General features: G+C 38.0%; 1 protein-coding gene and 4 long non-coding RNA genes across 7 annotated transcripts; 3 read left to right on the plus strand and 2 right to left on the minus strand.

Moving 5' to 3' along the window:
- Positions 1–9292: 9292 nt before the first annotated feature.
- Positions 9293–15210, minus strand: LOC138849260 (uncharacterized). The gene is made up of 2 exons (XR_011387794.1): positions 15155–15210; positions 9293–9501 (listed from the first exon to the last, which is right to left on the minus strand). It is a non-coding gene; the product is annotated as an uncharacterized lncRNA (long non-coding RNA).
- Positions 15211–18680: 3470 nt separating this feature from the next.
- GBE1 (1,4-alpha-glucan branching enzyme 1) lies at positions 18681–319316 on the minus strand. Its single transcript, XM_017347168.3, has 16 exons — positions 318744–319316; positions 254828–254997; positions 212110–212225; positions 171326–171451; positions 169483–169618; positions 166477–166567; positions 162197–162406; positions 114408–114523; positions 109153–109280; positions 106198–106296; positions 99755–99865; positions 95972–96143; positions 56615–56799; positions 54837–54967; positions 31724–31841; positions 18681–20597 (listed from the first exon to the last, which is right to left on the minus strand). The coding sequence occupies exons 1-16, from the start codon at positions 318920–318922 to the stop codon at positions 20541–20543; spliced, it is 2145 nt and encodes a 714-aa protein (XP_017202657.2). The 5' UTR covers positions 318923–319316; the 3' UTR covers positions 18681–20540.
- Positions 318608–321966, plus strand: LOC138849259 (uncharacterized). Its single transcript, XR_011387793.1, has 2 exons — positions 318608–318775; positions 321743–321966. It is a non-coding gene; the product is annotated as an uncharacterized lncRNA (long non-coding RNA).
- A 92920-nt stretch (positions 321967–414886) lies between these two features.
- LOC103350583 (uncharacterized) lies at positions 414887–497885 on the plus strand. Of its 3 annotated transcripts, none has more exons than XR_011387797.1 (4): positions 414887–415380; positions 443171–443294; positions 452579–452761; positions 492883–497885. It is a non-coding gene; the product is annotated as an uncharacterized lncRNA (long non-coding RNA). The 3 variants fall into 3 exon arrangements; XR_011387796.1 differs by lacking the exons at positions 414887–415380; positions 492883–497885 and adding exons at positions 416069–416568; positions 455368–457526; XR_011387795.1 differs by lacking the exon at positions 414887–415380 and adding an exon at positions 416071–416568.
- Positions 497886–510572: 12687 nt separating this feature from the next.
- LOC127482968 (uncharacterized) lies at positions 510573–547154 on the plus strand. Its single transcript, XR_007908960.2, has 3 exons — positions 510573–510869; positions 544962–545098; positions 546654–547154. It is a non-coding gene; the product is annotated as an uncharacterized lncRNA (long non-coding RNA).
- The last annotated feature ends 21209 nt before the right edge of the window (positions 547155–568363 follow it).

The following is a 568363-nucleotide window of genomic DNA, read 5'->3' on the forward strand; positions in this document are numbered from 1 at the left end:
ATTTCTGAAAACCAGAAGTAACTTCTTAACCTTTGTATTACCAGTTCACCCAGCATTTGTCTGTATGTTCCTACCATACATCTCTTTGTTCTTGTTGTAATACCTTCTGTGATGTCTGTTTTCCTAGTTGCCCCTAGCTGATGGGATATTGGGCACCAGAAGTACTTCCTAGACAAAGAGCCATGTAAAGATGAGACACTGGATTGGTCTTCTCAGCTAGAGAGATCTGAAAACAGTAGTAACATAGCAATGTTATCATGCAAACATGAGAAGTGGGGAATGAGCTGGGAGTTTTTAAGAAACAGTGGCAAACAGTTGCTTAAACTGTAGTTACCTGCATGTAGACACTCATGAAAACACATACGAAGAGAGGATTCTCAGATAAGAACGACAAGGAAGAGATGAGCACGAGCACTATAGGGGGTTGGAGGTAGGGGAGACGCCTGCCTTGCGATTAAAAATAAAAATACTCAGGATTTTAAATTATCAACTCAAGGCATGTTCTGAAAACAGGCCTATGGCCTGAATGAAATAATATTTTCATGAAGATTTTTTTTTTGAAAGGAAGAGTTACAGAGATAGATGGAAAGAGAGGGAAAGAGACAGAGTGAAGGGGAGAGAGAGAGAGGTATATCTTCCATCTGCAGGGCCAGGCCGAAGCTTGGAGATCATGCAGATCTCCTACACTGTGGCAGGAGCCCAAACACTTGAGCCAACTTCTTCTGCTTTTCCCAGACCATTAGCAGGGAGCTGGATCAGAAGCGGAGCAACTGGAACATGAATCAGTGCTCACGTGGTATACTGGAGTCACAAGGGGCTGCTTTACCACAACCCTGGCCCCTGATATCATATTTTACCTGATAACTTCAAGATTGATGTATCCAACAATCAGACCCAAGTTTGAGGCTACAGGTAGAAAAATTAATATGCAAATTAACAGTTCTGTTCAGTAAAAGGTAGGGCATTGACCATGATAGGTTAGGATGCAATCAGAAAAAGACAAAATGTTCTTTTTTTTTAACTTTTATTTAATGAATATAAATTTCCAAAGTACAGCTTATGGATTACAATGGCCCCCCCCCAGAACATCCCTCCCACCTGCAACCCTCCCCTTTCCCACTCCCTCTCCCCTTCCATTCACATCAAGATTCATTTTCGGTTCTCTTTATATACAGAAGATCAGTTTAGCATACATTAAGTAAAGATTTCAACAGTTTGCTCCCACACAGAAACATAAAGTGAAAAATACTGTTTGAGGACTAGTTATAGCATTAAATCTCAATGTTCAGCACACAAAGGACAGAGATCCTACATGAGGAGTAAGTGCACAGTGACTCCTGTTGTTGACTTCACAAATTGACACTCTTGTTTATGGCATCAGTAATCACCCTAGGCTCTTGTCATGAGCTGCCAAGGCTATGGAAGCCCCCTCAGTTCACCGACTCTGATCATATTTAGACAAGGCCATGGTCAAAGTGGAAGTTCTCTCCTCCTTTCAGAGAAAGGTACCTCCTTCTTTGATGACCCATTCTTTCCACTGGGATCTCACTCCCAGAGATCTTTCATTTAGTTTTTTTTTTTTCCCCCAGAGTGTCTTGGCTTTCCATGCCTGAAATACTCTCATGGGCTTTTCAGCCAGATCTGCATGCCTTAAGGGCTGATTCTGAGGCCAGAGTGCTGTTTAGGACATCTGCCATTCTATGGGTCTGCTGTATATCTCACTTCCCATGTTGGATCGTTCTCTCCCTTTTTGATTCTATCAGCTAGTATTTGCAGACACTATTCTTGTTTATGTGATCCCTTTGGTTCTTAGTCCTATCATTATGATCAATTGTGAACAGAAATTGATCACTGGAACTAGTGAGATGGCATTGGTACATGCCACCTTGATGGGATTGAATTGGAATCCCCTGGTATGTTTCTAACTCTACCATTTGAGGTAAGTCAGCTTGAGCATGTCCCAAATTGCACATCTTTTCCCTCTCTTATTCCCACTCTTATATTTAACAGTGATCACTTTTCAGTTAAGTTTCAGCACTTAAGAAGAATTGTGTATTGATTACAGTATTCAACCAAAAGTATTAAGTAGAACAAACAAACAAAAAAATACTAAGAGGGATAACATATTAAGTTGTTCATCAACAGTCAGGGCGAGGGCTAATCAAGTCACCATTTCTCATAGTGTTCATTTCACTTTAACAGGTTTCCTTTTTGGTGCTCAGTTAGTTGTCACCGATCAGGGAGAACATGTGGTATTTGTCCCTTTGGGATTGGCTTATTTCACTCAGCATAATATTTAAGTACAAGGAATTAAAAGTAGAGATTTGGTCACACTGTTGAATGACTCACTTAGGGTGACTAATATCTGTCCCAACCTTTTTAGTTCTATGGAGTTTACTCTAGCTTCAGATCACTGCCATGTGTGGAGTAGCAATTGAACTAAGCTTTATATGTAGTCATGCAGCCTCTGACAATTATTTCTTCAAAGTATTTTTTACAAGATTATCTGGAAACACTGTTGTGATGTGCACCATAACATAATGGGGAAGATGTTCAAATGTTTCATATACTTGTGGTAAATTCCTAACTCATTGTAGAATAATGGGCAAAACAGTCCTGAGTCAACATTTTGCAATAAATACAAGTAAAAATTAAATTCTGAATGTTGTTAGTCTTGAAATATTCTGTTTTGAGAAGCGCTGTGTGGACTTGTGAGTTAAACTTACAGAGGGATCACTTGCAGTGATGGAGCCTTATCCAATCAGTAGCTTCAAACTCTCTGTTCTAGCCTCTTGCTGATGAAGGAGATCACACAAGGATTTTCATAGCTTACTTTGATAATCACTGCAATTGAGGGCTTTAAAGTCCAGTAAGCTATAAATTTTTTCTTTTTTTTTTGGATAGGCAGAGTTAGACAGTGATAGAGAGACAGAGAGAAAGGTCTTCCTTTTGCCGTTGGTTCACCCTCCAAGTTGCCGCTACGGCCTTTGCGCTGCGCTGATCCGAAGCCAGTAGCCAGGTGCTTCCTCCTGGTCTCCCAGGAGGGTGCAGGGCCCAAGCACTTGGGCCATCCTCCACTGCACTCCCTGGCCACAGCAGAGAGCTGGACTGGAAGAGGAGCAACCGGGACAGACTCCGGCACCCCAACAGGGACTAGAACCCGGGGTTCTGGTGCTGCTAGGCCGAGGATTAGCCCATTGAGCCACAGCGCTGGCCATAAGTATTCTTTTATCTCACTTTTAAATAATCTTAATGACTCCATAATCTGTTAGAAATGGAATCTATTCTTCTCTAGCTTAGACATTGAATGCTATTTATAAATTGGTTCTTATCATTGTCTATTATCTTTATCATTTTCTTCAAATATCCTATTTTCAGCCACTCTGAAATACTAGTGTGTCTTTAGAGAGCTTCTTTACAACTTCTTACTTTCATATACTAATATGCCTTCTTACTGTATATCCAGGGACCCACTCACTTCTAACTTTAATCTTATGAATCTAAGGCTTACTTTGGATTTATTCATCAATTGGGATCATTTAGTTTTATTAAGTGAATCATTTAGAAATGCATGTAACAAAAAATTCTAAATATATGTGTAAATATGATGCTATTTCAAAAAAATTCACAGAAAAACTGAACTAAGAGGTAAATTTATTTTGGTGAAAAAATAAAATTACAGAATAATGTTGTGATGCAACAGGTTAAGCAACCCCTTGTGATGCTGCATCCCACCTCAGAGTGCCAGTCGGAGTTCCAGCTGCTCCTCTCGCATTCCAGCTTCCTTCAAATGAGCCTGGGAAGGCATCACAAAATGGACTTTCTGCTTGGGCTCCTGCCACCCTTATAGGAGACCTGGATAGAGTTCCAGATCCTGGCTTAGATGTGGCTCTACCTTTCAAATAAATAAATAAATCTAAAAAAAATTCAAATTCATGCTAGTGTTTTTTACTTTTTCATGAACTTTTTGAAGTTTCTTCTATACATGGATTTCAAATGTTGAGAGAAATCAAAATAAACTTATCTTTGAGTTCCATTTTCCATAAATTTTTGAAGTACCCTTATCTAAAAGTTTCTTTTTGTTTTACAGAAAATAATTTAAAGGTAAAGACAGTTCATGCTTGTATGATTGGTCAAAAATTAGTTGAGCAGTATATCTGTGATGATAAAAGCAACAGAAAATATATAATAAAAATTAAAAGAAAATAAAGAAAGGAAGGAATGAGGATGGAAGGAGGGAAGTTTCATTATGTTCTTGTATTCTGTTCTCTTTAGATAATAAAAATAAATTTAACAAATTGTCAAAAGTCTAGCATCCTTTTTGTGTTTCCAATCTGCTGTCTACCATGTAGAGTTGTCTCACAGCTAACAGATAGATTTTCAGCCATTTCCCCAGCTGAAGGGGAAGACAGAGATTGTTATCAGTAAAGATGTTGTTTGCTTTTTCCCCACTGAAGCATCAGCCTAGAATTTTCACTTATCTTATTTTTTGACTAGAATTTAGTCACCGGGCTGGATTGATATCTTTTGGTACCTTGCATAATGTGTCTATTGTTGTGGAGGACAGCAGAATGGATGCTCGATAGCAGAGCCTGCCACATAGCATAGCTCCTTAGTGGCTACACTTTGCTAAGCAAGCTGTGAAGTTCTGTCACTGCTTTATCTTCACATTCCTAGAAGCAGATATAGTATCTGGATATGTGAATGAATGCTAATGAAAGGATAACGTTATCTGTTTTGAACTGGCATTTGACCTGCCATTGAGAATGTCAAGAAGGGGCCCACATTGTACTGGTTCTAGTTTCAGTCCCATCATCATCATCAGCAGCAGTAGTAGCAGCACCAGAGACCCACCAAAGAGAAAAGGATGACTTGTATTTGGGAAGGCTCCTTCAACAGAATGAAACTAACACTAAATATTATTAATTTCCATGACTGCTTGACAACAAATATCTTTCCATCAACTTTATCTTCTAGTTTTATCCAGTACTGGGAGTTTGTATAAACTTTATATCTTACCTTTAGATTTCTGATACATAATACATTTTTAATGACACAGATGTATAAAGGAATGAAAGCTGGATAAAGCACATGTAAGCATGCATTGTTCTTGCCACACAGACAATTCATTATTTTTTCATATGTATCTTACAATATTTTACATATTGTAGTAGGGTGTAACATCCTACTTTTACAATGTTGGGCAAAAAATTTCATGAATCTAGAAAATCCAGGTTTTAGATTAATGAAATAGCAAGGGAACTGCCTGCATTGCTCATTAGCTTTAAGTGGTTCCTCAGCAACCAGTCACAAAGTATAGAAACATCCTGTGGCAGACTCACCATCACAACTAACAAAGCCATTTTTTAAAAATGAATTCATCTGGGTTGTGGTGCAGTATATGAGGCTGCTTGTGACACTGGCATTCCATATTAGAGGACTAGTTCAAGTCCTGACTGCTTTGCTTCTTTCTGATCCAGCTTCCTGCTAATGCACCTGGGAAGATAGCAGATGATGGGCCAAGTTCTTGGACCCTTGACACCAACATGGGAGATCTGAATGGAGTTCCATGCTCCTGGCTTCATTCTGGCCCAGTCTTGGCTGTTGTGGCCATCTGGGGAGTGAACTCCAGATGGAAGATCTGTGTGTGTGTGTGTGTGTGTGTGTGTTACCCTGTCACTCTTTCAAATAAAGAAATAAAGCTTAAAAAAAGCATTCACCTGCCAATCATCTAATCTATGTATACATAATCAACTTGATGCCTTAATCCAAAATGGTTACAAATCATAGATGATTTACAAATACATAGACATTATAATAAGTGACATAAAAACGGACTTTACTTTTTCTTATAATTTTTTTAAAAATATTTATTTATTTATTTGACAGGTAGAGTTACAGATTTAGAGAGGAAGAGATGGAGAGAAAGGTCTTCGATCTGCTGTTTCACTCCACAAATGGCAGCAATGTCAGGAACTAAGCAGATTTGAAGCCAGGAGCCAGGAGTTTTATCTGGTTCTCCCACTTGGGTACAGGAGCCCAAGCACTTGGGCCATCTTCTATCGCTTTCCCAGGCCATAAGTAGAGTGCTGGATCAGAAGTGGAGCAGCAGGGACACTAATTCATGCCTATTTGGGATGCCTGTGCCACAGGCAGAGGCTCAGCCTAATATGCTACCAGCCCAGTCCATAAAAATTAACTTTAAGTGTATTGGTAACATTAATAAAACAAGGGAAAATTATGCTTAAAAATGAACACCAGATCAATGCAGCAAACATGTAAATGAAATGCATACTATAATATCCTATGTCTTTCTAGAAGTTGGCCATTAATCTGATTCTAAGATTTCTCACTATCTAGTGAAATTCATTCCAGAGAACTTTAAAGTCAGTACTCAAACATCCAGTTGAACAGCTAACAGGGGAATTCTGAGTTTTGGGCAATAAGATTGTCCATTAATGGTTAAATAGAAATATGGACTCTTGAATCAGATGACCTTAAAAAGAAGTAGATTGAACATACACACACAGATAAGCTTGGAAGCGGACTTAGTAGTCATGGAAGCTTAGGGGTAAAGAGAGAAATGTATCTTCATGTTAATTTCTCTGAACTGTATTTAAGCAAATAGAGTGTTTTTATCTTATTTTTTTAAAGATGTCAACTGAAGCTATTTGTGGATGGGGACTGAGTAAAACCATGTGAGTTAAACAATGTTAGCTCACTTTCCTTAACATAGGAGTTTTCAGGGTCTTTAATATTGCATTTGTAGGGGCGTGGCTCTCTTGGTTAATCCTCAACCTGCTGTGTCAGCATCCCACATGGGCGCCGGGTTCTAGTCCTGGTAGCTCCTCTTCCAGTCCAGCTCTCTGCTGTGGCCCGGGAGGGCAGTGGAGGTGCTTGGGCCCTGCACCCGCATGGGAGACCAGGAGGAAGCACCTGGCTCCTGGCTTTGGATAGGTGCAGCGCTGGCAGTAGCGGCCATTTGGGGAGTGAACCAACGGAAGGAAGACCTTTCTCTCTCTCTGACTGTACTTGCCAAAAAAAAAAAAAAAAAAATTGCATTTGCATCCTGAGCTTGTAACAGTGTAGTTAGATTTCCCAAACCAGGTTGAGAACTGTGGCTCGTGCTCTGCTGATTCCACTGCACTGTTTGCCCTTCCTGTATGCAGAAAGATCCAGGTTCCCTTGCATTTAGGTCAGGACAACGTGGTTGTGTTCTGGATAAAAGGATGGCATAGAAAGGACAGCGGGAAGTACAGAGGCCACTTACAAGCATGCACTTTTCTCCTAAGTTTTTTCAGTTTTCTTTTCTGCCACTGTGACTTTGGAGGTCATATATTCCAGACAGCACAGCTACAAGTTGGAAGAGGACTGCCGTTCTGTGTGCAAATGTGATGTGAATGAAAACGATACTTTTGTGCAGTCACTAACATCTTAGGCTTTACCTGCAGTTTCAGTGTGGCTCTGCTGAGTATTGTCGTCACGCCTCCCAATTTTTGGAGAACATCTACAAACATCTAGTTTCTTGACAAGAAATGTTGTTCCAGGAAATGATTGAAAATGTCCAATATGAGAATCGATTACTTTGCCTATAGGTTTCCTGAGAAGTGTGAAAACAGCTTTACCAAAAATCCCAACTTTTATTCCAGAATATTTTATTTTTTCACCCGGAGGAGGCTAGTACTAAATAAGCAACATAATATCTTACAGAAAGTAATCCAAGTAGACTAACAAGAGATCCAAGTTTTCACATTTACTTTCATGAAGACAGATTTTTTCATGGGATGGCTGGGTCCACGTTCTTGTCTCCAACACAAGAAAGAGTTCAAGGATGAGAGCATCCTTGAACAGCATTTATTGGTGGTTAAGTGGAAGTACACACTGAGTGTAGCCATGCTCTAGAGTGGGTTCATCCAGAGTTTCATGATTATCCCTTTATGATCTGAAGGCACAGGAGGTGTTATGTAGGTAATGTTTAACTAAATATTCATAAGAGGTATGACTTAGAGGCAGAGTTTGAGTACAGTTCACTTCTTTGCTTTTTTTGCGGGGGAAGGGGTATTGGAAGTGTGATGGTATCAGTTGCATGAAGGGAGTAAGAGGTATTGGCCATGGTAATTTTAATGGCATTAAAATTAGCTTTAGGTCATTGTGGGGGTTCAGTCAGCAGCAGCAGCTATGTTGGTTATATTTAGCCAGCGCTAGTTCTGGCCACAGTTTCACAGAAACTTGTTTTCTACCGTACAAAGTGGGGTTGGAGTTGGTTGGATGCAGTGGGTAACCTCAGCTCCCACTTGCTAGCTGCCTTCTTGCGTAAATCAGTTGCAGATTTTTGCTTTAAAATCTGTAGGTCAGGTAAGAAGATGGCAAAAGGTTAATTGTTCATTGTTATTTCTGCTACACCAGGAAACTGCTGATAGGTCCTGCGGCTCCCAAGTCCAGGGCCAGTCCTGGTTTCTCTCCCTGGGACATGGGGTGCAATTTGTTTTACCACTGTAGTTCCCTTGTAACAAGTAACTATCTTTTCAGGTATCTGCTTTTCTTTTTCATATTTTTTAAAGAGCTATTAACTAAGCTCTCCATCTTATTCAGTGTCCACTCTTTCTCCTTGATGTCCATTTTCTATTTTATAATCCCATCTGGGATCCCACCTTACCTATATTCATCATACCTCTTTAAGCCTCCTCCTCGGGGCTGTCTAGGACAGTTTCATAGATTTTCCTTGTCTGATCAAGTCCTGTTTGAATATTTCAGTCAACTTTGCTATAGTACCCAGTTATTTAACCACTTTCCAAAATTGGAATCATTGTGCAGGTATTTGGTAACTGCATTCGTTAACAGCTACTTTGAGTTAACTTTAAGAGGTTGCCCTTGATAATGAGGGTGGGGCCTCAACTAATTCAAATTAAATAACTTAAGACCAAAAGCTGAGTTTTCTCTGGAGATGTTATGACTCAAGAATACAGTATCTGGGACAGCACTGTGGTGCAACAGGTTTGCTGCTCCTTGCGAATCCAGCTTCCCATATGGCAGTGCCAGTTCAAGTCCTGGCTGTTCTGCTTCTCCCTCCTGCTAATATGCCTGGGAAGGCAGAAGATGATGGTTCACTTAGTTGGGCCTCCGCCTCCCATATGGGAGACCAAAATGGAGCTCCTGACTACTGGCTTCAGTCTGACCCTGCTCTGGCTATTGTAGCCATTTGAGTAATGAACCAACAGATGGAAGATATCTGCCCCCTGCCCAGCCCTTGCTATGCCTTTCAGAGCTTTCAAATAAACAAGTAAAAGCAATATTTTATTTTTTATTTAAGATTTATTTTATTTATTTGAAAGATAGAGAGAGGTGGAGACAAAGAGAGAGGTCTTCTATCCACTGGTTCACTCCCCAGATGGCTGCGATGGCTGGAGCTCCGCCGATCCAAAGCCAGGAGCCAGGTGCCTCTTCCCAGTCTCCCACGTGGGTTCAGGGGCCCAAGGATTTGGGCCATCTTCCACTGCTTTCCTGGGCCACAGCAGAGAGTTGGATCAGAAGAGGAACAGCTGGGACTAGAACCAGTGTCCATATGGGATGCTGGTGCTTCAGGCCAGGGCTTTAGCCTGCTATGCCACAGTGCTGGCACCCAAAAGCAGTATTTTAAAAAGGAATGCACATCAATTCTTACCCGAGTTTCCAATCTGCTGATCTTTCCTACATATTTTTGGGTTTGCCAGCATCTATTCCTTACTACTACTACTACTACTACTACTACTATTACTACTACTGCTAATATAACACACACACACACATACTTTAAAAAGTTCATAGAAAATATAATTAAAAGGAAAAATGTTTTGGTCTAAAAATTGAAACTGCTGCATAGTTTTTTAAAAAATATGTATTTCCATGAATTTTCCATTTTGTCATGTGAATTCTAGCTTCACTAGACATAGGTCCAAGAGTAGGGGCTGTTTATGTCTTTCATTGAGAGGTTCCCTGCCTACCTTGCAAGATGAACATATTTAAAGTGAAATAAAAAGGTAAAAAACTCAAGAAAGATAGAAAAAAATGTGATGCTTACACATGAGTGCTTAATAATAAACAATTGGGGAAAGAAATGTATTTTTCTTTTTATTTCCCCAGATTTGTTAGGATATTATAGGCAAATAAGTAAAAATGGTATAGACATTTATACATTTATGGTGCACAATGTGATATTTTGGTATAGTTGTAATGCATTTATTGTGAAACAATTAAACCAAGCAAATAATCATATCCATCACCTCACATATCTATTCTTTCATCATGGTGAGAACACTGAAGATCTACTCTCTGAGCAATTTTAAAGTATAGAATTTGTTCGTATTAACTGTAGTTGCCATGCTGTACAATGCATGGTGTTTAAAAAGTTCATGGGAAATTTGTATTATGAAAAAATGCATGGATTTCAAAATCTTTTTAAAGATTTATTTATTTATCTGAGAGGTAAAGTTAGAGAAAGTGAGAGGGAGAGGCAGAGGGAAACTATCTGCTGGTTCACTCTCCAAATGATCGCAATGGCCGGAGCTGAGCTGAGAGCCAAAGCCAGGAGCCAGGAGCTTCTTTCAGGTCCCCCTGTGGATACAGAAGCCCAAGTGCTTGGACCATCTTCTACTGCTTTCCCAGGGCACAGCAGAGAGCTGGATCGGAAGAGGAGCAGCTGGGACTAGAACTGGCAACCATATGGGATGCCAGCACTGCAGGTGAAGGATTAACCTATTGCACCACAGCACTGGTCCCCAGAATTTTGAGGCAAAATAAAGTTATCTTTAAAACATTTTAAGGCAGAATTACAGAGAGAGAGAAGAAGAGAGGGAGAAAAGGTGAGAGAGAGCAAGCAAGCAAGATGTCTTCCATCCACTGGTTCACTCCCAAAATTGCCACAATGGCTGGGGCTGGGCCAGGCCAAGCCAGGAGCCAGGAGCCTCCTCCAAGTCTTCCACATGGGTGGCAGGAGCCCAACCACTTGGTCCATCCTCTGCTGCTTTCCCAGGTGCATTAGCAGGGAGCTGGATCAGAAGTTGAGCAGCTGGGACTCCAACCAGTGCCCATATGGGATGCCAGCATCGCAGGCAGTGTATTAACCCACTATGCCACAACACCAACCCCAATAAACTTATCTGTTAATTCCATTTTCCACAAAACTTTTGGAGTATTTGTAGAACTCATTTATCTTGAAATTTTGTACCCTCTGACCTACATCTCCACATACCTGAAAACCACTATTCTACTCTCTGCCTCTCTGAGTTTGATCTAATTTTTATTTATTTATTTATTTGAGAGGCAGAGAGAGTGAGAACAATGGCAAGTGAGCAGGAGAGATCTTCCATGTGCTGCTTCACTACCCAAATGCCTACAGCAGCCAGGGTAGGGCCAGGCTGAAGCCTAGAGCGCAGAACTCAATATGGTTTTCAACACACTTGAGCCATCGCCTGCTAACTCCCATGGTACATATTAGCAGGAAGCTGGAATTGGAGTGGATCCAATACTTGAACCCAGGCACTCTGATACAGGATGGAGATACCCCAAGTGGTGTTTTCACCACCAAGCCAAATGCCCATCCCTGTCCTTCTTAGTCTCTACCATTCCAATAAAAATGAAAATGAATAAATACTTAAGATTTCCCATAGAAATGAGATCATGAAACAGTTGTCATTCTAAGACTGGTTTATAAATAATAATTTTCTCTCTTTCTACATGTGTAGAGGATTTTAAATAAAGAAATGATGACAAGATTGGATTACCTTGCTGAGAAAAAACTTTTTTCAAATTATGAGGACAAAGTAGAAATATAAACAAGAATTTAAACTTTCTTCCTGGTAGATAAGAGAAGAAATGATGGTGATGTGCTGAGGAGTCATACAAAGGAGTATGGTCACAACAAGGCAAGATACCCAGCAAGGAAGGGAGAGAGAGGGAGAGCAAAAGCAGAACATGTCAAGGAAAGACAGACAGTGTGGCCCATGGTGCAAGCTCAGTCAAGTTCCAAGGGGGTGACTATGGGCCATTCTCCAAACTCATCCTTCACCATCCCATAGCGTAGTGCGGGATTTTGTACCCATCTCCTAGTTCGGCTTCAGATGACCCCTTCAGTACCAGACATTGAGATCCAATTAAATACACCAGTACAAAGGAGAGGGCCAATTTTTGACCTCTGATCTTGAGATCTGAAAAGATCCATTGTGGAAATTGCACGGAGGACAGCACAGTACAGCTAGGATGAGCACAGGCCTAGATTAAAAGGGGGATAGTAACAATTTGTTAGAGTTTAAGACAGAAAATGTGTATAAAGTGGCCAGCATGCAACATAACAACAGGAAAGCATTCCTTCATAGTAGCCAGGGGACACTGGCTTCCCACATCAGAGTATCTGGGTTTGATTTTTGGCTCTGGCTTCTGATTCTAGCTTCCCCAGAGCACAAAAGCCAGAAGGTAGTGGTAATGGCTTAAATAACTGGGTACCTGGCACTGACTTCGGAGACCTGGATTGTGATCTTGGCTCTGGCACTGGTTCAGCCTTGGGCTTTCTGGACATTTGGGAAATACACTATGGGGTGAAAGTTCTCCATTTGTCTGTCTCTCAGGTAAATGAAAAATAAAATATAATTAAAAGTACATGGTAGCCAATACAGTATATATTTCAAAATACGTATCTGTTCAGTAGAAGATTATATTTTATGAAAAGATCCACTGAATCATGACTATGCACCATAAGAAAGAAAAATAGAGGGGAAAGAGGGTGACTGTGTGTATGGGTGGTGCTCTATACCATATCACATAACTGACAATGTGACTAGGGGTATTTGTATAATGGAATTACACTTGTTGCTTTTCATCATTTATGTTACTGTAGTGAGTGGAAAGTGACACCACAGACTCAGTTAAGAAGAATCAATAATGGACATAAAGAGGTAATAAAGCTATTTCATGTCCTTCTCCTCCCTTTATACAGGAAAAATAGATTGAGATGAGAAATTCTCTGAAGGGTTTGAAACATAAGGAGTTCATACTTCATTTCATTGCAGATTTAATGCTTGCCATGTAGACACAGATCAACTGATTCATCAGTTCAAGATAAACATTGGAACCGATGCATTTTGTGTGTATTTAGCTGAGTTACAAAATAATATTTGGGTCAACATGATTCATGTATCCATACATCCATACATGTGCTTTAGATACATACATGTTGGATGAATCCATACATTCACAGCTTTTTATTTTCTGTATTACCTTAGTCAAGGATGCACAAATTTCAAACACTTACCTCATTTAATTTATATGCTTCTATGACAAAATAATCTGCTGTCTTGGTTTCTTTTTTTTTTAATTATTGATTTTCAGCTTTGTCTTACTGTAAGTACCAGAATATCGAAGTTCCAGACCAAGGATGGATATGTCTCACCCATTTTTAATAAATTAATATTTAGCTGATCAAGCTAAATATTGATCAGCATAGCCCTGTTAATGAACAACTAAATACATTATCCCTCTTAGTAGTTTTTTTTATCTGTTCTACTTAATATGACTGGTTTAGATCTGTAATTGATGCACAGTTATTCTTAAGTGTTGAAAATTAACTGAAATGTGATCCCTGTTGAACATGGTGATGGGAATGGGAGAGGGAAGAGATGTATAATTTGGGACATGCTCAGGCTGACTTGCCCCAAGTGGTGGAGTTGGAAGCATACCAGGGGATTCCAATTCAATCCCATCGAGGTGGCATGTACCAATGCCATCTCACTGTTCCAGGTGATCAGTTTCAGTTCACAGTTGGTCATGGTGAAGGGACTGGGAGTCAAAGGGAGCACATAGACAAGTCTAGTACCTGCTAACGCTAACTGATGGAGTAAATAAAGGGGAGAGTGATCCAACATGGGAAGTGAGAATCTCAGCAGACTCATAGAATGGCAGATGTCCTAAATAGCACTCTGGCCTCAGAATCAGCCCTAAAGGCATTTGGAGCTGGCTGAAAAGCTCATGAGAGTATTTCAGGCATGGAAAGCCAAGACACTCTGGCAAAAGATCTCTGCGAGTGAGATCCCAGTGGAAAGAACAGGCCATCAAAGAAGGAGGTACCTTTCTCTGAAGGGAGGAGAGAACCTCCACTTTGACTATGAGCTTGTCTAAACAAGATAAGAATCAGAGAACTCAGAGGGCTTCCATAGCCTTGGAAACTCATGACTGGAGCATAGGGAGATTACTGATGCCATAGACAGGAGTGTCAATTGGTAAAGTCAACAACAGGAGTCACTGTGCACTTACTCCTCATGTAGGATCTCTATCCTTAATGTGCTGTACATTGAGATTTAATGCTATAACGAGTACTCAAACAATATATTTCACTTTGTGTTTCTATGGGGGTGCAAACTGTTGAAATCCTTACTTAATGCATACTAAACTGATCCTCTGTAAAAAAAAAAAAAAAAAAAAAAAGAAATTATCAATTCCCAACTTGACTCTCACTGGGATTAAACATGACAATAGGTCTGCTCTGATTTCATCATCATTTTAAAAAATCATCTATTATTTTTCACTTTATGTTTCTGTGTGGGAGCAAACTGTTGAAATCCATACTTAATGTATACTAAGCTGATCTTCTGTATATTAAGATAATCGAAAATGAATCTTGATGTGAATGGAAGGGGAGAGGGAGTGGGAAAGGGGAGGGTTGTGGGTGGGAGGGACGGTACGGGGGGAAAGCCACTGTAATCCATAAGTCGTACTTTGGAAATTTATATGCATTAAATAAAAGTTTAAAAAAAATAAATTAATTAATTAATATTTAGTTGAGCAAGCCTGTATACAATAAAGATATGTGTTTCCTATGAGAGTTCAGACTTTCAAATCCAAAACTGATAAAGCAAACTGTCTCTATGTACAGGCTCTTTCAATTTCCTCTCCCATAAATTCCTCTTGCTGGTAGCCTGTGAGGAGAGGGGAGAGGACAAGGAACAGAGACTCACAACATCTGGTTCTATGTCTCAGTGAAGAGCATCTGCAGCTATTTCACTTCTTAGAGAGTTCACAATGCTCCGTTGGTTGCTACAAAGGGGTGGTTAACTTTCATTCACAAGGCTGGGTTATATATATATGCAAAGTCTGAAAGTAGTGGAAACACTGACGGGTACTCACTCACCTTGCCTGGGATGGAAACAAATTCCCACTGGGAGCTACTTGTGCACCTGGAGGGAAAGCAAACATAGGCAGATAGAAACAGCAGTGGAGGAGCCAGGGTTGTTGGGGGCTTCCTCTGCCTTTGATGCTGGCATCCTAAATGAGCTATGGTTCTAGTAGCAGCTGCTTCACTTCCATCCAACTGCCTGCTAATGTGCCTGGGAAAACAGCAGAAGATGGCACAAGTCCTGGGCCCCTGCACCCACATGGGAGACATCATGGGGACACTGGCTTTGGCCTTGCCTGTCCCCAGCGGTTGTGGCCAAATGGGGCATGAACCAACAGATGGAAGATCTCATTCATTCTCTGTCACTCTGCCTTTCAGATAAATAAAATAAATATTTTTAAAAAGTGAGCCTCCCGTGGGTCTCCCATGTGGGTGATAGGAACCCAACCACTCAGGCCATCCTGTGCTGCTTTCCTAGGTGTCTTAACAGAGAGCTAATCTTTTTTAAAGATTTATTTTATTTATTTGAAATGCAGAGTAAGAGAGAGAGGTATCTTCTATCTGCTGGTTCACTTCCCCAATGGACTCAAAGGCCAGGGCTGGGCCAGGCAGAAGCCAGCAGCCAGGAGTCAGGAGCCCGGAGCCAGGAGCCAGGAGTCAGGAACCAGGAGCTTCTTCCGGGTCTCCCATATGGGTTCAAGAACTTGGGCCATCTTCTACTGCTTTTCCAGGCATGTTAGCAGAGAGCTGGATTGGAAGTGGAGCAGCTGGTACACAACCCATATGGGATGCTGGCATCTAAGGCAGCAGATTTATCTGCTACACCACAACGATGGCTTGTAAATAAATAGATCTTTAACAAAATAAAATAAAATCAGCAATGGAGGATTGGTGTTTGTTGTCACCTACAGTGGCTGAGGCAATGCAAAACCCTTTCTTGGTAAAGCAGCCTACATCCCCCTGCCAGGGAGCACAGGTCAGTTAGTGCAGAAGCTCTGGGGGACAGGCAAGTGGTGGTGCTTCCTTGATAACTGAGCCACCATCCATGTAGCTACTGATCAAACCATGGCATTTATAAAGCCAATGACCGTCCTCCCATTGAGCTCCACCTTCCACCCTCACCCTAGCCCCTTAACCCTGGAGAAGAACTGAGAGTCGATAAGAGCTTTGTAAAATGAGGCCCTGGGAGTAAAGAGCTGTACTTTGAACCTAGGTCTTTTGACCACCCTATCACACTATTTGAAAATACAGCATAGACATCTAGGAAAACAGCCTACACAGCACATCCGAGGCCAAGAGCCTCTCTCTCTGGCCAAGAGAAATGACAAAGCAAATTAGAAACTTCTGAATGACATGCCCTTTAGTATATGCATATCTATCAAAATATACATTTTCATGAACATAAATGTTGCTTCCTCTGCACAATTTCTGCCAAGAGTATAAAATCAGATGTAATATTTTAAATTGCACAAACACTTATAGCTGTTGTATCTTAATTCCTCACCCCACCAATTAAGAAATTCTGCCCTAAAGTATGAATATTTCTCTGCAATTCTCTACAAATCACCATTAATAAGATAATAGAGCAGAAAAATTAGAAGGGAGTTCATTTGATTTTTTTCCCCCTAAAGGCTGGCTTTAGTGAGAAAATTTATCTACATTTCATTTCTAACACATCGTGAATGATAAATGAACTCTACTGCATAAAGGACATGACATTGCTATGCCTTAGATTTCTAAGTTCTTTCATCAGAATATTCTACCTAGCAAAGTTCATAGCTCAGTGCTTGTCCTCTTATAAGGAACAGTGAGATAAGTGAAAGCCACCACTCCAAAGAACCCAAGTTCAGGCTGTGACTCAAAATAAGTAAAGAGAAATAGTCTGAGGCACAAGGCCAGCCAGGAAGCTGCTTCATCATTTTGCTTTCTAACAGGTATGTCTGCTCCGGTTTATTCTAAACGGAAAGAACAATAGGAAAGCTTTTTTACCGTGCTTTCATCACTAGCTTCAGTGGTTGCAGGACCGGAGACAGTGAACAGATATTTGCCCTGAATGAAAACCAGCGGAAAACACATTGCTCTCCATTGCTTCCCCCAAGACCTTTCTGCGCTCTCTTCTGTATTATTTGAAGAATAGGCTCCTTATTCAGACAACCTCCTGCACGATCCTGCACAGTCAGGGCTGTAACCCTGATGGTTGATAAATGCTGAATGGATATGGCTAAGGGGAGTGCTTGAGTCAGAGGGGAAAAAAATGCATGCATTCTTTTACAGTTGCCACAGGAAAAGTCAATTTATTGTCACTGGTTACTTTTTGAACTCGAGGAACAGAGTGACTAAATCCTTCATTTTATGTGAGACGAATACATCTGCTAGGAACAAGACAAAGTGAAAAACATCAAATTTATAGAAAAGAAAATAAAAAAGGGAGTGACCCTCAGAGTGCAAGTGGTTTAAAGTGGGGGATGCTCTAGGAAAAATGTCTAGAATTTGGTTTTGGTTATAACAAACAACAGTATTTTCTGAATAAGGTAATACTACACTTAAACGTTATGCATCACAGGCAGTAGGGCTGATTTAGGAGTCTGCTTTTTATCATTATAAGTAAATACCTGAGGCTATGTAAGTTCATAAACAAGAGAGGTTTATTTAAGTACAACTTGAAGTGCAGAATGCTAACATTAGTATGACTCTGGTGAGGACCTCGTGATGGATGCTATCATCAGAGGGAGCGTGAGAGAGAGAGAAAGGGGGGGGGGAGAGGGAGGGAGAGAGAAGGAGAGAGAGAGGGAGAGAGGGAGGGAGAGAGGGGTGGGGGGGAGAGAGGGAGAGAGAGAGAGAGAGACAGACAGACAGACAGACATATCACGTGGCAAGATGAGAGGTCAAAGAGGGTAGGGGTGGCTTGGCTTGTTCTTTCCTAACCATAATGCTCCAAGAACTAACTCAGGGTTCCTTTGAGAACTACTTTAATTCCTTCCAAATTCGTGCTCCCAATGACCCCAGGATCTGCTACTAGCCCCCATCTCTCAAAAGACCCACTGCTTCAACAGCAGCAAACCCAGGGGCCAAACCTCCACCATGAAGATGCCTGGGTGAGAAACTACATCCAAACTAGAGCAGGGAGCAAAGCCTTTGTATAGGAAAGCAGTCGCTATTACAAACTTGCTCGTATTAGAAAAGGATGCAGAGAAATCTGTAGTCATTTTTATCTTCTAGAACATGAAACATTAAAGCAGCAAAAAGATGTACTCTAAAAATCAGCAAAATGGGTCACTCTCATTTCTGATGTTGGTAATGAACATATCAGAAAAAAACGTATTACAAGGCACAGAGAGTAAAATTTTTCACTGCTGTGGTGATTATTTAGCCAACAAGAATAAAGAACCTTCTACAAACTTGGCTAATGATAAGAACATTGCTGAAAAAAAATCACGGAGGCCCACAGTAATATATGCTAATATACTAGAATGTTCCATTAAGGTTGGACTGTTCCATTAGAATGTTCCATTATGCTGTGATAGAAAGAAAACACACCTGATTTCTATTTTTAATTCAATCTTTTATTTGTTTGTGTGTACTTGTATGATTCCTACCTAGCAACAAACATGTATTGTTTTTTGGTGTTTGTCGAGGCACATGACAAAAGAAATTAACTGATCTTAACATTGTAAAATTCTAACTTTAGACAGTGAACTCTAAACAATGTACCAGCAAAATCAGTCAATACAATGAAAATATAGCACACAGTTATTCTGGTCTTTTAAACCTTCCAAGAGAGAATATAATAAAAAGAAAATAGGTATTAATCAATTTTATATCATTAAAAATAAAGTACCTGACAGAGAAAGGTACCAACAGAAAGGTAAGAGACTATAAACTAGAACATAAAAACATCATGATTACACATTGTGTGTTATTAAGAGGTACAGCACACAGATCATGGCAGTTCTAAGATTCATCCTGCAATGGTTAAAGCCACACAGATGGATTTCAGTAACATTTCCTAGAATGTAGAAATATCAGTTGGTTTTACTGATTCTTTCAGGAAATTAAACTACTATTCTATTTGGAAGTTAAATAACAGTTCTCATACCTAAATATTCAAGGCTTTACGCAAAAAACTTTAAGGACGATGGTTAATACATAGGCTTAGCAATAAAAATAAGTCTCTGTTCTTATCTCTTCCATTACTGAGTGAATTTTTAGTGAAAGACTTCCCAGTACTTCTTGTTAATCATGGATAATCAGTGTGAAAACAAAACATAAACAGTCAGCATTAATGTAGGTCTTTAACAAAAGCGAAAAACACTTTAAGTTTTGTAAGTGCACCATAATTTCTAAGTTAAGAATGAATTGCATATCAATGATTTAGACCCATGGCCTACTACTTAAAGAAAGGAGGGGTGATTTTGTGAAGGAGCATCCCACTGAGTTGAGATAGTTAACACAGGTTTGAAAAGTGCCCAGGTTTATAGCTGGAGAGATGCTTAGATATCTGAATCGATTTGCATAATTTAAAATTAAAAATGTCACAAAAAGACAGAAAAACTAGTCATCTCCATTCGTCTTAGTTCATCATGCAATATGTGAATATTTGTAGGGAATTTAATCAGACTGAAATCAATGATAATATTCATTCTAAATCAATCCTGTAATAATATAGCAAAGTAAACACTAGAAAATTCTGCAAATTTATTTTTTATAGATTGAAAATTAAAGGCCTTTTTAAAACTGTTACAGTGACCATTTCAGGCCTCCAGAAAGTCTGAAATATCAGCATCTACCAATGTACTCAGTGAACAAGAGATAATAAAGTAAAACTTAAGCAAAATGAGGCACAGGTAAGTTCTTATATAAAGGTTTTTATACTGTCTTTGATGCAATTCTTAATTTTATAGTTTCACTACATATTTATCACAGTATTTCTAAACATGATAAACATAATCTCAAAAAACAAAAACAATCTTAGTACTTCATAATTCAGAATCTGAGATATTAAACAAATAAGGTCATAAAAATATCCTTCCTAAAAATATACTGTATACATCAACACAAATGATCATCTATGACAAAGAGAGTCATCTAGAACTTAAAGGAATCAATAATTAGCCAGGAAAGTAAAATATTTTAAGACACTTTACATTACACTTCATTTGAAAAGCCTTCCTATTGGGACAACTTGAAATGTGATATAGGGTTCCTAATATTTTACACACACACACTCTCCCTACATTTAAAGAAAAGTTTGATACATTTGTATAAACTAATCTCAATTTCCGACTATAACACTGTAGCTAGACAACTGTATTTTGAAAATCATACACATTATAACCTCTATTACCACAAAGAGCAGCAAATCAAACACATCTGCAACCGGTGGAGCTGAAAGCAGGTCTCTTCAGTTTGGCAGATCCACATTCTGAAGAACGAGGGCCACTCGGTTTGGAATGTACACCTAAGTCAATACAATAATGTCAGTGCAGCTGAAAGAAATACGAATGTTCTGTCATTACGTCAAAAGGACACAGGCATGCTGCAGATTCACGGTTGCCTAAAATGACAGTGATCTTTATAATCCTCTCTGCTCTGAGAAGCTCAGTTCCCTTGGTTCTAAGAGTTTTGGCAGCAATGTTAAGATAATTTTAAGTCGAGAACCACTAGAGGGCTCCATATGATTTACAAAAATCAGTGTCTGTCGGACATTGGTGACATAAATGGTACTCTTACTGCCATGCTTAGGCACTCCAGGGAGGTGAGGGAAGGCCATCTTGTTGTTCACAATGTTACACTCTACTTAGATAAATAAAACCAGTATACAAAGCAATGCCTTGCTTTGAGACACTTTTAGTTTATAACCCTGTATATTCTCTCTTCCTGTCATTTTAAATGGAAACAAAACAAAACAAAACAAAAAACCTGGGCCGGCGCCGTTGCTCACTTGGCTAATCCTCCACCTGTGGCGCCAGCACCCCAGGTTCTAGTCCCTGTTGGGGCAGCAGGTACTAGTCCCGTCTGCTCCTTTTCCAGTCTAGCTCTCTGCTGTGGCCCAGGAGGGCAGAGGAAGATGGCCCAAGTGCGTGGTCCCCTGCACCTGCATGGGAGACCAGGAGGAAGCACCTGGCTCCTGGCTTTGGATCAGCGCAGTGCACTAGCTGTAGCGGCCATTAGGGGAGCGAACCAACGGAAGGAAGACCTTTCTCTCTGTCTCTCTCTCTGTCTATAACTCTTTGTCTCTCTCTCTCACTGGCAAAAAGTAAAAAAAGAAAAAAAAAACAAACCTGAAATGTAATATAAAGGATCCTAAGTGTATTTCAGGCTCTGCTCCAACTTAAACCAATCAAAATGTTTGCCATGCATCAGAATAAATACATTCAAATACATTCTTCTTATGCCCATCCTAGAGCTGACTCAGTTCCTCTGTGGCTCCATCTGCTACCTCGGCTCTCCATCCACAAGGCTCCAGCCAGAGAGCCTGTCAATTCCTTCTTAACGGGTCTTTGCCCATGATGGACCTTACTGGTTCCTTAATCTCCTTGGTGTAGAAAAGTCCCAGCTGCATGGAGAAACTTTCTCAATGACCCCCAAAATAACAGGTTCTCTACTCCCTTTTTAATCCTAGCACCCCTTTGTTTATTTTTTTTTTTGAAATTTTTGACAGGCAGAGTGGACAGTGAGAGAGAGAGACAGAGAGAAAGGTCTTCCTTTGCCGTTGGTTCACCCTCCAATGGCCGCCACGGCCGGCGCGCTGCAGCTGGCGCACCGCACTGATCCGATGGGAGCCAGGTACTTCTCCTGTTCTCCCATGGGGTGCAGGGCCCAAGTACTTGGGCCATCCTCCACTGCACTCCCGGGCCATAGCAGAGAGCTGGCCTGGAAGAGGGGCAACCGGGACAGAATCCGGTGCCCCGACTGGGACTAGAACCCAGTGTGCCAGCGCCACAAGGTGGAGGATTAGCCTAGTGAGCCACAGCGCCAGCCTTGTTTATTTCTAAACACACCAAAATTTGTCATTTTTTTCAAGTTTATCATGTATCCATCTCACTATACTATGAGCTTTACAAGCTCATACAAATGTACACATTTTACATATGTCCTTTTGCTTCTAACTCTTTGTAGGTGCCATTAGACAAGGCAGGGGCCAATGGTGATTGAATAAACAACAAAAATTGAACAAAAGAACACTACTGAATCTATATGTGGGTATTTCAAATGATATTCTCTATTGTACTGTTTTATGCTTTTTTCTTTGCTATTTTATATACAACATATTTAACTATTAATAAACCAAACTCTAAAAATAATATTATAGATTATTGTCAACATTATAAAACTCACTGCACTTATGACTCTGTTAATATTTAACTATTTTCCGTTACTTTATCTCTTAGTGAAAGCTTGGATTATGGATAAAAATTAAAAAAAAAGCTTTCATGGTTTAGAATAAGAATGAAAAGTGCAAAGCAAACATGGCTTTAAGGAAAGGAAATAAAAACAGGAATACAACAGTTGATACTCATTAAATGAGACTCTGAATGTCCAACGCATCTCAACTCTGCAAATGAACTCAGTGTTTTTCCTTAAGATCTCTAATAAACTTACAAAAATGAAAAGAAACTGACAGATCAACATAATTGGTTTTGAACATCAAATATTAAAGCAGTTTTAAAATGGCAGCATTTTGAGAAAATTACATTATGAATGTTATGGCTAGAGAATAGTTCTTCTGATCTTCAATTAAAAGTATTAGTGATTTAGAAAATGGTATTTATTTGAGAAAAATTTCACAAATGCTAATAGTTGCTATGCAGCTCCATGTCTCAGAATCTGATTTGCAATCTGGTATTTCCAAAAAGGACATCACATTTCTGTAGTCGTTGAGTATGGAGAAACTACATATTCCAATGCTAAAACATGCGTCCTTATAATTTTTAGGTTGTATTTAATGGCTTACAACTTTTCAACCATGTAAGAATTTAGTTGTGAATTAAATCCCTTTTATTTGAAGGTTTTGACTTTGACTGTTAGGTGAGATATTATGAGATTGGTACACAGAAGGAAGGTAGAGGAGGGATCGGTGAAAGCAGAACTAATACCAAGGATCCAGACAGATCCAGTCCAAAGGATGACATATTTCCCTAATCAAACCATAGAAAAAATCAAGATCAACAAAGGTAAAGGAGGAGAAATAAAACAAACCAACAATCTGACTTAAGGCATGAATCAAGATAGTGACTGGCCCCTTGAAAGGTTTCCAATGAGTGTCTATGTATTTTAGGTTTGAAGATCATAGCTACTGAATTTAAATAATCCGTGGGACAGTGGGTTACAATCAGAGTAATGCTGAGTGGTTCTGCCGTGAGCAAGCTAAAAGTGAAGACCAGTATAAATTTCTCCCAGTACCAAAAACTAAACAAAAGAATTTCAGTTCCCTCTGCGTTAAAATCATTTCTCTGATATGATACCGTCTTATCATGTAGGTCAGAGGACTCAGATTAAATCTGAAACTCCCAAGAAAGTGGCCATGAAATACATTAGTCAGGCCTAGGGCAAATAACAATAGGTTGCTCTGAAAGTGTGATAGAGTGAGATACCAGAACAAGTCAAGTTAGTCTTCTGTTTATTTCTACTCAATTGTGCTATCTACTCTGTTTGATTTACAACCTCAAAATGACTTAGTAATTAAACATAAATAATAACTATAATAAATATACAGTGATCATTTAGAAAGTCTTGTTCTCTTTGATCTTTTAACATTTTAGCTATTCCAGATGTAAAGGTTAAAATAAGGATGTTATAAGAAATTAATGATTTTTGCACATTAGCATGAAGTTGCCTATTCTGGCACTTTATGGTTAAAGAAAAAAGCTCCAATGATATTGATCATTTTATGGAAAGAGCTTGATAATTCAATTTCAGTCACACTATACACATAATACTATCTGCTAAAAAGTCGTCAGTTGATAATTGTATAATACCATTGACAGGAATACTGTGGAATTATATATATATATATTTATTTATTTATTTAAATATTTTTTTATTTATTTGAGAGGTAGAATTATAGACAGTGAGAGAGAGAGAGAGAGAGAGAGAGAGAGAGAGAGAGAAAGCTCTTCCATCCACTGGTTCACTCCTCAAATGGGCACAATGGCCAGAGCTGGTCCTATCCAAAGCCAGGAGCCAGGAGCCAGGAGCCAGGAGCTTCTTCTGGACCTCCCATGTGTGTGCAGGGGACCAAGTACCTGGGCCGTCTTCTATTGCTTTCCCAGGCCATAGCAGAGAGCTGGATCAGAAGAGGAGCCACTGGGACTCGAACCAGTCCCTATATGGGATGCCGGCACTGCAGGCAGAGACTTAACCTACTGTGCCACAGTGCCGGCCCTGGAATTATATTTTTAAGATTTGTTTATTTGTAAGGCAGAAGTGTGGAGAAAAAGAGGAGAGAAGAGAGGAGAGAGAGAGAGCAAAGACAAGGCTGGACCAGGAGCCAGGAACTCCATCTGTCAGACCTTAGAATTACATCTTTTAAATACAATGTTAATTAGCATAGTGTGTAGCATGAGCATTGTGGCACAGCAGGTTTAGCCCTCACTTGGTAAGTCTTCAATCCATATCAGAACGCTGGTTCAAGTCTGGGATGCTTGTTTCCAATCCACCTCCCTACTAATGCACCTGAGAAGGTAGAAGATGATGGCCTAAGAACTTAAGTCCTTGCCACCCACTTGGGGGATACAGATGGAATTGTGGCCTGCTAGCTTTGGCCTGGCCCACACCTGGCTGTTTCAGGCACATGGGGAATGAGCCAATGGATGAAAGATCTCTTTCTCTCTAACTTCCTTTGTCATTCTGCCTTTTCAACAAAATAAATAAACAAACATTTTTTGAAAAATTACCACAACGTGTTTATATTGGTTTATGTCCATTGCGGTATAAGCAATATGAAATAATTTCCACAAGCAAGTTATTTTTCTCTACTATGAGTAGTTACTTAGTTGTGAGTTTTCTTCTGTATTAGGATTCTGAATATCTAAATTAATTTCCTAGTGGTTAGCAAATGACTACCAATTATACTAAAGGATAAGATAATCAGAGCTAATTCTTAGGAGGAGATAACTATAGACACAAACAAATCAGGACCTCTAAAATTTAGTGCTAAGTATTGGCCAAATAATTCTCATTTTATAATTTTAATTTTGGGGATGGGCTTTTGGTAAAGCAGTTAAGGCATAATTTGGATGCTGACATCACATATCACATATCACAGTGCCTAGATTAAAGTCCTGACACTGCTTCCGATTCAAGTTTCCTGCTTATGTGCACCTCGGGAGGTAGCAAGTGATTGCTCAAGTGCTTAGGTCCCTGCAACCCATGTAGGAGATTGGCTTTGGCCTGGCCTAGCCCTGGTTATCATTGGCATTTGGGAAATGAACCAACAGAGAGGAAATATTAGGGCCTGAAGTAGGACTTTTCTCCCCAACACTTATGCAGCTCTTTAAACTCTGATGCCTTAATCTTAATGGTTGATGGGTTAAGACCTAACTATGGAGTCTGACATGTAGGTCTGTTGGGAGGTCTTTAGATCACTGGGGTGTTCCTTTGGAGGGTGGTTCTCCCCAGGGGTTGATTATTTTAGTTTATGTTCCATCTGGTTCTTCTCTTCATGTTTTGTAACTTAACATGTGATCATCCCTGTGCATCTGCCATGAACTGCATCTATCAAATGCTAAGGCAAAGGACCATCCAATCTTAATTGTAACTTTCAAACTGTAAGCCGAAATTTACGTTATCCTTCTCAAGAAGCTCCTCTTTGGTATTTTAGTTAAATAACAAAAAGCTCACTAATACAGGAGATGTCCTGCCTTTCTAGTAAATACATAAATAATTAAAAAAGAACAATTTTGACTCACACAAGAGAAAGGAAACATGAACATAACATAATGTATTTAAGTATTTTATATGTAAATGCTTAAATAAATTTAAGTATAAATAATTTATTATTTTAGTACACATAAACACTTGTAGAAGCCATTTAGTATGCATTTCGCAGATACTACATGCTGGTAAACATACCTATTACATCCATTTATTAGCTTTTAAGTCCTAGACATTTTGTAGCTAGGATCACATTAAGATAATATAAAATCAGATGATGATGGCCATGAGTTTGATGGCCATGAGTTTAGTCTCTAGCCATATTCACAGTCAATTCTTCACAAGGAATCAGAATATCAAAGTACAATGCAATTCATTTACTAAGAGAGGCAGTAGCATGCTAATCTACCCAGTGATTTTGACTACTTTCATGACAAATACCACATTAATCATTAGTTTGTCTTAAAAAAAGTAACTGGGGACTGTTATTTTTAGTGGGCTAAGCTGTGACTGATGCTGGCATCCCATATGAGCACCATTTCATGTCTTGGCTGCTCTACTTCCAAACCAGCTCCCTGTGAATGCTCCTGGGAAGGCAGCCAAAGATGGCCCAAGTGCTTAGGCCCCTGCCATCCATGTAGGAGACCTGGATGGCATTCAAGGTCTGTCTCAGCATTGCTGTTGCAGTCACTTGGGGAGTGGACAAGGGATGGATGGAAGATCTCTTTCTCCTTTTCCCTCCCTCCCTCCTTCTCTCTAATGCTGCCTTTCAAATAAATACATAAATCTTGAGTAAAATAATAACTGACCACACAACGATCTGTTTTATTATGTCATTCAGGTAAAGTATTATTTTCCTGTAGAATCATTACTCAAAAAATTAATAGCAAAATTTTGAAAGCTAGGTGTCAGATATTTGAGGTCAAATTTTAAAATTAAAAAAAGTTTAATAATTTGAAAGCTAATACTAAAATTTCCTCATAAATTGTTAAGTTTAACAATAGCACATTTGGATATAACCTTAGTAGGATGAAAGTATCATTCAATAAAAAAATCAAACCCTGTAACATCCTATAACCCCTTCCTCATAAAAAAGTTATAAATTATTTTGAAAAATAAAAATGACATTAAAATAACATTAGTCTTCATATGTATGCTTTTTCTTTCAGAATATTTCCTAACAATGAAGAGATTTTACTCTAACTCCCATTTTTATGTGTTAGCGTTAGGAGAAAAGTGATGTTAATATGCATTTTTATACAGAAATATACATTACCTCATCTAATTTAGAAACATTAAAAAATAAACTTTAAGAACCAAAAGTCTACTTATGGACTTCCTAATTCAGAATAGGGATAAATACATTTACTTCTTATTGGTAAGGAGACTAAATGGCAGAGTAATTAATGCTAAAAATATTGCTTTATTTACATATTTATCATTGAGACTGCTTTAGTTACTATAAATAAATCGAATTCATTCCAGTCTCAATAATCTTGGCTGTCCCTTTTGTGCCATAGGCTTTAAATTTATGAATTAGAGAAGAAAAAGGAAGCCTGCCTCCCACCTGACAATTTCCAGTACACTAATTAACACACAAGTTAACATATCAGTTCTTACACTAGGAACGCAAATGTAGAGAAATGATTATGTGAAAATGGGTGTTCTAGTAAAGCAGAAAAGAAAAGTTCTGTGCCATCACTTTCCAGCATTTGTGGGATATTCTGACCTTAGCAAATTTGTTGCAATGGTGGTACACATGCAGTTATCCCCTGGCTTCCCAGTTTCAACTCACAGAGCACAAAGACAATGCTAGGGCGGTACCTGCTGATACTGCAGCATGTATGGCTATTTAAAGATTCCTTCCAGTTCTGTTTGTTGCTATCTTTGAAAACAGATTTGACACTTATTCAGCAGATCCTCTGGATTATTGAGCTTGCAAATGAGGCTTTAGCAAATGCTATGTTCTAGTTATGACGGGCAGAAATTTCATGGAGGACAGAAAAGTTCTATTTTGCCCTCTCTTTCTCCTTTATTCCAGGAATGTTGGAGGCAGAAGTGATCTTACTGGCAATGGCAGGAGTCCTACAGCACTATAGTCATGGTCTAGCACTTGATTGGATTCCAGTGTATACAATTCAGCTTAATAAGGAGTTCCATTAACATGAGACATTTTTATCATAGGTACCTTTATTAATGTGATTTTCTTTTTCTCTGACTCTTTACAAAAATAACTCTGGCAAAGAAGAAACCTGTTTTCTTGGATATTCTATATCATACTGATCTGTTGGGACTCCCTTTTTCCGACTTTAAGATTAGTGGTCATTTCATCCGGAGCTGGAAAACTTATTTACATGAGCAATTCCTGAAGCACCTGTAGTCATCCAAAACAAGATGTTGCTGCTGGGAAGACAGGGCTAACCCTTATCTAACTGATGGAGTTGGATCGGAATTCTATTACAGGCAGTAGTTAAGCTATTTTCTATTTCTCATGTGCTTGTGGTGCCATATTCCTCTACCTATTACTGGGACTTATGAGATTTTCTCCATTCTACCATCTAATTTAGAGCTGCACATGCCATATTTGGGAGATCAATTCAATTAGTGCTTGAAAAGTAATCTGACTGCTGCTGTCACTTGTTTTAATTATGACAGACTATCTCTGCTCCAACAAAATCAAAAGGGTGCCAGGGACGTCAGCATATTTTTTAGCCATCCTCAAATATTCTGAGTCCTCAACCTAGACTATAATTTTCCCCAAGTAGTGAGAAGATATTCGTAATCATGTGCCCTCAAAGCACGCCGTGTCTTGACATGTTTAAAATACCTAAGTAATTACTGAATAGCCATGACAACACACGTGCAATAGCATTTTGCAATTTCCAAGAGGCTGGCCACGTCAATAATTTATGCTTCCTTAGAATTTATTGCTGTAGGGAGGATACTACCATTAATCCTCATTTTATACATGAGAAAAACTGAGGTACAAATATGTTAAAATTACTCAGATTCCCTTGAGTAGTAATTTACAGACTGGGTAGGTGCCTCCTTCCAGGTCTTCTGCCATGACATTTTGTGATTTTTTTTTCATTATTCACCAGCCCTCTGTCCATACAGAACCCTGTTGGGATTTACGGACATTTAGGAGTGTTGTCTACATAAGAATTTTGCTGTCTAAATCTTTCAAACTCCTTTCAGGCTAGCTCAATTGCCTAAAATTCAGTTTTATTGCAATCAGTTACTGCTTTTCCATGACTTGTTCTGTGAGCTGAATCATCTTTCTTAACCCCTCAAAGATCTCTAAATCTTTTGGTTATTTCTGGGCTTTAAGGTAATTTTCTTATTCACTGCTGAAACTATTTTTATCCATCTTATTTTACATGTCAAAATTGAATGTTCTGACAAACTATAGTAATAATTCTTCGAAGAAAGAATCTGATAACACCTTTGAGCCCTTTCTCTTAAAATCACATACATCTCTCTACATTTCTGTCGAAAGCTGTATCAATATCAGCAACACACCAATAAGCACACACGCACACTTAGGGCACACCGAAGTCTTTCATGGCCATTGTGTTTTCCTCACAGCCTATAATACAATAATTCAATCTTTGTAATCTCTGTGATATTTTTGTTATTTTACAGCACATCAGTTCTGTATATAAGACAGCAGCTGAAAAAATGAAGTTCTGGCATCATTTTAACAGGTGGAAAAACAGAAGAAAACCAGGTGATTCAGAGGGGATGGAGTTTTCATACAGATTCTCATGCTTGATTTATACCAAAATTTTTGAAATATGAGAGAATTTGTAGAAACCACAGCTTTATGAACTATAATATATCCATACATGGGGCTGGCACTGTGATTTAGTGGCTAAAGCTACCGCCTGTAGTGCCAGCATCCCATATGGCCGCCGGTTCAAGTCCCGGCTGCTCCACTTCCGATCCAGCTCTCTGCTATGGCCTGAGAAAATAGTAGAAGATGGCCCAAGCCCTTGGGACCCTGCACCCGTGTGGGAGACCTGGAAGAAGCTCCTGGCTTCTGGCTTCGGATTGGTGCAGCTGCAGCTGTTGAAGCTATCTGGGGAGTGAACCAGTGGATGGAAGACCTCTCTCCCTCTCTCTTCCTCCCTCTCTCTCTCTGCCTCTCTTTCTCTCTCTGTGTAACTCTTTCAAGTAAATAAATAAATCTTAAAATATATATATCCGTACATTTGTTAGATGCCTTTTGGAACCATGAATGTGAAACACATATTGATCCAATAACTTCTACAATGGAAAAAAAAGTAGAAATGCAGGTCCAAGACAGAGAGAGGGAGGCCGGTGCTGTGGCTCAATAGGCTAATCCTCCACTTGCGGCACTGGCACACCAGGTTCTAGTCCCGGTCGGGGTGCTGGATTCTGTCCTGGTCACTCCTCTTCCTGTACAACTCTCTGCTGTGGCCCGGGAGTGCAGTGGAGGATGGCCCAAGTGCTTGGGCCCTGCACCCGCATGGGAGACCAGGAGAAGCACCTGGCTCCTGGCTTCGGATCAGCGCGGTGCACCGGCTGCAGCGGCCATTGTGGGGTGAACCAATTGAAAAAAGAAAGACCTTTTTCTCTGTCTCTCTCTCTCGCTGCCTACTCTGCCTGTCAAAAAAAAAAAAAAAAAAAAAAAAAAAAGGAGAGAGAGAGAGAGAAAAGAAATAGACAAGCCTAAGATCAGCCAGGACAAAGAGGGTGGTGGTGGTGGAGATAGTACAATGTAGATATGACCCCAAGACTACTACATGGTGATAAATTAAATGAAGAACTGCTCCACATCTATAATGTTATTCTATATCTTTAAAAGAAGTTAAATCTAATAATTTAAAGCAATATTCAATCATTTGTGTTGACAATATAAAAATTGTTTGTAAAATATAATGCTTTTCTCATTAATATGAGGAAACCAGAAAGTTTTATATCTAGCATGAATTCAGTCTTCAATTTATTAAACAAAAAAAGATAATTTGTATGGATTCATTTAATGTTTTATTTTTTAAAGATGTTTGGTTATATTAATCTTTCATTTACTTGGAAGGAAGATATAGAAAGAGAGAAGGAATCTTCCACTCACTGGGTCTCTCCCCAGATATTGCAATAGTTAGAGTTGGGGCAAGTTCACTGGTATAATGAATGTGTACAACGTTGCAATGTATTTGCTCTTGGAACACATTAACAGGAAACCAGATGGTAACTGCAAAGTAGCCAGAACTTGAACCAGGCACTCTGGTATGGCAAAGAATTTAAAGCCAAGGAGTAGATTAAAACGTTGCACCACAACACCCATCCCTGGGGTGTTTTAAATTAAACTTCATTAGACAGTCAATAATGTAGAAATATGCTTAATGTGAAATATTACGGAGGGATCAAGAACAGGAGGGAAGTATATTGCTGCATAAAGAATAAAAGTGCTCAAAGTCAAAAGAAAAATTTAAAAACTGCCTTCCTCTCTCAAATTTCCCCTGTCATCACCCAAATATCCCTTATTATTTGTTTCTTCAAAACCCAGTGGAATCCAGCAGCAAACGTAACATCTGGTTTTCAAGGATAGTCCTCTTCCTCTACATCTCCCACACTTTGTTTTTCATGTTACTGATTTGAAGAGTTGTTTCTTTGAACAAAAAAAACTTCACTATAAAAATGAAACCTTCAAAATAAAAGAAAACACCTATGGGCTTTACTTACCAAAAGAGAATTGGGACGGCCATTATGTCCAAAAGGCTCCGAAAAGAAATCAGTATTGTGGTCCAGTCTGTGGTGTCCTCCATATTCTGCTGCATCTGAATCCAGCACAATTTTGAATGTACAGCTCTTAAGGAATTCACAACAGTTCAGGTGCTGATCGAAATCTTATAAAATACATTCTGAGAGAGCAAGTACAGAGTGAGTGTTCTGAAATCTAAATCACGATTTGTGCTGCGCGCTCTTGTGTAACACTGCAGAGTCTCCTGTTTGAAGGAGGTGTTATAAAGGTTACCTATCCCTTGTTACCCCCTCTGAGATCCTTGTTATCCCCTCATTACACTTCACCAAGTGAGCACGCAGCCTGGGACTACACCTGTCTATAACCGAAAATCTATTTTACTTCTAGAAGTGACCCATTTCATTTGTTAGAAATTCTTCTCCATGTCACTGTGCACTTACTCCTCATGTAGGATCTTTGTCCTTAGTGTGCTGTACATTGAGATTTAATGCTATAACTAGTACTCAAACAGTATTTTTCACTTTATGTTTCTGTGTGGGAGCAAACTGTTGAAATCTTTACTTAATGTATGCTAAACTGATCTTCTGTATATAAAGAGAATCGAAAATGAATCTTGATGTGAATGGAAGGGGAGAGGGAGTGCGAAAGGGGAGGGTTGCGGGTGGGAGGGACGTTATGGGGTGGGGGGAAGCCATTGTAATCTATAAGTCGTACTTTGGAAATTTATATTCATTAAATAAAAGTTAAAAAAAAAAAAGAAATTCTTCTCCATATTCTCCATACTGAAATTTAACTCTTTAGTTAAAGAGTTAAGTTCAACATATAGCAACTTTTCAACCATTTTGCTGTCTCCATGGGTTCTCTTCCTCTCTTCCTCCATCACTAAATACTAAGCAAACATAAATATATAACAAAATATAACTAAATAAATATAATCATAGTGCCTTTGATAGGGTTTTGATCTTGATTTTTAAAATAAGGAACAGAGAGGTGAAAGCTGTCATGATAAAGTAACCATACTGTCCTCCATGCCATGGATGAATTCAGGTGCCAATCACATAATCTGCTATAATTTAACATCTGATTTTTCATAGTGAGTTATTAAACATATTAGTATTACCATATTCATAGTAAAATAAATCAAAGCTATCATAATTATGTTCACAATTATTATGCTCAGAATGTCTAGAAGAGCTAATTGGTATAAAAACCCATAAGTAAGTATACTTTGGTTCATAGAAATCTTGTTTCTTTTAGCCTAAGGAGGGATATGAAAGTGTTAAATGCTTTTTGTTTTCCTTTCCTGGTATACAAATCTCCAACATCAGAAATGTTAGTATATTTTCATCACAGCCACAATTATCGCAATAATAGTACATATGAGTAATGGACAATGATTCATCCTTTCTATTTCTTGAACACCTCTCTCTGGGTCATACATGAAGATAGACATAACACAGGGATTCACCAAAAATGGCATTTTTTTTATATATAAGAGGAAAAATAATAAATTATCTTCACTAAGTCCATACAAGGCACTAAGACATAAATCATAACTGAGTTATAGTCTTAGTTTATATGAAATTTATAGTCTGTAAGGGGAGATTAGGCAAGCATGTAAGCGTTGATAAGTAGAACAAGAAATATGCAATGGGAGGAAGAATCAACAAAGAAACGTAGGATTGATTTCTGTATATAATTTTTTGAAGACTGGGTTAGGCTGTTAAGATTTTGTTATTAAGTCTGATAATGCTGAGAAGTCTTTCATTTTAAAGATTTATTTTATTTATTTGGCAGGCAAAGGGACAGAGAGAAAGGGAAAGAAAGAGAGAAAAACAATCTTCTACCCACTGGTTCACTCCCCAAATGGCTGCAAGTGCCAGACTTGCACCAAAACAAAGCCAGCAGCCTGAACTCCATCTGGTTCTCCCACATGAATGGTAGGGGCCCAAGCACTTGGACAATCTTCTGCTGTTTTCACAGGAACATTAGCAGGGAGCTGGATCATAAGAAAATCAGCCGGGATTCAAACTAGTGCTCTGATATGGGATGATGGCGTTTAAGGTGGTGGCTTAATCCATGGTGTCACAATGCTGAATCTAAAGTTGAAAATTCTTGAAAAAATCCATGATGATAAAAAAAATAAATTAACCTAGTAGTTGGGGGTAGAAGTGGAAGGAAAGGGAAAAGACTAAGGCACAGATACTAATCAGGAGATGAACAGTCCAAGGATGGCAAGTGGCTAACCTCTGATAGCAGGGATGGAGAGAATTATATATACTGACTGATATTTTTGATGTGTCATACTTGAAAGTAAGGAAACTGATGTTGAATTTGGGGAAAGAAAATTGCATGGGGAGAATAGGTGTGACCAAATATAAACAACCTGTTAAGTGGTAGGGCTGAGATATACACCCAAGTTAGAAGTATATCTAATTACCATAAAATCTACAAGTGGGCATCTTTCTTATGCCAAGAATGAGTCAAAGTGTTTTCCTATTCAGTTTCTTATTTGTAAAGTTGAGACTCCAAGCATAAGATTCGAAAAATGAATATGAAAAGAATAAAAATAGGAAAATTAGATAAAGTGGTATCCATCTAAATTATTAATACATTTAAATTTAAAGATTAGTGCTCTTTGCATGCCTTTGGAGTCTGAATACCTAAGGTTTACTGTACTTGTTCTAGATCCACTTCCTGCCCGTTTGATCACATACGGGTAACAAGAAACTACTCACACAAAAAATTTACACTGCTCAATTTGGGAAACCACAGCAGGGAGAGAATGATAGAAATGTTTTTGAAGAGATTTTTTTTTTTAAGCAGATCAAATAGGTCCCTATCAATTTGGATAGCATTTTAAAATATTATGATTTCTCATTTTAAATTCGAGAGCTTTGTAAGTATTTGATATATCTATCAATAGGCTGAAGCAGATAGGAAGTTTAAGCATTATTTTATAATCTATGTCCTTAAATTTGAACCGAGGGAGAGCCATGTTCTGGAGGAGGCCTGTACTAATAAGATTAAAGAACTGTGAAGGCATGAAGACTCTTAAATTCAATGGCTCTTCAAATACTTCAAAAGCTGCTGTGTTTGCTCAGACACTTGATAAAGTGTCTGTTCAAAGTAGAAGGATTTTGATGGAAAAAGTACTATCATTTATATCATTCTGCACTTAACTCACTTTATATGCGCTGATGAAGCTAAGGAAATTCATTGCGAGGTACAACTCCTTGGGGGGGGGGGGCAGAAAGAGGGATACTCCCTCCAGTGACCAGAAAGTCACAAAATAGAAAAGCTAGTAATTTTCCATATAACTGCAAATCCAAGACAGCATCAATTTTAAGATGTTATTTTAAATATCTTTAGTAAAGAGGAAAGAAAAGAACATTATGTCAATCACTGTAAGACACATCAAAAAGTATGTAAAAAGTATATTGTTATCTCTACACCTAATTCTTTATTCAATGCATTCACATCATCATGATTAGAATAATTTCTGGGGGTTGGTGCTGTGGTACAGTGGGTTAATGCCCTGGCCTGAAGCACCAGGATCCCATATGGGCACCGGTTCGAGACCTGACTGCTCCATTTCCATTCTAGCTCTGCTATGGCCTGGGAAAGCGGTAGAAGATGGTCCAAATCCTTGGGCTCCTGCACCCATATGAAAGACTCGGAGGAAACTCCTGGCTCCTGGATTCGGATCAGCCCAGCTCTGGCCATTGCAGCCAAATGGGGAGTGAACCATGGGATGGAATACTTCTCTTGACCCCTCTCTCTCTCTGCCTCTCCTCTCTCTGTGTAACTCTTTCAAATAAATAAATAAATCTTAAAAAATTAATTTATGAAAGCTGAGTGACTTCAGTAAAGAGAATCTATACCAAAGGTAGAAAATACTAGATACACCTATAAACCATCAACTGATAGGGTAAGAATAGGACTGGAAAGTAAAGAAAGTTCTATGATTTTAATAGTCTAAATATACTTATTCAGCACAGAGCTGGCCACAATGTTCTAATATATTCTGCTTTTTTATATTTCATGAATTTAAATTTATTCATTGCTAACTACAAGTCACAAAACTCAAGGTTATAGGTGCATAGGATCTAAAATAGATATATTTATTTTATAAATATAGCTAAATTATGCCTAGTTTACTGTGGTGAATCACAAAAAGGACATAATTAATAACTTTTAGTTGCTCTGTCTCTTGACAATAGCGGGAATAGCAAAGTCTTGTGCAGTGCTGTTATATTAGTTCATGAATGTGTACGTCTCCTAATGTGTTCTAAAGGTATGTTTGTATGCCTGTGTGTATATATCTAAATTTTGCATTTCTGTCTTTGATCCAGAATACACACTGAACTTCAGAATTCATGAGATTTCTAATATTTTCCAGAATTATTTAAGGCAATATGACATTTATGATTACATTACTTTCAATGGAAAATATCCATTTTTCTTTCCTTTAGTTTTAAAAAAAGCCCCCAATATCATAATATTCCAAAAATAAAATTTAAAAAGTCAGTAATGTGAAGTTGAATTTAAAAAACTTATTATCAACTATAGTACAATATATTTTAAATATAATAAATGCCAAATCCAATTTCTCTTTAAAGAAAACAGTATATATTTTTCTCCATTCTTATTAGTTCACATTAAAATTTTGTGTCCTTGAAAAAAGCAACATTTTTATGCATGAGCTACATATGCATTCAAGTTTGCAAACACCGTCTTCATTAAAAGTTTAAATGACAATCACACGTTTTAATTAACTGCAAAAACTGAAGCATATTTCTATTACAGTCTAAGATGTGCTTGTTTAATCAACAAAAGGTTTGATTTTAGACTACAAAATAAACTCCAATCACTGCAAGTTGGCTTTCTTAGTGACAAATTTTTTATAGACTTTCCAGTGCAGAATAGCAATGAAGAACAAGCTCAAAGGAAGAGGGGCTCAAATGTCATTATCCACCATGTTAATTAATGGATTGCTATGCTTTTTGAAATGCATTTTCATGCAAATTATTAGTTTATTCTTAGGCATGCTTAATGACACACATCAGTAAATAGCAAATCAAATGAAAATACAAAACACTGAATACTACATTTTTCTCTATGCAAATAGGAAAATAATTCTAAATACTTTACAGTATACTCCTATCCTAGTTAGGAACTTTCTTTATCCTAGCAGGTTATAGTATTGCAGCTAAAAAAAAAAAAAAAAAATGGTGTGTGCATACTCCTATTCTAACCTTCCCTTAAATATTTTGCTCTGTGTTGTGTCACGAAGGATTATCCAAACAATTTATAAATTCAATTATCTAATCAAATAATAGCTATTATTTAGAACTTAAAAAGCAAAAGATAACCGGTTTCATTCACCTTTGGACTGTGCTTTGTTAACAAAAAGTTTACAGCAGACAGGCTCAACATTTTCTAAAAACACAATTTGCTTCTGAGTCCAAAATAATTTTATCTTAAGCTATAAATGCTTTCCCTCAAATTTATTCTAAGACAGTCTTAAATGGAGTCAAGTGTAATATATCTAATGGGAAAAGATAACTGGCAACTTGAAAGTCTTTCAATAATAAAGTTGATTATAAGCAGTAGGAAAGTATCATATGAGCCATTGCTTGCAGACAGGGATAGGAGAAAGCATCCAACACACAAAATATGTTGGTGTACCCATGGGCTTCATGGTCCAACAACTGCATTGTAATCCCAGTTCGGCCAATTACCAACTGGATGTCTCCAAGCAATTACTTAACATCCTTGAGGCCCAATTTCTCATTTGTAAAGAGAAGTACTATGTAAGAGGGTTGTGGTAGGGATTAGCCTAAGCAATCTACAATGAGTACTTAACACTGGAAGAAAATGCTCAAATTATTTGCTGTTATTTTAAACACTGGACCAGTTAATTGCTGGCTTAAGAGATGAAAAGTTTCAAAGTGCATGTATTTATTTCTTATGTTACTTTGTATACTGATGTTGGCCTTTTCTTCCTTTATGACATTTAGTTCTATTTCCTTCTCCCCATGTCTTTGTTCTCATGAGAATCTAACATTTTTCTTATTTTTCTCAAATATTTGCCTTAAAGTTTAATCAGACAGTACAACAAACAGTTTGGGGATCACATACTTTTTCATAGTTTTAAGGTACTTTTTTAAAAAAAAAGTTGCTGCTCAAACTTTGAGAAATATGGCGTTGGTCTGGCAAAGCCTACACTGAGGCTGGTGCCACGGCTCACTTGGCTAATCCTCTGCCTGTGGCACCGGCACCCCAGGCTCTAGTCCTGGTTGGGTGCTGGATTCTGTCCCGGTTGCTCCTCTTCCAGTCCAGGTCTCTGCTGTGGCCCGGGAGTGCAGTGGAGGATGGCCCAAGTGCTTGGGCCCTGCACCCCATGGGAGACCAGGAGAAGCACCTGGCTTCTGGCTTCAGATCGGTGCAGCATGCTAGCCGTGGAGGCCATTTGGAGGGTGAACCAACAGAAAAAAGTAAGACCTTTCTCTTTGTCTCTCTCTCTCACTGTCTAACTCTGCCTGTCCCCCCCCCCCAAAAAAAAAAAAAAAAAAGCGTACACTGAGCATCCTAACAGCAAATTCATTGTCTCCTTGCATTCTTTCATACTTTGACTTTTAATTGTAATCAATGACTAATATACTTAAATTTATTATATTTGTCTTCATTAAGAAACACTTTCCATACCCACCTAGGACCTAAGTTAGTAACTGATATATGTATGAGGGTATCTTCTTTTCATTATGGTCCTATTTTAGTCTTCCCGTTGGGTTTTGACTTTTAACCTGTGCATCTTTGTGCTAAACCTGAAGAAATAATTTAATACTGCTTGGTTATAAAAGGCTAACCTTGATTTTCTTCCCTTCATTATGGGGTTTCTGGATTTGACTTGTACAAATTACACAATCCCATTTCATCATCTAGAAAGTTAAACTTAGATGTTTTTCAAGGAGTTTATAGTCTTTATAAATAGATATAAAATAGAACATTTACAGTAGAAAACATTATCCTTTTTTGGAGAACTCAATATACTAAACAAATGCTTGTCAACATGAAACAATTAATTCTCAATTTAATAACTGAGTTGTAAGAGACATAGATATTTATATAACTCTTAGTTGATATAGATAAATGATTACAAGTTTACTGATGACAGAACCTACTCAAAGCCTTCATTATCAACTTGATTGGTCAGTTATCTCTATACAAATGATTTAAATTAATCACAGCAAAGGAGCTTGTCTAAATCATATAACTAATAATTTGGCAGGTCTTGCATGTGGGACTTAGGTATAATATTACATAATAATTACTTTTACTCTACCTCTATTTTCCAGTTAACAATTGCAAAATGTAAAAATTTTCATATACTTACATATTTAAAAGCTGATTATTTCAGTTGTGATAGCAGAAACATCCTTTTTCTTTATTTGAAGCCATAACTTACAGGCAATAATGCAGAGTTAATGCATATTCCTCCTTCTCTTTTAACTTGTAAGAGCACATAGAAAATCATAGTAGTAGTGGTATCATTCAATGCTTTAGAAAACTGAATGAGCAGGGGCTGAGCTATTTTCCTTTGAAAGACTGGAAAGCAAAGCTTGCAGAGTGCATTGTGTGCACGCACATACACACATGTGTCATCATTCCAGTCATTCTGGGCACACAGCCTACAACTAAATCATATTGATTATCGTGACAGAAAAGATTCAAATAAACATCTCCCCATATGCATTTAAAAAATGAAGGAGAAAGCTTTCAACACATACACTTGTATCCATACAAACCCTTGTGTTTGCTGATATATTTTCTAGGAGCACAACAAATCTAATGCAGAAGTTAGCAATCATCTTTAAAACAATCATACTGGTTTAATATTACTGGGTAGAAGTGCTGAATAATAATACAAGGAAGGAGTAAGGCTGATAAACTACTTCTGCCAATTGCTGGTTTGTACCATTCAAAACAAAATCAACAAATGTATTGGTTATCATTAAACAGAAGTGACTTACATAATTCAAAGTAGTACAAATTATGGCACAATTTGAATCAAATTATATGTATAATATTTATTAATTTGTTATCATAGCCACTTCATAGACATGAGTCTTTTTTTTTTAATCTGATTATCATTAACATTTAAAGAGGTGAGACCATACTGGTCATGATAGATTTAATCAAAACCAGGAGGGTGATTCTATCTATTCACTAGATAAGTCATCAGAGGCAGCCAACAGACAAAACTATCACCAGGAGCAAGTTGCCTACATTAAGCATTATTAAGGAGAGAAAAGAAAATATATATAATGAAATGCTGTTAACATAAACTTACAAGGAAGGGGATATCAGTGTGGTGCAGTGGGTTAACTTGCCTCTTGGGACACTGGCATCCCAAATTAGAGCAATGGTTTCAGTCCTGGATGTTCTGCTTCTAATAATGTGCCTGGGAAAGCAATGGAACATGGCCCAAAAACTAGGACTCCTGCCACCCATGTGGGAGACCCAGATAGAGTCCTGGGTCGAGACATCAACCTGGCCCAGCCTGGGCTGTGGTGGCCATTTGGAAGTCAAATAAAGGATGGAAGATCCCTTGCTGACTGTCTCTGCTTTTCAAATAAATAAAATAAATCTTTAAAAAATTTTTTTTAAGGAAGCTCATTGTCCTTTATCTAACTATGGATGTAGTTACTGTGTATGGCTTAAACACATTTGAAGCCCCATATTGTAATCCTACACCAGTAACACTGAAACAGTGTGCATATTATAATATCTAATATCCAATAAATAGCATAAACAATAATTTATATAAAAAACAATGAAACCAGCACTCTTATCCTTGACTCTTTGGTAAAGCCCAAAAACTTTTATCCTCTGGTATCCTAAAGTGCCTATTTTGACAATTTTCTAAGGAGCACCAGAAGCTGGCATATACTTAAGTCCAATAAAAATTTTGTTTTTTTTTTTTTTTTCTCAAAAAAGGTGATTATGCCCTTTTGAAGCATTTTTGTTCTACTTATTCCAAAATATTCTTTTTGATGCATTTGTAAATGGAATTATTTTCTTCATCTCTTTTTCAAAGTTGTTACTGTGTAGAAATGCAGCTGGTTTTTTATCCTGCAACTTTTTGTCTTTTTAAGATTTATTTTATTTATTTGAAAGGCAGATTTACAGAGACAGAGAGAAAGACCTTCCAACTGCTAGAAGGCCAGGGCTGGATCAGGCTGAAGACAGGAGCTTGGAACTCCATCCAGGCCTCATGTGTGGCTGGGGTGGCAGAGACCCAGGTACTTGGGCCATGTTCCACTGATTTCCAGGTGCATTAGCAGGGAGGGAGCTAGATACAAAGTGGATCTATGCCCATATGGGATGCTGGCATTGTAGTCAGTGGCTTAACTCATGTCATCTGCAACTCTGCCCCCTATCCTGCAACTTTAAGAAATTAATTCATTAGTTCTAATCATGCTGGGTGCATGTGATGATTAGTATTTTCTATATATAAGATAATGCCATCTGCAAATATGACATGAAACACAATTTTACTTCTTTCTTTCTAGGTTGGAAGCCTTTTATTTGTTTTTCTACACTAATTGTCACGGCTAAGATAGTACTGTTGTTGAAATTTTAAATTGGTGTGACCATTATGAAAAACAATATGGCGGTTCTTCAAAAAATCAAAAATGTGCATACTTATGATTCAGCAATGCTACTTCTGGTTATACACCCAAAGGAAATGAAATCAAGATCTTGAAGAGAATTTGCTCTCCTATGTTCACTGAAGCATTATTCATAACAGCCAAGAAAAGTAAACAATGTAGATTTACATCAATGGTTGAATATATTTAAAAATTGTGTTTATATATAAAAGGACATAATCCAATCTTTTAAATATGAGGAAATTTTGCCATCTGCAATAAGGATGAACCTAGAGGACATTGTGCTAATTGAAATAAGCCAGGCACATATATACTGATGATCCCGTAAGTGTGAACTCTGAACAAACTCAATCATTAGAAATGGAAAGCAGGATAGAGGCTGTCATGGGTTGGGGAGGATTTAGTTCTAGAGATCTAATACATGTACAGCACTGTAGCTGTAGTTCATGCATTATATACTAAAAACGTGATAAAAAGTTGGTCTTAAAGGATCCCATCACACACACAAAAAGTAATCATATGAGGATGACTATACAAAAGTAACTAGGTGAAGGATATATTAATTACCTTGGTTGTTGTAACCATTTCATATGTACATTACAATATCACATCATACATATCAAATATAAAAAATTCATATTTGTCAGGCATACCTCAATAAAGATAGAATGAAATTTCCCCATTTATATTGATTTGTGCTTTTGAGTGTCAGAAACTAGGACATTAAACATTGCAGGAAAAAAATAGATATAGGCATCATTAACTTTTAAAAATAGAAATAGAGAAAAAATAAAATTATAATGAGACACACTTTACGTACTGTAATGGCATTCCACAGACAAAAAATGAGACAGATTATCTAAGTGTCCAAGTGTAAAACTGTACTGAATTCACAGAACCTAGATTTAAATCACATTTCTCCACTTTGTAGGAATACGACTTTGTGAAGGTTATATACTTCTTTTTGATCCGAATTTGTAGATGGAAGGTAAGAACACTTGCCTGACAGGCATCAGTGAGACGATGTGTGGATTGGACAGGTCAATGTAAATAAAAGCACTCATATACAATAAAGTACTATTCAAACATAACTGTGGCACTAATTTTGAAACTATCTCCTAAAATAAGCTTATAGATCTTCTAACTCAGGTAATTCTATTTATTTTCAGTGGGTTGAACTAGGTTATGTAAGTTCTTTCAAGTCTCAAAAAAAATCTACGATTCCATGTGCCAAGTATTTCCTAAGAGTCATTAAGTATCACACAATGTGCTCTTCCTGATGCCTAGGGCCCAGATCAAGGTGGGCGGGGGTGACTTCTCTACTGAGCCTAGAGCTGAGGCTTTCAGGACCTGTAAGTTCTTTAAGGGAAAAATACAAGAAGATAGAATAAATGTTCAGGTTTAGATTTCCAGTGAAAATACCAACGACATCTGGATTTGAAGGAAGAGAACACAAAGAAGGGGGACAAAATCAAGTGGTGCTGTGGCATATAAAGGAGAATCAACAGTGTGGTGGGCAGGTTTTTGGCCTAGAGATTAAGCTGCTGATGGGAAACTGGAGTCCCACAGCAGGGTGCCTGAGTTCACCCTGGCTCTAGCTTCGGATTCCAGTTTCCTGCTAATACAGACACTGGAGGCAGTGGTGATGGGTCAAGTAGCAGGGTCAGGCCATCCACTTGGGAGGCCTAAGTTGAGTTCCAGGTTCCTGGCTTCAGCCCTCCAGCTCTATGGCCATGGGAGAGTGAACCAGTAAATGGGCTAGTGCTCTTTCTTTCTCTCTCTCCACCCTCCCCTGCCGCTCTGTTCCACAAATAAATCAAAACAAATAAAAAATTTCTCAAAAAAGAGAGGTTCGGCCTGGTATTGTGGCACTGCCACTTTTGATGCCCAGTAGCCTACATTAGAACACTGGTTTGAGTCCTTGGCTGTCCTGCTTTGATCCAGCTCCCTGCTGATGTGCCTGGAAAGGCAACAGAGGACAGTCTGGGTGTCTGGGCCCCTACCATTTGCCTGGGAGGCTTAGATTAGGTTCTAGGCTTCTGGACTGAACGTGGGCCACTCCCTGCCACTGTGGCTTTTTGGGAAGTGAAACAGTTAATGTAGGACCAATCTCTCTCTCTCTCTCTCTCTCTCTCTCTCTCTCTCTCTCATATATATATTTACATATATATATACACAAATAAATATATCACATATATATGACTCAAATATATATGTGTATATATGCTGTTCTTTCAAATGAATAAATCATTAAATACAAAGTAGGCTGATAGTATAGGAGTGAGGATAAGATTTGGCAGGCAGCAGAATACTGAAAGAACTTAAAGGAACCATTTTGTGGCGGTGAATTGAGGAACAGGAAATGAAAACAACAATTAAGATGAGATTCTAGACAATAAGGGGGATTAGTATATATTTCTCTGATCCTTTACTTTCCTTCCTTTTGCTATCAAATTACAGTGCATTTTTAGAACGATGATGATGACAGTAACCATGGCCATAGCAGCTAAGAATTGCTGAGCTCATACTATGAGGATGACACACTTGCTAAGTCTTTCATTCATGCACATGAGCTCATCTAGTTCCAGCAACAATTCATTAAAAAGGTGTTTCAGAGATGAAGAGATTGAGAAACAGAAAGTTTATTTTCAAAACACAAATACGTGGTAGAAAAGGAACCTGACCCCACAAGTGGTCATATTCTAAAACTGATATTTCTAACCACTATCTTAGCAACGAGAGCAAAACTCTACATTTGCCAACATAAAAACAGGACATATCTATGATTCTGGAAGTCATAGAGTTTACATGAATCTTTGGAAGAAAAAAACATTAAGAAAACAGGTCTGTATTGTGGCACAGTGGGTTAGGCTGCGGCTTGCAACACCAGCATCCCAAATCCAAGTATAGGTTTGAGTCCTGGCTGCCCTGCTTCCAATCCAGCTGATGGCTAATGTGCCCGGGAAAGCAGTGGAAGAAAGACCAAGTGCTTGGGCACTACTATCCACATGGGAGACCTGAACAGAGTTCCAGGCTCCTTGCAGCCACTTAGGGAATGAAGCAGCAGATGGAAGATCCTTTTTATTTTTCAAAGATTTATTTTATTTGAGAGATCTTCCATGTACTGGTTCATTCCCCAGATGGCCACAATGGTCAGTGCTGGACTAGGCTGAAAACAGGAGCCAGGATGCTCTTCCAGGTCTCCCACATGGGTAGCAGGCACAAGGGTAACAGGGGCCCAAATACTTGGGCCATCTTCAACTGTTTTTCCTAGACCATTAGCAAGAAGCTGGATCAGATGTGGAGCATCTGGGACTTGAACTGGCACCCATGTGGGATGCCAGTGTTGCAGGCGGTGGCTTTACCCAGTGCACCAAATGCCAGTCCCAGACATAACTCTCCCTCTTTCTGTCATTCTGCCTTTCAACTAAACCATAAAAAATAAAACAAATGAAAAAGAATAAAGAATAAACTGAAGAAACTAATGTTCATGATCAGAAAAGAAAATTACTGCAGAGAAAATTAGTTTTTCATTTGTTTTCTTTAGTTGAAACAAAGAATCCAAAAAAGAAGGATGTTTAGTAGGGAAGACTGTAAAGTAACAACTGATTATATCCCTAAATCATAAAGATCTCATAGGAGAAAATCATATTATATTTATAATTCTAGAAACAAGTAAAATAATTTTGTTTTCATTATTATTCCTGAAACAAAGCACTTATTTTAGTTCTGTCAATAAGAGATAATATAATTGCACTCCACTAAGTTATACAGTCATTAAATAATTTTACCCCATAAATGACTAAACAGCACTTTCCTTACTGAATAGTTAGTACCACATAATCAGAAAAATAATTTCATAAATAAATTCTTATTCATAGACATGAACAGGGCATATCCCAATCACTGGGTCATGAGAACGGACATTCACTGTTACAGGTGATTCATATAGACGGTGACAATGAAAACCACTCTTGCCAAGATCACATTGTTCCTGGCTCTTATTTATTTTTCTACTGTTCTCTGGAGAAACAGAAACTCCTCTCTTGGGGTAGTATCTACATATGCGTAAGAGGCCATAAGAGTGAATGGGTGATTACATAACCCCATCATTTAAATAAAAAAACAATGCTCCTCAGTCACCCAGGTAATATTTTCACATCTAAATGTAACACTGACCACTGAGTTTGGTTCTGTGAGGATCTGAGTTATCACAGCTTAAAAAAATGTTGTAAATGCAAATGATATCTCATTTATATAAGATCTAAATGGCTTTATGGCAGGCAGGGGATAACATTAAAAAATAGTGCTCAAATAATAATGAGACTGCTAAGGAAAATGTAACTTACAATCTGTATTAGTAATCTTTTTTAGATACAGAGTGCTCTATTTTCAAAACACTGGCATCATATGCAAAGGTGAGAGATATAATTCATTTTTGAAAAGCGAAAAGAACAGGAGCTGGTGTTGTGGCACAGTGGATAAAGCAGTTGCTTGTGATGCCAGCATCCCATATGGGCGCTGGTTCATGTCCCAGCTGCTCCACTTCCAATCCAGCTCCTCACAAAGTGGCCTGAGAAAAGCAGCAGAATATGGCCTGAGTGCTTGGTCCTCTGCTATCTTTTTGGGACACCTGGAAGAAGTTCCTGGCTCCGGGCTTTGGGCTATCCTCAGTGCTGGCCATTGTAGCCATCTGGAGAGTGAACCAGTGGATCGAAGATTTCTGTCTCTCCCTCTTTCTCTGTAACTCTTTCAAATAAATAAATCTTTAAAAAAAAAGAGAAAAGAACAATCTATTTTAAATGGATTAAATAAAGGACTATTTTTATTATTTGAGTAGCAAAGACAGATGATATAGATAGATAGATGACTGACAGATCAATTGATAGATAGAGCTCTCTGTCCACTGGTTCATTCTAAATGAGAGCTCCTATCCACTGGTTCATCCCCAAAATGCCTGCAATGGCCAAAACAAGGAGCTTAATCCAGTTCTCTCATGTAGGTAGTAAGAACCCAAATACTTAAGCTGTTGCAGCAGCTTCCCAGGGTCAACAAAGCAGCAGGTTGGGATTAGGGACCTAGGCAGGGTATTTAACCCCGTATTCCAATGTGAGATGTGGGGATCTTAACAGCTAGGTTTAATGCCTGCCCCTAAAGGACTACTTTAAGAGGAAAGGCAAGGTGTGAAATCTTTCAGGATAGTGTTTTCACCATGGATTTCCTTCTTGTGTGTTGCGATGATGTTTCCTAGGAAAAGAAGATGTTGGTTAAATTACGTAATCTATATAAAACCCTTGTAGAGTGCAAGACACAGAAGTATGTAACAGACAGTCAATCTATTATGAAAACCTATTCAGTAAGTATTCTAATTGAAAGCCCATTCTAGCGCATTGATTTCAGATTCTACAAAATCATGGTGGGTTTAAATACTGATAAAACTTGTCAATATTCCTTTTCAATCAATAAGTGATTGCTTTAAGAAGGAAACAATTCATAATTTAATTTTAAACAACTTCAGAGGTTCTTTCACCATTAAGTAGCTATATCCTCAGTTTATTCATCCATGCATCCATTAGTATACCAATTCTTCATTTACCAATCCATCCATCTATCAAAAATTTAGCTTTAGGTTGCAAGTATATAATGTATTCTAAGTAAAGATATAATTGCTGGTATCTGCATAATATTCTTAGTCTTATTTATTTCAGAGTAAACTTTTTAAAAGTTATTGGCAATAATTTACATATCTATAGGCTACAGTGTGGTGTTTCAATATATGTATACAATGTGTTCAAATAAAACAGGGTAATCAACATTTTGCCCTCTGTGACATTAATTTATGATTGGAGACTAATACCACCTCTTTTTTACAAATGGACAAAAATGATCACCTTGGGCAAATATGTTTTTTCTCCTCATTAGTGATACCATTATGAGGTGAGAGTGTACTGTTTTCAAACTTTACAATAAGATTTCTGATTTCTTTTTCTACCAGAAGAACAAGAAAAAGAACAGAAATCTTAACTGAGCTTTTGTTGGATGAATGTGTGAAGCCAGGAGACCATCACTGCACAACTGAGCCATGAAGCAAAACAGCAGAAATGCTGTTGAATATTCCACAGCACTGATGGCCATTGAAAACAACTCCCACCCCCAATACCCACAAACACAGCTAAAAACATCTGTGTGCAGTAATGGTTTGTTCATTATTCACTCCTGTCTATAATCTTATGAATATATATTAAGCCAATCCAAAAGTGTTACAGTAGTTGCAAAATGTTAATCATGCAAAGTATTTTCCTTACTTTGTGATTCATCTTAAGTCCCTAGATAGAAAAATGGAACCAAATCATAGACTCTTTATAACCAAGGGAGGGGAGGGGACTTGTGCATCATTATCATTAAATCACAGGGATTGTTAGAAAGTGTTTAACAATGAAAAGTAATCAAAAAGACCTCTAAGTAATGTTTAAAAGCATTACTGTCATCTGGAAACTAAACATGGCCAGACGAGGCAATGAATATACATATATTTTGAAGTCAAACAAGGGGAGGATCCATTTTAAATACAACCTGTGAGTACGATTTATCTGGCTCTGCTCACATAAAGATCATCATTAAATTGCAGCATCATGTAAAAGCACATATGTGTGTTCATGCACACACACACACACACCGGAGCATGCATGCATCTGTGCAGACCTATGTGATGTGATAACCTTGTGTTTCTTTTTTACAGAAACATTTATGACCTAGAAAACTATCAAGTTAAGTTCAGATGCTCTATTTCTTCAGTCTAGAAATTAACCTTTTCATAATCATGGTAGAAAATGTGGCATTTAGCTAATCCTAAATTAAGTCCTTTGTTTTTATTTGTTGCATAAAGCATAGAGTCTCATATACAGTTACATAACCACACTTCAAAGGCTTCTATTAACTAAGCAACTCACAGCAACATCCCTGCCTTCAGCAATCACACTCCAGTGAATCAGCCAAGTGACCTTATTTGCTCATTAGAAACTATGTGTACAGGTTGCAAATGTCAGAGCCTGAATTTACATTTTAAAAAGCACATCTTGTAGCACTTTAATGAAAATATTTCCAAGATCTTGGGTTAAATTCAGCTATTTACCCATCTGCTGCCTGAAGCTTTAAATATTTTTGGTCTGGATTCACATACTTCGTGATCACTCCTCCTAACATCTCAATATCGCAACAGTTTGAAACGGCCCTTGGAAATGGGGCTGCTACGACTATCACCCCTACCAAGACAGCATGCCAACAATAATTCAAAAATGTTTGATTCTCGTGTGGTTTTGCTCACAGAATGATATTAATCTGTATATACCAAGTCACACCTTATAAACACACTGTGAGGCTTTAAGTTTGTACTGAACGCCCTGCAATAAACTTAAACGGATGTGATACATCAGAGGAGTTTCACTTCGAACACAGAATTGTGACACATTTATGTTCCCTAGTAGCACACAGATAAATTCCAATAATTTACCTAAATATGCAGTTTTACTTTAAAAAAAGCATTACTTTTATTCTTGTGGAAGACGGTAAACATAGAACATAAGGAAGAATTTCTTGGGGACCAATGTGTGGGGGCTGCTGGCAGGATATTCAGAGAGAAGAGGTGACTAGGACAGAAGGTTACCTGTGCCAGGAATTAGTATATAATTTTCTTATGCTACTGATTTTCCCAGAACTGTATCAAAACCATTTTGAACACTACAGAAATAAATCTTCACCAGTAACGCCACTCTTGCTACAATACCCAATCACATGTACATACTCACGAAAAGACAGGGAGAGGCAGCATGGCACAGTAGAAAGTGTATCTGCTTTCTAATGCATTACTGCACCTTCCCCAGCATGTGTTACAGCAAAGTCTTCAGTTACTTACAGGTCTCACTCTCCAATCTGTTATGTAAGGGCTATGCAACCTACCTTCTAGTGTAGCTCAAGACCCTAAACTAAATACTTAATAAAAATGGTCAGTTGTAAAATGCACAGTTGCCCCCTCATCTCTTAACATGTAGCCTCATTATTTGTATTATTTAAAATAAGCTAGAAAGGGCAGTTTTTCCTTAGAGACTTAGTTTTCATTGTGCTTCAATGCTGATTTGATAATGTTGTAGGTAAAGAAATGGAGCTAAAGAAATACAATACTGATTTTGATAATCTAAAGGGCATTTCTTTTTTTTTTTTTTTACAGCTAAACAATGTGAAGTCATAAGCAAATATAACACATCGGAAAAAAATGTGCTTTATCTTCCTAAGCATGAAATGTGAAACCTCCTTATTGACCAAGTACATTTAAGCCTCGGGTCTGCATTACTCATCAGGCTATCTAGTGCAACACAGAATGTTGGCGATTGTTACATTGAAGATAAGCAGCTAAAAAGACAACTGTGAGACAGTAGGTAGGCAAATGGCTTTTGCTGTTATTTTGATTTTTTTTTTTTTTGTGCTTTCCTAGACTATAATTGCAGAATCTTGTTGCAGCAACTATATCATGTCCTTTAGCAGTCCCCGTGAAGACCAAGTTCAAAATCTTACTGAAACAAATCAGAGATGCCTCTGAGTTTTCCCAGTGGATCATCTTATTTTGAAGAATTTTTAAAAGCAGCCTTAAAGTGCCTCTTCTACCTTGTCTTGCATTGCCCCCAAAATAGCTCCCCTTACATAAACAGCTTCTTGGGAAGACAGTCACCATCTATTCCCCACAGATCTGAGCAAAAGTTGATGTCATGCCATTTGATATCCAGGTTCAAAAAGTGGAACTGTTGAAGAATTCAGACATGTTACCTATAACAGGCTTACATTTCATTGTGACAGAGGAAGTTCAAATGACTTGTTAGAAACTTTAAATTTTCTGCCACTAAATTCTCCTTTGCAGGGAATTAAAAATTTGATGAATTTCTTAACTTGATTTAATACATCCATCTTGTCACTGTGGACTTTTCCTACTGAAAATCTATATTCGATTCATTTTCTCATCTTAAGAAACACCAACAAAATAGAATCACTTGGTAAAGGCAGAAAATATAGCATCAAAATCTCAATTTTTAAATAACTTCTATATCTGAGATAATTCTATATCAAGATAACATATAGTTTAAAGGTAAAATACCAAGGACAGGAAGATGAAAGATGAAAAAATCAAAAAGATTTGAGCCTTGCAAAATGCTAATTATGGTTAAAAGAACTTTTACAGCTCAGGTTAGAACAACAAGAAGTTAAAAAGAGAGCTGCTTGCTGCCTATGGAAGATAATATAATACTACCAGATCAATGACAGGGAACTAGTCACTGTAGTTTTTTTTTTTTTTCCCTATTTTTCCCTATTAACAGGTTAGAAGCAAAGAGTTAATATTGATTTTTTTCCTTTTTAATATTCAGTGGATGTTAAATTTGGAAATTTAAGTTAAACATAAAATGAGCAGAAAATGTGAAAGCTGCCAGTAAAGCTAATGTTACTTTATTAATAAGACAGCTACATGAAGACAAAGGTCGGTAACAGAGTACCTTGTGTCATACCTGCCAGACCATGCTGAAATACCTTGCTATTAGCCCAGGAAAATCAATACAGAAGGAACATGAACAGTTCTGGATGCATTTTTGATAAGAGGGATGTAATGGAAAGAAGACTAAAAAGTATCCTGATAATCTATAAAAGAAACTAGAGGTATTCAGTGTGGAAAAGGGAAGTATAGGAAGAGTTCGTACTATGAGGGTACGTTATGTGGCTTTCTGATTTCCAGAGTTAAAATACAGACCAGGTGTTAGCCTCACAATACAGAACAAATGCAGCAACATTTATGTCAGTTTTTTAAATGAGTAAACAGATATAATGGTTACTTTGTGAATAGGTGAGATCTTCTAGGATGGGAAAGTATTATAATAATGGCTGGCTGATTATCTGTGAGAGAATTTCTACAGGGGTTTTAGGGTTGTGAAATAGTAGGTAAAGTTGCTGCGTGTAATACCGACATCCAAAATAGGCACAGGTTTGTGTCCTGGCTGTTCCACTTCCCATCCAGCTCCCTGCTAATGCAGCTGGGAATAGCACAGAAAGATGGCCAAGTGTTTGTGCTCCTGCCATCCACGTGGGAGACCCAGATGAAGCTCCTGGATCCTGGCTTCAGTATGTTCCAGTGCTGGCCATTGTAGCCATCTGGGGAATGAACCAGTGGATGGAAGATCTCTCTTTCTGCCTTTCCATCTTTTTCTGTAACTCTGACTTTTAAAATAAATAAATATATAAATAAGTATGTAAAAAAGTAATGTTTACACAGGAATTTTGCACTCAACTGAGAGGGTACAGTATAGGACCTCTCCCAAATTCCCTAAGATTTTACGACTTAAGTCTTGGAGTTGAGGCTGACATTATTAACATGTAGCTAATAGAAAGAATAGTATAAAGTATGTTGGAAATGCTCTCCTATTTCTCTCCTGTCCAAACAAACACATCATAATAAAATTCTTCCACTATGAGACTAGATCATTATGTCTCAGATAACATTTGAATATTCAAATTGACTTAGTAAAATGCAAATGGCCTTAGAGGACTTAACAACAAATGTGGATCAGTTACTGCTCATTGATAGAAAGATATGAATGAGACAGTAAGAATAATAAGATCACATGGGTACAAACTTAGGATAAAAATATAGGAAACTGGCAAATAATATTTATTTAAGGTTCACTTGGAGACCTAATAGATTAGATAGCTTAGGCTTCAACTGTCACTTCTGTGAAGAGATTGCTCAATTAACCAAGGTGTCTGTACCATTACAACTTAGGGTTAGTACTGCTTCTAGACAAGTCACTAAGGTTAAGTCATTCAGTTTTTAACAATATATAAAATTTTGTGTGACAGCTGCCTATAGCTATATAAATAGATCACTAAACTTCGAAAGACTCAATTTGATAAACTCAAAGTTTATCAAACCAAAGTAGGCTCTTTTATTTCTGTGATTCTATACAAGTGAATATAAGTTAACTATTGGGTAGGTTCTATTTGATAAAATTACAGTGCTATTCTGTATTTTATAATATTTGTTTTTATTTATTTATTTTTTATTTTTTTTTAATTTTTATTTTTTTACAGGCAGAGTGGACAGTGAGAGAGAGAGAAAGGTCTTCCTTTGCCCTTGGTTCACCCTCCAATGGCCGCCGTGGCAGGTGCACTGTGGCTGGCGCACCGCGCTGATCCGATGGCAGGAGCCAGGTGCTTCTCCTGGTCTCCCATGGGGTGCAGGGCCCAAGCACTTGGGCCATCCTCCACTGCACTCCCTGGCCACAGCAGAGAGCTGGCCTGGAGGAGGGGCAACCGGGACAGAATCTGGCTCCCCAACTGGGACTATAACCCGGTGTGCCGGCGCTGCTAGGCGGAGGATTAGCCTAGTGAGCCGTGGTGCCGGCCCCTTATAATATTTGTTAATTGGTGTTAAGATATTTTTGACAGATCACTCTAGGTTGGGTCAAGACTATTCTCTTGAAATATCAACACTGAAAATTCCATTTATTTCTACTTGTCAGTAAACCTAAATTAAACTCATACTTTCCAATCCTTCAACCGTTCACTTTTCTATGCTGAGATATCCCAAGGCATAGTATCACTACCATTCTTCCCATTACTCAAAGTGAAACCTATTTTCACTTCTACTCACCGTATCCAAACAGTTGCTCGGTTCTTTCACCAGAACAAAGGGCTTAGTATGCCTTTTCTTTCCTAGTGCTACTACTTTAGTTCATGCCTTCATTATCTTTTAAATGTACAGCATAATTAGTATCTGCACTTCCAATCTCTCTCATTATGAAAGCTCTCTTACACACTGGTACATGAGGAATTTTCCTAAAGCAAATTTTCAATATAAAGTATCTCCCCAGTTCAGAAACGTTCCGCAACTCACTATAAAAAATACAAAAAATGTCCTAAACTTCTTAACATGGCATTAAAATCTACTATGTGATTTCAATCTATATTTTCAGCTTTGTATCTTGGTACTTCTTTTTATAGTCATGATTTTACAATTAATACTTTGTACTGTCCTTTATCTAAGGATATTCTCTCCTTTCCAATAGCCAGAATGGTCTTTCTTAATTAGTTTCTACGATACTGGCAGTCATTTCTCAAAATCTAGAGTTAAAAGTGTTTTCCTTAATCTTTCTTTGCCCCCAAACCCTCTCCTTTTCTCTTCCTTTCCCTTAGTTCTCTCATGGAACATTCTTTCACTCATACTATATGCTGCATTATTTCTTGTATCATAGTTTGGCTTTATACATCTCTTCTCCCACACTTAAAGTTAACAGCAGTGCTGCAAAGATATCAATAAACACTGCAGGATGCTAAGTGTTCTATATATATATATGTGTGTATATATATATATATATTATTATTAGATACAGAAATAATTACACTAGGGGCAACAGTTCAGCACTTTAGAGGAGAGAAGGGCCTCACTATACATTTTGCCACATTCTACAACTTGTTTGTATTTTTTCCTGGAGATGCTGAGAACATTTGTTGCTCAGAACAGCATACCTCTTTAGTGTAGATAACCTCATCACACTGATTTCTTTGTATATAGAGTCAGATACCATACAGTGTTCTTTATGTTAACTTGGGACACATCTGTGCTATCAGGCACAGTTATAGCTTCCTCTCCTAAACTGTAGTCTAACGTCATGTGGAACAGTGCTCTTGGCTACATGGAGAGAAGGTATGAAGTTCCCTGGTTCATTCTTTCTGCCTTTCAGCATTCAGGATGTCGGCAATGTCTAAAAAGTGACCCACCAATACTTGTCTTTTTCACTAGTTTAAAAGCTCCACATGGACAGTGATTGTATCTGACAGGAATATTCCTATATTTCCAGGATCTAACACAGGGCTGGCACACAGGTGTTCTATAAATGAGTGTGCAGTATCTGTGATTGGAACAAAATAATGAGTAAGTGAATATATACAGAACATCAAGAAAATCTCATTGCTATTTCCATCGCTCACAGTTCCCCTGCTCAGCCCTTACTAATTCAGGACTAAAAAAGCGAGCTACATCTTGCATTTTAGGACAGAGAATAGAGAAGGAAGGTATCTTTCCAGCTAAGACCTACTTTCAGAGACAACATACAATACAAAAATCACAACCAATTGTCTTCCACTTTGTTTACTGGAACAAAATATGTTCAGAATCACACTTTTTAGAGCCAGGACAAGGCTTGGGAATAATAATAATAATGTAATGGAGCTCAGAAAAGATTTATCCATCAACTATCTCAAGTTTTTCATTTTCAGATGAGGAAACTGAAAGGCACCAGCACCAAGATCAGCATTAGTCTTTCTTATACTCTATATCAAAATATTGAATGTAGATAATCAAATACATTGGCAGCAAAAAGGATATTTCCCTGGCAAGGCTGTTCCGACTCTGTAATCAGTATAACTCTTGCTTGGATGGAAGTTGAAAATAAAAAGAAGACCTGCTCTCTCAAAAGCAATGATCTTATTGCCTTCATGCTTTTCACTCACGTGGGCCTGCAAAAATTAACACAAATGTTACACCTAAATCATATCTAGTTGCTGCTACAAGTATAATTATTTGCAAAAAAAGTTTCTATCTTTCTTATTACTTATTAAATTAAAAATGGAAATTCTATAACTTTATAATTTTTGTACATGTTGCAATATTGTCATACCAAAAGTCAATAAACACTGTCAAAAACTGTTTAAAGGATATAAAAGAAAGCTCACCGGTCACTTGCCATTTTCAAGCAATGCACAAATAGAGGATGACTGTTGTGGCCTGGGTGTTAAGTAAGAAGATGGAATATGTACTTATATAATGTGGTTGTGGGTATGCATTAGATCTTCTTCAAAGTAATCTTTAAGACTTCTGTTTTAGTTTCCAGATTAATGAGGTGAGGTATAGGCAATTAATTTTCAAAATTTCATATAATGCTGTTGTTATATCTGGTTTCTGAACTTGTCAGGTTACCTTTAAAATGTGACATTTTTATGGTGTTGACATGTCACATTTCAATGGTAGTCTAAAGCCCATTATAGTATGCTGGGCTTTTTTTTTTTTTTTTTTCCCTAAATTAATAGAGAAGGTCTGCAAAGAGATTACATCTGTAAATGCTCCTATTTAAATACATCAGGTATTTAAGGTTAACTGTGAGAAGCTTTTGCTTTTTCAACGCAGACCTTGCCCCACCTCACTGTTAGAAGGACTGATTGCCTTGTGTATCAGCAGCAGCACTGTTGGTAATTTTGAAATGTGAACTAAGACTCCAGAGTATACAGCATGCCTTTTGGTATTCATCATTGTTCCTATTGAAAAGGAGCATCATTTTATTCTCTCTTCTGGAAAGAGCCTTACTAATAGACATGATTAGGGCATTCTTGTCATGCAGCCAGTCTTACTGAATATATAAGTACCTTCCTTTGTTCAGCCATTAAACACACACACACACATACACACACACACCTCACAGATGCCAAAGTAGAAATGCATCAACAGTAATTTCAAATAACATCAGTATAAAGTAAATGGATTATAACTAACACATACTATATGCTAATTTTTGCAAGAAAAAAATCCTGTATAAAATTTGCACCTGTTAATTACATTTTCTAAAACTTATTGAAAACTGCGACTTTAATTCCAGAGGAGAGTCAGGCTCATGAAAAATACAAAACAGCATGCAGGTAAAATGGCATCCATTGAAATGACAAGTTAGAGACCAGCAAAGTGGGGGGATGGAAGGGGAAGGAATAAAGAAATCTACATGTTGTCAAAGTAAATTTCCTTATGACAGCATAATTATTTATATAAAGAAAAACAGTCAAAACAATTAAGATGTTTTTACAGCAATTTCCAAAATGGGTTCCATGCCGAGCTTTTGTCACTTATTTTTACCAATTGAAATGAAAATTACTAAATTTAAACAACAAAACAACGAAATAACCAGAAATGTAAGCAGGGCATTATGTTTAAGATTTTCACTATCTATTGCAGGACTTCAGTGACATGTTGTGACAACCTGAAGTATGTTACAGGGTAGCACACCCTGAATAATAAAGTGCTGTTCAAAAGATCTGCATATAGATTTAAATCGATTGCCATTCTAAGCATGTACAGCATGGGTGACTAAAACATCACATTTAGAGTAAAGAGCTTACCTGTGGAGCTGAAAGCCAGCCACATCTTTCTTCCAATCTATTCATATCCCTGTCAAAGTTATTTAGGAACTTATAGCGGAGAAGGTCATCATCAGTTAAATGAAACTGCCTTCGGGCATAATGGTAACTCTCATCGTTTCCTTTGCGTGGGAAATCTAACCATTCAGGATGCCCAAATTCATTACCTGCATTAAACATCAAAAGTAAACATCACTTTTCCACATTAGGATTTCTTAGTAAGACACTAAGAAATGACGTGTTTCTAGTGTTCAAAACTGGGGTAGGCAATATGTTACGATAGCTGTGCCCTGTGAATGACGCACAGACCTGGTTCAGAGACAGCATGTTCCATGCTACAGAGGACCACATTTGGACTCGGGAGCCTGGGGTCCAGTTTTGGCTCAGCCACTCACTCCCTGCATCATTGCCTGGCTTCCTCAGGCACCAAATAAGCACAGTCATTTCTGTCATATGTATTCCGTCCTTGATGTGATCTCTGAAATCTCTGAGTAATTTCTGAAATCTCTGAAACCTATACAATGCTTTATAATTTCCAAAGGCTTTGTATGCACGTTAGTTTTTGATCCTCAAAGGAACTCTCTATTATATTCATTTCACAGATGAGAAACCCAAGGCTCTGGGCAGTTAAGGGATTTGTTCAACCTCACAGAGATAATACGAAGTGAAAAAAGCAACCACTAAAATTTAGTTCTTATGATTAAAATCCAACCTTTTTCTACTGCATCAATTTGGAGAAGTATAACAGTGTTATAGAAACTCAGGTCATCACTTTTATTATCAATTTTCCCTGTTCAGTTTTTCAGTTCTATTTGTTATCATCAGATGTATATGTTTAATTTCAAGTATGCCTACATGTCTGTGTGTGTATGTGAGTGTTTATATAGTTGGGGTCCTGATTTCTACTTTGAGGCTTCTTTTTCTCTTTAAAAATGAAAGTTTTTTATAATTTACTTCATTTACCATTTTAATGTTGCAATTTTCTAAGCTACAAATTCCTCTGATGAATGAGAAAGTAGCAAAGCTAATACAAGTATGTCCTACTTCAATCAAAGTAGCATTTAATATTTCAATAAAAACCAATATGCTAGGATATAATTAAAATGATTTACTATTGAGTTGCTTTAAACTGTAAACTCTGCTAAGAAATCTTATAATTCATATTTTAGTTTTCAAGACTATAGTCATCAAAAATAACATCCAAATATATCTGAGTAATTTCATGAAAATTAAAATATCTGTAAGCATTTTGCTAACTTCTAACATTTCACAGTTTAAATGATAATATCTCTTAGGATGTTGCTCTCCGTGTGACAGAGGAGGGAACGTGATTTCTGACTCTGAGCCTATATTGATTGTAAGATGCTTTCAGTTAACACAAGAAACTCTGTTCTGCTACACGTAAGTGCCCTGCCTATATCTGGGGCCTGATTCACATCAGTCCAAGGAACACCTATAGCTTGTTCCATCAAATAATGAACTGGCAAAAAAAGCATACTTACAGAAGAATAACTGGAACACACCCATCCTTTACTGATAATGAAGCTACTGCTGGTCTGGGAACAAGTGTATGTCCAAGTGCCTGGGAGATTTCAACTAGTAAAATACTTAGGAGAGACTAGAAATGCTATGATTTGCCTAAGGCATAGTAACCTACAAGCTGGATCCAGGCCTTCTGTAGGCAACCTATTTTGATTTTTCTGTAGCCTTGGATCTCTGGGCTGATTTAGATATTAATAATTCCTTTGGCTCTCTTCCAGCGAAAGTGTTACATCATGGCAATCACCACAGAGGCAGCAGCAAATGCTTAATATCTGCTGCTATGTTCCAGGCACTATCATAAGCATTGCATATAAATTACTTCTTTCCATCTTCAAAAATCTTATGAGGTAGGTACTCTCAATATTGGAGATAAGGAAACCGAGGCACAGAGAGGTCACACGGTAATTAAAAAGTTTAGACTGCTATCCCAGTCTAGTTCCATCACCCTCATTCTTGACTACACCATATTGCTCAGAAGTAAATGCTATGAAAACGCAGAGCTGAGAATGACCGTCCTCTCCCACAAGTACACAGATGTCAGGCTAATAGCATCACATGTATGAATGCAATGTTGTGAGAATGGGAGCTGTAGTGATGAGTTTGGATTAGCTACCACATATGATGCATGGATTTCAAATACAGTCTATATGCATGTATTTCAAAACTTTTTTTACTAAAATTAATTTATAATTTAATTGCATTTGCCAAGAATTTTTGAAGGACTCTCATAGGGTTTGTGGTGAGAGGAAGAGATAAGAAAAACAGGGTGAGGTTAGCTTAGACTGGACCTCAATCTCTGCCATTATATTACAAGCAACAGGGCAACCAAACACTAATTTAAGTAGGGGAATTAGAAGTTCAAATTATATTTATTATCAAAATATCTCTGGTGCACTATGGACAAGAGACTGGATATTGGAGAAACCTGAATGGTAGGAAAACTAGTATGGAGTCCAAAAGATAAGATTAGAGAAGTGAGAGTGGAGAATAGAATGATCAATTCAAATGGCATTTCTGAGATGGAACTAACAAGATTTGATGACTGACTGGCGGAATGGAGGTAGTGAGGAAAAGGGAAGTCTGAATGCTATTTTGAAATTTTGAGTTCAGGAGACTGAGTAATGACAGCATTAACTGCACTGGGGAAAATGGTGACAGAGAAAGTTTGGAGTGAGAAGATAATGAGTCCAATTTTAGGCAAGCTAAATTTAAGACCTGAAGGGTATACAGGCATCCATGGAATCAGAATAAGAGTGACAAAAATAAGGGGCTGGAATTCAGGACAGAATTGCAGGTGGGGAGGGAGCAGGATTAATTTGTAAGTCTTCAAGATGCGAAGACAATTATAGACACTGGAGAAAAGGGGGGGGGGCATTCCAAGGAACTGCAGGGAGAAAGATCTATTAGGGAAGACTGTGCAGCAAGGGTTAGTAGGGGAAGAGGGACATTAGACAAAATAGAGGTAAGAAGCATTACAAGGAGGGTGGTCAGAGGTATCAACTGCTACAAAAGAAAATAAGGACTTGCTACATTACAAGCCTATGGTGTAGGGGTAAGATGGAATGTAGGGATAAGATGGTATTTAGGGCTGTGATTTTCAATCTGATAAAAACAGTTATTTCCTAGTTATAGTGATTTATTACCTCTAGAGTAAGTACTAGGTAGGAATCTATATTTTAATCATCTTCCCTGTAATATTCTTAAAGTAGATGAGCCAAAGACTGTTCCCTGAAAAATAGGGCTGGTACCGCGGCTCACTAGGCTAATCCTCCGCCTTGCGGCGCCGGCACACCGGGTTCTGTCCCCGTTGCCCCTCTTCCAGGCCAGCTCTCTGCTGTGGCCCGGGAGTGCAGTGGAGGATGGCCCAAGTCCTTGGGCCCTGCACCCCATGGGAGACCAGGAGAAGCACCTGGCTCCTGCCATCGGATCAGCGTGGTGCGCCGGCCGCAGCGCGCCAGCCGCGCCGGCCATTGGAGGGTGAACCAATGGCAAAGGAAGACCTTTCTCTCTGTCTCTCTCTCATTGTCCACTCTGCCTGTCAAAAAAAAAAAAAAAAAAAAAGAAAACTAGTAATGCAGAGATTTGAAAGTTCTTTATATTTAAGTGAGGATGATTATATAACATATTGCCCATGGACACTGATTTCCAAGTCAGCAGGGCTTGCATTTAAATTGTAGCTGGGTCACTTAGGAGTGATGTGAGTTCAGGAAAGCTAGTGTTGCCAGTGCTCTGTTTCTTCATCTGTAAAACAGGACAGGAAGTTTCAGAAAGCTCTTTTGGGGGCGGCACCGTGGCATACTAGGTTAATCCTCTGCCTGTGGCGCCAGCATCCCATATGGGCACATGTTCTAGTCCCAGTTGCTCCTCTTCCAGTACAGCTCTCTGCTGTGGCCTGGGAAAACAGTGAAGGATGGCCCAAGTGCTTGGGCCCCTGCACCTGTGTGGGAGACCAGGAAGAAGCACCTGGCTCCTGGCTTCGGATTGGCGCAGCTCCAGGAGATGCGGCCATTTCGGAGTGAACCAATGGAAGGAAGACCTTTCTCTCTGTCTCTCTCTCACTGTCTATAACTCTACCTGTCAAATAAATAAAATCTTAAGGAAAAAAAGAAAGCTCTTTTAAGAGGTGATGTAAGCAGGATGCTTGGCATAGGATCTAGCAGCCACATGATCTTATTTTCTATTTATTTTTATTTTTTATTGTGATATTTAATATAGAGAACAGGCTTAATATCTTTCATAGAGAATTCAAAGAATATAATGATACTTTATTTCCTACTGCCTCTTCTTTCTTGCTTTCTTTCTGATGTAACATATATATTTTTAATTAACATAATAGTCAAAGGCTTAATGCTCCACTAAATAAAAAATTTAACAAGTAAAAAATGAAAAGACCATAGTTCAGCAGGAATATAGACAAGGGCAACAAAAAATAATCAAATAAAAAGATGCCAATTTCATTCACATTCAGTAAATTTTTTAAAAATCACATATCATTCAAACTATAGTAGTATGTCATTCTCCTATAAACAGAAAGAGAAATACTACATGTTCTCCCTTATATATGGTAGCTAAAATTTAAAGAGAAAGAAAAAAATTTAAAAATCAGAAAACAAAAGCAAGTTATAAATGCTATGTACATCAGTATTGCTGAGAATACAGCTTTTGTTAAACTCTGTTTTATACTTTTGTCAAACAAATGATCAACAGCTACGTGCTTTTAAACCACAGCAAGCCGTTAGGTTAAACACTATCCCTTAACATCCACTGCTATTCAGGAAACAAAGACCTAGAAGGTGTTACATGAGAGTTATTCTGTTAAAGCTCAGACTTCTGGCTCCCACCACTCAGGAGAGAACTGGTCTCCCCTACTCTGCAGCGGACATCTGAGGAGATTTTAAAGTCTACTTTGGGGTAAAAAGCTTCTGAAATCCATGTATGTTTTTGTTATAATACACATTTTCCATGAACTTTCTGAAGACTCCAGGCACGAGTAACTGATAACCAGCAGGTGTTTCTTTCTTCACTTAGATTTTCAGGGTAAGACTTGCTCCTTTATTTAAAGTGCTGAAACTTGACAATGATGCATTTACTCATATTTTTAATAACACAATTGAACTTTTCAGAGTTAGCTATTAATGCACTTTGAGTCACCTACCATTTTAGATTTTGAAAGACAAAACTGAATATAAAAATAAGTTTGCTATGAGACACCCAGAATGCAAGGGTAAATCAGGTTGCTATGTAAGGGTTCCTTCCTCCAACCTCTTAGACACTTCATCATTCCTACCTGTTCAACCTGCAAAGCCTCGAAGAACAAGCTCTTAAAGTTTATTTAGGGTATAGCTCGCAGTCATTATATTGCACTTAAAATTAACAGTTTTAGGCCTTCTAAAATAGACTTCTACTCTGGCTGGAACACTCCTGGCATCTGATGAAACCCTCTTCTCCTAATTTCTTCCCAGCCTTCTTGAAAACCTGACCCTAGGTCACAGCTCCTGTTGCTTGCCTCTTTTTCCATTGCTTCAGGTAGACTAATGAGGTGAAAACATAACAAATTCTTCTCTACTGGGTAGCTCAGCTTGCTCTTAGTATCCTGCCTTGACAGCACAGTTTTCAGAAGCACAGAACTGAATGGTGAGTTTGACTGAATTTTTCAGCAGGGATATTAGCCCATCCTATAATCTAATTAAAAGTTAAGAACTGTTTTTCATAAACACACACACACACACACACCACACACGAATAAACTGGACACAGCCTCAGAAGATTAGACTCCATTACAAAAAATCTGATGTAAAAATTGCATTATGACATTTTATTTCTAATATGAAAATTCATGATTATAATTTGCAACTTAAAGTCAGTGTGATCATCTGCAGGTCTGTGTCCTCCCAAAATTTATATACTGAAATCCTATCCCTTAATAAGATGGTATCAGTGGGTGGGGCCTTTGGAAGGTGATCATGAGGGTGGAACCCTCATGCATAGGATTAGTGTTCTTCTAAAAAATATCTCAGGGAGCATCCTTGTTCCCACTGCCATGGAGGACACAGCTACATCACCATCTTTGAAACAGGAAGCAGGTCCTTACCAAACACTGAATGCTGGTGCCTAGATCTTGGATATTCTAGCTTCAAGACTGTGGGAGGGGCTGGCATTGTGGCGCAGCAGGTTAAAGCCGCGGCCTGCAGTGCCGGCATCCCATATTGGTGCTGATTCGAGACCCGGCTGCTCCACTTCTGATCCAGCTCTCTGCTGTGGCTTGAGAAAGCAGTAGAGGATCGTCCAAGTTCTTGTTTCCTGCACCCCAGCTCAGCTCAGACCACTGCTGTCATTTGGGGGGGTGAACCAGCGGATGAAAGACCTCTCTCTCTCTCTCTCTCTCTCTCTTTCTCTCTGGATCTACCTCTCTCTGTAACTCTGTCTTCAAATAAATAAAATAAATCTTTTTTTTTTTTTTTAAAAAGACTGTGGGAAATATTTGTTTGTTGTTTAAGCTGCCCAGTCTATGGTTGCTTATTATAGCAGTGTAAACAGACTAAGACATTAAGGATAGGAAAGTAGTACAATTGGGGTTGACATTGTGGCAGAGCGACTTAAGCTACCAGTTGGAACTCCTGCATCCCATATCAGAGTGCAGGTTGATCCCATACTGGAATGTTGGTTTGAGTCCTATGTCCCAAGCCAGCTCCCTGATAATGCTTCTGGGAAGGTAGCAGAAAATGGCTCAAGTACTTTAGATCCTGCCACCCATATGGAGAACTGCTCTCCTTTGGTGACTCTTTACTCATTGTCATTTACATCTAATCTATAGCCCTATAACTACACGTACAGCCAGACTGAAACCTATCCAAATCCACCTTTCTATCTACCTACCACCTACATACCTGAAAATTGCTTTTGAATGAAGGATCATACTATAAACTATTTTAAATTTTAATATAAAAATTTTCCATGTCAATAAGTATACATCTTCATAAAGGTATTGCATTATGTGCATAACATACAATTTCATTTACCAATTCTCTTAAGTTAGCCATTTTGACTTTTGCTAGTATCAGTCCAATATGTGTATTTTTGTATACTGATATTTCCCTACTGTAACCTGAATACATAGAGGACCTGCTCAAATGGTTAATGACAGATATTAATGAAACAGGAAACATTTCTAAAGTTTGGAATATTACAGATTATTTGAAGTCACAGGCACAAGTTAACAAATTACTCTTAAAAATAATGTTCAACACACAAACTACAGTTTTTTAAAGATTTATTTTTGTATTTGAAAGGCAGAGTTACAGAGAGGGATAGACAGAGAGAGACAGACAGACAGAAAGATTTTTCATTTGCTGTTTCTCTCCCTAAATCCATAGCTGGAGCCAGGCCAGGCTGAAGCCAGGAGCCTGGGACCCTATCTGGGTCTGCCTATGGATGACAGGGGTCCAGGCAACACTTGGGCCATCTCCTGCTGTTCTTCCAGGCACAAAAGCAGAGAACTGGATAGAAAATGGAGAAGCTGGGACTCCAGCTACTACTAAGACAGTATGCCGGCATTACAAGCTACAGCTTAACCCAGTGCTCCACAATGCCAGATTGCAAATAATATTCCTTAATGTATATCTTTAGGGTTCTACTTTAAAAGTATTTTTCATCATTTTGGAAAAATTTTAAAAAAATGAAAATACGGAAACAAGTTGGGATCATAATACAAACAAGGATTTTGTATGTATTTTATTTTTTTCAAAGATTTATTTATTTGAGAGGTAGAGTTACAGACAGTGAGAGGGAGAGATAAAGAGAAAGGTCTTCCTTCCGCTGGTTCACTCCCCAAATGGCGTCAACGGCTGAAACCAGGAGCTTCTTCCTGGTCTCCCACGTGGGTGCAGGGGCCCAAGGACATGGGACATCTTCCACTGCTCTCCCAGGCCATAGCAGAGAGCTAAATTGGAAGAGGAGCACTTGGGACTGGAACTGGTGCCCATATGGGATGCCAGTGCCTCAGGCCAGAGCTTTAACCTGCTGTGCCACAGCACCCGCCCCTTTTGTATGTATTTTAACTTTTACTGCATTTATTTTCCAGTAGAACTTCACTACTTCAAAGAACTGCCAAGCAAACATATAATATATAATATGAAAATAAATTTCTAAGTTAAAAATATAAATTATATTTTCAAGATATGATGATTATTTTGTTACAGAATCACTTATTAATCTCTATTAGACTCATTTAGATCTTCTAAAAACTTCTTCCAAGAGGCCTATTTTTAAATTGAAAAATACAGAAAGCTGCATACAACAACAACAAAAAGATAAAGAAATTACATCAGCTATTGCAGACCAAACATTTTGCAGGGTGGCTTTTGAATGTTATCTCTGTTGTAAATGAGCTGACAAGGGGCAAATTAAGTTTAATGCAGACAAATGCAACATTAAATTTCATATTTGGTTCAAAACCATAAACACAAGCATAAAATAAATGGAAGCAAGTCACAGAAAGACTCTCAAAGTGACCTTGGGATAATGGTGAGCCATTCTCAGGCTGAACAGAGAAAACTGGAAAATGTCTGTACATACGTTGCACTAGCTTGCAGCTCAAAGATCTAACGAAGAAAAATACTATCATTAAAACAAGTTAAGAATGTTCTTCTCAGCTTTGGTCTACAAATTACTTAGGATATGTGGCAGCACTTGAGACAGTACAGTGAAATATGGACACCCAGGTGGGCTTATAACTAAGTGTTGCTGTATATATAGATGGATCAGAAAGCTAAATTTATTCAGGTGATGGCAAAGAAAGTATTTGATTTTGTTTACTACAGATAATTTGATGGAATGAGAAGAGCATGTTGTGAATCAGCATTTAAGTTTAACCAAGGGAGAAAATAAATGTTTCTAAATTATACATGCATATTATATACCTGTGTTTACAATACATGCAAAAATATGTAAATGTTCTTCAAGGAAAGCAGCAGAGCATTCATACTTGGAGCCCATGCATTCCTAGTGACTCATTGCTATTCTATTAAATCTCATATGTATGTTCTTATGTAGCCTTTTTCTGAGGACAGAAATGTTTCCTTTAGATTTTCCAGGTTGCTGAGGCCTACACATGTTTGTCAAAGAAACACTCACTGTATTAGAGTGTGAGAAAGTTGAATAGGTCACAAGAATTCTAGGGCAATACAAAAAGGAAACAAAAAAAAGTAGAAATCTAAATTGATGGAAGGGTTTTTAAAACCCTCTGCTAGTCTGTTCAAGAGATAAGAGGCTTAGCAAAGTCACACTTAAACTAAGAGCAGCCACATAGGCAGTGACTGTGACACTTGAGAATAATACTTTTGAGTCCAGAATATGCCTTACATGTGACCTGAAATTAACCATCAAAGTATGATCCTTCTGTTCATTGAAGTATGATTAGGATCAGTAACATAAACATACAAAATGTTACTCAATACAAAATGAAGAGAGGACAGTAACTTTTTGAGCTGTCCCTTGGGATATTTTGAAAGAAAATTTGCAGTGCACGCTATGATTCACTGCACTAAATAACAGTAACAGAACTATGTGCTTCTAGAAATGAGTGGGCTGAAAGCTTGCTGAAATAACTTTAAAACAAAATCAGGTGACTAACATTGTTAGAGTTAATTAGCGATTCTAGAAAATTCTACGAAGTTTCTTTCTCCCTTTTCATTTCTTCTGTACACAGTCCCATTCATGTCTGGTTAATTGTGAAAAACCTCTCAGTGCAAAATTCCTATTGGGACTCCTTTGCCTGTAATTAATTTCTTGCTGTTTGATGTAAAGGTCTAAACTATACATTGACAAGAAGCCAGCTGGTACAATGATGAAATTCGAGACAATGTAACTAATGAAAAAGCCTCGGCTCTGTGAGCTGAACATTTTGATTAGCAGGTTTGTATGTTTTGTTTCTACAAACCGTAATGCATACTAATTTTATTTAGGAATTAATTAAAGTCTATCACAGCCTCCATGCTGTGGGTGTTATATGAATCTTGTTTTTCCCAAGTTTATGTATACATGAAAATAAGGTCTAATCTCAATGACAATATAAAACTTTAACTTTGACACTGTACTTAAAATCAACTTTTAAAAGGAAGTATCTATTTTAAAATCAAATGCAGGGTTTTTTTTCCAGGTATTTCAGTGAGTACATCACTCAACAAAGGGCAAGGCACAGCATAAAAAGCCTCCTAAATCAGGGTTTGTGATTTTGCTTTTTAGAAAAATAAATTTGCAATCAGCTGCTACCCCTTTTTATACTGATCAGTATCTTTAGGAGCAGGGGGCACATCCAATGTTTCTTCAATTTTCACAACAAACTCCAACACAATGTACCTGCAAGAGTGACTCCTTAAATCCTTTTTACCATGGATGTTAAACATTTGTTAAAGGTCTGGCACACTTTCTTTTGAGATACAGAAGCAAAACACAATGATCAGATCCAGAAGACAAGAAATAAAGGGTGGCATTAGAAATGAGGCAAGATTAGAACTCAGAACTCACAGCCTCCCTATGGTCTCCATACCATGGATTTTTCCATCATTCATTGTTACATCAAGTGTGTGATGTCAAGTGTTATGCTTTTAAAATGCAAAGATGCTCACACACTAATGAGAATATTGAAAACAGTCAGCATTGTGGCGCAGCAGCTTAAGCTGCTACCCGCGACACTGGCATCCCTGATGGATGCTGGTTCAAATCCTAGTTACTTTACTTCTGATCCAGCTCCCCACCAATGACCTGGGAAAAGCAGCAAAAGATGGCCCAAGCGATAGGGACCTGGTTACCCATGTGGGAGACCTAAATGAAGCTTCTGACTCCTGCTTCCATCTGGCCCAGACCTGGCCATTGCGGCCATTTGGGGAGTGAGCTAGTGAATGGAAGCTCACTCTTTTTCTGTCTCTCCCTCTCTCTCTGTAGCTCTTTCAAATAAACAAATAAATCTTTAAAAAAGGTACTAGTCAAAGAATAAGTCCCAAAATTTACTATATCAGTCATATGCTTAAATATAACATGATAATAATTAAAAAATTTGGGATGTCAGTTTGGTGCAGTGGTTAATAAGATCCCTACATCTCATTTCAGAGTGCCTTGGTTCAAATCCCTCTTCCACTTCAATCCAGCTTCCTCCTAATGTGTACTCAGGGAGGCAGAATTTGATGGCAAGGTACTTGGTCCCTTCCAACACATAGGCAACCCAGATGGACTTCCAGACTCCTGGCTTTGGTCTGGCTCAGCCCCAGACCAGTCTGAATATCTGGGGTATTGAACCACTGGCTGGAAAATCTCTGTCTTGCTATGCCTCCCTTATTTATCTGTCTTTCTACCTTTCAAAGAAAATAAACAAAAATTACTTACAATCTATTTAAGTATATTATGTATCAAATAATCTAACAGGCTTAACATGCATCAGCTTGCTAACTGTTCTTACGGAACTAACAATATAATTAGGGGAGACAAAAATAATCAAACAACTATATATATGTGTATATATATTTATTTATTTCCTTATGTGATGATAAGACTCAAAATTTAAACTTCAGAAAGATAAAAATGACAAAAAAGTAATAAAGGAGAAAGGGGCAGAATGTCGCTCCCTCTCTCTAAATGCAAAAAAGAACGAATGCAAGGCTCTGAGATTGCAGCATAGCAAGTGAATGGAGCACGTTTCTGAGATTCTGTCCATATAAAGAATATACAGATTCTGTCACTACACAGCAGGAGTGTCTTCTAATTGTTATTGTACAACATTCTTTTGGTATTATAAAAGCGACATCTTTGTGCACATGGTACATGCATGGTTTTGAGAAGCAGACAGGGTAACGGCCCTGTAACTTCCCAGGTCACTACAGGAGTGGATGAATTTCTGCAGACTACAGACTACAGAGGTAGGAGTTTCAGAAAAGAGGGTTTAAGGAGAAGCCTGAGAAACACTGACTTTTTTTTTTTTTTTTTGGCAGGCAGAGTGAACAGTGGACAGTGAGAGAGACAGACAGAAAGGTCTTCCTTTGCCATTGGTTCACCCTCCAATGGCCGCCGCGGCCAGCGTGCTGCGGCCGGCACACCGCGCTGATCCGATGGCAGGAGCCAGGTACTTCTGGTCTCCCATGGGGTGCAGGGCCCAAGTACCTGGGCCATCCTCCACTGCACTCCCGGGCCACAGCAGAGAGCTGGCCTGGAAGAGGGGCAAATGGGACATAATCCAGTGCCCCGACCGGGACTAGAACCCAGTGTGCCGGCGCCGCAAGGCGGAGGATTAGCCTAGTGAGCCACAGCGCCGGCCCACACTGACATTTCAATGAGGGAAAGGTCCTCCCCTTCTACCTCCTCTTGCACTTGAAAACAATTGTATTTTTTCTTTATTTAAGCAATTATATGAATAATGCAATGCTCTGTATTTTATTTGGGTGTTTGTCTCTATTAGACAGGAGCTGTATATCCCATATCTTCATTTATTGCCTCTATTAATGTAATAGCTAGTACATGCTACACACTCAAAATTGATTAAGTAATTGTTGAAGAAAAAAACTGAAGTCAATTGTATCTGCTGTCCTTAGTGGAGTATATACTCCTCAAGGGCCATTTCTATCTTACTTTTTGAAGCACAGGGACTCAGATAAAGGAAGTGTCTAACAACTATTTCTTTATTGGTTGTAATATTGGCTTTTATCAGGGCTAGGGCTATTATAGGAAAAAAAGGATAAAAAATGCAATGGGATGGAAAGTGGGTAGATAAAGATGCAGGTATTTACATCAAAGAGAGGAAGATGTAAATCAGTGGAGATCAGATAAGACACTCCAGTTGTTTACTTCTATGAGCCCAGGCTTCCTATTCTGAAAGGCATGCCAATAGGAAACAATTTCAAATAATATGGCTGTGTATTTTTTTAACCTACATGCCATTCCTGGCACACTATTCATTTAAAATAAATAATGAAATATTATAAAAGAAAGAAAATGAACAAAATATATAATCTTGAACTGAGAATGAGCACTATTTGTATACAGTGAATGTTTCCAGCATAGACATTATTTTTGTAATAAGAAGCTGGGCAGCAACAGTAATAGACTTTTGCCATTCATCTGAGGCCACTGTGATGCTGTAGGAAACAGGATGCAAAGTACGCTTTTGAGACAAAGTAAATCACACAAGGGGAAAGATGGCAGGAGAAAATTAGGCTATTTTATAAAATCTTAAATTAAAAATGTCTTAGAATGTAATTTGCTAATGAGCCTGTAAAAATGTACAAATGTTTTGCACGTGAATCAGGTACCAACAGAAAGGCTCCTTAATAACTTTTTGGATGGAAGAAAACAAATAAGAACAAGAACATGAAAACAAAGAATTAAACTGGAGGATTATAAAGCTGATTATACACATGTGGTTTTGTGGCTACTGTAATTTTAGGTTTAGACTCCCAAGTTTGTATGGAGACAGACTATGTTACTTTCAACTTAATATTTGCTAAGTCAGGGTCAGTTCCTTGTGGACACATTAAACATTCATAGTAATAAAGATGAACAAATTTCCCTAGTTAATTATTCTTTGAGAACTAAGCAGAAACATTTAAAAGGAAAGCAGATAACCACAGAGGGAACAAAAGATGGAAATAAAATGTTCACTCAAATACCTGTACTCAATGACTGATATCAGTTTAATTGAATCGCGGCATCACTCCTGGCTAGATGGGTCTTTTTCAAAGAATCTAAGGCACTTTCAGGGCACGGATGGCTACAGCTTTTCTAGATTTCCATCTCTATAGCTTTTTTAAGTAATTTATTTATTTGAAAGTCAGAGTTCCACAGAGAGAGAAGGAGAGGCAGAGAGAGAGAGAAAGAGAGGTCTTCCATCCGCTGGTTCACTCCCCAATTGGCCACAAGGTGCAGCGCCAATCTGAAGCCAGGAGCTAGGAGCCTTCTCGGGGTCTTCCCACACGGGTTCAGGAGCCCAAGGACTTGGGCCATCTTCTACTGCTTTCCCAGGCCATAGCAGAGAGCAGGATTGGAAGTGGAGCAGCCGGGACTTGAACCGGTGCCCATATGGGATGCTGGCACTGCAGGTGGCGGCTTTACCTGCTACACTACAGCAATGGTCTCTCCTATAACTTTTCTTTTGTCATCGTTAATTCTAGCTCCCCAAGCAGAGACTTAACAACTCATTTATGACTTAAAAAAGCTGTTTCTGACATCCTTTGATGGTGTTTCCATCACTCTACATTCCTGCTAAGACCTAATTAGCCTTGCTGGCTTCCCTGCTATCTGCTCTTGCTTTTCTCAGGCCAGTGGTGCCAAAGAAGTAAGAAAAAATCTCCATAGCAACATGACAGCTTGTGGGAGACAACGTGAACTTCTATCTCACCAAAAGAAGAAAGGGTCTTAGTTTCCTACTCGCTTGCTTCAGAGCCCTCCAGTTGCCTGGGTAATACTGATTCTGATTTTTTTTTTTTTTAAATGTGACCATGAAGTCATGAATCAGCCTATCAACTGGCAATGATGGCAATTAAAAGGGAGAGTTCAAAAATCACAGGAGCAATCTTAGTACCTTTAAGATAATAGCATTCCTGGGTTGTATTGTGGTGTAGCGGGTAAAGCTGCCACCAATGAGGCCAGCATCATTATGGGCACTGGATCAACTCTTAGTTGCTCCACTTCCATTCCAGCTCTCTGCTATTGGCCTCAGAAGACAGCAGCAGATGGCCCAAGTGTTTGGACCCTTTCCACTCACACGGGAAACCCAGCTGACGCTCCTGGCTCCTAATTTCATTCTGGCCCAGTCCTGGCCAATGTGGCCATCTAGTGAATGAACCAGTGGATAGAAGATTCTCTCTCTCTCTCTCTCTCTCTCTGTTTCTCTTTCTCTCTCTCTCTCTCTGTAACTCTTACTTTCACATAAATAAATAAATCTTAAAAAAAAAAAGATAATGGCATTTAAAGTGCAATGCACCATCTCCCCCAGAGGTCTGACAGATAAACAGCAACACATACTACCAGTCTACATCTACATAAGCCGCAAAAATCCTCCATGAGGCTAAAACATTCTCTGTATAGCCATACATGAAGTGATACAATTTGTAATCTAATGGTATTGTGTTTAACTTTGGTTATATCTAACCATCTCACTCCTAACACTTCACTGTTTGGACACGCTCATCTTGATTTTTCACATCTTCAGGTCACTAATGTTTCTTAGCTCTCCTCCAAGCTTTATCTCCCAATATAAAGATTTTGCTCCAATAAAACCCAATGATGGGTAGGAATCAGATCCTGTAAAAGTTTCCTGCTTCTTTTGTACATCTTCTTTCCAGTTAGTTCTGTGACTTGAGATGCCTGATTCTGCCTCCAGAAATTCTAATATCTAATAACCAGGCTTAATATCACCTCCTATCACTGAGACATATTTTCCCTTTAGTCAGACACAATTCATTTAAGTGGATCAACTACAGTCTAGAACAGAGGAATTTCCTAACTTCCCTTTATGTCTCATATCTAAGCTTTGCTGAATAATATACAAGCACATTTGTTATGTGCTGATTCTTCACAAGGAGCTGACCTCAGTGGTAAGTATTCTTTCTCCTTCTCTTCCTTCCTTATGTAGGAAGGATATCATGAATTTTCACCTGGACTATGTAAGAAGGGCACCCCCGCAGTTTTGTGTCTAGCATTTTGGACAGTGATGTATTATGCGCATGAAGACACATAATTAAATGAATTCAATGTACACTACATCAAAAATATAATGCCAAGATAAATATCTAAGTAAACTTCATTGTTTCTATCATAAAGTATATGTATAGTTCAGAAGGACATTTAAAATGAAGTGCTATTATCAGAGATCAAATACCTTATATATTTACTTAATGTTTATTTAATGTGGGGGCTGCTGCTGTGGCATAGTGGGTAAAAGCTGCTGCCTGCAGTGCCGGCATCCCATATGGGTGTCGGTTCAAGCCCCAGCTACTCCACTTCCAATGTAGCTCTCTGCTATGGCCTGGGAAAGCAGCAGAAGATGGCCCAAGTCTTTGAACTCCCACACCCATATGGGAAACCAGGAAGAAGCTCCAGGCTCCTGGCTTCAGATCAGCCCAGCTTTGGCCCCATTCATTTAGGTAGTGAACCAGGGGATGGAAGTCCTCTCTCTCTCTGCCTCTGCCTCTCTGTAACTCTGCCTTTCAAATAAGTAAATCAATCTTTAAAAAAATTTTAAAAATATTTACTTAATGTGAAATGCACCTAATTTTAAATTTTACACATTAAGAATGCTCTTTAGAAATAAAGGCAATAGCTTGGCTAAAGAACAAAGAAACATCTGAAAGGCCCTAAATAAACAAAAAGAAGACAAAATACGCTTCTAAAATATGGCACAATAATTATTCACATTCCTCAAAAACTGGTATATGAATATATAAAAAAAACTTTATCAAAGTTTTACCCAAACTTCTTGAAACTTTACAAAGGATCATTAAATGTGTCAGGTATTTGGGAGAGAAAAAGAAACTTTTAACATTTCAAGTGACAGATGTCAAGGCTTATGAATATATAAATATTCATAATTTGGCAGACATTCTAGACTACTACCCTAGAATATATGTACTTACTTTAATGAGATTCCTGAAAGCCATTAAAAAAAAAAAAAAAAACCTTATAGGAATGGTGGGAAACACGAAGAAGGCAAACATTACTAAGACTTATTTAACTATGAAATCTATTGCACAGATTTTTATTTTAAAACAATATTCTGACTATGAACTAGTCCAGCCTCCCATTAATGAACAATTTCTTCTATACAAATTAGGAGCAAAATTATGGGTCACTGATTGGGGCAAGTGTGGGATATGGATACAAAAGACATGAATTTTAGGATTCAGCTTCTCATTTACAGTATGCAGCTAAGTTTTCACTTATCATATAATTAAAAGCTAAATTGATCAGACATTTATTACAAATAATTAGTTTAAATAATTAAAATCACTTAAGATCTTAATTCTTATAAGTGTCCAGTAGGACAGTTACCATTATAACACTCCTTTTACAGATGGTTAAGTTGAGGCTCAGAACAATGAAGTAACATGCCAACAATGATAGGAAGTTAGGCAGCCAAGATGACTATAGAGACTGACTGGCTCCATGCCTCACGGTTCAATCTCTATCTTAGACTAGCTTAAAATGAGAATTACGAAAAAGATCCTGGCCTCCTAGTTTGGTTGTAAAAAGTGAAATTATACATAAATTTTAAAAGTCTAAACAAGTACAGGATATATGCACATTATATGGGACAAGCAACTACTGGAAAAGGAAGGAACAACTGAAACAGCTCTTGGGTTTCAATGACTCAGAATGGTAATGACCACACTAACGATGTTAAAAGATTTGCAGCTGATGATCAATTTTGGATTCAGTGCCTTTAAGAAGCTAGCAAGATTTCCCAGTAGAAATCTTAGGCAGGCAGTTTCAAAATTTGTTTGTAGTTTAGAACAAAAGGTTGGACTTGGAGAAACTGATTTGGGAATTATCTGCAATAAAGAAATGGCCTAAGTGTGAAATCAGATGAGTTTTCTGAGAAAAAGGAATCAAGATAACACTGGAGGAAATACAGGAGAAACAAAAGGACAAGGAATCTGTGAAGGAGACGAGGGAATCAGGATTAACAGAACAAAGAAGGAGAAAGAGAACATCAGAAGAGTCAAAGCCACCAGGTGGTCAAGGGTGTACAGAGAGCAAGTATAGAGATCTGTAGGTCAGTGATGACCTTAGAAACCAGGTTTTTCAATAGTAGAGAGGCCAGCAAGAGGAGTATCAGGGCTGCAGAGGTGAACAGAGTATAAGAAAGCAGGGTCAGCACACATAATTACATAATAGAGTTGGACAAATAAGAGGGAAAACAGAAAAAGCAATAATTAGCTTTACTAGTTAGGAAACTATTGCTCAATTTGTACGGTGTTTGTTTCAAAGCAGTGTTTTAAACATTTTTGACAGTTTCTCTGATAACTTTCCTTTTTAAATGGCTATCAAAATCATGGTGGCAAGAACCACCTACTGTTGATGCTGCATATTTCAGCTAGATTGCAAAGGTAGAAATTTGCTGTTCTTATTTATTTATTAAAGATTTATTTTATTGATCTGAAAGGCAGAGTGACAGAAAGGGATCATCCATTCAAATGGCCATTATGGTCAGAAACCAGGGGCCAAGAACTCCATCTGGGTCTCCCATATTGGTGGAAGGGGCCCAAGTACAAGGGTCATCTTCCACTCCCAACCTAGTTGCATTAACAGGGAGCTAGAGCAGTCAGGCCTCAAACCAGCACTCAGATATGGGATGCCTGCATTGCAGGCAGTGGCTAAGTCATTGAGCTGCAACACCAGTCCCTGTTGTTTCTCTTTAACTACAATTAAGAGAAAAACAAAACAAAACAAAACAAAACCCTTAGGTAACACTAGCATATACCATAAAGTTGCAATGAAAATACTGCTTGATCTAACATATTTTGTGCTTAAGGTTAGAAAAGAGTAAAACTTTCACTGGTTGGTACAATTGTAAAACAAAGGTTTTCTATCTGTAAATCATAATAAAATCTTCTTCTATCAATTAATCTTTGCAAGGCAAAAAATGTTATCACTCATGAATATTCTTGACTCACATGAAAGCAAATTTTGTGTACCCAAGGTTACATAGATAGAAACTGATTTTAACAAACAAAATCATGCTTATACAAATGGATTTCAATATATTAAAAGTTATGTGAATGATGAGTCCATTATTTTCTTCACCAGGAAGATAATTTTCATAATACACACAGAAAGAGTGACATAAAGATATTACATTTTCCCCCGGTTTAAACATGTGACCTTAAAGTCAACTGATTAAAGATGAATGAATTTCCTTGTCTTTCAACTCAAACAATGATGGGTGTCAATCAGAAGAAAAATTAGAAGCTCTTTAGCTTTAGCTGTCTTGTCTTTGATGTTATATTTGCTCAGGCAATTCTTGCCCAGCATATACTGGCAAGGGAAGGAGAGAAAAAAGCAAATAAGAATAAAGGAATTAAGTTGGAAGTAGGTTGGCAGTCACTGATAATTTTTCCTGATTTTCTAAATAGTAAAATATAAATATTTTAACATTTAGCTACTTGAGAAATATTTCTAGGAACTCCTATCAATACTATTATGGTCTGAAAGTCATCATTAAATTTCATGTGTTGGAAATTGATCACTGATGCAGTTCTGTTGAGAGGTGGGACCTTTAACAGATGCATAAGCTATGAAGGGATGAAGCCCTAACAAGAAAATGAGTTCAGCCTCCTACCACCCCCCCCCCCCACACACACACCCTGTCCCTTCCTCTCTTCTATCTCTTTTTCTCTCCTGCTTTTCTACCTTCCTTCACGGGATGGATGCAGATGGTTTCTACGAGGTGAATGTGTAGTAGCCTAATGGTTGGAATACCACTTGGGGATACCTGCTTCCCAGTCAAGGTGCTTGGGTTTGAGTCCTGACTCTGTTACAAGGTCCAATTTCCTGCTAATTGATACCTTTGAGAGGCAGCAGGTGACGGTTCAACTACTTGGGTCCCTGACATGCATAGAGGAGAACTGAATTGGGTTCCTGGCTTCCAATCCTGCTGACATTTGGGGAATGAATCAGTGGAGGGAAGCTCTGTCTTTCACTATCTCTCAAATAATTAAAATCAAAAAAAAAAAAAAAAAAACTCCATATTTAAAAAAACAAAGAAGGTCCTTGCCAAATATGATCTACTTCATCCTGAACTTCCCAGGCTCTAGAACCATAAGAAATAAGTCCTTGTTCCTTACATATTATCCAGCCACAGGTATTACGTTACAGTAGTACAAAATGGACTAAGACAAATTCCAATGTAAGAAAAGACATGAGGACACGGTCTTTGTTTTATTTTATACAATAAAACTTCTAGCTACAAGAGGATGGCTGCAGCAGGATGAAAATCTTACCCCTTATCCTAAATGTGGAACCTGCACACCAAACCTGAAAACTGAAACAATTACCCTTTCAGGCACTATTTTGAGATAAATAGAATCTAGTGGGCAACCCTTGAGCAACAGGACTGAAAAGACAATATGAATAATGCAGTATTTCTCAACATTTTATTCATTATGCACCAACCTTACACATTACCTAACCCACCCTTCAACAGCATTTTCAGACATTTTTACTTAATTGCTCCCACACCATGAAATTTTAATGCCACAGATATATTGTGTATCTGTTTATACGCTGTGGTTTAGATGCTACAAACTATTGTGATATCTAAGAAATTTTTATCCTTCCACCCTATTGAGTGGTTCTAAAATGCTAGGTAATTAAGTAATAAAGAAGGTTTAATGAAATTTCCAAATATAATATCAATCCATTAATTCCAAGTTCTCAATTTTGCAAATATTTTACCAAAATTGACATATGTACAAATAGCATAAGTGTTTTATATATATTTATATATATATAAATTTTAATAATTGACCTACATATAGGATGCTGATACATAATGTGTTAAAACATATAGGAAGTACCTCCAGTCTGAAAACTCAATCATCTATAAGCTAACAAGGGAAGTAGAGAAGTTTACATACTATAAGTCTCCTAAACTCCTAATCAAGGGCTATGTAGATACTAAATCCATTTAGAGGCATACATAATATTATTTATCATATATAATATGCATTTATAGTATATATATATATATATATATATGCCTGTTTTACTTTCCTGAGTGGATGGAATATAGATGTTAAGTTTAGAAGGAATTGTGAATTTTGCACTGAAACTTATTTTAAGTCCCAGGCTTACTTTAATCTTTTCTTATTTTAGGAAATCTGCAAGCCAATGTCCAAGTTGAAATTTCCACATTTGATAATCTCATCCTGAGGAAATGGAGGTGGTGAGCAAGAGCAAGGGATATTCTTTTGCTGGGGAATTTATATTTTAAATGGTAATAAGATGACCCTTTTCCAGAAGAGACAGAAATAATCTACACAGGTTTTGGTTTAACATCCATAACATATGAGGAATAATATTATACTGGTCACTTTATATTGCATAGAAAAACAATTTTATTTCCCCAACAAGTCTTTCTAATGGAGATAAACTATTGGGTCAATAGAACTAATACCTCTCCATTCTTCTAATTGGGTGTTTTCCAGAAATGAACCGAGGACAGAGAGATTCTTGACCTAAAAGGCTTGGAGGCAGGGCTGACTTGTGGTACAGCAGACTTAGTCACCACCTGCAATGCTGGCATCCATATGAGCACCAGATTCAGTCTCAACTACTTTAATTCAAATACAGCTCCCTGCTAATGTGCCTGGGAAAATAGCAGAAGATAGCCCAAACGTTTGGCCCCTGTCACCCACATGGGAGACCTGATTGGGTTCTAGATTCCAGGCTCCTGGCTTCGGTCTGGCTCAATGCTGGCAGTTGCAAATGTTTAGGGAATGGACCAAGGAATGGAAGATATCTCTCTTTGTGTATCTCTCTTTGTAACTCTGCCTTTCAAACAAATAAATGCATCTTTGGGGAAAAAAAAAAAAAAAGACTTAGAGGCATGGGACCAGAGAAAAGCAGACCGTGCTTGGATAGGTAAAAGACAAGGGTAGTCTCCTAAGTATCTGAGCGCTGGGCTGGGGAGACCTAGAAAGGCAAAGTTACTCCACAGACTCCTTCTTCCGGGACTCAGTAGGAGGGCAGCCCAGCTAAATAGTCCAGGGAAAGTCAATAACATGTCTATGGACAACCACATATATCCAAAAGAAGAAATGCAGGGGGTATTTCTAGAATCTTTTACCCTGGCATCAAAGATGTACAAATTAGGGACAGTTAGGTTCAGTTGCTTCTTCTTTCCTTTCAACATCCATGTTATTTATTTATTTTTTTGACAGGCAGAGTGGACAGTGAGAGAGAGAGACAGAGAGAAAGGTCTTCCTTTGCCGTTGGTTCACCCTCCAATGGCCGCCATGGCTGGCGCGCAGCGGCCAGCGCACCACGCTGATCCGAAGGCAGGAGCCAGGTGCTTCTCCTGGTCTCCCATGGGGTGCAGGGCCCAAGTACCTGGGCCATCCTCCACTGCACTCCTGGGCCACAGCAGAGAGCTGGCCTGGAAGAGGGGCAACCGGGACAGAATCCGGCGCCCCGAGCGGGACTAGAACCCGGTGTACCGGCGCTGCAAGGTGGAGGATTAGCCTAGTGAGCCGCAGCACCGGCCCAACATCCATGTTATTAATACAACCTTTCTATGTTTGTAATGAGTTTGAAGTATTCAATGCAGTCTCTGCGAGTGAGGTAGAGAAAATGTGAATAAGTTACATAAGAAATATTCTTGAATAAGTTAGGATGGAGTTTCTCTAACGTAAGGCCTCTTGAAGGTGACAGTCTTCAGCAAGAATCTGGAGGTAAAATTTTGTTTGTGGAAGCTAACCTGAGGCCAGTGCCGCAGCTCACTAGGCTAATCCTCCGCCTTGCGGCGCCGGCACACCAGGTTATAGTCCTGGTCGGGGCGCCGGATTCTGTCCCGGTTGCCCCTCTTCCAGGCCGGCTCTCTGCTGTGGCCAGGGAGTGCAGTGGAGGATGGCCAAAGTACTTGGGTCCTGCACCTGCATGGGAGACCAGGAGAAGCACCTGGCTCCTGGCTTCGGATCAGTGCAGTGCGCCGGCCACTGCAGCCATTGGAGGGTGAACCAACGGCAAAGGAAGACCTTTCTCTCTGTCTCTCTCTCTCGCTGTCCACTCTGCCTGTCAAAAATAAAAATAAAAATAAAAAAAATAAAATAAATAAAATTAAAAAAGGAAAGCTAACCTGGCAGAAAGGGCCTTTCCAGTACAGGGTAGTGAAACCACCCAGGGAGGAAGAGGAGAAAGACTTCTTCAGCCAGACTCCAGCGATTACAGGCAGACTGACTATGTTTCTGGCTCAATTTTCATGTTTCGCTCTCCCTCCCATGAATGGATGTTCATGTCATATCTTTACAAATTAAAATCACTGGTGTGATTTTTGTAAACAACTTATGCCAGGATCCAACACTCAGCCATCAGGACTCAAATGGTTTGGATATCAGTTGGGCTTCAGTATTTTAAAGCTCTCCAGATCCAGCAGTTCTGTAGCTCTGGGCACAATGTCACCACCATGGTAAGTTCTCAATAAATGGCAGCTAAAATTGATTATCAATGTTCTGTGAATCAAATCACTCCCATTAAATTTAAGTCTCTGCCATTCAGAGTATACGAGGTAAGCTATTTATGTTTCAGAATTTTAACAGAGCTTCATGCCATTTACAACTGCTCATATTGAGAATTTTGCAGTTTTTCACAGCTCAGTGTTACAGACTTCTGTGAGTCATGTTACGTTCAGTAAACTTGCCTCAACAAGCTAAGAGAAAATGCCAAAAATTAGCACTCCTACTGTTCAGGAGAGTGTATTTTGTCTTCCTCTAACTGCTTCAATTCCAGCACTTAGCAGGAAGACATTTAAATTTTTATTGTATTCCCATCTATCAGGAAAAAGAAGAATTTACAAGTTTGACACTAAACAATCACAGATGGAAGAGTTGAAGTAAGATCACACATTTTACACTCGATTCTAATGTAGCTATCAATAAATGCAGATTGACACTTAGGATAAAATCCATCCAACTTTCCCTGTGGCTTTGAGGAGAATGAAACATATTCATTAAAGAATGTCCCATAGAATTTTCAAATGTCAAAATACAATATAATCATATTGAGAAAATCCTTCAAAGTTAGTAATGGGAATTTCATAATACTGCTGAGAGAGAAAATTGCCTGTTTGTAATTGTGCCTCTTTCTCCACAGGTACAACTCATTACAGAAACTAGAATAACATCATGATAATGAGATTCCTAAAGAAGAAAGCAGGAAAAAAAAACATGTGTACACATATGAGATGACCCACATTATAAATAGTGTGCTCTCTATTTCCATGATTTCAGTTTGCACATCAATCTATTTATATATTTTGTATATATTTTTATAATTTGTTCTATACAAATAACAAAACAGAGAAGGCTTCTGATTTAAACTTTTTGTAATAAAAAAAGCATATTATTACAAGTTATATTTTAGAAATTTCTTAACACCAAGGAACAGCCTTATCCAGGTTTGCCTTGTTTGTTATGGAAAATCCAGTCCAGGCTCCTGGCTTTCATTGGTAGTTAAATTCACTAACAGAACTGGTCCACACTTCCCTCCCTTCTTAACACATCTTCCTGCTGTGCTCTCCACTGTTTCTGCTCCACATCAAGTTAATTCTCCTGTATAGTTTTCATCCTCTTGTAATTTTCACTTAACTACTTACCCTTAAGAATAACCTGGGAATCAATATTCTTTCTTCAGTGCCCAAGACATGACCAATACCTATTTTTTAAAACTTACTTACTTTCAGTTTATTTATTTTTTATTTTAAAGACAGGGAGGCATTGAGATGGAGATAGAGAAAGTGAGAGATCTGCCATCCGTTTTGTTCACTCCTCAAATGACTGCAACAGCTAGGGCAGGGCTAGACCAAAACCAGCAGCCTGAAACTATAGCTGCGGTCTCCACATTGGTGCCAGGGACTCAACTACTTGATCCATCTTCACCTGCTCCTCCCAGGGTGCACACTAGCAGGAAGTTGGATGGGAAATGCAGAAGCCAGGACTCAAACCAGCCACTCTGATATGGAATGTGTGTATTTCAAGCAGCTTCTTAACCACTATACTAAATGCCAACTGCAGCCAAGACCAATTAAATCACCATTTTCAGGAGATACAAACATCAATATTGCTGAAAATCCCAAGGTGATTCCAATGTGAAATTTGAGAACCAGTGATTTAATTGGTTCTCTATTATGTCATTTACAATATGTTTTTAAATGTTTAAGATTTACTTATTTTTTCATTTATTTACTTAAAATGCAAAGTTTCACAGAGAGAAAGAGACAGACACATAGAGATCAATCTTCTAGTTTGTTCATTCCCCAAATGCCTGCAACAGCCAAGGTGGGGACAGAGCAAAGGCAGGAGCCAGAAACTCCATCCTCATGTCTCAGGTGAGTGGCAGGGACCCAAGTACTTGGGCCACCATTGACTGCCTTCCCAGGCAGATTAGCAGGAAGCTGGGTTGGAAACAGAGTAGTCAGGACTCAAACCAGCACCCTGATATGGGATGCAGGTGTACCAAGCAGGGCTTGACCTGTGGTACCACATGCCAGCCAATCCAAAACCTTCCTTCTTTCTTAAAAGCAACTGACCAAATTCCAATCTCTAATCAACCCTGGCCTTCTTGGAAATAGTTATACAACCAAGAGACAATTTGTAGTATTGATCACAAATACCAAAGAAAGCACACAATATTGCCTAATACAGAAGTGTTGCTGACTTTCACTCTTAAATTATGGTTTCTTGAGCATTTTCACTCCTGGAGATATCTATTACATACTCTCTACTCTTCTCCCAAACATCTTCTATTCCTTCCATTCATTCACAGGCCTGTCAAATGATGACTTCAATCAGACAGTATTACTGATCATGGAGGGGAGGGCGGGAGCCAGAGTGAGTCTTGTGGGTTCTTTTACTCAGCTTAGTAATGAAATAAAAAGCCAGGAAACAGTTTACAAAGAGGCAGAAACTTTTATTTGATTGGCAAGCGACAGAAAAAGCGACTGGTCTGAGAGGAGACCAGGTAGAGTACCCGAGCAGGACACTGGCTTTGAGGAACTGTCCTGGGTTTTTAAGGCATTACCATCTATTCACTGGGTTATCCTATTGGGGATACCCATTGGAGAGTGGGTTTCACATACGTATGTTGATTGGCTTAGGGCTCACGAGATAGTAGGGGGTCTCCCAGAGACTATCCATCTCCTTGGGGGCTCAGCTCCCCCTCCTCTGCTAGCTCTGGGTGAAAGACTGCACCCACCCTGAAGGTGTGTTTTTTTTTTTTTTTTAAGATTTATATCATTTATTTGAAAGACAGAGTTACAGAGAGAGGTAGAGACAGAGAGAGAGGTCTTCCACCTGTTCGTTCAGTCCCCAGTTGGCTGCAACGGCCTGAGCTGTGCAGGTCCGAAGCCAGGAGCCAGGAGCTTCTTCTAGATCTCCCACATGGGTGCAGGGGCCCAAAGACTTGGGCCATCTTCTACTGCTTTCCCAGGCCATAACAGAGAGCTGGATCAGAAGAGGAGCAACCGGGACTAGAACTGGCACCCATATGGGATGCTGGCACTGCAGGCGGAGGATTAACCTACTGCGCCACAGCGCCAGCCTCTGAACGTGTGATTTTAAAAAATCCTGCTCTCTTCCTAATCATTATTCTCAATTCCAGGAGCTGACTTCATGAGTATGTATCATACTCCAATATCATTCAGATGGTAAGATCACTCAAATATTATTTCTGTAATGTCAGTATCTTCTCTGAGTTTCAAATGCGTCCACTTCACTTAAGTATTTTAAAGAAAGCTTACTAAGGTCTAAAATTTGATTTTTCACTATCACTCTTAACTTGAATCCCTAACCTTATATTTTTCATATTATTCGGTGACATTGGCATCTGCTGGTTGCTTAAGCCAAAAAATCTGAAGTCATTTTTTGATCCCTCTCTTGGCATCATACCTAAACTATTACTAAGACTTGTTGATGAAGTCTATCTCTAAAATCGTATCAACAATTTTTGCCTCTTTCTAAACATCCTTTGCCAGCACCATTGCTTTGGTATTTCTGAATTCACTTTTGTCCCACTCAATCCTTAAAGAGCACAGCAAGTTATCTTGATCAACACAGATTTGATCTTCAAATGACTTTTTAAAATTAATCTGAACTTGCAAGGCAATGTCTATCATTTTATCAAGGCCTATAAGAACCTTTATAATTTAACTCCTGCCGATCTTTCTAACCAAATATCTCCACTGCCTATTTCTTGAGTACTAAATTAAAATTATAATAATCTCCTTTCATTCCCTTCAATGCTCTAAGGATTTCAGCACCTCAGGCCTTTAAATATCCTGTGGATTCTCTTTGGAGAGTTCTGCATTCTTCCAAAATGAATTAGCTTACAATCATCTTTGTAGTCTCTGTTTAGACAATGTTTTTGTTTCCTCTGTGCTGTTATCATCTGTAGTTATTTATTTTTAGCAATTTGCCATTTAGGTTTGCGGCCTGTAACAGAAACCAGACTCACTGAGTGTAGAGACTACATCCATCCTTTCCACTTTTCATCACATACATTTAGCACAGCCCCTGAGACCATTCAGTCACTGAAGATGTATCTAGAAACTGTCTGAATTAAAGAATGAGGAAATGAAAGCTAGGATTCTGAAAGTTCTCAAAACTATTCTTAAAATTTGCTTGAGGTGAAAAAGACTTTAAGGTCATTGTTTGTGTCTTTGTGTAAGTATATGAATGTGTACATGTGTATGAGTATTTGCATATATGTATATATGAAGAGAAATGTATGCATCCAAATATACAGACATTTATAAATGGTGAGAGATAAAATTCATACACAGGTTGTGAGCTATCTGGGAGGAACTGTAACATACTTAAATGTCGAAAACATTACACCTATTCTACCCCCTCTCAAAATGTATACACATATTTAAGTGGATAATAAAGATCTTAAAATGAATACCAAAGTAACTACATAATTGATACTAGAAAAGAGCTATATCTAATACACAATCTTAGCTCATTTTGCTAGTCATATAATGGTTTATGGAACATAATAATTATATTAGTAAAAAATTTAAATTTTTCCCGAATTTTCAAATATAATTTTGAAACTAATTTTTGTTATAAACAGTTATTACTGACATTAGCATGCAAAAAGAATGATGAAATCATTTTATAATTTAAATAAAGATAACAGGAGATTAAATTTTATGTTGGCTTCAAAACTAGGAGAAACAGATTATGGGATATGTAAGTTGGGACTTCCCATTGAAACATATCTAAATCATAGTAAGTAGCAATGTTCAAAGGCCACTAATATCTTTCCCAGCTTGCGGTCATGCCTTGCCTTGTCATATGGTATTCTAGCCAGCAGGCAAGACGAAATGAGGGAAGGGGCAAAGATGATCATGGCCCTGTCATTTCACAGCATGATGCACAAGTTGCATATAAACCACTATCAGTAACATCCCACTAGCCAAAATAATCACATAGCCTTACCAGGCATCATGAGGCAGTGAATAATACACTCTTTGTTCTGACCATCTTTGTGCCCAGTTAGAACATGGACAAGTGTAAATGAAGAAAACTAGAAGGTATGGTCACAGTTATGAGAGCAAGAGGAATTCTGTCATTCAAATATACAAACTTAACAAAAGCTTAACTGAAAATCTGCTTCAAAATGCCATTTTTTATAAAGAAAATAATATTTTTTCTTTGCTTCCTAAATTTTTTGTGAAGTCACAAACAATATTAGTTTTTGGGCTAATATATCTGTGCTACTTGGTGATTCTCTTTTAATAATAAATTCTAATTAACCTGGGCAACAAAGTGTTAAATTAGGAAGACAAATTTAAAATACATAATTGACTCTCTTTTTACAGAAATCTGTCACATGGAGAATTTATTTAGTTTGTTCAAAGTATCTTGAACTTATTGCTGACTCCCAGGCCAAGACTGTCTACAATCATAGGTCTATTGCCACAATAAATTAATTTCCAAGCATATAATATATTCTCAAATATGAAAAGTGAAAAGATGACAAAACCACGATAGGCTACATACATAACAAAGTTGCATAAATTGTCAGATGTATTACCAAAAAGTGTCCTAATCATGTCTACACAAGATGTCATTATGTTTTTTAAGCACTTAATTTTATTTGTATAAAGGGAACAAATTTTATATTTTTCATATATAGTTTTACTAACATAATACTTTCTACTCTACCTTCCCTCTTCCTCCTTTTCTTATTTTTCTTTAAATTTTATAATGACATGTTTTCAGTTCACTTCATGATCACAAGTTTAACCCTCTACTAAATAAAGAATTCAACAAAGAGTAGGTAGAAAAAGCACTGTTTCTCAGGAGTATAGACAGGGGCTATATAAACAATAATCAAATCTCAAAATGACATTATGTTTAAACTTTTAACTGGAACAGAACTAGTTCTCAATTCTTTGAATTCAATTAAAATAAAAGAATTCTAAAGAGCCTGTAAAAACCATAAAAATAACTCAATTTGTAAACTTGTCAATACATGCTGGAAAATGAAAATGCAACTCCATTTTGACCTTCTTCTGTGCTCTCGTAGATAAAGATAACACAATTACCTTTTATAGTAGGGTTGAGAATTTTAAAGACAAGGCAGTACACATCTTGGAACTAAAGTAATCTTAAACCAGAGAAGCAATAAATTACTCTTAAATGAACATAAATGGAGGGAAAAAAAGACATAAATTCAAGGTGAGTGGATAGGAGTAAAATCACAGACTCTTGCATCACTTCTCAGGTTATTCCTTGTAAGCTTTTTATTTCCTGTATTTCTTTTTTACTTTTTTTTTCACTGAAGAGAGACTAGATTGGACATAGAAATAATGAGTTTAATTTGAAGCAATGAAATAGTTCAGCTGTTTCTGTATCTCTTCTGATATTTCAATTGTGTATTAGCATCTGATATGATAGGGAATGCATGTTTTATGATGACAACCTGAGTTTTCAGTTTTCTGGATTACTGTGCTTACCATATTATAGAAGTGAAATGTTGCTATTTTTGTTGAATTAATTCTGCTAGTTCAGTATATTTTAAAATAAGAATTTTGAATCATTTATGTTTTGAGATGTACCTTGAGAGTTATATAAGGCATTAAAATTTCAAATCAATTGAAAGTGGACTCATTTAAAAAGTGCTCTTTGTAATACTATAATCCCCAAAAGGAGGAAGAAAATGACAACTGAGAAGCAATGCCTAATGTTATAAGTATAAATTTAGTTCAAACGTTTTCTGAATAAGTGAAATATCAACGTGACAATACTGAAAGTAACTCAGGTAACACTGTCTTTGAATTTCTACCTATGCATGATGAAACTAAAGAAGATAAAGTAAAACAAACAATTTCAACTGAAACAAAACTGTTAGCAAGTTGATGATAAAAAGATTACAATGCCTATAAACATCAAGCAAATTTTTAAAAGCTTAATGTTATTAGGTAGGAGAGTTGATTTCTTGAAAAGAAAGAAAATATTTGGAGTTAACGACCAATTATAATTTTCTTATTATTGGTCAATCTAATATAGAATTACAAAACTTTCTTAAAAATTAGAAAATGTCTTCCAGGCCGGCACCGCGGCTCAATAGGCTAATTCTCTGCCTTGCGGCGCCGGCACACCGGGTTCTAGTCCCGGTTGGGACACTGGATTCTGTCCCGGTTGTCCCTCTTCCAGGCCAACTCTCTGCTGTGGCCCAGGAGTGCAGTGGAGGAGTGGAGGATGGCCCAAGTGCTTGGGCCCTGCACCCCATGGGAGACCAGGAGAAGCACCTGGCTCCTGGCTTCTGATCAGTGTGGTGTGCCAGCCGCAGAGCGCCCGCAGTGGCGGCCATTGGAGGGTAAACCAAAGGCAAAAGGAAGACCTTTCTCTCTGTCTCTCTCTCTTACTGTCCACTCTGTCAAAAAAAAAAAAAAAAAAAAAAAAAGAAAATGTCTTCCAAAAGCCCATTGGGATTGAATGTTGACAGTTTTATGTAATTTTTCATTGAAATTCCTGTGAAAATCACTTCATTTTCAAAATTGTGATTACATTTTCTTTATTTTGTTTAAATTATCCTTAAAAATACAATTCTATTTTATGTCAATATGTTAAGTCAGCCATGATATGTGCTTAATATATTTATTTTATGGTTGATTTATATTTTGAAATGTTTGCATATATATTTTTTCTTCAAATTTTAAAATTTATTCTCATTTTATTTGAATGTAAGAACACGTATGACTGGGAGAAGATAAACGGAGCGAAATCTTCATCTACTGCTTCACTGCCAAATTCCATCAACAGTTAGGGCTCTGCAAGACTAAAATTAAGAGTGTAGAACCCATTCCAGGTTCCCAATATGAGTGGCAGGGCAAAAACATATGAGCCATCATCTGATGCTTCCCAAGATGCATATTAACAGGGAGTTGGGTCAGAAGCATGGTACCCAGACATTACGGTATGGGATGCAGGTATGCCAATGGACTATTAACTGCTGTACCAAATATGTCCAACCCTAAAAGCTATATTTAAAAATGAATGAAATAATTTCAGCTCTTTTTAAAGAATTCTTTTGAATTTAAAGCATCCATTTAATTAAAATAAGTGTAGTTAATGCATACTACAGGCAGTTATAATCAAAACAACCTAGTGCTAGAACAAAAACAGACATACAGACCAATGGAACAGACTAGAGATCCCAGAAAATAATGCAAGCATCTACAAACAACTAACTTTTGACAAACAAACTAAAATCAATTCCTGGAGAAAGGACAGTCTCTTCAACAAATGGTGCTGGGAAAATTGGATCTCTATGTGCAGAAGTATGAAACAAGATCCTTACTTTACTCCTTAAACAAAATCAACTCTAAATGGATCAAGAATCTAAATCTATGACCTGATTGTTAGTAAAATAGTGCAGTCTGATCCATGGCGTGATCTACACTCTGACACCATCCTAGGCTCTAGCCCCCACCGCCATTGCTGGAAGCCAGGTGGCCACATGGTCCAACCACTAGTGTCAGCCCCACCCCCATCCTAATGGGATTTGCTGCTCCTACTTCCCTGCCTGTTTTAAAACGACATGCTCAATCAGACTTACCCCTAATGGTAGAGCTAGACACATGCCAGGGGATTCCAAATCAATCTCATCAAGGTGGCATGCTCCAAGGCCATCTCACTAGTCAAAGTGATCAGTTTTAGTTCATAATTGATCATAATGATCGGATTAAGTGTCAAAGGGATCACATAAACAAGACTAGTGTCTGCTAATAAGAACTGATAGAATTAAGAAGGAGAGAATGATCCAACATGGGAAGCAGGATACACAGCAGTCTCATAGAATGGCAGATGTCCTAAACAGCACTCAGAATCAGTCCTTAAGGCATTGGGACCTGGCTAAAAAGCCCATGAGAGTTTCTCGGGCATGGAAAGCCAAGATACTGGCAAAAAAAAAAAAAAAAAAACAACAACAACAACAACAACAACAACACCTAAATGAAAGATCTCTGTGAGTGAGATTCCAGTGGAAAGAACAGGCCATCAAAGAAGGAGGTACCTTTCTCTGAAGGGAGGAGAGAATTTCCATTTTGATTATGGCCTTGACTAAATAAGGTCAGAGTTTCTGAAATCAAGAGGCTTCCATACCCTTGGCAGCTCATGACAAGAGCCTTGGGTGATTACTGACATCATTAATAAGAGTGTCAATTGTTAAATCAACAATAGGAGTCACTGTGCACTTGCTCCTCATGTAGGATCTCTGTTCTTAATGTATTGTACTATGCAAATTAATGATAAAACTACTACTCAAACAGTGCTTTATATTTTGTGTACCTCTGTGAGTGCAACCTGTTGAAATCTTATATATACCAAGTCGATCTTCTGTATACAAAGATAATTGAAAATGAATCTTGATAAAGAATGAGATGGGAGAAGGAGTGGGAGATGAGTGGGGTTGTGGGTGGGAGGGAGGTTGGGGGGGGAAGAGCCGCTATAATCCAAAAGTTGTACTTTCAAAATTCATATTTATTAAATAAAAGGGTTTTTTTTTTTTTTTAAAGGACCTGTTCCTGAACATGTGGCGCTCTCTCTTGTCTCCTGATCTCTCTATCTTTCTCTGTCTCCTGATCTCTCTTATGCTCTCCTCTTTCTCTTTGTCCTTCTTCATCCTTTTCCTCTGAACTGTTGGGTTTCCTCCAGTAAACCCTTTCCCTTACTCTGGTGTTTGGTGTGTTTTGTGGTGGCCTTACACTGATACCATCTAATTACTAGAGGAGAACATTAGGGAAACTCTGTTAAGACATTGGAATAGGCTAGAACTTCTTGGAAAAGAACCCAAAAGCATAGACAATTAAAGTAAAAATAGACAAATGGGATTGCATTATGTTAACAAGCTTCTGTTCTGCAAATGAAACACTCAACAAAATTAAGAGGCAATTCACAGAATGGGTGGAAATATTTACAAACTGTGCAACTTATAAAAGATTACTATCCAGAACTGATAAAAAACTCAAGAAACTCAACAACCACAAAACAAACAACCCAATTAAGAAATGAGCAAAAGACTTGAACAGATATTTTTCAAAAGAAGAAGTTCAAATGGTGAATAGACACATGAAAAAATGCTCAGGATCACAAACCATTAGTAATATGGAAATCAAAACCAAAATGAGGTTAACATCACTATGGTTAGAATGGCTCTCATATATAAAACAACAAATAACAAACGCTGGTGAGGATGTGGGGAAAAATGTACACTAATCCACTGTTGGTGGGAATATAAACTGGTATAGCCACTGTGAAAAACAGAAATTTGAAAACAGATCTACCATATATGATCCAACAATCCCACTCCTCTAAGAATTTACCCAAAGGAAATGAAATCAGCACATGAAATAGTTATTTGTATCTCCATGTTCATCACAGCTCAATTCATAATAGCTAAGATATAGAATCGACCTATATGCCCATTAATCAATGACTGGATAAAGAAAATGTGGTAAATGTACACTATAGAATACTATTCAGTGGTAAAAAAAAAAATTCTGTGTTTTGCATCAAAATGTATGTAACTGGAAACCATTACACTTATTGAAATAAGTGAATCCCAAAAAGTTGAACACCGTATGTTTTCCTTGATATGTGGTAACTAATAGAGTACAAAAAAATGTAATGGATATTAGCAAAATTGACATTTTGAGATTTGATTATTTTTTTAAAGCCCTTGGCTCTACTGTTGAAGAACAGTGTTTTTTTCCTTCTTACTAGTTGTTGAATTCTTTACTTAGTGGAGGGTTAATCTTATGATTATAAAATTCACTGAAAGTATGTCATTGTAAAAATTAAAAGAAATAATAAAGAAGGAAGGAGAAAGCAGGGTAGGATTGAGAGTGGGCCGGAGGGTAGAGTGGTAAATATCATTACATTCCTAAATTTATATACAAAACACATGAAATCTGATCACTTTATATAAATAAAAAAATAAAATAAAAAACTATAAAAAGAATTGCTACATTTACAGATGGCTTATCACAGAATAAATTACGTATTTTAAATAAATTTTGATATCAAACAACATTCTGGCAGACAAGATTTTAAAGAAAAACTTTGATGGAATTAGAACAACAATATTCAGGACCTATATGTTTAATGGAAAAAGTGGTAATACTAAAAACTGTATAGTTAATTTCTTTTTAAAAATATTTATTTTATTTATTTGAAAGACAGAGTTACAGACAGAAAGGGAGAACAAAGAGATCACCCAACTCCTGATTCACTCCCCAAATTACTGCCATGCCAGGGTTAGGCCAGTCTGAAGTCAGGAGCCAGTAGCTTCATATGGGTCTCCCATGTGGGTACAGGGTCCAGGAACTGTACAGGGTCATCATCTGATGTTTTCCTAGGCACAATACTAGGGAGCTGCACTGGAAGTGGAGCAACTCAAACCAGTGTCCATAATGGATGCTGGCATTGTAGGCAGCAACTTAACCAATTACACTACAATGCTCGCTCCATAATAGTAAATATCAGTGAAAATTAACTATGAGCTACATGCCTGGAACTATTCTGTGTTTTATTTATGTAGTTAATCATGTTCCCCTCAAAATGAACCCATGAGGCAGGCACAACTCTACTTTACCACTAAACAAACATAAATGAATGTCTGATGCACAAATTCATGTAAATGTTTTAATAAAATACTATAAACATGTTATTTTCTTATTTCTTAACTTTTTTCTTTCAAACTCATTCTCTATCAGAGGGATATAAAAAATTCTGTAAAGATAATAAGTTTAAAATGCCTAAAACATGAATAAACAACCAGGCTGGCCTCAGTCTTAAAGAATTTTTTAAATTACTCTTTTTAAATATTAATTTCTTAAATGCCATTTGAAAAATTTACTTTGCTTTTAACTGCAATTGATTGCAGCTAATGAACATTAAAAATATAACAAAGTGATTATCTCTATATATGTAAAATATATATTTGATATCCTTTTATATATCTTGATATATTTAATATCTTTCTATACATATGTTTACATTTTTAACATTCATTTAAGAAAATTACGGGAACTCTGTGATGTATAATCAGGGGTGGGGAACATTCATCACATGGGTCGTATAATGCCTGCAAAATCATTTCATTTGACCCTGCCAAGACTAATGCAGGCGGGACTTGAAATTCAATAAATCTATAGGAGGTTAATTTTTAATTAGATAATTTTGTATGGTTCGCAAATGATGTTACAGTTATGACCCTTGGCAAAAAAATGGTTCCCAACCCCTGCAATTAGATACAGTGCTAATTAGTGAAGTTGGCTAAAAGTGAAAAAAAATACATATGTCTGGGTGTGGTTTTAGCTTAATGTTTAGGATACTGCCTGGAGTGCTTGCATCCCTTACTGCAGTGTCTGGGTTCCAGTCCTAGCTCTGTTTCCAATCCCTGCTTCCTGCTATTACAGACCCTGGGAGGCAGCATGTGATGGCTTAAGAGTTGGTTGCTGCTCTTGTTATGGCCTGGGAAAGCAGTGAAAGATGGCCCATCTGTGTAGGAGACCGGGAAGAACCCCCTGGCTCCTGGCTTTGGATTGGCACAATTGGGGAGTGAACCAATAGATGGAAGACCTTTCTCACTCTCTGCCTCTCCTTCTCTCTGTAACTCTTTCAAGTAAATACATAAATCTTTAAAAAAAAAAAAAAAGTTGGTTGCTGCCACCCACCATGGGAGATCTGGATGGCATTTCAGGTCTTGGCTTTGATCTTTCCTAGCCTCAGTTGTTGTGGGCATTTGGAGAATGAGGGAATAGTTGAAAGATCTCTTTCTGTCTGTCTTGCATTTTTTTTTTTTTTTTTTGACAGGCAGAGTTAGTGAGAGAGAGAAAGACAGGGAGAAAGGTCTTTCTTCCATTGGTTCACCCACTAAATGCCTGCTACGTCAGGTGCGCTGCGCCGATCCGAAGCCAGGAGCCAAGTGCTTCCTCCTGGTCTCCATGGGGTGCAGGGCCCAAGCACTTGGGCCATCCTCCACTGCACCCCCCGGGCCACAGCAGAGAGCTGGACTGGAAGAGGAGCAACAGGGACAGAACCCAGTGCCCCAACCGGGACTAGAACATGGAGTGCCGGCACCACAAGCAGAGGATTAGCCTAGTGAGCCATGGTGCTGGCCTTCTCTGCCTTTCAGATAATGATAAATTTAAAAAAAATTAAAAGATATAGATGAGCACTATTTTTACTAAATATTAATCAAGGGCATTGCATGTGTTTTATAGTTTTTTAAAATGTAATCTTGTTAAATTCTATAAAAGGAAAGGAAAGGGTGTTACATAAATGCACGAGATGAACTAGCATCATCTGAGGCTTTAAGAAAGGAGACTTGAAGGATCTGGTCAGGTAGGGGGCAGGGTGGGGTTGGGTGGGGTAGTGGGAGTATTTGAGTGGGATGATTCCAGGCAGGCAATGGTCAAAGGTGCAAAGTGCAGAGAGGAAGGAGGCTGGTGCACTCAGTGAACTGAAAGGAGCTCACTTGACTGGAGCAGAGAGATCAAGAGGGGGACCCACAGGAGACCCTTCCTGAGAGGCTGACAGGTCAGCTGGAGGCCAAGGCAGGTACTGAACGCTTTCAAGCAGGACAGAGACAAGATAAGACACTGGGGGAAAAGATGTTTAAAGTCAAGACAGCTTATGCAGAAATATAAAATTTCATAAAGCAATACCAACAATCAGAAATTATAGAAACATTAGGAGATTACTGATTCCAAGGTTATAAAAATGATGAATTTAGGTAAGATGCTGAGAGAGAGAAGTAATAAAAGAAAATGGGTGTTACATTAGAATTAGTTAGAATACATTTGTCTCAAGGAAAAAGGTTTAAAATTGAAAAAGATCTCTCAGCCCTATCACAAGTGACGTCAAACTTCTATTTGTCAATATAAATATGGTCAACTTACAGACCTTATACAAAGCTATAGGTGCTTAGCTTGCTTGTTAAACATTAACACAAATATTTCAGAAAGCTGATGAAGTTACTGGAGATTTTTCAGTGCCCCAGCTCACTAGTAAGTGCTCTACCCCCGAGAAAACACTGAGTAGGACTCAGAAAATAATTCAGATTATGAACTCTTATGTGAAAGTGATCTATTTTAAATTAGTGTTGGCCAAGTGCTTTTTACTCTGATGCTATCCAGGGACTGCACAATGTGCCACATGCCAGACTTTATAAAGTCTTCCATGCAGAGTCTAACGACGGGGATTCTGTAAGATACCTCCAATGACTGACACTCTAGTCTCTTGGGAGTGGCTTCTGAGCCTACACTTCTTATGCAACTTCCAAACTAAAGCTACAGACTGAAACAAGGTTTCTAGATTTTCAGAAGCAGTGGATTTTAAGAGTTAGCTAACCACACAGGGCTGACTGCATGAACTCAGATGTCTATTTTAGTCTGGTTCATTGAAAAAAAAAGTTTCAGTTTCCAGAACTGTTAAGAATTCTTTTCTATAGAAAAAAACAACTTAATAAACTGTTTTCTGAAAATGAAATAAAACATTTTAAGTCTCCCACTAACTACCCAGTTCTCCTTACTCTACAGGATGACACAGTTATTAACATAGGTTCACAGACTCCACTTTTTCATCAGGATATAGTTGAACAAATTCGCTGCAACCAAGACCTTATAGGTTGGGCTGTCGTGGAGAACGATGCTTATTGAATCATGGAGAACCAGTTGCTTTTAAGAAATTAAGGAAGCTCTGCTTTTGGACCTAATGACTTCGAAGTCCACCCAGGAAACCTGGCCTGGTACCTGCCTGGCTGACCAGTGCATGTAGCCTCACAGGACAGGGGATCACTTTCTGGCAAACTAAGAATGTTAACAAATTTTGGTGACTAAGAGAAGAAAAGAATATACCAAAGGTTTAGGTAATATAGGTAAAAATCTGTGTATTCTTCCTTGGACTTGTCTTCTTAACCTCGAGTTAGCAAATACAGAGTTTTAAAATTCCAGTCTGAAACTTTATAAACACTTGTGGAAAGAAATGAATTAGAGGCAGGTTTTAACAGTGCACAAGGTTAAGCCACTGCTTGGGACTTCTGTATTGTATATCGAAGTTCCTGGTTTAGGTTCTAGTTACCCTGCTTCTGATCCAGCTGTTTGCTACTATAACTGGAAGGTAGAAGATGATGGTCCAACTACGTGGGTTCCTGCCATCCATGTGGGAGACACAGATGGAATTATGGGCTCCTGGCTTCAGCCTAGGTTAGCTTTTTCTGTTGGGGAATTTAAGAGTGAACCAATGGAAGGAAGATCTCTTTCTTTCTGTCTCTTCCTAGGTTTGTGTCACACTGCCTTTCAAATAAATGAATAAATCCTTTAAAAATAGAAACAAATGAACCTAAAGCTCTGAAGTCATTATTGTAGAAAAATAAGTCAGTTTCCTGTAGTCATTTTCCTGTCATTTTTTTTCTCTCTAGCTTAAAAGCTTGTAACATCTAAGATTCAAATGCTCAAATGTTTATGTGGCCAAATGGAACAGAAAAATTATATTAGTTTCTACATTTTATCATTTAATATTCTGAAAACAATGATCTTCAAGGTTTCATAAGTTTTTGGTTTTTAAAAATATTTTCTTTTTTGCTGAGCACAGCATCCCTGAGCTTTGGTTTTCACATTTATGATTAAAAAGTACACGAGTACACAACTGCCTTAGTAAAAATCAATAATATTATCTGAATATGTTGTTACATGACAATGTAACATGACAATGTTTAGTAGGCAAATGCTAAAATAATGAAAGAAATTCAGACAACATAAAGGATATTAATAATTCATGGTTTTAAAAATAGCTCAGCCCATATGTTAACAGCAATATACAATAATATACTGTACTTTTCAAATTCTTAACATAACAATGTTAAAATAGTTTTTGTTTGTGCAATTCACACATAATGCTACATTAAAAAAATAAAGTCATGATCTGTATTTTAAACCAGAAAATTCAAGCCAAAACATGCTAAGTGATCTAAGTCATATACACTCTAGTTAAAACACAGATTGGATAATGTTTAATTCACACTTACCCATGAAATTGAGATAGCCCTCTCCACCAAGCGTATGAGTAATGAGCCGAATCATTTTATGAAGCTGTATTCCACGATCAATAACTGGAGTAAAAGGAGCCAGAACACTCATGTTTGTGTACATTTCAGCATCCATCAGCCAAAATGCTAGTGACTTGTCACCAACCAGTGCCTAAAGAAATAAAAATCACTGAGATAAATGAAAACAATGGGTACTAAACAGTTGTGATTTACACTTGAATAGCAAATGCTTATACTGGATGCTAAGCAATGTAGGAGAAATATATTGGTTAGTTTTATTTTTATATATTTTCCAATGGCTATTTTCTATGCTGAAGGTGAGTTTATAAAATAGATTTGAGACAACACTTTGTTTTCATGACTAATTTTTATTTTTGAAGAGTTTGATGAAAAATTTTTGGTAAAGTGCCTAAATATTTGCTATATTTGAGCTGATGATTCAAATTTTCTTAAATAAACATTTATTCTGATGTTGAGAATACTAAAGAGGTTTTTAAAACAGTTTGTATTCCATGATTCAGTTGTTTTGAAAGAACAGGGGAGTTTCTAAACAATCCATGAGAAATGTACATTTATGAGGTAATATCAGAAGCACATAAGTATGCTACAGTTAGTTCATCCTCACACTCAGCAGAGGAAACAGGTCGAGTATTTTTTAAATGTATATTTGTTTTGTGATTGCATTTGTCATTTAATCTGAATTCAGTTTCTTTTAAGTTTGCTTATCTAAGAAGATAATAATCAGTAATTAGGGCAAGTATCTCAGAAATGTTCAGAGTAGCAGAAGAGAGGCCTCCTAACTATCTGAATTATTCATGGTTAAACACAGCTATTAGGAATTAGTAATCATTAACAGAACAATAGCATACAGTGAAATGTACAGTAGAAATTAACCCACAGACCCATTATCCTCTAACAACTATATCAGTTTTAAATGTATTCTATTTACTTGAGAAGCAGAGAGACACAGAGCAAGAGACAGATAGATGGAGACTTCTCATCACTGCCTCCCTCCCCAAATGCCAGCACCAGCAGCCCAAACCCAGGAGCTGGTGATTCCCTCCAGGCTCCCACCCCCTGCTTCCCTGGATGTGCTCTGATGGGAAGCTGGAACCAGGAGCAGAGTTGAGACTCAAACTTGGGCACTGGGCACTCTGACATGGGATATAAGCCTCCAAAGCAGCAACTTAACACCACCAAATGCCAGATGGTTTTCTAAAATACTGTTACAAGAAGATCTATAGTATTAATTCTTTTTTTTTTTTTTTTTAAGATTTGTTTATTTACTTTGAAAGTCAGAATTACAGAGAGACAGAGAGAGATCTTCCATCTGCTGGTTCACTCCCCAGATGGCCACAACAGCAAAGGCTGGGTCAGGCAGAAGTCAGGAGCCAGGAGCTTCATCTAGGTCTCCCCTGTGGATGGCAGGGGTCCAAGAACTTGGGCCATTTTCCACTGCTCTCCGAAGGCCATTAGCAAGGAGCTGGATTGGAATTAGAGCAGCCAGACTTGAACTGGCGCTGATATGGGATGCTGGTGTCACAGGCAATAGCTTTACCCACTATGCCACAACACCAGCTCCATATATAGTACTAATTCTTAAACAATTTGTCTTTGGGCTGGCATTGTGGCATAACAGGTAAACTCATTGCCTGCAGTGCTGGCATCCCATAAAGGTGTCGGTTCAAGTCCAGGCTGCTCCACTTCCAATCCAGTTCTCTGCTATGGCCTGGGAAAGCAGTGGGAGATGGTCCAACTCCTTGGGCCCCTGCACTCACGTGGGAGACCCAGAAGTTCCTGGCTCCAGCCATTGCGCCCATTTGGGGAGTAAACCAGTGAATGGAAGACCTCTCTCTCTCTCTCTCTCTTTCTTTCTTTCTCCCGCTCCTTCTCTCTCTATGTAACTCTGACTTTCAAATAAAAACAAATCTTTAAAAAAAATTCTTTTCTAGTTGCTTTCAATTGTTTAATTATGTTTTATGTATGTATGTTTATTTCTAGAATTCTCAATTTTATCATAAAATTATTTTGATAACTTTTGCTTGCGTTCCAAGGTGAATTTATTTGCGTCTCAAGTTACCCTCTAAAAAAATTTTAAATTAGACAATTTCACAGATTTAATGGTTAATGTCAAGACTTTATCTAAAAATTTAAAAATAACTTCTACAAATATTTTTACTATGATATATACTTCTGTTTAGTATTCATTTCATAAATCTATTTAAATATATCTTTATTTTCTTATCAGGCTAAGGATCAAAGTACATTTCTTTCAGAAATAATCAGGAAACATAATATTTTCTATATTTCTGACAATTTTTAACAAAAGGTAAAAATTACTTTAATCTTTAGTGCATAATTCTTGGTAAATTTTGCTTTTCTGCAGACCGGGTAGAAACTTATAAAAGAAAACTATCATTTCATTTTCAATTGATTTATTCCACTAGTTATTTACTTTTATTTATTCATTCAAATAGAAATATTCTAGGAATTTGCAATGGGCTATAATTTTCTTAGAGCTTGTAACAGAAAGGCACAATTTATTTTAATTTTCACATTGTTGTGAATTTGGTGAGAAATTTCCAAGTCCTTGAAACTAGTACTACTATTTTCTAGTTTGGTTACTGGTTTATTAATAACTATTTATTCAATCTAGCCAAATGTAGTACAATTACATTATTAATTTAGCCGGAAAGAAAGAACTGCTGTTATATGAAAGATGCAAACTTTAGCATGTCTCAGAAGAGGTCAGCAAATTTTTGTAAAGTTACAATGAAATATTTTAGGTACTGAGGGCTACTTTCTCTGTCTTAAGTACTCAAATCTGCCATTATGGCACCAAAGACAATAAATAACTGAATGAACACAGCTTTGTTCCAATTAACTTCTTCTCCATTTCACATAGGTTGATAGAAAGAGGCAGGATAATCAATTAGTACATGATTTCAGTGACTTAGGAGAAAAATGATGGAACTTATCAAAGGTATAAAAGAAGACCTCTAGAATGAAATCTAAAATGGAAACTTAAAATACCTTCAATGAGCACCAATATTCTTCATTGTGACAAAAGAAAACATGCAAGACTGGCATTGTGGCGTAGCAGGTAAAGCCACCACCTGGAATGCCAGCATTAATAGGGGCGCCAATTCAAGTCTCAGCTGTTCCACTTCCAAATCAGCTCTCTGCTAATGACCAGGAAAAAGCCCTGGAAGATGGCCCCAGTGCTTGGTACCCTGCCACCCACAGAGAGACTAGGATGAACTTCCTGGCTCCTGGCTTTGGCCTGGCCCAGCCCTCGCTGTTGCCACCACTTAGGGAGTGAACCAGTGGATAAAAGACCTATCTCTTTTTGTCTCTCCCTTTCTCTCTGTCTTTCCCTCTCTCTTTGTTGCTCTGACTTGCAAAATAAATAAGTCAATATTAAAAAAAACAAGGAAACATGCAAGATAACACACACAAATAAACTACAGTGTACAATCTATTAAGTACATGTTGGCAGGATAAATGTAGTGCTACAGATTAAAGCTAGAATATCTAGGTCTAAAAAATAATTTAAAAATGCATTTCAAGTGTATGTAGTTCTGAATTGTATATACATGTGTGTGTGTAAATAACACTTAAGGATTTGCTATATTAACTGTATTAAACTGTAGAAGTTTGCATTTAGGTCTGTTTTATTTAGATGCATTAGTAACAACACAGAGATAAGGAACAAAACTGAGAAAGAACGAGAAAAAATTATTTCCACACATACTAATTTACCTGATCATGGCTCTCTGCATAAGCAATGCACTTTTCAAGATAGCGTCTGTTTGTGAGGGTATATACTATATTGCCCATGTTCCAATCTTCATCTTTATACTCTTTAAGCAGCTAGATGCAAAAGATAAAAAATAAAATTCTGAGTAAACCACCAACTTTGTTACTTTAAATTTCATTCTGAAAAGTATAAAGATATACTGATATATATCTCTCAAAATTATTTCCCCATGCAGAAATAACCCATCACATAAGCAAAGATATCACTGTTTAAATGTTAGAGAAATTGCAGTTTTTACAGGGAATGTCCAAATGACAATAGTGTAAAGTGTGCTTCCCGCGTGCTGTGCTTTGCATAGATATATTAATAATACACTCTATGACTTTTGCAACCTTCTCTCACCCCCATAATACCATCTTTTGATTCGTGCCTACAGAAGTGTCATTATACAAGATGACTTTATTTTCTCTGGATAAACATATACCTGTCACATTTTTATGTTTGAATGAAGAACACTGATCAAAAGAGTGATTTGTTCCATTGATAAAAATGACAATGAAAACAACAATTATTTCAAAGTTGAAAGCTAATCATCATAAAATAATTGTCATCTTAACAGACCACTGATTTCCACTTCATTTTTTCCCTTTCTAACACCCTATTAGGCAACTGACCTTGCCAAGATCTCACATGGTCATCTCTTGGGCCAGTAATTAGTCTTTCATGGGTAAATACATACTGTACTTTTTGAGAAAGCTGGCCCTCTACTTCTTGTGAGTTGCTCACCATTGTAGTAAACCACTGTGAAACTCTGTTTCATTTTCCCCAATACTTGGACATCCTGTAAATTCTTTCTCTGCTTATCCTATAAAGTTGATGTACAACCTTTCTCTTCGATTCAACGTATTCATTATACACGAGCTCACAACTCTATGTGAAGTGTCAAATGCCTTCTGTGAGAGGCAGCGTTCTAAGATGGGCCCCATGATTCCTGTTCTATCACATACACATCTTTGTGTAATCACTTCACCTTGAGTGTGAGTGGAAACAGAATATGCTGTCCTCTGAAGATAATAATTGGGTAACATTTTAATTGGCTAAATTTATGGTTCTTTGTTACATGCCAATGGATAACAAATGCCAATTTTAGTACCAGAAATGGAATTTCAAACTGCTTGCAACTTCCTTTGCTAGCTGATTGATTGCATAGAGGAATTCAGTCCCTGAGTTGCAGACTGAATATTTGGGCAACAGAGGGCAGACTATGGCAGGCAGAATAACAGTCACACATATCCACATCCTAATCCCTACCATCCGTATGTTACCTTACCATGCCAAAAGGACTTCAGAGGTGTGTTGAAGTTAAGGACATTGAAATGGGAAGGTTTTCCAGGATTATCAAGATGGTCTCAATCTAATTATAAGGATCTTTCAGAAAAGGAAGGATGAATGTCACCATAAGTGAGAAACTTGAAGATGTTACCTTACAGGCTTTGAAATTGGAAAAAGGGCCATGAGCCATGAGATGGAGGCAGAAGGTAGAAAGGTAAGGAGATAAGATCTCCTTTAGAGTTTTCAGAATGAATGTAGCCCTGGCAACAATTTTATTATAGCCTAGTAAGACCTACTTGTAATTTGTGACTTACAGAATTATAGTTTCATAAATTTGTATCACTTTAAGTCTGTAAGTTTTCAATTATCAGATATACAAATAATAAGAAATTATGGTGTTGACCTACACAAATGTTACAAATTATTATTATTTTTTTATTGTTATTTTTTTTGAGAGGCAGAGTGACAGAGAGCTCCCATCTACTGACTCACTCTTCAAAGGTCTATAATGACTGGAGCCAGGCCAGGCTGAAGCTTCAAAATACAAACTTTAATCCAGGTCCCTTAGATGAATGGCAGAAACATAACTACTTGAGCCATCATCACTGCCTTCCAGGGTCAACATTAACAAGAAATTGGAACTGTGAGTGGCACTGGGATGTGAACCCAGGTATCCCAGTATGGGATCTGGGCATCCTAACTGGTTTAGCCACTAGGCTGTGCCAGTTAACAAAGGTCTAAAATCAATTCATTGGAGAAACAAACTTTTCAACAAATGACGCTATAAGATCTGGACATTCATAGGCACCAGAGAGGTGGAGTGGGGGACAGAAACTTCAAGCTAAATCTTATATCACACATAAAAGCTAGCTGAAATAGGATCATAGATTTAAACATAAAACGCAAAACTATGGAAACTAGAGTAGAAAACATAGAGGGAGAGTCAAGGAGTTACAAAACATGAAACCCAAAGAGAGAGCAATAAAAGAAAAAATAACTGGCCTTCATCAAAAAATTTTTAAAAGAACCTAAAAAATTTTTAGCTCTGTGAAAGTCCACATGTAGGGATGAAAAGACAAGCTACAGACTGAGGTAAAGTATTTGTGAACCACAGTCCAACAAAGAAGTTAAATCTAGAATATACAAGACTCTCAAAACTCCACAATAAGTAACCTAACAATTCCATTATGGTCACAACACATGAACACACATCTCACTCATCTCACCAAAGATTACACCCAGAAGGCAAACAAGACAGGAGAGGATCTTCACTGTCAGATGCCACTAAGAAAATACAAGCTAAAACCACAGTGAAAAATCACTGGCTATTAGAATCTCAAAAATCAAGAATAGCGACCACATGAAATACTAGTGAGGCTGTGGAAAGTCAAGGTCTCTCAAATGTTGCTGGTGGGGATGTAATTTACAAAGCAGTCTGGCAGTTTCTTAAAAAATGAGCCATGGAAGTTCTTTATGACTCAATAATTATACTCTTGGGCATTTATTCAATAGTAATGAAAACAAGGCCATATAAAAATCTTTACAAAAATGTTTACAGAAGCTTTATTCCTAATAGCCACATGTGGAAACAGCTCAGATTTTCTCAGTGGGTGAGTGGTTAAACAGATTGTGGTATGTCCATACCAGGGGATACTATTCAGAATTAATAAGAATGTACTATTGATACATGTAACAATCTGGATGAATCTTCAGAGATTTTGACTAGGAGAAAATACAATCCAGAAAGGTTACTCACTACATGATGCCATTTATATAATAAATTGAATATTAAATTGAATGGTAAATGATGAAAAATTGAATGATAAAAAATGAAAAAATAAAATTATTGAAATGGAGATAACTTCTATGTCCCTATCTCAAACCCTGACATTCCATTCAAATAAATAGAAAAATCATTAAAAAGAAAGGAAAAAAGAAAGAGAAAGAAGGAAAGGAAGGAAGGAAGGAAAGGAAGGAAAGGAAGGAAGGAAGGAAAGGAAGGAAAGGGAGGAAAGGGAGGGAGGGAGGGAGGGAGGGAGGGAGGAAGGAAGGAAGGAAGGAAGGAAATGGAGATCATCTTGTTGGTGGCCAATGATTAAGGAATACATTGGAGGCAAGAAGGAAGTAGTTGTGACTAAAATAGCAACAAGAAAGGATCATGTTGTGATAGAAGTATTCGGTACCTTGACTATATCAATATCACTATCCTGGTTGTGATATTTACTACACTGTGTGAGATGTTATTACTGGAGAAAATTGATGAAAGTGTACACCAGATTTCACTGTATTATTTCTTATAACTGTATGAGAATCTGTACTTATCTCAATATTAAAGTTTAATTGAGGCAGGTGCTGTGGCGTAGCAGGTAAAGCTGCCATCTACAGTGCTAGCATCCCTAATGGGCACCATTTCAAGTCCTGGCTGCTACACATCCCATCCAGCTCCCTGTTAATATGCCTGGGAAAGCAGAGGAAGATGTTCCAAGTCCTTGGGACCCTGCATCCATGTGGGAGACCCAGAAGAAGCTCTTGGCTCTTGGCTTTGGATCAGGCCAGCTCTGGCCGTTGTAGCCATTTGGAGAGTGAATCAGCAGATGGAAAGATCCCTCTCTCTCTCTCTTTCTCTCTCTGCTTCTGTCTCACTGTAGCTCTGCCTTTCAAATAACTAAATAAATCTTTTTAAAAAAGAGAAAACATTTTAATTAAAATTACTTCTATATAATAAAAACACATACAATCTTCTCAATCAATATTTGGTGGAATTATCAGGTAAGTCAATGAGTACAATTAAATACTTAACATTACCTTTATATGAACACTTCAGTTATTTTAAGGATTAAATAAAGAGATATTACAAAGTTGACATTTTAGATAGGAAAATATTTGCTCAGTAAATGATTAATATGATTTTGTAATCTACTGATTTTGAAATAATGCAAGTGGAAAATGATATATAATTTGCTCTGAAGAACAAAATATGAATGAAATCTAGCATGCTAATCTATGCCACAGGGTAGATAATAGCATATGCCAAATACATTCTGGGACAGTAGTCATTTGGTTTAATTTTAATACTCTAGTGTTTTATCCACATTGGGGAAGAAACGCTAGTTCTTCATTCTATTATTTTTAAAAAATCTACAACTTATAAAAAAATAGAGAAAATTGACAATCTGAAGTTATATTTTTAAAGATTACTTATTTGAAAGGGAGAGTGATAGAAATGGAGAGATGGGGGGAGCTAGAGGGGGAGAGAGAGAGGGAGAGAGAGAGGGAGGGGGAGAGGAAGAGGGAGGGAGAGAGACAGAGATTAATTTTCCATCAACTGATTTACTCCTCAAACTCTAGCAACAAGCAAGGCTGGGTCCAGCTGAAGCCAGGAGCCTAGAACCCCATCCAGATCTCCCACAGAGTTACAGGGGCTCAAGCAGTTGGGCCACCATCCATTGCCTTCTTAGACACATTAGCAGGAACTGAATGAGAAACGGAGCAGCATGGGGAAGCTTGAACTCAAACTGGCATTCTGATATGAGATGCAAGCATCAGCACAAGTGGTGGCTTACCTGGCTCAGCCACACGACCAGCCCCCTCAGTTTTTCTTTAAAATATTATTTTAAACTCTCTTATTTTATTAACTAAGGTTCCCACTTCAGTAATGTAGAAACATTTTAAAATAACTACATAAGGTATAGATGGGATCTGACTTTAGGGCAATAAAAATATAAGAAGATATGATGATCATATTATAAACAAAGGACAATATCATTTTTCATTTCTATGATGCACTGCCTAGTACAGTACCTTAAATACACAAAGTACTAAGTTACTCATTCGGTTAAATTTAAGGATTAAAAAAAAAAAAACTGCCACCATTACTCAGAAAAGAAAATATCCCACTGTGAGTTATGACTGACTGGAAAATAAGTCTAGGTTACAATTTAAAATATTTTTGAATCTGTACAAAAAATGGTGACATCTTTTCAGCAAGAGATGAAAAACCCTAAAATTTGGCATTTGTGAGGTTGAGAAAAAGTCTCAATGAAATATTAGGAACAGTAAGAGATGGGGTCTGATAACCTTTTACCAAGGTGAGAAACTTGAAGACTGCAGCATTTAAACAAACAAAACCAAGACTACCTTTCCATGTATTAGATAGAACACTTTTTGCCTGTGTGCTTGATTGCTAAATCTAATAGTAGTTGCAAAATGCTAGGTTTGGACATGATAATGTTTAAGGAATCCTTATGAATGGGAGAGCAGAGGTCATGTTGGTCACAGCTGTGCACAGCACTAATTGCACGAAGACACAGGAAAGATGGCTTAGAAATGATTATGATAATCGGTTCTTTCAGAGTAGGTGCTATGGCTTAAGTTCTCCTTCCACTGTGATCTGATGGGACTAGTTCATGTCTACACTAGCTGGCTCATCAGCAGGCTGTCATTATCTATCTGACTCCTTACACATATTGAGCCCATGATTACAGATATGACCACTAAAAGATATTCCATATTAAAGTGAAGTCTTTATAATAGGTTTAGTCCTTTAGGCAAACATTAAATGTAAAAATATATAATCTAAACTATTTGAACTGCTGTTAAATTTAATAAAAATGTATTGAGAAATGATGAGCAAAGTAGCATGTACAATTACTCATTCCTAAGGCCTGGCTAAGGACTTTTTAAGTGCTGAAGGAATGAGTTGAGGAATGCAAATTTGTTGAGAAAGGCCCATACTATGAAGTAAGTACTCAGAATTACACAGTGACTTCTACATTAATTGATGATTTGCTGGCAGAAATGGATACTCTGATGAAGTTTAATGTATTTTAAACATACGGCACTGAAGTTGCATTTTAATGTGAAATTCCATTTATTTGGATAACATTCTATTAATCATATTTTCCTTTTGCCTAATATAAATGTGAATATTTTTAAATTAGAACTTTTACATTTTGAGAAGTACCTTACAAAAAAGCAAAGAATTGACATACTCATGGAAGATTATAATTTCTGTAACTAATGATTCTAACTAGAAATTAAACTACAGAATAAATAGAACAGTGTAATATCCACAGTGTGTGTTGGGGGAGTCAATTTTCACACAGAATCTTACCTGGATCCATTTATCTGGAATTGCCATAGCTAATCGATAGTCAAAACCACCTCCTCCTTGCAAAATTGGAGAACACAGAGCTGGCATTCCTGATACATCCTAAAACAAAATACACCACAGTTGAAAGTTCATATTGGCCAAACCTTTAGTATTCTTTCTTCTGACAGGAAAGGCCAAACCCATAAATTCAAATAAACAGGGATGTATATCTCTAGCGTATTTTGATGATATAACTACAAAAGTGGATTAAATTGTGATAGCAAATCACATTTCACAGTAAAATGTTTGCTTAACGTTTTCACCTCCAGGCCAACTTTGATCTTATAAGGCTATTTATTTCTCTTCTCGAGAAAATAGCAAAACTATTATTGTTAAAACATACTTTTAACTTAGCCTTTAACTACTGCAAAATTTATTATTAGTATTGTTTTACCGACCACAAAAATGCATGTGAACCATTATCTGCTATTGTTCTTTCCAAATATACTCTGGGAAGGTATTCCTGAGCACTCACTTCTGAGGAAGTGGAAAGTAAAGACAGTACCTTAACAATAGATAACAAATTAAATAAACAGCAGCTATAGTAAAGAAAAAGACAGGAACAAAGTACTATCAATTTTAACTTTGCAATATCATTCAAATGAATGTCTTCATTACTATGTGCCGCATCTGTTACCAAATGGGAATGCCATCCCTACTTTCTCTTCATACTAACTGCTGCTAAGGTACCACATCATGAGACGCTCTACTCCATCACTGTCCTTCAATAACTTTCTGGGGTCAATAATCAAAAATTCAAATTCCTCAGCTAAATATTCAATTCAATCAGTTGCACATTAAGCATTTACTATGTAATTTACTATTCTATTATCTGCTTTCCCACTCCCTACTAGAATGTAAGATTCATGAAAGAAGGCTCTTGTGGTGTTGTTGCTGTTATTTACTGACACATCCCAAGAATCTAGAAGAGCACAGTAGTACTGTCCACTCTGCCTGTCAAAAAATTTAAAAAATAAAAAAATTAAAAAAGAAAAAAAAAAAGAAAATGCCTACATGTGTTTTAAATGAAAATAAAATAGTTCTAGTTTGTTAATAGGTAATGAGTACTCAGGACAGACTTCCAAGGGGAGAAATTGCAATTAAAAATGCTTTTAATTAACATAGCAAATCTAATTATATAGAATGGTGTACATATTCTAGAAAAATGTTTTAAATTTGTAATTTTCATTAAAATATATTTATATTGCTACTATAGGACTTTACATAAAATATTACTTATTCATCATACCACATGCCACTTCTTAAAAAGAAAAAAATGTTCATGAGGATCAATTCCCCATTTTGAAGGTGCTCCCACTAGACAGAAAAGTGATGTATTGAAATTGAAGTAGTTTTCAATTTTAGTAGAATAAATTGGAGACACATCTTGTTTTAAAAAAAACCCTAAAACCAAGTAATATAAAGTAGGCTAAGTTCTCCAAGTTTCATTGGTAAAAACATCAAAAATCAGACAAGAGTTCCCTAGATGATGAAACTATTTTACTTGAAATGAATGCCAAGATCAATGTAAGAGTTTTACATTTCATGTATTAAATAATTGCTTCTTTTTCTTTAGTACCCATTTTTGATTTGTGTTTTCATTAATTGTTTATTGTAATTTGCCATATGTAACATTTCTGCTCCAGACTGCCAAAAATATAGCTGACAAAATAATTACTTTTTATGTTTGACAGATAAAATTAAAATATATAAAAGACAAAATGAAAGTCTAACATTTTTGACTAATGTTGAAATAGACTCAGCACACAAAGTACTACTAGTCCAGTTATTAGCAAGAATTGTGTGCTATGATCACATGTTGGTTTAGTAGAGAGTGCAAAATAATAGTAAGTACTTATCTTGCATTATGGTCTTTTATTTGTATTTTAATTCTACATAAGGACTTATTGCAGGTATTTAAGATCACTGCTCTGCTCCCCGAAGACACTTAGAAGATAAAACACCAGAAGACAGTACAACTGCTCTTCTGTATACAAAGGTAACCAGTGAAATCATACCACTTACTTGGAGGAACTTCGTTTTTAGAAATGATGTTTGTAAAAGTGGCAATACAAATAATATCACAGGAAGTATTCTAACCACTGCATTTCATTTCAATAAACTAAATGCCAACAATCTGAAAATATACTTTAATTTTAAATTTTTGACAACAGCCTGCCTACTTTCATTTGCCAACCACTATACTTTGGATAGAATAGTTTTAATGTCCTTAATTCAATTTAATAATATTTCCTAGTTAGAGGATTCAGAAACCAAGAGGATGCAAGTACTAAATCTAAATTAGCATAAGCATTTAACAAACTTCTTAATTTATCACATTTATCACCAAGAGGGGAATTGTCAATTATGCATGTACCAAATTATATCATTACCGTGTAGCTTTGGGACAGTTAATCATGAACCTTCAGTAATCATAAATAAGTAGCGAACATTTGGCAATCCGCGAGCAATAACGTAAACAAGAAAGGTAATCGCATCATAACAAGACAGGCTTCAAAGGAGCTCGCAGGCATCATCCCATGCCATCCCAAATGATTAAGTCACAAGGAAAAATTAATAAATAGATAGCCACTTATTAATATTCAATTCTGATCTCTGCTGAAGGTCTCTGGCAGAAGAACCTGTCCACTGATTAGGATATTTTACTTTGCAACCACTGGCATTTTCCTTTTAACAATAGAATGGTGACAAGTAATTAGTATACATTATCTCCTAATAGGAAAACAGTGAATTCTAAATAATGTGCCACCCAAACAAGATACCTGCACTACAGTCAGGGTGCAACTTCATTGATGCAATTATTAACAACATGAGATTAATTATTCAAATATTATATGCTGAGAGAATGTTCCAAATTAATGGAAGTCAGAGGGTAAGTGATCATTATGGTTTTACCTCAGCTATCGTTATGGAATCTGGATACAGTGTATGAACCAAGTGATTGGCCAACATGAGATAAACCAGGGCATCTTCATCCACATGTAGTCCAAAATATTCACTGTAATCACCTGAAAAGCTCTTACCTAAAGAACAGAAAATACAGACATATTTTGTTAACTTAAAAGTTCTTAATTCTGCCCAAACATACCCACCCATCAATTAGTTTTGCTTCTGTGAATTTTGTTATGGCAGCAAAGTATGTGTGATGATAATGTTATTATCAGCAAAAATGTTATTTAACTTCTAAGAGTAATCCTTGTCACTATTCAGGGTTCAGACAGCCTTGCAAATCCATTGTTAACAAAGAAATATTAAAGATTAAATTCTAACTAAAATTTTCAGTAGAAAAGTAAACTGGTACTGAAAGCAATTCATTCTGATTTTAAAATTTTCAATATATTTTCGGTTATATCAAGAAGATGCTAATGTTAGATTCTTTTGATCCCTTTGAGTTAAAGAATAAATGAAAAATACCACAAAAAGTCCTGATATAATGTTTATACTATCTTACATATGTGCTTCAATTTATAAAAAACAGGGAGATTTTAATCAAATCCCTTCCACCTCTTCTCCTACCTCCTTATTTTGGCTGTTTATATTTATGTTTCATTTATTGGTGTTATACTTCCAATTTGTTTATTATTCATTCAGTAGTCTACTCTTATTTTTGTGATGAAGTCAACTGGTACACATCAACAGTCTTTTGGCCCCTTCTTCCCTCAACCTAAGTCCTTTTGTATTTAATTGTTTTTTTTTTTTCCCCGTTTGCTGGGTTTAATCAGTGAGCTATAGTTCCAAATATGATTATGGGAGTCTCAGTCCTCAAGTTCTTTCATGTTTACATCTCAATAGAAATTCAATTATTGGATTTCTTTATCTTGTTTTTGATATCATCATTCATTTTTTAAAAATATGATAAAAACTGTATCTATGCAAGTTATACAAGGTGATGACTTGATACATTTATACACTGTATATTGATTACTTGTCAAATTAGGTTAACGTACCCATCACCACCACACCATTTTGTGTGTATATGTGTTGGGGCAGGGTGGGTAGGATGCAGACTTTTTAATCTGCTCTCATTAAATATCATTAGTGATACTTCCTTGTTTAGTGAATGTAAGATTTCCAGAATTTATTATCTTATAACTGAAAGTTTATGTATTTTGAACAAAATTTTTCTGTTTCCTGCCCCTCCACCCTCAATTCACCCTGTCCAACCCCTGGAAACTACTATTTAATGATTATTTTTTTTTAACTTTTATTTAATGAATATAAGTTTCCAAAGTACGAATAATGGATTACTATGGCTTCCCCCCCATACCGTCCCTCCCACCCACAACCCTCCCCTTTCCCACTCCCTCTCCCCTTCCATTCACATCAAGATTCATTTTCGATTATCTTAATATACAGAAGATCAGCTTAGTATACATTAAGTAAGGATTTCAACAGTTTGCTCCCACACAGAAACATAAAGTGAAAAATAATAGATGATTTTTTTTTAATGATGATGAAATCAGATCAGACCTATTGTCATGTTTAATCCCAGTGAGAGTCAAGTTGGGAGTTGATAGTTTCTTTTCTTTTCTTTTCTTTTCTTTTCTTTTCTTTTCTTTTTTTTTTTTTTTTACAGAGGATCAGTTTAGTATGCATTAAGTAAAGATTTCAACAGTTTGCACCCCCATAGAAACACAAAGTGAAATATATTGTTTGAGTACTCGTTATAGCATTAAATCTCAATGCACAGCACATTAAGGACAGAGATCCTACATGAGGAGTAAGTGCACAGTGACTCCTGTTGTTGACTTTACCAATTGACACTCCTGTCTATGGCATCAGCAATCCCCCTATGCTCCAGTCATGAGTTTCCAAGGCTATGGAAGCCCCTTGAGTTCTCCGACTCTTATCTTGTTTAGACAAGGTCATAGTCAAAGTGGAGGTTCTCTCCTCCCTTCAGAGAAAGGTACCTCCTTCTTTGAAGACCTGTTCTTTCCACTGAGATCTCACTCACAGAGATCTTTTGCCAGAGTGTCTTGGCTTTCCATGCCTGAAATACTCTCATGGGCTTTTCAGCCAGATCCGAATGCCTTTAGGGCTGATTCTGAGGCCAGAGTGCTATTTAGGACATCTGCCATTCTATGAGTCTGCTGAGTATCTCACTTCCCATGTTGGATCACTCTCCCCTTTATTTATTCTATCGGTTAGTGTTAGCAGGTACTAGACTTGCTTATGTGCTCCCTTTGACTCTTAGTCCTTTCATTATGATCAATTGTGAACTGAAATTGATCACTTGGACTAGTGAGATGGCATTGGTACATGCCACCTTGATGGGATTAAATTGGAGTCCCCTGGTATGTTTCTAACTCTACCATTTGGGGCAAGTCAGCTTGAGCATGTCCCAAATTATATATCTCTTCCCTCTCTTATTCCTACTCTTATGTTTAACAGGGATCACATTTCAGTTACATTTCAACACTTAAGAATAACTGTGTATTTTATTTTTTTTTAATATTTATTTTATTTATTTGAAAGGCAGAGTGAAACAGAGAGAGAGAGAAAGAGATCTTCTTTCAGCTAGTTCACTCTCCAAATGATTGCAATGACCAGAGCTGGGCCAGGCCAAAGACAGATTCAGGAGTTCCATCAGAGTGGATGGACTCAAGTATTTGAGCCATCTTCTAATGTTTTCCTAGGAATATCAGCAGGAAGCTGGATCAGAAGGAAAGCAGCTAGAACTTGAATCAGCACTCTGATATGGGATTCCAATGTTGTGATAGGTGGCTTAACCCACTGGTCCACAATGCAGACCCATGATCAAATTCTTGAGTTAAATTTTGTTTCCCTAAGAATTTTGTAGACATTGTTTCTGGCAATGGAATATGAATACAGCCAAAAATTTTAGTCGCACAGCTAAAAACAAAACAAAACAAAACAAAATCTCTTTTCCTTTCTAGAAATTCCATGTTGAATTTATCTTCATTGCTGACTTAACAAATTAAACACTCTGTATCTTGATGTTAACTATTTTATCTTAATTTTTCAGGTAAACTACATGCTCTTTTGCTGTATTGCTTTGGATATTTTTCTCCTTCATTTTAAGAGTGAAAAGCATGCTGAGTAATTCTTTTTATTTTCAACCAGTTCTTAGTCTTTTTTATCTATGAAAAGACAACCTTATATTCAAAAACTTAGTACATCTCACCAGCACCTCAGCACTCAGAAATATACCCCCGCCTCAGCAGAGAGAATTTCTTCAGGGCACACTGGTATTGCAATCCAGGAGGGGATCCTTCTTGACATTTGCCGCACTTACTTTCCTATAGTCTATGTCAGCTCCTCCCCAAACTGGATGGTACAACCTGCTAGGTTGTACAGATTAACTTCTGTCCTACAAACATTTCATGGAGGCAGCATCATGGTGAAGGGTAAGTAGGGGTGGTGGAAGTTTGGCACCATGGGTAAGACAGTGCCGGGACACACACATTCCATAACGGAATACCTGCGTGCAAGGTCCAGCTCCACTCCCAATTCCAGCTTTGTGCTGACATGTACCCAGGGAGCGGGAGGAGGCAGTAAATGATGCCTTAAGCAGATGGGTCCCTGCCACCCACATGGGAGACATAGGTTAAAAAATATGCTCATGACAACTTCAGTAGGCATAGTCCCAGCTGTTGCAGGCATCTGGATAGTGAACCAGCAGGTGCGAAATATTCTTTGAAAGGCAGATGGAGAAGGGGGGACCCTAGGGGTCCCCATCTGCCTTTCAAATATAATAAAATACATTTAGAATGAAAAGTAAAAGAGTAAGTGGCAGTACAATTTTAATCTTTAGCTTCTTTCCATGTGCCAATTTTCAAAATTTATAATCTAAAGTCCCCCCTCCTTTTAAAATTTTTTGGTTTTTTGCTGATGAATCTTGGGGCATTAAAAATAATGGCAAAGAATAAATAATGGCAATTGATCTCATTTTATCTGCTGAGGAATTAGGAGTCTATGATCCCACATCTTTGTCCAACTCATAAACTGAAAATCTGACCAATGTAGTTCAGTTACGTATTAATTTGCAACTTAATTTTAACTGAGAAAAAATATAAAAACTCTTTAAAATTAAATACTTTCTTCAATATGTAATATGCAAGTAGCCTATGCAAACATTTTTGTTTATTACCTTTTATATTTATTTTTTATTGTAAATGAATACTGCCATGTTCATATCCCAAGGGTATTGCAATAAACGGCTTTTTAAAAAACTTAAAAGAGAGCTACATATTAAGGACAGCATGTTGTTAAGAAGTTACACTTTGAGGCCATCACTGTGGTATAGTAAATTTAGCCTCTGCCTGAGCTGCCAGCATCCCCTATGGGTACCAGTTCAAGTCCTGGCTGCTCCACTTCCCATCCAGCTCCCTACTAATGGTCTGGGAAATCAGTGGAAGATGGCCCAAGCACTTGGGCCCCTGCATTCACAAGAGAGATCTGGGAAGAGGCTCCTGGCTCCTGGCTTCAGATCAGCCCAGCTCCGGTCACTGCTGCCATGTGGGGAATGAACCAGTGGCTGAAAGACCTCTCTCAGTGTGTAACTCTGTCCCACAAGTAAATAAATACATCTTTTAAAAAATAAAAAAAAAAGATGTTATACTTTAGGGACTAACATTGTAGCATAGCAAGTAAGGCCACTGTATGTGACACTGGTATCACATATAGGCAATGCTTCCTGTCCTGGCTGCTCCACTTTTGATCCAGCTCCCTGATAACAGCCCAGGGAAAGCAGCGGAAGATGGTTCAAGTGTTTGGATCCCTGCCACTGACATGGGAAACTTGGATGGAGCACCTGACTTTTGGCTTCAGCTTGGCCCAGTCCTGGTCATTACAGCCATCTGGAGAATGAACCAACATATGGAAGATATCTCTCTCTCTCTCCCTAATGCTGAATTTCAATTAAGTAAATACTGTTTTTAAATTCGCTTCAAAGGAAATCATATTGTATTTACTTACAAAATGTACTTATATTCTACCTCTTGACAAAAAAGGATCAAAAGTGACCACAGAGAAGATCTGTACAATAAACTAATAAAAATCAAACTACCAATAATGGTCATTGTACCCTCTGTAACTGAACCTAAAATCTGGTCTTAATCCTTTGGTTAAAAAAATATATTTAATGCAATCCAGACTTCAGTATCGTTGTAATATATCAGGCTACTTACCCACACCGTGGTCATGATACAGCATGGATGTAACACCATCAAAACGAAATCCATCAAAGCAATATTCTTCCAACCACCATCTTATATTTGACAGAAGAAATCTTAAAACTTCCCAGCTAAATGATTAAAGAAATATGAATGCAAATATGCAATGCAAAAGTTTTCATTGTTATACATCCTTCTTGTGTGTTAATTAAATTCTGCATCGCTACGTTAAGAATCCAAATGTTCAACAAATATAACAAAACTGGAAAATTACTAACAAATATGGCATTTGTTTGATGAATCTCTCTCTAAAACAAAGTTATTAACCACAAAACCACTTAATATTTAATAAAACTGAGAGAAAAATGTCTAAGACCTCAGGAACATGGACTCTGTTTTGTACAATGCTGTGTTCCCAACAACTAAAACAGTGACTATTACATAACAGTACTCCAAAAGGCTGTGTTGGGGGAGGTCCATCCCCAATTCCACTTTCCTGATATTGTGTGTCCTGGGAGGCGATAGTGGAACCTCAAGTACCACCCATGTGAGTTCCTGGATCCTGGCTCCAGTCTGGTCCGGCCCAAGCTGTTGCAGGCATTTGGGGAGCTAAGCAGTAAATGAGAGCATGTTGTTCTCTCTGTTTCTCTCTTTCTACCTTTCAAATAAAAAAATACTTTGAATTTTTCTCCATTTCTTAAAATATATTTTCATAATCAGGAGAAAGAATACTTCAGATTGTTTGCTTAAAATATCTCCTTGGGCCACCATTTCAAACAGACAAAATTTAGAATAAAAAGTAAATGATGAAAACAATTTTTCAAAGTCAACCACATGGTAAGCAATATTACATTTACTAGATTATTGTTTTATAGCTGTAAAAAAAACCAAGACTTGATTACTAAAAACCATATTTAATAAGGAAGAAAGTCAGACAAATTTTACATCCATAAAAATAGATGGAAAACAAAGAACTACATAACTCAATTAAAAACACCACACGAAGCAACTCTATTTTGGACAGCTGAAAAGAGGGCATCATCAATTAGTATTTTCTTTAGTCATATAGCTATGGTTGAGTTCTCTATCTTATTATAACTTTGGTTTTAAGACTTTAATACCTCATTTAGTTTAATGACAAAGCTGTAATAGTGTACACAAATCTTCAACTCAGCTGAAATTTATGTACTTTTTCATCCTTCCATATATTACAGAGCAATCTGACATAAGTGGAGATTAAGTTATCACAATCAATTCCAGAATTGTAAATCTAAACTTTGGGGAATAAGTGTTGTTGTAATTAACTGCTTTAAATAAGTTAAAATAAGCTACTTTTGAGTTTTGGAAACTCATTGAAAACTAAAGTAAGACAGAAAAAAAAAAATCCTGAAATCTAACCAATCTAGTAGATATGTAAGGGAGCCGAGCAATTCTGGATGTTTAGCTAAGCTAGGATGAAGGCAGAATGTCCTTGTATTTTCACTAATGCTTGTTCATTTACAGTTTAAAGGGAAAAATACTGTTTAATGAAAAGAAATGAAAACAAAAGGCATTATATAACAATATAAGACCAAAATTATTTTATTTTATATAGGAACTTTTAATTATTTTTTCTTTAAAGTCTTTTTAAAAGATTTGTTTATTTGAAAGAGTTACACAGAGAGAGAAGGAGAGGCAGAGAGAGAGAGAGAGAGAGAGAAAGAGAGAGAGAGTTCCATCCACTGGTTCACTCCGCAACTGGCTACAACAGCCAGAGCTAGGGTGATCCAAAGCCAGGAGCCAGGAACCTCCACCAAGTCTCCCACATGGGTGCAGGGGTCCAAGGACTTAGGCCATCTTCTATAGCTTTCCAGGGGACAGCAGAGAGCCAGATTGGAAGTAGAGCAGCCGGGACTCTAACTGGTATCCATATGGGATGCTGGCACTGCAGGCAGGGGCTTTATTTGCTATGCCACTAATTTTTTTTTTAATTAATAAACTGGTTTTTTAAACAGGAGGTTTGAGTTCAAAACAAAATTGAAAGGAAAGTACAAAATCCCTATACAACCCCATCAATAAGCATATCTATATTTTTGACAAGATTGCTATATGAGAATTTCAGAAGTACAACAATAAAGTTGCACATCATTTGCTTTTTGAAAATGATGTTTTCGGGGCCAGTGTTGTGGCGCCATGGGTTAATGCCCCGGCCTGAAGAGCCAGCATCCCATATGAGCACGGGTTCCAGTCCCAGCTGTTCCTCTTCTGATCCAGCTCTCTGCTATGGCCTGGGAAAGCAGTAGAAGACGGCCAAAGTCCTTGGGTACCTACTCTCATGTGGAAGACCCGGAAGAAGCTCCTGGCTCCTGGCTTCGGATTGGCACAGATCTGGTCATTGTGGTCACCTGGGGAGTGAACCATCGGATGGAAGACCTCTCTCTCTCTCTCTGCCTCTCCTTCTTGCTGTGTAAAGTCTGAATTTCAAATAAGTAAATAAATCTTTAAAAAAAAAAACAATGTTTTTAAAAGGGCATGCATGCTTTTTTAAATAGCTATTCCACTGCTAATATTTATTTTAGTTGTAAAATGTAAAATGAGGGGCGGGCGCTGTGGCCCAGTGGGTTAATGCCCTGGCCTAAAGGGCTGGCATCCCATATGGGCCCTGGTTCTAGTCCGGCTGCTCCTCCTCTGATCTAGCTCTCTGCTATGGCCTGGGATGGTGATAGAAGATGACCCAAGTCCTTGGGCCCCTGCACCCATGGAAGAAGCTCCTGGCTCCTGGCTTTGGATGGGTGCAGCTCTGGCCATTGTGGCCATCTGGGGAGTGAACCGGTGGATGGAAGACCTCTCTCTCCATCTCCACCTCTCTCTGTTACTCTGTCTTTCAAATAAATAAAATAAATCTTAAAAAAAAAAAGAAATGTAAAATGAAAGATTATTTTAGCAGAAAATATTAAATGTCTTGAGTAGATAGTTAAAGGCATGAATATGTAAACTAGAAATCACAAGCTATCCCTAGGCCTTATCTGACATACACTGCTATTTTGTTGGGCTTGTTAAGTATCTTGAAGTTTTCAATCTGAAATCTTCTAGATAATATATTTTTTAGCTGTTCCCAGTCTCTGAAACTTCACATTTTCTTATATTGATCTTAATTTACATTGCCAGATTGGCCCTGTGGACATTAATTTTCAATCTCTATCACAGATATTAAGGGCTAAATATATTTTAGATAGACATATTTTTTGTGTGTGGGGTGATAATAGGTGATGAGCTAATGATACTACAATTCAATGAAAAACAGAAGGGAAATGATATGAATTTGATCACTTAAAAGTAAATATCGCTCAATATCACATATCTGATTAAATGCAGAATTAATAAAAATGCTACTTATTTGATTACTACAATCTGTTCTCTTCTTGACCAAAGAGGTAATAAAACTATGCTCAACATATAAAACCAACAGATGGAAAAATCTGTTTCCCTGCCTTTCAAATAAATACATAAATCTTACAAAAACTGATATGCATAATTTAAATCACTAATACTTTCAAAATTATTTATTTTATTACACTTTATGAATCACTAATAAAACAAGATATATGTTTTCCATAGAAAAACAGAAAAAAAGAAAGATATAATTTTACAGGAGAGCAAATTATCTGTAACAAAATTAGTAAAGAACAAAAAATTAAGAAATTTTTTTTTAATCTAAGGAAGTTTCAAAGTAAGTAGCAGTAAACAGAAAGCAAAATGGAAACATTTGTTATTTGGTTAAATACATTTTCTAAAATTACATGATAAGGAACAGTTAGGTAAAGATACTTAGCCTTATGCCAGTAATATTTTATATATAAGTAGACTTCGTATATAAGAAAAAATGAATGAGCAGTGCAAGAAATAGGGGAAAGACAGATTCATGAAGTGTGTTCCAATATTTCTGGGTTTAAAAGTTTGTGTTTCTTATCACTTTACCATGATGAATCTAGACAAACTGATTCACTCTTCATAAATTCAGTGGTCTAGTGAAATGAACTTAAAAAACATAGATTAAATATATTCATATCAGTAAATCAGGGCCTTAGAGACTTTCTAAGGAAGAGAACCAGGAAAAGCGATGTTTGAGTCTATAAAATAACCCATTCCTCATGCACGGCCACAAACTGCAAAATACTCAGGTGCAGTGTTACCATGTTATTAGAATTAAGAGGTGGCTCTCTTTTTTCATTTTCTTTCCATGTGTGAACACTCAAGTTGATGTAGACAATGCATTTAACTACCATATAAATATACTGATCTCAGATTAAATTACTAGAGGAAAGCTGTCCCAGGCAACCCCAAGGCGACTTCCAGGTTAGGTGATTCTCTTTAGTAGAGGACTCACCATGTACTTGTACTCATGGCTAAGATTTCCTGCAGTAAAATGCTATAAAGCAAATTGAGCAAAGGGAAAAAAAAAAAAAAAAAAAAAAAAAAAAAAAAAAAAAAAAAAAAACATAACATAGGGCAAAGATAGGAGGAACCTACGTGCACACTTCTGAAACTCCCCTTGTGTTCCTGTGTCCTAACTCCCACGTGACACACCAAACTCCTCCAGAAACATGAGTCTTCCCCACAAGGAATGTTCATCAGAGTCTCGGTTCTCAGGGCTGTATTGGAGGCCAATGACAAGGCACCTTCTGCCTTAGTACAAAATGAAGATGCCCAGAGCGAAAGCATATGTTTCACATAACCCCATGCTTTGTAAGAAGAATTTAGGTGCAGCCTTTATCAGTTCCAGGAATAGTGAGAATCTTCAGAAAATCTAAGTTTGCAGCCACTAGCCAAGTGTGCCAATCCTGAAGGCAGGCATTTCTATAGACAGCTGTGCTATCTTAGGCCATGTTAATTCTTTTCTGCATTAAGGTAGGACCTGATTTTTATTATATAATTATAAAATACTTATTATCGGTTACTAGAGAAAAAACAATTCTTCCCAAGTCAATTTTACCTCAGAGGCACCCAGACCTCAAAGCCAAGTGGAAGAATCTTATATACACATTAAAAGTATAAATATGTAAAAACATCCAGGTGAGGTGCTCTCTTCTGAGCACTATCCCCAGCAGTCACATGGACAATGAACACGTTAATCTCATACACGAAGGACTCTAAGATTTGCCTTTGAAAAAGAACACCAGAAATAGCTTAAGGAATATGTCACCAGTGAAATAGGTTTCTGAAAGAGGTTCAATAGTACTTTTCCTCATATAATTTTCAAATTCATCACTCATAAGTTCCATTTTTCATTCTTTAGGGAGTTGAGAAGAAGGGGAGTTATGATGTATTCTAAACTATGAGTGAATTAGAAATATTACTCAGTGTGCTCCCTGGTAATAAATGAACTGAATCATCTCAACTGAATGGCTTGCCCTGAGTCAAAGCATGAAAATGTCTGGCAAAGGGTACAATAAAATAGGCAATTTACTTTTTCTACCTCAAAATGTCATCAGACAGCACATAACACAGTTGATCTATCCAGTTGATTAGAGTCCCATAAAAATATAAAGCGGGATTTAAGAGCATGGTTTTATTTCGGGTGCATTTCAACAGACAAGGCGAGATTTAGATTTTTAGGTTACTCTGTTGACACAAGATTTTTAAAGCCTGACCTTACAGAGTATTGGGCAGATTAGTTTATGAACAATTGGAGGAGCTAGATACTAACTTTTAGAAGGAAATGCCAGAAAATGCATACTTCAGTGGTCACTGTGTATGTACGAAACACAGCGATTAGCTTTATATCTTAAAATTAATCAGCAGCTAAATTAGGAACTGAAACTATCATCAACACTGCCTGAAGTCTATTGATCAGCTCATTCCCATTTTATTTTTGTGAAACAGAAACCAAATTCCTGAAATCCAGAAAATCATAATGAAATGCAGCTGTCTTTCCAGTGAATCATAAGCCAGTAAAATGTTTAAATCACAGGTGTCTAATATAGAAACTGGATCTATGGATGGATAACATACACGTTTAAGTATTTCTGGCAATCAAAATAGTCAGGATTCTAAGTAGTTTAGATGTTTGAAATATTCAACTTGTAATCAAGTAATGAGAATTAGGGAAATTTTGTCACACTGATAATTGCAATATGAAGGTTTTAGGAAATATCCTTAAAGTCAAAAACTGTTGATTGTTTCACATTCTGCCAATGAACTTTATAATAAAATGAAACGCAGCCAAATTTTCTTGGCAAGCAAGTATAATCAGATATTATGACATTTATTTAATGAAGTTACATTTTATATTCTAAGCCTATTTGTCTAATGTTCAATTTATTTGCAGTACAAAATAACCTCTGAGATTTTCAAAATACGGATGTTACTGATTCTACTAATATTACAGTAATAAATCGGAGTGATTTTTAAACAGTGATTAAATAGTAATCTTATAAAGAAAAATATGTTCCTCTTAGCTATTCCACAGTCTCTGTGGTTGAAGAGCTATTAAAGATTACATCATAAAACCAGTAAGCAAAAACTGGACGTTTTGATCTGTATATTTCAACTGAAGCAATAGACTGACCTTGAGGCAAGAAGGTACTTTAATATTGTATCTTTTATGAGAAATGTATAGATGGTTGAGAAAAAATTATAGTCTTAAATTCAATAAAATGATATTTTTAAAAGCTATTGTAAATTGTCACCATTGACAAATAGGTAACACATAACTGCCTATATTGTTTTCAAAACTTAAGAGAATATATTAGTCAACTTAATTAAAACTAAATTGATTGATATATCAATTTAAAGTGTCATATTTTTGCTTTTATTTTATCTTGTAAAGTCAGCCAACTGCAACTGTTTCAAAGTTTGAAATGACTGAAAAGAGATAATTTATATGTAATGACAGATAACAATATCATTTCTGGATAAAATGTATCTAGGGCTTTAGGAATGGAGTTTAATATGGAGGCTACTGTACATATTAATTTGAAATAAAATTAAGTAAAGAGCAGCATAAAACTCTCCTAGGAAAAACTGTTAATTCAACTACAAAAATGATTAATAACAGAAAATTCAAACTATTAATAGTTATTATAAACTATGCTTTTATGGTTTTTAATATCATCTAATTTTCTGGATTTCAGGTTGTATAAATGTATTTTGTATAAATTAACATAGTGTTTAAAATCAGATTATATCCACTGAGCCCCAGTTATCTATATTGATTAGCAAAATTTTTTTTACCCTTAAGTTCAAATTTTTTTTAAAGATTTATTTATTTATTTGAAAATCAGAGTTACACAGGGAGAGGAGAGGCAGAGAGAGAGAGATCTTCCATCCGCTGCTTCACTCTCCAATTGGCTGCAACAGTCGGAGCTAGCACAATCCGAAGCCAGGAGCCAGAAGCTTCTTCCGGGTCTCCCACATGGGTTTAGGGGCCTAAAGAATTGGGCTATCCTCTACTGCTTTCCCAGCCATAGCAGAGAGCTAGATTGGAAGTGGAGCAGCTGGGACTCAAACCAGCGCCCAAATGAGATACTGGCACTGTAGGTGGCAACTTTACCCACTAAGCCAAAGTGCCAGCCCTTAGGTACAAATTTTACTTGGATTAATAAATATTACATTAAAATTATCTCCAATTGTACTATCGATGAGTCTAATCAAGTATTGCCTACAAAATAAGTAGAGAACGATAGCATAGTATGCCTTCATATGCTAAATGCTTTCAATTAAACTTTTACTAAAAGACCAAGTCTTGTTTTTCTCCAATTTAATGTATACTATTATCTTTGTTTATCTGCTCAAGTAAAATTAGGAAAAGCTAACTTACAGGAATGTGTCTAGGTCTCTGGGTACAAATGTCTGTGTGTGTTTGTATAGGGGATGACAATGGACCAGCAGTGAGTCACTCACAAAATCCTTTACTGATCCTTATGAATGCATGAATGTTTATTAGAAGTATTTTCACCCATAGGACTCATGCAAACATATACCCCTTTAACAAAAAAGGCAATGTGTCCAGCTTCTAGTGAGAGTAAGCCCAGACTGGCCTGTACGTATAGCCTACATTGGAATAAGAAGGCTTATGATTAAATATTGAAAATTTCCCCAAATGTTACAGAAATCTCTGGTGAGGACAACAAAAGGAGGAAACCATAAAAATATCAGTATCCTTAAGGAATCATCAGCTTTTTTTTTTGCTTGCTTCAGTTATGAATTTTGTATTTTCACATTGCTGCCTAGATTTTCAAAAGGCTCTGCAATGATTAATTTAACCATTCACCCACATTGCAGTAATAAAACCAAGAACTTCTACACACACATAATACATAATATTTACATTAAAGATTCATTAGTGGTCAGAACAGAACTTCCAACATTCAGTAATGTCATCAATGCAAAAATGGGCAGCTGTCATTAAAATATGATTATTGTAAATAATATACCTCTCAAGTGTGGGTACATTAATGCCTAGGATATATGGAAATGCACATAAACAATAGTGTGCTTTAATAATAGTCAATTTAAGTTGATTATTTGTAAGTAAAAAATAAATTTTAAATTTTCTAATAATTCTAAATATATAGTAAATGCTTATCAAGTATCAGATCCTGTACTAAATGCTTTCTGTGAATTGGTTTATGTAATTCCCACAAAAACTCTCACTGGTACACATTATAATAGGGATAGGCAAAGTTTTTGTTTAGTACAGGGCTGAAAATTAATATTTTAGGCTTCATTGGTCATGTGTGGTCTCAGTCTATGTCACTGTGTGTCACAATGACTCAACTCCAATGTTATAGAGTAAAAGAGGTCTTAGACAATATGTAAAGGAATGCACTTGGCTATATGTCAATTAAACTTTCTTAATAATGAGCAGTCATACCTGTCCATAGATACATATAATTGTCTATATAATTTACTGACCCCTGCAATTAAAATTCGCCTTTAACTAGTGGTAGTTAGTAACTTTCACTTGGACAAAAAACCGGCCAGTGATGTAGTCAGAATGTGAACTCAGGTTTCTTATTGTAGAATCAAAGCTGCTGACCACTCTACATAGTTGCCTATTGACAACAACTGAAAGATCTATACAATAGCAAATGAAGTCTGACACAGTTGTAAAAGATAAAGCAATGCAGTAAATTAAAATGTACATTTACAAGGCTAGAGATGCAGACCCTTGGAAAGCAAAATGTATGCTCACTAGGATATCAGGACATAGGCACGAGGGGAAAGTTAGCCAATGCTTTAAAAACAAACTTTTCTTACAATGCCACTTTTTTTTTTTAAAGTTCTATGGAATGTTTAAGGATTCTTCTATACATAATGACAAAAGATGAATTGCCAAAGCCACCCATCAGGTGCTACACATTGTCATCAGTGTCTAATACAGTGTGTGGCCAGGTTGAGAATAATGATCTACACTGAGGTTGAAATCCTACCCAGGTGGAACAATCTGCCTTTTTACACAAAGTCCCATCTCTTTTAGTTACAAGGTCCACCATGCCCTGGTCCTAGTCCAATATTTTCTGACTTTCTGTTCCTGAAGCAGAGAAAAGCTTATCTCAGCCAAAGGTAGTTCACTCCAGCTGTCACCTCTGCTTAGAATGCTCAGTAGTGAGTGGGACCCCAGCTTACATGTCAATCAGATTTTACTCAAATATGACCTGAGTGCCCTTCTCCAGAAACTCAGTCCCTCCAAGAACCATATTAACCTCATTTATATTTCACCTGTTCCTTGTGTGATTCTATAATTTTTTTTAGATTTTTCGCTTGTATTTTCTATGTAGCACTTATTGCACCATTATGTAGCAGATATTTTTATTGATCTATTATCAATCTTCTTCAAAATAAAGCTACGTCACAAATGTATGGGTACTTCAAAAAGCTGATGGAAAATGAGAAAAAAAGGATACATTTATTTGGGGGCAAAATTTTTTTGAAATCTATAAATAATTTTTTGATAATAGCCATATTACATGAATTTTTGAAGGTCTCTTACATGCATGGATTTTAAAAGAAAAAGTTTTGCACCAAAATAAACTCATCTTTTCATTCCATTTTCCATAACTGTTAAAGGTACACTCACACAGGTGTCATGTTGGTTTCGTTGCTGCTGCTTCTGTGCCCAGCACCTAGTTGAGTGCTGGCACTTAGTGACTACACAGTAAGTACTTTGAAAATGATGAAATGAGGCCGGCGCCACGGCTCAATAGGCTAATCCTCCGCCTGCGGCGCCTGCACACCGGGTTCTAGTCCCGGTCGGGGCGCCAGATTCTATCCCGGTTACCCCTCTTCCAGGCCAACTCTCTGCCGTGGCCCTGGGAGTGGAGGATGGCCCAGGTCCTTGGGCCCTGCACCCACATGGGAGACCAGGAGAGGCACCTGGCTCCTGGCTTTGGATCAGAGTGGTGCGCCGGCTGCAGCGCACCTGCTGCAGCAGCCATTGGAGGGTGAACCAACAGCAAAGGAAGACCTTTCTCTCTGTCTCTCTCTCTCACTGTCCACTCTGTCAAAAAAAAAAAAAAAAAAAAAAAAGAAAGAAAGAAAATGATGAAATGAATGAGCCATAAGGAGAAGTGAAGATTCTAATCGCTCAGTCCATTGTCCTACCCAAGTGCTACACTATGCTTCCTGATTTTAATCACTTTATTTTGGAGGATCAAGTGCAGAAAGGATGAAATAAATGTCTAGGCTTCATAGGCATCTAAATTATTTCACTGAAAAGAGAAGAAACTTTTTTTTTAAAGTCCTGATGGAGACCAATTGTCTAAAAATTCAAGTCTGACACCGTGGGGTAGTGGGCTAAGCCTCTGCCTACAGTGCTGGCACCCCATATAGCACTGGTTCATGTCCTGGCTTCCCCCCTTTTTTTATTTTATTTTTTATTTGAGATAGAGTTAGACAATGAGAGAGACAAAGGTCTTCCGTCCATTGGTAAACCCCCCAAATGGTCTCCACAGCTGGCGTTGCGCTGATCCGAAGTCAGGAGCCAGGTGCTTCCTCCTGGTATCCCACGTGGGTGCAGGCGCCCAAGCACTTGGGCCATCCTCCACTGCCCTCCCAGGCCACAGCAGAGAGCTGGACTGAAAGAGGAGTAGCCGGGACCAGAACCCGGTGCCCAAATGGGATGCCGGCCCCACATGCGGAGGATTACTGGCTTCCCCTCTTCTGATCCAGCTCCCTGCATATGGCCTGGAAAAGCAGTAGAAAGTGGCCCAAGTGCTTGGACACCTGCACCTGCATGTGAGACCCTGAGGAAGCTACTGGCTCCTGGCTTCATATCAGCCCAGCTCCAGCCTTTGTGGCCATTTATGGGACCCAATCAAGAAGCCAACCCTAAATGCGCATATGCTGGGTTGAACACGGAATGGGGAATTTGTAAAAGTAACATCTTCTACTGCTTTCCCAGGCCATAACAGAGAGCTGGATTGAAAGAGGAGCAGCTGTGACTAGAAGCGATGCCCATATAGGACACCGCCGCCACAGGCAGAGGCTTTAGCCCATTACACCACAGTGCTGGCCCCAAGGAGGTTAATTTTTATGATAACATACCCTACTGTTTTATTAATTTTGTGTTAATTATAATTATTATTTAAAATATATTTGCTTTATCTTTATTTTGCATAATTTTACTTTGTTTATATAATCCTACACATCAAAATGCTTGCTCATTTTAGAAACCATGGTATTTATCCCTTATTGCTCCCAGTCAACTTTACAACATCATTTATTAGCATTAGGCAATTTAATACTTAATTGTTAACTTTTTGTAACAACATACTTCAAAACTGAAATTTTATTTTGTTTTGTTAGAATTTTTATCATTCCTACTACTTATTTATGCTTGTTACCATTTTTAAAAGTTTACTGTAGTGCAACATAAAAAGTACAGATAAATAGGGATCATACATAAGAGTCTCTGTCTTAAGCTAGAAATGCTACAATCCTGATCATCAGTGATTATTTTTGTATTAATCCTCAACACCCAACAGAACCAAATCTGCTAATTTTACCAAAATTAATTCTTGTAGCTAAAAACAATCACAAAATCAGATAGTAGTTATAGAAGATAAGCAAATTACAATAATAACCTTGAAGTGTTTCCTAGATCAGTGCCCAACTTTCCTGTGTTACACTACTGATCTCCACATAGAGGGAATCTGCAACCAACACACCATGTCTCCTCCTGTATAACTACTGGTTATATACATGAAAGGAAAGTACTGGAGACGCTATCCAGTCCCAACCCACTATGCTCCTTCCACTGAAAAGCCTTCTTGGGAGAATTATATTTAAGAAATGTAAGTTCTGAATGCTATTATATGATTAAATCAGATATTTGCGAGAGTTGCTTATTTGGGCAACTCTATCTTTCTCCCTTTTAGGAAAATCGTCCCACATTACATTCTCAAAACTTCTTTCAACCTTCAGTGGAGGTTAGTGAATAGTTTTGATAACTTGCCATTTCATTGACATGTAGAACTGTCATTGTACATACTGCCAACTACATTCCTCACTGACTCCCAAACAGTGTGCAACATGAGGTATCTTCCTGAATCCCAATACAGCTGTTAACTCCTTCAGATGATTTCCTTTCCCTCTTTTAGCTGTTGGCAGTGTGCACACCAGGATAAAGAACAGAAATCTGCCCCTTACTGAGAATTCCTAATGTGTCAAACGCTTTATCTACATAATCGTGCTGAATTATTTTTTATTGCACTTATGGTAGGATATAGAGGAGACAAAATCTTTACTTCTGCTTTCTTAAAAGTCTCCAGCTGGATCTGAGAATTAAATTGATATAATACAGATTAACAGGAAAAAAAAAGCATACACACTTACACAATGTAAGTTTTATGTGAAATGAGAGCCTTCATAAGGAAAGAAGACACAAATAGAAGCCAACCCTAAATGTGCATATGCTGGGTTGAACACAGAATGGGGAATTTGTAAAAGTAACAGAAATAAAAGCCAAAGCAAGGTAAGAGTTAACTTCTAACAAGGCTTATATGTACAGGCTTCTCTCATCCCATTCCTGCTGATAGAGAATTGGATAGCACTCACATGGAAGTTTCATATTCTGCTTTTAGGAAGAAAAAGGGGAATCGGTCTTCCCTTTCGGCACCTACTGTTTTTCAAGTGCCTTTTTTTTTTTTTAACTCAAACCAAAAACATGCCAAGGTGGCATATTTTGGAGTGGTATGTCTTGAATCCTTGAAGGGGTTATCACCCTCTAGTTACAGACAAGGAAATAGAAACAAGTGATCACTTAAATAATTTTCCAAAATCATTTGGGTAGATAAGTGAACAGGACACCTTTCGAGGTATATCTGACACCTTTCTATCCTAAATATTGCTCAAAGTAAAACAACTTTCAAGTCAGATTTTATCCTCAGATGTAGCAAATACATCTATGAATACAGCCTACATGTTTGTCTACCTTCCAAACCTTCTTTTCCTCTTTTTTTTTTTTAAGATTTTATTTATTCATTTGAGAGGTAGAGTTACAGGCAATGAGAGGGATAGACAGAAAGGTCTTCCTTCCGTTGGTTCACTCCCCAAATGGCTGCAAGTGCCAGAGCTGTGCTGATCCAAAGCCAGGAGCCAGGAGCTTCTTCCCAGTCTCCCATGCAGGTGGAGGGGCCCAAGCACTTGGGACATCTTCTACTGCCTTCCCAGGCCATAGCGGAGAGCTGGATTGGAAGAGGAGCAGCCAGGACTAGAACCAGTGCCCATATGGGATGCCGGCGCTGCAGGCAGAGGATTAACCTACCGCACCACAGCGCTGGCCCCCCAAACCATATTTTCTAATTCTTGTTCCTAGACCACTGCATTTTGTTTGTTTTGCTTTGGTTTTCTCTTGTTATTTTGTGTATTGATTCGTCTAAGAGTAATAAAGCCTTAGTTGTATCTCAGGAAGCTCATGGACCTTGAGTAGATCCCCTAAAGCTTCCCCAGTCTAAAAATCTCTTGCTCATAAATGCTTCTTTTAACTTATTAATTACCTTCACAATTAACTTCACTGCTGAGGTTGGTTGCTAATGGTCAAAACCCCTTTGGATATAATTAAAACACTGGGATGTTTGAATGCAGATGTTAAAGACCATAAGCTTTTAAACTTTTCAGAATAGAGTCTCAAATAGTTCACATTTGACACCAGACTTGTCAATAACAGAAAAATGTAATTCATATTCATTCATAGCCAGTTACATAAGGGATAAATGAGCAAAAAGAGTATAAAATTAATAAGGATATAAATGTTAACTAGGAATGAAATAGACACATAAGTGGAAATGTCAAGAAATAATGTATATTAGTATTAGTGGAATAATAATTGATGATGGCAAACAATAATAGTTAATGGATACTAAATTACTATTGCTTTTGTGAATCAACTCTTCTTATAATTACCAGACTTTTCCCAACTATCTAGATGTCCCATGTTATATGTCTGCTACACTGGTTCAAATTTTGCCTTTTTCCAGAAAGCAACAGTAATAGAAGCAAGCCAGCAAAAGCAATTGTGTAGTTGATATTTCCACAACTCCCATTACCATCCCAAAATACAATTCCTTAACCTATGATATAGCAAGTTAACCAATGAGTCATTTCAAAAATCCTTTGTTTTACAGCTGCTTAGTCAGTCTTTGGCCATAGTTTTAAACTAAAAAGTGTGTCTCTTTTAAAGATGAAAGAGAAATATCTAGTTGAGGACAAATGCATTCTTTTAAATAGAATTTTGTCATGCTTATAGATAAAAGGCCTGCATTTGTTTCTGATAATTCATAAACATGTCCTAAAGAAAGACCTCTTTGAAGGTTTATGATCTTATTAATACAAGAAAGAAAAGATGATTTTGATAAATTGGGGGTGGCATATATTTCTAATGTGGCTTTTGAGAGACAAAAGTTCGCATGTGGCCCAGCAACCTTAGAAGTGCTGTAATCACAATGACTGGTGGAAACCAGACAGAATAGCTCTCTGAAGCACCAAAGCCAGTTGATAACACCTGTGATTGCAGGTGGCTCTATTGGAGGAGCACCCCACCACTTTTTCTTCAGTGGCAGCCACTGTGTTCCACAGTGGGTCAGAGGTGACCAGGGTGCTTTCAAGCTCAGTTTTATAATTTTGAAGAGCCAGATTGTGAGCACTGACAAATTCTCAATTTAGCTTGTTAAAAGCATAAAAGTGCTCTGCTTTCCCTCCTTTAACACAAACCTTCATTCACTAACTACAGCAGGGGATTTAATCTAGTGACCTTCTTTTGGAATCCAATTTAAATTAAATGATTTTTTAAGATTTTGACCAGACATATACTGAGACTTTAAAAAAAAAACCTTTAAAATTTCACTATTGGTTGACTTCTTTTATAAATGTCTATTTTTATTATTTGAAAGAGTGACAGAAATAGAGACACAGAGACACACAGAGAGAGACCTTCCTTTCCCTAGTTTACTCCCTAAATACCTACAACCACCAAACTAGACCTCGACAAAGCCAAGAACTCCCATCTGTATCTCACACTTTGCATAATCAATGGATGGTAGACCTTTCTCTCTCTCTCTGTCTCTCCTCATAATTCTTCCTTTCAAATAAATTACTAACAAAAAGAAATACAGAGATATCTTGGAGAGATCCTATTTATACTATATCCAAAATAAAAATATTTAGAAAACTGTGGTTACCATGTCACAGCCAGAACACTGGCCACGATATAATCAAGACACATGCACTGCTATCACAATAAGGATCTCCACTCTTACTCTTTTATAGGTATACCTAATTTTCCCACCACCACTATCCTAAATGTCTGTCTCCACTTCTTTATTTTGTCACTATAGAATAATACATGAGCAGTGGCACTGCGGCATAGCGGCTAAAGCCAACATCTGCAGTGCCAGCATCCCATATGGGTGCCTGTTCAAGTCCTGGCTGCTCCACTTCCGATCCAGCTTTCTGCTATGACCTGGGAAAGAAATATAAGATGGCCCAAGTCCTTGGGCCCCTGCACCCACATGGGAGACCTGGAGGAAGCTCCTGGCTCCTGGCTTCGGATTGGCACAGCTTTGGCTGTTGTGGCCAACTGGAGAGTGAACCAGTGGATGAAAGATCTCTCTCTTTCAAAAAAAAAAAAAAAAAGAAGAAGAATACATGAACAGACTGAACTCACATTGTGGCACTCCATATGAGCACCAGTTCAAATACTGGCTTCTCCATTTTTGATCCAGCTTCCTATTAATATGCTCAGGGAAAACAGCAGTATTTGGCCCTAAACTGGCAGTGATGTAGTTGGGACTCCTGCACTCACATGGGAGACTTGGATGAAGTTCCAGTTTATACGCCCACCAGAAATGATCAGTCTTCCCAAATACTCAGCAGCATTCAGCACAGTCACTATTTTTTTTTTTTAATTAAGACACTTGAGTAGGTATATGGTGATATCTTATTATAGTTTTGGTTTATTTACATTCCCTTAATAAAGTTAATATATTTTCTTGTATAAAAAGATTTATTTATTTGAAAGATAAAATGACAGTGAGAGAGGGTTAGACAGAGGGAGAGAAAGAGATCTTCCATCCACTGATTCACTCCCGAAATGGCTGCAACAACATGAGCTTCACCCTACGGGTCCACAATGCTGGCCCCAGTTGAATATATTTTCACCTGCGTATTACCAATCTATATATCTTCTCACTATTTACTAACTGTTTTCTTTTTTCTACTGTGGAGCTTTGCACTTCTTATTTTTTTTTTTTTTTTTTTAGATTTGAGACTTCATTGGCTATGTGTTTTACAATCATTTTTTCTCAGCTTGTAGCTTGTCTTGTCATTTTAACAAGGTCTTTATATCAGAAATTTAATTAATTCTAATATATCAAGTTTTCCTGGTACTGACTGTATTTTGGTGCCAACTGTAAGAGCACTTTGCCTATTACTCCAGACTGAAGATTTTCTCTCTCTCTTTTTTTAAAGGTCTTCAGTTTCACGTTTGGTATGTTAATTCATGATCTATTTTGAATTAACTTATGTCATTTGGGGCCTATCCATGTTCCAATATTTTGCCTATCCATGTTCAAATGTTCCAGTATGATTTTCTGAAGTGTTAATTCTTCCTTCATTGAGCTTTTATACTTTTGTCAAAACTTAGTCAGGCATATACGTGGGTTTACTTCTAGGTTCTCTATTATGTTCCATAAGTTTTAGTGTCTATTACACAATTGATAACCACATAGCCTTGACTTATACAATAAATATTAAAATCATGGAAATTGATTTATCTCACTCTATTACTATTTTACAAGACAGTTTTAGCCCTTCTAGTTGGTTGTCTTTCCATATAATTTTAGAATAATCTTCTGTATATCTATATAAAATCTTCCTGAGATTTTCATAGCAATTTTCTTCAACTGCTTTTTAATTGAAAACAAACGAAATCTTTACTATATTGAGGCATCCAACCTATGAGCAGAGTATGCATCTTCGTTTATGTAGATCATCAATGTTTTACAGTTTTGGTATTCAGTTCCATTCATTTTTAGTAGATTTATACCTAAACATTCCCTTGAAGAGAGAAGAAAATGCTGGAGGAATAGTAACATATTATATTATATATATATTATATATATATTATATATATAGAAAACATATTATATTTGTCTATGTGGAACTGGCTTATTCACTAAGTGTAATGGTTTTAACACAATTTCTTTATCCAGTCATCAACTGATGCAATCTGGATTGATTTCGATTGAGCTGAGTTGTTATAAACATGAGGGTACAGATAACTCATATGCTGTTTTCATTTACTTGGGTGAATTCTCAGGACTAGAATTGTTGGGTCATATGGTACATCTGTTTTCAGATTTCTTTTTTTTTTTTTTTTTTTTTTTGTCAGGCAGAGTGGACAGTGAGAGAGAGAGACAGAGAGAAAGGTCCTCCTTTGCCGTTGGCTCACCCTCCAATGGCCGCTGCGGCCGGCGCACCGTGCTGATCTGATGGCAGGAGCCAGGTACTTCTCCTGGTCTCCCATGGGGTGCAGGGCCTAAGGACTTGGGCCATCCTCCACTGCATTCCCCGGCCACAGCAGAGAGCTGGCCTGGAAGAGAGGCAACCGGGACAGAATCTGGTGCCCTGACTGGGACTAGAACCCGGTGTGCCGGCGTCACAAGGCGGAGGATTAGCCTGTGAGCCGCAGCGCCGGCTGTTTTCAGATTTCTGAGGTATCTCCGTACAGTCTTCCATAATGGTTGTACTAGTTTACATTTACATCAACCATGAATTAGGATACCTTTTCCCCCACATCTTCACCAGCATTTGTTATTCTATGATTTTTGGATGATAGCTACTCAAACTGGGTGAAGTGAAACCTCATTGTGTTTTTTATTTGCATTTCCCACATGGCTAGTGATCCTGAGCATCTTTTCAAATATCTGTTGGGGACATCTGTATTTCATACTTTGAAAAATTCCTGTTCACATTTTTAGCAGCACATTTCATAACTGGATTGCTTGTTTTGTTATTGCATTTCTTCTGCTCCTCATATATCCCAGATATTAACTCTTTATCAGATGTATAATTTTCAAATATTTTCTCCCATTCTGTGGGTTACCTCTACTTTGCTGAGGTTTCCTTTGAGATGTTACAACAGATACCATAGAAATAAAAAGAGGCTGGCGCCGCAGCTCACTAGGCTAATCCTCTGCCTTGCAGCGCCTGCACACCGGGTTCTAGTCCTGGTCGGGGCACCGGATTCTGTCCCAGTTGCCCCTCGTCCAGGCCAGCTCTCTGCTGTGGCCAGGGAGTGCAGTGGAGGATGGCCCAAGTGCTTGGGCCCTGCACCCCATGGGAGACCAGGATAAGTACCTGGCTCCTGCCATCGGATCAGCACGATGCGCCAGCCGCGGCGCGCCAGCCGCAGTGGCCATTGGAGGGTGAACCAACGGCAAAGGAAGACCTTTCTCTCTGTCTTTCTCTCACTGTCCACTCTGCCTGTCAAAAAAAAAAAAAAAAAAAAAAAAGAAAAGGAAAAGAAATAAAAAGAATCATCGACTTATTACAAACTGCTATATGTCAATGAACTGGATAACATAGAAGAAATGCCTAGCTTTCTGGACACAAAGATTCTATCAAGATTGAGTTATTAAGGTCTAGAAAACCTAAATAGACCAATAACCAAGATGAAGATTGAATTAGGAGTAAAGACCCTCCCAACAAAGAAAAGCCCAGGACTTCATGGCTTCATTGCTGAAAGCTACCAAACTTTTAAAGAAGAACTAATTCAAATTCCTCTCAAACTATTCAAAACAATTGAAAGGGAGGGAAACTTCCAAACTCCTTTGATGAGGCATCACCTTAATTTCATGCCAGAGAAAGATAAAAAAAAAAAAAAAAAGACTACAGACCAGTATCATTGATGAATACAGATGCAAAAGTCTTCAACAAAATACTGGCTAATTGAATATAACAGTACATCAGAAAGATTATTCACCCAGACCATGTGGGATTTATTCCTGGTATGCAGGGCTGGTCCAACATATGCAAATTAATAAATGTGATATATCACATTAACAAACTGATGAATAAAAACTGTATGATTATCTCAATAGATGCAGAAAAAGCATCTGATAAAATACAACATCCTTTCACGATAATAACTTTAAGCAAAGTGGGTATGGAAGGAAGATAATTAAACACAACCAAGGAAATATATAACAAACCCACAGCCAGCATCCTATTGAATGGGGAAAAGCGATATTACCCCTAAGATCCAGAACAAGACAAGGATAACCATTCTCACCATTAATATTCAATATAGTTCTGGAATTTTTAGCCAGAGCCATTAGACAAGAAAAAGTAATCAAAGGCATACAAATTGGAAAGGAGGAAGTCAAATTATCCCTGTATGCAGATGATATGACCCTATCCATAGGGCAAAAAAAAAAAAAAAGACTTCACTAAGAGATTACTAGACCTCATAAGAGAGTTTGATTTAGTTTTAAACATTTTTATTTTATTTGAAAAGCAGAGCAAGAATGTGAGAGAGCAAGAAAGAGAGAAAGATATCTTCCACCCACTGTTTCATTCTGCATTGCCCACAACAGTCTAGGCTGGGGTCCAGCTGGAGCCCACATAGGTGGCAGAAACACAAGCATATAAGCCACCACTTGCTGCCTCCCAGGATGCGTCACTAAGAAGCTGGATTGGAAGTGGAAGTGGGATTGGTACCCAGGCACTCCGATATGGCAAGCAGATACTACAAGCAGTGACTTAACTAGCTGTGCCACAACACCCACCTCTGAGCCACTTAGTTATAAATGGATATTGAATTTTCAAAGCACCTTTTCTGCATCAACTAATATGATGATTACCTTGAGTGATTTTAAATATTAAAGAAGTCTTCTATCTCTGGAATAAAGCCTAGTTGGTCAAGATATGCGATTTTTTATTTATGTATTGCTGAATTCTACTTGCTGATATCTTGTTAAGAAATTTGTGCTCCAGGGGACCGGCATTGTGGCACAGCAGGTTAAAGCTCTGGCCTGAAGCACCGGCATCCCATACGAGCGCTAGTTTGAGTCCCAGCTGCTCCACTTCCAATCCAGCTCTCTGCTATGGCCTGGGAAAGCAGTGGGAGACGGCCCAAGTCCTTGGGCCCCTGCACCCATGTGGGAGACCCAGAAGAAGCTCTTGGCTCCTGGCTTTGGATGGTCGCAGCTCCGGCTATTGCAGCCATCCGGGGAGTGAACCAGCAGATGGAAGATTTCTCTCTCTGTCTCTATTTCTCTCTGTAACTCTGTCTTTCAAATAAGTAAGAAAAAAATCTTAAAAAGAAAAAAAAGAAATTTGTGTTCCAGGTAGATATGAGTCTTTGACACAGCAGTTAAGAAGTGGCTTGGAATACAAGCCTCCAGCATCACACTGCCTGGTTTGAGTGCCAGCTCCTTCATTTCTAATTCAGCTTCCTGCTCAGGTGTACCCTGGAAAGCAGCAGAAGATGGCTGAAATACTTGGGTCTCCCCATGCTCCCGCCACGTGGGAGACCCTGATTCAGCTGCTGGCTTCTGGCTTTGGCCTGGTTCAGCCCCGGCTGTTGTGGTATTTGGGGAGTGAACCAGTGAGCGTAAAATGTCTCTGCCTCTCTACCATTCAAATAAGCAATTTGAAGTCAAATTTTTTTCCCCAAAAAAGAATTTTATATCTGTATTCATAAAGAGTACTGATCTGTAGTTTCCTTTTATTTCTCTCCTAACTGGTTCTATTATCAAGTCAGTACTGATCTCATGATGAATTGGGAAGTATTTCCTTTTTTTCTATTTTCTGGAAAATATTGTACAAAATTAGCATAAATTATTCTTTAAAATTTTCATAAAATTTTCCAGGGAGACATGTGTATCTATAGATTTCTTATTTGGTAGTCCCTTTGAATTAAAATTAAATTTCATTAATAATTATAGGATATTCAAGTTATCTTTTCATATTGAGTTGCGGTAGTGGTTTTGAGGCAACAATTCTTTTCGCCTAAAATATCAAATTTATACTCACAGAATTGTTCCTAGTTTTCCCTTATTACTATATGATGTCCACAAGGTAATATAACATAAAAAATGAAGATAAAAACATTTTATTGTATTTATCCATACTTCTATACTCTTTCCTTCTTTTTTTAAGTTTTTAATTGTTAAAGTTTTTTTTTTTAATTTGAAAAATAGAGTGATGAGAGAGAAGAGACAGAAAGAGAAAGATCTTCCATCTACTCCCCAAATATAAGCAAACACCAGGGTTGGGCCAAGCTGAAGCCAGGAGCCAGGAAATCAGTCACTGCCTCCCTCGTTGATGGCAGAAACTCTATGTTTTATTTATTTATTTTTTGACAGGTAGAGTTATAGACAGTGAGAGAGAGAGACAAAGAGAAAGCTCTCCCTTCCGTTGGTTCACTCCCCAAATGGTCCCCACAGTCAGCACTGCGCCGATCCGAAGTCAGGAGCCAGGTGCTTGCTCCTGGTCTCCCCTGAGGTTGCAGGGGGCCAAGCACTTGGGCCATCCTCCACTGCCCTCCTGGGCCACAGCAGCGAGCTGGACTGGAGGAGGAGCAGCCAGGACTAGAACCTGGTGCCCATATGGGATGCCTGCGCCGCAGGTGGAGGATTAATTAACCAAGTGAGCCACGGCGCTGGCCCCAATGGCAGAAACTCTAGTACATGGGCCATTGTCTTAAGCTTCCCTGGCACATCAGCAAGAAGCTGCATCTAGAATGGAAGGGGGACTCCATCTTACGCACTCCAAATGGGTTGTGGTTGTTCCAGGGAAAGTTTTAACCTGCTGTGTGACAGTACCCACCCCTCTCTCTTCTAACTTAATATTGTAAAATTTCTTTTATCATCATTTTTCTGTTCAGAGAATTCCCCTTCCACATTCCTCCATGATAGATCTGCTGGGGAACAAATTCTCTTACTTTTCCTTTATCTGAAAATTTCTTAATTTACCCATCATTCAGAAAGGGTATTTTCATTGGTTTCTAACTAGTAAAATTTTAACAAATGTCTTTAACACATATCTATATATTTTTAAAATACATGGTAGGCTTAAAGCCTTAGAATAAATTATCTTATATTTAATATTTCCATCAATTTTTAACATAAGAACAGATGATTGGCTGGCATTGCGGCTCAATAGGTCAATCCTCTGCCTGCGGCACCGGCACACGGGGTTCTAGTCCCTGTCAGGGCGCTGGATTCTGATTCAGTCACTCCTCTTCCAGTCCAGCTCTCTGCTGTGGCCCGGGAGTGCAGTGGAGGATGGCCCAGGTCCTTGGGCTCTGCACCCACATGGGAGACCAGGAGAAGCACCTGGCTCCTGGCTTTGGATCGGCGCGGTGCACCTGCTGTAGCGCGCCCGCCACAGTGGCCATTGCGGGGTGAACCAACGGCAAAGGAAGACCTTTCTCTCTCTCTCTCTCTCTCTCTCACTGTCCACTCTGCTTGTCAAAAACAAAACAAAACAAAACAAAAACAAACAAACAAACAAAAAAACAGGTGAACTGTTTTCCAAAAGTCTTCCCGAACATTATAGGTATTGAAAAATCATGCAGAGAAGGGATTGTTACGTATGGAAGATCAGAGGATGGGCTAGTTTTCCAACTCCACATTCTATGATTTCACATGATACTGCTGAGAAAAGTAATTTATCATGTTGATTTGTAAAGAGGACAAAGTAGCAAAAACTTTGAAAACAGTGAGATGTATCCTTTGCTTTTGACATTCTGAATCAATACCTGTTTACTTCTACTCCAGTTCACCTTGGTGAGTTCCCTTTATCAGTTCCCTCCCACAGCTGAGAAATTTCATTGATGAAGTTTTCCTATATATAAAGAGATAGTCTCTCTCTCTCACTGTCCACTCTGCCTGTCAAAAAAAAAAAATAAAAAAATAAAGAGATAAATGTATGCCAACTTTTATTTTACACATGGAGAGTAAGTCCTTGAGAAATGAGAATCAGTTACTCCCATACTTGGCTGAAAAATTAGGACTAGAGTTAGAGGCACTGGTATTCTGCTATTGATTTTTCTACTTTGAAAATTTACTTATTAGTAAATTTTTTTCTATGCCCAGAAAACTGCTACACAGTAAGAAAGAAATACTTTACCTAATATAATCTTGGAATTATCTGGATTTATATGTGAGACACTTTTTAAAAGACCTTGTAAATTATATCAAAATAATGCAACATGAAGAAAATTATTATATTTACCATTTTGTTATCTTTTGCAAGAATCATGTAATTTCTGTTGTTCTGTATTTCAAAAGAGATTTTCATTGGTGAAATCATTAATAATGTTGATATTTTAAGCATTTATCTCTGCATTCTAAAAAGAGTAACAAATGACCTATTATTCAGACTCAGTACCACAGTTTAACTATACCTACAATGTTCACTCTGCAGAAAAAAAAATGTATTCTTTACATTGTCTAAGAGTTGTAAGCTCTACTCAAATTTGTCTTGAAAATATATCTACATATACATCTATAATAAAAGAATTTACAACTTTGCATTTAAATTTTAATAACACAGCAGATTTATGGTCTTTTGCTATATATGACCATGTAAAATCAGACTAAGAAAAACTTGTATGTCACATATATTGATGGTACAACTGTAGACAACTATGCTAATTAAATAAATGAGGCAATTATATTACTAATTTCTGCATTTAACTGCACATTTTATTTGCATATTTATATAAATTGTTTATAAATAAAAGTAATCATAATGGTTAATTATATTGATCAGTACAAAACAGGATGGTATACTGGAATTCACAAATTATTTCACAATTAAATATTTTCATTGGGAGTGGGTAAGATAAGTACTCAATAAAATTATGACTTTATGTGGGATGGAAGAGAATTACAAAGCAAATAATTATATACATAATAGTTTTAACATCATCCTCTAGGTTGGAAACATTCACATTTAAAATTCTTTAGGGACTTAATTAAATAGGAAGAGTTATCATTTCTCAAAATTATGATCAAGAGATTTAATTTTGGCTTTGCTTGTTTATTTTGACATTTCTAATGCATTTTAATGTGAGGAAACAAAACACAATTTTATATTTAAAATAAAGTTTTTTTTTTTTACTTTCTTTTAATGGGTCTCTTAGAGTAAATCCTTTTCATCATAAGTGAAACAGCATAGTATTAAAATGTCATCTCCATTAAGAAATGTATAAATTTATAAACTAAAATATCTTTATAGTGAAGAAGGACTAGGCTTTATAAATTGGTTGGTATATTTAAAAATAAACCATGATGTACTATTTAAAACAAATATTGCTTTCATATATCACTCAGAATACAAATAAAACTAAAACTGAATGATAAAAAATGTAGCAATATAAAAGGCCATATAAATGTGGAAACAGGGACAATGGTGAAAACATTTTTGAAACAATTTTTATTTTCCAAGGGCAAAGGAACTGGCATATCACATGATGTCTATAAAGTACTCTCTCAGCATATATGCTTTCATTTTAGATATGATTCTGATAGTTAACTAGCATTTATTGGAAAGTAGCAAATGCTATAGAAATAAAGTCAGAAGACAGATCACTGAAGTGACATACATATCAGCCAGTATAAAGATCATTGTGGAAGTTTTAAAAAATACTTACAATGTTAGAACAATACATGTAGTATTTAAATAAGAAGGCAAAGTCCAGATTAAGTCTGTTGGAATGAGATAGGGGGAGTGGGGAGGAAAGCAGGCCAAGTGGGCAGGGAGAAGGACATTGGTAGGAGGGATTTTATGGTAGTTTCCTGCAAGTGGAGACAGATATTTGATCTTGACGTAGAAGACAACTCCATAAAGCAAAGTAAGGAAGTCATGAATTCCAGAGGAGAAGGAATATGCATGTAAAGACATGGAGACTTGCTATCTGAGAAAAGTTCTACACCGTAGAATTTACAGCAGTCAAAGGAAACAACATAAGGGCTCCTTGTTTGCCAAGAACTTCAAATTCATTCTCCAAGTCAATTACTTTCAAAATATAATTTCTGTACTTCTAAGGTGTGAAGGAAGAAATCTCAGTGGCAATAGCCAGAACTCAGGGGGTGTCTCCAGGAGATAGCTGGAGAAACACCCCACCTTGATGCCCACAACACACACAGGACTCACCCATTGTGCCTATGTAGTGTCCGCTATTTTTTTTTTTTTAATAGGCAGAGTGGACAGTGAGAGAGAGAGACAGAGAGAAAGGTCTTCCTTTGCCGTTGGTTCACCCTCCAATGGCCGCCGTGGCCGGCGCGCTGTGGCCGGCGCACCACGCTGATCCGATGGCAGGAGCCAGGAGCCAGGTGCTTTTCCTGGTCTCCCATGGGGTGCAGGGCCCAAGGACTTGGGCCATCCTCCACTGCACTCCCGGGCCACAGCAGAGAGCTGGCCTGGAAGAGGGGCAACCGGGACAGAATCCGGCGCCCCGACCGGGACTAGAACCCGGTGTGCCGGCGCCGCTAGGCGGAGGATTAGCCTAGTGAGCCGCGGCGCCGGCCAATGTCCGCTATTCTTAAGGTGTGTATGCTTCCGAAGAGACTGGCTACGGATACACAATAAGGAAGAAGCCCTAGAAGGACCCTTTAAACATGATTTAATATTTATGTTAAAGGTATTAGAGTGTGTATTTTTACTTAAAATTTGGAATCGGCTTCTTTTCTGTAGTGAAATCGGACAAAAAGTAATAATTCAATGTACCCATGAATTCTGTTCTCTCAGAAAAACAAAAGAAATTATGACACAACTGTCATAGACCCAGTCACCATCCCAAATGCAAGCATAAGAAGATATTCCTCTGTTTGTACTTTTGCAAAATTCACACATATACATAATCCCTAGTTAGTTTTTCCTGAGATACTGCCTGGGAAATACCCTTTGTTACTTACTGCTCATTTCAATTCTAATTACCTAGGAAATAATGTCCATACAGACAACTGAAGATTCTCATCCCCAGTCAATGGACTAGAAACACTAAGGAAGGATAAGATTTTAGAATTACGCCTTTTAAATTTACCCAGCAATTCTATATGCTAAACATGCCTCTTCTTTCTAGCTTCTCATAAAGTAAACAGAATGATCTTTTCAGTAATTTCACACTATTCCTCTGATGCAGGCCTTAAAGAAACTGTTAAAACCCACCATCCTATCATATAGAGGATAAACTGACTAAAACAGAAGAAAATCCAAGTTCCTTGTGAGGGCCCACAAGGCACTACATGATCCAACAACTGTCAATGTCTCTGGAGTCCTGAATTTCTACATCTCCACAGCCTTCCTTTGAACACATCAAGCCCATTCCCTCCACAGAGACTTCAAATCACCTTTCTTCCCACTGTCTGCTCATTCTCCAGGACTTGATATTGGGCTTCAAAGAGATCTGAGATCTCAGCTCAAATATCATCTCTTCAGCAAAGCTTATTTTGATTGTACTATTTGATAGCCACTGTATACCCTAACACTGTGTACTTGGAGCTGGCAGTAGTGTTTTTGTTTTTTTTTTTTTTTTTTTTTTTGGTGGCATTTTCTCTACCTAGAAATTTACTTTGCATCTCCTATTGAGCCCACCATACCACAGGGCTCTGAAGACTGGTGTCTTATCTGTTCTTTTCACTCCTTCATTTACAGGGTACAGGAATGCTAGGCACTCAGTAAGTCCTTGAACTTTTGTTAGAATTAATTAGCTCTCAGCATATATCATGTGTCAAACATACTTTCAGTGTATGATTCTAACAGTTTACTGAAACACGCCTGACCCTAACATTTAACATTCATTTTGAAATGCAGAGAACCTGAAGTTTTATACACACACACACACACACACACACACACATCGCACGCTCATACTCACCCAGGCATACACATCTTCCAAAGGCAATTTACAAATATTTCTAAGGCGGAAACAGTATTTCATAGCCATATTTTTAAAGTAAAACTTCAGATATGGATGGTCTTTAAAATATATTACTTTCCTATTATATGCAAATTTTAGATGTATTGAAATTATTAACCATGCTTAACATCTGCAAGGAACCAAAATATGAAGCAGTCTATGATTAATCTGTAGTTTTGAGATTCTAAATATAATACACACATAAATATACAAATCCATGCATAAATGATGAGAACACAAGAAAACCTCCTAGTGTATATCCATATGAACCAGTCTGTATCCACAAGGAAACATAATTTAAAACTACGAGAATCAGATTTTCATTTTCCACAGGATGTTAATGCATCCTGCGTAGAGTGGGTAAAGGGCCACGTCCACCAGATTTGTTGCCAGTGTCTCTGAATTGCCCAGGTTTATGCTCCAGTAGCCTCAAAGGTTCACATTTCTTAAGGCAGTCTTAGAGCTGCAGCCAAGTTTTCTGACATGCCAAAATAATCAGCACAGCAGTGGGAAAAGCCAACTACAGGGAGACAGAGAGAACTCCGAGAAAGCCACAGCTACACTTTTCCTGACATAGACCCAGGTGCTCCCCTGCCTTGGAGTCTTACTTTCCTTGTGTTATTTAAATAAAATAAATAAATTAAAAAAAAAAAAAAAGCTTGGGGGAGAGCAAGACAAAAGAAGGAAGGAAGGGAAACAGAACAGATAGAATGCTTCACTCTTGCCTTGATGGAAACTATCCTCAGGCCTTTACCAATTCGGAGAACTCTATTGTGACACTAAGGATTACTTCTTAAAGTATATGGTTCTGATTGAGATGCTTATTTTTATTTAATTAATTTGTTTTTAGTTATTTGAAACACACACACACAAACAGAGAGAGAGAGAGAGAGAGAGAGAGAGAGAGAGAGAATTTTCCATCTGCTGATTTATACCCCAAATTCTTGTAAAAGCCATGGCTGGGCCAGGTGGAAGCCAGGTTTCCCACATGGGTGGCAGATACACAATTACTTGAGCCATCACGTTTTGCTTCCCAGGGTGTATGTTAGCAGAAAGTTAGAGTTTTGAGCATACTCTTCATTCAAACCAAGGATGTCCAATATAGGATGTGAGTATATCAAGTGGCTTCTAAACCTCTCCATTAAACACCTTCGTGTAAGTGAGATTCTTATTTTTCCATTGTCTGATCTTTTACTACTGTACAACTAGGCTGTTGGCAGCAAATGAAGTCTATATATTAAGAGTTTTAAAAACTACATAGGGTAAGTGGGTATTTAGCTTAGCAGCTGGTTCAAGGATCAGCTCCTCCACATCTGATCCAGTATAATACACCTGGGAAGGCAACTGATGTTTGCCCAAGTCCTTGGGTCCCTGCTGCCCACGTGGGACACCAGGATGGGTGGTCAGGGCTCCAGGCATTGGCCTGGTGCAGCCTCCGTTGTTGAAGGTATTTTGGGAGTGACCAACAGATGGAAGATCCCTCTCTCTTTCTCCCTCCCTCTCTCCCTCCCTTCCTCTCTCCTTCCCACTTTCTCTCCCTCTCCCTCTCTCTCTCTGTCACTGGACTTCTGAAAAAAAAAAATTCAAAAAGTCTCAAAGGTGGGGAGGGGCATGAGCCATGAACAAGCATTTCAGTGGAACAGATTTTAGACTGGCAAAGTTAAGGAGAAAGGAATTTTTACCAAGGATAGAAAGATGCCATCAGGTGACAGTTAGACAATGGATACACCAGGCAGAGGGACAGGCACACACAGAGGCACCAGAGAAGAAAAAACACCTAAGTATCTGGAGCTCAGTGAGCAGGAGGAAGAGCAGGTCAAGAGGAGGCCAGAGGCAAACTGTTTAACACCCCTAGGATGGACTCAGATTCTCTTTAAAACCTCTCCTGAGCTCACTGAAGTGCTTCAAGGTTAAAGAATTTGAGAAATGAAGTAGTATTGTATAGCACTTACTAGGATATTCAAAATGCATATTTGCTAATTAAGGATTCAAAGAGTTTCAATGATAAATAAAAGCATTGGGCTTGATTTAATTCAAGATTTTCCAAAGTTGAGCACTGAACACTCTTCGTGGGACACACTTATTGATATCCTGCTGAACTTTCTTCCTTGGGGGATCACTGAACAAAGAGCTAAGATAAACCTGGGTGCCATTGTTACTTCATGAGTGAACTGAAACATCATTTTCTATATCTGGGAATAAAAGGCTCTGAAATGTTAAAAGAAAAAAAAGTATGTCTTCGTAGAGATAATAGGTTTCATTTTTATTCCGTTGAACAAACATATGACTGTCTACTCTCTGGCACACTCTGGGTTACTTGCTAGGCAACAGAGTTATAAGATATAAATGCCTATATTCTAATTTGGGAGAGTCAGAAGGCACCAATGTATTTATTTATGTGTCTCACAAATCTTTGCTTCAACAAATCCAGCATTGTCCTGAGTGATAAAGGAGGAAACAAGAAAAACATGGTCTTTGCCCTGCTGAAACTTACCTTTTCGCTCATTAAAAAAATAAAAAGTACACTAAATACTAACAATGCAAATCAATAAGTCAAATAGTAAAATGCATATTAATAATTAAGAGAATGAAGGTGGAGAATAATACCACTGAACACAGGGAGAAGAGTAGCAAAGGAAACCTGGAACGTAGAAATAATTTGGAAGTAAAATGAAAAAGAATTTATAAAGGCTAAGTGGATATATGTTCAATTTGAAGGAGTCCTATATTTGAACACAACAAACAAGTCTGATTATAGAATAAACCATGGCAATTATAACAAATAATATTAATTCTTACATGCCAGGAACCATTCTAATAATTTCACATATTTTAAATCCCCTAACAGGTCCATGAAATAGGTACCTTTTCAATCACCACTTTAAAGAATGTGGGGTGAGCTTTAGGCACACAGCTAAGCTACTGCTTGGGATAGCCACATACCTTATTGGGGACCCTAGGATTGAGCCCCACCTCTACTCCCAATCCAATGCATACCCTGGCAGGTACCAAATTGTAGCCCAAGAATTGCAGATCCTGCCACCCATGTGGGAGACCCAGATAGAGTTGCAAGCTCTTGGCTTCAACCTGGCTCAGCCCTGGCTATTGCTGGCATTTATGGAGTGAACCAGCAGATGAAGACCTTTGTCTACCTCTCTTTCTTCTCTCTGCCCTTCAAATAAATAATTAATAACAAATATTCAAGCACAGAGGAATTGGTAACCTGCTCTCCTCAAGTTAGAGATGGGCCATTTCTTCCATAGGGGTTTCTATGAGAACTCCAATGCCCATTCAGACTCAGGTGAACCTGGTGTCTGTATAGTCAACCACCAGGATGTCATCCTGTGTTACATTAGTATATGCATTATGCATCATCCTCATCAGACATTACATTCCCTGAAAATAGGAATCATCTCTTTTCTTCAAGTTGACAGGTCTAGCATAGTCTCTATAGCATAGATGGTACTTAATGATTCAAACAATGAATGCTGTGGCCATGGAAGACATAACTCAGGAAACTTATAGATAAGAAAAGTGAAGAAGACTCATTGGAACCATGTAGAATTCAACAAAGATAACATAATTTCTGGAAAATTTGAGAATCAGTTTATCCAGATTATCACAGTATGTAATTGGCAAATGATGAAAAGCAGAAACTCTAAGTTAGGCAAAATGTCAGAGTCAGTTATGAGTTTCTTCATTACTGCTAACAGACGTGGTTTTCTCTAAGTAAATGATGCTCGCATATTTATAAAATTAATAATCTTTAAAAATATATGATAAAATTCATTTTACTTGATTAGTCTTTCATAATATAGTTATCTGTTCTACTCATCATTTAAATAAATAGCCTACTTTTTAAAATATGAAGGAGAAAGCATTTATATCATTTACAACAGAGGATGTTGCTAAATTATTTATTTCATCTTAATCCCAGAATAACTGAATCATTCATTCTAAGTCCCTTATATCTGGGTCATTTGTGAGAGAGAAAAAAATTGCCAAAATAATTAAATTTCTGTGTTTATTGACTGAAAAATTGGTGTTTATTATGCTGGCAGTTATACAAAACAATTCTAGGCTAGTGGTTAATAAATGTCAACGAACATTTTGTTTAAGTTTCATGTTATTACCAATTTCTTGAGAAACAGAAATTTAGTATTTTTTATAAAACATATACTTTTACTTCTGAATTGATTGCTGCTGAGTTTATTGAAAAATAAAATGGCATTTCAATGGACTAGCTCAATAATTTGATGTCAATTTGCCCAATCTAACGAATTACAAAGCCACAACAGCAAGAACATTCAGGCCACTGCTATATTCCAGTCAATGTGTCACCCTCTATGCTCCACATGGGACTTGAGCACTTGAAATGATGCTAGGGCAGCTGCAGAACCAGGTTCTTAATGGTAATTTACATTGAAGAAAATTGATATTTAAAAACTGACAATTCCATTACTATAAAACCAAAATAAATGTGGAACAACTTGGAATATGAATCTAATTTTAACTATAAATTTTATGAAGTTTAAATATATATCAAGTATTTATGATGAATATTTAACATTTGAATTGAGATGTACCATAGTACAAAATATAGGATGGAGTTCAAGGTCTTAGTAACCAAAAAAGTTAAATATCTAATTTTTAATTTACTTTTACATTTTTCTATTCATTATATATGAAAATAATACTTGATATAGATAATTCTATAAAATATATTAATATATTTCAGCTATTTTATATTTAATGTGACTATGAAAATATTTAAAATTTCATATATGGCTTACATTTGTCTAGGACTATGTTGGTCAATATTTTCCTCAGCAGGACCACTGGACCTGATCTCTATTTCACAAACTTACTTCAGGTACACCTCACTTATAATTTCTCATTTTTTTCATTGACCCACACCAACCAATAGTGGGCCAGCAGAAAACTGTTCTGTTAGTCCTTGTTCCAAGTGGCCAGCAAGGACTGCAGTCCTGGAAGCATCTCTTACCACTCTATGACTTGGATGTATTTGCTATGCTCATCGCTGGTTTCCAGGTGTACTTCATTTCATCACTATGCTCCCTGTACTCTCTTCAAATGAGGTTACTGCTGGGAAGGCCAGGAAAACATACAAAGAGATGAGCTATTTCTGATTGCCATTTAGATGTTACCACAGTTACTAGTAGAAAAACTTGTGGCAGAAGCCAGTAAGACAAATTTGAGTTTTACCACCTCCATGTCAGTGAATAAGGCAACCGTTAATAAAAACGTCTTGTCAGTAAAGAAAACCATCAGGGGCAAATGCTATACCAGGCTGGACATCAGCAAAACAAGCATATATAGGAGTTCCTTACTCATAACCATCACCTTAACCAAAGGAGGGGAGACTGGGAGAGCTAAGCAGGCCTTTCTTACCTGAGTTAAACTGGATGACATTATAGAAAACTGCTGAGTCATTCAAAAAATTTGTCACCTCATTCTGTTATTGGGAAAACTGAAATATTTGATTTATAGCAAATTATCTGCGAATAAAAATCTCTCTTCTCAACAGATCAGCACAAAACTGGGTCCTGATTTAAAATGTAAAATAAGCAGGACAGTGAAATCCATAGCTCAATAATAAATTGACTTTCACAACTAGAAACTTGAAAAATAATAGTATTAGGTACAGGGATGTTTCATTTATTCTATCTTGGAGAAGAACAAAGGAGTCCACAGAAATATTATCTTCTTAATAATCTCTCATTAAAAAACAATTGACAGATAACTTTAACTTAATCCTTACAGTAATATTTACAAATGTTAAATTTTTAATGGGAACACTTTGAAATTGCATTTTAGTTTTTCCTGGCAACTTAAAAATAAATCTTTGAACAGAACTTCAAGTTTTTTTTTTTTTTTTTTAATGACTTAGGTTCATTATGACCACTTACTATCTACATCGCAATTTAATGATGCCTGTAGGGACAATTACAGTGTGCAGAGCTGTTTGCTGCTGTACCTAAGTGGCCTCACAATGCTGCGTTTTCAGTTCTGATTTTTGACCTTGATAGGAGGTCTCTCATTGCACTCAGCTGTGACTTTTCAATACTGTTGGATGTCGTCCATGATAAGTCATCTCTATAACTGTTCCTGATGCTGTACTTCTATCACAAATAACTTGAGGTACTTTTAAAAACTCCTGGAGTCGGGCCCGGGCCAGGGCCGTGGCTCACTTGGTTAATCCTCCCCCTGCAGCGCCGGCATCCCATATGGGCACCAGGTTCTAGTCCCACTGCTCCTCTTCCAGTTCAGCTCTCTGCTGTGGCCTGGGAAGGCAGTGGAGGATGGCCCAAGTTCTTGGGCCCCGGCACCCGCATGAGAGACCAGGAGGAGGCTCCTAGCTGCAGATCGGCATAGCTCAGGCTGTAGCAGCCATTTGCAGGGTGAACCAGCAGAGAGAAGACCTTTCTCTCTGTCTCTCTCACTGTGTAACTCTATCTGTCAAATAAATTAAAACAAAACAAAACAAAACGAAACCAAAAAAAAAAAAAAAAACACCTCCTGGAGCCACAATGAGCAAAGACTCCCAGCATGTTTTGACTCAGAGAAAAAAATGTTATTCGTTGTTTTCATGCCTCCATGTTTCAGAGGACTAGGCAAGTTAGCATGTTTGCCAAAAAGATGGTTATACCCATGATACTAACAATGACAATTAGCACTACTACTAAGTTAGAAGCACTGAGATAAGTGTGCCAGTGAATCCTCTTAGTCAGATGATGAAGGTAAATTATAATCTTATTTTACATAGGAGAAAGTTAAACTTAGAAAGATTAATTAACCTGGCTGTGTTTACATGCTAGTAAGTGGTAAGTTGCAGTTGAGCCCTTCCTGAAAATGCTCACACGAACAAGCTCATGCCCACTCCTTATACTACGGGTAAGGTCAATATCTCTACATACGTAGCTAGAACGTACTAAAACAAATAAGCATTACTAAATTTTAACTATCTAAATTTCTTCAATAAACTTACATTTTGCCTAATTTAATCTTTTTTTTTTTTTTTTTAAGATTTTATTTGTTCATTTGAAAGGCAGTGAAACAAGAGACAGGGACAAAGAGATCTTCTTCCAACCACTGGTTCATTTCCCAGATGGCTGCAAAAGGCAGATCTGGGCCAGGCTGAGGCAGGAGCCAGGAACTCCATCTGGGTCTTCCACAGAGTGTGGTAGGGGCCAAAGCATTTGACACATGTTTCACTGCTTCCCATCAGCAGAAAGCAGGATCAGAAGCAGAGCAGTCAGGACTCAAATTGGTTCTCCAATATGGGATGCCAGCATTACAAGCCTCAGCTTAACTTGCTGCACCACAACATGTGCCCGGAGCCTAATCCTAAGATACCTGGTGCTTTGTTTATTCAACTCTTAATTGAATCAAGTGATATTACACAATTCTTCCAAATTTGGGCTTATAAAATTAAGTTTATAAAATTCCCATTGCTAGTTGAGTAATAATATTGTATTTAAGCTATTAAGTGTTTACCACATTTCACTATTAGTTTTAAAATGAGGAGATTTCATGTAAAATGTGGACTTTTGACTTCTTTTAAGTAAACAGAAAGATATGGCAAGGTGTGTCCACTTTCTCACATTGAGAACAACTGGCAGGGGGTTGTGAGTCCTTGCTCACTTGCTTGTTCTGGGTAGTCTACAGGCGCCCTCTGGCCTGCTTTCTTTGATTACATACTGGTTTGTGAGTCCTTCCTGTATCCTTTGGGAAAAAAAAAAAAAATCCCTCAAAGTACTACTCAACCTTTCTAAGATTTTCTGCATCTTAGTTTGTCATACATTTTTAACTATTTTATGCAGTTTGATCCACTGTCTTGTGGTTCACACTGTATAAATACTATTTTCATAATGACTTTCTTATACATGAAACCAAGATTCAAATGTAGGCTGCTTGGTTAAAGAGAAGTAAAGGTTCAAAACCAACTGTTTTATGTTATATCTTTAATAACATTTATTATTATCATTATCATCACTATTAATTTTGGCTGGCAGTATCTTGCTAGCTTTCTTCACTGATTTCAGTTGTAAGCAACAGGTAACCTTATGAAATCCTTCTGCAGTGTTGCACTATGGCAAGCATGATGGTTGAAAGTTTGTAAGAGTGGAAGAGAAAGAACGGTGGGGTTGGAGGAACATTACATTAAATAAGATGAATGCAATAAACTTTACCTTCACATTTAATGAACAAACAGTATAAATATATCGCTGAATTTAAAAACAAAACAAGTAGAATACACATTGTGATAAGTTCGAAAATTAAGATGGGATAGTGATTGGTATAATTTTTATTTTTAAATTTTACTTGTTTTTCGTTTTATTTAAAAGGCAGAGAGAGAGTGAGAGAACACAGACACACACACATACACCTTCAATCTGCTAGTTTGCTCCTCAAATGTCCCCAACCACTGGAGCTGGGCCATGGCCAGACCAAAGTCAAGAGCTCAAAACTGCATCTGGGTCTGCCATGTGGGCAGCAGGGACTCAAGTACTTGAGCCATCATCTGCTGCCTCCCACCGTGTACATTATGAGGAAGCTGGATCAGAAGTGGAGCCAGAAAGTAAACCAGGCACTCTGATATGGTATACAGTTGCTCCACGCAGAGTCTTAACTTCTGAGCCAAACACCCAACCCTGGCAAGTGGGTTTGGAGGAAATACTTTATGAGGTGGTCAGGGAAGTATGTAAAACAACTGGGGCCTCGAAACTGAAAGATATGTTATAAAGGACATTGCTGAAATCATCTTGATCATCATCACTTCACAAAGACCAGTTAAACCCAGCTGGCCAGTTTGTTGGCCTTTATTGTTCTCCTTAACACAGTATTCAGTCTCGGAAAAACTGGCTTATGTTGTTTGGTTTCCTAAAGCACTTTGAAAAAAATGTTGGCTGCCAACTACCTCCAAGCTTTACTGATGCTTCCACTATACAGAAATCTGAAAAGCTACACAGGCACAGGCCTAATTTTGAGGAACCAATTTAAGCCAGGAGACAATGAAAGAAATTCTTAGGCTGGCAGCTTTTATTATACATGGATAAAAGAAAAAAAAGTAAAAGGACTAAATACTCAAGGAAGAACTCAAGAGAGAAAACCTGGACATTATAAAATGTGGATTGGAAATTCAGAAGTCAGAGAAAAACATATCTGATCACTGACCTAAATTGGGGAGAGGAAGCAATAAAAATGTATATTTTTATATACATATCAGTATGTGCCTATTAAAAATTACGAGATTCCTGAATTTTCTGAAACTAAGTGGCTCAGTATAACATGGTTTATTTATGTGCAGCCTAACAGTAAGGAAATCATCCAGCTAGAAATCCATGAAATATACCTTCATAACTTCAAAGCTGTTAGCCGAAACTCTAAAAAACACACGTTTCAACAAGCTGTTTTGTTACACAGAGATAAAAACAGAAAAACTGATTTTTTTCACTTTTTACCTGCTTGTTTAAAAAGGTCATAAGCAATGTCAGCAATCTTATTGCTATAGACTCCACATAGCTCCCAGACTTAGGTGGATAACTCATTTGATTCAGGACCTTAAGACCATTTTCACAAGAATGTGCCACTGTCTTAAGCTGAAGAAGCTGCTTTGGGTTACAATGTGCAGCATTTTTCAAATTTAAGGTAACCTGTCCTACTTTAGAGTGTGTTTGCATTAGGGAAGGTGAGTGTTATAAGGGAATCAGACCTAAATACTCAAGATACTTTCACAATATCCCCATGCACCTAAATTTTTGACTTGTGGGGGATAACAGAGGACTATAATACCAGGAACAAAGTTTATACAAAGACAGTAAATCCGTACCCTTGTGCTATATTCTGTATCAATAGGAATCTTTCTACTAGGCTCAATAATCTCATAAAACCTGTGAAAGAAGTTATATTTCTGCTATTCAAACTCAAATCCAGACAGATTAGATTGATACAGCGATTTCTTAATATCTTTTACAAAAGAGAATTAGTCTGTCTGAATTTTGAAGCTAACTCTACTTTCTTTGAAATAGTAGATTTAACTTTTTCCTTAATCACACTGAAAGAGTTCTTGTTTAAATAAAACTTGTACTAAAAGTAAAAGAAAAAAATATTGTAAGAGAAAACAGTAAGATTTTTCGGGGGCCACCCAATATTTTCAGAAGTAGTTAAAAATCTTACTGTGATCTTGATGTTCTTAAAGAAGAACAGGCATAAGTTACCATTTGTTGTTGTTGTTTTTTTTATTTTCTAACTCCCTTTGGAATAGTGAGCTGTATGCTGAAGACAATGTTTAGAATTATCTCATCATCATTCATCATTTGCTTTTTATAAAGCAAAAAGGACAGTCATTTGTACATCTAAAATGATGGTGTTATTCAATTTTAAAAATATATACACATATATAGGTATACACACACATACATATATATATTCTAGGTAGACTTTTGGCCTAATGGTTAAGGAACTGGTCAGGATGCCTGCATTCCATATCAGAGAACTTGGTTTTTTATTTATTTATTTATTTATTTTTTTGCAGAGTGGACAGTGAGAGAGAGAGACAGAGAGAAAGGTCTTCCTTTGCCATTGGTTCACCCTCCAATGGCCGCCATGGCCGGCGCACTGTGGCCGGCGCACCGCGCTGATCCGATGGCAGGAGCCAGGTGCTTCTCCTGGTCTCCCATGGGGTTCAGGGCCCAAGCACTTGGGCCATCCTCCACTGCACTCCCTGGCTACAGCAGAGAGCTGGCCTGGAAGAGGGGCAACCGGGACAGAATCCGGCGCCCCGACCGGGACTAGAACCCGGTGTGCCGGTGCCGCTAGGTGGAGGATTAGCCTAGTGAGCCGCGGCGCTGGACTCAGGTTCCTTCTTGGGAGGCTGTAGTGATGGCTCAATTAATTGCGTTCCTGCCATCCACAGGGCAGACCTGAATTAAGTTATGAGCTCACAGGGGTTGGCATGGTGCGGCAAGTAATGCTGCTGCTTGTGATGCTGACATCTCATAAGGGTATCTGTTCATGTCTTGGCTGCTTATTTCCAATCCAGCTCCCTGCAATTGGGCTCCGAGAGCAGCAGAAGATGGCCCGAGTGCTTGGGTACCTGCCACACCTGTGGGAGACCTGGATGGAGTTCCAGCATTCTGGCTTCTGTCAGGGCCAGTCCCTGTCACTGTGACCACTTCGGGAATGAATCGGTGGATAAAAGATTCTGATTCTCTCCCTCCCTCTATCCCAACCTCTGTCTCTTCTTCTCTCTTTGTAACTCTGTCTTTCAAATAAATAAATCCTATACCAAAAAAAAAAAAAAAAAAAGTTCCCGCTCACAGCTCAAGCATAGCCCCACCCTGGGCCTACACATGGATTTGGAAAGTGAACCAACCGATCATCAGGGCTCTGTCTCTTTCTGTTTTTGTCTGCCTCTCAAATAAGAGATATTTTTTTTAAAAAAAATTTAATTTTTTTTTTTAAATTTAAATGGGAGAGGGAGTGGGAGATGGGAGGGTTGAGGGTGGGAGGAAAGTTATGGGGGGGGGGGAAGCCACTGTAATCCAAAAGCTGTACTTTAGAAATTTATATTTATTAAATAAAAGTTAAAAAAATTTAAATGTTCTGACATATACCAATAATATAAAAATATTTTATTTTAGGATCTTTTTTCTATATATAAAATACTGAAAACATGATCTCCCTGAAGACAATATATTTGCTAAATAAGCATTTCAGATTTATGAATGAATTGATCAGACTTATTTTTGATGAAAAATAACCAAGAAGTTAACTTTAATTAACCTCAACAATTATTTTTTTTTTTGGTTATGGGCTGTATCAATAAAATCTCACCATATTCTGCCATATATATGTATTTAATTGTTGATTGTATCTCTCTAGTAACATATTAAGCACAATGCAAACACACACAGTAACTTAAAATAAATATAAAACAATCAAGGTATATCTAAATTTAGGATGACTTTGTGATTTTAATGATTATACTGTCTGTAAGAGACACCTCAGTGAATTACACAGATCTAAAGGAGAAGATCAATGGCTGTAATTATCCACATAAAATTATTTGTTTTAACTGCATCCATCATCTGTCATCTTTCCTTAAATTTATTTTCCATTTTCTCTGACATGTATTTCCATTTTACCTGACATTAGTCAGCTGATTTTGTCACCTAAACAAAAGATGATTCATTAATATTTATTAAACAAATGAGGTTCAGACATAATCGTATTGGAACATTCTCAACACTGGGCAAAAAATGTCTTCAAGATTTGTGTGTACAAATAAAACCTGTACTTAAATCCTTTGGGATTCTAAAACTACAACAGTGGGGATTGGTACAGGGGTTCAGCAAGCTAAGAAGCTGCTTGTGCTGCTGGTATCCCATATCAGTGTGCAGGTTCCAGTCTCGCCCACTTGGCCTCAGATCCATCTCCCTGCTAACGTGCCTGGAAACGCAGTGGAAAACGGCTCAAGAGCTTAGGCCTTGCCATCCCCTTGGGAAACCCAGATGGAGTTTGGGCTCCTGGCTTCATCTTGGCCCTCATCTGGCTGTTGTAGATATTGAGGGGAATGAAAGAGAATATGGGAGATATCTCTTTCTCTCTCTCTTGCTTGGCTTTTCTAATAAATAAATTGTTAAAAAAAATTTAAAACCCAGAATAAGTGTGTGTGTGTGTGTGTGTGTGTGTATATTCCTTCAAACTCTTTACTCACAGCAGAACTTTGTTTAAGTGTAGTTACTTCAAATTAATGATTTTTAATACCTCGTCTCCTGAAAGGAGTGATTTTTTAAATGTATTTTTTTCCTAAAACGTCTGAGAAACATATGCTAAGGAGGCCTTCAAATGTAGTTATTTAGTAATACGTCCTAGTATACATGCAACTCTTTGCCAGAGAACAGCGGTTTTCAAAAGTAGCTATACACATTTACCCATTTTATGTTATTTTTTCTTTGCTATTTTGGCCATTTTCACTACAAGTTGAGCAACCCTATTTGAAAATACAAAATCCAAAATGCTCCAAAATTTCAAACTTTGTCATCGCCAACATGGCACCACAGTGCAAAACTCCATACCTGAGTTTGTATGGCAGGTTATGGTCAAAATGCAGGCACACTAAAAACAGTGCATAAAGTTACCTTCAGACTATATATTTAAATGTATATGAAACATAAAAGAATTTCATTTCAACCTGGGTCTTATCCCTAAGATATCTCATTATCTGTATACAAATATATAGATTTGAGTATCCCTTATCTGAAATGCTTTGGCACTAGAAGTGTTTCAGACTCTAGAGTTTTCCAGATTTCAGCATGCTTGTATAGCCTTTACAAGTTGCACTTCCCTGATATTACAGTTTGAAATTCAAAATCTGAAACATTTTTTAAGCATATGTCAGTACTCAATATCCAAAATATTTCTGGCCCCAAGCATTTCAGATACTAAGGGTACTCAGACTATATAGGAAAGAGAAGTCATTCTACCCAATGGCAAAAACACAAAGTAATATTAACATTAAAATAAACAATAGATCCCTCTTAGAAATAATGTTAGAGCTTTCATTCACATTCTGAATGAGTAGTTTTAAATATCTTACAAATCATGATGGTGTCATATATATATTCATTAGCTTGTTTCTCAACATATACTGATTAAGTTCCTATGTATCATTAAGAGATGATTTGGATGGGGCTGGCATTGTGGGACAGTGAGTTGAGCTGCTACCTGCAATGCTGGCATCCAACATGGGCACTAGTTCAAGACCTGGATACTCTACTTCCAATCCAGCTATCTGCTAATGTGCCTGGGAAAGCAGCAAAAGAAGGCCCATGTGCTTGAACCCCTACCACCCATGGGGAAGACCTGATTGGAGTTAAAGGCTCCTGACTTCAGACTGGCCCAGCCCCAGAAGAGAAGTGGCCCAGCTATTTCGGCCATTTGAGGAGTGAACTAGTGGATTGAAGCTTTCTGTCTCTCTCTGTCTCTCTTCTGTCTCTGTAACTCTAATTTCAAATAAATGAATAATAAAAGAGAACTGATTTGGTCATGATACATTTTAAATATGCTAAAATTTCATTTAAAACACTTGCATCTATATTTATAGAACTGTAGTATGAATGCAAGATTGATTGAACATTCAAAATCAATGTAAATTGCCATAATAACAAACTAAATATAATTTATATTAATATACCGTATACTACTTAAGATCCAAAATCAACCCAGAAAAGGAAAGACTCCCATGAACTTCTTTCCATATTATAACTTGTGGGAAAGGCATTGATGATTATACTGTCTCTACCAAGGAGCATTTTATTCCAAGTAGTTACAACCCTGAAAAAGCAAACTGGGTTTACTTTTGTTTTCTGGAAGGAATTTGAGTAACTCATTTAAGAGTAGAATATATTGTAGCCTAATAGATGTCTCATTATGAACCCATGCTAATGGCATATGGTTATACACATTTTGTCCCAAACGTGTATTTGAGGAGGAAAATGAGCATTAGCTCTTCTATAACTCTTTTGAGATTCAATATCGTACCTTTGAAAGAAATATTCAACAAAGAAAAGGTACTAATTTGAAGTAGCATAATAGTTACTTAAACTCAACAAATCTACACTTATCTTTTTGTCTTATCAGGCTTATCTATACAGCACCAGTGGTACATGCAAATGGAATTTACAGCTGAGACCAAATTATATCCAATACATCTCCCTCTGGAAACTCCTAAAACTTTAGGGTGACAGATTTGTCAGAAAGTTCTCTTTACCAACTCAAGGAAGGACAACCCAATCTCTGTTATGAACTGTCATTAGTAATTTAGCAGAGTTAGAAGGCAGTTCAGCTGAGTAGACAGAAAATTAAAACATGGGCAGCTCCTGATTGGAAATTTATTCATAGCAGGTAATGAAATAGCAGAGTCAGGATCTGTAGCACTACTCAGAGTGAGAGATTTAATTCTGATAACTTTGATGATGGCACTTGAATCAGCGATTATAAATGGTGACAAGTTGTGACATATAGATATGATGAATATGAGCAACATATCTCTACAGAAGTGATTCTATAAAAGATCATTTTTTCAAACAGTAAATATAAAAATTGCAAAATGTATTGCAAAACTTTTTAAAAGAAGAGGTTTAGGCCCTAAGCAAACCATATACCACTGTGATGTCTATTTATCAATGGATTATAACACTAACACTAATGAGTCTTCAAAGGTAAGGGGAAAGAAAGAATTTATACTTAAAATATGTGCTATAAATTATAGTTTCTGATTTTATCTTCTTAAGGAAGAAATTCTAAATTATAGGTAGAATGGGTATTTTAAGAAGGTGAAAATGAAGGACTGGGCTTCAGTATACTTTCAAATATGCATTTATATGAAAGGCAAAGACAGAAAAAAATAGAAAGAGAAATGCCATCCAGAAATTCATTCTGCAAATGCTCACAACAGCCAGGGTTAGGCCAGGCCAAAAAAGGAGCCAAGGACTCAATCAAGGTCTCCCACATGGTTGGAAGAAACCTAACTACTAAGTCATCACCTGCTGCCTCCCAGGGTGTTCATTAACAGGAAGTAGGATTCGGGAACACAACTCCAACTCCAACCTTGTCACTCTTCTGGGATGTGGGAACTGTAAGTGGCAGCTTAACTGCTATGCCAAAGACCCACCATAGTTTTTATTTATTTGTGTAATAATGCATATAAATGATACTCATTGAGAGGAGATGTAGAGTTCGGCACATGTTTACTCAGACTTACCCCTAATGGTAGAGGTAGAAAAGTGCCAGGAAATTCCAATTCAATCCCATCAAGGGGCATGCACCAATGCCATTTTACTAGTAAAAGTGATCAGTTTCAATTCATAATTGATTAGAATGATAGAATTAAGTGTCAAAAGGGATCACATAAACAAGACTAGTATCTGCTAATAATAACTGATAGAATTAAAAAGGAAAGATCCAACATGGGAAGCGGGATACACAGCAGACTCAGAATGGCAGATGTCCTAAACAGAACTCTGGCCTCAGTGTCAGCTCTTAAGGCATTTGGATCTGGCTAAATAGCCCGTGAGAATTTCTCAGGCATGGAAAGCCAAGACACTGCGGCAAAAAAAAAAAAAAAAAAAAAAAAAAAAAACCTGAATGAAAGATCTCTGTGAGTTAGATCTCAGTGGAAAGAATGGGCCATCAAAGAAGGAGGCACCTTTCTCTGAAGGGAGGAGAGAACTTCTACTTTAACTATGGCCTTGTCTAAATAAGATCGCAGTTGGTGAACTCAAGAGGCTTCCATAGCCTTGGCAGCTCATGACAAGAGCCTCGGGTGGTTACTGACGTCATAAATAAGAGTGTCAATTGTTAAATCAACATCGGGACTCACTGTGCACCTACTCCCCATGTAGGATCACTGTCTTTAATGTGTTGTACCATGCAAATTAACATTAAAACTACTACTCAAACAGTACTCTACACTTAGTGTGTCTGTGTGGGCGTATTCTGTTGAAATCTTTACTTAGTATACATACTAAGTTGATCCTCTGTATATAAAGATAATTGAAAATGAATCTTGATGAAGAATGAGATGGGAGAGGGAGTAGGAGATGGGATGGTTGAGGGTGGAGGGAGGTTATTGGGGGAAAAGCTGCTAGAATCTAAAAGTTGTACTTTGGAAATTTATATTTATTAAATAAAAGTTGAAAAAATGATACTAATTAAATGCACTCACATATAAAGTATGTCAATTACATTTATAAAAAATTTTATTTTGGATTCTGTATAACTTTTTATATTTTCTAATTATCTACAGTGATTTTTTTATAATTAAAAGTATATTGTGATGTATATATTGAGATGTATCATGAAAACTGCCATGAAAAAGTTTTCCAGATAAAGTAACATGTAAAGTATCATGTTCATTGGGTATGGTCTAAATGTGTTAGATTTGAGAATTTTAAAACATAGCCTTAAATTCTTCAAAGCTTTTCCAACTAAATGATGGGGTCCATATCCCCTTTCCCTTGACTCTGTGAGTTTTGACTATAGTGTACACTGGAAATGATGCTGCACCAGCTTTCAGATCTAGACTCCAGGAAACGGGAATGCACACATCTTGACTATTTGTAATCACACACTTGTGATAAGGAACAAGTCTGTGGTTCCCCTGGCCCGCAGCCACCAGCCACCAGCCATCACTGAATGCCTATCTGAAAATCAGCAAAAACTGTGACATCTATCATCCAGAAAGTAGATACGTTGCCTCCTAACTGAGTTACTTCAGCTGATACAATATGAAGAAAAGATTAGCTGTCTCTCCTGAGGTATGCCCAAATTTTAAATGTGGGAAGAAAGTACATGACTGCTGTTGTTGTAAGTTACTGAATTTTGGCCTAACTAGTCCAGTGCAACTGATAACCAAAAGTGCATAGTAGGACTTTAATCATGCATGCTTAAGACTATAAATAGGTTTACTGTCACAATAAAGCAAGTTACATGTGCCATAAGTTATAAAAATAGGAAGTCAACGTAAAATTTATTTCATCAGGCTAAATCAAATTTTATCAATAAATTTTGTAATAAATTAAACATAGGTACTGAGACAATAATTCAAGAGGTTGTAGGCATTTTAGTTTTATTTAAAAAAACTCTATAAATGAATTAATTTTATTACATATACTGGCTTTTTAGAATTTTATCTCTATCATTTGATGATTTCATAATTAATCATATTAACCTACGCAGAAAATACTAATTCAATAAAATTGTAAATATTTAGAACAACATGTAGAATAAAAGAAATACATTTTAATGGAATTGTATATTTCTTTGTTAAAAGGTTATTTGCTGTAGTTAAATAGCTACAGAGGATCAAGACTATATAACATACAAAATTTTCTTTTGACAGGTAGAGTTAGACAGTGTGAGAGAGAGACAGAGAGAATAGTTTTCCTTCCGTTGGTTCACCCCCCAAATTTGTCACTACGGCCAGTGCGCTACGCGGATCCGAAGCCAGGAGCCAGGTGCTTCTCCTGGTCTCCCATGGGGTGCAGGGCCCAAGCACTTAGGCCATCCTCCACTGCCTTCCTGGGCCACAGAAGAGAGCTGGACTGGAAGAGGAGCAACTCGGACAGAATCTGGCGTCCCGACTGGGACTAGAACCCGGTGTGCTGGCACCGCAGGCGGAGGATTAGCCTAGTGAGCCGTGGCACCAGCCAGAAAATATTTTTGAAATGATCACAAAAACAATAAGCTAAAAATCATACTACGCATGGTTTACCAAAAGTGCATGCCTGAGAAATATTTATAATTGATTCAATAAAAAAAGAAACCCACTCTTAAATAACATTATTAGATTTGTCTCAATTACTGCAATAGAAATGTTTTTGAAAGCAGTTATGCATAATCTCATTGTTTAGAAAATTAGATAAGTTCAAATGTACTTTAAGATTTCATGGAACCAAAATACCATATATTAAATATTCTAACAAAACAAAGAATCGTTTTCTAACATAAAAATGCATCCACTTACTAAGTTTCTGCAATTCTAAAGAAGAATTATTTTGAAACATAAAATATAACAGTTCAATATATTTATTTTATAAGGCAAACATACAAATTTAATATGAAATATATCTCTGTCATAAGTCATAGTTCTATAGTATAGTTAACCTTAATTCATTCAAATATGAACCAAAGAATTTGATTGTATAACTTGTGCAAATTCAACTTTTGTAAGATTTACTCAATAATTTAACTACAGAGTTTATATCACAGAATTAGCCCATAGCTCAAGCAAACCTGGTCCCAGAACCCTTCCACCCTCTTCTGTTTTTTCTCATATATTACGTTGCTTCATCTGCCCTGAGTGATTCCTATATGACTATTAAAATATAAAATAAAATATGACAGTAAGATAAAAGTGAATCAAAATATTATTTTTCACATAAAAGTCATCTAATTTATTTTGGAAAATGAGAAGTCTTCATTTTATAAAAATATTGGCTAGAGCATTTTCTTATACTGCAAATTTTCCAAGTATGCATATGTTTATATATCATGCAAATGCAACAGAAAATTCCTTAAGCATTTTCAAATTTGCTTATTATAAAAAAATTAGTTATATAGGTCGAGTATCCCTTATACAAAATGCTTAGGACCAAAAGTAATCTGCATTTCAGGTGTTTTCAGATTTTGGAATATTTGCATAAACAAAATGAGATAAGTTCAGGATGGGGCCCAAATCTAAACATGAAATTGACCTATGTTTTATGTATATACCTTATACAAATATATTGAAGGAAATTTCATGCAGTATTATTAGTGTGCCAGTGCTTTCAATGTGACCTATCACATGATATCAGTTGTAGAATTTTCCACTTGTGGCATCCTGTCAATGGTCAAAATGTGTATATTTCTTTGTTAAAAGGTTATTTGCTGCAGTTAAATCAATCTGATTAAGTAATCTTAGATACTGAAAGAAATGATTCACAGTAAAACTTTTAAATGGTAATATATCAACCGATTATAATAGACATATTTATAAAACTGAAAATTCATGCAACATACTACGAATACATATGCTAGAAAAAAAAAACAAGATAAAATAATTTCAAAATAATCAAATTAAGAATGCCAAGTATCAAGGAGAAAGCACACACAATGAATTTGGTGAAATTCATTGAAATTCATTTTAAACAAAGAAACACTTCCTTCAGCAACCAGGCAGTCAACCAAATGCTGCTACAGGGATGTACTCGGCTCCCCACACAGGAGACAGCGGCTTGAGACATCGCCCCATGGTCCCTCTACCCCTCTTGGACTTTTTGGACTAATGTAATCCCATACAAACCTTGCTTTATAAAAAACAAAAGGGGGGAATGTTAGGAAACTGGCGCAGTTGACCACAGGGCCCAGCTACCTGAGCCAGGCTCCACCCCCATCCTAATGGGATTGGCTGCTCCTGCTTCCCTGCCCGCCCTCAGGCAAAGTTTTAAAAGGGCCTGTTCCTGAACACTTGCTCTCTCGGTCCTTCTCTCCTGCACTCTCTTGGTTCCTCTCTCCAGCCTCCCCCTCTGGTCTCTTGGCTCTTGGCTCTTCTCTCTTGGCCCTTCTCTCCTGCTCTCTTTCGGTTCCTCTCTCTAGCCTCCTCCTCTGGTCTCTTGGCTCTTGGTTCTTCCCTTCTGCTCTCTGCTCTATCTTCTCTCCTTGCTAGCTACTCTCCTCTCTGTCTCTCTCTCTTACAGTCTCTCTCCCTTTTTTTCCTTCGCCGCCCCTTCACTCCGGTCTGTAGGTTGTTCCCCAATAAACCCTTTCCCTTAAAAAAAAAAAAAAAGAAAGAAAGAAACACTTCCATATTATATGTACCTACTTGGAATAGGCAAACAATTTACTGTCCCAAACGTTGTGAGTCCCTCTAGGTCCAGAATGAAAGAAACAGGAATCAGTTCCATCAAACATATTCAGTCCATCTTCTGAGTTCTTTGAAGCATGGCTGTGTACCACATCTAAGAGGACTATGATACCCATTGAATGGGCAGTATCAACAAGTTCTTTTAGATCTTCAGGTGTTCCGTAACGGCTATAAGAAAAGAAAACAGAAAACAAAGGAACACACCATATGTAAAGTAAATGGCTAATTGTGCATTGATTGTTTTATGAGCATAGTATTAAATATGAGGGGACTTCATAATACTTATGGAAAAATGGAATTAAAAATAAGTTTATATTGATAAAAACAATTTTAAATCTATACACAGATTTTTTCATGATATTCATTACCCATGAACTTTCCTGAGTCCTCTAGCACTTCATGATATGATACTCATTTGCTTAATATTTTGTTATGAAGCAACTTCTAAAAATGTGAAGTAAAAATAATGATTTAAGTGAGGCTATTAAATGTAGACTTATATTCCCACCAAAATGTCCATCTTGAATCTTGAGGAAGTAAATAGTAATGTTCTGCTTCTCTATCTTCAGATTTTTTATTTACATGTTCAAGTCATGGACATTCCTGCTCGCAGTTCTCCCACAGTTGGGGGTAAGGAGTATTTTTTTGTATGTTCTTGGTGTCTTGATGGAGACCACCCCTTTTGGGCTTATTCTCAAACTGGAATACCCTCAGGTATCAGAACTAGCAGGCCAACAGAAAATGGTACGTCTGTAACCACCCAAGCATAAAAGATACATAGCTCACATGTATATATGTGTTTGTGTTAAAAGTATTCTCCTACTATGTGTGAAATAGGAAAAAAAATCACCCCTAAAGGGAGGCCATCTTAACCTATGCAAGATCTCAACATTATAGTCTTCCACAGTATCAATTCTGGGCTTTAAATAAATATGAATGACTCTCATTCATGGTTCATCATCTGTCTTCCTCTCTAGATCATGCATTCCTTGCATGCAGCAGTTCTGATCATCTGGTTTCCCATGGTACAGCACAGTGTTTAATATATAGTGAGTCTTCTGATAGCCAACTCCACTGAGTATTAAGTGAGATATTTTTAAAATGCAAATATATTACATCATCCTCCACTTAATATCATACCCATGCTCCCACTATCCTCAAAAAACTACTGTATCATAGCCTTCTGCACTGAGCACCTTCTCATAATGTTAGATTTCCTCCAAACATTCTTCCTCTTCCTCTATTTAACCCAGTCAGCCAGCTTTTTTCCACTCACTGAACTGCATGTTCAACAAATGAATACTCTTAAACTGTCATTCCTTCCTTCATTCACTCCTTTGTTTGTTGGCTAAATACTCAGTAACTGATCACTATTGCTATAAAATGTACTACACCCTGAGTTACAGCTGAGAACATAATAAACATCACTATTCTTTTTTTATTTTTTTAATTTTTTTTAATTTTTGACAGGCAGAGTGGACAGTGAGAGAGAGAGACAGAGAGAAAGGTCTTCCTTTACCGTTGGTTCACCCTCCAATGGCCACTGTGGCCGGCATGCTACGGCCGGCGCACTGTGCTGATCTGTAGCCAGGAGCCAGGTACTTCTCCTGGTCTCCCATGGGGTGCAGGGCCGAAGGACTTGGGCCATCCTCCATTGCACTCCCGGGCCACAGCAGAGAGCTGGACTGGAAGAGGGGCAATACGGACAGAATCTGGTGCCCCAACTGGGACTAGAACCTGGTGTGCCGGCACCGCAAGGCAGAGGATCAGTCTATTGAGCCACGGCACCAGCCAATATCACTATTCTTATGGGTTTACAATCTAGTTACGAGACAACGAAGAAAAATATGTGGATAGCAATGAATGTTCTAGTGAAAAATGAAGAAAAGCAACTGGTGGAAAAGACAACTTTGCTATTTTAAATAAGGTAGTAAGTGTAAGTCTAGTGGAGAAGGCGATAAATGGACAAGAATACAGGGGTAAGGTATGAGGATATCTAAGTGTAAGTGTATTCAGAGAAAAAGCAATAGAAGTTAAAAAGTACAGGACAGAAATTAGCTAGAAGCATTTAAAGAAAAGCAAATAGGCTAGTACAGCTGATGTGGAATGACAAAATATAAAGAGATGAGCCCAGAGGGTCAGCCACCACGAAGATCAAATGGGTCCTATGAGCCAATGTAAAGCTTGTGGCTTTTATTCTGAAGGAGAGTGAGAATCATTAGAGGGTTCTGAGCAAATAGGTGAGATGATCTGACTGACATTTTAAAATGATGGCTCTGGTCACCGTATAGAAAGTTAGATCATGTTAACTGAGAAAGAGAAAGGTAGAAAAAGAGATGAAGGCTAAAAGAAAACAGAGAGACTATTGAAATAAACCATGTTAAAAAAAAAAAAAAAACAGTAACTTGATTGAGAGTGGTAACAGTAAAGGTAACTGAAGCAGTCAATGACAGTACCTACAAAACCCAGGGTATAAGGAAGGATGCAAAGGGAGGAGGAAGTATAATGACATGAATTTGGGCTTAAACAACTATAGGATCATAAACTATAATGCCATCTATTGAATCAGAGAAAATGTCAGAAAAATAAGGTTGACAGGTAGCGTTGGGAATTTAATGTTGTACACATTAAGTATGAGATACATATTATATGTCTCAGTGTCACGCAGACTCTGTTCAAAATGCCTAACAGAGGTTAGGAACATAGACTTAAATATGGGAGGTGGCACAGAGTGCTTATTAAAGTCAAAAGAATAAATGAAACTTGAAGAGGTTATCAAAGTTCTTCATATAGATACAGAATATTGAGGCACTGGGAATTGAAATATATATGTAGCGTCAGAAAATACAGAAGCAGCAACAGTGAGGTGGGAAAAGAACCACAGGGGGATGGATCTAATATCATGGAAGCCAAGACAAGAAATCATTCTAAGAACAAGCAACTGTGCCAAATAGCACTGACAATTCAAGTAAGCAAAGAATATGACCATTGTGGTTAACAATGAGAATGCCATCAGTACCTCTAACAAAAGCACTTTCAGTTAAGAGATAGCCTGCTTTGGAATGAGCTCAAGAAAGAACAGGAGCAGATTTAAAGTCAGTAAATGCAGATAACTTGTTTTTGGAGAACAAAGAAAAACTGGTAAGTGAATTTGCATCATTTTTGCTAATTCTGTAATGTAATCTACCTTTGCTTACTTAGCCCTTTCTCCCAGTTAACTTTATTTTTTAGAAGATTTTATTTATTTATTTGAGAGGTAGAGTTACAGACAGTGAGAGGGAGAGACAGAGAGAAAGGTCTTCTGTCTGCTGGTTCACTCCCCAAATGGCCATAATGGTCAGAGCTGTGCCAATCCAAAGCCAGGAGCAGGTGATTCTTCCTGGTCTCCCATGTGGGTGCAGGGGCCAAGGACTTGAGCCATTTCCTACTGCTTTCCCAGGTCATAGCAGAGAGCTGGATTGGAAGAGGAGTAGCCGAGACTAGAACTGGCGCTCATATGGGATGCAGGTGCCGCAGGCAGAGAACTAACCTACTACGCCACAGCGCAACTCCCCCCAGTTAACTCTTAATTATGCTTTAGATCCCAATTCCAATATGAATTCAAACTTATCTAAATTGGTCATACCCCCAATTGCTATTATTGCACCTGGTCATTTTCTTTGTAACTTTTCTTAAAAGTAGAAATCATAAATGTATAAGATCATTGGACTAATGATTGCAACCACAATATACATTCCATGGGGCACAGATAATGCGGGACATGTTCAATTAATGGTCATTTATGGACTTCAGATACATAAGACCTCTTGGCATCTTCCATCCAATCACATTACTTAGAAAGTAGCCTCAGAGAAAGGCAGTTCTCCCAGGATACTACAGGTTTTATGGAGAGTCCCCCAGTGACATCTCTACATCAATCCCAGAAAAGGATGTGAGTCTGCACAGTTATGGCATCCAGAGCACATGATTCTCTCTCTAGACCTTCAGCCTCCAAACATATGGTAATTTAATCAGTTTGCAGGATATTCTTTCTCAGAGATCATTCCAGAGAAATCAAGATTTAATCAGGGCCAACCTCTAAGGTGGATATGAAGACCTTAGTGAAAAAGAATCTTCAGCTTCTATTAAATATGCTCACCCGAAAATAGGTTATAATGCAACATCATAGAAAGCAAAAATTCACATTATTCTACTTTGTGCTCAAAATAAAAATGAATATAAAGGATCTTTCATTTTACCTTGAAGCTGCAAAGAAGCTAGTGACTTGGTAACCAAAACTGGCATAGTAAGCATGTTCCATGATCGCCATCATTTGAATACAGTTGTATCCTAGATAAGCAAAGGTCAAACTGAGATTCAAAGCCACATTAAAAAAAAAAAAGTAACAAACAAAAGCATCCTTGTTCTAAAGACATTAAATTTTGCATACAATCTAGAAGCTTTGATCATCTTCAAAAGTTCTATTGCCTTAACATCCTTTTCTTGTCTGACCTTGTAAAACAAAATTGGACAGTTTCTTAGAATTATGCTCTGACTAGCTATTTGAAATGTCTTCATTTTAACAAGCAATACATGATATGCAAATTTACTCTTAATTTGGTTTTAGAATATTAAAGATGGCAATCTGCATATGCTAAAGTTCAGTTTCATTTGTAATATTCATATTGAAATTTATGAAAGCTAAATAAATGTAACTGATTACATGACATATTTTAGTGTTTTCTTTATATTTTAATTACATCTACCATATATCATAAGAAATTTCACCAAATTCAATTGTTATACAAGGTATTTATGTAGTCTATTTTGTACCTATGAAATTCCTGAAAATTGCATATATGCAGACACATGCATACACACACATACACACATACACACATATCACCTTCTTTTCTCAATCCAAATATGCTTTGCTCTATTGCTAAATGAAGTGACTCAAAAAATAGGTACTGTAATTTTCTAAGGGAAAAAAAACTATGAAAATCAGATTTGCATCCTTAAAGTTTGAAATGTGACTTATTATATTAAAAGTTCCATACATAGAATGTTCTCTGTTATACAAAGTTCTGTGATTCTGTTCTCAAAGTCCAGGTCACATAGATCTACAGTTTTTTGAAGGTTTCTGTAAGTTCAAATTAAGTGCAATTTTATTTAAATACATAGCTATACATGTAAATAATCAAAAGTATTAATCCAGTTACATTTTTGGGGGTGATAACTGGTGGCTTCTCATACACAACATTCAGTACACAATTAATACTAGAAAAACTAAAAATTCACATTCAAAAGCTGGTGTTGTGGGTTAGTAGATGAAGCTGCTGCCTGTGAAACCATCATTCCATATGGATGCCAGTACTAGTCCCAGCTGCTCTACTTCCAAACCAGTTCCCTGCTAATGTGCCTGGGAAAGGAGCGGAGGATGGTGTAAGTACTTGGGCCCCTACACTCACGTAGGAGATCCAGAAGAAGTCCTGGCTTCAGATCAGCCCAGTTCTAGCCACTACAGCCATTTGGGGAGTGAACCAATGAATAGAAGATAATTCTCTCTCACTTCTCCATCTCGCTCTTTCTGTCTCTTTCTCACTGTAACTCTGCCTTTCAAATAAATAAATCTTTTTAAAAATTTCACATTCATAGCTAGGGATTGATAAGTTTAAAGAACAGCATAAACTTTCAGATGACTGTGTAATCTTTTGAAGTAACTATAATTGCTTTTTTAATGGTAAAAATATAAATTAATAACTCTATCATGCCCAACACAAATATGTATATAAACTCCTACTCAAATAATGTAAGTCTATTATATTTTACAAAAAGAGATATGGTTCACTTCACCAGTTTGTAACAGTTTGTAACAAATACTGTTCTCATAATCAAGCACTAATTTATACTTGTAGTTTAGCATTTACTGCAATGGTCTTTCCTAGATTCAGACACAAACATAAATAAATTAATAACATGAATACAAGGATCCTTGCAGTGCTAAATTTTCTGCAAGCACTGGGTCATAAACAATGTATCACTCCATGATGTGAAAGAATATGATATCTATTAAATATAATTAATATTCAATTATGCATAGATTTAATTTTGTTTTCCAAAACCTGACTTCACATCAAAATTAAGATCCATAGATAACTGAAAACTTTAACCCTGAGTTGCAAATTTTTTTTCTTTTTTCTTAATCTATTTGACAGGTAGAGTTATAGACAGTGAGAGAGAGAAACAGAGAGAAAGGTCTTCCTTCCGCAGGTTCACTCCCCAAATGGCTTCCATGGCTGGCGCTGCGCCAATCCGAAGCCAGGATTCAGGTGCTTCTCCTGGTCTCCCATGCAGGTGCAGGGCCCAAGCACTTGGGCCATCCTCCACTGCTCTCCTGGGCCACAGCAGAGAGCTGGACTGGAAGAGGAGCAACCAGGACAAGAACTTGGCGCCTATATGGGATGCTGGCACTGGAGGACTAACCAAGTGAGCCACGGCACCGGCCCCCATAAATCTTTCTTCTAGCCAAAATATCCCTAGGAAAAGCAGTATAATTAAATGTATTATATCCTCCTATCCAGCCACAGAAGTACGCACTGAATATTCCCTGAAACTATATAAAAGCATTAGCCATTAGCCATAAAATGAAAAATAAATGAATAAAACAGATATAAGGCATATTTAATCAATAATTCAGCTATACATTGCTCATTCTCCTGGTTGTCCCCACAAAGACAAGGTTTGAATCATGACTGTCCAATATAGGTATATCTAGCACAATGTATTTGCAACAGAAGATGTTCTGCAAATGTTTATTACCTAAGCCATCCAGAGGAGGGCTATGTACAATGACTCTGACACAAAACGAGTTCCAGGCACCTTACAAATATAAAATGTTTTCCCTTAACAGATTAAAATGAACAGGTTATAATCAATGACCACTTAAATTGATAAAAGGTTCTCTCCAGCAGAAAAGTAATTATGCTTGCGTATATTTATCTATAATTTTAGAAGCTACCAGTTCACATTACTTAAAATTGAAATTGGAATAATATCTTGAATTCTGTTGCTCTATCTTATTTCATTTCTCTTTTCTATGCTATCACTATTACAGGGTAATTTGAGAAGCCTAAAATAAAATGCATTTCTATTACATACTTAATCTTTTAACACAAAAAAAGAGACACTTGTAATTAGCTTTTCTAATAAGAGAACAGATTCATTAAAATTTTATCTGAATAAAAATCACAGTTATTACTTACCAAGGCCTTTGATTCTTGGTAGTACATTGCATGTAAAATGTTTATAAGAAGCTATTTTTCCTTCATGGGAAGAAATTCCCACATGAGATTCATAAATCCTTAGACTTCTCGGTTTCTTTGGTCTGGAATGCTTAAACTATGGAATATAAAATTACATACATAACTAAATTCAGATATAATACTAACTGCTCAAGCATGTTAATAGAAATGGTGAATAATCTTAAACTCTGGGAGCAGCTTTCATATATGAAAGTCATTGTCTACATTCACTTTTTTTAAAAGAAAAAAAATCACATAATGGCTAATACCTCATCATTGACTTAAGATATTTTTAAATCTAAACCTTACAGAAAATAAAAGTGCTCTGAAAAGCACACATAATTGCCAAATGTAAACATTTATCAACAAGGCCCAACAATTTAAGGAACAGAAAAACTGAATTCAAAGATACAATAATACAGACCAAAGGGGCCAGTGTTATTGCACAGTGGGTTAAGCTACTGCTAGCACAGCTGGCCCTCGACATCAGAGTTCCAGCTTGAGTTGATGGTGGCCCAAGTATTCAGACCCCTGCTACCTATGCAGGAGACCAGGATGGAGATCCTGGCTCCTGGCTTCACTCTGGCCCATACCTGGCTGTTGTGGCCATTGGGGAGGGAAATAGTGGGCAGAATATCCCTCTCTCTCTGTTTCTTCATATCTTTGTCACTCAGCCTTTCAAATATATACAGTTTAAAAATAATACATACTAAAATTTATCCTAATAAACACAATTAGAAGACACTCATCCCATTTTACTTTTTTTTTTAAGATTTTATTTATTTATTTGATAGGTAGAGTTACAGACAGTGAGAGAGAGAGAAACAGAGAGTAAGGATCTTCCTTCCGTTGGTTCATTCCCCAAATGGCCGACATGGCAGGCGCTGCACCAATCCGAAGCCAGCAGCCATGAGACTTCTCCTGGTCTCTCATGCGGGTGCAGAGGCCCAAGCACTTGGGCCATCCTCCACTGCTTTCCCAGGCCATAAAAGAAAGCTGGACTGGAAGAGGAGCAACCGAGACTATAACCAGCACCCATATGGGATGCCGGCGCCCCAGGCAGAGGATCAACATAGTGCGCCTTGGCGCCGGCCCCAATTTCTTTTTCTTAAAGACACTCATCCTGCTACAAGCTCATTGTAGTGGGAAACAATGTATCACTGAAGAATAAGAAACTAGTAATTGCATTTTTTAAAAAAATAGTAGTTCTTACAGATTAATGTATAAAGATTTGGTATTTTTCTTCCCCATAAAAAATAGAATCAAAGAAAATCTCACTTTTATATTTTATTACCTACAAATGATGGATATATGCATAATAATAAGAGGTATACTATGATTTTAAATTTAAAAAAATGTAAAGAATGTCATGGAACGTTAACATAAAAGTTATAAAAGTTAAAAATTGATTTTCCTAGAGATTTAGGAGCATGCATTTATAGATTTGTTGTTCTCAGGCAAGCACAGTGGCACTGTAGGCTAAGCCTCCACCGGAGGCACCAGCAACCCATAGGTTTGCCAATTTGAGCCCCAGTTTCTCCTCTTCCAATCGATTCAGCTCTCTGTTTATGGTCTGAGAAAGCAGTGGAAGATGGCCCTAGTTCTGAGCCCCTGCACCCACGTGGGAGACCTGGAAGAAGCTCCTGGCTCCTGGCTTCAGATCAGCCCTGCTCCAGTCATTGCAGCAATTTGGGGAATTAACCAGCAGATGGAAGACCTTTCTCTCTGTCTCTCCCTCTCTCCGTCTATAACTCTTACCACTCAAATAAATAAATAAAATACTTTTAAAAATATATGTTCTCACCTTATATGGGTGTTCTGGATCCCAGTGTATCCAATCATAATTCACATTACCAACTTCACGAGTCACATACTTCGCCCATGGTGAAATACGATACAAGATCTCTCCACTTTTACTAGTAATGACTACCTAAAATGCAAATCAGATGACATGCCTTTAAAATATTTTCAAAACTTTAAAATAATACATAATAGTTTATAAACACTGTTATAAATGTGAAATGAGAATTATCTTAAGCATGTAGACCAATGTACCGAAGGCATGACTTTGGAGAACAAATCATGTAGATATCGATTTCCTCAACTACTATTACTATATGATCTTCAATGTCACTTCCAGCTAGGATATTTTATGATTCCAGCATCATGGCAAGCCAGTCATTAGAATGGTTAATTAAGCATATTATAGATATGTAAAAGAAAAGAATTTGATTTGGAAGCTGCTGTCAATAAACAAATCAATCGACAAAATTAAAGGAAGGTAATCCTACTTCTCTCAAAAAACATCACTGAGGAGCCAGTGCTGTGGCACAGCGGGTGAATCTGCTGCCTGCAGTGCCGACATCCTATATGGGTGCCGGTTCAAGTTGTGGCTGCCCCACTTTGGACCCAGCTCTCAGCTGTGGTCTGGGAAAGCAGAAGATGGCCAAAGTCCTTGGGACCCTGCACCCGCGTGGGAAGACCTAGAGGAAGCTCCTGGCTCATGGCTTCAGATCAGCTCAGCTTTGGCCACTGAGGCCAGTTTGGGGAATGAACCAGTGGATGGAAGACCTCTCTCTGTCTCTGCCTCTCCTTCTCTCTCTGTGTTAACTCTTTCAAATACATAAATAAATCTTTAAAAAAAGATAACTAAATTATATCACTCTCTCCCTTTTCATTTTCATAATCATTAATGATAACATTTTCAGGAATCTAAAGAAAAAATGATTTGGTTAACAGTGTATGTAAATACACAAACATATACACAAATATTTTTCATTCCTTCTCAACCTCTTTTACAACTTACTCCAAGTGTTCTTAACCACTAATGCCAAGCATTTCCCTATTTTGGCATCCATTAATATATTTACCAATATCATCACTATCATTGTTAATAACAAAATATATCAATAAAAATATAAATGCATTTTATTGAATGTACCATTTTAGACTTAGTACTGCACAAAAGATGTTGAGTTTATCCAATCAGGTAAATGGAGCTTCCAAGTGATGGAAACTGTAGTTTTTTTTAAAAATAAAAGTCATCTATTTCATTAGATTTTCTAAAAGCAGGTAGGGTGTGATAGGATGTTCAGATTAGGAGCTATATTATGCTCCCAGCATCGAGAAAGAACATTTTCTTCAGTCTCCTTTAATAGAGAAAAGATCAAGTACTCATGATTCTTGATAATTAAATATTTGTATAATGCTTTACAGTTTAGAAAGGACTTTCATATTCATATCTCACTTGATTCCAGAAAATCTTTATGCCTCAAATATTAAGTAAGATTAAGTGAGTTGCCAAAAGTCCTAAAACGACTGACTGGCAGAGCCAAAAAACACAGAGCTTCTGACACTTATTTTTTACTTGGAACAGGCTTCCACAGCATTCTCTTCAGGTGCCAAAGGAAAACAAATCATGAATTTTGATGGAGGGGGCAGGTGAATGGTGGGAAGAAATGTCTCACAAGAATGCCATTTATTCTCCTTCGTCATTATGCCTCCCACTTATTAAAACCGCTCATGGCCAAACGTTGCTACTATTCATTATCACAGAAACATTAATCGATAGGACAAACTCACTTCAGGAGTATTTTATCCCAAAATATATGTCTCTTAAAGCTAAGTGACTTTCTAGCCTAATATAAATAGTGAAATGTTTGAAGAAAAGCCCTTGTGCTTACTCATTAGCCCACACTGTGCTATGAGGAAAAAAATACTGTAAATTGTGGATATTTTCTGCCTCCTCTACCTATCTATAGTTTCTCTGTTTTGCATATGACTCTACAATCCCTGCAAAGGCGGATCATAAGCCAAGAATCATTTCTGAAGATGCCTGTCAGCAGAGAGAATATATGAAACATTAAATAAAGAACATGAGGAACTACTTCAACCTGAATTAATTTGCACATCCACTGAAACATCAATTCATTTATCTTGTTGTACATACAAGATGCCTTCAGGGACTACTGAATGATGGTGGTGTCGGAAGGAATAGTCTATCCATGGGTTTCTGCCACTTCTACATCTTTTGCTGGTTCCTGACTATGGTTAAAGAGGGCCAATTTTGAGGGTTGTGTTTATGATGAGCAACCCTGAAGGATAAAATAATGTCTCCCTCGAAGACTCATAGCATGCTCACTTACTGGGAGCTATCAAAGAATGAATTCTCCAAGCTTCAGCAATGAGGCAAACCCATTTTGTGAGTAGCAACCATCTGGGCCAATAGTATCACCAGTGTGGCTTGGGAGACAAGCAGATCAATGCAAATATGCTTTCTGAAATGTGAGTAATAAAATAATTTATTTCTGACCTGAGTCTTGCATGTTCTGCTGGAATCTATGAAATGCTAACAGTTAAGCTTGTAGGTAGGGTAAAATCAAATCACAGACCTGACAAAGGATTACTTGTTCATTTAATGAATGGTTTCAATATTTGTGTACCCCAAAGTTCTGTCTCTTCTTTCTATAACAGTCATTTATACTAAGGTGCTTATTGCGGGTGGAGTTTTTAATTTGCCACTTCTCCCTTTTTCTTAGTAACAGAATGACAGCCAAATGGTAAGCTGAACAATGTAATCCACCAAATCTGGAACACTCACCTATGATTATTATGTAATAAATTTCTCTATTACTTAAGTCCCTCAATTTTGGAAGTTTCATTGTTATAACAGTTTAGGCTTTACTAATAGAAACAAGGATCTTCAGAGAGTTCATGGAAAATTTGTATTATGAAAAAAGTATGCATAGATTTTAAGTTCTTGCACCAAAAAACTCATACTTTAACAAATTTTCAATGATCTTCTTGAAGTAGCCTCGTAGGCCCCTTTCCTTCCACTTGATTTTCTGTTCCTAGGTTATTATTACCTTAGTAACCATGTAAGATCACTATGATAAATCCACATAAATGTAATGTGAAAACATTCCCTTGAGTAAAGAATATACCTTCCTGGAATTTTGTGTGGGTGGAGCAGAGGAGTAGTTCCTGGATGTTTGCCATGTTCCACTGAATTCAGATTCCAAATGGAAAACTTTTTTAACAACAGGATATTCTATCTTTTTTTTTTTTTTTTAAAGATTCATTCTATTTACTTGAATGGCAAAGTTACAGATTATCAGAGAGAGATCTTTCACCTACTAGTTCACTTCCCAAACAGCCACATGAGCCAGGCTGAAGCCAGGAGCCAGGAACATTATCAGGGCTTCCATGTGGGCACAGGAGTCCAAGCACCTGGGCCATCCCCTGCTGCCTTCCCAAGTGCACCAGAAGGGAGCTTGATTGGAAGCTGAGCAGTCAGGACCAGAACTGGTGCAGATAGGATACACCTGTCATAAGAGACAGTCCGACACACCAAGCCACAATGCCAGCTCTGACTTCACGTCTTTTAATTCAGTCTCAAAATATCAGCATGCTACACAGCAAGCTGAAAAGAGCCAGCTTCATTGATCTTTCAATGATAATGAGTCCAGCAGTTATGAAGAAGTCACTAGTACTATCAAATGGAAAGTCTCACACATAGCTAATGTGAGTCAAATATAGCAACAGATTTCTGAAAAGCAATTGGGCTACAGGCATCAACAGTTCATAAAAAATATTCCCATGGCTCAGCAATTCTAATTATAGAAATTTGTCTCATAAACATAATTACAGATATACCAAAGGAACTATTCAAAAACCTGAATAACTGATCAGTGTATATTTGTTAAAATATCCTATCAAATCAGAATGAAGGTGGAAAAAAAATTTTATATATATTTTATATATTTATTTATTTATATGGTATCTACCTAATACAAATTCACAAAAATCTATAAAGTTAAAAATCCAGTCAAAATAGTGACACAGTTAACTATGTGTGTATGTGTTGGGAGGATTGTCAATAACCTTTGTTTTCCAGTAATATGTTTCTGTATTTTCTTTTTTTTTTTTTTTTTAAACTTTTATTTAATGCATATAAATTTCCAAAGTACGACTTATGGATTACAATGGCTTCCCCCCCATACCGTCCCTCCCACCCACAACCCTCCCCTTTCCCACTCCCTCTCCCCTTCCATTCACATCAAGATTCATTTTTGATTATCTTAATATACAGAAGATCAGCTTAGTATACATCAAGTATGGATTTCAACAGTTTGCTCCCACACAGAAACATAAAGTGAAAAATAATAGATGATTTTTTTTAAATGATGATGAAATCAGAGCAGACCTATTGTCATGTTTAATCCCAGTGAGAGTCAAGTTGGGAATTGATAATTTCTTTTTTTTTTTTTTTTTTTTTTACAGAGGATCAGTTTAGTATGCATTAAGTAAGGATTTCAACAGTTTGTATTTTCACTACTCTTTATTTGCAGAGTTTTGAGAATCGGAAAAGTACTGTAAGGATTACAAATGTATGAATTATATAATCTCACAGACATCAGTGAAGCTGTGCTATACAAGTGGTAAGGATATTGACACAGTGTTAAAAAGTAAACCTTTAAAAATGTATCAACTAGCTTGACTCCATCTCCATTATAAAGCTTTTGTCTAGAGAAAACTAATATTTTATGAAATTGTAACATGTTACCAAGTTTTAATTTTTAATCATTTAACACATCCTTTTAAATCACTCAGATTATCTGTTTCATTTATGGAAAGCTGCCATCAAAATACATTATCAGAATAATCAACAAGGTGAATTAAAAAAAAATTCCCCCATACAAAAGGAGAATTGACTTAGTGAACTTTGACATAATATTTTATTAGAAAATATATTTTAGAATGCTAATATAAAAGTAAAAAGTGTAAAAATGGTGAAGATCTGAACATTGTGTGTGTTTGTGTGTGTGTGTGTGTGTGTTCATTCATGCTAGGAATATTTTTTGAAATGATTCTTGCAAAAGAATATCATTCTATGCACCGGAAAATTACTGAGATAGGATGCTCCTCAGGTGGTCAGCAATTTTGTATAAAAACAATGGATGTGCTCAGCTGGTTAGAAGTAAGTAGTAGCATACTCAGGGAGATAGTATTGAATGGAACTCTGGGTTTCATGGTTGAATATGTAGCAGATTAACAGAAAAAAGTAATGGATATTAATATAATTCAAACTGCCCAAATTATGCTACCAAAGTCTCCTCACATCATGAAGAGAACCTTTTCTTTCAAAAAATATATATATAAAAAAGAAAAAAACAAAAACAAAAGCATGTTGCTTAAAGGACAATAAAAAATACTGATCAAAACAACCATTTCGTGAGTCTTAAAAATTATGTATACCCTATTAAACAATGATACCTTCTTCCTCTTTTGAATTTTATTGGACTTTATTAAGGCATAATTAACAAAAAGCATATATAGTCAAGGCATACAACATTTTGATATGTGTTCACATAAACACAAGGTGTTTTACAAACAAGTATAGCATACCAGTCAGATGACACAATGTCCACAGAATATGATGAGGGCATACTACGAAGGCATGAGCAGTGGCTATTTACCATCAAGTATAAAAAACATTTTGAGGTGGGCGCCGCGGCTCACTAGGCTAATCCTCCGCCTTGTGATGCCGGCACACCGGGTTCTAGTCCCAGTGAGGTCGCCGGATTCTGCCCCAGTTGTCCATCTTCCAGGCCACTCTCTGCTGTGGCCAGGGAGTGCAGTGGAGGATGGCCCAAGTGCTTGGGCCCTGCACCCCATGGGAGACCAGGAGAAGTACCTGGCTCTTGCCATCGGATCAGCGCGGTGCGCCGGCCACGGCGCGCCAGCAGTGGCGGCCATTGGAGGGTGAGCCAACGGCAAAAGAAGACCTTTCTCTCTGTCTCTCTCTCTCACTGTCCACTCTGCCTGTCAAAAAAAACAACAACAACAAATTTTGACTCTACCAATAAGTTCACCCATAGCAATGCACAGTGCTGAATATCACTATTTTGTGTGCATACGACAGTTAATTGCATTTGCAATATGACTGAAATATATGGAGTCATGCCTTGGTACCCATGAAGGACTGGTTCCAGGACCTACCCTCTTATGATACTAAAATCTGGGTACACTGAAGACCCCTATTTAAAATTATAATGAGGGGCCGGCACTGTGGTATAGCTGGTAAAGCTGCCACCTGCAGTGCCGGTATCCCATGTGGGCGCCAGTTCGAGTCCTGGCTGCTCCACTTCCTATCCAGCTCTCTGCTATGGCCTGGGAAAGCAGTAGAAGATTGCGCAAGTCCTTGGGCCCCTGCACCCTCATGGGAGACCCAGAAAAAGCTCCTGGCTCATGGCTTCAGATGAGCTCAGCTCCGACTATTATGCCCATTTGGGGAGTGAACCAGCAGATGGAAGGCTCACTCTCACTCTGCCTCTGCCTCTCTGCAGATCTGCTTTTCAAATAAAGAAATAAATCTTTATAAAAAATTATAATGAGCCAAAAAGTTAACAGGTCCTTGTCTGGTGTGTATGCCATTAGAAATACACAGACAACATTTTTTGAGTTGTAAGCAGAAATGCATATATTTCTTAGGCAGCCAGTAGCAAGAATAAAAACCATGCTGCCTGAGCAGCTATGACCTGCAGACTTTATAGAGCTTGCTTCTAAGGATGTTAATAGATAATCACTTGTGGGTAAGTTCTGGGAATAGCCATGCAGACTCAAAGGGGGACAGGCACACATACTATCACTTGTGTTACATTCACCCCAGAGTTCATTTAGGCTGAAGGATTTATAATTGAGGGTGAGTTTTGTACTTGGGAAACATGATGGTGAGGGGGCAACTGCCACTTGTTCACAGGCCTCTGAAACCAGCCACAGAAGATCAGTATTGCAGCTTCATAAAGAAAAGGGGTCACTACCAAGCTATGCCTCTGATTATTCTACAGGAATACCTGTTTTCTCTCAACTTGGGTTAGGTCAAGGTTATTATTTTTTTGTCCAAGGGCAGGGACAGACACAATTATTTTTTCAAGTTATTTTCAATTGGCACTTGGCTAAATCCACAAATGCAGAAACCATCAATATGAGGGACCGCCTATAAATTTACACACACACACACACACACACACATATACATATACATATATAAATGAAAGAGAGACATTCACGTACACAAACACCATAATTTATTCTTAAATTTTAGGAGTGGAATAAAAATAAAGAAAATCGTTATAAAATGTAATCAAAACTTTATAATTATGTAGGATTTTAAATGATATTCCAGAGAATTATTCCAATGACCTGGATCCTGAAAAAATGAATATATGTTGAATATTTATAATTTAGTATAAACATTATTTTAAAATGCATGAAATTTGTGATTACTAAAACTTTAAATAGTTTAATATAATTTAAAATGTAGCTCTTAAATCTCACTTTAATTCAACTAAAATTTTAATATTTATACAAGCTTCTGATAAAGAAGCCTATTTATATAAGTTTTATTCATAGTTTAGCTTGTTATTCCTGCAGGACCAATTTAACATTTATTAAGATTATGTAAGAAAAAATTCCAATGCCCTGTGGGAGGTTGAACCTGGCCTCCTGGAAGAAATTCACATCCTACTCAGCTCAAATGTGTGATTTGAGAGCAAAAAGGATGCACTGACAGATGTGACTGGAGTAAGGATGTGAAGATGATGGGGTTATCTGGATGACCTAGGAAGGCAATCATGGATGTCCTTATAAGGAGGAGGCAGAAAAGGAGATCTACATGTAGAAGAGGAGAAAGCAGTGTGACCAAGGAGAGAGAAACTGGAGTGATGTGAACACTGCCAGGGAGACCCCACAGCCACCAGAAGCTGCAAATGTTGAACAACAGATTCTCTAGAGCTTCCAAGATGACTGTGGTTTTAATTCACCTGGATTTTGGCCCACTGATTCTGATTGGTAACTTCTGGCCTCCAAAAATGTGAGAGAACAAATTTCTGTTATTTAAAGCCACCAAATTTATGCAGCAGACATCAAGTACAGCCATAAAAATTAATGAAAGATGGAAGCATTATTTCTAAGAATAACATGGAATGTACTTAAATGTAATTAAATCATTAGCATGAGAAAGAGTTAAAGGATAGTTACCAAAGGAGTCTAAATAATAATACCTTTTAACTCATACTCATTTCTTATTTCCAAAAAGAAGCCAAATATGTACCGATGCATTTCAGTGCCCAGAACAAGGCACATCTCCTTGAGACTTTCTTGGAAAGCAAATCTCGTTAGAATAACCACTGCTGAGTTCTAGAACTGATAGACAAGCCTCCAGACAAGTGAATTTATAATAAATTGTTCTATTCGTAGCCTTCTCCCCACATAATTATTTTCAAAGAGCAAACAAACATGACTCCTTCATGATGGAAATAAAGACTCTGAATTTACCATTTGGCAAAGTTAAGGGGTTACTTTTTCTACACAATACTTGATGTATTTTCTTCATTAAACAGAGATGAGAAAAGAATTGCACTCTGAGTTTTCTAATTAGAAAGGAGAAAATCAGAAACAGTCTCTGATATTAAAAGATTTTTCATTGCAAACTTTGAGATTATAATTGTATTAATGAAGGAAGAAAACAAAAGTATCACTAAAATTATTGAGATATTTTCTAATAACAGGGTCTGATATACAAAGGACTACTTTCTAGATAAACTTTTATAGAACATCCTATAGTCCACTGGCAAAATTACCTAATTAGCCTAACATTCAGACTTAAGGGATATTACTACTGCTAATATACTGAGCCTACAGTAAGTACCAAATGAACATAATTCTATTATCTTGAAATTACCTAATTTTTGTGTTACTTTTATATGACTACTAAAGCCATATATTTTACAGATATTCACTTTTATTCATAATTTCATAATTTTTAATTAATAAAATAGCCTTTCAGAAGCCATGTACTTACAAAATCAACCTTGTGATACTCTTTACAATGTTCAAGAATTGTGAGAGGTAGAAAAGAGATTATCAGATTAAACCCCCTTGGGCCCTTAATATGCTATGCAACACTGGAAAATATATGAAAGAATATAATATATCTTTCCTAGTAGATTAACTAAAAAATATGAATCAGCTGAACTTCAAAAGTAATAATCTATTGATGAATTTGCTCTAGCTCTCAATATTTTAGCTTTAAATGAGATTTCTTATTTTAAAAATATTATTGCAATTTAGTTTTCTTTTTCTTTAATAAAAAGCAAGAAAGGTTCCCAAAGTTGAATACATAACAACTGCTTGAGTGAGAATAGGTAAAGGGTTCCTATGAGCAAAACAAAGCTATTAATTAAAAAAAATCCTTAAAAGACTAAATATAACTATGAAACATAAATCTGTAATGTGATATGAATGAGGATCAGATCAGTCTACATCAAACTTTGGCCAAAAGGGCATCAAAATATAGAACAAAAAAAGACAGCTTTTGAGATACAATGCCCTTAGCTACGTTGTCCCAGATTTAACATCGATTTCAGAATGACAGAGGTACACATACTCATTTCTGTAATACTTACACATGGGAAAGAAGAAACTGTAGAATATTGTCAAAAGGAAATAAATGAAGATCAGTAATTACTTCTCCTAAAAGCAAGTCCTTGTTTAGAATGATTTAGAGAGACAGATGCTTCTGTTCCTATAAAAAGGACTATTATCCCCCAAGGTTTACACCCTACTTCCCCAATCTTCTAGCCTAGTTAAGAAGTATTACAACTGTAATATTTTTTCCACTTCTGCCTTTTCACTGAAGCAAATCTTTAAAGAAATAAAGAAACAGCTAAGTAAAACAGATAAAGTGTTTGCTTCACTTCAAGTACATTACTGGAACAAAAACTTTATAAAGCGAGGTCACCACAAAAAGACAAAATCCAAAGGGATTATGTGAGATTTGGGAAGCAGGCATTGAAAATGACATCCCTGAGCATGTGAGAATAACTACCCCTAACTGAAAAGAATAGGAACAATGCTGAGGTGGTGTAATTGGGTAAAGATTGATTAGGTGTCTTAGACTAGAAAACAAATGAATTACCCATGATATAAAAATATAGGATTTAAACGCCCAAGATATTGAAAGATCAATATAGTAATAACAGAAAAAGGCTATGAAAAGGGGAAAAAATCAGTGAGTTTTCATTATTGAAAAAGTGTGCTTCAAAGAGACTCATCCATGTGCAGTGAAGGATAGAATTCTATTAAGTAAACAGAGTTATAATCTGGTATAATGCCAATAAAAAATTTAAGAAGCATCTTCAAAACTGATAGTAAAGGGGAGGTACTATCATAAGATGACTTGAAGCTCTTATTAACATATTTTATTATTATATATATTACTCATAAAAAGCCTATCTGGTGCTAAGTTGAATCATTTGTACAAAAGAATATGATTCTTAAATAGTCATTCTTAGTACTAATGCAATGAAATAAAATATAAAGTATGAGGGGGAAAAATAACCCCTAGAGAAATCCAGACAAATTTCAAAGAATTGGTATGTAGTTTTAAAAATTATACGATCTTTTAAAAAACATACAATTATATATTTAATACACATTGAAACTACTTTTTTTTGACAGGCAGAGTGGACAGTGAGAGAGAGACACAGAGAAAGGTCTTCCTTTGCCATTGGTTCACCCTCCAATGGCCGGCGCACCACGCTTAAATGTAAATGTTTAAATCATAGAAAACACTGTATGGTGTGTACTTTACCATGAGAAGGAAAGTTTATTTCCAGGAGGTATATCTCTAGTCATGATTATTTTAGGACACACTTGACCAAAGTGCAAATACTTTCATTAAACACAGCTAGAAATAATACTAACCTCAACAATCACAGAATGTAATTTTCTTTCCTTTTCTGGCACAGCAGTAAAAGATCAAATACTAAATACAAACTCATGTGGAAAAAAATAGATGCCTATATAATTTAGAAGAAAAAAGCATGAAGCACTTATTTTAAAAAAACATATCTCTAAAGAAAGAGGAAAGTGTTCAATTCTCCAGACTTTCTAATCGTGTTTCAAATCTATTTTGACTATCCTGAAGGATAGAAAAATAAAAGATATAAACTAAGTATGAAATATTTCACAGCACAGGGATATTTTTATAAAAGGAACATGCTCATACATTTACAAGATTCCTAGAATTAATGTGATGTTAAGGGAGCAATCAGGGAATTTTTTTGTTGTTGTTGTTTACATACTTGTAATTTAATTCTATAACCACTAGAACAATTAGGGTAAGAATATTTTTGGGAGGGGAGGGGAGGGAGGGGAGGGGAGGCGAGGGGAGGGGAGGCGAGGGGAGGGGAGGCGAGGCGAGGCGAGGCGAGGGGAGGGGAGGTGAGGCGAGGGGAGGGGAGGCGAGGGGAGGGGAGGCGAGGGGAGGGGGAAGGGAGAGGGAAGAGGTTCACAGAAGGAAAACCTGGAGATAAATGTGAATTCAACACCTGAAGAGTTAGAAAGGAAGAAAGCATCTTTCAAAAGCAGATGGGCAGGAGCCAGCAATGTAGTGCAATGGGTTAACACCCTGGCCTGAAGCATTGGCATCCCATTTGGGCGTAGGTTTGAGACCCGGCCGCTCTACTTCCAATCCAGCTCTCTGCTAGGGCCTGGGAAAGCAGGATAAGATGGCCCAAGTCCTTGGGTCCCTGGACCCATGTGGGAGATCCAGAAGAAGCTCCTGGCTCCTGGCTTCAGATCAGTGTAGCTCTGACAGTTGTGGCCATCTGGGGAGTGAGCCAGCAGATAGAAGATCTCTCTGTCTCTACCTCTCTCTGTAAATCTCTCTTTCAAATAAATAAAATAAATCTTAAAAAAAAAAAAAAAAAAAAAAAAAAAAACAGATGGGCAAAACCAGAAAACTTTTGGTGATAAAAAAAAGTGCCAGACTAGGAACACATCTATATAGGCCTATATCTGATAATAGATAGGTCTAAAAAGGCACACAAACCTTTGAAAAGAAAAATAAAGTATCTACAGAATTAATTTCTTCTGATGTTAAGGTGGCATGTGATATAATAATGAATTTCACAGTGACTCTGTATCTCAGTAACAAATGTAAAGAGTTTAGAAACAATCTATGCATTGATTAGACAGCTTACTGTTGTTGCTCTAAAAGACCAATTTATAAGACAGCTTACAATTGTGTGAATCATCATCCAAATATTTATTAAAATTGCTCACAATATTATTACCTGTTTGCCAGAAATAAAATTTCAAGATATACTGGTGAGTGTAGTTTCATGTCTAATACACAGGTTTATTCAAGAGATTGGTAGAAGTATTTATATGAGCAGAGATTTGCAAAAATCACACCACTGTAATTACCTATGCAAATTATTAGATTATTATTTCATTATTATTATCTCTTCAAGCCTCTCAACATGACTATAAATGTGACTTCTTAAATCAGTGGCATAGAATTAATTGGCCATCACAAACTAACCATATTTAGCATAATGACAGAATAAATCCAGTTTAATATAAATATATAAATGTCAATGATATCATTATTTACAAAGGCAATAAACAAAAGCTGTTACATGTATATTCCTTCATTTATACTATTTCATCACATGCTAATTTATATTTGAAATATTCATTTAATTCAAAGGTAGTTCACAAACATGCTTCATAATAGTAATACATAACACACGTTTATTCACATACACACACACACACACACACACACCCCTACATTAGTGTATTACCATATCCACTTAGTTTCTGTAGGCTGATGCAGTGTTTTCAATCCCTAAGGAATGCTGATTGAATAATTAAGTTCTAAAAGTAATTTATGAAAATTTAACCAATGAACAACAATGAACAACTTGTTATAGTAAAATAATCCACTGTTGACTCCGGCAAACATTTTTATTTTTACATTACATTTAAGTGGTCTTCTTGAGAAATGTTAATGGTTAATTTTAAATCTTTATACCCAGAGAACTTCTCCTTCATATTCTGTAGGCAAACTCGGAGGTATCCATTGAAAACTCAAAAGACCATATGTAGCAAGACACAGCATTTCTGAACCATTTACAGGGTTGATTCACAGCATTCTAAGCAGCAAGGAAGGTAGAAAAAGACAATGTTCTTCTAAGCAATAGTGGTGAAAGTAGAATCGTCATTTTAATTCCTCAAAAATGCATACAATTATTACAAAATTATTTCAGCTATTTGTCTAATTTTAAATTTATTTATTTCCATTTTATTTGAAAGGCAGACTTACAGAGAGATGGACAAAAGAGAGACCTTTCAAGGAGGCACTGTGGCATGGTAGGTTATGCCTCCGCCTGCAGCACTGGCATCCCATACAGGTGCAGGTTCATGTCCCAGCTGCTTCTCTTCTGATACAGCTCTCTGCTATGGCCTGGGAAACCAGTAGAAGATGGCCCAAGTACTTGGGCCCCTGCACCCACATGGGAGACCTGGAAGAAGCTCCTGGCTCCTGGCTTTGGATGGGTCCAGCTCTGGCCATTGCAGCCATTTGGGGAGTGAACCACTGGATGGATCACCTCTCTCTGTCTTTTCCTCTCCCTATCTGTAACTCCGCCTCTCAAATAAATAAATACATCTTGAGAGAGAAAGAGAGAAAACGTCCATCTGCTGGTTCTCTTTTCAAATGCCCACAACAGCCAGAGCTGAGCCACCCCAGGAGCCTGGAACTTCATCTGGGTCTCCAGTCTGAGTGGCAGGGACCCAATTACTTGAGGAGCCATCAAGTGCTGCTTCCCTGGATTTCTCAGCGGAGGGGCTAGGACTCTAACCTGACACACTGATATGGAAGGCAGGTGTCCCAAGCAGCAATTTAATGGTTGAGCCACATCCCCATCCCTATTTTAGCTATTAAAAGAAACAGATTTGTTTGATATACATTAAACATTTTATATATATGTGTGTGTGTGTGTGTGTATTTGTAATGATTGTCATGCCAAATGTTGTAGCCTTGTAGCCTTGTTTTAACATGGCTGCATTCTTGATACAAGTAAGTAATGTACTTTAGAAGACTACATGATATATTGGGAGGACAAGGAAACAAAGTGGAAACTAACAGACATAGCATAGTCACATGTTTTATGATAATAAAAAGCATATAAATACAGAGAGGCGAACAGACAAGGAAAAGGTTTAAAAATGCCTAGAAACACAAAGGAAAAATACTCACAAAATCTATCAACAGGGGATGGTAGAGGGAAGAGCTAGGCCATAGATGACTATGAATAGATCTCCTTTCCTGTTTTCCCCTACATTAATTATTTTAAATTCTTTGTCTTTTTAAACAGACATTGTGAATCATATTTAATAACCACAGAAAATATAAAATCTGATTCTCCATTAAAAAAAAGAAGGCATTTCAAATGCCAAAGTAAAATATTTCCCTAGATTAAAACATACCCAGTGGCCTGCCGTCCTCCACATATTTAAAGAATATACATTGGTATATATAGATGGAAAAGCAACTTTTCTATCAATGTTACAAATGTCCAAAGAAAAACAATTCTAGAGGAAATGTAATTTCCCCATCTGCATGCTCAGGAAATTCTGTAACTCAAAATCTGCAAAGAACAATTCAATCTCAATCCATATGCCATGCCTTGGCTTTCCAAAAGAGGGAGACGTAACTCCACTGCCACAAAGGTATCAATCTGATACATAAACGATTTATTCAAACACACAACTTACTGTGTTACTGAACAAAAATAATTTTAAGAAAAAAATCTAAATTATGTGTTTAGTCTTATGATTTTAATTGCTTGAAAAGTATAGTTAAATCTATGAAAAATATGATCCACAAATATAACATGGAAGCTGCTCCAACTCTTTTACAGTTCTTGATTGTAAAAATTATAATATAAAAATGTGGCAGTATATATCAGTGCTTAGAGTTAGAAAAATCCACAGGTTTCAAGATTACAAAGGTTACAAAAATTCAAAATTTCTGATTATTACTTGAAAATCAGCATTTAGGATCATTCAGAAGAACTAGAAACAGAATGCGACCCATTTCTTGCAGTGATCATTAAAAGCTTGAAAACTAAATGATTTATATGTGTGTATATATATATCTCCTACTGAAAATAATGTTCACTAAGCTTTTATAAATTAACTGTGTGCTGCATCTACACAACGTACTTTATCTTTTGAAAGATAAAACCTAGTTTCTATATTAACTAAAAGAAAATCAAACAAAGCTGAAAGCAAAGGAATTATTTGAGCTAGAGAAAATTTGCAGACTAACTACAAAAGCAGGAATACAGACATCAAATCCTAGACATTAAGTCACCTTTATAAAAGCAATGATAACATTCCCTGGAAGCACATCCTTAAAAAAATGTGACATTGTTATAGTTTAAGCACACTTACACACTGAGATACAAAATGCAAGTAAGCAAGAATGGTTGAAAATGCAATTTTATCGTTTAGATGCATTTTGAGTTACAAACAGAAGGCTTGTTTCTTTTAACCGGCATATGGGCAAAAATCATCAAATTTCTACATATTTAAAATAGGGCTTCAGGTAGGTGATTACTAGATTCAACATTAAATCAGTATATGATGGAGGATGGAAAGTAACAGCTTCCTTTGACTATTATTTCAGCCACTTAGGACACTGGACAAAATACTTAATCTAGTTAGTATCCAGCATCTTTACCTAAAAATAGAAATAATTTCAGTGTAAACAAACCTCACAGGAATGTTAAGCAAAGGATAAAACAGCACAAGCTACTACGAAAAAAGAAAACAAAAACTTGAAATACCGCAATACATACATTACTGAAAATAAAATAATTTAAAATTCCAATCTAAACTGCTCTAACATTTTAAACACATAAAAGGAGAACAGTGTCCAACTAAAACTATTGATTCTGAAAACATACTACAAATTCAAACATCTCAACTAGTAATATTTTCTTATTTATACACAAAAGCAAATACTGATAGCATATTTTGCAGTGAGCTGTGGTGTTCGTATGCTGTACTCTAAAGAAGAAATGAATGATCTTGGGCAAGTTATACTTCCCTGGAGTTTTAGTTACTTAACTCTAAGCAAGACTATTGACCAAAGAAGATCGCTAAGATTTCCTCTTGTGTTTAAACTCTAGGTTGTTCAATTTTGAAGAGAACAAAAAAATATATATATATATAGTATATGTATATACATACTTTTTAGCCATTTTGAAAAGAGGCAGAAATTGATATAGAGGGCAGAAAAGCAAAAAAGCTTTCCTTTAAATTAAGATAGCATAAAATAGATATTCAGAGATGGAAATAAATAAATCAGCTAAAAATAGAAAAACCTGGTTCTGGAGGATTACATGGAAGGCAATTTACACTTAAGAAACTGGCGAGATGAATAGAAGAATCTTTAAAAAACAATAGCAACAACAATTAATGAAGAATGGAAATGACTAGGATTTAGGTAACAGTACCAGTGGATAGGTCCTTGAGCAACCCTATAAGATAAAAGTAACAATTGTTTATACCGGTAGTTCATTTTCAGCATTTACAGGTATCCTAACAAAATCACTGAGCAGGACACATGATAGATGAACATGTTGAGGGAATAAGATGTGAAAACCAAAGAGCTCCAGATCTCTTACCCATTGCTATCTCTATAAGCCATTAGTTCCAAAACCAGTCATGCATCATAATCATCAAGAGGAGTTTAACACAGAGATGTCTCCCTCTGAGTTGGTGGCGCAAAGCTATGTTTGAAAACCACTGTCTTATTAGAACAGGCAGGCTTCTCACAAGGAGAACAATGTTCAAAACTGGCATCTATCACCATGATCTTCTACAGCAAGAAGAGGGAGCCACTGAAGTTACTCAGACAAGAGGCAATCAAGGACCAGGCTACAAATGAAAAGAACAATATTCAAGAAATCCTAGAGACATAGAGTCAGCTAAATTTCTTGGCTGATTGAATGTGATAGTAAAAGACAGACAAAAGGTAAAAGAACTAGAAGTTCACAGTTTTGGGAAAACAAGAGGATAGCAGACATCTTGAGAGCAGTGATTTGGAAAGTTATATGGGTTTTCAAGTAAAAGAATGAGTTTGTTTCTTTTATTAAATGTCAGTTGCTAGCTTGAATCTCATCAGACTGACCTCATTTAGATAGTTTTGATACACATATAACTGAAAGACATTCACTGTTTTTACAATATATTTCTGATAAGTAGTTTAAAATCTATGTATAGCATAGGAATATATACACATGAACATATTTTAGTTTATATATAGGTTTACCTTTTCCTTTTCCCCCATATCCACAAAATTCATGCATTGGTAAAACCTATAGCTAACAAGTTAAGCTATATTGATTTCTTTATTTACACTTACAGAGAAAAAAATAATACCCTTTTAAACTAATTAGGCCAGAAAAAACAGAATGATCTAATAAAGCTAACCTATAATCTTATTTTCAAATATTTGCTACTTTCAACATTTCAGCTAATTTAAATTATATCCTCACATAAATCTAATAGAAGTCTGTTCTTTTTATAAGTGTGTTCCTTTATTTATTTGAAAGGTAAAGCATCAGAAGGAGACAGAGGGAGAGGGAGATGGGGAGAAAGATTGCCCATCCACTGGTTCATTCCCCACATAGTCCCAACAGTAAGGGCTGGGCCAGGCAGAAGCCACGAGCCAACAACTCCATCTCAGTATCCCACATGGGTGCCAAGGGACGAAGTACTTGTCAATGACCCTTCCCAGGCTCATTGGTGGGATCAGAAGCAGTGCAGCCAGACTAGAACCAGCACTTCATGGGATGCTGGTGTCACAAGTAGCATCTTCACTCCTTGTACCACAATACAAGCCCCAAGTCCTCTCTTTTTCAACAAGGTTGATTTATCAACAAGATAGGACATCAAATCTAAGTAAAAAAAATCTTTGCTGGCTAGTATATAATTTATGTGTGAATTCTCCTGAAACATTAAAGGTACAGATCACTTCATAAAGTGGTCTTTCTTTCAGAATACATTCTCATTACCAGTTAGCCTAAGAAAAATGTTTTGTATGTTTCTTAAGTATCAGAAATTAAGATAAAGCATACTTGTAACACTTTTATTTTAAGACAAATTTCAGTGCAGTATTGTTTCAACTGTTACATAAAACACAAAATAACTATACTGGATAGTAAGAAAACATAGTTGACAATTTCAAGAGTTATAAGCAGAGACAAACTAATTGCTCCTGGAACTCGTCAGAGGTCACTGAAAACTGCCTTCACTGAAATACCAAATGTTCAATTGACTGTATGATAGACAGAAGGAAGTACACAGTATGAGAACATTATCCCCATTCATTCTAGTGCTCAGAGTTGTAATATGCTTCCTATATGCTTTCTCATTTTAATTAGATCTCATTGATTACTCATTCACATCTACCCCTTGTGTTTGATTACTCTCAAAACAGCAGCTTTTCTCATGTCTGGCAGTTTTTAAACTTGAAAACATAACACTATTACTATATGCAAGAAAAAGTGGAGACACTGGGAGCTGTGGCGCAGCAGGTTAACGCCCTGGCCTGAAGCGCAAGCGTCCCATATGGGCAACGGTTCGAGACCCAGCTGCTCCACTTCCTGTCCAGCTCTCTGCTGTGGCCTGGGAAAGCAGTGGAAGATGGCCCAAGTCCTTGGCCCCAGCAGCTGCATGGGAGACCCGGAGGAGGCTCCTGGCTCCTGGCTTCAGATCGGTGCAGCTCCGGCCATTGTGGCCAAATGGGGAGTGAACCATCAGACAGAAGACTTCTCTCCCTCTCTGCCTGTCCTTTCTCCGTGTAACTCTTTCAAGTAAAATAAATTAATTTAAAAAACAATATTTTAAGTAATGACAAATATACTTTGAGAGACTAAAACCAATCACTATAGTTCTCATTTATTTTATATATGAAATCAGGAAACTGAAATCTATTCTACTATTATTTCTTGAAAAATGTTCTAAGTCAGTTATGATTTTTTAAAGTCAAAAAAGCCAAAAGACTCACATGTGTTAACTTGCTCAAAGCCATAAAACTTAAAAAATGGCAAATAGTAAAACCACATAGTCCAAAGTCATTTTATCTGATTCAATATTAAAAAACAAAAAAAAAATGGTATATGGACTGTAAGATTACTGTCTGAAGTGGGGAAGTAAAATGGTATACTTGAGTGATTAGAAAAGGAAAAAGAAAGCATTCAATAGAGACTTTGCCTGACCTGAGTTCAAAAAGTATAAAATTTTGTTCAAACACTCATTTATTACACTTGGCCACATTCTCTCTTATTACAATTAAAACAGTAGTAAACAACTAATCAAAATAAAAATCAGGTTCATTCTATATATTCTCCTTCTCACAGTTTTCCAGTCGTGGAAGCCCAAATTCACTTTCATTTGTCCCAGCATGTCTCTAAATGTTCATGTTTTTGGATAAAGATGCTTTGTAAGCCAGACAGAGTACCTAAGCTACCAATGTGAGTTACTTTTTGGCTATATTTTTGGAATGGACCTTGTGATCTACAGATATTTTTAAAAGACAGGAAAGAAAGAAGAAAAATATTTAAGGAAACAATTCTGTTTCAAAGTAGTGGCATTCAATGACACTAAAGAATGGAGTCCTTTGAGCAGTTCTCAAAGCGTGGTCACTGCCCCAGCAGTGTCAGTATCACCTGGTCAGTTGTTTCGATGCAAATTCTCAACCCACCTGACCTACTGAACCAGAAAGCCTGCACAGGGGCTCATCAAGCCTAGCAGGTGATTCTGATAAAGGTTCATGTTTGAGAACCAATGCTTGAAGTTATCATTACACAGGTTTTTGATGAGTGTCTTCTAAATAGTCAGACTTGGCAACATATACCTTTTACATGAAAAATTTTGAGAGCTAAAGGCAATCAAGCAGCAGCAAATGCAGGAAAAGCTCTATCCTTTCCCTTTTCAGGCAAGAAATACATTGCCATTGATGAAGTTGACTCTGATTTCATCAACCAAGACATGAAGCTGTAGGAATCAGCAAACAAAGCTTATTTTATCAGGTTCATTCTATATATTCTCCTTCTCACAGTTTTCCAGTCGTGGAAGCCCAAATTCACTTCCATTTGTCCCAGCATGTCTCTAAATGTTCATGTTTTTAGATAAAGATGCTTTGTAAGCCAGACAGAGTACCTAAGCTACCAATGTGAGTTACTTTTTGGCTTAAGTTTCTCCCACATGATGTGCACAGCACACATAAATAAACTGTCTCCTTTCTGCATCGGTCTTTTTGTTAAAGAGCCCCAGCAGAAAAGCTAAGACAGGTACAGAAGTAACAGTGTAGACAACAGGGATGTGGGCAAGGGAGAGGGTTTCTCAGGAAGGTGGTGTTAACAGTATGGTTTTAGAGTGGTTAGCTTATCTGGGAGTAAGACAAGACCACTAGAGCAGAAGATTTTAAGGAACTAAGACACCAGGAGGGTGGAGGGTCTCCCGAAGGAAAACTGAAATTATCAAGATTTTTAAAAAATATTATTTCAAGAATAAAACTGAAACATTTTAAATCCCTTTTGTCCTCCCCATGTTTTACAGTTTTACCCCAAAATATATTTTAGAAGAGACAAAGTTTCAACATACAATTATCATTTGAATAAGACTTAGTTTACTGATGTTTGCTTAGTGTTTAACCAACCTACCGGTTTCTAAAAGCAGTACTGTAAACCCTTCTTCTATTGCATAAAATGTTTTAAAACTTTTCCTCAATTGTTATATTTTACAGATAAATGATAGTTCAAATCTCTTCTTTCTTCTGATATTCCTACACAGAATCTTTTCCTTATGAAAAAAGATTGAAATATTAGATATGCTTTTAATAAATGCTCAGCTTCAATACAAAAGAAAAAGACCCAATGCCTTCGTAGCTTTACTAAGAAAGCAATGGAAATCATTCCTCTAGAATCCTAATTTAAATTTTGGGCATCTCAAAAGTACATATCCAGCTGTCCTATGGCTTTTCTAACTTCTCTGTAGTTGATTTACATACTCAATCTTGATATTCAACAAAATCAAGTTGGAAACCTGGTTGTTGTCAGTTAGCAGTCTCTGTCAGTATGTCTTTATATCCTACACTGTTATATTTCAGGCAATGTTTTCATTAAAATTCTACTCTTATTTCATGCAGAAATTGTTGTCAAACCAAAAATGGCATTAAAAGTGAGATTGACATTTCATGATAATTTGGACATCTTTCAACATGTAGCAAAATTTTAACCCTCACTTTATAACATCTAATGAATTCCAGACTGGTTAGGATTTTACATTAATTTCATTTATTTAATGTTGGAATTTACAACTATCTAAAGTACAACATTGTAATTGCACATTTTGAATAATATTATTTATATCCTTGAGTGTTATATCCTTGAGGTTACTTTTTACAACAACAGATCTAGCGTTCCATTTTTTGCTGATTGCTAACAGGAATACCATACTGTTTTCCAAGTAATAATGAATTAAATCATAAGAATTTTTAAAGAATATGTTTCTGTATCATAGAAGCAAATAAGATGGCAGCTATTATTTACTGGTGACTTGTGAAATATAAAAAAGTTTCTAGCAAAAGTTTATTTTTATTCTTTAAAGTTCCTTTTGAATGTTTATAACAGTATGTACTAATTGCATTTCAAAATCAGTCATCCATTTTTCTTTACATACTTAACATTAGTTGAACACTGGTGGCTAAGCTAAAACCACATTTTCCAGTGTTTCATGCAGCTAAGGTAGCTAATGTGACTAAAATCTGGCCAAAAGGTTGTGTAAAGGATATGTTCTGGGCCAGCACTGTGGCATAGCAGGTAAAGCCACCGGAAGCAACGTCAACATCCCATCTGAGTGCCAGTTTGAGTCCCAGCTGCTCCACTTTTGATCCAACTCCCTGCTAATGCACCTGGGAAAGCAGTGGATGATGGTCCAATTCTTTGGGCCCTTGTACTGATGTGGGAGACATGGAGGAAGTTCCTGGCTCCTGGCTTCAGTCTGGCCCAGCCTGGTCACTGCAACCATTCAATGAGTAAACCAGCAGATAGAAGATGTTTCTCTCTCTCTCTCTCCCTTCCTCTCTCTCTCTCTCTTTCTCTCTCCCCTCTCTCTGTAACTCTGCCTTTAAAATGAATAAATAAATCTTTAAAAAAAGAAATTATATGTCCACATCCCTAAAAGAGAATATCTTGATCTCATTTTCCTCTTTCTGCAGGAAACATACAGAGAAGAAGAAAACTTTGCTCAACACATAAATCACATAGATATCACTCTAGGAGACAGACAACCAATACAACCTGGTCTAAACACACACATGTAGAAAACCCAGCCTATCTTCAGAATGCCTATAGAAATGAAATTCTACTTCAGACAGAAGAAAACCATTTGTTTTCCTAAAGACATTGTTAGTTTCATCCTTGAATAAGCAACATAAACATACCTGGTAAAATGAGAAAGGTGCTGACCACCAACTGAGACTTTCCTTAATAAGGAATAATGAGCTTATTAAGTCAACCACACATGTTCCTAGGCCAGCAAAATATATTGTACTCCAATTACATGGAGTACATATCATGGTCAAGCACTGGCATTCACCTATCCTGGTCATTTCATTTTCTTAACCATCCTTACTACCGACTTCCTCCATCCTCAATCTAGACACATGAACTTTATAAACAATTGGGTTTCTTTTAGCCCCTGTGTTCATCTCCACTTTGTGGATACTTGAGTATCTTCTTTGATTCTAGAATGCCATGGATGTCCTTCCAAACACCATGTTTTGTGACATCAAGCCACTAAGACTTCCCTCTCTGAATCTCTGCCCTTTTAGCAGTAATTATGCTGACAGGTAAGTGCATCAAGTTCTACTACACAGACAAAACATGGATATTTTTTCACATAGGCTTATGGACTAACCTCAATTTAAAAAGAAAACTCCTCTTACTTTGTAGTGTTCCAGCTTACACAGTTACAAACAGTTATAAAACTAGCTACATATATGTATGTGTGCATGTGAGACTGTGTATAGTAATTGGCAATATCAACAGATCAAGTCATGTCAATTTGGGAGTGAACAAATGAAAAGATATGCCGTGTAAAACAGGTCAAATTCATACACTGTGTATTTCAAGCTGAAATCACTTGAAGAACTGTTACTGCAGATAATCTGGCCTTTCTTTTCCTATATACAACAATCTAAAAAGATCCTTTTTGGAGGGATGTCCTTCATGTTCCAAGTCCAGAAAAAAAAATCCTTCAAAACCAGAAACTGGTAATTGTGGCTGCAATGAATCTAGATAACAAACTCTTTCAAGCAACCCTTCTCATTCACTAGTTTCTGCATACATATCCCTTTGGATATCTTAGTAACAGCCTAGAATTGACTACTCTGCTCCACATATACATTTGTCCTGTCATTCACCCACAAACTTCTTGTTCCTTTCTTAAATGTATAAAAGCATTCTGCTTTCATCATTTCTTCAGACTTCATTTTCTTGTGAAGATCCCCATGTACATGTAAATATAATAAATCTTTCATTTTTCCTTTTAACAATCAGCTCTTATATTGACCGGGTTCCCAGTCAGCAAAGGAGTCCATATGAACTAAGTATTAGGGAAGGGGGTCTCAATCTATCCACTGCATGAACATAGTCTGCTTGGAGTGTCTTTAGGATAAGCTACTGTTATGTTGAATACTCCCAACAACAGATAATGTCCCTGTATGCTTGTCAAAGTTTGTCCCTGTCATCACCTCTTGCCCACAGGAAAACATGCATTCTAAAAACATGTTATGAATTATAAAAGCTTATTCTTTTAGCCAATGGCTATGCTTGCTAGGGTTTTAAATAATAGTTATCAATTGGACACATCAATTATAGATAAGCTAGTAAATTAACAAAGCATAATGTCTACAATAAAACATCTACAAATTTAAATCACAGCTCTAATAACTATCAAGTACCTGTGTGGTATTAAACAAGTCAGGTAATCACTCTGTACCTCAGTTTCTCCATTTGATAATCATAGGATCTTTTTGAAACAGCTGTTTTTAGAATTAAAATAGTTGACATACATAAAGTTTTAAAAATAGTGAAGTAGTACCTGGGACACAGTAAGTGCTTTACAGATAAAACAAAAAAGGAAGAAAGAAAGAATAAGAGGGAGTGAATAAGAAGGCAAGACAGTGAGAGAAAAATGAATATTACAAGGGACAATGGTAATATTATTTATAGACCAGTGTAGGCGATAATTTTGGTTAGCCAATCAGGGCACATTCGCAATTATAAACTAAATATTTTACAAACTGCAGGTTTAGCAAAAACAAAACGCATTGGAGAAAAGGAAATAATCAACAGGTCTCTGGATTATTTTTTCCCTGTGCTTGTCTGAAGGTGACCTTTTTAGAAAACGTATGTTATTTGTTCCCTGAGCTGTGTATGATTAGCTTCTTCATCATACACAGACAAATTAGGAAGGCTGCCGTGGTGCCCAGAAATCATCCGTTAAACAAAGTCGAAATTAATGATAAAATTGAGTTCCCTTTGTGTTTGATTTTCATCTATCTGCACTCAATTATAAACGAGCTATCAAAGAAAGCTACCCATTAGCTGTTAATTCATAATGACTTCAGAAAGCAATCCCTATACTACCATTGATATCTCTCTGACAACCTCCTACTCTCTGCAGGGCTTTAGTGGAAAATGAAAAGGGAAAACAGAGCTGCAGAGTACAAGCCGCTCCTCCTTCTGAGGCTTGCTATGAAAAAACACCAATGCATAAAATCCAGGTTTAATATGCTCAAGCCATAATAAGATTTGATCTATACATTAAGACAATTGAGCTATTTTTTAACTTTCACCATGATTTACTTTATCTTATAAGATGAATTTATTTATTTAAAAGGCATAGTTACAGAGAGAGAGGAGGAGGAGAGAAAAAGAGATCTTCCAATTACTGATTTACTCCCCAATTTGCTGCAATGGCCCCTGTTGGGCCAGACTGAAGCCAGGAGTCAGGAACTGTATCTGGGTCTCCCAAGCATTTGGGCCATCTTCCACTGTTTTTACCTGGTGTGTTAGCAGGGAGATGGATTGGAATTACGGCAGCTGGAACATGAATCGGTGCTCATATGGGATGTCAGCGTCATAAGCGGGCAGCTTAACCCACTGTACCACAACACTGGCCCTGATTTATTGTATCTTAAGTAAATACAGACATACACAATATAATAGTACATTCCAGAATTCCATTTCAATGTGTGAAAATGAATATTCTTCAGTTTGAGAGCTTTCAACTAGAAAAATGTCTGAAACAGACATTTGTGTGCTTCATCCAGACAGAAATAACATCTAATTATTAATTTGAGATGAAAAGAGACATCAAGGAGCAGACATTTGGCACAGAAATGAAGCCACCTCTTGGGATGCCAGCACCCCATATTATTCTACCATATTTGAATTCCCAGCTCCCCCCTCCATTCCACCTTCCTTCACATGCACACACTGGGAGGCAATAAATGATGGTCCAAGTCCTTGTACCTACCACCCCTGTGAGTGAACCAGATGGAGTTTCTGGATCCTGGCTTTGCTTCAGCCTGGTCTAGCCTAGACTACTGAGGAGTGAGCCAGCAGTTAGGAGTCAGTCAGTGTCTCTTTCTTTCTCTCTCCCTCTCTTTCTCTTTCAAATAAATTATTAAAAATTTTAAAATGTGACATCATATCCTAAATGGATCTCTCTTTCCACATAGAACTAATCTAAATGACCAAACATTCTGCTTTCTGACACCTTCACAGTAATTCTATTTCCTTGTCTCTTAACTGCTTCTGAGTTGTAAGCAAAAAGAATTAGGCACTGTCCATTTACACATAGATTGAAAGAAATATTGAAAAAACTTGGGAGGCCAGCATTGTGGCACAATGGGTAAAGGCATCACCTACAATGCCAGCAATCCCAAAGGGGTAATGATTCATGTCATGGCTACTCCATTTCCAATTTAGCTCCCTGGTAATACCCTGGGAAACCAGGGAAACATAGCCCAAGATCCGGAGTCCCACCACCCCACCCATGTGGGAGACACAGAAGAAGCTCCTTGCTCCTGACTTTGGCCTGGCCTAATCTTGACCCTTCAAACCATTTGGCAAGGACTAAGCCAGTGGAAGATCAATCCCTTCCCCCAATCACTGTGACTCTATCAAATAAATTAAAAAAAAAAAAATTTAAGAAAATGGGTCATGTTTCAAAGAATCCCAAACCTTTATTTACAGATTTGTATGCATTTAATTTTATATGCTCCTTCACTTATCATTATGTTACATTCCAAAAAACCCACCATAAGTAGAAAATATTAAGTTGAAGATGCATTTAATATATCTAACCTAACGATCACTGTAGCTCAGCAATACAGCACACTGTAGAGAACTGGCTCTTTTCCCTCAAGATCACAAGGCTGACTGGAAGCTGCAGGTCATTGACACTGCCCAGAATCAAGAGAGTATCACAGCATCCTACCATACACATCACTAGCTTAGCAAAAGGCAAAATTCAAAGAATGGTTTCTACTGAATGTGTATCATTTTCCTTATTAGTCAGCTTTTCCTTTTCACACCTAAAATACCTAAGAGGAACATCTTATGAAGTTTTATTTTGGCACAAAATTCTGGAGGTTCACAGTTGAAAATCAGGCACCTCTATAAGTCTGACTCCTTGATGACAGTAGAATGTCTGTAGAGGGAGGATCAAAACAAGAAGCCAAGAAACAGAGGAACACAGGAAGCACACTCTTTCTCCATATCCAAGTATCTCTCTTAAAAGCCAACAAGATTTGACCATAAGGCTCCACCCTAGCAACTCAATCCAATACAATCAATTTCTGAAAGCCTCAACTTTACACACAATAATTGGATCAAGTCTCTACCATAATCCATCAGTCATTAATCCATTAACAGTGAACATGAGACTCTGAGGTTTAAACATCTGGGCAATTTGGGGAGCCAAATTCTCTACAAACAAGTTTCTCACCATTGTAAAGTTGAAAAATCATTAGGTTCAACAGTCTATGTTAGGAACCACCTGTGTATTATTACTTTAGAAAACTGGTTTACGATCAAAATGAAGTACTACAATATTTAAAAATAGGCAGGTATTGTGTTGCAGTGTGTTAAGGTACTGCTTGGAAAACCCATATCCCATATCAGTGTGCCAGTTCAAATCCCAGCTTCTCTGCTTCTGATCCAGCTTTCTGCTAATGCACCTTGAGAGGCGGCAGATCATGGCCCAAATATCTGGCCTGCAAATACACATATGGTAGTCACAGTCTTAGGCCTGACACAGCCTTGGTTGTTGCAGGCATTTGAGGAGTGAGCCAGTATACGAAACCACACTCATGCACGTGCACATACACACACACACACACACACCCCATATTGTTTCTCTCTCTCTCATACACCCCCCCACACACACACATACTTTCAAGTTCTGATTTTCAAGTAGATTAAAATAAATAAATAAACATTAAAACATAAAGTGAGAAAGCACGGCATAGAGACAAGATAATATATAGGACTCTGTGAGTTGGATGATTATTACGATTGCATAATTTTATTTAATTATTTATTTATTTTAATTATTTCAGTTTTCCAACAGACAAGAGAGGGAAACGATGAACAACAACAAAAAAAAGCATTTCAAATCTTCAAAAGAAAGACATTTTTTTCTTTTGAAATTTTTTCTTTATTTTGAAAGACAGAGCTACAATCTGACATTTCACTCCGAAATTACAACAGGAAGGGGCAGGCTAGGCCAAAGCTCAAGCCAGAATTCAATCCAGGTGTCTCACATGGTGGCAAGACACAGCTACTTGAGTCATCGCTACTACCTCCAAGTATGTATGTATGTGCATTAGCTGGAAGAGGTAATTGAGAGCAGATAGGACTTGTAACCAGGTACTCCAATAAGGCATCTTAAGCAGTGTAAGTGTCCATATATATGTGCGTGTGTGTGTGTGTGTGTGCACTTGTATGTGTATTTAAATTTTATTCAAGGTATACAAGTTTCATGTATTTCTTATATGCAGATTCAGGGACAGAGTGATACTTTCCACCCACCCATGTTCCCACACTTCTTCCTCCTCCCTCTTCTATTCCCATTCTTATTTTTACAAAGATCTATTCTCAGCTAATTTTATACTCATAAGGTTAACCCTACACAAAGTTGAACAAATAGTAGAAGAAAAACAATGTTCCCCAACAGCTGAGACTAGGGCTATCAAATATCACTGAAACTCAAGAAATCTATACATGATATGAATGAAAATTTTTCCCATGAAATTGAGATTTTAATGAGAAATCAAATTTAATATTAGAAATGAAGATTTCAATAGGCCAAACAGTGTCCTAAAACACTAGGCCAAACATTATTTTAACATCAAGTTCTCAAAGAATGATTCACATGATTCTCAATGTAAAACGTAACAGGCCAGAGTTGTAGTATGATGGATTGGACCACTGCCTGCAGTGCCAACATCTCATATGCTCTACTTCCAATCTAGCTCCCTGCTGATTCACCTGGTAAAGCAGCAGAGAACACCCCAAGTGCTTATGCCCCTGCATCCATGTTGGAGACCCAGAGGAAGTTCTGGGCATCTGGCCCAGCCCTGGCCATTGCAGCAATTTGGTGAGTGAACCAGTGATGGAAGATTCTCCCTCTCTCTCTCTCTCTCTCTCTCTCTCTCTTTCTGTCTCTTCCTCTCTCTCTCTCTCAGACTAAAATAAAATAAAATAAAAATAAAATAAAAAGAATAAAAAATAAAATAAATAAAAGAGAGAATGCTAAAGACTCAATAAAATAAGCTATCATTTCCAAACCAATATTTGTTTGAAGCTTTTTCTTTTCCTGACATAAACAGGATTCCTCCGGTAATGAGCAATTCTATAGGTCAAAGACACCGAAATTCAAACAATATACTAAAAAAGTACCAATGTACAACTTGATAAATTTATATTACTTTCTGTTTAATGTGAATATGCAAAAATATTCCCAACAGTGATGTGCACTTATCCAATAGCACCTAACATTTCGATTTACACATGCAGGAAACATTTACTGAATAGCTCCTGTGACTCAGACATTACTAGGCTCCAGGGGAATCAGAGATGACTAAAAGACACTGCTCTGCCACTCAAAAAGTTCACCATCTAAAAAGTGAAACTGCCTGATCAATCATAAGCAGTCTTATAGATTGTTCTATAATTAAAGCACATATAGATCCCAATGAGGAAAAAATGCTTTAAGGAGGTCAGAGGAGGTGGGAGAGTTGGTAAGGTAATGTGGAATTGAGGATGACGTGAAACTTAATAAAAAATAAATGGTATGTGAGTTTCCTATCAACTATACGGAGTTTATCAGGGAAAAGCCATTGCAAATAAAAGAAATGTTGCCTTTTCTTTGGCTAAGACATGACCAGAATTGTGTCTGTGAAAACTGTAATTCAGCATGGACGGCATAGAGGAAAAGGACATGAGGGCCTCATAAGGCAAGCAAAGAGGTATGGAGCTGATCCTATGGGCAAGTGTCGTTCAAATTGCTTGTAGCAGTTCTTTCTCATCCGAGGAATTGCCTGTGTCAACAAAGGCTGTTGATTTTTGTGCATTGATTTTATATCCTGCTACTTTGCCAAACTCTTCTATGAGTTCCAATAGTCTCTTAGTAGAGTTCTTTGGATCCCCTAAATAAAGAATCATATCATCTGCAAAGAGGGATAGTTTGACTTCTTCTTTCCCAATTTGTATCCATTTACTTTCTTCTTCTTGCCTGATGGCTCTGGCTCTCTCTCTCTCTAACTCTAATTTTCAAATAAATAAATCTGTAAAAATAAATAAATAAATAAATATCTAAACAGCTGCTTGGAAATACCAGAGAGCAAAGGGAGCAGGGGGATTTTTGTCACGAATGATTTGATGCAGGAAAATTACACATACGTACTTGAAATCTTAGAATGGTGGCTGTAAATATATGTATATTAATACACACACACACATATATATATATATGAAAATGATCTGGGATGGGGGTGGGGTGTGAATAAGAACAAAGAAGAAGAGTTACAAAAATATGGCCATTTCAGAAAAAGAGTAAGAAAGGAAAACCTGTATTAGGTTAGATGGTGGTAAAATTCTAGAACATAAAGGATAAAGATGGAATCCAAGTGACTACCAGGAAAAAAGGCCACTTACATGAAAAATAGTACAGATCAAGTCAACATGAGGATTTTTGTCAGAAACACTGGAAAGAAAACAAAACTACAGTATTATCTTCAAGATGCTAAGAGCAAACAACTTTGAATCTAAACTACTGTAACAAACTTTAATCCTAGAGTAAATGTGAAATAAATAAGATTTCAAACCATCCATAAAGGACTTTACACAGAATAAAAAATATTAACATTAACTGCAAAAAATAATGACTTATGACAACTTTAAGTTGGTTGATAGTATTTATCAAAAGGTTATTTTTATTTTTTTCTGTGGCATAACTAGAAATGATAACTCAGGATTTACAGACAATTGAAATGCCACCATAGGCCGTGACACAGTGGAACACTTTTATGAATTTATATGAAATACTGATGTGAACATGTTTCTCTCAATGATTCATAATGAGATTTGTATTGCTCTACTCATAGGTCTTGAATTTAAATTACTTTCATCTAGTTATCTGCATTATTGTATTTTATTTTTTATTATTAAACTAGAGTAGAGGAGGATAGAAATCAACAAACAGGATGTGAGAATATAAAAAAAAATGTATGTGAAAATTATGTTTTATTTATCAGAATATTCACCATAGAAGATGAGAGGAAACTACTGGCTAATTTTTCTCAATTGAAAAGGGAGCAATTCAGCACTTTATACATTCTAGAAAGGAAAGTACAAATATTGAGAAAAAAATGAAGTCATTAAGAGCCAAGGTACTGAATTAAAATGCCACAAACTATAGAATAAATTCAACATTCTTTTAAAAAAAAAAGGCATTTTTATGTAAGTGTTGTCTTGCACATTCTCAAAGTAAAATTTCCTGAAATAGATTCACTAAGTAATTTAGTCTTCTTATGCTTGTATTGTCATCATGAGTCAACACTAGTCATAATGACTGCACTCTCCCACATATAATTGGTTAATACCTATACATTCGTGCTTGGCTTTATAATCTGTTACTCGCCACTGGATCCTTAACAATTTTTTGTTAAGCAATATCCATCAACTCCTCCAAGACCAACCTAAAAATGCATGCCTTCTCATAAACCTTGTGTAGCTAATCAAAAAACCACTAAATTTCATTTTCTTTCTTTCCATTTTGCCAAGAATCTCTCTCTTATCTCTACCCTCCTTCCTGTGTCATCCCCTGTCTTGGGTTCTTTCTGGACCCCATCAATATTTAGTTAAAAATAAAGAGAATTATATCATTAACAAATAAAAATGAAGAAAAACACATATTACATTTATTCAACCCTTCTTTTATGTCACAAGCTTCTAAAAAAATATAAGCTTCTATCCCTATTCCCTTACCATCCATAGAATGCCACAGAATGCTTAAGCAACTCATATTACTGAGAGTTTTCTCAATATGGACGATAAATTTTGTTTTAACTTTCTTTACACACTTCCAGGACAGCCAATGCAAAGCTTCAAGTACAGAAAACATAAAATTAAATACTTGCTGAGATGTTAAAACAGAAAAGAGGAAAATTAGATTAAAAAAAAGAATTAATGTGGAGTGATCTCAACATAGAAACATTCTCACTTTCTATTGCATCCATCCTTCTAGGCAAACAGACTTACTCTACAAACTGGAAAATACACTGCATTGGACATTTACACATTTATTTTGTGTTTCCTATCAATGTTCTAGGGAACTTCAGGAAGAAAAAAAAAGGACAAAAAAGAAAAATGAATCAATTAACAAGCCTTTATCCTCATCTTCAGAGGAGGGCCATTCTCTTGTATGCTATTTAGGTTCATTAACATTCACATTGTATTTTGCAAACACAAAGAATTATAATCTTTGTGATAAGGGAGAGTGCATCTAATTCTAACTAAGCATTTTCTCACAAATTAGATGTTTCAGGGTCTTAGAGGTTGATTAAGTTGAACCAGGTAACAAACGAAGTGAGTAAAGGATTTTTCTGTAGGTCATGGGGAAGAAAATCTTTATCAAATATAATGATTATGTAAAGATATCACAAGCAAGAAATAACCAATTTAACTAAAACCTTACAATCACTGTATATGATAAGAATGCAATGACACAATTGAAATCCCAGAATCTTAAAATATTCTTCTACCCAACAACTGTACTTTTTTCTTCTTCCAGTTACAGAAGCATGTTCTGAAGTTTGAATTAAAAGTGACAAATTCCACTATGGTTTCTTTTCTCACCATACCAAACCACTGCTGAAATAAATAATGGTAAATAATGCAAAGGGTTATTAACAGAGAAGGACAGAAAAAAAAAAAAAAAGGTGAGAGGCTATACATTCCCACAAATTTCTGGAAGAAGGCAAGCATATGTAGGGGTATGGAACTAAGCAGAAAGCAAAAGCTACAACCTGATAATCCAAAGGAAGAACCTGAAGAGAGCTAGTCAATTATTTCCATAAAACTCCTAAAAGACTGAGAGTTTGGAGGCTCTTGGTGCTACAGAAGAAGGTAAGTGCTAAAACAAGGGGACTGTAGGCTCCAGAGCACAGCTTTTCCCCCAGCACATATAGACAAACACATATATGCTAACTGACATCCCTCAAACCTGAGATCAGGGATTCATTCTCTCAAATAATGAATGAGAAGTCTCCAGTTCCAGCCCCAGAGACAATTAACAAAGATGACAGAAGAATCACACGGTTAAAAACAGGCCTTAAGTGTTTTACTGACAGGTAGGACTCTCATCCAGTATCCCTGACTTATCCAAGATCTCAGCAGGTAAGTCTCTTCCATGAACCCCTTATGGGAGATGGCAAGAATTATCTCTGCAAAAATAAATAATCCCAGAAAACAGACTTCATCTTCTTTTTCTCAAATTGACAGCAATATAAAAACTGGCATCAACCTTCTGACTACCCAACAATGAACTTTACAAAAAATGTGACTTGTCAGAGAGTTTTCAATTGCCTTTTCCTACTTCACTCTAAAATACAACTCTTCAATCATGGATCACCAGGCATTAAGAAGAGTTTATAGCCTGAAAGCTTAGAGACTAAAATGATCCAAGAAGACACTTGAGTGGAGTTCTGGACCCTGGCTTTGGTCTATGCTAGTCCTGGTGACTGTGGATATTTGGGGAGTGAACCAGCAGATAAACGATCTTTCTTTTTCTTTCTCTCTCTCTCTCTCCTACCCAGATTTCCTCAGCCAACCCCATTCAAATAAATAATTATTCATTTTAATTTATGAGATAAAATATTAAAAAAATCCTTGAGATAGGGAGGAAAGAATGTAGAGATGGAAATCAGCCAAAAAATACAAGAAAATATTTAGGTAATGGAAAATAAGTTGTTTATCAGATTAATCTTATTATGAAAACATTTAGATACTAATTTATTTTTAAAGACTTATTTATTTATTTGAGAGGCAGAATTATAGACAATGAGAAGGAGAGACAGAGAGAAAGGTCCTCCATCCGCTGGCTCACTCCCCAAATGGCCACAACAGGCAGAGCTGAGCTGATCCACAGCCAGGAAATGGGATCTTCCTCTGGGTCTCCCACGTGGGTGCAGGAGCCTAAGCAGTTGAGCCATCTTTCACTGCCTTTCCAGGCTATCAGCAAGGAGCTGGATCAGAAGTGGAGAAGCCAGGACTTGAACTGGCACCCAAATGGGATGCCAGTGCTGCAGGTGGATGCTTAACCTACTACATCACAGCATAGGCCTGGATGATAATTTCTTACCGTATCATATCCTTCCCAAAACCTTTCAATTAAATCTCCCTGCCTAGTAATCTCATTCCAGTTCTGAACTAGTGGTACTTTAACAAATATGATCTTAATTTTTTTATTACCAAACTTCTCACAAATATTATATCTCCTTTTCTATTTCCAAGGAAGGTCTATTCAATATTCTGCTTCTCAGAAAACTGAAAAATGGTAATGACAGGCTAGGGTATATCCTATAAAAGACATGTAAATCTGGAGCGTGGTTCAAGTTCTACTTCCTGTATGTCACTTTCTTTTCCTTTCCTCTCTCTGTGGACCCATATGAGGACTGGCAGTGTGGCACAATAGTCAAGAATAAGAACTGTGCTGAGAGACAGTCCTGAATTCAAGCCCAACTACTTAATTTCCTCAGATGTTATTGTGCTCATAATTAAAGTGAAAATATAATAATACCTTTCTTACAGATGTACCATGAGGATTAAATTAAATGTGAATGTAATTTCTAATTTGTTCATATGTCTTACTTAATAAAATTGTAGATGCAGGCATTAGGTTTCATGCCACTTTTCTACCTATTAACTGTGTAATATCTAAATATAATTAGAAAAGCAAAATGGTCTGCAATGGAATGAATTGTATCCCTTCAAATGCATATGTTGAAGTCTTAACTCAGTCATGATGGTATTTGGAAACAGGGTCTTTTGAAGATAATCAGGTTTAGATGAGATCATGAGAGAGGGCCCTCATGATGGGATTAGCCTTTATAACATAAGAGACACCAGAGAGTTCTCTCTCTGTCTGTGAGGAAAGAAAAGACTGCTGTCTATCAGCCCTAAGACATCCCTTATTAGAAAGACTTTCTGGTTCCGCAACTGTGAGAAAATAAATTTGTGTTATTTAAGTCGCTTGGTCTACAATTTGTTATGGTAGCATGGGATAACAGGTGATGATTTGGAAATGTTAAAGGTCTGCTCTCAAGACACCTGTGGGCCGGTACCCCGGCTCACTTGGCTAATCCTCCGCCTGCGGCACCAACACCCCGGGTTCTAGTTCCAGTTGGGGCGCCGGAGTCTGTTCCAGTTGCTCCTCTTCCAGTCCAGCTCTCTGCTATGGCCTGGGAAGGCAGTGGAGGATGGCCCAAGTGCTTGGGCCCTGCACCCCATGGGAGACCAGGAGAAGCACCTGGCTCCTGGCTTTGGATCAGCGCAGTGCGCTGGCTGCAGCATGCTGGCCGTAGCGGCCATTTGGGGGGTGAACCAATAGAAAAGGAAGACCTTTCTCTCTGTCTCTCTCTCTCTCTCTAACTCTGCTTGTCAAAAAAAAAAAAAAAGACACCTGTGTTCTAGTCCATTTTTCTTACTGATTGGCTAGGAAAAATTGAAGTTCACAAATATTCTAAAATTGAAAAAAGAATACAATTCTAAATGCCACTGATTCTCATTTGGGCATTAATCACAATAACAAAGAAAAGTAAGTGAGAATTAAAAGGAAGGGAACTCTAAATGGTTTACCAGAGACCCATCTTTAAGATGTGGGTCCTAGGGCCAGCATTGTAGCATAGCAAGTTAAGCCTATATGGGCACTGGTTCTAGTGCTGGCTGTTTCACTTCCAACCCAGCTCTTTGCTAATGTGCCTTGGAAAGCAGTGGAAGATGACCCAAATGCTTAGGCCCCTGCACCTTATGGCAGACTAGAAGAAGCTCCAGGCTCCTGACTTCAGCCTGGCCCAGCCCTGAGTGTTGTGGCCATTTGGAGAGTGAACCAGCAGATGGAAGATTATCTTTCTCCCTCTCTCTCCTTCTCTCTCTATAATTCACTTTCAAATAAACAAAAACTAAATCTTAAAAAAAAAGCGGGTCCTGATTTTTAGAAAACAAACTACATTCTGCCAGTTAAGAGAGAGCCACTCTTCAGACATATTTCTGCCCTGGGTGTTGACCTATTTGGACCATATGTCTTGGAAACTTGGCTTTTCCTGAGTTTGGCCAATGTAGATCCCCAGCATGGAGTCAGAGAGAGCATATTCCTTTGGTTCCTTTGCTGCAAGGTTACCATGAGTGAACTGAATCCCTCAACCACAGTGTAGGGTTCTCTTCAAGATGCCCAATTCTTTCTCACTGTGGATTTTAGTAATCCATCCCTCCTTTCTTATGGTGTAGTCAGGGTTACAATTTGGAAGATTTGTATCCCCAATGCTACCCTCATTTTAACTTGGCTTGAAGTTCCCTTGCATGCTCAACTTAGAAAATTACCCTTTTGAAAATAAAACCTATCAAACTTTGCTATTCTGAGCATGTAACTTGCTTCTTGTTGGAACTGCAATTGCTGCACACACTTTCACTCATGTAGCACTTAGACGTTAAAATGTCCTTCTACTCTCTCTAGCTCTCTGGTCAACTTCTAAACATGTTTCCATGCATCCCTGAATACCACTGCTGCTCTTTAATTTCCCACTACCAGCACAGAATGAATAAACGATTGATTCATTTATTTTTGGTCCAGCAGCACTTTATGTTTAAAACAACTAACCCCCACCCCCTCTGAAACACATACACCCACAGATGTAGTACAAGCCTCAGAGATCAAGAACAGCACCCGATACAGAGCAGACATTCGATAACTGTTGCATTGTTGTGAAACAACCTGGGAAAAGGTTTGTTTAATATTAAGTTGCCATTAAAGGTACATATTTTGGGGCAGGTGTTATGGCACTTTAGGTTAAGCCACCGCCCGCAACGTCAGCGTCCCATATGGAGTGCCAGTTCCAGCCTGATTGTTCTACTTTTGATGCAGCTCCCTGCTAATGCAACTGGGAAAGCAGCACAAGATGATTTAAGTATTTGGGTCCCTGCCAGCCATGCAGGAGACCTGGATGGAGTTCCTGATGACTGGCTTTGGCGTAGCCCAATCTCAGCTGTTGCAGTCATCTGGGGAGTCAACTAGTAGATGGAAGATCTCTCTCTCTCTCTCTCTCTCTCTCTCTCTCTGCCTCCCCCATCACTCTGCCTCTCAACTAAATAAAAAATTTAAAAACTTTTTTAAAAAGGTATGTGTTTTCAAAATAGTGAAGAAGAGCAACAAAAATCCTTAAACAAATAAGTTTGGCTATATATGAAATATGTATTAAAACAGGAATAATAATTAACCTTTAAGAAAGCAGACTTTGGGTCTAGCACTGTAGCGTAGTGGGCTAAGCTTCTGCATGCAAACCAGTGCCCATATTGGTTCTAGTCCCAACTGCTCCTCTTCTGATCCAGCTCTTGGCTTACAGCCAGGGAAAGCAGCAGAAATAGGCCCAAGCAATTGAGCTCCTGTACCTGTGTGGGAGACCCAGCAGAAGTTCCTGGCCCCTGGCTTCAGATCAGCCCAACTCCAGCCATTGTGGCCCTATGGGGAGTGAACCAGCAGATGGAAGACCTTTCTCTCTGTCTCTCCCTCTCTCTGTAATCTACCTCTCAAATAAATAAATAGATAAAACTTAAAAAAAAAAAATAGACTTCTTTCCTTGTTATCCGTATAGCCTTGAATGTTTAATGTATCTTAAATTATTAAGAAAAAAAAATTCTGGGGTTGGTGCTGTGGCACAGTGGGTAAAGCTGCCACTTGCAGTGGTTTGAATCGCAGCTGCTCCACTTTTGATCCAGCTCCCCGTTAATCCACCTGTGAAAGCAGCAGAAGATGATCCAAGTGTTTGGGCCCCTGCACCCACATGGGAGACCCAGAAGGAGCTCCTGGCTTCAGATCAGCCAAGATGCAGCCATTGCAGCCACTTGACAGTGAACCAGCAGATGGAAGATCTATCTCTTACCTCTACCTCTCTCTCTCTCTCTCCTGGCTTTGGATTGGCCCAGCTCCAGCCATTGTGATCATCTGGCGAGTGAACCAGTAAATGGAAGATCTGTCTCTCTCTCTCTCTCTGTCTGTCTCTGTCTCTCTCTGTCTCTCTCTGTCTGCCTCTGCCTCTCTGTAACATTTCCTTTCAAATAAATAAATAAATCATTTTAAAAAACAATTTTCATCTTGATAAACTCATTGGATACCTTTAAAAGATGGGGCATTTCAGGACAGCAATGAAGCCACTGCTTGTGATGCCTGCATTCCCTGTCAACAACTCCTGTACTTGAGTCCAAGCTCCCCTTCAGTACAGCTTCCTAATGTGCACCCTGAAAGAATGCTTCAAATACTTGTGTCCCTACCACTCACATGGAAACCTGCATTGAGTTTCTGGCTACTGGGTTCAGCCTGACCCAACCCCAACTCCTGTGGGTATTTAGGGAGTGAACCAGCAGATGGAAGCTGTTAAACTCTCTGTCACTTTGCCTTTTTAATTAAAAAAAAAAAAAGAAAAAATACTTGAGACATTTACAAACCACTTAAGAAGTGATGTATTTTTAAAAAAGTATTCCACTGAAAATATCAGGCATTTTGCACAGGAAACCCAGTTATTATTTCCATGGTAGAGAGCAATATTTTTTAATGGTTACCAAATAATTCATAGGAAAGACATCCTCAAGTGAGTTATAAAGGTCAGTCCCTTATGGACTGAAATATATTTTCAACTTCAATTTAAAACAAGATGTCTAATTACCAAGAAATATTACCTAGGGACAACTTCAGATGGGAGGGCCAAAATCCGCAAGTTAATTGATATTTATAGAGAAGTTAATATCGCCACTAAAGAAAATCTGATGCATCATATCCCATAAATGAATAATTAATTATATCACTATACTAATATTATTAATATTATGAGAGCATTTAAATGTTTCCTCAATGTTTGAAATATCTAAAGACTGTGAATCACATTTGGAGCCTAAATTTCCAGTTAATTAACCTCACTAAAATTTTTAGAAAATAATAATGAAAGGAAGATTACAGAACACGTTATCTGATACTTGTTAAATATTTATTTCCTGTTAAACATAGACTTAAAAGCCAGGTAACAATGTAAAAACCATTTTTAATGATCATATTGTTCAAGCTCATTAAAGGAAAATAGTTTTTTTCAAACATAGTGAAATATAATGCACAGCATGGTATAGAGTATATAATAGATTTGGAGTCAGAGAGGCAAATTCCCACCAAAATCCCCAGTATGTATCAAAAACCATTCATTTCTAGAATTCAATGATTTTTTTTCCCCATGTAAGGAAACAACATATTGAGATTAATTCATTCAACCAATTATTTAAAACTCAGGGTTTCAGAGCACACAAAATTTTCTAACTAAAAAAGGCAGAAATATTCTGAAATACTTTAAAAAAGAAGTTTAGTTCTTGAAAAAGTAAAAACAATGAAAAAAAATGGCCATAAGACATAAAAGCCACAGAGAAACCAGTAAGACAATAGTGGCCTTGCCTCACAGTTTCCATAAAATTATGCCCCACAAACTACAGAAGAATCAGGCTATTCAATTTATTCCTTCAAAGACTGTATGTAAAAGATGACTTTAGCATTCCATCAATATTTCTTGAGTGCCTACTCTGCCAGGCACCGTTCTAAAAATTGAAAATATACAATAGTAGCAACAGAACAGCAAAGACCCTGCTCTCGTGGAGCTTATACTGACATGGAAAAGGGATTATTTATATTAAATTTAAATCCTTCTTATTGTATACTGTAGCTACCTTTTCTCTTTCTTGCTACAAATTAAAAAGAACCTTGGCTGCCATCCCACATTTAAAAATCCCCTTATTCTATACAATATATTTTTTCTCATTATTGTATTATATGTGGCAAAATTTCTGTATTTTTCATGTATCCTTAGATTTCATTATTCATAAAAAAGAATTAAAGCAACAAAACAAACACATCATGCATTTTGATTTTAAATCTATTTTAAGTAACCCTGACTTAATGCTGGAAATAGCAAATGGCAACAAGATAATGCGATCACAGAACTGATCAAAGTAAAATGTCTAAGGGAAAGAGATTTAAGACACAGGAGTATCACATATTATACAAGTATTGTTTAAAATCAAGTAATTGTGAAAGGATTTAAATAGCTACCTATATAATCAAATGCCTTGGATCTGTATTCTAGACTTGTGACCCATCTGTCAAGCATTCCCGGTAGAGGCAGGCAAGGCCAGCTATGTCTGCTCTCTCTGCAAACCCAGAATGTGGAAACACGTGGTGAGCGCATATCGAGGGAGAGTGGAGGATGCTAAATCTGTCTATACTGCACGGGCTTCTGGGCTAACTCAGGGGGATTTAAAAGCAAGATTCCCCCACAACCATCACCACCCGTATCAGTGGCCTGAAATGGCAAGAACCAGAAAAACCATGTGCCCAAAATGTACCAGTCTCTAAGACAGCTTCTCCTCCCACATTCATGTGACTCATCACAACATCAGTTCTGTCAAAACTCTCTTTACAGGTATCCTCTACGTTGCTGATGTCAAGACAGGTTTCATTTTTCCATTAAACTTTGTTCACCAAGCTAAAATTTTGCAACTACTCAAAAATCACATCTCAACCATAACTTCTTATATAAAGTTTCTAAATTCCTGATAATAAAACTAATTCTGATGCTTTACCAACTAAACAGTTCTTATCAAAATGCATCCAAATTTGTCAATGCTTTCTCTTTAATTTTTTTGTTTGGACATTTAGACTGCTTTTCTCGTCATTATCATTATTGGTTATACAACCTAATATTTTAAATAAAATGCTGCAAACAGGGTAAAAGAAAATGATAAGTTCAAGTAAGAACAAAATTGAGATAAATACCTTTACTTTGGATCCATGAGGCACCAGTACAGACTTATCCAGCTTTGGTGGGATATACAGCTCCCATTTTCCGTAATCCAGTTTTTTATATGGGTATGAAAATGGATTCCAGCCATCTAAAAATAAAAAGATCAGTTAATGAGCTTCAAGCACAACAACAGTATACTGCTTACTCATACAAATTAAATCACTCATTTTCTAAGATGCTAATCAAAATGCTCTACTATTCATTTAGAAAAGGCAGGTTATTTTTAATTTATTTATTACAAATGCATTTGAATGTTTGTCTTGCATCTTAAAATTAAATAAAACACAGTATTTTCAATTGTATATTCAATTTTAATGTATCAATAAACAGAATGCAAAAAGAAAAAGATCTTTTTTTAGGAAATACTATGAACAAAAAGAGATAATATGATGAACATAAATGCATTCAATGTTAATTAGATAAGATACAAGTCATGGTAAAGAACCATGATGAAAAATAAGTAAAATCATATAATTACTCAAATTTACAGAAGTGTGGCAGAGCTAAGTTAAGTCTAAAGAAATGCATTAAGCAAGAAAGGTGGAAAGTTATATAAGCTACACAGAATATAAAGGAAAAGTAAAGTATAGACCCTGAGAGAAAGTCAAAATCAACAGTGGCAGACTTGTGCACAAACAAAAACTTAGCTTGTAACAGGGCTGGCATTGAAAATCAGTGAGTACAGGCAGGTGTTCAACCTAGTAGTTACCCATCTCCCTGATCAGAGAGCCCGGGTTTGATTTCAGGTTCCAGCTCCCAATCCCAGCTTTCCATCAGTGAATTTGCTGGAAAGCAACAGGTGATGGCTCAAATAGTTGAAACCCTACCACCCCCAAGGGAGAACTAGATTGAGTTCCCAGATCCTGGCTTTGACCTGGCCATTATAAACATATCTCTCTCTCTCTCCCATCCCCAATACATTAAAAAAAAGGGGGGGGGGGCAGTCAGTAAAGGACATACTATGTAATAAGTGGTGCTGGAATAATTGATTATCCTCATGAATAAAAAAAGAAGAAATGGATTTCTACATAATAATACAACCAAAATCATTTAAACATAAGTTGATATTTAAATATGATAGGCAAAACTGTAAAATGTTTAGAACAAAATACAGAGAAATATATTTACAATGTTGAGATTTTTAAAAACTTTTTAAAATGAGAAGCAAAAACATAAAACTTTGAGGAGAAGGCGAATTGATAAATCTGAAAACTAAAATTGTAAATAGATATGCGGACAAACAGCAAGTCAGGCATTTGAATAACAAGACAACCAGAAAACACTTGTAACAAGTCTATTAAGAAAAGAGGACATCTATATATATAAAACATAATAGTACAGGGCCGGCACTGTGGCAATGGCATCCCATATGGGCGCCGGTTCTAGTTCCTGCTGCTCCTTCTCCAATCCAGCTCTCTGCTATGGCTTTTGATAGCAGTAGAAGATGGTCCAAGTGCTTGGGCCCCTGTACACACACATGGGAGACCCAGAAGAAGCTCTGGGCTCAGGCTTCAGATCAATGCAGCTCCAGCCATTGCAGCCATTTGGGGAGTGAACCAGCAGATGGAAGACCTCTCTCTCTCTCTGTCTCTACCTCTCTCTGTAACTCTGCCTGCCAAATAAATAATTTTTTTTAAAAAAAGAATAGTTAATAAGAAAAAAAAATCAATGGAAAAAATAGGCAAAATATATGTTTTCAGAGGACACTTGAATGTCCAATAAAAATACAAGTATGTAATCCATCTCACTGGTAAACAGAAAATCTTGGATTAAAGTAACAATTAGATGTTATTTCTCACTCATTATACTGGCTAAGATTCAAATTATTAAGTAGTAAACAAGAAGATAAAACAACACAGTTGCTAAGGTATATATTGGTAAAATCAACTTTGTTTAATAGAAAAGTTAAATATGTGTTAACCTTACAAGCTAAAAATCCCACTTCTAGATGGGATTGAACTGGAATCCCCTGGCACGTTTCCAATTCAATCCCATCAAGGTGGCATGTACCAATGTCATCTCACTAGTCCAAGTGATCAATTTCAGTTCACAATTGATCACACTGATAGGTCTAAGAGTCAAAGGGATCACATAAACAAGACTAGTGTCTGCTAATACTGACTGATAGAATCAAAAAGGGAGAGAACAATCCAACATGGGAAGCAGGATACATAGCAGAATCATAGAATGCCAGATGTCCTAAACAGCACTCTGGCCTCAGAATCAGCCCTTAAGGCATTCGGATCTGGCTGAAGAGCCCATGAGAGTATTTTAGGCATGGAAAGCCAAGACACTCTGGCCAAAAAAAAAAAAAAAAAAAAAAAAAAACAACCTAAATGAAAGATCACTGCAAGTGAGATCCCAGTGGAAGAATGGGACATCAAAGAATCAAAGAAGGAAGTACCTTTCGCTGAAGTGAGAAAACTTCCACTTTGACTATGACCTTGTTTAAATAAGATCAGAGTCAGCTAACTCAAAAGACTTCCATAGTCTTGGCAACTCATGACAAGAGCCTAGGGAGATTACTGAGGCCATGAACAAGAGTGCCAATTCTTAAGTCAACAACAGGAGTCACTGTGCACCTATTCCTCATGTAGGATCTCTGTCCTTAATGTGTTGTTCAATGTGAGTTACTGCTATAACTAGTACTCAAACATTATTTTATACTTTATGTTCTGTGTGGGTGCAAACTGTTGAAATCTTTACTTAATATATACTAAATTGATCTTCTGTATATAAAGATAATTGAAAATGAATCTCTTTTTTCTTTTTAACTTTTATTTAATGAATATAAATTTCCAAAGTACGACTTATGGATTACAATGGCTTCCCCCCCATACCGTCCCTCCCATCCACAACCCTCCCCTTTCCCACTCCCTCTCCCCTTCCATTCACATCAAGATTCACTTTCGAGAGAAAGGTCTTCCTTTTGCCGTTGGTTCACCCTCCAATGGCCGCCGCGGCTGGCGCACGGCGGCCGGCACTCCACACTGATCCCATGGCAGGAGCCAGGTATTTATTAGCATCGCGCTGATCTGAAGCCAGGAGTCAGGTGCTTTTCCTGGTCTCCCATGCGGGTGCAGGGCCCAAGGACTTGGGCCATACTCCACTGCACTCCCAGGCCATAGCAGAGAGCTGGCCTGGAAGAGGGGCAACCGGGACAGAATCCAGGCCCCGACTGGGACTAGAACCCGGTGTGCTGGCGCCGCAAGGCGGAGCATTAGCCTATTGAGCCGCGGCGCCAGCTGAAAATGAATCTTGAATCTTGATGTGAATGGAATGGGAGAGGGAGCGGGAGTTGGGAGGGTTGCGGGTGGGAATGAAGTTATGGGGGGGAAGCCATTGTAATTCATAAGCTGTACTTTGGAAATTTATATTTATTAAATAAAAGTTAAAAAAATTCCACTTCTAGGAAACAGCCTAGATAATCCTCATAATTGTGCAAAAAAAAGTTCAAAACATTCACTGAAGAATTACTTACAATAGCAAAAAACTGTAAGCATTGAAAATTTAAATCAGCTACAAAATGCGTAAATACCTTATGGTATAATTAAACAAAGTGATGCTATGCAATGCAATAAAATGCGTGGATGATAGTGAATTTATTTTTCCTCTCTTTCACTAAATACGAAATTATTCTTTCCTCTGACAACATGATAACCAACCAAAATACTTGTAGCTACTTCTACTACTGGCATATCAAAGATTATTTTTCCAATAAAACAAGTTCCTTACTAATATGTATTTTTCATATTAGTAAATGAAGGTAAACTTTTCTCCATAGGATACACATATATCAAGGTCCAGAATAATCAGAAAATCACTAGATTTAGACACTGCTTGGGACACCCAGATCCCCTAAGAGTACCGGTTTTGAGTCCTGGCTCAACTTCCTGTTACAGCTTCCTGCTAATAGCCACCACTGGAGACAGCAGGTGATAGCTCAAGTACTTGGGTCTCTGTCTCCCACAAAGAGACCTAGACTGAGTTCCTAGCTCCTAGCTTTGGTTTAGTGCAGCTCTAGCTATTGCAGGCATTTGGAGAATGAGCCAGCACATGAAAAATATCTCCCTCCCTCCTTCACTGCCTGCCTCTCAGTCTCACCACCCCTTCTCAAACTCTCTGCTTTTCAAATAATAAATAAATAAACTTTTTTTAAAGATGAAAGAAGAAGGGCCAGCACTGTTGTGCAGCAGGTTAAGCTGCCACTTGCAGCACCGGCATGCTATATGAGACTGCTGGCTTGAATACTGACTGTTCCTCTTTCAATCAAGCCTCTTGATACTGTACCTGTGAGGGCAGTTCCCAGTATCTGGGCCCCTACCACCCAAGTGGGAGATCAAAATGGAATTCCTGGCTCTTGATTTTGGTGGGACCCAGACCAAGCTATTGCATCCATTTAGGGAGTGAGCCAACAGATAGAAGATCTATGCCTTTCCCTCTCTCTTTTTGTAACTCTACCTTTCAAGTAAAGAAATAAATAAACCTGAAAAAAAAAAAAAACTATCACAGTTATATCTACATATGATCATAGGAACCAACTGTGAAAGTACACAGTTAAAAATTACATAACATTAAACATAAAATGAATGACAAAAAAAATAAAATAAAACTGATTTTTTTACAGATTTATTTACTTGAAAGGTAGAGTTACAGAGAGGCAGAGGCAGGGGTGTAAAATAGAAACCATCCACTGGTTCACTCTCCAAATGGTTGCAACAGTCAAGGCTGAGCCAGGCTGAAACCAGGTCTCCCATATGGATGCAAGGGCCCAAGTATTTAGGCCTTCTGCCACTGCTTTCCTAGTCACATTAGCTGGGAGCTGGATTGGAAGTAGAGCAGCAGGGACTTGAGCTAGCACCCTATTTGGATGTCAGCACTTCAGGTGGAGGCTTTATGCACTATGCTACAGAACTGGCCCCAATTTTGTTATTTTTGAAAGTTTGATATAGAAAAAGTGCAAAAGGCAAAATAATAAAACTTAACAGACACATTGTAAGGGAGTATCTTGTGAAATAAATCTTATTCTTGAATGGAACTGAAAATAAAATTAATAAACAGTTCTGGAGCCAGTGTTGTGATGCAGCAAGTTAAGCTGCCACCTGCAACACTGGTATTCCATATGGGTGCTAGCTGGAGTCCCAGCTGCTCTAATTCTAATCCAGTTCCCTGCTAATGCACTTTGGAAAGCAGCATGAAAGGGCCCGAGTTGTTGGGCATCTGCCAACCATGTGGGGGGCCTGTATGGAGTTCCAGGCTCCTGGCTTTGACTTGACTCAGCCCCAGCCATTGCAACCATTTGGGGAATCAACCAGAAGTTGGAAGATCTCTCTATCTCTCCTTTCTCTCCCTCTCTCTCTCTTTGCCTCTTGCTGTCTCTGCTTCTCTCTCTGAAACTCTGCCTTTCAAGCAAATCTTTATAAATAAAATAAAAAATAATAAAAGATCTCTAGCTATATATACATATATATCTATATCAAAGCATATTTATTCTTTTTAAGCAGGCATGATACCTGGAGTATGCAACATTGAATTAATTTAATTAAGTTTTTAATGCAAAGAGTTTATATGGTATGTAGGCCTGAGGGACAGAAGCAAGCATACTAATCACCACACATGACAATTATTTACTTTTCTGCCAAGCAAAGAATTAGACATTGAGTTCCCTGCTACAACAATTTCCCAGCTTTAGCTCACATCAGAATCACCTGAACTGCTTAGAACACACACTGCTCTCCCTTTGTCCCAGATTTTTGATGCAGCAAATGCCAGGCTGGACCTAGTAATTTGGATTTCTAAAATTTCTGAGTGATGTTGATGACATTGGCCTCTGAACCACACTTTAAAAACAACTTCCCTGGTTAAATTGGTATGTTCCAATGTTCTTTTCCTACAGTTCTGAGTGATTTTCTGGATAAAATTAAAATATCATAATATCCTAAGTCAACAGGTTAAGGAAATTCTAAAATAGAATTTATCAATAATTATCATCAAAGGAAAATATTACATAATGTTTAGGATTTAGGATTGACCAGGGTTATAAAGTCTTAGAGGACTATCAGTGAATATCAGATTATAGAACATGTCTGAGAGATTAAGGAATTTAAATATATTATTGTAAGGGAAAAAAAGTTGACATTTTAAAGATGAAAATACATACTGAGGGGTCAGTGCTGTGGCATAGAGGGTTAAGTCCCCTGCCTGCAGTGCCGGCATCCCATATGCACATCGGTTCAAGTCCCAGCTGCTCTACTTCCTATCCAGCTCCCTGCTAATGCACCTGGGGAAGCAGTGGAAGGTGGCCCAATGTGGCAGATCCTGCACCTATGTGGCAGATCCAGAAAAGGCTGCTGGCTTTGGCCTGGCCCAGCCTGGTCATTGCAGTCATTTGGGGAGTGAATCAGTGGATGGAAGAATTCTCTCACTCCCTCTCACCCCTCTGTATCTCTGCCTTTCAAATACATAAATAAATCTTTAAAACACACACACACACACACACACATACTGAGATCATTACTCAGTACACTGCTATAAGCATCTACAGATAATATTTCCTATAATATTCTCTCTCTCTGCCTCTGTCTCTATGTCTTTCTCTCTCCTTTATTTCTCTCCTCTTCAAATAAAATGAAAAAATTAAAATTAAAACAGAAGAACATGCTTCCCGCTTGCATAAATTATTTTCTTACTATAACATTTTCTAAGACATGGATGTTAATCAAGTTAGGATAATCTGATGTATTTTTTTTTTTTTTGACAGGCAGAGTTAGACAGTGAGAGAAAGAGAGAGATGGAGAGAAAGGTCTTCCTTTTTCTGTTGGTTCACCCCCCAAAGTGGCCACTACAGCTGGTGTGTTGAGGCCGGCGCGCTGCGCCGATCCGAGGCCAGGAGCCAGGTGCTTCCTCCTGGTCTCCCATGTGAGTGCAGGACCCAGGGACATGAGCCATCCTCCACTGCCTTCCCAGACCACAGCATAGAGCTGGATTGGAAAAGGAACAACCGGGACAGAATCCGGCACCCCAACCGGGACTAGAACCTGGGGTGCCGGCGCTGCAGGCGGAGGATTAGCCTAGTGAGTCGCAGGGCCGGCCCCTGATGTATTTCTAAAGCAAGCATTTTAATTGGTATTTTATTATTAGCATGCTTTAATTTATCACTTGTATTTGATAATCCAAAAGATTCTATTTGTTCACAGACTCAAAACCAGCAGAAAAAATTAAATCAAGATATGGAAAAGAAACAATATAAGGTGCACAGTTTAATATGAACTAAAAACACACATTCGGCACAGGCAATCAAACATTACCTAAGGTCACTGCATCAGGTATGTAAACTCTATGCTTATCTCATACCAACAACCTTTCTTCTTCTAATATAACAATCCACACAAAAAATCTTTAAATGTTAGCCTCCATCAAGTAGACCCAACTCCTTCATTCACATTAGAGGACTTTGCTTCATCAGCTCCTAGCCACCTGATTTTTGTGGAGCTTTTAATTTAATATAAATTTTTTTTTTCATTATGCACAGTTGAAATGATTCCAATTTACTAGGAAAAAGCTTCCACTTGAAGACGCCAATGTTCTGAAAAACAGTCCGTGCCTGGGCCAGCTCCTGCCACTCCCAAGCTTCACCAAGCAGGGAGGCAAGATGCCTGGCAAATACAGCAGGCAGAGCTTATGGCAGATGTCAGTTCCATCCTGTCCAAGTGGACGTCTCTCAAGTCATTAAAGACATTTGGAAAATCACCACCTTGAAGCTTGTAAGCATCCTTCCTCACTATATAACGACATGCATGTCAAGCTTCGTTTTTATGCAAAAGTTATGAAGTGGAATGCGAATTCTGCTTTCATAGATAGAAGTTTAGAGATTTACTCATGTGAATGAAGAATGTAGTCATGAAGTTCAGGATTAGAATATTCTATGGCATTGCGCTTACCAAGGATTATGGGAGGACCATACAGTGTTTGGAGAGTGAAAGATACGAGGGTTTTTGAGGTCCTTTCCTTTTTCCCTCCAGGTAATTTTTCCCCTCCATTGCATAAAAAGGCCTCCTTCAGCAACTTCTGCTGACAGCTGGCACCCTGGGGGATGACCTCATCAAAAATCCCAGCCTTAGGGCAGGCATTGTGGCACAGTGGGTTGAGCTATCACGCGGAATATCTACACCCCATATTGGAGAGCCTGAGTCCAAGTTCCACTTCCAAATTCAGCTTCCTGTTAAGGTACATACTGGTAGGCAGCAGGTGAGAAGGATCAAGTACTTGGGTTTCTGTCACACATCGGGGAGACTCAGATCAAATTCCTGGCTTGAGGCTTTGGCCTGACTCATCCCAGTTTACAGGCATTGAAGGAGTGGAAATAAGCAGATGGAAGATCTCAACTCCGCCCATGTGATCTGCCTGTCTCTCTTGCTCCCTTTGCCTTTCAATTAAATAACTAAAAAAATAATTTTTAAGAAAAACTCTGTTTTTGAAAAGCTTTATTTGTTTTATTTGAAAGGTAGAGTTACAGGGAAAGAGACAGGGACAGGGCTGGGCCAGGCAGAAGCAGGAGCCTGAAACTCCATTTGTGCTTTTTTTTTTTTTCTTTTCTGTTTTTCTGTTTTTGAAAAGCTTTATTTGTTTTATTTGAAAAGTAGAGTTACAGGGAAAGAGACAATGGCCAGGGCTGGGCCAGGCAGAAGCAGGAGCCTGAAACTCCATTTGTGCTTCCAATGCGGGTGGCAGGGGCCCAAGCACTTGGGCCACCTTAACAGGAAGCTAGATTGGAAGTGGAGCAGCCTGGACTTGAACCAGTGCCCATATGGAATGCAGCATTGAAGGCAGCAGCTTAATCAGTTATGCCACAAGCTGGTCCCTAGCATTATTTTTTAGAGGAAACTATTCTTAACACATATTAGTTCAGCTGAGGTGTATTTTTCATACCAATCTCAAGAGAAAATCAGAATTCCATCAAATTCAGAACTAATATTGCTTTATTTTAAAGAACGATTGCTTAGTCGGGTGATATGCAGCTTTCTGGAAATTAGGAAATAAATTATCTATAGCTTAATTAACTTAACTATTATTTAAGGCACATATGGAAGAAAGGGGTTCTATAGTCAAAAACCAATGATACTTTAAATGAAATTAAATGTTTCTTACAGAATCAGTGCTTATGATACCTTTTATGCAGTGAAGGGGGTGTAAGGGAATATATCCAGTTGCTTTTGATTTCAAAAAGCATAAACACATAAACCAAAAAAATAATGAACAGAATTGATTACATATATGGGGAGTAAAAACACAAATTCCTAGGACTGTATCTTGCTATATTTTGACTATAGAACCAGGTAAGAATTCACAAAATTAGAATATTTAATAATTCAAAAAGGAGAAAAAGGGTAGGCATTGTGGCACAGTGGTTTAAACCACTGTTTGGGAAGCCCACATCCCAAATCATAGCGCATGCTGGAGCTCCAGTTTTTCCATGCTTCTGATCCAGCTAACTTGTCTGTGAAGCAGTAGTTGATGGGTCAAGTACTTAGATCCCTGTTACTATTGTGGCAGACCATAATGGAGTTTCTAGCTTCTAATTTCCTCCTCTACCAGTCCTAGATGTTGTAGGCTTTTGGGAAGTGAACCAGAGGATGGAAGATACCTCTCCCTCTCTTCTCCATCTCTCTCTTCCTCCCCATCTCTCCCTCTCTGTTTCACTGCCTGTCAAACAAAATAGAAAATCTTTTTAAAAGGAAAGAGGGAAAGAAGGAAAAAAAAACCCTTAAAATGAAAAATGAACCAAATAAATTACCTTAATTGTTTATCAACAGTTATATATCAAGGAAATCACAGACTAGACTGAAGACAAAGAATGTCATATTACTTTTAAATATAACAGTAGTTATTACATTACCAAAATATCAACTATTAGGAAATGCATAAAAGTATTAATGATGAAATGATGTTTTGTCTGAAATTTACTTTAGGAAAAAAATATGTGTACATGGGATGGGGGACAGATGAAAAGTTACTTATAAATAAATATAAATATTGGCAAAGTGTTTCTGATTTTTGAAGCTGCTTCGTACGAATATAGAATGCTGTTCATTAGGAAATTTCCTAAAAGCAAGTATGAACTACTGTTATGTGGTCTCTGTGCATAAATATTTGTCCAAATCTCCTTCCTTGCCATCAATTATAAAAGGTGATGTTATCTGGGCTAGCACTGTGGTATAGCTGGTATGGCTACTACCCGTGATGCCATCCCCTGGAGGTGCTGGTTCGTCTCCTGGCTGCTCCACTTCCAATCCAGCTACCTGAAAATGGCCCGAGAAAAGAAGTGGAAGATGGCCCAAATTTTTAGGCCCCTTCAACCTATGTGGGAAACCGGGTTGAAGCTCCTGGCTTCAGCTTAGCTCAGCCCTGGTCCTTGCAGCTACTTGGGGAGTGTACCTGTGAATGGAAGATCTGTCCCTCTCTCTCTCTCTCTCTCTCTCTCTCTGACTCTCCCATTCTCTCTGTAATTCTTTCAAATAAATAAATAAATCTTTTTTTTTTAAAGTGACGTTATCAGGCAAAGGACATAAGGTTTTAATGTATTTATGGTTCTAAATACAGATAAACTAACAACTTTCTAAATAGGCATTTTCAACTCATACTCCCAGAAGCAGCATACAAAAATGCTCAACTGCCCATATCTTCATCAACACCAAGGATTATCATTTTAATAACAAGGCTTGTCTGTCTTGCTCAACCAGAGTTCATTAAGAGAATTGAGCCCTAATGCCCAAAGGATCCATTGCATGCAATAAATTAACTTCTCTTCAAAGCATCTGAAATAGTATTCGTTGTATACAGACCTTGGGAGAATTTAGAAAATAGGCATTCAAAACATTTTCTGTGGATCAAATGGGAAACTAGCAAGAAGTTTCCTCTCATTATTGTTTAGATGTAACCGATACCTTTGGAATACAGTATTTTCATTTCTTTTCAAAACAAGCTATAATTGTAATTTTGATTATTCTCCTTAACCCTATTGTTATTTGGGAGAAATTGGGAGGTCAGTATTATGTTTCCTTTTAATTTTTTTCATTACTTTCTGATTTTATTGAAATGAAGTTAATAACATGGTTTATTTTGTGGCTCAACAGAGTAGCAATCAAACCATTTATTTTTTATTTACCAACCTGTTTACTGTAGCAGTAGAAACCACTGAATTATCTCAAAATACCTTCTATGGAGAAATCCAACAGAGCAACTATATAAAAAATGTAAGAGCAGAACAGTTCTGCATGAAGTGCCACTACCTGCCATGGCTTCCACCTTCCTTCTTCCTCACTCTCAGAGCCTTCTATATGGAATTCAATTCTGCTAACTGTTCCAGTATATGATTTACTTTTGGAGATGTTTTACTGATCCTTTAAAACATACAATTTCATGTTATTCAAATTCTCCATTTATTTCTAGTTTATTTGATCCATTAAAAGCTAGAAGTATAGTAAATTGTATGTATTAGGGTATGCAAATTTATCCAACTCCAAACCATTATTACCACCTATATTTGACCAAAACTCAAACATTATTTGGGACCTAACAATGATAATATGTATATTTACTTCGATTCTCATTATTCATCTCCATGCTAGTGATGAACTGAATACTTGTGTCCCCATAAAATTCATCTTTTTAATTCATATGTTAGTCTACTCCTCAGTTTTATGGAACTAGAAACAGGGCCTCTAGAAAGTAAAACAATCACAAGGGTGATAAGCCCTGTGCAGAGCAGGTTAGGCGGCCATCTACAGCACACACATCCCATATGGGCACTGGGTTTAAGCTCCACTTCCAATCCACCTCCCTGCTAATGTACCTGGGAAGGTAGCAGGAGATGGCTCAGCTGCTTGGGCCCCCGCACCTATGTGGGAGGACTGGATGAGGTTCCTGGCTCTTGATTTTAGCCTGGCCCAGCCCTGGCCATTGCAGCTCTATTAGGAGTAAATCAGCAGATGGAAGATCTTTCTGTGTCTCTCCTGCTCTCTGTGTGATTATGACATTCAAATAAATAAACAAAGAAATAAATACTGGGGCTGGTGCTGTGGCATAGTTGGCTAAGCCTCTGTCTGTAACACCAGAATTCCATATGAGCACCAGTTCATTTCCTGGCTGCTTCTCCTCTGACCCTGCTCTCAGCTTGGGAAAGCAGTGAAAGATTACCCATAGATTCTTGGGCTCCTGCACCTACATGGGAGACAGGGAAGAAGTTCCTGGTTCCTGGCTTTGGATTGGCCCAACTTCAGCCATTGAGGCCATTTGGGAAGTGAACCAGAAGATGGAGGACCTTTCTCTCTGTCTCTCCCTCTCTCTGTAACTCTTTGTCTCAGATACATAAATAAACAAATATAATAATATATAAATCATTAAAAAACATACATAAAAATACATAAATCTTTAAAAAACCAAAAAAAATTACAAGCATAGAGCTTCCATAAGTGGAACTGATGCCCTTATAAAAGGAACTGAAGAGAGCTCTGTAACTCTTTCTCCCTTATCCAAAGGAAAGTTAGCAGTCTGCAACCCAGAAGAGAGCTCCCCACAAGAACTCAATCATGCTGCCACCTGACCTCAGGCTTCCAGCATCCAGAACTGTGAAGAATAAATTCTCATTGTTTATAGGAAATTCAGTTTTACAGTAGTCCAAAGTGACTAAGAAACATTGTGCAGTCAGAATTTGACCATTCTTTTATTTCAGTGACAATAAGGCCTAGGAAAAAAAAATTAAAGCTGGAAGAAATGTTATTTGTTTAGGAGGAAGATAGACGTTTAAGAAGCAAAGGGAAAGAGGCTAATAGAAAATGGTCAGTAACCAGTGGCAGCAACAGGCACTCTATGGGCCAAGAATGGCTCTCAAGTATGTTTTCAATGGGCAATACAACAAAGCTGTATGTCTTCATGTCAACAAACATTTGGAGCCCAGTAGGAGAGCTTCAGTTCATTATCATATGCTGTATGAGTTTCAACTGCAGCTTAAACCATTTATGACCTCTTTGGCTTCAGCAGGGATTTAAGTTTAGGAACTCTCCTTTACACCAGAAAGTATAATCTTCCATCTGAAGAAACTCCATCTGAACCAGTTCAGATGGGGCATGAGAGGACCGCATAGTAATCAAGAAGGCAATCAATGTGTTATTCTGTTTGGAGTTTATTGAGCTTTTTGAAAATGAATGTTTATATATTTTCATTAGATTTTAAAATTATTTTGGCTGATACCTCTTTTATTTTCAATAGCTTTATTGAATTATAATTAACATTCAATAAACTACATGCATTTAAATGCAAAAGCAAAGAAAGCAATCACATATCTCTCTCTCTTAAACCTATATTCATTTATAAAAATACATCAATGAAGCTAAAACTGACTGTAAACACAACTAGCAATGTAACAGAAGTAGATTACATGTCTATGGTTAGTTGATTTTCAGTAAGCATGACTAAGACAACTCAATGGGGGAAAATTTTTTTTTTCAAGTGATAATATTGAGACAACTGATCTCTACAGAAAAAAGAATACACAAGAATACACTTGAACCCTTATCTCAAAACTAACTCAAAATTAACTCCAGATGGGCCAAAAAAGCTCAATATAAGAATTAAAACTATACAACTCTTACAATAAAACATAAATTCTTGGGGCCAGCCTTGTGGCAGAGTGGGTAAAGCTGTCACCTTGAAGCCAGCATCTCAAATGGGCATTGGCTTGAGTCCCAGCTGCTCCACTTTGATCCAGCTCCCTGCTAATGCACCTGGGAAAATCACAAGAATGTGGCCCAAATTCTTGGGCCCCTGAACCCATCTGGGAAACCCAGAATAAGCTCCTTGCTCCTGGCTTCAGCCTGACCCAGCCCTGGCCAGTGTGACCATTTAGAGAGTGAACCAACGGATGGAAGACCTCTCTCTTTGTCTCTCCTTCTCTCTCTTTCTACAACTCTGCCTTTCAAATCAATAAAATAAATGAAACAAAAAAAAAAAACCATAAAGTCTTCCAGATCTCAATCTTTTAATATGAAAGTATCAGTCAACAATACAAGTAACAAAAGAGAAAACTGGTAAATTGGACTTGGTCAAAATCAAGATGTATGTCCAGGAACATTATTAAGAAAATGCAGACACCCCACAAAATAAAATATTTCAGATCATACATCTGATCATGGATTCAAATTTAGAGTATATAAAGAACATTTTCAATTCAGTAATAAAAAGGTAAACCAAGTTTTAAAATAAGCAAAGGAAAAAACTAAAAAAGTTCTACAGTAAAAAGGTATAATTTGATGACAGGCACACTAAGGATGCTCAACATTATCAGTCATGAAGAAAACGCATATCCAAACTACAGTGAGGGACCACTTCAGGCACAGTAGGATGCAGTAAAACAGATGAATAGTGTTGGTGAAGCTGCGGAGAAACAGACCTCATACACTGAGAATGTAATACAGTGCAGTCAGTCTGGAAAACAGTCTGGAAGCACTTCAAAAGCTAAAGACAGAGTTACCATTAGAGTCTGTCATTCCATACCTACTCACAAAACCAAGTGAAATTAAAATCTATGTTCACACAAAAACTTATGTATGGGGGCCGGCGCTATGGTGCAACGGGTTAACGCCCTGGCCTAAAGCGCCAGCATCTCATATGGGTGCCAGTTCGAGACCCAGCCGCTCCACTTCCGATCCAGCTCTCTGCTATGGCCTGGGAAAGCAGTTGAAGATGGCCTAAGTCCTTGGGATCCTGCACCTGCGAGGGATACCTGAAAGAAACTCCTGGCTCCTGGCTTCAGAATGGTGCAGCTCCAGCTACTGCAGCCAATTGGGGAGTGAACCATCAGATGGAAGACCTCTCTCTCTCTCTCTCTTTATCTCTCTCTCTCTCTCTCTCTCCGTGTAACTCTTTCAAATAAATAAATAAATATTTTTTAAAAAAACTTATGTCAGCCCTTAAGGCATGCGGATCCAGCTGAAAAGCCCATGAGAGTATTTCAGGCATGGAAAGCCAAGACTCTCTGGCAAAAAAAAAAAAAAAAAAAAAAAAAAACCAACCAACCTAAATGAAAGATCTCCGTGAGTGAGATCCCAGTGGAAAGAACGGTCATCAAAGAAGGAGGTACCTTTCTCTGAAGGGAGGAAAGAACTTCCACTTTGACCATGGCCTTGTCTAAATATGATCAGAGTCGGTGAACTCAGGGGGCTTCCATAGCCTTGGCAGCTCATGACAAGAGCCTAGGGTGATTACTGAGGCCATAAACAAGAGTGTCAATTTGTTAAGTCAACAACAGGAGTCACTGTGCACTTACTCCTCATGTAGGATCTCTGTCCTTAGTGTGCTGTACATTGTGATTTAATGCTATAACTAGTACTCAAACAGTATTTTTCACTTTATGTTTCTGTGTGGGAGCAAACTGTTGAAATCTTTACTTAATGTATGCTAAACTGATCTTCTGTATATAAAGAGAATTGAAAATGAATCTTGATGTGAATGGAAGGGGAGAGAGAGTGGGAAAGGGGAGTGTTGCGGGTGGGAGGGACGTTATGGGGGTGAAGCCATTGTAATCCATAAGCTGTACTTTGGAAATTTATATTCATTAAATAAAAGTTAAAAAAATAAATAAATAAAAATAAAAAAAAACTTATGTATGACTGCTCTCAGCAACACTGATCATAATAATCAAAAGGTAAAAAAAATACAAATGCACATCAAATAATAAACAGATAAAGTGAATGTTGCATGTATATCAATACCATGAAATATTTGGCCATAAAAAGAAATGAAGAATAAATAAACTCTGCAACACAGAATCACAGAAATGCTATGCTAAGTGAAATAAGGTGTGGCAAAAGGCCTCATATCACATAATAGCATTTATACGAAATATTGAAAGTACAAGAATTTACATAGATAGAACATAGATTAGTGGTTGCATAGGGTTGGGAAAATTGGGAGATGGGAGCCAAAGGATATAAAATTCCTTTTGGGGTAGTGGATATGTTCTAATATTGGTTGTTGTGATGGTAAAATAACTCTGCTCCTATAATATTAAAACCATGGAATTATATAACTTTAAATGGGAGAGTTTTTATGCTACATGAACTACATCTCAAAAAAGTTGTCAAAAATACATTTAAAAGTCCTGTAACCTTTATTTGTTCACTTCTATTGAGCTTTCACCATAGACTAAAATCAGTTAGAGATATTGTAAATGAAAGACCACATGGGGAGACATATAAAAATTTAATGGTAAAGAGATAGTTGGTCAATAAATAGAACAAAGACTCAAGTTAGATAGGTGAAGTTAGATAGGTGAAGACAACTTTGAAGAGAAAATGAATAAACTTCAAGGATTTGCAAAGGTGAAAAAAGTTGACCACGTTAGAAGTTGAAAACAAAAAAGCTTTTAATGAAAGGAAATTACATATCTTCTTCTGAAGTACAGATAATCACTAGCTTTATAGATGCCTACCTACATAAGCACACCAAGCTAATGACGAGGATATAAGAGCTTATCTTGGACTCTGAAAGAGGCCTATAATAAACGTATATCTTAAAAACTACCAAAGAATACAGTCTAAAAAGTTAGGCAAAGGCTAAATCAAAACTAGTAATAGGCCAGCGCCATGGCTCACTTGGCTAATCCTCTGCCTGTGGCGCCGGCACCCCGGCTTCTAGTCCCAGTTGGGGCGCCGGGTACTAGTCCTGGTTGCTCCTCTTCCAGGCCAGCTCTCTGCTGTGACCTGGGAGGGCAGTGAAGGATGGCCCAAGTCCTTGGGCCCTGCACCTGCATGAGAGACCAGGAGGCTTCGGATTGGCGCAGTGCTAGCCGTAGCGGCCATTAGGGGAGTGAACCAACGGAAGGAAGACCTTTCTCTCTGTCTCTCTCTCACTGTCTAACTCTGCCTGTCAAAAAATAAAAAAATTAAAAAAAAAAACTAATAATAAAGGAGTAGAGTCTTATTGTGATAGAAAAAATAATAAAATCATTTCATGAACAAAAAATAGGATGACTTGTGCCAGTGACTGCAGCAGCAGTAGTTATGAATTGTCCTTACAGCTTGACACTGGATATCTAATTTAAGTTTCTCAAAAGTCCTAAACAGTCTCGAAGATGAAAAGTAACCCAGCCAAAGTCTCAGCACATCTAAGTGGAAAGCCAGCACTGAAATTACGTCATTCTGACTCCTACTTCAATGTGTGTGTATATTTATCCTCTATGACATATATGAAACAATCTAGATCTAGCCTAGCATTGATCTACATTAGAAATGCAAATAAATGTATTTCAGTCAGCTCAGGCTATTCTAACAAATGCCAGAGCCTTGTCACTTCAACCATAAACATTTGTTTCTCACAGTTCTTGAGCCTGGAAATTTGAGATCAGGGTACCCGCATGATAGAGCTCATGGAGAGGGGTCTCTTCCTGGCTTGCATAAGGCTGTCTTCATGTTGTATCTTCACATGCTTGCTCTGGCAAGAGTTCTAATTCCATTCCTGAAGGTGCTCAACTATTATAACAATAATCTCTCAAAGCCCTTGATATACTATGATGTTAGGTATTAGGGCTTCAACACATGAATTTTGGGGAGATACACTCAGTTCACATAGGCTCTTTATTAGATTTTATGTTTTAAAACTATCTATTACAGCTATTCTTTCAAAATTTTATTATTGAATAAACAATTTCGCAATTGCATTTGATTTCATTCATAGAAAAGCTTAACAATTCATGTTTATTATCCTTGAAAATGTTGGGCAGGTCCATAGCAGATACACTGGAGAAAGAATTATTACATAAGTATGATAAAACCAAACGCCACTTGGACTGCACTGAGACAAGTAATCATTTCCAGCCAAGTAATGCAGGCTGCATCCTGAATATGCAACCTACAGCGTGAACAAGCGTTTTGTTAGTGCTTAGTATGAGACACAGAGAAAAAGAGAAAGACACTCACACGGAGAATGAGGGAGAAAGGAAGGGGTGGGGGGAGAGAGAGAAGAATCTCAAAAGACATACATTCATTTGCTCCCTTTGCAGCAGAAGCATGTTTCCTATTTCACAGAAAACTGGAGCTCTTGGAAAGTAATTCTCTCTACTTTCTGTTTTCAAAGCTACAAACCGATTCATGCAGCCACTGTTGCCTCCTCTCCTTTAGTCTTGAGGAAGGGGAGTTTTTCTCTGTCCTAGGCTAATTCCTTGATTCTGTTCTATGCTTTCCTCTTTTATTCAATTGTTTTCTGATGTTTCCAAAAATTTCGTCTCCAGGTTTTTTCTTATCAGCATGAAAATATGAAGTTATGTATTTGCTGAAATGAAATCATGAAAAATGAACAAAACCTCTCCTTTGATCCAAATTGCCCTTTTTATCCAGCAATTGGGAACACAATTTCTTGACCATTATCTCCATTTCCTTAAAATTGCATATATTCAGCCTCTAAAATGTGTCTGAAATACTGTGGCAAAAGTCACCAGTAACCTCCAAATTCCCAATCCATACTTGCTCTTTTTAAACTTACTTTAATGAATTTTCAGTGAAGCTACTGGTCACTCTTCCTTGGACTTCACTGACACCCATCTCAGTTGGTTCTCTTAAATCACAACAGTGAAGATGGAGATGAAAAAGAGGGAATGTGTTAAAGCTATTTCAGAGTTAAAATTGATATGAAGCCATGTTTGGTTATTAGGGGTGGCAGAAAGAGGTAATTTTTCACTTGGGTAATTCCTTAAATAGAATGGAGAAAATTGAAAGAATGTGGAGGAGCTCATGATCAGCTATTGCTGCAGAAACAGCAAGTAAAGGAAGGAACTTATATCGAGGGAAAATTCACTGAGGAATGCAGGCACACAAGACTTTTATTTCCTACCACCATTTTGTTTCTTAATGCAAAGGAAGCTTATGCATATTCTGTGTAGAACAAAACAGAAATATACAGAAAAATGTTCAAAATATTCTGAAGCACTCAAGTGCAATCCCCTTTACATTATTAATATCTTAGTATAAAATCATCTTCTGCCTATTTAAAATGAGTATCAATGTGTGTGGAAAAAAGGAAACAGCAGAGGGAGAGGCTGACAGGAGGAGGAGGTAAACAGAGGAATTTATAATATTATGGAAGCAAAAGAAGAAAAGAGATTCAATGGATTCCTGGGGTCTATGTTGTGGTGTAGCAGGTTGAGCTGCCGCCTGCATTGCTGGCATCCCATATGGGCACCAGTTTGAGTCCTGGGTGTTCCACTTCCAATCCAGCTCAGTGCTATGGCCTGGGAAAGCAGTATAGGGTAGCCCAAGTCCTTGGGCCCATGTACCCATGTGGGAGATCCAAAAAAAGCTCGTTGCTTCTGGCTTAGGATCAGCCCAGCCTTAGCCGTTGTGGCTATTTGGGGAATGGAGCAGCGGATGGAGGATTCTCTCTCTCTCTCTCTCTCTCTGTCTCTACTTCTCTGCAATTCTGTCTTTCAAATAAATAAATAAATCTTTAAAAAATGGATTCCTGATATGACTTTCCTCTAAGATCTTTGGAAAGCACATGGATAAAATAAATATAGAGATCTTTTGATGAAGTGGTTTGGAAGTTGAAATTTTTGCTTTCTGCTAGCTTCTATTTCCTCTGAGAAATCAGGGTAACAATTTAATATGCTAAAGGAGGAAAAGGTAATGAAATAAAGGATTCTTAGGAGAGTGGTGAGGTTGAGATAGCTACTATAAAGAATGTAAGAAAGAGCAGACCCGAGGATACACCACAAATCTGCAGAAGCAGCAGTTCACCTTGTTCTCTGATCTTCCTCAGAACACCAAAAAGCTTTGCAAGAACAGAGAAATTAGATAATTTGATGTATTCAACTTTGCAGATTTGCAGGGTCAAGGTAGTTAGAAGGTCAAGGTTCAAAAGAGATGAAATGTTAAAAAAAAAAGAGAGCAATGGGTCTAGAGTAACAGCAGAGGGAAACAGTCATGTCACAGAATGAGATCCAGAGGTCTCACTCAGTCTGGAGTAACTGGCACAGTGGAGTTGAGAAGAAAACGCTACCCCAGCAATCTTTACACCTTTCACATAATAAAGTTGGATAATGCGGTCCAATAATTCTCCCCTATCACTGACCTCCTACCAAAAACTCTCAGTTGCTACACTATCACCTTCCCTAAGCATACAAAGACACCCTAAAAAGCAGAGCCACTCTAAAAGTTCCATAGATGACTGAGAAACAACTGCTTATTAAATGTATACACTGAGCTTGGAGACAGTATATACACAGCATTTCTGTGGCTAGGGTTGATGTGTGCACAAAGTCAGTCATTAATATCTTTCTGAACTCCCTACAAATTGACAAAATCTGTATGTAATGCAGTACTATGAATTCCCCCACAAAAAGATGAAATTTACCTACCAGAGTGCACATTACATTTGTCTGTACTGATCTGCTTGCTTTTCCTTTCTTTACCTATAAGCTATATGAAGATAAGAATCGGGTTTTATCCATCTTTATGCCTAAAAATGTAGTTTAGAACCTTTTATAAAATAAGCATTCAACAAACATTTACTGAAAAAAATAAATGTACAAATGTTAGAGTATTCAAGATCATATTAATATATCAACTAGAAATTTAACAGAATTAACCAAAAAAATTTTTAGCCTTATAAGTAAACTTAAATAGTACTGTTTTACAAAGAGCAAATTAAACATTAAGATTATAAAAAGTATCTCCATATTCAGCAAGTAATTTACATCATTTTAAAAAATACAAGTATCTAGGTAGTTCCTTCTAATTAATATTTCCACAAAACATGGATCACTAACCTAATGATGGAGAAAAAGATTAAAAAACAAACACAATAATTTCAACAAAAATAGAGTAGGCATTATGGCGCAGCAGGTTAAGCTGCTGCTTGGGATAATTGTATCCTACATCACAGTGCCAATTTGAGTCCTGGCTACTCTGCTTCCAATCGTGCTTCCTGCTAATGCAGCAGGAGAGACAATGGAAGATGGCCCAAGGACTGGGGCCCCTGCTACCCGTAAGGGAGATCTGAATGGAGCTCAGTGCCTGGTTTCAGTATGGCCCAGCCCTGGCTGTTGCTGGCATTTGGAGAGTGAATCAGTTGATGTAAGATCCTTCCCTCTCTGCCTTCCAATAAATAAATAAATAAATCTTTAAAAGAAAAAAATTAATAACATTGAAACTATGAATAACAAAGGATCTTCCTTCTCTTTTTTAAGAGTTTAAGCTTCCTGGAGCTACTTAACATAGTAACAGTCCATAATAGTCATTTGTTTACCTGTTGCATAGTAACTTGCAAACCAAGTCTAGTTATTTTGCTAAAAGAAAATTGTCTTTCCACAGTCTCCAATAAAAATGGGCAGAACTGGCAGCAGCAATATTGCAACTAGAACCTTCACAGACTGAACTTAGACTGACCCAGGAGTGGCTATACAGTTACTCCAGTATGTTAAATGACACACCTCAGATGATGTTCCAGCAGCCATCCTTAACATATGATACACATAAAGACATTATTTTCCAAGGTGTTTTGCGGGGGGGGGGGGGGGGGGCTCCAATAAAAAAGGAAACAATGTTGCTAAGCCTTCACAAGGCCGCTAAGCCTTTGCTCGAGTTTGCCGCACTTCCGCATCCCAGTGACTCAGCGTTTCCAACAATCCAAGATGGCTCCCAGGGGAGGTACTTAGCCTGACAGGAGACTTCTGTATTCGTGAACAGTATGTGTCCTCAGGTGTGATAGGCCCTTGAGGGCGTGCCCGGCTTGAGAGTCCTGCCTTACCTTTCAGTTGGTTGGCTCGGTTCCCTTGTGCCCTGGACAGCCCCCTTTCTGTGTCTATAAAAGCTCTTCCCCTCCCAATAAAGTCGAGAACCCAGCTGCACCCTGGGCACTGACTGATCTCCTGGCTCTGGTGTGGTTCCTTTGCCGCCGACACTCATCATCCCGCTCAGCCCCTGAGCTCATCCCAGGCTGACCCTGAGGAGCTCTATTGGAACTGCTGCCCCGTAGTGAGCAGCAGTGTTTGAAAAAAGAATTTTCTCCTATCTTCTGTAGTTATCATGTTCTGTCTCTTTCTTTTGCCCAGTTCTGCCCTTTCTACCCTAACTCCATAAATTCTCTTTCTGAACAGAGAGATTGATTTGGGCCCTTACATGACCTTTCTCTTTCTCTTACAGGTCTGTGATTATATTAGGAATTATAATAAATGTTCTCTTTCTCAGGGAAATTTGGTGCTTCTATGATAGTAATAATGTACATATGAGTGGGAGAACCTACTATCTGATAATATATTATGATATATTATGATGTTCTAATAAAATTAATATAATGGTTAGTATTTTAAGACATATCTTAATTTTCTACTTAATATCCTGAACTCCAAAAATATTACATATAGTATATACAAATATATACAAAATCATTTTATGCATAAACTGTATGTACCCCAATGTTATCACCACTGAAAAATGAATCTTCAAAATGTTCAACAGGCTGTTAACCTAAAGATTCACAAATTCCTAATTATCTGTATCTATCTAAAGCCACGCTGAAACTAAAACAGACCTTTTATGTGTTTTCTACATTTAGAACACATATGGGTCATAATTCATTAGGCTACATTCCTTCTTTTCTGAAATATAAAATCCAAGAAAATTGAATCATTTCTAAATGAACCAATGTGTTTATTAGATCTGTGGGGTGTAAGAAAACTTCAATTGCTACTCTATGTCATGCAGATATAGGCATAAACTCTCAGGTTAAACTTCTCTCTTTGTAGTACAAGTTTCAATTTGGATTTTAAAGAGCTCGAGGCCATCAATTTTCACATCTTTCCCCACTCCCATTTCAGAAATCAGAGAACACATTTCAGGAAAATATTGGCAAGTGATGAGAAGCCTTAACATGTTCACGAATAAATCTATCATTGAGGTAATTCTTCAAAATAAAGGGCATTTAAATCACCTACTAGTAACATGTTTTCTGGCTTCTAATTTAATAGCCATTTATTTAACATAAAGCAAAGAGGATAGTTACGCTTCTTTTTTTATCAGCAAAGATTTTAATGAAGTCTTATCAACATTCTGAAAAGTGCAGAGATTTTCAGTGTGTATATACAGCTTGATGCATTTTCTTTAACTTTTATTTAATAAATATAAATTTCAAAAGTACCAGTGGAAAGAAGGAGCCATCAAAGAAGGAGTTATGTTCTCTTAATTATTCCACTGGTCAGATTCAAAAACTCTTAAATTTAAATCAAAAGCACTGAAATGTGTCACTTTTAACCTCCTCCTAACACAGCTTGCAAAGCCCTACCTTCTTGACTCATTCACCATTCCCCATCCCTGACCTGTAGCCCACTCTACCACTTTTTGGACAAACTAAGCTTCCCTCAGCATCTCTTGACCATTGGCTATCTGTCCACCTCATAAACTTAATTTAATACTTCAGACACAGAGGGATATCTGCTTTTTCTGTGCCCATTCCTGGCCTCTACTTAGAACAATGAGATCTGTACACTTTTAGGGATGCTGTCCTACCCATGTGGATTCAGGCTCTCTGACACTAGGTAGATACTCAAAACTAACCGAGTTGATAACCTACATCCCTTCAGTCCTACCCTTGTTTGTACATATTTCTCTTTCAAATCCCTCTTAAGACTCCCAAAGAAAAGAATAAACTATATCTCAGATGTACCATTATCAATCAAATGAGACAGCAACATCTAAATACAGAAACAGCAACCCAAAAGTAATAAGATATATATCCTTCCAGCTCAGGTACTGGATCAAGCAAACAGCAGAAAATCAATAGATTTGCACTAAATAAATGTGCACTAAATAAAATGTTCACTAAATAAAAAATTATAAGAATTACTCTGCCCTTTGTAGTTGCATGTGATATGCATGTTTAAAACTATAATAGTGTTTCCAACATTAAATATGGACTAAATGTTTTATACCCAACATATCTTGCATCTTTAATTCTTATCCTAACCAAATGATTATTCCAACCCATCCCATAGCAGTAGCATAACCTTGAAACACAATAGTAAATGATGGCAATTTTGGTTTTTTTAAAAAAGGTAAATCATTCATCACTTTCTTTATTCTCTTGCCTTTCTATGCTAGATATTACAACCATTAACTGCAAGCATGATTAAGTCCTTCCAGCACAACCTAATAGACCACCTGCCCAAAACCTGTTCTTGTCCCCTGAGATAGTGTCGCTCCCCCTCTTTGTGGAGGAACGAAACAGGACCCTGGCTAGGTTTCCTATCCGAGTCACGGCACCATTATGTCGCTCCCCCTCTTCACGGAGGAACGACACAGGACCCTGCGCTGTTCTTTTGTCTGCTCGGCCCTTCCCGGGTTTGCTGCTGGTTCTTCCCGGGTTGGCTACCGACCCTTCCACCTCCGTGGAAGGACGGTTCCCCCTGCCACTTTCCCCACTTCCGCGGGGGAGCGGCACACCGCCGGCCGGCTCTCTCGGGGGCTGCACAGGTGTTCCTTCAGATAGATGTTCCTGGTGCATGTTGTCTCTCTCCTCCTTTATAGTCCTCTTCCACCAATCCCAACTCTGCTACCCACACGCCGAGTACGCTGCTCTCCTCCAATCAGGAGCAGGTCCTGCTGTTTATTGGTTGAACTGGAGGCAGCTGTGTAGAAGCTGTTTCCTCCTCTCCCAGCGCCATATTGTGGGAGAGCAGATGCATAGAATAAGTCTTAATTCCAGTAACAGTCTAGTCCGAGTTGCTCCCCACAAGATAGCACACTCAAAAATCAACTAGTTTCCCTTTAATACCAACCTCTGTGTATGCAGGCACAAGCAGGCACACACACACACACGCATAAACACGCATACATGTATTTGTTTTTGTTTGTAGCAATCCAAAACTTTAGGTGTTGCACATGCTTATCTGTTTGAAAATAAATAAGTACATACTAAACATTATATCCTGCAATTTCATTGCTACCATTCCCTCACCTACCATTCATCACCAGGTCACTCAATATAGAAATAAAAATTCCTAAGTATACTTCAATATTAAACTACAAAACTATCTTGAAAGTGAACTTCACACATTAAGAACAATCCAGTAAAACTGTGTGTGATAGGTATGGGCAAAATGTGCATATAAAAAATATTATCCAAGATTAAAAACAAATATTATCTTAGTGAGAGAAATCCCCATTCTTCCAATACTATGAAACTAAAAGTGAAAGGAAATTCAGAATATATGCAAATTATTTTTCAAATCAGACTACTTTTTTGAATTTCCCTGTTTCACAACTCAAAATTAAAGAACATAACACATTATAGAATGTATATAACCAATGCATTATACATATATCATATAATACACATATTGGCACACACACAAAATCAACACTGATGTAGAATATAAAATTAGCAAGAAACATAAATCAGCTTCTTCAGTGAGGAATGGTAGCTGGATCCACACAAATCAGATTTATTACACAAGTTTCATATAAGTCAAGGGCACAAAACTGGGATGTTATTGATAAGCAGTGTCTTAATAGAATGAATGGGTGTAGAACACTTGTAGCTAAAATTCTCAATTACTATTTACTATATATTTGGCCTTTTGAATTTGGGTTTCCTTGTTAGCAAAATATAGAAAGCAATTTTTTATTAAGGAATACTTCCGCTGTGAATGAGGACTTTGGGATTACAGAGAATGGGCATATGGACCTCACTCTCTTTAAAGGTCATGGTCCTCAGAACAGAGTGAAAATGTGTTCTATACAGTCCCCATTCGACCAAAGGTTAGCAGGTTAGAAAGTGTGAGTTCCTTAACAGAAGCCTCAATTTGCTCTTCCAGAAAAAGAGGAAAATAATATGATATACCTCACTGGACTACTGGGAAGATTTAGTGAAGCAATCTGTATCAAGCACTTACTGCATAGTTAGGTGATCACTTCCATTCATTTATTTATTTATTTGACAGGCAGAGTTAGACAGTGAGAGAGAGAGAGACAGAGAGAAAGGTCTTCCTTCCAATGGTTCACACCCCAAATGGCCGCTACGAGTGGCACAGCGGAGCTGGGTACTTCCTCCTGGTCTCCCATGCAGGTACAGGGCCCAAGCACTCGGGCCACCCTCTACTGCCCTCCTGGGCCACAGCAGAGAGCTGGACTGGAAGAGGAGCAACCGGGACAGAATCCGGTGCCCCAACCAGGACAGAATCCGGTGCCCCAACCTAGAACCCGGGGTGCCGGCATCTCAGGAGGAGGATTAGCCAAGTGAGCCGCGGGACCGGCCAATCACTTCCTTTTATATAGCTATAAAATAATAGTGTTATATCAACTCTTCCTCAGAAATTCTCTCCTCTTTCTGTGCCATGAAAGGACACCATTCTTATCTTCCTAATGCTGCTTCTACTTCCTTTACTTCATTACCACTTCTTAGTCCTACATCCCTAAATGGAAGTTGTTCCTTCTATCTTCAACACTCCATTGATACTCTTCTAGTGACTTTTCAGCAAAATACAGAGACATTTCTTGAAAGGATTGGAACAAACTATCTTGAAGCCACTTAGGAGAGGACTTTGCCACTTTTATTTTTTTGTCCATTTATTCCCCATAAACTTTGGCACGCCTTCAGATTGGGACATTAGCACTAATGAGCCTAGCAAGAGGAACAGCAACTTCAAAAGATGATCCAGCGGTTTTTGGTTGGGTGGTCAAGATGCCAATTAGGATGCTCACACACCACATCAGAGAGCCTAGGTTTGTGTCCCTGGCTCTAGACCCAAATTCCACCTTCCTGTTGATGCAGAACTCAGAAAGAAACAGTGACTGCTCAGGTAGCTGTATTCCTGCCACTCACACTGAAGATCTGGATTGAGTTCTCAGCTCCTATCTTTATCCTCTGAACATTCAGGGCATCAGGGGAGAGAATGAAGCAGATGAGGGGGTTGGGGGAGGGACACTCGCATGCATTCTCTCTCTCTCTCGCTCTCTCTCTATTCCCCACTCTGCCGTGTGTGTGTGTGTGTGTGTGTGTGAAAAAAAGTTGACACTTAAGAGAATGGTTTAACAAACCCAATAATAATGTTGATTTAAATATTGGAAAATACCAAACAAAGGCAAAAATGATTTAGTGGAAAAAAACATTCACTGGAAATACACCAGATATTAGCCTCACCCTAAAAGCTCTGCAATATAAAATTTCATTTGATCTTTCTTGCTATACAGCACCGTGCTCTTACAGCTCTTACAGGCTGATGACGAAGGTGTGAAACAAAATAAAGTTCAGATGAGGATAACCCATCTGCTTGCAACAACAATGAATTCCAATTTTCTGTATGCCTAACATGACCATGCTCGCTTACTAAGCCTCTGAGAGTGAATGAGTCTCAGTCTTTATTAAGAAAAGATTAACAACTCCATAACGCTGCAATTACCTTCTGGGTAATGACGGTATATTTACCAGAGATTTTAGTTTGATTCCTCGCACTGTCGAGAAGAGAAAAAGGCAAACAAATACAGACATTTTCTAAAGAAGCTTTTCCTTTCAGAATGAAAGGAAAGGTACGGTGAATAGACTCAGATTATGATAGAATTTATTTTGATTTAATATGCATAATAAATCTGAGATACTTTTGTGCTAGTCAACATGAAGTAGCCATTAAAAAAATAAGATAGTATTAATTCCTGAGTTGGATAAAGCACCTAAGGCAATAATACCACTCATATGAGTATTTCTCAGAAAGTAAACCAGTAACAGATACATACTCTCCTCTGATTCAATAACCCTTAGAGAAAAGAATCCATGATGAATTCATTGACATGAGCCACAAGCCCAAACAGAGATTGGAGCTGCAGCAATGGGTACCAATCATACCACCCATCTCTAGTCCTCTGGTTTTTCTCAGTTGAGAGAACTGGCATGATCTCTGGAGCCCACACATCAGCTTCTATTCAGAACAAAGGAGTCCAAAGGAGAGATACAGACCCAGAGGTAAGGGCAGGATGGTCAGAAATGGTAAATGGCTACACTTTTTTCTGTACTCACCATACTTCTTTTTAGTACCTCAAGTCAAGAGTATGCAATTAGATAAGACCTCAGAGTCAGTTAAGAGCACTCTACTTTCCTCCAAGTAACTTAAAACTGATTCTGTAAGATGAGTTGGCAATGTGGCCAATGCATGTGCACAATATATAGTTTGTGTTTGCTTTTCTGATTTAATAAACTTCATTCAGATATGTATTATAAACAAGAAACCAAACCATCAAGTGACAACATTAAAATACTAGAAAATATAAGTTGAGTTAATGAGGTGTTAGGGGAGTTGAGGAGGCAGGGCCTCTTTTTTGTTCTGTTTTTAGTTTGGTTTGATAGGTTCAATTACTTCCTCTACCAGGAAAAAAGTAAGCCATGTTTTGATTCACTATTCTGAGTTATGAAACTCTTTCAGAAACTTTCTTTATATGTTAACTGTAATAGTTCAATTAAAATGTACCTTTTAGGGCCTAAACTTTATAAAGAATTCCTATTAAAGCTGAACCTTGAATACAAGTTAAATACAAACTAACTATAAATTTAATTTAAGATTTTAAACCCGTTTCTAACTTAAAGAATGGTTAAAGCAATCTACTTTTAATTAAATATATCTATGGCGACTTGATTCCAAATCTTAAGGTTTTGCAACCCAATTTTTTATGATAAGAATATTGCTAAAACTCATTTGCATTGAATGACAATCTTCCATTCCTCTCGGCTCTCTGAATCCATTATCTCTCTCATGGGAATGAATGCTTTGCCATGACTGATGATGAATAAGATATATAGGACAAATGATGCACTTTTTCATTTAAAAGACTAAAAAGGAAATTCACTTTAGTCTCCTTTCTGCCTAGTTTCATTAAAATCTAAATACAGCTACTCTAAAAGATTTTTTCTAGCTCAGTTCAGTTTGACAAAAAATGTCTCATGTATCATTTAAATCAATTACAGATTCTCTGGAAATATACCTCAAAAGTTTCAATGCAACATTTATGGCTTAAAAACACATAAAATATCATCAAAATTAATAAGCAATACAAAAATTCTCTCAAAAAACAATCCTGAAAGAGTATATTATTTATAATTATTATCAAATATGATTCTGAGTTGCTTTGACTTTAGAATTTACTTAGAAAAATATCTTCTTATAATTTATCTTCTAACATATCTTAATAAAATAGTCTCTTTCATAATGTAGTTTTTATCTCAAAGACTATATAACAATGACCACTTATACTTAAACATCAAAATTCCATTGCATTATTAGATAAGCTTAAGCAATGACTCTTAGAAAAACATCATCAATTCTCCTTGTTAGTTGAGAATATTATTTTCATTGCTCAATTTCTAAGACTTAACACAATATCTGGCACATATTAGATATTCAATAAATATTGCTACCTAAGGGAAACAGAGCAGGGAGTAATGAAAGAGAAGCTATTGAACTTAAATTCTATATCTTTAAAATGTTCTCCTAACTTCAAAAACCTTAACATATTTTTAAACAAACCTAATTTAAATACAGATGGATACACACACACACACACCACCACCACCACCACTACCAACAACACCAACACCAACACCACATACCTGTAAAACTATATTTAGTGAATTAGACTCTAATTAAAACACTTTTGGGGAGAAACTACAACTTTAACAGAGTACAGATTGTATTTAAGATGGTATTCTGTAACTCCAGGAAGAAAAAATTTTGATATATGGAGTGCTGATGTTCTAGTAATCATATCTAATATATATATATACATATATATATAAATTGCTTTATAGTATTTTAGAAGCCTCTGATAGACTGCCACAAAATAAATTGCTTGACTGATGTTGATTAAAAAATAAAGTAACACCATCTTTTCCCTAAGAATCTTAAATCTGAAAATTCTTTCTGTAAATCAAACTCTTTCAGTTCTTAATGTTAGTTACTGTGCTTGCTGAGGATTAAGAAGATCAAAGAAATATCTAAAAGGAAGGAAAGGAGGGAGGGGGGCAGGGAAGGAAGGAAGTCAAGGAAGAATCAATGCACCAAACATCTACTCTCCATCTTTAAATAGAAATGTATAAAATACATAGATGGGACTATTTAAAGATAGGAAAGATCACTTGGAAAAAAATAAAGTCTGAAATGAATCATGTTAAGGGAAACCTGGGTATTATACTGGCTATTCCTCATTTCTCCACACAATCAAACACCTTAAGATCCTGCAGAGTTTCTTAGACTATCTTGGGACCCCAAAAGTTGTCACAAATTCATTTAATATGGTTGCTGCCCCAGCTTCCATGTTTAGACTTGACATAAGTTATCTGAAACCTAGTCAAATCCTCTCATATTTGGCCTAAATAAAACTTCCTCTCCTCTTGTGTCCATCTTCCAAAAAGCCCACCTTCTCACAGAAGGGAGATTATTACAAACTCTAAGACCCAGCCTTGCTCTAGACTGGAAGGGTGAGTGAGGGAACAGGACTTTCACTGGTGCCTCCCACTGAATCAACTCAACAGAAGCAGAGGCTTGAGAAATGTGGTGAGGAACAGAACAAAGAAAGGTAGGTAAAAGGCTCTTACAGAAAATAAGCAAATGACCAGCACAGCGAAAATACTTGCATTTCGCAAGAACATCAATAACCAAGGCCATCCAAGAAAACTGAAATCATAGGTTTACAAAAAAACATTTATGTGAATTTTCATAGCAGCATTAATTACAACAGACAAAAATTAGAAACAATCCAAATATCTATCCATTAAAATGTGGTATATAGTATGTGCAAGGTCGAATATTATTCAGCTACTTAAAAAAAGTATCATCACACGCTATAAAATGGATAAGCTGAGGCCAGCACTGCAGTGTAGCAAGTAAAGCTAAAGCCTGCGACACCTGAACCAGCACCTGGGTGCTCCTTTACCAGATGCTCCGCTTCCTATCCAGCTTCCTCTTAATGGCCTTGGAAAGCAGGAGAAGATGGCCAACTCAGCTGAAGCTTCTGATTCCTGGCTTAAAAGCCTGGCCCAGCTTTGGCTGTTCCAGCCATCTGCAGAGTGAACCAGAGGATGGAAGATCTCCCTATCTTTCTGTAACCCTTAAAAATAAATAAATAAGTAAATCTAAAAGAAAAAAAAAAGATGAACCTTGAAAATAAGAAGCTAAGGGAAAAAATCCAAACACCAAGTGATGCATGTTGTATTCTGTCTACATGAAATCCTTAATAGCCTAATCTACAGCCATGGAAAATAGGTTATTGACTGCCAGATGAGGAAGGGAGAAGGAATTAGTAATAACTGATGGTATTTAGGTTTTTTGGGGGGAAGGGGAGATGGTAATAGAAACATTTTGAAACTTATGAGTAGTGGGAAGGTAGTTAAGTATATAAAAATAATTGGAGGGGCCAGAGCTGTGGTGCAGCAGATAAAGCTGCTGCCTGAAGTACCGGCCAGTTCGAGACCCAGATGCTCTACTTCTGATTCAGCTCTCTGCTGTGTCCTGGGAAAGCAGTAGAAGTTGGCCCAAGTCCTTAGGCCCCTGTACCCACGTGGGAGACCCAGAGGAAGTTCCTGGCTCCTGGCTTTGGATCGGTGCAACCCCAGCCATTGTGGCTAATTGGGAAGTGAATCAGCAGATGGAAGACCTCTCTCTCTCTCTCTCTCTCTCTCTTAAAAAAATGGAATATGATCATTAAAGTGAAGGGATTTGTGTAATGTAAAAATATCTCAACTTTTAAAATGATAAAATAAATAATAAACAAGCATATAATAGGTCCTCAAGATTTGAGTTGAAACTTGTGTCTTCAAAGTTGTTGGCTGGTGATTTTTTGCAAAAAAGTATCAACATTGAAGTTCATTCATTCTTTGTGGGAAAACGTGATATTATTTTCAGGGTCCTAATTGCTAAACAACACATTGGAGATATTTGTCACTGATTTACAAACAACTAAGATGGCTGAGTCGTATTTTCAGAAATCAATCAAAGCAGGTGGGGCTCCAGAAGTCAAAACTAAAATTAATGCTTTCATGGTTTCACAGAAGGAACTGCCAAGCTACAAAGCAGTAAAAGTGTCTTTCTTTCCCCAGACTGATAAGGTTCAAAAGTAACTCCAAATTTTTATAATAATAGTTGGACATGAATTTAAAATGTAATGAATACAAAGCTAGTAAAAGGGAAATGAGAAAAAGGATTTGAGATGAGAAGAGAGCTACAGATCCAATGCTTGATTATAACACACAACAAGGCTTCAAGATTTATCAGTAAACCTCAATTGACCTGCCTGAGACAACTGCCTGGATGGGCAAAACAATGTTGTATACCTTTGACAGATTTGCCACATTTCTGAAAACCTCTTCACAATGAAAAATGATGATCAGATATGCTATCTGTGGAATAAGAAATAAAATATCAACAAATTAAATTGGAGTTGCTTTAAACGTCTATCATAAGTGACAGCTTCTTAGAATAATGCAATTTGAACTTAAAATGAAGAGTTTCATGTGATCAAGACATGGAAAATGTTGATATATGTTGTAATGTGCTACACTTGAGGCTAAATATAACTTATAAAATACAGCATCACTTCTCTAATAAGATATCTAACTTGGTAAGAGAATAGTACAAATAGCATACCTTTGTATAAACAAGTACTAAGCTTAATAAAGTCATCTCAATGGATAAAATTATTAAAATTTCAAAAGATAACTGTTAAATGATAAACAAATTAATTTTATAGAAATTAACTACAACTAAAATCAGCAAGACTGAAACCAAATAAGCCTTGTTTTTACTATACCACATAAAATTTTAACAGGATATTTATGAAGGGGCAATCTGAGGTTAGAAAATTACTATTTATATCACACAGTTCAAAAATCTACCTTCTAGCATTATAGCCTCCAATAAAAATCTCCTAAAATCCAGAAGGTAAAAAAACTTCCCCTTAAAAATAATCCCATTAAGCATCAAAACTAATTTTTCTGATCCAGTAAACTGAAGCCCAAAGTTGGTATACATTTGAAAATATTGGTTATATGGAGAAAGTTAAAATACAAAAACACACACATACACAGAGTAAGTCCTTTGTTTTAACTTAAAACACAAATATAAATGCATATATTTGATTTGTCTTCTGATGTAAAACCAAAACTTTGTCTTTGAATTGGGGTCTTCTTTAAGATTTACTTATGTATCTTGAATGTCAGAGTTACACAGAGAGAGAAAGATACAACGAGAGAGGTCTTCTCTCTGCTGGTTTACTCCCCAGATGGCTACAATGGCCAGCACTGGGTCAGGCTAAAGCCAAGAGACAAGAGTTTCATGCAGTTGTCCCATGTGGGTGTGGGGGCCCACACATTTGGGCCCTCTTCCGCTGCTTTTCCCAGGCCATTAAGAAGGGATCTGATCAGAAGTGGAGTAGCTAGGACTAGACTTGGAGCCTATATGGGATGCCAGTATCACAGGTGATGGGGTTAACTGCAAGGCCACAGTGCCAGCATCCTGTAAGAATTTTTAATCATCATTCCTACATGAATCTGCACATACAATGCAACATTTATAACTTCCAAATACCTTTGAATTAAAATGTTGAAAAAGATAAAAGCTTCAAGGGAAATGATATCTATGTAAAATTAAGTGATGTTTATATCTTTTTACTCTGTTCACAAGCATAGTTAATTCAAAATATTTTTTCAAGCTTTTCTTTGTTAAGATTGTCCCAATACTCAGCTACTTCCTTTCCTGTCACACTCATAGTTCACCACTTTATATAATATCGAAAATGTTACAGAATCATAATGAAAAGAATTAACCTGCATGAGCTTAGAGGAAAATAACTGGCTCACAGGTTGGATATTGTGCCACAGTGGTTAGACCACCACTTGGGACACCCACATTCCAGATCAGAGTGCCAGTTCCAGTCCTGGCTACTCTGCTTCCATTCCAACTTCCTGGTAATACCTCTTGGGAGGCAACAGATGATAGCTCAAGTGAACCAACAGATGCGAGTCATCTCCCTATCTACTTCTGCCTTTCAAGTAGATGAAAAATAAACATTAAACAAAAAGCTGGCTGACAACAAGCACACAGTGTAACTGGTAGAAGCAGAACCGTATACGTGTATAGATGGTAGTCTACTCCCGGTGCTCAGCACTCTGTGGGAATCAGTCACTATGACTTATGGATGAAATCTTTCACACAGAAGTAAATTCAGTAAATCTACTAAACAGAGATCAGTTAAGTAAATCTTCATTGTACACCTACTCTAACGAAAGCAAACAACCCATCAATTAAAACACACAAAAAGAATGAAGGAATCAACTGCAGGTTAGAAGCCACCTATTTCCTAATGATTAACTTAGAGCCACAGAAACCATTTCTCAGCATGGGGACTGGTTTGGTTAACAGCCTTAACATGCCTTCTGCCTCAGTCCCTTTGTTTGCCATGCCTTTGCCACAACAGACAATATCAACAGTTCCAAAACCACCTCCAGAAACTTGATTTCTGGACACATCACAATCTCCAATAAGCCAAAGGGAAGGAAAGTCACATAACAGAAAAGCAGATGATCCACAGCGGGTTGAAAATGTAACCTTCATAAGTCAGGCATTTGAAGTTCCATTTGAATCCAGAGGTCAGTAGAAATGCTAAGAAACTTCAACAATTTAAATCAGGAGCACTATCATATCTAATCAACCTCTTCCCTACCTCTTACTTTCGAAAAAGACCATAAGTTATCCAGAATATTTAAAAAATCTAGAAAGTTTACACTTTATAATATAAAGGTATGCTATTTATACTTGTGTTCCTATATATATTATTCACATTTTTTCATGAGCCTCTATAAAAGAAGATTCTACTTCCATGCCTCACTGACATAAGGCTTGGCCATATTACTTGGTTAACAAAACAGAATTGCAAATCAGGTTTGCCACTTCTAATCTGAAGCATTCAGAATCATCACAGGTTTGCTCACTGCTTTTTGCATGCCCCACATAGGGGATGCTCAGTAATCCTGGATTGGGGAAAGGATTTGACACATGGGGCTGGGCCACAGCCGAGAACTGCATTTGACATAAGGCAGAAAGACTTTGTTGTAAGCCATAAAAATGTGGGAGCTGTTTGTAACCTGCCGTTCCATAGTGAAAGCTGACGGGTACAGCCTCCATAGATGAGCTGAAGGTCGGGAATAGAAAGGATGGGAGTTAATCACAGAACCGTGTCTTCCAACCACAAAGGACTTCCAAACCAATAAGGATCACTAATTTTCAGATGAGTGCTTCTCAGACTACCCAGTCCATCATGATAGACCAGTTACCTTTTGACAAAACTTCAAATCATAGAACAATATTCAACATCAGCCTTAAAAATTATTCAAAAATCTAAAGAAAAAACTTCCAACATTCACAATCTTTATATCATCTTTATTAAATTCAAAAAAAAAAATAAAATTACTTTGGCAAATCATTAACATTTCTAAATGTTTACTCGCAATTTCTGACAATTTCCTTGCAAATGAATTAGTTCACAAAATGGGATCCACAGAACACACTTCCAGTATCACTGTTTCAAAGCACATAGGATTAAGATAATAGGGCTTTCGTGACCTGAAAATTTCTTGGCAATAACATAACTGGAAAAAAATTATAGATAATTTTGGCTCAGAAAACTGGTAAAATTCACCATATCTTTTCCACATTAGAAAAAAAGTATGTTGTTACCTTTTTCTATATTCATAAAAGTTAAGGTTTTCTTCTTTTTTTCAGTATACCAATGGTAGACATTTATGTTATTTGAAAGCTGCCTGCTTCCAGATTTAGTGATTTTATTTTATTTTTTTTAAGATCATTTATTTAATTGAAAGGCAGAGATACAGAGAGGCAGAGGCAGAGAGAGAGAGAGAGAGAGAGATCTTCCGTTAGCTGGTTCATTCCCCAAATGGCTGCAATGGCCAGAACTAGGCTGATCTGAAGCTAGGAGCCAGGAGCTCCCTCCGGGTCTCCCAAGCAGCTACAGGGGCCCAAGGACTTGGTTCATCTTCCACTACTTTCCCAGGCCATAGTAGAGAGCTGGATTGGAAGTGGAGCAGCCTGGTCTCGAATCAGGGCCCAGGCCCATATGGGAGGCCGGCACTGCAGGTGGCAGCTTTACCTGCTACGCCACAGCACTGGCCCTGAGATTTAGTAATTTTAAATAAAATCTTTCAGTTACAGCAAATAGGAGTCCAATAATTTTATACTGACATATGCAGTTTACTTCATTTCTTATTATCTCGAAAGCAGCTATCTCTCTTCAGTTATTTAGCAACCTGCCATAAACAGGATTTAGTACCAAAAGTCCAAGTATATATTTCAAATCACTTTTAATATTTTAAAGAATGAATCTTTGCTAGATTGCCAGTGATTCACAGTTTTAGAAATTCATCTCAGATCTTTAAAGGAGTTTATGGTTTGCCCAGAAATACTTTCCAGGCAGTGCTATCCCAACCCAGATGAATGTCATTACATATACTCACTCCTCTGGATAACTGCAGCAGCTGCTGGCTGTTTAAAAACCTAGTTGTTTATAAATGACTGAAAGAAAAAGAAATGATTGTTTTGTTTTCTCTCAAATAAAGAAAAATATATGTGCTAGATTTAAAGTGAAGTAGTTTTCTATGAAGTTTTTAAAAATAGAGATGACAATAGCAAACTCTGCCTCAGTTTGAGTAAAACAAACTAAATTATTTTCCTTTTGTAATGCTTACTTGCCTCTAAAAATTAATAACATTTTTAAGATTTTTTTTTTATTTATTTAAAAGGTGGAGTTACAGAGGAAGAGGGAGAGACAAATAGAGAAAGGTCTTCCATCCACTGGTTCACTCCCCAAATGGCCATAACAGCCGCGTCAGGCCGAAGCCAGGAGCCAGGAACTTCTTCCAAGCCTCCCACTTGGGTGCAGGTGACCAAACATTTGGGCCACCTTCCACTATTTCCCAGGCACATTAGCAGGAAACTGGATTGAAAGTGTAGTAGCTAGGACTCAAACTGTTGCCCATATCTGATGCTGGCACCACAGATGGTGGCTTAACCCATTACACCACAACACAGGATCCAATAATTTTAATAAGAGAAAAAGATTTTGCAAATCAGAGTATGTTTTTTTCAATTTTGCCAATTAACATTTCTGTAGCACAAAATTAGGCATAAAATTGTTCATGTTCACAATCTGGTTAGTGCTCAGAGAAACCCAGGTAGAAGTTAAGATCAATATCCTATCTAACCTTTATCTAAACAAAGCCAGATGAAGAACTGTGTTTTAAAAATTCAATGCTTGGGGATAGGCGCTGTGGCACAGTGGGTTAAAGCCCTAGCCTGCAGTGCTAGCATCCCATATGGGTGCTGGTTGGAGTACTGGCTGCTCCACTTCCAATCCAGCTCCCTGCTAATGTGCCTAATAAAGCAGCGGAAGATGGCCCAGGGCCTTGAGCCCCTGCACACATGTGGGACACCTAGAAGCTCCTGGCTCCTAGCTTCAGATCAGCTCAGCTCCAGCCATTGTGGCCACTTGGGGAGTGAGCCAATGGATGGAAAACCTCTCTCTCTCTCTAACTCTGCCTTTCAAATAAATAAAATATATCATTAAAAAACAAAAACAAATTCAACTCTCTTGGCTAACTCTAATTCCCATCTTTTTTTTTTTTATTTTACGCACCAATTTCATGGCAATTTCTTTATTAAAGTCATTTATATTTGATTACTCAAAGCAAAACTGAGATGAGTTGGCAAAAAAATTAAAAATACACTACAACAAAATTTTACCAGCAGTATTATGAGGAAGCCCTGAGAAAAACAAATATTAGTGCAGTCAATTTCTAAACTGATTAGAAAAGGAAAAAGAAATCACAATAATAGGCTAATGTATTTTGATTACTGGTATAATTTTCTGTAATACAAAATTTAGCTACTGAATTTTAATTTCTTCTGAAAGTTTATCCCAAATAAATGGCTAATCACTTACTTAAGATATAATGAAAAAAATTTTCTGTTTCATGTAAAAAGAAGTAATAGGCATTCTGTCCATTAGAAGAAATAAGACTTTTGAGGCTAGATGTTTTTTGGTTTGTTTTATTTTATCTTCAGGGGTTAGAGTGAAAAAGTGGGTACAACAGCAAAATTGTTAAACTACAAACATATTTCCATGATCAAAATAAAAATCAATATTATCTGACCTTTAAAATCTCCATAAATAGGTAAAAAATCAATAGTTTCTTTGGGTGATAATTCAAGCATAGGTAGGGGCCTGCACTGTGGCATAGCAGGTAAAGCCACCGCCTGCAGTGCCAGCACCCCATATGGGTGCCAGTTCAAGACCCAGCTTCTCCACTTCTTCTCCGGTCCGGCTCTCTGCTGAGGCTTGGGAAAGCAGATGAAGATGGCCCAAGTCCTTGGGCTGATGCAACCACATGGGAGACCCGGAGGAAGCTCCAGGCTCCTGGCTTCTGATGGGGGCAGCTCTGGCCATTGTGGCCATTTGGGGGTTGGGCCAGCAGATGGAAGACCTCTTTTTCTCTGCCTCTCCTTCTCTCTCAGTGTAACTCTGACTTTCAAATAAATAAATAAATCTTTAAAAAATATTCAAGAAGGTTAAGCTTATTGTCATATTAGATGACAAAGCAACAAGTATAATTCCTAAAAATAATCAGTGTTGGGCTAAAGATTTACTCTAATAGTCAAGATTCAAAGTTAGGATGAATGAATACAACTTTGAAGGGCCTGGGTTCAATTCCTGGTGGCAGCTCCAAACTCCAGCTTCCTGCCAATGCAAACCCTGGATGGAAGTGATGGTGGCCCAAGTAGCTGGGTTCCTGCCACCCATGCAGGAAATCTGGATTAACACTGCTCCCAGCCTCAGCCTGGCCAAGCCCTAGACATTTTGGGCATTTGGGGAGTGATCCAGTGGATGGGTGCTCCCTGTCTGCTTTTCAAACAAATAATAATTTTTTAAAAATCTGTCTTATAGAGTTCAATTGAATCATAAAGTTGATTGCTATTTCAACTCATCAACTGGCAGATATGAGGTAAAATGAACATTCACTTTTAAAAACAGTTTAATATCACTAGCAAAATCACCTAGAACAATATTTTAATTAATCTTTATTTGAATCTTCAAATCAAAAATCCATTGCATTTTACTTAATGAACATGCCTTTTCTTTCCCTTTTAGTTTAGTACAAATTAAGATAATAGAAGATTTACAATAAAATTCTCTAACCCATTTTGATGCTAAGAAAAACCTTAATAAATAAAAATAACATTTTCTTGCTCAATTATTCTTAGAAAAAATGCATTTCATGTAAATAAGAGACAAATAAAATATAGAAATCTTTAGTTTTTTAAACAAACAGAAAAAATATGATTAGTTCAGTTATTTAGGGCTAGATTTTCAGGTAGTTTGTCATCATCACCAAATTTCCATGTTCTCTACAGCCATACTTATTTAATAACCATGTGTAACTTTTATTTATTCATTAAAGACTGGCTGGGGGTAGGGAGAGACATCAGAGAGATTTTCCATCCACTAGTTCACTATTCAAATGGCCCCACACTCAGGGTTGAGACAGGTTGAAGGCAGGTCCCAGGATCCCCACCCGAGTCTCCCTCATGAGGGGCAGAGGCCCAGGTACTTAGGACATCCTCTGTTGCCTTCCCAGACGCATTAGCAGGAAGCTGGATTGGAAGCAAAACAGCTGGGATCCAAACTGGCCCTCCAATAAGGGATGCCGACATTACAAGCAGCAGCCCAACCCGCAGCATTGCAACATCAATTCCTGTGCTATTTTAAAAAGTAAATCTTTGAAGTGCATCATCGACCCAAAATTATTGCTCCAAATTCTCACTTTTAAAGTTTATTTTTCTAAGTCAAATGTACTCAGCGGAAAAAAAAAAAAAAAAAAAAAAAAAAAAAAAGTTGAGATCCTGTCAAAGAAAAATAAAATCCTGAGACCCTTAAAGCTTTCAGGAGAAAGAAGATATCATTTCATCTAGATAAGAAAATAGATTCGACATTTAAATTTTTCCAACATATTGTCTGTTCTTAAGGATTTTCTATCATGATCCCATTTATCTTAATCTTCTGTCTCTCTCAAGTAAAAATAAAGGCTAAAGTTGATGCTCTTTATGCCCTAAGGCACTAAATAAATATCTGACTGAAAATCATTCATGGGATGCTATTTCAAAGATACGGAGAAACTTAAAATTAAGCAATTTCACAAAGGATGAGATTTCAAAAATCAACTTATATTTCAAAAAACAGTTAACAGAAGGCATTTTTACATTAAAATAAGGAAGGGGTAATTTTAATTTTCTACTTAGAAAATATTTTAACTGCTCTATTTTTAATATGTAAGCATTGAAAGCAAGTACAGTACTTAAAATTTTCAAATGTAATTCTCCTAACACACATGTGGTGCAACTTTAAATAAATCAGTAGTAGTCAACTTGATAGTTAAAAAACCTAGTTTCCAGATATATCATATCTTCCATTTTTATATTTAAAAAAGCTATTACATACATATGGGGAAGATGGGATCAAAGTATCAAATTTTAATTAAAGTTATTATCATAGTATTATACCTTTATATAAAATTGTAATTTGAATACTTTCAATGACTATCCTCAATCCTAAGAATAAAAACAGAAAGATTCAATTAAACAGAATGTCAAAATGCACCTTTATTATAGACTGAGATCTAAATGGTCTAGTAACAAAAAAAAAAAAAAAAAACTAGTAGTTAATGTAGCCATTAAGAGAAGATGGGGAAATAACTATGTCTGTATATAAGAAGACATTATTAACAGCAATAATTTAAGGGAGACATCTCCTATTCTCAAACTGTATTTCATAATTCTAACCAGGCCGAGCTAATCTGCATCTTCAGATCTCATGGTCTTTCCCATAACTGCCCGTGATGTTTTCTAATAAGTGTCCAGAAGTGCAAGCAACTGTCATAATCACTTTAAGTTCTCTGACCTGCAATTTACAATGCTGGATTCAGTAGCTACATATAACTATGAAGCACTCGAAATGAGGTTAGTACAAAAGAAAAAACAAATTTTGTATTTGATTAAATTTTTTAAATTTAATTTTTTAGAATATTATTTGATTTACTGACTAGAAAACTTTTAATTATATTTGGAAAAACCTGAGTATTTTAACCTATTTAAAAATAAAAACTTTATTAAATTTAAATATAGTTCAAGTATTTCCAACAAAAAATTACCATCTGAACAGAGACTTCCTATAACCAGATTTCAAAGACTTAGAACAAAACAATGAATCTACATCACTTAATTTTATATTGATTATATGCTAATATAGTATATATTGGGATAAATAAAATATATTATTAACATTAATTCAACCAATATTTCATTTTAATATTACTACTAAAATTTTGAATTACATCAGTGACTTGTATTTTATTTCTATTGAACAATGAACTATTGTAAGGTCAGGCTCCTTGAAGCATAATTTACATGCAATAAAATTCTCACTTTTTATGGGTACAGTTTTATAAATGTTGTGAACATATACTCAGGAATGAACACAATCAGGATGTAAAATATTTTCACCATCCCAGAATATTTCCTCTTGCCTCTTTGTAATCAGCCTTCAATTACTGCCCCAAACCCTGATAGCAATGATTAATTTTCTGTCCTTGTAGTTTTGCTGTACCCAGTGTCATACATGTAGACTTCTGAGACTGGTAAAATTAAATTTTAAACATTATACTCTTCCACTGTTTTAAAGGATTTTGATCATTATTTTGATTTTCTTTTCCTATGTAATGAAGAACATTTTACCAAGGCCTTCCACTTATTCCACATTCAAAACAGCTTTCTTCCTAGTCACTGTTAATAGTAATTTACCCTTCTAGGACAAAATTTGGCAGACTGTATTGTATTCATTTACATACAGCTCTTTCCTCCCACTATACTATAAGCTAAGGCCTAACTCCTTGAACTGTCATGATTTCCATTGTGATAACTCCATATGGTAGAGTTAACAGGTCAGATGATAAAACTGAAAAGGTATGTCCCACTGTCTTTTACAAAAAAGGAAATTAATAAAAAAACTGAGCGATAAAGGTTATTCTTTAGATAAAATATCTAATTTTAATGAAGACTCAAGAAAAGCGTATGAAAATTCAAGGATTAGGACACCAGTCAGCCAGGGGCAAGTGCTAGTGGAGCTTTAACTATACTAATATTTTTACCCACATTACTACTGATTTTGTCAGAACATGGTAGCAAAGTTGAATACATTTGGAGTAGCCTTCCTATTTTTCTCATAAACTCTATTGTTTTTGGTTTAAGATTTTTCAGAATATAAAGTTTTTCAGGAACACATATCATATTGTAGCACAAAACAGCTATTTTATATGAAGGTCAGGACTTAACAAAATCTAGGAAACTATCTCAAAGGTCTGATATTTCTTAGTAATCATCAATCTTCAGGTAGTTAAATACATGAACTATAACTATAACAAGTATATGTATCATTCATGTATATATACGCATATATATGCATATATATATATACACACACAAACATACGCACACAGATATATATATATATATTGCCGTTGATACCACAGTGCTTTCAAAATACTTACTAAAGTCTCCAGTAAGGAAAACACCTTCTGCTCCAGGTGCCCATTCTTTGCAGTATAAACCACCATCAGCACATCTGTGGATGCCAAATGTCTCATAGCCTCTGGAAAACTTATCAATTCCACCTTCGTTCTCACCAATGTTGCGCAATATCTCACTGAATTTCTTATACCTTTAAAAAAAAGGGTAAAAGAAAATAAGTTAGAAAAGCAAATAATTATCAAAAGATATAATTGCTTTAGTCTCACTCAGAAAAAAAAGATTTTAAAAAATCATTAAAGAGAAATGAAAAATTTCATTTACTGATTGAAGTAACATATCAAGATATAATCATTCTTATGTAAGAAAAAATTAACCCAACTAATAATTTTGAAATTTCAAACATTTTGTTATAAGAGAGAAAATGTTTATGTTGCTCCATGAATTTTTTTAAAAAGTATCAATAAAAATGTACATGTCAAGATAATATAATCAAGAGAATTTCTGCATCTCTTTCTCTAGCTCCTGAAAAAAAAAAAAAAAGGAAAGGAAAGGAAAATAGTTAAACTCCAGCAAGACACATATTATCTACAGTAGGGACTGGCTAGCCATTGTTGAAAAGGAGCAGTGTTTTAGGTTTGCCAGCTTTAGAGTTTCCATCACACCTACTCAACTGTGTCTGAAGCATGAGAGAGGCCACAGGCAATACGTTAATGACTTAGGGGTGACTGTGTTCCAATAATACTTGTAGGTGGCCAGATTTGGCCTGGAGACTGTACTGGTGGGTCAGATATGCCTGGAGCTGTGGCCGAGGGTGAGGTTTAGACTGTGAGCTATGGTGACGGGCCAGATTTTGCCTAAAAGCTATAAATTCTCCCAGTCCTACACTAAAGCAAGTAAGCATCCCAAGAGCATACAGCATGTCAAACTACAAAAGCTGGTGACCATAAAAAGAAACTGTAGACCCTCCAGCAGGGCCAAAATCAGCTCCTTATCCTCTACTGGAATTCAGTACTATGCACCAAAAAAATACTATGTATTTTCATTAACACCCCTTCAATGTGTAGAGAAGCAAACTAAGAAGAAATGTAAAAAATCGGAGAAATAAACTATATGGCAGGAGCTCTCTGTCAGAAGTGAAATTTCCAGAATTACACAACGAATTAAGCAGTGTCATTAAACCTCTGCACTTCTCCATGCCCAGAAGGCTAGCAACAAAATTTCCAGGAAGAGGACATGATTCCAGGTAGAGGATGTAGAGGGAATACACAAAATTTGAGATGTTAACTAAAGAAGAACACTCCAAATTGACTGAACCGAACAAGAACCACTCTACAAATGCTTCACACCATATAGAAACTTAATGTAAAATGAATTCAATAAATAAAGAGCAGAGAGATTATATGGGAAAACAACAGAATGTGAAGTAAACTAGGACTATAGACCTAGGGAAACAAATAAAGGGGGAAAATATATCACTAGAAAATAATGAATAAATTAGAATCAGCAAAAAACAAAACCATATATATATATGCCAAGTACTAAATAATTGCAAATTGAAATAACCATAGAAAATAAATCATTAAAAAGCTAAAAAAATCTAAAAAACTAAAAAAAAAAAAAAAGCTAAAAGAAATTAAAAACAGAAAAAAAAAATACTAACATAGAAAACTGGTGACTCCAAAAAATAAAACTAAATAAGATATAGACCTGGGGGCCAGCAGGTAAAGCTGCTGCCTGCAATACCAGCATCCCATATGGGCACTGGCTCAAGACCCAACTGCTCCACTTCTGATCAAGCTCCCTGCTACTGTGCCTGAGAGGAAGAAGGCCCAAGTGCTTGGGCCCCTACATCCATGTGGGAGACCTGGAAGAAGATTCTAGCTTCTGCTTGGCACAGCCCTGACTGTTGCAGCCATTTGGGGAGTGAACCAGTAGATGGAAGAGCTCACTCACTCGCTCTCTCTCTCTCTGCCTTTCAAATAAATAAATAAATAGAGAAGGAGAAGAGGAGAAGGAAGGAAGGAGGGAGGGAGGGAGGGAGGGAGGGAGGGAGGGAGGGAGGGAGGAAGGAACCCTTTTGATATGTAATATAAGGAATCAAAGACACCTATGTATATAATAATAATATGGTGTTACTTGTAATATCATGCCACGGAAATATACTGACTACCTATTCAACAATGGGAAACTGGTTGAATAAACTTTGGAAAATCCAAAAAATAAATTGCACAAGATCCATTAAGAAAAATGATATTAAATCAAAATGTGCTCATATGTAATCATGTGTAAGCTGTTCAAACTGAATATCCTCTTTTACAATCACTCTGGAGTTCTTCATTTTACTTTCTTTGAACACCAATTATTTAAAAGGGAACCCTATAGACTCAAGAGTATTAGACTAATATTTGAACAGTGTATTGAGTTAAGGTTTGCAGGACTGCCAGAGTTTATCATCTACCATCTGGAACGTATCAGTCCTTAGCCGCTGTCCAGGCTACTTGTTACTTCCTGCTTATCATGTTCAAAAAAAAAAAAAATAGCATTTTAAGCGTACAGACTCAGGATGATGTCTCCTGATACCCAGAGGATTATGGTACCTATGGACCATATTATGACAGAGATCAAGAAAATCTTCCCTGCCCTAAAACAGTAAAGATGTTCACTCTCCCTGCTACTTAAAAGTCTCTAATTATTAATCATTAAAAATGGAGGAAAAACATTAATTTCTATGTACCAAATGCAAAGGACTACAATGATAACATGCTTTGGAAAGCAAAGCACTTGGACTCAGTCTCCATTAGGTTTCCCTAGTTGGTCTCTAAGACTCAGGCCAAAATAATCCCAGTCTCACACATAATCCTTATTCCAAGAGACATAAATTAACTACTCCTAGGAAACAGTCAGATACAATAACCGTGAGAATCTGACCCCATTTCATGAGCTAACCTGATCATAAAATAGTGACCAATGAGGCTGAATTTAGAATATAGAAAACAATGCACAAAAATAGAAACTGTTGATATGGAGAGTACAGGCCCCAACTAAAAGCAATAGCCTCTGTTTAATAGTTCAGCTCATTATAATCAAGGGTGTTTTTTACAATCAGGTAATTATTCAAGAACAGAAAAAAATCCCAGATTTATCTATGAATTCCAATTTAAACACTGGAAAAGTTCTTAAAATACTTTAAAATACTCAAATGGACAAACTAGACCAACAAGTCTTATGAGATACCACACACAAACTCTACTGCTTGGTATATGGAAACTCTAATGCACATTACCTGGCTTAACAACATGCAAGAAAATAATCAAAAATATGATATAATCAACCAAAAAATACTTAAAGGCAAAAAATACATACACAGCATAATACAATGACTGATTTTTAATGTTTTAAACTCTGGAAGCTCAAAAATGTGGAAGTTAATACAGAATACAAAAAAAAATGCACAGGAATGAAATAGACATCTTGTGATTTAACTGTTGTTTTTAGGTTTTGTTTATACTCTGGTGGAACTGTGATCTTTCTACTTTTTACTTGTTGAATGTTATAGTTAGTGGTACACTCAACCTGTGATTACAGAGTGGATTAAAATTATACTTTCACAAAAATTAAAGAAAAAAATCAGGAAGGAAGGAATGGCATTGAAGTAGGGAGAAGGAAAGGGAAGGAAATAAGGTTATCTTAGAATTGTACCTATGAGGGCTGGCATTGTGGCATAGCAGGTAAAAACACTACTGGCTTCCCATATAGGCACAGGTTCCAGTTCCAGCTGCTCCACTTTCCAATCCAACTCTGTTAATGGCCTGGAAAAAGCAGCAGAATATAGCCCCTGTCACCCCCATGAGAGACCTGGTGCAAAATTTTTGGCTCCTGGCTTCAGCCTGGCTCAGTAGTGGCGGGTGCTGCCATCTGGGGAGTGAACCAGTGGAAGGAAGATATCTCCCTCTCTCTCCATCTCTCCCACAAAAATGTGGAAATAGTTTTATTGTTAATGTGGTTATAAAAATTTTAAATTATATTTTTATATTTAAAATTTTAAAAAATAATCATTCTTAAAGAGTTTCCTAAGATATGTTCAAACGCCCCATTTGGTAAATTTCAACAGAAACAGGATTATAGCATTATATTGCTTTAACTAAATATCTTGACTTCCCTCAAGGTCAGCCCTATAGCTTCTGATACAGAAATGCACATTCCACTTTGAAATCACTGTGGCTCAAAAAAGAAAATGCCTGAGGATATAGCAAGCTCATCATGCCTGTGCCTTTTCCAACTACAGTTGTCTCTCCTAATATTTTTGCTATGAATTTATAAAATATTTTAAAAGTAGGTCAAATTTTTAGTAACCAAGAACATAAAATAAAGTTAGCATAGGAAGAAGCATTTTACATAGATACAAAGAACTGTTGCAAATATCAGATTTAATCTCTACATTGATTTTTTTAATCACCTTTCTACAAAGGAAGAGAAAGAAGTCGTGAGTGTGTGTGTGTTGTGTGTGTGTGTGTATGCAAGGTCAAGAAGGTATATTTAATAGGCAATGGAGACATGTCATCATTAATCACTAAAAGGCATATGTTTCATAAAAATCTCAAATTAAAAGTGATATTTTCCTTTCAAAGAAAATCCTTTATGTTTAACTCTTATTTGTCTTGTAAATAATAACTTAGATTCTAGAAGCAAAGTCAAAGTTCAAATCCTAACTCTGTAACACACTGATGTGACCCTGATTGAGTCGCTTAACCTCCTTTTTCTTTACTGCCTTTCTCTGTTAAGTGGGAGGGAATCTCCTAGGTTTTAAGCAATCAATGAAATCACAGTGGGTGCTCTCCCCACAGTAGCCAGCGGATGCTCGATAAATGTCGATGGTAGCTTTTCTCTACCTGGAAGTGGCAATATTCTAGTATAATTTTTAACTTACCACTTTTATTTTATTTAAAACATTTGTTAAGATTTAATGTAGCTATTAAGTATAAGCAAACATCAAACTCTTTTCTCTTCACATTCCAAAAATATTTGAGAATCCTTTACATTATTTTCTGCTATAAAAATTGCAGATATAGTAATACTAACACAGAACACATAGTACTCCACATTGACTTGAATACATTGGTTATGGAATGTTTGGGAGAAAATCAAGTAGACTGGAATGACCAAGAAAAAGAATATATACTATAAGGAAGCAGCAGGAGATAGAAGTAGGGAAAATTGGAACTCACTAAAATCTTTGTTCTCCCAGAAGATGGTTCATCATAGATCAATACTGAAGCTCTAATGTCAGACAGGGTTGTAAACACAGGAGACATGTCAGAGAAGATGGATCTTGCCTTCTCTGGAAATGTTCTCAAGTGCTTCTGAGTCTCCTAAAATCAAAGGAATCCATGGGGGAAATTCCTCCCTTGCCAGCTTAATTTTTCAGACTTGATTTTGTTGTCTGCTTCCTATGGGAGAGTCAGATTATAGGCAAGAGAAAGAACAGAAGTAAAAGCTCAAGAGGAATTTCTGATAGCTAAAAAATGGGAGACATAAGATGAAGGAAGAAAAAGAAGTGGAGTTTTTTTCATTCTGCTTTGTTTGGTTGAAAGAAAAAATTATCTTTTAAATAAATCTTTAAGAAGACCTCAAATATCTGAGGGAAACTTTCTTCATTAAGCAAAAATATACAAAATATACAAAATTATCTATATGTAATTATGTAATTATATTGTCAAGCTGGCAAATGAAAATTAGGAATTTCAGCTTCTAAAATGAATATGTTATATTGTTAACAGGAGCAAATACTTAAGAAAAAACTCAACATATAATTGCAGGATAGATTTCTATTGTGAACTAATAATTGTTACATAAAACAAGATCCTTCCCTTAAGATGTTCATCAGTCCAGTGAAAAACACTGTTCATTCAATTCAGGATAGGACACTGCCAGGGAAAGCAAGTGTTACAGCAGAATAAGCTGGACAGGAGGGAAGAACTAGTGGTTCTGACGGGGAAAAGAGATTACAGAAGGTTTTATGCGAGTAGCTGGCACTTGCGCTATATCTCCAAGGATGAGTGCTATATTTTGACAGCTGAAGAAAAGACAGCAAAGTATTACACCGGTAAAAATTAGGTGGTTCTTGTCCATATGACAACTAACTGTGTGCAGTCAGAACAAGGAAATGTGGAGCAATGCAGTGGCCAGTAGGGTGGGAAAGATGGGTCCCAGCCAGAAAACTGAACAGAAAATAAAAGCCCTTAAAGACTTTACACAGGAGATAACTGATGTGATCAGAGAGTGAATACAAAGCAAGAAGTTTGAATCATGAATTTGGTAACAGAGTCCATTGATTAATGATGTCATTACTACATAGACTGTTGAAGCACCAGAATTAGTGGATTCTTCTGTCACAAAAGCTTGAGCTATGATATTGGGAGCCTGCATACTGGCATAGCACATAAGCTGCCAACTACTCCCAGCTAAAGAACTTGGGAAAGCAGTGGAAAAACAGCACAAGTGCTTGGGCCCATATCCTCAAATGGAAGATCTGGATGAGACTCTTGGCTTCTGGCTTCATTCTGGCCTAGCCCTGCCTATTCTAGTCATTTAAGTAGTGAACCAGCAGATGGAAGATTTCTCATGTCTTGCTATCTCTCTCCCTCTCTCTGTAATTCTGCCTTTCAAATAAATAAATCTTTTAAAAAAATGACATCATGCAGAATGTGGCTTTTTATTTTTAACTGTTTAAATGTCACTAATTACCAAAATAAATTTTCAAAACTTCCCCTAGAATGAAATTTCCAATCTATATCCAACCTAGCATATACTCTTGATTTCATCTATCAGGAAACAGGAGAAATTGAAAAATTTAAATACAGATGCTGACACTAGTCTTGTTTGTGTGATCCCTTTGACTCTTAGACCTATCAGTGTGATCCATTGTGAACTGAAATTGATCACTTGGACTAGTGAGATGGCATTGGTACATGCAACCTTGATGGGATTGTATTGGAATCCCCTGGCACATTTCTAACTCCACTATTTGGGGCAAGTCTGACTGAACATGTGCCAAATTGTATATCTCCTCCCTCTCTTATTCCCACTCTTATATTTAACAGGGATCACTTTTCAGTTAAACACCTAAGAATAATTGTGTGTTAATTACAGAGTTCAACCAATAATACTAGAACAAAAAAAAATACTAAAAGAGATAAAGTATTACATTGTACATCAACAGTCAAGACAAGGGCTGATCAAATCACTGTTTCTCATAGTGTCCATTTCACTTCAACAGGTTTCCCCTTTAGTGCTCAGTTAGTTGTCAACGATCAGGGAGAACATATGATATTTGTCCCTTTGGGACTGGCTTAATTCATTCAGCATAATGTTTTCCAGATTCCTCCATTGTGTTGCAAATGACCGGATTTCATTGTTTTGACTGCTGTATGGTACTCTATAGAGTACATGTCCCATAATTTCTTTATCCAGTCTACTGTTGATGGGCATTTGGGTTGGTTCCAGGTCTTAGCTATTGTGAATTGAGCTGCAATAAACATTAACGTGCAGACAGCTTGTTTGTTTGCCAATTTCATTTCCTTTGGGTAAATTCCAAGGAGTGGTATGGCTGGGTTGTATGGTTGGGTTATATTCAGGTTTCTGAGGAATCTCCAAGACTGAATTCCATAGTGGCTTAACCAGTTTGCATTCCCACCAACAGTGGGTTAGTGTCCCTTTTTCCCCACATCCTCTTCAGCATCTATTGTTGGTAGATTTCTGAATGTGAGCCATTCTAACCAGGGTGAGGTGAAACCTCGAGAAACAGGATACACAGCAGACTCACAGAATGGCAGATGTCCTAAATAGCACTCTGGCCTCAGAATCAGCCCTTAAGGCATTCGGATCTGGCTGAAGAGCCCATGAGAGTATTTTAGGCATGGAAAGCCAAGACACTCTGGCGAAAAAAAAACAAAAAAAAAACTAAATGAAAGATCTCTGCGAGTGAGATCCCAGTGGAAAGAACGGGGCCATCAAAGAAGGAGGTACCTTTCTCTGAAGGGAGGAGAGAACTTCCACTTTGGCTATGACCCTGTCTGAATTAGATCAAAGTCGGTGAACTCAAAAGGCTTCCATAGCCTAGGGAGATTAGGAGATTACTGATAGCATAAACAAGAGTGTCAAAGTGTTAAGTCAACAACAGGAGTCACTGTGTACTTACTCCTCATGTGGGATCTTTCCTTTATGTGTTGTCCAATGTGAAGTAATGCTATAACTAGTACTCAAACATTATTTTACACTTTATGTTCTGTGTGGGTGCAAACTGATGAAATCTTTACTTAATATATACTAAATCGATCTTCTGTATATAAAGAGAATTGAAAATGAATCTTGATGTGAATGGAATGGGAGAGGGAGCGGGAGATGGGAGGGGTGCGGGTGGGAGGGAAGTTATGGGGGGGGGAAGCCATTGTAATCCATAAACTGTACTTTGGAAATTTATATTTATTAAATAAAAGTTAAAAAATAAATAAATATATAAATTTAAAAAATACAGATGCTAAGCAAAGAGTAGCAAAACCCATGTTTCTATTATATAAATGTTACTGAGTGTCTGCTACATATCCTCTACTACATTAGTCACTGCCAACATAGAGAAGAAAGAATGCAAGAAGTTCATGACCTCAGGACACTTTATGTATGGAACAATGCACAACAACAAAAAGTGAGTGGAATGAAGTAAACAGGTTCTGCATCCCTTATCTGAAACGGTTGGGGCTAGAAATGATTCAGATTTTTTTAGTTTTTTGAATTTGGAACATTTGCTTATACAGTGAGATATCTTAGGGATGGGACCCAAGTCTACACACAAAGTTTATTTGTTTTCATATACACCTTATACCCATAGCCTAGAGATAATTATATACAATATTTTAGTGCAACTGTACTTTAACCATAACATTTGATTGTATCATAATTTTTGGTATATAAATTATGGTTATACAGAAATCATTAACTCTCTTATGGGAGGAGATCACTTCAAAATTATTACCTTTTAAAAATGAGATTTTCCAATATTTATAACAATCCTCTCGCCGGCGCCATGGCTCACTAGGCTAATCCTCCGCCTTGCGGCGCCAGCACACCGGGTTCTAGCCCCGGTTGGGGCGCCGGATTCTGTCCCGGTTGCCCCTCTTCCAGGCCAGCTCTCTGCTGTGGCCCGGTAGTGCAGTGGAGGATGGCCCAAGTGCTTGGGTCCTGCACCCCATGGGAGACCAGGAGAAGTACCTGGCTCCTGCCATCGGATCAGCGCGGTGCGCCGGCCATTGGAGGGTGAACCAATGGCAAAGGAAGACCTTTCTCTCTGTCTCTCTCTCTCACTGTCCACTCTGCTTGTCAAAAAATAAAAAATAAATAAATAAATAAATAAATTATAACAATCCTCTGAAAATAAATAATGGCTGTTATTTATTCAATGTTCTTTCCTTATTCTAATATCAGAACATAGGAGTCATGGGAGGTTATTGCTGAGATCCTTCTAGGTCTAAATCCTACAAAATAAAACTAAACAAGAAAGAGTTATTTTTATTAAATTAATAAAAATTTTGACATAGCCCACTTTTGGTACTCTTAGAAAGCCTTATACATTTTCCTATTTATTTTAATAATAAAGTACTTAATTCTAGAATTCTATATCAGAATAATGGAAATATTATGATGTTTATTGACACAACTTAAAGAACCTACCATATAGCCATGAATGTAAACATATTTTGACTTCTTAACAGAATAATTAATTTGAATAAATTAACAAAATGTAGCTAGAAATTAATTTTAATCACTGTACCTTGTCTTGTGGATGCAAATAAATTAATAATATATTGCCCTTGCAGTTTACCAAGGTATGATTAATGGTCAATATTAAAATTTCTGGAGTCTTCTGGCAAAGTGAAAACCCGACTGCCTAAGTAGAAAAAAAAATCATCTGAATGCAATAAATCAGAATTACTGAAGGTAAGCCCTGTGAGATAGCCCATCTGGTCAGCCCTGGAAGTGTCAAGCATTGTCCCAGGCACTTTTAGCTGCCAGCCTCTTTATCAGCCTCTCTCTTTCCAGTCACGCTCCTGTTCACGTTTCTGCTACATGCTCGGCTGATTACCTTGGAAAAGGGCAATGCTGTAACTGTTCAACTGACCTTTCAGTTTATTTTCTCTTGTGTAATATGAAACATGAGCTAACACAGTCTTAGTCTACTGATTTCTAGGAAGAATTTTGACTTCATGTTTCAACAGCTCTTGGCTCAAATAATACTCTGATCTTCTGTGTTCAGGTTTCTGTTTTTGGAAAAATTACATGGCAGAGACATGAAGTATGGGCTAGAGATACAGAAGCTTTAGGTCCCCTGCTGGATAGAGCACAACCTGCACAAGTGGGCTCCTGTGAATGTATGGTCAACTAACTTAATGAGAAGCAATTCACATCTTTCAAATCACCAGTAGAATCTTATTCTTTTTTGATTTTCATTTTACTAATGAATAGATTAGAAGCAATGATGCTTATATCTTTTCAGTCTTTTTTTTTAAGATTTATTTATTTGAAAGAGTTACAGAAAGAAAGACACACACACACACACACACACACACACAGGGGAGAAGGGAGGGAGAGGGAAACAGAGACAGAGACATGGAGACACAGAGACAGAGAGAGACAGAGGGATCTTCCATCCACTGGTTCACTCCCCAAATGGCTCCAATGGCCTATACCAGTTAGCAGCTGAACTCCATCTGGGTCTCCATGTGGGTTATCAGGGGCCCAAGCACTTGTCCCATCATCTGCTGTTTTCCCAGGCACATTAGCAAGGAACTGGATTGGAAGTACAGCAGCCAGGACTTCAACCCGTGCTCATATGAGATGCCTGAATCACAGGCAGCAGCTTAACCCAATGCACTACAATGCCAGCCCACTTTTCATTCATGAGGAGAATGTCACTGTTAACTCAAGTACCATCAAAATTTCTATACTTACCATGAAAGAAAGAGTGGTGAAGAGGTCAGATTCATATTCTATACCCTATACTATAAGATACTAATTATATGACCTTTGAGACTGTAAACACCCAAATCTTCAGGTTTCTCACCTACAATAATGAAGTGGAAGTGAAATTCGAAGAACCCATAATCTATACTCTATAATCCTTTGATTCTTAATTGGGTACTAAATTGTCCAAACTCAGAAACAGCTTCACTCTAACAAAAAGGTTATTGTGGACATCTCCCACATATCCAAAAAGTCTACATTTAACATGAACAGTTAACATAATTTTACATCTATCTTTTTTATTTTTTTTATTTTTTTAAACTTTTATTTAATAAATATAAATTTCCAAAGTACAATTTATGGATTAAAATAGCTTCTTCCCCCCTCTCCATAACTTCCCTCCCACCCGCACCCCTCCCATCTCCCGCTCCCTCTCCCATTCCATTCACATCAAGATTCATTTTCAATTCTCTTTATATACAGAAGATCGATTTAGTATATATTAAGTAAAGATTTCATCAGTTTGCACCCACACAGAACATAAAGTGTAAAATAATGTTTGAGTACTAGTTATAGCATTACTTCACATTGGACAACACATAAAGGAAAGATCCCACATGAGGAGTAAGTACACAGTGACTCCTGTTGTTGACTTAACACTTTGACACTCTTGTTTATGGCGTCAGAAATCTCCCTAGGCTCTACTCATGAGTTTCCAAGGCTATGGAAGCCTCTTGATTTCACTGACTTCAATCTTATTTAGACAGGGTCATAGCCAAAGTGGAAGTTCTCTCCTCCCTTCAGAGAAAGGTACCTCCTTCTTTGATGGCCCCGTTCTTTCCACTGTGATCTCACTCACAAAGATCTTTCATTTAGGTTTTTTGTTTTGTTTTTTGTTTTTTGTTTTTTTTTCGCCAGAGTGTCTTGGCTTTCCATGCCTAAAATACTCTCATGGGCTCTTCAGCCAGATCCGAATGCCTTAAGGGCTGATTCTGAGGCCAGAGTGCTATTTAGGACATCTTTTTTTCTTAATACAATTTCATAGAAGAGCCAGTATTATTGTGCAGCAAGTTAAGCCTCTGCCTGCAATGCGAGCATCCCATATGGATGCTGGTTCATGTCTCAACTACTCCACTTCTGATCCTGTTTGCTGCTAATGGCCTGGGAAAAGCAGTGGAAGATGGTCCAATTACTTGTACTCCTGCCCTCCACATAGGAGACCTGTAAGTTTCTGGCTCCTGGCTCCAACTTGGTCCTGCTTTGGCTGTTGCGGCCAAATGGGAAGTGAACCAGCGAATGGAAGACCATTCTCTCTCTTTGTCTCTCCCTCTTTCTCGTTAACTCTTTCAAATAAATAAATAAACTTTTTTAAAAAAAAATTAGCATATAAGCCAACAATGAAAAGTAAAAAGCACAAAAAATTCAACAACAGGAACAGTCCATTGACAGAAAATAATAATAATTTGTAAATATCAGAAGTAGACTTACTATGCCCTAAACATTCTTCTAAGGGGCTGACAAACATCAACTTACTTAAGCCTTCATAACGGCCTAACATGGTGAGGAGGGGATGCACTGTTTTTATTCCCCAAGTACTGATGGGAGAAACTGAAGAAGTTAAACAATTCTATGCAAGGTTATACAGCTAGTAAGTTGATGCAGTAGAACATAAATCAAGATTTTGCTTCTTCTGTATTAATATTCATCCTTAACTATTCTTTGAATATCATTTGATAAGTTTTACAGTATTAGGTTTTCCACCTGACTTGCAATTACATACTAAATTTAAATTATTTGTTACTGAGTATTTCTGAAAAGAATTGTATAGGCTGAACCTCCAAAAGGAGAAAAAAAGTTGTTATATAGGGGCCAGCGCTGTGGCATAGCAGGTAAAGCTGCTTCCTGCAGTGCCAGCATCCATTATATGGGCACCAGTTCGAGTGCAGGCTGATCCACTTCCAATCCAGCTCCCTGCAATGGCCTGGGAGAGCAGTGAAAGATGGCTCAAGTGCTTGGGCCCCGGAACCTGCATGGGAGACCTGGCAGAGGCTGCTGGCTCCTGGCTCCTGGCTCCTGGCTCTTGGCTTCAGATCGGCGGCACAGGGCCAATTGGGGAGTGAACCAGCGGATGGAAGACCTCTCTCTCTCTCTCTCTCTCCCTCTCCCTCTCTCTCTCTGTGTAACTCTTACAAATAAAATAAATCTTTTAAAAAAAATTTGTTATAGGAAAAAGAGATAAAAATACTCAAAAACAAAATCACCAAAACTCACTTCAAAAGCTTTAAAATCTACATTTACTAAACAAATCCACAAAGCATTTTAAGATTAAACAAATAAATATTTTAAAAAACTTTTTAAAAAAGCCACTTTTTCTGACAAAGAGCAGAACCACATTGATAATGGGTCCAATTGCCACAAAATTTTCATTTGGGGGGGGTGGGGAGGAAAGCAAATGCCTGTCATAATGAACTTGAATTGACTGGATTGAACAAGAATAAGAAAATAAGAGTGCTGGTGATATATGGTTTGAAATATAGCTTAGGGAACTATTTTTCACAAATAGTTTGTAATTTTATATCAGAAAGAGGTTCTCATCTCTACAGATACATCTCTGACATAAAGATTCAAACAAAACGATTATAATATCAATTGTAAAATAAAAACTAATATGCACTAAGTTTTTTCACTTAAAAATCATCAAATGTTAGAAAGCTATTTATATGCCGTGTCACTTAGCAAAACAACAAACCCAATCACATGTAAATTTATTAGAGAAAGATAGCCATGCACTTTAGCCTTGGGAATGCTTTTATATTAGAAACAGGATAAATGAATCAATTTTCACTTTGACAATGGCATAAGACAAACCATATTAATATATATCAAAGAATCCAAGGAAATATATCACCAACAAACCCTTCATACACACACACACCTTTTGGACTAAATAGCGGTGAAATATCAAAGGCCTATCAAACATTCTGACAGTTCTTTGCTTTTACTGAGGGAGACAAAGGTTTCAAAATTCTCTCAGCTGCAAGACTACAAAGATCAAACAGCTTTCCTAGTGGCTCCTAACATACAGGCAAGATGTCTTTAAAGTTATAAAATGTAACTTTCATAGCTGTATCTCTCTATCTAACTGTGTCTATAAAAATCGCATTATATTATAAAATCACATTATATTATATATAGTCATATATGCAGATAGATTTATAGGTATATCTTCTATATATATATATATATATACACACACACACACACACACACATACATACATTTCTTTTCACAACCAATAACCCAATGCTGACCAAACAGAATAGATCTGAAAACACAGGAAAAAAAGTCACTAAGTATAGTGGTTTTCCACATTGTTCTCATGTCTCAGTTTATTATTTTCAAAATTACATATTTTAATCTTTGAAATAGTTACCCAAATTGGGATTAAGGTAAGGTATTTAAATGTTACTGAGAAACATTATTCTGCAGGTTTTTTTAATGATGTATGGATACAAACCACATTTATAAACTTCACTGAAATTATCAAGAGTCCTTGCACCAAATTAAACTACCAAGACCATAAGCTATAAGCAAATTTGAAGGAAAACCTAAAATTAAATTTCATTTAAGTACAATTTCAATCTACTTGTAAATAATCCCATACTGACGCTTAATTTAGTAGCCTATTCAACATCAGTAAAACAGAAACTTCAATTTACCAAGGCATCATGTTGGTCATGGGAGACAGTTTTCCAATTCTGGGTGGTCAAAGTGCTCTGGTCAAATGACATGCCGGCAATGACAATTAATACTACAGCTTATTCATGATCAAAACAAGTGAAACTATAAACCCATATAGGATCCTCAATGTTTATGCTCAACCTGTCTCAAGGCTGAGTTCTTAAAGAGCTTGGGCCAAAGAGCCCAAACAGTATAATCAACCAGTGCTATAAATTTCTCTGCAGCCATATTTTCCCTAACAGATTCTAGGTGCCATAAAGAACAGTGTTTTGTTTCCTCAACAGCTTATACAGCATCCATTAAGAAAAAGGAACCAAACCAAAAGCTCAAACCATAAAGTTTCTGAAAGAAGAGAAAATCCTGTAGCAATCTGTAAGGAATTTCAATGACTGCCACCTACTATTGTATATTTACTGTCTACCCAGCACTGAACTAAGTGCTCTACATACAGTACCTCATTTAATTCTCTCAATTCTGTGTTAACAGTTCTGCATTCATTGTACAAATGAGAAAAACAAAGTTCAGAAAAAAAAACAATTTTAAAAGACCTTAACTCTAGTCTTAGGTATCCTAAAAATAGCCATCATCATCCTCATAAGGACATAACAATAACAGTGGTTAATTCAACTCCATTCAAATCCTTTTTAAGGATTCTCAAAGTTGTTAAGGAAAACTCAGCTACTAAGATTAATACTCATGCATATTATCTCATAACTAATGAACACTGTTCATGCATACCACAGATATGATTTACAGAATCTTTATGTGACATTCATAACTGACACATTAGGAAGCATTGGATCTATATTTAGTCATATAAAAAGATGTCTCTAAGACACTGCTAAGTGACTAAAGAATCAAGCTTAAATGACTTTTTTGTTGCCCATTTAATTACAGAGGTATATACACTGATATCAGATAACTAATCTCAAATAACATAAATCACAATGTTACCACGGTCTCTTTGCAATGGAGTTTATTATTCTTTTCATTTTTATCTTTACTTTTCCATATTTCCTACTATAAATATTCAGAAAACAGACTATTAAGTTAATTATGAATGATTCTATAATATTATTTTCAAATGTATTTTTTAAAATAATTTAAAAGCAATAATTTAAAAATAAAAGAATATATTTAAGACAATTGTCTACCTCAAAAAAATTTGAAAGCATTTTCATTGAAAAACAAATGAGAAAGTGATGTGGAGGACAACCCAATAATAAAACCCTACATCTCATTAGCAATTCTACTGCTTTATTTATTGTAACAAGTTATGACTGTCCTAAATCAATAACCGACCAGCTAAAACTGATCACTATGCAAAATGTACTGTATGAGGTCCTTTGATTCACAAAACTGTTTGATTCTGCCTATATTCACATCCCTCAATATCCTTAAATCATTTACTAATTCATCCAAAAACAAACAAAAAATGTTTATGCTTGGGAGCCTGTGCCTGCGCACATATGTGTGTCTGTGTGTGTGTGTATGATCTCATACAGATATATATATATATATAGACTCTTTCACTTAAATCTTCAATGCCTAACAATTCAAAACTCTTGAACAAAACATCTCTTTAAATAAAAACAAATGAATAAAACGTAGTATCTGTCTTCAAGAAATTATAGTTAGGTAGGTCTCTCTAGTGTTATTTGCTTACAGTATAATTTCCACACAAATATAACATATGATAAATTCCCTGATATCTCCTTATTCATTCTCAAAATAGCAATCCCACCCACACCAGAAATTGACACACATCCTCGGTTTTAAAAAAAGTAATTTTTTAAAAGAAGAGTGCAATATCGAAGGTGTCATATTTAAATAAAAACCACCACCATCAGGAAAATGGAATAAACTATTCTTTTTTTTTTACCTTATTTTTTCTTTAAAAGAACAGTGCAATACATCTTAAATTACTTCACTGCCTGTTCACAGAGAGTTTCAATGATAGATCTATTTTATTATTGTTTGCTTCAATACCTATTTCCCTCTTTCTTCTGACTTCCAGGAACATTCTCAAAACCACGCTTACAAACAATAAATACTAAAAGCAGTGGCACTGAAGCATGACATACTCATTCTCTTCTAAGACTGGTAACCTCCAGAGCACAAAAGTCCAGCTCTGTATCCACAAGAGCAACATCATTCCTATTTAAAGACTCCCAGAGAAGACAGAGGCAGCCATGTAATTATGCATCCACAGCCACTGTATCTGCTGTGCCTACAGCCATTCCCTTTCACAAATCAACTCCAACATCAAGGCTTGAGCTTTGGTTGTACGTTTGCTTATTCTGCTTTCTTTGTTTTTATTTCTAATCCTGGTTAAACACTAGGTTTCAAAATTCCTCTCATTAACTTAATAGTAGAATCAACACCTAAACAATAACCATACCCCATCAAGAATCGGGCAGCCCAACAATTACTAAGAAAAGTATGTTTGACATTTTGCTCCCTGAGACTTCATTCTCCGTTCCTATAACTGCTTCAGTGAACATGGCTATAATTGAGAGAAGCCCGAAGAAAGATTCATCCAACAGGAAACATATATGGATGTCTTTAAAATATTATACAACTCACTTTAAGTTGAAATAGGTTTCTTTCCAAATTCACATTAAAAATAGTATTTACCAGCAATTTCTTATTAACAGCTAAATTTAAAAGATGAAAGAGACTTCCAAGTATGATAATGAGTATATTAAGATACTGTTCACTGATTCTTTCCTACAGTTCTGCGGCATCAAGATGTATATTAAAATTAAGATCTTTAGCCAAAGTCACCCATTCTCCAAGATCTTTCTAGTCAGTAAAAAGAACCGCAGCTTTTTCAAGACAGAAAAATATTTTCTCCAGAAAGAAAAAAAGGTAAAAACCCCAATGAATTACAAAATAAACATTCCAAAACTTCTACATCCAGCTTTTAGAGCTTCACAACACAGCTCCATGATACTTTTGTAGTCATAACTCCTGAGGTTAACAAATCTTTTTAATGATTTCATCTGTATACATGAAAATAGGTTATCATCCACTGAAAGATAGTAAATCTCATTCATCAAATTAATTTGCTCATAATAAAAAATGCAAATCTAAAAATATTATAAAGAGTGAAAATGCCTTCATATTCAAATACTCTAAAACAAAATTCTAATTTTAGATACGTGAGTCACACAAATTCTCTAAAGCCAATGACTGCTTTAAGCTACACACCATTCCCAGAAAGCATATTTTAGGAAGTGTTGTTCCTGTGCATCTGACTCAACAGGGAGGCTAATCAAAGGCAAGATTTCTAAGATGCTAGTCAAAATGCTTGTGATCAGACCAATTTCTTCAGATAAGTCCACAAATAGGTATACAAGCAAGAGCTTTTCATATCACTATTATATACATACACTAAACTATTTCAAACGTCTACTGGTGGATCTTAAAAAATATCACTTGAATTGGGAGTCAAGAGTTTTGTTTTCTGGGTTTTTTTTTTTAAAGGAATAAAATAAATCTCATTCAGAATTAAATTACAGTTAATGTTCCAATTTTGGTAAGATTCAAATATATTTATTTCATTATATCACATGTTTCCTTTCTGTATTATTGTCTCTAGCAACACTCTCCACTTCAGGATAAGTATGTGCAAAAAACGACTTCCTGATTCTCTGAAGACACATCAGTATTGAAATTACATATGACAAATGCCCCTTCTGTACTCTATGTCTTTGTGTTTTTGTTTCTTCGGTTTTGTTTTTAATTCTAATTTAAACAAAAAAAAATGATGTTCATTTAAGGACATCAAGAAGCAGAGACTACTCAAAGAATTATATTTAGATAAGTTGTATATAGAAGATGATAAGCAACAATGAGGCATTATAGAAGCTATGTTTCAAGTCTATGATTCCAAAAATTCCAGCAATCATTTTTAGGACTGAAGATGATCACTTGACTCTAGGCACCAAAGTGGTACTGCCCAGTTAGGCTCAGTGGCTGTACCTAGGTGACTTATTAAAAGGTTGGCAGCAAGGGGTGGAGGGAATTGGGGAAGTACTGAGGTCGCGGAGAATCCTGGTTTATTTTATTCTCCTCCCTAAGACAGACATGATGGTATGCTGACATCCAATTAAACAAATGACCAAAGTGAGACAGTTCAATATTCAGGACACTTGCTATTCTTTAATAAAAATACGAAAATGCAAGCATGCTTATTAACTACTGGGCAAAGTTTCCTTCAAAGAGAAACTGTGCAAATGTCACACATTTTCTTACCTTGCTGTAATATGTACAAAATCTTCCCGAAAGAGAACCACAGAACTTAACACTATTTGAAATCAAATAAAAATAGTCAAATAAATTAATAATCTACCACGAGAAAGGAGAAAAGAACATTAATAAGATAGTGAGTATGAGTGAACAACGCATTCCCTGAATGATAAACAATTTTAAGAAGCTTATCAATCCAGAGTTATTAAATGTATATATTTGAATGTTTACAGTAATTTTAGATTCATTGTCATTTAGCAATAATTGCAAAATACATGAAGTCAATTTTTTCAATGCAATTTTTTTCAAATTATGAGAAGCTTTAACAAACTTCAAGCTAAAGTACAAAAGAGAATATGAATGTCAATATAAAATGAGATTTCCAGCAAAAATAGGAAGAAAGTAGGCAGTATATTTTTAAGCTTCTTTTGGAGGATAAATTCATGCTGAATAAATTGAAGTGACATTTGGTTTCTCATAATTCCAGCCTGTGCTGATGGCCTCCTAAGTTACAGGTTCTTAATGCAGCCTTTTTTTTTTTATTTTTCACTAAAACTGACACCCAGCCAGAATCGTCAAGGCAAAGGAGTATTTTTAAAGATGCTCCTATAATGATTATTTAGAATCTCATCAAATATCTTTATAATATTATCAGTTAACCTTCCACATTAGCACAGAGCTACCATTAAAAATGAGATTTTTGGCAATATCTATCTTATTGATACATAGATTAGGCATTAAATCATAAACACTATAAAACATTGCAAATGAAGCAAAAGATATAATAATGTTGAGGAGGAAAAAAGGATGATGTCAACCTTTCTGAATTTAAAATATCTTTAAGCAAGAATCTGCCTCATATACATATTACAGAAACAAAAACGCCTGTCATCCTTAAAGATAAGTAAATGGATTGAAAGTAATTTAAACTTTGTGAAAAAAAACATAGAAAAGTGTAGTTATTTCTGAAATATGAATGCTAGATGGGAAGGAGGAGGAACTATAATAATAAAAGAGAAAATGATTTATTCCAATTATATTCATATGCTTTCCAATTACTCTGGCCGTAGATCTAGCCTAACAGTGATGGATAGTGAAAAGAATAAGAAATCACATCATCCAACATTTTCCTCTTGGAGATGGACAGGTATTACTGGACACTAAAGATAGCTACCAAAGAATAACTATTATATTCTGGAGCCAGATTCTAATCTTGAGTTTAATAATATATTGCAATGGAATATACAATAGAAATATGTTCTACTCACTACTTGGACATCAGAAAGAAAGAAGAGGGGGAGAGTAGGATGGGGCCAGGGAGAATGGCAGAGAGACAAAGAGGAGGAAAAGGCAAGAAAAAAGCAACATTATGACAAAGAAAAAGGCACAATGAGAAAACCCACGACTATGAAACTCTAAATTCTAATCCCAAATCAGACCATTACTGCTATGATTTCGATCCAGTTGGAGTTTGTTCCTCAAATGTTCATGTGTCAAGAGACTTGTGGAGATGCTGTGAGATGATGGGATGTTTAAAAGCTGAGGCTTAGTAGCATGTTCATAGGTCACAGAGGGTGCTGCCTTCTCAAGAATAAGTTGGTGGCCAGAGCTGTAGCGCAGCAGGTAAAAACGCTGCCTGCAGTGACGGCATCCCACATGGGCACCAGTTCTAGTCCCAGCTGCTCCACTTCCAATCCAGCTCTCTGCTGTGGCCTGGGAAAACAGTAGAAGATGGCCCAAGCCCTTGGGCCCCTGCACCCATGTGGGAGACCCAGAAGAAACTCCTGGCTCCTGGCTTCAGATTGGCACAGCTCAGGTGGTTGTGGCCAACTGGGGAGTGAACCAGCAGAACAAAAGAGAACATGTTGTTATGAGAAAGCCCCTGCATCAATCTCTGGCTTCCTGTTTAGAGGTATGATCTCTTCCTCCCATGCCACTATGATGTCATCCACTTTTAGGATCTCAATAGAAGCCAAACCAGTGTCCAACCTGGGCTTTGAACTTCCAGAACTGTGAGCTAGATGAATGACTATTCTTTTTTTTTTTTTTTTTAAGATTTATTTAGTTTACTTAAAATTCACAGTTACACAGAGAAAAGAGGCACAGAGAGAGAGAGAGAGAGAGAGAGAGAGAAGGGTCTTCTATCCACTGGTTTACTCCCAACTGGCTGCAACAGCCGGAGCTGCGTTGATCCGAAGCTAGGAGCCAGTAGCTTCCTCATCTTGTACTGCTTTCCCAGGCCATAGCAGAGAGCTGGATCAGAAGTGGAGCAGGCAGGACTCAAACCAGCAACCATATGGGATGCCGGTATTGCAGGCCTCAGCTTTACCCACTACGCCACAGTGCCGGCCCCTGTGAACCACTATTCTTTAGAAAGGACTTCACTAAAGTAATGAAAACAAACAGATATAATTACCATTGCCTTAATTCACAAAACGATGTATAGAATCAAGTGTTTTATCAGTAAATTCTTTTTTTATCTTTTATTTTTTTATTTATTTTTTTTTTTGACAGGCAGCGTGGATAGTGAGAGAGAGACAGAGAGAATGGTCTTCCTTTTCCATTGGTTCACCCCACAATGGTCGCACCAGTGGCACACTGCGGCTGGTGCACCGTGCCAATCTGAAGCCAGGAGCCAGGTGCTTCTCCTGGTCTCCCATGTGGGTGCAGGGCCCAAGGACTTGGGCCATCCTCCACTGCACTCCTTGGCCATAGCAGAGAGCTGGACTGGAAGAGGAGCAACCAGGAGAATCCGGCACCCCAACAGGGACTAGAACCCAGGGTGCTGGCGCTGCAGGCGGAGGATTAGCCTAGTAAGCCGTGGCGCCGGCCATTATCAGTAAATTCTTTAAAGTGTCCAAAATGCTGAATATATTCCATTTGCCCTTCCAAGATCACCATCCAACCTTCCCCACCCTGCTCTTCCACTCAAGAATCCAGTATGTGTCAATTATACTAAGGGCACCCATGTCCTTCTCTGCAAACAACTACTGACCCTTTGAAAAGCAGTTCCATCTTACCAGTAGATTCTACAGAGATTAACAAGCCTATTAAACCATGTGACTATCTGAACTATCCATGCTGAACTGGGAATCATCTGCTACATCAAACCTTCAAAATGGATATGCAGAAAGAAATTCCATTCTAAAATAGAAGTCATTGGTTGACATCGTGTGGCAGCAAGCAAAGCCACTACCTGCAACACCAGCATTACATACAGATACCAGTTCAAGTCCCAGGTGTTCCACTTCCCATCCAGCTCCTTGCTAATGGCTTGAGTAAAGCAGCAGAGGATGGGCCAAGTGCTAGGACCCCTGCTACCCACATGGCAGATCCAGAGGAAGCTCCTAGCTCCTGGCTTCCCCCTGGCCCAGCCCCAGCCATGGTGGCCACTGTGGAGTGAAACAGCGAATGGAAGATTTCTGTCTTTCCCTCTTTCTCTGTAACTCATTCAAATAAAATATTTTTATAAAAAAAAATGGAAGTGGTTTATACAATGTCAAACCCAAAGCAGGTCCAGAAAGCACAGGTAAGCCAAATTAAACAAACAAGTGACTCAGTCTCCCAAGGCGTTTCTTTTTACTGTGCTGCTGCTTGTCCCTTAACCTACATATTTGGTATCATGGGGAGGTCCACAAAACAAACGAGGAAAAAGTAGGATCCAGGAGAATGGTTGCATTGCCCACACATGTTGAGGATCAACTACAAATCCACTCAGTAGCAGCCTTCTCACTGAGTACCACTGGGATGGAATAACAAGTAATGAGAAATGCATTTCTATGACTAATGGACTAGTAAATACATATTCCAGTTAATGAGGGATACACTTGGAAATTCAGAAATGTAAAAATCTGACAAGGATTGCTGATTAACTTCTTGGGAAAGGGCAGAGTATGATGATGTTCACGTGTCATATTAATGTCCTTCACAGAACATGTTCAAAGAGTAGTCTCTTAAACATCAGCTGAATGAGATGACCAATTCAGTGGATGTCTGTCAGCCATTTTCTCTTGCTCATGTACAAAGCTGCTGGGTTTGGATGTTATATATGAGTTCATGGTCTTTCCTTCACCAATACTAATCTGGTTTCCATTTATGCTAAGCATTCAGCCAGCATAGATCACGCTATCCCAAAAAAACCTTCAGGATGTTTGCATTTTGTCAACAGACCAATCAATTACCTAGCCACAGGTTGATCACACTGTCCCCTTGCACCAAGAAGTAGCACTTTTCTCTTCACATGGATAAAATCATTCTGGGTAAAGGCTGTCTTTAGCATCTATAATATTTCAATTTTTAAAATTTTAAATTTTTAAAAGATTTTTTTATTTATTTGGAAGGTAGAGTTACAAAGTGTGTGGGGGAAGAGGGAGATAGAGAGAGAGAGACAAATATCTTCCATCAATGGTTCATTCCCCAAATGAACTAATGCCTAAACGGTACTCTGACCTCAGAACGCTCAGACTCAAAAGGCTTCCATGGCCTTGGCAGCTCATGACAAGAACCTCAGGTGGGCCAGCGCCGCGGCTCAATAGGCTAATGCGCTGGCACACTGGATTCTGTCCGGGTCACTCCTCTTCCAGGCCAGCTCTCTGCTGTGGCCCGGGAGTGCAGTGGAGGATGGCCCAAGTCCTTGGGCCCTGCACCTGCATGGGAGACCAAGAGAAGCACCGGGCTCCTGGCTTCGGATCAGCGCGGTGCGCCAGCCTCAGCGTGCCAGCTGCAGCGGCCATTGTGGGGTGAACCAACGGAAAAAGGAAGACCTTCCTCTCTGTCTCTCTCTCTGTCTACTCTGCCTGTCCAAAAAAAAAAAAAAAAAAAAAAAAAAAGCAAACAAATAAAAAATAAAAAAAAGAGCCTCAGGTGATCACTGATGTCATAAATAAGAGTGTCAACTGTGAAATCAACAACAGGAGTCACTGTGTACTTACTCCCCATGTAGGACCTCTGTCCTTAAGGAGTTGCACCATGAGAATTAATGGTAAAATTTGTCTCCAAACAGTACTTTATACTTTGTGTGTCTGTGTGGGTGCTAACTGTTGAAATCTTTACTTAGTATAGTGTTAGTCTTCTGTATGTAAAGATAATTGAAAATGAATCCTAATGAAGAATGGAATGGGAGAGAGAGTAGGAGGTGTGTCAGGAGTTGGGGTGGGAGGGCAGGTCTGCGGAAAAGAATCACTACATTCCTAAAGCTGTACCTATGAAATTTATATTTATTAAATAAAAGCTTTCTAAAAAACTAAAATAAAAATAAAGTAACTAAAATCCCAGTTTCAACTACATAAAAAAATCCAAATAAATGTGGTCTTTCTTGCTCTGATCTCTGAGATTTTAGTATTTAAATCTGTAAGTAGTCTTCTACCCATATCCTTGCCTTCCACAAATTTATTTTCAACATAGATACTCAAGGACCAGTGCTGCAGCTATGGAGCCAACATCTCATATGTGCACCAATTCGAGTCCCAGCAGTTCCACTTCCAATCCAGCTCCCAGCTAATGGCCTGGGAGGGCAGTAGAGGATGGCACAAGTGCTTGGGCCCCTGCACCAGAGTGGGAGACCCAGAGAAGCTCTTGGCTCTTGGCCTCAGATCAGCCAAGCTTCAGCCACTGCAGTCATTGTGGAAGTGAAACACCAGATGGAAGACTTCTCTGTTTCTCCCTCTCTCTGTCTGTAAACTCAGCATCTCAAATAAGAGTATTAGACTAATATTTGGACATTGTGTTAAGTTTTGCAGGATCTCCACAGTTTATCATCCACCATTTAGAATGTTATCAGTCCTTCTTAACCGTCTAGGCTACTTGTTACTTTCTGCTCATCAGGTTCAAAACAATGATGTCTTAAGTGTATGGACTCAGGATGATGTCTCCCGATACCCAGAAGATTGCGGTACCTATGGACCATATTATTATGGAGATCAAGAAAATCTTCATTGGCCTGCCCAAAAACAGTAAAGATGTTCACTCTCCCTGCTACTTACATGCAGTCAGCCTCTGATTATTAATTGTTATGAAGGAAAAAAAAAAAAAAAACACTATCAATTTCTATGTACCAGAAGCAAAGAACTATATTGATAGCATACTTAGGAAATCAAAGCACTCAGAGACACTCCCCATTAGGTTTTCATAGTTGGTCTCCAAGAGCAAATCAGCAGACCAAAGAGGGTTTTTCAGGAATCTCCATTGCTATATCTTTCAGCTCTCTGAAGGTGGCCCTACTTTGCATTGTTTCAGGGGTATAGCACTGCTTAGGGTTTGGTCTTTTGTTAGCAATAGGCAGTTTCAGGGCTTCTACTAAGCTTTCCCAAACAGTCATCACTCCACAAGGAATCAATGTGAAAATTCAACTAATTCCATGCCTGTTGCGACTGTGTGCATGCAGGAACTGGGAAAGTACCACAGCAACAGTCTTCCAAGCCATTGAACCCATAGTGATGCAGATGTAGACAATCCTGTTTACCAAGTGACTTCCATAAACCTCAGTTCTGAATGATATGTCACAGTGGCATTTAGGTCCCCCAGAAGGCTAATAAGAAAACCTTTTCGCTAATTCTTAAAAGTCTGGACTTTTTCCTGATAGACTGTATTCCTGTAGGAACGCCTTGGAAGAGCTAACGAATATATGCTGTGTAGTAGTTCATGTCCTTTCTCAAGGGAAATCAGCATTTTCTTTAATTAGTGGGCTCCTATATGAGCAACACAAGTAAAGTTTCTGCTCAACATACTTAAATTTCCCCACTTATAAAGATCAAGCAAAACTTGATAAATTGCCAATCTATTATATTCCTAAGAACATTATAATCAATTAGTTGCCAATATAGAAGGCTGCCTTTCAAAACACTAATTGCCTCCTCACCCTTGAGGCCTATTAGGGAAATCACAGCTACCTTATCCACCAAGCCCAAACATGTCCAGAGCCCTATGCCAAGGCACAAGTAAGTTTGCTACCTCATATGTCAATCATCCCTGGAAAAGGCTGGGATCTGATTCAGGTATAAACTTAAAGGAAAGTGAGAGGTGTACAGTTAGATAATAAAGAGAATAATATCTCTCTGTCTACAGAACTTCCAGAATGGGCACCAGCCTCTGGTTTACTCCCTACTGATCTCACTCAATACCTAGCAATCTCTTGAAACTTTTTTTTTTTCATTTTTACAAGTACAAGCATCACCCCAATATAAACCACCATAATCACCCAGCTGAAGTATTGCAATTGCCTCTTAATCTTTTGAAAACATAACCTTTAACTATTCATCCAGCCAAGGAAATTGTAATTAAAACATAAGCCAACAAAAGGTTATAAACAGATTTCACTTTTTTAGAAAACTCATTCTTACAGTTAACTGAAGAATTCAAGGATGAGGGAAGGACAGTAGAAGCAGGAAGGCCAGGTGATGGTGGGTTTGTACTAAAGCATTAGCACTGAAGATAAAAAACATTGGCAATATTCAATAGGACATAAAAAGATGAGCTGTTTGGGTAGGTGGGGAGAAGAAAGCAAGAACATGACAAATTTTTACTGAGTAGATATGGTGCCATTTACTAAGAAGAGACAGACAGTCATCTCTCAGTGTAATTCTAAAGCTAAAAGATAGAAACAAGTTTGGATATAAATGAAAATATACATGATAGTTACAGCAAAATTGCTCAAAATGTATAATGTGGACCAGTACTGAGCTGCCAACTCTTTTGCTCCCTAAGTACTGAAGTTAAAAGTAAGTATTTAGAAACTTTATAGCAGTTATATGAAGTATTTTTGAATCTTTTGAATGTAATTTTCAAACTGGTGCTTCTATTTTGTATATCTTTTTTATTTATTTAATTTTACTTGAGTTATAAAATGTCAGGGGATAGCACTGTGGTGCAGCGAGTTAAAGCTCCAGCCTGCAGAGTTGGAGGCCCATACGGGCTCTAGTTCAAATTCTGGCTGCTCCAGTTTCCAATCCAGCTCCCTTCTAATGCACCTAGGAAAGCAGCAGAAGATGGCCCAAGTCCTTGGACCGCTGCATCCATGTGAGAAGACCCAGAAGCAGCTCCTGGCTCCTGGCTTCTGATTGGCTCAACTCCTGCCATTGTGGCCATTTGGGGAGAGAACCAGCAGACAGAAGACCAATCTCTCTCTGTGTCTCTATCTCTCTCTCTGTATACTCTGTCTTTCAAATAAAAAAAAAAAATAAATCTTTTAAAAAAGTTATGTATGTGTGTATTTCACATACACAGATTTAGGAACATAGTAACACTTCCCCCAACACTCTCCCTTGTGCCCAAGATCCAACCCATTTGTTTTAAATTTATTTATTTTTACTTCAGAGTCAGACTTACACAGAAAGAGGAGAGGCAGAGAGAGGTCTTCCATCTGATGGTTCACTCCGAATTGGCCGCAATGGCCGGAACTGCACCGATCCGAAGCCAGGAGCCAGAAGCTTCTTCTGGGTCTCCCACCCGGGTGCAGAGGCCCAAGGACTTGGGCAATCTTCCACTGCTTTCCCAGGCCACAGCAGAGCGCCGGATCGGAAGTGGAGCAGCCGGGACTAGAACCAGTGCCCATATGGGATGACAATGCTTCAGGCCAGGGCATTAACCCACTGCACCACAGCGCCGGCCCCTAAGATCCAACCCTTACTCCTCCTTCCCCTCACATTCCCACTCTTGATTTTTACAAAGATCTATTTTCAGTTTACTTAATGTATATACAGTTAACTCTACACTAAGTAAAATAGTTCAAAAAAATAGTACGGAGCAAAAAAAAAAAAAAAACACTTCCTAATGGAAGTATATACATATACCATAATTTATTTATCCAGTCAATAGCTGATGGACATCAGGGTTGAGTCCATATCTTAGCTAAGTGAACTGTGCTGCAATGGACATGGGCATACAGATAAATCTTTCATATACTGATGTCTTTTGGATTAGGTAAATTCCCAGGATTGAGATGGCTGGATCATATGGTATGTCTATATTCAGATTTCTGAGATAACTCCATACTGTCTTCCACAGTGGCTGGAAAAGTTTATGTCCCCAACAACAATGGTCCAAGGTACCTTTCTCCCCACATTCTTGCCAGTATTTGTTATTTGTTTATTATTGTATGAGAGCCATTCTAACTGGAGTAAGGTGAACTTCATTGGGGTTTTCATTTACATTTCCCTCGTGGCTAGAGATCCTGAGCATTTTCTCAAGTATCTGTTGACCATTTAAATTTCTTCTCTTGAAAAAAATGCCTGTTCAAGTCCTATGTCCATTTCTTAACTGGATTGTTTGTTTTGTTGTTACTGAATTTCTTGAGCTATTTATAGATTCTGGATGTTAACACTTTATCAGTTGTGTAGTTTACAAATATTTTCTCCCATTCTGTCAGTTGCCTCTTCACTATACTAAGTGCTTACTTTGCAGTGCAGACGCTTCTCAGGTTGATGTAACCCCATTGGTCAATTTTGGCTTTGATGACCTGTTCTTCTGGGGTCCTTTGCAAGAAGTCTTTGCCTATGCCAATGTCTTACAGTTTTCCCAATTTCCTCTATGATTTGATGGTATCGAGTCATAGATTTAGGTCTTCATCTATTTTCAGTGGATTTTTGTGTAAGATGTAAGGTATGAATCTGATTTCATGTGAAGATCCAGTTTCCTCAGCAACATTTGTTAAACAGACTGTCCTTGCTCCAGGACTGGAGCTTAACTCCTTTGTCAAAGATAAGTTGGATGCAGATGCATGGATTGATTTCTGGGGTTTCTATTATATTCCATTGGTCTTCAAATCTCTTTTTATGTGAGTACCAAGCTGTTTTGATTATAACTACCCTGTAGGATGTCTTGACATCAATTACTGTGATAATTTGGCTTAGTTTTTGCTGTATAAGATTACTTTAGCTACTTGGGGTCTCTTGTGTTTCAACCTGAATTTTAGCATCATGTTTTCTAGATCTGCAAAAAATGTCAATGGTATTTTGATTGGGATCACACTGAATCTGTAAATTGCTCTTAGTAGTATGGACATTCTGATAATGGCGATTCTTCCAATCCATGAACATGTATTTGTCATGAATTTCCTTGACTATATGGAGGAATCTTCCTTTTATACCCAATGTGCTTAAGGTTTTCATCATGAACAGATGTTGTACTTTATCAAATGCTTTCTATGCATCCACGGAGATAACTGTATTTTTTTTCTACAGTTTGATAATGTGATGTATCACATTGATTGATTTGCTAATATTAAACCATCCCTGCATACCAGGGATAAATCCTACTTAGTCCGGGTGAATGATCTCTGAAGTGTTGTATGATTCAATTAGCTAACATTTTGTTCAAGAGTTTTACATCTATGTTCAACAGGGATATTTCTCTAGAGTTCTCTTTGTTGCATCATTTTCTGGCTTAGGAATAAGGTGATACAGGTTTTAAGAAGTAGATTGGGAGAATTCATTCCTTTTCAATTGTTTTGAATAGCTTGAGAAGAACTGGAATTAGTACTTCTTTACATGTCTGATAGAATTTAGCAGTGAAACACTCAGTCCTGGGCTTATCTTTTTTTGAGGATCTTGATTACTGATTCAATTTCCATCTAAGTTATTGGTCTGTTTAGGTTTTCTGTGAATTCATGACTCAATTTTGGTAGATTGTATGTGTCTAGGAATCTATTTCTTCTAGGTTTCTCAATTTGTTGGCATACAGCTCTTTGTACTAATTCCTGATGATTCTATTTCTTTCTGTAGCATCTGTTACATTTCCTTTTTCATGTCTGATTTATTTGATTTGGGTCTTCTCCCTCTTTCTCTCTCTCTTTTTTTTTTTTTTTTTTTTTTGGTTAGTTGGACCAGTGGTGTATCAATTTAGCTTATTTATTCAAAAAAAGCTCTTAATTTCACTTATCTTTTGTTTGAATTTTATTTATCTAATTTTAATTATATCTTTCCTACTACTACTTTGGGGTTTGGTTTGTTGTTGTTTTTCTAGGTCCTTGAGTAGCACTGATAGCTCATTTATATATTACCTTTCCAAATTCTTCATGTAGGCACTGACTGCTATAAACTTTCCTCTTAACATTGCTTTTTCTATATCCCATAAGTTTTGGTATGAAGTACTGTCAACTTCATTTGCTTCCAAAATTTTTTTTTATTTCTCTTTTCTTTCTTCTATGATGCAATGTTCATTCAGGACTAAGTTTTTCAGTCTCCATGTATTTGCATATGATGTAGAGATTCCTGAGTTATTGATTTACAGCTTCATTCCATTGTGCTCAGAGAAGATTCATGGTATGATTTCAATTTTTTATAATTTGCTAAAACTTGCTTTATGGCCTAGTATATGGTCTATCCTAGAAAAAGTTCTATGTACTGATGAGAACAATGTGTAGTCTGCTACTGTGGGATGAAAAGTTCTGTAAATATCCATTAGGTCCATTTGGTCTATTAACTGTCAATTAATTCTGTTGTTTCCTTGCTGATTTTCTGTCTGGTTGATCTGTCCATCGCAGAAAGTAGGGTATTGAAGTCCCCCATTACTATTGTATTGGAGTCTTTGTCTCCCTTTAGGCCCATTAGCATTTCTTTTAAATAGCCAGGAACCCTGTAATTGGGTGCATATGCATTTATTATAGTCACAACTTCCTGATGAATTGATCACTTAATCATTACATAATGCTCTTCTTCATGTCTTTTAACAGTTTTTTTGTGTAAAGTCCATTTTGTCTGATATTAAGATGGCAAAATAGCTCTTTTTTGGTTTCTGTTAGCATGGAATATCTTTTTCCATCCTTTCACTTTCAGTCTGCATATATCTTTGTTGGTGAGATGTGTTTCTTGTAGGCAGCAAATAGATGGGTCTTATTTTTTAATCCAATCAGCCTGTCTGTATCTTTTAACTAGAGAATTGAGGCCATTTACATTCAGAGTGACTCTTGCTAAGTAATGCCTTGCCCTGCAGTATTCCCATAAATGTTTGTATTATTTACTTTTGATTTATTTTGCACTTCAACTGCGGGATTTTCATCCTCTCATTCTATCATAATGATGGCTATCTTTCTGTGTTTCTACATGTAGCACATCCTTAAGCATCTTTGGTAATGCTGGACAAGTGGTGACAAATTCTTTCAATTTCTGCTTGTTATGGAAGGTTTTATTTCACCATCATTCATAAATTAGAGTTTTGCAGAGAATAGGATTCTGGGTTAACAGATTTTTTCTTTTAAGACCTGGAGTATCATCTCACCATTCCCTTCTAGCCTATGGGGTTTCTAATGAGAAGTCAGCTGTGAGGCTAATTGGAGATCCTCTGAAAGTAATCTGGCATTTCTCTAATGCACATTTTAGAATCTTCATGTTTTACTGTGGAAAGCTTGACTACAATGTGTTGTGGTGGTGCTCTTTCTAGTCATGTCTGTTAGAAGTTTTATGTGCTTCCTCTCCTTGGACGTCCCATTCTTTCTCCAAATTGGGGACATTTTCTTTAATTATTTCACTAAATAGGACTTCTATCACATAATCTCTTTCCACACCTTCAGGAATTCCTAAGACCTGTATATGGTTTGTTAGTATACCATAAATCTCCAACACTGTTTTTAAGTTTTCTAATTTCTTCTTGTTTGGTCTGACTATAAGATTTTCAAAGATTTGTCTTCTAGTTCAGATATTCTTTCATCTGTCCCTCCAAGTCTGGTGTTACAGTTTCCCATGCATTTTTTATTTGATCTATTGAATTCTTCAGTTCTAATATTTCATTTTGATTTCTCTTTAAAAATCTCAATTTCATGGGAAAATTTTCATTAATGTCATGTATGGCTTTCTTTTGTTCATGGATTTGCTTCTGATTGCTTTTGAGTAATGCTATGATTAATCTTTTAAATTCTGTTTCTGACATTTCTTCCATCTCCATCTTCACAGTCCAATATTGAAATGTTGTTGTGTTCCTTTGTGGGGGATCACAGTGTATTCCTTTTGTTTATTGAATTTCCTCACTTTTTTTTAGGTATTTGTGGAGTTGATTTGTTTTTTTCCTCTGATGTCTTTTATCTCTAGGTTATTCCTCTGTGGCTTAGTGGAATGTCTGCATTTTCAGTGAATACCATGAGGTGTATGGTGATGTGGCCAGGGAGCTCTGGTCAGTGTTCCAGGGTGGGATGATTATCCAGGGTAACACCCAATTTGGCCATGGTAGATCTCAATGCCTCGGTATTAGTTCCCAGTACGTTCTGTGCCACCATATGAAGCACACAATGATCTGCACAGTCCTCACTGTGAGCATTTCCACTGTAATGACCTGTTCTAGGCAACGAAGGAGCTCTGACCACTGGAGCAGCACATAGTGACAGTCTAGAGTCCCAGCTACACTCTGCATCTTCTCATGTAACCACCGAGTCCCCATGGTCTCAGCACACAAGACCCACAGTCGCTGTGTGCAGAGGTTTTTCTCGCCCTGCTAGCTTGTCCAGTCAACAGAAACAGATGTTCCCTAAGTCAGCTCCTCCTAGGCATCTTGATCATGGGAAGCTGCGGGTGCTTCACCATCCTTTGTGGTTACCCAGACACCTCCCCACCAGCATCAATGTCAGTGGGGACTGCAGATTGTTCCCTCCACTATAATCTCTGGATCACATGCATACACGAGAGCCACTGGGCAAACGCTGCTCTCTCCCTGACACTGCCGAGAAGATGGCATCCTGTTTCAGTCAACTGCTATGCGTGAGCACAAAGTCTTTGGCAGCTCCCACCCAAACCCAAAATGGTGCCCACTGTTTCTCAGCCAGGCAGCAGGCTCTGTTGTGGGAAAGTTGGGGCGAGATAAACATGCCCCCTCTACTTCCACTGGGTCTGAGGGTAACCGCTAGAAATTGCTAGCCCCCAGGGCTCAAGTATGGACTCACACCACCCTCTCCCTCTGGCTATATCACCACAGGTTGCTGCAGTCCTGTCTCACCTCCGTCTCTAAGCTACCACCTGCTCTGGCTCTCAGGTGCTGCAATTGTGCTTATGATCATGTTTGCGCTGTGCATCTGCACCCTACACACAGGTCCATGGCATTCTTCTTCCTCTTGTAGGATTTCCATTGCAGTTTTCTCTCCAATTCTCCCCTGAGAGTGTTTACTGTTTATCCCTAGCCTAGGGAAGTATGTTATTCCCTAATCTGCCATGTTGGAATCTCCCTTTTTTTATTTTTTAAATTTAACCTGTACACTAACTCTTTTTGTTGAATTTTATAAAAGTATCTGTCTCTGGTAGATTAGAAATTAAAAAAAAAAAAAAAAAGGCTGACTGTTAGCCATAGCTACTGATTTATGTTAACCATGTTATGTTAACCATAAAGTATTAATTTAAAGTTATGGTATACTCTTGCGTTTGAGTCCTGATTCTCCTTCCAATTCCAGCTTCTTGCTAATGCACACCTTGGAAGGCATCATGTAATGGTTCAAGTACTTGGGTCCTTGCCATGCATGTCAAAACCAAGCCTAGTCCAGCACAGACTACTGAAGACATTCAGGGAATGAACCAGCAGATGGGAGATCTCTTTCTGCATCTGTTTCTATCTGCCTCTCTTCAAATAAATAAAAACAAAAAATAAATTATAAGTTATGATAATTGATACAGCTACTTGAGGAGATAAATATAAAGAAAAATTCTAATTATTAGAGATTAGATGCTTTATATGTTTTTTCACAGTTATTCTCAGCAGCTTAGAGAATCATAAAACTTGCATCCCTTGGAATGTAATTCTGTGAATCATTTTATTGTCCATATCTCTTTAATACCATTGATAAAAATTACAGAACATTTACTTCTTGTCAGGTTGTCTCTACATGCTCTATATGGATTATCTCATTTAATCCTCACAAAAATCTCAATAAAGCTGATATTATTATCCTCATATTATAGACTATAAAATTGATGGTTTAGGAAGATAAATCATTTACCCATCTCGCAAAGAGTCTTAGTCTAATTGGTCTGCTATAAAATAACTTAGGCTGATATTTATAAACAACAGGAATTTTTTGCTCACAGTTCTGAAGGCTGGGGGATCCAAAATCAAGGCACCAGGAGATTCCATAGTAGGGGAAGACGCCCTGCTTCAAAGTTGGCACCTTGGGGTTGTATCCTCACATGTTAAAAGGGTTAAGGAGACCCTTCAGGGATTTTTCTTTTTTCACCTAGAAACCTTTTACTTAAGTTATACAAACTTCATGTATTTCATATATACAAATTTAGGAACAATGATTCTTCCCACCTTACCTCCCTGCTGCTCACACCTCCCCCTCCCTCTTCTTCCTCCTCCAGGGCTCTTTTATGAAGGGATTAATGCCATTTAGGAGGGTAGAACCCTAGGATCTAATCACCTTTAAAGGCCCCATGTCTCAACACCATCAGCTTGGAGGTTAAGATTTCAACATTTATGAGCATTTGGCATAGCAGTAAATACACCACTTGGGACACCAAAATCCCATATTGGAGTTCCTGGGTTCAAGTTCCCTCCATACTTACAAGTCCAGCTTCCTACTAAGGTGCATGCTGGAAAGCAGCAGTTGATGGCTCAAGTACTTGGGTCTCTGCCACCCACATATAAGATGGAAACTCCTGGCTTCAGCCTGACCCAGCCCCAGTTGTAGGCATTTGGGAAGTGAATCTGAAGATGGGAGTTTTGTCTATCTCTCTCTGTCTCTCTACCTTGCAAACAAAATGAAAATCAATTTAATTAAATTTTAAGAAAACTTCAATATATGAATTTGCAGGGTATACAAACATTCTTAACATAGTATACAGCTAATAAGCTTGGTAACTAGGATTTAAACATAGGCCAAATGACCCAAGCCTCAGCTTTTAACCACTGCTGCATAAACTATTAGCCTACTAGTCACTCAGTTAATATATTTTAAGCAAAACATTTCATTTGAAGCCATTGAAACTTCTGGGTATGTCTTCCAGATCAATTATTTTAACATCTTACAGATCAAGTAGGCATGATGTAGTAGCATTAAGCATTGGATTCTTCTTATTACCTCCCACTAGCCAGTAAACTGCTTATGAAAGAAAAAAAGAATGAACACTGAACACATTTTTTCTAGAACATAACATATTGCCTGATAAATACTGAATGAGTTAATACTTGTCTCAGGAGAATTCAGATCTAAAAATCAAACTTTCCATAGTACAGAAATAATATAGCTACCCTTCCCATCAACATAAGTAACACAGTAGTGTGGTCACACTGATTCTCCAGCTGATTTATTTTTTTGAGAATTCTTGTTATTGGCTTATTGAGTCTTTCCCATGAGGCTTCCAAAACTTTTTTAGCTTCCTTTTCCTTGGCTTATCATTCTTCTTTGACTGGCATATATTGTGCTCCATTAGAAAACATTCCTACTAATTTTTTTGACCATACACCCATGTTCAAACACCATGCAAATCAGGCATAGCTTTTGCTTATATTTCTATGATTAAATTCTATAACCCATAGTAAATCACTAAAAATAAAAAGAGTACAAAATCACTAATTTTTAAACATAATACATGTTTCCTCACTGTTATAGTAAAAAATAATTCACACAAGTTTCATTTTGTTGTAGATTCTATTCTGTTGTTTGCCATTTCCCAATATACTCACTATGAGATGCTATTTGAAAATTTTCTTTGAGGAGTTAAGTTCACAATGTCTCAATAGTAAACAATAAGAATTATGTAAAAAAACAAATTTAAAATTAACCACTTCATTTAATGTTCATTTTTCTATTTTGGTCTAACTCACCCCTGAATTTTGTCTTAAACATGATATTAATAACATTAACATTAACATTAACTACTCGGGCTGGTGTTGTGGTGCAGTGGATTAAGCCACCAGCTTTAATGCCCACACTGGTTGTAAGCACCTTTTTGAGACACAGCTGCTTTTCTCCAGATCCAGCTCCCTACACATGAGAAAGCAGCAGAAGATGGCCCAAGTGCCTGGATTCCTGCCAGACACATGGGAGACCCGGATGGAATTCCAGGTTGCTGACTTCAGCATGGCCCACCCCAGCAACTGTGGCCATTTGGGGAGTGAACCAGCAGATGCAAGATTTCTCTCTCTCTCCATCTCTCTCTCTCTTCCTTTCAAATAAATTAAATCATTTTAGGATAATAAAATAATTGCTTATTTCAGTGTTGCCAGGCAACATGCTGAATGTGAATGTGTTAAATATTTTCTCACTAAAATTAATCCTCAAAACAAACCCAGCATGTAAGCACATTTTGCCTCATTATCACAATGAAGAAACTGTGGCTCAGTATACTAAGAAAGTCCCAAGGCAGATCCAAAATGCAACCCTAATCTCACCCAAAAGTCCAGATTTTTAATCATTTTGTGCACTTTCTTCATTTTGTAAAGTGTGCAAATTCTATTTGTAGTGTGCAGTTCTACAGAGCACTTTACCAACATTTGCTGGCAATAATTTTATCCAGCTGATTATAATAGAAACATTTCTTCTTTGGATAATGTTGTATTATATGAAAGGTCAGCTGGTGAAATGAACATGTGATAGTTTGAATAGAATTTGGCTCCCCAAATTCATGCAGACTCCCAAAGTCTTATGTTAATAGTTAATGGATTAGTGTTAGTGGATTAAGGGTAGAGACATGATCTAATTATGTGATTTGTGAGGGAGGCCTAAAGGGAGTTCTTTAGGTCATCAGTGACTTTCCCTTCAAAGAGAGTTCTCCTGGGAGAGCTGGTTATGTAAGCAGAGCCGCCTCCTTCTCTCACTGTGTAACATCCTTCCTCCTTCCTCACCATGATGAAGCTAGCTAGCAAGCAGTAGCTGAAGACTGCCAACACCTGCACTGCAGCCTTACATGCATTGCCTAAACTCCACCCCTTCTGTGCACATCACAGCTGCTGGGGTTATGTCACTTAAAAAAAAAATACCCAATACAGCTGTCAGTTATACCTACACAGTGACCTTTAGTTCATTATAATGTCATTATAATAAAATTACAATGGTCAACACTGCTATTCCTATAATGTACCTAACACCATGATGCATCTCAGATTTCCAAAAAAGAGAAGGAAATGGGTAGCAGTCAAGCCCCACCAAAAATTCTGGCCCCTTTTAATATTCAATGAAGGCTTGCCCCAGACAGCACTCCAATATGCCCCCAGATCAAATAAAAGAACAACCACAAACCACAAACCGTGTTAAGCAAGGTTCTCTTTTTCTTTCTCTGCACTCATTCCTTGAAAGTGTACTTTTGTTCTAAATAAATCTTGCTTTGCTTCTCCCCTTTATGTCTGACTCATTCTTAAATTCCTTCTTATGACAAAGACAAGAACCTGGAACAAGTCTACCCAGGGGTCACTACATAACACCTGATGTCAAAACCAATGGGGCCACTCCATCTTGATTGTGAACCTCCAAAACTGTAAGCTGAAACAAATCCTCTTCCTTCCTAAGAAGTTCCTCTCAGGTGTTTTTAAATAATGCAAAAGCTAATACAGAATGGTTTTCTAAACTGAAAATTTAAATCATGACTGAGTTATAGTGAAATTCTGACTTGCGAATTCTATCCCCACAGTCAAGAAATCTCTTCAGAAATAAGGAATGTGTTTTGAACAACACAACGAAATTTCTACTGGAAATATCACATGATCATTAGAAAATTCTTTGCTTTAACATGGATTATTTTAGCACAATATGAAGATTACTAGATTTATTAAGTTCTCACAGAGATAAGTTTTACCACCTTGGAAAAGTCACTCAAACAGTAACAGGACAAGCCCCTTAATTGTAAAATTGAGATAAATGTACAAAATATTCTTTAACTGAAAGATCTGTGAGAGTTTGACTGGCACTGATGCAATTTTACATAGTATAAGAACAACAGAAGAAAAAAGTTAGAATACTTATAATACATTTCTAAAATAATGTTTCAGTGAAAACAAACATAAATATAGCTGCTAAGGTCCACCACTCCCTTTCCCTACCCTCCCAAAAAAAGAAAAGAAAGTGATCATCTGTTTGGGAGAAGAAAGCCAGCAATATCAACAACTACACATTCTTGGCTCTTACTACCACTTTGAGGTCCACAGGTATCACTGAGGTTATGCAAATTCCCAGGCCCCAACCTAGACCTACAAAAATTTACATTTTAACAAGACCAACAGGTACACTATCCTTAGCAATTTGTATTGTTACAAAGAGAAAGCAAAAATCTTATAATGGCTATAACTATCTATACTCTCCATTTTTAACTGTGACTCATTGTGTGGCTTTTGGCTAGTTATGACAGCAATTTCCCTCATCTACAGTTCTTTTCTTTTTCCTTTTTCTTCTCTTTTGAAACTATTTTTACTTTTATTAATATAAAGAGAACAGATTTCTAAGGTACAGTTCTAAGAAGTTAACCATACTTCACATCTTCCCTACCTCCCTTCCTAAACCGCTTCCTTCTGTCCTTTCTTTTTTTTTTCTTTAATTTTTGCAAAGACATGCTTTCAATCAACTCTACAATCTCAGGCTTAATTCACCACTAATCATAATAGTCAACAAGTAAAAAGTAGGAAGACCACAGTTCCATAGGAGTATAAACAAGGGCTAAATAACAATCATGTCTGTTTCATTTCTACACATTTTTTTCTATTCTATATTAACTGCCACATGTCAAAGAAAACATATGATATTTACCTTTTGGGGACTGGCTTATTTAAGCATAATGTTTTCCACTTGCATCCATTTTGTTGCAAAAGACAAGATTTAATTCTCTTTTTATGGCTGAGTGCAGTTCATGAGAAAAATAATAGAAGTTAAGGTGACCTCCAAGATCTCCAACACATGACAATGTAGTTTATAAGTAATTCTGGGTCTTGTTTCGTTTCTTGGTTGGTTTGTTTAGGGATTTATTAATTTATTTGAAAGGCAGTGTTACAGAGAAAGAGGGAGAGACAGAGATTTCCGATCCACAAGTTCATCCCCAAATGGTCCAAAAGCCAGGGCTCGGCCAGGCCAAAGCAAGAAGGAAGCTTGGTACTCCATCAGGATCTCCTATGTGGGTGGCAGGGGCCCAAGCTCTCAGGTCATCTTCAGCTGTTATCGAAGGCACATTAGCAGGAAGCTAGATTGGAAATGGAGCAGCCAGGACTGGAACGGGTGCTCCTATGAGATGCTAGCATTGCAGGTAGAGGCTTAACCTGCTGCACCACGCATTAAAACAAACAAACAAACAAACAAATAAATAAGTCTCCCATGCACAGCTAAACTCTACTAAATTCTCAAATGGATGATCTTCCGTTAAATACATAATATATAGGAGCATAACACTAAGTTATTATCAGCTAATATCATTTTATCTCTAATTGGCTAAAGAGCCAGGAAATCAACTAAAGGTCATAGAAAACAGAAGTAGGACCAAGGAAAAGCAAACAGAAAGGAAGGTTATAATAAACATAAACATGCTAGTTACCACAGATTGCTACTATATAAGAATATATATTTGACTCAGAAACTACCAGTTAGCTTTTATTAAGATTATACAGAGGGGGCTGGTGCTGTGGCGCAGCGGGTTAAAGCCCTGGCCTGAAGCACCAGCATCCCAAATGGGTGCCAGTTCTAGTCCCAGCTGCTCCTCTTCCAGTCCAGTTCTCTGCTCTGGCCTGGGAAAGCAATAGAAGATGGCCCAGGTCCTTGGGCCCCTGCACCCACGTGGGAGACCCGGAAGGAAGATTATATAGAAATTAGATTTAGGGTCCCTGCCCTGCACCCACTCATTCACTCAAAAGAAAATATTTCTTTATCTAATACATTCACAAACCTATCTAAACCAATCCCACCTCATCTTGCTGCCCAGACCTATCACAACACAAAGACATCTAGTATAAATTAGTGTGTCCTTTCACTCTTTATAAGTTAAGTTTTTCTGCAGATTTCTGACAACCAGATACACAGGAGAATGAAAACAAATGACTTAGAGCCTTGTCAAAAACATCATTAAAATGAATCCTTAATTGTTGGTATGACAACCACCTAAATCTGTTCGATCTAGAGTTAGCATTGTATTTACTGTCATTTTTATATAAGAAAATCTACAATGCAGTGTGTTCTTAAAATATCTTTTCCTTTTCAGAGCTTACATAAACTCCACACACTAAGTTCTTACTTTTCTCCAAAAGAATTTCATTATAATTATTTCAAATTAAGGAAATAAATAGCTTCATTATTCCCTCCCATGCTTCCAACTGAATGAATTATATCTGCCTATAACTAAGTCTGTGTCTTGATTCCCAGAAATACTGAAATATTTAATGTTCATCTTCCTAATCTGAAGGTAACACATTTTCAGAGATTTACACTATGTGTGTTTTAGGCTTTCACAGTTCTTACATTTAGTGGCCCTCAAAAACCATCATTCCCTAATTTCAAACATGTAGCCACCATTATTACTCCATCAAGTGATCACTAGTTTCATGATTGCATTAGGAAATTACAACAAATTTCTACTGTAGGGACATTACCTAAGAATGTTGAAAAACACATACACATAGTTTGCTTAATATAAAAAACCTATATTCTCTTAAAAACACATCACAAACACTAAAATATGTATAGATAAAATAGATTAAAAAATGTCTTAGGGAATCAACCAGATGAACCTGATGGCAACCAGTCTAAGGTATATGATTAAGCCCAAGATCAATTTTTTTAATTTATTTTTTAAGGAATACAAATTTCATAAGTACAGCCTTAGGAATAGAGTTAATCTTCCCACCATACCAGCTCTCCCACCCCTCCCTTTCCTCTCTCTCCCTTTCCGAGTCCCATTCTCCATTAAGATTCATTTTCAATTAACTTTGTACACAGAAGACCAACTCTACACTAAGTAAAGATTTCAACAATATGCACACACACACATACACACAAATTGTTTGAGAACTAATTTTACTGTTAATTCTCAATACAACTCATTGAGGATAGAGGTCCTTCACAGGGAGTGAGTGCACAGTGACTCCTGCTGTTAATTTAACAATTAACACTCTTATGTATGATGTCAGTGACTACCTGAGGCTCTTGACATGAGCTGTCTAGGCTATGGAAGTCTTTTGAGTCCACAAACTCCATCAGTTTTTGGACAAGGCCATAAGCAAAGTGGAAGTTCTCTCCTCCCTTCAGAGAGAAGTACATCCTTCTTTGGTGGCCACTTCTTTCCACTGGGGTCTCACTCACAGATATCCTTCATGTAGAACACTTTTTGCCACAGTGTCTTGGCTTTCCATGCCTGAAATGCTTTCACAGGCTTTTCAGCCAGACAAGAAGCCTTAAGGGTTTATTCTGAGGACCAAGATCACTCTCAAACACTCACACACACATATACCCACAGAAAAAGAGAGAAAGAGAGAGAGACTAGCATTGTGGCACAGCAGGTTAAGCTGCTGCTTGCAATGTTGGTATCCCTTACAGAGCACCAGTAAGTACTGGCTGTTCTGCTTCTGATCCAGCTCCCTACTAACATACCTAGGAAAGGCATCAGAAGATGGCCCACGTATTTGACCCCTGTAACCCATGTGGGAGATTTAGATGGAGTTCTGGGTTCCTGGCTTTAGCTTGGACCAGCCCCAGACACTGCACCATCTGGGAGTGAACTAGCACATGGAAGATTCTCTCTGTTTCTCCTTCTCTCTGTGTGTCACTCTGCTACTCCAAATAAATAGAGATACTGAGAGAAAATGCTAACTAGGAATTAAAATACTTTTTAAAAAATTTAGAACACAGAGCCAATATAAGTTATACAGCACCAAATCTGGCTATTTGTGTGTGACTTATTCAAATTTGTAATATTTCCTAGGTTATAACTGAACTCTAAAAATTGAAATAATTGAAAAACACAATGTCACTGACATATAGCAGTTAACATCTGTATGAAAAATATCTTTGATGCCATAAAATATTAAGTGCCTAAAACTTTTAATATTTATTTTATTTTGAGCAAAAAGTTACCATCAATGTAAAAATGGCTGTCAATAATACATAATAATCAGTAGCATTATAAGCTTGAGAAATGTTTATTAGTTCAACAAAATCCTTGACTTTTTTTTTACACCAAAGAAAAACTGCTCAGACCTGGAGTGAATCATGAGGTGATAGAACCTTGGTAGTATTTAAAAGCATAAATTCTGTTTTAAGCTTTTCTACTCCACTTGAGAAAGAGCAATGATAAAATTCCCAAACGTCAACACAGATGGAAGTTGAGAGGAACAGCAATGAAATTTAAAATGCAAAAACTATAATCCAAAAAAAGAAATAGATTTTCTTTCTCCTTCCTAACACTATGATGACTATTCCCAAAATGATGAAAATTCCTATTTATCCTCTTTGTTTGTATACAAAATCAGCACAATGAATGGAAAAATATTTTTTCTTACACAAGATATGATAAAAAGCCACTACATACATACAAACACATATTAATATGTGTGTGATATATGCAAATGTATAATGCATATTTATAATATAACTAGAATCCTAATTTTAGTTTAGCTTTATGTCTATATATTTATTTATATTTATTTATTACATATTTATTTTTATTTATTATTTATTTATATAAAACCCAGAATCTCTTTTTTTTTAACTTTTATTTAATGAATATAAATTTCCAAAGTACAGTTTATGGATTACAATGGCTTCCCCCCCATAACTTCCCTCCCACCTGCAACCCTCCCCTTATCCACTCCCTCTCCACTTCCATTCACATCAAGATTCATTTTCAATTCTCTTTATATACAGAAGATCAGTTTAGCATACATTAAGTAAAGATTTCAACAGTTTGCTCCCACACAGAAACATAAAGTGAAAAATACTGTTTGAGTACTAGTTATAGCATTAAATCACAATGTACAGCACACTAAGGACAGAGATCCTACATGAGGAGTAAGTGCACAGTGACTCCTGTTGTTGACTTAACAATTTGACACTCTTGTTTATGGCGTCAGTAATCACCCTAGGCTCTTGTCATGAGTTGTCAAGGCTATGGAAGCCTTTTGAGTTCACCGAATCTGATCATATTTAGATAAGGTCATAGTCAAAGTGGAAGTTCTCTCCTCCCTTCAGAGAAAGATACCTCCTTCTTTGATGACCTGTTCTTTCCACAAAACCCAGAATCTCTTGAAAACCTTGATATTATAATAGAGATGTTTCAAAATCTTCTTCAGTGTAAGCCAGAAATGCCTGATGAGAGAAATTTGTCTTTGTTTACTAAACTTTCCTCATTAGAAACCCAAATCGTTCTAGAGTTTGTTATTATTATTAAATTCAAAACCTAGGTGCTATTTCGAAAGCTTAACCTAGAGTGGTATCTCTTTGCAAGTCAAAATCTCACCTAATTCAGGATCCTGTGAGATGGTACTCCAGCTAACCTGATTCATTCACTTTTAAGATACCTCCCTGGGGCCGGCGCCATGGCTCACTTGACTAATCCTCCACCTGCAGTGCGGGCATGCCATATGGGCTCCGGGCTCTAGTTCTGGTTGCTCCTTTTCCAGTTCAGCTCTCTGCTGTGGCCCGGGAGGGCAGTGGAGGATGGCCCAAGTGCTTGGGCCCTGCACCTGCCTGGGAGACCAGGAGGAAGCACCTGGCTCCTGGCTTTGGATTGGTGCAACGCCGGCCGTAGTGGCCATTGGGGGGTGAACCAACGGAAGACCTTTCTCTCTCTCTCTCTCTCTCTCTCTCCCTAACTCTGTCAAAAAAGAAAAAAAAAAGAAAAAAAAAAAGATACCTCCTTAAAAGGGCAATTTCCTACCTATAAATGAACTTGAAGACTTTAACTCAGTAAATCAGTCTCTTCTCATGTGAATGCAGTTGTTCAGGAAAATGCTATGTATGACTTCAAAGTTCAGTTGGAAAGTTACAATTTGTATTCTTTGAAAAAATGAAGCATGGTTTATAACCAAGAAAACTGACACATTTTAAATAAAAACAAAAACTTGCATGTCTTCTACTTAGTGATAAAAATGAAATAATTTTTTGTGAGACATTAACAGAACAAATAAAAGCCACAGATACCCCAGTGTTCACTATGCCACAAACACTGAAAGAAGACATTTCTAAGAAATCCGCATAGAATTTTTACAGTGAAGGTGAATGAAGCCAGTAAGGATATAAATTACTATTGACCTGCTTGGAAAAGCATGTTGGGCCTGAGGCAAAAGAAATTTTTTAAATAGGAGAATGTTCTGAAATAGAAAGCATGTTAAACAGAATTGCCCGAGGACTGTTAGGAAATGAAAAATTACACTAACTGCATTGGGAACAGCAACCTGATAAAAGCACAATGCACAAATTACAATCTTCTTCATGAGCAGTATTAGACACGAGAAAGGTTAAGCTGTATGTGAGAGAGGTTTTGCCCACCACAGGCCACTACATGATAGAAGAATTACTCTCAATCGTTTCCAGGGACCCACTAACAACTACAGTAATAAATATTTCTAGATTTCTAATATTGCAGAACAACCTGGACTAGACCCCCTAGCCAATATATTTGCAAAACATCCCTTAAGTGCAAACCACCACTCAAAGTTCTATAGAAAACAACAAAAGACAATTAAGTGTTCCCTAACTATAGGCTTCTCTTCTTAAATGAAAAGCACTCATCGAGCATCCAAGACATGCTCAGTGAGTCAGCAGATATTGGGCAGCAATAGTGCACAAAACACAGCACTAAACAGGGCAGGGAAATAGCAACTCACAAGAAGAGTCTGTTTGATAACTCATGAGGGCAAATACTTCTTTAAACAACAGTGTTTTTACTGTGTGATTACCAGGTAAACTATTAAAGACTCAGAGTTCATGCAAAATAAATATGAAGTGTAAACACTGAAGAAACTGACATCTATTAGAAAAAAGAAAAACAAGTCACTAAGAAATGAACATGAAGCACAAGGCACACACACATTTACACATGCACACGCGCATGCCCACGACACTGTCACTAGTTTTAAATGTGATAAGAGAAGCAATCCCTTCAACCCCCCTCTCTTGCAAGCAGAGATCAACTCAGGAATAATGCAAGTCATAATGAGTCACCACACATAAGCAAGAGCCTTAGGACAACAGAGTTAGGAACAGCTGTGATTTGGGCTGGGTCCAAGTGAAGTTGGAACATCCAGAGAGGTCCAGGGCTATTAGAGAAGAGAGCAGTCACCTGATATGTCAATTTATTAAGGACCAGATTTATTTTAGCTGGCCCAAGTCTTGGTTTTGTGTAGTGCTTTTGCTTCAGGAGATGGATGTAATGCATTTAGCATAAGTAAATATGACATAAATAAGAACTACCTAAATGAAAACAGCAATGTGGACTAGCTGTGACAAATAATTTGAGGAAAACATGTCCACCTACTCAGCCTCAGTTAATTAAGAATGTAGCATGTCTCCATGTTCACATTTAAAATACCATCCATTTATTTCTCAAGTGTTTTTAAAAAAAAAAAAAAAAAAAAAAACTACCAGCCAATAATTTCTGAGTTTCTTTCTTAGTCAAAGTCAGATTCTCTATGGGTCTGCTGCACCTCTGTGAGGAACAGGGAGCTGACTGAATCTTTCTACTTCAATTTTCCCCTTCAACCTCTCTGTGGAGTCATACCAACTCTTTCTGTAAAAGCCCCTCTTTCAAACACATAATCTCAATATGTGCTATCTAATAGGGTAGCTACCAGCCACATACTGTTATTAAACACTTTAAGTATGGCTACTCCCAACAGAGATGTGCTTTAAGTGCAAAATACACATCTGATCCCAAAGATCTAATATGAAAAAAGAAATTTATTTTATGGGGTTTTTAATCTATTTTAATGCTACTAGAAAATTTTAAATTATGTATGTGGCACATATTACTTTTCTATAATACTGATCTAGGAAAGATACTTAGGCAAAGGTAGTCAACATTCATTTGCTTGCCTGGCGTTCTTCCAACCATGTGACACTCACTATAATGTCCCCTGACTCATTCAGGAATGGGGCCCCCTAGCTAAATAAGGAAATACCTCACTGCTGCTAAAAATGTTCACTAGTCCTTCCAAAATGGGATTATCTGTTATAAAGAAACATCCAAAACATTATTATAAACTATGTCAGAGGCTTCAGTTCTAACCTAACATGGCAATTCTTACACAAGTATATTTTGTAATTTACCATTTTTGCAAGTAAACTTTCATGTTAAGTAATAAAAGTTACGCATAAGGTTGCGTAGTATCCCTGTTTTAGTGAAGATTAATATTTTAGCTATATTATTTGACTCATTCTGAAAAAGTTTCATAGATTTTGAAGACTCATTCCTAAATTTTTAGAAAAATAACTAACAATTTAAGGTAAAGGTCATTTGAAACATACCCTCTCCTTCCTTAACAGAACAAGTTAATCTTTCATCTGTATTCCAGTGAACTTTGTGGAAAACTACCTACTATAACTGTGTTTACATATCTAATTGAGCTCCTGTCAGATAAGAAAGCTATCTTACTCATATTTGTTCTGCTATCACAATGAAAAATACCTGCAACAAACAGAATGTTATAAAGGATATCTTCAATAAAAAAAACTGTGACAGACATCTATGCCTAGTCACTCTGTATGTTTTATGCTAAAGACCAACATGCAAGGTGGCATTTGGCTCAATGATTAAAATACTCCTTGGGGGGCCGGCACTGTGGCTCAGTGAGTTAAAGCCCTGGCCTGAAGCACGGGCATCCCATATGGGCACCGGTTCTAATCCCGGCTGCTCCTCTTCTGATCCAGCTCTCTGCTATGGCCTGGGATAGCAGTAGAAGATGGTCCAAGTCCTTGGGCCCCTGCACCCACGTGGGAGACCCGGAAGAAGCTCCTGGCTCCTGGCTCCTGGCTCCAGATCAGCGCAGCTTCGGCCGTTGCGGCCATCTGGGGAGTGAACCAGCGGATGGAAGACCTCTCTCTCTCTCTCTCTGCCTCTCTCTGTAGCTCTGTCTTTGAAATAAATAAAATAAATCTTAAAAAAAAATACTCCTTGGGACACCTGCAACCCATATCCAAGATTCTAGGTTCTAATCCCAGCTCTGCTGATTCCAGCTTCCTGCTAATGTGCACTGTGGGAGGCAGCAGATGAGGGCTCATTTACTTGAGTCTCTGCTACCCATATGGGAGACTCACATGGAGTTCCTGCCTCTCACCTTTAACCTGGCCCAGTCCTGATGGTTGCAGGCATTTGGGGAATGAACAAACTGATGGAAAAGTTTTGTTTCTATCTCCCTTTATCTCTCTGTCTTTCAAATAAAATAAAAATACATTTTATTTTTAAATTTAAATACCCATAAGCAACTGTGAAATACAGAGTAGATTTAGGAAAAGGCAATTTTGATCATACTAACACTAAAATTTTTTCACCTAAAATAAAAATTAGAAATATCACTGTGACCAACAAAAATTAAATAAATTGGCTAACAACATTGGTATATGTATTACTTCCAAAAATTTGGACTACACAGCTACACCTTAAATATTTACAAAATGTAAGTTAGCCCTTTGCTAACTCTGGTTGGAAGAGATGCATGGGCCCACACAGACCCCTTGATACTCACAGTATCCTATGGAAAGAGTAGCATCAGCATTACCTGGAGCTTCATAGAAACACAGTCTCTGACTTCAATAGACATAAAGCAGTGACTTGCAAATTGTAGCAACAATTCCTATTATTGTGAAGATGATGATAATTTATAATCGATACAGTTGAGAGAAGTCATTATTAGATGTTTAGTTCCTCAGATTCCTCACAGTAACTTATAATTAGAGAATAAGCATTCCGGAGTCCATGTTGTAGCACAGCAGGTTAAGCTGCAGCCTGTGATGCCAGTATCCAGATGGGCTCACGTTTCCATTTCAGCTCCCTACTAATGATTCAGCAGAGGATGGATCAAAGTGCTTGGGCCCTGTCATGCAGATGGGAGACCTGGATGGAGTTCTAGGCTCCTAGCTTCAGACTTTCCCAGCCCTGGCCATTGCAACCACTTGAGAAGTAAACCAGTTGATGGAAGATCTTTCTCCCTCTTTCTCTCTCTCTTTCTGTCTTCCCCTCTTTCTCTGTAACTCAACCTTTCAAAAATATAAATATATCTTTAAAAAATAGGATGAGCATATTCTCAAAAACTCCATTTTTTCTGCTTAAAGTTGGATATATTGTCAGCTATGTTATCCATAAAATTTTCCAAATTTTAACAAATAAGTGGACCAACAATTTGCAGTTTTCAATATCTAAAAAACTGTTTGGAAACTGTCATGTTCTCCTTTCTAATATATTTATAGCTCAATAAACATTGATACATATCAAAATATGTATTTAACATTGAAATAAAACAGAGGCTAATTAAACTAGATTAAAAAAAAAGAAAAAGTATTGCAAGATGGCTGACTAGGGAAAATACATGCTGATTTTGGCCAGCGCCATGGCTCAATAGGCTAATCCTCTGCCTGCAGCGCCAGCACCCTGGGTTCTAGTCCCGGTCCGGGCTCTGGATTCTGTCCCGGTTGCCCCTCTTCCAGGCCAGCTCTCTGCTGTGGCCCGGGAGTGCAGTGGAGGATGGCCCAAGTGCTTGGGCCCTGCACCTGCATGGGAGACCAGGAGGAAGCCCTTGGCTCCTGGCTTTGGATCAGCACGGTGCGCCGGCCTCAGCACGCCGGCTGCAGCAGCCATTAGGGGATGAACCAACGGAAAAAGTAAGACCTTTCTCTCTGTCTCTCTCTCTCTCACTGCCTACTCTGTCAAAAAAAAAAAAAAAAAAAAAAATACATGCTGATTTTGACCAGGGGAAGATAGCAGAAGAAAAATAGGGGGAGTGTATTCCTAGAGGAGAGTTGGAGAGAAGTTTGCTCATACTTTAACAGTAGAAATTCTACAGAAAGAAGATGGACGCCATGGCACAGTATGGAAAGTATGCACACACAGCAGCAATGGGGAAACCACCCACAACCCCTACAGCTAGGGTTGGAGGAGATGGCAGGTTCTGAGAGACAACCAAGAGCAGACTGTGGTAGTCCTTGTCACTAGTGATACTTAATGGGAGGTAACCTTGTGGACCATGCTTTGAGTCCAGCCTGGAGCCCTAGTCTGGGGGCAAGGTACCTACCTAACGCAGTAGAGGAAAAGCACATTGCTTTCTCCCCGTCTCCCTACAAGGGTTCCTGGTGAACAGTGAGGAGAAGGCACCATCTCGAAACCTGTAAAGGTTGCAGCAGCTTGTGCATGTGCAACAAGGGGATTTTACCAGAGGGAAAAATCCATGTTCCACATTGACTTTGGGTCTGGCTGGATGGGTTGACAGGGGTCTGGGTACCCACTTAGGTAGGACTGTGAGGTATTCCCATCCCCTCAAGCTATCAGTCTCTGGGACTCAAACTGCCAATGCAGAGTATCCACAGAGAGCTGGCTCTGGGAACGTCTCTGTTCTCCCTGTGCATAGGGCAGACACACAGGAATGAGAGTGGATTCTCTGTACCCCATGAATGCGGGAGCATTGTACACTGACTGTGGGAATTCTGTGACTCCATGATAGGCTGTGCAGTGTTACTGAGTCTCTTGACAATCACTGTATTTGACTCCAGAGGCTCAGAGCTCCCTGACTCCCTAGGGTGGGTCACTGCAGAGGGTTATGTGCTCACACTGAAGACTGCACAGATCCTTTACTCATGGGCCTGTGCGGGTGGAGGGTGTACACATTGTGGGCTAACATGGACACTGATCACCTTGGAAAAAAGGTGAGATTTATGGGATATTATCAAATGACCAAACATACTTGTCCTTTTTTTTTTTTTTTTTTTACAGGCAGAGTGGACAGTGAGAGAGAGAGACAGAGAAAGGTCTTCCTTTTGCCGTTGGTTCACCTTCCAATGGCCGCCGTGGCCGGCGCAATGTGGCTGGTGCATCGCGCTGATCCGAAGCCAGGAGCCAGGTACTTATCCTGGTCTCCCATGGGGTGCAGGGCCCAAGCACTTGGGCCATCCTCCACTGCACTCCTGGGCCACAGCAGAGAGCTGGCCTGGAAAAGGGGCAACCGGGACAGAATCCAGCGCCCCGACCGGGACTAGAACCTGGTGTGCTGGTGCCGCAAGGCAGAGGATTAGCCTATTGAGCCGCGGCGCCGGCCACATACTTGTCTTAGGAATTCCTGAAGGCATAGAAAGACAGAATGGATTAGAAGGCTTATTCAATGAGATAGTAACAGAAAACTTCCCTAATTTGGAGAAAGAAAGGGATATCCAAACACAGGAAGCACAGAGAACTCCTCTAATGAGCACGATCAAAAAAGATCCTCACTACGATATATTATAATCAAACTTTCAACAGTAAAACATAAAGAAAAATTCTAAAAGGTACATGAAAGAAATATAATACTCAGTAATTTAAAAAGGAACAAATTATTTAACATTTGCAACTTGTAGAGACGTCTAGAGTATTTTGTTGAGGGGTGGGAGGAGAAGGCAATCTTAAAAGCTTATATGTTTTAGATGATTTAATTTCTGTAATTCTCAAAATTAAAAAATTATAGATATGAATCATACGACTGGTTTTTAAAGGTTACGGATGGGAAATAGTGGTTGTGTGACTCTAAAAGGATTTCCTTTGTGATGATGGAACAGCTCTGTATCAGCATTGTGGTGGCAGTAACATAATACATACATGCATTCATCTCAATGGTGAAGAAGGATAGAGACACACAAATAAACACATGCAAAAACTACAGAAATCTGAATAACATTTGTAAACTGTACCAATGTCAATTTCCTATTTTTGACAAGACACAAGACATTACCTCCGAGGCAAGTTTGGTGAAGGCTACAGAACTTTTCTCTCTATTCTCTTTTTACAAGTTCCTGTGAGGTTATAATTTTAAAGAAATTTTTAAAAATCCAGACCAATACAATTTGCAATTCTCTAAACATCCTTTGCCATATTTTTAAATTTCTTGTAACTATAAAGGTACTTTGAACTTGCTACAAACAAGCCTCAGTTTTGATACTACTCTTATATCTCTGTGCCTCCTGCTGATGTGTTATATTTGTAAATGTTGCATTGATAGCATACAGTTTTCAATAAAAGGCACCTTGAGGAACTAAAGCAAAAAGAAAACCTATTAGTTTCACTACATACCTATCACTAGTAAGTACAATTCAAACAACCAAAACAGCACTGCCAACTGAAACTGTCAAGAGGACAGAGGATTCCCAGGTGTAATGAACAAACAACCTGATAAAACTGTCAGAGGGACTGGGCATTTGACTCTGCATTAAAGACAGTACTTTGGATGCCCACATCCAGATTGGAGTGCTTGATTCAAGTCCCCATTAGTCTTCCAATCCAGCTTACCATTCAAACATACCTTGGGAAGGCAGCAGGTATAGCTCAAGAACTTGGGTCTCTGCCACCCATGTGGGAGACTTGGTTTGAGTTCCTGGCTTTTAGCTTCTGGCTTCTGCTTGACCCAGATCTGGTTGTTGTGGGCATTTTGGGGAGAAAACCAGCGGATAAATGGTTTCTCCCCCGCCCTTCTTCTTGTGTGTGTGTGTGTGTGTGTATCTGCCTTTCAAATAAAATGAAAATAAGTAAATGAAAATATATTTCAGTATCAGAGTTTCAAGTAGAAAGAGTTGCAAGGAAGAAAAAACCACAGAAATGACAATTATGAACTCTGTGAACCTACAGTATTCTGGAACAACAGCCAATCCTCCTGAGAGAGGAACAGTAAAACAACCAAAAAGCAACAGTAACTCAGACATTTGTCACTTATGATCTCCACTTAGTAAAAATAGAATGATCATGAATAATAACAAGCTCATAACCTCTTAGGAAAGAAAACCAGTACGACCTGGATACATCATTAATTTTCTATTCTGACATCAAAGAAGAACCAGATTATTCCACAATCTGCCCTTTAATCCTGTTGTCAAAGACAAAACACTAGATTAGCCTCTAATGGAAATCCCATATTTATATGAAATGTCTGCCATAGGTATGTACAGAAGAATTATAGTTACATATTTTAAGCTTTAAAAAGAAAAGCACAGAAAGGTGTCAGAACTTCATAATGTTACATATGTTTGGACAACAAAAACAAGTAATAGATACAATTAATTTAGTTCTCCCTTCCTTTAAATCCAACAAATATTCTATTATCCAAATAATGTAGATAAAGCCGATGGGGCCACCACTGTGGCACAGCAGGTAAAGCCATTGCCTGGGAGGCTGGCAACCCATATAGGCACCAGTTTGCTTCCAATTCAGCTCTCTGTTAATGGCCTGGGAAAAACAGCAGAAGATGGTCCAAGTGTTTGTTCTCCCATGTGGAAGATGGGGAAGAAGTTCCTGGCTCCTGGATTTAGTCTGGCCCAGCTCTGGTTATTCTTGCCATCTGGGGAGTGAATAATCAGCAAATGAAAGATCTCAATCTCTCTCTCTACCTCTCCCTCTCTCTCTGTAACTCTGATTTTAAAATAAATAAATAAAGTTTCTTTTAAAAAAAAGACAAAGTTGATCACTTTTTCATGAACTCAAGACAATGTGGACAAATTATTAGAAATTAACAAATGTAGCCAGTGCCGCAGCTCAATAGGCTAATCCTCCGCCTGTGGCGCCAGCACACCGGGTTCTAGTCCCAGTCGGGGAGCCAGATTCTGTCCCAGTTGCCCCTCTTCCAGGCCAGCTCTCTGCTGTGTCCCGGGAGTGCAGTGGAGGATGGCCCAAGTGCTTGGGCCCTACACCCGCATGGGAGACCAGGAGGAGCACCTGGCTCCTGGCTTTGGATCAGTGCGGTGCGCCGGCCTTAGCACGCCAGCCGCAGCAGCCATTGGAGAGTGAACCAAGGGTAAAGTAAGACCTTTCTCTCTGTCTCTCTCTCTATCTAACTGTCTACTCTGCCTGTCAAAAAAAAAAAAAAAAAAAAAAGAAATTAACAAATGTATTTCTTCTCAAGATACTTTCATATTTTTAAAGAGAACACTCTACGAAATTACAGAAAGAAGATAATGGAGCTCCCCAAGTGGCTAAAGAGATCAGGTCATTGTGTTACACAGCAGTCAAAAGTTTCTGTATTTCACCAAGAAACAAATCCAGAAAAATACAGATCATCAGATCTAGCAAAGTGAAGGCCATGAACCAGGGTTGTGTTATTGAGGGCTGTAGCTTTGGACTTTCTCAAGAGTAGAAATACCTGGACTCTGCCCAGAAAAATTTACACAAAGATGTGATGTCACATGACTATAAGGTGGTCTTGCTGGGGCTTTTCATCATTTGCCAGATGTAGTCTCCTCTTTGGCACAAGGGAAAGAGCCCTAGGAAGCTGTGATGGATAAGATAAAATGACATTTCTCAAGAAAATGTTTGTACCACTTAAATTTTGATGATCCAAGCACACCTCCAGCTAAGGATGGCCATGGGATGGTTCTGATCAGTACACAGAAAAAACTAGATCGAGGTTAAGAGAAAGCTAATACATATTTTCCCAAAACAGACATGGTAGGCTGGCACATTTCTATTGGGACCATAATAGATGTAATGTTGAGATATGCCCACTGATTGTCTAAGAAAAATAGAGACCATATGCTAAGGATAATAGAGTAGAAAAATAAAGATGGAAGGACCCATACTAAGGTCCAAATGACTCACCTCCACATTCTTTGTGAGAGATACAAACCTCTATTTCTGTAACTCACAGTTTGGAGCCTTTTCTGTTAATTGAGAGTGTGTTCAGTTTTCCGTTACATGGACCTCAATGTATAACTGATTTTATGACATTTCTATAACAGTATACATATCAATATTGTGAAGTTAATCATAATTAAATATAACCTATGGTCAGGTATTGATTTTTCATAAAAGCATAAATAGATTGAGGATTTTAACTATGATATGAATTGTAAAACAAATCATTAAATTCTTACTTGATGTCTATTCAGAAAACTTCAAGTTTACCTATATAAGATGTATAGTGTTAGACATAGATTCTGAGTACTACATTTTGAATCATAACACACACACACATATATATGTATATACATACACATATACATATTTATTCTTGTAATTTTATCCCATTATAGTTAAATGAATCTATTGAAATGCAGACAAATATTACACTCTTTTGCTGTTTTAAAAAAGATTTATTTATTTATTTCTAAGTCAGAGATTTATAGTGAGGGAGAGACAGAGAAAGAGATATTCCATCTGCTGGTTTACTCAATAAGTAGCCACAACAGCCAGGTCTGGGCCAGGCTAAAGCCAAGAACCAGGAACTTCATCCAGGTCTCCCACGTGAGTGACAAACGCTTCGGCCATCTTCCACTGCTTTTCCCAGGCCACTAGCCAGGAGTTAGATCAGAAGAGGAACAGCTAGGACATGAACCAGTGTCCACAAAGGATTCTAGCATCACAGGCAGTGGTCTATCTGCTATGTCACAATGCCAGCTCCCCATTCTTTTGCTTTATACATCTTTTGGCAAACCCAAAACTATTCAAATTAACTGAAATCATCAAATTTCAACAAAAGAGAAAAAAGAGGAAAAGGCAAGACATTGGATGTAAAAATATTTTCATACTGTATAAATATTTTTCACATATAAATCATGTTCAGACTCCACTGCAATAATTATATCATTTTTCAAACTTTTCGGTTGCTATTATATATTTTTTCTTCTATATTAGTCTTATTTTCAAAGTTACTTCTGAAATTAGTAAACTCAGTATGCCCATTCTTCTAACCATCCACAGTTCAGGAGGAAGAAAATCCCTGCAGCTATTTTTTTTTTTTTTTTAACAGGCAGAGTGGACAGTGAGAGAGAGAGAGAGAGAGAGAGAGAGAGAGAGAGAGAGAGAAAGGTCTTCCTTTTGCTGTTGGTTCACCCTCCAATGGCCGCCGCAACCAGTGCGCTGTGGCCGGCGCACTGCGCCTATCCGAAGGAAGGAGCCAGGAGCCAGGTGCTTCTCCTGGTCTCCCATGGGGTACAGGGCCCAAGCACTTGAGCCATCCTCCACTACACTCCCAGACCACAGCAGAGAGCTGGCCTAGAAGAGGGGCAACCGGGACAGAATCCGGTGCCCCGACCGGGACTATAACCCAGTGTGCCGGCACCGCTAGGCAGAGGATTAGCCTATTGAGCCACAGCACCGGCCCCCTGCAGCTATTTCATGCCCAAGAATATGAACACTTAGCAAACAGATGAAAGGAGAGAAAAGACAGAAAAGGAAGATCAAGAGAACAGTGATTGTGAATTTCTGCAGGCCAACATTTACCTCTCTCAATATAGGGAGCATTGTGCTCATTACATCCCAGAACTCATCTTGCCTTCAGCTTACAGTAAACTGGCAATTGCCTTATCATTTCTTGCCAAATTAAGGATCAAAGTTTAAACATATTCTTCTCCATCTCTATTATATTCTGATTAAAATTACCACCTGCCTCATCTCATTTAACAATTACTTCTACTAGGAAAAAGAAGGAATCTCTAAAAGTGAAGACATGGTTACAGCAAAGCAAAGAGTTGTAGGGAATTACCAGTTGTGGCATTTATCTGATATCAGATTGCAGAATACGGCATTAAAAACCTAAACAATCTCCTGGAAATAATATTCTTGCATATATTCAAGTTTGAGAGGTAGTTTTCTAATAATATTATCATCATCAAGTTCTTGTTTGCTTATGAGCATCTTTTCATCTTTACATACATTCTGGTCCTCCAGACACCCAATGAAGTAGGTTCTATCCACTTTTATGGCAGAAGAACCTGACGTTCACAGACTTTGATCAATTTATCCTGGATCTCAAAAAGTTAAAAAATGATTATGTGAGCTACAATTCAAGTCTTGTTTTGCTACTGTACTTTGCAATATGGTCACTCAGCAATATTTTATATGTTTTCTTTCCATTTCACATGTAATGAAACTAAATTTAGAATCTAAATTATTTTGGTCACTTAAACATCAAAAACAGTCAAGTTCTACAAGTTAGTCATCATGACTTAAATAATGTCAAACAAGCTATAACCAAATTATATAATAAATCAATGAATGTAAGTTATACAACAAGTTTAATGTGAATTTTTACCTTTTGTCAAGGAACTGGGTTCCTGTTGCCCTAAACACAAATCTGAATGGAGCTTCTTTTTGATATTAAACACAAAGGAACCCTGGATTCAAAACAGTGGTGAACATGTACTGATGAGCAGACTGATCACCACAAGAAGAAAATCTATTCTTTATTTAACCAAAATAAAAAATAAAAAAAAAAGCTCACTTTAGAATGAAAGGTACCAGGTAGCAGTAATTTTCTCCAAAGAACACACTTTCATGTTTTCCTTTAGCCCCTGTAAATGTATAATCGAAGTTCAATGCATGCTTTCAAATAGCAGCAGCATGATAGACCTCTCAGTCTAAAACTGCAGCACCTTTCACAGGGACTATATTATCATCTCAGTGACTAACTAGGACCCAGCTTGGTGGGAGCTGAAAGGAACCTGCTAAGAAATTACTGCATGAAGTCATTTCTCAGGAGGTGGTGCAGCAAGTACCAGGGCCTAAGCTAAACCAAAATGTTCCATCAGGTCATGTTAAGTGACTTTGAAGATGAGCAGGGGTCAGAGACTCTTGACCATCGCTCTAAAGAATTCAGGGGGGACTCTGGCATTGGTACAGATCTCAGCTGCAAAGGGCAAACGAACCTACCAGTACAGAGGATCAGGTCATGCACATCTTGTAATCTTCAGACTCTTCCTGCTTTCTAAAAATTACTGACATTTTGATTTTCTTCAGAGCCCACAACTTGGCCAGGTGCTGAGAAGAAAGTGCACCATTCAGCTCTGATTTAATACTTCTGTGCTGTGAGAATCACTTTTTGGTGTGGCTGCTGACATGCCAAATTCAAATAACTTTTCAATTCTGATTACATACCAATATAAAAAGTATTTTTATTTCTAACTAAGTAGAGATCTTCGCTCCAATAGAATCCAGAGCTTATAAAATCTCTTCTTTCACATTTGGGCATACATATTAATATCAGATTTTTCCAAACTGACTTTTCCTTCAGAAAGTAAACCTTTAGTCTGTGTGAAACACAGAAGTATCTAATGATATCTTGATTGAACTATTTTCTTCAGCTCTTAAGTATATATCCCCTTCTTTAGAACATGATATAAAACTCCTAGCAGCTGCTCCCATTCATGGTACATCCTTCTTTGTAACATTCCAGACATCTTTAGCTTAAAGTGAGTTGATATTAGGTTCATAGTTATGACAGAAGGAAAAACAGAATCAGAAGATCATTGACCAAATGATCATTTGCTCATTCAAACACACTGAGCATACACTACCAGCCAGGTCTAATCCTACAGACCGATACCTACAACAGTGAATTATCAATATAGGCATAGTGCTCACTCACAGGAGCAATCCGGTAGAGGAAACCAAGAATAAAAAGAGAATGATATTGCAGTGAATTAGCACCTGCAGGATAGGGAATTTCAAAGTGGTAGACAAGAAGGGGAGACCTTCATTCATCCTAGAGAAAAAAGGCAGGGAAGGCACACAACATATCTCTAAGCCACCTCTTGAAGCATGTAAGGTAATTTACAAGATAGAAGCAAAAAATGTATCACGCAGAAGGCATGACCTGTTTAAAAACATAACTAAACCCAGAACCATTCCAAAATATGTGGCTCCAAGACAGGATAATATGTCTGTAAACTTTCAAGCTGATACTCCTTAAACATTTGTTAAGGAACATTTGCTATGACACAGATACGTTATTTTATATTAATAAAACTAAATATAAGAAAATTTTCACTTATTAGTTCACTCCTACAAAGCCGAAACAGTCGCTCTACTGACAAAAGCCTGCACACATTTCTGCCTGAATCTATTCTGTCTTTTATTTAGTGATTTTTCTGGAACACTCAACCTCTTTTGTGTATATACAAAATAAGAAATGAAAAAATTCAATATTCAAGAAAAAAGTATACAAAATAAACAGATATTATGGTTCTAACTTATTTTGCTGGTATTTTCTGATCCTGAATTGCCCCCCTGTATGTCCCAGCTGTTCCTCTGTCTGCAGGCCTTGATAGGTTAGACAGTATAGAGGAAGAGGATGGGTGCTAAGACAATGCTAAAAAAGTCACCAGGGACCATATAAGGCAGAGAATCATGTGGGTCATGAGAACATCTACTGTACCTTTAAAAAAAAAGCCATTATTGAAAAGGCTTAAGCAGAGAAGTATTCTAATTAGGAATGCCTACTTAACAGTTCTTTCTATTTGTGTTGTTCACTGAATAGGAGTAGAGGAGACAAAGTGAAGATTTGAAAGGAGGAACATTACCAGGCTGTGTTTGTAAGGCTAGAGACGCTAATAGCTTGAAACAGGACAGCAATGGGAATGCAGACTGCTACCTACTTGACAGAGTTCAGAGTTACGATTGACTAGACTTGGAGACATGAAGAAAGGAAGAGACAGGGATAATTAAAAATAAATCTTGGCTGAGGCCGGCACTGTGGTGCCCTGGCCTGAAGCGCAGGCATCCAATATGGGCGCTGGTTCAAGACCCGGCTACTCCGCTTCCGATCCAGCTCTCTGCTATGGCCAAGGAAAGCAGTAGAAGACGGCCTAAGTCCTTGGGCCCCTGTACCCACGTGGGAGACCCGGAAGAAGCTCCTGGCTCTTGGCTTTAGATCGGCGCAGCTCCAGCCGTTGCAGCCAACTGCGGAGTGAACCGTCTGATGGAAGACCTCTCTCTCTCTCTCTCTGACTCTCCTCTCTCTGTGTAACTCTTTCAAATAAAATAAATAAACATTAAAAAAAAAATAAATCTTGGCTGGGGCCAGCGTTGTGGTATACCAGGTAAAGCCATGGCCTATAACACCAGCAACCCATATAGTCACCAGTTCAAGTCCTGGCTGTTCGATTTCTGATCCAGCACCCTGCTAATATATGTGGAAAAGCAGCAGAGGATGGTCCAAGTCCTTGGGCCCCTGCATCCATGTAGGAGACACAGAAAAGGCTCTTGGCTTTGACCTGGCCCAGCTCCAGCCATTGCAGCCATCTGGGGAGTAAATGGATGGATGGACGCCCTCTCTGTGTGTGTCTCTCCTCTCTCTGTAACTCTGCCTTTTAAATAAATAAATAAATCTTAAAAACAAACAAACAAAAAAGAATAAGTCTTGGGCAGGGCTGAAGGAACAGCATTGTGGTTCAGCAGCTAAAGCCACCACCTGCAATGTTGGTATCCCGAATGGGCACCAGTTCCTGCCCCTACTATTCCACTTCCAATCCAGCTCCCTGCTAATGGCCAGGAAAAAGCAGCAAAAGATTGCCCAAGTACTTGGGTCTCTACCATCCATGTGGAAGACACAGATGGGGTTCCAGGATCGTGGCATCAGCCAGGGTCATTACAGCCATTTGGAGAGTGAATCAGTGGATAGAAGATCTTTCTAACTCTCTGTCTCTCCCACTCTCTCTGTCACTCTTTCAAATAAATAAATAAATCTTTTTAAAAGTTGTAAGTTTTATGCTTGTGTTTTTGGTAGATACAGATATAATACACCGAGAATATAAAGAGATCAGTTTGTGTCCCGGCTGTTCCATTTCCGACCCAGCTCTCTGCTGTGGCCTGGGAAAGCAGTAGAAGATGGTCCAAGTGCTTGAGGCTTTGCACCCACATGGGAGACCAGGAAGAAGCACCTGGCTCCTGGCTTCGTTATCACCTCAGCTCCTGACATTGTGGCCATTTCGGAAGTGAAGAGGAAGATTCTCATTCTCTCTCCTTTTCTTTGTATATGGTCTTTCAAATAAATACAATAAATCAAATCTCTTTCTCTCTGCCTCGAACTCTTCCTTTCAAATAAATAAATAAATCTTTAAAAAAGTAAACTGAAAATTGATCTTTATAACAATTAATAGGAATAGGAGAGGGAGGAAGAAGAAGGGTGGGAGCATAAGCAGGAAGGAGGGTGGGGTGGTAAGTACCACTATGTTCTTAAATCTATATATATGAAATAGATGAATTTTGTGTACCTTAAATAAAATCTTAAAAAAGGGGAAAAAATGGACATCACTAAATTATCATTTTGTCTATGAACTTAGTGAAAACAATTTTCAGTAGAGTAAGATTAATTCCACCTCCAGCACATACCAGTCATGTAAACTTGACCAAATCTCTGTTTTTTCATCTGTAAAACAAGGAAAACATCTGCCCTGCATACTTCGTGGTTTTTCTTTTTTTTTTATGAGAGTTAAATATCATAACCTATCTGTACCATAATCAGATAAACTTTAAGCTGAGGGTCTGGAACCATTATTGCAATTGTGCTGCTCAGCTCAGACTTCACAAATGTCAGTTCTCTGTTCCATCCATATGGCAAGCTGACATGCACTGGCCAATACATTGTGCCAGCAGAAGAGAATGACTGTTGAGCAAAAACTTTAAGAAAGAATGTCATAATTCAACATCTTCTGTATCCCGTGCTACTGCCTTCAAAGATACATGTGTCAAAACAGATTCTTTCTAAACTAGAGTGACTGCTAAGAGGAGAGTATCATGGCTGACTCACGCTGGCCTGTAATATAGGGAATGTTAATATTTTAATAGCACTAAGATTTTGGAATTATGATCACAACAGCTAACTGCAGAGTAAACGATGGGAAGAAAAAGGAGGCAATCAATGAAACATCATAGAAGCAGTCTTATACACCAAGGTACTGATTATTTTATGGCCCCAAATAATCCATAATCCCTCAAACTTGATTCAAAAGTCTAAGGAGAAGATAAAATGAATATCAAACATACAAAATCAAATAAAGTGACAATGTTTGGGGAAGATTGAGACAGTTAATGAAAAGAACTTGCCTCTCTATCACTCTTCCTATATTTTATTGCTTGTACCCCAAATTGCCCTCACTCCTTAGGATGCATACTCAGCACCTAAATGTTTGACCATAGACATGCTGCTCAGGTGAGATACTAGATATCAAGGGGAAATGAGAGTGTCTGAGTGTGTTTGTGCTGCTAAAACAAAACTGAGACTGAGTGATTTACAAAGATCAGAAGTTTTTCTCACAATCCTGAAGGCTGGGAAGCCCAAACTCCAGATGCTAGCAGTCAATATCTGGTGGGGGCTGCTCTGTTTTCCAGATGGTGCCTGTAATGCTGCCTCTTACAGAGAAGGGCAACCCTGTGTCTTCACAGGGTAAAGGGACAAAGCTGCATGAAGCCTCTTTTATAAGGGCTGTAATCTTGTTCACCACAGAGGAGATTTCATGGCCTAATTTATCTCTTAAGAACCATCACATTGGCCACATCTGAAATTTGGAGGGGACACAGTCAAACCATAGCAAATACACAACCGGGACCAGATTCGATGAAGAATAAATATTTTATTCCTCAAGTGTTAACAATAAATGTTGCTGCTGCCAAATGCCAAATTACCATTCGATATGCCTAAATGGAACATGTGTCCTGGAAAATGGCAATTACTCAGAACCTAGGCCAGAAGCAGAATCCAGGTCAGAGCAAGTGAGCCCTAAGGACCCACTGGACCAGACTCTTCACCAAGAACACTCAATTTCTTCAGACTTCCTTCTTCTGGCCTTTGTCCTCCTCATTAGTTCTGACAACCATGAAAGAAAATTAGAACTGTTTCAATCACAACGGACTTGAAGCCGAGTACATGGAAGAAATACAGAACAAAAAACATTTGTGTAACCATTTCTAAAAGATGGTCAGAGAAACACAAACAATGTCCACATCTCTTCTTCTGAAAACGTCTTGCCATTTTGCAAAGCATGCAAGTAAATCACTGTCACTGTTACGATCATACCAATAAAGTCTGACTACCATCCTGAGTGCCTTTTTTGCTCTAAAATGTTTTCACTAGTTCTAAATAAAATCCAAGATTTAACTACGAAGATTATGTGCCGCAAATTCTGAAAACAATTTCAGAGGACACCAATGGTTTGTATAAGAACATAATCACCCGATTAAGTGGGCAACAGTAGAAAGTGGCTACTTGAAGGAGAGTCAGTTCATTCGGATATACGAGCACTGAAATGGGAAGTAAACAACTTCATGTCCCTTTCCAATCCTTAAAGAAGTCCTTTGCTCCTAAGAATTCCTTAATATGGGGCTGGTGCTGCGGTGCAGCAGGTTAATGCCCTGGCCTGAAGTGCCGGCATCCCATATGGGCGCCGGTTCAAAACTCAGCTGTTCCACTTCCAATTCAGCTCTCTGCTATGGCCTGGGAACACAGCAGAAGGTGGCCCAAGTCCTTGGGCCCCTACACCCACGTGGGAGACCAGGAAGAAGCTCCTGGCTTCAGATCGGCACATCTCTGACTGTTGCAGCCAATTGGGGAGTGAACCATCAGATGGAAGACCTCTTTCTCTCTCTCTCTCTCTCTCTCTCTGCCTCTCCTCTCTCTGTGTAACTCTGACTTTCAAATAAATAAATAAATCTTTAAAAATAAAAAGAGTTCCTTAATATAAGTTTTGCTGGAGTCAATACAAGTAATACTATCAAACCATGACTTGAACTAAGTTGGTTTTGTATTTTCAAACTCCAAATCAATCCACTTTCATTACCCCCAATGCTTCTTCATGCCAGTAACTAGCTACTAGTTGTTGGTTTTGTTCACTTTTTTTAATTAAAAAGTTGTAGACTCCAATTAAAACGCGAGACTGGGTCAGCGCTGTGGTGCAGCAAGTTAAAGCCCTGGCTTGAAGCGCCAGCACCCCATATGGGTGCCAGTTCTAGTCCCAGCTGTTCCTCTTCCAATCCAGCTCTCTGCTAGGGTCTGGGAAAGCAGTAGAAGATGGCCCAAGTCCTTGTGCCCCTGCACCCATGTGGGAGACCCAGAAGAAGCTCCTGGCTCCTGCCCTCAGATCAGTGCAGCTCCTGCCATTGCAGCCTTCTTGGGAGTGAACCAGCTGATGGAAGACCTCTTGCTCTCTGTCTCTACCTCTCTCTGTAACTCTTTCAAATAAATAAACCTTAAAAAAAAAAAAAAAAAAAAAAAAAAAAAAAAAAAAACAGCCGAGACTGTTAAAAAAATCAAAAATCTCAAAGCCTTCACAAATGTATCTAATTAATATAACTAGTCCAAAGCTATCCTAGTTTTTCAAGCTATACCCTTTTGTTGTTATTGCGGTTGAATTCATCACCAGTAACTAAAGTGTAGCAACCCAAGATGCGACAGCCTGATGGGAGGCAAGCTAAAGTAGTATCCTGCATTGGCCGCCTACAAGTTTGCCTTCTCCCTCCTGCCTTCCTCCTTGGAAAGGCTGTAGGAAACACGAGGCAAGTCGCTGCAGCCATTCACCAAGGTTGGTCCAAGAAGTTTCCTAACGTTCCCTGACAGTAGGAATAGTGACATGGGAAGAACAAAAGCGAAACGGCCTGGAGAATCAAAGAATCCCGACAAATCACACTGCTGGTCATGAAATCAAACCGGAAAGTTTTAAGCGGGCAGTCACAAAAGCCGCGAGTGACGCCCCCTGCCAATCCCGCAGGACCCGGGGGACAGCGGCGGTGCGCGCCAACGTCGGGGACTCTGCAGCGGCCTTGCCTCCCTCCCCCGCACACGCCGAGGACCCGAGTGTGGCGGCCAAGCACGTAGCCCGCGCGACAGGGCCGCTGTGCGAAGGGAGGGAGAGGCGAAGAGGAAAGTTTCTGTCACAGCTTCCGCGCCCACTCCTGCGGCTGTCAACACAGTAACTTCCCAAGCGCACGCGTGGGGAGTCAACCCGACGCCCCGCCCCCCGAGGTTGCTCTCCTGAAGGGTTTGAGGGCCACCGCGCGGGAAGGCCGAGGGGCGGAGCCGGCGCGCGGCAGGGGCGGGGCCGGCGCGCGGGAAGGCCAAGCAGCGGCCCGAGCGGTAAGCCCGCTCCCGGAAGGCAGGTGGCCTATCACGGAGTGGGGATTAGGGCGGTACCTGCGCTGAAACTCCACAGCGAAGGGCTTCAGGTACGGGTCCATCTCCAGGAGCCGGGCGAGTTCGGGCACATCTGCCAGGGCGGCAGCGAGAGCCGCCTCAGAGATCTTGGCCTGCGGTGCCCGAGCCGGCGGAGCCGCCGGAGCCGCCGGAGCCGCTGGAGCCACTGCAGCCGCCATCTTCCGCCGCAGCCCGCGTAGCCGAGGCCCGAGAGGGTCGAGTGCGGCCTGAAGGGGAACCGGAGCGCGATTCCGGACGAAGGCGGCGAGGGCGGAGCTGGAGGGCGCTGAGGCGCGTGGAGGCGAGCCTAGAAGAGCCTAGGCGAGCCGCAGCTGCCCAGGGCCCTTTATAGCCGCTGAGAACTCCGCCTGCCCCCTTCTCCCCCCGCCAGCGGGGAGGAGCGGGACCCCGGGTGATCCCCGGGCGCACGTCCCGAGCGCGCAGGAGGCGCCCTGGCCTCTCCGGCCACTCACGCGGCTCGCACCTGGAGACCGCGCGGCCCTGCCCTTTCCTCTCCCCAGCCTCTTCGCTTTGCTGCCCCGGGCCACCCGAGTAGGCGGATCCCGAGGTGACCTCGCTCAGCCTAGCCAGCCCTCTTCCTGACTCACTCCTGCCTCTGGCCAGACCCTAGGCTTTGCTTACTTTAACAATTTCCTGATGGCATCCACTTCTGATAGATGTAGTTACCTTCCCTTCCTTCTCTAAGTTTGGAGAATTTCTTGTTAGTGCAGTGTTTGAAACAAGTATTGAAAATGAAGTTCCCTCTCCAAGGTTCGGCTTTAAGTTAGCCATGCCCCGTGATTTTAACCCAGAGACATGATTCTTGCAAGCCATTGATGTTCTTTCTGTTGCTATCTCAATTTTTGAGGGCTGAAAAGTGAAAGGAGGAAAATATTTAAATTCCTCCTACAGTCAAAAAAAATCATTTGTATTTATTTATAGTTGTAACAAGCTTTTCAAGGGTTGAACTGTCTTTGATAACACAAATGATATGGATAGGATCCTTAAATTGGAAGCAAGCACTGCCACTTAAGTAACAGTGATAAGGCAAGAAAGTGTTTTTCCTCTTGGCTTAGCTCCCAAGTGGGAATTTCCTTCTGTTCTTACTCTCATCTAGTTCAGTGATTCTGTTTTAAGAACATAGAATTGGGGGGTGGCGCCGGCCATGGCTCACTTGGTTAATCCTCCGCCTGCGGCGCCTGCATCCCATGTGGGCACCGGTTCTAGTCCCGGGTGCTCCTCTTCCAGTCCAGCTCTCTGCTGTGGCCCAGGAAGGCAGTGGAGGATGGTCCAAGTGCTTGGGCCCCTGCACCCACATGGGAGACCAGGAGAAGCACCTGGCTCCTGGCTTCCGATCGGCGCAGTTCCAGCCGTGGGGGCCATTTGGGGAGTGAACCAACAGAAGGAAGACCTTTCTCTCTCTGTCTCTCTCACTGTCTATAACTCTACCTGTCAAATAAATAAAAAAAAATAGTGTGCCAAAAATTAAAAAGTTTTTTAAAAAAGAATAGAATTGGACACTAAGACAAAAAGTAGTGGACCCACCAACCCAGGAAGTTCTATGCCTCCTTGTACCTGGACACTGGGTTGGTTTGAGGATATCTGTCATTTAAAACCTGGAAAGGAGATTCCTAAAGGCCATGGAGGAAGAAAGTATTGAACAACCTTGAACCAGCGAGTTTTAAGAATCCAGGTGAAAGTTTGTAGCGTTTAATAAAGACTCCAAGTAGCATAGTGACAGACTCTCAATCCAAAGTGGAGGACTTGGCCCACCTTAAGGCATGCCTTATTTTCTGTAAAGGTGACAAAGAAAATGTCAACATCTGTAAAATACAAAACACACATGCACACAAATCCTTGAAACCCAGAAGCAAGACACCCAATAGACCAACAGAACTTACGTCTTCAATCTTCAGCTTCTTCAGAAATCCAAGCTCATATCATTGCCTACATATTGAGAGACACATTTAGCAACAAAGAGATCTAAGCCAAATCTGATATAAACCTAAAATCATTTTTTGTCTTTCAGTTAGACCACTCTCTCGGACCATAACATATCTAAGACAGGACTGGGGAACCTTTGTTTCTGCCACAAGTCAATTGGGTATTTATAACATCTTTCAGGGGCCATATTAAATTATCAACTTAAAGGTTAGCCTGCTGTAGATTTAAATTTTGAGTCCTGTTTGTGGTTGCCTTGGCAGGGCCAGACCAAATGATTTCATAGAACATACAGGACCCTTGAGTGGATGTTGCCAACCCCTGCCAGGGTGTCTTTTCTGTTGTTCCATACTTGTAATCCATTTTGTGTAACAATATTTCTCAAACTTCAATTTGCATATGAATAACCTCCAGATTTTGGTAAAAGTACACATTGTTACTTGATTCTGGGGTGATGACTCAGATTGCCTTATTTTTAAAACAATATTTGTTAGAAAAGTAGCATGATAGGGAGAAAGAGTGCTTCTTCCCTAGTTATCCAAGGTACTATAGATATATGACAACTTGTCCTGGTTGTCATAAAGCTCTCATTCTGGTGGGGGGAGGGCACCACAGTTTTCAGCAAATATGTCTGTTTTAGTTACAATGCTCCAGGAAGGTAATTCAGAACTGACATTTAAGATAAAGTAATGACAAAAAGAAAGAAGCCTTGTCTATCAAAAAAGTGGAGACGAGAACAAATACACCTGGTATATGTTGGGCAAGGGGAGGAAACCAGGAAATAAGGTTCAGCATTGCATGCCTCATTATATAGATGTATGTAATTGTATAAGGGTATATTGATTGTATAGGCCCTGTAAATTTGAATGTCCTGTAAACTTAAGTGCTCAATGGTATTGGAGGATTCGAGCAGAAAACTGATATGATCTAATTGACATTTTAAAAATGCTCTCTGTGTGGTAAGAGAGTTGTAAGAATATATGTTAGTCTGCTTTTAGTTACTTTAAAATACCCAAGAGGAGCTCCTTGGTAGAGAAAAGGTTTATTTCTGCTTACAGTTTGGAGGCTACAGTTGGAAAAGCAGTAGAAGATGGCCCAAGTAGTTGGACCCCTGCTACCCGTGTTGGAGACCCAGAAGAAGCTCCTGGTTCCTGACTTCAGCCTGGTCTAGCCCTGGTTTTTGCACCCACCTGGGGAGTGAACCAGTGGATGAAAGTTCTCTGTCTCTCCCTCTCTGTAACTCTGACTTTCAAATAAATAAATGAATCATATTTAAAAACAATTTCCAATATTGGAAGCCTTGTAGTCTGGTATGTCTGGTGGAGGCTGGTCATGTCATGACAGGTACACAGAGGAATGCATTATGAGCTGGGAAGCAGACATAGACCTATGTAGAAATTAAACTCAAGTAATCAACTCTCAGGAAGAACCACCCTCTGAGGGTACACCCCTAGTGGCCCCCTCAAAGATGCCATAAGTAGATCAAGTATCAACCCTTAGTCCATCAACCATTATCTTGAAATCAGAGTTTTTAAACATCTGTATGAGTTTGGAATTGAAAAGTCTTGTTGAACCCACCCATGACAGGATAAGAGAATGGGAGTAGCAAGTCTATTAGGAGGCTATCATAGCACTTAGGTAAAAAGTGGTATGGCTCAGTCTAAGATAGTAAAGGAAGAAAGAATATAAAGATTTGTGATGTATGGTATATGAATGCCAAAAGTTTGTATGAAGTATGGAGTAATTTAATGTTTGTTTTGGTTTCCTAGGGCTGCAGCAATGAAATACCACAAACTTGGTGGCTTAGAACAATGGTTTATTGCCTCGCCTGGAAGCTGAAAGTCTGAAGTCAAGGTCTCAACAAGCTTGATTCCTTCTAGGGCCTCTAAAAGAATGTTGTCTCATGCTTCTTTCTTAGCTTTTGTTGATGGCCAGAAATCTTTGGCATTCCCTAGCTGGCAGATGATTCATGCTAATCTCTGCCTCCATCTCCATAGCATTCTCTCTGTGTCCATGTTTCTTATTTTATAAACACTAATGGTATTGGATTAGGAACCCACCCTATTGCCATGGGACCTCATTTTTAACTAATTATTTCTGCAACGATACTATTTCTAAATATGTTCAGATTCTGAGGCTGAAACTTTAATATATGTTTCCGTGGATGCAATTCAACCCATAACACTATTGCAATGCTGAAACAGGAAAAATTTTGATAAATAGAATTCCTGAAGATGAGATACCTGATTGGCTATGAAAATGAAAGGAAGAGTTAAAGAAGATTGTCTTTGAGCCTTGATGAATTTTGTGCTAACAAAAAATAAGTAGGTCCTTGTATGAAAGAGAATTGAGTGTCAAGTGCCAGCTCCTGGAGACTAAGTGGAGATGTATAGTTGGAAATGCATATAGACCATTTAGGAAGGAAGATAGCAATTTGAGGGTCATATTGTATGTTCAGTAGGGAAGAGGGACAATTACTGGGTGCTCAGTAAATATTTTAAAATTTCTGCTTTTTGATACATCTCTTCTCATGGTTCTTAGAAGTTCTGTTATGCCTTCCTGTAGTGTATCTTTTATGGATTCTCATCAGCCATAATGATTTTATTTTGTCAAGGTCTGCTTTTCAATAGTTTGCATTTTAAACCAAAAGATATATATGCTACAACACAGGTGAACCTTGATAACATTCCAAGTGAAAGAATCCACTCCCAAAAGACCATATCTTACATGATTCCACTGATTTGAAATGTCCACAATATGTAAATCTGAAGGAACAGAAGTAGAATATTCTTCTAGGGCTGAGAAAAAATGGAGAATAACTGCTAATACATACTTGGTTTCTTCTTAAATAATAAAAATGCTCTAAAATTAACAGTGACCATGGTTGCACAGTTCTGTGGATTTTTTTTTCTGTGAAGTTATTGAATTTTATACTTTAAGTGGATGAATTATATGATATGTAAGTTACATCTCAACAAAGCCTTTTTTTAAAAGGTTTATTTGTTTATTTGAAAGGCAGAGTTACAGAGAGGCAGACAGAGAGAGAGAGAAAGAGGGAGAGAGGACTTCTATCCTCTGGTTTACTCCCCAAATGGCTGTAACCACCAAAGCTGGACCTTTTTGAAGCCAGGAGCTTCTTCCAGGTCTCCAGTGCAGGTTCAGGGGCTCAATCACTTGGGCTATCTTGTACTACTTTCCCAGGCTATAAACAGAGCGCTGGAGCAGAAGAGGAGCAACTGGGCACAAACCAGCACCCATATGGGATGCTTAGCCCACTACACCACAGTGCTGGCCCCAATAAAACCATTTTTAAAGCATCAAACATTTTTAAAACAGTACTTAATATACTTTTTAACATTACAAATCTCCTTGGTTGAAGAGCATTAGGGAAAAGAACTGAAAGCTACATCTGGGGAGACAAGTAGAAAAGAAGTAACTTTTATGGGCCAAGGACCTAAATAGACATTTTTCAAAAGAGGAAATCCAAAGGGCCAACAGACACATGAAAAAATGTTCAGGATCACTAGCCATCAGGGAAATACAAATCAAAACCACAATGAGGTTTCACCTCACCACGGTTAGAATGGCTCACATACAGAAATCAACTAACAACAGATGCTGGCGAGGATATGGGGAAAAGGGGACACTAATCCCTGTTGGTGGGAATGTAAACTAGTAAAGCCACTATGGAAGTCAGTTTGGAGATTCCTCAGAAACCTGAATATAACCCTACCATAAACCCAGCCACCCCACTCCTTGGAATTTACCCAAAAAAAAATTAAATTGGCAAATAAAAGAGCTGTCTGAACTTCAATGTTTATTGCAGCTCAATTCACAATAGCTAAGACCTGGAACCAACCCAAATGCCCACCAACAGTAGACTGGATAAAGAAATTTAGAGATATGTACTCTATTGAATACTATACAGGAGTAAAAAACAATGAAACCCGGTCATTTGCAACAAAATGGGGGAGTCTGGAAAACATCATGCTGAGTGAAATAAGCCAGTCTCAAAGGGACAAATATCGTATGTTCTCCCTGATTGTCGACAACTAACTGAGCACCAAAAAGGAAACCTGTTCAAGTAAAGTGGACACCATGAGAAACAATGACTTGATCGGCCCTTGTCCTGACTATTAAGGAATAACTATTTTATTCCTTTTAGTATTTTTTGTTCTGCTTAATACCATTGGTTGAACTCTTTAATGAACACACTATTATTCTTTGGTGTTTAAATTTAACTGAAAAGTGATCCCTGTTAATTATAAGAGTGGGAATAAGAAAGGGAAGAGATGTACAGTTCAGCACATGCTCATTCAGACTTAGCCCTAATGGTAGAGCTAGAAACATGCCAGGGGATTCTAATTCAATCCCATCAAGGTGGCATGTACCAATGCCATCTTACTTGTTAAAGTGATCAGTTTAAGTTCATAATTGATCAAAAAGATAGGATTAAGTTTCAAAGGGATTACATAAATAAGACTAGTGTCTGCAAATAATAATTGATAGAACTAAAAAGGAGAGAATGATCCTTCATGGGAAGCAGGATACACAGCAGACTCCTAGAATGGCAAATGTCCTAAACAGCACTCTGGCCTCAGAATTAGCCCTTAAGGCATTCAGATCTGGCTGAAGAGCCCATGAGAGTATTTTAGGCATGGAAAGCCAAGACACTCTGGGGAAAAAAAAAATGACCTGAATGAAAGATCTCTGTGAGTGAGATCCCAGTAGAAAGAACGGTACATCAAAGAAGGACTTACCTTTCTCTGAAGGGAGGAGAGAACTTCCACTTTGATTATGGCCTTGTCTAAACAAGATTGAAGTTTGTGAACTCAAGAGGCTTCTATAGCATTGGCAGCTCATGACAAGAGCCTCGGGTGATTACTGACGTCATAAATAAGCGTGTCAATTGTTAAATCAAAAACTGGATTCACTGTGCACCTACTCCCCCCATAAGACCTCTGTCCTTAATGTGTTTTCCAATGTGAATTAATGCTATAACTAGTATTCAAACAGTACTTTACACTTTGTGTTTCTGTGTGGGTGCAAACTGTTGAAATCTTTACTTAGTATATACTAAAATGATCTTCTGTATATAAATAAAATTGAAAATGAATTGTGATGAAAAAAGGGATGGGAAAGGGAGTGGGAGATGGGATGGTTGAGGGTGGGAGGGAGGTTATGGGGGGAAAAGCCGCTATAATTCAAAAGTTGTATTTGGAAATTTATATTTATTAAATAAAAGTTTAAAAAAAAACAAGAAAAGAAGTAACTTTTAATAAGGAATGTGATAGAAGAGAAAATGCAAATGAGAAATGTTGAAAATAACAGAATTATCAATAATAACCTTGTTATCTTTAATATCATTGAGGCCCCACGTTACATGATTCTTTCCTTTCCTCATTGTGTAAGCTTTTCACCTTGAGTTTGTCATCTCATGATCACAAAATGCCATAGCACTAGACACTAGGAATCACTCCTTCATTAGGGCCACATAAAAGGAAATGCATGTTTCTCTTGTGTGATTTAGCAAAGAGAAAAACTTTTCCCAAAGGAAGCCATCGAACTATCCTTACATCTCTTTGGCCAGAACTCAGTCATATGATTAACCTGAAACCAGTGACATAGAGGAATGTGATTAACAGGATTGGCCTAAACTAATTGTGATTTTTTTTTTTTTTTTGACAGGCAGAGTGGACAGTGAGAGAGAAAGAGACAGAGAGAAAGGTCTTCCTTTTTGCCGTTGGTTCACCCTCCAATGGCCGCCGCGGCCGGCATGCTGCGGCCGGCGCACCATGCTGATCTGATGGCAGGAGCCAGGTACTTCTTCTGGTCTCCCATGGGGTGCAGGGCCCAAGCACTTGGGCCATCCTCCACTGCACTCCCTGGCCACAGCAGAGAGCTGGCCTGGAAGAGGGGCAACCAGGAAAGAATCCGGCGCCCCGACCGGGACTAGAACCCTGTGTGCCACAAGGTGGAGGATTAGCCTAGTGAGCCGCGGCGCCAGCCCTAATTGTGATTTACTGCTTAAATTGGGTACACCTTCCTCTAGTGAGTTACTGCCCAACACTTGAATAAAATGGTGATTCTATTATATGGAAGAAAAAGGGTGGATAACCTACATGTCTGGCACATGTTTTTTGTTTTTTGGGTTTTTTTTTGTTTTGTTTTTTACTATCCATCCTAGAAACTACTTCCTCAGACACATTCCTATGCTAGTAACTCACTTGTCTCCTTAAGATTTTATTATGCTTCCATAGCAAAACTCAAATATGGGATCAATTTACTTTTTTCATTTCTGCATCCAGAGGACAAGGAATGGCAAACACACACACACACGCAAAAAATGTATGGAATGGTTTTACCAAAAATTTCTCCTACCTTTAAGAGTCCCTCCTTTATCCAAGACCACTGCAACTTTACAACCAACACACTTTGGTAAATGTACCCAGCAAAGATGGCAATAGAGGACATTTACTATGAGGTCCTCCCCCCTCCCCCCTCCCCCCTCTCCCCTCTCCCTTCTCCCTTCTCCCTCTCCCTCCTCTCTCTGTGTAACTCTGAATTTCAGATAAATTCAGCATTGTGGTGCTGCAGGTTAAGCTGCTCCTGCAATGTCAGCAACCCAAATGAGTGATAGTTCTAGTCCCAGCTGTTCCACTTCAAATCCAGTTCCCTGATAATATGTCTGGGAAATTAGTGGAAGATGGCCTGAAAAATTGGGTCCTAACTACTCATATTGGAGACCTAGGTGGAGTTCCATGGTCCTGGATTTGGCTTGGCCCAGACCCAGTTGTTGCAGCAGATGGAAGAGGGACAAACAGAGAAGAGGAGGCACCAATGCAACCATGAAATCAGAAATTGGCTTGATGCAGTCACAAGAGGGATCAACAGGAAGCAGAAAAAGGAAGAGGCAAAGAAAAGATTCTCCCTTAGAGCCTCTAGAAGAAGTATAGCACTGAAAAGACTTGGATTTCAAGCTTTTGGCCACCAGAACTGTAAGAGAATACATTTCTGTTGCAAAACGCCACCTGAGTTTGGTAATTTATTTTGGCAACCTCAGAAAGCTAACACATCTATTCACATCAGCCTTTTTAAAATGAATTCTCAGTGATTGCAAGACCATCACTACAAGTGTGCCAGCCAAAGGCAACCTAATAAATTTAGGAGGGGGGCCGCAGAGTTGCCCTATTATGACTGCATCTCATAAAAAGCCCAGCAGGTAACCTTCCCTGACTCACTTCACCCCAACATCAGGACTGGATGCAGCTGTCTAATTGCCCCCACTCAAAGCATAAATGGCTCAAATCATATTGAGGCAAGTTATAATATGATAGATTAAAAGTGCTCTAGAATTCAGCTTCTGTGAAAAATGAATCTCAATCATCTTCAAAATGAACCCTTGCAGCATTACATTTCTAAATGCCATATAGCCTATAGTTGTGTGTTTTGCTCAAGAGAATTATCTTTAAAATTACATGATTAGATAGAGAAAAAAGGTGACTTCGGTTCACTTTGGAAAACAGTGTTTTGACAGGATAAAATCTAGCTAAAATCAAAAACAACATAAAGGGCTCAGGGTGTGGCATTGTGGGTTAAGTTGCCACCTGTAATGCCGGCATCCCATATGCATGTCAGTTCATGTCCCGGCTGCTGTACTTCTGACTCAGCTCTCTGCTAATGGCCTGGGAAAAACAGCAGAGGATGACTCAAGTGCGTGGGTCCTTGCCACCCAAGTGGGAAATGCAAAAGAAACTCCTGGCTCCAGGCTTCAGCCTGATCTAGCCCCAGCCGTTGCAGCCATCTGGGGAAGATAACCAGCAGATGAAAGTATGGAATATTCTCTCTCTCTCTCTCTCTCTCTCTCTCTCTCTCCCTCTCTCTGTAGCTCTGACTTTCAAATAAATCAGTAAGTAAATAAATCTTTACCAAAAAAAAAAAAAAAAACACTGAAACACTGTATTCTAGTTATCTAATTTATTTTTCACAAAGATTTGGGCAAGGAATTTTGAAGTCTCTCTGCATGTATACTATGGTTTAACAAATAAGTGCATGAGTTATAAATGGTGGGATTCAGAAGCAGAAGTTACAAATTAGCAATTGGAGAAATAATTAGTGTGATGCTGAATTAGGATCCAAAATGACCTTATAAATTCATATAAACAAGTAAAGAAATACAGAAATGTGTGTATGTGTGTGTCCACAAAGGTTTGTAAAATACATAGATTTGTTTTAGCTCTCTGCTGAGGTAGTATGGCATCAGTGATGCCCAAACACACAGATCTTGCTCTCTAAACACACCATTCATTAATTTTATCAAATGACTGTTTCTAATACTTGGTAGGGGATATACAAGAGAAGACTGAAGTTTATAGTGCCCCAGAAAATAAGAAGTGAGGAGTGTCAAAAAGACACAGAAGCCAAACTCAAAAGAGTCCCCAGTCATGAAAGCAGGAATAATTTGAGTACTAGAGTAGCAGTAGTACTGGATTATAAGTCAAAGAGTAAAATAAATATCCACAAGTGTATCCTAGTTTGAATAACTGATTGCATAAATAAATGGGGGAGAGACAGAGAAATCCAAATACTCTGTGTACTGGCCTCCTGTTCAAAAGATAGACTTTAATTTTCTTCTGCTTGAATGTGGACTAGACTTAGTAACAGCTTCTCAATAATAAAATAGAGAAATAGGCACACAGTAACTTTACAGTAAAGTAACCTCTTATCCTCTACCTGTAACCAAGTGATCAAGGTTAACACCATCAGGGAAGATACATGTTTATTTCATCTACATTGTTATACAATATGATGAGAGAGTACTTTGCCTCTGAGATCTTATTCCCCAAAGTCCATTGAGAATTCCCAATTGTTTGAAAATATCAGGCAAGGCCAAATTGAGGGAGCGTCTACAAATACCTGATAAGGAATTTTAAAATTTGTCAAGGTCATGTATAGGAAACAAGGAAATATTTGCATGATTACTAAATGTAAGGTGATGTCTTCAGATGGATCCTGGAGGAAAAGAATGTCATTGGTGAAATATGAATAAAGTCCATAGTTTAGTTAATAGTATTTGACTAATGTTAATTTCCTATCTTGATAACTTTTCTGTAAATCTAAAATTATTTCAAAATGTATTTTAAATCTATGATTTGATAAAATCTTAATATTTGTTAATTTTAGAGGGAAAATGCATGCAGATTTTTAAAAATATTATTCTATCAAGGTTTCTGTAATTTTCATTTTTCTAAAAGAAAAATATTGTAATATTTATTTTTCTCTTTTTTCTAATATGCAGTCCTTACACAAACATTTATATTTAAATAAAATATATGTAAACATTTTAATAGTTTCTGTGTTTCTGTCATAGTTAATGAAAGCCTTCTGTCTCTTCCAGTGAAATCAAGTGTAATAGATTTTGTGGGCTTTTATTAACTCTCTGAATTTACAAGGCTGCCACTTAGTTATCTGGTGGCCTAGCGTTCTGAGAAATTTAAAGGCACTGCTACAAGTACCTAATTAATCCTTACAAAGTTGAGATAATCTGATTCATTAAAAGAACAATGTGTGCCTGGTACTGAACTAGAAATTTTTAATTACCATTTTGTACTTTGCCAATAACTTGATCTTCAGTGAAAAAAAAAGTGACTCTCTCTAGATGCTGTATTTTAAAAGCACAGAACAGCAGAAAATATAAGAAATCATAGATAAGTGATTTTATTTTTCTCATTTTGAGATCGTATTTCTGAGACTATTTCATTCTTAAAACAATTTTAATAGGAACTCCTCATTCGTCCTCTCTTTCTAATCAGTTATTTCATTGTAGTAGCTAATGTAAAATTTTCATCACATTGAAGCACTTAAGCCAATGAGAGTTTGAAATGTTTTTCCAATCTGAATTAATTTATTACACTATTTGCCTCCACCTGTTTTCATGTTTTCTAGAAATGGTTCCTATTTTTCAAAGTTTTTATTTTTATTTTTATTAGCTGTTGAAATAATGACTTAAACATGAACAAATTCATAATATTCAAAGCAAACGTTGTGAAACATATATTGAACTTGATGTTGACTATTAAAGGGTTTTTTCAGATATGCTGTTCTTAACATAAAATTGACAATCTAGATGTAAAAGTACCAGTATTAGAATGTTTTGGAGAACTTTTTCAGTTAACTAACTTTGCAGATATTTCTGCATACCCTCTATTTATAATCACCTACTAAATTAATTCTCAAACATACTAAATTATTTCATGAGAGGTTTTTTTTTAACTTTTATTTAGTAAATATAAATTTTCAAAGTACAGTTTATGGATTACAATGGCTTCCCCCCCCCCATAGCGTCCCTCCAACTTGCACTCCTCCCATCTCCCACTCCCTCTCCCATTCCATTCACATCAAGATTCATTTTCAATTATCTTTATATATAGAAGGTCGATTCAGTATATATTAAGTAAAGATTTCATCAGTTTGCACCCACACAGAAACACAAAGTGTAAAATACTGTTTCAGTGCTAGTTATAGCGTTACTTCACATTGGACAACACATTAAGGACAGATCCCACATGAGAAGTAAGTACACAGTGACTCCTGTTGTTGACTTAACAATTTGACACTCTTGTTTATGGTGTCAGTAATCTCCCTAGGCTCTAGTCATGAGTTGCCAAGGCTATGGAATCCTTTTGAGTTCGCCGACTTCGATCTTATTCTGACAGGGTCATAGCCAAAGTGCAAGTTCTCCCCTCCCTTCAGAGAAAGGTACCTCCTCCTTTGATGGCCCTGTTCTTTCCACTGTGATCTCACTTGCAGAGATCTTCCATTTAGGGTTGGTTTTTTTTTTTTTTTTTTTTTTTTTTTTTTTTTTTTTTTTTTTTTTTTGCCAGAGTTTCTTGGATTTCCATGCCTAAAATACTCTCATGGGCTCTTCAGCCAGATCCAAATGCCTTAAGGGCTGATTCTGAGGCCAGAGTGCTATTTAGGACATCTGCCATTCTATGAGTCTGCTGTGTATCCCACTTCCCATGATGGATCATTCTCTCCCTTTTTGATTCTATCAGTTAGTATTAGCAGACACTAGTCTTGTTTGTGTGATCCCTTTGACTCTTAGACCTATCAGTGTGATCAATTGTGAATTGAAATTGATCACTTGGACCAGTAAGATGGCATTGGTACATGCCACCTCGATGGGATTGAATTAGAATCCCCTGACACGCTTCTAACTCCACCATTTGGGGCAAGTCAGCTTGAGCATGTCCCAAATTGTACATCTCCTCCCTCTCTTATTCCCACTCTTATATTTAACAGGGATCACTTTTCAGTTAAATTTAAACACCTAAGAATAATTGTGTGTTGATTACAGAGTTCACCTTTGTATAAGGTGTAAGATAGGGACCCGGCTTCATACTTCTGCGTGTGGAAATCATTTTCCCAGCAACATTTATTGAAGAGACTGTCCTTGTTACAGGGATTGGTTTTAGCTCCTTGGTCAAGTATAAGTTGTTTGCAGATGCTTTCATTGATTACTGGTATTTCTATTCTGTTCCATTGGTCTATCTCTGTTTTTGTACCAGTTCCAGGCTGTTTTTATTATAACTGCCTTGTAGTATATCTTGAAATATGATATTGTGATGCCTCCAGATTTGTTTTTTTTTTTTGTATAAGATTGCTTTAGCTATTCAAGTTATCCTGTGCCTCCATATGAATATCAGCATAATTTTTTCTGTATCTCAGAAGAATGTCTTTGGTATTTTGATTGGTATCACATTGAATCTGTAAATTGCTTTTGGTAGTTTGGACAATTTGATGATTTTGATTCTTCCAATCCATGAACATGGAAGATTTTTCCATTTCTTTATCTTCTATTTTTTTCTTTAATGTTTTGTAATTCTCATTGTAGTGATTTTTGATATCCTTGGTTGAATTAATCTAAGGTATTTAATTTTTTTTAGTACCTATTGTGAATGGTATTGATCTTAGATGTTCATTTTCAGCCATGATATTCCCTTTGTATACAAAGGCTGTTGATTTTTGTGTATTGATTTTATATACTGCTACTTTACCAAACTCTTCTATGAGTTCCAATAGTCTTTAGGTGGAGTCTTTTGGGTCCCCTATAAATATAATCATGTCATCTGCAAGTAGAGATAGTTTAACTTCCTCATTCCCAATTTGAGTCCATTTGATTTCTTTATCTTGCCTAATGGTGCTTGCTAAAATTTCCAGGAGTATATTGAATAGCAATGGTGAGAGTAGGCATCCTTGTCTGGTTCTGGATCTCAGTGGCAGTGCTTCCAACTTTTCCCCATTCAGTAGGACACTGGCTGTGGGTTTGTCATAAATTGCTTTGACTGTGTTGAGGATTGTTCCTTCTATCCCCAATTTGCTTAGAGTTTTCATTATAAAATGGTGTTGTATTTTATCAAATGCTTTCTCTGCATCTATTGAGATAATCATATGATTTTTGTTTTCAGTTTGTTAATGTGATGTATTACTTTGATTTATTTGTGAATGTTTAACCATCCTTGCATACGAAAGATAAATCCCACTTGGTCCAGGCGATCTTTCTGATGTGTTGTTGGATTCAATTGGCCAGAATTTTGTAGAGGATTTTTGTATCTATATTAATCAGGCAAATTGGTCTATAGTTCTCTTTCTCTGTTGTGTCCTTTCCTGCTTTAGTAATTAAGGTGATGCTGGCCTCATAGGAAGAATTTGAAAATATTCCCTCCCTTTCCATTGTTTAGAATAACTTGAAAAGAAGTGGAGTTAGTTCTTACTTAAATGTCTGGTAGAATTCAACAGTGAAACCATTTGGTCTGGGCTTTTCTTTGTTGGGAGGGCCTTTATTACTGATTCAATTTATGTCTTGGTTATGGATCTGTTTAGGTTTTCTATGTCTTCATGGTTCAATTTAGGTAGTTTGTATGTGTCCAGGAATCTACCCATTTGTTCTAGGTTTCCCAGTTTGTTGGCATACAGCTCTTCGTAGTAATTTCTCATGATTCTTTCTATTTCTGTGGTGTCTATTGTTACATTTCCTTTTTCATTTCTAATTTTATTGATTTGGTCTTCTCACTCCTTTTTTTGATTAGTTGGGCCAATGGTGTGTCAATTTTGTTTGTTTGTTAAAGAAACCTACTCTTTGTTTTGCTGATCTTTTGTATTTTTTGGATTCAATCCTGTTGATTTCTTCGCTAATTTTAATTACTTCTTTTCTCCTACTAGTTTGGGATTTGGTCTGCTGATGTTTTTCTAGATACTTGAGATGCATTGATAGCTCATGCATTTGGTGTTTTCCAGTTTCTTGATATAGGCACCAATTGCTCTAAACTTTCCTCTTAACAATGCTTTTGCTGTATCCAATAAGTTTTGATATGTTGTATTGTCATCTTCATTTCTTTCCTGAAATTTTTTGTTTTCTCTTTTGATTTCCCTAGCAGTGTCCCTCACCAGATAGCCAGGGAGCCCTGATCATGTGGAGCCTCCAATAGAGACTGCCCAGTATCCCACCCACACCCTGAGCTCTCCATGCAGCCTCAGTGTTTTCATAGTCCCAACACACAAGCCAGCTACAGTCACAAGCTCCCAGCCCCTGTCCTCCCCATCAAACTCAGGAGTCTCCATTTGGCTGGTTGCTAAGCAGCTGTTACATATGTTCAAAATGTTGTCTGCTGTCTGTCAGCTCATTACAGGGCGCCATTGCAGGGTGATCAGGGAAAGAGAAAATATACCCCTCTCCCCCACGCACGCTTTGTTTTTTCTCCTCTAGTTTGGCCACAAGGCTCCAAGTTGGATTCCCTCTAGGCTCTTCCTGCAGCTTTTTAGCAAGCGGCTTGGGCTGCTGCAATCTGGTTTTGCCTCACTCTCCAATGCTGATGCAGAGGCTCTAGGCTGCTGGGGTCCTAAATTGTGCATGTCCTTGCTCTCCTTGTAGGTCCACTGTGTTCTTCCAATTTGTGTAGAGTTTCCTTGGCTGTTTTTCCACTCTGACTCTTTAATTTGATTTCAAAGCAAGCTTAATGGACATAAACTATCTTCTGTCTGGCTTCTTTCAATATGCATGTCGACATCTTCCCTTTTACTGTCAAACTTAAGTGTTTATATTCCATTACTTTTCTTCCCAGTCATCTCCAGTGGTTTCTACCTGTACTACCAAAACCAGAGTTTCCAGAGTCTCTGGTGCATTCAATGCCAATAAATCCAATAGAAAAAATCCAGTTTTTGTCCAGTTTGATTTTTTTAGCAACATTTGGCAATGTTGACCCTCACTTTGGAAACTTCCCCTAGTTTCTTTAATAAAATATTTTCTAGGAGCTGCTGCTGTGGCATAGTAGGCTAAGCCTCTGCTTGCAGTACCAGCATCCTATATGGGCGCTGGTTCATGTCTGAGCTGCTGCACTTATGCAGCTCTCTGCTATGGCCTGGGAAAACAGCGGAAGATGGTCCAAGTGCTTGGGCCCCTGCACCCATGTGGGAGAACTGGAAGAAGCTCCTGGTTCCTGCTTTCAAATTGGCTCAGCTCCAGCTGTTGCTGACATTTAGCGAGTGAACCAGCGGATGGTAAACCTCTCTCTCTCTCTGCCTCTCCCTCTCTCTTTCTGTAAGTATGCCGCTCAAATAATTAAATAAATCTTAACAAAAATTTTTTCTCTTGATTCCCCTCCTAGTGATATGACTGCACCTTTTTGATCACCTATTCATCACCTATTTCTTTCATGATATATACTGAAATGTCAGAATTCTTCTGGAACTTCTTTACAATTTCTTTCTCTTTTTTTAATTTCTCTTTTCTTCATTTGGTCAAAAACTGTATATCACCTGCCCAGCTACATAAGAGAAGAATGGAACCCATTTACCATCATGGATTACCTGCACAAATTTTAATGATTCTACCTTCAAATTGCTTTTAGGTTTACCCACATATCCACAGATTGACTGGTAGCTACCCTAGCCTGGTTCTCAGCATTATCTTTACAGCTGGACTACTGCAGTGGCCCTCTAGGTAGTGGTCTTTTGTAACCAATCTAGCTCTTCTCTAATCCATTGTATACTCTCTAGCTAGACTGTTAAAAAAAAAAGTGAATGCTAGAAGAGTGTTAATTCTTACCTAACACTATTTAATACCTTTGCATTTCTTTAAAAATAAATTCCACATCTTTTAAATGGCTTAACAAACAAACAAAAAAGATTCCCACAATGAGAACAGTCCCCACCTATATCTTCCACCTCATCACTTACACACTGCTTTCTCTATGCTTTATTTGTCTTTCCTTTTGCTTTTAGTAAGATATCATTAGCTCTCTATCAGGCCTTTTTTGATCTTAGAAGCCATACATCATTCCCTACCTTTCAAAAAATAACATGCATCCACTTTTCAGGTTTCACATTGGGACTTTGTCTTCCAGATCCTTGCCAAACATGAGGTAAGCTCTCAGAACACTCCGCATAGCTCTTTTTTTTAAATACCTATTTCACATATAATTACAAAGTCAATGTCTATTTTCTAGGCTGTATTATAAACTCTAAAATGGCAGAAGTCAAATTAGTGGCAGTTAACAATATCCCTAAAACATGGTCCAGGGCAGTTAGAAAACAAATGTTAAAAAATATTGAATGAATGAAGTAATGAGTGATTTTTTAAAGATTTATTTTATTTATTTGGAAGAGTTACACAGAGAGAGAAGGAGAGGCAGAGAGAGGAGAGATCTTCCATCCGCTGGTTCACTCCCCAATTGGCTACAACAGCTGGAGCTGCACCAGGAGTTTCTTCCGGGTCTCCCACACAGGTGCAGTGGCCCAAGGACTTGGACCATCTTCTACTGCTTTCTCAGGCCATAGCAGAGAGCTGGATTGGAAGAGGAGCAGCTGTGACTAGAATCAGCACCCATATGGGATGTTGGTGCTTTAGGCCAGGGCGTTAACCCGCTGCGCCACAGCGCCGGCCCCAGTGAGTGACTTTTTTCCAGCTTCTACTCTGTGATTGTTATAAATGTTTCCTTAAGATTGAGCAAATGCTTTCCCTAAATCTCTACTTGTTCTTGGCATTAATGGATTAAAGTTCTAACTATATGATGTGAATATATAGAAGATTAATCTTGCCCCAAACTAATACTGTGGTAACCTGTCAAACTTTTGCCCTAAAATGTCCCTTCCTCCATTTGCACTCACTTGCAGTTCTTCATTAAAGGATTAAAATTACTAATTGCTTCGAAAATGCAAATGTTACAATTATATCATTTATTTCTGGAGTCAGAGTCCCAATTCTCTCTCTTTGGCCAGCTGGAAGGATTATATTATCTGGTTGTTAATTGCTAAACTGCTATCCCTGAGGAGATGAGAGATAGAACATGTAACTCTTTGTAGAGGCCATGAGCTTATTCAGAATAAAAGGGCACCCTCTAGCCCCTACGATTTGGAATACTAAATAAGAAAATTGATCATCTCGAAGAAAGATGGCACTAACTTCTCCTCCTCTACAATTTTGTAGAGCTAGTCCAAATGCCTTTAAAATTGATATACACTTTTGGACTAATCCTTTTAACCTGGGATAAGGGAGTGGTCGGTACTGGACTCATGTAGCAAATCTCTCTGATATCTATGGTTCTATGTCACTGGCCAGCTGAAGGCAGAATAAATGAAATGAACTCCGCAGAGTATGTGCTGCCAAATTTCCTGACATGGATTGGAGGGAACCCAAATATTGGCTTCAAACTGCATCTTAAAATCAGGGTAGACTCAGCAAAATTGCTGACATATAAATTTGACTTGTAAAAATATAAGAATGACAGAAAGCACTTGAGTAATATGTGCTTGACAGTTATGCCAGAAGTAGTACAAGAGAAAAAGCACAAAAATGGACATCAGTTAACCATGGTTTATCAACTGTGTGGTGGCCCTCGCTGCCCATTTTTCTTATATGAAGTGCTGATGCATCATACAGTAAGTGGTATGTCAAATTTAATTGGAAATATGTTTTCTTTCTTAGTGGCACATATAATGGTGTGCCTTATAACCAGTGACATCTTAGATTGATAAAATATAGTGTTTGCTTCTAAATATATACTGATAGCATGTGTTCTTTGCCACATTTTAAATTCATGTTACAATTGATCACTTGATTTTTATGTTTGGCAGAATTTCTGCATAAGTTATATACTGAGAAAGCTGTGAGATACTTATGTGATAGATATATTTTATAGAAAGTTGTAACATGCCAAAACTTGCATGGACAGCAACCCAGAAAAGGACAGTAAAGTCTGCAGCAATCATTACCTTTGCATTGAATAGCAAATCCTCTGTATTGGAGAGCAACAGGTCATTAAATAAAAGAAGATGGATAGATGGAGAGTGGGATGTAGAGATGAAGGGGGGGCACAAGATATGTAGATATGTAAAAGCACAAATATAATTTTCTTCTATTTAAATGACAGGAATATCCATGAAGTTAAGCAGAAGAACTTCAAGGATTTTTTTTCTTTTAACTGAGTACTTTCTTTTTTAAAGTTTACATTGAGTGATAACATAATTAGTTGAGTCGGAAAATGCCAAATGAAAATGGAAAACCTAACACATGCTGCATATGAATGTCTTCTCAGGAAACTCGTGTGGATTCTTTTTGCTTGTCAAGCAGTGTATGTCAGTGAAGTGTACCTAAAGAAAGAAGACTATCATACTGGTAGCACCAGAAATAATTAAAGATGCTCAGTGGTGCTTGAGAACCACAGAGGAAGGAAAAAGAACTTTAGAAAACTTTTCTTTAAATAAAGAAACAAGCTAATCCTTTAATGGGCAAAACCAATCACTAATTACAAATATTTTTCCATTGCCTTCTTACCAATATTTTATAGTATAACACATTATTTATAAGGTATTATTAATCAAAAGTCATTTTCTTTAAGGTGTAACTGGAAAATAGCTTGCAGCAGACTCTTATGTGTATTGTGTTTTACCTAAGTAATAGCAAGATTCTGAAAATATTTGTTCTTGTATATTGCAGACAGCCCAAGAATAAGCCAGAGAAATTGAGAGCAGGGAAACTACTTGTTCTTCTGCCCAACCAGACCAGATTAAACACTGACCATAAGCCTTACAAAGGGACTCTGTTAGGATTTGCAGGACACTTCGAAGAGAGTGGTTAACTCCCACATCCATTTCCCTAACCTTCCTCCCTACCTGCCAATGCATTGTATGCTCTGCCTCACAGTGAATATGGCTAGCAATTGTTTTGCTGGTCATGCCTCCTCTTATACTATGGATCTGTTGCTGACCTATATACGGTTCATTTACTTCTTTCAAAGCATAGGATTCTCCTGTACAGATATTACTCCATGACCAAGATATCAGGATATATATTTTATATGTCCTTATTTATTTAATTTATTTGAAAGGCAGAGAGAAATAAAGAACTACCATCCACTGATTCACTCCTCAAATGCTCACAATAGCAGGAGCTTGATTAGGGTGAAACTAGGATCTGGGAACTCATTCTGGTTCTCACATGTTGGTGAAAGGGACCCAAACACTCAAGCTAACACATGCTCTACTCTAGGGTACACATTAACAGGAAGCCAGAATCAGGTTTGGTGTTGGAACCCAGACCCAGGCATTCTGATATGGGATGCTGGAATCCAAAGAGATATCTTAAACACTATGCCAAATACCCATTCCTCCATTTTTATGAATAGTTTTAACCTGTATTTTTCTCACTGGAAGAGTAGATATCTCCTCAGGATCCAACTCCCAGAAGTTTCTTCATGAGAAATGAAGAAAAGGGGAGAATTAATTCTTATTGGCTTGTATATTCCTAAGTAGCAGTCCTGGAGGACTTAAAGGCTTTAACTTTATTTGTTGCCTCAATTGATTTATCTTGCCCAGTGAAACAAAGTTGAGCAATACTAGAAAATAAAACTTTCTTTGTGGTCAGCATTTGCCAACCAATACAAGATTGTACCTTTGCATTTTTAAAGCAAAATACTTGTAATACGTAATAACTTGATATATGTATTTTTACTTCCTTGTCTCTATTAATGAAATAACAGCAAATAAGTTTTAAAATTCCTATACAAATACAAATTTTAAATTTCAAATCCAGCATCAATAAAGGGAAGAAATATCATCATTAGATTTATAGTTGGATTTTTTTATTCCAATAAAAATTTAATAAACAGTATTGGAACCAGCACTGTGACATCATTGGTAGAGCCGCTGGCTGCAGTGCTGGCATCCCATGTAAGTGCTGGTTTGAGACCTGGCTGCCCCATTTCTGGTTTATATCTCTGCTATGGCCTGAGAAAGCAGTAGAAGATGGCCCAAGTCCTTGGGCCCCTGTACCCGCGTGGGAGACCCGGAAGAAGCTTCTGGCTCCTGGCTTTGGATCGGCGCAGCTCTGGCCATTGCAGCCAACTGGGGAGTGAACCAGTGGATGGAAGACCTCTCTCTCTCTCTCTCTCTCTGTGTGTGTGTGTGTGTGTGTGTGTGTGTCTGCCTCTCTGTAACTCTGCCTTTCAAGTAAATAAATAAATTTTTAAAAATTTTAGTGCAAATATTAAACCAAAAATGATTTTCATGTGGCTGATTTCTAATTAGAAGTAAGGAAAATCATATACCTATCTTCAGCTTTTTTTAATGGAAATTATTGGCTCCCAGACTTAGTTACTTCAAGATGGGATTCTTGGGACATCAGTTTTCAACTTGATAGGCTAACAGAACAGGGCCGAGTTCCTCTCAGCTGACTTTGGGAAATTTTTATCCACAGATCTGGAGTCTCCTTTTGAGTACATCACCTCTTCCTTAGTCTCCTGGATCTTCACAGCCAATGTGTCCCAAGGCCTATTCCTTAGGCTATGACTTTAGGAGTAACATTCTTAGCCAGTACTATATGATATTAAGTAATTATTAGACTCTGCATCCTGTAACTGCTATATCTGTAACAAAGCACTTAATTAAAAAATTCTGCTTTTGACAATTGAAAACCTAACAGATAGGATAATGATACAAAAAATAAATTGATTTGATCTTGCAATGTTGATGTATCATTTAGTTTGCAGATAAGTATTCTAATCAGACAGTATAAGAGGTAACTTTGGTTCTCCAAAAACTCCCTCTTGGAGCACTGAATCTCAAATGCACTTTAGTACTATTTTCAATGTAATAGTCATTGATGAGACTTAGATTTAAGGGGTACTAACATTCAGTTGTAATTTTCCAAGTAATTTAAAACAGCTTTGTGATTTTTGCTTCAGAAAGGAGGAAAGAAATATATCAGAGCTAGCACAAATCTCCCATACCTGGTCTCCTGCCCCACTCCAATCCATAGATCTTTTATTAAATTCCACTATGGATGAAATGTGAACAGTCATTGAAATGGTTTCCCTGCCAGGATTTGAAAGCTGATACACTGAAAAATGTTCCTAGTGTATATTAAATGAACACCACACTCCCTGGCCATGAGAGGACTAATATGAGACTATGACACAGTTAAATTTAGAAACAGGATTAAAAACAGTGCCTGGAGTTTCATTTCAAGGTCATTCACAGACACATCCTCAAAGTCCTGTGGGATTTCATCCCAGTTGAATTCCATTGTGGGGTATAGTCTTTAATCTATTCAATCTATTAATATTTTGAAGATATATATATAAAAGGAAACTAGTGTTTATTAACCATCTACTGTGTTTCTGATTGTGCTAGATGCTTTCTTTGTCATCTAATGATAATAATAACACTAATAAGAATGATGGGATTACCTGATGTTTTGGAGACAGTTTCCAAAGAAAGTCAATATGCCGACGTTTTCCATTCCCAGTTAAATTTTCCTCACCCAAAGTGTGCGACTTTTGAAAATGAAGAAATTGGCCGGTGCCACGGCTCACTAGGCTAATCCTCCGCCTTGCAGAGCCGGCACACCGGGTTCTAGTCTTGGTCGGGGCGCCGGATTCTGTCCCGATTGCCCCTCTTCCAGGCCAGCTCTCTGCTGTGGCCAGGGAGAGCAGTGGAGGATGGCCCAGGTGCTTGGGCCCTGCACCCCGTGGGAGACCAGGAGAAGTACCTGGCTCCTGCCATTGGATCAGCGCGGTGCGCCGGCCGCAGCGGCCATTGGAGGGTGAACCAATGGCAAAGGAAGACCTTTTTCTCTGTCTCTTCTCTCACTGTCTACTCTGCCTATCAAAAAATTAAAAAAAAAAAAGAAAATGAAGAAATTGATACTTCCAGAGGTTCAGTAACTTGTTGATAGTGGCTGCCACTTTTACCAAACCACAGAATGACATTAGAATCTCAGGAGGGTTTTTTGTCTTCAAGGTCCAAATTCCCTCAGAGAATGTTAGTACAGAGGTTTTGGAAAGACTATGTCTTAATAGCTTCATTATGAAATGCTGATAGTGATAATATTTACACCAAAAGATTGTTGTAAAATTAGTGAAGGTGTATGAAGCCTTTTTAATGGTAGTTCTTGGCAAATAATAAAAATCTGAGAAACATTTTAATGATAAAAATAATTAACTTCCTGCATTACAAAAGATATCAGTAGTATTTCTTTATGTCTTAAGTTGTATTTTACAAAACACTAAAAAAATCATCAATTTACCATAAAAAATTTTCCTTTCATTCCAACTTCCAAATAAGTTAAAATTTTTGTCATTGTTGTTATAACAATGTTTATTGTTTGCCAAAACCAGTGGACCTTTTATCAAGTGCTGCTTGATAACAAAATCTTATCATAGGTTTAGTAAAAAATGAAAAAAAAGAAGATAACTATTTGTCTCGTTGTTAGTTAGACTTTCTGCAAGGTCACTTAATGCAGACTTGTTCAGAGTGTTAATCTGGTTCTCAGGTGTTCCACACACTCCCTGTTGCTGTTGCTCTCATTTTCGTATCTTCTCTATCACTCTCAAACCGCCTGATTTCGAATACTTACAATTCCAAATAGGGAGCTAGAATCTTCTATTGATTATCCAGCTTGTTGGCAAATATCTCTATTTGTTGCACTGTTACAGATTTAACCCCTTGAACTTCAGGACTTTCATTGTCCTTCAGTAAGGCATCATTATCTTCCTCATCTTCACCTGTTTTCATTTCTTCAGAAGATGATAATTCCTTGGCTAGCTTTATTACTATGCTTTCAAGATATCCTGGCAAGCTTATTTGTTTATTTATTTATTTTTGTAATGACATTCCCTTCCTTCTCCCCTCTACCTCTCTCTTTCTTACCTTTCTTTCTTTCTAAAAGAAAATTTTAAAATATTTACGCAAAATATCATATAAATTAGTATTTGGAGGATCTATGACCTTTTCCGTAAAGTCAGAATGTTGCAAATAAGAACATACTAAAGCAACATCTAGCAAAAGCTCTACCATTTGATCCTCCAAACACTGTTTCACTTTCAAATACTTCAACATCCTAGAGAAAATGAGAAGTCAAAAATAAGTTATCATGTAAAACTGTGCTGTTAGTTCTCTCTGTGCAGATAATATTAGGAGGGTCAGGCATTACTATGTTTTTAACCATCCCCAAAATCCTTTTTCATCATATCATTAATGGGTTGGGAAAATTGTTCCAGTATTTGAGACTTCAGTCCATTTCTTAATTTATTAGCCATACAATATTTAGTAGCATCCAGACAAAAGGCATTTTGGCAGGACACATGCCTCTAAAATGGCTGTGTTTTCAGTAACACCTCAGTGAAACATCTTTGAAGGCTGAGCTCATGCTCAGTTTAAGACAGTGATAACAAGATGTACTTGTAGTCATTCCTCCAGACCTTTGCTTCGCAGCGGGACAGACTGCTTGCCAATAGCTGACCACTCCTGCTGAAGTGTTTTTGTAACTTACATCATTCAACCTTTCAAAATACCAATTTTAATCCATCCAAGCTTACAATTAGTAGACTTTTGAAGTATACAGAAACATTACCAAGCCTTTCCAGCCAGGAAGTAGCTCTTAAGAATGCTTCTTTTAGCTTGCCATCCCAGGGAAAATGGCCTGTTAATGGTTCTTTTTAGTGATGGCTGTATTGCAAAGAGGTCAACACTACGTGAGTTGTTCAATCAGTAACAGTTGCCTTTAACATAGTAAAGTTGCTGCCACAAGCACAGTATGGAAGTCTTCAGTGTTGTTTGCCAGACAGTTCTAATCTCTGCCCACATATTGCAAATTTCTTTCTTTATTTGCTTTTTTATTAGTTTAGTTAGGTAAGCCCATGTGACCAGCTTTGGCTCATGAAGTCAAGAGAAGTAATAACATGACTCACTTCTGGGCCAGAGCACTTAATTGCCAAAGTAAGACTTGCTTTATGTGTCTTTCCTGCTGCCACAGTGGTTGGTAGCATTCCAGACCCTGGGCCGCACCATCCATCAGCCTGGTTTCTGAAAAAAAAAAAAATGAAGAATAAAACCCTCAACTGATCTGTGCTGGACATGGAGAGTGAGAAAAACAATGAATGTTTGTGTCAGCCACTAAGACTCATAGGGTTGTTGGTAACCACAGCAAACCAGCCCTGTCCTGATGAAAGCCCACAAGAATTACAAATGAAAATATATGCTCCCCACCCAGGAGACAGCAGCTTGAGACATCGCCCCATGCCAGCAGAGAGTATGTCCTTGCCCCATGTCAGCAGGAAGTAGCTCTAAAGACAGATCATCGTCTCTCCACTCCTCCTGGACTTTTGGGGCTGATACAATCCCATGTAACTCTTGCTTTATAAAAAAACAAAAGGAGGGAATGTTAGTAAAAATGGTGCATTCTTATCTGTGGCATGATCTATGCCCCAACACCATCTTAGGCTCTAGCCCCCCTGCTGGCATTGCTGGAAGGCAGGTGACCACATGATCCAACCTCCAGTGTCAGCTCCACCCCCATCCTAATGGAATTCACTGCTCTTACTTCCTTGTCCGCCTCCAGCAAAGGTTTAATAGGAGCTGTTCCTGAACATTTACTCTCTCTTGATCTCTCTCTTTTACGCTCTCCTCCTCTTTCACCCCCTCACAACCTCCCCCCAGCCCTTTGGGCTTCCTCCACACAACAATAAAACTTCCTCTAAAAGAAAATAAAGAAAATAAATGACCATTCAAATAGCAATCTGGAAAGAGGAAGCTGGTATTTTAAAAAAATTATATTTGTAATCTTTCATGAGATATTTACTCTCATTGACAACAGGCTGTCATTTTGGTTCATAGAACTTTATATCCTGGGTTACCACTGGGACAACTTCATCCCATATCTGAGGGCTAATTCAATTCTTGGCTTCTCATCTTCTAATCTACTCTCTTGCTAATGCATCCTGGGAGGCAGCAGATGATAGTTAAGGTGCTTGGGCCCTGCCACCCCTGCGAGAGTCACTTACAGAATTCTGGGTTCCTAGCTTTGACCTCTTCTACCCCTCACTGTTATGGGCATTTGGAAAACAAACCAGTGGATATAAAATCTCTCACTCTCTGTGTCTTTCTTTCTCTTCTTCTGCCTTTTAAGTAGATTAAAATTAAAAACAATTCTTTTTTATTTTTACTATATGCATTTTTTGTTGTTTGAGATAGATATTGAGAGAGAGAGGGAGAGAGAGAGAGAGAGCCCATTCGCTGATCTACTCTTCAAATGCCTGCAATAGCTGAGCTAGAAGCTGGGAACCCAATCTGAGTCTTCAATGGAGTTGGACAGGAAACCAACTACTTGAGCCATGATTACTCCCTCCCAGGATATACATTGGCAGGAATCTGGAATCAGGATTGAAACACCTTAACTGGCATCTAAATTGCAAGACCAAATGCCCACCCCTATACACTACCTTGTAAGGATGATTAGTCACCTATGTTTGAAACTCAGGAGAAGCACTGCTTAGAAAGTACCTCTTCATTTCATTTTCTGATCATCTTCTAACATCTATAACTCATGGGGAGGTCCCATTTGGGACTATTAATACTTCCTATATCTTTTCTTTTTCAAGCTTATTTCCTCTTTATTTTAGAGTTTACAAGCTTAAAGCCATAAATATTTCTAGCCGTTTAATTACAATGTCTTGGCAATGTGGGCTACTAGACAATAGACCAGTTGACTGAAACAACCAATTTTTATTTCTCAGAGCTCTGGAAGCTGAAAGGTCTAAGACCAAAAGATGGGGACTGATTTGGGTCTTGGTGAGGGCCATTTTCCTTGTTTGCAGACTGATGATTTCTTGCTTTATCTTCACAGGAGAGAGAGAGAGAGAGAGAGAGAGAGAGAGAGAACAATAACATGTCTCTTCTTATACAAGTGCTAACTCCATCGTGAGGGTCTCATCCTCATGACCTGAATACTCCCCAAAGCCCCAAATACTGTCATTACAAAGGGGATAAGAGCTTCCACATAGGAATCCCAAGGGCACACAAACATTCAGTCCATACATCATTTTAATTATCCATCTCAGGTCCTTCTCTCCAAATCTTGGGTCCCTGAACTGACATGGGAGACACAGAAGAAGCTCCTGGCTGATGGCTTCAGATTGGCCCAGCTCCAGCTGTTGCTACCATTTCAGGAGTGAACTAGTGGATAGAAAACCTCTCTCTCTATCTCTCCCTCCCTCTCTCTCTCTGCAACTCTGCCTCTCAAATATATAAATCTTTTATTTAAAAAAAAAAAAGAATCCCGGAGTTGAAAGGTGATTTTAACTGTTTATACTGCTTTCCAAAGCTGTCCTGGGAAATTTACAATCTGTCTTCACATTGTCATATAGCAAGTACTAATATTTAGGCACTCACTAGATCCTATAAAATCACAAAAGCTGGGAACAACATTATAGAATTAACAATTGAAGGATCTGGTACCAAAACCTTCATCAAAGTCTGCAGCTGGGAGGCTCTGCCAAAATCTTCCTTGTTGATGTTAGTGTTCTTTCCTTTGTGCTTCTAGACGCCCTATGAAAAGTCTGAAAGGCAAAGGAACTCAGAAAAGAACTAAACCGCTTCCTCAGCAATGTGTGTTTAGAGCAGAAATATAATGGGCCAATCACATTCTTCTCTCCTGGCAATAAGTGATGTTTATGTGCTTATTGTATGGTATTGTTTATTTAAGCATTCCTTGAAAGAACCAGTTTATTATTACCTGAATTCTTGTCTGTTGTCAGAAGCTGAGACCTTGCTTTAAACATTGTAGAAGAAATTAAAGGCTGAGTAATTTAGAACATTTAGCATAAATCAATGGAGAAATTCAGAGGCATTGAGTTAGGATAATTATTTCCTATTTAAGTTTTTGTACTAAAAAGGACTTACTATTCCAATCACCTTTTTCCTTCAAGGCTGGGAAAACCTCTAGATGACACCAAGGATGAGAAAAAAGGAAAGTCTTCTTTCTCATCTGTATATTCCTTTCACTAATGAAAACATCATACCAATATGTTGGTCTGATTGGCAAAAGCCATTCATATATCACCACCTAAGTCAGCAAGTTACCCTTTGAATTAAGTTACTTCATAACTGTATTTACATTTTTCTTAAATGTCTTGTGTGTATGCAGCTGTTAAGTGGTGATACTTTCCTAATTTTTACGTAATTTTTATGTTGCTTAAGTGGAGCATGTCTATTCCTGCCCATTTGAGAATGAAAACTTTGGGACATATTTTGTGGTGGGAATTCTAATCCCCATTATTTTATGGAAATTTATAGATGTTTGAGAACAAGAACATGCAATAATAGGAGGATTTGCTACATTTTACATAAAATGTCCCTGATTTAAAACAGAAATAGAAAGAGCTACAAATACAGCCTTCTGTATTTTATTGGGATAGAACTGGTGAATCTTAAAGGGCAAGATTGGACCCTTAAGGAGAATTATTAGCTGAAGTAAAGTACTAGTTAGGTGCAAGGGAAAGGGCATAAAAACACAAGAACAAGCATAGATAGGGCAGGAAGTGCACACATTAGAAATAATCTAGGGGCTAAAAATAGGTACTTTCCTGAAGCAAATACTGAATTAATCAATAGAGTGACATCTAATTACAGGAAAGTCCTGGGCTAACAAATATAGAGGCCTGAGAAAAATAAGAAAATTAACATTTAATCTGAAAGGGTTAAACCTGGCCATGATTACTTTAGAAATTGAAATGGAAATGTTCCTTCTTGGCCATAATGAATCAGACCTAAAATCTGAAGCTGCTAAGGACCAAGGACAAAGGCAATTCAATAAAGGCAAAGATTTTCTCATCGCACTTGTCCAAGAGCCATATATAATTACACAGGTGGAAATGATTTTAGAAATAATCCAGTCCAACTCCTTTATTTTTGCAGACAAGAAAAACTGAGGTACAGGGGTATTAATAACTTTTCTGGTTACCTTGCTAATGAGTTAACATTCAGCTTAGAATTTACAGCTATTGATACCTGGTATAGTAGTATTTGAACATACAAATACAAAGAATCGGATACACAGAGGGTCTGGGGGTGCTTTTCATATTAAAAGGTAATTCACATTTGATATTTCTGCATATATTTCTAGGGGTGAGTGTATGTGTTGAGATTAATAGTCTGATGGCAAAAACAAGACTTTTCTAAGTAGTACACTCCAATCACAATTGACCAGATTGTTTCAGACAGGCCACAGGTACCCTTTCTAATTCTGGTCTGTATATTTGGAAATGGCCAGAAGAAAGCTGTCAAATCCAAAAATATCTTCTCATGCCATTCTTGCATTTATCTTGCAATATCCAACCAAGTATGCTGATATTTCAAAATATATTCAATAGTTATTGTTTTAATCTTTGAGTCCTGCCGTGTTCTCATGTGATATCAAGCACTCCTCTTTTACTTTAATGTTTTTGTGTTGTTTTAATTTCAAAATGCAAATAGTTTGCTAGATTTATTTATTTTTTCTTCATTTTATTCTAAGATTTAGTCAAGAAGAATTAGTATATATAAAAATTAAACTATTGATTCCATGATGGCATGGAATCAGATTTGGGAGCAATGTGCTACACTGGACTAAGGATAAACAGTGAAGAAAAAAGTGTAGGAAGTACACTCTCAAGGGAGAATTGAAGAGAAAACCCACACTGGAAGTCCTAAGGGAGGAAGAGGAAGACCATGGACCTGTGCGGAGGGTGCAGCTGCCCAGCACAAGCATGAGCTCAGCTTCAATGTCTGAGAGCCGGAATAGGCAGCAGTTTGGAGATGGAGGTGATGCCAGACTGTAGCAACGATGGGGCAACAGCCAGAGGGAGAGCATGGCGTGGGTACAGACTTGAGTCTGGTGGCTGATGGTTGCTGGTGGTTGTGTGTGGACACAGTGGAAGTGGAGGGGACACATTTTCTTGCTCCAACTTTCCCACAATAGCGCATGCTGCCTAGCTGAGAGATGGTGGGCACAATTTTGGGTTAGGGTGGCAGTACAGAAACCTTTGTGTGCACACTGCAGTTGTCTGTGATCAGACCCTAATAGGCAGTGCTGGGGGCCATGTTGGGCAGGCAGTGGCTGCTAGTGGCTATAATGTGCACATGTGATCTAGAGATTCTAGCAGTGGGAATAGTCCACAGTCTTCACTGACTTTGAGCCTGGCTGGGAGGTGGCAGGGCAGCCGTATGGGATAACCAGGCACCCATAGCCTACCAGGATCAACACACCTAGGTGTAGATGTCTCAGGGAACATCTGCCTCTCTGTTGACTGGAAAGGCTGGCAAGGCAAAGAGAAACCTCTGGAACCACTGTGACTGTGAGGACTCGGTGCTTACATGAAAAGTGTAAAATGTAACTGGGTGTTGAGATCTATAACATCCAACTTGGGAATCACCCTGGTGGTGCCCCACTGACCAGGGCTCCCTGGTCATGCCCACCACACACACTTCTTGGTGTTCAGTGAAAATGCAGACATTCCACTAAGCCACAGAGGTAGAGCTCAAAGATAAAAGTGTTCAGTGAAAATGCAGACATTCCACTAAGCCACAGAGGTAGAGTTCAAAGATAAAAGCCATCAGAGGAAAACAAAAACCAACTCCACAAATGCCTAAAAACAAATGCAGAAATTCAAGAAACAAGAGCACCTCAAAGGAAAATATAACATTTCAATATTAGAATGTGAAGATGAAGAGATTGAGGAAATGTTGAACCATAATAAATGTATACATGCCCAATTACAGGGTTCCTGGCTATTTAAAAGAAATGTTCATTGGTTTAAAGGAACACATAGACCCCAATACAATAGTAATGGGGGGGATGTGGTGCTGTGGCGTAGCGGGTGAAGCTGCTGCCTGCAGTGCCTGCAACCTATATGGGCACCGGTTCAGGACCCAGCTGCTCCACTTCCAATCCAGCTCTCTGCTATGGCCTGGGAAAGAAGTGGAAGATGGCCCAAATTTTTGGACCCCTGCACCCGTGTGGGAGACCCAGAGGAAGTGCCTGGCTCCTAGTTTTGGATTGGCGCAGCTCCAGCCATTGTGGCCAACTGGGGAGTGAATCAGCGGATGGACGAACTCTCTCTCTCTCTCTCCCTCTCCTCTCTCTGTTACTCTTTAAAGTAAAATAAATTAATCTTTAAAAAATAGTAATGGGGGACTTCAATGCCCCACTTTCAGCAATGGACAAATTTACCATACAGAAAATCAGCAAGGAAACAACAGAGTTAATCAACACTATAGACCAAATGGACCTAATGGATATCTGTAAAACTTTTCATCCCACAGGACAGAATACACATTCTTCTCATTGGTGCGTGGAACATTCTCTACGATCAACCATGTGCTACGCCAGAAAGTAAATTTCAAGAAAGTCATAAAAATCTGAATCATACCATGTATCTTCTCTGACCTGAGTGGAATAAAGCTGTAAATCAAGAATTCAAGAATCTCTATATCATATGCAATCACATGGAGGGGTGAACAACACGATTCTGAATGAACAGTAGTTCATAGAAGAAATCAGGGAGAGCGGCAAGATGGTGGAATAGGAAGGGAGCACACTGATAGTCCGGGAAGAGACAGTTTAATAAAAGTGGAGATACTCCAGGTTCAAGGAAGAAACAGCAGAGGAAACTCTTCTGGAACTAGTGATTCACAGTGGACCTGCGTGGAGAGCGTGGGAGCCCACAATTCAGGACACCAGCGGCAAACTCAACACACCAGCACTGGAACGCGAGGTGAGCCAAACCTCAATAGCCCGAAACACCGGTGGGCAAGCGGAAAGAGGAGACTAGAGGGAATGAGGCTTGAAACCCCATGGGGAAAAGTTCACCAGGCTAACTAGAAGAGAGAGGAAAAAAAAAAAAAGAAGTGACTGATATGGACATGAGTTTCTCTCTCTCTGCTCACCTCTCAAAGGAGAGCAAGACAAAGAGCAGGTGCCATCCTGGACATACGTCATAAGCAGAGCGACCTCAGTTCTGCACCAGCCCTCAGCCTAGCAGAAAAACCTGACTCTGGGCTGGGGGGGGAAATAACAGGAGATTAGGACCTAGTGAATGTGTGGTGCTAATGAACTGAGACTGTGAAAAAAGAGACACTGGGGGAGAGAACTCCTGGAATTCACGTGAGTACTCTCCAGAGATGCTACAATTCGGTAACCTTGGCAACCCAGTGGGAGACTACAGGAGAATTTGAGCCCACACTGAGGGCAGGACAGATTCCCTGTGTGGTCCTTGGGAAAGAGCTTCCGATCTCTGGCTCCTATGGGTATATCACTTGCCTGCTAACTACCTCCAATTCTGCTCAGCTGTGTGGAATTACTTCCATTTTGAATCAAAAAAAGAAAGAAAGAAAGAGAGACAGATTTACCATGTCTAACCTGGGAGTGTCACCTTTGGCACACCGTTAACCCTGAAGAACCAAACAGAGCTCCCAGGCCACACCTACCTCAAGCCTCTAAGGCTCCATGAAAAGCAGACAATCCACTTAATACAGTCCTAGTATAACAAGAAAAAACACCACAACGAGGGAAGAAGAATCCAAAGATATCTCCACAATGCCAAGCAAAAAACACAAAAACCGAGGAAACAAGAACAAGGAAGACATTATGACACCCCCAAATGAACAAGACACCCTAAGCAAAGATTATGAAAATGATGAGATGGAAGAAATGCAAGATACGGATTTCAAAAAAAGTTATGATAAGAACAATCAGAAGTTTTCAAAAACAAATGCTTGAGGTACGGAATTCCTTACTGGACAGCATAGAAAATCTCCTTCGAGAAAATGAAAACTTAAGGAGGAATCAAAATGAAACGCAGAAACTAGTAGAACAGGAAAGTGTGATAGTGAAGAGAAATAAAAATGAAATGAAGAACTCAATAGATCAAATGACAAACACATTAGAGAGCCTTAAAAACAGAGTCAGTGAAATAGAAGAGAGAATATCGGACTTAGAAGACAGAGCACAGGAAAGTATACAGTCAAACCAAAGAAAAGAAGAGGAAATTAGAAATCTAAAAAAACATTGTTGGGAATCTAAAGGATACTATTAAAAAACCCAACATTCGGGTTCTAGGAGTTCCTGAAGGCATGGAGAAAGAGAAAGGATTAGAAGGCCTTTTTAGTGAGATATTAGCAGAGAACTTTCTGGGTTTGGAGAAGGACAGAGACATCCTAGTACAGGAAGCTCATAGAACCCCTAGTAAACATGACCAAAAGAGATCCTCACCAGGACACATTGTAATCAAACTCACCACAGTGAAACAGAAAGAAAAGATTCTAAAATGTGCAAGAGAGAAACATCAGATTACTCTCAGAGGATCTCCAATTAGACTCATAGCAGACTTCTTATCAGAAACCCTACAAGCTAGAAGGGAATGGCGAGACATAGCCCAGGTACTAAGAGAGAAAAACTGCCAGCCCAGAATATTATATCCTGCAAAGCTATCCTTTGTGAATGAAGGTGAAATAAAGACCTTTCACAGCAAACAGAAATTGAAAGAATTTGTCACCACTCGTCCAGCCCTGCAAAAGATGCTTAAAGATATGCTTACACACAGAAACACAGCCATCAATATGAAAGAAGGTAAAGGAAGGAAACCTCACAGCAAAAGATCACAGGAAGTTCAAAACATATATTAGAAAATATCTTTGGTAAATGGCAGGGCAAAGTTACTACTTATCAATAGTCACATTGAACATTAATGCCCTGAACTGTCCAGTTAAAAGACACACAAAAAGGCACAAAAATCAACAGCCTTTGTATACACAAGCAATGCCACAGCTGATGAAGAACTCCTAAGATCAATCCCATTCACAATAGCTACAAAAGCAATCAAATACCTTGGAATAAACTTAACCAAGGACGTTAAAGATCTCTACGATGAAAATTACAAAACCTCAAAGAAAGAAATGGATGAGGATACCAAGAAATGGAAAAATCTTCCATGCTCATGGATTGGAAGAATCAATATCATCAAAATGTCCATTCTCTCAAAAGCAATTTATAGATTCAATGCAATAGAAATGAAAATACTGAAGACATTCTTCTCAGATCTGGAAAAAAAATGATACTGAAATTCATATGGAGACACAGGAGACCTCGAATAGCTAAAGCAATCTTGTACAACAAAAACAAAGCTGGAGGCATCACAATACCAATTTTCAGGACATACTACAGGGCAGTTGTAATCAAAACAGCATGGTACTGGTACAGAAACAGATGGATAGACCAATGGAACAGAATGGAAACACCAGAAATCAATCCAAACATCTACAGCCAACTTATATTTGATCAAGGATCCAAAACCAATCCCTGGAGTAAGGACAGTCTATTCAATAAATGGTGCTGGGAAAAAGATCCCTACCTATCACCTTACACAAAAATCCACTCAACATGGATTAAAGACTTAAATCTATGACCTGACACCATCAAATTATTAGAGATCATTGGAGAAACCCTGCAAGATATAGGTACCAGCAAAGACTTCCTAGAAAAGACCCTGGAGGCGCAGGCAGTCAAATTAAAATTAACATTTGGGATTGCATCAAATTGAGAAGTTTCTGTACTAAAAAGAAACAGTCAGGAAAGTGAAGAGGCAACCAACAGAATGGGAAAAATATTTGCAAACTATGCAACAGATAAAGGGTTGATAACCAGAATCTACAAAGACATCAAGAAACTCCACAACATCAAAACAACAACCCACTTAAGAGATGGGCCAAGAACCTCAATAGACATTTTTCAAAAGAGGAAATCCAAATGGCCAACAGACACATGAAAAAATATTCAAGATCACTAGCAATCAGGGAAATGCAAATCAAAACCACAATGAGGTTTCACCTCACCCCAGTTAGAATGGCTCACATTCAGAAATCTACCAACAATAGATGCTGGAGAGGATGTGGGGAAAAAGGGACACTAACCCACTGTTGGTGGGAATGCAAACTGGTTAAGCCTCTATGGAAGTCAGTCTGGAGATTCCTCAGAAACCTGAATATAACCCTACCATTCAACCCAGCCATACCACTCCTTGGAATTTACCCAAAGGAAATGAAATTGGCAAACAAAAAAGCGGTCTGCACCCTAATGTTTATTGCAGCTCAATTCACAATAGCTAAGACCTGGAACCAACCTAAATGCCCATCAACGGTGACTGGATAAAGAAATTATGGGACATGTACTCTGTAGAATACTATACAGCAGTCAAAAACAATGAAACCCGGTCATTTGCAACAAGATGGAGGAATCTGGAACACATCATGCTGAGTGAACTAAGCCAGTCCCAAAGGGACAAATATCATATGTTCTCCCTGATCAGTGACAACTATCTGAGCACCAATGGGGAAACCTGTTGAAGTGAAATGGACACTGTGAGAAACAGTGACCTGATCAGCTCTTGTCCTGACTGTTCATGTACAATGTAATACTTTATCCATTTTAGTACTTTTTTTGTTTTGTTCTAGTACTATTGGTTGAACTCTGTAATTATCACACAATTATTCTTAGGTGTTTAAATTTTGAGGGAGGAGATGTACAATTTGGGACATGCTCAAGCTGACTTGCCCCAAATGGTGCAGTTAGAAATGTGCCAGGGGATTCCAATTCAATCCCATCAAGGTGGCATGTACCAATGCCATCTCACGAGTCCAAGTGGTCAATTTCAGTTCACAATGGATCACACTGATAGGTCTAAGAGTCAAAGGATCACACAAACAAGACTAGTGTCGCTAATACTAACTGATAGAATCAAAAAGGGAGAGAACGATCCAACATGGGAAGCGGATACACAGCAGACTCATAGAATGGCAGATATCCTAAATAGCACTCTGGACTCAGAATAGCTCTTAAGGGATTCGGATCTGGCTGAAGAGCCATGAGAGTATTTTAGGCATGGAAAGCCAAGACACTGGAAAAAAAAAATAGAAGACCTAAACGAAAGATCTCTGGAAGTGAGATTCCAGTGGAAAGCACGAGACCATAAAAGAAGGAGGTACCATTCTCTGAAGGGAGGAGAGAACTTCCACTTTGGCTATGACCCTGTAGGTATAATATCGAAGTCGGCGAACTCAAAAGGCTTCCATAGCCTTGGCAACTCATGACTAGAGCCTAGGGAGATTACTAATGCCATAAACAAGAGTGTCAAATTGTTAAGTCAACAACAGGAGTCACTGTGTACTTACTCCTCATGTGGGATCTGTCCTTAATGTGTTGCCCAATGTGAAGTAATGCTATAACTAGTACTGAAACAGTATTTTACACTTTGTGTTTCTGTGTGGGTGCAAACTGATGAAATCTTTACTTAATATATACTGAATCGACCTTCTGTATATAAATAATTGAAAATGAATCTTGATGTGAATGGAATGGGAGAGGGAGTGGAGATGGGAGGGGTGCGAGTGGGAGGGAAATTATGGGGGGGAAGCCATTCTAATCCATAAACTGTACTTTAGAAATTTATATTTACTAAATAAAAAAAAAATCAAAACAAAATTGACCAAAAACCTAAAAAAAAAAGAAGAAATCAAATAGAAATAAAAAAAATTTCTGAAAACAAAATGAAGATGAAAATACATCAAATCAAAAGTTATGGGATACAGTAAAAGCAGTGTTAAGAGGGAAGTTTATAATAATCAGTGCCTACCTGTAGAAATTGGAAAGATACCAATAAAGGAGCTATCAATGCGCCTCAAGTTCGTAGAAAAGCAATAAGCCAAAACCAAAATTAGTAGCAGGAAAGAAATAATTTAAAGAATAGGCAAAATTGAAACCAGAAAACATAGAAAATCAGTGAAATGAAGAGCTACTTTTTTGAAAAATAAACAAATTGATATACTATTGGCCTAACTAACTAAAAAGAAAGACCAAAACAAAACAAAACAAAAAGCCAAAAAAACCCAAATCAGTAAATCAGTAAAATCAGAGAGAAAAATGAAATGTAACAACATATACTACGGAAATAAAAACAATCATCAGGAATTATTATAAAGAGCTGTATATCAACAAATTGTTAAACCTACAAGAAATGGATCAATTTCTAGGCATACGTACAATCTACCTAAATTGAGTTATGAAGACATAGAAAACTTAAACAGACCAATAGCCTAGGCAGAAACTGAATCAGTCATAAAGACCCTCCCAACAAAAAAAAACCCAGGACCGTCTGGCTTCACTGCTGAATTCTATCAGACTTTTAAGGAGGAACTAATTCCAATTCTTTTCATACTCCTCAAAACAATTGAAAAGGAGAGAATTCTCCCAAACTCCTTCTATGAAGCCTGGATCACATTAATTACTAAGCCAGAAAGGATACAACAGAGTAAGAGAACTATAGATCAATTTCCCTGATGAATGTAGGTGCAGAAATTCTCAACACAATATTAGTTAAGTAAATCCAGCAACACATCTGTAAGACCATTCATGCAGACCAAGTGGGATATGTCCCTGTTATGCTGGGGATGATTCTGTATTTACAAATCAATAAATATATTATAACACATTACCAAACTGAAGAACGAAAACCAATGGTTATCGTAACAGATACAGAGAAAGCATTTGATAAGCGCAACATCCATTCATGATGAAAATCTTAAGGAAATCCGGTATAGAAGGAACATTCCTCGACACAGTCAAGGCAATCTATGACAAATGCACAGCCAGCATTCTATTGAATGGGGGAAAGCTGGAAACATTCCCCCTAAGATCCAGAACCAGACAAGGATGCCCAGTTTCACCATTGCTATTTAATATAATCCTGGAAGTTTTAGCCGGAGCCATTAGGCAAGAAAATGAAACCAAAGAGATACAAATTCTAAAGGTAGAAATCAAACTATAGGACATGGAAAAGACCCAACAGAGAGATTATTGGAACTCTTCAGAGAGTTTGATAAAGTGACAGATATAAAATCAATGCAGAAAAGTAAAAAAATCAATAGCCTTTGTATATACAGACAATGTTGTGCCTAAGAAAAATTTTTAAGATCAGTATCATTCACAGTATCTCCAAAAAGCATCAAATACCTTGGAATAAGTTGAACCAAGAATGTCAAAGATCTCTACAATGAAAATTACAAAACACTAAAGAAAGAATTAGAAGAAGACATTAAAAAATGGAAAAAACTTCCATGTTCATGGATTGGAACAATCAACATCATCAAATTTCCATACTACCAAAAGCAATTTACAGATTAAATGTGATCCCAATCTAAATATCAATGACATTCTTTGCAGATCAAGAAAAAATGATGCTAAAATTCATATGGAAACACAAGAGACCCCAAATAGCTAAAGCAATCTCATACAACAAAAACAAAGCCTGAGGCATCACAATACCTGATTTCAAAACCTACTGCAGGGCAGTTATAATCAAAACAGCCTGCTGGTGGCACAAAAACAGAGTTGGGGAGCAATACAACAGAATAGAAGCTCCGGGAATCAAGCCACACATCTATAACCAACTTATATTTGACAAAGGAGCTAAAAATCAATCCCTGGAGCTGGGTAAACTCCAAAACCTTACACCTTACACAAAAATCCACTCAAAATTGAACAAGGACCTAAATCTACATCCTGCTGACTTCAAAATATTAGAGAACATTAGGGAAACTCTGCAAGACCTTGGCATTGGCAAAGAGTTCTTGGAAAAAAAATCCAGAAGCACAGACAATCAAAGTCAAAATTAACAAACGGGATTCCATCAAGCTGAGAAGCTTCTGCGCTGCAGGAGAAACCCTCATCAAAGTGAAGAGGCAAGTGATAGAATGGGAGAAAATATTTGGAAACTATGCAACTGATTAAGGGTTAACATCCAGAATCTATAAAGAGCTCAAGAAATTCAACATGAAAACCAACAATCTAGTTAAGAAATGGGCAAGACTTGAATAGGCATTTTTTAAGAGAGGAAGTCCAAATGGCCAACAGACATTTGAGAAAATGCTCAGGATCACTAGCCATCAGGGAAATGCAAATCAAAATCACAATGGGGTATCATTTGACTACAGTTAGAATGGCTTTCTTATAGAAATCAACAAAAAAACAAATGCTGGTGAGGATGTAGGGGAAAAAGATACCCTGGTCCACTGTTGGTGGGAGTGTAATCTGGTGCAACCACCATGGAAGACAGTATGGAGGTACCTCAGAAATCTGAATATAGAAGTTTCATATGATCATCCCACTCCTGGGAATTTGCCCAAACCAAAAAATAATTAGTATATGAATGAGTTATATGTATCTCCTTGTTCATTACAGCACAATTCACATAGCTAAGATATGGAATCAACCCCAATGTCCATCAGTTGTTGACTGAATAAAGAAATTATGGTATATATACACTATGGAGTACTACTTTGCTATAAATATATATATTCCTGTCTTTTGCAACAAGATGGAAACTGTTATACTTAATGAAATAAGCCAGTCCCCAAAAGACAGATATCATGTGTTTTCCCTGATCCAAGGTAAAAATAGAGTACCTGAGTTGTATTGTATTGGAGTGAAATAAACATTTTGAGAATCAATGATTATTGATAGCCCCTGTCTCTTCCCTTGACAAACAGTGCTTTTTAGTTTTTTCTTCAGACTGTTGAACTCTTTTACTTAAAGTATGGTTAACTATACAATCATTAAGTAAAATGAGTGCAAATCTTATAGGGAGGGGAAGAATGGTTGGAGCTTGGGCTGGAGGGAGGGTAGGGGGTGAAGTGCCATTATACTCCTGTATCTGTAAATATGAAATATATGAAATTTGTATAACTTAAATAAAATTTTAAAAAATTAAACTATTACTATTTATATGAGAAACAATCAAACAGGGGAATATTGCTGTATTACTATTAGAGACTATTTTGCCTACTTTTAAGCAATGGATATAAAGAGGAACTAAGTAAACTTTAAGTTTAAATAATAATATAAGATCCAGAGGCTTATTTTTATGCCTAATATAGTCACTGTAATAGTAAACCAATTTGGAAGTGGAAAGTAGCATTTTTTTATTTTTATTAAATTTTGGCCTGCATTCAGAGTATTACAACTATGTGATATAGTGAAAAGATTATGAACTGCAGAGTCTTTATATCAACAATGACCTAACTCACTCCACACATGTTGGGAAAATTTATGAGCCTCTGTCAGTTTTAGTTTCTTTTTCTTTAACTTTTATTTAGTAAATATAAATTTCCAAAAAACAGTTTATGGATTACAGTGGCTTTCCCCCCATAACTTCCCTCCCACCCCAACCCTACCAACTCCCAATCCTCTCCCATTCCATTCACATCAAGATTCATTTTCAATTATCTTTATATATTAAGTAAATATATTAAGTATATATAAGTAAATTTCAACAGTTTGCAACCACACAGAACATAAAGTGTAAAATATTGTTTGAGTTCTAGTTATAGCATTAATTCACATTGAACAACACATTAAGGACAGAGATCCTACATGAAGAGTAAGTGCACAGTGACTCCTGTTTTTGACTTAACAAAATGACACTCTTGTTTATGGTGTCAGTAATCACCGGAGGCTCTTGTCATGAGTTGCCAAGGCTATGGAAGCCTTTTGATTTCACCGACTCTGATCTTATTTAGACAAGGTCATAGTCAAAGTGGAAGTTCTCCCTTCAGAGAAAGGTACCTCCTTCTCTGATGGCCCCATTCTTTCCACTGGGATCTCACTCGCAGAGATCTTCCATTTAGGGTTTTTTTTTTTTTTTTTTTTTTTTTGTGAGAGTGTTGGCTTTCCATGCCTAAAATACTCTCATGGGCTCTTTAGCCAGATCTGAATGCCTTAAGGGCTGATTTTAAGGCCAGGGTGCTGTTTAGGACATCTGTTATTCTAGGAGTCCGCTGTGTATCCTGCTTCCCATGTTGGATCGTTCTCTCCCTTTTTGATTCTATCAGTTGGTATTAGCAGACACTAGTCTTGTTTATGTGATCCCTATGACTCACTCTTAGGCCTATCAGTATGATCAATTGTTAACTGAAATTGATGGATTTGACTAGTGAGATGGCATTGGTACATGCCACCTTGATGGGATTGAATTGGAATCCCCTGGCATATTTCTTTTCCTTTTTTTTTTTTTTAATTTTTTGACAGGCAGAGTGTATAGTGAGAGAGAGAGACAGAGAGAAAGGTCTTCCTTTGCCATTGGTTCACCCTCCAATGGCCGCCGCAGCTGGCGCGCTGCGGCCGGCGCACCGCGCTGATGCGATGGCAGGAGCCAGGTACTTATCCTGGTCTCCCATGGGGTGTAGGGCCCAAGTACTTGGGCCATCCTCCACTGCACTCCCTGGCCACAGCAGAGAGCTGGCCTGGAAGAGGGGCAACCGGGACAGAATCTGGTGCCCCGACCGGGACTAGAACCTGGTGTGCCGGCGCCGCAAGGCGGAAGATTAGCCTAGTGAGCCGCGGCGCCGGCCCTCCCCTGGCACATTTCTAACTACCATTTGAGGCAAGTCAGCTTGAGCATGTCCCAAATGGTACACCTCCTCCCTCTCTTATTCCCACTCTTATATTTAACAGGGATCACTTTTCAGTTAAATTTAAACACCTAAGAATAATTGTGTGTTAATTACAGAGTTCAACCAATAGTATTAAGTAGAACAAAAAAATACTAAAAGGGATAAAGTATTAAGTTGTACATCAACAGTCAGGACAAAGGCCGATCAAGTCACTGTTTCTCACAGTGTCCATTTCACTTCAACAGGTTTCCTTTTGGGTGCTCGGTTAGTTGTCACCTATCATGGAGAACATATGATATTTGTCCCTCAATAAGGTCTTTGGCTTTGATCTCACTTGCTGTCTCTGTGCTTCAGGGTGAGAGATCAGTAAAGATGGAAGATACCAAGGTCCCTCTCACCAATCTGCTCAGTTTCACTGTTGTGTTGAGAAAAATCAGGAGCCAGTCATTGGTTTTCCCGGAAAAGACATCTAGAAATCTTAGGGAGTTTTAAATATATCTTGAACTTATTCTTGGTAAAAAACAACAACAACAACGAAAATTTTTGTCTATTTCTTAATGCTCTTTAAATTTTAAAAAAATATTATTATTCAACTCCTACTTATCATTCTTATTTGCTGTGGATTTTGTTCGGAATAGAGTTAATTATTAAAATGCCTCTGGCTATTTTATATTTTATATTTCATTAGTTTTACACTGGATACCATTCCTGTCTTGTTCTAAACTGTTCCTATTTGACAAGTTATCATGATTATTATGTAATTTACAGCAAGTGAACACCATGTGGAAATCATACCCAATTCATACACTTCTGATAGGTTATAATAATGGTGAATAAACATTCAAAATTTAACACCAACATTTCCCTAAAGGAAAAGAGTCTAGGAGATTATACAGTGTTTCTTTTTTTGTTTTGTCTAAATTTTAGCAAAACCATTTTATCATTTGTAATTAGGTTGATCTCATACTCTTGAGAATATATTCTTGACCATTGGGTTTGATTATGTAAAAAAATGGGATTTGAATTCAACTTCATTTTTAAATTTAAAATGTTATATATTTTGTATTTTATAATTTGCTTGGAGAGAATTTATGTATGCAAGTACAATGGGACTGTGCTTCTGAATCTCGGATAACATTTACTTTATTTTGAGTGAATGCATTTTCATTTATTCATTCCACTATAGTCTGTAATGTAATGGCATGTATTTTTGGTTTCCTTATTAATTTTTTTTAAAGATTTATTTGTTTGAAAGGCAAAGTTACAGACAGGCAGAGGCAGAGGGAGAGAGAGAGGTCTTCCATCCACTGGTTCACTCCCAAAATGGAGATGACAGCTAGAGCTGGGCTGATCCGAAGCCAGGAGCCTCTTCTGTGTCTCCCACGTGGGTGCAGGGGCACAAGGAATTGTGCCATCTTCCACTGCTTTCCCAAGCCATAGCAAAGAGCTGGATCTTAAGTGAAGCAGCCGGGACTAGAACTGGTGCCCATATGGGATGCTGGCACTGCAAGGCAGTAGCTTTTACCTGCTACGCCACAGTGCTGGCCCCTCTCTATTAAATTTTTTTTTTGACAGGCAGAGTGGAGAGTGAGAGAGAGAGACAGAGAGAAAGGTCTTCCTTTACCGTTGGTTCACCCTCCAATGGCCGCCACGGCCAGTGCGCTGTGGCCGGCACACCGCGCTGATCTGAAGCCCAAGTGCTTCTCCTGGTCTCCCATGGGGTGTAGGGCCCAAGTACTTGGCCTATCCTCCACTGCACTCCTGGGCCACAGCAGAGAGCTGACCTGGAAGAGGGGCAACCGGGACAGAATCCGGCGCCCCGAGTGGGACTAGAACCCGGTGTGCTGGCGCCACAAGGCGGAGGATTAGCCTATTGAGCCGCGCCGCCAGCCCCCTCTCTATTAATTTTTAACATTATTTATTTGAGAGAGAGAGAGAGAGAGAGAGATAGGTGAAAGGGGAAGGGGAGAGATTCCCAACCCCATCCACATTTGTCTGGGCTGAGTTGGGGCATAAGCCAGGATCTGGAAAGTCAATTCAAGTCTCCCGCATGAGTTTCATGAACCTAATTACTGGAACCATTAGCTCTGCCTCCCAGGTTCAGCATTTGTTGGAAAGAGAGTCTAGGAATCTAATGCAGATATTCCAACATGGGAAGCAGGTATATTAACTGATGTACAAACCACTAGGCCAAATGTTCTCTGAAAGGACATATATTTTGACAAAGAAATTGTTTTCTTCTTGAATTTAGTTTTTGTCTTTACATTTAGAAAAACATAGTTTTCCAGCACAGATACCATCATACATAGGCTTATACATTTAATATACATTAATATTTTATAATTTAATATACAGTAAATCTAAGCAAAATCATGAAAAAAATCACATAACGAGTCTGAAAAAAAGCAAAAATGATTTACTAAAAACTCTGTATGGGATAACAAAGAAGAAGGAAATTTACAGTATTTAAATTGGTTTCTGTGTTCCTTTGTCACATATCAGTTGTTAGCATGAAATACTTTTGGGCGAAAACTTTTGTGATTTCCTTTGCATGCATATTGCACACTTTTATAACTGCTGAAGTCTCAGTTCTCTTCTTGAAATTCACACTTGTAATTATTGAAAACACTTTTTTCCTTAAGTTTAGGGAAAATCTGCTTCTCTGAATCTATCTTCATAGATAAAAGTTTTGCTTTTTGTTTTTTTGATTTTTGTAAAGTAAGTCTGAAGTCAGTGCAACAGTGCAACTGGGGCAGGTTTTTATCATATCTGGCAATGTAGCTAAGCCACCTGATAGTTTTAAGTCTTAGTTTCATTATCTATAAAATTGAACAGTAGCAATTGTATTGTGTGCCTGGCTGGGGAATACAACAAGAGTTTTCTACATGTCAGTCCTTTTCCCCATATTCCATTTTATTCTTGCCTCAAAAATTATTTGGGGCCATTGAAGAGACATGATGAAAATAACTGAAAATATTAATGAACAATATCTTGGTATGTAATTAAGCATTAAATTGCTACTGTGTCTACATATACATGTTGATTAGTGATACATGTATTAGTATGCTTTTGAATTTATTTTAGTATATTTCAAAAACATTGTAATAATTTTACCTGCAGTACTTACAGATCATCCTTTTTTCTCTTTCTTTGTAGTTATTTTTGTTTACTTTCAATCTCCCTTCCTCATATCTATCAGGTACAAATTCCCTTTCAATCTATTGAAGTGTTGTTGCACATTTGACCCTGTAATTTCTTTTCTAGTTTCTACAATGCTTAACTTTTGCCTTGTATTGTCTTTTTTTTCTTTCTAGATTTTTTTTTTTTTTTGACAGGCAGAGTGGAGAGTGAGAGAGAGAGACAGAGAGAAAGGTCTTCCTTTGCCGTTGGTTCACCCTCCAATGGCCGCCGCGGCCGGCACACTGTGGCTGGCGCATCGCACTGATCGAAGCCAGGAGCCAGGTGTTTCTCCTGGTCTCCCATGGGGTGCAGGGCCCAAGGACTTGGGCCATCCTCCACTGCACTCCCTGGCCACAGCAGAGAGCTGGCCTGGAAGAGGGGCAACCGGGACAGAATCCGGCACCCCGACCAGGACTAGAACCTGGTGTGCCGGCGCCTAGTGAGCTGCGGCACCGGCTTCTTTCTAGAATTTTTAACATCTTTAAACACAAGCCTCACCTGCCTTCTTTGAAGTCCTTAACTAAATTTGATGTCATTTTTTTCTGTGTGTTTCTGCAGCCTACAGTGTTACCAACCCCAAGTTTTTTGGCTCACTTACAAGCAGAAACTTCCAAGAAGCCAACCTGCAATCCAGATATGGCTTATTGGGGGCTTATGCTCCAACACATGGAGACAGCATAGCAAAAGCAGGTTCCAGGTATTAGTTTTCCAATAGCCACTGAACAGGTGCTTTTATGGGACTGGGGAGGGATGGTGGTTTTCCCTTTTGTACCCAGTCTTCTATATGAACCAGGACTGATGCTCTGGCTCATCCTACTCTGCACTGCACACAACACTTTCATTTGTACCCAGCTGATGTTCTGCATTATCTTTTTTCACACAGCATGCTCAAAACCGTGGTGTTGCTCACTACTGCCACCCCCAGGAACTTCACAAATTGGTTGCATTGGGTTATCCTGGGCATGGATGCAGGCTGGAGAAGTCCCTCACAGGGCAGGAAGGGGTATTTTGTGGTTAGGGTCTGGACACTTCTTGCTCCGGATTGGATTGGTGCTGGAGATGCATTTATAGTCAGGCCAGGGGATGAATACATTTCAGTTTGGAGGGACCTGGTTTAGTGAGTCCTGTACTGTCATATGTCAGTTATGGCCATCTTACAACCCTCATAATCTTCTATCCTGTTTGCATGAGCATGTGTAATATCCCCAATTACTCTAGAGCCATTGTTGTATAAGGTACCTTGGGTCCCAGAAATTTATGTGTATAAACAAGAAGCACTTTCTTTTTAAAAAAATGTATTTTTATTTATTTGAAAGTCAGAGTTACAGAGAGAGGTAGAGACAGAGAGAGAGAGGTCTTCCATCTGTTGGTTCACTCCCCAGATGGCCACGATGGCTGGAGCTGCACCGAACCGAAGCCAGGAGCCAGGAGCTTTTTCCAGGTCTCCCATGCAGGTGCAGGGGCCCAAGGACTTGGGCCATCTTCTACTACTATCCCAGGTCACAGCAGAGAGCTGGATCGGAGGAGGAGCAGCCGGGACTAGAACCGGCGCCCATACGGGATGCCGACGCTTCAGACTAGGGTGTTAACCGCTGTGCCACAGCGCTGGCCCCAAGTAGTACTTTTGAAAGCCCAACATATCCTTGTGGATTGGCAAAATAAAATATATTTTATAAAAAAGTCTTTGATTTTTGAGCAGAAGAGATTTTAAGAAAAGACTTTTCATGACAAAAATATTTATTATGGTAGGTAACCAACCACCTTGAATGAAGATTTGTGTTGGGAGTACAGGAGGGAAATCAGTTCAAGTATTATAAAGAAGTTGCATTGTAGAAACCTTTGAAAATAAGAGTTCAAAAATTAATACGATGGTAAAGTAGAAACAGCGTTATGTCTGCAGTTAAGAGACCTGGGTTGTATGGGAAGCAGGATATACAGCAGACTCATAGAATGGCAGATATCCTAAACAGCACTCTGGCTGGCTTCAGAATCAGCCCTTAAGGCATTCAGATCTGGTTGAAGAGCCCATAAGAGTTTCGCAGGCATGGAAAGCCAATACACTGTAGCAAAAAAAGAAAAAATGACCTAAATGAAAGATCTTTGTTTGTGAGATCCCAGTGGGAAGAATGGCCCATCAAAGAAGGATGTACCTTTCTCTGAAGGGAGGAGAGAACTTCCACTTTGACTATGGCCTTGTCAAAATAAGATCAGAGTTGGTGAACTTAAGAGGCTTCCATAGCCTTGGCAGCTCATGACAAGAGCCTCTGGTGATTACTGACGTCATAAATAAGAGTGTCAATTGTTAAGTCAACCATAGGAGTCACTGTGCACTTACTCCCCTTGTAGGATCTGTGTCCTTACTGTGTTTTACTATGTGAATTAACGGTGTAACTAGTACCCAAACAGTACTTTATACTCTGTGTTTCTGTGTGGGTGCAAACTGTTGAAATCTTTACTTAGTATATACTAAATTGATCTTCTGTATATAAAGATAATTGAAAATGAATCTTGATGAAGAATGGGATGGGAGAGGGAGTGGGAGATGGGATGGTTGTGAATGGGAGGGTGGTTATGGGGGAAAAAGCCTTTATAATTCAAACGTACTTTAGAAATTTATATTTATTAAATAAAAGTTAAAATTTATAAAATAAAATGACAGACCTGGGTTGTAATCACAGGTTAGCTTCTGATAGGGTACAAAATTTTAATAAAATTTTAGGGGTTTTAGATGCTATTGAGTAAAATTAGCAGAGAAGATTAAGTTCAGCTTTGTTGCCTTTAAAGCTATAATGTTTTTGAGCAATTATTGGCATATAAAAGCAATACTAAAGCAAAGTAGGAAAAATATCAAAGAAGATAAAAAACATTAAACATACAAAACCTTACCAACTTTTTTATTTTATGTAAGTAAACAATTCATTCAGAAACCTATAAATATATAAATTGTTCAGGTTAGTGTATCTACAGTCTCATTTTTCATCAGTTTATCATTTACTGTTAGAGTTACAAAATCCTTAAAATATAACCATAGTAGTCTTGTAAGGTAACAATTATTATCCCACACTCAAACCATTCCATAAAAATGAAATTCTATCTTTGGTTTATAAAACCTCAAGATATTGCAAAGTCTTTTCCTGACTCAAATAAATTCAGTTTCCCCTAATGACCTTGTTATAGTTTACTGAGTATCTCTGATCCAAGTGCAGTTGCATAATTCTAAAGTAAAATTTTATACCATTTTGTGGAAACATATGGACAAAATGAATAAGAATTATTGAGAACGTCACCCAAATTATTTTGTTTTTCTTTAGATATCTATCAAGCACCTACTGTGTAGTATAGAATATGCTAGATCCTTAACAGAAAAGAAACAATGAATAATGGAGGCTTGGATTTCTAGGAGCTTGCACTTGGCTAAAATATAATATACATGCAAAAGAGAGCTTGCGAATTTTAGAAGCAAGCCCCTGACACATGGCATACCCTCAACAAGAGAGAGTTGACAAATCAAATAACACAAAGTTAGATTAAGATACATACTATCAGAGAAGGAGGGGAAAAAGCAGTCGGAACTCAATGTATTAGGTTTACCAAAAGAAGTTTGTGAGAAAAGTTGCATTTGGACATTGAAGTTAAGTTCTTGCTAGGATCAAATGCTGGAAGGTCAAAAGAATGATGAATAACAGGAGACCAAATTCCTTGCAAAGGGAATAACCAGAAGAATATTTTTGAAAAGTGGGAAAACCTAGGGAAAATTTTTGTAAATAAAATAAATGAATTGGATGTCCTAATTTGGATGATAAAGAAAAATACAGGATGAATTTAGAAAGTTGGATAGCTAAACCAGGCTTTAGTCAGTAGGCAACTTGGGAATCACTGAAGATTTTTTAAAAAATTATTAATTTGGGGCCAGTCCTGTGGTAAAGCTGCTGCCTGTGGGGCTGGCATCCTATATGGGCGCTGGTTCAAGTCCTGTCTGCTCCTCTTACAATCTAGCTCTCTGCTATGATATGGGAAAGTAAGATGGCCCAAGAGTTTGGGCTCCTGCACCCACGTGGGAGACCAGGAAGAAGTTCCTGACTTCAAATCTGCTCAGTTCTGGCTTTTGTGGCTCTTTGAGCAGTGAACCAGACAACGTAGACCTTTCTCTGTCTCTGTCTCTTTTTCTGTCTGTCTCTTTCTAACTCTACTTCTCAAATAAATAAATAAACCTATAAAATATTAATTTTTATTTGAGTGATGAAAGGGAAAAAGTGAGAGAGAAACAGAGTGGGCCGGCGCCGTGGCTCAGTAGGCTAATCCTCCGCCTTATGGCGCCGGCACACCGGGTTCTAGTCCAGGTTGGGGCGCCGGATTCTGTCCCGGTTGCCCCTCTTCCAGGTCAGCTCTCTGCTGTGTCCAGGGAGTGCAGTGGAGGATGGCCCAAGTGCTTGGGCCCTGCACCCGCATGGGAGACCAGGAGAAGCACCTGGCTCCTGCCATCGGATCAGCGCAGTGCACCGGCCGCAGCGGCCATTGGAGGGTGAACCAACAGCAAAGGAAGACCTTTCTCTCTGTCTCTCTCTCTCACTGTCCACTCTGCCTGTCAAAAAAAAAAAAAATTTTAAAAAAAAATCAGTTTAAAAAAAAAAAAAAAAAAAAAACTAAGAGAAAGAGAGAGCAGCCTGGGCAGGGTCAGGCCAAAAACAGGAGCCCAGAACTCAAACCAGGTCTCCTATTTGGGTTGCAAGGATCTAAACACTTGGGCTATCATCTGCTGCCTTCTAGGGCATACACTAGCAGGAAGCTGGGTCAGAAGCAGAGAAAGGACTCAAACCCAGGCATTCCAATATGAGATGTGGTTATCCTAAGTGGTATCTTAACTGCTGTACCAAATGCCTGTCCTAAAGATTTTTAAGTAAAGAAGTGCTATAAAGATTTTGCCTTCCTATGAGCCATTACACTTTAATATAACTTTTGTTGGTTCTTAACACTTACAACATTTAGAAACCCATATACTAAAACACACACCAAAAACAAAAACAAAAAATCATGTGTCAGACTTCATTTCCCATCACTCTGGAGAACAAGACTCCATTGGATTATTTATCGAAGCTCACATTTGGCCCTGGAAGGGAGTACTGAGGAAAGTAACTGCACACGCTGATGGTGTTGAAATGGTCTTATAGACTTCACTTTCCAGTGTATTTGAGTTTCTATTGACATTAAATTTGGTCCCAGTGCTGTGTCCTAGTGGATACAGATGCCACCTGCAGTGCCAGCATCCCGTATGGGCATGGGTTCAAGTCCCAGCTGCTCCTCTTCCAATCCAGCTCTCTATGATGGCCTAGGAAAGCAGTAGAAAATGTCCCAAATGCTTAGGCCCCTGCACCCACGTTGGAGACCAGGAAGAAGCTCTTGGCTCCTGGCTTTGGATCGGCACAGCTTTGGCCCTTGCAGCCATTTGAGGAGTGAAACAGCAGATGTAGACCTTTCTCTTTCTCTGCCTCCACCTCTCTGTAACTCTGCCTTGCAAATAAATAAAATATTATTTCCAACTATCAAGATAGGAAGGTACACTTTTCTACTATAGTTTTAATGATCTGTGATAACTCTAATATTTACTGTAAATGGGTGAAATAATCATCTTTTCATTTGATTAACATTTATAATCCTTGCCTATTTGGTGGAGAATTAAGTTCTTGACTGTAAGGTAAATTAAATCAGGGGAACTTGTTTAAAATTTTCAAACAATACATATGTTAAAAGGAAATTAAAATTAAAAATACTTTTAATGAAATATTTCAGTGAATAAAAACTAATGGTGTATTTTTGGTGAAGAAAAAGAAAATATACATTTCAAACAGTGTCATAATTGAGAAAACTCATTTTTTATACAGTGCTATCATATTAATTTGGTTTGAGTGGGAGATAAATCTAAATGTTAAACTCATATGTTAACAATCCAATACGTGTTAAATGCTAAATTCTTAATATTAACTGATATTCACTTATGGCTACATTTTCAACTTTAAATTATTACAATGGATTATTTGACCTTACTATCAAAAGATTATTTCTCAAGGTATGCAAGTATATTTATGAAATTTAAAGCAATGAAGGTTGATTATAAATTGCTATGGAAATGTAATGGTGTTATTGTTCACGCTCTTCATTTATTTCATGTTATAGAATTGTACATCAAGTCCTTTGGCAGGTAACTTTGTATTATCTCCTACCTGCTAGGGTAGGTGCAACAGAATTTGCCCACTTGCAAGGATATTGGCCTTAGCCACATTGACCTGCTCTAGCCTATGAAATGTGAGCAGCCAGGACATGAACATGTGTTAAACGTGTCAGTGTTATTAGGTTTAAGCTCTTGGTTGTTTGCTGTCCACCATGACAAGAAATGCCCTGAGTAGCCTCTGATCCCACAGTGATGGAGGTAGATGGAGAGGTTTGAGTTCAAGCCCAGGCGTGGAGTCTACTCAAGCCTCCATAAGCCCTGATGAACTCAGCTGAGATTAGAAGCACTGTAGCTGACCCACAGGTTGGTGAGACAGAAAAAAAGTTGTTTGCTTTTGCATGTCATTGAAATTTGGGGAATTGCTTTTATCCATAATAATTATAGCTGTCCTTGTCTAATCATATTATTTTATAATATGTTGATAGTTACAATTTTATCAAATAATGGTAAGTAAAGAATGGATATGGGATTTATTGTAATAAATTAAATGTTACAAAATAAATGTCTCAGGAATAATGATTAGATTTTGGTGTCTAAAAATATTCTCTGGAAGCAATTTTTAGTCTTATGAGGCCTACAGGAAAGTTCAAATAGGAAAGGTGATTAGGCTACACACTTTTTATATTTTAAGCCATATGAAATTTTCTATCCCTAAAACAATCATTATATAAACTCTCTATTATCTTAAAGCACAGAACTTAAAATTTCTTATCTGTTTAGGTCATTAGTTATCTGTACATCTGAAATGTCTTTAGAACTTAGTTATTAAATTCCATAATGCAGATCATAAATTACCTTTGTTCAACTGTAGGCTTGTTCAGAATAAGTAGCCAAGAGATGTAAATATATACAAAAGTTTTATACTTTTTAGAATATATACAAATGCCAGACAGGAAAAAGTTCCAATGTCATATGAGGATATGCTTAGGAATTACAGATTCAACTGAATAAAATTCCTCAATTTTAATGATGGCCTACTCAATTCAAATAAGCTCATCTGAAATTTTTTATCATGAATATATATATACATTTAAAAAGATATGTAATTATACAGTGAAATATTTCCATTTCAAATGTCAGAGACTTCTTGTCAAAAGCCAAGCACTATGAGTAAGTGGATGAAAATACTTTGCTTCATAAACAACTTGGCCTATTTTATTTGGCCTACTTTTTTAGAAAAGCAATTTCTTTTTATAGGTAAAGTACAATTGTTGAACAATTAGTCTCATAAAATATTATTTTACAATAAGTTGCAAAGAAATAAAGGATACTAATACAATTTCCTTTCAATGAAATGAAAACTATTTTCTACACATTCGTCTACCTATTTCATAATAGACTCATTAAATCAGTGTTTTATTGTTATGTATCTCCACAGTTTTAGGAAGAAAATCTTTTAAAAATGTTTTAATAGGTTGTCCATGGAAGATTTTTGTTTTGGTAAGATTTCTACTTTAAAGTTTAGATATCCTGTGGAATTAACTTAATAAAGGCTATATTTAGTTACTGGATAATTCTTGGATGGAAACTGAAATAATTATAACTAGACATTTCTCTTTTAAACATGTAATGCTTTTTAGATTTTGAACATCATAGTTACTGTGTTTTTTCTTTTTTCAGTATTATAATAAGCTACTTCTATCCATTCTCCAACTCAGCACAGATTTTTATTTAACTTTGTAATTAATTATACTCATATATGTTTTTTAAAAGCACATAAAATAGCATGATTAGGGATGAAGAAGTCAAACCCAACTAATGAACATAGGATTGAAAAATAGAATTCTGAAAAATTACACAAATTCTTGGTTTGCATGTCAGTGAAGATCTTTTGTTATTTTCTGGCAAGGATGTGGATAGACAGAAGCTTTCCTGTGTATTGACAGAACTGTGGAAAGCCCAATTAGTTCTCCAGCTTTACTAACGTCTGTTCTTTCCTGAGATGTAATTCTAAATAATTCTAAAGCAATCAGAAAGTTATTCACATTATAAAAAGTGAAGGAATACTTTAGCTTAGTTTTATTTTGGGCTTTGTAAAGGCAGACAGAGAATGTTGCAAACACCAGCATTAGACAAAATCTACAGTACATTAGTCCTGTTGTTTTATCCACATTAAAAAAGATCAATTGCCAGGGTAATGGGGAGGAACTACACATACAAAAGTCAAAAGGGGAAAACAGATGAGAAATAAAATATTAAAAATGTATGACTGTGTGTGCCTTGTAGATTATATGTGAATTTAAGATTAATTTATATGCTACCTGCACTGTGCTCTACTGTTTCAAATGTAATAGTCATTTCCTCAATATGGAGAAAACTCCTTGAAACAGGATTTGAGTTGTATATTCTCTCTCTTCCTTAACACAGATCCAAGCTTGGTGCTGAACACTCAACAAATTATTGACTACTTGATGAAGATTATAATTCAAATTTCTTTGAATAATGCAATGTTAGGATATTCTGCTCAGATAATACACTTTTTGGGGTTCAAAATGACCTGATTTGGAAAGGTTTAAGTCACTCCCACATTGTTTTTGATTTTAAGGTTACTCTACCTGGTACTGATGAAAATTTGTATGACAACTCTAACTGCAGTTTAAGAAACACTTCTACTTCATCTGTTGGTAGATTTCTGTATGTGAGCCATTCTAACTGGGGTGAGGTGAAACCTCATTATGGTTTTGATTTGCATTTCCCTGATTGTTAGTGATCCCGAACATTTTTTCATGTGTTCGTTGTCCATTTGGATTTCCTCTTTTGAAAAATGTCTAGTGAGGTCCATGGCCCATCTCTTAAGTCAGTTGCTTGTTTTACTGTTGTAGAGTTTCTTGGTCTCTTTGTAGGTTCTGATTATTAATTGCTTATCTGTTGCATGGTTTGCAAATATTTTTTCCCATTCTGTTGGTTGCCTCTTCACTTTCCTGACTGTTTCTTTTGCAGTACAGAAACTTCTCAACTTGATATAATCCCAATTGTCAATTTTGGCTTTGACTGCCTGTGATTCCGGGGTCTTTTCCAAGAAGTCTCTGCCTATGCCTATATCTTGCAGATTTTCTCCAATGTTCTCTAATAACTTGATGGTGTCGGGTCATAGATTTAGATCTTTAATCCATGCTGAGTGGATTTTTGTGTAAGGTGATAGGTAGGGGTCTTGCTTCATGCTTCTGCATGTGCAAATCCTGTTTTCACAGCACCATTTGTTGAATAGACTGTCCTTGCTCCAGGAATTGGTTTTGGATCCTTGATCAAATATAAGTTGGCTGTAGATGTTTGGATTGATTTCTGGTGTTTCCATTCTGTTCCATTGGTCTATCCATCTGTTTCTGTACCAGTACCATGCTGTTTTGATAACAACTGCCCTGTAGTATGTCCTGAAATCTGGTATTGTGATGCCTCTGGCTTTGTTTTTGTTGTACAAGACTGCTTTAGCTATTTGAAGTCTCCTGTGTCTCCATATGAATTTCAGTATCATTTTTTTCAGATCTAAGAAGAATGTCTTTGGTATTTTTTTTTTTTTTTTTTTTTTTTGACAGGCAGAGTGGACAGTGAGAGAGAGAGACAGACAGAAAGGTCTTCCTTTGCCGTTGGTTCACCCTCCAATGGCTGCCGCGGCCGGCGCGCTGCGGCCAGCGCACCGCACCGATCCGATGGCAGGAGCCAGGAGCCAGGTGCTTTTCCTGGTCTCCCATGGGGTGCAGGGCCCAAGCACCTGGGCCATCCTCCACTGCACTCCCGGGCCACAGCAGAGGGCTGGCCTGGAAGAGGGGCAACCGGGACAGAATCCGGCGCCCCGACCGGGACTAGAACCCAGTGTGCCGGCGCCGCTAGGCGGAGGATTAGCCTAGTGAGCCGCGGCGCCGGCCTGGTATTTTGATTGGTATCGCATTGAATGTATAAATTGCTTTTGAGAGAATGGACATTTTGATGATATTGATTCTTCCAATCCATGAGCATGGAAGATTTTTCCATTTCTTGGTATCCTCTTCCATTTCTTTCTTTAAGGTTTTGTAATTTTCATCGTAGAGATCTTTAACGTCCTTGACGTTCTATTTCAATATAATCTGTGTACTTTATTGCCTTCAATTGGTTTTATGAAAAAAGAAAAATGATACATTGTATGCTCTATAAGAATTTCTTTCTTCACTTTCAGACTCGTTTCATTCTCAAGAAGTGAGAAGACTCCATCCTTTTGATCATCTTTTTATCTTCACTATTCATAACACAATTTGGAGGATTCCATACTTCAGGCACCTAAAATTATATAAAAAAGAGAAATAAGTTTAAAAAAAGTCATAATGGTACACAGTTAGTGTGGCTCCATGACATTCAAAGTTAGGAAGAAGTGATACAGAGCAGATGACCTCTCTTAGACCCAGATTTTTATCATCAAGTTCCAAGGATATGTTTGTGGAAGAACCATGTTCTCTTCTATGGGCCATGTTATGTATTCCTAAAAAAGTTCCTGGTATGCTGTTGTTGGCATTGCATTTCATTATTTTTAAATTCCACAGTTTTCTTTTAGACATAGTTGCCCAGACTATGTCGGTACTGAGTTGATGTTGGACAGAGTTCTCCTTTTGTAGGTTTGTATGGTTGGAGCTGGAACATCCTGTGAGGCAAAGAAGGTGACTTAAGCTATTCCTTTTAAGATGTGTTTTATTTTTAGCCAACCTTGTGATAAAGGGTATGATCTTTACGAAAAGAGCAATGATCTTTTCTAATAGAACATCTGGGAGTATTATTGGAAAAGAGTATTTCTGTAATTGTGTTATTGGTTGTCTTTGGCTTTAATGCAAAGTATATTGCTTTGAGAAAATTATTGTTAAATATTCCCTGGACAAAGATTTTCTGTGTCACTAGTCATTGAAAAGCTGCCACAATTTCAATGTTTAGTAAGTGGCATATTAACTAACACTCTTTTTTTATATGTGCATTCCACATGACTTGTGGCTCATTGGACATAGGTCAATGAAAAGTGAGTATTGTTAGCACTAGGGAGTTTTCTATGCTTTATGTCTTTAAGCTCAATGAATCATTCTAACGTCCAAATTGGCATTGCACTATTTATTCTGTCTAATCAGGAATATAATTTCGCAACATCACGTTTGTAGCATAACCATAGCATTGTAATTTAGCATGCATTTTGTTAATGTTTTTTGTATCCCATTAAAGTCTCATCTTTGCAGCCCAGTGCCATATGTTACCAGTTTATAGTAAACTTTTTAAGCAAAGGGAAATAACAAGGGGTAAATTGTGCTGTGACATATTTTCTTGGTTCCCTATCAATCATGAGTCCTCTCTTCTTTCCTAATCACATTCTAATTTTATTCAAGTTTAGGGGGACATGTGCTCAGCACATTTTCATGCCCAGAGCATGACACATGAAGGGTATAGTTTATAATCTCATTCTGCTTCCACCAGGGATTCATTTGGAGTTGACATTGGACTGTGTTCTGGCCATTAGGACTCAAGAGAATCTCTGTTTCAGGACTTCTGAAAAAGGTTTCTTCCTGACTTTAAAAAAAAAAAAAAAGATCATAAGGAGAAAATACCTCCATCTCCATGCATTTCCTACCTTTGGATGTTGTTATGAGGATTTGATGCACAGAGTTCCTTCTACCTAGGGGTTAGGGATGAAAAATATTGATGTTATGCAGAGCATAGCAAAGCTGAAGGTTAGAAAGAGCTTACGTACTTTAAGGCATTGTTAGGCTGCTGGGCCTGTTCTTAGATCTGCTTCTCTCTGGACTTCTTTCTGAGCGTCATAGTAAATGTCCTTATTGTTTAAATCACATTTAGCAGGATCTTCTGTTACTTAGAGACAAAAGCATTCCAACTGATAAAAGAAGGTAGTTAAAAGAATGCAGTTCATACCAGTGTGGTTGCTTCTCTCACAGGCAAAGGAGATGCAAAGAAAAGAAAGGGCATTACTGGTTTACTAATGAGCTTTCTGTAGATCTGGTAGTTTAGAACTTGAATTGCATTTTCCCCATAGAAATGTAATAGATGGTGTCTGGTTTCCCAAGGTAAGCCCATAAAGCCTATTTCATCCAATAATGCCACAAAATCTGTACAGTCTACTAGAATTGAATCACCTTGAAAAGCAATGTTTCTTTGGGACATAAATGCATTCAGAAAAAAGATCAGATATCCAGGTTGGCAAAACAGAAAATCATCCACCCCAGTAGCAATAAAATTGAGACTTTCCTCTATCAAGAGTTGGGTAGTGGAAATAGTTATTAATCCACATCTCAAGAAGCAATAGTTATACCTGTGGCTTAGAAGTTAGCCTCAGAGGTCAGAGGCTGGAAAGTGATAGGGGAGCAGGGTAGAAGCTTGGTGAAGGGCAACGTAACTGTTTTCTTCCTCTTCTACTCCATAGCTCCAGGAATTTACTAACATGTTTCTCTTTCTTTAGCACTAGCTACTATTTCTAATAAAAAAACCCTCTCTTTTCTCTGAGACATTCATAATTTATGGCACATTTAGGCAGAACTAACAGTATTATCTTAGTGTTGCTACCTACCTGGCTTTGTCACCCAAAATACCAGATTGCTGATGCTAATGGTGATGTATTTGCCACCACTTCAGGTATCTATAAATTAAAATAGCTGGGGAGGGTAATTTAACTTCTGATAAAATGGCAAAATACACTGCTTATGTTAAATTAATTTGTGCTATGTTCTTACCATATGAACTTGGAGGATGGGTCACAAACTTTTCCCTATGGCTCAAGAAGGTTGCAAGGATTTGTGTTCTCAGTTCTAAACTCCTGCCTTGTAAGGGCCTTGATTAGACAGGGACAAATGCTAAAGTGGTTGAGACTCAGAACAACAGCTCTCACTCTTTTATTGGTTTGTTTTGTCTGTAAAGTCTAAGTTTGTGGTATAAACAGACAAATTCGGGAGGAGGGAGGCTTCTGAGCTCTTTTCCAGAAGCTTAGGAAGGAGATGAAGACATGAATGACAGACAGCTGAGGCCAGTTTCCATCCTGAGCCCCTGATGTGTGTCAAGATGTCTACAGATTGAGAATAAAATGTTGGAGGAAAAGTGAAATTCTTGTGACAGTCAATAAAAATGATTAAAATAATTATTATACAATTGGTCACATGCAAATAATATATAAAGGTATATATCTGATATATCTCTGAACACTTCTCTGATATTTCCAATTAATCAACACTGGTCTGTGTTTAACACCCTTCAATTTCTGGCATACCACACTTAAGGTCCTCTTCCTATACACCCTGGTATAATGTGGGATGTTTTTAATCTACTACTTTTGAGAACTCCTAGAAATTTTTAATTTGAAAATAGCTACAAGAAATAAAAATTGAGATTAGTTAAGTGACTCCTCCTTTGCTATTTCAACATTCTTTTTCTTAATTTAGACCTTCACTTCCACTCTTTGTAATTCTAGGATCTTTGTGTTTCCTGACACGAGAGGAAGGGACATGAATGAGGTCCTTGGGGTTTTGACAAATGATGAAAAAGAGCACTGAGACACATTATTTCTCACAGAGTCACATCTCATGCAATAAGCTTAAGAACTAGAAAGCAAAACGTCTGAGAAAATACTTGGCTTGGGGAAGCTCTCAGTTTCCTCAGAAGCACATTTCTGGGTCCCACCAAGATTCATCTGTGCAACAGGGACTTGCCAGGCCAGGGGAATACTCAATGGGACCTCATCAATTACATTAGTGCAATAGTTTTTCTGCATAACAAATTGCTTCAAACTTAGTGACTTTAAGCATCATATATTTCCTATATTACAGTTTCTAGGATTCAAGACAGTTTAACTGGATCTTCTGCTCAGAATTTATAAGGTTGCTATCAAAGTGTCTTCTGGGTCGTGTTCTCACTTAGAGGCTGATGGGGAACAGCCTGCTTGGAAGCCTATTCAGCTTGTTGGCAGAATTCATCTCCTTGCAGCTGTGTGTCTGATGCTGGCTTTTCTGCCTGTTATTGAGATTTGAGAGGACTCTTCGTAGTTCCTAGAGGCTACCTGCAGTTCCTTGTTATCTGGACTTTCTCAACCATGGCTGCTTACTGTATTAAGACAGGAGAACATTTTTATTCTGCCTTAGCTGAGTAACATGTACAATATTATAATCATGAGAGTTACATTGTACCACCTTTTCCATAGAAGCAAGTCACATGTTCCACTTACCCTAAATAAGGAGAAGTTACATAAAGGCATAGATGCAGAGACACAGGAGCTATGAATCATGTCCATCACAGCCAGTTTCTTAAACCCTAGCTGTATCCTAAAGCTCTGAAATACTTACAGTATATGATTATAAAAAATTTCTTTAGCATATGTCCTAGATATAGGTGCTTGCTTATAATTCTTAAACTTGTCATTAGCATCAACTTATACCATTACATTCCAACAATGCAGTCCTAAGCAGTTTCTACACAAGTACAAGCTAAGTCAGAAAGACATTGAACATTTGAGCCCTAAGGTCATAGCTTTTTGTCACTGTTTCTGCAGTCATAAATTAAGACAATTATAGCCTTCTCAGAGAATCATACCGAGCCCATGTCAACCATACATTCTCTTCTCCCCACTCTCTTTTTTTTTTTTTTTTTTTTTTTTTTTTTTTTTTTTTTACAGGCAGAGTGGACAGTGAGAGAGAGACAGAGAGAAAGGTCTTCCTTTTGCCGTTGGTTCACCCTCCAATGGCCGCCGCGGCTGGCGCGCTGCGGCCGGCGCACCGCGCTGATCCGATGGCAGGAGCCAGGAGCCAGGTGCTTTTCCTGGTCTCCCATGGGGTGCAGGGCCCAAGCACCTGGGCCATCCTCCACTGCACTCCCTGGCCACAGCAGAGGGCTGGCCTGGAAGAGGGGCAACCGGGACAGAATCCGGCGCCCCGACCGGGACTAGAACCCGGTGTGCCGGCGCCGCTAGGCGGAGGATTAGCCTAGTGAGCCGCGGCGCCGGCCCCCACTCTCTAATTGAATTTTTCTTAGGGCTCTTGAATGTCGGCAGAATTTAATCAGTGCGCTCTCTCTCTCTATCAAATGGTTTTTGTTAATTTCCAATCGCAAGGAAAAATGGTAGAGATTTTGCGTCCTTCATTCACCAAGAATTCCTTATGTCAATTGGTACACCCACTTCTAGGATTCTTATCCTCAAGTTACTTGCAGTCTGCTCAATGTAACTGAAGATTTGTTCGGTTAGGAGTAACTTTATGCCTTCCATTTGCATAGCTGTGAAACCACACAGAGTACAGAAGATCAGCTCTGAGATGGCTTTTTTTAACCTCTGCCTTAACAGAGAAGCAGCTGGTACTCTGCTCAGTAAAACAAATTAAAGCCATGCCTCACCATGCATTCCAGGCATCCCATTACACTGGCATTTTATGATATGTAGCTTCAAAGCCGTCTTTAAGTACTGAGTTTATCAGTTGAATTCTTTGGGAGGTTTTACTATTCTCAATTATGCTCTGCCAAATGTTGGCTGGAGCTGTGTGATGCTACAGTTTTCTGTCATTCCATCCTTGGAAATCTTTGTCTGCTTTCTTTATGCGTGTTGTGGCAATAGGACCAATGTTTTAAGGTCTCTTTGGTGGTAAAAAAAAAAAAAAAAAAAAAGAAAAAAAAAACCTCAATCTGAAAACAGCTATCTTACTGGGCAGAAACAAGAAGGCCATGGCCTTTCCTATGTAGCAAATTAAACAGGCATTCTACGAAGCAGTGTATCATGTGTTTCTGTTTAGCTTTTTCACATAGTCTACCATCACATGGGATACATAAGCATATGGGCCTTTTGAAATATATTTAGGATCTTTAGTGACTAATAAGTACAAGGAGATTGGAAGTATATACTGGGTAAATGTTGTCTTACTTTGCTATTTACACTTTACTTTCTATTTGCTCCTCTCCCTGCGTATGCATCAACACATACATTTTAGATTTATTTTTCTGTCTTTAGATTTAACTATGAACCTACAAGTACTTATGATGGCTTCTGAATGCTGAAGTTAGATGAATTTATATTTAGGAACAAAACATGATTGAGATGTTCATTACTTACTTATTGCAGTGTAGGGAAAGATCTTAGTACCTTAAGGTAAAGATGAAAATAGAAAAAGTGAGGGGGGGGTAGAAGTGTCTGAATTGGGGATTTCTCCCCTTTCCTGATAAGAACTTCAGATTGAAACTGGAACTAAATCACGTGGAATGGACAAAGTCTTGGACTTCTTTTATGCTAACTCTGCGATTATTGGGTAAATTTGGGAAGCAAAGCAGAGAGAAGATAGCCACAGTGAGTATTAATTGAGTGGACCAGAAAAGGAAATGAAGTGAAAAATCTCAAAACCACAACAGAGGAGAAAGTAGGATATGAGAGTTCCTGTAGACACTGCTCTGCACAGACAGGGTAGCACTGCCATATAACAATTTACATAGGGAGTGCACACACACACACACACACACAAGCTGATCTGAGACTGCCTTGGAATTATTTTAGCTAGTCAGGCTAATGCAACTCCTAATGGTCAGAATTTTCAGTTACAGACAACAGAATCCACTCTAGCTAATGAAAGCAGAAAGTAGTTTATTAGGAGGTAATGTAGTTCATAAATCATTGGGAAAGCTAAAAAATGGACTTAAGGCCGACTGCTGTAACAACTCTCCAAACCATACAATAGAAATGAGGTACCCAAGGAGCTGTTGTTGCCTCTGCTATGATTTGAAATTTGATGAATCTGAAACTTTCTCTTTTAACTACTTGCTCCAAAATAGCCAATTCTGCTAGTAACCATATCAGTAGTATGGCAAACAATGAGAATCTTATTTTTTTTCTATTTTATATATTATATTTCTATATTTTTTCTATTTTCTATTTTATTTTTCTATATGACTAAAATCTAGGCTGGCACCGCGGCTCACTAGGCTAATCCTCTGCTTGCGGCGCCAGCACCCCGGGTTCTAGTCCCGGTCAGGGACCGGATTCTGTCCCCGTTGCTCCTCTTCCTGTCCAGCTCTCTGCTATGGCCCAGGAAGGCAGTGGAGGATGGCGCAAGTGCTTGGGCCCTGCACCCGCATGGGAGACCAGGAGGAGGCACCTGGCTCTTGGCTTCAGATCAGTGTAGTCGCCGACCATAGCGGCCATCTTGAGGGGTGAACCAACAGAAGGAAGACCTTTTTCTCTGTCTCTCTCTCTCACTGTTTAACTCTGTCTGTCAAAAAAAAAAAAAAAAAAATCTAAATTAGGAATTTGTGCCAGTATGTTTGGATTGGGAAACCAATATTAGCTACAAGAAAATCTGGGGAGCATTTTTTTTTCTTATTCTTCCAATAAGACTCCCCTTGCCAGGAACTGGAGTAAATGCTGATCAAGATACACTGCAGTATTCTGCCATTTGACCAAATTTAAGAGACTACTAAAGAATGCTTACTGAAGGTAGAGAATAGGATAACAACATTTAAATACAAGACAACTGACAAAACAAAGCCCCAGACGTGAGAAACTTGGATATCTAGTCCAGGCTTGAAATCCTGACTCATCATGGAGACTTGCCTACCAACACTGAATACCAATTTTGGGCTTTGTATGGGAAAGAATGAAACTTCTATTGTGATGAACCACTGAGCTCTGGAATTACCTGTTATAGCACCTAAAATTACCCTAACTAAAACTTCTTATTGGTGTTCCTCCTGCCAGGCCTACTATTTACTAGTCTGCTCTCTTAGCCAGAGCACAGTTTCTGGTACTCATTTAGAATCTTCTCCCAGTCAACCTCTCCTGTCTTAGTCTTTTTTTTTTCTTTATTGAAATATTTATTTAAATTTGTAAACATTTTATTTATTTATTTGAAAGGTAGAGTTACAGAGAGAGAGAGGGAGAGACAGAGAGAAAGGACTTCCATCTGCTGGTTCACTCCCCAAATGGCCATAACAGCCAGAGCTGAGCCTATCCAAAGCTAGGAACTTCTTCTGGGTCTCCCTTGCAGGTGCAGGGACCCAAGCACTTGGGCCATCTTCCGCTGCTTTTCTCAGGCCATTAGAATGGTGTTAGATAGGAAGTAGAGTGATTGGGACACAAATCACTGCCTATATGGGATGGCAGCATTGCAGATGGCAGCTTTACCTGCTATTCCACAGCACTGGCTCCTCCAGGCTCAGTTCTTAACAATTCTCTCTGCACATGCCCCATGCTACAAAGGAAATAATTACTGTACTGTCCTTATTGGTATTTCTTCTGTACCTTTGTGAATGCCATATGCTTTCCCAGGGGTCTTCCTGATCTGTGCATCTTTCCTTTGATGACATTTCTTCTCTTTCTTCTATAACAGAGCTTTTTCATGGCAGTTAATATGTTGTAATTTTATTGTTTTTTTTTCCTTATGTTTCTCTATTAAGCTATAATTTATTTAAGATAGCTCTGTTTGAATCAATGTTTTATCTCAATAATTTACTAAATAAGCTTGGATTGCATTCTATGTGAGAAGGCAGACAGTAAATGTGTAGGCAAATAAAAAACAAATTTTATAGGTTATAAATGTGATAGAAATTAAAAATATCACTAGATGTGATCTCGACACCAGGATTGAGGTTGTTGCTTATGGTGGCCAACCTCTGATGTGCCCAATGTTCACAACCTTCTGTTCACCTCTGCCACGTTTATTCCTATTCAGTAGAATGTGGAGAATGATTTCTGAGGCTATGTTATAAAATGGAATCACAGTCTAGCATCTGGACAGTGTTCCCTAGAGCAGACCAGCCTCTGTGCGGTAGACACACAAACAGTTCTTGGCAACATCCATCTCGAAAGAATCCGACATGCTCATCTCCACCTGCTTGCTGTGTGGGGCCGTTTAGGAAGGGGATTGCCAGCTGCTTTCAGACTCTGATGACTGCAGTCCCGGCTGACATCTGACTGTAACGCCTTCAGAGATTTTGAGCAATAATAACCAATCAAAGCTTTTCTGAATTCCTGACAGAAAAGGTGAACGAAAACACAAGATTATTGGTATTTTTTTTTTGACGGGCAGAGTGGACAGTGAGAGAGAGAGACAGACAGAAAGGTCTTCCTTTGCCGTTGGTTCACCCTCCAATGGCCGCCGCGGCCTGCGCGCTGCGGCCGGCGCACCGCACTGATCCGATGGCAGGAGCCAGGAGCCAGGTCCTTTTCCTGGTCTCCCATGGGGTGCAGGGCCCAAGCACTTGGGCCATCCTCCACTGCACTCCCTGGCCACAGCAGAGAGCTGGCCTGGAAGAGGGGCAACTGGGACAGAATCCGGCGCCCCAACCGGGACTAGAACCCAGTGTGCCGGTGCCGCTAGGCGGAGGATTAGCCTAGTGAGCCGTGGCGCCGGCCAGGATTATTGGTATTTAAACCATGACATTTCAGGGCAACTTGTTATATAACTATAGATAACTAATGCAGGTCTCTTACATAAGGAGGTCAGGAAAGTTTCTCCCATGATGATAATTGAAATGAACAAATTATTTTACTGGTTTGATACCAGTGATGATATTTGATATGAACCAAATGTTTCTCTTGTGTGAGGAAATCCTAGATATTTGATGTTTTTGGAATAAAGTATTCTTGGCATGGGATGGCCTCTAGGATAGAGAAAAGAATGCCTTTTCAGGAGGTAGAAGGATGATGAGTGAGAAGAGCATGAGTCAGGTAGGAGGGACAATGAAATGGGAGAGGGACTGGCTGTTTAAAAATATTGCAGGAAAAGTGAAGCAAAACAAATTGTTTTCTGAGTACCAATTATTATTTTTTTTCTCTTGGGAAAATTTTTTTAACTTTTATTTAGTAAATATAAACTTCCAAAGTACAGTTTCTGGATTACAATGGCTTTCCCCCCCATAACTTCCCTCCCACTCGCACCCCTCCCATTTCCTGCTCCCTCTCTCATTCCATTCACATCAAGATTCATTTTTTTTTTTTGACAGGCAGAGTGGACAGTGAGAGAGAGAGACAGAGAGAAAGGTCTTCCTTTGCCATTGGTTCACCCTCCAATGGCCGCCGCGGCCAGCGCACCGCACTGATCCGATGGCAGGAGCCAGGTACTTATCCTGGTCTCCCATGCGGGTGCAGGGCCCAAGCATTTGGGCCATCCTCCACTGCACTCCCTGGCCACAGCAGAGAGCTGGCCTGGAAGAGGGGCAACCGGGACAGAATCCGGTGCCCCAACCGGGACTAGAACCAGGTGTGCCAGCACCGCAAGGCAGAAGATTAGCCTAGTGAGCCACAGCGCCGACCCAAGATTCATTTTCAATTATCTTTATATACAGAAGATCAATTTAGTATATATTAAGTAAAGATTTCATCAGTTTGTACCCATACAGAAACAGAAAGTGTAAAATACTGTTTCAGTACTAGTTATAGCATTACTTCACATTGGAAAACACATTAAGGACAGATCCCACATGAGGAGTAAATACACAGTGACTTCTGTTGTGGACATAACAATTTGACACTCTTGTTTATGGCATTGGTAATCTCCCTAGGCTCTAGTCATGAGTTGCCAAGGCTATGGAAACCTTTTGGGTTCGCCGACTTTGATCTTATTCCGACAGGGTCATAGCCAAAGTGCAAGTTCTCTCCTCCCTTCAGAGAAAGGTACCTCCTCCTTTGATGGCCCTGTTCTTTCCACTGGGATCTCACTCACAGAGATCTTTCATTCAGGTTTGTGTTTTTTTTTTTTTTTTCCAGAGTGTCTTGGCTTTCCATGCCTAAAATACTCTCATGGGCTCTTCAGCCAGATCTGAATGTCTTAAGCTGATTTTGAGGCCAGGGTGCTGCTTAGGACATCTGCCATTCTATGAGTCTGCTGTGTATTTTGCTTCCCATGTTGGATCATTCTCTCCCTTTTTCATTCTATCAGTTTGTATTAGCAAACACTAGTCTTGTTTGTGTGATCCCTTTGACTCTTAGACCTATCAGTGTGATCAATTGTGAACAGAAATTGATCACTTGGACTAGTGAGATGGCATTGGTACATGCCACCTTGATGGGATTGAATTGGAATCCCCTGGCAGGCTTCTAACTGCACCATTTGGGGCAAGTCAGCTTGAGCATGTCCCAAATTGTACATCTCCTCCCTCTCTTATTCCCACTCTTATATTTAACAGGGATCACTTTTCAGTTAAATTTAAACACCTAAGAATAATTGTGTGTTAATTACAGAGTTCAACCAATAGTACTAGAACAAAAAAATACTAAAAGGGGTAAAGTATTAAATTGTACATTAATTTAAAATCAATGCACAAAAATCAGCAGCCTTTGTATACACAGGCAATGCCACGGCTGAGAAAGAACTTCTAAGATCAATCCCATTCACAATAGCTACAAAAACAATCAAATACCTTGGAATAAACTTAACCAAGGACGTTAAAGATCTCTACAATGAAAATTACAAAACCTTAAAGAAAGAAATGGAAGAAGATACCAAGAAATGGAAAAATCTTCCATGCTCATGGATTGGAAGAATCAATATCATCAAAATGTCCATTCTCTCAAAAGCAATTTACAGATTCAATGCGATACCAATCAAGATACCAAAGACATTCTTCTCAGATCTAGAAAAAATAATACTGAAATTCACATGGAGACACAGGAGACCTCAAATAGCTAAAGCAGTCTTGTACAACAAAAACAAAGCCAGAGGCATCACAATACCAAATTTCAGGACATTCTACAGGGCAGTTTTTATCAAAACAGCATGGAACTGGTACAGAAACAGATGGATAGACCAATAGAACAGAATAGAAACACCAGAAATCAATCCAAACATTTACAGCCAACTTATATTTGATCAAGGATCCAAAACCAATCCCTGGAGCAAGGACAGTCTATTCAACAAATGGTGCTGGGAAAATTGGATTTGCACATGCAGAACCATGAAGCAAGACCCCTACTGTTCACCTTACACAAAAATCCACCCAACTTGGATTAAAGATCTAAATGTACAATGTGACACCATCAAATTATTAGAGAACATTGGAGAAACCCTGCAAGATATAGGTACCGGCAAAGTCTTCTTGGAAAAGACCCCACAAGCACAGGCAGTCAAAGCCAAAATTAACATTTGGGATTCCATCAAATTGAGAAGTTTCTGTACTGCAAAAGAAACAGTCAGGAAAGTGAAGAGGCAACCGACAGAATGGGAAAAAATATTTGCAAACTATGCAACAGATAAAGGGTTGATAACCAGAATCTACAAAGAAATCAAGAAACTCCACAACATCAAAACAAACAACCCACTTAAGAGATGGGCCAAGGACCTCAATAGACATTTTTCAAAAGAGGAAATCCAAATGGCCAACAGACACATGAAAAAATGTTCAAGATCACTAGCAATCAGCGAAATGCAAATCAAAACCACAATGAGGTTTCACCTCACCCCAGTTAGAATGGCTCACATTCAGAAATCTACCAACAATAGATGCTGGAGAGGATGTGGGGAAAAAGGGACACTAACCCACTGTTGGTGGGAATGCAAACTGGTTAAGCCTCTATGGAAGTCAGTCTGGAGATTCCGCAGACACCTGAATATAACCCTACCATTCAACCCAGCCATACCACTCCTTGGAATTTACCCAAAGGAAATTAAATTGGCAAACAAACAAGCTGTCTGCACATTAATGTTTATTGCAGCTCAATTCACAATAGCTATGACCTGGAACCAACCCAAATGCCCATCAACAGCAGACTGGATAAAGAAATTCTGAGTACAAATTATTAAGAGGTTTTATCCCTGCTAGTGATGTGAAGTAAGAATAGGGAGTGATGGAGTTGATATTCTTTATACTTTCAGTTATGTTTTGCCATAGGATAAAGTGAATGTTTGTAAAATGGGTATGATTAATGCTTGTTTTTATGCTGATGGAATCATCTTAGAGTGTGTTAGAAATTAATGGTGACAGTGACGTAGATAGGCAGATAGGATAATATTAATTAGATTTGTAAGCTAGAGACCATACCCCCTATGTGATCTCATGCCCCTACCTGACTTCACTTGTACACCCACCTGTCAATCAGACTACTTAACCACTCCACTTTGGGAGTGAATAAAAGGCCTGGAACAAGGTGGTCCCCTCCCTTTTTTGTTTGGGCACCCTTTTTGCCTTTGTTGTGCAGTTGTTGCACAGTGCCTAAGGGCGTGAGACCTTATGTCTTCCGCCCTACCTCTGCTTTCTTGCCTGCATGCTTGCTCCATGTGGCTCACCCCTGGCCTGCTCTCTGCCTGGTATGGACCCAACTTAGCTTCTAGACATCTTTGCCCCCTAATTAAAGCCCTCACTTTCCTGTGCATTTCTCTCACTAATAAAAAGCATAAAAACTTACCATGTTGTCTTGTCTGTTTGAGCCGGTATTCAGAATTCTTCTCTGAATAAATGGCAAGAACACACAGGATTAATATTGAAAATTATTAACAAGCGTGATGATATCAGCAGGACAACTGTCTTTCAAATAGGCAAGAGAGATGAATTCTCATCCTAGTCAGAGAAAAGACAGAGGAGCCCAGATACCTGGGGACAAGACAGACTGACTGATGAATCTGTCAAAATGAGGAGATTTTGTCAGATTTCCTAGATTTTCTCAATGAACTATTTGGCTTCAATATGAACTAAAGATGGGGGCATAGGAGGTGTGATGAAAGATGAAATAGTTTTTTGTTACATGTCTAAATAAATGGAGCACTTAGTTGTACTTTCTATTGCTTTCTACTCTGGGGAATAAAACAACAAGCACAAAGAGAAAAACAAGTTCATACAAGATATTTAGTCCACAAAAGCATAGCTGATGTCCAGGGAGTATCAAAGTGAATTGAGAGAGATGGTGATCTCATTCCCTTTAGAGTTCTAGAATTTTAGAGTTAGATCAAAATATTTAGACACAGGCTTGTTGCTGTGGATTCATTTTGAGAGGAGGAGTGCAGTGAGGGCAAGAGGTGTGGAGTCACCACACAAATACTGGGAGTTGGGTGAAAGTGGGCCAGAGGCGAGCAGCCAGCAGACTCATTTATTTCAGTTGGTACAGCAGCTTATATAGCTGAGGCAGCCAATCCAGTCAAGGGGTGGTTTATGCCCTAACAATCACAGTCCATTGCCAGGCAGGCTCCATTGCCAGGTGGTTTCCGAGATTTCCCAGGGGGTTTCTGAAGCCATTCCTGAGTAACTGACACTTGTTTGCCAGCAGCTATCTTGGCATGGCCTTCTCATTCCACCACACAGGCATATCCTTTACATTTTCCATTGTCCTTTCTGCTATTTTTTGTTGATTTTACCAGGAATTTACATATGTTAAGTGAAGTAACAATTTCTGTTTTTAATCACTAGTGGAGCCAATAGAGTTATAACTAAAAACTTGATACTTTAACCCCACCAAGAGCCACCAATGATTATCTGGTAGGCGTGATACAACTCCCCAAAATTGACTAAATGCTTAGCTGTTCATTGAGGTGTTCAATATCTTGGTGATAGGAAACTACAGTGAGTGAATAAAACAGATCCCAGCCCACTTAGTGCTTGCTCTGACCTTCACCTCTCTTGTAATAATCAGGTAAATTTTCAGTGTTTCAGCTACATCAAATACTTCTGCTACAAAACATGCTTCTCCAGCACACACAGAGACAATACTGTGTTCAAATTGTGGTCATCCCAACAGTGCCTGAGTCCTCTAAACTTTCCATGACTTAGTTTTCTCATCTATAAATTGGAGATGATGATAGAGCATATCTCATTCAGTTCTTGAAATAATTAAATGATTCCTTTAAAAAATATAGCTTAACACATAATGTTATAGAAGTGACTGATATTAATAAATATCAATATATCTTCATACAAATTCAGGAATGCATCTTCACATACATTGAAAAGAGGCTTTTCAAATGAATTTTAATTTTATCTTAAATCAGACAATATAGAGATTAAATGATCTGAAAAAATCCCTTCCCACCTCAAGTAATTGTGCAAGGATATCCAAGGAAGGTATATATATATGTATGTGTGTGTGTGTGTGTGTGCATGCACACATACCTTGGCTTCCATGGAAATGAGATAGGTTCAAGAGAAACCAGACACTGGTTATAATATTACTTACATTCAGATAAAAGATTTTCATATTACAAGTTTTGAACTGTATTTGACAACCTAATACTAAACTTTGAGTTATTGACAGAACTAAAACTGTCAAATGGAAACAAAACAACCTCCACAGTCAACATTGAGTAATATAATGTATATAACTTGTTCTACAAAAGCAAATCCTATGAATATCAAGAAACCTCCCCCATTAACATCACCCTTACAAATATAATAAGTAGTTCAATCATATTAATGCATTGGCCATCTTCCCTCCCCCAACTACAGGATGAACAGGTATAGTTGTTTCCATTTTAAACCTATACAGATCAATTATTTAGCTGTTTGCAGGCTTTTTTAAAACACAATTACCTTGAGGAAGAAAGATGAGTTTATGAAAGCTTCTGAGGAATTTATGCAAAAAAGGAAAAAAAATGGTGCCCAAGTTGCTTTTCATTTTCAGAGGGCTTTTTTCTGCATATTTAAAGACGACATTATGCAGTCATTCATTCTGTAAATTAAACGTTTTGATTCCTAGTAGCATTATGCAAAGCTAGCTTATTGTACCTATTTGCAAATACACTATATTAGTGAATGCTTTCTTTTTCTTTGCCCAAATTGCCAAAATGTGTCACAACATACAAAGGACATCTTAAATGTGACCAAAATAGAAAGTTTTTGTGTCAGCTATGGGAAGCACAATGTCTGACAGTCACTCCAGGTGCCCAGAGATATGTGGAACTATGAAATGAAAAAAAAAATGAAAGTACTCTATAAAAGATAAAGGCACACTATACTAATATCACAAGAGAGGCACCTAGTGACATCTAATCACTGGAGCACAACTGTTGAACACGATGTGTGTTCTGAGGAACATGAGGTTTTGGGGAATTTTTCCCAATCCCAACCTTTTCTTGCTCCAATGATAACTGTTGCCACTTCACATACTCTGGAGCCATCTAAGTTGGGCAAGATATTTTATGAAGAAATGGATCAAAGCTACAATTGCTAGACATTCCAGACTATTTTGCCACTTTATTTTCGATAACAAGTATATATCAACTCTTCTTCCATTGTCCGTAATTACATGAGGACAGCACAAAGTCCCAGTGATAAGACAGAACTTTAGGCCGGCGCCGCGGCTCAATAGGCTAATCCTCCACCTGCGGTGCCGGCACACCGGGTTCTAGTCCCGGTTGGGGCACTGGATTCTGTCCCGGTTGCTCCTCTTCCAGTCCAGCTCTCTGCTGTGGCCAGGGAGTGCAGTGGAGGATGGCCCACCTCCCTGGGCCCTACACCTGCATGGGAGACCAGGAGGAAGCACCTGGCTCCTGACTTCGCATCGGTGCGGTGTGCCAGCCACAGCGCGCTGGCTGCAGCGGCCATTGGGGAGTGAACCAACAGAAAAAGGAAGACCTTTCTGTCTGTCTCTCTCTCCTCACTGTCCACTCTGCCTGTCAAAAAAAAAAAAAAAAAAAAAAAAAAGGCAGAACTTTGGAAGGCATGACTTAAACCTTGCTAAGATGTTGTTATATTTCTTTATCTAGTATTAAACCAGTGTATTTAGTAAGTAAAGAAGAAAAACAAGAAAGAAGGATTTGAAAAATCTTTTTAAAAAAACTTATTTGTACATAGGGAGTAAAGTTTTGCAAGGGGCCAAGCAATCAGGGAGGAAAAGAAAAAGGGAGCAGAGTGTGGAGAAGCAAAGGATGTCCATTCCCCTAAAAATCCAAGCACTGGGCTTGACTGTGATTATCCATTTGAAAGTGTTATCTAACTGAAGATGCTTCAGCGGGGTCAACATCCTTTCTACTAAACACACACACCTGCTATACATACATTAGTAAATAATTATGGGGAAACACTCCGGAAGTGCAAGTAGACAACTACTGTTAAGATAAAAATGCATATCTGGATACATATTTATTATTTTTATGTGCAAGTGGTGTAACTTAACTCTTAGGGGAAAAAAGTCAAGAGAAACTAGCCTTATATATCCACGAGAGCAAAGAGCCTCAGGAATAATCTAATGTTTGATATTGTTTGTACTGTGTATGGGTATACAGAAAGTTTAACTTCCCCGGTGGTTTGATCATTTGCTCTGCAGTTCTTACATCCCTGTGCTCTCTTGGAGTTCTCACAACAGCTCTCCTCTCATTACCTCACCTTTCACTTTCAGATACCCAGGAGTTCCTCTTTTGAGAGCAGTGGGAGAGGAAAACATTTAAGCTCAGGAGATGACACTTGTGTTGCACTTGGGGACAGCAAGATAGTAAAACATAAATTCATAAACAAATGACTAACATTGGATTTAGGATCTTTCCAATGTTTTTTAACAGACTGATTTTCTGCATGTTCTTGTCTGTGTGAGATAAAAACTTGAGAGCAGTGTAACCATGGTATTATAAATGTTCAAATCAAATTTGGCCTTAAAAGCTATTCCTGTCCTCAGAGAAACAAAAAGCATTTTTGTTTGAAAACAAATGTTAGTTATATGTGTTAATATGGGTTCCACAGGGGCAAGTTCCACTATATTAACACACATGTTCAATGTTAACTGAAGGGAAGTGCTTATATATTGTTATATTTATCTATACAAAAAAAAAAAAAAAACCACAACCCTGTTTTTAATGAGGTCTGTACAACTGACAGATGGCAGATGGATTTGGAGAAGGACAAATGAAAGAGGAAGAATTTCAGTCTCTTGAGGCAGAATTTGCAGAAATGAGGATCTCCACAGGCCTGGGCCTGCTTTACAAATACTCCGCATCCACTAGTCCTGCCCAGTCTTTGCTCTTGATCAGTAACTGTTTGTTTACCTCAGAGTATGGTACAGACATTTACCACCTTAAGATAGGAGAACATTGCCTTAGAAACCCCTGACTTCTCAAAGTTGCTTTATTTTTAAGTAGCCTTTTGTGCTTTCTTTTGTCTATCTATCTCTTTCTCTCTCATCTTTATCTCTCTCTCTCAACTCCAACTCCTCTATCTCTCCTTGTCTCTACAGCTATCTCTGTTTATGTCTAGTCTACCAGTATTTCATGAGCACATACAAGATGCCATGAAAAGTACAAAATAATCAAAAGGTGATTTTGATGATTGTTGAGCAAACAAGCAAAATACAAAGTAAAAACATAATTTTGAACAAGTAATAACTGGAAACTTTTTCTAATTTATACAGTATTTATCTTTGTTTTGAAGCGGATCTTTTGGTTTTATTTCCAAAACTTATCCTGTTTTTTTCTTGAGATATACTCTAGGTCAGTTGAATGTCCTTGCTTCTCTAAATGTGAAATTTGCGCCTGCGCCGCGGCTCACTAGGCTAATCCTCCGCCTTGCGGTGCCGGCACACTGGGTTCTAGTCCAGGTCAGGGTGCCGGATTCTGTCCTGGTTGCCCCTCTTCCAGGCCAGCTCTCTGCTATGGCCTGGGAGTGAAGTGGAGGATGGCCCAAGTCCTTGGGACCTGCACCCCATGGGAGACCAGGATAAGTACCTGGCTCCTGCCATCGGATCATCGCGGTGCACCGGCTGCAGCGTGCCGGCCGCGGCAGCTATTGGAGGGTGAACCAACGGCAAAGGAAGACCTTTCTCTCTGTCTCTCTCTCTCTCACTGTCCACTCTGCCTGTCAAAAAAAAAAAAAAAGTGAAATTTGCTCTTTGTTTATGTCTATAAAACCAGAGTATACCAACTGGATTACATTACCATTAATAAGATTAATTTAAGAGATCCTCATCTTGGTATTTCTAAGGGAAGAGCCAAAATATCCTGGTTTTTCTGTTTGTGACAATTCAAAAGCAATGAAGCAGGCTATTTCCCTTGAATGCTGTTATCCATGACAAAGGAGCTAAGTGCTTAATTCCAGGGGTCTGTTATTATTTGTAAACTGGTTCTTAAATAAGGATACTTACAGATGCCTTTTGCTCCAGATGGTACCATTTAACTGCCTGTGTTACTCATGAGTGGTTTTCTACTTTGGCTTTAAACAAATACTTAACACAGCAATTCTGTTATCAAGAATTCTCTTTCAAAATTGGAACAAAATCCTGAAGTGCTGCATGAAGTGGCAGTGCAAGCAATTTCCTCCAGCAAAGGACACGTGGGTTAAAAATAAACAGAGCATGACAGTGCTGTTGGGAATAAAAAGAGCCATATACAGTGGAAAGAGGAAAGATCTCTGGACTCTGTCTGAAGACCTGAGTGCAAATCTTTGCTCTGCTGTTTATTAGCCGTGTGATCTTGGTAGGTCACAAAGTGTGTGCGTGTGTATGTGTAGCAGAGAAGGGGAGGTTCGTCCTTTTCATAGGCTTTGTTGGAGGGCTAAATGAGATAATATTTCTCAACACTGTTGCTGGCGGATGTTAGTAACAGCTACCAGAAAATAAGAAAGTTTCTATGGTTCTTTTCATTTGAGAAATGTTAAATTATACCCAGATAGAAATTTTTTTAGTGAAAATTCTCAGTCTTTTGTGACTTTCCAGGAAAACAGGGTATAACTATGTTTTCTAAACTTTTTTTAGCTCTCAGCAGCTCTTCATGGAAACATATCCCAGGGAAAACACTTTGGGAAATACTGCTCTGATTTCTCAAGTGTTGTTCAAATATAAACTAATAAAAATTTAGATGTAACAGTGAACAGTTGAATGGGGCCTACCTTTTGCTTATATATATTCTGAAATATCTGGGGCTTTTTTGGTAATAAACAATGCATCTTTTTTTTTTTCTTGGCCTGAGATAGGCGAGTTAAGTTCCTCATTCTTCTACATATGAAATTCGTTGTTTGTATTTAAGAAATAGGAGTGTGGGCAGATATTGGGGCACAGTGGGTTAAACTGCTGGGTGGAACTCCTGCATTCCATATGAGAGTGACTAGAATCAATTCCTGTCTCTGCTACCAATCCAGCTGCCTGCTAATGCGCCTAGGAGACAACAAATAATGGCACAAGTACTTGGGTTCCTGCCACCCATCTAAGAGACTCATGAAGTTTCTGGCTCCTGGCTTTGTTCTGGCCTAACCCCTGCTGTTGAGGGCATTTAGGAAGTAAACCAGAGAATGGAATATTCTCTCTCTCTCTCTTCACTCTACCTTCCAAAAATAATTTTAAAAATCAATTCATTATATATATTTACAAGTAGTCAGCAGTTACTATATTTAGCACATCAAATACTTAAAAATAAACACACAAAAAGCAAAACAGATAAAAGTCTTTCTGTTTACAGGTTTGGAGAGTGCTAGTCTTACTTAAAATATATGTAGATATTATTTTGTCTCATTCATGGAATCTCTAGAAATTTATTAGCATATCTTAAGCTGAAGGTCTGTGAAAATTTAAATGCTACTTTTTGCTATCCTTTTAGTAGCACCTACAAAATATTAGGGATTAGAGAAACAGCTTAAGTACTGGATTAATCTTACATTCTCATTCTAAAGGCCATAGTGGTCCACAATATCCTCAATGTACTTGGCCTCAGTTTTCTCAAGTATAAAATGAGTATAGGAATACCTTCCTTTCAGAATATTTGTGAAGCACAAAGAGGGAAACCATTGGTTGAAATATTAACATGTCTGTTACTTTTGAAAGACAATAGCTTTGCCTACTTGTTTGAAAATGGTATAATGTTGAGAGTTTGTATATGGCCAAAGATTTTCAGTTTTAAAAACTTAGGAGCAAGTTAGTTTTATTAAAACACCTCTAGTCTGGGCCAGTGCTGTGGCACAGCGGGTTAAAGCCGTGGCCTGCAGCGCTGGCAACCCATATGGGCGCAGGCATCCCATATGGGCACCAGTGTGCTGGTTCTAGTCCCAGCTGTTCCTCTTTTGATCCAGCTCTCTGCTGTGGCCTGGGAAAGCAGTAGAAGATGGCCCAAGTCCTTGGGTCCCTGCCTCCACATGGGAGACCTGGAAGAAGCTCCTGGTTCCTAGCTCCTGGCTTCAGATCGGCACAGCTCCAGCCATTGCAGCCATCTGGAGAGTGAACCAGCAGATGAAAGACCTCTCTGTCTCTACCTCTCTCTGTAACTCTGTCTTTCAAATAAATAAAATAAATTTTTTTAAAAAAACACCTCCATTCTAAATGAGAATGAAGTCAATTTTAATTTATATTGCAAAGAATAAAACAAAGCCATTAATCTGTGCTGCATAGCTATGTTTACAAGAATCTTTCCTTCAACTTTTCTTTCATATTTCTTTTCCCTTTCATTATTCATTATTTTTTTACTTTTATTCTGGGATTTGAATTTGGTAGTCATTGTTTAGATCTTCAAGATAATCTTATTATGTCTTTTAAATTTATGTTTATCATGGTCTCAGGAATAATATTACATCACTTATTCACATTTTCAAATTATTGCCTGCATCTTGAATTAACACTTTTTTTCCAGTTTCAGTCTGTTTCATCAGTCTGGTGATCATTGGCACATATGAAAATCATTGTAGTCATTGGTTCAGAGATAGAACCCTTTATTGATCTAAAGGGGGGATGATTTATAGCCAAGTGCTGTGTTTTAAAATGTGAAAGGTGGTTGTGCTTCAAGTTCAATAGCTTATCTGTTAGCAACCTGCCTCCTAGAGTAAGTCATTAGTGCCCCCTCTGGTATCTTCAGGAGCAGCAACAGAAGATTTGAGAGCAAGGAATAGTTACATCTGTTTTGTAGCCCCTTCCCTAAGATACTCCAGTAGTTTCCCCCATGTTTCAGCCTCTAAAAAAGAGAATTCTAATGGGAATAATCTCGTCAGAGCAAGTCTTTTTTATTTTATGTTGTACTACAGGTTACTCAGGTAATCAATTTCACAATTTGTTTCTAACTGTTTAATATAATCAGAAATGTCTTAGCTTTCTGGTATCACTATGATTTACATAAATTTCTGCTTCTTGTTCTCCAATGGATTTTTTGGACGCAAGAGAGAGAGATAAAGTTGTATGTTGATCATCTGACTTTAACTAAAATGCATAAAATTATTATTTTCTCTGATCACCTTTTACTTCCTTTAAAATACGTGCATGGTTACAATAAGAACTTTCTCTCCTTCCTCTCCTTTTCAGCATATTTGTTGACAGTCACCAGTGAATTTTTTGTTTGTTTTGTTTTGAGCTTTTGGCTTGGTTTAATTCCGCAAAAAAAAAAAAAGGAAAGAAACTACTTTTTAATATATTTATTTATTTGAAAGTCAGAGTTACACAGGGAGAGGAGGAGAGGCAGAGAGAGAGAGAGGTCTTCCATCGGCTGGTTCACTCCCCAGTTGGCCACAATGGCCTGAGCTGCACCAATCCGAAGCCAGGAACCAGGTGCCTCCTCTGGGTCTCCTACATGGGTGCAGGAGCCTAAGAACTTGGGCCATCTTCTACTGCTTTCCCAGGCCATAGCAGAGAGCTGGATCGGAAGTGGAGCAGCCAGGACCCGAACCAGTGCCCATATAGGATGCTGGCACCACAGGTGGTAGCTTTACCTGCTATGCCACAGTGCCAGCCCCCTACTTTTCTGAGATGAATGTGCATCATTCTTTCATCTATCCATCAAGTATTTGTTGAGTCCTTCCTAGATAACAGATAAAGAAATACGGACTCCACATTGCTAGCACAGAATGACACAATCTTCTCTGGAAACACCAAGCACAGTTTTCTTTATTGTTTCCCAAGAGAAGAATAGATCTGCCTTTATCTTGCTGCTAATTTAACTTATTAGCATAGCATATGTTTATTTTTTTAAAAAAATTTGCTTCATGTTTGTAATATCATAATCTTTATTCTAACTTGGCAACCAAAAAGATTAGTGTTTAAGGAAAAATCTCAAGCTTCAAATATAACAGGAAATCTGACATTTTAATTTCACTGTCAATACCATGTATGTTCTAGAGACATTCTAATAAAATTGTTGCCATTATGAATGAAACACCAGTGGCCTTCAGTGAAAGCAGCTGTTTTTAAAATTAAATTATCTGAATTCATTTTTTACAGGTTCCCCAAGACATCTAGAGTTAAAGTGCACTTTGTACTGAAGAAAGAACTTCTTGATATTAAAATAGGATGAGTTTCCAAGGTAATTTATGGAATTCCTCCTCTGCACAATTTATGGAACAATCTGTGTTCTTATACTCACATATCTATGGTAATTTAAATGTGTTATCCTTGAGGACCCAAAATTAGAAAGAGTAGCCACCAAATATCCCTTTCATCTTAGGACCTGTGTGTAGCCTATATAAACATTTCCAGTAAGTGAAGTGTTTGTGAAAGTATCAAAATACACATGAAACTCTACATTGCCTTATGCAAATGAGCATATAGGTGAAGACACGGTTAATCGTCTCAGAGACCTGTGCTTCTCAGCCTAGCACATACATAACCCCAAGGAGACAGAATGTTAGGCCAGGAATATTTGAAATTGTAGGATACAGGTGGTCCATCTTCTACTATGCCAACAATCCTAAAAAAAATGGAGAAAAAATTTGCAATTCTATTTTCTTTTTACTATAAAATATGAATGTACTAAAGGGCAAAAGCCACACATTTTTGCATTCATAAAAAATAAGACATGACACTTGAAAATAATTTTGGATTACTTTGGATTGTCATCCAGTGATTCTCAGGTGCATTCATTATCTCTGTTCTGTGTACTCCGGTGGCAACTGTTACAGGGATCTTCTGTAGTGGAAAAGGCATGGTTTATAATACTGGTTCCGCAGCTTGAGTAACAATAGCTTTTAGCCAGTAGTTAATTTATCTGGATATTAATAGAAAATTTGCTTTTAGACCACATTAAAACTTGATTTTTAAAAAAATTTGATAGAAGGGAGAAATAAACTATCCCCATGACTATACATTTATCAGGTATTTGTTTTGACAGATTAGTCATTAACATCTGATTGGAAGTTAATTGTCAAAGTACATTAAGCTTGCAAAGTTGTCCTTAGCACTTTTATTAGATTATGAGGTTGGTTAACAGCGTTACATCATGACTCCTTTTCTCTACTTTGATTGCAATCAGATTCTTTTTTTTTTGTAAATCTCTAAGTTATCATCCCAAGCCTTTCAAAGCTGAATCTTTGCATGCACTAAAATACTCTGGAACTCATGAAGAAGTTGAAGATAAAGTCATGCATATTCAAATGACTCAAATGACAGTTATATTTTTAGCTAATTTTCATTTATGGATGTCTCTCAATTTTCTATCTAAATGTAGATAGACAGAGCCACGAATTCAGATGATTTTTTTTCCATTTCTATCTATTTTAGACATCTCTGCAAATACATAAATCTGTAATATGGCTCCCCCTTCTTCACACCATTTTTTTTGTTTGTTTGTTTTGTTTTGTATTGTTTTGTTTTTCCCAGCAAGTATATCTTATGTTGAAGTTCAGAACCAGGGTCAGAGCCAGACTCTGAGAAGAGTTGGCACATTTTTCTTGCTTTTCCTGTTTTTTTTTTTTTTTTCTTTCAAATTTCCTTTGAAGATCACCGGGGAAAATATTTATTTGCCTATTGACTTTCCTTTGATTCTGTGGGGGACAATAGGCTGACAGCATTTATTCCAGACCTGATGTTTCTAAGCATTTCCAAGCAGTAAAAACACTGAGATTAATACTCTTCATCCAAGTTCATATTTAGGCAGCTTTGCATCCATGAAGCCCAGTAAAAATAATTTCATGAACAAATTTTAGAACATCTGATTTGAAATCACGAACCAAAAGCCTACAAGAGCAAACACGTCCATAATCAAAACAATAATCAGACCTTAAGGTTGGGAAGCAATGCATGGATTCAAGTTTCTCAGCAGTTCTGAATGACTTCAACAAAAATTCTAAGGTTAATCAGCCTCTTTTTACATGGTTTCCATAAAAAATGGAAGTTTGCAGAGAAAATTCATCATGCCAAATAGCTAACTACAATGACAAATTTCACTGTTTAGAAAAATTGGTTTCAAAATTGGCACAAATGGAGCCAGCCTGGTAGCATAGCATGTAAAGCTGCTGCCTGTAATGCTGGCATCCCATATGGGTACCTGTTCAATTCCCAGCTACTCCACTTCCTATCCAGCTCCCTGCTAATGGCCTGAGAAAAGCAACAGAGGATAGTCCAAGTGGTTGGGACCCTGCCACCCATATGGGAGACCTGGAAGAAACTACTGGCTCTTGGTTTCCACCTGGCCCAGCCCTAGCCTTTATGGCCATCTGGGGAGTGAACCAATACATGGAAGATATCTCTCTCTTTCCCACTCTCTCTCTTTCGCTCTCCCTCTCTCTCCCCCTCTCTCAGACTTTGACTTTCAAATAAATAAATAAATGATATTTAAAAATATTGGCATAACATCTTCCCCTTTGTACTGATTTCTGCTAGTCCTTATGAATAAAATACTTAAGACCTATGCTTCCCCAAATGTATCTTCAAATATTTGAAGTACTCTTATCTCCAATTAATCTAGTGGTTTACTGAAGTTGACTTGTTCCAGGTTACAAGAACCAATTTACAAATTTTTAGGAAATTTTGGGGCCAGCATTGGGATCTAGTGGGTTAAGCCTCTGCCTGTGACACCAGCATCCTGTATGGGCAGCTGTTCGAATCCTACTGCTCCACTTCAAATCCGAAACCAGGTCCCTGTTAAAGCACCTAGTATATCAGTGGAAGATGACTCAAGTGTTTGGACTCCTGCACCCATGTGGCTTACCTAGAAGAAGCTATGGATTCCTGGCTTTGGCCAGGAGATAGAAGATATCTCTCTGTCTCTCCTATTTCTCTATAAATCTGCCTTTCAAATAAATACAAAGAAATCCTTAAAAATTATGAAAAAAAATTGCAGGAAATTTGCATCCTGATTGTTAAACTGTCATAAGAATTTTAATACAAACTATATTAAACTATATTAAAAATAATGATAATAAATATAGCTCATCACTTCCTAATTATTTTGCTATTATCTATGATTATAGTTATTTACATCTGTATTTGTATAAAGGAAACATTATATATTGCTATGTGCTATTGACTGAATGTATACACCTCCCAAATTCATTGGCTGCAAAACTCAGTTCCTAATGTTTTGGTATTTGGATATGAGACTTTTGGGAAGTGATTAATTCATGGGGTTGGAGCCCTCATAAATGTAATTAGTGCCCTTTTAAAAGAGAGTCCACAGAGCTCAATATGCCCCTTCCATCATGTGAAGACATAGAATAAAAATGGCCATCTATGAACCAGGAAAGAGGCCCATACCAGACATCAAATTTGCTGGTACTTTTGTCTTGGACTTCTTAGACCCTGAATGGTGAGAAGCAAATTTCTGTTATTTATTCACTCCCAAGTCTAAGGCACTTTCTTAGAGAAGCCTAAATGGATGAAAACATTATGGCATTATGCTTCTGTATATTTCTTCTTTTTTTTCCCCTTTTTTTGACAGGCCGAGTTAGACAGTGAGAGAGAGAGAGAGACAGAGAGAAAGGTCTTCCTTCTGTTGGTTCACCCCCAAGATGGCCGCTATGGCCAGAGCTACGCCAATCCAAAGCCAAGAGCCAGGTGCTTCCTCCTGGACTCCCATGCGGGTGCAGGGCCCAAGCACTTGGGCCATCCTCCACTGCCCTCCTGGGCCACAGCAGAGAGCTGGACGGGAAGAGGAGCAATCAGGACAGAATCCGGAGCCCCGACCAGGACTAGAACCCGGGGTGCTGGCGCTGCAGGCGTAGGATTAGCCAAGTGAGCCATGGTGCTGGCTTCTGTATATTTCTTCTAAACCTGCATTCAGTGATGTCACATTGGTAGCTGGAAATTGATTATGGTGGTAGTATTTACAACATGGAAATTGACAAGTGCTATTCATTAGGACTTTATTATTCTTTTTTTCTGAAAAGCTGATTATTGAACATTTACTTACACATTACTGCATATTCTCTTATCCAGCCTGAAAATTTCATGCAGTTCCTTTTATCATCTTACAGTATTTCCAAATGCATTTTTCTGTGACTTAATGGACAATTCATTTCTTGTGCAACCTCCTCTTGATGCCCATTAGATTCTGTTAATATCTGCAACTTCATACAAAATTCTAAATGCCCAATAGAAGAATTCTTACCAGTATGTAGGACATTATTCTTTTTATATGGCCTAAGAAAACAATTGTTTTTGTTATAAACCTGTATTTAGATGTTGTGCATGAAAAATCGTCAAAAATTCAAATTCCTACACATTCTGAGCCTCCAATGACATGAATTATAAAGCACCATAACAAGAATGTTACAGAAATATAGATGACCATTAAAATTTATGAATACCAATAATGTCCAGGTCACAGCAAGTAGTTTCACTATGTGTTTCCTTACCTGAACAAATGTCAAATGTTTTTCTCATTTGTGATGCCTCCTTTGGAGAAATTTGAGGCAAGTATATCTAAGGGTAGCTGGAATTCCAAGAGTCTGGTTTTGATTTTGTAGTTCTGTTCCTGGATTGGCTTTCTAACTAAGTTTTGATTAGACACAAATAATAAAGCTTGTTTATATTCTCAGGTGATTCACTAAAATTATTTTAAATTATTACATAATTAGATAACAGACATGAATATATTAACATATTATAAATGGTTTTTATAGTAAAGATATTTCTATGAGTTTTTCAAGATAAAATAAATGAAACATTCTTAAAATTAATTTTCACTATTATATTTCAAATATAATCCTCCAAATTTATGTGGAAAAAAGAAAACTCCAATCTTTTACAAATCTGAAACAGATAATTCTTATTTTTTATAATTTATAATAATACAGAACATATCTCATGTATTTCATAAGTACAATTCTAAAAATACTTCTCTCCCCACCTCAATCCTTCCTTCATTTTTTTCTATAATTTTTGCAAAAATATAATTTCAATCCACTCTATAATCATAGGCTTTATGCACCACTACCCATAGTATTCAACAATTCAAAAGTAGAAAGCCCACAGTTCCACAGGAGTATAACCAAGAGCTAAAAAGCAATCAAATCACAAGATATCCATGGCATTGCCATTCATTTTTTGGTGTTCTATATTAACTACCACATATCAGAGGAAACGTATGATATTTTTCTTATTGTGGCTCACTTATTTCACTAAGCATAATGGTTACCAGTTGCATCCATTTTGTTGCAAAAGACAGGATTTCATTCTTTTTTATAGCTGAGTAGTTTTCCATAGTGTATATAAACCACGTTTTCTTTCTCCCATCATCAGTTGATGGACATTTGGGTGTATTCCATATTTTCACTAGTGTGAATTGAGCAGCAATAAACATGATGATATAGACAACTTTTTCTTATACTGATTTCACTTCCTTTGGGTAAATTCCTAGGAGTTGGATAGCTGGGTCATATAGTAGATCTATTTTCAGATTTTGGAGGAATCTCCAAACTGTCTTCCATAATTGTTATACTAGTTTGTATTCCCACCGACTATGTATACCTTTCCCCCACATCCTTACCAGCATTTATTATTTTTGAATGAAACCATTCTAACAGCGATGAGGTGAAACCTCATTGTAGTTTTGATTTGCATTTCCTTGATGGCTAGTGATCTTGAGCATTTTCTCATCTGTCTGTTAGACATTTATCTTCCACCCTTTGAAAAATGCCTGTTCATGTCCTTTGCCTATTTCTGAAGTGGATTGTTTGTTTTGTTGAATTTCTTGAGTTCTTTACAGATCCTGGATATTATTCCTTTATCAGTTGCATAGTTTGCAAATATTTTCTCCCATTTTGTTGACTGCCTCTTCCCTTCATTGAGTTTTTCCTTTGCAATGCAGTAGTTTCTTTGCTTGATGTAATCCCATTTGTCTATTTTTGTTTTGATTGCCTGTGTTTCTGGGTCTTTTCCAAGAATTCTTTTCCCATGCCAATGTCTTGCAGAGTTTCCCCAATGTTCTCCTCTAGTAGTTTGATTGTATCTTGTTGTATATTTAGATCCTTGATCCATTGTGAGTTGATTTTTGTGTAGGGTGTGACGCAGAGGTCTTGTTAACCCGCTTCTGCATGTGTAGATCCAATTTTCCCAGGAGACAATACATTCTCCAAGGATTTGTTTTAGTTCTTTTTTCATAAATTAGTTGGTTGTAGCTGCGTGGATTAATTTCTGAGGTTTCTACTCTGTTCCATTCATGCACATATCTATTTTTGTTTCGGTACTAGGCCGTTTTAATTTAACTGCCCTGTAGTATGGTGTTGAAAGCTGTTACTGTGATACACTTGGCTTTGTTGTTGTTGTTTAAGATTTCATTAGCTATGTAGGGTATTTTGTGTTTCCATATGGATTTTAACATTGTTTTTTCTAGATGTGAGAAGAATGTCTTTGGTATTTTGATTGGAATGACATTGAATGTGTAAATTGCTTTGGATATTTTGATTATATCAATTCTTCCAGTGCATGAATGTGTGGGAGATTTTTAAATTTTTGGTGTCTTATTCCATTTATTCTTTTATTTTTTTTGTATTTTTCATTGTAGAGATCTTTCACATTCTTGGTTAAATTTATCCCAGGGCATTTAAATTTTTTGTAGCTATTGTGAATGTGACAGATTTTACACATTCTTCCTCATCCATGGCATTGACTGTGTATTCAGAGACTACTGATTTTTATGTGTTGATTTAGTATTCTGCAACTTTACCAAACCTTCTTATGAGTTCCAATAATCTCTTAATGATGTCATTTAGTACCCTAGATATAGGATTATGTCATCTACAAAGAAGAATAATTTGACTTCCTTCTTTCCCATTTGTATTCATTTTATTTCCTTTTCTTCCCTAATGGCTCAGGATAAAACTTTCAGGATTATATTTAATAGCAGTGGTGAAAGTGGGCATCCTTGTGTGATTCCAAACCTTAGTAGAAATGTTTCTAACTTTTCCTCCATTCAATATGACACTAGTGTTTTTGTCTTGATTGTGATAAAGAATTTTCCTTCTATACCCAATTTGCTTAAGGTTTTTATCATGAAAGAATATTGTAACTTATCAAATGCTTTGCCTGTATCACTTGAAATAGTCATATGGTTTTTATTCTCCCATATCTTAATTTGATTATCACATTTATTGATATGTATATATTTGATCATCCATGCATACCAGGGATAAATCCCATTTGGTAGGGGGTGAATGATCTTTCTGATGTGTTGTTGAGTTTGATTAGCTGGTCTTTTGTTAAGGATTTTTGCATCTATGTTCATCAGATATATTGGCCTATACTTCTCTTTCCTTTTTCTATCATTTTCTGGTTATGGATTTAAAGTGATGCTGGCTTTGTAGAAAGAGTTTGGGATGATTTCTTCTCTTTCAATTATTTGGAAAACTTTAAGACGAATTGGGATTAGTTCTTTAAATGTTTGGTAGAATTTAACAGTGAAGCCATGAATTCCTTGGCTTTTCTTTGTTGGGAGAATCTTTATTAATGATTCAACCTCTGCCTTGGCAGTTGGTCTATTGAAGTTTTCTATGTCTTCATGACTCAATTTGGTAGACTGTATATGTCCAAATATCTACCCATTTCTTCTAGATTTTCCAATTTTTTTTGTCAGGATATTAAATATCAAAACCTATATTTTTAAGTGCTATCATTTAAGTAATATAAGCAGAAATGATTATAATAAAACATTATCAATAGAAGAAATTATAATATACAACTGGCCTATGTTAATATATTATTGAAAGGCACAGACATGAAGTTAGTGGCAGAAATGAAATGAAGATGCCAGAGCAAAACGATTTAAGAATTAGGAGATGAGGCCACAAAGGCAGATTGAGTTAAAACTAGTGAGATGTATCTATTATTAAAAAATAGAGAACATAATTTGTAAGCAACAGGAGCCCTTTAGATGTTTTTGGCAACTAAGTGAACAAACAATTGTTTTACAAGGTAAAATTGGCAGTAATGTGAGCCATTTTGGAGAAAAAAAGATTGAAGTCAGGCTGTCCAGTGACGAACTCATTGCAGCTCAATAGCCAGACCAAATTTCTGGAAGTTTTGAGGAGTGCCAGTCAAAGGTAAAAAAAAAAAAAGGTGAGATTTAGTAATCAACATAAAAAGGGTAGCTAAAATTACAAAATTATAAATAAGTGTATAAACAAATTCACCAAAGCGGTGACTATAGAGAAAATAAGAAGTACTATGTGGGGCTGGCACTGTGGCACAGTAGGTTAATCTTCCACCCAAGGTGCCAGCATCCCATATAGGCACCGATTCGAGTCCCGACTACTGCACTTTCAATCCAGCTCTTTGCTATGCCTGGGAAAGCAATGGAAGATGTCCCAGGTGCTTGGGCCCCTGCACCCACATGGGAGACCCAGAGGAGTCTCTTGATTTTTGGCTTTGGTAGGCCCATCTTTGGCCATTGCAGCCATTTGGGGAATGAACCAGTAGATGGAAGACCTTTATCTCTGTCTCTCCCTCTCACTGTCGGTAACTCTACCTGTCAAATAAATAAATAAAATCCTAAAAAAAGAAAAGAAGTACCATGTTTAAAATTTAGGAAGAAGAAAAAAAATTAGATTTACAACATAACATAATACTGAGCATCCAAAAAGCATTTGCATTTTATTTGAGTGGTATTATAATAAACTTCTTCATAAGTATCATTACATATTCATTAACACTTCAGATTTTTTAGATATACTTAAGCTATGTACTACTATTGTAAATCTAAAAATCATAAATAGAAAGCAGCCATAAAATAAACAATAATTACTAAGAGAAAATTAGAAATAAGAGAATATTATGTTGATTTTAAAAAATATTTATTTATTTATTTGAAATTCAAAGTTACACAGAGAGAGAAGGAGAGGCAGAGAGAGAGAGAGAAAGAGAGAGAGAGAGAGAGAGAGAGGTCTTCCATCTGCTGGTTCACCCCCCAGATGGCTGCAATGGCCAGAGCTGTGCCAATCTGAAGCCAGGAGCCAGGAGCTTCTTCTGGGTCTCCCATGTCGGGGCAGGGGTCCAAGGCCTTGGGCCATCTTTTATTGCTTTCCCAGGCCATTAGCAGAGAGCTGGATTGGAAGTGGAGCAGCAGGGACTTAAAATGCACCATATGGTATGCTGTCATTGCAGACAGTGGCTTTACCTGCTACACCACAGGTTGGGCCCCTACATTGACATTTATACAATCAGTGGTTTGTGCAATATACTTGGGAAGTGTAAGACTAGGGGAAGATGCTTTTGATATATAGTAAAGACTTAAAGAAGTTGAGTTTTAGGGAATAAAATCAGATAGTGTGTAAGCAGTCTGTTTAATCTTATTCTTTTTTTAAAAAAGAATTTATTTACTATTTGTTTGAAAGGCAGAGTTAGAGAGAGGCAGAGGCAGAGAGAGGGGGAGAGAAAGAGAGAGGAAGAGAGGTCTTCCATACACTGGTTCATTCACTCCCCAAATGGGCACAATCGCTGGAGCTGGGCCCAATTGAAGCCAGGAGTCAGGAGCTTCCTCCGGGTCTCCCATATGGCTTAAGGGGCCCAAGGACTTGGGACATCTTCTGCTGCTCTCCCAGGCTATAGCAGAGAGCTGGAATGAAAGTGGAGCAGCCAGGACAAGTATCGTGCCCATATGGGATGCTGGCACTGCAGGCAGTGGCTTTACCTGCTATGCCACAGCACTGTCTCCAACCTGAATTATTCTTAATATTCTTGGAGAATGGGGTCAAATCTTTGATAAACAAGAACCGAGTGCTTCCTAATACATGGAGTTTGACATTACATCAGAGCATCTGAGATACTTGACAAGCACATTATTGATATTTTGCATTCCATCTAGTTGTATTTTATTTTTAAGATGTATTTATTTGAAAGGAAGAGTTACAGAGATGCAGAGGCAGAGAAATAAAGAGTTTTTCTATCTGCTGGTTCACTCCCCAATTGGCTGCAGTGGCCGGAGCTGCACCCATCCGAAGCCAGAAGCAGGAGCTTCTTTCAGGTCTCCTATGCGAGTGCCCAGGCCCAAGAACATGGCCCATCCTCTACTGCCTTCCCAGGCCATAGCAGAGAGCTGGATCGGAAGTGCAGCAGATGGAACTCAAACCAGTGCCCATATGGGATGCTGGCACTGCAGGCAGCGGCCTTACCCACTACGCCACTATGCCAGCCACTAGTTGTATTTCTAATAATATAATTTTCTATCACTAGTGGAAGATTTGTATTTTTTAAAAAGCATCTTTCTCTAAACAAGAAATAAAAGTGTCTTCCAATAGTAGATTAAGCATATAAATCTAAACTATGAAGTTATAGTTCTAGATTTGACATAATTGCTTTGAAAGAAATTGGTTGTCTTTATGTAGGGTTGAATAATAAAATTAGAGGAAAATAAACTTTTTTTAAATCACCTTTTCTCTCTTTTTGAATTCAAGTTGTTTTCCATAGGAAAATAACCTCTCTTTTCATGACTGTAAAGTTGAAGAAACAAGGATCTTTCATGGCAAGATGATATGCTATAATGTGCATTTCCTCCTAAATGTTAAAAACTTATCTAGATTTGCAATGAAATTGTCTTTGTACAATGAAAACCTCTCAGGAAGTCCAACTGCTTATTTGTTTGTTCTTTCAAGCACAACAAATAATCATTAAAAAAGTTCAGCTTCAAATTAAGACCTTATAGAAGCTTAGAGGGACTTGCTCACAAAAGTTCAAATCCCTTAGAAAATGGCTCATTGCTATCTCAGAGAAAGAGAAAAATAGCTACTGATGAGATTCAAATCATTCTCTATCTTCTCTTTCATTAATTTAAAACATAATTCATAGGCCATTATGCTCTGGAAATCAAAAGAATTATTCCTTATTGTAGCCCACCATTTTTCATCATTATACACATACAATGTCCAATTTCATCCCTCTCATTCAATATGGTGCATAAAGCAGGGAGAAAAGATTAACTCCAATAGTTACATTTGGATTTAATTCATAGATTTAAGAGCTTTTACTAGTCTAAATATGTATTTACACAATAGAATATGATGAGTCATTTCTAAAATGTAAACATGCTAGTTTTAAAAATTGTTTAAATATGTATTCCTGCCTGAGATTTTTCTTAGGCTATTCCTATGAGATTCACAGCAGTAACTAATATTTGAATGACATCACTTCTCAACACATTACAAATAATAAAACAAGAGTAATCAAATGGTGCAGATGCCTTTCAAAGTAGTCAAAATATTTAAATCCTTCATCTTTCTTGGTTGGACAGCCATAGAGGCATTGCCCCCTCATTTCAAATGGAATCGCTTTCAGCTTGTCTGAGTGTGCTTTTAATGGTGTTAGAAGGTTTCTGTTTAAAGCCCTTAATAATCAAACACTGGGAAGATGTTTCAGAGAATAATAACATTCTCTCTTTAGAGAGAGAAATACAACTCAGCTCAGTGGCTTTTTTTCTTGGCTGGAATTCATATCACAGCAGCATTAGTCTTTTCTTGTTTAGGTTGTTTTGTTTACTTTTAAAAACCATTTATTTGAAAGGAAGAGTAACGGGGAAGGAGAGACAGAAAAAGAGGGATCTTCATTTGCTGGCCAACTCCCCAAATAGCCACAACAGCGAGGTCTGGGCAAAACCAAAATCGTGAACCAGTAGGTTCATCCTGATAGACCCCAAGCATGGCAGAGGCCAGTTGTACTCGGAACTTCTTCCACTGCCTTTCCAGCCACATTAATTGCCTTAGAAGCAGAGTAGTCAGGACTCAAACCAGTACTACAACACGTGATGCCAGATTCACAAGTGGGGGCTTAGTCTGTTGCGCCACAGAGCTGTATTATTAATTATTAATAATACAGGTCCCTCTATTATTATTATTTTTTTAATTTGAGAGAGAGACAAACAAAGAGATAGAGATATAGAGGTCTCCCATATACTGATTCATACCACGCATGCATCCAATAGTCAAGTCTGAGCTAGAGTCAAAGTTAGGAGCCATATGTCTTCTACATGTGTGTGTCAGGAACCAAATTACTGGAGTTATCACTGCTGCCTTGAGTGATGATTCCTCTCATTAGCAGGAAACTACAGTAGAAGCTGAAGCCTGGAATTGAACCCAGGTATTCTGATGTGGGACACAGTGCTTATTTCTTTACTTGTAAATAGTCTGCTGTATGTAAGAAAGACATCTTATTTTCTATCAAATCGAGCTCACTGAAAAATAGTTTTGGAGCCAGTATCAATTTCATCATATGTCTGTCTTAACATGCTACTACCAGTCCTGAATGCTGTCCAACATGAAGCAGAAGTAAAGCAGATTTGCACTGACCATAGACATGGACATTCAAAGAAAGGAAGAAGATTAATAGAACATATCTGCTCTTTGATCTCTGTTTTTTTTAAACTTTTATTTAATGAATATAAATTTTCAAAGTACAGAATATGGATTACAATGGCTTCCCCCCCCATAATGTCCCTCCCACCCGCAACCCTCCCCTTTCCCACCCCCTCTCCCCTTCCATTCACATCAAGATTCATTTTCGATTATCTTTATATACAGAAGATCAGTTTAGCATACATTAAGTAAAGATTTCAACAGTTTGCTCCCACACAGAAACATAGAGTGAAAAATATTGTTTGAGTACTAGTTATAGCATTAAATCTCAATGTACAGCACACTAAGGACAAAGATCCTCCATGAGGAGTAAGTGCACAGTGACTCCTGTTGTTGACTTAACAAATTGACACTCTTGTTTATGGCATCAGTAATCACCCTAGGCTCTTGTCATGAGCTGCCAAGGCTATGAAAGCCCACTGAGTTCACTGACTATGATCATTTTTAGACAAGGCCATGGTCAAAGTGGAAGTTCTTTCCTCCCTTCAGAGAAAGGTACAGGGAGCAAGATTAGGCAGAGGAGAAGTGTAATGAGAAACAGTCACAACAAAGGCCTCGAGGGCTCCCTTGGATATTCTGGAGCTTGGAATCTTTTCACACCTGTCTTGTACTGAGGGACGGGCAAGTCAGCTCATGCTTTGGTTAGGAGTCTGAAGAGTCAGTGTGTAGGATTCTGCAACCATCAGAAGAGAACATGGTATCAGTCATCAAATTTGGGCATGGATTAGATCAGAAAATACTTTTTTGTAAGAATTTATGCTGATGCTTCAACGACCTTACACTTCCACTTTATCAGAAGGATAGTAGGATTTAAAAAATTTAAAAAGCTTATTGCTAAAAGCTTAAGAGACAGATATACTATATAAATTCACCGTGATTAATCTCAAAGCCAGGTATTATGTTTTGCACATTTATAGAGGGGGAAATTGATCCTAATTCCTACCAAGTAAATTGTGTTAAGGTTCAAACAGTCAGCAGGTTTGTATGCAAACTGTTTGCCTGCCCAATTGATGCACTATATTCTTTATAGGCCTTGGGGAGAGGATTTAGAATGGAGGCAGGTGCAAAGTCTAGAACTAATCTGATTACGAAACAAAAGTCAACAATCAAGGCTAAGGGTTACATGGCAAAATCTGTTCACATTTTGGAAAATTCCACTCTTTAATTCCTGTAGATAATTTACTAATTGATGCTAAAAACTTAAAAAACTAAGTGATTTAAAGGGATTAAAACATTTTATGACATCAACAATAATAAATTGAACTAATTAGAATCAAGTACCTAATATGTTCCAGTCCTGTGTTAATTATTTTAGATAAATTATTTTATACTATGACTACCATTATTATTATTTCCATATTCTAGGTGGAAAATTTAGAGATGGTAAATAACTCTCCAAAGACCACATTTCTAGCAAAAGACAAGTTTAAAATTGAAATCTACACTATCCTAAACTAAAATTTGAGCTCTGAGTCATTATTCGATATTGTTTCTGAAATATAGAAATGGGAAATGCAAAATTTCTCACATATTGGTTTATCATGGAAACCTCAATTACCTCCGAGAATTACTAACTTTTGGTAACAATGCTTGCTCTTCTTGCCTGTGTTGAATGGTTCTTTTGTTAATTTGATTAAATTAGTAACATCATTGCTTAGTATCCTTTCCTTGAACCAAGATAGAGCTAAGCAAAAGAGAAACTTGTGTGAAATACGGAAGTTGGAAATCAAGTGGCTGGTATATTTCTGTACAGGTTGTCCAGTTAGTTGTAGTGCCAGAGGGTCAGAGAGATGTGGGTAGTTTCAAGTTGTCCTTTCTCTCCTCCACATTGACTAACTCTTCTTTCTGTTGACTCTTCTGACCAGAAGGAACCCCAGTGCCTTACCTGTTGCTTGGGTTAATGATCGTAGAACTAACAGCTGTCCATACACTTCCCTGTTAGCAACTTTGCTCTGGTTTCATTTCAGCAGCTGGCTATGTACGTCCTCTTAGCTTGACTAGGGGGTGATTCATTTAATTTTATAACTTTCCTCTTTGATTCTTTTTATTTATTTATTTTTTTGACAGGCAGAGTGGACAGTGAGAGAGAGAGACAGAGAGAAAGGTCTTCCTTTCCCGTTGGTTCACCCTCCAGTGGCCGCCACGGCCGGCGTGCTGTGGCCGGTGCACCGCGCTGATCCGATGGCAGGAGCCAGGAGCCAGGTGCTTCTCCTGGTCTCCCATGGGGTGCAGGGCCCAAGCACCTGGGCCATCCTCCACTGCACTCCCTGGCCACAGCAGAGGGCTGGCCTGGAAGAGGGGCAACCGGGACAGAATCTGGCACCCCGACCGGGACTAGAACCCGGTGTGCCGGCGCTGCAAGGCGGAGGATTAGCCTAGTGAGCCGCGGCGCTGGCTCTCTTTGATTCTTAATTGCCATAATTTTCCCCACATTTACGTGAAGTCAAATTTCTTTTTAAAAAAATTTCATTTACAGATAATAGATTTCATTTATTTCAAACGTACAAGTTTAATATAACCATACTCCACTCCCTACTTTCCCTCCTTCAATCCTCCTCCTTTCTTCCTTTTTCCCTTTTATTTCCACAAAGACATAATTTCAATCCACTCTATAATCACAATATTAATTCACCACTAACCATAATATTCAACAAATAAAATGTAGGAAGATCACACTTCCACAGGAGTATAAACAAGGTCTAAAAACAATCAAATCATTAGATGTACATTTTGTTCCTATTCATTGTTTTGTATTCTATATTACTACCATATATCAGGGAAAACATATGATATCTGTCTTTTTGGCATTGGTGATTTCAAAGTTCTATAATAAATCCTTTATTCTAACTCTAAAATCATTTGACTTTCTTTATTATGTTTGAATGATATAGAAATTGGTATATGAAAGTGGATGCTACATTAACAGAAACCTAAACCATGAGACTGAATCTCAATAATATTTATTAAAAACATTACAAAGTTTTTGAGAAAATATACTCTGAAATTGGACCTCAAAGGATAGAGATAGCTGAAACAGAAAAGGCTTTTGGTCCTAAACTTTCTTTGGGCAGGAATATGACAGGGACAGCTACTCAGATGAAAACATGGACCTTTTTTTAAGAAAAGGGAAAGTTATCTCATGGAGAGTTGCCAAGACTCCAGATATTCAACAGAACTGAGAATAATGGGTTACAGAACTACTCTAGAGCAGAAATGGGGCCTAATCAAGAAATATTTTTTTTTCTGGTGAAGTTGGAGAACTTTAAAACATATTTCTGGTTGCATTTTATTTTCTCTTATTCCTTTATTTTCTCAATACTCCCTCATCTTGTTCCCAACTAGCACCTTTTATGAAGCTTTATAATTTTGGTTGCCCATCGACATATTCCCATGGAAGGTTCTGTATCTTTATGTGTGTTTAGATGAAAGTGAAGGAGAAAAAAGGTGTTGTTAGCTTGACAACAAGAAGTTTAGTTCAGAACAGTTTTCTTTTTTATTCTACACCTTTATAGAGCAGTGTTGCATGTGTTGTTGCAGTGTTGTTGAATTTTTTGAACCCTTCATTTCTTCCAAAATATTGGAGTTATTTTAAAAAATGTGAAAGAGAAACCTAAAGCAACATGGAAGAAACATGGAAAAGAAAAGATCAATACTGTGGGAGAAAAGGATAAGTAAGAAAACAGCAAAAGCAAATTCCAAGATTCTAATACACTAAAATTATCCAAATTTAATTGATGAATTCACATCAGAAAAAAGTGTATAAACTAAAAACAGAAACATAGAGACGAAAGTGATGAGGAAAGTTTACTCCCAAATAGAAGGTAAGCTATAATTTAGCTGGATATTTTGCATTTAAAACTGGCTGCTTAGTGTCTTAGTTCTTTAGTGACTATGGAGTTTGTAAATGATAGACATAAGGATATAGTGAAGAAAGAAAAAGATAGGCTTTATAGATACTACTAAAAAAGCAATAATGAGGAATGATTTAACAAAATTCAAAGGTTTCAGATCATTTGAGATCCTGAAACAGCAGATGGCAAATATAGTTCAATTCAGACAAACATTAAAAAAGAAGCATAGCAATAGAGAACTACAAGAAAGGGTGGTGGAAACACATTTCAGTGGACTAATCACCCAGCATACCAACCAGAAAATATATGAAAACTTTTAACTAGCAGCTTAATGCAAAAGAACAGTTTTCTAAGTTGAAGACTAGAGTAAAAAGTGTTTCAAGTTTTCAGTCTTAACTGTTGAGGGGTAGGGAGAAAGTGGGAATTAGAATTTAAAGAAAAAAATTTTGAATTGGAAAAAGATGAAGTTAGTTTATGAAGCATGAGAATTCTTAGTCACAAACTCCAGGTTTAATTTTCTCCATGGAAATAAAAAAGCATTTTAGTAGGTATGTTAACTTATTTAATAGGATCCACTTTAACACTTTATTTAAGATGGTGTTAAAAAAATAGCCAGGAGAACGTTACCAAGCGGAAACAGATTATGTAGTCTATAAACTGCCAGTTGTTTACATCGACAGTGTCTGACTGAGGGACAGAAAAGATAGCCTATATGTTCACATGGTTGAATTGGCTGGAACATTTCCCTCTTAGTACAGCATCATGCACATGTGATTTTTTTAAAAAAATATTTATTTATTTATTTAAAAGGCAGAATTACAAAGAGGTGGAGATGGGGAAGAAAGAAAGAGTGTGTTCCACCTGCTGGTTTACTCCCCAGATGACTGCAATAGCTGGAGCAGGGCTGATCCACAGCCAGGAGCCAAGAGCCTTTTCTGGGTCTCCCATGCGGATACAGGGGCCCAAGCCATAGCAGAGACCTGGATCAGAAGTGGAGTAGCTGGGATTTGAACTGGCGCCCGTATGGGATGTCAGCACTGCAGACTGGGGCTTTAACCTGCTGTGCCACAGCATCAGCCAATACATGTAGTTTTTATATTTTGATAGGTATTTATAAAGAAATATCAAGTGGAACTGTAAAACCTTCATTCCTACCCAGTTCATAATAAAATTCTCATTAGTTTGTTCTTCCAGATTCCACAGTTTACTCAGGGAAAACAAAGTTGGTCCCTCTGTAACACTTTCAGTATATTATGAGATTGACAGTCACATTACTTTGTTTATAAAGATTTATTTATTTATTTATTTTGATCTTCAACATTTACTTGGTATATATGCACACATATGAACTTGTATATGTAATACATATTTTTAAACTTGTATTTAATAAATATAAATTTCAAAATACAGTACAACTTTTGGATTATAGTGGCTTTTCCCCCCATAACCTCCCTCCAACCCTCAACCATCCCATCTCCCACACCCTCTCCCATCCCATTCACATCAAGATTCATTTTCATTTATCTTTATATACAGAAGATCAACTTGGTATATAATAAGCAAAGATTTCAACAGACTGCACCCCCACAGATACACAAAGTATAAAGTACTGTTTGAGTAGTAGTTTTACCATTAATTCACATAGTAAAACACATTAAGGACAGAGATCCTACATGGGGAGTAAGTGCACAGTGACTCCTGTTGTTGATTTAACAATTGACACTCTTATTTATGACGTCAGTAATCACCGGAGGCTCTTGTCATGAGCTGCCAAGGCTATGGAAGCCTTTTGAGTTTACAAACTCTGACTTTATTTAGACAAGGCCATAATCAAAGTAGAAGTTCTCTCCTCCCTTCAGAGAAAGGTACCTCCTTCTTTGATGGCCCGTTCTTTCCACTGAGATCTCACTCACAGAGATCTTTCATTTAGGTCATTTTTCTTGCCACAGTGTCTTGGCTTTCAAAGCCTGAGAAACTCTCATGGGATTTTTAGCCATATCTGAAGGCCTTAAGGTATGATTCTGAGGCCAGAGTGCTATTTAGGGCATCTGACATTCTGAGTCTGCTTTGTATCCCATTTCCCATGTTGGATCATTCTCTCCTTTTTAATTGTATCAGTTATTATTAGCAGACAATAGTCTTGTTTATGTGATCCCTTGACACTTAATCCTATCGTTATGATTAATTATGAACTGAAACTGATCATGTACCAGTAAGATGGTACTGGTACATGCCACCTTGATGGGATTGAATTGGAATCTCCTGGCACGTTTTAACTCTACCATTAGGGGTAAGTACGAGTGAGCATGTGCCAAACTGTACATCTCCTCCCTCTCTTATTTCCACTCATATTTAACAGGGATCACTTTTCAGTTGAATTTAAACACCTAAGAATAATTGTTTGTTAAAGAGTTCAACCAATGGTATTAAGTAGAACAAAAAAATACTAAAAGGAATAAATAGTAAGTTGTTCATTGACAGGATGAGGGCTGATCAAGTCATTGTTTCTCAAAGTGTCCATTTCATTTCTACAGGTTTCCTTTTAGGTGCTCAGTTGGCACAGATCAGGGGGGACATATGATATTTGTCCCTTTGGGGCTGGCTTATTTCACTCAGCATGATGTTTTCCAGATTCCTCCATTTTGTTGCAAATGACCAGATTTCATTTTTTTTCACTGCTGTATAGTATTCTATAGAGTACATAACCCATAATTTCTTTATCCAATCTACCGTTGATGGGCATTTAGGTTGATTCCATGTCTTAGCTATTGTGAAGCGAGCTGCAATAAACATTAATGTGCAGACAGCTCTTTTATTAGCCAATTTAATTTCCTTTGGGTAAATTCCAAGGAGTGGGATGGCTGGGTCACGTGGTAGGGCTATATTCAGGTTTCTGAGGATTCTCCAAACTGTCTTCCATAGTGGCTTTACAAGTTTGCATTTATTTATTTATTTAAAAGTCAGATTCTGAGACAGGGAGTGAAAGAATCTTCCATCTGCTGGTTCCCTTCCCAGATAGCTGCAACAGCTAGGGTTGGGCCAGGCCAAAGCTAGGGTCCAGGAGCTTCTTCCCTGTCTTCCACATTATTGGAAGAGGTCTAAACCCTCTACTGCTTTTCCCAGGCCCTTAGCAGGGAGCTGGATCAGAAGTGGAGGGCTGGGACTTGAACTGGGCACCCATATTGGATGTTGGCATTGAAGGCAACGGCTTAACCTGCCACGCCACAACACTGGCTCCAACAGTCATGTTACTTTTAAAAAACTTTTTACCATTTACAAATAACTTACATTAAAATAGAGCACATATAAGCTGTTTTTTTTTTTCAGAGTTTTGATACTAGCAGATGTTTTTGCTATAGGTTCCTGAGTTGCCCTATGATGTCACAGAGCACTTGTTATGTGAGAACTTAGGCTAAGTTTAAACTGCCCTGACAGAAACATCTAGAATGAAGACATTGAGGATGGAAGATAGGAACAGGTATGCTTATAGACATATTGAAGATTTTAAGCCAGGAAAACCTTAAATGGGTGTTCATTGAAGTAATCAACAAATACTTACAAGTGTAGTAGTCACCAAATATGTTTTAAAAGTTTAAAATGAATTTCTGCCTAAAGACCAGAGGTTAAAAATGGTGGTCTCTACAGAACTCAAAGTTGATTTTTCTTTAGTTTTTAAATTCCTTTTGATAAAAGTTTAATTGCCACTAGAGTTATTTTTAAGTTAAGAAGATAAGAGGATTGACTTTTTAAACTTCGATGTGAATTTCCCTGCTATGACTGACTATATTTCCCTATATGGAGAATTGTAAGTTTTCACAATGAAATCATAAACTTTTAGTGTGCTTTGATTCTCTGCTTTATGCCTTATCCATCTGCCACAAAGGAGGATTCTGGTTAGTATACACATGATGGCTTGTATGCTCAGTGTGGGTAGTTATAAAGTTATTACTTATACCATAGAATCTGAATCAATATAAGTAGGTGTTAACATAGAGACATATACATTTTTCTTGTCCAATAAAAATAATAATGATTGATAACAAGAAATGTAATTTGGGATTACTAGAGATTATTTACTTAAAATTAAGTTCCCTTAAATTTTCTTTTATTTCTTGCAAACTACTTTTTCCTTTGGTTAATATATAGGTACATTTGAATCTTGCTTTTTCTATCAAAAACAAACTCCAGGATTTTGACTTTACTAAAAGTAGGGTTCCTGTCATCCATGTCCTTATCCTCCTTTGTACCCTTTACAGTGCTTGCAGGTTCAGGCTTGCAAATATTTGTTGAAGAAAAACATGATCCATAATTTAGCACTTCCCAGTGGTTTCAAATAACGTGATCAAATTAAAAACACATAACCAAATTAAATGCAGTAAAGTTTTTACTTCATTTAAAAATCTTATTTATATTCCCACAGAGTCACAAAAAAATCAGAAGATGCTAGGCAGCTACATTTTTGAAAAGATCAAGGGTCACTTAACTGTTAGAGTAACACAGAGTTATATTTAGAAGTAGACTTAAAATGTGACAGTTCATGACATGGTATTTATTAAGGAACACACTTCACATCCAGGAGTTGACTTTTTGCTCTACTATGCCTGCATTGTACCTCTTTCATAAAGAACAAACATAAATGCTTTGTATGTGACTTTGTGGGAGGGATTCTCTTTGATGTAGTTATAAAAAGTCTTTTCTAGTGCATAAATACTACTTCAATAACAATAATAGCAAAATAAATATAAAATTGACATCAACGGTGTACGGTTACTGAAAATTTATCCTTGACTTTTTTTCTTCTTTGTTAATACCTCTAGTGTCTATCTAATATGTTCTTCATGTACCACTATTTAGTCTGTTCAAGCTGCTATGATAAAGTGCTGTAGACTGGATGGCTTATAAATGACAGAAATTTATCTCCTACAGTTCTAGATGTGGACACCTGAGATCAGGGTTCCAGCATGGTAGGATTCTGGTGAGACCCTCTTCTTGATGGCACACAGATGGCTCTTCACTCTATCCTCACATGAAAGAAAAAGAAAGACCAACCTGGGGTCTCTTTTCATAGGAGGCCAATCCCAAGCATGAAGCCTCTGCTTTCATGATGCAATTACCATCAAAATGCCCTATCTCCAAATACCATTCCCTTAGTATTAACATTTCAACCCATGAGTTTCAGCGGCACATAAACATTCAGTCCGTTGTTAGCTCCATCTCCACTCTCTACTTGCCTGAGCTAGTTGTACAATGCAATTATTTTCTCTTATTCTTCCATAGTTGGTTTCTCACTGGGCATATACTTGCCCACCAAGAGACTGTGTTTCTTAGATTGTTTACCAGTTACATGTGGTTCTTTGGCTCTACTTACACAATAGAATGAGACTAGAAGTGAAAATTAAACTTCCCAATGAAGTAGGCAAGAAGGTAGCTAGCAACGAGGTCCTGAGGTTACCAATCCCTTCCTGTAGCTCCCCTGTTCTGTCTAACTATTTCCAATTTTCATGCAGTGGAAAACCACATTTCCATTAAACAAACATGTATAACCAGCACTGGGCAAAAATACCCAAACTGGCTGTTATTTGTTTCCCTGTGATGATTTTTAGCTAATTATAATATCACTATAGTAATATTACCATTGTCCATGACTGATATTCCTACTCTCATCATGCATATGATGTCATCACACTTCTAAGATTTCCAAAAAAAAAAAAAAAAAAAAAAAAAACCCCAAAAAAACAAAACAAAACAAAGAAATAGGCCATGTTCAATCCCTGTCCCAAACCCTGCCTCAGGAATATTTAATTAAAGCCCATCCTACATACTATCCTCATGCCTCCAGATGGTATAAAGGATTGGCCCTGAAAGTCACTGAGTGCTGCTTATCTTTCAGTGTGCTTATACTTCCTCTCAAGTGTAAATATTATTCCTCTGCTAACATTTACCTACATGTAATCCTTAAATTATTTTTTGCATTGGAGAAAATGACCTGGACCCAGTCATCCAATGATATCTTGATCCAGCAACACCATGACATCTGGTTGAGCCAGTCACATGGAGGAGAAAACCCATGCGGATATTTGTTGATGAGCCTTTCTCCTAACTCTTTCCCCTTGTGATTGAGAATCTTGGTTTCATTCTGCCTTTCTTTTCTTCACTCCATTCCCACTCAATCTACTCCTTCCAGTGATTACTAGGGGCAGAAAGGCCAAAATCCAGCACTGCATAGATTGGTCACCATTTCTTCTTTTGCAGAAGGTATGTGCAAATGGTTGGGACTTGTTCTCAAGCCAAGAAGTGAATGAAGGGCTCCCTTGTTTCTTCTACCATCCGACCAGCTGACATTCTACATTCCTGCCCTCTCTTTGCCTATGCTTTCTAAACCTCCAGCCTTTTTGCTCCTTTAGGATAATTCTCCTACTAGATATTTCACCACCCTTATCAATGAGATATTTAATCTCTATACATTAAGCCTTTCCCTATATATAGTAATAAAAACTGTTATCTTCTGATCCCCAAGAACCTTTGCTATCTCTTAAAAACTCTTTGGCATATGGTTACTCTCACCCTGACTCTATGCCTATAAAATACTGGTACTCTTCTATTTATTTTAGGATTCTCTTTTCATCATAACTTGTTTCAGTGTTGTCATATCCCATAACCATGGCAACACTCAGACTGAGGGGTCTGGATGTGGTCCTGGGACATCACTGACAGGATACCGTATTCAAAAGTTTCTTCATATTCATTGAAAGAAGACCTCTTTACTTTCCCTTCAATGGTAACTTTTAATATTATTTCATCAGTCTTACAGAACAGCTACAGACTGGATCTTAAGAACCAAGTAAGCTAACACCTAGCTAAAATGTTAAAAATGAGGCCCAAGATCACTTGTTACCAACACCAAAAACCCTTGACAGAAAGCCCCAAGGGTCATGAATGCCTGGGAAAAATGAAGGGGTTTGAGATAATTTGAGATTTGAGGGTGCTTGGGCACTAAGGATCATACTCACAAAGAAACCCCAAGGGATGTCTTGTGAACCGAAAAACAAAGTTGAAATCCTGGGAAACCAGAGTTGACCTAGTCCATGGATAGGGCTCTCATAGAGCCACTCTTTCCTCTATATACTCTTCCTCTCCCTAGGTCATGAGGAAGCTCTCTGAAGCCTGAATGACTCTATGTCCATCTTCATATCTCACCTCTGGTTGCCTCCTTAAAACTTGGGTAATCTTTAGACGTTCTAAACAAGAAAATGTTTATTTCTTTTTTGCATAACTGTCTGGCTATAAAATATGCTAGAGAATGGGGAAACCCATTCCTCAATACTTTAATACAGAACCCTCAATTTTAATACTAACTTCCAACTTCTGTGAGACACAACAAAAATGGTCAGAAATTCCTTACATCCAGGCCTCATGGCACTGTCAACCTTCCCACACTCTGCTTAAGAGGAGTCATTATGTCCACACCCTCATACACAAACGATATTCAGAAAAGCAACAAGTTTATATTTTGGATCACTGACTATTGAGTGGTCCTCTACCCTCCAAGGTTCAACCATCTCATACTCAGGTTGGCCTACCACCAGAACCATACCCAGGGGCCTATGAGTCTTCCCTTCCTCCCTCAAGGCCCAGTTCAACTGTTTAGGAAAGTAGGTTACTGAATTATAATTGGCTGTGCCCTCACTTGAGTCATGTGCACTCACAGTTTAGGCAAACTCCAATCAGGAACAGCAGGGCAGCGTTGTAAAACTACACAGGATCTTCTTGCTGGTGCTGCCATACTAGGATTCCTGGTTCTGTCACTGAGAGAGGCCCCAGGTGGCTCAGCCATTGCTGCTCTGTGAACATCCCATATCATGATATGGTCATGATAACTGTTATGTTAACTGCTGAACCAAATATCCATGTCAGTTCATGTTCTTAAACTTTTTCTGTTTTTCTCTCTTCTTTTTAGGTTTTATTTATTTTATTTAAAAGGCAGAGTTACAGGGAGAGGGGGAAAGAAGGAGAGGGAGAGAAATATCTTTCATCTGCTGGTTCACTCCCCAAATGGCCACAATGGCCAGTGATAGGCCAGACCAAATCAGGAGCCAGAAGCTTCTTTCAGGTCTCCGACATGAGTGGAAGATCCTCAAGCATTTGGGCCATCCTCTGCTGCTTTCCAAAACAGAATAGCAGGGAGCTGATTGAAAATGGAACAGCCAGGATATGAACCAGTACTCACGTGGTGCTGGCTTAATCTGCTACACACAAAAAAATGCCAGCCCTTATTTTTAAAAATGTTTAATCATTTATTTTACTTAATAAAGGCAGGGAGGCAGCCAGATTGATTTGTCATCTCCTGGTTTACTCCTCAAATTCCTGCAAGAGTGGAACTAGGCGTGGCCTTAAATAGGAACCAAGAATTCAATCTGTGTCCAAGATTGAGTTGGAAGGGACTCATGTGCTGTGTAATCTTCTGCTTCTTTCTAGGGTGCATGTTATCAGGAAAGTGGAATTGGGAGTAGAACTAGAACACAAATAAGGGCATGCCAATGTAGAGCAAGGGTCTCCTAAGCGGTCTTTTAACCATTATACCAACACCCATGCCTCTGTTAAATATAAGAGTGGGAATAAGAGAGGGAAGATATGTGCAATTCGGGACATGCTCAAGCTGACTTACCTCAAACAGTAGAGTTAGAAACATACCAGGGGATTCCAATTCAATCCCATCGAGGTGGCATGTAACAATGCCATCTCACTAGTCCCAGTGATCAATTTCTGTTCACAATTGATCATAATGATAGGAGTAAGAACCAAAGGGATCACATAAACAAGACTAGTGTCTGCAAATACTAGCTGATAGAATCAAAAAGGGAGAGAACGATCCAACATGGGAAGTGAGATACACAGCAGATCCATAGAATGGCAAATGTCGTAATAGCACTCTGGCCTCATAATCAGCCCTTAAGGCATGCGGATCCAGCTGAAATGCCCATGAGAGTATTTCAGGCATGGAAAGCCAAGACACTCTGGGGGAAAAGAAAACCTAAATGAAAGATCTCCATGAGTGAGATCCCAGTGGAAGGAATGGGTCATCAAAGAAGGAGGTACCTTTCTCTGAAGGGAGGAGAGAACTTTCACTTTGACCATGGCCTTGTCTAAATATGATCAGAGTCAGTGAACTCAGGGGGCTTCCATAGCCTTGGCAACTCATGACAAGAGCCTAGGGTGATTACTGATGCCATAAACAAGAGTGTCAATTTGTTAAGTCAACAACAGGAGTCACTGTGCACTTACTCCTCATGGAGGATCTTTGTCCTTAGTGTGCTGTACATTGAGATCTAATGCTATAACTAGTACTCAAACAGTATTTTTCACTGTATGTTTCTGTGTGGGAGCAAACTGTTGAAATCTTTACTTAATGTATGCTAAACTGATCTTCTGTATATAAAGAGAATCGAAAATGAATCTTGATATGAATATAAGGGGAGAGGGGGTGGGAAAGGGGAGGGTTGCGGGTGGGAGGGACGTTATGGGGGGGAAGCCATTGTAATCAATATTCTGTACTTTGGAAATTTATATTCATTAAATAAAAGTTAAAAAAATTAACATTTAAATAAATGTTTATTTTATTTGAAAGGCAGAGTTATAGAGAGAGAGAGGAAAAGACAGAGAGATCTTTGATTTGCTGGTTCACTCCGCAAATGGCCACAATTGCCAGAATTGGGCCAGTCCAAATCCAGGAGCCAAGAACTTCTTCTGGGTCTTCTATGTGGATGTACAAGCCCGATCACTTGAGCCATCCTTTGCTGCTTTCCCAAATGCATTAGCAAGGAGTTGGATCAGAAGTGGAACAGCTGGGACTTTAATTGGTGACCACATGGGATGCCATAGTCAGCTTTGCAGGTGGCAGCTTTACCTGCTACACCACAACACCAGTCCCTCTCTCTTCTCCTGACACAATTCTTTAATGATAGGGGTCTCACATAAGAATTCAGAACAGAGTAAGTGGATCCCATAGCAATTAGAAAATTGATATTCTTACTTAAAACACCCATGGTCACCTGGGACTCCAGTAGTATGGTAGTCATACAGTTTTGTGGGAGCTTACTGATTTCTGGGGTCCCTTCAGTCTTTGGATATAGACATGAGAGAACAGATATGTGAGTATTCCTTTCCCTTTTGAGCCAAGGGCAATCCCATTCATAGCTCTATTGTTTACATTGTGATCAGGGGTCTGTTGGGGCTTTCCAGCAGGGAGAGTCTTTATGTCAGTGTCCTGGCTTCCCAAACCCAAAATATTATCTCTTGGGCTTTTCATTCATGATGGGACAAGCTTGATAATAATTTTTTTTTTCATCCCAGCCACCAATCAGGTAATCATGTATTCTCAGCATCCTAAATCCTCATGACCTCTTTGACAGTTCCAGTTAGGATCTGTTTATGGGACTGCTGTGGTTTCCACAGAACATTGGTTTGGCTGTTGAGCCACCAGGCAGTCAGTGTAGGTTTGGGCTTTGGTCCAGATTTGCTCTTTTTCTTCAGGGGTATAACAAGTGGACAGGATAGTGTACATAGGTCACCACAAGTCAAATTAAGGGCAAGAGTCAGGACTAAAATTCCTTACTAATTTTAGTAGAGTCTTCTGACAGCCTCTCTGCTAGTTTGTGTTTGCATTTATTTAAGTTAGTTTCATAGCCTCTGGAGGTGGCTGTATCTCATTGCAGAAGACACCAAAAGGGGCAGAGCCAAATCATCAGACAAAATACACTGGCAGATGGGGCTGCAAAGAAGCCTGTCACTCAAAGGGTTTCAAAAATGGCTTTAATATCCCAGCTTATAAAGAGTTGGAAATCCCTATTATACCATACTTGAGATAGAATAGGCCCAATGACAAGGTCACATTAATGATCCCAATGGATGTTGGACTTTACATCATAAAATAATGCTTCCAATTGCCTTTCAGTGGAAAATTGTCAAGTAAATTCATTACTCCATCCATCTGGGAAGAGGCCCTAAATAGTTTCTCATATCTTGGAGGAAAAGAATTGTATGCTGTTATAAAGGAGGTGACCAAATTTTGTCCCCTCTGTATACAATATAACACTGGTGGCCACACCAAAACACCTCTCCTACTCATTTCCATAGGAAACTATGTAGTAGGCAGGAGAGGAACTTACCATGGTAAGGATTGGCAGATGAACTTCACTAACATGCTCTAACAAATGGTCACAGATATTTATTGATCTTCATTGATATGCTCAATGACTGCATAGAAGCCAGAACAGAAAAGGTAAAGAAATATCCAAAATCCTACAAAAAGAAATTTCCATGTTTTGGGATCCCAGATGCCCTCCAGAGTGACAGTGATCCCTCTGTTGTCTCTGAAGTAATTCAGTACACAGCCACCACACTGGTAATCTCCTACCATCTTCATGTCTCTTGGAGGCCCCAGTCCACAGGCAAGGTTGAAAGAACCAATCATTATTTTAGGAAAACTCTGGCAATGTTATGCTAAGAGATGCCAGAATCCTATTCAGGGCTATGGGTGGTTGCCCTCCTTAGGATGAGGATGGCACCCAAGGTGAATTTTGAGCTTAGCCCTTCTGAGATGTTAAATAAGAAATACTTCCTAATCTCAGACTTCCTTTTTGCTATAGATACCCGAGATCAAATAAAACATTATCAATCTATCTCAAGTCCAGAAGGCTCTGATAGACCATGGCAACAAGATTCTCCCAGAACCAGATTCCAAAAGTCACAAACAACCAATCTCCCCATGAGATCCAGTTTTGTTAAAAATGTGGAGCGTGAGATCCCCCTCTGACCAATTACAAACTAAATGGAAAGGACCCTAGCAAGTGCTCTTTGGCACTCCTCCAGCAGTTAAATAACAAGAAATTTTTGACTAGATACAACTATCAGTAATTTGATGTTAGAACTGATAATTCAGTAAACTCAAAGAATGCAAAAATCAGCATGCAAAACTAACATTTTGGGGGCCTTCTTTGTGGCATGGCAGACACTGCCTGCAATGCCAGCATCCCAGTAGGAACCTGCTCATGACCTGGCTGCTCCACTACTGCTAGCTCCCTGCTATTGACCTGGGGAAGCAGTAGAAGATGGCCCAAGTGTTTGAGTTCCTGCCATCCACGTGGGAGACCTAGATGAAGCTCTTGGTTCCTGGGTTTGACCTGGCCTAGCCCTGCCCACTTTGGTTTTCTGGGAGAGAGCCAGCAGACGCAAGATTTCTCCCTCTCTCTCTGTAACTCCAATGTCAAGTAAATAGTTTTTTAAGAATCTAGCATTTTATACACTGATAATGATTTTGCTGAAAGAGAAAATAAGAAATCATATTTACAATAGCCACCAAAAATCAAATATTTAGGAAAAAAAAGAAATGAAATATCTCTACAATTAAAATTATAAAACGCTGATGAAAGAAATCATCATGGGCTGACGCCGTGGTGCTGGCACACCGGGTTCTAGTCCCAGTTGGGGCGCAGGTTCTGTCCCGGTTGTTCCTCTTCCAGTCCAACTCTCTGCTGTGGCCCAGGAAGGCAGTGAAGGATGGCCCAAGTGCTTGGGCCCTGCACCCGCATGGGAGACCAGGAGGAAGCACCTGGCTCCTGGCTTCGGATTGGCGTAGCTCTGGCTGTAGCGGCCATCTGAGGGGTGAACCAACGGAAGGAAGACATTTCTCTCTGTCTCTCTCTTACTGTCTAACTCTGCCAGTCAAAAAAGAAAATAAAAAAAAGAAATCATCAAGGATATAAGAAATGGAATGATAGTCTTTGATCATTATTGGAAGAATATCATTAAAATGTCTATACTACCTAAAGCAATATACAGATTCCATGTAATCCCTATCAAAATATCAGTGACATTCTTTACAGAATTAGAAAAAAATAATACAATTCATATGGAATCACAAAACTCTGATTGGCCAAAGTGATCTTGAGAAAAAAAATTTAAGCTAGAGGTATAACAGTACCTTGTTTCAAAGCTTACCCCACAGTTATAGTAATTAAAACAAAATAATACTGTCATAAAAACTTATAGCAGTAGAATGGACTAAAGAAGCCAGAAATTAATCCAGGTGCACACAGCCAACTGATTTTGAGAAAGGTGCCGATAGTACACATTTGAGAAAGGATAGCTTTGTTGGATAAAATATGGTTGGAAGCTTTTCTAAGACCTTGAATATGTCATTGCTCTGTCTCCTGTTAGGATTTCTGCTGAGAAGTCTGCTTCTGGTTTTAGTGGTTTCCCCCTATTTGTAACTTAGTACATTTCACTCACCATCTTTAGGATTCTCTCCTTCTCTTTTACTTTTGAGAATTTGACTGTAGCATACCTTGGAGAAAATGCTTTTTTGGTTGAGGATGCTTGCAGTCCTGTGATCTTCCTGTATCTGGATGTCCATGCCTTTTTCAAGACTTGAGGAGATTTTGACTTTTGTTTTATTTAATTCTCAATTCCTTTTTCCTTCCTTTTCTTTCAGAAAGAAAAGACTTTCTGTTTGAAAGTCTCGTCCACCATATGAGAAATTCTTTCCTCTATTTAGTCTATTCTTTTCTTTGAAGTTCTCAGTTGAAGTTTTTATTTTATTGGCTGAAGTTTTTAATCCCAAAATTTCTGCTATATTCCTTTAAATTATTTCTGTCTCCTTAGTGAATTTCTCTTTTGTATCATCTATTGGTTTCCTCATTTCTGTAAGTTGTCTATTTGTAGTCTCTTGCATCTTATTGTTTCCTTACAATCATTATTTTGAACTCCATTTCTGGCATTTCACACATTTCCTTCTTATCAGGATCTATTTCTGGAGAACTACAGTGTTCTTTTGGAGGTGTCATGCTACCTTGCTTCTTCATGTTTCCTGTTTTTTTTTTTTTTCCAATAAATTGTATTGGTAAATTGGTCTTATATATGTGGAAGAATAAAATTAGATCTTTACCTCTAACTATATATATAATCAACTCACAATGGATCAAAGTCCTAAATGTAAGTCCAGAAACTAAAGAAACTACTGAAGAACATATAGGGGAAATACTTCAAGGCATTGTTGTAGTTGGTGGCTTCTTAGATAAGACCCTATAGTTGCAGACAACAAAAATAACTAGATTAATTCAAACCCACGATTTTCTGCACAGCAAATGCGGTAATCAGTACAGTGAAGAGACACCCAACAGAATAGGAGAAAATATTTTCAAGCTACTTATATGACAAAGAATTAATATCCATAATGTCGCTCCCCCTCTTCGTGGAGGAACGACACAGGACCCTGCGCTGTTCTTTCGTCTGCTCGGCCCTCCCCGGGTTTGCTACTATCCCTTCCACCTCCGTGGAAGGGCAGTTCCCCCTGGCCACATTCCCCACTTCCGCAGGGGAGCGGCACACCGCCGGCCGGCTCTTCTCGGGGGCTGCACAGGTGTTCCTTCAGCTAGATGTTCCCCTTAGATGTTCCTGGTGCATGCCGTCTCTCTCCTCCTTTATAGTCCTCCTCTGCCAATCCCAACTCGGCTGCCCACACGCCGAGTACGCTGCTCTCCTCCAATCAGGAGCAAGTCCTACAGTTTATTGGTTGAACTGGAGGCAGCTGTGCGGAAGCTGTTTACTTCTCTCCCAGCGCCATATTGTGGGAGAGCAGATGCATAGAATAAGTCTTAATTCCAGTAACTCAGTCCAGTCCGGGCTGCTCCCCACAGATCCCCTTTTCTTTTTATTTTTGGCGTTGATACGCGCCTGTCTTCGGTGCCCCGTGGCACACACTCTGCTCTGCTTGCTAGAGTTGCCACAGGTTCTTACAAGTCCTATCAATCAGGCAAACTGAATCCGGGTCCTCTCTTCGCCATGTTATGAGGAGGTTTTTAGGCGCTGATGCGTGCCTGTGTGCGGTGACCTGCGGCTCACACTCTGGTCGAGCCGCCTGCTGGCGCTTACTGCCTTAATCAGGCAGACCGAATCCAAGCTTTCTCATTGCCGTATTGTGGGGGAGACTTATTAGTGTTGGTTCGTGCCTATCTTCGGTGACCTGCAGCTCATACTCTGGTCGAGCTGCTTGCTGGTGCTTACCGCCTTAATCAGGCAGACCGAATCCAAGCCTCCTAATTGTTGTATTGTGGGGAGGCCTTACTGATGTTAATTCATGCCTGTCTTCGGTGACCTGCGGCGCATAAGCTGCTAGCCGCCCGCAGGTGCTCATCGCCTCACTTAATCAGGCAGACCGAATCCAAGCTCTCTCATTGCCATGTTGAGGGGAGGCCTTTCTATTTCTCTATTTCTCTATCTCCGGGCATTCCTATTTCTCCCATTTTACTTCTATCTTCCAGCATTCCTATTTCTCTCACTTTGCTTCTAAACTTCTATTTCTCTTATCCCTGCAGCTTCCCGGCGCCTCGCCCTGCCGGCAGCTTCACGGCTCCGCGCGGCTTCCCGGCGCCTCGCCCCGCCAGCGGGCTCCGCCCCGAGGCTGCTTCTCGGCGCCTCGCCGGCTCTGAGCCGCTTCAGCCCGCGCCTCTCTCATCTGCGCGGCTCGGCTTTGCGCGCACACTCCGCGGTCTCCGCGCTAGCCCCACGTTCCCTATGTACTTGAGCCCCGCACGCTCTGTCTGCGCGCGGCAGCCTCCGCGAGTCACACAGCGTAGCTTACGTGTCCGCCACTAGCATTTAATCTAAGTTCCCCGGGCTAGCCTGGCGAATTCAACCCAGCTTACGTCTCCGCCCCACGGTTTGGCTTCCCGTCCTTTGCTCCCTGGGCTAATCAGACGGATCCCAATCTGGCTTACGTTTCAGCTTCTGGTTTCAACTTTTAGCCCCCTATTCCAGGGCTAACTTGAGAACCCCAAAGTGGCTTTCGTTTCCGCCTTGGCCTGCCCCCCGTGGCTTCAATTTCCCTAACATTTTTCTCTACCCGGTATGTTTCCCCAAACTTTCCTCCAACGATATTCCTCCCTCATTTCTCCTGGCCTCTCCCCACAGTCCGCATCCGAGTCTGTTTGTTCTAGCTTTCACTTTCGCTTTCGACCTTAGAGATTTCTCCCAGCTTCCCCCCGTAGTCCGTATCTGAATCTATGCCTAGGCTTTCAATAGCTTCTTCCGGCACCCTTTTTCGTCCAGCTTTTCCCTAGGCTGTTTGCTAGTCTCTCTCTCCGATATTTTCCCAGTTCTTCCCGTTTCTTCCCTCCTAAGTTTCCTATCCGTCCTGGGTTTCCTATCCGAGTCACGGCACCATTATGTCGCTCCCCCTCTTCGTGGAGGAACGACACAGGACCCTGCGCTGTTCTTTCGTCTGCTCGGCCCTCCCCGGGTTTGCTACTATCCCTTCCACCTCCGTGGAAGGGCAGTTCCCCCTGGCCACATTCCCCACTTCCGCAGGGGAGCGGCACACCGCCGGCCGGCTCTTCTCGGGGGCTGCACAGGTGTTCCTTCAGCTAGATGTTCCCCTTAGATGTTCCTGGTGCATGCCATCTCTCTCCTCCTTTATAGTCCTCCTCTGCCAATCCCAACTCGGCTGCCCACACGCCGAGTACGCTGCTCTCCTCCAATCAGGAGCAAGTCCTACAGTTTATTGGTTGAACTGGAGGCAGCTGTGCGGAAACTGTTTACTTCTCTCCCAGCGCCATATTGTGGGAGAGCAGATGCATAGAATAAGTCTTAATTCCAGTAACTCAGTCCAGTCCGGGCTGCTCCCCACACATAATATATCAGCTACTCAAAAATCTTACTAACAAATGCAATCCAGGTATGAAATGGGCAAAAGACCTCAACTGTTCTCAAAAGAGGAAATACAAATGGTCAATAAATATGAAAAAATTCTCAATATCACCAGCTATTAGTGAAATGCAGATCAAAACCCCATTGAGATATCACCTAAACTTTGTCAGAATGGCTATTAACAAGAAGACAGAGAATGACAACTGCAGGCAAGGATGTGGAGAAAGAGGAACTTTTTTTTTTTTTTTTTTTTTGACAGGCAGAGTGGACAGTGAGAGAGAGACAGAGAGAAAGGTCTTCCTTTTGCCATTGGTTCACCCTCCAATGGCCTCCGTGGCCGGCGCACTGCGCTGATCCGATGGCAGGAGCCAGGTACTTATCCTGGTCTCCCATGGGGTGCAGGGCCCAAGCACTTGGGCCATCCTCCACTGCACTCCCTGGCCACAACAGAGAGCTGGCCTGGAAGAGGGGCAACCGGGACAGAATCCGGTGCCCCGACCGGGACTAGAACCCGGTGTGCCGGCGCCGCTAAGCAGAGGATTAGCCTGTTGAGCCACGGCACTGGCGAGGAACTTTTATACACTGTTGGTGACACTGTAAATTAATGCATCTGCTGTGAAAAACAGTATGGATATTTCTTTAGAAACTAGAAAGGGAACTGCCAAATGATTCAGCAATTCCACTTTGTGGAATATATACAAAAGATAAACTCATTGTATATATCATGTTTATAGCAGCACTGCTCATAATAGCCAAAATGTAGGATTGACCAAGGTGTTCATCATCAGATAAATGGATAAAGTTATGTGGTATATATACACAATGAAATACTATTCAGCCACAGATAATAATGAAACACTGTTTTTGCAGCAAAATGGATGGAACTGGAGGACATTGTGTTGAGTGAAATAAGCCAGACACAGAAAGACAAATATTGCATGTTTTCTCTTGTATGTGGGGGCTACAAAACCAAAAACAGACACCTCTCAATCTTAACACAATATGTTGATTACTAGAGATTGAGAGGGGTAGTAGAGTTAAAAGGAGCTCTGACTTACAAAATGGGAAATTGTGTGTGGTTTATTAATTATGAGAAATACACTAATATGAGATGTTAATAAGGGAACTTGGTGATATATGTGAGCTCCTATTACTGTGTAAGCTTACGGCTTATGGTTTTTTTTTTTTTTTTGGTAAATTTGAAGTCTTCTGAAATGTATTTTTTTAAATAATGAAAAACTCCTATAAAAAAGAGAATTAAACCTCTATTCCTGTAATCTTTACAAACACAATTAGAAGATATTTTTGTCTACTGCTATGAACCAATTGAAGACCTCAAATTTATCTTCCAAAGGCCTAAAGATAAGTAAATTTTTGTGTTTTCCATAAACTCTCCATAAAGAGAGAGACAGTCAGGCTGTTGCATTTCCCAGTTGATGTGCTTTCCTACTTCTCCCATTTTCTTCAAGAAGCTGCCATTGGCAGGAAAACCCCCTGGTAAACCTTTCCACCATAATAGCAACAGGGAAAAAAATCTTACCACATAACACCAAATTGCTTTTAGAAACCTGTCTGATGTCTTAGGTGGCTTAGCCTAGACCACTGGCCAGGCTCTAACAACCACTAATTTTTTAGATTTCTTGGCTACAGTCATAATGGACAGCCAACTAACTAAATTATGTACTACTTGAACATATTGGAATATGTGCTACTTACATTAAAAATAGAAGGCTCACAAAAGATAATATCAAAAGGATTTATAATGAAGCCATGTGGCTCTATGATTTTGGTAAGCGAATTCCCCCAGCTTACAACACCTGGGAAGCACCAAAAAGTGTTCTCCTTTCTCTAATGTGTTCTTATCCTTGTCCTTCTTTGGTCCAAACATATCATCCTGATTGTCAAATGTGTCTCTCCTAGAATTTGACAGCTTTGTGTAAAAATGATTGTCTTGCAGGGATTCCAGCCATTACCAATGACTAGTGACAAACCTCTAGCTCCTCCAGTGGAACTTTTAAGTCAGTTTGCAAGGAATTTTTATTCCTTCCTTTGGCAGGGACAATGCCCTGAAACAACATGAAGTAATTATAGATGTTCCATAAAGATCAAGGGATGAAAATCTTTGTGACAGGAAAAGATGGTGTAGTCAAAGAGGTAGCTAGCAAGGAAGAACTGAAGTTTCCAGTGTCTTCATGCAGTTTTGCCTCCTCCACCATGATACTCCCTTTATGTGCAGTGGAAATTCACAATTTTCACAAAACCATGACATAACAACTGGTATTGACCACAAATAACCAACATGCTGCTAACTGTGTCCCTGTTATGACCTTTAGTGAATTATAATAGAATTATAATAAAATTATCATAGCAGACACTCTTACTGCCATAATGTACCTGATTTCTGAGATTTACAAAAAAAAAAAAAAAAAAAAAAAAAAAAAAAAAAAAGCAAAGGAATGGGTGGTTCTCCAACCCTGTCTCAAACTCCTATGTTTTCAGATCAGGATGTTTCTGAAATTTGTGGAGTGCAGTTCATACTCCAGCATGTCTCTACTCTCTCGAGGGTGCAGTTTTGCTTTGCATGATAATAAATCTTAGCCTTCTGCTAACCTTTACCTATGCCTTGTTGTCAAATTCTTTCCTGCTTTGGAGACAAGGACCTGGACCCAGCTATGCCTTGCCATCTTGACCCAGCAGAACCATGATACAATTAGGTGTTCAAATATTGGGCATATGAGTTCTTTTTACTTTCCCTTTCTGTGAGCTGAAACATGGTCATTTCTGGGATCCAGCTACAGCCATTGAGATGAGAACAGAATTGTTGATGGTAGAATCATAATATAAGGAAATTGAGTCTCTGAGTGACATTGAAGGGCATAGTTGCCTGTTTATATGGTCTGCTTACTTTGATCTGTTATATAATAAAGAATCAAATTTATATGTTTTAAGTCTCCATTTTAGACCTTTTCATTACAGCAACTTAATCTTCACCCTAATGCAGACAGATCCAGACATGATTTTAACTCTAAAGTCCAGAAGAATCCAAATTCATGATTTTGGATGACTCTCTTTTCTTCCAAATGAAAATGAGTACATCTTACTCTGTCTCCTAATAGCTGCATCATGCTTACGGTGACGTTTCATTTAGGTAATGGTCAGTTAAAAAGAATACCTCAGTTTATAGTGGCTATTGAATTGAATTTTAGGCCAAGTTGAAGAGAAAATTATGTAGGGAAATTAACAAATGTCAGTTAAAAAGCTTAGCATAAACAGGTTTTTTCTTTTAGGATACGGGAGTTCCAAAGTGCGCAGAGCTGATACCCGATATCAACAGTGATACTATAAATGAAAATCAGGGACTTAGTGCTTCTCATGGCCTTCATTGCTTTTGCCCCAGAAGTTTCATGTTTCTGCATCTTTACAACCTTGACATTGTCTATAAATTCTGCTGTTCCTTGGCAAATTTTATGTGTTATCATCTGCCTGACTTTAAACAGTATATATAAATTTAATTTAATAATGTATGCACTCGTTTAACATATGCATATGAGATTAAAACAGCAGATATTTTTACCATGGCTCAGGCCTTATTTTCTTACCTGAGAATTCAGTGATGATTGGAAGAGAGAATCTTGCTGTCCTAATGGAGCCTGTTATTTCAGGCTCCTGTTATTTCAGAAAGAAAACATAAGTAAACAAACAAATAAATGAGTGAATAAGTATTTTTTTTTAGTTTTTTTTTTAACTTTTATTTAATGAATATAAATTTCCAAAGTACGGCTTATGGATTACAATGGCTTCCCCCCCATATCGTCTCTCCCACCCGCAACCCTCCCCTTTCCCACTCCCTCTCACCTTTCATTCACATCAAGATTCATTTTCGATTCTCTTTATATACAGAAGATCAGTTTAGCATACATTAAGTAAAGATTTCAACAGTTTGCTCCCACAAAAACATAAAGTGAAAAATAATAGATGATTTTTTAAATGATGATGAAATCAGATCAGACCTATTGTCATGTTTAATCCCAGTGAGAGTCAAGTTGGGAATTGATAATTTCTTCTTTTTTTTTTTTTATAGAAGATCAGTTTAGTATACATTAAGTAAAGATTTCAACAGTTTGCACCCCCATAGAAACACAAAGCGAAATATACTGTTTCAGTACTCATTATAGCATTAAGTCTCAATGTACAGCAAATTAAGGACAGAGATCCTACATGAGGAGTAAGTGCACAGTGACTCCTGTTGTTGACTTTCCAAATTGACACTCCTGTTTATGGCATCAGTAATCTCCCTATGCACCAGTCATGAGTTTCCAAGGCTATGGAAGCCCCTTGAGTTCACCGACTCTTATCTTGTTTAGACAAGGTCATATTCAAAGTGGAGGTTCTCTCCTCCCTTCAGAGAAAGGTACCCCCTTCTTTGAAGACCTGTTCTTTCCACTGGGATCTCACTCACAGAGATCTTTCATTAAGGTTTTTTTTTTTTTTTTTTTTTTTTTTTTTTTTTTTGCCAGAGTGTCTTGGCTTTCCATGCCTGAAATACTCTCATGGGCTTTTCAGCCAGATCCGAATGCCCTTAGGGCTGATTCTGAGGCCAGAGTGCTGTCCAGGACATCCATCACTCTATGAGTCTGCTGAGTATCTCGCTTCCCATGTTGGATCACTCTCCCCTTTATTTATTCTATCAGTTAGTATTAGCAGGTACTAGACTTGTTTATGTGCTTCCCTTGACTCTTAGTCCTCTCATTACGATCAATTGTGAACTGAAACTGATCACCTGGACTGGTGAGATGGCATTGGCACATGCCACCCCGATGGGACTAAACTGGAGTCCCCTGGTGTGTTTCTAACTCTACCATTTGGGGCAAGTCAGCTCGAGCATGTCCCATATTGTACATCTCCTCCCTCTCTCATTCCTACTCTTATGTTTAACAGGGATCACATTTCAGTTAAATTTCAACACTTAAGAATAACTGTGTATTAATTGCAGAATTAAACCAGTCACATTAAGTAGAACAGACAAAAAAACTACTAAGAGGGATAATGTATTAAGTTGTTCATTAACAGTCAGGGCTATACTGATCAAGTCACCGTTTCCCACAGTGTCCATTTCACTTCAGGAGGTTTCCTTTTTGGTGTTCAGTCAGTTGTCACCGATCAGGGAGAACATATGGTATTTGTCCCTTTGGGACTGGCTTATTTCACTCAGCATGATGTGTTCCAGATTCCTCCATTTTGTTGCAAATGACTGGATTTCGTTGTTTCTTACTGCGGTATAGTATTCTAAAGAGTACATATCCCATAATTTCTTTATCCAGTCTACCGTTGATGGGCATCTAGGTTGGTTCCAGGTCTTAGCTATTGTGAATTGAGCTGCAATAAACATTAATGTGCAGACAGCTTTTTTGTTTGCCAATTTAAATTCCTTTGGGTAAATTCCAAGGAGTGGGATGGCTGGGTCGAACGGTAGGGTTATCTTCAGGTTTCTGAGGAATCTCCAGACTGACTTCCATAGTGGCTTGACCAGTTTGCATTCCCACCAACAGTGGGTTAGTGTCCCTTTTTTCCCACATCCTCGCCAGCATCTGTTGTTGGTAGATTTCTGCATGTGAGCCATTCTAACTGGGGTGAGGTGAAACCTCATTGTGGTTTTGATTTGCATTTCCCTGATTGCTAATGACCTTGAACATTTTTTCATGTGCCTGTTGGCCATTTGGATTTCCTCTTTTGAAAAATGTCTATTGAGGTCCTTGGCCCATCTCTTAAGTGGGTTGTTGGTTTTGTTTTTGTGGAGTTTCTTGATCTCTTTGTAGATTCTGGTTATTAACCCTTTATCTGTTGCATAGTTTGCAAATATGTTTTCCCATTCTGTCGGTTGTCTCTTCACTCTCCTGACTGTTTCTTTTGCAGTACAGAAACTTCTCAATTTGATGCAATCCCAATAGTTGATTTTGGCTTTGACTCTCTGTGCCTCCCGGGTCTTTTCCAGAAATTCTTTGCCTGTGCCAATATCTTGAAGGGTTTCTCCAATGTTCTCTAGTAACTTGATGGTGTCAGGTCGTAGATTTAGGTCTTTAATCCATGTTGAGTGGATTTTGTGTAAGGTGTAAGGTAGGGGTCTTGCTTCATGATTCTGCACGTGGAAATCCAATTTTCCCAGCGCCATTAATTGAATAGACTGTCCTTGCTCCAGGAATTAGTTTTAGATCCTTGATCAAGAGTTTCTTCTGCTGTTTCCTCCCCTACTCTTCCTTGAACATGCAGTATCTCCACTTTTATTAAACTATCTCTCCCCGGACTATCAGTGTGCTCCCTTCCTATTCCGCCATCTTGCCTCGTATATAAGTATTAAATATTCAGATATTGATTAATACATGAAGGCAATATAAACAAAGTAATAAAATGGACCATGTTTCACCAAAGAGGAGAAATCGTTAGATAGGGTGCTTCAAATTTCTTTCTGAGATCATATGAAAGTAAAGTTTGAACAATAAATAGAGACAGACACAAGAGAGGAGGGAGAAGAGTATTCTTACAGAGAGATAATGACCAAATCCTTGGGAGTCTTCACATTCTTTATTGGTTGCCATGAATATCTAATTGTCAACTAATAATAAATAACATACTAATGAAATAAAAAATGATAAAGGGATTTGGTACTTTTGTAGAAAGCCTAAATCAATATATTCAGACCTTTATCTTTACTTGGTTTAGTATTCAACACCTATGTGAGTCTGATATGAAGCTTTTATAATGTTGGCAAAGGGTTATCATCTAAAATGTATTCAGACAGGGGAACTTGTTCAGTATAATAGTTATTTAATTTGTATTATTTTCAATGTAAACTACAGGTGCTGTTAAGTATAATTTTGTGTGGTTTGCCAGGTGGCATTAGGAATCAATTGCCTTTAAATAATAAAATTTTAGGGTCATCATGACTTTATTTTTAATTGAATGCACAAAAGAGAGCTGGAATGATTGAATAATAAGATTTGAGAGATCTGATGGTTAGACTTACCTAATAGGAATAAATATAATCAAATACTTCAGAAAGAAACTTAGTAGAAAGAAATCTAAAGTTTCCCTGAGGAATTAACATTAAGAATTACTGAAAAAAAATTTGGAAATACATAAACTATTTTTGTAAACATCTTGGAAAATTAGAACCTTACCACTTTTGAATATAAACCTATTAAAATGTCACAAGAAATGTAATCAGTGTCTCGTAGATACTAGTAAGCACAATTTCACTGCTGAGTAGAGTATCTGTGACCTGGAAAACAATATAAGGATTTAAGAAAAATAACTCTCGATGGTTCCTTTAATAAGTTAAGGTAAATTGGAAATCAAGTATGCAATATGGCTCTTACTTTGTTCTATATTCTGTGTGCATTGAATGAAAAAATCAAAATGGTGTTTGCAATAACACAACATGAGCCAATCTATGAAATTTAATGTCCCAAAGAAGATTCAGCATGCCTGAACAAGAATACAATGAAGAAGAACTTGCTATAATTGTAAAGCTTATGGCCATTAAGTTATTTATGTTGTGTATATTTGCTGTATCTTTTGTAAACCTTTAAATAAGCAATCTAAGAAAATATTTTTTCTGGGAATTGAGATAACCAGAGATAAGAAATTAAAATGAAGTATTTGGCAGCTACTGCATAGTAACATCAGATTCAATTCTACTATTGAAATTGCCTCTGTATTGTAAGCAGTTAGAAACACTTTCTCAAATGATCAACATCTATTTCTCAACTTGTAGTTATGGATAATATGCATAGTTACAAATGATCATGTACTTTCTTCCAAGAATCAATCCAAGGAGAAGTGTTCAGACAAATAGGTACCTTTTAATAAGTCAAATTCCAGCTGTGAAATTCAAGGCAATCATAACAGATAAACATAAAGAATTTGAGCATCATACAAAATAAATAAGTCCTATAAAACTGGAAATTTACACGGTTCTAAATCTTCAGAAATCCACAGGATGTTCACAAATGCATTTAGAGGCAGAACTTGAAGAGCTCACATAAAATCTGACTCATTATCTTTTTGTTTTTTCTCTTATAAGAATTCTAAACAGAGGATAGCTAGAATAGCTGAATTAATCTAAACTTATTTTCCATCAAAAAGTTCATTACAAGCGCCCTTGGCTGTGTTCTCATCTCCTTCATCCTTGCACTTCTCTCCTGCCTGACTTCAAAGAGAACTCTCCACACAGGAGAAAGGAAAGGGAAGCTGGGGGCTGAGGATGGGGCCACCTCTGTTAAAAGAGAGGCTTAATTAAGTACATATTTGAAGAGTGCCTTTGACATGAAAAAGCAGCAATAAAACCCTGTACTATTGACACTGAACGAGAGAAGTACTTGGTCTTCGGAGCAAAACCTTATAGAGATTAAGAAAAAAGTTTATATTCTCCTCTAGGCAAGTATTTTTCAACGGGCTTCTTTATTGATCTGCCATCCTAAAGGAATCTGTAAATCTAGCATCTGCATATTGATTCCTAGTTGGTTTGGAAGAAGAGGAAGCAGAGAGTAAAAGATACATCTTTCTTAAATCTGAATAAGACTACTGCATGTATGCTTGTAAATATACACTCCTTTCTTTGCAGAAAGATTTATAAAAAATGTAAAATCTGTAGGTAAGCAGACTGTGCAATGATAAGTATTTTCATTAGTTACTTAGGAATTTAATGGCATGTTTTCATATTAAAATGACCAATATTAATGTAACAGCATGTGAAAATTAGAAGTTTGCACTGAGGGATCATGATTCCATGGGTATAAAATCTCAGAATGAAATGGCAGACCAAAATACTAATCATTTAAGAAAGGTAACTGCCTATAATACTCTTAATGAAAAGACTAGGGAGGTAAATGAAGTAAGAAGAGTATTTGTGAGAAGTTTTCCTTAAGGGTAAGGATTAGGAGTCCTTCCTCTTCTACCCAAAACCTACAGCAAAGGCCTTCACTGGGAATATTTGAAGAGACTGGGGTGTCTTGCGATATAGCAAGACTGGGATATAGCACACTGTCTGGTATGCTATATGACAAATGTCCTGATATTCTTCAGACAAAAGCTATGACTCCTAAGGTGGCATGGATAAAAGAAAATGTTGTGAAACAATTCCATTCTCGTTAGTGGAAGGGCATAAACCTTGGACATTTCTTATATATCAGCCTGCAAACAAGAGTGGGAGCACATGAAATCCTGTCATTTGCAACAAAATGGATGCAACTGGGAACCATTACACTTAATGAAATAAGCCAGTCCCAAAAGTACAAATACCATATGTTCTCCCTGATCTGTGATAACTAATTGAGTACCTAAAATACTATGTATTGGAGGGAAATTTACATTTTGAGATTTGATGATTGTTTACAGTCCTTGTCTCTACTGTTCAGGAACAGTTTTTTTGTTGTTGTTTTGTTTTGTTTTTCATACTGTTGTTGAACTCTTTACTTAGTGTAGGTTAATCTTATGTGTATAAAGTTCATTGAAATTAGATTTTTTGTAAAAATAAGAATGGGGATAGGAGAGGGAGGAGGAAGAAGGGTAGGAGTGTGAGCAAAAGGGAGGGTAAGGTGGGAAGAATCACTATGTTTCTAAATTTGTATATATGAAATGCATGAAATGTGCATACTTAAATAACAGATATCTAGGTTACAAAGATCTTCTATGAATGGGAGCTGGTGGCACTGTTACACAGAGGGTTAAGCTGCCTCCAACAATGCCAGCATACCATATTGGAGCACCAGTTGGAGTCCCAGGTGCTCTGATTCTGATCCAGCTCACTGCTAATGTGCCTGTGAAAGCAACAGAAGATGGCCCAAGCACTTGGACCTCTGATACTTACATGGAATCCCAGATGGAATTCTAGGCTCCTGGCTTCAGCTTGGCCCACCCCAGCTGTTGAACCATTTTGGGAGTGAACTGGTGAATGGAAGATCTCTCTCTGTCTCTTTCCCCTACCCTTCTTCTCTCTCCCTCTCCATTTCTGCCTGCCTTTCAAGTAAGTAAAATAGATCTTGAAAAAATGAAATAGACTATGTATGAAGTAGACACCTGGGCATTACAGCTAAGGGTCAAGTAGAATCTGCAGGAAAGTTAATGAACAAGTAGAATGAACAAGCAGAACAAGTATCATAGCCAGAGAAGAATAGACTCCAAAGAACCCTCAGAAGCTTTAAACATCAGTGAGGCTGAGCTTCTAATGCCATATTGTGATATTACCTATTCAAGCAAGAACTCCCCTGCTATTTTTTTTTGGGGGGGTGGTTCTCAACTTTCTTTAATTTAGGAGACTTGTATTTACAGAAACAGGTAAGCAGAGAAGAGGAAGAGAGAACAGAGACCCATTCCTTCTGTCATCCACTTCTGAAATTGCAAGTTTACAGCCAGGCTTTAGCTATAGAGGATTGAAGTTCAAAGTCAGATTTTTTTTTTTTTTTTTTGACAGGCAGAGTGGACAGTGAGAGAGAGAGACAGAGAGAGAAAGGTCTTCCTTTTGCCGTTGGTTCACCCTCCAATGGCCGCCGCTGCAGCCGGCGCACCGCGCTGATCCGATGGCAGGAGCCAGGATCCAGGTGCTTTTTCCTGGTCTCCCATGGGGTGCAGGGCCCAAGCACCTGGGCCATCCTCCACTGCACTCCCTGGCCATAGCAGAGAGCTGGCCTGGAAGAGGGGCAACCGGGACAGAATCCGGTGCCCCAACCGGGACTAGAACCCGGTGTGCCGGCGCTGCAAGGTGGAGGATTAGCCTATTGAGCCACGGCGCCGGCCTCAAAGTCAGATTTTGATTACTGGGAACAGAACTGTGTAAATTCTTCTTCTTATTATTTTAAAGAAAAGACATTTCTTTTAAATGCAGAGTCACAGAGAGAGAAAAGGAGGGAGAGGAGAGAGAGACAGAGAGAGAGAGATCTTTGATCTGTTGGTTCAATCCCCAATCCACTGTGACAGCCAGAGTTGGGCCAGGACAAAACCAGGAGACCGATCTCTGTTTGGGTTTCCCACAAGGGTGGCAGGACCCAAGCACTTGGACCATCTTCTGCTGCTTTTCCAGATGCATTACCAGCGAGCTGGATTGGAAGTGGAGCTGCCAAGTCTTGAACTGGTGACCATTTGGGATACTGGCTTTGCAGGTAGTGGCTTAATCCTCTCTACCACAACATTGGCCCCACTTGTGTTTTTAAGAAAATATTTTTAATATTATATATTATTGGCAAATTATAATTATATACATTTATGGGGTACAATGTGATGTTCTGGCATATTTATGAAATGTAGAATGGTAAAACAAGCAGGGTAATGAATATTTGTTTTATTTGTGTATATATCCAGAAAAAAATTACTAAATCCTGGACTGTATGATTGTTTAAGTTTTGTAGAACCCTGTATTTTCTGAAACCTGACTGTGCTGGTGACATGAACTTATTTATGATCAATTTCCAATTACCTAACACTGGCCAAAGGATCATGAAGCCTTCAAAAATGTTTTACTCAGTATCGGGTAGAAACTACTTCCAATAGAGAAGATAAAAAAGAAAGGGGTCAGGGTCAAGAATGAAAAAAATAATGTTTTTTGTTTTCCATTTTTCCCAAGATTTATGGTTATTAAATGGCAATAATAAGTCTAAAATAAATTGCTTAAAATGCTATAGGGGCTGGCATTGTGCATAGTGGTTAAAGCTGCTGCCTGCGATGCCAGCATCCCATATAGGCACTAGTTCAAGTCCTGACTGCTCCGGGCTCCTGGCTTCAATCTGGCCTAGTCCTAGACATTGTGGCCATTTGGGGAGGCAAGATTTTTTGTTTTCTCTCTCTCTCCTTCTCTCGGTCTGTAACTGTGCCTTTCAAATAAATTTTAAAAATCTAAAAAAATAAAAAACCTAAGGCTAATAAGGCAACTTGATAAAAGTGGGACATATCTCCATTTTGTATATAATCAAATGAATCACCACTAAATAGAAAATAATTGTGATTTTTTTAAAGATGAAATAGAAGTTTCAAACTTCAAAACAGAGTATGGAATAAAAACATCACCAAGGTCTTCAACCATCTCTTAAAAGATAATAAACCAGGAATTTGTTATTTATAATTGTATCTAGAAAGCCAAATAATTATTGAATCTCATTATGATAACTTAAAGATAAATCATAGCATGTACATAGTAATTACTCAATTTAGTAGAATTATAGACATATTCTATAGACATATGTTTATTTCTTCATCATAAATGGAGATTTGACAGCCATACTCTAATAGTTCAGGTAGGCAATATGTAATCATTCTGTGGAAGGCTGATCAGATGACTCCCTTAGGAAGAGCTCTCAGAGTTTCTATGTCTCTGATTATTTAATGCACACATTAATAAAAATGAGACATTTATTCATATAAACAAATATTTATTAGTTCAGAGATGTTTGGGTTGTGATTTCTTTGAGATTATCTGTCAAAGATCTTTTTTTTTAAATTACTGGAATGGATTTCATTAATTGGAATCAGTTTGGGCAACAATAATTTGATTCTACCAATCAGCTGCTTTGCCCCATTAGAGATGGAGTTTCTTTCTTCTGCTTCAGAGAGCAAAGATTAGGACAAAAGAGGACCTGAGTGCAGTGGTTGTAAAACGACTGATAAGGTTGGAGCTGTGAAAAGAAAATTTCAAAGCAGTGGTTCTGAACAATCTTCAATTAGTAAATAAAGTTTGTGCAAAGAGCTATGTATGAAAGTTGTATTATTTTCTTCTTTTTGAAGTTACTTGCAGGATTGATCCCGAGTTTAGAAAAATGACTAATGGATAAATCGCTTTTGAATTTGTCAGTTTTATGCACGCTGTCTAGGTCAGCCCCTCATCTTTCAATGCATTTTGACAATACCTGTCTTGCCTTGTATTCCAGTATTGCTTTTCTCTAATGGACCATCCAGTATATTGATAGATTACTTTTAAATGCAGATATGTTAACATTTCTCCTTTGTTTGAAGTAAATTATTGGTCTCTCTTTCCTAAAGTAGTGTTTCTCAACATTTTTTTTTGCTTTCATATACAAGATAATTGGTATTCCTGTGAAACACAAACCAGAAGGGACACCTAGCTTCAGTGTGATTAGCTGTCTGCTTTGCTTTCTCCCTCCTACTCACCTTCAAAACATTGCATGTTGAAATACAACGAACTGAAAGGGATGTGAGAAATAATATGTTAAAACTATATTATTATAAGTTGTTGATTGCCATATGTATTAATAAACTATTGCTATCATAGTCTATTAAACATCACAGTTAAAAAGTCATCAAATTATTGTATAAATCCAAGCTATTCAATTTGATATCCATAGCCCCATCTAATTCATATCTTGATCCTTTTTCAGTCATATCTGCCTCTGATAAGGAAATGAGACAAATGACACGAGTGGAGAGCTTCTTAGGAAGAGGAAACAGACAAAGAGGAGAAGCTAGAGGACAACAGATTTTGGATTTCTCAGTTCCCCTAAGGTTGGTCTGCATCTATGAATCTGCTCATACTTTTTCAGAACTCTTTTCATTAGATATTTTCATGTTATTGGAAACCCTTCCATTTACAACTCTTATGGAATGAGAGAATTTAAATAATGAATCTGTGATATGGTTAAGTCAGTAAACTTTTCAATAACTCAAGAGATTGGAGCTTTGTAATTTAAATTTCATAGTCATATACTTTTTATTACTAATATAGTGTGAACCTTTAGAGTAGCAGAAATTCACAAATAACTAGATCTGTTATTAATATTACATTTGATTATGTATTTTTAATAAAAATACTAAGAATTCCACACCTTTGAGATTTATAAAAATAAGATTAATTACTGTATCTGTAGGTAGAGTAGTTCATCAGATCAGAGAATTGATGAATTATTTTCTGTAACATCATTTATCTTTGAAAATTCTGTTGTAAGCTGAATGAGCTGAATTTTCCATCCATTTTGATAGCAAAGTGCTTTTCTCAGCCAGGATTCAGTAAAAGTAGAATATCCTGTGCACAAATTTCTAAGTCACGACAAAAAAAGAACTCATATTCTTAAATTCCACATGTCTCTTTGATATAGGTTTTCCTTTCTATGTTTAATTTCCTTTAAGCCCTCATTTGACAATTATATGTCACCTTGAGTGTTCTTTTTTATGAAGTTTTCTGTCTTCCAAACTAAATTATAGTTTCTTTAGAGAAAGGAACGTGCGTTCTAATGCTTTGTGTCCTGAATACATAGCACAGTGCTGTGAGGACACTAAGGCAAATTTAGTTTAGGGGAATAATTTTGAGAAGAAAATTTGTGAAACTTTTTTTGAAAGTGACCCAATATCATAATCAACAAGTATTTGGTTGCTAATACTATGCCAGGTATAGGATATGTTTTGTGACACTTGCCCTAAAAGATTTTACAGTATATCTACAGAGATAGACCATATATACAAGGCTCATTTACAAAAACTAAGTGAATAGTATGAACATTAAGTAGTGGAAGAATTCAGAATAGGATATGATCATTGTGGATGATAGCAGCAAACATCGTAGGCATCTGGGTAGAAATAAATTACAATCTCTAATTTTAAAATATGGAACACATCGAGTTTTTTAAAAAAACTATTTATTTATGTATTTGAAAGGCAGAGTTACAGCGAGAGAGGGAGAGACACAGAGAAAGAGAGATTTTCTATCCACTGACTCACTTTCCAAATGGCCACAACAGCCAGGGCTGGGCTAGGCTGAAACCAGGAGCCAAGAGCTTATTATGGGTCTTCCATGTGGGAGGCAGGAGCCCAAACACTTGGGCCAACTTCCACTGTTTTCTTGGGAAGTTAGCAGGGACCTGGGTAGGCAGTGACGCAGCCAGAAGCAAACTGCTGCCCATATGGGATGCCAGCAGCACAGGTGACACGTAATCTGCTTCACTATGACACGTGTTCCTGAGAGTCTTTTTAAATTGGCAATGTTATTTTTAAAAATTTCTAATGATTTATTTCTTTGAAAGGGAGAGAGACAGACTGACACACACATATAGAGAGATAGAGATAGAGATAGAGATAGAGATAGAGATAGAGATAGAGATAGAGAGAAATAGAGATCTTCACCATCAATTGGTTCACTTCTCAAGTGACTGCAGCAGTCAGGGCTGAGCAAGGAGGAAGCCACAAGCCAAGAACCCAATCCAAGTTTCCCTCATGGGTAGTAAGGACGTAACTACCTGAGCCATCATTGTTGCTTCCCAGGGTACACATTAGCAGGAAGCTGGGTTTGTGAGTGGAGCTGACATGTGAACTCAGGCATTCTGAAATGATATGGGTTGAGGATGTCCTAAGCAGCATCTTAACTGCTGCAGCAAATGTCCACTCCCATTAAAGATTTATTAGTATTTAAAAGCATGTGCCTTCAAAAATTAAGATTATTATTGCTCTTATACATGGGGTAAAGGGACATTTTGAACTCATTGTTTAATTCTCCAAGGGAGGGCTTCCCTGGTGCAAGTACATGTGAAGTTTAACTAATTCTACTTTGAGAATAAGATTATCTTCTTTTTTATTGAATAAGCATGTGTCTACTAGGTTTCTATTCATTAATATTAGTCATTTATTTATTCACTCATGCCATAGAGATTAGAAGTTTTATTATGAGGCCCTTCTCATAACTACAGTATACCAAAGTCTTGGATGGTGTCCAGCATGGATCTATTAAATGATTTGCTCTTTCTCTTTTGCCTTTCTTTAGCTTATATATTATATATATAATATAATATATAATTTTGTCTTAGACCTTGAAACATTTTGGTCTTTATGTATTTCTTTAAATTTTCTAATGACTCTTGCCTCATAAAGCAGTGTCATTGTTTTCTGCATGACTAAATCTTAACAAAGACTTAGGCTCCTATAGGCATTCAATGAATGTCTAATGGTGTAAATGAGGTAAATATGCCACAGTTGACAGTTTATAAATTCTTTCATAAAATATGTAATATATGTGTATGAGTGTAAATGTACAAGCATACTGATACAAATACATTTACATACATATGAGGGATCCTCCAAATTAATAGAAAATACATCGTATTAAAAGAACTATAGGGACCAGTGCTATGGCGTAGCGGGTAAAGCTGCTGCCTGCAGTGCTGGCATCCCATATGGGTGCTGATTTGAGTCCTGTCTGCTCCACTTCCAATCCAGCTCTCTGCTATGATCTGGGAAAGCAGTGGAAGATCGCCAAAGTTCTTGGACCCCTGCACCTGTGTGGGAGATCCGGAAGAGGCTCCTGGCACCTGGCTTCAGATCAGCGCAGCTCTGGCTGTTGCAGTCATCTGCGGAGTGAACCAGCAGATGGAAACTATCTCTCTCTCTCTCTCTATCTCTCTCTCTGTAATTGTGCCTTTCAATAAATAAATCTTAAAAAAAGAACTACAGGCCGCCGCCTAGCGGCGCCGGCACACCAGGTTCTAGTCCCGGTCGGGGCGCCGGATTCTGTCCCGGTTGCCCCTCTTCCAGGCCAGCTCTCTGCTGTGGCCCGGGAGTGCAGTGGAGGATGGCCCAAGTGCTTGGGCCCTGCACCCCATGGGAGACCAGGAAAAGCACCTGGCTCCTGGCTCCTGCCATCGGATCAGAACGGTGTGCCGGCCACAGCGCGCCGGCCGCGGCGGCCATTGGAGGGTGAACCAATGGCAAAGGAAGACCTTGCTCTCTGTCTCTCTCTCTCACTGTCCTCTGCCTGTCAAAAAAAAAAAAAAAAAAAAAAAAAAACTACATGTGTATTTCAAAACTCTTTACACCCGAATACACTTTTCCATTAATTTTACTTTTCATGAAATTTTGAAGTACTCTTGCATATGTGTATATATAAAGATACATTTGATATGGTGTTAATGCAAGGGAGAAAGTTACATAATTAAGCAAGATTTAATCTGAACTCCTGAACTTTTTATCCTAAGAGCAATAATTGTGAGAAAGTCAGATTCAAGGACTAACACATTTATTTCATACACGAGCATAGAGACATTATATGGGCAAGTTCAGACAGAAAGCCAAAAGTAGGACATAAGTTTACAGATTCCCAGGTTAATGCCCTTCCATTTTATTACACTAGTAAATACACTGACGCAGAAAATGAGAATAATAGTACCTATTTGTGCCTTTCACCCAAGGTTCTCAGCATGTCTTGCTAATTGTATCTCCAGTCGAAGAAAATAAAGCTTTTACACCTTCAGATTTTTGTCTAATTTATTTTATAACCAGTGGCTGAGCTCAAAATACAGTGTTTCCTTCATTTTGATCAAAAGATCATATTGGCTATGCCAACCTGTTAGTGTCTAGAGATGCTGTGAGTCAAATTTCTGTGCTTCAAAGAATAAAAAAAAATATTTCTGTTTTGAGATGGTATTCAAAAAATTCTGCAAGTAGGAGGTTCATTCAGTATACACTTCTAACATACTTTTAAATCTGTCTTAAAATAGAAATCTGTCTAGTTCCTCTGGATCTCTTATAAATTGCTAATGTCAAAGCTAAGAATACGTTACTTAGTTTGAACTTTTAAAATCAGTACAGTTATAAGCTAAGAATCATTATACAAGATATCATTTGAAATGGTGCAAAGGTATGAATGATTGTATTTTTCATCCTTATATTAGCCTTGGAAAATCTTATTTACTAAAGATGCTTGGCATACCACAGTCATTCTTTAATTGAGTTCTTTTAAGTAGGTGACGATTCCAATATATATATATATATATATATATATATATATGATAAGATTAAGTAGTAATGGATCAGAATATGAATAACAAGCATCACAAAAATAATGAAAAAAGGTTGACTAAAGTTTGGCATTAAACATGGCCTGCAACATATGTATTGAAAACAATTTAAAGTCTTGCCCTTTGAGTTTTTTATTCAAAGCCTCTATCCATCTACATTCATTCCACAATATTTTTTATTCTATAAATACTTTGGAATAGGCAAAAAAGAGGTATTTTCCTTTTCAGAAATTTCATTAATAATCAAACAATTAAATACCCAAGTTGTCAAATTGTGTTTTAAAGGTAAAAATAATGAAGTTGATTTTTTTTTGTTTACAAAATGACACTATTGTATTATGTAAACTATTCAACTATAAAACACTGGAATTTTGTAAGCTCAAATTTACTGATTGATCTTTATCAATATCTCTTTCAGAGTTGAGGGCACTGTCATGTGAGCCTTTTCTCAAGAACATGCATTTTATTTTATTTTATTTTTTTACGTTTTAAGCTTTTATTTAGTGAGAAAGATGCATAGGAGAGTGAGAGCTTTATTTAAGAGAGAGAGGTAACATGTAACATTGGTGAAGGATCCAGGAATATGACACAAAGGTGGAATAAACATTAATTTTGTGCAAAAAAAAAAAAAGAGAGAGAGAGAGAGATAAATAGGGGTTCATACCTAGCACCAGGAACCAGCCACGTGGATGAGCAATTAGGCCTGTATCTGGGCCAAGAAGCCTAGAGCACATGGCCCGAAGGCCATGTGCCCTGGAGGCGTGGGGCTACAGCAAGCCCCCTCCTACAAGAGGCCAGGGAAGAAGAGTGGGGCCCGGCCCCTGCTCTGCTTAGATGAACACAACTGGATCTTCAATTTAAAAATGTTTTTTGGAGCTGGAGTTGTGGCTTAGTGGGGAAAGACACCATCTGAGATACTGGCATCCCATATGAGTGCTGGCTCATGTCCTAGCTGCTCCACTTCCAATCCAGCTCTCTGCTGTGGCCTAAGAAAGCAGTAGAAGATGTCCCAAGTCCTTGGGCCCTTGCACCCATGTGGGAAGACCTGGAAGAAGCCTCTGGCTCCTGGCTCCTGGCTTTGGATCAGCACAGCTCCAGCCATTTCGACCAATTGGGGAGTGAACCATTGGATAGAAGACTGTTCTTTTTCTCTCTCTCTCTCTCTCTCCCTCTCCTTCTCTCTCTGTGCAACTCTTTCAAATAAATAAACCTTTAAAAAATGGAAAAATGTGGAATCTGTTCTGTTTATATAGATTTTTAAAAGTTTAATGTATAAATCAGATGCAAAAAGAGTTGAACATCCATAACTGATGATTAGAAAATTATAATAATTTGGTGTAATAAAAATTATTTAAAACTTAAAAAATCCTTGTATTTGTGCTTTCATCAAAGACTTGAAAGACACATTCCTGTAAATTTGCCTTTTGGGCTTGGAAAGAAGTCAAAGGGATTTTGGAGAATGACAGTGGATTTTCATAACCATAACCATTAACATTGTAATTTCAGTGGCTGTTATAGACGTGTTCTGTTTCCTGAAGCATTTCAGTACGGTGCTTAGTAACTGGTTTTCAACTACTGACTTACTGAATGCCTTGTTCTGAATCCATAGTGGTAAATTCTACGAGATAGCAACACTCCTGATTTCGTAGTCTATGTAGGCTGTCCTAACAAAATAATATTAATTGGGTAGCTATAAACAGCAGAGATTTTTTTTAATAATTATAGTAGCTGAGAAGTCTAAGATCAAGTCACTGATTCAATATGTGGTTGAAGGTATGATTGTGTTCTGCTGGGTGCCTCTTGTATAGGTACTAATCCCTTTCATTATGATTCTGTCTTCATGACCTAATCATCTCATCAAAGCCATCACCCCCTAATACCATCACATTGGGTGCTAAGATTTCAGCATGTAAGATTTAAGGGGACACAAATTTTCAGATCATACATAGCACCTACCTAGGTTTTTGAATTTCAGGACTATATCACCTTTCTCGGTTTTGTCATAAAATATTCTGAAGAGATTTTGTTTATCCTATCTTTTCATAGGACATGAAGTTGATCTGCAATACTTACGATTTTTAAAAATTATTTATTTTTTATTTGTTTGAAAGTAAGAATTACAGAGAGGGAGATATATACATCTGTATATATATATATATATATATCTGTATGATATATATATTGTAGTTTTCATCCTTATATTAGCCTTGGAAAATCTTATTTACTAAAGATGCTTGGCATACCACAGTCATTCTTTAATTGAGTTCTTTTAAGTAGGTGACTATTCCAAAATATATATATATATATGATAAGATTAAGTAGTAATGGATCAGAATATGAATAACAAGCATCACAAAAATAATGAAAAAAGGTTGAGAGAGAGAGAGAGAAAGAGAGTGAGGGATTCTTCATCTGTTGGTTTACTCCTCCAGTGGCTGCAATGGCCAGGCTGAGCCAGGCCAAAGCCAGGAGTCTCCCACATGGGTTGCAAGAGCCCAAATATTCGGGCCATCCGCCATTGCTTTTCCCAGGCCATAAGCAGAGAACTGAATCAAAATTGGAGCAACCTGGACACAACCAGGCAGGCACCCACATGGAATGCAAGCATCACAGATTGGAGCTTTACCTGTTATACCACAACACTGGCCCCTACTTATGGTTAGTAGGATCTAATAAATAACAAATATACAGGGCAAGATTCATTCATACCAGAGGGTGGGAAAAATGCGTTGGAAATTTAGGGGCAGGGACCTCAGGTGTTCCTAGAAGTGCTTCACACTGCAGGTCAGTGCAGATACTATGGGATATGCAAATTTGATTGGGGCATCAGATAGTTGGTGAGCCATTTGTAGGAGGACATTTTAAATGGAGAGAACACAGAGTAGGTGTGGGGAATGAGGAATACGGACTTGAGAAAGTCTAGCACCACCAAAGTGAGAAAAGAAGAGAAAAAATAAAGAATAATGTAACTGGAAATTAAGTTGGAAAGGCAAGTCAGGGCTTGCATTGCTAAGATAAGAATTTTGAATGTTGTTTTTGATAAAGTTTGTATTTGGCCTAGAAGAAACATTGCCATTTATGTGTTAACCTGCAAGAATGCACAGGGATGAATGGGAAGAGGTAGCTGTGATGGGAACAATGCATTGCTGTTTTTCTCCTTTTCTAGCCCGCTGACCTCAGGAGTCTCGATATGTTGAGTATTATGGACATCAAAGTAAGAGATACACCTTTAATTGAACAGTTACAACAATGTGGTGGTTTTCTTTAAAAAAATAAACACCTAGGCTTTAAAAACATAAAATAATAAAAAAGATACAATTTAAAAGCACACTAATGAGTGGTCATATCCCCTGATATGGCAGTTGATATGCCCTTTAAAATTTTTTTTTAGATTTATTTATTTACTTGAATGGCAGAATTACAGAGAGAAACAGAGGGACAGACAAAGAGATTTTTCATCTGCTGGTTATCTCCCCAAATGGCTTCCAACAGCCAGGGTTGGGCCAGGGCCAAAGCCAGGAACCAGGAACTTCTTCTGGGTCTCCCACCTGGGTGGTAGGTGAACTTGGGCCATCCTCCATTGCCCTCCCAGGTACATTAGCAGGGAGCTGGATCGGAAGTTGAGTAGCCAGTACTCATACTGGCACCCATATGGGTTGCTGGTGCTGAGACTTAACACGCTGTACCACAGGGCTGGCCCCTGCCCTTTAAATTTTAGCTTTGTAAATAGCCCACCACTTAGTATGAGAATAGATTGCAAATCGTTGGATGGATATCTTACTTAAAACTGACCTGAAAGAAAAGTAATGATGATATTTGTACTCTGCAAAGAAATGTTACAATTAGAGGGTTAAACAGGAACCTGTTACCTAGGAATATTTGCCATTTAATGGACTTCATATGGCTGCAAGAATGGGAATAACAGTAGCAGTGACAGTGGTGATAGAAGTAGTAGTAGTGGTAGTAAACAGATGATATTGACTTTGAGCTTATGTGTCAGGAATAGTTCTTTCAATCCACTCAATTCCAACGCCATGAAGTGCACACAGTTATCAATGCTGTTTCACACAGATGATGAACCTGTGGCACAAAAAGGTCAGTGACCCTGATCAAGAACACACAGCTAGAAAACAGGGGCCGGTGCTGTGGCTCACTTAGTTAATCCTCCGCCTGCAGCACTGGCATCCCATATAGACACCCGGTTCTAGTCCTAGTTGCTCCTCTTCCAGTCGGCTCTCTGCTGTGGCCCGGGAAGGCAATGGAGGATGGCCCGGGTGCTTGGGCCCCTGCACCGGCATGGGAGACCAGGAGGAAGCACCTGGCTCCTGGCTTCGGATCGGCGCAGCGCCTGCTGTGGCGGCCTTTTTGGGGGTGAACCAATGGAAGGAAGACCCTTTCTCTCTGTCTCTCCTCTCTCAATGTTTATAACTCTACCTGTCAAATAAAAAAAAAAAAAAAAGAAAACATAGAGCTGGCACTCTACTCCCACCAGTGGAGTTCCTGAGGAGATGTTCTTTATTAGCGTATTGTTTGATGAATCTTATGGAAGAGTCACCACACAGAAAAAACTAAGAGGTTTGGGCATAATTACTGGAAACTAATTATGTTTGCTTCTTTTATTTAATAGGTGAAAATAATTAGCTTGTATTTAAATATATGCTCTCTGCCCTATTAGCATGTTTCTGTAACTCCAGCTATAATGAATCATGAAGGTAAATACAGACTATTATCATTTCTCCTGTTTTATATCAAGTCACAAAAGTTGTTACCTATGTTTTTTAAGGACATGCCATTAGTTTAAAAAATGTGATTGAGGCTTCAATTTTGTTCTGAGGAGGTGATTTTTGGTCAGTTTACTTCCAGTACTGACTTCTTTGTGTCACATTAAAGACTTGCCTTTAAAGTGATTGGCTTCATGACCAATTATGTTAACACTTTTTTTTTTTTAGTTCATTTCATGTTGATGCTTTTTAAAAAAATTTATTCATTTTTTATTTATTTGAAATACAGAATGACAGAGAATGAGGGAGTGCAACTTCCAAGGTTGGGGCATGCCAAAGCCAGGATCCAAGGACTCCTGGGTCTCCCACAGGAGTGACCAGGAGACATCACCTGCTGCCTCCCAAGCTCATTAGCAGGGAGCTGGATCTGAAGTGAAGGCAAGACTCAGTCTTAGGCACAGCAACATGAGATGTAGGTATTCCCAACAATTATACCAATGCTATTATAGTTGCTATAGACATATTCATTGTGTTTTGTTTTCCATTTTTACATGCTCAAATATTCAAATTTCACTTGGAAGTACTGTTTTAAATATCATCAAATAAGATAGCAAGGGCTGGTGTACATCAATCTCTTTATAATCTAAAAGTGATAATTCAGGTCTTGTTTAATACACGTATCAACTATGCTTAAAAGCCAATGGTACTATGCCAGAAGTAAATTAATAAGTGAATTAATTATCCACCTGTTTATAATTGAATTCTGTGATCTGTTTAAATGAAGCCTTATACCTAAATCACAACAATGATGGCTGATTTTTGGCTTCTCCTCTATAGTTTAAGACATAAAATTCTAATATATGTAGAAACCTAGGTATATAGGTTTAATTATTGCTAGGTATATATATATTACTCACCATGATGACCAATAATCAAGGCATATCCCTTCACTGAACAATTTGCTTTCAGAATTAAAGCATATGCAGAAGAATAATATTTAAGTTTTCTAATTTTTCTCTCCTTCAGATAATTATAGTTAAAATTTTTGGTCAGATATGATTTATAGGCGCAGTATTCATTATGTACCTATTCCTATATGCTTTCCTATATTCTCTTTATCTTTCTAAAATGAGACATTAACTGATGATACTATCAGTTATTGTTCTCATTTAAAAATCGGTTAAACTTATAGAAATTACTTTGGATTTATTACTGAGAGAATCTTTGGGAGACTGGTGATTTTTGAACACATTTAGTACTCTTGCTATAATTGAAGATTTTCTGTTTTAGTCCAATCAGATTTCTTAGCATTTCTTTATGTGAGTACTTTTGATATTTTTAAGCTAAAAATGCAACACAATTCTGCTGTATTGTGTTATATTTGGTATTAAATGATTTAAAATTTTAATTTCATTTTTCCATAGGAAAGCAAGAATATATTGCAGAAATCTAAGGTCATCTTTAAAAGGCAAGAGAAGGCCGGCGCCGGCTCACTAGGCTAATCCTCCGCCTAGAGGCGCCGGCACACCGGGTTCTAGTCCTGGTCGGGGCGCCGGATTCTGTCCCAGTTGCCCCTCTTCCAGGCCAGCTCTCTGCTGTGGCCAGGGAGTGCAGTGGAGGATGGCCCAAGTGCTTGGGCCCTGCACCCCATGGGAGACCAGGAAAAGCACCTGGCTCCTGGCTCCTGCCATCGGATCAGAACGGTGTGCCGGCCACAGCGCGCCGGCCGTGGTGGCCATTGGAGGGTGAACCAATGGCAAAGGAAGACCTTTCTCTCTGTCTCTCTCTTTCACTGTCCACTCTGCCTGTCAAAAAATTAAAAAAAAAATAAAAGGCAAGAGAGTTCTCAGAATGGTAAAATGAATATAAACTTTAAGGGAAATGTCAGTTTTATTCTATGCAATTACAGTAAAAAAAATAAAATAGTAAAGGGTAATACATTTTTAAAATTGAAAAGAATAAGGAAAAGGAAAAGTATATTGCTTTCTTGGTGATACACTGCATTGTTTTAACCCTACAAAACTTCTTATATGTTAAAATTTTTCTTTTTGTAACATACAAATTTGCTTTATGTAAACTTGTAGTGGGCTATTATGTATTAGCATCAGTTGCTTCATCTCTGAATCCTTTGTGTATGATAGCTGAGCAAGGAAGAATCTGACCGTAAAGAAAGGGAAATCAAGCTGAGAGAGTGAGATGTGTGTGAAGCAGACAACATTTCTGTAGAAAAATTTACAAAAGGGCAAATTTAGGCCCCACATTCATGAAAACACTCATTCTGATTTCATGGGCATTTTATTGTTTCTGGGATAATTAAGCACATAACATACATAGTTTGGCTCTTCATTAAAAATTAAAAATTTGAATGTTCTTTGGCAGAGAGTTGAATAGAGTAAATGAAATTGATGTTTTAATGGAACAAGATTGCAGAATCTATGAGTTTTTCCATTTCATGTTCACTGGCACGCTCAACCCATTTTGTGTGCTTTCTTTCCTTACTAGCACCCCCATGAATGAAGTCTTTCTGTATACTGAGTTGTCCAACATGTCCTTTTTGAACAGTTATTATAGGTCTAAGGTGCATGGAGTAGGTATGGAGAAGGCAGTGGAGGATGACAGGACAATGGGAAAGAATAAGTGAATGTGTGGTACTCTGGGAGGAACACTGAGTTAAAGTCAGAGTTTCCAGGTGAAAATTCGTGCTGTGGCCTTATGAGTCACTGTGGATTATTCATTTAACCTTTTGCAAGGTTCACTTTCTTCATCAGCTTATGGGAGAATACAAGCCCTGACAAAAATTCTCAAGATGCTTGCCTTCTGGGCACATTGTGAGAACTGCATCAAATGATACATGAATGATGGTGTCTTGTAAATTAGGATATGTTATTTAGGTATCAATGTGTGTCTGAAACCTAATGCTGCAGGATTTAGAACTGCTAATAAATAATCCTGGGATAGCCAATAGTTCTCTGTTGCAAATACTTCATGGTGAAAAAATTCTTATGAAATATTAGGTAGTGTTTGGATTATTCAGGTTTAATAAAGCAACTCTTATCTGTATACTTTCCCAAACAAAAGAGATGACTACCTCATGAAGAAAACTGCTCTTCCCCTTGAAGTCCTATGAGAGATTCTCAATGTTGACTTATTCATTGGCTGGTTGCAAATATCCTAATTTTCTTTTCATTAAAGACGTGTTGAAAGAAAGCAAACTGGTTTAAAATTTGTGTTTTCCTCTATAACTTTTTATAAGCAGGCAATATCAACTATAGATAAGGCTAGATCAAGGATTTATGGAGTCTAAATCTTAACCAATTTGAGGGAACCCCTTTGAGGAAATGAATAAAAAATTGCAAATACAAAATTAAGTATCAAAGTGAAATTTTATTTGGGAAGAGAACGCATTAAATCATGTCCCTTTTTTTCTTACGTTTTGGGTTGTTTACTGGAAATTCTTACACAAAAGTGCTTTATGATCACAACTTGAGTTCTCTTCTTCACCTGGAAATTTATAACTCCAAATAGTGTCTAGCCAGCCACAGGGGCTGTGCAATGAATGGACCTGATAGTTTTATCTGATTCAATGAAAAAAATCTGTTAATTAAAATGTTCTTGTCCAGTTCTAGTTTCTCTTCAGTGGGACTGCTAAAGTACCCTACATAAGTCTTTAAAAAGCGTAAGAGGACACTTTCATAAGGATAATAGTCTTCTCAATCTCTCTCCCTTCAGTGGAACTGCTAAGTGTTATCAGCAAGGGCAACAAAAGGGCCCCCTTAAAGGTAATTTCTCTTGCCTATGATTTTTAAGCGTTGTTTCCTTAAGAGTTAGATGAAGAAACTATTTTTAATAGTGTCGTGAGCACCTACTGTCTCGCAGCTCGACAGTAGCAAGTGTGACGCACGACTTCAGTCACAGAAAGAAAGGAACACCAGGACACAAGACGGTCTTTCCAATGAGAGATTTTATTGCTTACACACCAGGGGTTTTATATCACACTACTCATCAGCATGCTCATTGAAGCCAATACACTTATCAGTATCAATATACTTATCGATTTATACTATTTAATACACATCAATAAACTTAACACTTCTATTTAATGTGACTTAACTATTTAACTACTTAACTACTTATCCACTTAACTACTTAACCACTTAACTATTTAACTTAATACCTCTACCCAATCTTAACAATATCACTTATCTGCCAGGAAATCAATATTATTATATTACAAGTCACAACAAACACTATCATAATAATCTTAAGTACTACCACAATGAACAATACAAGGACAGCAAAAGATTCAATATACAACATCGGTTTGCTACATATTTAGGCTTGCATTACTGTCATGAATGTATTTCTCCTGTAGGGAGTGTACAGTGTCCAGAGTTCAATGTCCCAGCAGGGACAGAACTCGGACCAGTCACTTACAGGCAGGAAGTTGTGGGAAGGTTATCACTCTGCAGTAGGCTCAAAGTTCCCAGGCGGAAGGCAAGGCAAGAAGTTGGAGAGGTCCCCTGCTGAGAGGCCTAGTCCGGCTGGCTTTGCGGTCAGATCTGGCAGCAGGCGGATAAGGACTCCAGGCAGGGCGGTGAGACAGCATCTTGGCTGGTCAGGCATGGCGGCGGGGCAGCAACACAGCAGCTCCACTGGTCTCTTGATCTGGTCATCGCCTTGCGCAGCGTAGCAAAAGCTAGTGGGCTGGCTCTTCGACTCCAAGTGCGAGGAGATCCAGAGGTTCGCTTGCACTGGGCCCACTCACACACACACACACTCACACAGACAGTGGGATATTACAGCTCAAGGACAGCTCTGCAGGTTGGCTTGTGCCGCTATCTGCTCCATGCAGAGTAGTGGGTTGCCTCTTCAGCTCTGGATATGTGGAGATCCAGAAGTTCACACGCACTGGGCCCTTTACTCGGCTGCAAGCCCGGAAGTGTTACAGTGACTTTTATTAGACAGGAACAAGACCAGAACGGGACAGCTCATGTGGCTAAAGCCACTCAGGAACAGCAGCGAAGGCCGCTCAGGAACAGGTGCAGCTCCGAGAGCTGTGGCTGGAACAGGTAGGAACGGGTCAGGATCTCTTCAGTGACAGCTCGGTGATAGCTCAGGGACAGCTCGGCTCAGCTCTGCTCTTCTTTCCTCCACTCCCGGTGGTTTACACGCACCAGGCCATGATCCCCAAAAGGATGGAGAGCGGTGCCAGGGCTCCCCTTTTATCCTCATTTTTTAGCAGTGCTCCAGTTTGCCATCATCCAACTTGTGCAATTTTTATTGGTTCTTACTTATGTTTGAACTATCCAGTCAATACTGTTCCCGCCTTACTTATGTTTGAATGGTCCAGTCAGTGTGGGTAGGAGGGCATTGCCAGTAGCACACTGTTAAATGACTGACCGGAGATGTCTGCTTGGTATGATGATTAGGGGCGTCTCCCTAACAGACGTTAGGCGTTGCCTCAGCTCCTGACTTATAACTCCACTTTACTTTTATTTTTGTGGCTAGTGATAACTTCTTAACTCAATGTTTTACTGTTTCCACAGTTCATCTCCTTTTCAGTTAAGCGGTGATCCATGACTCTTTTTGAGACTCCTGTGGGATTCTCCACAAATAGTCACCTGATTTTCACCTCAAGATGATTTTTATATTGTTTTGTTTTCTTCTTATTTTCCTCTCATTCTCCCTCAAAGCTGGCTCTTCCTTCCTTCCTTCCTTCCTTCCTTCCTTCCTTCCTTCCTTCCTTCCTTCCTTCCTTCCTTCCTTCCTTCCTTCCTGTCTTTCTTTTTCTCCTCTTGATTTTCACTGCGTGGAGCATTGTTTCTTAAACTAGGCTATGCACCAACCAGCTGGAGCTCGTTCAATGCTACTTGTGTTTGTCAGGGTTTCGTTACCACAATGAGCTACGTGAGGCAACTAATTTTCTAAAGAGAAAGCATTTATTGAGCTTATATTTAATTTAGGGGTCTAAGCCCAAGTGTGGATGACCCTTTGGTTTAACTTCTGTGATGGAGGCAGAGTACATGCAGAGAAGGGCATGTGGAGAAAAAAATCACATGTGAACATGGAGAGACAGACTGAGCCCAATTTAAGCTTTTATAACCAACCATCTTGATAGAATTGCCTTCTAAGGGTGACTCTCTAATAATTGGCGGCCTGCCACTAGGCCTAGGCCCACCTCCTAAACACCACGATTGGATAAATTTCCACCCTGATGGTACCATTAATTTGTGACTTTGCATTAAAATGTCTGCATGAATATGGGGGCAAAATCATATTCAATCTATAGAACTATTCATTTGGCATTCTACTCACAGCGATTACTATTTACTTAGTCTGGATTGCCTTACAGTGCAGTCAAAATTGAAAGCTATTGTCTAAGATCTCAACAATCTCTATTACTTTAAGATCTATGTCTAATTTTTTTAAGGGAGCAGAAATAGCTGAAGATATGGCAGTGGTTGTGCATATAAATCTTCTAATTTGTATACTTTTTTGTTACAAAATAGGAAGGCAGCTATTTCCCTATAGTTGAAGATAATTTATACCATATCAGATGACTCCTAAAATTAGTTTGAACATGGTAAATATCATCTTAACTAACAGAAAGAAGAATTTAGGGATTAATTTCATTTTGGTTTCCAAATTTTCCCTTTTTTTCCCAATTTTACTAAAGCCAGATGGCCTTATTCATCAATCCAGACATATTTGCTATTCAAGATTTCTAAAATTTTATCCTTTGAGATGCCCTTACTTGAAGAGAACTGGGGCAGATCCTAGATATTTGTGGAAAAAGATGAAACCTGGCAATGTGGGTTGGAAAATGTGCCCCAAAGTGGAGTAGCTAAAGGATGATGAAGGCTGATATGAAAATGCAGTGTGCAGTGCTGAGTCTAGAGTTTAAGTAAGTCATGGTGCCAAACTGTAGGAGTAGGCTCATTTTTATGTCTGTAGGGGAAATGACAGTGTACATATCTACCTCTAGCATAAATCTGGCCTTAAAATGATGGTGCCAACAAACATATTTGAGTGCTTGTCCTGAGCTACTGTACAGCAAACTAAGGCATGATGTGATTCTGCTGTTTTTACTGATTCTGGGTGCCAGTGGATACGGACAGCCAGATGGCCTGCTCCACTTGAGTGCGGCAAGGTTCTGTTAGTTGCTATGACTAAAGCAAAAGGTCATTTCCTTTTCTGACATACGCAGTCTATTTAGGCTATTTTAACCAGTGTTTAAAATAAGTTAAATTGAATATACTTGAAAAAAGTGCCATGGATAATTTTCTTTCACAGAATTTAAGTAATGAACCTCTACTGAGCGTATGAGTGAGAGACTATCAATTAAGTATAGTTTAGAAGGAACATCCAAGTATACCAGAGAAGATTCCAATAGTAGTTTGGTACTTTTAGCTTTAGAATAATTCAACAAACATTAAGAGTTGTAGGGAGAAACAGTGACATGATGGGAAATTGCTTTGAGTGCCTTCTCTAGGGATAAGGGAGAAAATGGGGGAAGCATGGCACATCCACACGACAGGAACACATTGTAGAACAATGCATTGCAAGACAGTTTTATCATTGTGTTGTGTAGTGCCGAGATGACATTAGGTGCTATACTCTTACAGGGTTGCCACCATTTTTGTTGCCTGCCATGGTCTGAACTATTATAAGGTACATAGTTATATTTTAGAACTCTCTTATGGAAGCAATATGGAAATAGAGAAGCCAAATAGGGCCTCATGATAGAGAAAACAGTGTATCTTGGTAGGAGAAAGAGTCTTTCCTGTTTTTAACTAGTGAAGAATGAAGTTCTGTCATGAGTACAGGGAGAGTAAAAATAGTCATTAATGAAAGGAAAAGCGTAGTAGGACTTCCACACTTTTAAAAAGGAAAGGATTTGCAGACTTGATTAAATAAACAACAAAAAAAGAATCTAAATGACAACAATATTAGGTAAACATGAAATAAGATGAAAAAGTAAGATTAATTGTTTAAATTATCATAGCAAATGTGTAATCCAATTCTATTGAAAAGAAGCTGAGAATCAATGTTAAAAATCCAATTACTAGGTAGCTTGTAAAATAATTAAAATAATAAAATAAAATAATTAAGACAGAGTAATAAATTATTATTAAAGATATCAAATGATATCTTACTATTTTCATGGCTCCCCTAATTGACAGCCACTATTGTAGGGCATTGCATATTTCTCACCTGAGAGTCACTCACTAACTTCATTGATTCATTTTTTATTTCATTTATCTGTTCAATAAATGTTTACTAAAACCTTAACATTCTCCAAGTATTGGAAAATAAGTAAAAAGGAGTTAGAAGGAAAATAAGAAGCACATAGTTCCCTGATTTCATGTAGTCTTCGTTCTAATGGAGGTAAATAATAAACAAGTTTCCCAAGCCAAATTTCGTGCTATGACAAGGGTTATATATGAAGGAATCGGGTGCTTGCTACAGAATAACAGGATGTGACCTAATTTAGAAAGTATGATCAGAGAATGTGACTCTGAAAAAGCGACATTTAGGTGAGTTCATTTCAACTTCTGTTAGATATGAGGTTCAAATTTTCACATCTGATATTTCACAGCTTGTTTCCTGCTTCTGTCTCAAACTTCACATAAAATGTATAAAGAGAGTTATTTCATTTCCTTCTATAAATGGGGATATCACTTCTACGGACTGATGGGCTCATTCACTTAATTAAATAATTTGGAACCAAATTAGATTTATTTTATTTGTCTTTAAGTTTAAAAATATTTCTTAGAGTGAATGGAACGAAAAGAACTTCTAAAAAAAATCTCTAAGCTAGCCTTCTAAAAATAAACATCAAAAACCCAAGCAATTAACTAAATAGGCTTCATATTCGAAGAGAAATTACCAATTAACCTTCCTTGGCCCCCTGTGAGGAAAGACAGCTAGAGTTGAGAGTGAGGGATTCCTACAGAGGGTGGATCTGATCCATTTTGAGGGATGCCCTTGCTAAAGGCAATACTTAACTTGAAAGAAAATCCCAGCCAGCGATTCCACTTAAGTTTAGAACCTCTTAAGAGTTGAAAGGGAAAGCTCTGTTTGTTGAGAGAAAAACAAACAATCAAGACAAGGAGGGTGATGGTTAACAAAGCCTGCTCAGCTTCAGGTCTGTTTTCTGTGAGTAAATTTAGGTTTGGTCCCAGACTTGACCAAGGAAGATTGTTTTATTTTGAGCTTAAAACGATGAAATGCAATAGGCAAACATTGTCCAAGCTGTCTAATCTTAAATTGCTGATAAGAAGAGGATGTACTATTTGTGTTAGAATCAGATACCATTCTGGAATTCAGATATTATGTGCTGCGCTGACTGCTTCTACTTGGTAGGTTAGGCTGTCCTTATGTTACCTACAGGAACAGCACATTTTCACAAAATCTTACGTGAAAATCAAAAATAGAAAGCAGAAAGCTGGGTGTTCTCTTGTCATTGCTCCTGTAATACTGTATCCACCCCTACCTCTATTTTCATATATATTAAACAATTTTCAAAGTGTTTACTTAGAAATCTTTCTCTTTAGATTATGAACTCCAAAAAGGATCTTGTTTATCTTAACATTGTGCCAAGCCATTTCTGACCCACTTAGAAAATGTGGACTTTAAAACAAAATTGGGAATGCTTTTGGTAGCTTTGGGATCCGCAAGGAGAGAAGGCCTACACTTCCGGTAATGGGGAAGTCCCTACCTGTACTTGCGGGGAAGAAAAGTCCTTGTCAAGGTCCCTGTGGGTGCCTAAAGGTCAACCAGTGAGGATCAGACCTGCCTCAACCTTTAACCCCCAGGCCCTGAATCTATAAAAGGAGCCCTCCCAATCTCTGACGCGCGACTTCCCCGGCCCCTGCTCTGTTGCTCTGTTGGGACCGGGGAACCTCGCCCGGGAGCGGAACCCCAATAAAAGCCTGTGAATTAATTGATTCGTCTGCCTGGGAAGATCTGTTATGCGCCGGACACCTTGCAGCTTTATCCACTGCCTTGAAAATGTGTATATTCACACCAACCTGGACTTTTACCTTTGTTTCTCCAGTTAAATTATTTAACATGTTTGTCAGCAATATCGGTAGGTTCCAGGGGGAGAACTTTTTCTATGGGCAGCATCTGGTGTGATTTGCTACAACCTCCTTTTGGAAACATTTTTTTTGGCTTCTGGGGCAACATATACTCTTAGATATTTTTCTCTCTTCCTCAAATATGGAGAGACTCAATCCTAGCTCAGCTCTGGAAACTCTTCTCCATTACCACTTCCTAGTGATCTTGTTTAGTCTCCTCCAATATAGCATTCATGTTTCACCCACAGCCTGAGACTCGCTTGAATGCCAGTATCACCTTTTACTTGGTAACTGAATTGGTATCTCAATTTAATCTTTTCAGCATTGAAGCTTAATTTCTCTTCCTCAAGCCTTTCTTAAGGCAAAAATGAAGAGGATAACATCAGATATTTTGAAACAATCATCTTTAGCCACAATGATTAATAACCAGGGTGACCTTAGTCTGAAGTTGAACAGTTTGCCATGAAGACGTCCTCATAGAAGTAGCTCTTGTAAAATGTGGTGGCCTATGTGCAATCTTGTGGTTCAGGCAGTCTTTTGAGGTAGTCACTATCACGCAATACTGTGTAAACACTGTAGGGATGTGAACTCAATGTGATGAGTAACAGCTGTGGTGTGGTCAGTACAGCAGTGTGACCCCAGTGTTCCTGCCCCAGCTGGCAAGGGCATACAGCAAGACATGTTCCTTCCTCTAGTAGCAATGAAATAAAGCAGTTCAAACCCACCCCTCCTTTCCCTTCCACCCTTGAGGTATTTGCAAATGGGCCAGTGCCCAACATGGGTCCCCTAGGGACTGAGGGAGGGTGGAACAAGAGATCTGTGAGGGATAAAGAGATTCCCCTCAGCACTTGGTCTCATGGGTCCCTGAAAAGTGGAAGTGGGAGGAGCGCTGGGATTTGGGCCATTTTCCACTGCTTTCCCAGGTCATCAACAGGGAGCTGCATCAGAAGTGGAGCAGCTGGGACTCGAACTGGTGCCTATATGGGATACTGGCACCACAGGCAGAGATTTAATCTGCTATGCCACAGCACCAGGCCATATGACACAGCATTTTTGAGTCCAATAAATTATTGCAATAAACAGCAAGGTGAGGTAGGGGGTGGAATTGCTGTAGAGAATTAAAGTGGGTGACTGATGTTAGGGACAACCTGGTAGGGGTCTCTGGGTGATCTCAACTCCTGCCGCTCACGCCCGCTCCTGATTTGGAATGGCAGACTGAGGCTGTGTCCCCATTCCTGGCATCTGTTTCACAGTAACCTGGAGCCCAGTGTAAGTCTGGGAGCTAGGATGACCTTGGTCCCTTCAGGGAGGGCATGCCTTCAGGATTGAGAGCATCCCCCTCTGCCCATTCAGGCCTGGTGCCTTTGGCTTTTGTTCCCAATGCCTGGCTTGAGATGGATGCTGTAGCCTGCTGTGTAGAAGAGTGTTTGACACACAGCACGTATTCTCCCCCCGCTCCAAAAAAAAAAAAAAAAAAAAAGATACTTAAAAAAAAATGTTGGAATGCAAAAGAGAATGATCTATTTAAAAAGTTGGGAAAACTTTCTTTAAATTATTGAAGAATATAGTCTGTAAATCCTATGTAATTTGAGCCCATAGAATTGTCAAGGTCACATTTTTTTTTTTTTTTTGACAGGCAGAGTTAGACAGTGAGAGAGGGAGACAGAGAGAAATGTCTTCCTTTTCCGTTGACTCACCCCCCAAGTGGCCACTACGGCCAGCATGTTGCTGCCAGAGTACTGCGCCGATCTGAAACCAGGAGCCAGGTGCTTCCTCCTGGTCTCCCATGCGGGTGCAGGGCCCAAGCACTTGGGCCATCCTCCACTGCCTTCCCAGGCCACAGCAGAGACTGGACTGGAAGAGGAGCACCTGGGACAGAATCTGGTGCCCCGACCGGGGCTAGAACCCAGGGTGCCGGCGCCACAGGTGGATTAGCCTAGTGGGCCACGGAGCCTGCCCAAGTTCACCATTTAATGATGAGTCGGACAGTTAGTATCGTTAACTAGGATACCAGAAACCTAGGGATGATAGGGGGCAGAAACTTTGTAAGAACCGAGACAACTCTCCATAGTGTGGGCAGAGGCTAGCAAAAGTAGTCTAAGCAGGCTCAGAGGCAGAGACTGGCTCTCTGGGCACAGGCTTCAGTGAATGCCACATTCCAAGTTTCAATTCCCCAAATTGTTATTTTTAACAGTTGATTTGGAGAGGCAGACAGAGCACATTAGAAGTGAATTAGGAGTAGGGTGGGACATTGCTGATGGACTTCAAGTGACTCATGTAGAAGCACAGGATTATAGAGACTTTTTGTGAACAGAGATATTGACATGAGTTGGCATGGTACTATGGGTTGGAGTTGTAAAGAACCAGGAAGGGAGACTGGTCAGAAGAAATAGAGGGGGCTTTGACTGTCTTCTCCTGGGGTCAGATACTGCAGAGAATGGAAGGAGCCCAGGATGGAAAGATAGCAGAGAATGGATGGAGCCAAAACTTTGATGATATCAAAGTCATCATTTATACTCTGAAATTTAGGACACATGGATGATGAAGAGATATGGGAAAGGAAATGCAACTCTCCTGATACGTTGTGAAATTCATTAGCCTAGGTGAAGAATGTGGCTTTATTCCAAGTACAGCCAGACGTAACTGGGGAATGGGAGAATGCACAACAAAACCAATATGACCTGCTAGTCTTGCAAGTAACTTGGTAAAATAGAAATACTTATCAAGTACTGACTGCGCACTAGACACTACATATTCATTTTTTAATTCAATCCCTACAATACTGTTAAGATTGGAATACTGATTTAACAGAAGAGGAAATTGAAATGTTGACATTATTCCAAAGTCACACGGTTTGGAAGTGCAGAGGACTGAAATTTGAATCCTGAATACTTAATTACAGAGTTTGTGCTCCTTTAATTATTTTTTAAAGATTTATTTATTTACTTGGAAGGAAAAGTTACAGAAGGGCACAGGCAGAGAGAGAGAGAGAGAGAGAGAATAAAAAATCTTCCATCTGCTGGTGCACTCCCTAAATGGCCACAATTGCCATAGCTGAGCCAATCCAAAGCCAAGAGCCAGGAGTTTCTTCCGGGTCTCCCATGTGGTTGCAGAGGCCCAAGTACTTGGGACATCTTCTACTGCTTTCCTAGGCCATAGCTGAGAGTTGGATAGGAAGTGGCACAGCTGGGTCTTGAACCGGTGCCTATATGGGATGCTGGCATTATAGAGGGCAGCTTTACCCGCTTTGCTACAATGCGTGCCCCTCCTTTCATTATTTTTAAGTGGATGTACACTAGAGTATCCTGGAAACCTTTAAAAAATAACTTATACACAGGCACAATCCCCAGTCACTGTGTTGTGAATTTTGTGATGTGTGCACACAGATAAGGGTAATTTTCTTATTTTGATAATCCTCTCCAGGTAATTCAGTGGTATACTTGGGATTGAGAGCCATCACCATGAAAGGTTGAGGTGTGTATGGAATGTATTATACTGTAATATTTTTTAAAATGTAGTCTAGGACCAACAGTATGAGTCTTATTTGAGAATTTGTTAGAAAGGCAAAATCTCTGTATCAGAAATTGTAAGAATAGGGTCAAATAATCTGCATTTTTATAAACTATCTAATGTACATTGACATTTGTTTCATAGCCCCTAAACTAGATATGAAGGGCCTTGACTTCAGACTTTAAATCAACATCTCTAAACCTCAATTTCCCCAAATGTATATGAAAAAGGTAATGTTATTTACTGCTCTGACAAATTGAGATATACTTTATAAAAATCACCTGACTTATATGGGGTAAGTGTTTCAGAAATAACAATAACTCAGAAACTGTACTTATAAATGAGCCCCATTTTGGAAATCTGGGATAATTATGAGAATATAAAATAGGTAAATGGAGAATTGTGTGAGTATATTATGCTTCAGAAGTCTCTAGCAGCTGATACTGAAAAATGGTAACAGATGTCCAACCTACTTAGTTGTTAAACAATCACCCTCATTATCAGAACTGGAATTAATGGGTATTGTTGGGCATGTAATAGTTAAATAATGAATGCTAGCATTTCCTACTTTTTCACGTTATTCAATAAATATCTTATTGACTTGCTTCTAGTTTCACCTGTGTAAATACTGTGACTGTTTAGGTACGCTTTGGTCATGCCAAATATGATGGGAAATGGATTAGACTTGAGCTTTGGGCTTCAGTCCACTTTCCTTGTTGAGCCAACCTCCGTTGCCTCCTGTTGTCCCTTAAAGATTCAGAGTCTAAAAGCAAATGTCTGTGCCACTAGGAGGAAGGCATATTCTGAAAGAATGGAAGGATTCTTTACATTTTAAATTAGATCGATTTTTTTATTCTGCAATTTTCTTTTGTTGTTTAGTGATAAGGACATTTGTGTGTGTGTCTGTGTGTCGTCTGTGTGCACACACGTGTGTGGATGTAGTTGTTTAAGCTATCCTTACAATGTTATTGAAGATTGTTTTCTGCTTTAAAAAAGCTTAAAATAACTGTGTTTTATATTCATATAAAATTATAAAACAGTTATACCAGTAAATGACCTCACAGTTCTTTCAAGGTGCTTGCTATTGGATTTAGCATTATCACTGAAGTTGTCATGAATTTGAGGATGGTAAGCTATTTCAACAGATAATTGAACACAGATTTGATTTCTTTGTTCCAGAAGATCCTGCGAGTAGATTAAATATAATCCTAGATATGCTTGAAAACTTTTGAAAAACAATGAAGATTCAAACTTACTTGGAGATGGATAGGTAAAAAACTAAACTGTCAAGTAACAGGGAATTACTGATTTGAAAACATTTGCTGGAAAACTGACTGTAGGGGATATTTCATACATACATTCACACATACACATCAAGCGCATCCTTAAGAACATGCCACAGTACTCAAGAGAAAACAAGAACAATTTACTCATTGACCTGAAAGTTCAGTCTTTGGTTTAACATTTCTCATAGACATAGAATGAAATGATTTAGTTCTCTGTTGGTTTATATTCAAATATGAATTTAACAAGTGTTCTACTGGAATGTATAATTTTTATGTATAGAACTTATAATATGATCATTGGTACTGAAAATGTAGTATACATATCATTTGTACTGAAAAATTGCTAATAAGTAGATTAAAAGATATATTGTATAATTCAACAGATTTTGAATTGAGGTAATGGTATTGGTCTCATTAAAAGTGGAAAAATTTTAAAATGGAAAAGCAGCACGAGCAGGTATGCATTTGGATGACTAAAAAGGGGGAGAATCTCAGCTTATTCACTTAATATAATACATTACCGTAAAATCTACAATGCCATGAATTCTAAATCATCGTGTAAATGAGGCAATTAAGCCTTCATGTAAGTACTTGTGCCTTTCTTTGGAAAAATACCGGCCACTGATTTTCTCTTTTATGTTTGTAAAACAGAGAGGTTTATGGTTTAATTTTACTCTGATTAACCTTAACATGTCAACAGCTTATTGAAGATTTGTGGGACTATTTACTCTATTAATCAATAAAATGTGGTTACCATAGTAACTAATATAATCTTGAATACTCTGGTTAAGTATCCTCCAAGACTCAGAGTAGTTTTTCATCTGTTCTCCTATCAGTCACACCAACTTCAAGTGCTTCCTTGCACTTTATACAGAAAAATCATTTGTTTTGTTTTTTACTGATTACACAAGTTTAGATTTTTGTTTAGAATATAAACCAAGTGCTTTGTATGTTTGAGAAAATTTAAAGATGGCAATAATTTAAAAGCACTTTCAAAAAGACTTTGGAAATAACAAAGAAGTGGTGGAATATTTGTTTAAGTGACTGGACTTAGAGTTTCAATTTTCAGAAAATGCCTTGAAGTTAAAAGACTAAGGCATTTGATGACTTTGCTATTCTGACAAATTCTTCTTAGGAATGACCATATCTTGTTAATGGGAGTCTATCTTATTAACTGAGATCATTTAAAGTACAAAACGCCTTGCTTCACTGTAGTACATTTTGATGTTTGCTACAAATACCATGTACATGTTTTTTTTTTTTTTTAACAGGCAGAGTGGACAGTGAGAGACAGAGAGAGAGACAGAGAGAAGGGTCTTCCTTTGCCGTTGGTTCACCCTCCAATGGCCGCCGCGCCCAGCGTACCGCACTGATCCAAAGGCAGGAGCCAGGTGCTTCTCCTGGTCTCCCATGGGGTGCAGGGCCCAAGCACCTGGGCCATCCTCCACTGCACTCCCTGGCCACAGCACAGAGCTGGCCTGGAAGAGGGGCAACCGGGACAGAATCCGGCGCCCCGACCGGGACTAGAACCCGGTGTGCCGGCGCCACAAGGTGGAGGATTAGCCTGTGAGCCGCGGCGCCGGCATACATATACATGATTTTTGCACTGCAAGAGTAGATTTGGAATTATTGAAATTTTTTAACAAATTCTTCATATGGCTCATTCTTTTACTGTTCAGCCTTTTTGTATTTAGAATGATTTCATCATTTCTGCACACCCTTAGCCGTATCCTGCTCCAATATTTCTTGGCTTATTCATATTTGTTCTTTAGATCTTAACTGAGAAATCATATTCCCTGAGAATATGTATCTCTCTGACTCCCTCTAATGTAGGCTAATCCTCTTTCTTATGTGCTTGTATAATATCACTTTGAAGATAGTTTCATGCCTAAGTCTGTTGGTTGATTCACCTTACCGTCATTTACTAGGTAGGATCTCCTGGAAGGAAAGGGCTTGAAGACACTCTTAGTTCTTGGCCTACCATAGGTTTTCAGGAAATATTATGTTAAATAGCTGTATTAGTTTCATGGCGCTGTCATAACAAATACCACAAACTGAGTATCTTAAAACAACAGAAATTTATTTTATGCAGTTCTGGAAACTAGACGCCTGAAAATAGGTAGTGAAGGATTGGTTCCTGTTGGAGGTTCTGGGGGAATCTGTTGCATCCTTCTAGCATCCTGGCAGCTCCTAGCAATTCTTGGTGTTCCTTGACTAGCAGATGCATCGTCAGTCACTTCAGTCTCTGCCTATGTCTCCTCATAGTACTCTTCCCTCTTCTCCTTTTCTTAAATGCCTCCAATCATGTTGGATTAAGGCATAACCCTATGACCTCATCTTGACTGCGTCTGAAAAGAGCCCAATTTCAAATAAGTTTACCTTTATACTACAAGTTAGGTCATCAAAAACATCTTTTATAGGACACAGTTCTACCTGCAATAGTAACCATCTAGGGCATTTTTACTTTAGGGGTGGGTTGATATAAAATATATTCCTTATCAGGGGCAGGTGAATCATTAAGCTGCCAACCGTCTCATTATTTAGATACGTTTAGCAGGGCAATATTTAGAGAATTGGAAGTATTCATTCTCATTTTAATTGTCTTAACATTCAGACTTGATAATTCCTTAGAGAATTTTATTTACTGATATTAGATGCTTTGATTCAGTCACTAAATGTGTGAACTAGTTTTGTATGGACACAACTTCAGCAATTTTAGAAAGAATAAATTCCTTTGCAGTAACTTTAGAATTAGGCCCAAAGAACTTTGTTGTATTCATGCTTGTTAATTCTTATGTGTAATTCAAAGTCTTTCTTTTAATTCAGGTCATCTTTATTTGGCAACCACTGCAAGGCAGAGGGAGAGAAGGCAGTACACAAATTATTCCTTGGCATTTGGCAATTAATTGATTAACATGCAAATTTTCTTCAAAGCAACATAAAATATGCACCTATTATTTTTGGTTCATCAGATTGAGTTATTTTTTCATTTTGACTAGATGCAACAATAATTAAGTGATTTAAAATATATAATTCAGTATTGAACTAGTTTCTCAGTAGCAGTGATCATCAGGTTTTACATGAGGTTCCAGGCATAGACTCAGCTACATGGTACACGGGTAGTCGGCAGATGATGAGACCCGAAACCAGTCCATGTTGGCAAGGAGTAGGGATGATTTCAGAATTACAGGAAAATCAGAGCAAAGATCCATACAAGTACTACACAAGAGAGGGATTTTTGTGTCCACTCTGTGTGTGCATATGTTTGCATGTTGTACATGATCTTGGTTTATTTTTTTTAATCTAATTGAGAGTAAACGTGGGTAGCTAAAAATGCATATGAGTAAATGGCAATAGGCCTGTCCATATGGTACATAAACGGATGCTGCTGTTACTGGTAGATATTGTATATCTTCTGAATTCTCTAAATCAATAGGGTTTTAGTATTTTAAAATTTAAGGAATTCTCACAAGGGTTTATATTGTTTTTATTATTCTGCTAAGCCAGTAGGGGGAAGTCACACATTACTTTTTGGTGGGATTCAGAAATGTTTCTTCAGACTTTATCTTAAAATCTATCTTCTTGCTAATAAATAAATAAGTAAGACAAAGTGCTTGTGGTTATGATTTCATAAGCACACTAGTATCAGTTCTTAAAAAGTTACCCCAAACTTTAAGTTCCTTGTTTTTTTTTTAATTAAAAAGAAGATGAAATGCCCCAATATCTTTGGTAAAAGGTTATTACCTTGTTGTTGATGATGTTCATAATGCTTCCAAATTGCTAAGTCCATTTGTGATATCAGAAGCTTAATTACTGAAATGGCACTGAAAAAGTAAAGGGGAATCTATGGGTTAGATTTTTAGAGTTAAGAATAAATTATTTTAATATTTCCTATTGCATTCTTCATCTGATTTTTTGGATTATTGTTGTAGTTTACAAACATCTGAGGAAGAAGTTGAACATTTTAGATTTCAAGATACAAACAGGCCGGCGCCGTGGCTCAATAGGCTAATCCTCCACCTTGCGGCGCCGGCACACCGGGTTCTAGTCCCGGTCAGGGCGCCGGATTCTGTCCCGGTTGCCCCTCTTCCAGGCCAGCTCTCTGCTATGGCCAGGGAGTGCAGTGGAGGATGGCCCAGGTGCTTGGGCCCTGCACCCCATGGGAGACCAGGAAAAGCACCTGGCTCCTGGCTCCTGCCATCGGATCAGCGCGATGCGCCGGCTGCAGCGGCGGCCATTGGAGGGTGAACCAACGGCAAAGGAAGACCTTTCTCTCTCTCTCTCTCACTGTCCACTCTGCCTGTCAAAAAAAAAAAAAAAAAAAAAAAAAAGATACAAACAAAAATAGCTCTGTGCTGACACAATACCTAATATGAGGGTTGTACGTGTATTGTTCCTGAGAATATAAGAGCTGATTGCATCACATTGTGTACAGGAAAAATGCACTGTAATGCTCACATGGCTAATAAAGGGATGATCTTATTCAATTTATTGTGTAGTTTTGAGTGACACAAAAGGGTGACACTATTATTCTTGTAGCTTGGTCTCTGCACTGAGTTAATCATGCTCACTGCTCCATCATCAATTGTCATTCATTCATTGTGTAAAGTTTGAGCATCTGTATTTAATGTCATTGTATTGTTTGTGTTTACTAAAGCTGGTTGTAAGAGACTCAGATGACAATTTCATAGCTACACATGTAAAGTCACAAAAAACAAACATCCAAAATAGAAACATCTTTGAAGCAAACATGTAATCTAAGTTGAGGAAGATGTTTAAAATTATGAAAATTGAAATGAGTTATTCTCATCATTTGGAAACTCATCTACTTGAAAGGTAAGTATTACACATTTTTAAAAGTAAATGGTTAGATAGTATTTATCTTTCAAATCATAAATTCTCAGTGACATGATTGTTGTTAGAAATATATATATTAAAATTATAGATAAAATAAAAATATTCAAATATTTAACAAATATGAAAATATTAGAAGACAATTATGAAAGTAGATTTAGATAAAAAATAGAACAAAAACATTAAAAATGATACTTACAAGAAAAAATCATGTAATTTGTGTATTGTGCATTTTGGAAACTTTTAATTATTTTAAATATATGCACACATAATACCTGCCTAAGTGAAGAAAAAATTTGTAGTGGGATTGCAGGCAGACAGAAAAGGTAATAAGATAGCTATACCTCCAATCTGTATCTGCCATTGCCACCACCAGGGCTTATTTAAAATTATTAGATCAAGAGTGTATCTAAAAACCAGGCTTCAGAAGAATATTCCAAAGTGTTATTAATTGAAATTGCAAATGGCTAATGAAATAATTATTTTCTTTCATTAGAGAAAATACTGAGTTATGTACCTTTTTTTTTTTTGCATTGAAGTTAAATTTTTAAGGATTCTATCCCAGAAGGAAATGCCTTTTTCTTAAAGTTTTATGTTCAGCAGCTGATTTTTAAAGCTCTAAGAACATAGAAGTTGTATTTTAAGCCTAGTGCAAACCTGACCTAGATTAGTTATTTTCATTGGCTAAAGACAAAGAAAGATATCAATAATATTTACATATTGGTAAAAAGATATTTAGAATAAGTAGCAATCTTAGGAACCAAACAAGACATCCAGATTTATTGACAAATTTGGGTCTGAACAATTAGAGGGAATTCAGCCATTTTCTTCTAGTTAGAGTATGTGCTTCTAACAGTAAAGTGAGGTTGTGGAGTAATGGATTAGGCTGCCGCCTGCTATGTTGGCATCCCAAATGGGCAGTGACTCAAGTCCTGGCTGTTCCACTTTCCATCCAGTTCCTTGCTGTTGTGCCTGGGAAAGCAGCAGGAGCTAGCTCAAGTCCCTGGGCACCAGTACCTATGTGGGAGGTCTGTATGAAGCTCTTGGCTTCTTCTGGCTCTTGGCTCCTGGCTTCAGTGAGGCCCAGCCTTGGCTGTTGAAGCCATTTGGGGAGTTAAACAGCAGATGGAAGATTCTGATTCTCTCTCTCCCTCTCTCTCTTTTTCTCTCTTTCTCTCACTCTGGCTTTCAAATAAACAAAATAAGTTTTTTAAAAAATCAATGAAGTGTATGACTATCATTTATAATTCTTCACTCGCTCTTTCAAGAATAACTGCCGCAGTAGAGATACTAAATAAATTTTTTTTGAATGAACATTTTTCCTTTAGTTTTCATAACATTTTAATTTGGAAATGCAATCACAGAAAATTGCCCCATTTTTAGCTCTATTGATTGGAAGTCTGGATTAATATTTCAATGTTCATGATATGACATATGGTAGAACCAAAACATGACTTTTACATTCGCAAGAAGCATTTAAATCTCTTGTCATTTTGTTTTTATTTGTGATATCTTTTATTTGTGATACCTTTATTGTGCCTCATGGTACATTATGGCCAGTAACACAGTCTTGTAAAAAAAAGGTAGGTTCTAAAATGTTGGATTAAAATGTTCACTTGCATTTAATAACACAGAAATTTACATGTTAGATTTAAGTGGCCTGAAATTCAAATATGTAAGACAAAAATGGAAGTAATGCAAACTACTTCAACCATATTGTACCAATATTCAGGCAGGACACAGAGGAAATACACAACAGGTTTTGAAAATCAATCAAATTAATCACAGCATAAGCTGGGAAGGAGAGAGGGAAGATTGTTCCTCATCAGGTCATGCTGTGATGATGAAGGAAACAGATCTGATCATTTGATTACTGGGCTTTAGATACAAAATTGTGGAAACATTTATCAAGTTAGCTCCCATCTAATAATGTGTGTGGATATCCCCACAGCTTGAGGGTATGAAATGAATCATGTAACTCACAGTATATTTTAATCTAGGCTCCTTTAATACACACACACAAAAATAATTCAAATCAGAGATTAAGCAATACTTGAACGTAAACAGAAACAAAGAGCTAATATGAGAAACTGAAAGAAAAACACCAGCAGAGTAGAAGTTTTGAAGTACTAGTACAGCTTCTACCTTTTGTTTTGGCATTATGTTGCCCTCTTAAATACCTTCCTGCATCCACTCAGATCATGTTGTGGTTATCCAACTCATGAGCGTTACTTCAGGGTTGTAATTTGAATGTCTGGAATGTTGGTTAAAGAAAGGCATGAAAGATGGCCAAAGTCAGAACTCCTTTCCTGTCATTTTCCACCTGCTTTCTCCTTGAATACCATGGTGTATCTAAAGAAATTTCTAAATGAAATGATGTACATAGCAATAATAATTATTCATTTGTATGATGAAATTATGGTGGTATAATTGATCTCAAAGAATTTTTTAATTCAGGTTTTGTGAAATATATAAATGTCAAATTATTGGACAGCAATGATAGAATGGTTCTTTGAAATAAGAATTTATTTGACTAGAATTTAAGTTTTAACCATCTCTGTATGACTTTGGGCCTCTTGTTTATTCTCTTTTTCTCATTTGTAAAATGGTTTGCTTCATATGACTGCTGCAAAGAAGTGATGGAGGTTTGTTGTTGAGTTAAGCCACTGACAGCATCTTGTGTAAGAGGTCCTGTTGGATATCCAATCGCTATTTTTCTGATTCATCTTCCTTTTAATTCACTTGGAAAGGCAGTGGATGATGGTCCAAGTGTTTGGATCCTTGCCACCTATGTGGGATACCAGGATGGAGTTCCTGGCTCCTGGCTCCTGGCTCTAACCTGGTCTAACTCTGGCATCTCTAGGCATTTGGAGAGTGGACTAGTGGATACAAGTTCTCTCTCTCTCTCTCTCTCTCTCTCTCTCTCTCTCTCTCTCTCTTTCTCTCTCTCTCTCATATGCCTTTCAAACAAGCAAAGTAAATAAATAATTTAAGTCAACTGCTTAGTGAAGCACTTCACTGATAGGGGTGCTCAATTGCTAATAGTCACAAGATTCTTTTCACTGTTCAAAATTTTAATCATTTGGAAATGGACAGTATCTTTAAATGTAGGTGATAAAGAGTGAATTATCATAGTTTATGTTCAGAAATGTTATAAAAAAAGTTACTGCTAAGAAAATACTAATAGTTCACAAAGGGTTCCATATTGCCCTGAATCTGAATAATTTGGGGCCCTAGATTATATGAACCAAGATTCATACTTCTGCATTTCAATGAGTAAAGCTGATATAGCTTTTTAGTATAATGATGCATTCTTATGGCTCCTGTCACTATAATAAGTATCCAAGGAAATGCATTTTAAAAAACTAACAGTTATGTGAAAAAATGGTTGAAAGCACTCTCTTCTAGCTATAATAAACAAAGCAGTGAGTGAAAAGAGAACTTATAATTTTGAAAACACAGCACCTTAAATGAGAATGGCAGTATTTTCTTCCTTTTTTTAGAAGTTCCTTTTATAGTAAGATGTAAGCACCAACTATAGATTGAGTTTTGTCTTCTCCAAAGTCAAATGAAGTCCTAACTCCCAATAACTGAGTGTGAACTTACTTAAAAATATGATTGTTATTGATGTCATTAATATGAAGGCATACTGGAGAACAGTTCACCCCTAATGCAGAATGACTAGTGTCTTTATAAATCAAAGGGAAATTTAGATACAAATTAAATTCTGCACAGGGAGTACATTGGGTACATATGAAGGCAGAGATTAGGATGATGTATCTACAAGCCAAAGAGTGTAAAAGATAGTAGCAAACCATCCAGAAACTAGGAGAGAGCTATAGGACAGATTCTCCTTCACAGTCCTTAGAAGGAACTAACCCTGCAAAAACCTCATTTTGTACTTCTAGTCTCCAGAGCTGAGACAATAAAATTCCATTTAAACTCATGGTTTTGAAACTTTATTATAGCATTCCTAGTAACCTAATACAATAGTACCATACTACCAATTGAAATACAAGTTTTGGACAATTATTTACAAACCTGCATTAGATTCCAGTGCTGTGAATTAATTTCTCAAACTTTTCAGCTTGAAACAAGAAAGATTCATTATCTGTCAATTTCTGTGAGTCAAGAGTCTAGGCACAGATTGGTTGGGTCTTCTGTGCTTGTAAAGCTAGAATCCAGGGATGAGGATTAGCCAGGACACGTTCTCATTTGGAAACTTGACTGGGAAGAATCTATAAGTTCCTTCAAAGAACCTTTTTTCCTAGTGGGTGTCTGATTCAGCTCGCCATTTTGTGTGTGTTTGGTTTTTGCTAGCTGTTGGTGGGAACAATTCTCAGTTCTTAGAGTCCGCCTGCTGTTCCTTACTTAGTTCTCCTCATATCCTGGCTGTTTGGTTTTCAAGGCTAGCAGCTGACTGTCACTTCAGTGTACTATGACAGAGTCTTAAATAATGTAAGACAATTGTGTTAGTAACATCCCATCTCCTTTTCCACATTCTATTGGTTAGACAAATTCACACATTCCATCCACATTCAAATGAAAGTAACTACCCAAGGATGTGTCTCCTTTGGGGATGCCCTAAGGTAGATTGACCACAATATCTTACATAACTTTTGTTTTAGGAGTGAATAATCCAATATGGGAAGCAGTCTTTACAGCAGACTCTTAGAATGACAATCACCTTAAGTAGCACTCTGACTTCAGAATCAGTCCCTTAGGCATTCTTGTCAGGCTGAAAAGCCCAGGGGAGCATTTCAGGCATAGAAAGCCAGGACTCTGTGGTGAAAAATGTTCTACAAGAAGGATCTCTGTGGTTGAGACTCCAGTGGAAAGAAGCAGCCACCAAAGAAGGAGTTACTTTTCTCTGAAGGAAGGAGAGAACTTCCACTTTGCTTGTGGCTTTGCCGAGTTGTGGATACAAAAGGCTTCCATAGCCTGGGCAGTTCATATACAGAGCCTCAGGTGACCACTGATGTCATACATCAGAATGTTAATTGTCAAATAAATAACAAGAGTCACTGTGCACTAACTTCCCATGCAGGACCCCTGTACCCAACGAGTTGTATTATGAGACTTAATAGCAAAACTTGTTCCCAAAGAATCATTTCCTTTTAGTGTATGAAGCAGAGGATATTCTATGTCTCATAAATTATAGTTATGTCTAAGAGCCCACAAAGGATGTATCATTCTTGGGTTCTTCTTTGAAGATCATTAAGTTTCTAAAAGGAAAGAGGAGAGAAAGAGAGAAGAAGAGAGAAGGAAAAAGGGAGAAACAAAAAAAGAAAGAAAAAAATTAACTTTGAGATGCAATAACTTTGAACAGACCTTGTCTGGACTGTTGAGGAACAGTTTTCTTTTTAATTTTTAAAAAATTTTTCTCTCTCTTTTTTTCTTTCATTCTCTCATACAAAAGGCTAAACTTGTAACCTAGAATAGAGTTAAATTTTTGTGTATAAAGTGTAATGAAAATGGATCTTGGTAAAAATCAGGAGGGGGAATGGGAGAGGGAGGAGGAGGAGGAGTGGGAGGGCAAGTATGGTGGGAAAAATTATTGTGTTCCTAATGTTGTGTTTATGAAATGCATGCAAATAAATAAATGAAAAAATAAAATGAAATGTTTTGTTTCTGTCACAAGAAAGCACTATCAGCATTCACACACACACACACACACACACAAACACACACACACATAACACACAAACCCCAGAGGCAGATCAGTCATCCAATTAGAAAATCATCCCAGCTTTACAACCCTGCAATACCTGCGTTCTAAAGAAAGAGTATAAAGTTATATTTACCTAGAGAAGAAGCATCACTACAAAATTACTCAAGATATTCTTGGATATCCACTGTCTTTTTCCAAATTCTCTTTTATTTTTTAATTGTTCTCAAGCTATGATTGAACTTACTGCCATCTCTGATACATGGAAAAATATTTTAAATAACTCTAAGTATATCCAAAATAAGGTGAATGTTTATATGGGGAAGAAAAGACTGTTTTAAGTAAAATTAAAGGAAAGAAAAATGAAATTGATGAGAATTGTTGACATACTTCTAATCAACTAATTCCCTAAATGACTGATACAATTAAATATAGTTATGAAAGAGGCAAAGATACCTATATCATAGATGAATTTTGGGAATTTTAATTAAACAGTTTTGGAAAAATATTTTCATAATCCTAGATGTATTTATTCTAGAGAAACTTAGGTATTGTCATTCAGTCATAATTGAAATGTATGCTATGTATTAAATTGTATTTCAGTTAATTCTGTATTTTTCTAGTTAGATATTCAATAGATAAAGGGGAAGTATCTCAAAATTTAGCTCATGCTTATAGGTAACCTGATTCTATCATATATGATAATATGATGGACTATCTTCTCTATCTTTTGTATTTTTAAAATTCCAAAGCTTGTCCTGAAGTTACATATTGATTAGATTAAGTAGACATTCTGTAGAGTAAAAATTAAAATGTACATACCATATAAGAGGGTCAGTCAGCAAGGATGGTTTCTAAATTTTGTGTCCCCAGACAGCCATCAGGCAGCCAGCAGAAAAATGCATTTTGAAGCCATGGAGTCTCCAGTTTTTATCTCTGACATTATGTTGAAATTCGACAGATGGAAGCCCAGCAGCAGACATGCGGATTGGATGCCAAATGAGGCACATATACATAGCAGAGTGGTGCCCTACCCAGGTGGTCATCTTCTCCTTTCCAGAACCTTTAACATGGCTCATTCCAAACTTGACTATGCTGTAGCGATATTGACACATTCTTCAGTCATTGGTGAATGTCAGTGGGCTCCTGGCTCTCTGCATAAGGAACTTTAGCATGCTCTCTGCTCTGTACATATGTCCAAGTTGGCAGCCAGTTGGCATGGCTGCTGATGTGTCTCTATCTGTCAAATCTCCTATCACCTTTGGGACAGAAATAGATGATATGAGTATGTCAGCAAGAATGTTGGCTAAGGAAAATACCCAAGGAAATTAAATTTGGAGATATTTTAGAAGCAACTTTGAAAATTATCTCTATCATTTAAACCAGGAATCTATTTATCTGTTAGAATATGGGGAAAATTCCATTAAAATAAGAGAACTTCCATGACAATTTTAGTCAAGACTTTCACTGTCTTCAGTAGTTAATAAATAAAATACAGCTCAAGCAGGAGAACCAAAGACAGTGTAGATAAAACTTATAAAGGACTTAACAATTTTTCTAACACAAAATCATACAAGACATTGCAACTAGTAAACTAACAACCCGTACTTTTTTAAAAAAGAATTATTTATTTATTTGAAAGAGTTACACAGAGAGAGATGGAGAGGCAGAGAGAGATGAAGAGAGAAAGATCTTCCATTCACTGGTTCACTCCCCAATTGACTGCAATAGCTGGAGCTGCGCTGATCCAAAGCCAGGAGCCAGGAGCTTTCTCCGGGTCTCCCATGTGGGTGCAGGGGCCCAGGGGCTTGGGCCATCTTCTACTGCTTTTCCAGGCCATAGCAGAGAGCTGGATCAGAAGCTGAGCAGCCAGGTCTCAAACTGGCGCACATATCGGATGCTGCCCCTGCAGGTGGTGGCTTTACCCTCTATGCCACAGAGCTGGCCCCATCAGTACTTATTTTTAAAGGTTTTATTTATTTATTTGAGAGGCAGAGTTACAGACAGAGAGGAGAGATTTAGAGAGAGATCTTCCATTCACTGGTTCACTCTCCAGATGGCCGCAGCGGCCAGAGCTGAGCGAATTCAAAGCCAGGAGCCAGGAGCTTCTCCCTTTCGTTCAGTGGCCCAAGCACTTAGTCCATCCTGCACTGATTTTCAGGCCATAGAATTGGAAGTGGAGCGGCCGAGACACAAATCTGCACCCATATGGAATGCCAGCACTGCAGGCAGATGCTTAGCCTACTACACCACAGCGCTTTTAAGTACACCAGTACTCTCCATTGACTAAAATTATCACAGTAGACCATTACATGATTCAAAATCATGCAGATGCTCTAAATATTCACTGTAACCCATTTTCAGACATTTTTGGGATGATGTGCATATTTCCAAGCTCACAATGCACATATGTCATCACATCCACTTGCCAATTCAGCCCAGGGAAGGTACCCGAATCCTTTCTGCCTCAAGTTTATCAGGTAACCTTAAAATAATTGATTGAACTGATCTCATTATAAGTTAACTTCTTCATCATCTTTTCATTTCAGTAATGTTATCTTTAATTGTTCTACTCATTCATCCATCCATTCATCCCAACAGATATTTTCTGAACTCACGGCCTTCTGTCCAACACGTTCGACAGCTCCTGTGATTATGCTTCCTAATTAATTGCAAGAAATCATCATCTACTCACTTAGGACAAAACAAAACTTGAGACTCAACCTTGACTTTTCACTTTTACTCAACTCTTCTGTGCAACCATTTCTGAGTATTCTTAATGCTATTTCCTAAAGATTATAGATCAGCCATCCTGTTTCCAAAGGATGCAGTAGTATCCCTTAGCTTGTAAATGAGTGACCATGAATAGGACTATAAAACCTAGACTTTTGGAAATTTACCAATGCCACTTTATTTTATCAGAGCTAGTAAGGGTACATTTTTCACAAAGCATAAATATTACCACTTTTAATCATCCTGAATAAATTAATTATGAAACAGTTCTCAAAATGTTCTTTTTAAAACTGAGCTTGTAATTTCACTGGCACGCTTATATTTGGAATAGAACGTACACACTTTGGCTTTTCTGTTCTGGTCTTGAGAAGATAGAAATAGTATATTCACAACTAAATGATCAGCCTGAATCCTGGACATTTCTGATCTATTATAGGTTAAGGGAAGTTATCTGATTTCCAGTCTGCTAGATGAGCAATCCCTCATGCCCCCAAATAATCCTGTCAATAAATAATAATCCTTTGAAGAATTCAGGGAAAAACAGAGGAAGAAAGGGCATGAAAGAAGACTGGATTTTATATTTCACTAGACAAATATTTTCTGATGATCCTGACATCAATCATCTTTGGTGAAATCTGTTCTACTTAATATGACTGGTTTAGATCTGTAATTGATGCACAGTTATTCTTAAGTGTTGAAAATTAACTGAAATGTGATCCCTGTTGAACATGGTGGTGGGAATGGGAGAGGGAAGAGATGTATAATTTGGGACATGCTCAGGCTGACTTGCCCCAAGTGGTGGAGTTGGAAGCATACCAGGGGATTCCAATTCAATCCCATCGAGGTGGCATGTACCAATGCCATCTCACTGTTCCAGGTGATCAGTTTCAGTTCACAGTTGGTCATGGTGAAGGGACTGGGAGTCAAAGGGAACACATAGACAAGTCTAGTACCTGCTAACGCTAACTGATGGAGTAAATAAAGGGGAGAGTGATCCAACATGGGAAGTGAGATACTCAGCAGACTCATAGAATGGCAGATGTCCTAAATAGCACTCTGGCCTCAGAATCAGCCCTAAAGGCATTCGGAGCTGGCTGAAAAGCTCATGAGAGTATTTCAGGCATGGAAAGCCAAGACACTCTGGCAAAAGATCTCTGCGAGTGAGATCCCAGTGGAAAGAACAGGTCATCAAAGAAGGAGGTACCTTTCTCTGAAGGGAGGAGAGAACCTCCACTTTGACTATGACCTTGTCTAAACAAGATAAGAGTCGGAGAACTCAGAGGGCTTCCATAGCCTTGGAAACTCATGACTGGAGCATAGGGAGATTACTGATGCCATAGACAGGAGTGTCAATTGGTAAAGTCAACAACAGGAGTCACTGTGCACTTACTCCTCATGTAGGATCTCTGTCCTTAATGTGCTGTACATTGAGATTTAATGCTATAACGAGTACTCAAACAATATATTTCACTTTGTGTTTCTATGGGGGTGCAAACTGTTGAAATCCTTACTTAATGCATACTAAACTGATCCTCTGTAAAAAAAAAAAAAAAAAAAAAAAAGAAATTATCAATTCCCAACTTGACTCTCACTGGGATTAAACATGACAATAGGCCTGCTCTGATTTCATCATCATTTAAAAAAATCATCTATTATTTTTCACTTTATGTTTCTGTGTGGGAGCAAACTGTTGAAATCCATACTTAATGTATACTAAGCTGATCTTCTGTATATTAAGATAATCGAAAATGAATCATGATGTGAATGGAAGGGGAGAGGGAGTGGGAAAGGGGAGGGTTGTGGGTGGGAGGGACGGTATGGGGGGGAAGCCATTGTAATCCATAAGTCGTACTTTGGAAAATTATATGCATTAAATAAAAGTTTAAAAAAAAAAAAAAGAAATCCTATATATTGCAGAGTGATTTATTGATTACAAATATGGAATCTGGTAAGAGATTCTCTTTGAATTTAGAGCCTCCTAATTTTTAGTGAGTAATTTAACTTATTCATGTTTCAATTTCCTTATATGTAAGAAGGCATTATAATAATAATATTCATCTTGTGATGGTCAGAGGAGATTTAAATGAGACAATATACACAAATATTGAGAACAGTATTTACTACAGAGTGAGAAGCAGGTGAAATGCTATGATTGTAATTGATCGTGTCAGTGAAAGTACAACCCTGTACTGCCCTTTCTTCCATATTCCACCTGCCTTCAGTTTGCCTGTACTAACCTATCCTCCTCCATTGCTGACATCATTCTCTAAATAGTGCCTTTAAGATCAAGAATGGGCATGTCATTCCTTAGGTTAATGTTCCTTAGGGACTCTAATTCAGAATTCTTCATGTCTTTCATCTTAGATCAAAATTTCTCAACCTGAAATGTAAGTGGGTAACCCTGTGATTTGTCATTGAAATTTAAGAGTGGTAATTTGTGCACTACTTCTGATTACTTGGGACAGGAGGTGTAACTTAGGCCTAACCAAGGCAGCACCAATAGTTACTATGGATACAAATTTCTCACATGGTATGGTCTCCAACCTCTTCCACCGTCACACAGACCTGCTAGCAGTCTCCAAACTATCATTTATGTGTGTATGTGTGTGTGTGTGTGCCTTTATATTTGCTACCCTTTTGTATGACAACCATTATAATCTTCACCCCTTTTTCTCTCCTCTTTTATCAAATTTATACCTGTTCTTCTATTTGATAGGAAGATGGAGTCAGGAGGCAGAGCTTGAGATCAAATCCAGGAACTCTGATGTGGGAAGTGAGTTTCTTAACGTGTTAATCACAAGGCCAAATACCTACACCAACATCAATTCTTCATATGTTTTTTCTCTAAGTAATCCTTTAAAAACTTTTTGATATAGACTTCCTGGTGCCTACACAGCTGTTAAGTAACAAGAACAGTGTTCAAGTTCAGATATCTTTCTAAGTTCATCTTTCAAAAAATTGGCATCTTGCTTTATGAAAATAAATATTATACAGGACTGTAATAAGCTATTTATCTTTCTATATAACAGATTTCTTGAAGGTTAATACTAGTCTATTTTTAAAGAAAATTTATTTATTTAATTTGAGAGCATTACAGATAGAGAGTGAGAGGGAGGGAGAAAGATCTTTCATCCACTTGTTCATTCCCCAGATGGCTGCAATGGCCTGGGCTGGACTAGGCTGAAGCCATGAACTTTACCCAGGTCCTCCACTTGAGTAGCAGGGGCTCAAGCACTTCGGCCATCCTTTGCTGCTTTTCCCAGGCCATTAGCAGGGAGGTGGATCAGAAGTGCTGCCGCGGGAATACGAATCAGCTGCCCATATGGGATGCCGGCATTGCAGGCCGTGGCTTTACGTGCTATGCCAATACTATTTCTTTTTCATTTGCTTTTGAGTTTCCTATCCAGTGTCAGGCACATGGTAAATACATGACAAATGTTTGATGGATGAATGGATCACTAAGTCTTGACCAACTCAACGACCTTGTGAACAAAAACAGTTTCAGTTCAGTCAGGCTTCTGGAGTTTTCTGCCTTCCGACACATTCTTCCACACTAAATGAGATTCTGGTTCTCATATCTTGGCTGAATCCCAACAAGGTCCTGGAAACACGAAATCAGCACTGCGTCAAAGCATTTACAAAAAAAAAAAAATCAAAGTAAACTTATCCCTAGTAGAAGATCTATAGGCAATAGGGGGATGGTAGATCTGGAAAATGAAACATTTATCATCAGCTCTCAGAATCCATGTGTCTCATCTCTGTGGATTCAACCAGCCTTGGATCAAAAATAGTTTTAAAAAGTCTTTTATGAATATACAAACTTTTTTCTTGTCATTATTCCCTAAAAATATGGTAGAGCAACTATTTACATAGCATTTGCTTTGTGTTAGATATTGTAGGTAATCTAAAGATCCTTTCATGTATATGGAGGCATGTGTGAAGGTTACATACAAGTATTACGTGAGTTTATACAGTGGATTTGAGCAGCTGCAGATTATGGTATGGGGGTGGGGTCCTGGAACCAATCCCTTGAAGATTTTGAGGGATGACTGTCCTACATAATGTATCAGGAATTTTATGTAAGAATTACCCCCATACTTTGTCTTCGAATCAAACAGAAATAGACTTTTTCAACAACTTGCCAAGAGCACTCAAGAAATAGAAATTTTCTGATAAGGATAGGAAGAAGAAGGATGAAAAGTAATTTTGAAGCATAAGGGTACTGTGGGGGAGGCCAAGTCTTAATGGGATTTTGAATCAGGGGTCTTTGGATGGTTATAGAACAATATGGCGAGAGTGACAATATGGTGGCTCAGGATTCTGGTGACTTGGGCAAGGGAGTGTCAGTGCATGAAAGAGGGGCAATGGCACAGAAAAGCATTTAGTCCTGAGAAAACCCCGAGGCAAAATGAATGTGCCATTTGATTCTTGTATTCCTGTCAACTGCAGGCTGACTGCTGCAGACACAGATGGGCTCCCTTGCAAATGCGAGTCCTTGCACTATGGAAAGAAAATGTGTCTGCGAGTCCTTTATGACACGAGCAGCTGAGCATGTACACAGCTTGGAAGTGCAAATCAGTAACCTTTAATGTTTTGGATTTGAAATGTTAAACTCTGACGATGCCAGCTCAACATAATCCCTCAGTTTTTGTTTCTACTTTGGTTTTACCTATATTTCATTTGGAGAGGTCATGCAATATTCATCACACAGAGAGAAACTAAGGACACCAGAGTTGGAAGAGGACTTGTGCATCAGCTAATTCAATGACTTCATTGTATAGAAGAAAGAATGGAAACACAGAGACATGACAGAGCGTGTTGGAAGTTACCCAGCAGGACGGCGGTGAGCTGGTCCAGGATATTGGCTCTAGATTCAAGGTTCAGTCTCCTTTCTCCTGTAGTGTGAAGTTCCAATGTTACACCTTACTAATCTTACTACTATTATAAATGTCTCATCAACACAAATGTCATATATATTTGAATATTTTAGTTCCTCATATAGTTAGGCAATCAGGACCTTTCTGATGGGATTTGATCTTGCCGACAAAGTTTGTGTATAGCATTAAAATACAAAATCTTTCTACATTTACTACTGACAGATGGAAGTGTGGAAGATAATAGCAACTTATAGGAAAATGTACTTTATACAAGAGGACTTGCTTGATGACACAAGTGTCCCTTGTTACACATTTTTAAATTTTATTTATTAAACATTTTTTATTTATACATTTTTCATTTTGTTTTGAAAGGCAGACTGAAAGAGTAAGAAAAAGAGACACAGAGAGAGAAAGACAGAGAGTGATCTTCCATTCTCTGGTTCACTCCCTAAATGTCTGCAACAGTAAGAGCTAGACCAGGCCAGAGTCAGGAGCCTGGAATTCCATCTGGGTCTCCCTTGTGGGTGGCAGGGACTCAAGTACTTAAGTCATTATCCATTGCCTCCCAGGGTGTACATTACAGGAAGCTGGATTAGAAGTGCAGCAGCTGGTAACTGAAGGAGGCACTTCAATATGGGATGTAGGCATCCTAAGAAGAGTCTTAACTGCTGTGCCTAATGCTGTGCACTTACATACCATTTAAAGAACACTGGTTTTCAATGTGTGACCCACAAAGTAGCATTGTGGATGTCACCTGGAAGCTTGTTCAAAATACAGTTTCAGGACTCCCCCAGACCTATTTCAATCAGAATTATTTGATGCAACCCCCAAAGAGACCCATGTGCACATCAAATTCTTGAGAATAACTGTTATCAATCACTGACTTCTTTTTTAGGGACACTTCTCTCTATACAAAACCTATGGTCAAACACTTATGAAAGGGGCTGGTGCTGTGGCACAGAGGATAAAGCTGCTGCCTGTGTTGCCGACATCCCACATGGGGCTGGTTTGAGACCTGTCTGCTCCATTTCTGATCCAGCTCTCTGGTATGGCCTGGGAAAGCAGTAGAAGGTTGCCCAAGTGCTAGGGCCCCTACGCCCAAGTGGGAGACCTGGAAGAAGCTTCTGTCTCTTGGCTTTGGATTGGCCCAGTTCCAGCAGTTGTAACCATTTGGGAGTGAACCAGCGGGTGGAAGATCTCTCTCTGCCTCTGCCACTGTCTCTCTCTAACTCTGCCTTCTGAATAAATAAATGCATTTTTTAAGATTTTATTTTTATTTATTTGAAAGCCAGAGTTACACAGAGAGAAGAGAGGCAGAGATAAGAGAGAGGTCTTCCATCTCCTGGTTCACTCCTCAGATGGCTGCAATGGCTGGAGCTGTGCCAGTCCGAAGCCAGGAACCAGGAGCTTCTTCCAGGTCTCCCAAATGGGTGCAGGGTCCAAGGACCTGGGCCATCTTCTACTGCTTTCCCAGGCCATAGCAGAGAGCTGGATCGGAAGTGGAGCAGCCTGGACTAGAACCAGCGCCAAAATGGGATCCGGCGCTTTAGGCCAGGGCTTTATCCCACTGCGTCTCAGTGCCAGCCCTAAATAAACCTTTAAACAAAAACCACTTATGGAGTTACAAGGGCAAGGTAGCTAAGATTAAAACAAAAAAGCACTTGTCTTTTCTCTTCCAAATAATAACTATAATCTGTGGATGAGCTAATATTGAAAAAATATAAACTAGAACTGGACCAAGTCTTTAGCCCTGCTTGATTGTTTTGGGTAAAATATTGAAATGATTTCTTCACCTGTTATGGAGAGCCTCATTTCACCTCAGGGCCAAAGCTAGTATGAGGTTAGTAAGGTGCCTCATGACTCTGCAAGTGGTTGTCTACTGGATTTCTTTCTTTCTTTCTTTCTTTCTTTCTTTCTTTCTTTCTTTCTTTCTTTCTTTCTTTCTTTCTTTCTTTCTTTCTTTCTTTTTTTTTGACAGGCAGAGTGGACAGTGAGAGAGAGAGACAGAGAGAAAGGTCTTCCTTTACCGTTGGTTCACCCTCCAATGGCCACTGAGGCCGGCGCACCGCGCTGATCTGAAGCCAGGAGCCAGGTGCTTCTCCTGGTCTCCCATGGGGTGCAGGGCTCAAGGACTTGGGCCATCCTCCACTGCACTCCCGGGCCACAGCAGACTGGAAGAGGGGCAACCAGGACAGAATCCGGCATCCCAAACGGGACTAGAACCCGGTGTACCAGTGCCGCAGGCAGAGGATTAGCCTATTGAGCTGCGGCACCAGCCATCTGCTGCATTTTGTACTCCAGATATCTTGCTGCTTCCCATGACTTTTATACCGTATCACGTATGTGGGAAGTGAATGAAGAATGTGTGTGAAAGGGCCACTTACTTCTATGTTCAACATCCACCTGGCACATTTGTAATAGAAAAAAGGCATGCAGAAATAAACAAGGCGTAGTCCAATATTGAGAACATCACAGTTATGGTTCAGCAGTGGCCTTCAGTAAATAAATGGTCAAGTAGAATACTGAAGTCCGCATTATCTTCTTAGCTCTGCTCTGCCATTACTGGACATGGGGGCCTAACTAAATCCCTTGTCCTTCCAGTGTCTCTGTTTCCTTGGTTTTTAAGTTTTAAAAATAAATTGAATTGAAAAGGAGAGGTGAGGAGGAGGAGGAGGAAGAAGAGGAAGAGGAGAGATTGAGAACTCGCTGCAGTATCTCCGGCTGGGTCAGTCCAGAGCCAGCTGGGAACTCAGTCTAGGCCTTCCACATGTGTGGCAGGGATCCAAGCACTTGAACCCTCACTTGCTACTTCCCAGGATACACATTAGCAGGAAGCCGGAATTGGGAGTGGAGCTGGAACTCACATCCAGACACTCTTATTTGAGATGTGGGCATTCCAAGAATGTCTTAACTACTTTGCCAAATGCCTGCCCCTTTATGTTTTAACGAAGGGCATTGAACAGGATAAACCTTTACGGAATTTTCAGCTTTAAAACCTGAAATCTTCTTAACCAAGTTAGAAAGGCTGAAAGAATGACATGTTGGAGTCTGCTATATGTAAGGTAAAATCATCAGACTGCCACCGAGTAGTTGTGGGAAAGTTATGTAGCCTACCCAGAGCTCATTTTTCATCTGTGAAATGGAGTCATTTCACTGACCTTGCAGACTTGCATATGACCATCAAATGAGATCAGACATGAGTCTGGCAGCATATCACCATCACCTGGTGTGTAGAAGCTGTCGATAAACAAGAGTTATTATCAGGATATTTTTATAGGCCAAGGAAAATCGCATTTCCTGTGAGAGGCATGCCAAATGGGATGTTCAAGTTACTGTTTGCATTCCTCACCCGTGAAGGTGTCCATGAATTGAAATTAGCACTGTGTGTGAGCCTCCTGGGATTCAAGTGTTGCTAAGGCAACCACTAATTTCCAAATCAGGGTAAATAGTTTCACAGAATGTACAGTTTCCTTTAACAAATTGGATTCCAGTGAAGGGCACACCTTTCCTTCCCCTGCTGCTCTGAACCCAAGTTAAGGTTGTGCACCTGCAGCTATGTGTGCCAGGGGCTACTTTCATCTTCTGCCAACGACTCTCTGAAGGTAACAGTCAGTAACGGAGATCCCTGAGGTCTGTCAGCTTTACCCAGTCTTTACCTTTTGTACTTTGTCAAGTTGGAGTCACATTTCTTGACTCACACAGTAGGGCACTGAAACAGCTCCTTGGCACATTCATGTAATAGACTTCTAAGCAAAGAGGCCATGCGGGCTGCAGTCATCCCCTTCCGCCTTCCTTTGCCCACCTAGCAACAATCCTTGTTTCCCCTACACACTCATATGAATTCCTGCAGAGAATGAACCTATTATTAAGCCAGCATTGCCTCTCCTGCTACATTCTTGTGTTAAATTAGTCCTCTTCATTGTTGCAAATAATAGGCAACCACTTATATATCAATAAAAATTCACTGCACTGCTGTGGGATTATTTCAGCCCTCGATAAGCGACACATTCCTGCCATTGTTTATGGGGAGCGATTTTAAGACTCTTTTGCTTCTTTTTAAATCTTTTCTTTTGGGAGGGATGGCCAATCTTCCTCGTGTACTTAGCATATTTTCTCCTTCAACCCTTTGAACAATGAATACTGTAACAGGGGCATCTTTTTGCAATGATTCTTCGAGTTGACTACTGCTTTTGAATATGCCAGTAGCAAGGCATGAATACAATACTAAAAACTCATGGAAGCATGTTAATTATCTCTTTTAAGGATATGAACAAAAAATCTATGAATGCTTTTTTTTTCTGATCAAGTCTTGAAATTAGAAATACCTTCACTATTTTTTTCACTGCTACATTAGCCATTCACTTTCATGGATGGAGGTTATTTACTGGATCAGATATGATATTAAGTCTTTCATGTGTACTGGTTTCCTTAGAATTTTTCTAGTGTATAACTCTGAAGAGTAGACAGTTTCATGTCCATTTTACTAATATGTAAACTGATTGGTATTATGAAATATCTTATGTTAAAAATATCTAGTCCAGGAAGCCCATATATCATTGCAGTTTACCAACATTACTGATATAACCCAGTAAGCAAAAGCACTTCTCCTCATGCTGAAAGGAGAATTATTTAAAAAAAATGGTATTTCCAGTTATATCACCCCTACAAGAGAATGTTACAATATATATGTTTACTTTAAAGAATGATAAAAAAAAAAAACCTCATGTACTCATACTCACCAGTGCTTAAAGGGAAAGTACCTACCTTCCTAACATACATGAGGGCCTGTTGGGCCCCATATCCCTCACTAAGTGTCATGGGAAGATGGCCTTTGCAAGTTACATCATCTCAGGTTCGATGTACCTGTCTTAGGGCACTGAAGACCATGGCAGGCAACTGGACAGCAGAAAGAAGGTAGAAGCCAAGGGTACCTTCTTTCCCATACCCGTCTTAGGTGGCTTCCATGGAAGCGGGTGTATTCTTTGAATGTCATGACAGATTCATGTAGTTCCCAGTCTAGACTTGGATAAAATTGCCTTCACCCTTTTTCTGGTTGGTCCAGAGATGATAGTGGATTCCTGCTCTTGCTAATTTCTGTCTTATTTCACTCTTTCCTATTCAGTTTCACAGTTCATCCATCACCTAAGTCAGTAATTTCTGATTAAATGTCCTCCGTAGTTTCATTTTAAAAACTTTTAGATCCTAACTAATGGACCTTAAAAGTCCTTGCATGTTCCTCCTTGTTCATAGATCTTACCAACCATGGAAGTAAACACTATCTTGAAATTTAATTTTATTTTAGCATTCCTCTGGTTTACTTTATTGATTTCTAACTCTTAGGTATCCTTAAACACTATATTTGTTACTTTTACCAGTTTTTTAAGTGGAGTCACACAATGTATTCTCTTTTGTGACTTGCTTTCTTCGGCAACAATATGTTTTTGGAGATTCATGCATATTGACATATGGAACAGTTAATTCTTTTTTTCTGCTATATATTATTTCACTATAAGAAGCAGCACATTTCACTTAACCATTCTACTGCTGATGGAATTTTGTCTGCCGCAGTTTTCTCTCTCATATACTTGTTGCCTCGAGTATTTCTGTATGTCTGTCCTAGCTCACATGTGCAAGAGTTTCTCTAGCTCTTATACCTAGAACTGGAACTAGGATTATAGGATTGAAGGCCACATAAATGTCCATGTGTCCATACTAATTACAAACTGTTTCCCAAAGTATACAAATTCAATCAGCACTGAGCTAGTGTCCCAGTTGTTCCAAATTTTAGCCTCTTCTGGTTTTATGAGGTAAGTATTGAAAATTTAAATCAAGATGAAATCTATCATATATATATGTATAAAATAGCTATTTATCTATAATTTTTTTGACAGGCAGAGTGAACAGTGAGAGAGAGAGACAGAGAGAAAGGTCTTCCTTTGCCGTTGGTTCACCCTCCAATGGCCGCCGCGACCAGCGCACTGTGGCCGTGCTGATCCAATGGCAGGAGCCAGGTGCTTCTCCTGGTCTCCCATGGGGTGCAGGGCCCAAGCACTTGGGCCATCCTCCACTGCACTCTCTGGCCACTGCAGAGAGCTGGCCTGGAAGAGGGGCAACCGGGACAGAATCCGGCGCCCCGACTGGGACTAGAACCCGGTGTGCCAGTGCCGCAAGGCAGAGGATTAGCCTAGTGAGCTGTGGCGCCGGCCTCTATAATTTCCTACAGTGGGCCACTACTGTGCTGATATCTTTTTCTTTTATGCAAGTAAATATAAATATTTCTATAATGCCCATGGATAAAACTTGTGTTCTTTTCATTTTTTTTGTGGATGAAAAGACTTACAGAAATCATTGAGGTAAGTCTTTTCATTTTGTGGAGGTTAAGTAATTTGTTAAAGGTGACTAATTAAGCCGGCGCCGTGGCTCAATAGGCTAATCCTCCACCTTGCGGCGCCGGCACACCGGGTTCTACTCCCGGTTGGGGCGCCGGATTCTGTCCCGGTTGCCCCTCTTCCAGGCCAGCTCTCTGCTATGGCCAGGGAATGCAGTGGAGGATGGCCCAGGTGCTTGGGCCCTGCACCCCATGGGAGACCAGGAAAAGCACCTGGCTCCTGGCTCCTGCCATCGGATCAGCGCGGTGCGCCGGCTGCAGCGGCGGCCATTGGAGGGTGAACCAACGGCAAAGGAAGACCTTTCTCTCTCTGTCTCTCTCTCACTGTCCACTCTGCCTGTCAAAAATAAAAAAAAAAAAAAAAAAAAAAAAGGTGACTAATTAGAAGGTAAGAGCATGTGTAAAGTGTGACTTTTTGTGTCTTAATGTTTGACTGAGTTTCCAAGATACAGAGGAAGAGATGATAGGGAACATCTTTGCAGAGTGAGGTTCTAGGCCATTTACTCCTATTTGCTTGAAGAGATATGAAACAGCTTTATAATTTTCAACCTAATACACACTTGAGTGGATTCAGTGTTGTCATTCAAGAGAACAAAACTGTTTCTTTGGAGATTTTTTTGCATTCCTATAGTATTCTACCACGCTTTTCTCTCATGCTGAACCTGGGGGACATCAATGGAATGCCTTAGAGAACTTGAGTTGCCTACATCTCTAGGTACAAAGGATGGTGCAAGGTCCATTCCTACAAAATCCAAAAGGCAAGACTGTGTCTTAGTTGTTGATCTGATAGGACAGCGAAGAGATGTGGCTGCTCTACATTCCTAGTGTGTGTCAAGCCAAAGGATCCATAAGCTGTAGTGAGTGTGAGAGATACTGTTGTGCTAGACTGGGAGGACTGTGGCGGATGCATACAGTCTGAGTGGGGTGGATTGCCAAAGGTTGAGAAAGGAGATGTAAGCAGTACTAGAGAGGAAAGGCATCGCTGTGCCAGCGTGGGGAGGGGGGTGATTGGATATTTCCAGGGTATGTGGAGAAGAAGCAGTGGTAGTATTTTTCAAAGAATTTGCAAATAATGTCTGCAAGGAAACATTCACCTTTCAATTTCAAGTACTAGTAAATCAGCAAAGTACCAGTAATTCAATAAAGCACTGACCTACACTCTTCTTTACCTGTATTTCCTTTTTCCCTTTCCTAGTATCTATAGAAGCTGAGGGATAAATGATGGAATGAAGAAAACATGGAATTGGAAATAGAAACAAAGTCAACTTTACAGTCTCGCTTATGCTGATGCCTAGTATGAAGAATGCCAATGCTGACCTACAGGACAATTGCAAATTTATGTGAATTTCTGAAGTTTGCTTCAGGGACTGAACAACTTAATTAATTGAATGAAAATGTTTTGTGAGTAAGAGTGACAGGAGAACTTTTCAAAGTGATGAGAAAAATCATTGGGGAAAGAAAGTCACTTTGAATATAAAGTTACCTCTTCTGTATCTGAAATACCCTAAAATGTTCAGTAAATGTGCAATATTTAAAGACAGAGACTCACTGGGCAGAGAGGATGGGAGAAGAGGCCATAGCACATTGAAAGCTTTCCCTGCTGGAAACTAGCAGGATTAGGAGTAACAGACAAAACAGAGCCAGGAAGTCTGAATCCTGCCCAGTGGGAGGCCCTGCAATCAATTGCATTTCATTAGAGAATGACTAAAAGGCTCAAGCATTGGCCAGCACCAGAGATCTGTGAGAGTGGAGGTGAAGGCAGGGAAAGCTGCATTAAGGGAAGTCAGTTGAAAACCCGCTAGTAACCTCTAGATTCTTCCATGTCCTTCACTGCCTTTTTATATCCCTCTGTATTTCTAAATAATGGATTTATATTCTCCTTCCTTGCTTTTCACTTTTAGAGATTATCTTTTAAATTTCAGCTATTTACACTCCCCCACACACCCACTTACATTTTTGTGTACCTGGTAACTTCACTGTCATTTGGAACTATTAATATAAGATATTTACATTATCACAATTGTGCATATACAGTTTATTACTGAGTCATATAATATAGTTAAGTATTTTTATAGAAAATATTTTTACTATGGCTTTCATTTTTAAAACATTTATTTGGAAGGCGAGTTACAGAGAGGAAGAGAGAGAAAAAGGGATTGAGAGAGGTATCTTCCATCTGCTGGTTCACTCCCCAGGTGATGACAATGGCTAGGGCTAAACCAGGCAGAAGTCAGGAGCCAGATCTCCCACATGGGTGAAAGGGGCCCAAGTACTTGGGACATTTGATACTTTCCCAGGGGCGTTAGTAGCAAGCTGGATTGGAATTGGAATAGCATGGACTTGAACCAGTGCTTGTATGAGATGCTGGGGTTGCGGGTGGCAGCCTAACCTGCTGCACCGCAAAGCTGACCCCAATGCCTTTTTCTTTAAAAATTTTCATTATGTATGTGCACAGGCCTATCAATCAGTACACATAATATCTCCAGAGAAATGAAACAGTGGTCCATGGAGTATGTTCAGTAGCATAAGAATACTCGCATTCTGAAGTCCAAGAAGAAATGTAAGGAAAAACTGAATCTGAAGATGGAGCAGGATAGTCCAGAATTAGAACAGAATGCAAGTCATATTGATCAGGGAGGCTGAGTGTTACTTCACTTTGATGAATCTAATATACTGCATTCTGTGTTGGCACTTAAGACACAAATATGCTCATTTACAATATGATTTATGCCTCATCTGTCACATTACAGTGATGATAGAGATGAAAAACTGGAAGTTATGTCACAATGTATTTGAAGAAGGATGAGGCAGGAGTGATGGTATACCAGGAAGAGTTTCTCAGAGTCCTGGGGGTTGGTGATTCCTGCAGTACAGGCAGCAATTAACTAGATGGAGATGGAGAAGAATGGAGTTTAAAAAAGAGGAAATATTTACAGGGTTGTTGGCATAGTATTTTGAAAAATAGTTTCAGTACTGTCAAGGATGAATTAAAGGCAGACAGATCTTGAAGGTGTTAGATCAGTTTGGAGCTGTGGCATTAATATAGGCAGACTAGAATAAGGGCAGTGGGTGGTAAACCAGGACTCTGTCTTCAAAGAGGGAGAACACAAGGAGCTGATCTGACTGCTGGATAACATTTGAATTAATAGGACAGCTTTACTGCCTGCATGTTGAGGGGTATGGAGAATTGTGAAGCTGCTTAAATGCTGTTGTCTGGGGTTCCTAGATGGACAATTACATCAGCCGCTGAGAAATACACACAGGAAGCTGATAGCTTTGGGTAAAAGGTGGTGATTTTCAGGTATACTGAATGGATATTTTGTTCGAAGATAGTGATGAGAAAGGAAAACATTTTCAGATACTATTTATTGCTGAGCCATATAAGATAGTTAATTAATTTTAATTCTTTTAGAACCAGTTGGTCCAAGGTAGTGAGGGTGTTTCCTCCTCATTGCCTCAAGAGAAGAGATGACACATCGCAAGGAGAACAAGAATGTTAGTTTTCATAAGTCTAGGCTCCACCATTGTGAAACATTTTGAAGAGGTACATTATGAAAAAAGACAGAGTATTTTTCTCTACTATCTTCCTCTCCCACTCTCTAAATTAGAGAAGAAATTTATTCACTCAAGCCATGGAAGAAAGGACCTTTCTCCTTCAAGCTCAAAGTCTAAGGAATTGGCAAATCGCAGTGTCCTCTCTCAATAATCAAAGACAAGGACGAGAGCAGTAGACATCTCTTCTTAGAATGTCTAGGTGGATTGGTCAGGGAGACCTTCCAACAGACTTTCCAACAGCCGTTAGTAGTTTGGGATCAAGACAGCGACATTCACATGTCCTCTGGTATCTCCTAGATGGCTGAAAGAGGGCTGAACTTAGGCAAGTGGAGGGCACAGCCCTGAAGTTCTGAAGTTCGTGGATTGGTGAGCAAAGTGCAACCCAGGAGCAAGGGCATCTCAGCAAATGTCAGAATGTGTGTGTAGATAGATTGCTCTCCAATTTCACCACAAGTCTTGGGAGGAAGCAGATTATTCTTTCAAAAATGATGGAAATTAAGCTATAATTCAGGTGAAGTGGGATCCTAAAATATAAACTAAGTTCAATTATTGAAAAATAAAGAGAATTCATTTTCTGAGCCTGTGATTTTGTAAACTTGGATTTCTGTTTGCTATATACAATAAGCATGGACTATGCTCTCTTGAGACACAAACCATAAAACTCATCTGGAAGTATTGGCTGAGAAGTTATTAATGTATCTGTGGTAGTTGAAAGCTTAACAAGAATCAGATTACAGAATTAGAGAGGAAAAAGGTTGAGGGCAGTAGGTCTGAAGAACACCAAAACTCAAACAGGTGTAAGAAGAGGGTCCATTAAGGAATATTAAGGAATATTGAGGAAACATTTTTAGAGAGGCCTTATGTTGCTGGCTCTGTCCATTTCAGTTCCAATGGGCTAGCACCTAAAGTGAAAAGGTTTCATGAGAAATATTTTATATTACTAAAATAAAACATATTTATTATATTTCATCATTAGCTTAATTAAGAAAAATTATGCCTACAGTTCTTCCCTGTATACTAATGCTGACTTTTTTGGCAGAGAGGGGAATTTGTGTAGGTACATACTAACATTTCAGTGAACTTTTTTTGGGAAAAAAAAAAAACAAACTCAATGTCCACATCCTAAAACAATGAACAAACCAACACCAGAAACAGTCTTCAAATAATGGGCATTAAATGATATAAAACTGTGATTCATTATAAATAACTGTATTACAGAAAAGTATTTGGAGTTTTAGTTAGTGTTAATGTTTGAGTTTTAAGAGTTTCCATTATCTATGGTAATAAATTTCCTCTGGTGTGCAGGTTGGTATTCCTGTGCACTTCAGAGATGTAGACTCTTATTTAGGATGAAGCTGAAGAGGCTGCCAACATTTCATGTGTCAGCCTTGGTAAGAACTGATGCTCATGTGTTTCTGTCAGTTGTCACCTGGAATGGATTTCAGTTACCATTGTGAATATAAAAAGCTCCCTATCCCATTACTAATTCCCATGAGTTATTTAGTCCTGCCTTTCTTTTTTGTAAAGGTTAAACTCTTATCTTTCTGCTAAAAAGTTAGATAATTAACATTCTCACTTACAATGCTTCCATAACATCTGTGGATTATGCACCATTAATCAAATTCCTCTGCAGGCATGATTGACTTTTGCAAAGAAATTTGGGGGAATAATTCCTTTCTCTTTAGTAATAAATTTGTTGTTACTATGGTTAAAAAATTTCCTTTTGGAGAGACTCATTTTAGAGTAAGAGTTTCTAGCTACTTACAATGGTTTTCACAAAATCATAAGAGAAATAGAGCAGATGACGTATTTTAGAACCTTTAAGAGTGCTGACATCTCTTTGCATTCAAAAACTTTAGAATTTGTGATTTCCAAAGCATTGCATATTTATAAAATCATTTGTATTGACATTTAAATTTTCCATTTTTCAAATGACAGAAGCAAAGTTAAGGATATACACTTTATCAGCATTTTAACTTGAATTTTTAATTCACTTGTAGAGAAAGAATATATGCAAAAATCAGGGTTTTAACATTGTAGAATTTGTATGCCAGAAATATTTGTCAAGAACACCTGCATAAGACAAGTGCTGGACATTTATAGAAAATATGCCCCAGAAACGATTTGCTCATGGAAAAAATCTATTTTATGTCTGTGATGTTTCCTTGACATTTTCTTTCTGCTGTAGGTTTCTTATAATGCCTCCTTGATCTGTCTGAGGAGATAGATTGTGGGAATTTTTTGGAAGTTTTAGTGATCTATTAGACATAGAAATAAAAACCCTTCCTTTCTATCACAAGACCTTGTTTTCAATTTTCTCCCTTTTGTTACTTTCTCCTTTCTTTTAACTTCACCTATATGACCAGGAAAAAATACCAATACAGTTTGAAGAAAACACACTAATATTTCTTTATGGATAACAGAAAAATATGCTTTAAGCTAATAAAACTAAATGTAAATGTTATATTTCAAAACAATAAATGTCTCAACTTAAAGGAACCTTCCCCTATCGATTGAATGCTATAAAAATTTTCACAGAAAACAGATTTACCAGCTTGACATAGAGGGGTATGATTACTATAATTGTGGTGGTAATTTCTAGGCAGAAGACCAGTATTTTGGAGGAGTAAAGTCAGGTAAAAAAGAAAACACGCAGGATCATGATTAGATGTAGGGATAACATTATACTGTGTAGATATGTTCTAAGAAATTCATATAATCAAGACTTTTGCATAAAACTGAGATCTAAAAAAGGTGACACAAAAGCAATTAGTTCTCTAGAAACTCATTTTTCAATTAATAAGAACTTTGCTTGTGAGAACCATTATATTTAGTTTATATAAAGTTGAATCTTTAACCATACATTATACATTTGAAAATCTTTTAAAAAGTTATTTATTTATTTGTGATCAAAGAGCGAGACAGAGAGAGAGAGAAGGAGAGTGTTCTTATGCACTGGGTCACTCCTTAAGTGCGCATACTGTCCAGGGTAAGCCAGTGACAAAGCCTAGAGCTGAGAATGCAATCCACATCTCCCCTAGGTGGCAGAAACCCAATTACTTGAGCCATCACTGTTGGCTTCCAGGTTGTGCATTGACAGAAAGCTGGAGTCCACAGAGAATAAGATTGGAATCAAATCAACATGGGATGCAGGCATCCTACTCACTGTGTTAATGTCTGATATCTTTAAAAAATCTTTACAAATTGACTTATATTGATCTCTACTTCCTCTTCCCTACCTGGTAAGCTTCCACTAACCATTTAAGGGACAAGGAAAATATCTTCTCTCTGAAAGTTATGGAATACTTTTATTCAGAAACCATCTGCTTTCTTGCTTTGATCTGTAAAACTGGGAGCACAGCTGAATGAACCACTTTGCATTTTTACTTTTTGCTTATCTTTTGTTTGTTTATGTTAAATGTGATCTCTGTAAGGTCAAAGTCCATATCTCAGCCATCATCTTCGCAGCCATGAGATCACTGCTTAACATTAGTAGTTATATTTAAAAAAAAACCTATAAAAGTGCAAAAATTTATCTTCTTGAGAGTTGGAAACAAGGAGCACCATTAATACCTTGAACTCAAGGAAATGCTTATTTTTCTCTTCAGCTACACACGGGCTTCATAATTTATTATTATTTCCTGATGGAAAACTAAATAAAAAATTAAAATTAACTAAGAACAGAGATTTAAGTGGCACATTGATTAAGCTGTAAAATTCAAACATTTTGAAAAAAAATTGAGACATAAATAATTTATAACCTTGCACTTACATGAACCATCATTTAGGAAAAAAAATAGGGAAAAAGCTCATTGCAATTAAGCTGTTGTAGGGGCAGGTTTTTGGCTCAGTGGTTATGATGCCACTTGGGATACTTGTATCCCCTTTCAGAATGTCTGGGTTTTGCTCTTGGCTCTGCTCCAATTCCGGCTCCCTGCTAATGTGCACCTTGGGAGGCAATAGGTGCTGCCTCATGTAATTGAGCCACCGACATGCGAAACATGGATTATGTTCCTGGCTCCTGGCTTTGGCTTGAGTCATTCCCAGGTTTTGTAGATGTTTGGAGAGTGAATCATGTGATGAGAACTCTGTCAATTTGTCTTTCTTTTTTTACCTCTCTCTGCTCTAAAATAAATATTTTTTTCAAAAATAATATCAGTAGTTGGAAATGAGAACATATTTCTAGATTGATCTTGCCTTTAATAAGTAACACAATAATGTCAGATCAAGCATTTAGCATATCAATTACCAATTACCTTGATCTAAAGGCTCTAAGAGTTCCCTACATGTAGACGCACATGAATCGGACTTGCACTTATTCTGATGTCTTTGAATACTAAGTGTATGTGTTCCTTTTGTCTTCATTTTATTTTTAAATTCGACAGACAGTTAGCTTCTATCTGATGCCCAAATGCCCACAATGGTCAGATGGAAACAAGTGAGCCCAATCACTTGAGCCATTATCTGCTGCCTCCCGCAGTCTGCATTAACAATGCTGGCACATGGAACCTGAGCCAGAACTCAAATTCAGGCACTCGATAACTGATGTGGGCATCCCAGTTGGTGTCCTGGGACACCTATCCTGTGTTGCCCATCCCGTGACTTATATTATTAAGTGTGTTGAGAATAAGGTGACCAAAGGGAATTGGAAGTTGTTCTTCTAAAGATACTTCTTGTTTAAGCACACACAACTTACTTTCTGTCTCTCTGTTTCTTTAGATAAGGATTTTTGTGTGTGTGGAATAAATTTTTTTCTACTACTATCCTCAATAATTAGGACAATGGCTGACACATAGTAGGAACTCAATAAATATTTGTAGACGGGCATATAATTCCATATCACCAATGTGGGTCATATAAGAAATCGAATACACGGTTCTTATTTCATAGTTGGTGGTACCAAAATGACTAATATACCTCTAACACATATGATCTAATCAGTTTCAGTAGCCATTGTTCCTTTTAAAATTTGAAAAGTGATCATTCTGTTCTAAATCCACCAGAATTTAAAAAAAAAAAACAGTAATTAATTCCAATTCCCTGTGAATAAAGCAGTGTTGTTTTGTTTCCTTAAAGTCTATAGACCAAACTGATATGATCATTGGTCACTCTATTTTCTCTTATAAGTCAGTATGAACTGGGATTGTAACATACTGAAGTACATTTCCTAGAACATGTAATTATACATATTGTCAACAAGAGAGAAATAAAGTGTTTATTGAGTTGTTTGCAGAGCTTGTGTTGGAATGAGAATGGTTAGCTTTTACCACAATGTATAAAATTTATGGGCACCCAATAATCTTTTTAGAGTTGAGGTTTTTACACTGTAGAAAGTAATTATTTTCATGCAGAACCTTACATTTTAGAATGAGAGAATTAGATGCAGAGTGCTTAAGTGAAAAGCAAGGATGCATAGATAGCTACTCCTGTCCTAAGAAGAGAATTCATATTTCCCAGTTTTCTATTTAAAATATGCTTCAGTACACCCCATTGTTCAATATACCCTATAATTTAATGAAATTGCCACCTATTCAAATGCTAAATTTATTTAGTCATTAATCTAATGAGAAATTAAATGTCTTAAAGTGTTTAACAATAATTCAAACAAATTGAGGTAGGAAACTATGTTTTGTTTATTTTATTTATTTGAGAAGCAGAGAAAGAGAAAGAGAAAGACAGAAGAGCAGAGATAGCTCCAGCCCTGTGGTTCAGTTCCTAAATGCCCACAGGTGCTGGAGAGGAACCAGGATGAAGTCAAGGGATAGGAACTCAACATAGTTTTACTACGTGGGTGGTAGAAGCCTAATCATCTGTGTCTTACTTCTCAGGGAGTTGGAGTTGGGAGCAGAGCCAGGACTTGAAGCCAAGAATTCTGTTATGGAATAAGGGTCCCAAGCAGTGTCTTAGCCACTAGACCAAATGCTTGCCTCCAATGTTTTCATTAATGGATACAAAAACACAGCTTCTGTGTAATGGATATATCACGAGGCACTCCACCACCTGGAAATTTTCAGAACTTCAGTACGGATGATCCTACATTTCATAAACATTTGGCATTATGAGAGGTGATGGTCTTTCTTGAGGGTATGAATTTTACTTGCCCAATTTCTCTACTTATTCAATTTAATTTTTATGTTTGTCCATTTGTGGTTGTTTTTTAAAGAACCTAATGGAAACTATTTCTGAAGGCTATTTTGTGCCACCCCCACTGATGAGAAGGCTATGTTTGCGAGGTTGTTACAAAACGTTATCTTTTGATGTTGTGTATAATTCTTTAAATCACTCCAGTGTTTGAAAAATGATATGTGAATCAATAAATAATTAAAATAATGATGGTGATGACAAAGGAACTCCTTTGGGGAAAGTATTTCAAACTGAATCATTGGCTTTCTCTTCAACATTTCAAGGCACCAACCAGAAAGGCAGACGATAGAACATATACAAATTAATATTTGGTCAGGTGGAGTAGTCTTATAAAAATCCTTTAATAGAACTGAAAGTGTAGCTATTGATTTCTTAGGAGATAGGATTGCTAAAGGCTGAATTGCTTCTATGATTAAATCAGAAGCTTCAGCTCTGGCATCAGTGTTTCCTTCAGTCAAAATCACAGAGGATATCTGCAGATCCCTAGAGCAGTTTCTCTGAGTAAACCAGTAAAACATAAATATTTCCCTGAGGGGTTTTGATCCAGTGCTAGATTAGCTGCCTGAAGTTGATCATTTCTGTTTTTGTTGGAGAGATCTATAGAAACTAGTTACCTACTTGACTTGCCCTTCTGTATCTGAGAATTAAAATGGATAACAGTTGAAACCTCTGCATTTATTTAGTGTGCTGCAGGGCAAGATGGAAATACAGGTTCCTAATGTATCAGTCTTTTACATTTCTACCTTCTGGGTTAGATATAATTACTTTTGGTGGTTGAAGATATATTCTAGAAAGAGAAGCCATATATTTAGAGTTCAGAGTTCATCACTAGCCATCCTTTCAATCTCATGAAATACAGAACCACCTATTTTTTGCATGCAACAAATCCCCAAAAACTTAAATGTAGCTTGCAATAATAAACAATTAAGAGAGGTGGAGCAGAGGAGTCTCGAAAATTGTTAATTGAATACATTGATTGGGCATTCTCAATTGGTGGTATATAAACCCAAGATAGCATTATTTTGTTTTGATCATTGCCTTTAGCCACACTTCATTGATTATCCTTTTCCTGATCCTTAATGACATCCTGGGAGATCCCATAACTTTCCTTTCTCTTTCAGTTATTAAAAAATGCAGTTCAGTCTTGTCCAATTTAAATCTTCAATTTCATCACTTTCTCTCCTCCCTGTGATGACCAAGGAGTATCACATTTTCACTACTTTACTCTGACTCTCTACTTTCAGGTTATCACTACTCCACTGATAGTGGTGGGAGGAGGCATTACAGAAACAGGCAATAATAATTTTTTAAACTCACTGATGCATTTCTACTATTGTGAATGCCTACATATATAGCAGTGGCCAGCTGTGGATGCCCTATGTCTGGCAGGCATCACAGGATGCTCTTCTAGAATAAAAGTGTGATTCTCTGGGGGCTATGAGGTATTTCTTCCCATCTCACAATTGCAGGGACAGGAGATTCACTGCCTCTATTTCCTCCAACCCCTTTTCTTGCCTTTCTTTTTCCTAACCCTCCTTCTCCTCAGGGTCAAGCAGTTTTCTCATAGCCTCTTTACTCTCTGTGGTCATCCCTCTCTGATGGGGGAACAGAGAGATGGCTCAAATTGGGCACCATTGGCCAATTGACTCAGAAACTGATGCCACATGAAACTGTGTAAATTCAGGCTGCTCCATTATTTCTGTCTCTTCTCCTTCTCTTTTCTAGACAATTCTCTTTTCTACCCCCTAACATAGGCCCCAGAGAAAGATGAATGATTTCATATCATAAACTGACTTTCATCCAGAAATTGAGGTAATAGTTCCTCACTTGACTGTTGGATGGAGTGACCACGTATTCCATTATCCAAACTGAAAATAAAAATAGCTGCAGGTGTAAACCTGTTTATTTTGGGGGAAGGAAAAAGGCAATAGATATTGATGGTGTGGGTTGTAATGTGATCTCTGGCTGCATCAAAGTGTTTGTTTGACTCCAAATTATTTGTGATTCAGTTTAAATATGAGATAGTTGATGCTTCTTTATTCTCAGATATACTTCATATCAGCTATAGGATTAGAGGAAAACACCTTATTCAACACAAACTTAAATGAATACATTTAATTATATACAATCTAATATTTAGGGATCATGCTTTAACATAGGACCAACTTATTCCAATTATTTTCTTTCCCTTTTTAATATTCACTTATTTATTTGAAAGACAGAGTGACAGAGGTCTTCCATCCCTGGATTTACTCCCCAAATGGCTGCAATGTCTTAGGCTGGGTCAGGCTGGAGCGACAAGACAGAAATTGCCTGTGGCTCTTCCCATATTGGTGGCAGGGGCCTAAGCATCTGACTTCCCAAGTACATGAGCAGGAACCTAGGTCAGAAATGGAGCGGATAGGACTTGAATTGACACTCTGATTTGGGAGACTGGCATTGCCAGCTATGGTTCAACCCTCTGAGGCACAACAATAGCCCCTAATCCAATTATTTTCAAATTTCCATGTAGTAAGGAGTATTGGATTAAGGACAGGGAAGGTGATATTCTATTACTATTGCTTTTTCAATATTTTTCATTCTTCAAAAATGTTTTGATCTCTCCTACATTTCTTTCTTTCTCTTGGATAAACTCTATCCTAGATATATACTAAAGCATGTTTTCACTTAACTGAAGAGATGATACCACCTTCTGTGTCAGTTACTGCACCATTTCTTGAGATCCTTTTTATTTCTAAACTTCTCAAAATGCCTAACAGCGTTATCAAATTTACTTTGCATTTTCTGCCTAACATTCTTCCTTCTTTTCCATTCACATAGCTATGGTTACTACTGGCCAAGTTCAGTGATCATCTATTCCAAGTCCTTGTATTCACTTCAGCAGAATTCCAATGTTGGCTTTTCCTTCTTAATCATTTCATTTGTGCTCTGAAATATATAAAGGTGGTTTTTGCCTCACTCCACAAAACACTTTGATTCAATCAAATATGTGCAGTTAATTGATTCAATTAAATTTGATTGGTTTTATTTGAAAAGAGAGAGAGAGAGAGAGAGAGAGAGGGAGAGACATAGACCTTCACTAATCTGCTGGTGGTGGGAATTCAAACTGGTAAAGCCACTATGAAAGACAGTTTGGAGATTGCTCAGAAACCTGATTAGCCCTACCACATGACCCAGCCATCTCACTCCTTGGAATTTACCCAAAGGAAATTAAATTGGCAAATAAAAGAGCTGTCTGCACCTCAGTGTTTATTGCAGCTCAATTCACAATAGCTAAAACATGGAATCAACTTATATGCCCATCAACAGAAAACGGGATAAAGAAATTTAGAGATATGTACTCTATAGAATACTATACAGCAGTGAAAAAAATGAAATCCAGTCATTTGCAACAAAATGGAGGAATCTAGAATGTATTACTGGGAAGCTGGAATGTGAAGCAGAATCAGGACTTAAACCCATTACTCCAATATAAGATGCAAGTTTCCCAAGTTAATTCTTAGTTGCTGGGCTGAACACCTGCCCTTTCTTTGTTTTTAACATTTTTCCATATTTACTTCATATATAAACGTTCTGGGCAATGAGTTGACCACGTCTTGTGAGAGAATTTTTAAAAGTGTCTGTATCTCAATGGACTTAAGTTAGAAAGCAGGTAGTCCTAGATGTTGATGGTGGCCATCCTTGTTGGGTAAATCAGCCTTAGAATAAAGCAGATATTCCAGAAGGAAAGTCCATGATAGAGGGAAAAAGTAGGTTCTCCATCAGATTTTTGAATCATCCTGTTACAGAATTAAGTCAGCTGTGAGGTGGATCACACTTTCAGAACTTCAAGCAAGAAAACTAAGGAATATTTATTATTTAAATCATTTTAGCTATGTTTTCTGTTGTTCTCATTTGAATATGTCCTAAGAGATACAGTGAATTAGAAGAAAGGGTGGACAACTCTGCTTATTTCAATAATTCAAACAATCTGAAAAGTGAAAATGTTGTGCTGTTAAAATAAGAGAGCAGGAAAGAGTGAAGAATCTTTAAACTTAGAACCCTTTTTCAGTTGTAATGTTTTTGCCATAGTCTCAATATTGTATGAAAGAAGAGCATCAGAAATATGTGTTCATGTTGTACAATAGGCATTATTATAAAAAGTGGAATCTGCTTTTCCCTTATTATTGACATGCCTACTTTAAGATTTTCTTGACCATTTAGTAGACTATTCAGAAAACTGATCAGAAAGATGAAAGCCAAAGGAAAAAAAATTAGAAACTGAAATTAAAACGGTATTTCAACAAAATAATAAAATAAATTAAATTATTGGAAGCACACTATAATCAACCACCATACTTCACTGCCTTTGTTTAAGGGTGAACTATCTCAATACCCATACAAGGCCAATCTTATTGCCACTCTCCTCATCTCTACACTCTCCCTCTTCCAATCTGTCTGAACTTTCTTTTTTTCTTTCTTTTTTTTTTTTTTTTTTTTGACAGGCAGAGTTAGACAGTGAGACAGAGAGAGAGACAGAGAGAAAGGTCTTCTTTTTTCCATTGGTCCACTCCCCAAGTGGCTGCTACAGCTGGTGCGTTGCAGCCGGCGCACTGCGCTGATCCAAAACCAGGAGCCAGGTGCTTCCTCCTGGTCTCTCATGCAGGTGCAGGGCCCAAGCAATTGGGCCATCCTCCACTGCCTTCCCGGGCCACAGCAGAGAGCTGGACTGGAAGAGGGGGAACCGGGACTAGAACCCAGCGCCCATATGGGGTGCTGGCACTGCAGGTGGAGGATTAGCCAAGTGAACCACAACACCGGCCCCTTATGTTATAGTTTTAAAAATCCATTCTGGCAGTTAAGATCTAGAATTTAACACATTGTTGTCCTAGTTTAGTTCTCCTCTTAAAAAATATCAGCCTCAATATGTAATTTTAACCATGGAGGGAACACAGTAAATGGAATTACAGAGAATACAAGCACACCAAAAACCCCTAACCAAATAAAGTCTTTGGATCTCTGTTTCAGAATGTGAGTCTATTGCCATTATTGTTTATGTAAAGATTTCTTGTGTGTGCTCTACCCCCCCACCCCAGATTTTCTCAGGGAAATCTACTTTACTAGGTATTCAGAAATTTAAGGTTAAATGACTTCATATGGCTTCAAAAATGATTCTCTGTGGTTATGCATTTGTCTATTGATGCTCTTTGGTGTTGATGTATGCTTATGTTAGCATCTACTGGGTGGGCTGGTAGTCTTTCATTGATGGGGTCTTGAAATGAGTAGATAGAGTTGACAGTAATTTGGTTTTGCACCCCACCACGAAGCCCCCAGAAGACTAATGCACCCTACTGCAGGTATAGGAAGTCAGGGAAGTCTCATAAAGAAGTTACAGCAGTTTGGATTTCCTCCTTAACCCACCTAGTGATTCATCTTAAGAAGGACGTGAGTGCTCATGGTTAGTTTCTCCTTTTCCGACACATATTTTCTTGATTATATTCTTTACCCTTTCAGGTTACTCGGCCTGAAACTTGATGCCCTCTCCCTCTGGAAAATGCTATCCACCCTGACATTGTACCTTAATGCTTTCTTTCCTTCTTTGTCCCCCAAGCTCAAAGACACTCAGTCTTTCTAGGAGGGCATGTGTTTGCAACATCCATCTCCCAGGCTTCCCTTCCCAGGGAAGGGCTAAGTGAATCCTTCCATTTTATGTTTCTTCCTCCTTTACACTGGTTTTGATTTTTAGATAATCTGTTTAAAAATTCATCATAGAAAGTTTTTTTTAAATAAATTTCATTTTGTATATTTGAAGTATAAAATCATGATGTCATGGAATACAAATGAATTTCATGTCCATCATCTCACAAGGTTATTTATTTATTTTTTCTGTCTAGAGCATATAGACATGTAGCAAGAATTCCAGTACACATGCATTGCCTACAGTTTTAATGTTATACATAAGATATCTAGCCTTGTCCATCCCACATTTCTAAATTCTTTTCTTCTATCTTGAAGATAGCTTAATTTAAACTCAAACTGAAGATAGCATAATTTAAACCTAAACTGAGGATGGAATATTTCTTCCATTATCCAAGCTGTGTGCTGCCAGTGGGTTAGAAATATTGTGCAATGCGGGGGTACTTGGAGTCTGGCATCAATACAAAGAACCACAGGAGCTTTTAATGGTTGTTTTCTCTGTTGGATGGGAAATGGCATGACTTTCAAATTAATTCTTGGGATTCAGCTTCTCCTCTGACATGAAGGGAGGGGCTGCAAATTTCTGTCACCATATCCTTGTGGGGAGTTTTTTAAAGTCAAGCCAAAAGTTCATTAAATTTTAAAAGTTTCTTGGTTTTTTTCAATTTTCATTGTTTTTGATCTTAGGCAAGTTATATGGGTCCAAACTTTGTTTTATAATTTAGCTAATGGCAATTTTATAAGCTATCCATACCTCAAATAATAGGAAACTTTTAATGTATGATATAGCATTTTATTTGTACTTCTTAGATAATCCTTATGACACTCTTCCTTGTTTGGAATTACACAATTAGTCATGTCTAAAGGCTCTTTAATTTGACAATATTCTGCTAAGCAGTGTGAGAAGCATGTGCAGATGCATATGCATATATAGATATTTTTCTCTCTTCCACTAGGTGGTGATATCCTTGGAAGAAGGACCTGACTAATTATTCTATCTCCTATAACATGAAGCTTAAAACTTTCTTCATCATCAGTATCCAAAATAATTCAGAGATTAGTCACAAGCACAGAGGATGAGAAAATCATTTTCACAAAATTTGCAAGGCTATTACCCAAGTACATACCATAATACACTGACCTTTCTCTCAAAATGATCAGAGAATAGTTCAGATCTTTGACTCCTGTAGTCTAATCGTAGACCTCGACATTTTAACCAGGAATGGAGATCAGTGTGGCTTTTTCATCAGGGCTTGTTGGTAGTAATCAGGTTGCAGAGTCAATTACTTCTGATCAATCAGAATTATCGCCTCTTGGAACCTACAGGTGAGGGTTATTTTCTTTAAAAGAAGTGCTCATAATTCCTTGGGCATGTTTGTCTCTTTTTCTTTGTCTGGTATGATATTTTCCAGACTGTGGGTACTTAACAAATGTTAAATGATAATTCTTTATTGACCTTACTGGGTTTTGAGAGCTTTCAAAATTTTCAGGGAAGCATTTTAAATGTTTTGTGATCTTTAGGATATTAAAATAGAATTATGGTGACCTTTCTGAAGCAAGAAGGCAGAAAGTTTCTCTAATCCGAAGGCCAGGCAGTTAAAACTGATATGATTGGTCTCTTTTGGCTCATTAATTGTATCTAAGTGGATACAGAGAGTTGAAATTTTGTTAAATAATTGACATACTGTTATTTCCAATTTGTAACATAATCTGGGAAGGTATTACAGTAATAAAGCACAGAATGGTCTTCATAGCAGAGTTGAGGGTCAAATAAACACTGCATACAGAGCCAAATGATGTTGCCCTGTTTCTCCTCATGTCCCAAGTGCAAATGTTGAGGCCGATGATGATGCTCATAAGCTTACTGGGGCCTCATTACGAAGACCAAAGGAAAGCAGTACCTGTAAAAAGCCCTAAACCACAGCATTTCCTAAGCTCACTGAAGAAAGTTGCTAAAAAATGTAGTGACTCCAAATTATTTATTTACTATCTTACAGTTCATTTAAGATAAAAATCTTACAGTGCATTTATTATCTTACAGTTCTGAAAGTCAGAAGCCCAAATTGGCTCTTACTGGGCTAAAATCAAAGTTCAACATAGTCCAACAGAGATAGCAGAGCCTTCTGGAGACTCTAGGAAGAAATCTGGGCCCTAGTCTTTTCCACTATCTAGAGGCTGTCTTTGTTCCTTAGTTCTTGGTTACCCATTCTTCCATCTTCCAAGCTAACAAGCTAACAGTGTAGCAACTGTGAATCTCTCTCCTACCCTAACATTTCTGTTCCACCCCTTGTAAAACCCTTATAACTTCATTTAGCTCAACAGGATAATCCAAGATAAGCCTTCCACCCCAGTATCCTTAATCGCATCTGCAAAGGCAAAATTCCTTTTTATATTGAAGTGGACTTCAAAAAGTTTGTGAGAATGAAATTAAAAGATAAGTTCAGGGTCCAGCCCTGTGGCATAGCCGGTAAAGCAGCTGCCTGCAGTGCCAGCATCCCATATGGACACCTGTTCAAGTCACAGCTGCTCCACTTCCGATGCAACCCTCTGCTATGGCCTGGGAAAGCAGTAGAGGATGACCCAAGTCCTTGGGCCACTGCACCCAGCTGGGAGACCTAGAAGAAGCTCCTGGCTCCTCGCTTCAAATCCGTTGAATTACGATTGTTGCGGCCATTTAGGGAGTGAACCAGTGGATGGAAGACCTCTCTCTCTCTCTCTCTCTGCCTCTGCCTCTCTCTAACTCTGCCTTTCAAATGAATAAAAAATATTTTTAAAAAAGATAAGTTCATATTGGTACAATTTTTTGAAATATACATATGAGGGATTTTTAAAAAGACTGTGAAAAATGTATACCATTAAAAAGCTCTACAAGAATTAAAAATTTTAACACTGATAAACACTTTTTTTTTATTTGAAAGGGAAAAACAGAGAGAAGGAGAGAGAGAAAAAGAAAGCGAGAGTGTACTCCTATCTGCTGCTTCTGTCCCCCAGTGCTTATAACAGCCACAGGCTGTTGGGAGCCAGTCACTCAATCCGGTCTGTCATGTGGGTTTTAGTACACCAACTACCGGAGCTATGTTTGCTACCTCCCAGGGTCTACATTTGCAATAAGGTGGAGTCAGGAGTGAGATCCAGGAATTGAATTGAAGTACTTCAGTGTGGAATGTGGAATCCTAGCCAGTGTCTTATTCACTAAGCCAAACACCCATCCCATGTTATCTTTTAATTCCATTTTCCATGAACTTTTTAGTGTCTCCCTTTATTCACTAGTTTCAGGGATTAGGACATGAGTGTCATTGGAAAAGTGTTATTTTGCTTATTTACACTAAAAACAAAATTATAAATTATTTTTAAAAAGTAATTTCGTATAATGATAGTATTTTCAACCTGCGAGAGCCAACTATTACTTGAATATCAAAATAAAAAAATATTAAGCAAATACAATGATTTGAATTGTGGGAACATTTTTTTTTAAGATTTTTATTTGTATATTTGACAGGTAGAGTTACAGACAGTGAGAGACAAAGGTCTTCCTTCTGTTAGTTCACTCTCCAGATGGCTGCAATGGCTGGAGCTGTGCTGATCTAAAGCCAAGAGCTACGTGCTTCTTCCTGGTCTCCAACGCGGATGCAGGCGCCCAAGCTCTTGGGCCATCCTCCAACTGCTATCCCAGGCCACAGCAGAGAGCAACCAGGACTAGAACCTGGCACCCATATGGGATGCCAGCGCCGTAGGCGGAGGATTAACCTGCTGCGCCATGGCGCCGGCCCCAAACATTGGGTTTTAACTTATCCTGGTTTTAATCAGGTCAGTGCTAAGTATTTATTGTGTAAGTTCTTTGATTTTCCATTTTGTTATCTAGATAATGAATGTATAAAATTCATAGGACTGTTCAAAAAAATCTTAGGTTCTTTTGTGTGTTTTTTTTTTTTTTAAGATTTTTATTTGTTTATTTGAAATGCAAAATGAGAGAGAGAGAGAGAGAGAAAGAGAAAGACATCTTCCATTTGCTGATTCACTCCCCAAATGGCTGAAATGGCCAGGGCTATGCCAGACCAAAGTCAGGCGCCAAGAGTTTCATCCAGGTCTCCCATGTGGGTGCAGGGGCCCAAGTGCTTGAGCCATCTTCTGTTGCTTTCCCAGGTGCATTAGCAGTGAGCTGGATCAGAAGCGGAGCTACCAGGCTTGAACTGATGACCATATGGCCTGCTGATGTTGCAGGTGGCCACAGTACTAGTCCCTATGTTGTTTTTTGTTTCAATATCTAGTCTGGTAATTTCTTGGCTTCCAGTTCATTGACCTTAAGAGAGAGCTTAAGCTTTAATCATTCATTCACAATCAATGCATTGTTTGATAAGTACTAGGATTGGTCATCAAATGAAACTCAAAATAGCATTTAGGCTGAACTATATAGGCCCAAGAAGAAGGAAACGTGAATATTGTATAACATGCAAACTCTTGTCTACCCTAGTATGACAGATGAGGAAAAAATAATATTCCATTTGTCTAACTCCACTACTTGCCCAAAATTTCTAGTTTCATAGAAATGAAAGAATGAAATGCAAAGTTGATTGTTTCATATCAGAGAGTATCACGTCTATGATCTCATGTGTTGGTGACTGGACATTAATCACATTAATGTCTTCAATTAAATAGATTCTGTTGAATAAAGTAGAAGAAATTAGAACCACTAAGGTGTTTTAGTAAGTTAATAAATAAACCGTTGCCAGTGCTAGAAGAAAATGGATGAAAATTGTATTCTACATGATAAAATATTATTGGCTTGAACTTTCAGACATATTGTCAAGTACTTGCTGCCAAAAATTCTTTTATTCCTAATTTTTCCCATCATGGTTTTGCCATGTGAATAAATGGATTGTACTTCCTCTGCATTCCAATGGAGTTTGTCTGATGTCTGAAGTTCTGAACTAATGCTATAATTTTGTTGTTTCATTTGGTGTCAAGAGTTATTAAAATTTAATTGTAAACATGCATGCTTTGTAAAGATTCCTGAAATATTCCTTTAATCTAAAAATTTATTTTTTAGTAATTTGGCTGTTGATGATTTGTCAAGCTAAAAATAGACTACAATTGAAGATCTGTTTATTACCATATTCCTAATATCGATAGCACATAAAATCTTTGTTTTAAAGATTTATTTATTTATTTCAAAGTCAGAGTTACACAGAGAGAGAGGTCTTCCATTTGCTGGTTCACTCCTAAATTAGCCGCAACACCAGAGCTCTGCTGATCCTAAGCCAGGAGCCTGGAACTTTCTCTGGGTCTTCCCATGTGGGTGCAGGGGCCCAAGGACTTGGGTCATCTTCTACTGCTTTCCCAGGCTACAGCAGAGAGCCGAATCAGAAGTGGAGCAGCTGGGTCCCAAACTGGCGCCTATATCGGATGCTGGCACTGCAGGCTGCAGCTTTTCCCGCTACACCACAGTGCTGGCCCCAAGAGATAAAATCTTATACTTTAAAGGATTGGATTTTGAACTCATACTATATTATGTATTTGATTTTGTTATTCTACTGGTTATATAAAATTATTAATTTTTAACATTGAATATATTTTTATGCTTGCTATCAAATAGCTAATAAGGGATTAAAATTATTAGTCTTCCTTTAGAAAGATAGCTAAGCTGTTGAACTATAAAACTCTGAGTTCTTCTAGGTGACACTTGGAGTTCTGGGAGATGTCTCTTTTGAATTCAGAAATCATAAATTGAATATCTTGATATACTTGAGTAAGCGGGAAATGAGCACTGCGTTTGCAATTGACTCATGGATGTGATCCTAAGCAGGAGGACAAGGATGAAGAAGGTGTGAATGAATAATAAATGTATTTGAAAAAGAGATATAACATGGAGAGAGTACAAAAAGTTTTCTAGTACTGTAAAGAATCAGTTTTTGCTGGCGCCGCGGCTCAGTAGGCTAATCCTCCGCCTGCGGTGCTGGTTCCCCGGGTTCTGGTCCTGGTCGTGGCGCCAGATTCTGTTGCGGTTGCTCCTCTTCCAGTCCAGCTCTCTGCTGTGGCCCAGGAGTGCAGTGGAGGATGGCCCAAGTGCTTGGGCCCTGTACACCATGGGAGACCAGGAGAAGCACCTGGCTCCTGGCTTCCGATCAGCGCGGTGTGCTGGCTGCAGTGTGCTGGCAGCAGCGGCCATTGGAGGGTGAACCAATGGCAAAGGAAGACCTTTCTCTCTGTCTCTTTCTCTCTCACTGTCCACTCTGCCTGTCCAAAAAAAAAAAAAAAAAAATCAGTTTCTTTTTCTTTTGTCATATTTCCTAAAGAACAGACTATGTGATGGTGAATTATTTCAACCTCATTAATTATTATTCTGTTGTAAAATAAGAACAAGGCCTTCAGAAATACATGTTTATATATTTGCTATACAAATACATCCAAATGGCTAAACACTCCATAGAGGAACACATTTTTATCTAAGACATTCTTTGAGTCGTATTTATAGACAAAATAGTTTTAAAAGAATTGGCAGGATTTTACATTCTTAACATCACATTGAGATTAGTGACTTCAATTGCAAACAAATGAAAATGGGGTTAGAAGTATATTTTATAGGGTGGAAAATTTCCTTACAACTTCAGCTTCTTTTTTGGCTTACATTTTCTTTCATTTTTTCCCCTTTAAGGATTCTGAAGAATTCCAGCCTCCCTACTGTTGTGTCTTACATAGATTCATGTTGAATATGTATTTCCCAGCATCTAGAGATGCTGATTCAGTGTAGTTGGTGACAGGTGTCTCAATGACAAAGGCAGGAGGCCTTTAAAATCTTCAGTTTGGGAGTGTCAGGATGGGTATGACACAGGCCCATGCTGACAATCTAAAATGAAGGCTCTTGGCATAATTGCTTTTCATTCAAAAGTTAAGAAATGCAGCTGCGTCCTCTTCACCTCCAATTCCTGCAGTCTCTATGCATGGAATGGAGAATTGCATCCGTCTTTTCGAAATTTCTGTTTGCTCTTCTTTTAAGTAGGTAAAGATCAATGAATTTAGTGCTATTCTCATTCTAACTAAATAATTCATTTAGCTGGGTAAAAAAGCTAATACAGAGAGAAAGACTTTGTGCTCTTATTTATAAAAGAACGAATAACTCTTTCCTTCCAGTGACAGGGGCTCAGAGGCACTGCCGCACAAGCTCAGGCCAAATAGAAGAGGAACGGAGAGAAGCTGCCTCGCTCCAGAAATGGCTTGCAATATTTATTCAGATGACAGGATGAATAAATTAGCTGATGATTTATAGGAGTCTATTAACTCTTGTGCATGAGTTGTAGGTTAATTGAACTCTATGAATATGTTCATCCATAAATTGCTCTTAGCTCTATGTAGCAAAAATGTGTGGACAAACACATAAATGTTAACCATTTTCTTAAAAAAATTAAAAAAACAATAACAACCTGTAATGTGTTCAAATCAAGGTATAATCAATATAATATTGTATTTCTTCACATGGATTAACTACTTACATGTTTTCTGCCCCAAATTAACTATACATGCATGCAACACTTCGTAATTAGGTAAGGAAGCTTTTGTCACAATGATTTCCTACACAGCACTTTGAATTCTTGAATAAAAGCATTCCATAAATGAGCAGCATTATAACCTTAGGGTTTCTGGATAACTTGAATGGGTTTTACAATCTGCGTTTGGGTAGCATAAAAGGAGCCTTTAATGGCTCTGGGAGCAACCTTGACAACTGTCAGCCTACTATACCTCCTGTGTAATATCTCTGATTTTTTTCACTGTAGAGAACAAATCATAGGTAAGTGGATACCAATTCTGTTAATGAAGTGGAATGAAATGGCCCAATAACTTACTAAATTTAAAGAAAGGCTACATCAGAAGCAAATAGCCATTGCTCAATCAACATTTTTCTTTTTGATTACATTGTGGTGAGGCAGAGACAGTTCAAGAATGGTAGTGGGCTTAACATGCGAATACAAAACAGAAAAAAATTTGTGAGGTTAGCGTTGAAGCACAGCAAGTTAAACCACGGATGCCAATGCTGGAGTCCCATGTCAGAGTGCTGGTTTGAGTCCCAGCTGCTCTACTTCTAATCTGGCTCCCTACTAATGCCCCTGGGAAAGCAGCAGAAGACGGCCCAAGTGTCTGCCACACACAAGAGACCTGAGCGGAGCTCTAGGCTCCTGGTTTCAGCCTGGCCTATCCCTGACCATATGGCAGCCATTTGGGGGAGTGAACCAGTGGATGAAAGATCTCTCTCTGTTTCTCCCTCTTTCTGTATCATTCTTCTTTTTAAATGAATGAATGAATGAATAAATAAATATCCCTTTATGTGGGCATTTAAAGGGAAAATGGGTAATTAGAAGCATATAATTATTTAATTTTCCATTTTTCATCAACTGTGGGTGGGTTCAAATCAACAGTTTCTTCTGAAATAAAAGCTCTAATATTTTGAGCATCACATTGTGTTTCATGATATATAAGCCAAAACCTCAAATGTAATCCTTGAATGCTATTTTCAGTGTTTTCTTTTTCTTTCCCGTCTTTCTGCCCTTCCTCCCTTCCATCCTTCCTTCCCGTCTTGATTTCTTTTTTTTTTTAATTTGGGATGGTAGATATGATACTGCAAGTATTAAGACTTGTAATTATGAAAAATCTGCAGGTGTAATTGTCTATTGAAGTAGAATCTGCAGATTTTGATTTAGTAGATCCAGAGAAATAACATTGCCCTGACCTATATGGTTGTGACTCAAAGAAGCCCTGGTAAAAAAAATCCTTGAAGATTTGGTATAAACTTTATTCTTGGCAAATGTGCTGTCCTACTGAAAGATGGTGAAACTTTAAGTAGCTTTCACTAACATGTCATATATAATTAAAAATGACTAAACTATAGGTCACATGTGTTTATCAGAGATTTTGTCATATAATTTCAGAGGGCAAACTACAGCTTTACATTCTTTTCAAAGTGTGAATTCCCAAGGACTATGACATTTGAGGAATGCTTTTGTACCCTGTGTTTTTTCAGTATACCAGCTGCAGAGTGATTAGTGAATCATTTTAGGACATTACATACTAATTGCCAAAATGATTAAGGCTCTTTCCTCTCCTACACTCAATCCCTTAACCCATCATTTTCCACTTTCACAATTTAAACACAGATTATCCAAATTTTGATTCACTAACATGCTCATTTAGCTGAAGATCAATTTTTGTTCTGAGAGATTTGCATGAGTGTTCCCTGATCACTTGCAGCTAGGATGGTAAATCACCATAGGTACCTGACAAATGGATGGAGGGAGAGAAAGGAAGGGGGTGGGTGAGCCATGGGGAGAGTAGTGGGGTGAAGGAAAGGGAAGGAGGGAGTGCAAAAGATAGAGAGAGACACAGAGAGAGATGCTTACCCTGGGACTCTGACTTGGATTTGGAGCTAAAAATCTCACCAAGAATTGAAATGAAGTGTAAATACCTAAAGGTACTGCCGGCTGTCTCCTCGACCAAGAATAAACTTCATACCATCTTTACACTAAGGAACATTCCAGACAACTGGAAATAAAATGATTATGTGTTTTTGCAAAACTATTTGAGAATATAATTTTATTACAAATAGTGGTTTTACCCAAACAGTCTCAGAATCGGAATATGAACGTATATGTACAACCCTGATAATACCATATTCATCTCCAGAGATAAGAAAATGCTACTGCATTCTTGAGAGCAAAGAGAAAATTCTGACTGATAAAATGGTCAAACAGGGCTTGATAACAATTTATTTCTGACCTTTTAATGCCTCTGTTCTTAATGATTTTCTGTCATTTCTGTCTAGTCCAGACTTGAAACTCAAGTCTCAGAGGTGCTTAGCTTTATGTTGCCACTTAACTTTCAACTTTCATTTTCAGCACAGAAAGGTAAATCGGCAATCGTCACTCTGGCTTCTCAAGGTTTGCCAGGTACCGGGGTGGGATTAGGACATAGATCTGAAGGGTGTTTCATGTGACTTTTACTTTAATTTTGACATAATCATGGAAAAGCCTTAGCATTTCAGGAACTTAATTATCCCAATACCCTCACATCTTCCTTTGCTTGAGTTTTTGGTTCACTAGTTTGATCCTTTCTGTCCCTTGGTCTGTCAAGAGGTGATTTAAAAAAAGCAAGAAGAAATTAAGGGGGATTTTCAGCAAGACATCCCTGTGACTGACAATTGTCTTTTTCTTAATGCCCTTCTTTTCTTTTTCATTATATTTTACTCCTAAGGGAATGATATGTGTATTTTTCTACTCTGGACATTGTGGCAAGGCCATGGAACTGTGGGAATAGCCTTCTGTGAAGTTAATGCATTGTCGTTTATTTCAAAAATATTATTGAGTCTCATTTTTATTTTATCAAATGTAGCTCAGTGAGCCATGAACCCACCTAAGGATTTTTGAAAGAAGGGAGCAATGGGAAAAGTGAGTTGGAAAGAAATAACCCATGGAGTATTTTTGTTTTGAAAAGATAAAAACAATTATGCATTCTACTAAATTTATTCAGATAGATTTTTCTTCAGATCTGCTGATATATGTTTTTGTGTTAGTATTAGCCACAACTTCGTCTGTTATACGTAAAAGGAGTTGAACTCAAACTGACGTAATCCAGGACACCTCTGGGCGTGGCTGAATTTAAGATGTCAGGCAGTTGGTCAGGTCTCACTTGTTGTCTCTCATTTATTCCTCTCTTTCATTCTCTTCTTACTTATCTCTGCAGCTTTCTCAGTGTTGCCTTTCTTCTGTTTTACCAAAGGTTGGCTCTCTTCATATGGTGGGAAAGATGGATGTTAATAACTATATAGTCTCAAGAGAAAAGAGACCCTTTCCTCTGTATTCATGTAGCAAATTCTGGAGAAGTTGGCTCTGAATGCATTCCCAAGTTACCCTTGGATATAGTCACTGTGGATCAGGTTGCAGAGCCTGGATTAAGCGCTCATTTCCACCCAAACCTGAGACTGATTGTCAGGCACTATTATTTATTTTTAATTACAATAAGTTATAAGAAAACTTGTCATTCTGTATTGGATAAGGAGGGGCAAATCAGAAAGGAAGATTGATAATGCTGCTTTCACAATTAGAAGAAAAAGGAAATATTATTTGGAACGGAGTATTTACTGAAATTGTGATCTCTGTATATTGCCATAAAAAGAGAAACCCAAATAATCATCATACATAGAGGAATATTTGATTTTTTAAAAATCTTTCCATAAGGTGTGTAAATTATCTTATCTGGTTTTCTGCCTGTGCATCTTTGGTGGCTCTATTCTGTGGCACAGATATGGGAAAATTGAACCTCTTTTTTCTCATCTTTATTCAAATACAGAAAACATTTACTGAATACCTTGAATAGATAGAAAATGTTTGCTGCTTTACTATTTCTGCTTTTTATCATGACAAAGCAATAAGAATACTTTACATCTTCATTGTGGTTTCATGTTTGTTGTCTTAAGAATTCTCTAGCACATACATTTATTATATTAATAAAAAGGCATAAAAGTGTTAGGCGTCTTGGAAATCAAACATGCTAAGTTCTTCCAAACTTTTGAGTAGCTGTTTATAACAAAAATCATATGAGATTTTGAAAGCATACAAACATGCATGTATATATATTGATATTATAGATAATAGAAAAGTGCATTAAAAGCCCTTGAGTCTTATTTCTAGACTTCATTGATACATTGTTAACACTTGGATCAATAAACAATTATTGTTCTTTGTGAAATGCTTAGAGTAGCTTTAAAGAGTTTGCAGATAATAGGCATAGTTTACCAGGCTGTCACCTCAAAATAATAACTAAAATATATCATATAATATCATATACCATATCAGTGCAGTGGAGGATGGCCCAAGTGTTTGGACCCTGCACCTCACGGGAGACCAGGATAAGCACCTGGCTCCTGCCTTCAGATAGGCGCGGTGCACCGGCCGCAGAGTGCCAGCCGCGGCGGCCATTGGAGGGTGAACCAACGGCAAAGGAAGGCCTTTCTCTCTCTCTCTCTCACTGTCCACTCTGCCTGTCAAAAAAAAAATATATGCCATATCTATATATATCTACCTACCTATATCTATCTATGTATCTATTTATCTATCTATATATCATATCTATCATCATCATCATCCTCTATCCATCCATCTAATCTGTTTTTTTGAGTCATGAACTATCTCCATAGATCTACCAGCTGAAGTTATATAAGAGATATTTGAATTTTTTCCATCCTGCGTATTTCCACAGGGAGTAGTGCTGATATTACTAACTCTGTTGCCTCATGGTGAGTTACAGTTATAATGGGGACAGCAGGCTTCTATACCTCTGTTTAATAGAAAGCACAGTACCAGCAGAGATTTTCTAAGTCTGCATTTAAAATCCCCCCCAATAGCTATTATTACTTCTTAAAACCATTTGAGCATTAGTGCCAAATCAAGTGGAATAGTTTCATTTAAATAATTTAAGAGACTGACTGACGATTTCACATTGGTCATAATAAATAATATGATTAATTTCAAAAGAGAGGAGGAGGATCAGAATATTGTGACTTTGGTCTTCTTTCAACTGAAAAGTATTTTGAAAAGGATTAAAGGCACAGATTTTCCTCCTGTGGGTCTGACTCCCCATGCATCCCACCTCTAGTCTTTTCATAGAAACCCCACCCTTTGTGTATAGCCCAGTGTTCTTCCCCTGCAGTGCAGCATCCTGTGGTGGGAAGGTTTAGTGTTCAGTGGAACAAGCTTATTGATCAGCAGGGTTTGCTCACTCAAGTGCAAGGATGTTCTGATTCTTTCCCTTGGGTTTTCTTTTCCTTCCTGAGAAAACTCTTATGAAGAATTCTTTAACCCTCTTATTGTGCTTCCAATCAATCTTTCATTTGATATGATATGAAAAAAAAAAAAAGCAGGCACAAAAAGACATCTTAAGACTTATCACCAAGGGAAGAACTCTCTGCCTACAGGAACTACTCTTCATTGTTTACATTATCTGTATTTTATCTGTGCACCATGGGGAAGTCATCTTAACTCTATTTTAAGAGTACAAACTTAAAGTTTGTACTCTCTTCTGTGCTACAAGTGAATACCACTATATTTCTCAAAATTCTGATCACAAAAATTACTTGAAACTATACATTTCCACAGTTCTCCCTGATATTTGGAATCAGTAAGTCTGGGATGGGATTAGAATTGGAATTTATTAATTACCCCAGGTAATTCTTAGTATTTTAATTTTCATGTAAGCTTGAAAACTAGTACATTATCATCAATAATTTGACAGTTACTCTACTTGGTATTCTGAAATGAATATCTACACTTGTTGTTTTATATTCCCTTTTTGCAACATGTGGAGCTAATCTCTATTAGATCCTTTCATTACAAAGCTCAAGTTATCTATACTGAACTATAATCTTCTATAAGGTAAAGTTTGCTCATGAGGACCTACAAGAGATGAGAGGGAAAGCATAACGAAAAAGGCTACTACTTTGGGGCTAGCATTGTGGCATGGGTCAGGATGTCACTTGCAACACCAGCATCCTAAATGGGTGCTGGTGCCAGTCCTGGCTGCTCCACTTCCAAAAAGTTCTTGGACCCCTGCATCCATGGGGAAGATTCAGATGTACCTTAAGGCTCCTGTCTGATCTGGCTCAGCTCCAGATGTTGAGGCCATTTGGGAGAGTTAACTAGCGGATTGAGTATCTCTTCCTGTCTCTCCCTCTCTCTATAACTATGCCTTTCAAATAAATAAATAATGTTTTAAAGGCTATTACTACAATATGGCAGACCTGGCATGAAGGACCAACAGGAAGTAACATGCTTTGATAAATTTGTAATGAAAAATTTACTTGCAGAGGAAACAATGCTGGAAATGGCTAGGAGCCAAGAACATCTGTGTTCCTGGTATCCCAAATGTGTGGAAGGAGCAGATGTAACTGAATACATAACAGAAGACCTGGCACAGTTCCTAACAATGTGGAGGAGGGCTTTGGATATGCACAGAAGGCCTTCTGAAACTCAGGAAAAATGCTAGAGATCTCCTAAATAATGTTATTAGCTGTGTTGACAGGAGATATTATTAAAGTGATCCAATAGAATGAAGGCTGCATACTCAAATAAATGAAAGGGCAGTGATCCATTACACACAGCTGAGAATGTGACCAGAAAAAATATGTGTATATATAACAATAAAATTATATCTAAGCAAAAGTATAACATGTAAAGTAAATGTTTTTTCTTAATATTTGTTTTTTTTATTATCTATAGAATTCTGAACTCTTTCATGTCCAGCACATAATCTTAGTTTTACTAAGTAGTCATTTATACTTTCACAGGCTCAGCCAAATGCCTGTACAGGTATACCTAAAAATAGAATAAAATATATGAAATACAAAAATACAGTGATCCAGGGTATTAGGAGCTATTGAGTTTCTTATTCTATTTTACCTAGAAAATTTATTTTAAAACTTTTTAAATAATGAATGCGTAGGTGGACCACTGTAGTTGGCGTAATTTTATTATTGTATGTGTGGTTAGAGTGTCTGCATATATATATATATATATATATACATAATCAATTCTTCCCTTTGCTACCTTCTAGCTAGTATTGACTATGTGATGCATTTCTGATCAATGAGATGTAAGTAGAAGTCTGTTGGGTTAGATTTTGTTTTCCTGACAAAAATAATGGGTAGACTAAGTTAGCCAGTTCCTCAGGTCTTTTCCTGTGTGCGATGAGGATGTCATCCAGAGTGTGTAGCCCTCACACTGTGATCAGGAGGTGACAGCCATGGGGATGAAACCAGGCAATATAACACAACAGAGCAGAAGTACTGTTGACTCCCTGAAGGTCAGTGGGCTAATATCTTAGAGTTTGATTGTTTGAGAAAAATTTAAAAGCATTAATTCATTTGACCTATTCTTGTTCCTTATTTGATAACTACTTGGGGCAAGGCAATATTCAGTATGGAAGGTACAGTCATGGTCTTGTTTTCAAGAATTTTCATTACTCAAAGACACAATGGGAGTCCAAGTTTTACAAAATTACTCAACAGCTAATGATCCATTAGATTTCATTAAGAGAAATGTAATCGTGGGTACCAAATTCAAATAATGGATCTACTATTGGGCTAGAATATTCTTGGAAAATTGCTTTCATTTTTGCATAACCCCAAGGAAAGATACTGAAAATGAGAAAGAATATAGAGATATAATCAGGAAAATCATCTCAAAATGGAAATAACTATAAATTGGGAAAATTCAGCATAAAAAGGACAAAAATAAAGAAGCAAAATGTAAAAATAGTGATAAGCTAATTGACTGTAAATATATGAGAGCAGTTTCAAAGAGAGGAAACAAATTTACTATCTTCTCCAAATGGTATTTTTTTTAAAAGATTTAATTGTTTATTTGAAAGTCAGAGTTACAGAGAGGAGAGGGAGAGAGAGAGAGAGAGGGAGAGAGAGAGAGGTCTTCCATCCAATAGTTCACTCCCTTATTGGCCACAACGGCTGGAGCTGTGCCAATCCGAAGCCAGGAGTCAGGAGCTTCTTCTAGGTCTTCCATGTGGGTACAGGGGCCCAAGGACTTGTCCATCTTCTACTGCTTTCCCAGGCCACAGCAGAGAGCTTGATTGGAAGTGGAGCAGCCAAGATAGAACCGGCACCCATATGGGATGCTGGCACTTTAGGCCAGGGCATTAACCTGCTGCACCACAATGCCAGCCCCTCCAAATGCTATTATTAGAACAGACTGAAAATAGTAAGAGGAAGAGTTCTGTTAAATTATAAATATTTTCTAAGAGTTAAACCTCTTAACAAGAAAGTTATTTTTTGAGATGAACACTTCACTGTATAAAAGTTTGCTACAAGAAGAATGTGGATCTTGGAAGATTGTGGTCTCAGGACATAGAAGTTCATTTATACTATCTTTGTAATGAAGGCATGAATTCAATAATGTCAAAATATCCTTTGAATCTAAATTTCAATACAGTTAGAATATATGTACTCCAATTGTGAGATCCCGCCTCCATTCTCTAGCGCCTTAAGTGGGTATGTAAGACAAAGCACCCTGGTGGGTGAGGGGATAAATACATGCTGGCTATTTAAGAAAGAGCATTTCAAGTATCTGAAGGCATGAAACCAAAGACAGTGTGATCTCAAAATCCTTAAAGCAAGTCTAAGCTGGTGCCGCGGCTCACTAGGCTAATCCTCTGCCTTGCGGCGCTGGCACACTGGGTTCTAGTCCCAGTCAGGGCGCTGAATTCTGTCCCAGTTGCACCTCTTCCAGGCCAGCTCTCTGCTGTGGCCAGGGAGTGCAGTGGAGGATGGCCCAAGTGCTTGGGCCCTGCACCCCATGGGAGACCAGGATAAGTACCTGGCTCCAGCCATCGGATCAGCGCGGTGTGCCAGCCGCAGTGCGCCAGCTGTGGCGGCCATTGGAGGGTGAACCAACGGCAAAGGAAGACCTTTCTCTCTGTCTCTCTTTCTCACTGTCCACTCTGCCTGTCAATAAATAAATAAATAAATAAAAATAAAGCAAGTCTAGAATATGTTTTATCTTTTTATTTAAAGATTTATTTATTTATTTATTTATTTGAAAGGCAGAATTACAGAGGTAGAGGCAGAGAAAGAGAGAGAAGTCTTCCATCTGCTGGTTCACTCCCCAGATGGCCACAAGGGCTTTAGCTGGGCTGATCCGAAGCCAGGAGCCTGGAGCTTCATCCAGGTCTTCCACGTGGGTGCAGGGGCCCAAGCACTTGGACCATCTTCCACTGCTTTCCCAGGCCATAGCAGAGATCTGGGTTACAAGTGGTACAGCCAGGATTTGAACCAGCACCCATATGAGATGCTGACATGGTAGGTGGCAGCTTTACTAGCTATGCCACAGTGCAGACCCTGACATTTTATCTTTGAAAGGTCAGATTTACACTATCCATTATGATTCATGAAAGGATATAAAATGATTATTTTTTTCTAGTATCTATTGAATGTGAATCATAAGATTAGTTGCTGCATCTAGTCTCAGAAATTGATTCAAAGGGTTACTTATGCTTTCAGGACATAATCCTCTGAAACAGTTCTAGCATGAGTTTTTGCTATTGCAAGCTGTCTATTATTTGGTTTTCTGTCAACCAGACAAGATGTCAAGTCATGTTTCCTTGCTTCAAATTGCTGCATATTATCTATCCCCTGGTGAACTTCTTTTCCACATGTTCATATTTAAGTACGGATAGAGGTGAATACATAAAGTTGAATGCCTGAATTGTTTTTAAAAGGCCAATTCAGAATATTTTTAAAAGTATTTTAGTGTGTCAAATGTGAATTGACACACAGTGTTTTGCTCACAGCAAGCTGAAAAATCCTTGGAATATGAACTTTTTATATGACTTAGTAACTAACAATTCAAAAGTGTAAACCTGACTGTTTTATAATGAATGTTTTTGGAAACACATTTGAAATCTATTCTTTACCCAACAAGTTTGGAAATGAACATCCTGGGCATTATCTTTTTTTTCACTTGGTAAGCATAGCTGCAGACAACATTTACACTTGCCCAGAGAGTTTCTTTGTTGATAAAACTACCCTCTTTTCTTATAAGAGAGTGGTGTTTTTGAATAGAAGCCCTAAAATGGTTTTAATCTGCTTTCTTATAATGCTGGAGTTTATCATTAGTACTCGTTATCTGTTTATTTGACAAAGATGTCACTTGCGTTGGGGTAAATAATTTCACATTTTTAAAAGAATACATAGTTCTCAATTTCTCAGAGTAATGTAGAAAAACCAAATCATGGATTAACTAAATAATGTATGAGAATATGCAGATTGGTTTTGTCTCCAAGATGGTAGAATAGGGAGGGAGCTCACTGAGAGTCCAGGAAAAGATAGTTTAATAAAAGTGGAGATACTGTAGTCTCAGGGAAGAGTTAGGGAAAAAACAGCAGAGGGAATTCTTCCAGAATTAGAGGGACACGGTGGACCTATGTGGACAGCATGGGCACCCATGGCTTGGGAGCCCAGCTGCCGAGAGAGTTTCTGCTCCAGCACTGGAAAGGGAGGTGAGATGAAACCACAGTAGCCTTAGACACTGGCAGAAAAGCAGCAGGAAGATTCTAGAGGGAATGAGGCATAAAGCCCTGTGGGGGAAAGTACACCAGCCTAAAAGAGGAGATAAAAAAATAAAAGGGACTGGTATGGACACGATTCTCTCTCCACTCACCTTACAAAGGCAAGTGAGACAACAGAGCAGGTGCCATTTTGGACATATGTAACAGCTGTACCAGCTTGGGGCTGTGCTCGCCCTCAGGCAAACAGAAAAACCTGACTATGGTGGGGAGAAACAACAGGAGACTAAGACCTAGTGAATGTGTGGAGCTTATGAACTGGGACTGAGGAAAAAAAAAACAGGGTGTGTGGGAGAACTCATGCTGTGGCTGAAATATGAGTCGTCTCTGTGGGAGACACCACAAATTTGGGCAGCCTTGACTACCCAGTGAGAGATATTGCAGGGGAATCTGAGCTTACACAGAGGACTGCACAGATCCTTTGTGTGGTTCATGGGACAGAGCAGACCCACTGAGGCTAGCGCTCAGGCACTGATTGTCATTGAGGAGAAGAGCTCAGTTGAGTGGAATAACTTCCCTTCTAAATAAAAAGAAAGAGAGAGAGAGAGAGAAGATTTACCATGCCAAACCTGGGTGTGGCACTTTTGGCGCACCCTTAACCCTGAAGAACTAAACAGAGCTCTCTGGCCATACCCACACCAAGCTTCTAGAGATTCACCAAAAGCAGACAGTCCACTTAATCTAGAGTCATAATATAATGAAAAAATCCACCAAATTGAAAAATAAAAAGAAGAAACCAAAGAATATCTCCACAATACCAAACAACAAATGCAGAAACCGAGGAAACAAGAAAAAGGAGACATTATGATGCACCCAAATGAACATAACACTACTATACAAGATTATGAAGATGACGAGATAGAAGAAATGCAAGATACAGATTTCAAAAAGTTTATGATAAGAACATATAGAAGTTATCAAAACCAAATGCATGAACTACAGAAATACATATGGGACAGGACAGAAAATCTCTCTTATGAAAATGAAATCTTAAGGAGGATACAAAATGAAATGAGGAATTTAGTAGAACATGAAATTGAGATATTAGAGAAACCAAAATAAAATGAAGAATTCTATAGAACAAATGAAAAAACTTCTGTGAGGCAGAAGAGAGAATATCGGAATTAGAATACAGAGAACAAAAAAGTATAAAGTCAAACCAAAGAAAAGAAGAGGAAATTAGAAATCTAAAAAATATTGTTGGGAATCTACAGGATATTATTAAAAAAAACCAATATTCAGGTTCTAGGAGTTCCTGAAGGTATGGAGAAAAAGAAAGGATTAGAAGGCCTTTTTAGTGAGATACTAGCAGAAAACTCCCCGGGTTTGGAGAAGGACAAAGACATCCAAGTACAGGAAGCACATAGAACCCCAAATTAACATGACCAAAAGAGATCCTCACCACGACACATTGTAATCAAACTCACCACAGTGAAACGGAAAGAAAAGATTCTAAAATGTGCAAGAGAGAAATGTCAGATTACTCTCAGAGGATCTCCCATTAGACTCATGGCAGACTTCTCATCAGAAAACCTACAGGCTAGGAGGGAATGGCGAGACATAGCCCAGGTGCTAAGAGAGAAAAACTGTCAGCCCAGAATATTATATCCTGCAAAGCTATCATTTGTGAATGAAGGTGAAATAAAGACCTTTCATAGCAAACAGAAATTGAAAGAATTTGTCACCACTCATCCAGCCTTGCAAAAGATGCTTAAAGATGTGTTACAGAAACACAAAAACATGACCATCAATATGAAAGAAGGTAAAGGAAGAAAATCTCTCAGTAAAAGATCACAGGAAGTTAAAAGCATATATTAGAAATATCTTTGGGAAAATGGCAGGGCAAAGTCATTACTTATCAATAGTCACACTGAATGTAACTGGCCTCAACTCTCCAGTTAAAAGGCACAGACTGGCTGAATGGGTTAAGGTAAAAAGCCCATCTATTTGCTGCTTACAAGAAATAACACCTTTCCAACAAAGATGCATGCAGACTGAAAGTGAAAGGTTGGAAAAAGATATCCCATGCCAACAGAAACCAAAAATGAGCTGGCGTAGCCATCTTAATATCAGAGAAAGTAAACTTTAACACAAAAACTGTTAAGGGAGACAAAGAGAGGTACTATATAATGATTAAGGGATCAATTCAACAGGAAGATGTAACTATTATAAGCATATATGCACCTAATTACAGGGCACTGGGTTATTTAAAAGATATGTTAAGAAAATTAAAGGGAGACTTAGACTCCAATACAATAGTACTGGGGGACTTCAATACTCCACTTCTGGCAGATAGAAGATAAACAAGGAAACAGGACATTTAATAAACACTATAGTCCAAATGGATCTAACAGATATCTACAGAACTTTTCATCCTACACTTAAATAATACAATTCTTCTCAGCAGTACATGGAACCTACTCTAGGATTGACCACATACTAGGCCATAAAGCAAGTCTCAGCTAATTCAAAAGAATTGGAATCATACAATGCAGCTTCTCAAACCAATGTGGAATGAAGCTTGGAAGTTAGCAACTCAGGAAACCCTAAAGCATATGCAAACAAATGGAGACTGAACAACATGCTCCTGAATGAACATTGGGTCATAGAAGAAATCAAGAGAGAAATCAAAAACTTTCTGGAAGTAAATGAAGACAACAACACAACATATCAAAACTTATGGGATACAGCAAAAGCAGTGTTAAGAGGAAAGTTTACAGCAATAGGTGCCTATATCAAGAAATTGGAAAGACACCAAATAGATGAGCTTTCAATGCATCTCCAGGATCTAGAAAAACTGTGGCAAACCAGACCCAAATCTAGTAGGAGAAGAGAAATAATTAAAATCGGAGAAGAAATCAACAGAATTGAATCAAAAAAAAATTACAAAAGATCAGCCAAATGAAGAGCTGGTTTTTTGAAAAAATAAACAAAATTGACACCCCATTGGCCCAACTAACTAAAAAAAAGAAGAGAAAAGACCCAAGTCAATAAAATCAGAGATGAAAAAGAGAATGTAACAACAGACACAACGGAAATAAATAGAATCATCAGAAATTACTACAAAGAGTTGTATGCCAGCAAACAAGGAAATCTATCAGAAATGGATAGATTTCTGGACACATACAACCTACCTAAATTGAACCACGAAGACATAGAGAAACTAAAGAAACTCATAACAGAGTCAGAAATTGAATCAGTAATACAGGCCCTTCCAACAAAGAAAAGCCCAGGACTGGATGGATTCACTGCTGAATTCTACCAGACAGAAGAAGAATTAACTATAAATCTTCTCAAACTATTCAGAACAATCTAAAAAGAGGGAATCCCCCATAATTTTTTCTAAGGAGCCAGCATCACCTTAATTCCTAAACCTGAAAAAGATGCAGCAGAGAAAGAGAATTACAGACCAATATCCCTGATGAACATGATGCAAAAATCTTTCAATAAAATTCTGGCCAATGGAATGCAACAACACATCAGAAAGATCATCCACCCAGACCAAGTGGGATTTATCCCTGGTATGCAGGGATCATTCAGTATTCACAAATCAATCAATGTGATACACCACATTAACAAACTGAAGAGAAGCCAAATGATTATCTCAATAGATGCACAGAAAGCATTTGATAAAATGCAACACCCTTTCACATTAAAAACTCTAAGCAAACTGGGAATAGAAGGAACATTCCTCAATACAATCAAAGCAATTTATGAAAAACCCATGGCCAGTATCCTATTGAATGGGGAAGCATTTCCACTGAGATCAGGTACCAGACAGGGATGCTCACTCTCACCACTGCTATTCAATATAGTATGGGAATTTTAACCAGAGCCATTAGGCAAGAAAAAGAAATGAAAGGGATACAAATTGGGAAGGAAGAAGTCAAACTATCCCTCTTGGCAAAAAAGAAAAAAAAAGACCTAAATGAAATATCTCTGCGAGTGAGATCCCAGTAGAAAGAACGGGCCAACAAAGAAGGAGGTACCTTTCTCTTAAGGAAGGAGAGAACTTCCACTTTGACTATGACCTTGTCTAAATAAGATTAGAGTCAGCAAACTCAAAATGCTTCCATAGCCTTGGCAATTCATGACAAGAGCCTAGGGTGATTACTGACGCCATAAACAAGAGTATCAATTTGTTAAGTCAACAACAGGAGTTACTCTGCACTTACTCCTCATGTAGGATCTCTGTCCTTATGTATTGTACAATGTGAATTAATGCTATAACTAGTACTCAAACAGTATTTTACACTTTATGTTTCTGTGTGGGTGCAAACTGTTGAAATCTTTACTTAATATATACAAATTGATCCTATGTATATAAAGATAATTGAAAATGAATCTTGATGTGAATGGAATGGGAGAGCGAGTGGGAGAAGGGGGGGTTGCAGGTAGGAGGGAAGTTATGGGGAGGAAAAAGCCATTGTAATCCATGGACTGTACTTTGGAAATTTATATTTACTAAATAAAAGTTAAAAAAATTATTTAAAGGTATCAATTAAAGAGTAAATTAAATAATGCTTCTCCACTTTGCCATACAAATAGACTCATGTAGCAGTAAGTCAGTGTCAGATTTAAAGAAAAAATACATCCTAGCAGCAGCCATTAGCTGGCAAAGTTATGACACACAATTGCTGATTTTGCATCTTGAAGAGCCCCAGCATGACATATTGAATAACATTGTAGTTGACTAGTTTCACTTGTCCTTGCTCCCCTTCAGGTGTCTCCATCCCAGGGTGCTACTTCCTTATGTTCATAATTTGCTCTGTGTCTGGTTCTTGCTCGTATTAGCTGTCAATTGATTTCTCCTAAGAGATTGATTTTCTGGTAATTATAAAAGGGAAAGTGAATGGAAAGTTACTGGAGTAGACCACAGCCTTGGCTTATGCTAATGTTCTGTGCCTTGGTATTATTAACTACAGATTGAGAGAGATGTATTAGTCTCTAATAGTTAAAATAAAGCTCTAGTGTTATTACAACTTAGATTATTTCACAAAATTCCTTCCATCATGAGTTTTTCCATAGTTATTTGACTTTAGTAGTGGAAGTTTTATGACTTCTAATGGCAATGACTATAAGGGAAGGCTACCCGGAAAAAAACCATTATGAAAAAAGGTGGAGGCTGTCAGAGGATTTTCTGAAAGAAATCCTCTGTGAAGATCAAGCATAACATTACGTTATCTTGCACTTATTTCTTTCTCAATTTTTTTTTTCAGATTTATCTATTTACTTCCTTACTACTACTCATTCCTCCCTACTTTCCCTCCTTGTGCTATTTCCCTCATTAAGACTTTCTAGCACTAAATTTAAATTCTGGTCTCTATTTTTAACCCTTTACAATCTGTTGTACATAACATTGAATAATTTTTCTAGACTGGGATATTACCCATGTGACACCTCTGTTCAAAAATTTTTGAAACCTTCTTATTGTCTACAAAATCTAACATTATTAAGCCAATATTAAGTCTTTAAGCAATCTTCACACTTAATTTATGATCCCAGGCTTATTGCTATCTTTGTCAAACTGCTAGGCACTGAATGTATCATATACTCTATTAACTTACCTTTTCTGGTAGTGTTTGCTCTATGTAGATTATTATTTCATTCCCCTAATTTCTTTTCTAGATATTATTTTGAATCACAGCACAGCTGCCTCTGCTGTGATCCATTACCTGGCTGTATTAATATTTAACAGCACTTTATTTTTATGTATGTTATAAATTAGGATTCATTCTATCTTCTGTTTTATTTTTTTTTGTCTCAATCTCCCTAATGACTGTTTAAACTCTGAGGGCACAGCCTAAGATTATTATTCATCTACAAATTCCCCAGTGTTCTTTGCCTATGCAGGCAAAGGTCTTCAATAAATATTTTTTGGACTACATTCTCCAGAAGAATGAAAAAAGTGGCTACAGGAAAAAACAGTGACTTGTTTGATAAGTGTTGTGATAGTAATGGTCTTGGTGAATAAAATGCAGCTTGCATTGGGCACAAGGGGTTATACGAATGGGATAGCACATGAGGGAATGAGAGAAGGTGAGGTAAGCAGAGAAGAGTCTCGACTAGTTCAGGAAATGGCAAGAGCATAAGCAAGATTGTAAACAACACCTCAGGCAAGTGAGATGAGGAGAACAAAACCATCTTTTCTGCACAAAGGGTCTAGTTAACTGTGGAGAGAAAACAGTTCTTTCGGCCACATACTAGTACTGACAACTTTTAGTTTTCAGAATATGTTAAGGTATGTCTGTCTCCTGAAGGAGAGAGTAAAGTGAGGTTCAGTGAGGCTTCAGAAGAAAGTGGGCAAGTATTGAAGAGATGATATTTTTAATATAAGGGGAAACAGACTAAGAAAACTGAAGTATCTTTCCATCTAATTTAAGAGGAAAATAACATGACACACTCAGGGTGTTCATGTTTGAGAATTTCACTCTGTTGATAATATATAGATTGGAAGTCTGATGTATTTCTTCTAAGGCTCATACATTCTCCTTCTAATGATCCTAGAATTCCTCATGTTCAAAGAGTGCTTAGAAAATGAGAATAGATAGGTGTCCAAGATGACGGAACAGGGAATGATATACTGCTCTAGGCTAGAGGTAAATAGTTAAACAAGAAAAAAAAAGTGGAAGACGTACATTCTCAGGGGAGAGTAAGAGAGAAAACCACAGTGGACATTCTACAGAAGTGAGAGGAATGCCATGGATGGAAATGGAAGGTGCAGACATGCAGCATGAGCACAGACACAAAACATGACCCCAGCAGCTGAGAGCCAGGGAAAGCGCCAGCTTTGGAGAGTGAGGTGAGATCAGAAGGCTGCAGCCCATGCCACTGGTCATATAGTCAGTGGGAGAGCTCTGAGTGAGTCCAGCCTGAAGCTCTAAGTGGAATATGATACCTGCTGGCCCAGCGAAAAGCAGAGGCAGGTTCCCTCTCCCCATCCTCCCCACAACAGCATCTGGCAACTGGCTGAGAGGATGGTCACCAATTTAGGTATAAGCAGCAGCTGTGGAAGCTCTTGAATATCCCAAGCAACCGAGAGGGACAAGACACCATCTTGTCAGCAGTAATGGCACTGGCAGCTTGGGTGTTTGCACCCAACAGGCAGGGAGAAGCCAATATTGTGAAGTAAGTAGGGGCTGTGGCTGGCAGCTTTTGTGCACATGTGTAAAATCTGCATTGCACACTGATTTTGAGTTTGTCTGGGAGAATTGACAGATGTCTGTGCACCCACATATGATTGCAAAGTGTCCCCAGGATCTCAACATATTACAGGTTCTGGGGCTCAAACCACCTAGGTGGAGCACCCACAGGCAGCTGTCTCAGGGTATGTCTCTGTCTCTCTGTAGACAGGACAGGCCATTGGGGCATAGTGGATTGTCTGTGAGAGTCTTGTGTGCTGAGACTGTAGAAACTCTGTGACTACACAAGGAGGACATGGTATAGCTGTGTATCTGGGCAATCAATGTGAGTGGCTCCACAGGCTCAGATCTTCCTGATTGCCTAGGGTGAGTCATTGATATGGGATCCCTGCTCACGCTGAAGACTACACAGGTCCTATGTATAGTTCATACAGCTGTATAGATGAGTATTGCACCCACTGTAGGCTAACATCTGGACATTAATCACCTTGGATAGAGGAGGTGGGGGTGTGAATACACCAATAGAGGTACTCATACTGTTCTTTCTGCTAAGAAAAAGTTCTCCCATGCCCAACTTGGATGTCACCTGGAATACTCACCCCACCCTGGAGCACTAACCAGAGCCACCTGGCCACACCCAGAGCACACTTCTGGGTATTCACCGAAAGAGCAGATACTCCATTAAGCCACAGAGGCATAGTTCATTGATAAAAGCCAATAGAGGAAAAAAAACAGTAAGTAGTTCCACAAACGTCTAAAAATAAATGCAAAAATTCAAGAAACAATAAGTAAGGCAACCTGACCCCCCCAAAGGAACACAAAAACACTTCAATATTAGAATGTAAAGATGAAGAGATTGGACCGGCACTGCGGCTCACTAGGCTAATCCTCTGCCTTGCGGTGCCAGAACACCGGGTTCTAGTCCCGGTCGGGGCACTGGATTCTGTCCCGGTTACCCCTCTTCCAGGCCAGCTCTCTGCTGTGGCCCGGGAGTGCAGTGGAGGATGGCCCAAATGCTTGGGCCCTGCACCCCATGGGAGACCAGGAGAAGCACCTGGCTCCTGCCATCGGATCAGTGGGGTGCGCCAGCTGCAGTGCGCTGGCTGCGGCGGCCATTGGAAGGTGAACCAATGGCAAAGGAAGACCTTTCTCTCTGTCTGTCTGTCTGTCTGTCTGTCTCTCTCTCTCTCACTATTCCACTCTGCCTGTCAAAAAAAAATATTAAGAGATTGATGAAATTCCTGAAATTGAGTTCAAAATTGATAGAATTACTGAGGAGCAATGAGAAGCAAATTCACAACTCAAAAAAATCAATACATGACATGAGTGAAAGATGTTCCCCTGAATTTGATGTTTTGAAGAGAAATCAAAATGAAATATTAGAAATGAAGAATTCAATATGTCAAATAAAAATGCAGTGTAAAGCCTTATCTGGCTTGGTGAGGCAGAAGAAAGAATATCTGAACTAGAAGACAAATCTTTGAAATTTTTCAGACAGAAAAGAAGAAGAAGAAGTTTAAAAAAATTTAAAACTGCATGGGAGGTTTATGGGATTCTATCAAATGACCCAGCATATGGGTCTTTTAAAATATTTTTTAAGGAATACAAATTTTATTAGTACAACTTTAGAAATATAGTTATTCCACCCCCCTCCCGCACACACTCCCACTGCTTCTCCTCCTCCCTTTTCCCTTACCAGTCCCATTCTGCATTAAGATTCATTTCCAATTAAGTTTGTTTTATTGTTTTTTTAAAGATTTATTTATTTAATTGAAAGTCAGAGTTACACAGAGAGAGGAGAGGCGCAGAGAGAGAGAGAGAGAGATGTCTTCTATCCAAAGGTTCATTCCTCAGTTGGGCACAAGGGCTGGAGCTGGGCTGATCCGAAGCCAGGAGCCAGGAGCTTCTTCCGGGCCACCCACGTGGGTGCAGGGGCCAAGGACTTGGGCCATCTTCTGCTTTCCCAGGACATAGCAAAGAGTGGGATCAGAAGAGGAGCAGCCGGGACTAGAACTGGTGCTCATATGGGATGCTGGTGCTTCAGGCCAGGGCATTAACCCACTGGCTACAGTGCTGGCCCCTCAATTAACTTTGTACACAGAAGATCAACTCTATACTAAGCAAAGATTTCAACAATTTGCACACACACACACACACAAACTGAGAACTAGTTTTACAGTCAACTCTTATAATACAAGTCATTGAGGACATCTACATTCACTTGCTGGTTATTGGGCATGGACACGAGTTGGCACAGCTGTTATGTATATCCAAAATGGTGCCTGCTCTATCAGCTTGTTATAGGATGCCATTGTAAAGCAATGGGGGAGAGAGAAAAGTGTCCCTTCTTTTTTTTTCCCCTCCAGTTTCAAGTACACTATTACCCATGGGGCTCCAAGCCAGGTTCCCTCTAGGCTCTTCCTTCAGCTTTATCACCAGTGGCTTGGGCTACTGTAGTGTGGTCTCACCTCACTTTCCAGCTCTGGTGCATAGATTCTCAGTTGCTGATGTCCTGAGATGTGGGCAGCCACACCCTACACATCGGTCCACCATCTCCCTCTAATTTGCATAGAATTTCCTTTGTCATTTTCTCCCTGACTCTTCCCTGAGACTGCAATCTCAACTTTTTTTTAAACTATCTTCTCCTAGAGTAGAGCAGCAAGCTCCCTCCCTATTCTGCCATCTTGGAACTCCAATTCATAGGGGTCTTAGGAGTTCCTGAAGGTGTGAAAAGAAAATGGATTAGAAGGTCTATTCAATGAAATAGTTACAGCAAATTCCCCTAATATGGAGAAAGAAAGGGGACATCCAAGTACATGAGGCTCATAGAACTCCTTATAGACATGACCACTTCTTGTTTTTTAAATATTGTTATCCAAATTTAATATATTTCATATATACAAATTTAGGAAGATATTGACACTTCCCTCCCAACCCCAACCCCTGCCTCCTGCCCATGCTCCAACATTTCCCTCTTTAGCAAGGTCAAAAGTGCTTGCCCCACTCCTTAGAAATGAATTGGAAAGGAATTAGTCAAATTATCCCTATTTGCAGATGACATGATTCTATTATTTGGTTCCTTTCAATTTCTCCATGTAGGCACCAATAGTTGTAAACATCCATTTTAATATTGCTTTTGCCATGCCCCATTACTTTCGACATGATATATTGTTGTCTTCATTTGTTTCCAGAAATTTTTGATTTCACTGTTCATTCAAGACCATGATGTTCATTCTCCATGTGTTTGTATGTGATCTAGAGATTCTTGAGTTGTTGATTACTCCATTGTGGTCCAAGAAGATGCATGGTATGATTTCAATGCTTTTTGAATTTGCTGAGATTTGTTTTATGGCCTCTATCATGTGGACTATTCTAGAGAAAGTTCCATGCACTGGTGAAAAGAATGTGTATTCTGCCACTGTGGGGTGAAAAGTTCTGTAGATAACTGTTAGGTCCATTTGATCTATAGCATGAATTAGCTCTGTTGTTTCATTGCTGATTTTTTGTCTGGTTGATCTGTCCATTACTGAAAGTGGGTTATTGAAGTCCCCTGTTACTATTGTATTGGAATCTATGTCTCCCTTTAGATCTGTTAGCATTTCTTTTAAATACTCTGTTTCCTGTAATAGGGTGTATATACATTCATTATAGTCAAATCTTCCTGTTGAAATGTTTCCTTAATCATTACATGGTGTCCTTCTTTGTTGGTTTTAATAATTTTTAGATTAAAGTATATTTTGTCTGATATTATGATGGCAACATCATTTCTTTTTTGGTTTCTGTTAACATGGAATAGCTTTTTCTATCCTTTCACTTTCAATTTGCATGTATCTTTGTTGTTGAGATGTGTTTCTTGTAGGCAGCAAATAAATGGGTCTTGTTTTTTAATCCATTCAGCCAGTCTGTATCTTTTAACTAGATAGTAAGGCCATTTGCATTCAGGGTGACTCTTGATAAGTAATGACTTGGCCCTGCCGTGTTTGCATAAATATTCATATTATTTACTTGTGATTTCTCTTGCACTTCTATTACAGAATTTTCTGCCTTCTCATTCTTTCATAATGATGGCTATCTTTCTGTGGTTTTGTATGTAGCACATCCTTAAGCTTGTTTGGTAATGCTGGATGGGTCGCAACCAATTCTTTCAATTTCTGTTTGTTATGGAATGTCTTTATTTCATCTTCATTCATAAATGAGAGTTTTTCAGGGTACAGAATTCTGGGTCAACAGTTTTTCTTTTTCTGTTAAGACCTGGAGTATATATTGACATTCCCTTTGAGCCTGCAATTTTGTTTTGAGAAGTTAGCCATGAGGGTAATTGGAGATCCTCTGAAAGTAATCTGGCATTTTTCTGATGCACATTTTAGAATCTTCTCTTTATGTTTTGCTGTGTAAAGTTTTACTACAATGTGTTATGGTGAAGATCTTCCTTGTTCATTTCTGTTAGGAGTTCTATGTGCTTTCTCTACTTAGACCTCCCTTTCTCTCTCCAAACTGGGGAATTTTTCTGTAATTATGTCACTAAATAAGCCTGTTAGTCCATTCTCACTTTCCACACCTTCAGGAACTCCTTAAATGCAAATTTTGGGGCATTCAATAGTATCCCATGAATCTCCAACACCGTTTTTAAGTTTTCTATTTTCTTCTTCATTTTCTTTAGTCTACCTGTAAGATTTCTAAAGATTTGTCTTCTAGTACTGACATTTTTTCTTCTGCTTCACCAAGTCTGCTGTTACAGCTTTCCACCACATTTTTTATTTGATCTACTGAATTATTCATTTCTAATATTTCATTTTGATTTATTTTTCTTTAAATCTCAATTTCAGGGGAAAAATTTCATTCATATCATGTATGATTTTCTTAAGTTCATAGACTTGCTTCTGATTGCTTTTGAGTAATCCTATGATTAACTTTTTAATTCCATTCCTGACATTTCCTCCATGTCTTCATATTCACAGTCTAATACTGAAATGTTGCTGCATTCCTTTTCGGGGGAGGGGGAGTATCATGGTGTATTCCTTATTCTTGTTTCTTGGACTTTCTGCATTTGTTTTTTAGGCATTTGTGGAGCTGATTTTGTTTTATTCCTTAGATCTATGCCTCTGTGGCTTTGTTTAATGCCTGTATTTTCAGTGAATACCAAGAGACGTGTGGTGGTAGTGTCCAGGAAACTCTGGACAGTGCTTCTGGGTGGGGTTTGTATACAGGGTAACACCCACATTGGACATTATAGATCTTAATACCTAGTCATACCCTGCACCTTTATAGGTAACCTTGAGTCCCCACAAATCTCAGTACACAAGATTCCCAACATTGCTGGATCCAGAGACTTCCCTCTGCCCCACTAGCCCATCCACTCAACAGAGAGTCAGGTGTTCCCCAAGACAACTCTGCCTAGGCATCTTGAACCCAGAGGCTGCAGGTGCCTCACCATCCTGCATGGTTGCCCAGCCACCTCCCATCCAGATTCAAAGTCAATGGGGGCTGTGATTGTTCCCTCTGCTAGAATATGTGGATCACAAGTATACACAAGAGTCGCTGGCTGAATGCTATATCACCATGGGTTGATGCAGTCCAGCCTCATCTCCATCTCCAAACTGCTGCCTGCTCTGGCTCTAGCTGCTGCAACTGTATTCATGTTGTGTAGTGTGCCTTCACCCTCCACACAGGTCCATAGCATTTCTCTTCCTCTTGTAGTACCTCAACTGTTTTTCTCTCCAATTCTGGCCTGACAGTACAGTTCCTACAGCTCTTTCCTTACTGTATATCCCAGTCTAGTGTGGCATGTCACTTCCTAATCTGTTATCTTGGAATTAAGTGAAAAAGAACTTCTAAAATTCATCCCATTCATAATAGCTACAACAAATTAAATACCATGGAATCAACTTAACCAAGGAAGTCCAAGAGCTCTGCAATGAAAATCACAAAACATTAAAGGAGAAGACATAGAAGGCACAAAAAAATGGAAAAATTTTCCATGGTCATGGATCAGAACAATCAATATCAAAATGAACACACTATTTTTTTAAAAAAATATTTATTTATTTATTTGTTTGAAAGGCAGAGTTATCCAGAGAGAGAGAGAAAGAGAGAGAGCGAGAGAGAGAGAGAGAGGTCTTCCATCTGATGGTTCACTTCCTAGATGGTCACAACAGCTGGAGCTGAGCCAATCCAAAGCCAGGAACCAGGAACTTCTTCCAGGTCTCCCATGCAGGTGCAGGAGCCCAAGGGCTTGTGCCATCATTTATTGCTTTCCCAGGCCATAGAAGAGAGCTGGATTGAAGAGGAGCAGCTGGAACTTGAACTGGAGCCCATATGGGATGCTGGCACTGCAGGTGGCAACTTTATCTGCTATGCCACAGTACTGGCCCCTGTACATACTATGGAAATCAATTTACAGATCCAGTGTGATCCCAATCAAAAATAACAGCCATATTCTTCCTAAGTCTAGAAAAATGATGCTGAAATTCATATGGAAACATGAGGCGCCGAATAGATAGAGTAATCTTATACAATAAAACCAAAGCTAGCAGCATCGTAATATAAGAATTCAAGACATTCTACAGGGCAGTTTTAATCAAAACAGCCTGGTACTGGCCAGAATGTGGGGGAAAATTTATTCTAATCCACTGTTGATGGGAATGTAAACTGTTGTAGCCATGATGAAAGACAGTTTGGAGTTACTTCAGAAACCTGAAAATAGATCTGTATGACCCAGTAGCCCCACTTCTCAGAATTTACCAAAGGGAAATGAAGTCAGCATATTTGAGAGTTATCTGTACCCTGATGTTCATTGTGGTTCAATTCATCATAGCTAAGATATGGAATCAAGCCAAATGTCCATCAACTGATAACTAGATAAAGAAATTATGGTATATATACACTAAGGAATACTACTCAGCAGTAAAAAATAAATGAAATACTGTCACTTGCAATAAAATGGAAGCAGCTGGAAATGATTATACTTAATGAAATTAGTCAGTCCCCCAAAACACATACCATATGTTTTTCCTGATCTGTGGTAACTAATAGGGTACCTAAAATGTTAATAATTGGAGTGAAATGGACATGTTGATATTTGATGATCATTTACAAACATTGTCTCTACTCTTGGGGAATAATACATTATTTTTCATACTAATTGTTCAACTCTTTACTTAGTGTAGGTTAATCTTATGGATATAACATAAACTGAAAATAGATTTTTGTAAAAATGTGAACTATTTCCTATTTTGTGAAAATAGGAGAGGAAGGAGGAAGAAGTGTAGGAGCAAAGGCAGGGGAGAATGTAGGGTTAGAAGTATCCTATGTTCCTAAGTCTGTATATATGAAATACTTGAAATTTTTATACTTTAAATAAAATTTAAAAAAGAAAACAAGAATGCCAAGACAACTTACTGTACCTTGTCCCACATTAATGGGTGATAGGTTCTTGTGCAACAGCTAGCCTTGTCATTCACTGAAGAAATGTAGAGTGCCTACCATGTATTGGATTCTGTGTGAGCAAAACAAGACAAGACTGTACTTTGAGGAAGTGTAGAATCTAGGAGGAGTGGCATATATCAGTCTCACATTCAACAGGTAAATAAATAATTACAAATGTGCTAAGTGTCACAGTATATAATGACATCAGAATATTCTGATCTCATCAGATAATGCTTAGGCTGTTTCACCATTTAGTAATTTCATTGGCAAGTTATATTACTGAATAATTAAATGCTTGGTTACTAAGTTTTATATTTGGAAAAATGGGAAAATATGTAGTAATTGATAGAGTTCTTAAAATGTCACATGACATATGGTAAACAATAAATTTTGGTGATTGTCATAGTCCATTTGGACTGTTATGAAAATTTGTTATATATACTGGCTAGCTTATAAATAATAGATATTTGTGTCTCATAGTTGTAGAGACTGGAATTTCAAGCTAAGGCAGACTCAGGGTCTGGTAAAGCCATCTATTTGTGGTTTATCGCAAACTGCTTTTTGTGTTCCCATGGTGGGAAGGGTGAGGAATCTCTCTCGGACCTTTTTATAAGGGCACCAATCTCATTCATGGGAGCTCTGCCTCATGAACTAATCACGTCCAGAGTCCCACCTCCTAATACTTTCACCTTAGGGTTAAAGATTTCAACAAAGAAATTTTGTTGAGACCTAAAACGTTCAGAGCACAGCAGTTATTATATTATTTTTATTATTATTATAGTGAATCAGCCCAATCATAGCAGTTATTCCCTTTTAGTCATCAAGGAGAATCATATTCTCCTGCTCCTTTTAAGCAGCTTCTATTGTTTGATGTCACAAAAAATTCTGAAATAAATAGCACAAAAATAGTGAAACTTGATACTTTAGTTATGTTTTGATCATTTATTAATATAGTAACAAAAGCAAAAAAATAACCTTTTTGTTATTCATTCTCACACCTCATTCATCCATTCTTCCATCCATGTACCAAACATTCCCTGAGAAAATAAATTAGAAGCCAGAGGATTAAAAAGATAAATTATCATCAATTCCTTATCTGTCTCCCTGTCTACTAAGGCTGACAGACAAGTACACAAACAGCAGTGTCGTAGTGAGAAAAGTTACATAATTGAGAACTGTACGAAATATAGCTGAGGGACCAGTTCCACTCAAGTTTGATAAAAGAATTCAAATAAAAGAATTCAAATGACAGGCAGAAAATAGTGTCCTTCTATCCTTTTTCTTCTCTTATAAGTGTAGATCAAAATAAAAGAAAACCTCCTTTTCTCATCTGTAAGATAATGCACAGAGAGAATGATGAAAATTTCTTGTGGTACACTATTAATCACAGTGCAATTTTATTCAGGAAGTAAACATACTAATAACTAGATTTTCAACTTATGATTGACTGTAGCAGTCACTTATAGAGATTTTGGCAAGTTCACATTGCCGTTCATTTAGTTTTTCAGCTTACCTCTCTTATTTCCCCCATCTTACAAAGATAAGCTAATGATTCTCCTCATACCCTAGAATTATAGTTTTATATACTACTGCCTTTAAACTACCTTCTTGCTTTTTATTTTATTCTTGTTTTCCTCTCTAAAGCTTTATTGACAGTTTCATCTGCGGATCCTCTTCTCTTTATATTGCTTTAAACAAAACAGAAGAATGTCTGTTTTAAAAATATATCAGAATTATAAGTCATAGGAGTTGAGGAAAAAGAGTTCTAATAAGACACGTCTTTGACAAATTCAAATGTACATTATAGAAGGGAAGAGAAAGAGAGAAAAGACATTGACAGAACATTAAAGAGCAGAGCAAGGATAATGTAAGCTGTTTCTGCTGCATATTTCCTCTTACATCCATTTTGTAAAATTTCTACCTGCAGAATGTGAACTGACAACAGAAAGCTAGCATTTGTCAATTGACAAAAAAGAACTATGTTTAATTAATGTAGATTTATTTCAAAGGTAAATATTTGTATATTTCAAACGTAGATGAGTGGGGTAATACAATGAATGGATTTGCAAGTTTCATTATCTGAAAGGAAAAATGAATATGGTCCAGGTAAAGAAGATGGTGACATGGAAGTACAAAAAGAACAGATCATGAAGGAAAGTTTAAGTACTAAATTGTACAGAGTGGCCTATGATTTATCAAATTGAAGAGATGGGAAGGATAACAATGGTAATATCTTTTATTTTAAGACAGTGGAACAAGTGAAAAATGGGCAAAATAATGCTAGCATGCACCTTGCTATAAGATGACAAGCTACTTGTTAAAGTTCCTTCAAATGTCTATGGTATCAGTGAAACACCTTCCCAGAAAAGAGTAGACAAAGCAAGTAGCCTACTTGATGAAAGAGTCATGAATAAAGACTTTTGGAAGAGATGACACCAATGAAGGGAAAATGTATGAGCCACCTATAGTTAGAAAAACTGATCAAATCAAAGGTGAGAGAATGAGATATATAGCAATGGGGAAGAACAAAAAGGTATCTAATGAACCTGAGAATCATTAGTTTTTAAGTAAGTAAATAGTAGAATTAAAGAAGATGAAATATGAAGGGAATAGCAAAGTCTGAAATTGTGAAAAAATACAGACATTATAATCTTCTTGATTTCTAGTCCAATCAACAGCTGTTCCTTTGCTGGGACACCAGTTATGTCCTAGCAAAAGCTTGCTAAGATTCAACAGGGCCACTGAGTGAATCTTAATGGACACATCATTTAACATTTGTTTGAAATGTAAATATGGAAAATGTAGAAAGACTTTAGAATGAAATACTAATAGAAAATCATTGGGGATGAAAAGAAAAAGAATTCTGGGAGAGTATACACTGAAGAATTAATTGTAAACAGTAGGAAATGGAAATGAAGAATTAGGCAGAGGGGGGATTTTCAATGATTACTTTCATCACTTTTGTTTGAATTTTTATAATACAATATTATCATTTTTAAATTTAAAAATTAATAGAGCAGGCATTTTGATGCAACATATTAAGCTACTATTTGGGACACCTGCATCCCATTTCTGAGTGATGGTCAACTCCTGGATATCCTGCTTCGGATCCAGCTTCCTGCTAATGTGCCTGGGAAGACAGCAGATGATGACTGTAGCGCTTGGGTCTCTGCTGCTCATGTGGCAGCTCTGGGTGGAATTCCTGGCTACTTGCTTTGGCCTGGCCCAGTCCTGGCTGTTGTGAGCATTTCGGAAGTAAACAAGTAGATGGAAGATCTTTTGTTTCTGCCTCTCTGTCCCTCTGCCTTCCAAATAAATGAGTTGAAATAGTGTTTGCATATTTTTATTCAATAATTTTGTCACAACTTTGGCAGTTACTTGATTAAGTGATGAATAAATATATCCCCTATCACTACTTCCTTCTGTAAAAAAAAAAAAAAGAATTGAAGACAGTTGAGCATGAGAATAAATCAAACTATGATTTTTCTTCAGATTGTTGCTTTTTTTAAAAAAAAACCCTAGGGGTTAGAAAACTTGAATATTTTGCATTGCCACCTCTTTTACCACCTTCCCAGTTGTAGCACATGTTTTCTGTTGAAAATGTTGTGCAACATTTGTTGATATGAAGATAACCAGGATCTATTTACAGATTTTCTTATTCTGCAGGAATTCATTGCATGGACATTGATACAGTGGTTAAGACACCACTTGGGCGACATACACACCTTAGCAGTACAACTGGATTCGAGTCCCAGCTCCACTTTGTGAATCCAGCTTCTTGCTAATGCACACCCTGGCAGTAGTTAGTTAGTGTCCTGTCACTCATGTGGGAAGCCCCACTGAGTTCCTGGCTTCTGGCTTAGGCCTGGCAACACAACAGCTTTTGTAGGCATTTGGGTGTGAGCCAACAGATGGAAGTGAACCAGTTTGTCTCTCTTTAAAATAAATAAAATAAAAAATTATTTATTTAAAATGTATTTGTTTATTTGGAAGCCAGAGTTACAGAGAGAGGGAGACACACACACACACACACACACACACACACATGGATTTTCCTTTGGCTCGTTCACACCTGCAGTGGCTGTGGTTGGGCCAGGCTGAAGTCAGGAGACAGGATCTTAACGCAAATCTTGTAACTAGTATCCGGGTTTCCCTTGTCGGGTTGGTGGTAGGGGCTCAGGTACTTAGGCCATCTTCTGTTGCTTTTCCCAAGCCATTGTCAGGGAGGTAGATTGGAAGTGGATCAGCTGAGACACGAACTGACACCCATATGGGATGCTTGCTTTACCGACTAAGCCACAACACTGGCCCCAATTGAATAAAATTTAAAATAAATAAATAAATCTTGTCTAGGACAGAGTTTGGCCAACTATTTGTGCAAAAGTCCAGATAGTGAATGGTTTTGGTTTTTTTGCATCAGAAGGTCTCTATTAGACCTCCTCAGCTCTATAGATGCAGCACATAAGCATTTATGAACAGCATGTACAAGTATGGCTGTGTTCACATAAAACTTCTTTATAAAACAAAAATAGGTAATAGAGTGTATGCAGCCCATGAGCAGTTGTTTTCCCACTCATTCTATAACAATTTCTTTTCAGATTGACTGTAGAAGGCATTTTAATAGTGTATAATTTAATAGACATTATTTTAGTTAAAAGCAACTCACACAATTGTTTTTACAGATTGAGAGCAGGGACATGTAAGAGGTATCTTCTTTTCTTTCACAGGATAGTTTTACGCCAGTAAGTGGAAAACTTAATTGCATGCGTAATAATGAGGTTAAAGGGTCTAGTATACTAACTGTCAGCACTGAGCTATTACCACCGTGGCCTGCAGTTTTGACAAAATGTCATCGGTGGAGTATTGCATGACTAAATGCCCCTAACAACATTGGTGATGAAGTGTCAACAATAAGATGCTGTAGGAATAACTGTCCTACCGCAAAATGTTGCATTACAAGATGTTGCTGGGATGAAATGGTCAACAAAATGCCATCAGAACAAATAGATACAGACGCGCGCGTGCGCGCACACACACACACACACACACACACAAAACCAAGAATTCACAAAAATCACAAAGAAGTTTGGCTAATTTTCAGCCTAATTTATATTGATACGAATCCTTTGCACTCTTTAAATCAGAGACTGCTAACACATTTAAATGCCAAAAAGTTTTTTTTTTTTTTTTTCACCTTTTTTTTCTTTCTGGGACACTGCAGGTGGCCCCTTTCATCTCTGCACTTCAGACTGCGGAACGGTGCTGAGCAGGTGATCCTGGCTTCTCAGAGTCAAGAGAGCTAGTTCAGTCGCCTGTTGTACGTTCCCCATCTCGCCCACCTCCTTCCCAGTTGGAACAGTAAGTTCTGTGTGAAAGCTTCTGCAAATGATGACAAGAAGTAGAGTTCTCAGGGAAAGCAGCTGAGCTTTAATGCGAGTAAAACTGTTCCCAATGTAAAACACATTTGAAAATCTAAATGTGTGCCCCCGAAACCACATCAATAGAACCTTTAATGATCTTCAGAACCAGCCTTTTTTCTTCCAGTCAGTAGGAAGATTGTTTCAAATCTGTTTGTGCCTGAAGCACTTTTGATTGTGACAGTCTTCTCATTCATGGGCTAAACATGGCGTCCCACTGGAAGTGCCATCCAGGTTCACAGCGATACAGTGTGATATGAAAGTATAAACAGAAGTCGGAACTGCATTCCTCCTCTGAGATAACAAGTGCAACTAGATTTTCAGACCACCTATTATGCCATAAAAAAATAAAAGGAAAAGGAAAATAAGATCCACTCTTTGTCAGCTGCCTGATTCATGGGAATAACAATTACCAGGTCAACATGGAGCCCTTTAAATGACTGCTATTTGAAGAGTATCTTGATCCTTGCTCCTGGCCAGTTGTTAAAATTTTTCATAAGACAAATGCAGAGATATTAAAATCAGTATGAATTTTCTTTCTGCTTTTTGCAGATCGACTAACCATAAATGATTAAATCATGGCTCCTTTCTTAACCTGGCTTAGGTTTCTTCTTTTGCTTTGAGTATCTGCCTAAAAATAAGGGCTCAGTCATAGCTAATGATAAGGCTCCCCAACATGTATATTAAGATTTCAGAGTCTTGTAACCCTGCTTCTCATAGTAATGAGCTGCCTGGATAAAGTAACGCTGGTTTTCTGTATAGACAGATATACTCCACCCTCATTATAGAACTCTTTTCAAAAGCCAAGGATATTGAAAGTTATAACAGTAATGTCAGCCCTCATGATTAAATCATGAGGCACATGAGTTTTTCGTTTAAATTTGATGTTCTCATGATCTCAATATTTTTCATGCAAATCTTGTTATTTCTGCATCCTTTCACACTCCAGCTTAAATTGCTTGTCAATCGCCGTGCTTTTCTTGAGTGCAGCACTTCTGAGCTTCTCCAATATGATTTTATACATCTATTTATATCTACTTCTTTAGTATATTTTCCCTTAAAGAAGACATTGGTACAGCATTTGAAATCATATTTAATGAAGTCTTTTGAATTGAGAACAGTGACTTTGGTGGCCAAAGGAGAGGAGGCAAGAGAATTGATTTGGCCAGGAGACAGGCGTGGGAGGAACTGTAGCTTCAGAGAGGCAGAAACCCTTTTTAACTTTATTATTTATAGGATTTGGAAACGTTGCAAGGGTGCTTCTACTAGGGTTGATTAGAGCAAGGGCAAAGACATAGCCAACCAAAGCAACACCTTAAATAGAAAGGGTTAGTTAACAAAGAGGACATTTGAAAGAGTCATTATAAAATAACCCTTGAAATCTCCTATTTTTCAAGGTAACGCAATTTTTCAGAATCTAAAAGCCCTTTGGAATTTTTTAGTTAATTGTTCCTTCATTATTAACTGTTATTTTTTATTTTCATAATATCTCCTAGTATCATCTATTTTTGACCTTGGAAATCTAAGAGGAAAATGATCAGAAACAGATTTGCCTCAGTCCTATCAGTGTTCCAGATTACAAGACTTCCAGTATGGAGAGCCACAATAGCACAGGCAAGCTTTAGTCCCAGGTCGCACCTCGCCACCCCGCCTCCACTCCCACCAGTGCTCTAGCTTTTTATCTCACACGGGCGGGTGAGTATATCGTCATGTATCTTGTAAAATCAGCTGTGCCTGCACGGGGCTGGAATGTCACTGTTGTAACAAGACGTGCAATAATGTGCACTCATGTAGTTGAAGACATTTCTAATTGATTATACATTTATTTGCCACACCACCATTCTCCTTGGAATACTGCTGAAGAAAAAAAGTGTTTGAATAATCACGTTCTCTTTTACGGATTTCTGATGTTTGCTAATGAATACACTATGAAGCTTTATTTTTCAAATGTGTAACCTACTTATTGCTTTTTCCATGCATTTTTATATTCCAGAGGATCCTCTAGTGACAGAACATTTTCAATCATTACTTCTCTTTGGTGGAATCAATTACCTCCTGATAGATTCCCCTTCCAAGTTTAAAATTGCATTTAAAAACTCCTCTCTTTTCTGAATTCTAATTATGTGTACTTTGAACTCTAGATTCTTTTAGTGAATATTTGTTTATGAATCTTTCTGTAATTCAGAGACCTCACTAACAAATTTGTGGGCCAAGTGTAATATTCAACATATATGTGTAATTCCTTTGGGAAATTATACTTATTAAACAAAGATTTTACTTACTCTCAAAGAAAAGTCCAAAAACATAATCCAGATAAAGTAAAAATTGGGAAGTGAATCTGTACATTAGCCAAACTTTGTTCTGCCTGCATAATTTGTTTGAAGTCACATTTGAGGATATCAATATGAAATTGCTTATGATTCTCTCCCTCTTACATGACAAATCATATAGAGTAGATCATTTATATTCCTTATGTGTGAAGCAGCCCATCAGCTTTTCAGTCATCATTATTCAGCAAATTTATCAATCTACAATCTAACCAAGAGGTGAGAAGTGAGTAAAACACCTCTCTGAAGAATTAGACTAGTACATTCAAACATCGACTACTCTCATATACAAACTACTTTATACTGTTATTTGTTGTTTTTCCAATAACATTAAGACATAGAAATTTAATTCCATTTTTCTATGTAATTTTTATTATTATTTATTTGAAAGATGAGAGAGAGAGAGAGAGAGAGAGAGAGAGAGAAAATGAATCTTCCATTCACTAGTTTACTTCCTAAATACCTGCAATAGCTGGGGCTGCTGGGTCAGGCCAAAGCCAGGAGCCAGAACTCAAGCTGGGTCTCCCACTTAGGTCACAGGGACCCAAGTAATTGGGTCATCACCTGCTGCATTTCGGGGTGTGTTTTAGCAGGCAGCTGGAATTAGAAGCAGATCTGGGACTCAAACTCCTGCACTTTGATATAAGATGTGAACTTCTCAAGTAGCATCTTAACTGCTGTGCCAAACTCCTATCCCTAGTCCCATTTCTCAGATCAGGAAAATTAGAGCTAGAAATCACATGTAGAGTGTCCAAAATAAATTAGCAGTACAATTTGTGTTTGAATCTATATATAGATTATCCCCAAACTATTCATATTCTTTGTAAGATGAGACTTTGTCTCTCAAAGAAGATGGAAAAAAGCTTTTGATGTAAACATGTATGGTTTTCCCTATAGAAGAAATTTTGGGGCTCCACTTAGAGCTATTCTTTCATTTAAAAATAAGCTGTATTTTTAATTCTTTTCTTTAAAGTTTCCAATATGAGATAATCAATAGAAAGTAGAGGGAAAATATCAATGCTCAATACTGATCTGACAACCTCAAGACCACATGGAAGACACAGAGGGGTATAATGGAAACAATGTAAGCCTTGGTTCCCTGCTCCAGCACTATGGAGCAGTTAGTGCTGTTACCAACAGCGGCATGCTCCAGTTGCAGAAGGCAGACAATAATATATCCAAACCTATTTCCTTTGGACTTTAGTTGAAAATGAGTCTAATCCTTTAAGCCAGAAATGACAAAATTTTAGCTCTTAGTCTTGTTTTACTAGGCTGGCCAATGTCTTTTAAAAGCGTGATATATTTAATAAACATGAATGAAGTCAGATTTTCAAATATTTGCTTCAATCACAACTTCCATCAAAAACTGTTCCCTTACTCCAAATCTACTTGACTCAATTCATCAACTTCTTGGTCCATGAAGATTTTTGAGTTTGAATATGTTACTCTCACATATCATGTAAAGAAAGCTCCCTTTGTCTGCTTATGCTTGTTTTACCCATGGTTCTTCTGAAATATTCCAGATTGAGGTTGGGGTCACATAACTTCACCTTGGGTACAAGATGTAGATAAATAGATTTTAATGCAATATTTTAACAATTCCAAGTTTAATGAGAAAATTCATAACAAATTTATCTTCTAAACCTAAACTCAAGTATCCAAACTACCCTTTGGAGACTACTATTTTGTATTAACAGTCTTGAATCAAAGGCCCTCTTTGTTTTTTTAAAAAAATATTTATTTTGAAAGAGAGAGAGGAAAAGAAAGAGAGAGAGAGAGAGTTTCCATCTGCTGGCTCATTCCCTAGGGCGCTGCAACAACCAACGCTAGGACAGACTGAAGCCAGGAGCTTCATCCTGGTCTACGTGGGTGACAGGGGCCCAAACACCTGGATGCCTCTTCTTCTAACATGGTTGGTTTCTACTTTTTAATCTTACTCTACAATGAAATGGTAGCAGCATCTAGTTCTCATTAGAAGTGGAACTCAAACAGCTAACTTACATGGCTTTAATTAGATGAGATCCAGCATATACAGGGTGGTATGGCCATAGACAATGACTGTATTCAGAATAGGAGTCTATATTTAAGAAGTCCTCTATATAATTAACTATTTTAACATAACAATAGCTTGCATTTAGGGAGTCCTTACATTTATGCTCTTTGCTAGACATTTTGTTGTTGTTATTATTATTATTATTTTACTAATTCCTGACAGTTTCTTAGGTGATAGATAGCCTAATCCATTTGCCTAAACTGACGCATGGTATAAGGATTAAATTAGGACATTGTAACCATAGAACATACATTTCCAAAATGATAACTAAAATCAACCCTGAGTCATTAATAAAAGACTAAATGAATTCAGCTTAAAAAGCAGGAATGTGTTATGCTAAGAGCTTGCTGTATAAAACTGGTTCTATGGTTCGATATTCAAAAATTTTTATCCAATGCTTTACTTTCTTTTTTTTTCAATTCTCTTAATTTTTTTTAACTTTTATTTAATGAATATAAATTTCCAAAGTACAGAATATGGATTACAATGGCTTCCCCCCCATAACGTCCCTCCAACCCGCAACCCTCCCCTTTCCCACTCCCTCTCCCCTTCCATTCACATCAAGATTCATTTTCGATTCTCTTTATATACAGAAGATCAGTTTAGCATACATTAAGTAAGGATTTCAACAGTTTGCTCCCACACAGAAACATAAAGTGAAAAATACTGTTTGAATACTAGTTATAGCATTAAATCTCAATGTACAGCACACTAAGGACAAAGATCCTACATGAGGAGTAAGTGCACAGTGACTCCTGTTGTTGACTTAACAAATTGACACTCTTGTTTATGGCATCAGTAATCACCCTAGGCTCTTGTCATGAGCTGCCAAGGCTATGAAAGCCCCCTGAGTTCACTGACTCCGATCATTTTTAGACAAGGCCATGGTCAAAGTGGAAGTTCTCTCCTCCCTTCAGAGAAAGGTACCTCCTTCTTTGATGACCCATTCTTTCCACTGGGATCTCACTCGTGGAGATCTTTCATTTAGGTTTTTTTTTTCCCCCCAGAGTGTCTTGGCTTTCCATGCCTGAAATACTCTCATGGGCATTTCAGCCGGATCTGCATGCCTTAAGGGCTGATTATGAGGCCAGAGTGCTGTTAGGACATTTGCCATTCTATGGGTCTGCTGTGTATCTTTCTTTTATATTGTTGTTATTTTAACAATTGCATTGAGGTCTTTCACTGAAACTTAGGAAATTTATTGCCTAAGGGAAAGGACATATGTTGTTTAGGACAAAACAAAGTCATTTATTTTTTGTTGTAAATATGAAGATTGATTCTTAAAATTCCCTAGCAGAGATATAAACTTAAAAGTCTTCCAATTTTTAATCATTATAGTTAGATATTTGGTAAGGAATCAATTGTTTTATTTTCAAAACTTTAGCTTAAAATGTTAAGAGTCACGTTATGGGAACTCTGATCTGGTACAGCTTACCTAGAATGAGGGGAATTCAGGATTATATAATGATCCCAAGGAGAAACATCTTGAACAGAAGGAGTGAGAGGGAAATTGCAGAAGGTGTGATTGGAAGTGGGTGTGTTCACTCTGTGTGTAGAAAAATAGCAAGCACAGTAGGGAAGCCCCAGATCCACCATGGTGCCTAATAAGTGCAGTAGCACTAACTATAGACCTGGCAGTAGTGTCACACTATATTGGTACTATACATACCAGGATTGTGCAGAAAACATCTACGCCTATTAAAGTGGCATTGGAAGTGAACAGGATGAGGGATAAATATAGATGAAGAACAGAGGCCATCGTGGGGCTCCTGACATACTCCAGTGAAAGAGCACAGATGAAACACTCCCATCAGAGACTGAAGAGAAGGAAGAAGACCTTCGATTTGTTGCAGTACTCTTCAGTTTCTCCTCCCTGTCCCCTAACTCTACCCCTTGCAATAATGCTACATCCAAATTTCCTGGGGCCAGAACCATCTAGGGAGAAGGGAAGGCCAGGAGAGGAGGAAAAACTGAATTGGCTGCATGATGAGCTTAAAGAGATAGAGTTAAACTAGATGTGATTGTGTTTAATAATTAATTTGCAATAATGAATTTGGAATTTCCTTATTTTCAAAAATATCAAACAGTAAAATTAATTAAGGTTACTCATGGAGTATTAATGGAAGGTTCACTGTTATATATCAGAGTTTTGGAGCTGCAAAGTTTATACCAGCTATGGAAAAATAATTTAGCAATGTTACAGCACTACAGGCTTCCATTATGTAGAAAATTAACTTATGTGAAACATTATTCTTTCATTGTGATAGAAAGTTAGAGCATTTTTGCATGCAAAATATAAAATAAATTTAGTACCTATTCAAAAATAGTATCAGAAGCATAAATTTTAACATTTAAAACATTTTAATAAACTATGATGTATATTTTATGATTGCTACATATTGGTATTGAGAAAAATCAGATTCTTTCAAAATTCAATGAACAGAATATGATATTTCTGTTATTATACAATAGTAATATCCTACCTTTTTTGTATTTCAGAAGAGTTTAAATTTACAAAAAGAATTGTGAGGTAGTAATAACATGTTTTCAGATACTTCTCACCCTATTTCCTGTCAACACACCATATTATTATATTTTATACCATTAATGAATCACATCCAGTTTCCCCAGTTTTTCTTTTCTTTTTTTTTTAAAGAATTACTTTATTTATTCGAAAGACAGAGTTACAGAAAGGTAGAGCCAGAGAGAGAGGTTTTCCATTCCCCTGGTTCTTTCCTCAAATGACTGTAATGGCCAGAGCTGAGCTGATCTGAAGCCAGGTGCCAGGAGCTTCTTCCAGGTCTCCCACGCACGTGCAGGGGCCCAGGACTTGGTCCATCTTCTACTGCTTTCCCAGGCCATAGCAGAGAGCTGGATCAAAAGAGGAGCGGCTGGGACTCAAACCAGTGCCCATATGGGATACCGGCACAGCAGGCAGTGGCTTTAACACACTGTGCCACAGCATTGGCCCCTCCCCACTTTTTCATTTGAACTGCTTTTATTCTTCCTACACCTGCCAACCTCTAGTAATCAATATTATATGCCCAGATTGAGGGTTTTTTATTTTTTTATTTTTTTGAGATTTATTTATTTACCTGAGAGGCAGAGTCACAGAGAGAGGGAGAGACAGAGAGAAAGGTTTTCCATTTGCTGGGTCACTCCCCAAATGGCCACAATGGCCAAAGCTGGGTTGACCCAAAGCCAGGAGCCAGGAGCCAGGAGCCAGGAGCCTCCTCCAGGTCTCCAACATGGATGCTGGGGTCCAAACACTTGGGCCATCTTCTGCTGTCTCCCTAGGCCATTAGCAGGGAGTTGGATGGGAAATGGAACAATTGGGACTTGAACTGGCAACCCTATGGGATGCCAATGCCACAGGCAGAAGCTTAACCTAATAGCCACAGTGCTGTACCCTCCTTTTTTTTTAGCCTCAAAATATAACAGTAATCATCTTTCTGTATCTGCCTTATTTCACTCAACATTATGTGCTCCAGCTGCATCTGTTTCCCTGCAACGGACAGGATTTCATTCTTTTTTATAGATGAATAGTATTCCATTGTGTATATATATACCACTTTTTTTCATCCATTCATCAATTCTAGTTCATTCCATATTTAGGCTATTGTGAACTATATTAGCATAATCATGGTGAAACAGGTAACACTTTGACATAATGAGTTCATGTCTTTTCTGTTTGAGCCTAGTAGTGGGATTGCTGGATCATATGGCAAGTCTATTTCTAGCTTTTTAAGAAATATCCATACTCTTCTACAAAGCTGCACTTATTTACATTCCCATCAATAGTGCATCACAGTTCCCCTTTCTCCATATCCTCACCAGCATTTGTTACTCTGACTTTTGATTTTTGGATAATGCCCTATCTGACATGGGTGGCATTGTGGTTTTGATTTGCATTTTTTTCTGATGGATAAACAACATTAATCATCCTTTCTATATTTTTTTGGCCATTTGTGTTTCTTTTTTTATTATTATTTTTTGACAGGCAGAGTTAGACAGTGGGAGAGAGAGAGACAGAGAGAAAGGTCTTCCTTTTTCCGTTGGTTCACCCCCGAAGTGGCCGCTATGGCCGGCGCGCTGCGCTGACCTGAAGCCAGGAGCCAGGTGCTTCCTCCTGGTCTCCCATGCGGGTGCAGGGCCCAAGGACCTGGGCCATACTCCACTGCACTCCCGGCCCACAGCAGAGAGCTGGACTGGAAAGAGGAGCAACCAGGACAGAACCGGAGCCCCAACCAGGACTAGAATCTGGGGTGCCGGCGCCACAAGCGGAGGATTAGCCTAGTGAGCCATGGCGCTGGCCCATTTGTATTTTTTTTGGGGAAACTCAGGTGATTTCTCCATTTCTTAACTGGATGGTAGTTTTCTGTTGTTGAGTTGTTTTTGTTTTGAGTTGTTAATATTTTGTATTCTGGATATTAATCCTTTGTGTGATAAGGTGCTGTACAGATTTTTTCTGTTCTCCTGGGTATCACATGGTATTGATTGTTTCCTTTGCTGCTCAGAAGTTTCTTGGGTTGGTTGTCACCCCGTTTGTCTAGGGTTTGCTTTTGTTGCTCACACTGGGGGATCTTATCTGAGATAAGTGGTTCCCTATATTTTTTCATAGCAATTTCATAGATTCAGGTCTCACATTTATGTCTTTGATTCATATTGAGTTGATTTTTGTATGTGGTGAGAGGTAGAGATGCAATTTCATTGTTTTACACAGATATGTCCAGTTTTACCACCACCATTTATTGAAAAGACTATCTTTTTCCAATGTGTGTTCTTGGCATCTTTGTCAAAAATAAGTTGACTGTATGTATGTGAATTGATTTCTGAGTTCTTTATTCTGTTCTTTTGATCTGTGTATCAATTTTTTATGCTCTTTTAAACTATAGCTTTGTGGCATGCTTCGAAATTTTTTGTTATGATGTCTTCAGCTTAATTTTGTTTTCTTCATGATAGTTTGGCTATCCTGGATTTTCTATGACTCTATATGAATTTTTGGATTTTTTTTTACTAATTCTGAAAAAAAAGTCATCGGTATTTTGATAAGGGTTGCATTGAATCTATAGATTGCATTAGGTAGGTATAGACATTTTAATATTAATACTTCCCAGCCGTGGACAAGAAATATCTTTTCTGTTCTTGATGATTTGTCACATCACTGATTTATCATTTGCTTTGTACAGATTTTTCACTTAAATCAAATCCCAAGTATTTTCTTTTCTTTTTAGCTATTGTCAAAGGGATTTCTTTCTGTATTACTATAAGTGAGACAGCTATTAGTGTATAAAAATCCTACTCTTTTTTGTCTATTGATTTTGTATCATGTGACTTTAATGATTGGTTTGTCAGTTCTAATAGCTTTTTGGTGGAATATTTAGGGTTCTCTATGTGCAACATCATGTCATCTACACACATGGATTTTTGAATCCCTCCTTATCAATTTTGATTGCATTTATTTCTTTCTCCTCCCTAATTGTGCTTGCTAATACTTGCAATATTATTTAGAATGAGAGTGGTAACAGTGGACATCTTTGATCCTTGCTTTGTTCTAGATCTGAAGGGAAATGTTTTCAGCTTGTCTGACCTACTCTTTTTCCTAGTATATTTTTAAGTCTATCAAATTAGATTTGATGACTTTACCTCACAATTTCATATTAATTTTCTGTATTTCAAAAAAAATCCCATGGTGCATTTTACTGGAGTTTGACATGTTTCTAATTTTGAAATCTACTCATATTTCAGCCATAAGTAGCACACCAGAGATTAGCAGAAGGAAAGTGAGGAAATGTCATGGTCTTGTAAAGAAAAATAAAAGGCTTCTCTTTTGGTGTTTTTTCAAATCTTGAGCATTTATGAATATTCTAATGCAGGCCCTGAACTTTGGATCAAGGTGTTAGGAGTTTCATGTGTATGAGGATATATCCTTCTAAGATTCATGGTATTTGCTAGAGAAACACTGAACACTCTGATACATCAAAGAGCCCCAAAATACAAGTTCAAAGACCCTGTTATGCCAAAGAGACCTCATACATTAAGATTTTACTTTTGTGTATTGAGTCATTTTTGCCCATTATGTTGAAGGAAAAATAAGACTATGGTGAAAGAATACAAAATTAAGGTTAGGGTGGATGGTATGAATAGTAGAATTTGACTTAAAAATTTCCATTTTCTGAAATCAAAGTATACTTAGAAAACTTAGATACTGTAAATACCCTCCTAAACCACATATTTTAGACACTATTTGATAATTTAAAAAGTGAAACTGTACAATTTTTTACTTTCAGTAAGCCAACACATTATTTCAATTCAGAGTAGTAAAAGAAAAACATCTCTTCTCTACTATATATTTGGAAATATCACCTGTTATCTGATAGAATAATTATTATTATTTTGGTTTTTATATTAAAAGTCAGTGGCAGATAGAATCCAAGTAGGGACTGCTGGGAAGAAGACCAGAGGAAATTGAAGTCAGCAATGTAAAATGTGTGCACGAGTTTGTTTAAGGAAAAGCAAAGGCACTATGTTTGGAAAAGGTTGAAATCTCATTATTTTGCAAGAGGTACATTAACAACTGCAAAAGCTTCAGGAATTCCAGGTAATCAAGAGTCTTAGGAGCTCACTGAGCCAGCATGCGACTTCCCATGAGGGCTGCCTCTATGAAGCAGATTTTTCATTTTCACATTAATAGCATGGTTGAGAAGCTCTTGATAGAGTAGCTTCTGGGGGAATGGAATTTGTCTGAAGAAGAAATAAGCCTGGAAAAGCTAGAGTAGCCATAACTAAAGGATGAAATTTACTTTCCTACCAGGGCTGCTGTTGCCTCTTCTTTTTTTTTTTTCCAAATGAGGAAGGCACTGTTTATAAAATCTTGGTGGTGTGTTTTTGCCAACCTAGGACTGCCTGAAATAATTGGGGTTCAGCAAGAAAAGGATTTTAAGGTACACCTTGTCAGCAGTTTTTTTAAATTAAATAAAATGTTTAAAGAGATAGGAAAAAATGTCTGGTGTCTCTCCAGATTTCTCTGAGCAGCTGTATGCGTGATAAATCTGTACTCCGCCTACTACTGCTCTGCTAGTTACTGATTGTAGCCTGAGGTAGAGCGATTGCTCATCTCTCTCTCTTCATTTCCACCTCTTAACTCTCCTTAATCACTACTCTCCTACCTTCTCACACTTTCTCCCAGATGTCTTCATGTCTTCACAGCACTGTTTCACGTAGAGATTTCCCTAGTGAAGAAATGTAGCATGGTGTGAAAACTAAACAGAGCAGAATTGTGTATTGATGTAGATGGTCCAGACAATGTAATGAGGGCTTTACAAAGATAAAACAAAACCCAAAAGGAAAAGAAAAAGACAAGACAGCTAAACGGTCACTAGAGTAAAAAGGCCTCTGTTCAGGGTGGAAATGGATATTCCTCAGATTTATAACTCATGGCAGCCCCAGTAATCTACTCCATAAATATATACGCAATGGTATGAATGAAGAGAGTTTACTTTTACAGGGTTGAGAATATTTTCCCAGAGGACTGGAAGATTATTAAATTTGATTACATTCCTGGGCCAGCACCGTGGCTCACTTGGTTAGTCCTCTGCCCGCGGCGCCAGCATCCCATATGGGCGCCGGGTTCTAATCCCGGTTGCTCCTCTTCCAGTCCAGCTCTTTGCTGTGGCCAAGGAAGGCAGTAGAGGATGGCCCAGGTCCTTGGGGCCCTGAACCTGCATGGGAGACCGGGAGTAAGCACCTGGCTCCTGGTTTGGATCTGCGCAGTGCGACGGCCGTAGCAGCCATTTGGGGGGTGAACCAAAGGAAGGAATATTTTTCTCTCTGTCTCTCTCTCTCACTATCTCTACCTGTCAAATAAATAAAATAAAATAAAATTTGATTACATTCCTTTTCTTACAAGCTTTGATTCACTACGTTGAGTTTTATCAACATATCTGAACCTAAAGCCTTTATACATTATGTTAGATTTCATAAAGTTTGCAGAAATGAAATGAATACAATATGCTGTCAACCCTCCATATCTTCTGAATCCATAATGTCGCTCCCCCTCTTCGTGGAGGAACGACACTAAACCCTGCCTAGGCTTCATATCCGAGTCACGGCACCATTATGTCGCTCCCCCTCTTCGTGGAGGAGCAACACAGGACCCTGCGCTGTTCTTTCTGTCTGCTCGGCCCTCCCCGGGTTTGCTGCTGGTTCTTCCCGGGTTGGCTACTATCCCTTCCACCTCCGTGGAAGGGCAGTTCCCCCTGGCCACATTCCCCACTTCCGCAGGGGAGCGGCACACTGCCAGCCAACTCTTCTCGGGGGCTGCACGGGTTCCCTTAGATGTTCCCCATAGATGTTCCCGGTGCATGCCGTCTCTCTCCTCCTTTATAGTCCTCCTCTGCCAATCCCAACTCGGCTGCCCACACGCCGAGTACGCTGCTCTCCTCCAATCAGGAGCAGGTCCTGCTGTTTATTGGTTGAACTGGAGGCAGCTGGGTAGAAGCTGTTTTCTCCTCTCCCAGCGCCATATTGTGGGAGAGCAGATGCATAGAATAAGTCTTAATTTGAGTAATTTAGTCTAGTCCGGGTTGCTCCCCACACATAATTTGAAAATCGTTTGATTGAAAATATCTAGGGGGACGGTGCTGTGGTGCAGTGGGTTAAAGTCCTGGCCTGAAGCGCCGGCATCCAATATGGGCACTGGGTTCTAGTCCTGGCTATTCCTCTTCCAATCCAGCTTTCTGCTATGGCCTGGGAAAGCAGTAAAAGATGGCCCAAGTCCTTGGTCCCCTGCACCCACATGGGAGACCTGGAAGAAGCTCCTGGCTCCTGGCTTCAGAATGGCGCAGTTCTGGCTGTTGTGGCCATCTGGGGAGTGAACCAGCGGATGGAAGACCTCTCTCTCCATCTCTACCTCTCTTTGAAACTCTGTCTTTCAAATCAATAAAATAAATCTTTAAGAAAAAAAAAGAAAATATCTAGAAAAACATTTTCTCTGTACTGAATATGTATAGACTTTGTTTCTTGTCATTAGAGTGGACAGTGAGAGAGAGAGAGACAGAGAGAAAGGTCTTCCTTTGCCATTGGTTCACCCTCCAATGGCTGCCGGGGCTGGCGCACTGCGCTGATCCGAAGGCAGGAGCCAGGTACTTCTGGTCTCCCATGGGGTGCAGGGCCCAAGGACTTGGGCCATCCTCCACTGCACTCCCTGGCCACAGCAGAGAGCTGGCCTGGAAGAGGGGCAACCGGGACAGAATCCGGTGCCCCAACCGGGACTAGAACCCGGTGTGCCAGTACCACAAGGCTGAGGATTAGCCTAGTGAGCCGTGGCGATGGCTCTTGTCATTATTTTCTAAACACTTCAGTATAACAACTAGTAACATAGCATCTGCATTGTTTTAATAATCATACATAATCTAGAAATATTTCAAGTATATGTGAAGATATGTGGAGATTATCTGCAATAGTTTTTAAAGATTCAGCTAATTATCTGAAAGGCAGAATGACAAAAAGGAAGAGAGAGAGAAAGAGAGAGAGAGAGTCTTTCATCTGCTGGTGTACACCCTAAATCCCTGCAATAGCAGAGGGTGAGTCAGGTGGAAGCCAGGAGCTAAGAACTCCATCTAGGTCTCTGACGTGTGTGTCAGGGACACAATTACTTGGGCCAGCATCCACTGCCTTCTCAAATGCATTAGCATGGAGCTGGATCAGAAACAGAGCAGCCGGGACTTGAGCCGGGACTTTGGTGCCACAAGCAGTACCTTAACCTGCTGCACCACAATGTGCGCCATCACATATACAACTACATACAACTTTTCTATCAGGGACTTGAGTACCCACAGATTTTGATATCTGTGGGGGTCCTGGAGTCGATCTTCCACAGATACCAAAAGATGATCTTACCCTTTTTTGTAGTTGATTCTTCAAAAAATTCAATCAAAAAATACAGTTCCAGTTAATAAAAGTCTTGTTAGAGTCTCGTTTTGAAAAATGGAATTAAATTTATAAATTATAATCTAATTCCATTTCTCTGGCCCCTCTCACACTTACTTTTCCCTTAGTATAGTAATTTTCAATGCATGGTAGTTTTTTCTTCTGTTTTTGTTTCCTACTGAGTATATATATATAATATACACACACACACACACTGTGAAAAGATTACCACGATTTAGTTAACACATCCGTTACTTCACAGTGTTGTTTTATTTCTTTTAAGCTTTATTTGTTTATTTGAAAGTCAGTAAGAGAGGAAGAGACAGAGATAGAAAGAGAGAGAGAGAGAATCTTCCATGTGCTGGTTCACTCTACAAATGGCTGCAATGGATGAGGCTGGGCCAGGCTGAAGCCAGGAACTAGGGGCTTCTTCTGGATCTCCTGTGTAGGTGCAGGGGCCCAAGGACTTGGGCCATCTTTTACTGCTTTAAAGTCATTGTCTTTTCAAGAGTATTAATATGTTATTTAATTTCTACATATTTGTGTATTTTCTAATATTCTTCCTATTTGGTTTTATAGTTTCATTACATTATGTACGGAGATGATACTTAATATGAGTGATTGTGAATTTCTTAAGATCTATGGTTTGCCCTCCAGGGTTTCCTCTAAGAAACCCACTTACACTTTTATGGAGGCTTGTGGCAAATCTCTATTCTCTTGCTACTTTCAAAATTCACTTTGTCTTTCATTTTCAAAAATTCAGAGCTAAAATATAAACTAGTTGGTGTACAATAAAAAGTAATAAAATTAAAAAATTCATTTATAATGTGTCCCAAAGCAAGTCTTTTCAGATTCAACCTTTGAATTGTCATCAATATGGATGTCCATTTCTCTTTCCAAATTCGGAGAGTATTAGCCATAATTTCTTGAAGTGAAATTTTTATTCCTTTTCTCAGTCCTCTCCTTCTGGTGAGATGTTACGTATTTGTTGTTTCTTTTGATGGTGTCCCATAAACCCTGTAGACTTTCTTCACCCTTTCTCATTCTTTTTGTTTCATTTTATTAGAGAGTTCTAAAAGTCTTCAGTTTCTCAGATTCTTTTGTTTGCTGGATTGAGTCTGCTATTGGTACTTTCTATTGAATTTTTGTAATTTAGTCATTGCATTCTTAAGTTTTAAAGGACTGTGCTTCTTTAATGGTTTCTGTTACTGTGTTGAATTTAAAATTTTATCATACACAGTTTTTCTCCTATCATTAAGTTGTTTATCTTTGTTTCCTTGTAGTTCACTAAACTTCCTTAAAAAGATAATTATACATTTTTTGCAGTAAATTCACATATCTCCATTTCTTTTGGGTCAGTTAATGACATTTTGTTAATTTCCTATGATGATGTCATCTTCTCAGCTTGTTTATGACTTGGTATCTTTGTGTTTGTTTTTGTGCATTTGAGGAAACAGTCACATCCTCCAGCTTATATAGGTTAGTTTCATTAGGGAAATATTTTTTAAATAGACTTATTTGAAAAGCAGAGTTTCAGATATAGAAGGAGAGACGGAGAAAGAGAGATCTTCCATCTGCTGGTTCATTTCCACAGTGGTCTGTGTTGGACTTGGCCAAATCTGGGAGCCCAGAATTCCACATGGATAGCAGGAGATCCAGCACTTGGGCCATCTTTTCTGGTGCTTTCCCAGATGCATTAGAAAGGAGCTGGATCAGAAATGGAGCAGTCAGGACTTGAACTGGCATCTTAGGGTGTGCTGGTGTCCTAGGTGGAGGCTTAACTCACTGCACCATAATGTTAGCACAAGAAAAGATTTTTGTTGTTGTTGTTAAAGATTTACTTATTTATTTGAAAAGCAGAGCTACAGAGAGAGAGGATGAGATAGTGAGATCTTCCATCCTCTGGTTCACTCCCCAAATGGCCACAAAGGCTGGGGTTGACCAGGCCAAAGCTGAATTTCAGCCCAGTCTTTCACCTGGGTGGCAGGAACCCAATCACTTAGACCATCTTTTGCTGCTCTTCCTGGAACAACTGCAGGGAGTCGGATCAATAAGATGAGTAATCTCTAAATATCTGCTGGACAACATTGTACCTATCTGTGGTCAAAATAATATATGCTTAAAAGTTTGTTAAGAGGATGATTTCATGTTAAGTGTTCTTATCATGATAAAATAAAATAAATTCATTTATTTAAAATGCATTGAATAGCAATTAAGTCAGAGGTTTATTTATTCATTTATAGGTTAATTTATTTAAATTTTTTGTTTTATTCCACTGTATTTTGTTTGGAAATAAAAATGCTTTAAGTTTCTAGATCTACAGGAGAGTAACTGACCCTTGCATTTCTTCTTACTTTTGTAAACCTAGCCAAGAATCTTTATAAGACACTCAATAAATATTCCAGTGAATATGATAGCCAATGAATGTAAATATTACATTTCTATAGTAGTATATTCATATTAGTGGACAATATATCTACTGGGTACATGTGAAATGAGAAATGGCATTAAAACACGGACTTTTTCCAAATTCAAGAAGATATTTCTGGGTGGCAGCCTTTACATGAAAAGATATGTGTGTACATACACTTGACTTACGTACCTCTGCATCGACAGATCCAGTCAAACATGGATTGAAAATTTTTTTAAAGAATTGTACCTCTATTAAATATGCACAGTTTTTTTGTCATTATACCTAAACAATTGAACAATTATTTATACAGCATTTACATTGTACTAAATATTATAAATAATTTAGAGATGATTTAAAGCATACCAGAGGATATATGTAGGTTATATGATTTAAAGCATACAGGAGGATACATGTAAGTTTTATGCCAATACTATGTCATTTATACAAGGGACTTCAGCATTCAAAATTTGGTATCCACATGATAAGATCCCAGAAACATTCCTCTAAGCAGTGAGGAAATTCTGCTAAAAATGTCTACTTGGATATATCCAGTATCATTCACAGGCATACAAAATTATCAACTTAAAAATTAGTCTGTAATATATTTATCAAAGTTTGAGTTCCACCTGTGGTTGTCTTGGCAGGACCAGATTAAATGATTTCTTGAGCCTTATATGGCCTGCAGACCTGACATTTCCTGCCTCTGCACAAGGGATGGCTGTATACATGAATTCCACTAAGTAGTGCTGACCAGGTCAACATTGAGTGTATATTACATTTACATAAAATTCTTTTATCGACACTACTGCATTTAGTCTTTAAGAGGTTATACGGTATGCTCAATGAAATATGGGCTTTGAGGTTAGCAGCTGTGATTTTGAATCCAGTACTGTCAATTAGCAGCTTTGTGATCTCAAAAATTTTCCTTAACTCTTCAAATTATGTTAATTAGATCTCCTGCTTCCTTATATGTTTATTTGAAAGGCAAAGTTGGGGGGGGGGGAGGAGAGAGGTTTTTCCATCCTCTGGTTCACCTCCCAAATGACTGCAACATCTGGAGCTGGGCCAGTTCGAAGCCAGGAGCCAGGAGTTTCTTCCTGGTCTCCCACATGGGTGCAGGACCTGAGGACTTGGACCATCTACAACTCTTTTCCTAGGCATATCAGCAGGATGTTGGTAGGAATTGGAGACGCCAGGATTTGAACTGGTGCCCATAAGGGATGCCAGTGTCACAGGTGGTGGTTTTATCCACTCTGCCACAATGCTGCTGCTACCTTCCTCCTGCCGCAGCTGCCCAGTTTCCCTACTTTTAAAGTATTTTATAATACCTTCCTTGCATGAGACTACTGAAAGTATTACATGCAATGACAGGTAAAATGATTGGCACATACAGCTACTTCCACTAATACTAATACTATACAGAAGAAGTTCAGAACATGCTACTCCAAAATATGCAGCTGTGCCATGTTGATTGAGTTAAATTCACCTTTTAAATAGCAGATGCACTTACTCCCCATGTAGGATCTCTGTCCTTAATGTGTTGCACTATGTGAATCAACAGTATAACTAGTACTCAGACAGTACTTTACACTTTGTGTTTCTGTGTGGGTGCAAACTGATGAAATCTTTACTTAATATATACTAAATTGATCTTCTGTATATAAAGATAATTGAAAATGAATCTTGACGTGAATGGGATGAGAGAGGGAGTGGGAGATGGGAGGGTTGCGGGTGGGAGGGAAATTATGGGGGGAAAAATCTGCCATAATCCAAAAGCTGTACTTTGGAAATTTATATTTATTAAATAAAAGTTAAAAAAAAAAACATGATGAACACACAGCTCCAACATTCCTTAGGTCTCAAGTTCACCAGCTGATATGCTTATCTCTCTCCTTCCTTCACAGCCAGTTTATTATGTGTGTGTGTGTATGTGTATATATATATATATATACTATTGCAAGTTTAATATTTCTTGGTAGGAACAATAGAGAGAAGTGTGCCTATTCCATTTTATGGAGTTCAAGGTCCTGAACTGCCTTTCAAGTTCAATGGTTTTCATTGGACACAATAAAGAAATAGGGGTACATTTTTCATACAATTGTGTAAAAATAATTAGTTCTTAAATAGTGATGTGCCTGGACCTCATACAGCGCACATCACTTTTGTAAGGTCTGGTATTGGTAGAGATTGGAAATATGATGATTATAGGGATGGAAGGCAAGTATCCATCCTCACCTAAGCCTTACTGGTTAAAGAACTCTGGGGGTGGAGGCCCAGCAACCTGTTGTAAACAAGCAATCAGGTGATTTAGAATTGAGCTAAAATTTGAGAACCACTGAACCCTGGGGATTATCGAGGACTCCTATAATTTGGTATGGCCTGCAGGGAGACAGTGCTCCAGAGCTCATGTATGAATATCCTTTGCTGTGAATGTGTGCCTTTCTCTCAGAGACTTTTCCTGCGTTTCCTTAATTTTACAGGTGAAAAAGAGAAAAGAAAGTAGCCATACCAATGCTGAAGTTATGAGTTACTTGCAAAAGTGGAAAGACAACTTAAAGCTAAGTACTTCCATGAGACAATTATTAATACAGTCTGAGTCTGCCTTACGTGTTAAGCCCCAGGGGGAAAAAAAAAGAAAATTTAAAATTTCTTTGCATAAACTATGCTTAAAATCCACTACTGGAATGATTATATTTTAGAAAGATGTTTAAAATTCCACCATTGAAATTATTTTCAAGGAACTGACATCTTCTAGAATGAAGAAGTAACACATCAAACTGTCCTTTCCTTTGTAATAGAAGAGGAATAAATGGATAATGAATAGATCTAATCTCCTGTTTGAAGAAAATCCAAGAGATGCAAAGAGACCGTAATGAGAAGGGATGCTGATGGGGACTTATGTGGGAGTGATCCAAAACAAACTTGGCTACCACACAAATTTATTTAGCACGTGTGGTAACTAAGATGGTATTATGAATCGGTGTCCATTAATATATAGTGATTCTGACCAAGTCAGTTATTTTCATCCTTTAAGAATTAGCAGCACGTATGGAATTTAGCAACAATCCCATGATTCTGTAAGCAGAGGAAAATCTAGTTTTGAAGGAAAACTGTTCTCACTGTTTCACAAAGTACGAACTATTCATGGTAAGGGGCATAGCTTCTCTAATTCAGTTCAACATTATCTTTATTATTATGTCTTGAGGATATCATAATTCTGGATTGTCTTTTGACATTGCACTTCATCATCATCTACCTTAAAGACTGTGTAGTGTTTAAAGTCTCTTGGCCGTCTGGGGCAGATAGACTCATATCTCACTTGCTCCCCTAAAAGGCACAAAATCAAATTACACCAAAAGGCTCCTTAGAGTACAGCTCTTTGCCAATTACTTGAATTATTTTCAGCCACTTTGGCACGTTTCCCCTCCAGATGAAATGGAAATCTTTTAGTCTGCACCAGTGAAGGATTTCATATTTCTCAGCGCTTCCACATACACAGGATAATGAGAATAAAAGCTTCTTTGCCTCCCAGATCTTTCCTACGGTGCCATAATGTAAGGGAAATAACATCCATTTCTAACACATGAAGCCCACGTATTTTCTAAAGAAGAGAAAGACATTAACATTACACAGGAAAACTATTTGCTCTTTGCTTTAAATTTCCAAATTTGAGCCCACCGGAGATTTCAGACTTCAGAACTACATCCATCTGTGCTGAGACATAGAACCTCTGAGGTGCTTCATTATTGGCACTTAAAGCTGGTTTCATGAAACACCTGGTCTGAGTAAGCAATGTGATCAGAGAGTGTCAGCAGGGCAGACAGATTTTCAAAGAAAGATTGTTACCTACCCGAAAGCCATTTTTGAAGCCAGAAACAGCAATATCAGCAAACTAGTAACAGTAGCTTAAACATCCTCAAGTCTAGTATTAACACATCCCGTCCTCTCAAGATTAGATGACTTCTTTTAAAAGTTTTTGGGTCTCAGGAGGACAAATTGATTCTCTGAATTTATAGTTTTATAAAAATGTTTTTACTGATGTTCTTATCATTTATTATTCCCAGTCACTCCTTTATTTTTCCTTCTGATTTGCATTCCCCCCTGGCCCGACCAGTGCCTAGAGCAGCACTCACTGAAATCACAACACATTGCTCTGTATTCTCCCCTCTTCCCAGCCCTTAGGAATGAGTCCCTTGCCTAGAGCATTATGAACTGGGGGGGAGAAAATCACTACTGGTTGCTTTGCTTGCAGTTCGCATTTGGACTTGTGCTTGCAGAAATTGAGCTGAACTTCCTTCAGTGTTACTGCATCTGTGAGGTAATTGCCTAAACTTGTTGAGCCAATCGGAATTGCTGTTCTTGAGTTTTGCAAATGTGAAGAATCCGAAGAAGCAATTTGTAAGCCATATGTGATACATCCTTCTTTCCCCACTCAAAGTCATATTGCTCTCCATAGGATTTTCTATGACCCTTTTGAAACATTGTACTCCAGAATCCTATTTTAAAAGCCTCAAACATTAGTGCTTAAAAATCGTTCTTATTTATGGGATCATTTTTTGTTGCACAGTTCTGACACTAAATTTAAGGACTTGAAGCCCTTTAATAGTGCTTTCTATAGCGTTTTAGGTACCTCAAAGAAATATCATTGAAAAAGAGAGAACACACACATATACACACATAATAAAAATAAAATAAAAGGAATATTATGGAACAGACCTCCAGAAATATATCATTTCTACTGCTTCCTAAGTTGGGAAAATGGAATGTTTAATACATACACATATAGCAAGGGAGAGAGAGAGAGAGATGGAGAGAGAGAGAGAGCATACTTTAACAAAAAAGGAACTTAATAGTTTCTATGTTCTTTTGTTAAAATGCATAGTGAATGAACCAATCATGTATGTAGTGGACCATATTCTTGTGTTTGTTGTAAAATGTAACATGCTCCCCTATGTAAGTGAAAATATTTCTCTGATCCAGGTGATTCTTCACTGCATGCTTAACTAGATAAATCATCTCCTTCATATATGATGTTGTACAAGTCTCTGTGTCTTCAAAGAGAGAAGTAATAAAAACTAGTCGATTTTTAAGAAACTCAAAACATTTCTTTCTTGGAGTTCAGTCATTAGAAAGACAAAATAGTCACTGAAAGCAACCATAATTTTCCAGTTCTTGTCACACACATTTACATTGCTGTCTCATTCTTTTCCTGAAAATGCCATGATATTCACATACCCTAGATTAATGCACTGATTTGGTTGTGATGAGCACTGTATTGAGTCTAAGGCAAGAATCTAAAAGTTGGCATTAACTCAAGACAATGCAGGTAATTTACATTTGCAAGATAGTATTGGTTACATTGTTACATGAAGGAAAATGCTGTGGTCTGAATGTCTCCCAAAGGTTCACATGTGGATACCGTTGACCCCCGAGGGACAGCACTGGGAGATGATACGCAACTTTTAAGGGTGAGCTCTAGTTGTTGATTGAAGGCACTGCTGTGGAAATAATTAAGGAAATTCTCTAGTGACATCTTGGAAATCTTCACAAGAACTAGTTGTTATAAAAGCCAGGGGTCGATTCTTGAGTTTCTGTCTGGTTTCCTTATTGCTAATGTGATCACTCTGTCCTACACACACTTCCATCATTGCCAAGGCCATGAGGTACCTTAGCCAGAAAGGGTATCCGAGCTGATGTTAGCACCATGCCCTTGAACCTCCGAAACTTTGAGGTACAAAATCTATTTTTCATAAATTTGATTTGACTTAGGTATTTCATTATAGTAGTGGAAAATGGACTACTACAGAAAGCTGTAAACTAAGGAAATTTGAGAGTTCACAAGAATCAGAGTGGAATGAAAGATAAAGGGAGCTTATTGTAGTGCCATCCATAGCGAGCAGCTGAGGCATTTCAGTGCAATAAGGCAATTAAAATGATTAATAAAAATCATAAATGGTTGTGGAATACTGTGCTTATAATGATGTACTACATAATAATGACTAATAAGACAATTATTGCTTTGCCATCTGAAGGGGATCAAAATCTGTGATTTTGACAGGAGCTGTATACTTGTAGGACATTATAAAGGTTGTAAGGAAAACTGGAAGATATAATAATGGAAGTGCATTACTTTGCACTAATCACTGTGCTGTCTGCTCTGTGTGTGACATTATTCTAGATGCCAAAAAGTTTTACACAATACCAACATTATAAAATACAGCTGTGATTTTCAACACAATTATAATGTATAAAACATCAGAGTAACAAAATTGTATTCTACTTATCAATCATTTATCAGTGAATAAAAATATTTTCATGTGTACAGATGATAAGCACATTTAATGAAAATATTCAGATAAACTTAAATAGATACACTGATGAAACATGTACCATTAGGATTTGGAACTGAGTCTAAACAGCCGATAAAGGTTTCCAATAAGAGATAAAATTTATTTCTGAATACAATCAACAGAACAGGCCCAG

The sequence above is a fragment of the Oryctolagus cuniculus genome, chromosome 4 (assembly GCF_964237555.1).
Source record: "Oryctolagus cuniculus chromosome 4, mOryCun1.1, whole genome shotgun sequence".
NCBI classification, from domain to species: domain Eukaryota; kingdom Metazoa; phylum Chordata; class Mammalia; order Lagomorpha; family Leporidae; genus Oryctolagus; species Oryctolagus cuniculus.

Coding starts and splice junctions, on each gene's coding strand:
- GBE1 (XM_017347168.3), bottom strand. CDS start 318,922: ATGGCGGCTGCAGTGGCTCCAGCGGCTCCGGCGGCTCCGGCGGCTCCG. Junction 54,968..56,614: donor GCTGGCTTTCAGCTCCACAG/GTAAGCTCTTTA, acceptor TAATTTTTGCAG/GCCCACGTGAGTGAAAAGCA. Junction 20,598..31,723: donor GCCGTCCCAATTCTCTTTTG/GTAAGTAAAGCC, acceptor GTATTGACTTAG/GTGTACATTCCAAACCGAGT.